This window comes from Hoplias malabaricus, chromosome 9, assembly GCF_029633855.1.
Source record: "Hoplias malabaricus isolate fHopMal1 chromosome 9, fHopMal1.hap1, whole genome shotgun sequence".
NCBI classification, from domain to species: domain Eukaryota; kingdom Metazoa; phylum Chordata; class Actinopteri; order Characiformes; family Erythrinidae; genus Hoplias; species Hoplias malabaricus.
In genome coordinates, this window is record NC_089808.1 from 29,456,220 (window position 1) to 30,032,935 (window position 576,716).

A 576,716-nucleotide genomic window follows, 5' to 3' on the forward strand; every position below is an offset into this window, starting at 1 on the left:
TGTGAACATGCCCGTCCCAACTTTTTTGTAAAACATTGCAGGCCTCAAATTCAAAATGAGTGAATATTTGCTAAAAACAATAAAGTTTATCCATTTGAACATTAAATATCTTGTCTTTGTAGTGTATTCAACTGAATATAGGTTGAAAAGTATTTGCTAATCATTGTATTCTGTTTTTATTTGTTTTACACAACGTCCCAACTTCATTGAAATAGGGGTTGTACACCGATCAACCATAACATTATGACCACCTTGTTTCTACACTTACTGTCCATTTATTCAGCTCCATGGACCATCTGTTGCTATGTATACCCCCACAGAGCAGGTATGATTTGGGTGGTGGATCATTCTCAATGCTGCAGTGATGTTTTGGTGCGTTGTGCTGGTAGGAGTGGACACAGCAGTGGTGATTTTACACATTAGAAAGTTCCACCAACAATAGAAAGGATGTGTTGTAGGCTCCAGATAATTAATCAGATTATTTAGTACTTTAAATCTTAAACATTTTATTATAAAGCAGATACAGATGAATGAGTAAATTATTCATGATTCACAAAATGTTTGCACTGCTGGTGTCATGACTTCAGCTGCTTCGTCTGTTTTCTTTGCCGCACTTCTTTCTCTTGGAAGTTTGGAAGAGTTACAGGCAGATCTTGACTTGTTCCTTGTGGTCCAGTCCACTACTGATACCCTCGATATGGTAGCGTCAATCTGTGCTTCAAATGAAGTGGCAGCAGCACCTCCTGCTGAACTAGAAATGACAAGAGCCCCCTGCTGCCAACACTAAAAAAAATGCTGGGATAATCAAACCAATTTTGGAGAATAATGTTTATCTGTTACTAAGACCGTGCCATTACATTACACAATGACAAACAAATGTCTAAACTGGAGAAGAGCTGTGATTGTGATTGACTTTAAGAATAAATTCAGCAAGAATTTAGACTTGTAATTTTTTAACAGACGACCAAACTCTAACTAAAATGGAAGCAAATGGTTTGGCCATGAAGGTTTGTGTACCTTTCTTTAATTGGTTTTCCATTTCTAATCCTGCAATAGAAAAACGGAGAATGACCCATTTCCCCATTTTGAACGATATCATTAATTTGAGGAAAACAAACCGTTTTCTACAACACAATGAATCTAAATACAACAAAATATGAAAAATAAATACGAACAAAAATAAATCAAAATATTGAGGTTTTTTTTATTCCTGTTTGTGGCTGCTTATGGGTTGGGCTGTAGATTTAGGAACTTATGCTGCTGGTAGATTAAAGATGAGCATACTTGACCCATTTCATGATTTAATTAGAAATATGTTCAAGGACAGGGCAACATATGCTGAGATTTCTATGCACACTGAGGACATGGGTGTCCGGAGAGGGTGTTCTAAGGCTAATATAAGTAAGTTTGCGAAACCGCAGTAGAACGATATATCGTAGAACACGTATATATCTGTTATCTTCCTGATGGGTATGAAGAAACCAAATTTATAGTGAACTAAAATCAAAATATACCCGATTCTAATTTTCCCTGTATTTGTGTTTTGAGGCATTGGAAGACAAGAAAATAACTAATAAAATCTATGTTCTCTGGTGTGTGTGTGTGTGTGTGTGTGTGTACACACTCCCCTTTATACACAAACAAATAAATACATTAATAAATTAATATACAATTAATAAATTGACATTTACAATTAACTTACAGTGCAAATATAAAACCTTATTGAAACAAAAGAGAAGGTAACGTCCTAGGTGTAGAGCAACAGAGATTCCACCCACAGCATCACAAAAACATGAACGTTTTAAATTTCCAGTTAAAAAAAAATCTGCAGTTAAACTAACCCGTGTTTTTATTTATGTATACATGTACAGTGGAGTGACAAAGTGCCCCTTCATGATTTCTTTTTATTTTTTTGGCATGTTTGTCTCTCAAATGTTTCAGATCAAACAAATTTAAACATTAGTCAAAGACAACACAAGTAAACACAAAATGGAGTTTTTAAATGAAGGCTTTTATTATTGAAGGAGAAAAAAAACAAAAAACAAAAAACCTACATGGCCCTGTGTGAAAAAGTGTTTGCCCCCCAGTTAAAACATAACTGCGGTTTATCACACCTGAGTTCAATTTCTCTAGCCACACCCAGGCCTGATTACTGCCACACCTGTTCTCAATCAAGAAATACCTTAAATAGGACCTGTCTGACAAAGTGAAGGTCCTCAAAATCTAGACATCATGCCAAGTTCCAAGAGGTTCAAGAACAAATGAGAAGGAAAGTAATTGAGTTCTATTAGTCTGGAAAAGGTATAAAGCCATTTCTAAAGATTTGGGACTGCAGTGAACCACAGTGAGAGCCATTATCCACAAATGGCAAAAACATGGAACATTATTAATGTATTTGTTCTTGATGATTCCAAAGATTTTCGGAAAATATTCTGTGTAGTGACGAGACAAAAGTTGTGTAAAAGTAACATGTTTACAGAAAAACATCATACCTACAGTAAAATATGGTGGTGGTGGTGGTGGTAGTGTGATGGTCTGGGGCTGTTTTGTTGCTTCAGGACCTGGAAGACTTGCTGTGATTAATGGAGCCATGAATTCTGCTGTCTACCAAAAAATTCTGAAGGAGAATATCCGGCCATCTGTTTGTGAACTCAAGCTGAAATAAACTTGGGTCGTGCAGCAAGACAATTATCCAAAACAAACCAGCAAGTCCACCTCTAAATGGCTGAAGAAAAACAAAAGTGAAGACTTTGAAGTGGTCAAAGTCAAAGTCCTGACCTGAATCCTATTGAGATGAATTAGCATGACCTTCCAATGTGGATTACAACAATTCTGCAAAGAAGAGAGGGCCAAAATTCTTCCACAGTGCTGTGAAAGACTCATTGCAAGTTATCAAAAACGCTTGATTGCAGTTGTTGCTACAAAGTGTGGCACAACCAGTTATTAGGTTTAGGGGCTGCATTTTGGGGTATGCAAAACTGCACTTTGTGTTTACCTGTGTCGTCTTTGACTAATATTAAAATGTGTTTGATGATCTGAAACATTTAAGAGTGACCAACACGCAAAAAAAAAAAAAACCATGAAGGTGGCAAACACTTTTTCAGACCACTGTATATATGTATACTAATGAGAATAAAGCAAAGGAGCTACATTTGCCACAAGATATTCCACGACTAGACAGATATTCCATCTGGCTTCCACTGAGGCCAGATATGGTTCTGTACTCAAAGTAAACTAATCATTTATTTCATAGGGTTAACAGTTCCTTTTGAGGATGCAGTAGACAAAGCATTTGAAAGGAAGAAGTTGAAGTATGCTGACTTGGCGGCTGAAGTGAGGGAATGCAGGTGGCAGGTAAATTTTAGACCAGTGGAGATAGGTGTTAGGGGATTTGTAGCCAATTCTACCACATCCCTGCTTGTGCAGTTTAGCATCAGGGGCCGGAAACTAAGGGCAGCTGTGAAGGAGTTATCAGAAACAGCTGAAAGGTCTAGTCAGTGGTTGTGGATGAGGAGAACACTAGTTGGGGAAATGCGCTATTGTGGTGGTTGGTGTTGTAGCACGTAAAGATCACATGGAACTGGTGGCACTGAACATGCATTAATAGTGCCACTGGGACTAGGTATTGCCCTAGTCATCAGTGTAGATTTATGGTTGTTGATGCTTAAGGATGCCCCAGTGAAGAGTTAGTGATGCAGTGGGTGGTTTGGGTACTCATGTGATGGGCTCAATGAGTAACTGTAGAAGTTAAGGGTAGTTGGTTGCTGATCATATCATAAATGACCACAGCAAATTAGGGTGTAACTGTAGTATTGGAACAATAAAAAAAACGGTGTGGCTGCTGGTAGGAAGAGAGTGGTGTGGGCCTTGTGTGAAGCTCTAATGGATTGGCATAGGATACTTTACATCTTATCTTGTGTTTGATTATAATATAATCAAATAACATTATTCCAATAAGTGTGATATTCTGTGTGAGAATGTGTTGGATTAATATTTTTTCCAAATTTCTCCTTGTGGTGTGTGTGTGTATATATATATATATATATATATATATAATTTTTTTTTTTTTTAATGGGTGGGCCATTTAGTATATGGGAGGGGGGAAACACACACAAGATGTGCAGCACCTGAAACTACAGATACTGGAAGCCTATGCTAGCATTTCTCCTGCAGTGCTGCTATCAGTGTGTGAAGAGTGGGAGAAAAGGGTCACATTGACAATCCAACACAACGGGCAGCACTTTGAACACATTTTATAAGTGGTCAGAAACTTGTAAATAACTCATGAAAGAATACAGAATAAAGAACACCATTGTTTTTCTTGTGAAATTCCCAATAAGTTTGATGTGTCACACGACCCACTTCCCATTGAAAAAACAAAAGTTGGATCCAAGTTGGATCCACCACCCATCTTGAAAAGTTTATATATATACACACACACACACACAATGTGATTATATAGAACTTTAAACAAGCGCCGTGCTTACTGAAAAGGAATTTGTTTATATATAAAGTCCTGTCTGGTGTGCATGTAGTATGCCTGGAATTATATTAAATATAGAGATGCACAACCCATCAAACTACATGGAGAAAATATGATGAACAAAATTGACTTGTAAAAAAAGCTCAATATATGGTGTAATTAGTGACCAAAAATAATAATAATAATATAAAATAATTTTACACACAGAATATATAACTGGTCGTGGGGTACAATCATTTGTACACAAACCTAAACTCTATACAACAAAATAATGAAATTAATTTGAAAAAAATTAAGTCACAAATATTACATTATTTTTTACAAAATGTGCTTTATTTCATCTCAGTTTATAAAACAATTATTTTAATTGCACAATCCATTTAGTCATACTCCCTTTAAGAAACGTGTATGAAAATAAATATCTTTTTCATAAGCATTATGCACATCTTTCATCTGGAACAAGAACACTCAAATTCAAACACTATTCCTCTTCCTACCCTCGGGAGGCTACTACCTTTGACCAGGAACACAATGTGCAACAACGTTTTCTTTCCAAGAGAGGTCGCAATAGCAGCATCAGTAACAGCAGCAGCATAATTCTGTGAAGTGCAGCAAGCCCACCATTTACAGGCAAAGCACCAAAAAGCTCTTTTCATGGATTTTTCCCCCTTTTTCAAAAATCTTTTTTTTTCTTTTTTTAAAGTAGATTTTCCTATAAAGTTAAAGTGCAAACACTTAACAAGTCCAGGCACATACAAAATACTTGCTTCCCCTCCATTATATCACGACAGACAGAACAATAAATACAACACACACATACAAAATAGACAACTTGAATAAAAAGAAAGAAAAAAAAGTAAGCTGTTGTTTGCAATGGCATATAGCTCATCTCTTTCCATGTGTCAGGAGAACCTAGCATAACACTTTCGCCTGGAACAGGATTGTTGAGGATAAAAGACTTGAGATGGAAACTCAGCATGGGTGATGGCACTGTGTGGAAAGTCCCTGATGATCGGTCTACTGATTTCCATTTTTTCCATGTACTTTCCTGAGACCAGTCATCTACAGGTGCAGGACTCTGCCACCATGTCCTCATACTCCTTGTAGACAATGCTGCCGTTCTTCTCCATCATCAGCACACTGATAGGTTTGTATTTGTATGGCACACATGAAGGCAGTGGGATGTCAGCCAAGCCCAGCTCGCTGATGAAGGTCTGCACGATGGCATGATTGGGTGAGTTGTAGCCATAATGCAAAATATGGGGGCAGTCGCCCATACAGTAGCGAGGGTTGTACATGTGTGGTGCAATGATCCAGTGGTCCCAGCCCAGGTCACGGAAAGTCACACGGTATGAATGCAACTTACATTGGTTCTTGGCCACACTGTTCTTGCTTCGTTTGTAGTTGGGAATGTCTGAAACAATGCTGCCAGGTTCTTTGGACCGGCGGGCCCTCAAGACAGAGTGAGAAGGGGCTTTGATGAACTTTGCCCATTCCATAGGATGTCCCTCTTCTTCCAGGAAGAGAAGCAAAGCAGGGGCTCTTATGTGGTTTTGCGGTGGGTGATGTTTCCTCTGAACCCTCCATCTTCCAACAGCATATCCAACCTGGCCAATCTGCAGACATTTGTACTGGGCAAAGAGCACAAACTTGCCACCTTTAAACTGAGACACATAGGATGTGATATCTGATTCAGTCCACAAACTTTGAGGGCCCAGGACAACAACATTCATGTCATTTTCAGTCTCAGATGATGACACTTTGGCCTCGCATGTAACAGGGGGGTATGGTACCACAGGTGACCTCAGGTGAATGAAAGATGCCCTCAGCAGTTTGTTCAGTGGGAAGTCTTCTAACTCATACTGTACAGTGTAAGAGTACAGCAGGTCTGGTCAGGTCAGGTTTTAAGCCAGGAAAGGGAGGAGAGAGAGAATGTCACTCTCTGGGTTGTAAACAACCATTCTGTTTCTCACATTTAAAACATTTAAGGAATACACACACAAAGCAATAAATAGAATATGAGAAATATAGCTTTATAATTCCCAGAGAAACAACAGTCCCAATGCACACTTAGGAAAAATATTAAAAAACATTTATATTAAAGATCCCCTCCAGTGAAAAATCAAGATTTAACCTGGTTAACATGTTTGTATGGTGTTTTTATATACCAAGATACATACCATGAGCAAGATAAGAATTCAATACCATGGCTGATAATGACTTTTTAAAACTGTCTCAGTCGGATTCAGACAGTCAGGTTTTCATGAATAATAAACCTAGGGCACCACGCCAATTTGTAGGGTGGGGCATTCAAGCTACAGGCCAATGTCAAATGACCCTGTGGAGATAGAGAAGGGGACATATTTGCATATTCATATGTATGTGTAATGAAGGTAATGAGGTAGAATATTACCTCTTAGCTACCGTTAAGGCACAAAAGAACTGTTTTTCTAAACATGTTGTTATGATAATCAGAAATTAAATTTTAATTATTTAATGGATGACTGGAGGGGGACTTCAAGGGTTGATTTCCCAGATAGCACACTTAAATGATGGTTCTACAGGAGTTCTTTGGTAAAGAGAATGGTTCTATAAAGAACCCTGGATACTTGAAGAACCTTTGGCATGATTTAAGTGTTCTATGTATAATGAAAGGGATCTTCTGATTGATGGAGAATATGCTATAGATGGCACTAGACAGCACCTTTAAGAAAATAGATCCATGAGACATCAAAAAAGATTCTTCTATTGTTACAATACAGACTTAAAAATGCTTCTACAAAAGGTTCCTTGATAAGGAAAATGGTTCATTAAAGCACCCTGAACATGATTAAAGGGTTCTTTGCATCATGAAAGGGTTCTATAGATTAATAGAGAATGTGCGATGAATGGTTCTCCTTTTTTATTGATGTCAAGCTTGCTGCGATAGAAGAAACGTTTTTTGATGTCATAGAGAACCTTTTCTAAAAAGGTGCTCTATAGAACCATCTATAGCACATTTTCCATCAGTCTGAAGAACCTTTCACAATGCAAATGAACATTTAGTCATGTAAAAGTTTCTTCTGGTTTCCAGGGTTCTATATAGAACCATTTCCTTTAATAAAGTGTGAGAGATTAAGCCAAGACAGGGATGAAACCACCTTTAAGAGTGTAGCTTAGTCTCATGCAACATTAAACATGGAGCTTATATATTAAAGTGTAAACGTTTAAAAACACATTGAGAGGGAGCCGTCTGTTGGTAGTGATTATACTACATCAATCTGGGAATGTTCAGTAAAGTTACTGCTCCGTGTTTTGGCCCTAATCAAATTTGTGGTATTTTAAATGTAAAAATGCTCCCCAAATTTTATTATTTTTAAACGGTATACATGTCACTACCATATCGTCTTTATTCACATTTGTGTACTTTTGATAGAATTTCAAATCGTAACAAATATAAATTAATCAAATTAAATCTACTTTAAGACTATGCTTCACTGAACAGTTCCTGAAGAGGACAGTTGTGAGGTAAGAGAAGTTTTAAATCCTGAGAGAGGCTAGATTGGCTCAAATGAGAAGTAACTAAAACGTTAAGGTTTTACCGTTCTGTGAGGACTGGAAGTGTTTTTGGGTGCTGGAGGCGGGAATGAGTCTGACGGTGTTGGACCCAAACACTCTGCGCTGCCTAGGCCTACCGTCCTCAGCGGCGGCTCTGTGGTAAAGACTGCGCATGAAGCGGAGACCCTGCTCCTCTTCGGGCTCTGGAAGGCCTGGCTGGTGATTGCTGCTGTAGCTCCTCTGTTTTGTGTGGCGGTTTCTGCGACCTTGCTCAGTGGGAGTCAACAGTCCGAGTCGCGAGGGAGAGACGGCCATCGTTTCGTCCGCGCGTGTCACCGAGGACAACAACAAAAAGAGAGCGGACAGCACACAGAGCCAGAGGAACGAGAGACTGCCCGCTGCCTTCATGTTCAACTTGTGGCGCGGTGGAGTGCAAACAAGAAGGCTACCATCGTCCGAGAGAGAGAAAGAGGGGAGCTGGGGCCACACATCACATGATAGCTGCTTCACTGACAGCCATTTCTCAAACCGGCCTCAATTAACCTGGCCCGCGTCGAACTCCCGGCGTTACGTAAGCGACGCAAGCGGGTTCAAACCGCCGCCTTTAAATCTATAGAGACTAATAACTGTATATCACACACTGTGGTGAGTGGTACATTTACTAGTTAGGCCACGTTTGACGGAACTGGACACTACATTGGGTAGGTAAAGACCCCATGTGTAAAGATTAACGACCACTTCCGTTTTCCAAATATACAGTTGAAAAAAAGTGCGTTACACGTTTTTTTCAGGACATATATCTGGAATGTGGTAAGATATAAAAATGCCCAAATAGAATACACCAAAGGAAAGTCAAATGAATTAATAAGCAATAATTTCCAAAATGATTTCAAACTGTCATCAGTATACAAAAAATTATACTCCCAACCCTCCCCAACAGATTCAGAATGAACAGCACATTCAGTGATATCAGAGAAAAACAAGCTCCGGTTTGATCTGAAGAAAACAACAACCCTCCTTCCAGTGTGAAGGATATGGCTGTAAAAGCTAGAATTATTTTCACTTTGAGAATAGATTAAATATAACATGACACTTTAAAAATGATATTTTAACAAGGCAAACAAATCCAAAGGGGCACATAGCATATATCAATAAGCCAGAAGCTGTGCGTTACTGCAATTTCAGTACCCAAACTTCACATCCCTGCAATGCAGCCTCAAGTGGCTTTTTTGCTCTATAAAACGGCAGTCAATATAAAATACTGAAAAATACATCTGTGTTCAATTCATAGATTTATTAATAAACAATTTTTGCACCACACAAACAGTCAAACATTGAGCATGATTGCACAGCTAACAAAGAAACAACATTTGTTATTTCAAGATTTAGAAAGCATAGTTTGTCCCCCACTCTTACAAAAAAAGAAAGAAAAAGAAGCAGGAAGTGTCGCAGTCACACAGCTCCTGGGGCCTGAAAGTTGTGGGTTCGATTCCCGCTCCGGGTGACTGTCTGTGAGGAGTTGGTGTGTTCTCCCTGTGTCTACGTGGGTTTCCTCCGGGTGCTCCAGTTTTGTCCCACAGTCCAAAAACACACGTTGGTAGGTGGATTGGTGACTCAAAGTGTCCGTAGGTGTGAGTGAATGTGTGTGTTGCCCTGTGAAGGACTGGCGCCCCCTCCAGGGTGTGATCCCGCCTTGCGCCCAATGATTCCAGCTAGGCTCTGGACCCACCGCAACCCTGAACTGGATAAGCGCTTACAGATAATGAATGAATGCATGAAAAAGAAAAGTTGAAGGAAGTAGAAATGGCTAAGTAGTACTGTATTTCTGTCCTGACACCACACTCTTCAGGGCAAACTGAATAAAACTGGGTTACAGTGGCGGAACTCAGATGTGGTATGTTAGTATGCTAGTATTTTATAACATCGAATGCAGCTCAGCAAATCAGATTTTAGATTGGAATGATCAATTTTATAAATATATTTTATTTATTTAATTAAGCAATTGATCTACTTTTATAGAAACAAAATTATTAAATTAGTGAAATATTCTCCAGTCAGTTAGGCTACACGGTGCAGGGGTTGTTCCACAGCAGGATTTCAATTATTCAGACACCTTAAGCTCAGCATCCTGTCAAATTAACTCGTTTCCTGTTTGACACACAGGTCAGTTATCTGGCTAAACTGAAAAATCTTAATCATCCAAAATAAGTTCAAACAAGACTGTCGTTGATTAGGCTCAAAAAAGGCCTGTCTTAAGTTATACATTGTTCTGATGTAAAATCATGATAGTGATCATCATATACTCAACACTTGACATCTGCATTAAATTTATTCCTCTTATAGAATACTGCCCAGGACTTTGTCACAACTAGTGAGTTCTGAATGATGAACTGCTTTAACGGGCTCTTTCTCTCAGACTCGGTTGACGCTGACAAGAGAGATCTATCGTCTCGTGAAGCCTGGGAATTTGCGGAGGAGGAGCTGGATCATTTCAGTTAAAAAGGGCAACTTGGAGCTGGACAATGAACAAAGCAACAGTCTCTTACGATGTAGAAACCCCCGCCCGTCGGCCTTTATCACATTGGACAATAACGATGAAACTCGACCATGAACGGCCTCGAGCACTTCCTCCAGTTTGGAAATCCCTCTTGCGCTCGGATTGGGTTGTTGTTCAAACCCACACACATTGTATTTTTTTTTATTATATATTTCTATACATTATATATATATATATATATGTGTGTGTGTGTGTGTTTTACACTAAACACCTAATATCAGCTAACAATTTATAAACAAATTATATAGAAAAGTAAAAAATATATATATCATTTAAAACACATAAAAAATATAAAGAAATCAACATAAGTAAGAAGAGGGCTAACACCCATTTTTATTAAAGAAGGATAATTCATGCGGCCCACATTTATAACGACAGTTAAACCTGATACAGGTCTTTTACTCAAAGTTTTTAAGCCCTTTGGCCTTTTGTGAAGAGCCAACAGGAATCCAGGGGGCGGGGCTTGTCTGAAAACTGGCGGAGAAAGTAGAACCTCATCACGGAGTGGCCCGGCCTTCTCTCGCGCTGTAAAGTCGTGGAGTTGTTGGTGTGGATGGAGGGACAGGAGAAGTGAAGAGGAGAGTGGGGGCAATCGTTACGCAGACAAGGAATGGAGACGGTGGAGCAGCTCGTGGCCTTCAATCATATACACGTTCAGTTAAACGGAGGAGCTCCTTGGGGCTTCACCCTGAAAGGAGGTCTGGAGCACGGAGAGCCGCTCATCATTACCAAGGTAAGAGTGAGGAGGCAACACATGTCTTTGTGCATTTACTGCAAATCCCATATATCCATTCAGTCCGGTAATAATACAAAAACAAAAAACACACCAGAGTAAGAGCTCGAACTTCTATAACACAACATATAGTTACGGTAATAACATCCACCGTTACACACTGTCAGTCAGTAACTTTTCGCCGGAGTTCGCAGTGTTTGGGGTCTGCTATCTGAATTAAAGGGTTTACTGTTCGTTCTCGAGTTTGTAAACTTCTCTGGGTTCAGGCATTTGTAAAAGAAATGCGTACAAGTTCTGGAGTCTCACCATTTCTCTTTTGGTCTCATGCTTTCTCTCGCTGCATAGACTTGAACTGAATGAGTGCGAGTGAGCTCTTCCTTTTTCCCATAGCATTCTCTGGGCTTGAAAGCTTATCTACGTCTGCGCGAAATGTGGGGGCAGTCTTTTATACAAAAATTAATGAGTGCCCTACTCTGGTTTGGCACAAGAGTGCTTTTTTTTTAATGCAACGGAATTTCTCCAGACAACCCAAAAGTTCAGTGGTCTTTCAAAGGCAGTTCCATCAACAAACGTTTGAAAGATTGTAACTTTGAGCAGGTTTACAGCCCCTGGGTTTGATCAGCTTGTGTCATTTCAGTTTTATCAAGCAATGTGGGTCTTTGATTTTCTACTACCACAACTTCTGATGGCTAGGTTTGTGAACTACAACAACACAGGTGAAATTGGTGAAATTGCTTACTACACCTTCAATATTATTTAATAATTGTCTGCCTTTGTAAACATAATAACCCAAATATACTATATATTCAAAAATATCTAGACACCATGTAGTGAATTAATCTGGGCATTTTTAATGTATATGTTTATTGATTCAGACATTGGGCAACTCCAACTTTGTATAATCTCTGTATAAATATTTTGCAAATAGTACAGGATGCTCTGGAACAGTCATGCATCAGATCAAATTTGCCATACCCAGCTCCATATGGCAGCTAGCAGGGTAAGCCTATGAAGTCCTCCTCACTTATGGAAACATTGATAGGGCCGTTCTATGCCAGTGTCAATATCAAATATTTTTCATGCACATATCTGTAAAAATTAAGTAAAAATTGTCTGTAGATCCTTCTGGATTAGAATTTGAGAGAAATATATAATACATTTCTGTTAAGTTACCAAAAATGAATTATATTTAGACAGTTTTGAAATTCAATGGATACTAATAAGAATATAATATTATACATTATTTAACATTAAATATACAATGCCTATGTAGAAGAGCAACTAATACAGACATCCCTGTTTATTCACACCATATACAAGTCATGAATGCAAAGGTGTAGTTCCATATATCAGGGAGTTCTCCAGCTGCTCCAACAAGACTAGCACATTTAATCTAAAGAACCTCACCAAACTCCCAAAGTAGCCTTACAAAGCCTCAGGATCGGTTTCCCAACAAAGTCCTCAAAGGATGCATCCTCTTTTATAGCTGCTATCAAATCAAATTAACTCAGGTTCAATTACCCCAGTTCACAATATGTACATACTAATATATTTACTCCTAATGGCTTTCCCAAACATCTTTACATAGCTCCAAAATGTTTATGCCAACCAGTCAGTCAGTGTTTGCATTTCTAAGCGATGAACCCTACTAGGGATTGATACATTAACTGTCACAGTAAACTGCAGATATTTAAATTTTGTGAACATCTATTCAGCATATCAATCGGAGTAAATATTGTAAGAGATAGAGCTGGCATATATAACAATGCAAGCAAGGCCACAATCTGCAACCAGAGCACAGCAATCAAGCTTTCTCCAACTGACACCATCTAAACCATGCATTGGCTTAGTGTCATCAATGTAAATACATGTTTTTGAGTTTCTAGAATGTTCTCATCCATTCATGCTGTATGATTTTACAGATATTCTTCTGTAGTAACATAAGGTTTTTTGTCTTCATTCGAAATATGGCACTACATAAGGAATGTTGGGCCGGTGTACCGTAGCTTTTCAAAATGGTTAGAATTACACAGCAGGTAGTTTGAGATTGTTTGAGAAACAATTACACAGTCTGATTGTTTGAGAAACAATATACCTATGTTATGAGGAAAACCCCAGTTTTTTTCACAGTAACAATATAATTCTGCTAAGCCATGATTGCATAATATTGTTTCTCTTTACCTTACAAGTAACAATATTAAATACTATTACAAATTATAAACATAGACAGTGTTTGACCAATTTTGTCAGATTCTGAAAAACAGTGTGAAAGCAGGCCTATTTTAAAATGACTTATCTCTATTAATATCTCTCCCTCAATAGCCTCTGCACATTAATAAACGAGGCCTTTGGGTCTGGACAAATTGCATTTGATTTCCATTTTGCTGGTTCCAGTCTTGCTGCATTCCACTGACAGCATTGATTTGTTTTTTTTGCATTAAGATGTTTTGGGGTACAAGAGCCCTAGAGATCACATTCCTAGACTCACCCCGTGAACCAACAGAAGGGGGGAGGGTGGAGTGGAAGGGGGAGGGGGAGGATACAGGGAGAAAATGGAAAGGTTGGGGGAGGCAAAAGGGTAGGAAGTCTGCTCAGTCCTCATGTTTGTCATTGCTGTTGAGCCAAAAACATCATCTACAAATTGTCATCTTTTTAGAAGAACAAGAAACCGTTCTTAACTTTTATGGCAAGTTAACAATTATTTGATTACTAGCGAATTAGACAAATACGGATGGCCAATTTAGCATGAAGTTGGCATGCAAACAGTTGGTGTTTACACACATACGCACATGTATGAAGACGAAACTGCTGAAATACATGACTATGTTGTTTTCAATATGCGGAGTTTAGGTGTTCCAGAGACAGTGGTGTGTATTTAACCGATTTAAAAAAATAAATAAATAAATAAAAAGGACAGAATGCTGCAAGAGCATTAAAGCATCCAAGAGGGTTATTTCAGTGTGTCCCACAGAGCACAGATTTGAGATAATAGTTCATGAGTGATACATTGCGGCAAAGGGTGTTGACAAGCCTGAATGTATTCAAGATGAGCAGCAGCTAAACATTGAAAGATAAGACGTCTGTGTAAGTGTGCCCAGTCCTTGTGGGAATGAATCAGTTTTTTTTTTTCTTTCATAGTGCATTCATGTGGTGTGCCCCTCTGTTCACAGATCACATCTTGAGTGCTGTCTCATCCAGGGCCATAGATATGTTCTGCTGACCTCTGTCTACTTTGGCCTACTTTTGGAATGAAAGTAAGAGGTGTCAGCAAATTGCTCACCTGGACTTTCACACATCGCTTTATTTAATTAATTTCACCACAAAAAGCTCATTATATACTTCTTTGTATTTATAAGTGTCAATAAGAAGCAGATACAATTTTTTATATTTGTCTAAATATCTGTCTAACGAGTAAGCATCTTATAATCTAATGAAATTCTTATACTTTAATGTTGCCGGCCACTTATCCTGAAACACCTCCTTAGGGCTATGTCAGCTGCATATCCTTTTAGATCAAAGTGGAACGACTATTTTCAGATCTAGAGTTTGAGGGGAGCTTGATCACTTGATCACAGTCTTCCAGTTCTTGCACAGTTTCTAAGTGTCCTGTTTTCACAATACATTTGAGTAATTCATGGAGCTCTACTTTCATTTTTAGAAACCCTTTTGTTTTTTCCTTTCACTTTCCTCTTCTAGATTTATCACATTTTCTCATTAAATCTAATCTCCTTAAATAAATCCTCAAAAATGAATGGCTTGCCTTTAATGACCGTTTTGACTGGAATTTATATAAATGAAGAGTTGTCTCTGACATTTGTACAACTGTAATATACTCAGAGCTTTAGGGACTGCTTAATTCACTCTTCCCAATTCCATCTAATAAGACTGCTCGTTCATCTTTTAAAACAAGATTTCCTGAATGTCTTTTCTCTTATAATGACAGGGAAACATAACATTTCATTTAGAAGGCCCCGAGGACTGCGACTAAATGAGGGATGTTGTGCACATGCATGCCTAATTGAGCCATGATGGTAGACTGGTTAATTCTCAGCAAGCTTTAACCTAGCGTTTTACAGGCCAATCTGATAACCCCATATCCTACTCCCACACTTTCTAAATGGTTAACCTGAAACACATGCTTTTACTGACATAGTGGCCCCCAAGCCTGCATAGAGGGGAATATGAATATGTGCACTGAATTACTAAAGTATCATTTTGGTGTTGGTGGTCTCCTTATACACCACTGTGCCTGACAGATTTGCAGTTCAAACTGTGGAACACTTGCACCTGAACACATGGTTTTTCCATCTGCTTTGAAGGCAAGGCACGGCCTGCATGTTTAGTAGGTCTCTGGGTTTCTGGATGTAGTCACCCTAGAGGCTCTGCTGGCCCTTTTTACACAGCAACATGGTTAAAGTGCTTCCGGGTTCTGGCTCACTGTCCACCGTCAACTCTGGCTCAGATTAAAATGATTAAGTCTAACATCTCAGTAGCAATACATCCAGACCCCCTTTTAACTCCCTAAACTGTGCTTCCAGACCATGTCAATGCATGCATGCCCACTCTGGTCAAATTGAATGGACAATATGTGGCCCTAGGGCTTTCTGTGTGCTGCAGTGTTTCATATCACTGTACAAATGAAGCACATTGCTGCCTGGGTTATTATAATCAATGCACAAGATAAGATGTAATATGTCCTATGGCAATCCATTAGAGCTTCACATAGTGCCCACCTCGCTCTCCTCCTACCAGAAGCAACATCATTTCTTTTGATCCAATCCTACAGCTACACCTTAAGGTTGCTGTGGCCGTTTATGATCCGATCAGCAACCAGCTACCCTTAACATCTTACTCATTGAGCCCATCATGGGTACCCAAACCACTCACTGCATCACTAGCTCTTCACTGGGGTAGCCAGGTAGGCACTTCCCTCGTCAGTGTTTCGCTAAATTAAGCCCACAACACCTTCAGAAGGCTCAACAGTGAAGTCTGGTGTCTCAGACCCACCCCCTCCAAGCCAGTTTTACAGTCCTACCTTACCCTTGAGTATCAACAAGTGTAAATCCACACTGGCCTCACTGCTGACTAAGGCTGTACCTAGCCCCACCGGCACCGTTAATGCATGCTCAGTGCCACTAGTTGTTGTTTAGCACATGCACATTCCGAATACATTTTAATTCCAAAGGATTATTGATCAGTCTATCTGTGGCACAGCAAGTAGTGTCACTGACACAGACCTCTAGGCTTCTGGAGCTCTGGGTTCAAAGCTTATTTTGATCACTTTTTGTTAGGAATTTTGTGTGTTCTCTCAGTGTCTGGGTTTTTTTTTTAGTGGTTCCTGCCTAACACCCAATGATTATGTGTATGCTCCAGACCCACTGCAACCCTGAACAGGATTAAGAAGTTACAGGAAAGGAATGAATGAATATCTGTCCTACAGTTTCATTCCAGCAGCTTCAGGCCAGTAAACTGACTTGGTTTTTGTAGCGGGTGTTAGACTGCAGAACATTGCAATGGATTTAGGATGTTTTTCCAATATATTTGTATTAAATTATATAAGGATTGATATATTTGTAAGCTTTTGATTTAAAATGTTTTTCGTTTAACACACATAGACATTCACAGTGTATATATGAAACAAACTTGGCACCCCAAAATCGGAGATGATTATGTAGATTTATTAGCTGAAATATTAAGCAACACAAAATATTATTCAATAATATTTGGCATTAAACTTTAAAGCTCATAGTTTGCTTTGCTAATACATAGGCTTCATATTTGATTTGAGACTATATGTAGGTTTGTGTCAATAAGAATAAAAATGTATGTAGGTTTCATGTAGCCTTAAAAATGATGTCCTAACGAAAAGTGAAAACAAATAATTGTGTATTAAAGCAACACTAGGCAGCATTTTTACCTTAAAATTACAGCTTCAAAATCACTGCAATGCGTCAAGGCTATGTAATAGGGAAAATAGAGCAGCTGCTTTACCTACTCCAGGCTCAGAACAACAGAAATTGCACTATAACTTTGGGAAGAGGGTAGGCAAACAACCCGCCTCACTCCCTCTCCCCCTAAATTTTAGGGCAGTGCTGTAAAAGTGAATTAAACTCTGCAAACTCTGCATTAAACTTAGCTTTCCTTGAAATGCAAAAACAGAATTGAAACGTCACTATTGGAAAGTAGTGTAGATTAAAAAACATAAAATATCTGCTCTGATCATCAAGGGTTAAGGGAACTGTACCACAAGCAAGAGCATGAACCTCCAAAATGACTAAGTACAGAGGAACAGGGGCCTCAAATTAACGACACCTGAAGGACCGAGACTGTTCTGCGTGAAATGAAAGTTTAAAGTGGTCAAGTGGAACGTTTGCTTTAGTAATGGCTCCTGTCGTAAAAGCCAATGTTACATGCATGTACCATGCCCTGCCTCTCAAGAGTTTCCTGTCCTCAAACCACTTAATGAGTGCAATTCTGAATGAGAGGGATTAAAAAAGGTTCTTTTACATAGAACTTACTGGATTGGGGTAACATAGACCTATGGAGTGAATTGATTTACATGGCAATGCAGAACACAGCCTGCTGAAGGAAAATAGGTGCTGGTGTTTCCATGCTCACACAAGTAAAGTCCAGAACAGCTCAAGACCTTTTTGCCTTTGGATATGAAGTTGATTATACCTGACAAACTAATAGTTAAAACGTGCATTTATGAAAAGGTCATTGTTGTTTCTTTGTGTCTGTATTTTTTCTCTCTCACCACCACTTACCTTTCTCAGTCCCCACTCTCTCGCTTCTTTCTCTCTGGAATGGAAACATTGTGCATTCTCTTGCGTTTCTTATTTCTGCTACGGAGTTTATATAGACCACAGGGCAAACTACTCATACTTTTCTCCCCACTTTCTAATTGAGCAGTGGAACTTTTTCCCAGGCATCATAGTTTTGGGGTGAATGAAGAGTCTTTGGATTTTAGGATGGAAACACTGCTCTAAGGAAACTTTGTTTCGATCTGAGTTTGCACAGTGCTGGCAATTCAGGTTACTGCAATAACTTTGTTCCATTACATCTTTTATAAGCACTGTGTAAAGAACAGAATAACTTCCTCTTTTTCTCATGTCTATTTGTGACAAGTCAGTGTGTTTCTGAATCATTTTCCCAGAGCTGAATATAGAGCACAGTTTGAATGATCACTATATGCTACTCATCAGTAGGAGGTAATGGCTAATTTTGATTCTGCTAAATTGATGGAATTGAAGAGGAAAACAATGTTTGTTTCTCTGTAGCTGCTTTGGGGTGTGGGAAGAATCTGATATCTTTTAGGAATGTGACTTTGGCTCCTGTAGGCTTTTGCTTTGGGTGGAGGGGCTTTGATGGAGAGTGAGATATTGGGGTCTTATTGCTTCAACAGCCACCCCCCCAACACACACACACACACACACACACACACATACATTCTAACACCACATCATTCTGTTTCTCCATGTCTCACTGGGTGTGACTCTACTCATAATGAGTAGTTTGTGTGAAATATTTGGATATGATGTAGAATTAGTCTATGATTTAAATGATAAGAATAACTGAGAAGATTGTAGATATCAAGAGTGTTGGGGTGAATTTGAGACTGCAGTTGAAATCTTTGTGAATTTTGTGCATGTATTTGTATGTTTTTTATATAGAAATATATTACACTAAATTAGATGCAATTAGACCGATTTCACTTTATTGCCTTACACTATATAGCAGTGTTAGTAATTAATTTTATTTACTGCATTGTGTTGTTTTGTTTTTTGTTTTGTTTTATATAGACACAATTTTGCATTTCTGTATATGACAAAACCTAACTGCAAATGAATGTGAATTGGTGAAATCATGCTTCTGCACATTCCCACTATTTTATTTCATCAGTGCACACAAAAGCTATTAAACAGATGAATGTACATTTGGGATCACTGGGACTAAGCCTATTAATCAAGAACCATCATCATGTATTTTAAAGGTGCTGTGAACATTAATACAACAGCAAACAGCTAAACTCTATGTGAAGGTACAGTTGAGTAAAGGCTTCCTGAGCAGAGATTGAAGTTGCGCAACAACTTTGTGTGCTGTTCTCTGCTCTTTGTTTTCATAGACGGGCCAATAATGTGTTCATGTTAGTCCCATCCTGTGGCATTATTTGTCCTCCCCAAGCTACAAGACAGTGACTTGCGTTCAGGAGAAAGTGACCATCCAAGTATTTCTCCAAAAAGGAAAAACGAGAAAAAGAATTTTAAATTGTGTTTAGGAGCTGCACACTCTGGGCACAGGGCTAAAAACCTGAATGGGCACACTACCAAACATTCAGGTGAAAGCAACACTCCAGTAACCATAGCTGAAAGGAAGGGTGTGGTGAATACAAAGTATTTGTTTAGGTCTGAGATGCAGGTGTCCCAGTAATGGCAGTAATAATCATGGCAGACTGTTGCATACTTCAGTTTTTAATCATTTTTAATTGAGTAACTGTAACATTCCTTATACACAAAGATCTAACGTGTTTTTCTTTTCCATGTATTCTTCCTAGTTTAAAGCAAGGTAAGGCATTTCAAAAATTACAAACCAATTCTGTGATGCGTGTAAGATGTGAATTTCTAGCTAAGGATACCATTTTTTTCCTTGTGCTTGTTCATTTGGTTTCCTTTACTCAGCCAAACATAGGATCATTCAGCCATTAAACATGCTCCTCCCAGCATGGTCAGTCCAAAGAGTAAAGACCAGAGAGCAGTATAAGGGGGCACTTTGTTTGAACAAGGTTAGCAAAGGCTACAAGGTCATTCCTCACACATCATGTTTTCCAAAGACACACCATAGTTCTATTCATAAGCAGCAGGGAACTGGAAGATGACAGGTTTTGTATTGAGTCGTCACACTGCAGCCTTCCTCCTAGCTGCAACTACGTCTTTTGTGGATATGATGAATCAACCTGTCTTCACTTTGGCCCAAAGGTTGACAACTCAGTGGCTCTAACCATTGTTCATTTTGGAAGCACATCCTGTTTAGGGCTGTCATGATTATTTGACTGAAAATGTTTATTAATTAAAACAGATCTATTAGAATATAAAAAAAATCCTTCCCTCATTGTTTAGGTGATGGAGCTGGAGGTCGAACATTCCAGTCCATTATATTCCATAAGTCAGATCTGTTAACTACAAAGGTCATAAAAACATTTACAAAATGTTCAAGCTGACATTACATTGAAGATGGGGGATTGCCATGCTGAAAGTATCTTCTCCTGTCAGTTTCATTGTACACTGAAGGGTGGGAAGTCAAAACACAATTTTGTTACTGTTTGGCAGTGACTCTAACCATACCAGCAAAATGCCCCTCACAGCATAATGGACCCCCTCTGTGTAGTGCTCAAAAATTCAGGTCCTCTAGAGGGACGTTTTTTAAATCTATCCAAATCCCTTATTTTTTCATGTCTGTTTACCAGGGACTGTGACGATGATGATCAATGACCCCTTTTTTTCCCTGCAGCTATGTAAGTTCATAATAAATGTATGGACTCATGCCCATTATATTCCTCTGCTGTGTAGTTATGAATGATCATTTTGCTTAAATTTCTCAGTCATTCTAGGGGCAATTGCTCTTCTGTTTAATATTAGATATTAAATCTAAGATCATGCACCTTACCTTTTCTCACATATCCACTTTCTCATAGATCATTGAAAGAGATTTTATTTACAACATATATATTTCCATATTCTTTATTGTAAATTATACATGATGTATTTGATTTAATCAATGATGGGCACCACACTGGCACTTATTGAGTAATGAGTAGTGTTATGCCTACACAGCTCCAGTACCTTGGAGTCCAGGGTTCGGCTCTGTGATGTGTTATGTCTGTCCTCCCCATGGTCAGTTTGAGTGTCCTCTCACAGTCCAACAGCAAATGGATTGGATTGGCTGTGTGAAATTGTCCACAAGTGTGAGTGTGTGATGTCCTGTGATGGACCGATGCCCAATCAGAGGTGTGTTCCTGCCTTGCACCCAGCGATCACTTGGACCCACTGTCACCCTCAACAAGATGAAGTGGTTACAGGATATGAATGAATAAACAGTGAATCTATAAATTATAGTAACAATGTTAGGTGTTGAGTATGTCTTCTTGCAGTGTTTTCTTTTAATTGTACTGTGAAGTATTGAAGTTTTAGTAATCACTGAACTTAAGGTAATTTATTTTTGATCGCACCAGGAAGCAGCTTGATGTGTCTTTAATTTGCCCTTTCATTTAACTTCAATAAAACAAAGGAGGTTTCATCTTCACCTCCTTGGACACTTTTCAAAGTGCCTCCTCACCTCAGGGTGAGCGAGACCCTGTTGTGGGAGAGCATGCTGCTGCCTCTGGACAGGCTTCAAAAGCCAGAGGTTTGCTCGTGCCTGTAGGAGGCATTAGAGATGTTTGTGAATATGTCTGCCAGCTCTGATATATGGCATCCAAATAGCTCTGTAAATGGATATTTAAGTGCTCTTGATATACACAATACAGTTTTGAGTGCATGACTAAGTAATCGAGTTATACTAAGCCAAGTTGTTTTGGTCTGACTGTCAACTGCAATGGAGGTTTAGTCTTGCGTGTTATCGTGCCATGAAAAATGAGGCTTTTGTGATGCTTTTTTCTTTTTCTTTTCAAACATTTGCCATCTGTGACTGCATTCTGAAAATACTTGCTACTAAAAAAACAAAAACTTAACTTTTATTAAAAAATATTCTCACAGAGTTGAGTCGTTTGCTTTAGCAGCGCTGCAAAAGGGTTTTATCGAGTGTTTTGCAGTATATACTGTTCTACAGTGTTTCATTTGCATGAAGTGATTTAACGCAAGAAATTTTAGACTAATTTGTTTCAGAGGTGGACTGCATGAGCTCAAATCTGTATTTCCAATACTCATACAGTAATATACATTTGTTGTATGAATACATGTTTGCACACCTATTAAAAATGTATGGACATGACTGGATGGGTCAGCACATATGGAAGAGAATTAGGAAGTCTTAAAGTTGCTTAAGTGTATGTCTGATTTGGTTTTGAATGAGGGTGGTTGAGATGTATTTGTGTTTTAATTGGAATGTTTTGGATATTTGTTTGAAAAAAAAAAGTTCTGACTGTATTATGAATACAGTTGCATCATTTGTTACTTTTGTGTGTGTGTGTGCATTGTAAAATGGTGTTTGACATAGCCTAGACCTGGCTTGGACCTGATTGTCTCATACATATGCACCTGGTGCAGTGATACCAAGGGGAAGTCTGTACAAACAGAAGTTGTCAGTTGAAACTGTAAGAGGCAAACGAAAAGAGGAATGTGAACACACTTTTCTCCACAGAGAGGCATTCGTTCTGCACTCGTTCGAACAAAACTTTCTCTGTTTAACTTGTGTATGTGTGTGTATTTCATGCGTTGTCATAATTATTAGTATTTTTATTCATACACATTAACGTACTAATTTTTACGATAAAGTATTATTATCATATTATTAACTGAATATATTTGTCTCTGTATTAATTTATCACTTCATTAAATAAAATCACAAAATCAATTCCTTACATGAGTATTGTTACAGAGGATACAGCCATAATGTCTGCTTTAAATAAATATATATTTATTATTACTGATGTTCATATATCAGTGTCAGACACTACTTGTTCTGAATTTCTCATAATAAGGGAATTCATGTACTATAAGGTGCACCCACTATGGATATGTTCAACTGTGTGCACACAGCTAATTTAATTTCTATAATCTCTATTCTACATCATTCTATATTTTCTATAAGCAAGGAATTAAATAGGGCCCTCTATTTTAAGCCTCCATGCTCAGTGCTAAGTGTAGACTATAGGGGCACAGAGTCAACAGGCATCACGCAGAGGAGCAGTATAAATGTTCTCTGAAGTGATGGAACTTCCTCCAAAACCAGTTAAATCCATTTCGAGTTTAGAATGGCAACAACCATTTTAGGAACATTTTATTTTAAATGCGTGTGGAAAACTGAGTTTCAGGAAATGTGAGCGTGCCAGTCACACCTTTAAGAGTCCTGGAACACAATGGAACTTCAGAACAGATCGCCGAGGTATAGCGCGCACACATATTTCCCAGCCTGTTTTCTCAATGAAGCCTTTGTCACCCTTTCTCACACTGTCTATATGTTTTAACCTCTCTCTCTCTTCCTCACTTTCTTTTTCTCTGTCTGCCTGTGTATATCTCTCCCTCCCCTCTCTTCCTCTCTGTCTCATTGACCCTACTATGCCCCCCCCCCCTCGCCTGCTATGACCCTTAATGTCTTCATGCCTTGAGTTGCCCTCTTTAAAGTCAAAAGAGAAGTTCTGCGTGAGCGCGCGCTGTGATTGAGGTAATACCATCAATGGTGGCATTTGTATGTTTCCAAAATGCCAGCATTCAAATGTTATTTCTTGTAAGAAAGGAAAACAATAAATAAATGCAAAATTACCAGTGCATTGGGCTAACTCCCAAACACCTACCTACAGTGTGTAAATGTGTAAATGTGTAAAATGTCAGATTTTTTGCAGAATTGGATTGGATTTAATTATTTATTCTTGTCCCTTTTACTACCTTGTATCACATACAGAAGTCATGTGTTGCTAGCTTGTGGTGTGGGGCAGTGTGTAGTCCTTGTGTGGCTCCAGACAAAAGCAGTTCTTCAGAGGAGGCCTGTAGCACCCTCTTTACAATGGCTGGAAGTCAACTCTAGGTGTCTGGCTGAAGGCTATTTAGCTGTCATAAGCAAGGTTGGGCAGTGAGTGTTTATCAGTCAGTTCCCTAATTTTTAAATGCTTTGGAAAGCATCCAAACACTATGTCCATGTTATTTCCATGATGAAAATTGCCTTTCTCTGAGTTACCTGTGTGAATATATTCCACAGTGTGCTATGCACTCTCTGTTTATACAATCAACATTCTCACCTGGTGTCAAGGTGGTATTTTACAAAGTTTTAGCTCAGTGCCCCACATTGTTTATTAGTGTATAGCACTGGTGGGATCTGCAGGTGTTGCTGTATTCTTCTGCAGTGGGCTGCAGCGAATCTGTGTTTGGACCACACTTCAAGTGGAAAGTTTTCTAGAACATTTCCCATCACAGGCTTTAGATTGAATGAAAAGGTGTTATAGTAAAAGTCTATATTGTCTGAAGGTGAATAAACCTTGTGTTTCAAACTTTTGGAATTTTTAAAAGTTATTATTTGTCATTTTTTTGGATTATCTTAAATAACAATATTTATAATTAGTAAATAAGTATATTGAAGCAGTTATATATCAAACTGAATGGAAATAGAGTTTGTTTTCTGACATGGCTTATAAGTTTACTGTATTGAAGTCTATTCTATTCAATTAAGTTTTGTGTTCCATTCATGTCATAATACAGATGTTGTGTTTTGATCACTTGTTGAAGTCAATGGAATTGTATAAGGATACATAAATGTCTGACTAAAACATTGTAAAGGGTCACTTTTAGGAGGAAGTGGGCAACAAATTTGAGTTTATGGCTCTGAATGAGTTTTTTTTTAACCTCCTCTGTGGAAGAGGAGAGGGGTGAGAAAGCAGCTGTGAAGTCTCGTCCAGATCACACCCCGCACACCACAGGGTTACCGTAGCGACCTGCTGACTCTGCTTTTGATTGTTGTTGGAGCGAAAGCTTGGCTTTGTGGGATTTGTGTGAGCGTGTGAGGTAGGTTTGTGTTTTCTGAATGGATGTTCTTGAATAGCATTTCCCAGTGGACTTTGGCATTTGGTATCAATTTCCACGTTGAATATGTATTAACACACACAGTGGGAAATAATTGCTATGCAGTAAATTATTCTACACCTATTATTATGTTACAATCAAGGAGGAGAGGAATATGTTAAAAGCAGGCGTTGGTTTCAGGGACTTGACTCCAGGGCCATTGATCATTATTTAAAATTGATGCCATTGCTAAAATATGTTTAATCAAGTTCTACATATTTTGTTTACTTGTAAGAAAAGGAAAAATGTTAAAAAAAAAAAAAAAAAGCAAATTCATATTTTTATTGTGTGGCTTCACTGCCCACATTCTGCTGCTACAAAGTGGTAGCTTATTGAATTCTTTTATCCACTCCCATAATTGGCACCTCTGATTGTACCTTGATCTAAAGTGCTTACTTTTAACTTTGTCTCGCCCCTTTATATGCCTTTTCCTGTTTTCTCATCTTCTCCTTTTTCTGGATGAACAGTTTTCCCACACAAAGGTGTGACACAGACCAGTTGCCAGAGCTACTATTACATTTTCCTGCAGAAACACAGTGAATAGAATGGATGAGAATTCCAGTGTGTATTCCTTAGTCTTCACAGACTTGCCTGGAATGTCTTCATCTTACTTACATCCCCCGCTTCCATGCTCTTCATCTCATTTTTCCATATGCTCGGTTCAAGTACTCAAGCAAATACAGCCAAACCCCTCATAGAAAGGGAAAAATCCCCTTTTATTTTGGTGGAAGGTTTTGGTCAGCATACATGGGTCTTCTTTCTCTAGGCCATCATTTTAAGCAGAGAATGTGTTTTCACTCAGCGTCTTGTTAGGCTGCAGTGATTTTGATTAAAAACAGTCAGACAATGAAGGGATGAATGGAAGCTATAAAAGAAAAGGCATAGAGCACAGGAAGAAAGGAGGGGAGACACAGGGAGATGAGCCATTGCTCACAGGGAACATGCTGTTTAATGGACAGTGAGCAGATGTAGCATGTGTTAATCATTGGCTGTCATGTAATACACACACACACTGTTAAGTTTGGAAAGGCATACACACTCTTTCTCTCTCTCTCACACACACACACACAGACATATACCACCTTCAGGCATGTACACCATATGTCCAAAGGGTTGTAGACATCCCTTATAATTAGTGAATTCAGATCATTTTATGTGCACTAATTGTGTACACATGTTCAACTGTGCATTACAACAATATGAGCTGCTGTGGAGCATATCAGAAGTTGTATTTTTGCTCCTGGGTTCCCAATAGTTACAGAGTGTAATTCACTTTTACAGGGGTTTACATAAAAAAACACTCATTAAACCACTCATTTAACTCATGTCAGTAAGTAAAAGCAGTATAATGATGATAAACATTTATATAGCACCTGAAGTGCTAACACAACTAGTACAAAGAACAAAGATTACAAAAACACAAGCAAAACAGCCGTACAGAAAGTTCCGAACAGCATATATAACAGATTTGAGAATGGGCAGCCACTTACTGTTACTAACCACTTACTATGACTGTAGCGGTCACAAAGTGATGAAGATTTGTGAAGTTGGTCAATATTTACAGTTAGATACAGGCTGCTGGCTGGTGTCTCTCAATCGATTCTAGCAGCTGCTAGTGGCAGAATTACAGGCCGCTAGCTGGGGAAGACGTCCTTTGATTGATATTAGCCGCCTCTAGCAGCAGTGTTACAGCCTCGTCCAATTTTAGCAGCTGTAGCAGCAGTGATACAGGCCTCTTGCTGAATATGAATTCCCTCATATTCAAGCGTTTTAGTATTTAAGCCTTTTAGTAACAAACTGGTAAAATGTGCTGTAATGCTTAAGCATGTTAAGTTGTAAGTCATGTGCACATAGAGTAATTTCTGGTAAGTTCTCTATGGCTACAGTTAATAATATTGCCCTTTGTATTTGTTAAACACTCTTTAGATCTGTTGAATATGTAGCCATTAATTTATGAGTGTGTTCTTTGCAGGAACAGGTGCTTATCTGAAGTTTTGTAGAGTCAAAATCTTGGCCACTTTCTCTACTTCAGCAGCTGTTGTATTTGTTTTTGTCTCAAACAGCTCCGTATTAGACAAGCACCAAATTCTCAGTCTCAAAATATTTCCAGAAAATGGCCAGATTTCAAGCGATTTTTCTCACACTCCCAAAAATATCCACATTCTGAGACTCTGGACTGCGTGCCTTTGGCTGCCTCTCTGTTAATGATTTTTTGACTGGGAAAATCATTACAGGCATTGATAATAGAGCATTTGTTTTAGAGAAGAATTCTTGGGCAAGTCGTTCTCCACAGCGTTTCTCAGCGCTGACCGCTGTTGGACACATCCTTGAATTATTGCTTAAAAACGAGTGTCGAAAGTTTTATCTTCTAACGCTTTGGAAACATGTTTTGACAAGTTGTATTTTAAATGTGTTTATTTTTAATCATTAAACCCTCCCAGATTAGTGTCAGTGTGATCAATTTGAGCTCCTTCTCTTCTTTCAAGGAGAAACGGATCTCGCTGGACCTGGCCTACTTTCTGTTTCTCCATGTGTGTCCTCAGAAGAAGCATGCTGCTTAAATCTCTCCCTGCATTTGATTCTGAAATTACAAAAATAATTCATAGTTCTGATTTTCCAATGGTATGATCTATTGCAATTATTTGTTTGTTTTCCTCAGGACTCCAAACCAGGGGCTTCTCTTAAATCGAGGATTGCATTACCTCCCTCCTTGTCGTCCTTGGCAAGGACTGTAAAAGCCCATCAGGTGACTGGTCAGCTGGGTAGTGCCCTCGTCTATCCAGCTGTGGCACAATGGACGGCAATGGGCCAGGCTGGCGGAGAGGAGCACGCCCTGTTATTTATAGAGCGTTAGAGGGGCTGACCTCATCCAGTCAGACCAGGGAGTGTGGGCTGCAGACAGAGAGTGTATTCTTCTCCATCTTTCTTCCAGCAGAACCCTACAGTCTGCTTAGCTTACTATGCAGCTTCTTTAAACTGCTACCTTTTTAAAATGAGGGATGAAATGACCCTAGGTGTGTAAGCACACAGGGGATGGTATTATTTATTCATGCTCCCTTGACAAACCAGATTATAAGGTCTTCATAGAGGGCTAAGTGAAGATTTATTCTCTAAATCTGTGCATATTCTTAGATCCATGCGGAATTAAGGTGAAAGAGTAATATTTAAGCTGATGTGACTGAAATAACACCTAAATAATTTACTCTGATGGACAGTTTTATTGATGTGTATAGTACCATTTCCATGGTCATGCCAAAAGTAATGAGCACTTAGAAAACTTGTGGGTGGCATTGCTGGCTAATTTCTGTTGGTGGGCAAAGAAATATTTAGAAATATACAGACCTTAATATCTAATAATATCATGATTTTTGCCATGCTTGAACCAGATTCTTATTACTGTTAATGTTAAGTAAAAGCCAGTTCTTGGATACCTCTGCTAAGAATCCTTTCAGAAGCATTATTTTAAGAAAGTAATCGCAGTATTCAACTTTGCTATCATCATGTTATATTTATATGTACTTTATTGGAAAATCCATCATTATCTGCATAAACATACCCAAAGTCTTCAGGAATTGATAAAGGTCATGATGTCATAAAGCAAGAACACTAGATTTGCCTTGAGCTCTTTTATCATTGGTGGCCATGTTTAAATGGTGTGGTCATCAAGCCCTCTTCAGGAATCAGAAACAGGCTGGGACAGGGCACTCTTTGATCCTAAACACAGTATCTGAACAGCCCTGAGAGAAAAGTAGTGCAGTGTCTGGTTTGATATGATGCAGGACCTGTTCAGGCCGTGTGCTTGCTTGTCTGTTTTGATGCCCTGGATCAACACTGTGTCCCTGTTGTAGAAGCTGGGACAGTTCTCCCTTTTGATAAACACACACACACACTCCGTTTCTTTCTCTCTCACTTTCTCTTTCTGTCCCCCCCAGCCCGTCAGAGGCACAGAGCCTCAAAATGTACACACACTTTTCGGTACACTGGCATTGCTTCTAAGATTGTTCTCTCAAAGCCACTTATTGTATTAAGACTATTCCCGCCATGGGACTTATAATTTTCCAGCCTTATTCGGGTAATTTGAGCCTCCTCTCGCCTCCTGGAGCTGAAAGTGTAGAACGTATTTTATCTCACTGAGGAGGGGCAGGAAAGGAGGTACAGTGATGCCATTTGTTTCCTCTCCTCACCCACGGCCTCTCCCTCATTCCACCCAGCGTTTGTTTTCACAAACGCACAAACCTTAATTAAAAGCTAGCAAACTAGCACTCTCCCACTAGCTGTTCGCTACCTCCTCAGCGTCGCTGTCTACCAGGCCCTCGTTTGAAGAATGGACTACGGAAATTGTTTTATTTTCATGGCTCGTAATGAGCCGGTGGTTCCTGAGGGAGATGGCTGCTAAAAGTGAAGGAGGAGAGAGGGGAGGAGGGGATGATGCAGGACCAGTCCAAACTCCACAAAGACCTTCTTTGTAAAAACGTTCCCTAGTGGTCACTGGGGAACGTGGAACAAACTGGCTGGTTCCAGTGCTCAAGCCAAATACTCTAGTGCGCACACACTCGCACGCGCTCATGCCCAAATACACGGAAAGAGGCCTGATGGAACATAGGTGGGGCGTGTGCAGGGCACACAACACCGCAGTTATTTTTATCTCCAAACCTCCAAGGAGAGCCTGACCTCAGGGGAGAAGGAAAGAAAAAGAGAATGAAAGGTAGCAGTGGGTGGACACTGAGGGACGAGAAGAAGAGGGAGGGAGAGATGAAGGCCAAGGGTGGTGGTGTAGTGGCTTTGTAAGGTCCATGTGGTGCACACCAGTAGAGGCTCATAACTCCTCGTAGACTAGTGCTGAATAGGGGGGAAACCCTACTGCCGTTCTTTGTGCTTTTTAAATAAACCCATGAGAACCTGGAACTAACAAGGATGGATTGCCATTGCATCGTGGCTCGAGGCACCCATTAGACGGGATCATGTCTGCTTTGAGAGAAGACATTGCAGGTATTGTAGAGAAGCATCTGTTCTTTCTCTCTTCTTGATTTGTGTGATTCTCTGTGCTTGTTGTGGGAGTTTTGAGCACTTAGGCAGCACATGAGGTAAGACTGTGAAGTTGTGATTGTGGTTTATTATCTAGATTAATAAAAGTAAATGGGGCACTGGTCTGCTGAGATCTATGCTGTAATTTCTTGGCTGCTTGAAATACCATTGCAAATATCACTATAAAACCTACCTGGACTTCAGCTTGGTCCTGGAATAGTTCTTTGCCATGTTCTAGTGAAGTATTTCATCTGTGACTTAAAAGCAGTTGGAGAGAATATATTTTACTCATTTTTATTTTGAAAAGTGTAGATCATAATGTGCTGTTAAGTAGTTAAAGCACTATTTAAACTGTATTCTGCTAAACTGTGGAGGGTATTGATAGCCTGTGAGGGTATTGATAGCCTGTTTGTACAGATGATGTCTTGTGAAATTCCCACAGATTCCCCTAGATTCCCACAGATAACATGACTGAGACTCCATAGACCAAATATGTGTCATTATGTAACAAGTTCCATACATAATAACTCAACAGTTTGTGGTTGTCTTTATTTAATTTTGCTGTGTTACTTTAAAGGGGATGTCTATAGTTGTAGGGAAACCTACAACTATAGACATAGTTGTAGGCAAATCTCTCTGGGTTCAGGATCTCCATACCTTTTTAAGGTGGAACAACATGTTTGAGAAGGTTGAGAACGTGGCTGAAGTTTAACTTGTCTGTAAGGTTTTATTCATGTTTGAATAAGCACAGAAACTCCTTTGTAACTCAAGTTGGTTGGTTTTGTAGCACTTTCGATAATGCAGTTAGCAGTCTTCTGAATTTGGAAACATTCCACCTTAAGTAATGCGAAACTGCAAAAATAAGTCAATATTACCCACCTATGGAGCAGGACTAGAGCAATATCCTCACCTCAGTTTGTGTTTTGAAACTTCTTTCCGTTGTTTAAAAAAATAAAAACACATATGCCTTTGCTCTTCCATGAGCAGAGAGTGAGAATGCCTAGCATGCTGGACCAGTCAGATTTATTTATTCATTTTATTATTGTCTTTATTTATTTATTTTAACTAATTTACACACACTGGAGCTTTGTAAGCATTTTAGACTGGTGTCCAGCACACAAACAGACTGGAGAGCTTTGCAAATGGTGAGGAGAAACATCTTCTGAATTTTATAAAAATTGTTTGGTTTTGATTACAATCATGAACGTTGCCTTTAAAGATGGATTTTAACAGGATTGTTTATGGGGATGATGCAGATTTTACCAGTAATAATCGGTTAGACCGTACTGACATATTGGTCAAATCTAATTGAAGGTTAAGCTTAAGCTACTACAGGAGGAATTTAACTTCTGGAATTACCCCTTCACTTTTTAAATAGCCAAAATCATTGCAGATTCATACTGGATTAAATTCACAGATATCTTTTGTAATCCGTGTCTGTTCTTCCCTGAATAAATCCAGCTGGTAATCCAGCTGGAATAGAGATTAAAGAAGAAGCAGGCATTTGTTTGATCATATTTTGCTGAGATAAATGCTGTCAAACAGCTATATACCACAGATGCTAAGTAATCCATATTGGGAAAATTGCCTTTTTGAAAAAAAACTAGTGAAACAAAGAAGAGTGTTTATTGGCAGCATAAAATTGTTTCCTCCATCACAGGGATTCCTGTCATAGTTCAGAGACAGAGAGAGAATGAGCGAGAAAGGGAGGCTAGACCCACAGCAAATAGAGATGGGCCTTTTTTTTATTAAAGCCTTCAGGTAGAAGATCCATCCTGAAAGAATACTCCATCTTTTTTATTTATTTATTTATTTATTATAAACCTATATATAGTTGTATAGTCGATAACCACAGATATTAACTATGGCTGAATTAAAGGACAGAAAAGGTGAGAATTTGTTATAAGATTAAATAACACTGTTTACACTGAATAATGGAATTTTGCTTTAAAGATTTCAGTAATTCAGCCATTAGACCATAAGGGAGGTATTGTATTGATATTAGATGATTATTTCATGATTAAGTGTACCACACCAACTCAACCCAGAAGTATTTAATAGTGCTCCATCTCACCAGTGAATGCAGTATCTCAACAGCTCCACAGCCCTCTTCGGGGGTTATATCTCTGGCATTTGCCTGGTATTTGGCATGATGACCTTTTTATATGTAGCTGCTTCAGTATCTCATTAAATTTTATACTGTTCTATGGAGATCAAAGGTGTGTGGACAATGTGTTTCCTGCGGATTCACAAATAAGCTGCTGAATTTGCATTTAGTTTCTAGATAATGTATAGCTGAGTCGGAGACATAAGACTGCAAAAGAGCAATGGAGGGAAGAAGGTGTGTAAGCATCTTTTCTCTGAATCATTACCTAATTGTTGCTTCCGCAGCAGTGATTGGTCTAAATTAGGGCTGAAGAATTAAACAAAAATATCTATTTGCGCATAATGTTTCGTCTAATATTGTAATTTAAAACTTACAAATATATTTCATCATTTACGGTTATAAGGTGTTTGGCTGTTTCTGAGAGTCCTAACACACTATGAGATTGGATTAACTTTACCATTCAAACCTGTTAATAACATTGTTTATGATTTATGCCATTGCACATTGCAGTTGGGACGTAACGATGAATCTTTCAGTCTTTGTCCTTGGCTCTTTTGGCTTTATTGTTCTTCAGATTTAAAATCCATCATCTTCTGCTCTGTTCAGTAAGGTTAATGTCCTTGTTTTTCCATGCATGAGGGTTTTAAAAAGTATGTAAGTGGGTGTGCATATAAAATTAGGCATGTAAAACAAGGTCATGAAACATTTCTAAAAGAAAGCGTTGTGCGTCAGGGTTTACTTAAGAACAAACACAGAAACACAAACGCTCCCCAACCTGGCTTTGTGCTCTGTGAGCATGAATATGCACCAAGTCTCTGCAGGGACCCCCACTCTTTCATCTCAGATGATTCTTTACCAAAACCACAGAGAACTATTCCTGCAATGTTCAGAGCTGCTCTCCCACACAACCACAGCCTCAACAACACTTTAGTGTTTATTTACACTACTGCAGAGAGGCTCGCAATTACCCTGGGAGGAGATGGTGTGTGTCTCTGTGTGTATGTGTCTGTCGGGGGGTCTGTCAGTGTGTGTCGGTCTGTGTCTGTCAGGGTGTGTGTGCGTGTGTCTGTCTTTCAGGGTGTGTGCCTGTCTGTCAGGGTGTGTGAGCGTGTGTGTGTGTCTCAATGCATATTACTGAAAAAACAAGGCAACATATGTTGCCTGTCTCACAAAGCAGGATATTTTTAAATCTAGAGGGCTCTAAAATGCTGGACAATATTATACTTTTTTTCAATAGAAAATCAATAAAATCCTAAAAATTAGGTATTTTGAATGACATATTAGCTCAGAACAGAAGACATTTCTAAACAGTTTATATATTGCAACTTTTGGCTATATATATATATATATATATATATATATATATATATATATATATATATATATATATATATATATATATATATATATATATATATATATATATATATATATATACATACAAAGACACTGTGCAAATTGTCAACAGGTGTGTGATTGAGTGGATGATGCTCTCTGATGGATAGGCACCCTTTCCAGAGTAAAGCAAAATGATTGTGGGGAAATTATAATTGTGATTTTACGATCAATATAGCAATTATGATTTAAAGGCAACATTCATCATTTTAATAAAGACATTTTATAAAATGGTTCCTCACCCTTAGCTAGCAGTCTGTTGTCTGTTTACCTGCTCAACACATATGTCTTGTATTTCTCTTTCTGTTCACTGCACAGAAAAGGCATCAGAGGTATTGTAGGCAATGGAGAGACCTCCAAAAGTTTAAATGCACCAACCGAGATGAGGTTATCACTGTATTTCTGCTCCATAGTAATAATATTGTGAGTTATATTGACTTAATTTTGCTCTTGCAGATTACTAAAGGTGGAACTGATACCAAATTTGGGAGAGCACTAACTGCATAACAGTAAACTCGGGCCAAATTGCTCCAAAACTAAACAACTCAGGTTACAAATCAGTCTCTGTGATAATTCAAACAGTGAATTAAAAATTTACAGACAAGTTAAATTCAACCACGTATAAACAACACCTTAAAAGACACAGAGCTTCTGAATGTAAACAAACCAGAGATAACTGTTTTTTCCCATCATAGACATTTCTTTTAATTTGGAAATTAAAAGATAAAAATATATATGGAAGTGTAGTCTATCACTGGGCGCAAGGCAGGAATACACACTGGAGGGGGTGCCAATTTTTTACAGGGCGACACAAACGCACGGAAACACACACACACACACACACACACACATTCACTCACACCTATGGACACATTTGAGTAGCCAATCCACCTACTAACGTGTGTTTTTGGACTGTGGGAGGAAACCGATGCACCCGGATGAAACCCACTCGGACACAGGGAGAACACACCAAACTCCTTCCAGACAGTCATCCAGAGCGGGACTTGAACCCACATCCTCAAGGTCTCTGGAGCTGTGTGACTGCGACACCTGCTGCGCCACCGTGCCGCACAACAATAATAAATGTATATTATTGTTACTAAAATAAAAATGTTATTTGGACAGAGATGTTCAGCTGTAAACTCACACATAGTACAGTCTTCAAAGAAAAACATGAAATGTTAATCCAGACCTCATCGTCCAATATCAGGACCTGATACCACTAATGTTTTAGTGACGGAATGCCATCAAAATCCTCACAGAAATATTCTAGTATAAATCCTTAAAAACAAATCACTGTAGATAAAATGGTTGTGTGTATTTATATGCAACCTTTATAATCTTTAAGCTAGAACAAAAGAAGTCTAGCGCAAGGGATGAAGTGCGAGAGGTACAGACATATGGTAGTGATCAAAGAGATGTTAAAAAGGAATACACACACACACACACACATTAACAGCACACCTAGTCCACTTGTAATTGACTTAAGTAGAACAACTCTCCTGTTTATATCTGTTTCAGAGTTCCTTGCACATGAATCCACACCCCCTGTCTTTTTCACACACGTGCCTCAGCAGAGGTGGTTAAAACTAGTTCCATTTGCCCACTGCTCTGTGGAGGTTAGCATATGTTGCTGCATATATTTTAGACCCCTTTCACACTGTTCTCTGTTCTTCAGTGATAAACTACTGTGTAATTGTAGAACTACAAAGTGCACAGGTGGAGCTGATAAAGTGGACAGTGAGTGAGAATCCAGGTCATTTCAATTACAGGTGCTGGTAATAAAATTAAAATATCATGAAAAAGTAGATTCATTTCAATAATTCCATTCAAAAAGTGAAACTTATATATATTATGCTCCTTCATTATTCACAGACTGATATATTTCAAGTGTTTTTTTGTTTTTTTTGTTTGATGATTATAACAGATGAAAACCCCAAATTCAGTATCTCAGAAAATTGGATTACTGTGAAAAGGTTCAATGTTGAAGACACCTGGAGCCACACTCTGATCTGCTAATTAACTTAAAACAGTTGTCCAAAAGACGACCATTGACATCTTACACAAGCAGGGAAAGACACAAAGGATCATTGCTAAAGAAGCTGGCTGTTCACAGAGCTGTGTGTCCAAGCACATTAATAGAGAGGCGAAGGGAAGGAAAAGATATGGTAGAAAAAAGTGTACAAGCAATAGGGATAAACACACCCTGGAGAGGATTGTGAAACAAAACCCGTTCAAAAATGTGGGGGAGATTCACAAAGATTGGATTGCAGCTGGAGTCAGTGCTTCAAGAACCACCACGCACAGACGTATGTAAGACATGGGTTTCAGCAGTCGCATTCCTTGTGTCAAGCCACTCTTGAGCCAAGAGACAGTGTCAGAAGTGTAGCCTGGGCTAAAGACAAAAAGGACTGGACTGCTGCTGAGTGGTCCAAAGTTATGTTCTCTGATGAAAGTAAATTTTGCATTTCCTTTGGAAATCAAGGTCCCAGCTTCTGGAGGAAGAGAGGAGAGGCACAGAATCCACGTTGCTTGAGTTCCAGTGTAAAGTTTCCACAGTCAGTGATGGTTTGGGGTGCCATGTCATCTGCTGGTGTTGGTCCACTGGTGGTGTTTTCCAAGGTCAACGCAGCCATCTACCAGGAAGTTTTAGGGCACTTCATACTTCATGCTACTGACCAACTTTATGCAGATACAGATTTAATTTTCCAACAGGACTTTGCACCTGCACACAGTGCCAAGGCTACCAATACCTGATTTAAGGACCATGGTGTCCCTGTCCTTAATTGGCCAGCAAACTCGCCTGACCTTAACCCCATAGAAAATCTATAGGGTATTGTGAAGAGGAAGATGCAGTACGCCAGACCCAACAGTGCAGAAGAGCTGAAGGCCACTATCAGAGTAACCTGGGCTCTCATAACACTCGAGTAGTGCCACAAACTGTTTTTTTTTTTTTTTTTTTTTTTTTTTTTTTTTTTGTCGTCTTAAGTAATATTCTAATTTTCTGAGATACTGAGACATATATAAGTCTGTGTGTAATGAATGAGTATAATATACAAGTTTCACTTTTTTAATGGAATTACTGAAATCAACCTTATCAGGATATTCTAATTTTATGACCAGGACCTGTATATGGCTGATTGGTGTGTTTAGTCTGAACCTTTGTCTTGTGTTGTCTCTTTTTTATGTCATACATGTGCACTTGTATATTTGTAACATGGTGAAATAAAGTGATTATGATTTTAATTTGTCACACCACTGGCTTTTGTTGCTGTAACATTTTATTTTTCAAAAGGAGAAAAGTAGGGTCTTTAACTTCTTGGGATGATAGATGCAGTGTACTTTACATTGAAGTGGAGTGTGTTACTCAGTCCTAAAGTTGTTTTTGGGAAATTACATTTACGTTTACTTGAGACGTAGTTTGACCAAAGTAACAGTTCTTTCACTTGAGCATGGTTTACTTTTAATCCAAAAACACACGTTGGTAGGTGGATTGGCTACTCAAATGTGTGAGTGTGTGTCACCCTGTGAAGGACTGGCGCCCCCTCAAGGGTGTGTTCTCGCCTTGCGCCCAATGATTCCAGGTAGGCTCTGGACCCACCGCGACCCTGGACTGGATAAGCGCTTACAGATAATGAATGAATGGTTTACTTTTAAGTTAAGGCTGATCTGCCCACCTACATTATCTCTCCATTGATCTTGTTGTGGAGAGCTAGCTGTTATCAGTGAAGTGAACTATTGATTCAGTAAGAGGCCTGGTATTTGCTGTGTGTTTGATGAGAGATGTTAGTGTTCAATAGCAGATAAGACAGAGGAGGAGTGGTAGAAGACATAAATGTAGTGTGCCCTTCTAAAACATGCTTTTTACTGAAAGGTCATTGTGAGAGTCTGAAGTTGGGTTCATAAAATACAATCTGTATACAAGAGAAAAGCTCTGAGATTGTTCCTTATTCTCAAGTGAAAAGAGAGAGAGGGAGGGTCTTGACTGAGCATGTGATTTATATTTTGACAGGCTGTTGTTTATTTGTGTATGATTTATGTGCACTGGTAAAAGAGATTAATGTGCTCTTGATTCGACAGCTGTATAGCACTTTGTGTTTGTGTGGGGGTGTCGGTGCATATGAGGAACTGAGAACTGTACATGTTTACAGTATGGTGTGTGTATTTGACCCTTGACCCTTCTGTCCTGCTCCAGATAAAGCAAATAGGGAAGTGTGTGCATGTGTGTGCATGTGCTCTTGATGCTTAATGATGCGACAGCAGCCATTTAGTCAAAATTGAATCCTATTTAGCAGTACTGCTGAATGATTCCTCTCTCTCTCTCTCTCTCTCTCTCTCTCTTCCTCTCAGATAGAAGAAAGAGGGAAGGCTGCTCAGTGTAAGAAGCTGAAGGTGGGAGACGAACTGGTCAACATCAATGGCTCAGCGCTTTACGGATCTCGCCAAGAAGCTCTGATCCTCATTAAAGGCTCCTACAGAGTCCTAAAGATCATAGTTCGCAGGTACATGTCTTCAGAGTCTTGATTCTCTCTCTCTCTCCCTCTCTCATACACAAACACACACACACACACTCATATATAAATGGAAGTCACAGTGTAGTTCCAGCTCACAGCTCCTCTAATAAAGTGTAGATGTGAGAATTGGTGAGAGGAAAAACTGCACAAGTAAAGATGACATCACCAGTATGACCTATCTGTGGATTTGAAAAGAAATCGTGCAAGGCTGTGTGTGGGGGAGTGTGTGTGCATGGGAGGGTGTAAGAGTGTGAGAAAGAGAACTACAGACTCTAAGATATGTGGAAGTAACCTCCCTGTGTGTGCTGTTTGCTTAAGTGAGACTGATATGATGTGACGTCAGTGAAGTTAGGCAGACAGGCATTAGGTCAGTTGTACCTCATGACCACTGTCTGACACACACACACACACAGTGCTTTACTCCTGCTCTGGCCTGAGAGAACCAGAGCCAAACGACCTCAATCCTGTGTGTACCTCTAGACTTCTTATTGATGAGAACATTAAGATTGATTAGAATTATTAATATCCTAATTCAAGTTGATCAGTGTCAACACTTACTAGTATTAACATTCGTTCATTTGTTGTCTGTAACCGTGTTATCGTGTTCAGGGTCGTGGTGGGTCATCAGTCAGCGGGGCTTTCCAGTCCCTGCATCTAATCAGTAGAAGTTTATTTATTCCTACTCTATGCTGCCTCACACTGGTTAAAGCTGGAAACACATTGGATATTTGAACGGATGGCAACATTTTGGCTGGTCTAAGGCATGTACACACTGTGTGGTATTAAAATATGTGTGTTTTTGTCTTATTACAAGGGGAAAAAAAGAATATTATTTAATGTGAAGTTCATGTGAAAAGATTTATTTCCCTTTTGGACCCTTTGTATTGGTCCTTTCAAATGGAGTTAGGGGGAGAGGAGAGTGTTAAGGGACAGAAATGGAAAAATTCCTCCCCTTTTAACATCCGCTTTTTTGGCGGCATTTCAGAAATGCACCACTGAGTCTCAGTGTTATTAGCCTGCCTGTGGTTTTTCTCTCTTTCTCTCTCTCTCTCTCTCTCTCTCTCTCTCTCTCTGTGGTTTTAAAGCCATCTCAGTCCTGTGTGTGTTTATGTTTTAATACAAAAAATTATAGAAAGGGATTTTCACAAAATATTAATGTTTCATTTTTTCCTTAAAATGAAAATGACAAATACATTTTTATTGTCTTACTGGTGTAAGATTAAGTTTAGGATTAACAATTTAGAATTATGAGAAGGGAATCTTATAAGGTATTGCTTTATATTAAATTATAGCCACTAGCCAAATCAAACCTGACCATTTAAAGAACAGGGTGAAAGGGCCTAACAAAGTATGCAGTGCTCCAGATGGATTACAGTCTGCAATTGGAGAACTGCAAAGTGCGCCTGTATGGCCAGTGGAGCTGAGAGAATGCACAGTGAGTGTACAAACAAGGAGATGGTTATAATGTTGTGATTGATTGGTGTATACACATGACATGCCAAGATTGTATAAGTTGGAGTGTGTGTGTGTTTTCTATGCTCCTCTGAGTATGAGTGAATCCTTGTCCTAGCACCTGTAGATTATTGGTTGGGTGGTTTAAGAAAAGCACTTCTTCATGCTCAGCCCTTAGTTCTATGTCACAGGGCACCTGTGTGTTATTTGTGGCTGATGCTGTTGATGTCAGTGGATGGTTTCCTGTCGTTACACTGTGTAGTTTTTGTGAAAATGTCAGAATGATGTTCTCCATGGATCCATGGTTTCTGCTCCTGTCATGGTCTCTGCCTCAAATTTTATCCTTAAATCCTTAAAGGCTGCTCCTGGAACGCTCCGTGTTCAGTAGAGAGCTCTGAACACTGCCTAGAAATTAGTTTCTCCTGTTTCCATGGATTCTTGGACTTCTGGTCTAGGGCCAGGATTTATCTTGGAATACTTAAAATTACCATGGCAGATGTGAGTGAGTGACTGAATTTGTGTAATTATTTAATAAAAATAATGACGTACAACGCTTACTTTTTACAGCATTTTCTTTGTGTAGTGTTTTGGACTCTGGTAAATGTCACATGAAACTGAGAGTCATTACCACCCACAGTTAAATACCGACAGTTATTAGAAGAAACACATGTCTCCTCATTCAAAGGCATGATGATGTTGATGTTTATAGGGTGTGTATGTGTCTGTCTGTCTCCTCAGTCCATTTCTTTTGAGACAGAGAGAGACTCTTAATGCCACTGTGGAAAGTCCTGGACTAATGCCCTCCTTGTGTTCCCTGGGAGACAGTGTGCAAACATTCATTATTCATTTTAGCTAGAAACTTTTTTTTTTTTGCACTGTTGGTTGTTTTTGTTGATTTTACCCTTATATTTGCAGTAGTTTTCCAGTAATAATATTAGTTACAATATTAGTCATTAATAGCACCTCATTAAACAGACTCTTTATTCATTCTCTATTTGTGTTCATGGGAACCACAGGAACAGGCAGATCCTCTGCCCCCTCAGGCAGCTGTAGTGAAAACGTGTGTGTGTGTGTGTGAGAGAGAGGCCATTTAGGCCAAAATTCAAACTTATCACTTACACGCACCATTGAACCCTCTTACACTCGCTCTCAAACCTTCTCTGTGTTAAAGAGTTATAGGACTTTCTGTTAGCCAGTCAGGTCTGTTTTTGTTATTTTGTTATCAAGGCAATTCTGAAAAAATTACCATCAAGCTCTCACACACTTACTATCAAATCTCTCTCATTCACAATCATTCTCATATTGATGGGATTTGTGTGTGAGGATTGATAGTGTGTGTGTGTGAGAGAGAGAGGTATTATTATTATTTTTATGATTATTATTGTTGTTGTTATTAAAAAAGGGGTTATGTTCAATTAAAAAAAAAACATAATGAAGGCTCCTGAGTTTTTGCATGGAAAAAAGTGTGTGTGTGTGTGTAATATATATATATATATATATATATATATATATATATATATATATGAGAGAGAGAGAGGTAAATAGGATGTTTTGTTGTGTTGTTCAGAGGCTGGAGACTCTGTGTACCTCCTTCCTGCTTGCATTTAAGCTATTGTTTCGCAGCTACTGTTTGGAATGCAGATTGTTTTGAACATTGTTTAATAAATACAGGCTGGTGATGTCATTTCAGACTCTGTGTGTGTGTGTGTGCACATCAACACATCACATCCTTTGGCTATTTTGATATACAGATTTCTGTAATAAGGCAGGAAGCTGCATGAGACTGCAAATTGCATTGATCTTAGGCTGGTTCCACCATGTTGATAAGAAAGGCTTAAAATCGATTTGAGCTTTACATTGTTAAAAGGACAAACAATTACAACACGATAGTATACATTATATAATTTTATTTATCTAATGTTATACTTGAACTTGGTTGAGTCAATTAATGTTCATACCTGGACTCTACTACTTTATAAAAGATTAGACCATACCATCTTCTATACTTGCTGTTCTTGCCAAGGGTGCGGTGCCGATCAGTGCAGCTTGCCATCCTGACTGCTGCTCAGTCTTTGGGAAATTCCTAGCCCTTCACGTCACACTTCCTGGTCCTCCCAGCAACATTTCCCCCTCCTGCTTCCTGTTGCAGCCGCTGAGCCTAGCGGCATTTTTAGGCTGTCCAGTCTGAGACTTGTGAGCAGAAGACCAAAAATGTTTACATGGAGCCCACAGCCGTTAACAAGGAACGCACTTTTAATCCCTACCCAGAACAAGTTCAATAGCAGGAGCCACTGTTTAGATTGTGAGTGTATAGGAGTGACCACACATCATGCAAGGCACACACACACACAAAGAGGAAGGGCAGGACATTACAGGAAAGCCATGTGAAGAAGCCAAGGCTGTCTGCCCTGCAATATTCACTATGCTTTATGTGAGGCCTGACACATTCTTACTCACTGCAGGCAAGGAAAAAATACACTTCCTTTACACTCATGCTCATGCTCCCTGATCACAATGAAAATCATGAGGAACGTCCTCTATGCCTTAAATGGAGAAATGTACAAGTCTCAACAACAAGTCTAACAAAAATAACATTTACCAGAGCACTATTAATATTATGCACTAAATAATCACAGGATTAGCAACGTCCACCTTGTATCTATACTCATCCATTTAATCAAGTCCACTGACCATATAGGAGGAATTTGTAGTTACACATTACACATTGTAGTCCATTTGCAAGCTTTGTTATCCTGTTCCTCAATGGGGGTCAGGATCCCCACAGGACCACCACAGAGCAGGTATGATTGCACTGGTGTGTGTTGAGCTGGTACGAGTGGATCAGGCACAGCAGTATGCCTAGAGTTTTTAGACATTGTGGCCACTCACTGTCCACTCTGTAGGACCTTGTACCTTGTTGATCCATCTTGTAAAATCAGAGACAGCATTTCTGTTGCTGCACAGTTTTTGTTAGTTGTCCTCTAGTCCTTCATCGTTGGACACAGGATGCTGTTGGCTGGATGTTTTTCATTAGTGGACTGTTCTCTGTCCAACAGTGACACGGAAGGGGTTAATAACTCCAGCAACCATGCTGTGCTCCGTTATGGTCAGTGGAGCTGATAAAATAGAAAATGAATGTCGAAGCAGTGCAGGAGTTCCTAATCAAGTGATTGAGCAGTGTAGAAGAGTTCTCACGTCTCCAAAATGGTACACATAGTAAAAATCTCTATATACTCTAGTAACACGTTCTACTCCTTTTTTAGGAAAGCTTTACCTAAACCTTTGTCATGAGGATCTGCTGACATTATGCTCCTCTACAGTAATGCTCTTCAGGCATTCATTATATGATCAGTTCTAAATCACAAACATAACTCCAGCCCATCCCAAACATATTAGATAGAGCTCCATCATCCAGAGGACAGTACTCCAAAGCCCAGTGCTGGGGGTGTTATATGCCCCTTCAGCCCACACTTTCCACTGGGCCGTAATTACACGTTTAAAGCCAAATTTACTAATTATAAAGTGGCATGTACAGTTTGTTTGTTTATTTTATTAAATCAGTGTTTATTGTAAACCATGTCATTTGGGGCTTTTTTTTGTGATGATGATATTAATCATAATATAAATGGAATCTAGTAAAAAATCAAGCGCTCTATATATATGTATGTAGTTTTAATTTGCTCATATCTAAATACAAACCGGATTCCCAAAAAGTTGGGACACTAAACAAATTGTGAATAAAAACTGAATGCAATGATGTGGAGATGGCAAATGTCAATATTTTATTTGTAATAGGACATAGATAACAGATCAAAAGTTTAATCTGAGTAAATGTAACATTTTAAAGGAAAAATATGTTGATTCAAAATTTCACAGTGTCAACAAATCCCCAAAAAGTTGGGACAAGTAGCAATAAGTGGCTGGAAAAAGGAAATTGAGCATATAACGAACAGCTGGAAGACCAATTAACACTAATTAGGTCAATTGACAACATGATTGGGTATAAAAAGTGCTTCTCAGAGTGTCTGTGTAAGAGGTAAGAGGATCACCAATTCCACCATTGTTGAGCAGAAAGATACCAGAGTGGTGTTATCCAGGGTAAAATAGCAAAAACTTTTGAGTTATCATCATCAACCGTGTGTAACATCATCAAAAGATTCAGAGAATCTGGAACAATTGCTGTGCCTAAGGGTCAAGGCCGTAAAACTCTACTGGATGCTCATGATCTCCAGGCCCTTAAGCGTCACTTCACCTCAAACAGGAATGCCACTGTCAAGGAAATAACAGAATGGGCTCAGGAATACTTCCAGAAAGCATTGTCAGTGAACACAATCCACCGTGCCATCCGCCGTTGCCAGCTGAAACTCTACAGTGCAAAGAGGAAGCCATTTCTAAGCAAGCTCCACAAGCTCAGATGTTTGCACTGGGCCAGGGGTCTTTTAAAATGGAGTGTGGTAAAATGGAAGACTGTTCTGTGGTCAGATGAGTCACGATTTGAAGTTCTTAATGGAACACTGGGACATCATGTCCTCTGGACCAGAGAGGACAAGGATAATCCAAGTTGTTATCAACGCTCCCTTCAGAAGCCTGCATCACTGATGGTATGGGGTTGCATGAGTGCTTGTGGCATGGGCAGCTTGCATGTCTGGAAAGGCACCATTAATGCAGAGAACTATGTTCAGGTTCTAGAACATCTAGACGTCATCTCTTTCAGGGAAGACCCTGCATTTTTCAACAAGATAATGCCAAACCACATTCTGCAGCAATCACAACATCATGGCTACATAGGAGAAGGATCCGGGTACTGAAATGGCCAGCCTGCAGTCCAGATCTTTCACCTATAGAGAACATTTGGCACATCATAAAGGGGAAGGTGCGACAAAGAAGGCCCAAGACGATTGAACAGTTAGAGACCCGTATTAGACATGAATGGGAGAGCATTCCTATTTCTAAACTTGATAAACTGGTATCCTCTGTCCCCAGACATCTGTTGAGTGTTGTAAGAAGGGGGGATGCCACACAGTGGTAAAAAATGGCCTTGTCCCAACTTTTTTGGGATTTGTTGACGCTGTGAAATTTTGAAACAACATATTTTTCCCTTAAAATGATTCTCTCTCTCTCTCTAAAACATTCTCTCAGTTTAAACTTTTGATCTGTGATTTGTGTTCAATTCTGAATAAAATATTAGATGTTGGCACCTCCACATCATTGCATTCAGTTTTTATTCTCAATTTGTTTAGTGTCCCAACTTTTTTGGAGTCCGGTTTGTATTTGAATGATTAAATACCGTTTGTATTACCTTTTTGGCTTGCTTTTTGGTCAGAAATTATTTGAATGGATATATTCTTCTGTTTAAATTATGTTCTAAATTTTCCTGTGGTCTGTGTTTATGCCGCTATTTGTTCATACATTATTAACAGTGCTTGTTTGGGTTATCACTGAAACTTTTTCCACTTATTTCATCACATACTAGCACAGCATTATTTATTAATGTGTTGGTTTACACTGTAAAGGACGTGTGAATGGACAAATCGGATGCCCAACTTGCAGCACACAGGACAATGTTTACTCATTGAGGCTTCTTGTTCACAAGATTACAGCAGCAAGTAGCACTGAGAGAAATGTATACTGTATATTGTCTGCATCCAAGAAGAAACCTCATGTATTGTGATGGGTGTTTAGAGTGGTTGAGGACCAGCTCCATCTATCATACATTTATTTTATGTTCCTTGTTCCTTAGTTGACATACACACACCAAATGGGCAGTGTGTTGAACTCAAAGCAGTCTGCTGCTCTTCTCAGCAGGGGACAGAGTGTCTAGAGCATGTGGAGTTCTAACACACACTGCTAGGTAAAGACTCCTCTGAAGCCAAGCTCAATAGCGTTTATGGGCCACAGGGGATGTGTCGGCTCTCTCAGATCTTCCAGAGATGGCAAGAGGAGAGACAAACGAGCTTTAAGGGGGTGAGAGGAGAGACAGACAAGTTCAGGGAGAACAGCATCAGGAAGTTTCCAGAGAAGCACTTTGATGGGCTGGCAGGACCCCCTCCCACTGTGCCAAGGAATGGAAAAACAAAGGAGCTCCAAGTCCTTCCAAAACAATGGACATTCCAGACATTCTCAAGCCATCCCCCAAACATTCTTATTCTCTCTCGCTCGCTCGCTCGCTCTTCCAGATCTCTGACTTTATACTCATAGATGTTCTCTCTTTCACTTTTTCTTTCTCTCTAATTTTTAATCTGATTTTCATTTTCTTTATATTTTTATTAATCTCTGTCTCAAGATTTTTCCTCATTTACCTCTCGTTCGTTCTCTTTCGTTTTCTACTCTTCAATGTTTCTCACTCTCGCTCTCTGACCGGTTTTTGACCATGAGCTATGAAAATGAACAAACGAGTGTGTGTTTAACTGAATGTTTGTGAAAGTGTGTGTGGTAAGAATTCAGAGACAGGACACTGAGTCCAGTTTGAAACATGCAGAGTCATCAGTACAGATGGCTTCTCTCAGTGTGGGGTCTAAGGCTGGCTGCCATTGGGATTCCATTACTGTCTGACCACACAAATCAACATGGCTGCTTTTTATTAGCACTGCCATCAATCGTGGGGGACTACTTCTCTATTTCTCTCTGTTATAGCACTCTGATAGAGACTGACTGGACTGGACTGGACGCCACACATGCACACAAGATGTGGACCACATTGTCCTGTAGAGGATGTGCATGATCAGAGATGAATAGGTCAGTTATATAGACTTAGCTGCAGATGGTCAGTGTACTGTGTAGAATAGCTGAAGCATTTGCATTTAATGAAACCAAGATGACTTTTGAACAGGAAGCACGGGCCATTTTGAAGTGTTTTATTTTGCTTTTTGATATAACTGTGGTTTTACAGTCTGAATCTAACTGATAAATATTGAATGATGGAATATGTCTATACATATTTAACATATAACAGAGCATCAGTTAGGTGTAGTACTATGTTGAAGGAATCGTATCCCCCTAATGCATGCTTGTGCTCCTGGGTAGCTACTCCTTTTTATGTTTGGGTTTGTTTTGTTTGTTTGTGCAAGCTCTACGTGCACAGTTACAATTCTTTAAATAGCTGAATGCTGACTTGGTTTACATCTTTCTTTGATCATTTGATGTTGCTGCGTTCTTTAGTGTGGCAGACAGGCACCTGGGCCATGACTCAACACTTCATTTAGTTTGCATGAGGAAGTCCAGACTAAATTGAAGTAGGGAGGGGTGAGTATCGCTGATAAGCTGTTTGTCTGGCAGAAGTCTAAAATTCATTCTTCTTCTTTAGCAAAATACTAAACGAGAGGGAGAAAAAGGGTGAAGAAATCCAAAACAACAAACAGTCCATTGTGCTCAGGAGGCCAGCAGTGGACGGCTCTCTTCCTGAGAGACTGGCGCTAGGCCTGGGGCAGTAACGCTCTGAGCGCTGGTCATTATATGGAATGCAGGCAGTGTGTTTTCGGGAAATGGGTGACTACAGAACAAACAATGGTGATTGCACACAAGAATGGTTTGTGTGTGTGTGCGAGAGAGAGTGGTTGTGTGTGTGTTCAATAGCGGCCATGTAAGAGTGAGATAGTGTAATTGCAGAAATCGAAATCTACAAACAAAGCTTTCTTGCAGGGCAATTCTAATGTTTATAAATGTCAGCGTAATTCATAGCTGTGAAGCGAATAAAGCCATGTACAGTGTACAATGTAAAATTTAGTTTATTTAAAGTGATGTATGCTGTGCCATTTAAAAGCCATTTTAACTATTTTTGCAAAATGTTGGTTATTTCTAAAACATAATATTTAAGTGCATTAGCTTAAAGATAAAAGTGATAAATGGTGCCTCAACAGGTAGTGTCACACAACTCCTGAGGTTGTGGGTTCAAACCCTACCCCAGTTGCTTTCCACAGTGCACACTTTCACAAAGTTCACATCTTTGAACTGGTTGAAGGATCTCCCCATATCAGTAGCACAGTGGAAACATTATATGGGTTGTGTTAAACTTCTAGCTTCTTTGTGAAAAGTGACTTACTTTCCTCATTACCTCTTTCCTATTAATCCTTCCCCTTTAAGGTAATGCAATGTCTAGAATGCTTTTACATAAACATCACAGAAACACATACATACACATACGCCCACAAGCCAACACTGTGTCTTGGCCAAATCCATGTAAACAAACACACATTTCCCACGCCGTTTGGTCAGTTTGACCTCGGTCCAATAATCTGATGTTATTGCATTTCTATGTTTGCTTTCTCAGATTTAAGTGTTTCATTGTTTTATTATTTAACTAATGACATTGCCAGCTGAAGCAGTGGTTTGGAGTATTACCAGGAACAATGAAGTCTAAATAAACTGCCTGAGAAAAAGGTTATAGAAGGACAACTAGAGTCTAGACTAGATAGAAATAAGCAATAATACACTAGAGGGCCTCATGTCTACTACCACAGCACACCAGTGCCAATACCTCACGTTACAGCATGAACCTCAAGTGTAATTATTCGCCATTAATTATTAGGTTATAAGATAAAGAAGAGGAAAATTAGTTGTTTGTTTATCAACCGCAAGGTAGAATAGTTCCATTCCGTCACACATTTCTTTTTTTCCTCTTTTCAACGAACTCTGGGTTTTTAACTTATGCGATGTTGGACCCGTCCAGGATTTTTGATCTTTGGTTCTCTCCAGTGAGCCGCTCCATATTCACACCAAAATTGTTGGGAAACAAGGCTGCATTATTCAGAACTGACATCTGTTTAAATCAGGACAGAGGCAGACAGTAATGTCATGGTTTAACCATCATTTACAGTGGATTCAGACCATAATGAGACATATCATACACTAAACGGTGGCAGTTTTTCTCTGTTTAAGTTAAAAGTGAGTATTTTAGAGTATCGCTCCAGAGCCATGCTAGTGAGCTGGTGAACAAGCACAGCGGAGATAAGACGCGCCTCGAATCTAGTTAAACACAATCACAGAAAACACATAGACCTAGTAATTTTTTAAACGAAAGTCAGAAAGCAGAAATCTTTTAAGTCCACATAACTCTAAAATAAGGCATGTGAAAGGAAAATTTACCTTATTAAATATATAAGAATTCTTTGTTGATAAGAAATTGTTTAATAGTTTTTTACATTTAATTCGCTAGTTATTCATGTAGTTTTGGAACACTCAAGCAAATAAAAACAGTGGACTATGATTGTGTAATGCACTGGAGAAAAACATATTTAACATGAAAAACATTACAAATTTTGCTCTGAGCATGCGTAGAGCAGCAAAGTAGCATGTTTCAACAGGGTAGCACAATGGCGCTGTCGTGTAAGCTCAGGTGCCGTTGCTAGGTTACATGTATTTTGTGGAGTGATACCTGAAGAGCTTTGGTCAGAGTGCCATTATTGTGTAATATCAGCAATCCTGGAATGTCTCTCAGCCAATCACATTGAAGCGTCGGAACGAACTGTGGTATAATCTAGACTACATAGCTGTCTAAGCTTAAAAGAACAAGAAATTAACATTACTGGTTTTTGCCGAATGTAAATCTTGATAGAATAAAAATTGTGATTATATTGCTATATACAATAGAATTGCCTTGCAGTATATTAAAAACTGACTTTACTGGGGCTTCAGAGGTACCTTACTCCTTACAGCTGGTTTTATCATTAGGAGATTGAGTTTGATCCCTGGTGATGCTTCAGCATCCATGGTTGAGAAAAGTCTTAGCTCTCACTGGATATGTATATGCTATGTCAGCTATATTTTAGCCAGATCAAACATTTGTTATTTGACATAAATGTTAAAGAAGTGTGTTTAACTGTTTCAGAAGTGGCTGTTTGAAAACGTTCTGGCTGGCTTCAAATGCCTCTGAGAAATTATTGCGTGTTAGGCCAGACCTAGGTAGCGAAATTTTACAGTGAGTAGGTTTGGAGGGGGAAATTGGGTTACATCCAATAACAAGATTAACATACCAGTATTGCAAAAGACAGTATTGCAGACAAGTGAAATGTTGTTAAGTGCTTGCAAATCATCTGCAGCTTGTTGTTTTTCTTCTTGCTTGTGGACATGTGCCTCAACATTTGATTACCACATTCATCATGTGCTGAATTAGAGCAGGAGAAACATTCACCTGGAGACAGCAGTAGCCTTTAGATAGGAACAGAAAGATGGAACTAAAATTTATTGAAGAGGATGGATGATTTCAGTGGCTGGTTTAAAATTCTGTGTGACTTTTCAGCTTGGACTATTTGGCTTTTGCTTTAAGTATGCCACAAGAAACTGGGGTGACTTTTTTCTGTTCTGAGTAAGGGAAGATGTGTCTGATGCAATGTCTGTGTTAATAATTCACGAGTGCCAGATACAGCAGGATAGAATTAGACGGAAAGATTCTAGAACATTTTACATTGATCATTAATTAGAACGCTTGAGAATAACGTGAATGATGGTGAACATTCTAGAACTGACCTCAGACATTCAAACAGCTCTAGAATAAATATAGTTGTGACCTAGAATGATGTAGACATCACATGTAAAGACATTTGGGTGTGTAAATTGCAGACGGTTCTAGAATATTTCACTCTTCTGCAGTGTTTCCCTCTCTGCTCTAGAATGATCGCCTTGGTTCATGGCTTACTCTCCTGTTAAACTTTGTTCTAGAATCTTCTGAAGAATGTGCTTCATTTGCATGGTTCTAGGTCATGCTCCTCAATAAATAAATGCTCCTCCTATCCTAAAATGTCAACATTCTGAAATTGTCTTCCGCGTTCTGCTCTCTCTCCATCACACAGGTTCCTCTGGTTTCAGTTCCTGTTCTAAAATCACATCAGAAAACTGTAATGGCCATTTGTAAGGGGGCAATGTGACCAGTGAATTAATGATTCACTCTGAGAGATTATTCATGGCAAAGTCTTGCATCTGCCACTAACCAGACAGCAGGAGCTAGGGGTATTTTTAGACATTCTGAGTATGTGCTCTGACTAATTGTTATTCTGATGTGAAAAAAAAGAAGAAATTGTGGAAGTTTTTGACATTGGGTTGTTGTAAAGAAATAAAAAAGAAACAAAAACGTATTTAATTCAACTTAATGAATCATTAACTTTGCTTTTGATTCTCTTTTTTTTTCATTTTGCTTTGAATTTGTTTAAAGTCTATGAGTTGGATACACTCAATAAAACATGTAATTTTTAAGACTGAAACAATGAGACATTTTAGGGTGTGCGCAGTGGAACAAGGTAAAAATTTTGTCTGTGCATTGATTTATTGTGGTTTGAAAAAAGAGGCCATAAAACTGCTTGAGCGCTTTTGCAGTATGTTAAAATTTGTCAGTTATATCCCTCCTTGTCTTTAACGTTCCATTACCTTCAGGCCTTGGCTCATACAACCCATTAAATGTTGTTTAGTGTGTTATTATGGTTGTAGCCTTTCCTAAAAAAAAAAAAAAATCCCTCAGGCCACCATCTGAGACACCTGTGTAAACCCCTCATTTGCCGTAAAATAGTATACGCACAGAGAGAGTTAGAAATCTATTAGAATTTCTCCCATGCGTTTTATTTCCGACTTTCCGCTTTCATCTGTGCGCCGTCCCAGTTGTGGATTGACCCCATTCTGGCTTCCCTCAGCCCCTCTGATGGGGAGCTGTTTATGAAGGCCAGCTGAAAGGAGTTAAGCTTCTTTTTTGCTCTCCAGCATGCTGATTGAACAGCAGAGCTCACAGCTCTTGCATTGTTGTGCTATCAGCACTGAGGAAAAGGCCAAGAAAACTTTAACCTGGCTGCGTGCCGTGAAAACACTGAAGCTCACCCACCCCCCCGCGTTCCTCACTCTCTTTCTCTCTACCTTTTTTCTCTTATTATCTCCTCTCCCCACCGCTCTGTCCATCCTCCCTTCTCTCTCTCTCTCTCTTTCGCTCTCTCGCTCTCTCTCCCCGCTAGTCACAGCTCAAAGCTGACAGCTCTCCCAGAGAGACAGGAAGTGGTCCTTACATTTTTTCCCCTCATTCAAACAATAATAGGAGAGTACCCTGGGTATTATTTTAGCAGCAGCTTGCCTCTTTATCTGCTCCGAACATAGTTTCCTCTCCGTCTGAGAACCACTTCCTCTCAATAATGTCATTAGAGAGAGTGAGTAGGAGGTTTGTGTATGTGTGTATATGTGTGTATGTGTATGTATGTGTGTGTGTGGGTGAGGGTGAGTGAGGACTGCCTTGTCTTTGGCTCTAACTAGAGATGTAGACAGAGGGAGGGGGAGAGGGTAGTGCTATGAGTGTGTGCTGGGGATGTATTCGTGTGTTCATTCTTCCTGGACTAAAATTCAGTTCAGAGCTTCGGGCTGCTTCATTACTGCTAAATGACCACAAACCTTCACTCATATGACCACTGGAGCTGTTAGGGTCCTGATAAGGTCTAACCACAGATACCATGAACAGTTTTACTTTCGGCTCCGTGTTCTGAGGACTACTATGTGACTTCATTTGAACTTGATCGGTGAAGATTTTTGCTTTTATTTATTTTAAACTTTTTTACATTGCATACTGTGGACATCCGCCGGACATGTTATAACCAGAGTAAGTAACTATCAGTGTTTTAATTCCTTTTCTCCATACTTTGGACTATATAGGTTTATAAAGGTTTAAACTGAATTTTTCTTCAGGCTTATGTCAGTCTTTAAAATTGTAGCTATTACAAATGCTACCCTTCAATATAGTGCTGCCAGCGGTCCTTACATGGTCGTTTGTGGTTTGTTTTCATGATGCGCGTGTGTATATTCACTTGCCTGTGGTCTGTGATGGTTTCTGTGAGTACTGTGACTTATTGAAACACAAGTGTTTCTAAATAGAAATGAACTGAGTCTTGTGAAGTCTATTTCCGGAAACGCTACTTGACTTTGTTACGGTCTAGGCCCAATTTCCCTATGGTTTTGTAGTACTTAAACCATTCTGTCTGGGATAGTGTTTGATGTAATGCTCACAACATAAGATAATGATACTCCTTATTGTACAGAGCCTTAAAGAAACACAGCACAGGTGTGCTTAGTTAAGTCGCTAATTCCATTTTATACTTGTGGCTTTTTGTCTGGGATGACAGTCTCTTCTTGAGTTTCGTAAGATGCATTTCTATAGCTCTTTTCTCATTTTAGTTTTCATATGACTCTAAAAGCAAGCCATGGGCTTAAATTAACTTCACTGTAAACATGAATATTATAGGCTTCCGACACTGTGCCTGCGAAATGCTATTTTCAGTGTGTTCTTTTCCAAAGTTTCCCATTTGGTGAGTTTTGTTTCCTCACTAAATTGTCCTTAGGGAACACCATTATTATTCTAAGTGAAATAATAAGCCATTCAGGGCTGTCATTCCCCTGGGAAGCATATCGTCATCCGGAATGTTTGGGAATATTTTCTTTTCTGTCAGTGAGGGTAATGGGATGTACCTGGAATCTTGGCCTTGTTCCATCAGCACTGTAGATATTACAGAAATATTAAAGAAATAATTTTCAAGATTTTTCACAGGTTTTTTATGTCGTTTCCCTTTATTCAGAACTTTGGTTGGGACATCAAAGATTTTTTGTGAATCGTGAATTTTTATATGAAAGGCAGGAACTGTGTGTATATTTAAAGCAATAACCACATTGTTCAGAAACCTTTGATGTAGACACTGATATGGCTTTTTTTGAACATTCATTAAGCAAATGTTAAGTGCAACTACAACATTCTGATTGGCTGAGGAGCATCCTAACATACCTGTTTTTCAATAACAACACTGTTTCTTCCACTCATTCCTCTGAGCACCTGTTTCTGAGACACGGTTTAAACTGTAGCTAATGTGAGTAATACTTCTACCCAAAACCTGGTCATAATAATGCTTTTAATTTCACACACGCGTATTAACTACACAAATTTCTAGACGAACTTGTAGTAGGAAATCTATGATCTGCAGTTAATATAATCAGATTCTGAAGAAGAATCCCAGTACAGGTCCCAGTACAGTTGTTATATCTCCTTTTTTCTCAAAGCTGTGATGGAGGACCAACTTAAGGATAAGGCTGAAAATTACTGCTTTTTCAACGGCTTCCAATTTCAGTGTTCATATTTACTGTAAAGTGTGCAGCTATTATGTTCAGGCCACAGAGAAGGATATTGTGACATAATATGACATAGTCATCATAATATTGACAAATGTTGTCGCATTTCCCATCACTTTGCACTACCACTGGCTCACGTCACGTCTGGCTCGCGTCATTTCACTCTGACTAGTTTCTTTCTCATATATAAGTACATTCACTCACTGACACTGTTGATTTTGTTTTGTGACAGAAACAGCAATGTACCATCAGTGTTTAGTTTCTTATATATACACGTGTCTATTTTATTTTTTTTCCTGGCAGACGCACTGTGCCGCTGATCCGTCCTCACTCCTGGCACTTGGCCAAGGTGTCAGAGCCCGCTGTGCTGGGTCCAGAAGGTGGTCCGGACGTCCCTCCGGCCATGCAGCTCCACCCCCCGAGCTTCAATGTACCGTGGCACTCGGGGGGTGACAACAGGTGGGACACATTCACCTCTTCTGCCTTTAATCACAACTTTATATACCCAATTAGATTTGACATTAATTTTCACTACAAATTTGAGAGGAGATCAAAGAGAGGGTGGAGTTGTAAAAGAGGTATCTCTCTTTCTCTGTTAAACTTTGGAAGGGAGAGAGAAATATATTGCTTTTTTCTACCTCTGTGTAGCTAAAGAAACATAATCAGCAAGAAACCTGTGGTCTTCTGTCACCACATGCCTTGCCGGATGCCACTGCTATTTTTAGGCTTTTGATTAATGCCTTCATCAAAGACTGACACTAAAATGGAATTACAGATTTTCTGATTAGATCTACAATGATATTTAAAAATTACCACAAAGCGTTCCAATGCGTTGAATCTTATTTGAACATTAAAGGTTTCTGTGCACAGAACCTTTCTGTAACTATTCCCCTTGGCTGCACCTCATTTCATAATCAATTTTAAGAACATTTGATTAATGTTTGAGGGCAGCACGGTGCCACAATAAGTAGCGTCACAGTCACACAGCTATCTGTGTCTGTGTAGGTTTCCTCCAAGTGCTCTGGTTTCCTCCCACAGTCCAAAAACACATGTTGGTAGGTGGATTGGCTGCTCAAAAACGTCCATAAGTGTGAGTGTGTGTTGCCCTGCAAAAGACTGGTGCCCCTTTCAGGGTGTATTCTTACCTTGCGCCAAGTGATTCCGGGTAGTTTCAATGAATGAATGAACGATTAATGTTTGTGTTCACTTTATTATATTTTAATCAGATTTCTAAAACCAACAGTATTCTTACAGCTAAATTGTGAGCACCGCAGAACAAATAAAAATGGGTCACTCTAAGAGCTGTGAACACTGTCAATTTCTGTGTTGCCTTAAGGTGATGGAATAGGAATAATGTTGGGAAAGATGTGAGATTTCCCTAGTGGAAATCTCATTTCCTTTCTTCCTAGTATTGCCTCCAGTGCAGGCAGGAAAAAAGAGCTCTGGGGAAAAAAAAGAGAAGCTCCATTGTTTTCCATATATTGTGATTTGTGAACTTGATATTCCCTTAAAAAAAGTTATCTGGTTGATTGTGGTTTTCTGTATGTTTCCTGATTTTTTTTTTTTCCTGCTGTTTTAGAAATCCTGCCATTTGTCTTCTCTACCTCTTATTTTTTTCTGCTTAGTCTCACTCCTCATCCTTCTCTTTCTCTCTTTGTTTCTCTATAGTGAGCTATCCATGCAGTTGGGCCACCTCTCCAGGCACTACAGCACAGATCGCAGCAGCTCCTTGGGGAGTATGGAAAGTCTGGAGAACCCTTCCAACCAGGGTTACTTCGACAGCCAGCTCTCCCCTATCGATCCTGCCATCTTCAATAATAAACGGGACTCTGCTTACAGCTCTTTCTCTGCCAGCTCAAACACTTCTGACTACACAGTTTCACTACGACCAGAGGAGAACAGCTCCATGGACAGCCTCCTTCAGGGTTTAGGCCCCTCCTGTAGATTTTCAGAGGGCAGTACACACTCTGCAGCCAGTGGCCCTGGAGAGATCCATTTTGAGGAGGCAAGCATTAAGTCTAGGTCTTTGCCTCACAGGCCAGAGACTAAAGTACGGCCATCGTCTTACAGCTATGACGAAGAGAAGTGTGGGCCTCCACAGCCTCCCATGAGGAAGGATAGCTTTAGGGCCACCAGAGGCAGACCAGGAGTGACGGATAAACGTTGTGTCTCTGATCCTGTTGGTATTCCAAATATGACTTGCTGCATGATGGAGAACCCACCTCACATTCATGAGGAACTAAATGGGAGTGGCCCTCAGAATAATAAAAATGAGGAAAACGGCCAGGATTTGAAAACTAATGGCACAGAACCTTACTACACCTTAAGTTCTCAAAGAGAACAATGTATAGATGAACAAGATGGATCAGCAGATGAGATTGAAAAGAACGGTCACCTCCAGCCTTTAGAGAGTTATTCATCCAGTCTTCATCCAGAAGAGTGTCCTGAGTCCCAAGTCAGCCATTTAGACAGCAACGTCCCATCCAAGATGCACAGACATAGCGCACCTGAAAAATTACTTGCTACTCCCATACACATCTCTAGTGACCACAGTCAACATTCCATAGCACCATCTAAAGAGTGGCCTCATCCTGTGCACCCTAAAATGGACCCTAGAGAAAACAGTCCAGATGTTGCTTTCCAGGTTAAATGGGAAGGCAGCAGGTGCTCCACCCCTGGGTCAATAGCTACTTCCGACCTGGAAGACCAAAGGGTAGAGGAGGAACCATTTGATTCTGGCCAGAGTCTGTCTCCTAGCCAGCATTCCTGGGGACGATCTGTCAGTGTTCCAGGTGAACCAACAAGAAATGGATTCTCTGTGTCTGAGTTCTCCATAGACTCTGAGATTTTGGAGAGAGATTTTGGGCCAATTAGTGCTGCTGCCAGTATGGATACACTATTGGAAGAGGACCACGAAATAGATGGAAGAAGGGGAGATGAAGCTGAAGTTTCAAAGCCCCGTCAGAGGCGGCAATTTCGTTCATCAAATTCTCGACGTCGGAATGAACGTTTTGCCACAAATCTTCGCAATGAGATCCAGAGGAAGAAGGCTCAGCTGCAAAAGAGCAAAAGTGGACTACTCTGTGATGGGAATACATTAGAAGAAGAAGATGGTGCAACATTTCATACGGAAGAAGAATCCCCACCAGAATCTCCAGGAATCCATCAACCCAGACCACAAATCCAAAGCAGTAACCACACTGGCTCATACAACACTGCATTTACTCAATCTCAGCCCAGAAAGACTTCCGTAAACTCAACATTTCAGCAAGATTCAGACAAATTTGCTGGAATAAACACTCTCGCTCATTTAAGAACCAGGACAGAGGACACTCAAACCTCTCAGCATGAAGTCCAGGGGGTTTCATCAGCTGAGGTCAAGAGACTGGCATGTACACATGTGGTTGAAGAGGTGGCATCAGCAGGTAAAGCCCGTAGATGGCGCTGGACACCAGAACACAAACTGCAACCTGAAATGGAATTATCCATGAAGAAAAGTGTTGAAGGAACTGGACAGACATCTTGGAAGTCTGGAACAACAAGAGCAAGAGTTGGTTCTTCTAGTGGGAGGTCCAGTCGAGCAGAAGACTGTGACATCCCTCCTTTTGCAGATCGGAGGAAGTTCTTTGAGGAGACTATCAGGAACCTGAGCCAGTCTGTGACCAACCTTGCAAGCTTGACGAGCCGTCGCCAGAGGCCAGTTAAGCAAGGGCAGAAGGAGGACCCATCTTCTCCCGATCCCCGAGAGTCAATTCCTGACCTTGGACGCAGGAGGTTCTCTTACCAGGGTGTCCATGATGGAACTGTAATGAATTCACTTGAGAATAGAAGACAGTTAAACAGGGCGCAACAAGAGAGAGACAGAGAGATGATGGAGAGAGAATGGGAAAGGGAGAGAGAGAAAGAGAGGGAAAGGGAGCAGGCAAGACTTCATGAGCAGGAAAGACTTCATGAGCAGGAGCGACTTCGAGAGCAAGAAAGACTTCGAGAGCAGGAGAGACTTCGAGAGCAAGAAAGATTTCAAGAGCAGGAGAGACTTCGAGAGCAAGAAAGACTTCGAGAGCAGGAGAGACTTCATGAGCAGGAGAGACTTCATGAGCAGGAGAGACTTCGAGAGCAGGAGAGACTTCGAGAGCAAGAAAGACTTCGAGAGCAGGAGAGACTTCAAGAGCAAGAAAGATTTCAAGAGCAGGAGAGACTTCGAGAACTGGAGAGACTGCAGGCTTGGGAAAAGGAGCAGAATGTGGAGCAAGAGAGGGAGAGAGAGAGAGCAATGAAGGAGACAGAAAGAGAACAGCAGACTGAGAGAAAAAGACACACAGACACGAATGTCATATATTCAGGTCATAACCTCAGCAGTACCATAATGCCACCACCTTTGCCTCATGTTAACCACCTGAAACACCCGCTCACTTCTCAGACTCCAATTCCCAACTGTTGTTATCCAGACAACTCCCATAGCAAGACTAGCCTTAATATCCAAAAGCCATGCTCAGCCTTCAGACCTGTAATGAGCCAGCAGTATCTGTCTGACCACTCCTGCTTACTCCCTGGACACAAAGCCAGGAGCTACACGCCAACAGAGGTAAGATTTTTACTGAAATGTAATACAATATATATTCTATGCTTATGTTATATATCAATAACATGATTTTATAAAATATAACAAGCATTTCTTGTTATATGTACATTAGGTTTTGGCCATATTCAAATTTTTTGTTCTAATTTTATTATTTTAAATGATCTATTATGATTGACTTATTCTGCCTTTTGAATCTAAACAAAGCAGTTAATTTGAGGAAGCCAAGCAGCGTCCCAGAGTTGAAGCTGTTTGATATGGAGGAACTGGCTAAAGTCCCTCCAAACTAATGTCCAGAACTGACCAAGAGTTACTAGGAATAAATACCGAAAGCAAAGATCACAGATGTAATATTGGGTCATTTTCGTCAGTAAATAAATAATTGAGTATAATCTATTTTTACATTTATTTAATTGGGTTTCTTTTAGTCTACTTTTAGTATTTGTGTGAAAATCTAATGTTGTTCAGATCATGTTTATGCTGAAATATAGACAATTGTAATGTACTTAATACTAATCATATTTTGAAAACATGATGAGTTTTATTAAAATATGAATATTTCCCATTAAATTAGGTTTTACAAGTCTCCAAAGTCTTATAGTTGAGTGCTACAAAGATAGAACTTCAACTGTTTATAACCACAGAATAGTCCAGTCCCCATTTAATGCTACCAGATGTGCAGAACAGAATAAAATTGTGCTTCAGTATCCCATGAGAAAAAGTTGGCTGTGTCACTGAATATGAAATATTTCATAAACTGGTCCCAGTCCTGCAGGAAGTCTGAATATGTATGTTGTATTATTATTCACTACATTCAGGATGTGTCCCATATTCTGACATAAAATAATATATTTTTAAAATCTCATATCTATAAAATATTCTAAAGGATATTGTCTTCTCCTCATTCCAGATAATGTCATTTTACAGTTGATAACAGTTGATATTAAATAATAAAATATTTACATAAATGTATTTTTAAAAGTCATTCTATTTTAAACATATTATCTTTTTTAATGTAATTTGAGAACAACAGCTTCTCTGCCTTTTATTGACATTTTTCATCATATGGGTGATCGAAATGCTCCAACATGACTTCAGATTGTTACCTCCATTGACGTTGAAAGTTGAGGAGGTTTTCCTTCTCTTTAGGAAGCTACATCCATCCTTACAACAAATGTCTCTATAAGGATGTTATCTGTGCCTCAGTCACCAAGGAAACTATAGCATCCAAAACACTTTTCCTGTTCCAATTCCTGTTTTGAATCACTCACCAAATGTGTTCCCCAGACCTATCCTGTACGTGAGACGGAACAAACAAAACTCAACAGGAAGTTCAGCCTGACCGAGAGGTAAGATCACTTCCTCTATCTACAGGAATGTTATTAAATTTACCTTGTTTTCACCTCAAGTGTTTGATCAAGACACCTTGGTGTCTACTTTGTTTGTTTTTAACTGCTGCAAAATGGCAAAAGTAAAGGTTTATTGTAATCAAATATTTTGCCTGATATATAGTGCTTTTACATTAGCCTTGTCACTTCACTATACAATTAAAACAGCTCATTCAGACAATACATATCTTGACTGACTGAGAGTGTTTGGAGAAAGAGAAAACACCATCACTCCAGAGAATGCAGTTTCACTTTTCTACAGCACAGGGTGCTTTATATCCCTCTAGACAAAACTTAGCATTGGGCATGGTGATCTTTGGTTGATGTGCATTTTCATACTGTTCTGTGTAGATCATGCAAGCTGAGCATACACAACTGAACATATGTGACCACCATTTGTGCACCTTAAATAGCTAAATTCAGGCATTCTACAAACTTTGAACATAGTATACAACTCACTCTTTTTCTTATTCTTCTGTAGAGACTATGCTCAGAGCCGACAGGAGTTCACTGTGCGTCCAGGCTTTCAAAACCATTGGAACAGGCCATATGTTTGTAACAATGAGGACCGACCCTTGAACTCATCATTGCTTAGAAACCGCGCCATGTCAGAAAATGACCTCAGAGTGGACAGTCGTTCCCTTCAAAGCCACATGAACGCTAGTGCGAGCAGAATGTCTAAATCCACCCTCAGAGAACTTGATGAGAATGTCGCATCTTTTGATGAGGCAAAGAAGAAGAAAGGTCCTCCTCCTCCTCGTCCACCACCACCAAAGTGGGGACATTTCCATAAAAGACGGACATCTCATCACAATCTCTTCTCCTCTGCACCGGCTTCTACTCCACTGACCCAAACATATTCTCCCCGCACCCCTGTTCTCCTTGAAATGACTCGACAGCGCTCCTATAGTCTTCCTCCGAGAGACGGGACGGAGTCCTGTCAGCAGTGCCACCAGGAATCCACAGTTACTCCTCCCAGCCCTGCCTTTGTTCACAGAGCTTTCAAACCTGTGGCCCCACCTCCAAGAGAACAAGACACTCCTATATCTCACCCTTATGATGCCAGCAGATCGTTAGACACTCCCTCGGTTTTGATCGAGTCCAGCACAAGGTAAAGACTGCTAATAATCCTTCCGCTCTGTTATCACATCTGTAGAAGTCTCTGCTGTTAAGCTTTTCACTGCAAACAAAGCCATAACAGTTCCGACTAAGTAATCTGAGAAGTCAAGAGACATTACATGAACACTGTTGATATACAGTATAAGATCCTTGAGAATGTAACATTTTACACAAGTGTTGTATTCATGATTATGTCAGGTGAAGGGGGGTATTAGAAGGGGTTTTTATTATTATTATTATTACAGGGGGTCCTCGACTTACGACGTTGATCCGTTGCTACATCGCGTCGTAAAACGATTTTCGGTGTAAGTCGGAACATACGTACACACTGTACGTAAATAACGTACTGTAAGCACTTATCCTATCCTAACACAAAAAATTATTTTTTTGTAATTATCAAAAAACACCTCGGTCCCGAACCGTGTATTTGCGTTACGACGTTTACGATGCAAAACCACTTAAGTCGAAACAAGGCTTTATACAGTAAATGGGAGATGTGTCATACTCACAAAACATCGTAACTCGGGATTGACGTAACCCAAGGACCTGCTGTAGTATTATTATTATTATTATTATTACAGCATTATTATTATTGTGGGTGGAGCCAAACATTTTTAAACACAAAATTATGGAGAATTTAATTCATTTTTTTAAGCAATAATATTATAGAAATACTATTATTTTCACCCTTAGTCTTTCTCAGAATGTTTAGTCCCTGTAGCTTTTTATTACAAGAATACATAGTCTTTTCATGAAATAGGTGATGTATAAGATGATGTATAGCTGAATTTTCTTATTTTCACAAAAAACTAAAATATATTTAGGGTGATATGTATGGAAACAACAGGTAACAGGGGTAATTAACAAATGGTTTACAGTACAACCTAAGTTAGTACCATTGTCTCTTAAAGACGGTGTAAGAGGAGGCTAAATTTTGAATTTTTAAATGAAAAAGCCTTGATAATCGTAGGAATGGGAAATAGGAATGTCGTAATTGTTTTAACAGTTTGATTCTTGTTCATTCTGTGACATTAATTACTCAAAATAAGGTACATTTTCTCAGAAACAAAACATGTTTTTGTTAGATATGAAAAAATGTCGCTTGCTAAGATTTAGTTTTCTGCATTATGTGTATAATTTCTCATGTCTGTCTTTCTTTCTCAAATTATCTGAACAAAGCTGGGAACAGCCTTCAGACCAGTACAGGCCAGCTGTAGTGAAGCCAATCTTCCATAAACACAGAGCGGAGTGGGACTTGACTGGATCACACAGCTCCTCAACAACAAGTGGCACTAGCAGGTCATCAGGACCTGCAGGACCTGCTCCTCCTTTGGAGAATGGTTCTTATCCCGGGGCTGTGACTCCTGAGTCCTACTTCACAATGAACAACAAGTACCAGCAGCACCTACCGAATCAGCCACAGCTAATAGGCTACACTCCCAAAACCTCGAAGAAATTGGAACAATCTACGCAAAGTCCACTTCCCACCCAGGATCAAGCTTTTCCCCTGGAGACGGACATAGACGAGTTCCATGAGAATGAGGAGACAGCTGAGGAGCAGCAGAGGCAAGAGGAAGGAAGAATGGAGATGCAATGCTTTGCCCAACCAGTGACTGTACTGGAAACGGACATAGACACGGTTATGGACGAGGAGGCCCCTCTAGCAGGACTGAGGAGAGTGCAGAGGGCTTCCATGGTGGACACAATGTTAGAAAAAGACTGTGGCAAAGCCAGGAAAGAGCTGATGGGGGAACTTTTCCCTCACTTTACAGAAGCAGGGATTGGAGGAGAGGGCTGGAGAGGAGGCTACCCAGTGAGTGGAGACACTCTAGAGAGGTAGATAATCTCTTAAATATATGTATCTACTTTGAAAACTGCACTTTGTGATTTTTATTTATTTATTTATTTGTTCAAGTTGAAAGAAATCTTAGCCTCAAAGGGCTGGTGTGGCTGTTGGAGTTTAGTTCATTCAGGCCAGAGCACACCTGATTTCGCTCCTTTAATTAGCTGGTCTCAGTAAAATAACTGATCATGTGACCTCCTGGTTTGTTGAAACAAAAACCAGCAGCCACACCTGCCCTCTGTGGATAAGATTGCCCACCCCTGGTGTAGTGTCTGTGTACCCTGGTTCGCTTTGTAAATTGTTAAAGTGTAAATGTCCAAGGTGTGGGTTTATCATATGTTTCTGGCCATATCTTTATGTATTAACTTCACACACAAAGCTCTAAAAAATGAATCTCAATGGGCTGTACATGTCTTTTATAGAGGTCTCAAGTGTAAAATCCACATTGTACTGATGAAGAGTTGATGACCGTCGTAAATCATTCACTTACATTTTTGGAAGACGTTATTTCACCAAGTTCTGGTCAATTGAGAAAACTCTTCCAATGCACATATAATCGTCAGATTAATTTGCTTGGAGAAGGGGTCTGAAGCACATTCTGCTGTTAGAGGAGTGGTTTGGGACTGGATGGTCATCGCTTTGATCGGTGCCAGAGCGAGAGAGAGTTAGTTTGTTTGATTTCACTGCCATGAATGGGTTAAATGCAGGAGATATATTTTGTTGCATGTTTTACAAATGTTCTTCTATGTGCTGCATGCATTGCCACAAGTTGAGGTGGTGCAGCTTTAAGAACTTTTACTTCATTGACATGACGCGACCTCTGTGATATCCCAGTCATTGCTCCTCATACATTTTTCGTCCTAGGTCCTCTCGGCACAGCTCTTTAACGTCACAAGTCTCAGCCTCCTCCAGTTACAGCACATCCAACAACAAAGTCCAACTGCTTAATAAGATAAGGGACTTCTCAGACGTGAAGGAGGATGACATGGAACTTAACTACAAGGTTTGGATATTTAAATAAACACAAATGCATATATATATATATATATATATATATATGTTGATGTGTTCATATATATTGTACACCTGTGTATAATGTAGATGGCCCTAAGCCTAAGGTTGGCAGTAAAAATCTGGATGATCCACTGTGCTTTTCATCACCTTTGATAGTTCTGTATGTTGGTGTACTCTGCAGAAGCAGTTGATTGAGAGCCTGTGCAAGAAGCTTAATGTGCTTCATGAAGCTCAGAGGGATCTGCAAGAGGACATCAGGGCTAACGCTCAGCTGGGCGAGGAGGTGGAGAGCCTGGTGCTGGCCGTCTGCAAGCCTAACGAGGTGGACAAGTTTCGTATGTTCATTGGAGATCTGGACAAAGTGACCAGTCTCCTGCTGTCCCTCTCTGGTCGGCTGCTGAGAGTGGAGAGCGCCCTGGACTGTCTGGACCCAGAGTCAAGCCACACTGAGAGGGTGAGGGAAAAGTACACTTGTCATACACTATAGGTTCAAATGTTTGTATACCTTTACTATATTTGTATATCTGTAACCGCTTATCCAGTTCAGGGTCACAGTGGGTCCAGAGCCTACTTGGAATCATTGGGCGCAAGGCGTGAATACACCCTGAGGGGGCGCCAGTCCTTCACAGGGCAACACATACACACTCACACCTATGTACACTTTTGAGTCGCCAATCCACCTACCAACATGTGTTTTTGGACTGTGGGAGGAAACCGGAGCACCCGGAGGAAACCCACACAGACACAGGGAGAACACACCAACTCCTCACAGTCACCTGAAGCGGGAATCGAACCCACAACCTCCAGGTCCCTGGAGCTGTGCGACTGAGACAGTAGCTCGTGCCGCTGTTCATTCAAGTCATTTTTATATTTTATAATTAATATATTATATTAATACCTTGAATTTTTGAGGAGCCCAGTTTTATAGGAATAGGTAAAACATGTATATTATTTTTGTAAAAAAACATTTAAGGTATGTTTAATTTTCCTATACTTGTGGTTCTTATTCAGAGCACAGTCCTTGTCCTGTAAAGTGACATCTAGCTTCTTTTTCTTATAATATATTTAGCAGATTTATTCTTATATACTTAAGCTAAACAAAAAGAAGGTAATGTTGACATACGTGCGTGTGTTCTTGTCCTATAGTTCCCCCTGCTGGAGAAGAAGAAGCAACTCCTGGCACAGCTGGCTGAGGCTCAGGAACTGAAAGAGCACGTGGACGGTCGAGAGCAGGCTGTGGGCCGAGTGCTGGGTCGCTGTCTGACCCCTGAACAGCTGCGGGACTATAGCCATTTTGTAAAGATGAAGGCGGCGCTGCTGGTGGAACAGCGACAGCTGGATGATAAGATCCGTCTGGGAGAGGAGCAGCTCCGAGGCCTAAGAGAAAGCCTGGGTCTGGGAGTGGGAGCAGGCTTTGGGATGGCTGTTGGCCTCGGATACAGCATTTAGACAAACTGGGAGAGAATAAGGCCTGGATGTTTGTCCATGACCGGGGTGTAATGATGTATAAAAACCTTAATTTGATTCACTACAAAACACTATACAGCTAAACTGTGCCTCATTTTAGTTTGGTGCACACGGCACAGAGGTGTAATGAACATATTTCCATGCTGGATACCATTTTAACATCAGATCAAGGTTCACTTCAATTTGTGATATTTCAGTTATAAATCTCCTAAATAAAACATTCAGTCCTTTCCAGAGTGCCCTCTAACGTCCTAAATCTTAAAATCACTAACACTACAGTTTCTAATGAATTGTACACAAGCCTAGTCGGGGGTTGGAATGTTCTTAAATGTGTATTTAAATTTCAATAACTTCACATTGTTTTTTTTGACGACAGAATTCTTACACCCTTAATGCATACACATGGGTAAGAGCATGATTGTTTCTCATCAAAGTCAATGCAATGTCAGCATTACTGATGAACACTGTATCAGGCCATTTTTAACAATGCATGGACACTATAAAGGACCTGCGATGTCTAGACTTCCTGGCAAACACATGTATTACAAAAGTCATGTAACAGTAGTTTAACGCTTACTGCCTGCATTTACCCACTCAGTAAGGATTTCACACTGCAGCACTACTTGAAAGAGAATAAAGCCATACTATGGAGGAAATAACGTCACACTACATCCAAGCCACATTACAACTGTCTTTGTGCCTCTCATCGCTCTGAACTGAGGGATACTCCATGCACTGCTATTTATTTATTTATATCTCTCAGCGAATATGAAGAAAGGATGCTTCAGCAAGCCGTGTTGTTGGTTTCTCCTTTAGGTAACTGCTGATCCACAGCTGGCATCCACAATGGCATATAGACACCCACACATTAGCAAACTCAGACATTTATCGATTCAGTCCAGAGCTCATTCATGCTACTTCTAATCTATCGTAATAGAAAGGTCTTTGATGGATAAAGATTTGTCAGGGCTTGAGTTCACCAAGGAGATGTCATTTCTGAACTGAAACTGGAATTTGTTCCTACAGGCATCTATTTTCTTTAATCAGTTTAGCTGTATTCAGGGCATGTTTGCATCCCCAATACTGTGGGTAATGTGTCCTGTCCAGGGGCTCTTCCAAAAAGCAGGGTTTTTCAGTTAATTAGATGTGTGTGATGTCCTGTGCCCAGTGAGTCAGTGTAAGGTCTTTTCCTATTTTACAGGCATGGGTGGATTTTGGATTTCAGTTATTTGGCTAAACTGAGAAGTCCTGCATTGTGGAATACATCCCTGTTAAAGTATTTTTTTATCAGGGCAAAGCATAAACACAGACATGTTTTAGCTTTTTTTGTTATCAGGTGCTTTACTGTATTTTCTATAACTATTTTAGGATTTTGTTGCTGGTATTGCCAAAGATTCATTTGAACACAAGAACAGAAATATGGTGCTTATTCTTTCCAATCGCATGCAATCAGCAAGATCCTGTCTTGTCAAGATCTTGTTATAGGTTTGTTCTGAACATTTTATCTGTCCCTTGTTGTTGAGTATTAGGTAACTTTGTGTTACAAAATCTATGTGTTGTATATATTAATACACCACTTCTGACTGAAATATAGCAACATCTGACAAGCTTCTTAATATTCTTACACTCACAATCCTTCAGAGGAAAGGAGAATGCTGCTTTACTGAACATTTAATGCCTTGAGAGCTTGAAAAAGCCTGTTTTCTACCAAGAGATGTTAAAGCATTTTTTTTTTTTTTTTTTTTTTAAGTTTAGTTTTTTTTATTGATGATTGTCTTTAAAGGACCATTAGAGCTGACTTTGTCACCGTGCCAAAAGAATGAATGTGTAGCTGTTACTTTAATAATTTGTCAAATGCCCTTGAATATGTTTTCCCCCAATGTATATATAGCCAACTTTGTACTCTGTTGTATTATACCTTCGTAAATATCTTCAGGCTGGAAATGTAAGAAAATATTTGGTTGAGTAATAATTCATGATTCCCCCATTTTTGATATATTAAAAAAAGTTGGAATATATGTACAATTGATAAAATATTAATACTTTAAACTGTTTCTTTAATCAATTACACCCTTTTTAGTAATATCTATGAAGCTGTATTAATAAGCCTTTGTAAATGCAGTTATAACTCTTTTTAATTTGGTAATAATGCATTTTAAGCATTCTTATAAACTCCAATAGTCTCATTAGGCTAATAATGAGCTACAACTGATTATTTAGAAACTTATAAACACAATTATACAAGCGTCACTATTCATTTTAATGTTTAAATGCATAATTATAAAGCACTTATATATTAAGGATTTTAAACACATGATAAATGATTAAAATGCCATCACTGAGTGCTTTGAGTTAATTTCTTCCTCATTTTTATTTATAATCAATAACAATGTAAACCATCAATCACTTTACCTGAAGCACTGTGATGCATTTTAAACATTTATAACTTATAATTGTTAATATGTATTATATGTATTTTATAAATATGCACAGGACATATCCAATTAAAGTACTTAATAATGAATAGTGACATTTGTATATAAGTTATAAATTATATAGACGTACAACTAAAGGGTTTTGAGGCCTTGAGAGTTCATAAATATCCTTACAATGCATTATCAAGTTTAAAAAGAATTATAATCATATATAAAGACTTATATAGGTGTCATTAAAAGTTACCATTTTTAATTTTGTTTTAAAGAGCTTAAGAGCTTTATAGCACGCAGCAGCACCTCTTTATATTATGTAAATATTTAATGATGAATGGACCATAGAGGTGATCTCATTACACTCAGGTCTATGATGCATTATCCGCTTAAATTAACATTTGAGACTTAGTTTTGTTTGTAATGACATGTACATTTTGCATTACACACTATGGAGGTCTTTTTACATTTCTCTAGTTCTGTATTTAAAGTTCATATGTCAGTTGCAAATATATTTGACAGCCTCATGATTAATTACAGACCAAGCTTATTAAATGAAAAAGAAAAAAAAAAAAGAAAAAAAAAACTTACATTTAAACTTGAGTAATTTCCATTAGAAAGATTCACCTCAGATTTTTTTAATTATTAACTATTTCCAACTTAGAATATTAACCATTCTGACATTTCTTCATTTATTTGTTTTAAGGCATATTTCCTTAAATACTAAATGTACACTACTATGTAGAAGTCTAACTTTGCTACGAATATACATGAGGCATAAGGTGAAAATCCCTTTAATAAAACTCATGAAATTCAGTGTAACAAAGGAAAACATTAACTAAAAGCAAGTTGATAACATTTACAACCACAAAAAAACAAAAAGAACAAAAAAAAAAAAAAAAAAAAAAAAAAACACACAAACTGTACAACCCTAATGCTGGATTCACTGCTAATTTTATCTTTACTCAAGGATTTGTTTTTGTTTTGTTTTTTTGTTTTTTTTTATTCATAATAATAATAATAATAATAATAATAATAAGGAGAAATTTTATTAAAGAGAACGGTTCATCGTATGTTTGTAATACCGCAGTGTAACCATAGTACATGAAAGTATGAATAATCTTGGCTGGTTTTTGCTGTATTCTTCTACTGCTCTGCTGTATGAGGATGAGGATGGTTATTTGTAGAGGATGTCGTAGTGGCCTGGTCGGTAGAGGAGGAAAATGCGTGGTTCACTGCCCTCAGGGAAGACATGATGGTTAACTGTGCCGCCCTCTCCTCGGTCCATGTACTCCACCAGTATGGACACATTTAACGCCTGTGCTAAGGCAATGATGTGGATGTGGTCACTCTCTTTGGACATTGGCTCCACCTCCTACACTCTCAGGAATAAAGAAAAAGAAAGATACATTATTGGTAACTAAAAGGCACAAACAGTGTAAATGTACCTTTAAATCCTCTGGGAACACTTTCTGAAAAGTTTACATTACTATGGCAACAGCCTCAAGACAAGTCGCTGGATTTCATTTTAAACAAGATACATAAAAGTTCTGGTAGAATTGCCATTATACAGCCGTACATGTACAAATCTATGAACGAGGAGTTCAAAGATGATTCAGAAGTTCTGGGAGCAAATAATTTGTGCTCATGGTTGTCGAGGGACTGGTAGGTTTCTTGCCTCTCCAGTAGAATTAACGACACACTTAAATACAGACCTAGGTTTTGTGCAATGGTATCTTAAAGAAGGTCAGGTCTTTAAAAGGCACAGATGAAAAGCTAGCATTACTTGGTAAATAGCTGGATAGCTAGCTAGCTCACTAAGATGACTCCTAAGCTTCAGCTCACCAGTCTCTTCAACTCAGAGCTGAGGATTGGCCATGGCAGCCTTGTGATGGCCAATGAAATAGTGACATAAGCATTATCCACTTTTAGGACTGCCCATTCTACATCAAGAGGAGAGCAATACTGGTCATTTTTGAGGAGATATTTAAACTTTGCTGAATGTTTTACATAGCACCCAAGTTAGCATTTAGATAAAATGAGTTCCCAGGGGCTTTAAAGCCACTGTAACCTACAACTTTTTCCAGTTGTAAAAAATAAGAATGGTTTATTATAGAACTGTGTAAAATAGAAGACCATAATCCAAGCCCTGAAGATGAAATAAGCCATATAAAATCAAACCAACTTTCATGTCTACAATTATAACAGAATAAGGTACAATTATGTTCCCTAAAGGGGTGGCACGGTGGCGCAGCAGGTAGTGTCGCAGTCACACAGCTCCAGGGACCTGGAGGTTATGGGTTCAAGTTCCGCTCTGGGTGACTGCTTGTAAGGAGTTTGGTGTGTTCTTCCTGTGTCTGCGTGGGTTTCCTCCCATGGTCCAAAAACACGTTTGTAGGTAGATCGGTGACTCAAAAGTGTCCATAGGTGTGTGTGTGTGAGGATTGGCGCCCCCTCCAGTGTGTGTCCCCACCTTGCACCCAGTGATTCAGGGTAGGTTCCAGACCCACTGAGACCCTGAACTGGATAAGTGGTTACAGACAATGAATAAAACGATTTATATTCCCTAAAAGGTGTCAGAATGTGTATCCTTGAGGGTACTGCGAAACATCACAATGATTTAAACTAGGGGTCTTCAAACTATGGCCCGCTGCTTTCATTTGACTGGCCCCTTTAACTACGACAGCATACCGCAATTTGTCTGGCCAAGGACATAGAGTTGGGAAGAAACAGTATGGACATCTGTCTATACCAATCCAGCCACTACTGAATTGTCCTTTGCAATCAGTCCATTAGCATCTAGTCAATGTTCTTCATACAAACAGATCTAGTTCTCTACTCAGAGTCCTGCCTCTCAAACCCACACCTTTTGTCTGTAACACATGAAAGGCTGTGGCTGTAAGAAGACAATGCTCTAAACTCGCGGCTGCATGAGGGACACCGTCCATAGTGTCTCATATTGATTTTGAGACATTGCCACCAGCTACGATGGTGTTTTGGGGCCATGTTAATCCAGCTCTTTTGGCGATTCAATATCTGTGCTTTTCGCGTTGCGCTCACACACGTGTACCGTAAAACTCAATGTAGATGCATAAGTCGAACAGCCGAAACTGCCATTCTTTACTCCACAGCGACAAAATATGATTACATGCCAAAACATCAGTAAAAGTCTCTTCTCACCTGCTGGCAGAATTCTTTGACTGAGCGACCTCCCTCTATGAAGTGCTGAAAAAAGGTCTGCTCTCGCTGAAGGTAGCCTGATGTGAGCAGCCTCAGATACACCACCACATAATCAGACACACTCTGGTCATTAAAGGAGTTCAACAACTCCCCAAGAGCTGGCTGCTTTTCACACATCTCAATCAAGTCCATGAACTAATGGCAAAAGAAAAAAAAATTACGTTTACTGTGCAACACAAATACATACTCAAAACCATTTAATCACTAGTCTTATTGTTCCAACTCACTGTGTTGTGAAAATCTTCAATAGTGAACTCGGTGAAACCCTGGTTCACAAGGTCCAGTTTACTTTTCGCTGCCACTGCTTTAAACCTGTGATCAGATAAAATGAGCAAAACAATCAGCTTCACAATGTCAAAATACAATGAACATAAATTATGAAGCCTAGATTTGAATTATAAATGATTAACCTCAAAAGTTATTTTAGAATACTCTATCACTGGTAGTTTTAAATTCAGTTCAACATGACATCAAATAGACCATTACTCCTTGTCCTTGGTCATATCAATTTTAACTTTTCAAATGTTTGGCTCACCTCTAAAACCTCTTTTGATGACAATAAAAAAAAAAAGAATTACTAACTTAGGCCAGGTTTCTCAAAATCATCTTAGAACAAAGAAGCTTCTTAAGTGGTAAAGTGAGCATCACTCTCTGTTAATAATTTAGGATTTTTAGAGAAATTAATAATATAATAATATAATCACCTCACACTCACCTGCACTTCTTCAAACTAAAATTCTACTTGGCTCAAAAAACCTGCTTAATATTGTGTAAAATTAATTAAGTGTGTCCTTTTTCTCCAACAGATCCCTTCTTGACAAATATTTATGTGCCCTCTTATTTTCTGTGTAATTAAAATACTAATGTTTTATATTGTAATTATTGCTAACCTTGAAAGAGACACTGATTAATTTTTAAATGTTTTGGAAATGCCAGGTGTCCAAGCACTTCTGGCAAGTTGTGCTCATCATCTAGAAATGTATCAGTCCAGGGCACATCACTATTTAGAAAGACACACTGAGCTGAGACAATATTAAAACACTAAAACCCCCAAGCTGTACTTTTGTAGCTCTTTGCTGTCGTCCAGTAGCGATTCCAAATGTGAGAAGCCAAAAGCTCTGTAGAAACAGTTTCCATCAGGTCGTGTCTTCCGAATGTATGAATATTTTTCGTGAAGGTCCTGTAAGAACAGCAGTTAAATCAAAGTATAGCTACATTATTTCATTCCTGGATAAAGGTATGTGAATATAATTTATTTATGAAACAATATTTAAAAATTAATACATGTACTCAAAAGATCTTCACCTTAATCTTGAGCTGATAGATGGTGTCTTCTTCAGCATACTCTCTCTGAAGCACAGACAGATCCTGTCTGTCTGACACTAAGGGATTACTAGTGGCTATCTGTTCACAGAAAGTCAATAAATGGGTGAGTCTATACAACACGATCTACCCAAAATTAAAATATATTTTCAAATTCACTATAAACATACGAGTGTCAGTAGAATTTGCCATAACTCAGAAAGAGCTGAAATGTGACTAAAGAGTTAAATAAAACTGACATAATCCATAAACCTACAAAACAAATTACCAAGTGAAATGTGTTGGGGTGTTTGGGGGGGTGAGTAAGTAAATAAAAATCATCACAGCTTACTTCCTGTTGAATTCGGTCTTGCTGTGCCATGATGGCTTCATCATACGCAAGGCAGTTCACTCCTACAAAAAAACAAAAAAAGTGACAGAAAAATTATTATAAGTTACTGATTACCTTTGTTACACAAAGAAATACTTAGGTCAGATACACTGTTAGAATATTTTTTCATCATTGAAGCTGATTAATCTGAAACCATCTTTGTGGAAGACCACAATCATGACAATATGGGTTCTTCTACAGCACATTCTCCATCAATCTGAAGAACCCTGTTTGGGGTTTTATATGCAGCCATTTTCTTTCCTAAAGAACCCTTGAAGAGCCATAATTTTTAAGTGTGTAAGAAAAGAAATAGGCTATGATTGCGTGAGAATTTAAGCATTGTATTAACTGGTCTCAGGCCAGCTGTTTTCTCATGGATATGTGGAGAATTTTTAAAATTCATACAGCACTAACAGACATCCCAAAATCAGTGGATTTACAGTCTTTCAAAGATTTTTCTGCAAGCAAGAACATTAAGAGGGAGTTTGCCCTCTCTTGCTGAACCAGCAGCCTCCATTTTCTGGGAAAGCTTTACAATAGGTGGTGAAGCACTGCTGTCAGGATTTGATTGCATTCAGCCACAAGAACATTTCTGAGGTTTGATGATTATTTCAGGATAACCACTCAAACTTATTCAGTTTTTAGAAACGATGGTGATAAAAATCACTAAAGTGAAGACAGGTGACCAAGGCACACTTGTGGCTATTTTGCGGCATCCCTTTTTTTTTGGAAATGCCTCTGTATGAAAACAGTGTAAATGAGGCCTTTTTCTGGTCTTGAAAATGTAGATAATTTGTCTTTTATGATAAAGGCTGCATTCTCTGTAGTCATTGTTCTAAGCTCATTTTCTATATCTTTATGTTTATAAAGTTAAATAGGGGAATAGCGCTGGCAATAATGCGTTAACATATATGGCCCATTCCAGAATTGCAGGTACATTTTAAGTATAGATTCTTTTAAACATTTCTATTTTCAGACGACACACTTTAAATTTAATATCTGCAGTACTTGCTGATCTTAAACAAAATGTAATACAGTAATTCTGGTATTCTGCTGAAACTTATATTTTATTGTTAACAATTTAATCAGATCTATCATTTTCAAACAATAGGCTAGCACACTAGGCAGGTTCCAACCAATTAGCCAATGACTACCCAACACATGTGGTCTTTATGCAGCCCCTTCAGGAACCATGCCCCTCATGCTCAAATCGCCCACTCTGCTTGTCTGCCCTCCATTTCTCCTTTTGTGCCACCTACTTGTCTTTATGCAAATTTTCCCTGCTCTACTTTCAGGGTCAGCATCTCATCGTCCCCTGTACTGCCACTGCCTTTCGGCTCCTGACAGTTTCATCTACCGAGAACAAAAACGTCCGTAACCTTGAATGGTATACCAAAACATACCTATACATTAAAATTGAGAATCCATATTAAATATAAAATAATGCAAAATGCTTAATTAAAATGTAATAGGGACCATTTAACTCTGTTGCTCAGAGTTGACAGTTTACATAATTTTGTGCTTTAACTCCATGTGCTAAACTCAAACCAGTGATTACGTTGCATGTGTGAGAACAAAATTTCATGGATTGTCATAGATTATCATTGTTAAAACTGAAGCAGTTTTACTGCACATCCTCGATGTTTTGTACAAAATAATGAAATATTTTGTAGTGGAAGCATGATATACCTTACTGACATTTAGTTCCCCACCAAAAAAGAAACATTACTGGGTGCAGGTCACATTATTATTTTTTTTTTTTAGAACACTTCAGATATTTATGTGGTTTTACAACAGAAGTAACAGCTGACAAGAACATTGGGACAGGCATAAAAACCATAAAATGTATTACTGATATTACATAAACACACAATATAATTTCTGGTCAGCCTATTTTAACACTAGTCATACAGTTACTCAAAAAAATCTGAAAATTAGACTTTTATTTTATTATTTCATGTTCATTCAAGTTCATGGCATGAATCAGGGGACGAAGACAATCAATGTGTGGATTGTAAGTAATATACCTTACGTTTAAATGTTGCTTAAAATACACATCAAACATCATCATCATTATTATTATTTATTATTTTAGTTTAAATGTAATTAATATTAATAGTTGAAATTGATTCCATAAACGTTTATATGTTTTTTTTTTTTTTTATGAAAAACAACAGAATGTTCATCTGGGAAACACGAAATGTACCCTCAATACTATAATGGGCCTCACATAGCCGTGTCGGTAAGGACACCCAACAAATATAAATGCATCACAAGACTAAATGACCGAGTATTAGTGAACTTTTAAGGTTAAGAAAAATTTGCACAAAGGTGAAGGAGATGTCATGCGCATCCAGGCTGCTGACCGCATAAAGCTACGCTGGAAAAAAAGAGCAGCAGCCACTGCTTTATTTACACTGATTTCACAAGCTTTTAACAGTCGAGACAACAGCGTCAGTATGAAAACGCCAACCAAAATATACACAAGTGCTGCTCTCCAAATCACTGTACATTTCACAGTTTGTTGCAGAAGGAGCTGTGGCCTCTCTTTCCTTTCCGGCCCACTCATGACAGATAACGCACAGAATGTTATCTGCGGCAGGTCACTAAAGATTACATATATATGGCTGAAAACAAAGTCCCCTACGCCGCGAGAATGCAGAGCCCCGTCCAGGAGAAATACTTGTCTTTTAACAGACAAAGCTACATTCACTCACCCTCCATCTCTCCCTGGGATGTTTCCTGCTGCTCGTCCGCCATTTTGGATCGGGGTTGTGTTCCCCCTCCCTCTGTGAACCTTTCAGCACTGCCGGGTCAGTCTCTTTCCTGCAGTCAGCACCACTGTCCCCGGCTTCGAAACCACCCCACACAAGCCTTTGAAAATGCTCAGAAATATCAAGCTTTCACTGATTCGCAGGAGTTTTCGAAAGGAGGCAATTTGGCGCAGGCACCATACTACCCTGACAAGTCAGTTGAATAGTAATTTCCTCATTCCATAGTCCTATAAAAGTTAATGTTACGCAGTGATATTCTGTGTTAATCCTTGTTACTCATTCCCCAGCCACGATCCAAGATGATTTTTCATACAGAGAAACCGATTGCTTATGTATCACTATTACAGTTTGTACCAAACTACAGACTTAGGTTTTCTTATTGTGTTTATGCACAAACATTTTCAAGGCTAATATACACTGAATGATAACTGGATTATAACCTACACTCAGTGTCCATTTTATCAGATCCTCTGACCATCCTCTGAGCACTTTGTAGTGCAATTACAGACTGTAATCCACGTGCTTCTCTGCATTCACCCTGCCCTTGGTCAGGACTCCACCACAGAGCAGGGACCTTTAACGGGTCATTAACAGCGCTGCAGTGACACTGACGTGGTGGTGGTGTGTCAGTGTATGTATTGTGCTTGTACAAGTGGATCAGACAACACTGCTACGAGGTTTTAAATACTGTGTCCACTGTTAAACACACCAACCAGTGACAGTGGCTCATCTGTTGCTGCAGTGTTGGTCGTCCTCTAGTCCTTCATCAGTGGACACTGTATGCCGCACAGAAGACCCTCTGTTAGCTGGATAGTTTTGATTGATGGACTAATCTCAGTCCAGCAGTGAAAGTGAAGACTTTGAAAAATAGCTCATGCCAGCACAACACACACTAACACACCACCACATCAGACAATGACCTACCACCTAAATCAGACCTGCTCTGTGGTGGTCTTGACCATTGAAAAGGATAAGAATGTATGCAGAGAAACAGGTGGACTGTAGAAGTACAAAGTGCTCCTGTATGGTCAGTGTAGATACAATGTAGGTGTTCCTAATCCATTGTCTAACATTGCACTCCTTGACCAAAAGTATCATACACCATTCTACACTCAGTTTCCATTTTAAATGCTCCATTTTCCACTTATGTGCACATGGTAGTTCTGCAATTACAGACTGGTCTATATTTTGCATTGTTAGATCTATTACCTTGTCCTTGAATAGTTAGGCCCCCAACAGAGCAGGTATGATTTGGGTTGTGGATTACTCTCAATGCTGCAATGACACTCACAAGTTCTTTGTTCTATTGTTACAAAAGGATCAGACACAGCACAGCTGCTGGGGTTTTTTAAATGCTATTTAAACCACTCACTGCACAGCCACACTTATTGGTCTAAATGTAAATATCCAGTAAATTACCAGAAAGTTTCCATGGGAACTTTAGCTCGGGAACTTTGGAAATATTCCAAAATGTAAACTTTCCATGGACATTTTGGGAACTTTGGGGAATGTATTGGAATTAATAGGATATATTGGGTATTTTAAAGGAACTATATCATACATTATCCTCAATGTATCGTTTTTTGTTGTTTTTTTTGTCACTAGCAGACCTGAAGGCATACCAATGCAAATAATAAATATCACTCATAGTTGCAAGCAGAACTTTATAAATGATTAATTCTTAAATTGAACAATCAAAAGTTCAATAAAAAAAACACTCAAAAGAACACAACCTCACACCCTCAAAAATGTGCCATTCAAAATGAAAAACCAAGTAGCCTTACTTCCTTCTTAAATAAAACATCAAATTTAACATCAAATCAAATAAAGATATTTCCCACAAGCTTCTCAAGCCTGGCCTCTGCATGTTCTGCATTTTTGCTTTAATAGTTTCAGGCTTCTTCCTAAACCTCGGTATCTTCCATGTTCAAATAAATAATTAATAAGTATTAAGTATTGGTTACAGAAACCCGTTGTGGCAAGAAATATAGGTACAGCAGGTACAGCAGGTAGTGTCGCAGTCACGCAGCTCCAGGGGCCTGGAGGTTGTGGGTTCGATTCCTGCTCCGGGTGACTGTCTGTGAGGAGTTGGTGTGTTCTCCGTGTGGGTTTCCTCCGGGTGCTCCAGTTTCTTCCCACAGTCCAAAAACGCGTTGGTAGGTGGATTGGCGACTCAAAAGTGTCCGTAGGTGTGAGTGAATGTGTCTGTGTTGCCCTGTGAAGGACTGGCGCCCCCTCCAGGGTGTGATCCCTCCCTGCGCCCAATGATTCCAGGTAGGCTCTGGACCCACCGCGACCCTGAACTGGATAAGCGGTTACAGATAATGAATGAATAGGTAGCCTATGCTAGCCTTTGTGAATGAATGAAAGCCTTAGCTTTGTAAGCTAACCTCTTGCTAGCCTTGGTAAACTAGTGTCTTAAATGCAATTGCTCATTAAGTATTTCTTATTTACCAGATAGCAATCAACTCTGAGATTACACCTTGATAGTTGCTTAAATGTTTCAATGCTTTTACTGCCAATAAAATAATGAACTTAAATGTATGCTTTCAGTAGGTGAGTGTCAGGTTTCTAGAAATCTGTATATGTGCTGTACATGTGATTGAGGAATGAACAGTGCGTGCAGGTGGTGTGTTCTCAATAGCCCTTCAGTGTGTAATGTGCCTGGGATTGAGGAGCAGCTGTGCTATTCAACTGTTTTGGCATCATATCTAATTATTTTAGCCAAGATTATGCTTCATATATATTTCTTACCAACTATATGTAAGTTTCTCACCTTTCCCCCTTAATCCCGTTAATTCCCATGGTAAATTTCCCAACTTTGAAAATTCCCAGAATTTTGCAACCCTAGCCTGGACACAAACAAAAGTATACAAACCTACAGTTGGACTACTGTCTGTAATTGTAGACTGACTAAGTGCATACATATGGTTGGTGTAGATAAAATAGACAATGTCTGTAGAATCATGGAGGTCATTTTAATGGCACCCTTTGCATCAGTACTTCATGAGTTAGGTTAATACAGCATTTCTCAAAGTGTGGAGCGTGTAGGTATTGTAGATATGATGCAAAGATTCTGGAGAAATGTGTATTTCTTTAATAATGATCCTGTCTTTATTAATGCATGTCAGTAAAAAGCACCCACTAACAATGGATTCATTAATAGCCCTTAAACATAATAAAAGAACATTAGATATGAGACCAGAAAAAATGTAGCTTGCCTGGAACCAAAATATGCGGTCATTGCCAACTTTTATTTTGAAAAGGCGCCACAGAGATTAACGTGTTTTGGCAGCGAGTCTGAGAAGGGTCTTCTTTGAGCCTTCATTAAGGCGCCTGTTCAAATTGGAGCTGTTCCAATCATTAGCTTCACCGGCCTCTGATTCACCGTCAGAGTCTGGTTTATAAAGTTAGTTTTTACCAGCTCTAGGTTTGAGGTCACAACAGATAACAACGACGGATAGTTACAGTTATGAAAGCGGCTTGTATATAACCTTTAGGGAAACGGGATGATCTGAGAGTTAGTTAACGTTAATATTAGCTGTAGTCAAGTTGTGAGAAAGCGCTCTAAACATGCAGCAAGTTAACGTTAGTCTCTGGCCATGTCCCAAACTGCACACTGCTGTTCTGAAGAGTATGAAAATACATATACAGCTACCACCCTTAGCAGTGCTTTCTGTAGGGTAGTATATAAAGCTCCATAGTTGTTTGGGAAACGTTACGTAACTGTAACGTTAATGTTAATCAAATGCTGTTCCACATCATTATAAATTTTACTGCCTTATCTACATAGGAATCAGCTTGTAGCTAATATTTTGTGTATGGATGGGCTTTGACTCAGCACATGTCCCTCATCAATATCAAACTCACTCCTACACACTTGAACCTGCCTTTGCTCATATTAAAACTTATGTATTTTGACCAATTTTCTGTATTTCTGAGTTTTTGAACATTGATGTTAATGTTGTATCTGGTGTTATATTGTTAAGCCACTGATTTAGAGATAGAAGTTGATGTTACTTGAATTAATTGGAGAATTGTAAACTTGCATGTGTATTTTATTTCAATTTTTTGGGTGGCGGTATGGGACAGGCAGGGTGCAGAAATTCCCCTTCATCTGAGAAGGGGGATGATAGAAAGGTTTGAGAACAACTGGGTTAATACAATGCCACTGAAATATTGCCATATAAACCATCTTATGTATCCACAGATGATCTCATTGAAAACATGGACAAGAAGATCACATGGGACAGGTTTTACACAGAAAATAGTAAGGGAACATTTAAGAATTTTGAGTGGTTCTTTGGCTTTCAGTCAATCAAAGACTGCATCCTACCACTGTTGCAGTCTTCAGCCGGTGCTGATGCACCATTACGTGTTCTGGATATTGGCTGTGGGACATCTGCACTGGGGCCCTGTATCTACAGACACTCAGGTTGTGCTGTGAATGTCACATGTGCTGATATCTCTCCAGTGGCAGTGCAACTTATGCAAAAACATGTAGAAAACACACCAGTACAACCCTGCAACCCATCCTCCAGCCTAGTGTTTAAAGAAATAGACTGCACAGAACTAGAAGAACACTTTGAGCCCAAGAGTCTGACCTTAATATTGGACAAGGGGACAACAGATGCAGTGTTGAGGTCTAAGACAGGGCAAACAAAGGCAGGTCAGATTGTAAGTCAGTGTCTTAAGGTGCTGAATCCCTCAGGGCACCTGCTGCAGTTTTCAGATGAAGATCCCGATGCCAGGCTTCTTTGGCTAGAGAAGGAGATTCGACGCTCAGAGATATCAGCTGAAGTAGGGATACAGGAACTTGGAGTAATAAGAGGGGTTACTTATTTCTGCTATCAGGTAACCCCTTGTACATTCCACCACTGACATTTTTAATGTTCCAAATATGTTACTACCACAGCCTGTAATCATGTTTCTTTTTTGACTGAAGTGTCAGTATTTTAAATAAACCTTTGACTTCTTTCTACTGTGTGTGCGCTTGTATGATATAACTCATGTTGGCATACCATCCATCCATCCATTATCTGTAACCGCTTATCCAATCTAGGGTCGCGGGGGGTCCAGAGCCTACCTGGAATCATCGGGCGCAAGGCATGTTGGCATACCTTGCTGTAAAATGTCTGGTGTCAGTTATTTTTTGTGTGCTACTGTGTTAAAAAACTGTTTGGTCAGTTAAGCTCAGATTTCCCTACGATTTTGAATCTGATCCACAAAGGCAATTATCTCACGAACTCTACCTGGCAAGAGAAATTTAACACTAATTGTACAAATAAAGAGTTTCAAAACTGTTTAGACTAGTGATCAACCAATGTGTTTTTTGATGGCGGATGCCGATTTTTAGACAGCAGTAGTAGCCGATATGTAAAGCCGATATTCCCTTTCCTCAGGCAGTGAATAAACTAGAGGTATTATGATCTATTTTTTTTTTTTACAGAAAACCCTTCAAATTTGTAAAAGAAACCACTTAGAGGTCCTGAAATATATATGAAGTGGTCAAAAGCTTATAAAAACCACAAAAAAAGTTAGTGACTATAAACTGAAGAGTTCACGAGTCCCATTACTTTTTCCTTTTTAAAACTGTGTCTCCAGGGGTCTACTTTCATCAGGTAAAATTTAGAGTGGAAACCTTATACTGATTTGAAGTTATTGAAGCTGGAGTAGACAGTGGACAGATGGCCTCTCCAATTGTCTCTTTAGACCCCAAGCTCTCCATAAGGAAAATGATTACTTTTACTGCAAAACTAGTGTATATATCTTGTCTAGACCTAATGTCAACATCTTACTGTTTTTCTTTACTTTCTATGAGAAACTCGTCTCCTGTCCCTCACCAAGTGGCCATTTACACCTCACCAAACAGTAAAAACCCTTAGTTATGGTGTGTTTTATTCTGATGTACTGAGTTTATTTCTGATGTTTACACTTGTTTCTCACCAAGTACAGTGTTCCTTTAAATGACTGATGTGTTAAAAGGTGAGAGCTGCACTCTGATTGGCTGTAGAGCAAGGCGACCTCCCCCACACCCCTGCTGCATTTAAATGCCCTCAGTGAGGGAAATGTAACTAGTAAAAGACATCTAAGCTTTGAAACATGTTTATTGACTTAATTATTGTTTGTGGAGCTTGTGGCTGCCAAATAGATCTGTTTGAGTCTCACTCGCAGTGTCTGGCGCTGAAAACATATGTGCTCTGCTGCGTTTGTCCCTCTTCCTTGGGTGCACATCATCATAACTCTGCCCCTGACTGGTCTACAGACTTGATTGACATGTCATTGGTAAGCTGAGAGCCTAAGCTATGCAGCAGTTGGTGTGACATGGGTCCATGGAGATCATATTTTAAATTTTTTTTTTTTCTGGCCAGTACTCAACACAAACATCAGGATTACTCACGGTTTGATGGAGAGACTTGGATTTAGTCTCATTATGAAGGGGACTATCTAAGGTAAGCGCTGCTTTGCTAACTTTGTGTGAGAGCCACTTGTGGGCTTTTCAGGCTTCGAGAAGCAGCGGTTTTGTCATTGATGAGGAAGAAACCTAAAGTTTGGAATGTCTCACTTTTTTCAGCTTTAATTCCATAGTCCTACATTTTAGCGTATTTCCTCATGATCCTGAGAGTCTGCCCATTCAATTGGTGTATGATATGTACACACTGACTCAAATATGGTGCCGTGAAAAATCTGAATATCTGTACTGTCACCAATTTTTTTTTTTCATAATTTCCAACAGCAGCAAAAATACATATTTATCGAGTGGGATTATATATAAAATGATTAAATCAATTAAAATCAGTGACTTTAAGCTTTAATTTGGAATATTAACTGTCAACTTTGGACCTGTAGAACTTGAGATACAAAGTGTTTTTTACATTATATAGGTGCTACCGACCAATAAGCGAAATAAGAGGCTAAATAACACTGGGTTTCTGGGTTACAACTATCAACCCAGTCGTTTATGATGCAGATTATGGAGTGTATGTTACAAGGAGCAGCCAGTAACAAATGGTGAGAGCTGAAGAGAAAATAATTCATACCGTTTTCTCTGAGACGGCATGCAGCTACAGGTTGAAGGATTGTACTCCCGTACTTGTGCTCAATGATGTCTGCTTGTAAGATGACAAAATGGACGCAAGGGGGCGCTCTAACGGCCACAATGACAGCTTCCCACAGCATTGCGTGTGTGCATTGCGTAAATATCAGCCTCTTACCCTAATATATCGGCTGATGCCGATCATCTTTATATTAAAAAAAAAAAAAAAAAAATCGATCACTAGTTTAGAAAATAGCAGGTGGATTTTGTGAGGAACGCTAAGGTTTTCTTTTTATGCAAGATTTTATTGTAACTGACAAAAGTGTCATGATAAAAATATACTATGAAAAACAAGAATCACAGACATCAGTACAATGCTTTAGCCAGGACCAATAGAGCATACTGCTGTTACAAAAGCAGGACATTAGTTGGTAGTGGCATGGCATCTCAGATAAATTGGACATTATAAGAATTGTAGACAAAAATTACCCATTGTCCACATACAATATCACTAATAAGAGTCTGGAATTAAGAACTTCAGAGCACAAAATCTTTAAAATGACAGCTTAGGCCAATTTGGAAAACCACAATCACATTAAGAAAAGTAAAATTGCAGTACTTGACAACATCAAGTAAAAGGAAAAAGCCTGAGAATTTCTGAGAACTAGTACAATTTCAAGGGCTTACATAAATATCTAACCCAAGATATTTTCAACTGTACAGAAATTAATAGTTTTTGTGGTGGTGCCTTTGTTGCAGACGAGCATATGGTTTATATTGCCTCTTTGGGTGCTTTTGCTTCATCACAAAGTTGTTTGCTAGTAGGAAGGGGCAGAGGAAACAGCAGAAGGCGTTATTTAAAAGTGGTAATTATGTACACATACTCCAATTTATGACCAACATAACTTCAACATTATGACCACCTCTTTGGTTCTACACTCAACATCCAATCTTTCAGCTCCACTGTCCACTTTGTGCTACAATTAGTTCTACATTTACAGACCAGAGTCCATCTGTTGCGCTGTATGTGTCGTTTACTCCCATTCATCCTGTACTTCAAATGGTCATGTTTGCTTGGTCGATCATTCTCAGCAATGCAGGGACACTGACACATGCTGGTGGTTCTGTGTTAGTGTGTGATGTGCTCGTATATTTGGATCAAACATGGCAATGCTACTTGAGTTTTAAAGTCCTCCAAGTCACTAACCAAAAACATCCAGCCAACAGCATGTGTCCAGAGATGAAGGACTAGAGGAAGACCAACGCAAACAGCAACATATGAGCTACTGTTTGACCTTACATCAACAAGGTGGACAAATGAAGGTGGTGTGTCTAACAGAGTGGACAGTAAGAGAACAGCTTTTAAAAACTCCAGCAGCAATGCTGTGTCTGATCCGCTTGTACCAGCACAACACATGTTAACACATCACCACCAGCATGTGTTAGTGTCACTGCAGCACGGATTTATCCACCACCCAAATCATACCTACTCTGTGGTGGTCCAGTGGGACTCCTGACCATTCAACAACAGGAGAAAATAAAGTATATAGAATACCAAACTGACCTTACAGGAACACTTTTTATATAATTACGGACTATAGTCCTGAGTATGGACAGTGAGTGTAGAAACACTTCAATTGTGTAGAAATTGTGTGGTCAATGTTAAGGTTGATCTGTGTTAAAATCTAGGGAATATAATATACTGTAAGAAGTAGATCTGCCTCTTACCATTGTGAGTGGTGTTACGGTCATTGTTCACAAAGCTTAAGTATCCAGCACTGAGCTGAGAGATTGAATCAAATCCATCTTCATAGAAGACAGGCTTATAGCCATCATACTGCGGCCCATATTGCCAGGCTGGCCATGAGAAAAACAATACATGATGTAAATCCTGCTAAAAAGTATTTCAATAAGATAAAAATCTCTAGCATAACTTTTGTAAAAATAAACCTTATTGAAATAATGGTTTAATTATATATTTAATTCTATATACATTTATAAAATCTGCCATTGCTGATTTTCTTTAACATTACATGTACATATAAAAAAATAACTGATGTTTAATTGATTGTTTGTTACCTGTGTGGCTGAAGGTACTGGGTTTCATGTTAAGGGGGGCACACACACTGCCATCATGTGTTCCTGCTGAAACAAATGGCACATACCCTTACAGATTTATCATAGATGTCTGCTAGTTGAAGGACTGGCGCCCCCTCTAGGGTGTGTTCCTGCCTTGTGCCCAATGATTCTGAACTTGATAAGCGGTTACAGATAATGAATAAATGTCTGCTAGTTTCTATTTCTAGGAATTCCTTGCATTTTTGCAAGACATCTCTAGCCCTCTTATTTTGAGAAAGGTGGTGTAAAGTAATAAGATACCTAAAACTGAAATAATTTCGCTATCTGAAGAGCTGTCTGCAACCATTAAACTTTTTACAACCCACTGGTGATGTAAGATTTGCTATTACCTGAGGCAGAATCATTTCCACGTTTTAACAAAATATTTTGGTGTGGCTAAAATCAACTTTGTTGGCCAAATTAATAATAGCAGTGAAAACTATTCAGTGAGCTCTTTACCTCCATAATAGCTAGAATGTGCCCAGTATGAAAGGCCTGTAGTAACGTTCATACAAAATTTGGGAATAATCCAGCAGGCACATGTTACTCTGGTCTAGAATGATGCCATCAATAAAAATTAACAATAAATGAAAAGGTTGGTAAACAATTTCCTGCAGCTCACACACAAAACAATCTGTAACTGGCTTGAGTAAGTTACGTACACATGTGCTACAGATTCACATTCTTGCAGTATTTGGTATATAGGAATAGATTTTTCCTTCAGAGCATCAGCATCTTATGCATGATACTCAGAAGTGATGCAGACAGGTATGGGCCTGTGTTTGGGTCCGTGTGTTTGTCTTGCACAAAGTAGATATGGAAAGTGGACCTGATCAAATAACTGTCTGTAGATACAAGAAAGATGTACAAGGTGAGTCAAAAGTTGCAAGACACCCTTTTATTTCTTTGACATGCTACATGACCACTTTCCCATTGGAAAAACCTGCTCTTCATCCAAAATTGCAGCTTTCAAGATGTCGGCCATGTTCTGGAAATTGCCTCACCCTTTACTTGCTGGGGTATTCAGATAAAAGGGTGTCTGCAACTTTTGACTAACCCTGTACTTAACATAGCCAATGGGCGTATGTGAAACGGAAATGAATCCTAAAAGGCACATTATATGCTGATAAATATATGGTAGCTTCATACATTTATTTGCAAATATACACACAAATTTTGTAATGGTTTATTATGAGTTCCAATGATTCAGGCTGCTGACTGTAATTTGTATATTCTCCCTCCCCCCCTACCTGTGGATGTATTACTGGGCAGCTCCACGCCCCAGGCCTGAGCAGCATGAGCCAGCACCAAACATGTGATTTGACGATGTGCCACAGCATTCCAGTGCACTCCATCTTTCATACGGTGGTGAAGGCTGAATCTGAACTGGAAGTGCAGGTCTAGAACATCCAGTCCATAAGCATTTGCTAGCTTGGCACCATAGAAGTTTGCCTCAATGACATCAAAACGTAGCATTGGGCCCATGAACTCAATCTGAATTGGCAGATAAGAAAATGCAATTAAATGATTATTTTAATCGACCATGCTGCTGGTCCAAATACGAGACTACTGCTAATTAAAGATTCTGTTTTGTTGTAGAATGGAGACATTCAGTCCTGACCTTTAGTTAGAACAGGACCATTATTCCTGTTCTGGAGGAGTGGAGCCCAACACAGTTTGATATCCCTACTCAATCGCAACTAGTGAAGCTCTTATATAACTGGGGAGTTGAGTCAGATGTTTTTCATCAGGGAAACTACCAATGTCTGCTGGAATTTTTCTTCCAGGACTGTAACTCATGACCTTGTTTTAGAACATCTTGAACCAAGCAAAACAAGTGGCTAACCTCTGGCACAAGAAAGCCTCCTATGATATTCTTGCCGAGAGGCATGGTCATGTTCCACATCACCAGGCTTTCTGCTGGAAGAATGGCCTTCAGCTGTGCAAAAAACTGGTGCAGGTTTTCCTTGTACTCAGAGACCCACTTTCGGCTGTATCTGAGCACAAAAAATGAAATTGGGTTTGTTATGCAAACAATTAATTTTATAATATTAATATATTTAGAGTCCAATGGAATAAAAACAAAAGAATACAGTAAACATTTATAGAGGAACAGTATTTCTCATTGATACAGCTGCATGTTTCATAGTTGTGATGTGCCTTAAAAATTTACCTTGACACATCCCAAAGACAGGAGTTGACAATGACTACATCTGGTTTCAGGTCATGTTTGAAGTCAGCAAGGATGCTCTGCATGTATCTGGAGAAGACCCGTGTGATGAAGTAGAACCGGACTAGGTGATGGTCTGTACGGTACTGACGCACTTCTCTATACTCTGTACCATTGGTCATTTGGCCTTGTCTCCCCCCCTCTATTAGGCAGTCATGTTCAAAGGACAACTCTCCCTGGCAAGAGAGATGAAAAACAAAGAATTATGTATCAGCCATTTCCATTTTTTTAGAAGCACTGCTAGCATGCCCAGTAACAATTGGTGGAGATGCTTTTTTTTTCAGTGTGATAATACATTTAAATGTAAAAACATTGCATAAAATCTAAAGAACAGTTTGAGTGACTCATATTTCAAATAAAGGGCATCAAACAATATCATTTCAAGTTTAAAATGTGCTTATTTTAAAAATGTAAAATGCTGCAAGACAAAATAGGCAACTTTTCACAAAGCAATCAGGAGAATAGATCAAGCAAAGTTGGTTTTAAAAGTTGGGCATTATGGGGTATTTCACAAAAAGCAAATTCCCTCAGATGATTTATACCTTAATACTTGATACTGTTTGATCGTGTATTTCTGTACGTCTTTGCAAGAATCCTTTCAAGAAATATAAAATGCTTTTGAAAACAGAAGCATTTAAATGTTTCATTGAACTACAAAGTTAGCAGTTTTAAGACCCTGTGGAAAAGCAAAATAGCGTTTACAGCTATTCTCAAAGCAAATCTTACTAAACAACCATAATATAAAGTTTCTTTGTTTTAAAGCCTGTATGCTTCCACAATTTCCAGAACAGGGTCACGACAGCTAAAACTGATTTGGCTGGGCCTACCTTGCTTTTCAGTTGGGATATGTTCAGATAAGAGTCTCTCTGTAAAAGTAACACCAAATCCTTGTACACAGACCTCTGAACTGGAGAAAAAAAAATATTGTTAGTTGTAATAAATAGGAAGGTGACTATAATTACTAGATGTTTCTACTCACTTGAATCTCCGAGAACAACCACAAATTTGTTGTGGAGGAGCTGACTAGCCTGATAATGAGTTACATTCCTCGTTGTTGTTTCTCCCATGTTTCTGCTTAGCTAGACTGTGCAAAATTAAGAATAGCTGGCTTACAAACTAAGCAGTTAAATATAAAGAGGGCGGACGTCGTCTAGAAAAAAAAAAAAAAATTCACGCCTTAAAATTGATCAAGCAGCTACTCCTTTCTGTGTAGAGCTGCTTTTCCTTCCCAACCGTCAATTCACAAGGTGAGACGTTTCTCCTGAATAACTGTTCCCGCCACTAACGTTAATCAGTTAGCCACACTGCCATCAGCCTAAGTAAAACCAATTGAGGGCCCTGTCTGTTTGCTTTATATCAGTGGCATGGTTCATCAACGGTTTCGCGGCGAGAAAACTTTAATTATAATTAAATTCGATTCATTGACGAATAGTTTCGTTGAACCGACTCTTAAGTGAGTCGATCAAATTCACATATTGAGTCGTGACTTTTTTTTGCAACATTTGGATTAAATTATTTAATATTTGACTGCTCTTTCATATATTAACTTATTAAAAATTATCATATATGACAGTAAAAGTAATTACATTGTCGTTAATTACATCTATGTAACTAGTAAAGCCAGCCTCTGAATTGCCAGGATGGAATGATACACAGATGCTAGCACCAACACAAAACGTTGTTTCTCAAGAAGAGAAACTCAAAATTTCCAGTTTTGAATCACGCTTGATACAAAAACACACAAAATATGACACACAAATATAAAAAAACCCATAAAAAATAAGTATAATAAATAATAAATATATAATATAATAAATAGTACCTGGGATTTGAATTGTTGGTGAAGACTTTTGTTGCTCACCTGAGCAGCATGGACCAGCAGCAAACATAACCCCCTACTGAGACAAGCACAGTAAACACCCCTTCTTATCCTGCAGTGTATTACCAATAATTTTATATTATTATTATTATGTATTAAATAAACTATGGAACATGGAACGTAACCTCTCTGATGGGAAAAGAGCCTGAGCTGGTGCGCGAGGTTGAGAGGTACCGGCTAGATATAGTTGGGCTCACCTCGACACACAGTATGGGCTCTGGAACCAATCTCCTTGAGAGGGGCTGGATGCTCTTTCACTCTGGAGTTGCCCAGGGTGAGAGGCGTAAGGCAGGTGTGGGCTTACTCATAGCCCCCCGGCTTAGCGCCTGTATGTTGGGGTTTACCCCAGTGGACGAGAGGGTAATTTCCCTGCGCCTTCGGGTTGGGGAAAGGGCTCTGACTGTTGTTTGTGCTTATGCACCGAACAGCAGTTCAGAGTACCATGCCTTCTTGGGGACCCTAGAGGGAGTGCTGGAGAACACTCATTCTGGGGACTCCATTGTTCTGCTGGGGGACTTCAACGCTCACGTGGGTAATGACAGTGAAACCTGGAGGGGCGTGATTGGGAGGAACGGCCCCGCTGATCTGAACCCGAGTGGTGTTCAGTTATTGGATTTCTGTGCTCGTCACAGTTTGTCCATTACGAACACCATGTTCGAGCATAAGGGTGTCCACAAGTACACCTGGCATCAGGACACCCTAGGCCGCATTTCGATGATCGACTTTATAGTCGTATCATCTGACCTGCGACCATATGTTCTGGACACTCAGGTGAAGAGAGGCGCTGAGCTGTCAACTGATCACCACCTTGTGGTGAGTTGGAACAGATGGCGGGGGAGGATGCCGGACAGACCTGGCAGGCCTAAACGTGTGCTGAGGGTTTGCTGGGAACGTTTGGCAGAAGAACCTGTCAGAAAGATCTTCAACTCCCACATCCGGCAGAGCTTTGACTGCATCCCGGGGGAGGCTGGTGACATTGAGTCCGAGTGGGCCATGTTCCGGACCTCCATTGTTGAGGCGGCTGAACGGAGCTGTGGCTGCAAGGTTGTCGGTGCCTGTCGGGGTGGCAATCCCCGCACTCGGTGGTGGACACCCTGGGTGAGGGGGGCTGTCAAGCTGAAGAAAGAGTCCTATCGAGCCTGGTTGGCTCAGGGGACTCCGGAGGCAGCCGACAGGTACCGAGGAGCCAAGCGGCTCGCGGCCTCGGCAGTCGCTGAGGCAAAAACTCGGGTGTGGGAGGAGTTCGGTGAGAACATGGAAAACGACTTTCGGTCGGCTCCGAAAAGTTTCTGGCAAACCGTCAGGCGACTCGGGGGGGAAAGCAGTTTTCCACCAACACTGTATATGGGGGGTGGGGAACTGTTGACCTCGACTGGGGACGTCACCAGACGGTGGAAGGAATACTTAGAGGATCTTCTCAATCCCAACAACACGTCTTCCACAGAGGAAGAAGAGGATCTCTGGGGCGGGGGGGGGGGTGGGGGGGGTTGCAACATCGCGTGGACATCGGGGGCAGTGCCTCTGGACTGGCAGACTGGGGTGGTGGTTCCCCTTTTTAAAAAGGGGGATCGGAGGGTGTGTGCCAACTATAGGGGGATCACACTCCTCAGCCTCCCCGGTAAGGTCTATGTGGGGGTACTGGAGAAGAGAGTCCGACTGATAGTTGAACCTCGGATCCAGGAGGAACAATGCGGATTCCGCCCCGGTCGTGGAACACAGGACCAGCTCTTTACCCTTGCTAGGATCCTGGAGGGTGCATGGGAGTTTGCTCAACCAGTCTACATGTGTTGTGTGGATCTGGAGAAGGCATTCGACCGTATCCCTCGGGATATTCTGTGGGGGGTGCTCAGGGAGTATGGGGTACTTGGCTCTTTGTTACGAGCTATCCAGTCCCTGTATAAACAGAGCAGGAGTCTGGTTCGTATGGCTGGCAGTAAGTCTGACTGGTTTCCAGTCGGAGTTGGACTCCGTCAGGGCTGCCCATTGTCACCAGTTCTGTTCACAATTTTTATGCTCTCTCCAAGTTGGAAGTGAGATCCTGCCTCAAGTGGAGGAGTTTAAATACCTCGGGGTCTTGTTCACGAGTGAGGGAAAGATGGGGCTCTGTACCGGTCCGTTGTGGTGAAGAGAGATCTGAGCAGAAAAGCAAAGCTCTTGATTTACCGTTCAATCTACGTCCCAACCCTCACCTATGGTCACGAGATTTGGGTAGTGACCGAAAGAACGAGATCGCGGGTACAAGCAGCTGAAATGAGTTTTCTCCGCAGGATGTCTGGACTCTTCCTTAGAGACAAGGTTAGGAGCTCGGACATCTGGGTGAAACTCGGAGTGGAGCCGCTGCTCCTCCACGTCGAGAGGAGCCAGTTGAGGTGGTTCGGATGCCTCCTGGACGCCTTCCTGGAGAGGTGTTCCGGGCATGTCCAACGGGGAAGAGGCCCCGGGGCAGACCAATAACACGCTGGAGAGACTATATGTCTCGACTGGCCTGGGAACGCCTCGGTATACCCCCGGAGGAGCTGGAGGCGGTGGCTGGGGAGAGGGAGGTCTGGGTTTCTTTGCTGCGACTGCTTCCCCCGCGACCCGGACCTGGATAAGCAGTGGATAATGGATGGATGGATGGATTAAATAAACTAATCATAAAAATTACAATTTTCTAATTGAAAGATTACATGGTAACCACAAATGTGTTGTGAGCTGAAACAATAGAAAAGATGATATTAAAAATCCAAGATGGTGTGTAGGAAAAGGTTGTTCCCAGTTGGCTGTGTCAAGACAATGTGAATGATCCATGACCATTGAATAACAGGTTGAAAGAGGGATAACAAAACATGCAGAGCAACAGATAGATCTTTTTGTCCCGAAAAGATGAAATGCTGGTCTGTTCATTTGTTTATATCATATTCTCCTGTTGTAGGCTCAAGCCCCACCTCAGGTCTGTGATGGACTGGCACCCGTCCAGGGGGTGTTCTTGCCTTGTGCACAGCAATACCTGGTAGGCTCTGGGTACACCACGACACAGAACTGGGTGAATCGGTTACAGAAAATCTGGGTATATCTGTATTCTGTATATCCAGAACTGAGCATTTAGAGTAGATTCTTCAATTTTAGGCTTTTTGAATCAAGAACTGACCATTGAATTTGGAACACAATTCCCGGCTTCACGTAGAGTGATATATTCTACTATATATCATATTAAAACATGCTAAGCCATTGGAAAAATTAGTCCTTCCTCAAATGCATGTATAAATTGTCTCTATTGACCTTCATCTTTAACAACACTAAATACATTTTTGAAGAGTTAAGACACCTATTAATTCAGTTAAGAAAAAGAAGCTTTTGTGTGTACAACAGGATGTGACAGAACTCTTCTTTTTTAAATCACACATACACTAAATCATGTGATTAAAAATAAATAGAAATAAATTCTGTGATTCTTAAATATTTTTTTAAATAATATAATAATTTCCTTGACAGTTAGGCCTGAAACGTTTCAATTATTAAATACATGACTTTGGCCTGTTTCAAACTTAGCTCCTAAAGCCAGGTAAAAAAAAATATATTTTTCTACATTTAAACATTCTAGCATTCTAATAAACAGCAGAGACAAATAATGCTGGAACACTTTAATAATCTTAAACAGAACCAATTACAATAAAATATTTTTTTCTTCAAAGAACAAAAATTTTAAAAAAAGGAAAAAAAAACATGCATGGATTTCAAAACATGGATAAATCCTCCATCAAACGAACTTAATTCAACATGTTGTTTGGTACGGCAGCTATTCAACAACTGAAACTGTCAACCAGGTTTTTTGAGTTCCATGGTCCAGCATTGTTGGCCAAAAACTGTTGGTTCACCACTGCCTTGGCACTTTGATACTGGTAGGCTGCAACCTTAAAGAGAATACAATATAAAAATATGAAATGTCTACATACACTGGCATTACTATCAAATTAATGTTATAACATCCATTTTCACTTCCAGTCTAGTGGATCCAGGGCTTGCGTTTATCCACCCCAGCACAAATAAACCATTATAATTATTTGATTAGCTGTATCAGTTATGTTAGGGCAAGGAGTGCCTGATAGTGTGCAGTGCAGTAGGTGCACAGAACTGGACTTGAGAAAACTACAAGGGCTCATTGTTATATAGATTACACTCCTCCATGAATGCTGTATTTAAATTACCTTATGTACAGAAATATCACCCAATAAAATATACATATACCTTGGCTGTGTGGTATGTCTTAAATGACAGAAGGTCTTGCTGACCAGAATGGATGGCTACTTTTCTGAAGCTGAAGTATTGGGCTCGTTTACAAAGCCTACTGGAAAAACCAGGTCCACTCACAAAAGGAGAACTAGTAAAAAAAAAAAAGAAAGACAAACATGAAAAGAAGAAAAAAATACAGTTTAGCCATATTAGTTTGTAGCAAACATACTCAGAATACTGAATGGACATGCAACTAAGCACTATAACTATAAAAAACAATGCTGATGCTGATGATGTTCAAATTGATGTTCATCATCAGCTGAATGAGATATACATTATTATTAAGGCTCTGATTAGAACATTTATATTGTTCTCCAATGTAACTGTGAGACAGAAAATCACCACGTGTGTGGGAAATTTAAAGTAACCTTATTTTGGTCCAGAAAACCTGTCCTTACCAACTGATGGCATAGCCAGTAGTGCTGTCTAGAATCTCAATGCTGTTGTCTCCAAGACACCAGTTGATACTGAGATCTTTACAGAGGTCTGAGCTCACAGCAGGGCCAATACTCTCTGCATTCTGGAAGAAGATGGGGTTTTGTTGATAAGGATGGGGCAGGAGAGTGTTCACACCAGTTCTTAGGCGCTTGTTGATAGTGTTGGATACGTTCTCTGCTTGGTGAATAGAGTCACCTGGACAACAAAAAAGGAAACATACGAGTGATGAACAATTTATCAATAGTAGGCCTTTGCTTTGGCTGGGCTTTTGTTTGAACATTACTAGAACAAAAACACTAGTTTATCTTTTAAATTTAGAATTGAGCTGTATTAACATACAATCTTGTAAATTTCAAAAGTCAAACCTACAAACACATTTGTGAACTCACCTAGTATGACACTGGTGATGTACAATGGCTTCATGAAGTGACTCAGAAGTGCCCCCTGAACTCCGATGACAGTCCAGCGGGTGAGTTTTGCGCTGTCAGACATGCAGCAGATGCGGGCCCCCCAGACACTGGGGGGCAGGAAGGCAGCAGGGATCAGAGATCCTTTGGCATGGCACTGCAGCTTCAGTGATGGATAGCCACTGACTTCCTGTAAAGACTTCCTGTAAAGTTAGACCTTAACTGACCAACTATATTTGGAAGGACAGTTACCATCACAATTTATTAGCTGGTTCAACTTGATCAAAAACAAAAGCATGTTTCAGTCATAAACATCTAAATTCAAGCAAATAATCTATTATATGAGTATGGAGGGCCAAAATTTTGGTGTATTTCTTTCCCAACATACCTGATTCAACAAATATATTAAATCCCTGCTTTAACAGGGAGCCCTCCAGAATTTAGTGTCGGTATTTTATGTCTTGAAGTAAATACTGCAAATATGTAGTACACATACCTGTTATGTGTACAGTGCACAGTAAACTCACATTAATATGCATTGTGCTGCTCCTTTTGGTGTCTGGTTGGTGTAGAGGTGTAGATAAATCTTTGATTTGACCTGAAGCAGATGCTCTGTGGTAGTGCTCTGGAATATAGATTGTTCTCTAATCTCTTTTTCAGAGCTATAGAACAACAGGAGCTGCTTAAACAAATACCTGACAAAAAAAAACAGATATTGAACTCCTAATCAAGAAGTTATTTGCAATAATTTGTCATTGTAATATACAAACATGCAAATGAGCATGAGTCCGACAGGGATGGTTAGGGTACTTATCAATGCTTGAGCAAGTTTAAAAAAAGAAAAAAATCAATTTCAAATGTGTAATGCAAGTTTAAACAAAAGCATTTGAAGCTGCTACTGAGTCTCTAAGGGCAGAAGTATTTTACCCCTCAGTAGGTGAAGGCTTAGGATGAATAGCAAATTCACACCTCCAAAATCAAATCTACTAATTCACAACTGTGGGAAGGTAGGTCTCAGTCCAGCACAGGGATACATATTTGACTCAAGAATGCAATAACAGGCCAAAGCTCACTTTTTATAAATGGATATTATTTGTTTAAATTATGCCAATTTTGATTACTTACTAAACGGCAAGCAAATTGGAATCCAAGACATCGGTATGGACACATTTTACATGAAATATTTTCATGATTTACACTCTTTATGGTGTAAACAAATTCTTTTAGAATGATTTTATGTGAAAGGCTCCATTGTTGACAAAATTTATGTGTTCAATGCAGTTGTGATAGAAACCTGATGTCCGAGGAATTTAATAATTCTGAGCGTCTGTGCAATTTGTGAAATGAAAATATTAGGATACACTTTTGAGATTTGTTTTAAGGCATCTACAAATTTCCAAAATTTTAGATGATTTACAATGATCAAGATTACATATAAAACCCAGAACACACAATTTTATTATAAATAAAATGGCTTTGGACCATCCAACCTCTGGTCACCACCACTGTAAAGAAAAAGCCCTCTATAGAATGAAACATTTCATAATAAACCACTCTGAATGACAGATCTGGAATTCTTTTATTTATATGATATTAATGTTCATACCTTTTGAGGGCTCTGCGTGCAATGACAATGCAATGGCAGTCATGGACGACAGAGCCTGTGAAGCAGAGCCAACCGCTGCAGCAGTTCTGTCCTGTACCTAATGCCACCACTTCATAATGCTCACAACACTGCCCTCCTGTGTCAATGACCTCTGAAACACAATTTTTCTACATGCTAAACTAAGTTTCTAACTCTGTTGGCAGACAAAAAAACAATACTAATGTCCTTCATACAGAAAGACACATAACTAACTGTACCTATTGCAGCAGACACTCACACCTACCTCTCTCCAGTATGAACGCAGTAAGGCAGCTTTTAGTGCTGTGGTACTCAGGGCATTCCCTCAGCAGTTTGTCAAAGCGTTCACTACACAGGGCAGCCACACGATTCTTATGCCAGTCTGTGAACCTCACTGAAAAACAAGCAGCCATACACAACAAGCCATCAGATAACTACTGCAAAATATGTGGCGCAGCAGGTAGTGTCGCAGTCACACAGCTCCAAGGACCTGGAGGTTGTGGGTTCGATTCCCGCTCCAATTTCATTTTAACATGCCGAATATATGTGCACTCACAAGCTGAGGGCTCATTATGTATCTTCATCCTTCTAGCAACCCCCAACCATAAGAAAAGACTGATTCTGCTTCCAGAATCTAACCAGCATACTGCCCAAACTTGCCCTTGTTATTAGGGAGATTTGCTAACTTAAGATGAATGGCATGAATCTATATATCTTTTCCTTTATGCTTTACGACTGCATTTGTGACCAACAAACTTGATAAGGACCTTCCCACTTAGCTTCAAGAGCTATTCTAAACTATGGTCCCCCTGAGGTGGCTCTTCCCATGTGTTACAAACTTGATGTGACGCTTGTCGAACAGCGCCGCTAAGAGCTTCACAATAATCAGTCAGAGCATCAGACGTCAGGTGTATATCAGCTTTGCGTAGATCAATAGTTACTGGTAATGACATTGGTCGTCCAGTAATCACCTTAAATGGACTCAGGCTAAATTCCTTATTGAGAGTGGCATGGATGCTACAATGTATTGCTGGAAGGGCTTCAGGCCATGGAACGCCTTCCTGATGTATTTTGACAAGCATTCCTTGATGATACATTTCATCCTTCCCATCTGACCCAAGGCTTGAGGATGTTCAGCATTTGGCTGATCAAAATCAATCAAAGAACTTGTCCACAACCACTAGGACATATTGAAACCTTCTACATTTTGGAAGATTGTATTAAATGGGTTAACACATAGATATGTGGCTGGTTAACATGTTTGTGTATTTGGATTTTATTGCTGTTGTTCACTCTCTCTAAATGTTTACATTTGTTGGCTCCTCCTTAAAGGGGATGGTACCCTCATCATTTCCCTGTCCGATGAGGTAGGCTCATCGTCGACTTATGTAAGCACTCAGCTCACTATGTTATGAGTAATTCATAAGAAACTAATGTGCTACATTGACACCGGTTTTGTTTTGTTTTTTGTTCATGTTATCAACAAATTAATGTGCTAATATGCCAGATACATTCATGTTAACAAAAAATTAAGGTATACATATTACTATGGTAAGTCCAAACTGTTTAGAGCCCAAAGGCATTCCATACAAACGTATTCCAGAATTCATATGTGAGAATGTCTACAGTAAATTGAAATGAGTGTTAAAGCAGGGAAAGCAGTAAAATGTGCAGAAAATTAGGACTCCATGCCCAGGTTTAGGAAGGAATAAGACATATTGGAAAAAATTTTGGCATTATCAACAACCCTTATGTAATCAACATTAATTTATTCTTTCACCTCTGTAAACACTTCATTCTGATCAAGGTAGCGCTGTGTCCAGAGAATACCTGGAATCATTGGTCACATCCCATCAACATGAATGGGTATATTGAACAGGTGGAATATATGCACATATGTAATTAAAGGGGTTGTTTTTGAAGCTTAGTTTCCATAAATGAACTGTGATTTAAACTACAGATTTTAAAAACATTTACAGTAGCCTATATTTCAGAAAAGCACAGAAGCTAGTCCTACCTCCGGTCCTCATCCCTCTCTTAGGAGAGCTCTCAGCCGTGTCACCCTGCCCTATCAAAGTGCTCTCCCCTTCGGATGTGCTGCCAAGACTCTTGAGTGACAGGCAGTCCAGCTGATCCAGTTCTGAGTCCTCGTCCTCCATCAGGGCCGGTGGTTGCAATTTATGGGCAACAGGACTCCCCGTCTTGTCTGAAGCAGGACCCTCGGGAGGAGTTTGAGTTAGGAGGAAGTCAGGGGTCCTGGAACTACACCCAGACAGAAGGTCCTGAAACTCACTGCCAGCGGGAGGAGGCCTGAGGCTAGCCCTGTGCAGACTGAAGGTGGGCTCCCGCTCTGGGGCAAAGCGCATCATAAGAGAGGCTGCCATTCTTGGAAGGCGTTTTCCATCTCCACTGTTCCCATGAGCTGCCATGATGAAGCCAGCTGCTAAGATTCATCATAAACACGTTTAAATTCAAGCATTACATTGTTACATTTAAATTAATGCATTAAATTATATTGCCAGATAAAATATACATTTATTATTATTTAAAGAGTCTATATTTAACTTCTGGGTTGTATTTTATTGTTATTTCATTAGAATATACATAAATAATCATAAGTCATTTGTATATGACCATTTTCCAAACTTATAAACTTAGAAATATTTACTATGCCTTTAAAGCTGATTTATTTTACTGGCCTAATTGGCTGTGATCTTACTGAAAAACTCCAAACTGAATGGACAGAGCCTGTGGGCTGTAGTGATAGCTATATTAATTTACTGTGAAAATGAACTTATTTTCCCAACTTCTTTCCCTTTTGAAATTAAAAGTGTTTAAATCTACAACCTATTTTTTTCGATTATATGTTCAGTTTAAAGCTTGAGACATTTCTGGATACACTTTTATTTCATGTTTTAGATTTTGAACAAATAAGCAATATACATGTACGGTGTGGCAGGAGGGAGAACGTAAATGAGATACGATTAGCTAACTTTCTTGCTCGATAAAAGTGCCAAACGGAATACATAAACATGCAATAAAAGTACTATAAACAGTTCTGCCATGTTTTCAGTCCAATAAAAATGACCCGAAAAAAAACTCAAGTGGCCTGCAGAGAGAAATTCTAAAGATAATCATCTGCCAAACCCATTTACCGTTGACTTACAGTCTCTGTTCGGGAACTCTGCCTTAATCTTATGAGAGCGAGCTCTCTCTTCAACTCCGGGTGTCACGCCCCCACCGTCAAACTGGTGACGTAGCGTGAGTCGTGGTGCCATAGGCTGAAGTGAGCTGTCAGTCAACTGTGGGCGGAGTCAACAACGCTTCCGGCGCGGCGCTGCAGTGGCGCGATTTTCGGATCAGTTCAGTGCGCAGTTGGCGGGAGTCACAGCGCTTCAGCGGTGGATACAGATTGTTTACAATACATTCAACATTTTAAATAATAACTGCGGGAGTTAATTCTCTGTTTTATCAGTACGTCTATCTTGGAAGGTCCACGCACAGTGGAATTAGTCAGAATGGATGAGTTCGTTGTTTACGCCGTGTTTGGAGCAGACGGAGCGCCTCGGAAGATTGGAAAGTAAGACAAACATGTTTACTGTGGATAATTTCACATAAGATAGTGGTGAACATTAGTGCACTTTATTAACAGTGGTTGGTATTTTTTTAGTTATCCCGTTGAAGCGAGCTCATCTCTGTAGCTAGATCTGACTGGTCTTTATACTGATTAACAACACTTTCACCCAAGCTAGCTTTAAGCCACTGCAGCCCGAGAACACAACTGTAGTGCTACATTCATCCGCTCTGTCTTGTATGTTTATTTACAATATTGAAAGCGGAAAATTAGTGCTGTATACATCCATTACTGCTTTTACTCAGTTGATACAGCAAAGCCAGAATGAACGACATGACTTGGCTTGGCTGATATTTGTTTGTGAATGGCTAATGAATAAATTACATTAACATTCTCATAGCTCAGTCATTTGCTCATTGCATATCAAACAGCACTTTTAATAATCTTGCTAATAAATGCATTTTTTACATTATAGGGGAAATCTTAACACTTTTATGGACATTTGGCAAATTGATTCAGAATATATGACCAAGAAATGTGAAATAGCAAGGAATTGAAGTACTGACCTAATGTCTTCATCCTATATTTTCCACACAGTATCTGTAAACCTGGAAAGAACTCCATTCCAGTAAAAGCAGGGATTGAGCAGATTGTAATCTTCACGAGTGGACGATGGGATAAGTGCAGTAGTGTTACACTAGAGCTCATGGACGAAAATGATGTCCTTATCCTTGTGGGCAAATTAACGCAGTTCAGCAAGTAAGACTGGTTTTACCTTGTCATTGATATAAGTGTTTTTTGTTTGTTTTTTAATTCTGAAAGTTCTATCCTCGTAGATGTATCTCTTGGGAATTATGGGAAGATGGTGTCTGGTCCAATGGTGCAACGTTAACAATCCAGTTTGAGCCGGTAAGTATGATCACGAGTCATCCATTTGTTGTTAAACTCTCATAGTTATTAAACTAACATTTTAGGTTGTATGGTTTCTGTGGTCCCAGGTTAAAAGCGAATCTGATCCAGCACTTATTATTGCACAAAATGAATACACTCCAGATGTAAGTCACTTGACTCAATTGCATTTTTAAAAACATCAAAAACACTTGGTTGACTGTGTTCCATTTCTGATTTTTAATGCTTACTGGACTTAATGTTCTTTTTAATTCTAGTGCAATACAGCAGCTCTTGGACCACAAATGGGCACTGGCAGGAAGAAGCGATCACGAGAAGAAGAGGATGATGTAGAAGAGGAAACCAAAGGACGGGAGAATATGTGCCCAAACACTTCGGAAAAGACAACTCCACAGAGAAGAGGCAGAAACAGTGTTCGCACAGGACAGACACGTCTGTTCCCACAGAAAGAGGAGCAAGCTACCACTCGTACCACTCAGAATGCCAGAGCTAAGGGAAAACAAATTAAAACCCCTGCACAGACCAGTGAGAATCTCTTTTTGTGAATTTGCTGACATTATATATATATATATATATATAAAAAAAAATTTTTCTTAATGATTCAGGGTGTTCAAATAGAGTGAATAATTTTAAACAACAATATTAGGGCTTACCTTTAACCAACACTCATCTGTGCTAGTATTGTTTTAAAACATTGATGTCAAATTAAATGTATTTATTGAAATGTTTGAAAAATGCTGTGAAGTGAAAGTAAATAATAACATAAACATGTTGGTAATTTGATTGGCAAAATTGCTCACCAGTGTGATTGTATGAGTTTAGTGTATCCTAAAATTGTTGTGCATAACATTAACATTTACTTCTTTTTTTAAAAATAAATTCAGTGAGCCAATAATCAGTAATATGACGAAAGATGTCTGTACATATTTTATTTAGAAAAGAAAAGAAATGCTTAGGTCTGTATATTGTTTTCTCAATATTATTACATCCATCTTATTTTGCAATTCTAATGAGAATACCCACCCACCGCGACCCTGAATTGGATAAGCGGTTACAGATAATGAATGAATGAATAATGGGAATACATGTATAACTACTAATATTGGCTTTGTTTTAATGTATTATATAAGTTTTTAAGTGCGTGAAATCATTTTATTCCTTTACACTCCTACAGATGGTCCTTCGGGTCGCTGGGGTCAAACCCTCTGTCCAATTGATCCCCAGACTGCCATATTGATTGGAGGGCAAGGTGCCAGGATGCAGTTCTGTAAGGACCCCATTTGGAAGCTGTGTACAGGTAAGATTATTAAGCTCTTTATTAAACTATATATTTTAATATTATATGCTATATTATAGATTGAAATATTAGATTATGTCATTCCATAATATAGTAGCTGGATCCTACCTGTACAGATATGTAAGAGTAAAAATAGGTGACACCAACCAGCCACCATACCAAGACAACAGATAGCAAAATGCTATGACAGAATGTTATTTCTGTTTGTTCTTCAAACCTGATAAAGCATCTTTAGATGCAGTAAAATATGATACAACAGAAGAGAGAACTGCTGAGTTACCTGCAGGTTTAAAAAGCTGTAAGTGTAAAGCCGTCATCAGATATGTTTGAGAAAGGTGATATCTTCAGTACTGCTTGAATTTTTATGACCATGCTTTACTATTTTATTGACCAATCTTAACTTCTCTCTTATTCTCTTATTCAGAGGACCTGTCCTGGGTGCCAGCAGAAACTCTGGCAGAGGGCCCAACGCCAGAGGCCCGGATTGGCCATACAGCAACCTATGACCCAGAATCAAAACGGATCTTTGTGTTTGGAGGCTCCAAACATAAGAAATGGTTTAATGACGTTCATATTCTGGACACACAGAGCTGGCGCTGGACCATGGTGGAGGTTAGCTGGATAACCATTTTCCCACTATTTAATTACGTATATTTGAATTTTAACAGATGCACTTTTTGAGAGACATTTGAGTCAGATCTACACTAAACACTGGTGGAGCAAGTGATATTTTGGGAATTTTTCATTGAAAGTATAGCTGTAGTACAAGGACAGGCTAGTTTGCTTATAGGCCTATGTATGTGGTTCACAAATTTGGTTAAACAAATGATCACAATCTTACTTTAGGCACAAGGCAAAGTTCCTCCTCTGGCCTATCACAGCTGCACATTGTTCAGAGGAGAACTCTTTGTTTTTGGTGGAGTATTTCCCTGCCCCCACCCTGAGCCTGATGGCTGCAGTGACTCTCTCTACATATTTAACCCTGAAATGGCCATCTGGTATCAGCCCATTGTCAATGGAAACAAGCCTGCTCCACGCTCTGGGTGAGTAAATATCTGTAATATGCAACTAATGGTGGAATGACACTAAGTGCAGTAGCATGAAGCACTTGTTGAAGAATCACCCCAAATATTTTCTACAAAACATTATATACAAACTGTTAACCTCACTGGAAACTGTAGAGAATGGGATAAATAATTGATAATAACATTAGAATTTTTGTTGCATATCGTTTATTATATTAAATTTTGTCCAGGCATTCTGCTTGCGTGATGCAGGGTAAGATCTTCATCTTCGGAGGCTGGGACACTCCTGTCTGTTTTAATGACATGTTTCAGCTGGATCTGTGTAAGCACTACATTTTGTAATCTTTTTGTGTTTTCTCACTACAATGCCCAGCTTTCTTGGTGTAACTTTTCAAATGTTCCTACCACCTTCAAGAGTCATCATCACATTGTCCAGTCCAATTACTGATGATTTGTTGGTAGATCTATTTTGGACAAATGCGCATGTTTACCTTTAGGTTTTATAGCACGTCCTTTCACTTCAGGACACTGGAGATGTGGAATATGCAGAATAAAGTGAATATGTTTACTGAGAATAGATTTCTGTATGACAATGTCCATAACAAAGTCAGGTCCTGAGCAAAACTAACTTGGATATTTTCACTTTGTTCTTAAATGTTTATTAGGCTTGATGGAGTTTTCAGCTGTGCAAACAAGAGGCTCATCTCCCTCACCAAGAAGGTACATGTACTGTTTCAATTTAATTTAATTAACATAATCTGCTTATTTAGTTACGTTAAACTAAATATACAGTGACCTCAAAGTATTTGGATGTGTGCCATATATATTATGTTGTATTGTATTTTTTTTTAAAAAGTGATATGAAACCATTCATTCATTTTATGTAACTGCTTTTCCAGTTCAGGGTCGTGGTGGGTCCAGAGCCTACCTGGAATCACTAGGCACAAGGCAGGAACACACACTAGAGAGGGTGCCAGTCCTTCACAGGGCGACACACGCTCACACATTCACTCACACCTACGGACACTTTTGAGTCACCAATCCACCTACCAAAGTGTTTTTGGACTGTGGGAGGAAACCCACACGGACACAGGGAGAACACACCAAACTCCTAACTGACAGCCATTTTAAGTAAAAAGTGGCCCAAATCTGATTTTTACTCTGTTGTTCACACTGTCTATATCAGGGGTCACGAATAGGCGGACCGCAGTCTAGGTCCGGACCCAGGCGCTGTCCTATCTGGACCTGGACCTGTAACTGATTACCTATTAATAGCTGTTTAATTTTGAACCAAATGTTAGTTTTAAGGGGAGTGACACTTCTAGTCATTATGGTTCAGGTTTAGCCACCAGGAAATTACCAGACTATTCGCATGCATTTAGCATATCTCACACAAGGCTACTCAGCCAATCAGATCTGTGCATTATGATGAGCACAGTGACTAGAATGAATGACATACACAGGGCAGGGCTCCAGATACCTGGCGCCAGTAAAAATAGCCCATGGGACGAGACAAAGGCGCATTTGGGACACTTTCAGGACGACAGTGTTATGTGAGGTAAAACCAGAAACTTCAACAAGAAGGGAACGCTGAACATGGATTCTGTTCATGAATAAAAACCCGTCCTTCAACATAAAGAGCCAATAAACTTGCTGTTAACGGATAAAGTCCTGAAAAATTTCTCTAACTGAACCTTAATGAATTTTAGTTAATTACCCCTGGTCTATATAATGTGAAGGTGGCATTGTGGCGCAGCAGGTAGTGTCGCTGTCACACAGCTCCATTTACCTGGAGGTTGTGGGTTCCCACTCCGGTGACTGGAGTTTGGTGTGTTCTCACTGTGTCCACATAGGTTTCCTCCCATAGTCAATAACAACTGATAGTAGGTTGATTGCTGACTCAAAAACGTTTGTAGGTGTGTGTGTGTCACGCCCTGTGAAGGACTGGTGCCCCCTCCAGGGTGTATTTCTGCCTTGCGCCCAGTGATTCCAGGTAGGGTCTGGACCCACTGTGACCCTGAATTGGACCCTAAACGGTTACTCACAATCAATGAATTATTATAATGTGACCCATATATGACAAATCTTAAATGATCAGCATGCGCAAAGGGATGATGCTTCAGGTGCTGACCAGAAAGAATTTTCCAGCTGATTCATACAAAGCACTTTTGTTTTTGAAATCAAGGAATGGTGCCGGACTGGTGTTTTATTAATGTAAAAGTCACATGATTTCCGATCAAGCTGTTCAGACAGAGTTGCATTGCTATGGTTTGGATCTAAATACCACATGAAAGTGGTCCAAATCTGATTTTAAAAGGTTAGATTTAATGTGAATTAAATCTAACCAGCTTTTCGCATTGGATTTGGGTCAATTTTATCTGCTGTGTGAACATAGCCATGCATACACTCTCAGTTAGGAATTGCACCACAAGGGGTACTATTTCCCACATACTCATATTTAGGGACAGACCCACAAGTTAGGTGTTATTGTGATTCATGTCTTTTTTTAACCCCCTGAAACAATTCTCCTTTTGTTGCAACATTTTCATACAGTAAATCTTTTTTCCCATAGTGTATTTATTGTTATCACTGTTGATAATGACTGACTTTTAACAGTTACTCACTGAAAAGTACAGTTTGATTAGATTGATTTGACATTACTGATTTAGCTTTTGACAACTTGACCTTTGACCGTGATCTTTATGTCCCAGTTGGCATGGCTGCGCTGGCCTATCTGATTCTCATTTCCTGGTGCACGGAGGCTACAATGGGAACGATGCTTTGAATGACAGCTATATCTTCAACACAGGTAACATTTATGTTGTGCATTATTGACAATATACTTGATCTGCCTTAACCATGTCTATGTTGACCTGGATCAGAATTTTGAGTTCAACATTTTTAGTATACTTTGTGCTTGCTTCATTTAGTTACTTTTCACTAGCCCAGCATCTAACTGAAGACAGTGGTGTTTCAGCAAGCTTCAACATACACTGATCAGTTGTTCATTATAATCATCCTGCTAAGGTCATCAGTTCGCTCCCTGAACAAAATAGAATGTGAAGGGAAGGGTGTGCCAAGACTGATAACCACTGACATGTGCTCTTATAAAGCAATGAGTCATGTTATGTACTGAGCTCTGATTCCGTATGGACTTGGACTTCATTCACGTTTAACCAGGTGCTTCAGAAGAGACGCTATTCAGTTTTATGTATCAAAAGTACTGTGTCCTTGTTTCTGTGACAGAGCCAGCTTGCTGTATTTATTAGAAGAAGCTGCATTGAGCAGAATATGTTCCAGTGAATGCTGCTTAAAGAGCAGTACAGCTGAATGACACAACACTTGTATTTCTAATCTATATGACACTATATATAACTGTTTTTGAGCTTGTGCTAAGCAATGTTTGAGTTAGTAAATTTAATCAATATCTTAGTTTAACATGATTTATGTACCTTATGTGCACTGTTTTTTCTTTCTTTTTTTAAAAGTTGTCTTCCTAGATTCAATTTTGAGGTGTTGATTTGGGCAAGAAAGCATTGTTTCTTCATTAGTGCCATTTCTTTATTTATTTATTTTTTAATAGATACAAGCTGCTGGACCTCTCTGACACTCCCTCGCATAACATCAGTGCCACGAGCTGGACATTCCATCATTACCATGGCAACAGCATGCACAAAGGTACCTCATGCATCCTGAAAACCCACAGAAAAGAGATTTCACTAAAACCTGTAAAGAACATGTCTACTTGAGTTTCGCATATACATTTCATTTCTCTTGTAGCTGTATTTCCTTACTTGTTTCCTTCTGCCGCAGGGTTCCAGTGCTGAGCAGCAGGAGTTTTCTGAGACTTCTCCACAAACCTTGCTCATATTTGGGGGAGGAGACAATGAAGGCAGCTTCTTCTCTGACTTGGTCACCGTTCCAGTGAATGAATTGTGCGAATAAGGCTAAATGTTTGTAGCTTTTGTTTTCTTCTAAATATTAATTGTAAATTTTATGCTATTATATTTGAAGCTGTCTTGTGTTGTATACTGATGTGGATATTAACCTGCAGAATACATTCATAATAAATTATAAATATGTGCTGTTCAAGTTAAGGAAATTAATGTTGGACCCCTGGGTGCCTGACAAGTTAGTGAATACCGTTCTTTCTATCTCAGCTCAACACATTTGCTTGTTTAATTCATCTGAATATAATTGTCTTCACAGCTGTACATAATCATTAAAATTGCATTTTAATATGAAAATATTGCACTGTTATATATTTACATAATATTACTTGAATATACTTTTTTTCCCAGACATGGATTAAGCCTAGGCCTGGTCTGCACAGCTTTCGGAATTTTTTCCCCTTTCCCCTCTTTCCTCCACATTGTAAGGAAGATATATTCCATGATTAAATGTATTCCATATCTGGGAAACCAGCTCTAAATGTTCTCTTGTTTTGGGCCTCCATTTTATATTTCTGAATTTGCATACAGCTTTTGTACATGGTGTTTCCCCCAATATTCTACAATTACATTGCCATTACATAAACAAAACTTTAAAACAGCCAAGTATGATGCCAGAAATCAAGCAGTAAATTTATAAGTAAAATAACTATTAACATAATGTAGATAATTGTATTGTTGAGATAAAAATCTTCATATGGTGTGTTTAGATGTGAGATTTGTAGTAATTTCTCTAGCAGACTTTCATCCTGTTGGTGTCCACTCAGTTTTCTGTCCTCAACAAAGATGCTCATGAGCGTCCAAGGTTCCCTTAAAATACCCACAATTCTTGCAAGATTACATCAGAATACAAGCTATCACCCAACATCAACTGTGATCTTGTGACCGTTCAAACAAGCCACATAATATAAAATGAAAAAATCTACTTATATATATAAAATATATATATATATATTTTTAAATGTAAAAATGATGTTAAGGATCATGTATTTTAAAAAGTTGGGAGGAAAGCTAAGCATTATTTATCCCAGAGTCCTGGGTTGTGGGTTTGAGCCTTGCCTTGGGTGACTGTAAGGAGTTTGGTGTGTTCTCCCTGTCTCTGTGGGTTCCCTTACAAAGGCCACAAACACGCCTTGGTATGTGGTTTGCTGTGCAGATGTGTCTATAGCTGTGAGTGTGTAAGTAAATGCCTGAGTGTGTGGTGACCTGTGAGGGATATGGTGCCCAGACAGTATGTTTATTCTTTGTGTCCAGTGATTCTATGTATTATTATTATTATTATTATTTTAAATATACACTATAGTGAATAAGTAATGATGAAATTATATCTGTAATATACTAAAAAAAAAAGTAATATGACAATTTTTTTGTTACAATAACTTATCGTTACTCGTAAATACCCCTCCACAGAACTATGATACAATTTTTGAAGCATGTGCTCTGTATTTTATAACAGGGTCTGTATATGTACAGTGAGTTCTAAATTTTGTATTGCGCTCTGGCTTGTGTACTGGGCTCTATTTTGTACTCGACTCTTCTGTATTTTTACTGAGCTCTGTTTTGTATTGTACTATGTATTGTGTACTGGTCTTTGTGCTTTGTTTTGTACTTTGTGTTGTGTACCTGACTTAATATCCTACTATATTGTGTGTTGCGAATTGGACTTTATTTTCTACTGACCTGTGTTCTGTACTGGGCTCTATTTTGGTTTTGAACTATGTGTTGTATTCTAGTACTGACCCATATGTTGTGTACTGGGCTCTATGTGGTACTGACCTATATGATTTGTACTGGGCTCTATTTTGTACTGACCTGTGTTCTGTTTTGTATTGACCTGTGTGTTGTGTACTGGACTCTATTTTGTACTGACCTGTGTTGTGTACTGGGCTCTGGTACTGACCTGTGCGTTGTGTACTGGGCTCTATTTTGTACTGACCTGTGCGTTGTGTACTGGGCTCTATTTTGTACTGACCTCTGTTCTGTACAGGGCTCTGTTTTGTACTGACGTGTGTTGTGTACTGGGCTCTGGTACTGACCTGTGTGTTGTGTACTGGGCTCTGGTACTGACCTGTGTGTTGTGTACTGGGCTCTATTTTGTACTGACCTCTGTTCTCTATTGGGCTCTGATACTGTCCTCTGTTCTGTACAGACACACGTCTGTTCTGACGTGTGTTGTGTACTGGGCTCTGGTACTGACCTGTGTGTTGTGTACTGGGCTCTCTTTTGTACTGTCCTCTGTTCTGTTTTGTACTGATGTGTGTTGTGTACTTGGCTCTATTTTGTACTGACCTGTGTTCTGTATTGGGCTCTGCTACTGTCCTCTGTTCTGGGCTCTGTTCTGTACAGGGCTCTGTTTTTGACCTGTGTTGTGTACTGGGCTCTGGTACTGACCTGTGTGTTGTGTACTGGGCTCTATTTTGTACTGACCTCTGTTCTGTACGGGGCTCTTTTTTGTACTGACGTGTGTTGTGTACTTGGCTCTGTTTTGTACTGACCTGTGTTCTGTATTGGGCTCTGCTACTGACCTCTGTTCTGTACTGGGCTCTGTTTTGTATTGACCTGTGTGTTGTGTAGTGGGCTCTGGTACGGATCTGTGTGTCGTGTACTGGGCTGTTTTGTACTGACCTGTGTTCTGTACTGGGCTCGGTGAGAGCCGCTTGGTGTCAGCATACGTCCGCAGTAGAGCTCTGAGTACCGCAGTGTGTTTGTGAAGGCGGTGCTGCTGTGTGTAAGTGTGTATGTAGTAAAAAGTGTGTGTGTGAGTTTACGATCTCTGCCGATGGAGGGCCGAGCTCCTGTGTACGCCGCCCCTCGCTGAGAGTCGGCCTGCCATGTTGCTCTGTCTGTTCCGGTGTGTTTCTGACTGAGGCAGGGTCTTGGACACAGAGGAAGAAACACACGGAGAACGGAGCCCGCCATGGATTTTACAACTTTGCTCCTCTGGATCTTTACCATGGACAGTAATTAGATTGTTCCTTTGAACCCGCAGACCGTCCTTGACGTGTTTTTCTTTAATGAGGCGCTGTGTCCTCGGGTTAGGATCGGGACTGTGGCTGTAGAGGAACGCGGAGCTGCTGCTGCTGCTGCTTCACTGAGTTCTTTTTGGGGATTTGCCCATTTGAAAGCTAACTGACTAGCTAGCTAACATTTCGCCAATCCTACGCCTGTATTAGCTGGCTCACTTCCACGACACGGCACAGTAGTTAGCCTGGTTTAGCTAACCAACAGCCAGGCATATGGCATTCCCGTTTAGTTGAAACGTACATTTTCCTTTTTGCACTCCGCCAGTATCGGTTCGTGTGAGGGCGCGTTGATTTGTTTGTACGTTATCTGTCATTGTCTTGTTTTTTTTTCCGCAGCGAGTGTGATCCTAGCTGGCTAGCTCGGCCTGATATACTTGATTTTTTTTGTCACTAATGTGCCAGAAAATATTCACAGCAACTTGGTTTTGCCTCAAAGCCAGTCCTTTTGATCCATATTTGAGAATGGACGATGTACTCAGTTGTTGCTGGGCTCGATCATTTTAACGTACCAAGCTTTATAGGGATACCTTATAATATGATTTAGCTAATAACGACAGTCCTTTGGCTTTATTCGTTATAATAGCCGGTATTTATAATAACAACGGGCATTTACCTCAGTTTGTTAAGGACGCTAACACCCTAACCCCTGAACGTTAACCTTCTCCATTGCTGACATGGACTAATGTGGGATTCAACTTGTTGATCTCTGTCTGCGTGGCTGGCTCTTTGCTCTATGCGGGAGAGTTAGCATTCAACGTTAGCTCACAGCTCATTCTGATCCCTAGTGTCTCTTCCTTGAGCAGCAGCCGGATCCACCACCAACAAAAACACACACATTTGAGCCTCAGTGCTAAATGTGTGTCTGACTCTGAATAAACTATTCCTCGGATTCATTTCTGAGACCAAAAATGTCATCCCGGACTCCAGTTTTAGGTGTGATAGAAAATTCTTCTGGCCAGGTGAGACACTAAAGAACATTCATCCAACTGCTTCATTACAAATACACATTTACATACACACTGTATCTCTGCATTAGACCAGCTCACATGCTGTGATGTTTTCTGTCCAGTGTGGATTACACGTTTTCCTGAACTGAGCTTGTACGTCAGAAGTATTCCAGATAACCTAGCATGACAATAGATCTGTTAACATTGTTGAATGAAGTTGTAATCAGGAGAGTGGCTGACACTCTCAGCCTTTAAATATGAGACTTTAATACACAATCAAACTAACAAACAAATCAGCCATTTCTTGTTTGATATATTATCTTGCGTTCCCACCTTGTCTCTGCACTGATAACTTACTTCCTCATCAGCTTTTAAATGGCCAAGTTCAAGAAAATATTAATAGTTCCAGATTAATTACACGATTCACAAAAAAAAAAAAAAAACTTCCTTTTTGGGTGTATATCACTTTTCAGAATTCTCAGACTGTCATACTTGTTTTGTAAAATAAAACCCCAAAAACCTATCCACCAACACAATGAGAAGAGTCTCCCACTACAGACAGTACATTCACATTTAAGGTTACTGTACTAGGAGTCTGTTCTTTTTACCCAGATTAAGCTTAATCCTAGGATAAAAGAGCTTTTAATGGTAAATCACAGCTGACATTACAGTTAGTCCTAGACTTGGCACTGTGAAACTGGGCCTTAGAGGCAGTTTCTCAGACACATGCCTAGACAAAATAGGATTTTTCTTTGTAGTGAAAGACATTTCGCCTTGCAGTTTAGCCCAATCCTAGACTAAATCCATGCCCATAAAACCAGCCCTGGGAACTCCCTCTGTGACATGCTGCTGAAAATGAAGGTACAAGGCAGTCATTTGAATTTTATACTGCATCATCCTATTTTTATCTTAAGTCATGTTACCACATCATAAAAACTAAGCTCTTGCAATAATGCCTACATGGAATTTGATCCAGAGGCGGAAGGAGGAGGAGCATGTCTATGCTCATTGATTACTAATGCTGGTATGACTAATACTGACTGAAATTAGAAGTGTGTGACCAGGGTTAGCTGTACTTGAGCATGCGTTTAGCACCAGAATTTAAGGAGGCAAGAGATGGAGGCCTGTATTTTTTTTTTTCTCCTATATTTTTGAGAATCTTGTATAAAGAGCTCCCTCACCCAGTTTAAGGTGATCTAGTATGTCTGGTTTATTACAGGTTCAGAGTGAGAAAGATGAGTCAGTGCTGTTAATCATGCAGCTGAATTGTGGGTGAGCCTCAGCTCCATAAAAAGGAGGAGTGTAATAAAATGTGTTATAAATGTATATACTTCATCGGTGGTGTAATTTAAGTGTACTTTGATTAGATTTTTTTAAAAAATGATTTTCACAAAACATGTTGATTTTTGCTTTGCTCTATTTTGAGCACAGATCTGTTCATTTGTGGTCATTTTTATTCAACAAATAAATAGGAAGATATAAAATCACATTTGACAGAAAAAATCAAACACATTAATATTAATATTGCTGTTCATTTTGCTCTTTATTGGACTGTCACACCTGATCTAGTGTTTTTATAATTACATTGTTATTAAGAAAGTTCTCACTCTTGAGCGCTCAAGTTGAACTTGTGGCCTGACAATGTTGCCTCTCATGTTGAGACATAATTTTACAACACTACATGTACCAGTTACTTGCTTGATTTCCCTAGCGTTACATAGACCTTGAAATAGTGCCAAATGTTTTGATACCTAATAAAGCAGAATCAATAACCGAGAAATTGTTTTCAGAAGATGAGGGAACTGGTTTTAATATTGAGAGTTTTAAACAGGTTTGTAAACAGTTTTTGTGTATTTAAATGGGCCGTCTTTGATTGTAGGGAAATGCTGCTTTATCTAGTATGTGTATAATGCGTCTTTTAAGGTGGAATGGCATGTTTGAGGAAAGAAATGATTGTGCATGTCTGAAGTTTAACTTCTCTGTAGGTTTTTATTCTCTGTTTGAATTACCACAGAAACTTGTTTGTAACTCGAGTTGTTTAGTTGTGTAACGCTTTGGGTAACGCAGTTAGCCCTCTCCTGAATTTAGAGACAGTTCCACCCTGAGTAATCTGAAATCGAAAAAAGAAGTCAATAATTACCCACCTATGGGGTATGAATAGAACATTGCCCTCTTCTCGGTTCTTGCTTTTCCACGTTTGGAGGGCTCTGCGTTGTCTAAAATACTCCAGATACCCTTTCTCTGATGCAGAGAGAGGGAAATCCTAGCATACCAGACAGGGGCACGTTTTAACCCGTTTACAAACAGTCAGGATTCGTAAACACATTAGAGAGGTTTCAAGCATGCAGACAGACTGGGGAGCTAGAAGATTGTTTAGAATTTTATAAATGTCACCTTTTATTGGTTATTTTGTATTTGTGCTTTTCATTGTACATCTTCTCATTTACACTTCTCTCAGTCTCGCTTTTCGTTCCAAAGCTTTCTCACTTTTGAGTTATGCAGTCTCTCTTCATTTCAAAAAGCTTCTTGCTTGTGAGTTCTGGCCCTGTTTTGACTGGAGGGCAGGATCTAGTCACCCATTGGCTGTTGGAGATAAGCCCCACCCACTAAGTATATTTTAACTGCCCAGCTACATCTGCAGAAGCATAACCTGGTGTTCACATTACCATATGTTATGTCACTTGTCGCCATGCTGTTGCTGCTTGTCGCTGAACCGAAACTACATATCGCGTTCTCCCATAGGAAATGACTGGATGCTTGTTGCTTTGTCACCTGGTAGTGTGAAAACACAGTAAGAGTTGTGTGTATGTGTTTTAGATGGTAGTGGCTCTGCTAAACTGAAGGGAAGGGTAGAGTTGTGTGTGTGTGCGTGTGTGTGGTTTGGTAACTCTTCTTCTGCTGTGGTAGAGGGGCATGTGGTATGTACTTGGTGAGCAGCCAATGGCTGACTAGATCCTGCCCTCTTTTCCAAAGAGAGACAGAGTTAAGAAGTGAGGATGTTTTGGAACTGAAAGCGAGACTGAGATGAAACTGAGAAGCACAATGAAAAGCCCAAATAAAAAGTAAACAATTAAATATGGACATAATTTGTTAACATATACTTATTAATAACAGTCCTGCTTTATTCTGCTTTTTAGTTCTTACAGATGATGTGGAATGGTCCTTCTCATTGCAAGGATGAATGGATTTATAACCAGTTATGCAGACATGCAGGGGGGGTTCTTGTTTCATTGGTTCTTGTTTGTGGATGGGTGGAGGGGTGGACAACGTCATTGCTCAGTGTTATAAAATTCTACCGATATTTTCTGAATGATGTGCTCTGTGTGGTGTTTGGACACTTTGAGGAACTTACACGATGGGTTGAGTGTGGAGTCGACTCATTAAGTGAAATGGTCCACAAATCGAGTGCATATTCAAATCAATGATTCAAAACATTTTTTACAAGCTTGGGCTGCACATGCTCGGACACAGCATGTACACACAGCCACCGGGTAACTCAGAGACACACAGCTTGCCTTAAACACTGGATTTTACTTCAGAATACATGTTTGTGACTAAAAACTGAGCAATAATGCATAAAATGAGTCACAAAATGTACTTTGGATCTTTTATTGGATGTTTTATTGAGTGCTTTCTACAACGGATTGATCAATCACGGATCACTGGACATAGCAGAAAGCCACATGCAACCACATCGTAAGCCTTGATAAGAAACTGAACGAACTGCATGAAATGAATTGTGGGGGTGGGTGGAAGGGGGTGGATGGCGTTGTCAAGGTGGCCGCCCTACCCGTAAAGCACAGTGGGGAAACCCTAAGATCTACACTGTTTACCTTAGGAAAAAAAAGGAATTATAAAAAGGATATTTGGTTTAATCAGTTTTCAATTATGGCTGCATATTGCATTGTGCTTGCAGTACAAAATGTATCATGAAATGTCACAGTTTGATTAAAATACAACAGAGAATTGCATGTGTAGATTATCTGTACTCTGAAGTGGATCAAGCTTGTTAGGGAGAGAAAACACTATAATATTCTGTACAGGGATGGGAACCACTTATTTCCTGCTGTTAGTAGTTCCACTACTAACTTGGGCAGTATTCTGTGAGAGCAGGCATACGTTTTCTTACCATATAACAGAAGATGAGAATGAAATGTGAAAAAGTCTACAGTGGACTGTGCTGGTGTATCCTATCCACCAACACATTCTCTCTAAATCATATGGCAATACTTGCATGAGCAAATCTGTGCACAAAATATTAATATCCTGGATTTTAAAATTTTTAAAAAATTTTAAAAGAATTTTTTTAGCTTTCCTAACTGTTGTTCAGCTAGAATTGAAATACAAATATACCTTTCATACAAGAAGGCTATAAGGAAAAAAATCTCACAACATCTTGTCTGCTAGCCTACTGACATGACAGAATTTTCATGAACGTAATGCAAGAAATTCTCTGTTTATGGTCTGCTGATATGATCTGATTAGTCAGCATGCATGTAGTTGCTGTCCAATTATGGTGCTTTTCCACTGCATGGGATTGGCTCGACTTGCTTTTAGTTTGACATTGCAAAACCCTGTCTCTAATGGGAACCACAGGCTTTGAAAACCACAACAAACTCTTTACTCTTGTATTCATGTGTTATTTTTGTTTTCTGGACTGAAAACAACTCCGCACCCCAGCTCTCACAGATCAGATTTTCATGTTGCACGTTCGGCTTTCCCTGGAGATTTTTATCAGCAATTGACCCAAGAAGCATTTGTCCTAGAAGTAATGTTACGAGCTGCCGTTGTGAGCCGAGTAAAAATAAATGGGAAAGCTGCCGTAACTTCAGAGATTTTACAACCGGCGAATTTGTGCTGCTGCTCTGCATTTTATGGTGATTGATAGGTCTCTTGAAACCGTAATGTGGTGACGAGGTACCAGATTTGATAGAAACACATATCTCCAAAATTGTAACTTTACATGATAAGGAAAAAACTATCAATTGAAGTGAATGTAAAAAGAATTTTGGAGCATTTATATTTGTCAATTCATTAAGAATTTTTTTCATACAATATGAAGGACAACTGCTGTATTCACGTGATTAAGTAAACTAAAAATCCACAAAAATATTTTTGTTACACATACACTTTTTCCCTATATTGTACTAGATTATTTCCTATATTGGTACTAGAAATGTGCTAAAAATCAAACTTACTATGTATTAGGGATGCACCGAAATAAATATTTTTGGCTCAACTCTTACAAAATGAAACGATTGCCCGGAGGCTGAAGACAGAACACACTTTTTCATTCATTATTGCTATTTTTCAAGAAAATAAAAATACTAAACTGCTATTTAAAAATGTTTATTAAACACTAAATATTTGAAACATTCCATTACATACAAACTAAGCACAATATGACTTAAATTAAGAAAACAAAAATCTTTCCATCCACACCAGTAAAAGTAAAAATATATGTACATGATTTAAATAAATGCATAAAACAAACTACGACCATAGTATTTAACATACATAAAATAGTAAAAATAATGTAACATACATCTCTGTGTACCAGTAACAAAATATTCACATGCACAGAGAGACAGAATGAGAGAAGCTGTGTGCCTCACTGTAATGCTTGTAAACACAACAGCTTTGTTCTGTTCTGTTAACTCTTTCTGGAGTTATATTTGCCTCAAATACTTCAAACTGATTAAAAGCTGGGAAAATTCAACGTGTTCTGGTGACTCGCTTGTCGATAAATATCTAGTTTAAGTGGGTATTGCCTTTGAGCAGTTGCAACTAGAAATGTCACAAGAACTTACTTAGGTACCAAGTCGATACCGAAATTAAGAAAACGATACAGTTCTTGTTTCCTGTGGTTTCTTGAAGGCTTGGCGGATCTCCCAGACCACACAAGGTCACTATAATAAGCCTACATGCTAATAAGCCAAGAAAGCTAAAACACCAACACAAGGAATGATGTCGGCAGGAGAAGCAACAGGTCCAAGTTGGAAATATTTCGTCCAACGACCAAACAAATCTGCTGCATCTTGAAGCCTGAAGTGATCAGCAGCGACTCACACACAAAGCATACCAGCGCTTACCTTAGTCTGTTCACTACAAAATACAATTAAAATGTGATCCCCATGTAGCTTAGGCGTTACAACAACATGTCGGTCAAGTCTGTAATCCAATCAGGGGCTAAGTTATGGCGATGTGCAACCAACGAGGAGGGACAAACACAGACACATACTTAAGAAGAACGCATTCGGTTTCAGAGCGCAACAGACCACTCAGTGCAAAAGATGACTCAAACGGTTTTATTTGGCAGCCACAAGGTCTACAAACAATAAACAAGACAATGTTTTCAAATCTTAGATTTCTTTCACTAGCTACCTTTCTCCCACTGAGACCACTTAAATATATGAGGGATCTGAGGGAGGTTGCTTCACTTTACAGCCAATCAGGGTGAAGCTCCCACCTACCTGGTATTTAAAGGGGTAGGGTACTGTGTTAGAAACAACAGTAAACAAAACAAACAGGAAAAAAAAATAATAAATTGGACCTTTCTTTTTGAAAATGACATTTTCATATGAAAGCGTTTGTTGACATGCATTTTTTTGTCGTGGTATCAAAATTGGTATAGACAATAGTGGAATTTCTGTGGTATTGGTACTGACTAATACATTTCTGGTATCATGATATCCCTAGTTGCAACTAGCCCTGAAGCTGAGCAGTAAAGTTCCACTCTAGTTCCCCTCTACATCCGGAAACTAGAAAAAAGTAACAGCATCATTAAAAACGTCATTACTACCTATACACTTGTCAGTTGTTTCAATTATTCTGTGAAAACCAAAGGTGTTTTTTCTCCATTTTCTGCCAAATAATTCTGTGCATCCCTACTATACATTGTTGTTATTATTATTATTATTATTATTTCATATACAACCATATTGTTATCAGTGTTTAATGTAGGAATAGATTCTAGATGAGGATATTTATAGTCAGTGTTTTGAGACATATGGCACCATTCTGTTCATCACTGTTGAGCCCATGGTTGATCTTTTGCCATAGTCAGATTAAATTGACTCTGTAATCTCCTAAATTCATGACACATTATCATGTCACTACAGCAAGGCAGGACAACAGCAGTGCTGAGATCTGAATGAGGATTGAAGTCGTTTTTTGTTCTTTTTTTGGGGGGGCAGTTTATATATTTCTAGTCATTCACATTAATTATTAGTTCTTTCAAGTATTAATGTTTTATTTTTTTCACCTACTTTGTGACTATTACTTTAGCTTTGTGTTATTTGACTTTTGACCAGAACCATGTATGGTAATAAATAAGAGTTAGGCGGTAGCATTAAAGTGGTATGGGATATGATACACTAGCAGTGCGTCCTTGGCAGATTGTTTGTGTTTCATTCGCATTGATTGTCATGTAAAGGTAGGTAAAAGATTAGGTGAGAACGGAAGCTGTAAAACTCCTTTTTGCCCTCCCTCTGTGGATGTGACACAAAGAGAGAGATTAAGATATCCATTCTTCTTAGGATTTGTTCTGACAAGCAACTTATATCCAATATCTGATGTAAGCAGGAAAGATTTCCTGCAGTCTGAACAGGAAAAGCCCATACAAAATCCAACATTTCCCTTATGATTTAAGTCACAGATTGTGTGTGAATTTAAATTGGATTTTTAAACAGGCAACCCAGTTCAACCTTTTCATTCTCTTTGTTACCCGATGCTTCTTAATATCAGTGTCTAATAGAAATACTTTTCCATGCCACACCTTGAACAGCATATCAACACATGCTTTGTTACTATGACAACAAGTATTGCTAACCAAGCGAATGTGTCTGAAATCTAACCTTACACACATAGGTGTTTTGTTCATTGGGGCAATGGTTCGACGCACCGCCAAAAGGGAAAAGGAGAAAACCCACCTCTGCATCACAGTATCACAATCCAATCACAGTTAGGTTTATACACCCTTGCCTCTCAGTATCACAGTCCATAAAGCTGTAGGATGTGTTCCAGACAGTCCTGCCTCATTTTGTGATGGCAGAATATCGCTCTGACTCCTCTCTCAGACTCTCAATTTTAGCTTCCCTTTAGCCTTCAGTTCATTCTCTGTAGGTTCCAGGAGTGCTTGCTCCAATGTACGTTTGTCATACACAAATGGCCCCCACCTCTATTCCCTATATTATTCACTGAAATGAAGTATATAATGAATAGGGCACTGATTAATTTCAGGCACAAACCCTGTACAGCTAATTGGAGCTACCAGAGCCATGTAGAGATCACAGCCAATGATCTGTTCAGTGTGGCTACCGTAAACAGTTAATTCATCTTTTAGGCTTTATGAATCTAATGGTTATGGTGGTATTTCTACATGAGGTGACCACAGAAATAAAACTACTCAATGTTAGAGGACAGGGTCATGTTAGTTTCCTGATTAATTGCAATTACAATGCAATGTGCCATGTGTCTTTATGGCTAGCTCTTAATTTACCCAGTGAACAAGCGGTCATTTCAACCATTGCCCCCCTGAGAGATTAGCAGGAGCTGCCACTGTTTACAAACTAGATTTTGTATCTTTCAGATCATCTTGTATCTTTCTGTCTGGTCACACAGACTAAAAACAGAATTAAAACAATATTGATTTGCTCTGTCCTGTGAACAAAGCCTCTGAGCCATTGAAATATCTTATTTCATTCCCCAATCAAAATCAGAAAAACATGTCAGAGCAGCTTGCTTTTTCATTTCTGTTCCTGACCTCTTTGTTTGTGGATTTGATGGGCTTTACCATCAGCATAACATACAGTATTTCTTTTCCTGGAGCATCAGACCCACTCTCACTCAGTATACATTTTACTGACCAAAGAATTGTGTAGTTGGTACCCTACTAGGAATTTTATGGTTTAATACATAATTATAAGAACAATCAAAATTACCTATTTGTAGAGCAACATGTGAGCAAGTCAGCCCGTTTCTACTAGGCAAATGGTCCCTAAGTTGCAAAAAAACAACAGCAAAAGGCCAAATACAAGACAAATAAACAACGCTTAATGTGACTAAAGCTGTTGTTATAGTTTCCAAAGCCCTCTGTTAGAGACTGTATTTTGCAACGTCATCAGCTACATTTTGGGTTGGGGGGCTTTATAGTGGAAAACCAACCAGGGTCCAAGTGAGTTGAGTCCAGTATATCAGAAGAAATATGCCATAAGTGAACTGAGTTTGAAAGCTTCAGTTTCCTGGTATGTGTTTCCAATCAACAATGTACAGTTCACTGAAAACAAAAAAATTCCCCTCCTCTTAATGGAGGTTCAGACAAAGTTCAGATTGGTTTTATGGAAGTGACCAGTTACCAATGACAGACTGACATATAAATTGTGGACTCTAACATTGTCATATAGGTAGGCTTATACATTTTTGCAAGTTGAAAGGGTGGGAGAAGTATTCTACAATGTTAAAATAAGTAAACAATTTAATGCTGTGAATGGAGAAAAAAAAATACTAGATTACTGGAAATTTATGAAAATCATGAACAAATGACAATCAAGGCGTGAGTGCAGTCTACAAACAGGACCAGTGTTTATATAACCACACTCTTCAATTACCCGGATATGTTGTTGAACAAGACGGTCCACTAGAATGACAAATTAAACTTACATTGGGGGATAAACAAACTATTGTAATACTGTGTAGGTTTAGGCTCTCATTAGTTTTTCTGTAGATTGTAATTCATTTCCAGGTTTTAAGTATTTTGGATAAGATTTTGGATACATTTATGGTTCATTTAGTTTGTTTTAATGCACGTTGTTACCTGGTAAACTCAGCACATAATGTTTACCAGCTGTTAGTTTTTCAAAATGAGATAGACTGCAAGTCACTTGTTTGCAGTTTTTTTTTTGTTTTGTTTTCTTTGTTTTGTTTTTTTTTGACAAAATAACTTTAACAAAATATCAGAAAATGGCCTTGCGGCACTGTGTAAATTAAATGAGTAGAATCCAGCTTCTTTCTGTGGTTAATTATTGTTCATATTAATCTAATTAATCATAATTAAATAATCATAATTAATTGGCTTTAGACAGAAACATGGAATAAATGTATATGCCATATGAAGATTTTCAGTCTTTATTCCCAACTTTAAAAGCCTGTTATATTCCTATTTATTCCACCTTTGATTTCACCTTTGAAGTTAATAGAAAACTTGGCCTTTCACCTGCTTCGGCTAGCTCTAAGGAAACTTTAATTTTCCGGAAGAACTTGTGGCTGTGAGCACTTGTACTCAAGGACAAAGTGCTCACACCAACAGCAGCTCCAGCTCTTTTTGAATAAACCTTTTTGAATTTGTGTAGTTGCTTTTGGGGATTGCCGGTTTCTTTGTATATTCCTTCTATTGTAACAAGTCAATACTTTTTTTCTCAAAATCTGCTTAAAATATGCCTTCAGGTTTAGTTCTGGTTGACAATGTTGTAGTACAACACTTTGTTGCATTTTTCAATGCAACAGTATGCTAAAAAGTATTATACAACCTCCAGTCATCTGTTTCTTAGGTCAGTATGGCTCAGATGAATAAAAGTTAACCAAAAGAAATTACCCCTAATAATATAATGAAATGAACATTAAAAACACAATCTCTTGAATTCTTAACTGATTTGTATGTTCAGATATTCCTTCTTTGGGCATTAATAAAAAGTAAAATGCTGTAAGGTTTGAGAAACTATCGTAACTAACATAATATTTTTTATTTTATCATATTTTCAGCTTTGTACCTTCAGTTAGACATGACCCTTTAAGCAATTACACTGTGTCTTTAAGAGAAGCTGGTAAGCAAAATTTTGCTATGAGCTGCAGGGCTTGGAGAGGAAAGCAGTCTTGGGATTTTAAAACAGATAATCACTGGACATGGATTTTCTGAACAACTTTTTCAGGACCAATGGAAAAAACCCAGTTGGACTAGTTTATTCCAGTTGAGGTGTATAAATGGAAATATTCTATTCCAGGGTTTGCAAACTCATGACAATTGTATTACAGGCTTAAGAGGAGCTAGCCAGTATGCAGAGCAACAAATGGACTCAAGTCTGTAATTGAAGAACCACACTGTGAACCTGTATAATGAGTGGAGATGACAGAATGGACAATGAGTGCAATAACAAAAAGGTGATGTTACTGTTATGGATGGTCAGTGTAGCTAGCAGTATAATCACAGTACTTGTGTTTTGTCCATGTCATTCAGCCAAGCCACACACACACACAGTTAACAGTGTGTACAAGACGAGATGAAGCAGAAAGCGTTCTTGCTTAGTCTCCTAATTTCCTACATTTTGTTTGTTTATTTATTTATTTATTTATTTAAACAGAATTTGGATGAAATCAGAAAAAATGCTTTGTTTGCTGATACAAAGAGCCTCTATATGTTCAGTTGACTAGGCTTTCTTTTGTTAAAGTTGATCTGTCTCAAATGTGTGTTGGAGCCAGCAGGGCAAATATGAAACCTCTGGCTCTGGAGTGTGTTGTTAAGATAATATCATGTAAGCTCACTGACCAGCAGCCACTGTAGCTCAGAATTACATGCTACTTTACATACCTTACTAAACCAAACACACACACAACCATAAATGTACAAATTCACTCATGCCAATTCATCAAGGTTGAAGAGCCACACAGTGTAACTGAGAGTTTACTTTCAATAACTAGCACAAGGCATATTACAATACCTACAATGATGAATAATCTTAACAAAATATGTAAAATAACATATTTGTTGTAAATATGAAAGAAAATATAGACAGAAGGCTTTGTTTAAACAGTCAGTCAAATCAATCACAGTCCATCAGACGAATCATGTTTTTCCTTTATATTTGATGCATATCTTGATCTTTTCCTGGTTACACATTAAACAATGCCATCTGAAAATGTTTGTACTTTTTATACTTACTTACATTTTTATAGTTTTATTCAAATTTTTCAGTTAATGATTTCAGATTTACAGTATTTTAAAATAGATTAAAGTCAATGTTCCCTGTTGTTGGCACTTTTGAAATGTGTACTTGCTGCTGAAGTGTGCGTTTGTGTGCACGAGCGAGAGGGAACAAGCCTTTCCAGTTAAGTTGGGCGTGAAGCTGACCGGAGGGAGTGCTGGGGCTTTCATGGCACATGACGTCATGTTAGGTTTTGTATGCGTCTGTTTTTGGGTGTACGTAATACAGAAAGATGAGTCAAAACCTGCTTTTCTGCCGTTTGAGAGTAGGTCATGCTTAAGTCTTGGCCAAAAAACAGAGTAAGGCCTAGTTGTGACTGTGTTTCAGTATCTTTTTCTCTATTGTATTATGCTTTTCTGTTTGTATTACCAGGAGAAATAAATACGGTGTCCATGACTGCATGAAAATAGCGGTGTGTGTTTGTGTCTCTTGTTGAAGATGACTGTAAGATTAGGTTGACACCACTACCTCACAATGGTTTTTGAAGCCATTGACAGCATTGTGTTATTTGTTTGTGTTGTTCTGCAGCCTTAACTGATGTTTTTTTTCTTTCTCTAATATATGTGTGCATATGTATTTATATTACTTTATCCCTCTTTGGATGTTGTGTGTTTGATGTTTCTTCATGGACCATAGTATTAAATATGAAAATTGTTACATCTTGTTTCCTTAAAATTTTTACATACATGGTTTATGTTTCAGGTTTGTTTATACATTACCTTGTCATACACAGTTGTCTGTGTATTTATAAATTTAGTTTCATATTTGTGATTGTGGGTGCTACAGTAATTTCAAATTTAAAAATTACAAGCAAGGCTTGTTGCATGCACCATGTTATTAAATTTGTGTTATATGCTTTTTTTTTTTTCTGTAGAAGTATTAGTTGCAGTTTCATGCTGAACTTAAGAAGACCATGCACTGCAATCACAACTGAGCTGTGCTTCTATTATGGTGTACCACAATTAGTCCATGAATAAATACTGGTTTTACAGTTTGAGTATTGCATAAAAAATATTCTGTTACTCTTACATGCCTTATCGTAACCATCCTTGTGGCCATAATTATATATTCACTGCACTACTTCTGTGCAAATTCTACCTACCTCTGTGTGATATATCATGATACTACAGTGGTTTGGTCACATTTAGAATGTTGGACTGTCTTTCCATAATCTTAATTATCTTAATTCAGTAACCCCTTAATCTTAATTCAGTAACCTCTTAATCTTAATTCAGTAACCTCTAGCTACTCACTAAGCATGGGACACTTAAACATGCTTAGCTCGTTTATGCGTTCTTAACGTGTTACCAGTCATATATATATCAATGTTATTTGTTAGCTGTTGACAGTTTCCTGAAAGAGGAAGAGATGGGGAGAGAAGGGAGTGGTGTGGGCAGCTAGAGAAAGGGTGAGAGGCTGCTGAGAACAGAAACAAGGTCCAACTGCTGTCTATTTGTGTCCTTGGCTGTCACCAGGCTCAGTTGGAAACAGAAACAGTGTGATATTTATATTCTACATCTATTACCTTAAAAATTGGAGTACATTCCTTTTCCACTTATAATCACTGACAACATTTAGAACAAAAAACAGTGACAAATGTAAAAGAGGCTATAAAAGAGTTCAGTATTTCAGGTGTGTGTATTCTAGTAATAAGTAGTTACATATTAAGTAGTATCATGAACAGTTGTTACAACAAAGAAAAAGGTAAATATTACTATGGTAAATATTTAAAACAGTTGGGTTCTGTTCATACAATCACAGATTTTTGCTTTTTTAATTTCACTGCACTGACTTTACACTTATAAATTTGACAAATTTATTATCACTTTCATAGACAATTTGCTTTAAAATTAATATTCTTTAGCAAGAATGAAAGGAGCTGTCACAAAGCTCCAGGGCCCTGAGATTGTCGGTTCGAGCCCTCCTCCAGGTGACTGTCTGTGAGCAGTTGTTGTGGTCTACCTGTGTCTGCATGGGTTTCCTCCGAGTGCTCTGGTTTTCTCCCACGGTCCAAAACACATATTGGTATGTAGTTTGTTGACTCAAGTGACCATAGGTGTGAATGTGTGAGTGTGTGTCGCCCTGCAAAGATATGCGGTAAAATGAATATATATAAATAAATGGCAGCAGCCCACTGGGCAATTATTCCCCATGTGCAGAATATGGCACCATTTACAGTATTAAATAAAGGGTTTTTTAGTTGTTGAACCTGTCTTGGAGAGAGTAATGTATTTAAACTTCTGTGTTTAACTTCTCTCTAATACTACCTCCTATTATTGATTATTTCTCAGGCTGCTCAGGGAGTTTATTTTTTTATATTTGAATTATATTTTTGGCATTTGGTAAACGTGATAAATTTAATAGTATAATTTCATGAATTTTTTGTATGTACTTTTAAGTTGTAATGGAAGAATCAGATTTTATAAATTCAGATTCATAAATTTAAATGTAAAAATGTAGGTCTCAAAAAATATGAATCTACAGCAAAAGGTCCACCATCCAGGATTCTCAGGAAAAGTAAACATTCACAGTGTGGTTTAATGCAGCGTTAACACAGCACATTCTTATAGCCACCAATCACAGAGCTCTCACACCCATCCCAATTCCTGCCCTGAGCCCTAAGTCATTCCTTGAAATGTGCACTTTGATTACATTGTATAAGGGTGAGTAAAAGGGGTGCAAGTTTTCAAGGGATTGGAGCGCTGACACACTTTGCCTAGTGTCTCTTCAGCTGTGTATAAAACTAATGCTTAAACACCATTCACTGCTGTGTTCAGCTGAGCTGGACTCAACATTACTGAGTTTTACTAGACACTCAGGCAGAAATGTGTTGAAAGTTGTTGAGATAATTTAACAATCCCTTATTCTTTTATGATGACATTTCTGTGAATATATGCTATATGAATATGGCCTTAGATTAAACATTTTATGTGGGTCAAGTGCATTTTTTAAAATACACAAAGCATGTGTGTGTTTGTGAAACAGTGGGCAATGAAGTTGGTTTTCTTTTAGTACTCTCGATTTGTGACTGTCACGTCCGGTAGTTCAGTGGATGTGTTTTTGTGCTTTTGTATATTTACAACCAGACAACTTTTTTCAAATTTTTTTTTCTTTAGTTTTCTGCCTGTCAAAGTTCAGCTTTCAGAATGTGATTATGGCCACTTTCAGTTAATGATGAAGGGAAAGAGTGAGGGATCTAATAGTAAGGTAAATAAAAGTAAACATGTTCAGAGCACTGCTGCGGTGAATGATAGATCTCCATAGCAACGCAGCACTCACAACTCACCTTTTTTCTTTATATAAAGAAAGTGTAGTGTCTGTGTGTTTAAGAAAGCGAAGAGAAATGTATTATGCTGTTGTTTGTAAATGTATGAGGTTTCTGGGCACTTAAGTTTCATACACATACACAGTCTTGGGTTTGTGGAGAAACTGCTGTGGAAGCTGAAAATGTCAGTGATGATATAATGGCGGCCATGTCAAAACAGGTCCAGCCTGACCCTGCTGTTCTGCTCTAGGATTAACACTGAATGTGTAGCATTACCACAATCACCCAGGTAACACCAGGGCTGTGTCTCAAATACTCTGCTGTAGTGTACTAGTCACCTTTTTTTTTTTTTTTTTTTGCACTTGTTTCCATATTACTTAGTATGAACTGAAATGGTATTTGAAACATTCTCTGAATTTTATAAAAAGTATTTTTTGTTTCAACAAATCAATCAACCTTTATTTTCATTCGGAAGTACGTTGTAGACGAGGATTACGAACTTACAATAAAGGGATTGAAAAAAGAAATTTTAGAAAGCTTTAGAAAAAGAAAAATTTAATATGGGAACTTAAGATATACAAGAAATAATGTAACCAAAGTAACGAAATCAAGTAAAATGAATCTTAAAAGAGTACAAATCACATATAAAACCATAGTAATTAAACTCATAAATGAAAAAATAAGAGAGGAACATAAAAGGTTAAGGCAAACAGCAGTAACAAGCTAAAAATAGTAAGAGACTTAAAATTGTGAATGTCGCCTTTAAGACACAGAACAGATCCTACCCCAGAATGTCCATTGCCTCTTACTGTCTGACTGAGATTGTCTCAGAGCAGTATAAACCAAGTTTCTTGGCTGAGCCCTGGTTGAATACTACAGAGCAAATGTAGACTGTTGATTGGGCTGTGTACTGATGGCCAAGAATGGATTGTGAAGTAAGTGTAGAAGGTGTTATGTCTAAGAGGGAAGATTTCTTAGACAGGAATAAAGAAGCAGTTGAGTCAGGATATTAACTCTTCATTTGTGAGGAGAAAACGAAAGACAACACAAAGTAAAGAGAGAGAGAGAGAGAGAGATGTGTGTGAGTCAGTATGAGTGGACTGTCTGGATGATGTAATGATAGTTCCACCCATTCAATGCTGCTTCTGTATCAGCTGCATGAAGACACACACACACACACACACAGGTCTAAAATACACCTGCGTTAAACACCATGCTGTACTGTGTGTCGTCTGCGTGTGTGCACGAATGTTTGTTGTTTTTTTTTTTGTTTGTTTGTTTTTTGAAAGTGCAAATTTACTTATTTACTGCATGTTGTATTAGACCTATGTTTAGTCTTAATTATTACATAAATCGTTACATTTGAGTGTACCGTAGTTACAGTACTGTGCAAATGTCAAAAACCATATTCTATTCCTTTAATTTCCAGTCAAAACACCAGATACATTTTAGAAGAGGTTAGATTTAAGATAACTCACTTGCAAGATTAAAGGGACATCAAAGAAAAATACGTGCGAGTTGAAACTCTATTGAAATGTGCACAAAATATTACCAAGGAAGCACCTGGTACACCATACATGCTGTCGTCGTCAGACAAACTGTATTTCTAATTCCTTGAAAGATTTCATCTTCAATAGTACATAATGCCTTAATGCATCTTCCTATTCATTTTTCATGAAAAGAAAACTCATCAATATGAAAAGTAATGAATATAAAATAAATCAAACAAGCTGCAGGTGTTTTCAGAAAAATAAACCGGTCACCTCAGGGCCCAGACCTTAATTATTCAAAGTGTTAGAAATTACTTGAAACAAGAAAAGTAAAAGTACATAAGCAAATATATAGAATGAGCTTTGGATGTGTGGAAAAGTATGCATCCGTCACTACCTTATTTACAAAGGAAACATGAGAGGGAGAGAGAGAGCGCTCTGCCCTCTAAAGCCAGAGTTCTTAATTCACTATCTGTAGGTGTCTTCTCTTTCCATTTGCAGTGTGTCCTCCTTTATTTTTTGTACAGCAAACACCTCACTCTTTTTTTTTTTTTAATGACCTAAAGAACTTCATCCAAGGATTGGACATTATCACATTTTATCATACTGTCAGATGATTTCCAAGCATCAGCATTGTAAATGGTAATTGAGATGTGGCACCTTGGTGTCCTTCTTGCTGCAATTCAAGTCTTTTATTTGAAAATTGTCATGATATTTTTTTGTATATCATCAAATAAGTGCTCATCAGTAAGCAAGTCTACACATTACGGTATGACTGTGTGTGTGTGTGTGTGTGTGGCCTCACTACATTTTTGTCAGAGATATTGGAGATGTTTCTGTTATATAAACAAAACAGTACCAGGGCTATAGATAAATGAATCAGGCCAGGAACAGTTGATGGTTTATGCACTGTTTACTGTCTCAGGTTGCACTGACCAAAGCCCCAGAAATGAAAACTGATGGACATTTTCCTGTTTTTATTTCCTTGTGACTTTATTTTTCTGTTTTCAAGTCAGAAAGCGGATAATGGGTCTGCTGTGCCAGAACTCTTTATTCTCTACTGTTTTTTTAAGCTTCTTTAGTTGGACACACTCACGGATATAGTCATAGTTTGTCCTGAAGAAATCATAGCTAGTATAGTTGGTGTACTATTATACTATCTATACTGACTATTATAATTATATAATGGCATAATATTTAGTTTTTGTAATGTGGTAAATCTGGGGGTTTAGGATTGGGAGTTGTGTTTGCAGCTTTTAGGTAGTTTATAGGAGTTTGGATCATCTGAGTGAATTCTTATGGGAGTATATTTCATTCAGCGTGATATGCTGCTTTCATTTTTTATTTTCCTACTCTGATTCTACTGGACATCTGTTAATGTTGATACACATCAGGTTTGACCATGTTTTTTAGGCTAAGCTCTTTCAAGAGCAGTATGTTAACGTTATTTCTATCCATTAAGTCACTGTACAGCAGTATATTCCAGAGTTTTTTCAAAAGTGGACAATAAGCTTTGTAACTTCCCCTTTAAAAGCTTTTTGGTGCAAGTGTAACAGTGTTTATTGGACAATTAATTGTTGGGAAAGTATCTGTAATTAAGTCAGTTGCTTCATAAACTTGCCTTTGCATCAGCAGTTTAACCCAAAGTGTTGTTAAAGACATGCACTGTGCACTTTATATTAAATATCTAAATATATAGACCAGTTTGAATTGTAAATTCACAGATTTTAAATTATTTATTTTTGACCAGCATATAGAGTTGCACGAATTTAATTAAAGTTTATTAACTATGTGTGACTGTGTGGTGCAGCAGGTTGTGTCGCTTTTCATGGGATAGACATTGAATTGTTAGCAGTGAAATTGAGCACTTTCCAGTACCATTTGGATGAGTTGGTGTGGCTTTTCTGCTCTAGAACTAAACATATAGCTCACCTTAACCTAAATGCAGATAGCTCCTCACAGTTCTAATATCTAATGTAAAGCAGGGATAATTCTCCATGTTTGCCATTTTACATATTGATAGTTTTTGACAAATTTTGGCTCATGTAGTGCACATTGATGAAAATAGAATTATAAATGACATTAATTAAAACAAATTGTGTGTGTGTTTAGAGTTGTGTGTCTCGTCCTGTCTATCCAGAGCCTGCTGGCCTGTGACCTTAACGAGCTTCACCTGTCTCCCCAGATCATGCTTACACAGACTACACACACACACACACATAGACACACACACACACCATTACACCCTTATACCCTTAACTTGTGTTGTCACTTTGTGGGAAGATTAGTTGGAACAAGTTTGATTCTGAGTGTCTTCTACTTTAACTTCTCTTTAGACCCCCTTGGACTCTAAATCAGGCGGACGTCCCAGCATGCCACGGTGCCGGAATCCTGTCGCCACAACGGCAGATGAGCAGCCACACATAGGGAACTACCGGCTGCTGAAGACCATCGGCAAGGGCAACTTTGCTAAAGTTAAACTGGCCAGACATGTCCTGACGGGAAAAGAGGTAACCAGAGCCTTCATTTGACCTGTGACCACCTCCTTCACCATCTCTCTGTCTCTCTCTCTCTCTCTCTCTCTCTCTCTCTCTCTCTCTCTCTCTCTCTCTCTCTGTCTCTCTCTCCCTCTTTCCCTCTCCCTCTCCCCTTTGGGTTAAAAGCTGACATAGTCAGTTGTAAAGTGTCACATGTCAGTTTCTGGAAGGAAAGAGCAAGGAAGAGTAGGTTACAGTAATCTATATTAGGACTGTCATGGCAAATGAAATGTGGCAATTTTTATTGATAATGCATGTTTTACATTCTCGTAATAGTCACTTTGACAGTAAGAAACTATTACATGTGGACATTAATTTGCTTGTAGCTTTATATACATGAGAACATTTATTCCAATTATTGTAGCATAACTTAACATTTTTTTTATCTAGTTAAAAGTACATCTCTAGCTGCTTCATCACCAGCACACCTGATATTATTTAATAAACCAATGGTTAATCAAACCAGATGAACACACTCACAGATAGAAACTAATTTGCTCAGTTCTTTGCCTGTTTCTTAACCCTGTTTAATAGCTGTTTTTTTTAACTATGCTAGACTTTTTAAGGTTAATGTTTTTTTTCAGTTTCTAATATACCTGATAATGATCAGTCTAGTCTTTATTAGTATAATATACTTGTAGTAAGAATGACAACTTTTATTTGTCTTTGTCTCCTGTTTTTTATTCAGGTGGCTGTGAAAATCATAGACAAAACACAGCTTAACTCATCTAGTCTTCAAAAAGTGAGTCTGCAAATTCTTTCCCTCTCTCTTTCTCTATCTATATCTCTTGAGAGTATGCTTAAAGGGGCTAATTACAGGAAGAGGGGCAGAATGGTTTCCTTTACTGAGGGGTGGGCGAGTCCTCCAGCTCATACAGTACACACATCACTCCCCACAGTTATGTCTTTCAGAAGACATTTCAGAAGCTGCAGGATTTTATTTATTTTTGTGGGGTGGGACGGTGGCGCAGCAAGTAGTGTCGCAGTCACACAGCTCCAGGGACCTGGAGGTTGTGGGTTAAAGTCCTGCTCTGGGTGACTGTGAGGAGCTTAATGTGTTCACCCCGTGTCTGCGTGGGTTTCCTCTGGGTGCTCCCACGGTCAAAAAACACACGTTGGTAGGTAGATTAGTGACTCAAAATTGTCCCTAGGTGTGAATGTGTGTGTGAGTATTTGTCACCCTGTGAAGGACTGGCACCACCACCAGGGTGTGTTCCTGCCTTGTACCCAATAATTCCGGGTAGGCTTCGGACCCCCCCGACCCTGAACTGGAAAAGCGATTACAGATAGTTCATTCATTCATTCATTATCAGTAATCCTTATCCAGTTCAGGGTCGCGGTGGGTCCAGAGCCTACCTGGAATCATTGGGCGCAAGGCGGGAATACACCCTGGAGGGGGCGCCAGTCCTTCACAGGGCAACACAGACACATTCACACACACACATTCACTCACACACTCACACCTACAGACACTTTTGAGTCGCCAATTGACTTACCAACCGGAGGAAACCCACGCGGACACAGGGAGAACACACCAACTTCTCACAGACAGTCACCCGGAGCAGGACTCAAACCCACAACCTCCCTGAAACTGTGTGACTGCGACACTACCTTCTGCGCCACCGTGCCGCCCAGGTTACAGATGGTGAATGTGAATATTTTTTGATCATGAAATTTGGCCCTTTTTTAATTAATTTATTTTATTTTAAATATATAATTTAGACTATATATACCAATGACAATATTTACTTTGCTGCATAAGGGAACATAAGGGAACACAATGGAGTAAAAAACAAATTCCCGAAAGGGTCTCTTATCCGGAATAAGTAGAAATTTATATTGTGTGCTGCAGAGGAAGTGCCAAAAATTACATTCATTAACTCAGTTTGTATGTAATTTTGTTTTGTTATTTAAGTGTTGGGAATCTTCTAAAGCTATATGCTTTTTCTTCTCTTTGCCCTCAGCTCTTCCGAGAAGTTCGAATCATGAAGCTTTTAAATCATCCAAACATAGGTGAGAGAATGAGTTCTATATCGTTGTGCAGAGTGATTTTTGAAAACCACTATTAGTTGTACGTGATATTCACTTTCTGTCGGGACTGCGAATTTGTTGGAAATCCTCAGTGAGAATAGTGTGTATGTGTAGCCCCAGTGGCCTTGATGGCAGCAGTAGCTCATTAGTGTCTAGCTTGCTCTCATCAATATGAAAGATGAAAGCTGAGATATGAAAGGAAAGCCCTGGATGCTTTGAGAATGCTGCATAAGAGAGAGCGAGAGGAGGATTCGGCCCCATTTCAACCAGTTTAAAACTGTACATTGAGGATTTGAATATGGGCAGGTTTTTACAATGCTTTTCCTGCAGCATGCCCCATTGTCCACTTTACTGACAACGTTCAAATGATAGAGGGCTGAAGATCAATACAGTTATTACCATTCAGTGTAGTTTAGGTTCTATTGATGGATTTGTCAGAGACTGTTTTGATTGCAGTTAGTGGAATAACACCCATTTTGTTCTGATTGTGTGAAAGAATCCAGTCAGATATTACAACGTAAGCAGCACAGCAACTTGTAATTATTTCAGTCACATGGTGTATCTCTGAAATTAATTATTTTCCATGTTATTAGCACTTACAGATCTCCATCAGAATAAATAACTCTGTTTGCATTATCGCTCATGTAACTTAATGAATTCATTTTTGTGGAAAGTATCAATAAAGATGAGTGAATCTAGCTTCTTTTTATTCACGATATGTACTCTTTGTGGCTCACATCTGCTCATCCAGCATTTCTTGTGCACTTTTCTGGGCATGTTTTACACTTGATGCTGGAACATTGCTGTGAATATATTGTATTCAGCCATGAGGGTAGTAGTAAAGTCTAACGATGGTAAGTTATGGATCACAAAGACCACTCTAACCCATCCTAGAGGTTTATGTGGTGACATCAGACTCATGGGCAGCAGCTCCAGAGCTTCCCATTTGGTTTATGGTTTTCTATGGAAATTATGCAAACTGCGTTAGTAATCCTTCTGTTCTACAGTAATAGTGCACAGTGTCTGGATATACAGTTGGTAATATTGAAGCTACAGTCTGTGCTTCATTTTTGAACCCATTACTGATGACTATATAATGTTTTTGAGTGTGAAAATGCTACAACCTTCAGTTACAATAGGATCCAATCTCTCTCTCTCTCTCTCTCTCTCTCTCTCTCTAGTGAAGTTATTTGAAGTGATTGAGACAGAGAAGACACTGTATTTGGTTATGGAGTATGCCAGTGGCGGTAAGGAGACCTTTTAAAGCCTGTTGTCAGTAGCAGTCTTACTTGTCAATTTACTTTGAACAGTGCCTTTAAATATTTCAATATTTCAAGTATCTCATTCTCTTTTTTTTTCAATCTTGCCCACTCCCACTCCACTCTAACTTTTTTAATCTGCCCCTCATATGCATGTAGGGGAGGTTTTTGATTACCTCGTCGCTCATGGGAGGATGAAAGAAAAGGAAGCACGTGCCAAATTCAGACAGGTAAAGTGTGTTTTGTCTGCTTAAGTGCCTATGTGTGTATCTGAGAGAGACAGAGCTCATTAAACTCATAAGCTCAGCTGTGTTCGTATTTAATGGTGACAGTTTAATTACAGACTGAGCATCTAATTTAGAGTGGGACAGTTCCCATGTGCACTTAACCCTACTGTGTAATTCTTTCATTCACTCATTTTACTTACAGCTTCAGCCTGCTGGTTTTCATTTTGTTTTCTTGATCTCTTCCCCATTTTCTCCTTTTTATTTTCCCCCTCTCTTTTTATTTCTCTGTCCTTCTCTTTGGCTCTCCCTTGCTCTTCCTTAATCTCTTTGTCTGCCTGTCCCTCTGCCTATGTATCAATCTATCTATGTGTCTGTTGATCAAACTGTATGCTGGTCTACCTCTCCTTGTCTGTGGTCTATGCATCTAATTCTATTTTTGTCTGAATATTTTTATTTTTTTGTAGATTGTTTCTGCGGTGCAGTACTGCCACCAGAAGTGCATTGTACACAGGGACCTGAAGGTAAATGATGGATCAGCCTCTACTTTGAGAGTGAGAGAAAGAGAGAGTGAGCATGAACGTGCGTGTGACCTTTTGTGGGGCTTGGTTAACATGCAGAGGCACTTATGCAAGAGAATGAGAGCAGGATTGTCTCTGTGAATTTTTATCTCCATTTGTTCTGTAATGGCCCTTACATCCCTTTCATCTTAAAACACATCCGAGTTGGCATGAATTAATCAAGAATGAAGATCCCCTGATAAATTCTAAAAATAAATTGCACACATTTACGTACATGCGCACACTGCCTGTTTAATTATACTGTTTGATTTCACCAATATTCTTCCCTCTTTTTCACTCTCTTTGTTTACTGTTTAAAAACAGTCCATCATTATCAATTTTACAGTCATTTGATCACCCAATCCCCTCCCTGTTCCAGTGACTATGCCACACCTATTCTTAACTTTCACTGTGTAGGTCCATAGCCCTGTCACTCTGACCTCTTGAGCTTTGGAGTTAATTGCAATATCCAACACTTCAAACACTTCTTGAAAATAATCTATAAGCTAATCTGATGACAGTAAATAATCAAATATTAACAAAAATTCTTTGGATTTGTAATAGACTGGATATGTTCTTTATAAATAATAACAGTGTGTTGGTCACGACAGCTTTGTTGTCTTGAATTGTAGACTGCAAACATTTTTTCATACAGTTAAAAGTTGCCAACTGCCAGAGTCACTGTAATTAACATTATGAAGTAGCATAGAAGGAAAAACACTTCACTGGTGATTAATCTCTTCTCTTTTGTCTCTTCCTTGATAGTTTTGTCCTCCGTCCTTAATATGTCTTAATGTTATAGCAATACTGTAAATATAGAGCACTGCTTTTAATTAGTGAAGATCAATAAGAAAACATATAAAAACAAAACAGCATTTTAAAATAAGTCAGAAAATAATTAATGTTAGGTTTATATTAGTGAAAGATGTTGTAAAGTTTTACTATATATTGTCTGTACTTGCAGCGCTCTGACAGAAAATATACAGAATATTTTAAAAAGAGAAGCTCCTTTACATCTTTTATACACTTTTTTTAGTTAATCAAATGTTGTACAATGCAAATCTTAATATAATCACATGCACAGATTTATTTAGCTACTTGATGTTATCATTTGACCTATTTTGCTTTATTACTGTGTTGCAAGCAATTCTGTGCTAGATTTGAGCTAGATTAGTAACAGTATGATTTTTGGCTCACATATCCAATCCTGTACTTTCTGCTCATGTTGGTCCCAATCCTAAATTTTCTGCACACCCATTTAAGCTGCGCAGTACTGCAATTATGAGGTTGCAAACGGCGGCTTATGGAATTGTGAAGTGACTAGTGTAACAATGAAAAGAAGTACTATTGATTATTGGATTATTACTAAAAATTAATGTGTTAACAATTCCCGTCAGCACAGCCATCAGTTTTTGACAGACCTGGGCATTCAGCTCTCCCATCTGGGGCTGCCCTGTGACATCGAATTAGCAGCAGTGCAAAAAGTGTGTTCACACCAAGGCCTTGATTTCTAGAATACTGAAGCTTTAAAACATTGTTAATTCGGTCCCTGAAAATATAATTGTTTTCCATGCAAGATAAATGCACATGAGAGCAGAAGTATGTGGAGGCTTGTGAATGGCGAATAGGTAGAACACTGCATCTGGAATTTTTTGCTCATTAAGTGCTAAATGGGCTAGGTCTCATTGTCTGTGTGAATTCATACTGAAAGCCCACAATCTGTAGTAACTAAGACTCTCACCAAAAGGCTAGGTTTGCTGAGGAGCATGTACTTGTGGACAGGAGAGAACTTCATGTTTAGTTGAAGTTGTGAACCTGAACACCAAAATTGGAAAGGACCTAATCTGTAGTGTATGATTAGGAGGCATCATGGTTGGGGGATGTTTTCTTCAGCATTGTTTGAACCTGTTACACACAAGTTATACTTTACATTTTGAAGATGCTCTATAATGAATGGGTCAGCGGAAATTATCTAAAGCGATGTGGTAAGAAATATTTCTACATTAATGTCAGTGGGCACACAAATTTAGAGAGAGAGAGAGAGGAATTAAACTATTACTTCAATTTGTCTAAGAGTGTTCTTTTAGGCGTGTGTGAGTAAGGGAGAAGAAAGTGTTTTGTGTGTGTGTGTGTGTGTGTGTGAGAGAGAGAGAGAGAGATAGGAGCGTGTGTAATGTTGTGAAAGTTGGTCTATGTTAGCCGTATAATATTTAACTGCCAGCCAAGCCCAGTTAGCACCCTGCATCTGTTGCTAGGCAACGCAGCCTTTCCGCTTGGCTAACGTTGGTGGATAAACATGAGTGGCAGCACTGAGGGTGCTTGTGCATTTCAACACCACCACACAGGCACATGCTCTTACAAACTCATGTCCTCGTGTGTGAGAGGCCTCATCAGGAGAGCTTTGAAAAAGCGCAGAAGTTTGGGAGAAAAACTTAGACAAGACGCTGAGAGATGGATTATAAAAAGGTTTCTAATCTATGAAGGCATTTTAGTTTCTCATATATTTGCTTACTCTTGTTTAGTTAGGACTGCTTTTATATTCTGCCCTCAAGCCCTCATCTCTAACATTCAGCTCTGCCTGTTTGCATTGATGTTGTAAGGAGTGTTTAAGCCTGAGTCACTTTGAATGAGGCACGGTACAGTATAGGGATTCAGAACTGAGACGATTCCTAATCTTAAAGGCAAAGAAACATAAGCAGCCTGTTTATTTCTAAGGGAAAATAGGGGGTCAAACAATGTCATGCAAAATTAATTATAATATTTTTGTCACAGAACTCCTCACAAACATTATAAGAAATCTGAAAAAAAATTATATACGGCCTTTGTTTTTTTGTTGTTGTTGTTCTCGTCCTCTCTCTCTCTCTCTCTCTCTCTCTCTCTCTCTCTCTCTCTCACTTACCCAAAAAATATCAAATCCCTTTCATTGTGTAAAAGTGGAAAGACAGCCCCTTAACTGAATGTGAGAGAAGATGTATTAATGGTGTATGTAAAAGCAATTTCTTTAAGCACATGACAGTGTCAGCTGGTAAGACTGATTCAGGGGACAATGTGTAAATCAGGTGTTTTCCTCTCTGTCCTCCTCCTTTCTTTTCTCCATCACCTGCTCTTTAGGCTGAGAACCTTCTGCTAGATGCAGATATGAACATTAAGATCGCAGACTTTGGCTTCAGCAATGAGTTCACTGTGGGGAATAAGCTGGACACTTTCTGTGGCAGCCCCCCATATGCTGCCCCTGAACTCTTCCAAGGCAAGAAGTATGATGGACCTGAGGTGGATGTCTGGAGCCTTGGGGTCATCCTCTACACGTTGGTCAGTGGCTCACTGCCCTTCGATGGACAGAACCTAAAAGTAAGAGGAGAATGGGCGATAGTCTTTTTGTCATATTTCAATGTTGCATTTTTGTCAAAAAATAAATAAGTAAATAAAAGTATAACGGAACAAAACAAAAAAATCATCTACACTGCCAAACCAAATGCTAATAAATTTAACAAAAATAGAAATGCAGTAATACAAGAAATTTTATTTGGGAAATGCAGATTAGAAAATATTTGTAATTGTACAATTTACAACAAAATGTCTGTGACATTTAAACCTATCTGTGGTATTGAAAACACACACACAAACTCGCAAGGGTACATTAGCTGTGGATGTTGAGGGAGGAGACAGCGCTGTTTCTTCACTTCCCATGTCTGGAAGGAAAACTGGGGGGACTGTCTCGTCCCTCTCCCTCTCTTGAACAAGTGATTTTCCCGTCCCAAGTTCTCTAACCAATAGGACATGCACTCGTCAACAAAGAAAGAATTTCGCTGATGTTTCTCCATGGTTCTCTTTCTCTCTTATAGGAGCTCAGAGAGCGTGTACTGAGGGGAAAGTACAGGATTCCCTTCTACATGTCTACAGACTGTGAGAACCTACTGAAAAAATTCCTCATCCTCAACCCAACCAAAAGAGGCAGTTTGGAGGTGCACATATTTTTTTAAAGTGTTTTTAAATGAATGTATTAAAATGAAAATAGCAGCTTAATTTGCTTTAAAACTGACAATTGTATTAAATTGACGGAAAAACCTGAGCTCGCTAAGTAGATTCTTAAACGCAACCGTGACGTCACTGGTGGACAATTTTGGGATCTTTGGGCCATTTGTACACAGATTCCCACTGTACATTGAATTATTGCAGCCAAAAACAACTCACCTTTTAGTCATTTTGCATTAAATTAAGTGCAACTTCTAGAGTTGTTGTCCACCATCTACGTCACATGCAAGACGCCTATTAGAGTTTCCGAACACCGTTGCGGGGGATGACGACCAACGGTTATTCCTTGAACTTAGTAAGAAATAACATGCTTTATTACTATCAATAAACACAAGTTAGGAACTCATATTCCATATTCCATACTCATATTATTTGTTTGTTTGACACTTTCATATAGCTGGTGCTTAGCCTTTAAGGTACGCAGATTTAAAATTTTTAGATTGGTGCATGGCACTGGACAGCTAAATTCCCTTGGAGGGAATTATTTCGCCTAACAGATGCCCCTTTAGCTAAATTTGCCCTGAGTAATGGGGAAAAAGGAGGGCCATCCTATCCACCCAACGAGAGTAAAGAAGAAATAAAGCCAGCTTATATCTCTTGCACTCCTAGCCTTGGATGGCTAAGGTATCGCCAGGATCAATCTTGTGTTCATTGTGCCACTCAGAAGCTGCAGTGAAGATACTGACCTGGTTTAATCAATAAGGCAGTATGTAGCAGTAAATTAATTGTTTATTCAGAAGCCCCTTATGCTTTGTAACCTCAAACAAACCATCCATGTGTGTTATGTAGTTATAAAACATGTTTCTCTCTCTCTGTCTTTCTATCTGTATATCACTCTTGCTCTCAGCAGCAGATTATGAAGGATCGCTGGATGAATGTGGGTCATGAGGAGGAGGAACTGAAGCCCTACATTGAGCCCCAGCCTGACTACAAGGACCCCAAGAGAACAGGTGCGTGTGTCTCTCTGTGTTTGTTTGTTTATTTATTTATTTTAAACATGTGGAAATTAAAAATGAAGCCAAAAGGAAATGATATAAATAATATAAAAAGAGTTTTAAGTGATACGTTTGGTATTGGTGATTATACATGCATTTTAATATTAGAGAAACTGATCAAAGAAAAGTGTCTGCAATATATTTTATTTTATGAATTATTTAACACACTGATATCATGTTGCTAAGAATTTATTATTATTTTTTATTGTATTTTTAATCAGAGTAACACAGCTGAGGGGGACATTTCTTACACATATTTTCTTTTGTTTGTGTCACTCGTAAATAGTTTAATAACATCTAAGTGAATTATATGAACACGCAGCACTGCAAAGACTAAAGAAGTTGTAGGGGGTTGTCAGTAACATTTTGTCTTATTTCTGTTGTTTAGATATTATGCTCCAGATGGGTTATTCTCAAGAGGAGATCCAGGATTCTCTCGTCAACCAAAAATATGACGATGTCATGGCAACATACCTGCTACTTGACTATAGGAACTCTGAGGTGCCACACACATACTCTTCAAGTTTATTCTTGTGACACATAAGCACTAGGAGTGTAATAATTCACTTAGCAGGCGATAAATTTTCATTTGTACTTGACACATGATTTGTATTCCTGTAATATTATGCACCAGACTGAAAAAAGGAGGGCTGTAATCATGTTAACTCTGAACATGCTTACAGGACTAGCTTGGTAGTGTGTGTACACATTGTCTTGTCTCCACAAGGGCACGTTTACAGATTTACATTGGCAAATCTTGATGTTATGATAATCCTGATGTCTACTTTCAGCAATCTGTTTGTCATACGTCTATAATGTATGTGTTGCAGCTTGACGAGGGAGTCAGCATGTTGATTAAACCGCGTCCAGGAAGTGACCTCACAAACAGTAATGCCCCCTCCCCACCTCACAAGGTACAGCGCAGTGTGTCATCTACTCAGAAACCACGTAGAGCTACAGATCAGGGTGAGTGACCTGGCTAGTTAACCACATACGTTTTTTCCCATAGTCCTATTAGTACTCTGCCAGTACTAATTTTCTCTCTCTCTCTCTCTCTCTCTCTCTCTCTCTCTCTCTCTTTCTGTTTCTTTCTCTCTCTGTTTCTCTTTCACTTTAGGTCCATACTCTAAAAGGCCTCAGGGGGAGAACAAGCACACCACTGAGGATTCTGGGAGGAAAGGGTCCAGCAGCTCCACCAAAGTGCCACCTAGCCCCATCACCCCTGGAGACCGCAAAAAGAGCTCCACTCCTTCCACTGTAAGTGTAAATATGTGTGTTACATGAAAAAGTGTTACTATATTTCTTATTTTTACTTCTTTTATTTATTTATTTATTTGTTTGTTTATTAATTCATTCATTCAAAATTCTATCTGTCCTTTACATGAACCCTGAATGATGAATATAACCATGTAAATGGTTCAACATTACATGGTGTATAACTTTTTATCAACTACATGAACCTGATAGGTCTGAGGATGATTTAGAAATAAATAAATAAATAAAAAAATAAAAATAAAAAAAGGCACTGTCAGGGGAGCTATGTCTTTTGCATGCCCCAGTTTGCAACTGTAAAATAATTTATCAGTTTCGCTGTGTTGAATCTCATCTTTCCATGTGCTTTTATATCACTTTTTTTTTCTTTTTGGATATACAGAGTGTATTTTTTATATTTTAAACAAACACAACCACATAATTCACAATTTATATTATTACCAGATTGGTCAAACTGTAGAAAATGCCATTGTTTTGCTACGGCTTTCAAGATTTATAGTTACAAAAAATGTTTTTTCTTCATCTGCAAAGCTACTTTCAGATATGACAATTGTTATGTCAGTAATGATACACTGAAAAGCGAATTGCTGACCCTGTTGTTTGGTGTATGGCCCTCTAGAACAGTATCCTGTCTACGGGCACAAGCCGCAGCAGAAACTCTCCTCTCACTGAGAGGTCTACACTGGGAGTCCAAAACGGCAAAGACAGGTACACGAACACACGACTACCATATAATGTATACAAGAAAATTACTGGGTCTAAACACATGCTCCAGAATTTTTGCATTCTAGTTGCACGAGAGTTGCACGTTGCGCACACACAGACAGGCCAAGGCGTGAGCTATGCACTTAAGTGAGCATTTTTACAAGGTCACATTTTTAACCCCTCGATTGCTGGTGTTATTTTAATCGCATGCTTCTTTAACCCGCACTTATAACTAAACGTCATCTCTGAAGTCAGCTGTTACCTAGTGTTAGTCCTTGATCATGTTTTTAGGATTACAGAACACAGACACACACAGACAAACTTCACATGAGCAATTTCTTGAATCTGTTCCTTAACCCTAACCCAAGCCTGGTATTTCTAAAAACTACAACTATGCTCATCTTTAATCCACACACTTCCTCTAAACCTGTACTTTTACCTTACCCCCTTCCCAATTCTCACTTCACTGGATCATCAGTGGTCCCTCCCAATCATCTGTGTTGCTAAAGCTCAGATATACATGCATAAATGCTCACATGTTCTGTATTGGCTTTTGTGTGATTGGCGTTCAGTGTATAATGATCATGTAATTAATGCTAAAAACCCTAGGTTTAGAATCTTATTGCAGTGTTCACTGCACACTGGAATCAGATGTGAACAGAGGATAGACACAAAGACATATCGTATGCTGATAGTAACAATTGTCACATTACAGTGTGAAATCTAATAGAAATGTTTTTAGGTAACACACAGTCTATAATTTGTCATGTCCTAAATAACAGCTAAACCACATAGCTATAACAACTTATCACTATACCCCACATAACATGCATTTAAAGAAGTCTATTTGTTACTATACTATACAATAGAAGTGTTAAAAAAATAAATAAAAATACAACCTATTACAGCTTTCCCATAAAGTAAATAACTTTAAGCAGGTAGTGTTGCAGTCACACAGCTCCAGGGACCTGGAGGTTGTGGGTTCGATTCCCGCTCCGGGTGACTGTCTGTGAGGAGTTGATGTGTTCTCCCCGTGTCCGCATGGGTTTCCTCCGGGTGCTCCGGTTTCCTGCCACAGTCCAAAAACACATGTTGGTAGGTTTATTGACGACTCAAAAGTGAATGTGAGTGTGTGTGTTTCCCTGTAAAGGACTGGGGCCCCCTCCAGAGTGTATTCCTGCCTTGCGGGAACTACATGTTTGTAATATTACGTACAGACACATCACTAGTCCATGTAGTACAAAAATAAAAGCCAATTTTATTTAATTGATACAGTACATAATTTTTACTAAATATAAATTATCATAAAAAAATATCGATAAAAGTAATCTTGTATCTTTGGAACAAAAAAAGGCAAACAAAAAATAAATAAATATTTGGTGGTCATCTCTAAAATTCCAGTAATAAGAGAGTGGTCTTGAGACTGTCTTGTCTAAAATATAAAGCTATTAATTGAAGAGAACCAGTTTTTCCTTGGTCAAGCAGGAGTTGATTCCAGTGTGTAGAAATTCCTTTAGCAGTGTTTGCTTGGCTTTTGCTCATTGTTTATTTGAAAGCTTTATTCTAATATACGATTAAAGCTTTGAGTGTGCTGTGTGTAAGATGTGTGTGCTGTAAAAGCTGCAAAAAGTGCTGTGGATTTCATTGACCTCTGTTTAAACTCATGGGCTTTTACTTAAATCATTAACTAGTCTTGTACTTGTGTTTGGTTTTACCCTTCCCCCTTTATCTTCAACTTCCTGCTTCTTCCTCTTTTTCAGTGTCTTTCTTTTGTACTCTCTCTCTCTCTTTCTCTCCCTCTCTCTCTCTCTTTCTCTCTCTCTCTCTCTCTCTCTCTCTCTCTCTCTCTCACACACACACACATGGTCTTTGTTTCCTCTCTTTTACTGTGTGCGCGAGCGTGCGTGCAAAAGGATTAGATTGGCTTGTGATGGAAAAAAGGCACCATTAACTCTGTTGTTATGTTTCTGTACTCAACCTGTAATAGGCTTACTCTCTCCCTCTTTTACTTTGCCTCACAGAAAGGTGATAGTATTTTTTCTCCACCACAAACTCCACTAATCCTTTTGTGTGTTTCTTTCTGCTTGGTGTTTTTCTTTGTAATCAGTACTTTGTTTGACCTCTCTCTCTTTTTCGCTCTCGCTCTCTCTCTCTCTTACTCACTCACTGTCTCTCTTGCCCTCCCTCCCTTTTTTTCTCTCTAACTCTCATACTCTCTCGTACCACGCTGTACTGTCTCTGTATATTCTCAGTGCCAAAGCTTATTGCTTTCCTTTGTGCTGTGTCTTTGTCCTCAGCATGTTCTTTCTCTCTCTTTCTCTCTCTCTTTTTTTCTCTCTTTTTCTGCTGTCCCTGACTCTCCCTTTCCATTGTGTGATAAATATGGCTTCTAATGAATTGCTCTTCCCTCCCTCCACACACATACACGCCCATGTCTATGTGTGTGACGGTGTGTGTGTGTGCGTGTTTTTGTGCGGTGGCACTGCTGTCTCAGCCTGAACACCCCTGGGTCCCGCGCATCCACGGCCTCAGCCGCTGCCGTGCTCTCCTCCTCATCCTCTTCTTCACGCTCCCGCCATCACAAGTCCCTGTCCTCCTCAGCCCACCCCTGCCCCGCTGACCTGCACACACACCAGCCCAGGCAAGTCCCCAATCAACCTCACACTACTGCTCAAGCGTCATTTATCTTTCTACTCATAACTGAGAGGATGGCAGGGTTGGGTAAAGGTCACATTAGGATCTTAACTGGCTGCAGAAGAGATTTTAAAGCAATAAGTCTTGTAAGGAAAATGTGAATCATATGAGGCTGACTAAAAATAAATCAAAACTTCAAATGAATTATCCTAATGAAGAATTTGGGAGTTATTAGATAATGCCTTGCCAAAGATTATGATTGAATGCATCCTCCGTTAATTTTCCTGATCTCAGTTCCTGATGTCATTTTGATATGCAAATGATTGTCGTGCATGGAAATTGCTGAGATTTTTCTCAGTTACAGGCATGACATCACTGTTGTCTTTGACAGCTCAGCAGTTGGGCCCAAGTTGAAGGAATACACACTAATTTTAGAACTACATTTCTTTCTGTCATATTTATAGGTTATTACATCAAATACCGCAATTTCAGTGCATATTTTTGTACTTACAAAAGTGACATTAAACGCACTTGGCAAAAGCCGTTGGGCAGATAATGATTTTATGAACGTAATATATACACACACCATTTTCTGTGACAATGACAACGTGTCCAATGATACCTGTTTAACTAATTTAAAATTCAACAGGGTTTTGAAAGTGTTGAATTTTAGACAATTGACAGATAAAGCTTATCCTGAAAATGTAGAAATATTACTATTATAGGTGTATATATACTGCTGGTTCTGAATCAGACTTGTCAAGGTTGTAATATATCTGCTAAATCAAAAGAACTTCTCTTTTGCGGTATAATCTGTTCAGTACTTTTACAGTATTGCCATATGTAGCATTTAAAAAGCATTGCCTAAAATGGGACAGTTAAGAAGAATGGAGTGTTTTTAAAGTTGTGACACTTTGTTAGTCATCTTTCTCTTTTAAATCTGATATTTGAGCAACTCTTGCCCTCCCCATCCTGTGAATGACCTCATGGCGTCTCCACCTTGCCTTCTCCAGCTAAACCCGAACAGCTGTTCTGTCGCCCTCTTCTGCAAACCCCACTAGCAATGCTTCTGCAGATAACAAGATGTTTCCTTACCAGTACAGTCTCTTAAGCCTGTCTGGATATGAGCCACATCCATGTCTGTCTGCATTGACATAATGGATATAAAGCACTGTGTACACACCTTTCAGAGACAGACAACATCATAAGCACACAGACTGCAGTAGGCAGACTCCCCTTAATCTGTCTTTAACTTTAGGTGCAGCACTGAAATGCATGCATTATGCTTTTCCTGCAAGAAAGCGTTAATCAGTGCCTTCTGATTATAAGAGGGTAGTTATTACTTATGTTTACTCAGTTCTTTATCATCAGGTAAAGTTTTAATGGTTTGGATTTTCAATGAGTACTTTTACAAATTCATTTAAAGTAGTAGGAGAAAAAAATATGCTGTTCTTGAAAAACTAGAGCCAGTATTGTCCAGTGTGGTGCTGTGTCACAGTGAGTGAAAAGTTACATTTAAAAGCCGTGATCTCTTCCTCACATATTTGGGAACCACTGAGAGAAGGTACTGCTGCCTTGTCACCTCTCTCTACTTCCTCTGTGTATATGTACTAACTGTTTCTTTATTTAGTCCGTACTCTGCGTTCATTAAGTCTGTATTTGTGCAGCTTATGTATGCAGACGGAACAGAGCAGTACCTATAGAAACCATGGTGGCAGTGTAGCCAATACTTAAACATGACCATTACTAAAACAAGTGAAAACAATTCTCTGTCTACATGTCACAAAATATTGAACTGACTTACAGATACTTTTTGTATAAGTAGCATTACATTTTCACCACCTCCTCGCTTGTTAGCATTTTTGTTGTCAAAAACTTTTGACTCTGAACTGCCCTCTAGTGGATGTGTTGCCAGTGCAAAAGGACCAATAGAAGTATGTGGGCAGTGATGGCTACTATATTTGAAACAGAAATATTAATTAACATATATAAAGGGAGTTTATATGAGCCTGTATAATAAATGGTGTGATGAAATGGCTCTCTGTAGACGAAACTGGATTATTCAACGAAGCAGTGCTGTTGTGTTAACTACATTAACATTGTTTTTCGTTTACTTTACCTTTAAGAACATATCTAGTGTAAATGTACTTCCTGTGCATGTACTTTAGCCTACGAAAGTGTAAATTGACATCAGTATGATGGTGATAAGGTCTTGCGTGCTGTAGTTTGCATCAGGATAATTATTACTTACAGAGATATTTTCAAAGACATGATTATGTAACATAACACATTCATATATGTGCTCTAAAGTCTGATGTAGTCCTTGTGTAGTTTGTTTGTGTCATGTAGCAAATATCTTAGATGACAGTATTAGTGTTCTTGAATTTTAAGTTGATAATTTTTGCAAAAAGCTGTTTCTTAAAGGTTGTTGAGGTTTTTCCAGGAGAGACTGGAAATACTCCATAACATAATTATCTAAAACAATGCATAAAAATGTACGACAAACAAACGTGATGATTTACCATATATTAGATTGTTGCAAAAAAAATTGTTTATATTGTAAGTGAATTGATTTAATAATTTATGTCTGTTTAGCTGTTATGAAGTAATGCTATAATAGGTGTGCAAAAGTTCAACAAAAAATCCTAAAAGATTAAATAGAAAGCATGCTTATCCTATTATTCTTATTTTTATTGAAATTCCCAGTTTAAAACAGAGAGTTTTTTGGGAAGTTCTTTATGGTAATTGGACTGAACACTTCGGTCTTGGTTCCCCATTAGTAATCTCCCTAGCAGAGCCGGTGTTCGGACGAGTTGTGCTACTTTGTTGAAATCTGCTTTCATAATTAGTTTTTTTACATTTAATTCGCCATGTACAGTTTTGGAACACTCAAGCAAATAATAACAGTAAACTAAGATTGTGTACTGCACTGGAGAAAACCAGATTTATCACGTAAAACATAACATTTTTGGATCTGAGCATGCACAGAGCTGGAAACAAGCACATTTCTACAACTTAGCACAACTCATCAGAACACCGGACCGCCCCATACTCACTACGCACACTGCATAGGGTCCCGCAAATTAACGAAGGCCCCCTCGTCTCCCACTCCTGTCGAGTTAGTTTATCATCAGAAGATGAAGCGAAACTATGGTAGGATATGAAAAGAGGAAAAAAGACTCCAGGAGACTACAGGAGCTACAGGAATGAGGTAAACCTGTGACTGTTCTTCTCAAGGTTGCATTATTAATAAATTATAGTCTACGAACATAGACGTGAGAACATATTTAGAGATGGCAGGCACATCTGCTCTCCACAACCTTAAAAGACTCGCAGCACAAGTGTCATCAACCAAACTTTGAAGCTAAAAATTTAACATGTACCGATTTTTTTTTATATTGTCCAGTACTCACTTTAACATTCCCAAACACACCATGTCTATAATGTTCAATTCCACCTTAAAAAATGATGTAGTTAATCCCAAGTGCTAAGTTGACTTCTTCAAAGTTTCAGTTCCACCTTAAATGCTTATTAGATTTATTTATTTTTCTTCTATTCCACCTTAAGTGCTGTAGATGTTACAGAATTAGCTAAAAAAAAAAAGTTCACATTTTGCCTTAGAATTCAGGTAGGAGGACCCTTAACATTTTACTTAGGGCTCCAGGAAAGTCTGGACCAGCTCTGCTCCCTAGTTTCCTAAACTCAGGTGCTGTGTGCAGGAATGTGTGTCTGCGTTCAGATGCAAGGGTGTATATTAGCCCCCCTGTTCTGTTTAGCGGATCCTGTAAGTGTGTAGTGCTAATTCAACAGTAAAGCAATATTTTATTCCTTGTTTTTGTATTACTGGATTGTCATTAGGAAATTCTTAATGATTATTAATCATTAAAAAAAAACTCTTTTGGAGGTAAATATTGTACAATGTGTATAACAATATAAAAACCTACCCACCCTCTGTGTCTCTCTCTTGTAGCTAATTAACCAGAAATCAACAAAACATCTAAGAAATCTGGGAGATCCTGCACCCCTTTTTTTTCTTTTTATTTATTTATTTTTTGTTGAATTGATTGTGTTCACAGAATTTTCCCTGCTGAGAGCTCACACTCATATTGGAATATTGATATTTATCTGAACAAGTAAAGCATTGATTAAGTCAGGTTATTGGAGTTTTTCATATGTAAGATGTATTAATTACGTCATTTGATATTATCATTTAAGATATTAATTCATTATTTTAACGTCTGATGACATTATTAAACTGTACCACACTTCAGTGAGCTTTCAAAGCTAATGACTTCCATGGTCAGGGGACCATCCTAGCACATCTCACAGCTGATTGGCTGCTGGTTCAGACAGGTTTCTGTACCAGGAAGGTGCATTTCTATTTTCAGTCACATGCACACATACATTTATATGATTTCTCTGTATTGTTCAGATTAGTGATAGTATAATTATTAGGACTATTACTCTGCTTCCTTCTTACCTTTGAACATTTTGTATTTTTATGAGAGAGATGGACAAAAAGAGGAAAAATTAAGCTTTTTAGATTGGATGAGGGATATGGTGTCTGCTGTGTCTTTTCTCAGTGCTGAGCATATTTTATTATTTTGAAAGATTACATAACACATTTGAGCAAAGCACTGCAGGAGTGAGTCAGTTTCACACCTCTCTATTTTTGACACCCAGCCACGTTTTATATGTGGTAAAGATATACAGTTTAGACTATTGTGTTACACTAGTTATTGTTTCTATGGTTTGAGGTTGTTTTTAATGTATATTTTACACTTTGCACAAAACTTAAATGGTGTCCATGAGAATTAAACACAAAAACATTGTAGCATACATTTCCCATGTGGCACTGGGTCCGAAATATTCATTCGCAATGTAGTTCCCATATTTAATCCTTGATGATACCCCAGACATTAGTGGCCAGTAGTTTGAGTGACCTTGTTCACTCTTTTTCCATAATGTACTCCCATAGTATTCAAAAGTAATAGTCCGGATACAACATTTCCCTACTACATTAAAATAAATTTTTGTTCTTTTAAAGGCAACACACCACTTAATGGACCTCCATGAATATTTCACATTATTTTAGTTACTGACATATATAAGTGTGAATTAAAATGAAAATAGCTGCTTAATTTGCTTTAAAACTGACAATTTTATTAAATGGACGGAAAAACTACGGAAATTCTTGAACGCAACCGTGACGTCGCTGGTGGACAACAGCTGAACAACGCCGCGGTAAAACACTGTTATGACTGGCTGTTATGACAATATCTAAATTATATATTAATAAATAACCAACGTTATTCATGACAATAGCCTAGCAATAAGCTAAACTCAAATTTAGAGGTACCGTTATTCTTGTAAATGTGATCGAAGTCGAACTCGAATTCTTCCGACACTATACACCTCCGTAATGCAACTACGTAGCCTAGTATAACCTGAGCCACCAAGATTAGCAAGTCAAGCTAACGTTAACTAACACCAACTAAAACAGGCGAAGTAAGTGTACTTACCCTGTTTACCATTTATACAGAGGCCCTTAAACACCTTTCAGTGGTTTCCTTACATGCCCATATTGTTGGAAAAGCACCAGTGAAATGACAACTTCTAGAGTTGTTGTCCACCATCTACGTCACATTCAGGACGCCTATTAGAGTTTCCGAACACCGTTGGGGGTGGGGGCCAACGGTCTTTTATAGATTTCTTATTCCTTAGTAAGAAATAACATGTTTTCTGACGATGAATAAACACAAGTTAGGAACTCAAATTCCACTGTATTTATTTGTTTGACACTTTCATATAGCTGGTGCTTAGCCTTTAAGTTTGATTATCTTCAGAAATGTTCATGTTAGGGCAATTTATTGTGGCAGAAGCATGAAAACGCTCATCATTTTCAAAACTTGATATGCTGTCTAGCCAAATATTTTCAATACTTTCTTATTCAAAAGTTTTTTTCTAAAATGAAAAGTATTAATATAGGTTTTGTCTCCATCAGTCCAGAGAACAGAGTTCCATTTTTTCTGCAGCTGAATGCTAGGGTGCTTTTACCCAAAGAGCCCACTGTTGGGACCTTAGTTTCAGGTGCAGCTGCTCCAAAGTAACCTTAGTTACTCACTTATATTCATTTGCTACAATAAATCACTTTTGAAGGAGCATGTGAAATAGATTGTATTAATTAATTTTGCTTTTTCTTCTTTCTTCACAATATTCCTTTTGTTCAAAAAATGGTTGCATTGCAGTGGCCCCACTCAGAGAGCACCTGGTGCCTCCCCATCGGCTCACAACATCAGCAGCGCTGCAGGAACAGACCGTACCAACTTCCCCAGAGGAGTGGCCACCCGCAACACCTTCCACATTGGTCAGCAAAGAGGAGCTCGGGACCAGCAGGGCTCCCCTTACCATGCCCCACCCGCATCCCCTTCACTGTCTCATGGGAACAGCCAGCAGCGACGACCCGCAACGTCTGGCATCTTCAGCAAGTTCACCTCTAAATTTGTTCGCAGGTGAGAACCGCCAACAGAGCAGGTAACTGCCAGCTTGGGTGGAGGTGTGGGTGAAAGGGTTTGGAGGTGTACCAATATGATCCAGGGGTTCATCTTGGTGATTAAATGTTGAGGCAATGTTGGAGTCGTCTTTCTGTCTGAGGAAAGAGGATGATGTGTCGCAGAATGTGTTGACATTGTCTGGAAATGAAGAGTCTGTTTTAGAGCAAGAAACAGATGGAGGGAATGAAGTGATTTGAAAAAAAGAGAGAAAATCTTGTTAAACAGGGGGGAAAAAAAACAAGCCAGACACCAGCACATCTGACACATTTCCCGTTCTCACATCTCCACTTCCTTCTCAGATTGTGTGTGTGTGTGTGTACTTGGGATTTTGCTTCCGTTCCCCTCTCTGAATTCATGTTTATTTTAAATAGGGTGTGTGGGTTTAGCTTCTTTGTTTAATTGTCTCATGCACATCAGTCTTCTCTTGTGTAAGGCCGGTTTTCCCTTTTTAAAAAATTGTTGGGTGAAAAACCAATTTTACATATTTTTTCCTTTTATCCCAGATACAGTCAATCAGTGAAGGCATAATTGATATCCAGATTTTGCCAGTTTAGTTTATATCTGGAGCTACAAGGCTAAGGTATATAACAAACACTAGAAGTCACTTTTTCTTAAACACTTCCCCAAAAGGTCTCGATAGTGTGAATTTGGTTTTTCATTCAACAATTCCTTTAATTCCATGTCTGTACACAAAAACACAGCTCTGCTCAGATGTCCTTTTTCACTAATTATAGGACAATATCAGTATCTTGAGAGTACTGTTTTACCACAAAATGCACATATTCATACTATTGCATTTCTCATCTGTTTCATCATCCCCTGCTTCTAAGTTCCAGCAGAGTCTGAGCACACTTCCACTGCCATCTTTTCCGCACCTCCGTGGTGACAGTAACCATGGTAACAGCGGAGGTATCGCATTCCCTGGCTCTATAAATATTCGTGGTGGGGACACCTTGGCATGCACTCTGTGGTGCCGCCAGGGCCGTGGGCTTTAGAGAGAAAGTGTAGGAGGAACTTCAGTGAGACACAGCAGAACTGTTTTCAGCTTATGTTTAACATGGCATTATAAGGCTGGACCTCAAATTTGAGCTTTGTTCTTTAGCAAAGTCCAAAGTCATAGACTATTCTGCATTAAAAGGAAGTGGCTGATTCAGTTTTACATCCATAATTTAGTGTCGAATCTTTCCTTGGGTCTGGTTTATTAAAACATTTCTTATGCAAAGCCTGCAGTTGAGCGAAAATAATTATTCTGGGTGTCATACGATTATAGCCCATTGTCAGTGCTATAGCTTCTCCTATTGAACTGTACTGCAAATCTGTGTGTGATGGTTGTGTAGACACCAGAGCAATTCAAATGATTTGTTTTCAAGTATATTGTCCAACACCCGAGAACCTTTAAGAATTCAGCTGTGCAACCTTTCGCATTTCTTGTACCGTTAGTGGCCTCAAAACAAGAACTTCGCCAATAGCAACTAATCCTCAAGGACTTCCTACCAAGCTTGGGACAAAGCACAGCTGAGATTGCAATCTGAACCCCGGCAGGGTTTATGGCTGCAATACTGAGCAAACTCCTAGGACAGTGTATTTATTAAACATGCTTCAGTCATTGTACAGTATATAAAATGTTTTGATGGGTTAATGTACTTGGATGTAATAACTGTGTCACATTAATAGCATTTCCTTGGCCCTAGGTATTTATTGTGAGAATTATTTCTGTCAGAAAGCTAGTCTTTATGCCAGAGCAAAAATAAATTTAGCCAAATATAGTTGCAGAACAGCCCTCAGTATGTGTCTTCAGATTATGCTGGTCTTAAAATAGCTATTTTTAAGTTTTTGTTCTCTGGACATACTCATATAGTTAGCTTGCACAGTAAATGTGCTACTGCTGGTACAGGTTTCAGAACCTACAAGTGAGCTAAAGGGCTGGGTCAAACATAAGTGACATTTGATTTAAATGTAAATTTGAATTTGATCAGCATACTGAACCTGTGCTGTGTTGTGATTTTTAATTTGCAAGCGTTGGAGGACACAAATAATTACTTTTTGGATTTCACAGGAACTCTGACATTCGACTAAATGTAGAAGGAAATTGTTGCTGGGCTTCTTCAAAGATTCCAGTCTTTGTCAGTGTCTCATGTTAACATGCATTATGTGAGATTGTTAAATTGCATTCTGTTCTCACTAACATGTACTTATTCTTTTCACCTCATGTAAATTAATACATTTTGCAGGGAACCCTTCCAACCTAGAGTTTGTGTCTCATGGTTTTGTGCACTGCCCCACTGCCATTCATATTCACATGCATACATTTTTCTTTCTTTTTTGTTTTCTTTTTGTTGTTGTAGAAATCTATCGCTCAGGTTCCCCAGAAGGTAGGAAAGCACAATGATAACCCCTGCTGAGGCTTTTTTGTTTTGATTTATCCTTTTACCCTTTTCCAGTACTGGTGTTTTTGTGCAGCTTTCCCTGTGCTGTATCCCTCTGATACTATGGTTGGCTCTTTTTTTTTTTTCTCTCTTTTTTTTTGACATTTGGTTTTTGTGTGATATGTTATGACCTGTACTAACATTCCACTTCCTCCCCAAAAGCTCATCCTCAACACCCTCAAAGCACCAAAAACGTAACATCCATAATGTTCTGTTTTCCCATCCTCTATCTTTTCACTTCATCTCCCTCTCCTTCATTCCTGGTGACCTCGCCTGTGTGTCTAAGTGGACATGGAAATCCTCACTGACTCAGGTTTACCCAAGGGCACTGAAACCAGTATACAATGTCGTAACAATTATCTGGCAAAAAGGATGTAGGTCATGGAAAAACCCAGACTGAAGTCATTGAATCCCTGAGCTTAAAAAGGAGCTGAGTGATGGATACAGCACTACAATTATAAAAAAAGTCACACAAAAAATATGCCTATAGAGGCAGTGCAACAGACAAAAAGTAGTTTACTAGTGCTTCTTTGAAGAGCTTTTTATGCATCCAGTAATACATTATCCACAAAATGTAACTATGACTATGGGAACCATCGGTTTGAGAACCACTGATGTAAATTTTCTACAGCATTTACAAACTATCATGAATCAGATGTCATGCCCATATTGTTTACCTGCACTGCAGTAAAAACACTGTTAAGCATGGGTTCCTGAGTTACCTGAGCATTTCACACAGCAGAACATTTCCATCCAGCTGTTGAATTAAATTCAAGCAACTAATAAATGTAACAATTATGTAAGTTTTTTTTAACTGTGGAGTGTGGAATCTGAAAAGCTGGAAAAATGGAGTTAATGATGGAAAGGAATGATGAAGTCCCTTCTCCTTCATTTCCTCTTCTTTTTCTCCCTGGCTCTTTTTAACATGATGATGATGATGACAACAGCAGCTGAAACTGAGATTGACTGACTGGCTTTGGCCTGCTTTCCCAAAACTCCACTTATTTTCTCACCCCTCTGATGTTTTTCACACCCTCCCACAACTCCTTTGTCTCATTCTCGTTCATATCGTACTGTACTTGAGAATGTTACGATCTTTTATCCAGGGACCAGGTGAATGGAAATCTTTTTTACTCACAACTCACTTGGGTTATTCACACAAACTAAACTATCTACTGACAGGTGAACTTCTGCTTTTCCTGGAACAATAAGTTTCTGTTTCGTGAATGACGTCTTTTTGTCAGTGGTATGTGCTTTTGTCCAGCAGAGGGCAACATAGGTCAATACTGTCTCCCAGATGTTATTTTTCGCCCTCTGGTGGTCAAAATATGCATTGTTAACTGAATTCATTTTCTTTTTCAGGTATTATTGTATCTCTAATGTCATATATTCCCCATTCCCGAACAACAGATGCTGTGCTTACTAACATCTGCCATGCTTCTAGCTCTTGACTGACAGTTGATTGTCTGTTTGTCTGTCTCTCTGTCTGTCTGTCCCTCTATACATGTTGAACACAGGTATCATATCTGTGCATTTGTCTTTACTAATAGAACGTTTCTGGCCTTTACTTTATTCCAAAAAATAGTAGTGTGGCAGTTTTTCTCTTGCTCCAAATTAATTTGATGAGCCAAGACAAAACTGGCATGGCACTTGAGATTGAAAAGTTGACTATATTTTTAATATAACAATTTGGTGAACAATATAATCTGAAGAGGGTTTACATTTACTTAAAAATCTTTAAAAAACACTTTAATTTACTGTAATGTTTTGTGTGTTCAAAGCATTAATAAATGATGATAATATCATAACACTCTTGAATAAAACAATCTTAGCTAACCTGACATTATCTGCATAGCTCTCGTGCACAAATAAACACTGAAAAATAAAGGCACTTAGGGGATCATAGTAGTGGGTAAGACCACTGCTGTCCACATGGCAGTTGGCGATTAAATTTCCCCACATGGGCAGTCAAGGGTATTAAACGTTCTGTATAAAAACGCCTGCCAAATAGTGTGTAAATTAGCTTTCAGATACTAAACATTGTTTGGGTGAATAATTCTGTTGTGATAAGAGGATTGTGTGAATTATTAGTCATGTGAAAGACTTCTTTGTATGTCCTTGTCTGTCTTATGCTAACCATACATTAGAAGACTTTGAAAAGACTCTGAAAACACTTTTAAAATACTAAAGTCTTACACCTTCTCACGCCTAAAGACAATGTCACAAAAGACTGTGACTAAATGCAAGACTGCGACTAGATCTCTCAGTTTACTCTTAGAAATACTGTCACAGTGGTGGTGCATTTTGCTGCCATTACCTTTAGTTATGGAACATAATTGTACCACATTCTAAAATAATTGTAAATTTTAAGGTTGTGTTGTTCATCTCCAGGACGTAAAATCTTTAATTACACTTTGCACGGTAGTTTAATGGAAGCTTACATATATTCACCAACACAACTGGACTTTAAAACACTGTTGTACCTTTTGATGGTACATTTACACTGTTTGAACCTTTATTGACAATAATGTACATCTACTTTACCTCCCCCCCTCCCCATTTACCACATAACCCACTGCAACTTATTAGTTACTGCTGCTTCACCGTCAGTTTTATTAGTGACCGCTACTTCCACATTTTCTTCACCAACTCGTCAAATATAATTGCTTGGTCAGGAGCCCCCTGCCAGGAATCAACAGGATGAGGTCGTGTTTTTTCAGGACGTTCAAGGTTAGGGCATAGAGCACGACAGGCAGGTTGGTAGATCACGCCTTATTTAAATAATCTGCCTCACATGAACATAAGTTTAAGCGGTTTTCATACTTTAAATACAGTACTTTGTAATATTTATTGGTTATTTACATTGTCCATGTCACTATTTTCATGAACAAGAACTAAAGACTTGAGTTAAACCAGCTCTCACGACTTCCTCACACCAAACGATGGAGATGACTAGCATGATTTTATTCTGCGACCGTGAAATCACTTGAAAAGTCATTTGGTGTATGGCCGGCATTAGAGTGTTTTGTTTTTCTGCTTCAGGTTTTAATGTGTGTCTGTGGTGGTTGGGTGTTTTGATGTCTGTGTGTTAAGTTGCTAGTGTGTGTAATTAGGGGTGAACTAACAGTAGGACCAAATTGTGTTGGATGGCGGTAGTTAGTTGCTATGGTGATGGGATTGATGTTGCTTATTTAAGGGCATCCTGAATTGTCCCGGTTTATTCCATTCAGTTTAATTCTATCTTTTAATAATTGCTGATTCATTTATTTATTCATTCACTGATTACATTGTTATGGAGCACTGTCTGATTGGTGCGATTGCATGTTATCAATTTCAGTACTCCTATAGCCACATAAGCTTCTGATCCAGACTGTGTAAGAGAAAAGAATCAGCGTTTTCACTGATGGAATGGGATAAACTTTATTACTTGGCTATTCATATCTTTTAAGCTAGAAATCTGTTTTTGATGGTAACAGGAACTAATTTTGTTGCGATTTCTTTCGAGGAACCCGTATGAGGGAGAGGGTCGGGAAGAGGGGAACAGGTGAGGAAAAAAAACAGACAAAGAGATTTGATCCAATAATTTCCTAATCAGATCTAATCAGAAGATGTTTAGAAAGTCATAATTGACTCAGGACAGGGGTTTTATTTGGATGCTGATTTCTTTGTAGTTGTAATTATAACCAATCAGAGTGAATGAGTTTGAAGAACTATTTGTATGCCTTGGATGAGTGTGTGTGTGTGTGTGTGTGTGTGTGTGTGAGAGAGAGAAATTATTTTACATGAAATGTTAATTTGTTAGTTGGTGACTAATTGTGTCTTCAATCTGACTGGTCTCTAATCCCTGTCCTAGTGATTGTCTCACTCTTGCTCTTTTTCTGTCTCTCTCAGTACATTCAATACTATGCAAAAGTCAGAGACCACCTTTCATTTATTTAACTTGCAGCTAAAATGGCAACATAATACACGTTCTAATTAATTCAGTAGATATTTTTTGAAGAGAATATATATTAGATAGAACTGTATAAGGAAGAAGTTTTTAAATCTGGAGTTTTAAAGAATCACATGTAAAATGGGGGCACTAACAAACGTAAGATTCTAAACCACAGAAGCTGTCACTCAGCACTTAGTGTTCACCTTTGAGAGAAATATTAAATACTGAAGACTAATATACCTTCTATTATATGTAGTTGTGTGCTCAATGTGTGTTTTCTTGGTGCTAAACACCTACTTGTTATTTTAACTGAAAACTTAATTTAAATTTAACTATTTAAATGTGTGGTCTCTGACTTTTTCACAGTATTGTAGTCATACACACTGCAAATACACACATGGAGCATTTTCGTCTGCCCTGTGTGCCTCATATATGACTGGACTCCCACTCCCACTGCATTTTGTATACGTCTAGCTTTATGTGGTAGAAAGGTGAGAAGTCAGAGATTTAATTCAGATTTGAGTTTGACGCTAGACTTTCTATACACACACACACACACTATATGTAGGTGACCTTATGTGTCCATCGCCTCTGTCTGATCCTGCAAGAATGGGAAGGTGAAAGAGACAGATTGAATCATACAGCACTAAGCAAAAAGCCATCTTATCTGCAAGCGTTTGTTTGATTAACAAGCCCTGCTGTGAAGTTTTAATGGCATCTAGGCCCGAGAACACTTGAGGTCAGTTACTAATAGTAATGTTTAATTCTAGAGCAGGCGGCACGGTGGCGCAGCAGGTAGTGTCGCAGTCACACAGCTCCAGGGGCCTGGAGGTTGTGGGTTCGATTCCCACTCCGGGTGACTGTCTGTGAGGAGTTGGTGTGTTCTCCCTGTGTCCGCGTGGGTTTCCTCCGGATGCTCCGGTTTCCTCCCACAGTCCAAAAACACACATTGCTCCAAAAAGTGTCCGTAGGTGTGAGTGTGTGTGTGTGTGTTGCCCTGTGAAGGACTGGCGCCCCCTCCAGGGTGTATTCCTGCCTTGCGCCCAATGATTCCAGGTAGGCTCTGGACCCACCGCGACCCTGAATTGGATAAGCGGTTACAGATGATGAATGAATGAATTCTAGAGCACAACATTTACTCCAGAAGAATACAGTTAAACTGATCAACAGCCTAATACTTGCCGGCCTTTAATATCTCTGTATTACGTGCCTTACGCTAAACTAATGTGCAGCTGCACTAGGGTCCCATTTCACTTCATGATTTTATATGGAGATTACACAAGATCTGTAGTTATAAAATATTACATCTTAAAAGATATTTATGGGCGCAGTAGCACAACAGCTGGCAGGTGGATTGGCTATTCAGGTGTTCATAGTGGAGGAGGTGTGTGATAGACTGGCACCCTTCTCAGGGTGTTCCTGCCTTGTGCCCAGTGTTTCTGCGTAGGATCTGAACCCACCTTTAACCTGAAACAGAATAAAGAAATGACAGATTATGAATTAAAGAAATAAAATTGTTTTAAAAAGCCTTAAACCCATTTTAGATTAGTTGAACTCTATTTATGTTTCCTCAGTTTTATTATAATGCTATATTGTGTATATGTTGGCAAACACACACTTCCGGCTGAGATATTTGTTTGCCTAGGACTTTTCCACAGTCTTGCAGATGGATGAAAATAGATGGAGCAATGCTGCTTTGGATCAAGCACTTGAGCTGTTCTCTTTGCAGCTGAAGGTCACATACACACACGCATTAGAGGGATTAGTCACTGAGGGAGTCTGAGTAAGTTGAGACCCACACATTTACTCAGTACACAAGGCTGTGGGTCATTTCTAACAGGAAGCATTAGCTGGATGCGACAGACATGAGAATACTGCCCAGCTAGAGAGGGAGGAAGAAGTAACGGAGGGAATACTCGAGTGTTTTCAGCTTCTCTGTCTGCCTTGTCTGTAGTCTAATGGAACAGGACATAATCTCATAATGAGAATACACATCTAATGTGCCGAGGTATTTTGTGCTGTTCTGTTATGAAAGCAAGGGCCTTGTATTCCAATAAGCAGTTATTACAATGTATTTTACTCAAAAACTCCATAGGAAACCATTCACTTTTGACTCACTCAGGAAAGCCCTCGAGCATCTGAAAGAATATTTTGCACGCCGCCATCACACACTGTTTGTTCATGTCCTGATGAGTTAAAATTTTCTGGAGGCCCCTTTCTGCCAATTGAAAAAAATATATATAGTGCTTAAGGCATCTCACGACGCACAACAGACTTATTACTATATCAATAACAAGAGAGTCTCAGCCACAGACGCTCCACCCACCAGTAGACGTGGCCTCACTGTCAGGATCCTGCCAGTTACATTCTGACTCTCTGTGCATACACATATCCATGTAGCATTTTGTACTGGCTCTGGTACTGGTGCACCTGCCTCCACACATCATCTTCTGATTGGTCCTTTTACGTGTCAGTCACTTTTCCTGCCATAGTAGCCATAGCGGTTCTTGGCCACGTTAAGTGGCGATAGGTACCAGAGAGAATCTGGCAGCGCAAACCTAATAATAAGGCAGCTTTTATATTGACTTAATGTCTTAAAATAATAGCACGGTGTCTTATTCTGACTTGCTACCTCATGATAATGAAAGGCTTATTCAAGATAAGGATTTTGCGTCTCGTAATTATGACCTACACTTATAATAAAGGGACAGCAGAACGTTGACGTTGAGGTAGCAAGTGGTGAAAATGAGATAGCGTCTCATTATTATGAGACACTAAATTATAATTTAGTGAACTTATCACTTAATATTTGGCTGCGTATTTTTATTCAAGTGGCAGAAAGAGGGTTCATTAATGTTCCCACCCACATTTTAATCTGATATTTCTCAACATTGTCCTCAGATTTTCTTGCTACAGCATTAAGTTGGTCCCCACATCTGTGGTGTGTGTGGTCAGATAACAAAGACACAACTTCCCAGTACTTACAACTACACAGAGAGCTCATTGACAGATTGTCAGTTATAATAAAACTGATGGGCAGGGGGTTCCAGTTGGGAAAATCTGAGTACTTCCTTAAAGCGCTGACCCATTTAAACGGTGACATGCATGCCTTTTCTCCTGGGTTTTTTCTTATTGTTTTGGTTGTTTCTGTTTTTCCTTTCATTGTCACTGCATCACCTGCTTCCTTTTCTGGTCATTTTCCCCATACTTCTTACTTTTTATTCCTCATTCTCAAAATATTCTATTCACTCTTATTCTTTCTACATTCCACCTACACATTTCCCTCCTTCTTATTCATCTCTTTAACACTCTCCCCATTTTTTCACTTGATATTTACAATGATCCACATTCCAACTTGCTTACCTTACGTTTGTCTTGTCCCCCTATTTATTTCATTGCCTCCTTCCATCCTCATAATAAAATGTTCCATTCTTGTCTTTCTGTCTCGTTCTCTCCTTTGTTTTACTAACTTTTCCCCTTCATTATTTCATTTCTGTGCATCCACTCTCTCTCTCTCTCTCTCTCTCTTCCCCCCCATACACCCCCCCCCTCTCTCTCTCTCTCTCTCCAGGTCCATGCTGAGCAGTGCTGAGAAGTCAGAAAAGACTGGTGTAGGGGGCGGGACTCTGGGCTCAGGGGGCGGAGATGAAACCAAGGACTCTCTCTTGTCCTCTTCTCCTCGAGGCGGGACTCCACCCCCTCCTCCTGCCTCGGCCAAGGACAACGCCAAGCCTCGCTCCCTGCGCTTCACCTGGAGCATGAAGACCACATCATCCATGGAGCCTGGCGAGATGATGAAGGAAATCCGGAAGGTGCTGGACGCCAACAGCTGCGAGCACGAGGTGCGAGAGCGGTACATGCTGCTGTGCATGGCTGGCAGTCCAAACAAAGATGACTTCGTCCAGTGGGAGATGGAGGTGTGCAAGCTGCCCCGACTGTCCCTCAACGGTGTGCGCTTCAAGAGGATCTCCGGTACCTCCATCGCCTTCAAAAACATCGCCTCCAAAATCGCCAATGAGCTCAAACTGTGAGAGGACGGGAAAAAACGGGGGCATGTTTTGCAGCAGAATAGAGGGAGGGGTGTGGATTTCACCTTGAGTTATTAAAGCAGAGGTGAGTGGGGAACACAGTCTTGGCACACTTTGGACAGAGATTAAGGACCTGTCACATTACAGTTTAGGAAACACCAGTGTTGAATGAGCTACATGTTGCTAATGCCACATGTTGGCATGGGATCAGGAGCATGAGGGTGGAGAGATGAAGCAAAGTGCTGTATACCTTGATTTCGGTTTCAGGATCACTAGCCTTTAATATTTTGTTTTCAGTCCCAAAACGGAGAGTGAAAAGAACACCGTGGTTCTACTGCCGTCCACTCTGAGAGGAAACCTGGTTGGGTGATTGATTTTTTATTGTTTTTTTTCCCCTTGGATCTACTTCACAAGAACACACCCACTGAGGAACTGGACAGAGTTTATGACGATTTAGGGTGGTGTTTCCTCTCTGTTTGCCTGGGTGGGTTGGGGCCACCCACTTGCACACAAACACACAGTCACTCAATGTTTCTTCCTTTTCTTCTATTTACAGGGTTTAGCCCCTTGAGAACCCACTAGAGGGCCAACACTTGAATAATGCTCAATGGATTGTGTCTTACGGTTAGGGTTAACTTGGTTTTTCTTTGGCTGGGTTGTGACTTGCTGCACTGGAATGGGTGTAATTGCATTGCCTTTTATTTCCTTTCTGAAGAGAAATTAAATGTACTTCAATGTTGTATTACCAGTGATTTATGGTTTAATGTTATTCTTAGAAGAGATTTTTTTGTGTTTTAAATCTTCTCATGCCTTGGTATAGTGAATGTCACATAAACTCCAAACTCCAACAGATGCCCTCTTCCCACTTCTTTCTCCTCCCAAAGAAAGATATACATAGTATGTGTGTCCCATTTTTAAAAACAATCAGAGGACTATGTTCCCTCCTTCAGAATAGTACCCTCCTTTTGTTAGAATGAGAAACTGATGTCCTGTTGTCTGTTTGTCTTGATCTGTGCCCCCTCTATCCACAACCAAGCACTCCATGCCTCAAACCATGTGATGGCCTGGCAGCCCAAAAAGAAATGAGCCTAAATGTCACTCTGAGCATTACTCTTTTAATGATTTGTTAATGTGCATTTGTTAGAATGAGAATGAATCGTGTGTATGGCAAGAGAATGAGAGAAGTACATGTATAACCAAAAGGTTGCTTTGGGCTTTGTCTTGACCTCCATACAATGATTGTATTGATAAGTAGCGGCAAGACCAGAGTACCAAGCATCATGAGCAGATGGCCTTACTACTGCTCACTAAACAAGTTCTTGTTTTCCAGTAACTTTCATTTGATTATTTCTTTCCTGAAAAAGTTAGGCATTAGCATCAGTGTGGATAACAGGCTGTAACAATGAGTGCAAATGGCCAGTGCTGAACTGAGCTGTACATTTTCTTTTTTTTTGCATGCGTCCTCTAGCTGGCGTGGGGTACGCACTCCATTACTATTGAAAGAGAAGTAGGGGGCTAACGGAGCCTCTTCCGAGTCTTTTAGCGGTTTGGGGACACCTGTGCACGTCTATTTTATATCTTTTGGAAAATAATGATTTTGTCTTCGTTTTTAAAATGTTGCATTGTTTGCAGTTCTATGAAATGATCATTGTCTAAGGTGCTGGGGATCCAATTGTCATTGTTATGTATTATTTTTCTTCAGGGTTGATTTTTACTTCATATTTTTCATTGCTGTAATTTTATTTTCCTGTCAGAACTCATAGTTGTCAGGAGAGGAGGGATTGAGAACTCCAAATGTATATTTTCTGTTTTTTTGTGCAAAGAGATGACTATGATGATAGTAATAAAACCACAAACGATATTAAAAACTGAGATGGTTGCGTAGGAATTGACGCAACAAGGAACAACTGTGTCTGTATGGGCTTTTTCTTGGTCGGACCTCACCATTAAAGATTCAAAGGGGTCTATAGGGTGATCGTTCTTAGTGAAACAATTCTTTGAATGGTGGGATTGGCTTTGTCTGTTGTCGTATAAGGTTCTTTAAAGAACCCCTTTTAAAAATGGACCTATGGAGAATCAACTTATGTTTATGTCTGAAGTTTAAGGCATGGTCAATTTTGAACACAAACAGGGCTCGACAACAGCTTTAGTAATTTTCATTTTATTCTAAAAAAAAAAATTATAATAATAAAATACAAATCAAAAAAACATATCACAATTAAATCCAAATTCACATGTAAACATTCCTCACATACAAGGTTTTGGGAGAAAAAAGAACTCCAATGGCACAAGCTATTATCTTTAGTGTTGCAGTGTCTCACATTTGTGCCTTTGAGAGCAAGACAGTTCAATAATCAGTGTATTTCAGAGTTTATGCAAGAAATGTCAAGTATTTGGGTCATTTAGTGCGTCATATCAACTAGTTCTACATATGTTCACTACCTACCAATCTCTCAGGGATCTAGTTAGAGAAACAGGAAAAAAGGCTTCACTCAGTCAGATTCTAGTAGTACATGGCTCTTTAACGGAAGTGTGAGGAGCACGTTCCCAGTTTCTCAACACCCCGTTCGCTGTGAAACATGATGAGGCATCTTAAGTGTTGCACAGTTTGAGATATTCTGCTGTTGCCATGGAGATGGGGGTTGGAGGAACCTGCAATTCAGCTGTCCAGACGTTTCATTACCATGATGGTCCAGTGTATAAGTTCTGGAGGACTTTATATTTTCTCTCTCCAGTCAATTTGGGTTCAAGTATCAATATCTTATCATATAACATGGCTGGTCAAACTCTGGTTCTGCTTGCAGTTACTCTAGTCAGAGGGTATATCATGAGGTATATTCTTATGACCTGAGGGCTGTTTGGTTTGTGTGGTTGCTCATCAATTTTGGCAAGTTTAGGCTGAGGTTTTTCGCTGCACTGAGTGAGTCAGTCTGCTACGCTGGTTGTGATGGGTGTTTTCTCTGCTGTTACAGGGGAAGGAGGAAGTCTTAGTGTTGTTAGGCAGTACTGCTGACTCACCTGTCCAACTCAGCTTGTCACCATCTCTGACTCATTAGATGCTAGATCTGTCTGAACAATTATAGGAATGTGTGTATTTCCATCTCCTCATACCACCTGTACTTTACTGAACATCTATATCAGTATGATCGCTTTGTAGAAGTTGCTCCCCTCGCAGTGATCTAAAACCAATTCCTTTAATATCCTAACCTTCAACTGTGGTCTCAGATCTCTACAGAAGATAGCTTCAGCTTGTGCAGATCAGTGGGAGTGTGGGGGTTCCACCTTCAGGCCCACCAGCGAGGGAGGCAGCTGGCTGGAAGATGCTGCAGGAGAGTTTCTCAGCCCACCCTGGTGGAGGGATGAAGCCACTGCAGGTCTGATGAGTGGAGGTGGGGGATGGTTGTGTGGAGTGCGGTTCTGCAGCGGCCGTGTTTGAAGGGGTGGGGGCTGCCGTAGTAGGCTTGGTGGGACAGTAGGGGGAGTGGGACGTAATAAAGGTGGGGGTTGGGTCAGAGGGGGAGAGGATTGGTTAGAGCTGGGGTTACTGTTGGCTTCAGAAGGAGAGGGACTGCCTGAGTCTGGAGGGGAGACACCATCCATTTTTGCCTAAAGGGAAATGAATGTAGGAGGGAAATTTTAGCACAAATTCACTGGGTCTGAAATGTTTTAAATCTATTCTGAGAACTAGCAAGTGTTTAATAAACTAGTTCCTCTTTTCCAGTTTTCCTCACCTCATCCTCATCCAGTTCTGCACTCCCATTTAGGTCCTTTATTGCCTCACTGGTTCCCCGGAGCACTTCCTGTTCTGCCTGCCATTCCCGTAACACTTCTTCCAGGTTGAAGCGTCGTCGATAACTGACGAAAAAGGAGCTCACCTGACTCACTGTCTTGTTCCCAATCACATCAGCTATGGCTGCAAAATTTTTACCGTAACGTCTGATGGCTAGAGAAGAGAGAGAAATTGCATTAAACTACCAACATATGACCATATAAAAAAGTGCTGCCCAAAACCATTGTGTGGCATCTTGAACGAATAATATGTAATTACCACGATGAATACTGATTTGCCTGAAATATTACACACCCAAATCCCAAGTTTTTTACCAAATATAAAAAAAGACACTCTCTTACCCTGCACAGCCAAGAGCTGCTCCTCCGTTGTCCAGCGGGAGTTTATCTTTGGGGTTTGCTAACAGAGAATTTCAAGATGAATATGCATGTCAATATAATTGAGTACTGAGGCTCAAGGGTCTCAGTGTACAATTTTAATGTCTATGTATATTATAGCACAGTTGTGTAACTTATAAATCATAACCACAATATCCAATGTGTATTGTTTCCTCTTTGCACTATGTGGAATCTTCATATACAATATTACGAAAGGTAGTGTTATTGCATAGTTTTCCTTCTATTACATCTGCCTGCATGGCAAGGGGACATGGAGCTATATATATGGATGAAGCTGTTACAAAATATTTTATATATACACAGAAGGTCCTCCGGTTACGTCAGTCCCGAGTTACGACGTTTCGTGGTTACGACACATCTCCCCTTGTTTTGACTTAAGTGGTTTTGCGTCGTAAACATTGTAACGCGAACTTCGTGTTTGGTGTGCGTGGTGGAAGAATACACGGTTCCGCGGCTCGGGACCGAGGAGGACGGCGTCATTGCTCAGTCACATGCTCGGTCGCATTGTAGGATAAGTGCTTACAGTATGTTATTTACGTACAATATGTACGTATGTTCCGACTGACACCGAAAATCGGTTTACGACACGCCGTAAGTTGAGGACCCTATGTGTGTGTGTGTGTGTGTGTATATATATAGTAACAGCTTCATCCTGTTCAAAGTTGCAATAAACACTGCCCTTAGAGCTGTGACAGAGACTACCTGTTGCGACACCATGCTGCCCGCAATTTAAATCACAATAATGGTTTGAAAAATTGCGATATTTTCCAAAAAATCTTCGTAACATGTGCAGAGAAGTCAGAATCATATCAAATAAGTTTCAATGTACCTCAGCTGGTCTCATGCTATCAATGCCATCTACCAAGCCATGCTTGAGAACGCTGTTTCCTTGCTTGATACTTTGAACCTGCATAGGAATATCACGGTTGTGTTGTAATGAACATTAGTACATATATCTGATCTTACTGCTATAAAACATGTTCAGTCTTTGTGCCCGTGTTCGTTTTTCTGAATCAAGCTGTATGCATATGCACTCTTTACCTGTCTTTTTAAAGACACAAGCTGAGTGTCCAGTTGACGGTTGGAGACGGCCCCTGACTCTGTGGAGGCTGAGACAGATACGATGTCATCCTGGTCCAGATGCATGCCTTTTGGGGGTCTGCGGCGTGCCCTAAGCGGGTGATGTCGATACTGAGCTCCCTGGTTCTCCTTACGTGTTGGGCCTGATCTCCCAGTGCTCCTCTCACTTCCACCTCCTGGTCCAGAAGACTGCTTATGCTGAACAAGGGAACACAAACATTTTATGTCACGGATGGTCAGAAAAATAACTACCTGTGTCTCAAAAACCTTTGCCAAAAGAACATTAAAAATATGGTTAGTGAAAGAGTCTCTCCATATGAGAAAGAGGAAAAAAACGTACAACAAACGTACCTACAAACCGTTACTCTTCTAACCTACCTCTCATTTTGTTTTGGAAGGTGTTGTCACAGTTTGCAGATTTACTTTGTCTGCTATATTTGACCCCACGCAAGAGCCACAAGATGCAAGAAATGTAACATTAGTTCCTCACCTCTTTCTTTGTGTCGATCTCAAAGTCACTGTCACTGCCTGCGTCTCCTTCCTCCACTTCATCATTACTGATAGGGACAAATTACGTGTTATACAGTGTTTCACATAACTCTTCCCTTTTTCCCTCCAGTTTTCTCCTGCTTTTTGCCCTTTGCTTTTTCTACTTCTTTCTCTCAATCTTACTCACCTGTCCTCCTTCTCTCGTTTGCTGATGAGTTTACGGGCTTGCCTGTCCATGACACTGGTCCGAGTCCTGGTTTTCTTCCAAGAGTAATAATATTTCACCAGACTAGAGATTAACTTATCTGGCAACTGAAATAATAAGAAAATAACATCAATTTTCATTTTCAGAGCACCCTGAAAAGAAAATGATCAAAGTGCCTCCGACTGTGAATTCAAACACAGCTAAGTGCAATACTCAAACATGCAGTCGAGTTAGAGGCAGCTGCACTAGAAGCATTAGATTTGTGTCTCTAGTGTCCAGAGTTATGTTCTGTTCTTGAGACTTTCTGGCTAATCCTGAGCAGATGACATAAAGAGAGTAGACTAATAGTAATGATAACTAAACCAGACTGATTCAAACTATATTTAACTGTGGTTGCCATTTTAATGAATCAGAATTGCTTAGTACGCAATGCACAAACGTGAATAAAATATAAAAACTTTCAACCAAAACTGATCCCACCTGTTTACCGGGAGGTGGGGGAGGGTATAAAAGTTGTTGGGGTTTTAAATTGAGTAAAGACATTTAAACTTAAATTCACTGTGAAACTAATTACTAGATTACTCAATTACTAATGTAAATGGACAACAACAGCTCAACACTCCAGACTGGGCTGTAGGATTCCCTGGCAAGCTATAAAGCTGCTGCTCTCTAGAAGCAGCAGGCAGATGGAAGCACTGCAGATTACTGTTATATAAGCCATGTTCTCTTCCTTCTCTCCTCCCTATTCCCACACTCTCCCTTCACTTTCACCCCTGCACACTCTCTCTCTCACCATCTGCTGGATGCGGTGGAAGCTCTTTCCATGGAAGCTGAAGGCCTGCTCAAATAGCACCTTATCCTCCACCGTCCACTCGTCTGGGAAAGGTGTGAAGTTGGCCAGGTCAGCTAGTGACTTCTCCACATCATGCTTATGCCACAGTAGCATACCAAGAGACTAAATGAAATGTGAAAATCAAGGCTATGTAATGTATAATCACACAGTATGCTTCAAATTACATGTTATTGCTTAATACATCCAAGGCAGTAAACCCTACCTGTTCCATATTATACCCATGCTTCTCCTTGGCCATCAGGATGTATTCATCCACTAAGAGAAGAAAATAAACATGGTCACCATCTAGTTTATTCACTGTAACCATCAAAGCTTGAACTTCCATAACATCCAAGACTATGAACCTTTACAAACAAACTTGATGCGTGTGGAAACATTGCCATGAATTCATAAGATGAGAGTTTCAATTTCAATTCCCATTTATCCTGTGATGTGCTCTGCATTTAAACATTCAAAAAGTGTTCTACCATAAAATGTGAGAACACTGTTTGACATACATGAGTACTGTTAAATCTGAATGTGTGAATGTCAAAATATTGCCGAGAAAAGAAAAACAGGACAAAAAAAAGAAAAATCCCTACAATTCAAATAAAGAAAGTGATGGTGATCAACTATGGAGTGGTCACTTTAGATCCAAGACAAATTCTACAAATTCCTTTGACTGGAAGCAGTAACACAGGAACATGGTGGCACTTTTTTTAGATTTATATAAAATTGAGGCTTCAGTGATATTTGAACAGGTTGACAGTCTCATAACTCTAATTTCTAGTGTTTTGTTTTGAGTCGGAGAGAGTCACAGACGTTACTTACGCATGGTATCCGACACCTGGCAGTTGGGCGACCACACAAGCATACTTCTCTGGTCTTTGTCACTGTAGCGAGACTCAGAGTCTGTCAGCACAGAAAACGACATATTCTTATTCTCCCTCTCTCTCACACACCTGTTTTCTCCTTCCTATCTTTCACTTACACTGATGTGGCTTTGTCTCATTTGAAAGCAAATGCACACATACACTGCGTCAAACAGACCAACATTTAGAGCCATTTAAACAGGTAACGGTTTTACCGTTGCAGTAAACACTTGGATTAAAGTCAATAAATTTGGGATTCTGATTATGACCTTCATTTCGGTTTTAAAGGGGACGTCCACGATTGTGGGGAAACACTGCCCTCTGGTTTATATCCAGAACCTATGCAATTTTAAAAAATTGAACAGTATGTTTGAGGTGGAAAACGACTTGTGTTCTTGTTTGGATGAGATTTAACGTCTATGTTTTTATTCAGTTCCCGTGTACTTTAGGTCTGTGATTACTTTCATGCAGTTAATGTTCTCCCAAGTTTAGAGTCAGCTCCATCTACAGCAAAAATAAGTCAATAAATACCCACCTAAAGAGCAGGAATAGAGCAATATACTCATCTCAGTTCAATGCTTTTCTGAGTCTTTTTATTGTCTAAAATCCTCCAAAATGCTGCTTTTCTTCCATGAGCAGAGAGAGAAAGCTTAGCATGGCACACTGAGACACTGTTTGTTTTTTTTTTTTTACCTATTTACAGACTGGAGCTTCATAAACACATTAGATTGGTTTCAAGCACGCAAACAGACTGGAGAACTAGAAAATGATGAAAAATGAGTTTTTTAAAAAGTGTATTTTTTTTCTTTTTATTAAAATTGTGAACAACGGCTTTAAATCAACTAAGAGGACTCCACTGCATTAAACTTAATTTTAGAACATTATACACCACGAAACATCCTGTTTGCCTTGCCATTAATGTTGATACCTATAATGTTAATCTGCCCTTGGCTAATGATGGGACAATACCACTTTTTCCATTTCTGATACTGATACAAATATGGGACTAAGTATGTGCCAATATAATATTGATCTTTGTTTTTATTTTTAATTAAAACACTTCATCTAAGTTAGCTATTTTTAATCTGACTTCTAATTTACAACTTCACGTCATCCTCAAACTTCTCATCTGCATCACCCCAAATGAAAAAGTACAGCTAACGGTGTAACATAACACCACACTATGTCTGGGTGTGCTATATTATTAGATTAAACCTATAGGACAGCTACACAATCTGAATATTTTTGGGTGTTAGTAATTGAAGGCTACTTAGAGTATCTTTGGCCTTCAGTAGGATTTTAGCTGATTGGGTGTTTTTGCATCTTATGAAGAACATACATATGCCATTATACATAATGACACCCCAGAATCAGGGCTGAGAAACAATAGTTATATCTATACAAACTGTCACCACTTTAGACCAGTTACGACAAGTACTATAGCTTTCTATCTTCAATAATATAAAAAAGTACTAAACCATTCTGCAAATCTTAAACTGTTCACACTTGTTTTTCCTCTTTCTTCATTTTCACTTGCTAGCAGTTTTCATCTTTAAGCCTTTATGCAATTCCTCTTAGGTTTCTCGCACATGCACATCTGTTCTACTCCTTTTAACTTAAAACACCTACACACCTCCCCCATCTCTCTGTTCTCAAACAAACACCTACACATCTCGCCATCTCTAGGACCTCATACACACATTAAGCATGGACCTACATTGCAACACTTTTCCAGTGAGCTCACTTACCTGGTTTATACTCAGGGATTTGTGCCTGGTAGTCTGCACCAACGCGAATCATGCTATCTGTAAGAGTGAGAAAGAGTTGTAAGAAATACTTTGGTAGTCAGAGGGCAGTGAGAGAGAAGTGAGAGAAGGACAGATAGAGAGGGATTAGCCTTGCTAAACTAAAATGAGTACAAATCACTTGGGATGAATGGCTGAAAATGCACACAGAGTCATTGAAACACAGCAATGTGAGACAGGAAGATTGCAATGTGGAGTTGTATCTGATTAAAGAAGAGCACGTGTTTGTATCTGCATGCATAGTGCAGTGGTTCCTTCAACTGATAGATATTCCTTGCCCTCCACCCTCAAAGATTTAAAGGGGAATTACATAAATGTTTTAAAATTCCACCAGTTTACGCATTAATGTGATGTAAATATGTAGACATTCAGAGTGATTTAATGTGAAATTCTCTGTTCAAAAATCTGCCACATAAACTTAACACATGAACAAATTTGAATTTTTCGGTTTAATGGTCTCCTTGATTGAAAATAATGGCTACATTTGCACTGTATCTCTTCACTTCACTAGCAGTGTATAGAAATCAAGCTTATAAACATCTAATACCTGTTTCACACCATGCATTCTGAAAGACTGCATACACCAGAACTAGGTAGACATTTTGGAAGATTTTTCCAGAATTACAGTTCAATAAAATCAGTCTTTTCCCCCCTTGTTGGATATAACGACTAGCTTGTTAATCCAGTATACTGGACAAGGAAAACACAATAACATGCTGTGATCTTCAGGACCAGGTTTTTTGATTAAGAAAAGGCATACCATGCGAGTGCTCTTCATCACTGCTCTCCTCCTCAGAGTGCTGGCTGTTTCCATTGGTGGCAGTTTTGGCTCTGCTGCGAGACAAAACCCCTGATCCAGAGCGCTCCATCACTGAGGGCATGGCTGAGAGACAGATATTTCATAAGGAATTAACATCATAAGAATATTTTCCCTATAATTGTGTGTGAAGGGAGTCAAAATCTTTTCTTGGAGGAGTGGAAGTATTATTTCCGTGCTCAAAAACACCTTTTAAACCTGAAAGTAACTAACCAACCAATTAGTTGAAATGTGTCTGAGAAATTTTAAAAAAAGGCTCTGGTCCTCTGACACTCAGAATAAGAGAAAGAAGCTTTATTTACTTAAAGACGGGCAAACTTATTCGAAAAGACATTGTCAGGTTATACAAGTGTTAATATTCTCGTTGTAAAACAGTGTTGTTGCAATAACTAAGTAACTTTCTGCAATCCAAGTAATGTACAATAAAGTGGTGGCATGAACAGCTACATTACTGATTAAAAATTTGATCATACCCAACACAAAATTAGGAATCAGTTTACTGGACATGCGACTTTGACTCATTTATACAGCGAAGTTTGATAACAGACTACTAAAAAAACTAAATACAACAACCTCATAAGCCTGAAACTTCCCATAGGCCCATCACACACATTCACTGACTGACTAGGTTTAGAGTAAGCATACATTTTGTAGAAATTAGACTTTTAGACTAACTACTCTTTAAAAACCTCCATATGAAATCCAAATGTACGGGAATCGGCGCTTTTGTGTTCAATGAGTTTCGCATTTACATAAAATAAACAAACAACAGTTCGTTGTACTTTCATTTGATAATTAAGACAAGTTGTTTAATCATATTCTGAATGTGCACAAAGCCCATGCGTTTGCTGAGGAGCAGATAAAGGCAACGCGTTGGTCGCGATGTTTCACAATAAGCAGGCCTTTGTCTACTGGGGGTGGGGGGTTACCACGTTAATGTTACGCCTTTAAAACAAAGTCTAGACTAACGGTGCCAAAGTCACTTTCCTCGGTTTAAAAGAAACCCTTTCAGATCATAAAGTTAAAAACAAACGGAGTACAGCACTACTGAAAGCAAAGCACACTTCTGCAGTCTGTCGCTGTTGTGGAGAAGCTGCTCATTGTTAGGGGTCATCTTCCAAACGCACTGTCTCTCATTTCCAGGACAGACCCAGTACCGCACAGTGTACGGGTACTTTCGATTCTAATGATAACAAAGGTTTCAGGGGAAAAAAATAAAGATAAAACCTGACTTATTTAAAACTAATATAAGTCATTAATTAGGGGATGAAATGACTTAGGAGACTTTGCGTGGTTTGCTACCAAAGGAGCACTGACTGCAGGCCCCCCCCCCCCCCCTCCAGTGTGGTGTATCTACATTATGAGCTCGACCCCAACCAGTTATTTTACTATTGTATCAGTAACGGAAGCCGGTAGCGACCCCCGTTTGAAAAAAGCCTCTGACAAATTGTCAATAGCTTGGACAGGCGTGTGACGTCACGGGTCGTAGTTATTCACGTTTAAACGGCTACGTTTCCACTAAGTCCACGGAGAACATAGTAACGGCTCTATCTCGTACTGAGCGTCAATGAGCAGCGTGTACATCGCCATAAAACCCTGCTCCCGTTTCCACAACTTTATCCCTTCGACCACAACTCCTTCTGTAACTCTGATCTCACCGAGGGGCTTCATCCTTTCTCTTGTGTTCATTAAACCGCCCATTAACCCCAAACAGCCTCCAACTCCTCCGACCGGTGAATATGAGCTGACTGAAAAACTTGGAGAGTACATGGAAAAAAAAATCACCTTTCTTTCTCTCGCCTCACTTTTTAGGCACTGGCCGTCTCTCCAGTCAGGTTCTTTTGTGCACCCCCGGGTTTAGGTCCTCCAGCTCCAGTGGTGGTTGGTTGGTTTAGTGGCTGTCGCTGAACATTTGGGTTAGTTGCCAACCGGGAGAGCAGTTCATTATCTGGCTAGCAAGGCTTCAGCTCTATTAAAACTTAATGAGTGGTAGACTAGTCCTTTAAAAGACAAACAATGCGTATACTGGCCACAGACGTGATAAACAACTATTTAAATCCTCGATGAATATTCACTCGCCTCACTCTCTCGCCTGCATAGAGCTCCTCTGTGTGTGTGTATGTGTGTGTGTGTGTGTGTGCCGGGGGTGTGGGGGGGGAGAGCCGCACAACTTCCCACAGCCATGATAACCTTCCGCCGCCTCCTCCCCAAGTAACTTCGATGTCAGTTATGTAGGCCCATATATAGGTACAACACCAAAATGTGATTTAAAGAAAGGCTCGTATTTTCTTACCCAGCTTTCGTTTGATCTTTTAATTGACATAATGCAATACCCGGGTCCTAGCCTGGGGTTTCAAAAGAGAGAAAAACGCATTTCCTTCATTTATATGCACAATGCAAGGCACCGTCGATTGCCAGTTTACGAATTTTAAAAGATCGTGTTCATGCCCTTTGTTGCTGACGGGTTTTAGGTACACAACCTCCCCATACAGAATGTGAACCCACTTCACCTGCGTTACTCCCCACGTTTAATCGAACGGAACTACTTCCCACTGTACGTGCGGATGAACACGTCAGCGGTGCACTGCGGTGCCGGGGTCCTCCAGACCAGTACTACAATATACAAGAAAAGAAAGACTGGAGAACTTGCGACTGTACTTTTCATCATTGGTCATTTAAATGAGAGCGTTTTATATATATAAATTCAGTCTAAATAAGCAAATCGAAATATAGATCCTATTGCTTTGTATTGATGAAATACAATCAGTAAAGGACTGCTGGTGAGAACAAATCCAGTCAGAAAATTACCATATTTAATCAACACATCTCAGGCTGAATTGACCCCCTTGCCATACTCCCTCACACCTTTCTACTGTCATTCTAAAGGCATGAGTAGGCCCAATGGACGGATGCTTTACACATCAATGAACATTATCATTTGTTTGCATGGCCCACCATTTGTGGGCAAGAAGAATGTAGGCACACATAGCAGCACTTGTGGCACAGGACCACTCCCATATTTCTCTCTCTCTCTCTCTCTCTCTCTCTCTCTCTCTCTCTCTTTCCCCTCCCTCCCTCTGTTGTAAAGCAACATCTTGTCATTTCTTACAACCACCTTCTCACTTTATTTCATTCATTTAATGCTTGTCTCTCTCTATGACTCTCAAATGGCTGCCTTCTTCCTCTGTAGTACACTTATGTAGGTCATAAGAACGTGTCTTCCTCACTCAAAGAGCGGATTGTATGTTGGAATGGAAGACATATTCAGTCATAGGCTACACAACACCTAATCTGACATGTAGTGTTCTATGGGGGTGAAAATGCAATAGCTTAATGACCTCTGCAGTGCACAATGTAGGTAGGTAGTAGGGATTCAGCCTTTCTCTTATCTTCTTATGCATTGCTCATGTTGATTTCTCTCTCTCTCTCTCACTCTTGACTTCCTCCATCCTCTTCACCTCCGAGTTCCTCTTTCCCCTCCCCCTCTTTCTCTGTGCCTCTCCTCATCCTGTGCTTCCTTCACTGCAAACCCCCCACCCCCTCCACACACCCCACACACACACACGTATACACATTTGCTGCTCTCTCTTTCAGTGTTAATTATCGCTGCATGTTGCTTAGGGCCTAAGCATGGACCCACTGTCCCTCTCCAGCTCTCACACATGTACAGATTACATGCAGCCTATATATGATTCCATCCCCATATACTGAAGCACAAGCAGCCCCACAGCTGCTATTGTCCCTACACCACTGTGTCACTTAATTATAGATGCAATAGAATTCCTGGAAAAGAGAAATGATCATTTTTGAACACAGAGAATGTACACTGAGGGTGATGATATTAAAGCTCCGCTTAATATTAAACTGGCATTCCCCCCCCCCAAAATGCCATCTCTCCACTTCGTGCAATACACAGATCACCCAAAGACAAAAAGCCAGCTACGGGAAAGTGGGTGTGGTGATAGGGGTCTGGGGGGTGGAGTTTGGGGTGGTTGTGGTCTGCTCTGGACAGAGTCCTCAAACCCAGAGATTGGACCCCTGAGATATGCCGCCCTCTACGTTTATGGTCATAAGCAATGATGAGAAATTCAACATCAGCTTCAAGAGGCCACATGTAAAATCCGTTACTCATAATCTTGAAAACGTAAGAAATTCAATTATTAAATTTTTACATTTTAGAAACGAAGGTATGAAAACGACACAGACCTGTAGCTTACTGGTGGTTTTCCATAGTGTGGCTGATTGTTCTGTCTTAACTTGAAGTCGTTACACTTCTGTGTACACTCAGTCACACGTGCCATCTGCTGGCCTCAAGAGAAATTGCAGTTGTTGTTTTTTATTATTATTATCTGCTGTCTTTAAAAGTCAGTTTTTTCATGACCTTGATAGCTAATGTCGTTGGTCATTTTAAGCCCAGATCAAGCCACAATATCAAATATCCTCTTTTCCATCGTTTTGGAAGTTAAATAACTGCCTCAATTTATAATTAAATCATTGTGCACAAACCAGAATGTGTGTGTGTGTGTGTGGGTGGGTGTGTGGGAGGGGCTGGGGTTGCAAACCTATCAGCCAAGCCCCCAGCATTTGCCTTCTATCCTGTGCCATTTGGTAAAGATCTAAGAAATAAACATTTAATACAGAAAAGTACATTATAAATCTGTGCTGTAATGTCTGAAGTAAAAGCTGCTCAATAATGTAAAGCGATGAGTGGATACTATAATACATTCATCTTGCAAATTTTATTAAAATACATTTTATATATGTCTTGCGCTAAAGGTCAGTGATTCTGTGTAAGCTGTGGACCCACCACAGTCCTGAAGCGGATGAACTGGTTACAGAAAATGAATGAATAAATGTTTATATACGGTTTTCCAAACATCTTTATAGCACAGATATCATCATCATCATCATTATAATGACCGTTTTCTAATTACATAATATATTTTACATGAATCGTTAGAAAGTAGTGTCGCAGTGATACAGCTCCAGGGAACTGGAGGTTGTGGGTTCAAGTCCTACTCCGGGTGCCTGTTTGCGAGGAGTTTGGTGTGTTCTCCATGTGTCCATGTGGGTTTCCTCCGGGGGCTCCGGTTTCCTCCTATGGTCCAAAAACACACGTTGGCAGTTGGATTGGCAACTCAAAAAGTGTGCATAGGTGTGAGTGGATGTGTGCGTGTGTGTCACCCTGTGAAGGACAGGCACCTCCTCCAGGGTGTGTTACAACCTTGCGCCTAGTGATTCTATGTAGGCTCCAGACCTGCGACCCTGATTTGGATCAAAGGTTACAGACAATAAATGAATGAATGAATGAATGAACAGTTAGGCATAACTGCAGTTGATGCAAGTCATAAGTTAAGTTCATTATGTGGTGAAACTGTAATGTGGTGGTGAACAGTTTGTAATGTATCTTATTTAAACATCAAATTAGAATGTTTCCAAAGCGGGCAGTGTATATTTTCCTTTTTCCTAATTTAGCTGCCATCAAATCGGCTGTATGTATTAATTTACTCATTTTCTGTAACCTCTTATCCAGTTCAGGGTTACTGTGTGTCCAGAGTCTGCCCAGAATCATTGGGTGCAAGGTTGACACACCCTGCACGGGGCACTAGTCCTTTGCAGGATGACACACACACACACACATTCTCTCACCTCCTTACACTTATGGACAGTAATATATATAATATATAACACCACCCCCCAAAAATGCCATCTCTCCACTTCGTGCAATACACAGATCACCCAAAGACAAAAAGCCAGTTGCGGGAAAGTGGGTGTGGTGATACACATGACACACACATTCTCTCACCCCCTTACACTTATGGACAGGTTTTGAGTAGCCAATGCCCCTATCAACGTGTGTTTTTGGACAATGGGAGGAAACAAGATCTCCTGCAAGAATACCACACAAACATAGGGAAAAAGATGGCTGTATTTATTTATTTTTAAAATACAATTGGTTGTATGTGTGAGTGTGTACCTAGACACTGGAATGCATCGCGTTGCAGTGCCGGTCCCAAAGTCTGGATAAATAGGGAGGGTTGCATCAGGAAGGGCATCCGGCATAAAAAACTGTGCCAGATTGACGGTGCAGATCGCGGTTGAAGAAGAAGAAGAAGAAGAATTATAATTGGCTGTATGTCACCTTTTTAAACCATACAGCCTAAATATAGTATCCAAGCTGCAAAAACAACCTGGTTTTAATGCAGATTTTGTGATGTCATATATACAGTTGTTTTCTAAAATTTGTGAACCATTTAGAATTTTATATATTTTTACATAACTTTCAGACCGCCCTGTTTCATAGGGGAAGTAAGAGATAGGATGGAGTGTGAGAAAAGTGTGATAGGGCAGAGGTGGGAGCAAATTTGTCTGTCCCGGTATTGCATTGCACATAAAGGGTTGAGATAGGATTCCCAAACTTTTATAACCCCAATTTAAGTCAAATTTATGCAGAAATATAAAGACTTCTAAATTTGTAAGCACCAATGTGTTACTACTGAAATATTTGGGCAAAAAAAGTATGTCATTCTTGAATCTGACCATTGATACATACAGAGGATATGTTAAACTAGGAGAAAGAAATATTGTGCTAATATATGTTATAATGGTTTAATATATATTTATATATATATATATATATATATATATATATATATATTTTTTTTTTTTTTTTTTTTTTTTTTTGGGGGGGGGGGTTACTTTTTATGTCTTGATTGACATAATGTCCCTGATTATTTCACACTGAAGTAATGATATGCTATAAAAATAAATAAATAAAAACGTGACTCTGAATGTGAGAATGTGACCTACACAGTGGTGTACTTCATAGGTCAGGAATGTGAGTGGTGTCTGTATCAAAATAATTTCAGTAATTTGTTAGATGTTGGTGTGCTACTTGTGGGAAGGAGCTGTTACTTCATGACCTACGAAGTGCACTAGGGAGGAAGCAGGTAGCCATTTGAGATCTTTAGTCTGAGGAACAAAGGAAGGTTGGAAAATGGTGCTGTGGAAATGTATTAGGACTATTGTTGTTTTATAAACCTAACAGAGCGTCAAGGACGTGGCTAAAGGAAAACAAAACACAGTGAAATCGATTAATATGGGCTCTTGTAGAGTGTTGTAGAGGCTGCTCTACTCTCACCTGTTCAGTTCAGTGATGAGGAAACATGCAGAGAGCTCATGACCCCAAACCCGTGTCGTCATTTCCCCAAGACAGAGAGAGAGGGCGAGCGAGAGAGGGAAAAGGATAAGGAAGAAAAAGTGGAGCATAATCGTATCCATTATTTGGCGCCAGTCTGACAGAGAAAGAAAGGCGAATCAGAATAACCCGCGAGCTGTTGTTTTTCTGTTTGCCCACGGTGTGAATCCCGTCGGAGCTGAGCTCGGTGTTACATTCTCACTGGAGGAGGAGGCTAGCCTCGTTAGCATTTTACCATCCAGTGCATCAAAGCCCCTCTCCTCTTCACACACACATACACACAAATACACACACTGCCTTCTCTCAGGACCAGTCCGTTAGGGTCGGGGCCGTGTAAAGCCCAGCTTTCTGCGTGGCGGTCGTTTTAAAGTCTGAAGAAATGGGGGTGAGTTTGTTTTTCGCTTTTTTTTTTCGCTAGCTCGATTCTAGGTCTCGGTAGTTTAAACAAAGAGTCACACGAAGTGTTGAAGCCCTCCGAGAGAGAGAGAGGGAGAGGGAGAGAGACATGAGGGTAGCAATGGAGGGAGTGATACAGGAGAGTAGCGTGGAGAGAGAGAGAGAGAGAAAAAATCAAGAGGAGATCGATGTGGAGAGTGAAAAACGTGGGGAGAGAGAACACGAGAGAACTGTGGAGTGAGAACGAGAGGTAGAAACGCTGCACGGAATGCACGAGGTTGAAATAATCTTACGTTTCTCCAAGTACTTTTAGGAATCTTCTCCCTTTTGTGAACTGTATAGGAGTCAAACTAAGTGTTGAACTGAAACTGCGTGATTAAAAAAGGACACCCCAGGGCCGTAAGCTCGTTTTACTCAGTTAATTGTGAAAAAAAAAAAAAAAAACTAATAATTGTCTTTCTGACCTAAAACAATGCACAATTTTGAACTCTTAAAATAAAAATTTCTAAATATGACCAACATATAAACATTCAGAACTGTCGTCTACGTCTAAAACAAGCTAAAGCACTACAAAAATGTCTACACATACTACAATTTAATGAGTTTTCTAGAATATTTCTAAAAGGACCAGCAGTATGTTGTTTTATTTGTCAGGTTTTACAGTATTCCTTCTGATCATCTGATGTCTGCACACTGTGTTAACCTTGAGCCCAGAAAACTTTGCTACAAATCGTCATGGATTGAAAGTAGAATTAAACTATAAAAAGTTATTTTTTTTCAAATGGTAAATTCCTGTAATTTGTTCAGTAGTATTGTAATGTACAGGAGTATTTTACAGCAGAACAAAAAATATTGCGCCCCCCCCCCCCCCCCCCACACACACACCCCAAAAAAATAAAAAATTGAGACTTTGATTGTGGGCACATTGTTACAAAACATATTATGCTGGGAACATTTTAAATAAAAAAAGGGGAACACTAGCAACAAGCTGGATAGGGATAAAACATTTATCATATATAAGTCATTACATAGTCTAAAACCCAAACAGAGGACAGGAGATTCTGTAGAAAACTGCAAGCATTATCACCATGAGTATGAAGGGACTTGATTGCGTTTTTTTATAATTATAGCAGCAGCAAGTAGAATGGCCAAATGCAGTAGCTTGACGTGTAAGCTGACATGGTGTATGGCCCTCCCACCCAACTGGCCCTTATCTTTCTGCCACAGAGAAACTAATTATAACAGCTTAAAGTCAACTTCAGTTTCATCATTCTGTTTTTTTTTAATTCAGTTGTGAGCATTTTGCGAAATAAATATTGGGAAATAGAATAATGTATTCTGAGACACTTGAATGTCCTCATTAAATAAAATATTCTTAATTTAAATTCTTTTAAAATGATAATCCATGGTTGGAATTTTACTGTTTGAGCATATACATTTAAATATAAGCATGGGTTTCAGCTGCTGGGAATGTATTCAAAACTATTAATCATCCACTGTAGAGTTGTGTGTAATGTATAACATTTCCCCAATCAGTTTAGATCTTAAACAAGATTGACACTTAATTATGATCATTCTATATATTTGGTATATGTACAGAGAAAGTCAAACAGAGCGAAAGAGAAGAAGCAGCGAAGGCTTGAGGAAAGGGCGGCCATGGATGCTGTGTGCGCTAAAGTGGATGCAGCCAATAAGGTGCAGAATCTGTCCTCAAATAATTGAAGTTGAAAATATTTACAAATGTATTTGACATTTCATTTCTTGACACTTTACATCTGAACATTTTCTAACCCTGCAGCTTGATGACCCTTTGTCTGCTTTTCCAGTATTCAAAAAGTATGACAGAAATGGGTATGTTATCAGTCTAGGATTTGTCGTTTTTGTGAGATGTGTATTCATATTCTTTAAGTCGTAGTGCTCACTGAAAACGTTGTTTTCTGTTGTTCTGTGACAGGTTAAATCTGGACATAGAGTGTAAGCGTGTGTCCACACTCTCCCCAATCACTGTGGAGTGGGCTTATGAGCTGACCAGAGCCAACATGCAGACGCTGTAGGTATCAGGCACACAGAGGTCTGTTTTTCTACCAATAGTGAGTCTTGCATACCAACTCCAATACTTACTAACAACATATTACAGCTTCTCTGTTTAGACCTTCATGTTTTGTAGATGCTCATGTACAGATCAGGAATACATTCTATTAGAAATGGTCATAAACAAACATAATTTCAAGAATTTAGTATAATGTGAAAACGGCATTGATCCATTCCTACGTCGACTCGTAAACCGATTTTTCGGTGTAAGTCGGAACATACGTTCATACTGTACGTAAATAACATACTGTAAGCACTCATCCTATCCTAACACCTATCCTCCTCGGTCCCGAGCCGCGCAACCGTTATATTCTTTGTATGATATATGACCTAATAAGTTAATTTGACGTCTTTTGTAAGCCTTTGCTCTCTATAACACTTTAGAATTCCTGACTTGCATTGGCATCTCTTTGTCTGTCTGCAAATGGGTTCCAGTGTTTTAATGCAAGTGTCACTCATTACATATACAGATATGAACAAAGTGAGTGGGGCTGGAAGGAGCGTGAGAAGAGGGAGGAGATGCAAGACGAGAGGGCGTGGTATCTACTGGCTCGTGATGCTGAATCTACTCCTGTAGCTTTCTCTCATTTTCGATTCGATGTTGAATGTGGTGATGAAGTGTTATACTGGTATGGCTGACATTTTTTCCCCCTCTTCATCTAATATGGTCATAAATAAATACACATACGGAACATCCACAATCCTAAAACCAGTGATAGGTGAAAATAAAAACCTTGACCAACTTATTAAATCCTTTCAAGCGGTGGGCTATATTAGGCAGCTGAAGTCAGGAAAAATGGGTAAGGATATTGATCAAAGTGACTTTGACGAGGTCCAAGTTATGGTTTTGGTCAGATCATCCCAAAACTGCAGATATTGTAGGTGTTCCCTATATGCAGTGGTTAATACCTACCTAAGGTAGTACAAGAAAGGACATGTTCATGGCTGCCCTAGGTTCACTGAGGTGTGAGGGGAGGAAACACTAATCTGTCTGGTCCATTCCCACATAAAGCTACTATAGCACAAAGTGTGATGCATATTCTAAAACATTTAAAATTTTTAGCAATATGTGCTATGGTAACGTTTCTGTGCGGTTGGACCAAACAGGCTAGCCTTTGGTCTACTGACCCTTCTGTGAGCCAAGTTGCTCAAATCCTTAAGCTTTTTTATTTAATTATTATTATTTATTTTTTTTTGCTGGACTGACTATCAGGCCATCCTTGAATAGGCATTTCCTCTTATTGACTGACTCCTAATGTTGAAACGCACATGCGCGAGTAAGAAAGTTATTTCACCTTCTGCTGTTAGTTAAGCCATATTTCATAGTGCTTTTCCACCAATGAGGAACAGGAACTGTTCCAGTTTGTGAACTAAATTTGGAACCATACGTCGTGTTTCCTCCAACATAAGCTGGTTCGCAAAACAGAAAAAATTACTTTCCAGCTGGAACCACATAAGAGTAGGTTCTTCAGCGTGAACCATGGCTCCTTCTGTGGACGTATCGAGGTTCAGTAACTCAAGAGCTCAGAGCCTCAAATACAGCATCATTGACCAGTGGAGCTGGACAGGATAATTTGCAAAGTTTCATATATATAAATAGCCCCCTCCAGGGTGTATTCCCTCCTTGCGCCCAATGATTATAGGTAGGCTCTGGACCCACCGCGACCCTGACCTGGATAAGCAATTACAGACAATGAATGAATGAATGAAGACAAGAACATGCTCCATTTGTGTGTTTCTGGGGTTGTGTTTGGCGTGAATATGAAGCATCAAAGCATCTCCAGATCTTCCAATGACGAGTATGTATTTAGGGTGTTCCTGTTTTGGAAATGCCAGAAACACCTCTGTGACTATGGCTAGTGGTGGTCTGGCAAAACTAGGCTTGCCTAGTGACTCTTTTCTTGCTGCCTAATACATCCCAAACCTTGACAGGTGCCATTGTAACAAGACAAGCTTATTCATGTCAGCGGACTGTGGTTTTAGTTTTGTGGATGATGACTGTATTTATCCATTTCTCTGAATGAAGATTTTGCTAATGGTGTGCAATTCACTTTCAAAATCAGCTATGAAGTCCAGTTGGAGAGCAAGGTCAGACGGAAAGGTTTAGGGAAGTTTCTCATCCAAATCCTACAGCTTATCGCCAACAGGTACCAAGGCATCATATGTGTCAAACATTGTTGAAAGATAGACAGTATGCTTCCAAAGAAACTATATAATAAAGATGTTTTGTGCAATTTAATTGTTTATACATAATCATGCAAAAATTATTTCCACACAATGTTTATCTATTGAGCTACAGTGTTCTGTTTCTCCTTTCAGTACACAGATGAAGAAGGTCATGCTGACAGTATTTAAACATAACCATGGGGCTTACCAGTTCTTTCGGGAGGCACTGCAGTAAGTAATCTCTCTTGTTGCCAATTGCCTCTGTTTTCGTCCATTTTCTTCTTGTGCTAACAATGCCCTGTACTTCAAAGTGCCCCCAGCATAACTGTTAATTAAAAGATGTTTATATCAAGGGTTGATGGACCCATATTGTGAAAAACAACACTTTTGTTCCTGTTTCAGGGTAAAAACAAATACAAATTTTACATTAGCACAATTAAATACACAGTTTCTTGGCACCTTGAGTCACTGCATCATTAAAGTGCATGAGAGTAAACAAAATGCCCAGAATAGAAATGTGGTATTGACTTCTGGTGTAATTTGTTTTTCAACAAGAGGTTTATACATGTTAAAATAGGTGTATCAGTATAAGCAACTTAGTATTTTGAGAAGACGGGAGCAGTCATGGATTACTGAAGAATACATGTGTTCATGTATAAATAAACAAGACAAGAAAAAAGAAAACTAGCCAAGCCTAGTTTTGGCAAAATGTTGCGAGCTGTCCTGCTGAGCTTGTGAACAGCAGAGAAACGTACCTAAGTAACGCCGAGCCGTGGCTCTGGCAAACGTGCATGGTGTAGTGCCAAACACAGCTCCAGAAACACACACAAATGTGTGTTCCTGTCTTACTTACTGTTATAGTTCGTGCTGAAGAACCTACTCTTCTTTGGTTCCAGTTAGGAACATTTTTCTGGTTCATGAACCAGTTTATATTGGTGGAAACGTGCCGAATGGTTCCAGATATAGTTCACAAACTGGAACGGTGGAAAAGCGGTATGTGAAGGAGTCAGTCAGTCTGTAAGAGAATATATTTCTTCTTGGCTTGCCCGGTAGGCAGTCTGGCAAAAATACCAGGACATATAGAAAAAAATGTGTCAAAGACCCATATGAGGAGAAGATGGAACAGAAAACAGCAGTGTGAAGGAAATGAGCAGCTGCATATCCAAAGATTTGCCAGATCCTCTCTGCCAATGCCAAACAGCTTATTGACTCGTTTGGTGGACTTGGTGGCCTTCAGAATATTCACTGGCTCTGCTCCCATCTACCTCAATTGACTCTTAAAACCATATGTTAACGCCCGCCCTCTCCGTTCCTCAAAGGAGCATCAACTAACACGACCAACCCCCCGTACAGGTCAGTCGAGGCTATTCTCATCTTTGGTACCACACTAGTGGAACGAGCTTCCAAGCACTATCAGAGCAACAGAAACCCTCTCCGCATTCAAGAAATCCTTGAAGACCCAGCTCTTCCGAGAGTACCTCTTGCACTGAAAGTCTTTAATGCACTTATTACTTCCTGGCATATTGCACTCAATGTAAGGTAATTTGTATAAATTGTGCTGTAGTTTGAATGTTAGATCCTCTTTTGTAAGTCGCTTTGGATAAAAGCGTCTGCCAAATGCATAAATGTAAATGGTGGACTAAATGACTGAAGTTTGCTGGTCACACACTGCTGTGGAATGGCATCCCATTCTTCAGCCAGCATTTATCGCAAGTCACCCGTGGTTGTGTTGGTTACTCGGCCATGAACAGCACGCCCAAGCTGGTCCCGCAAGTGTTCAATGGGGTTGAGGTCAGGACACTGGCAGGCCATTCCATCCTCTCCACTCTCAAATTCTGGAGGTAGTCTCTGATAAACCCCGCTCTGTGTGGGCGTTTTCGTCTTGGAGGATAGAGTTTAGTCCCAGACTGTGGAGATATGGGCTCATTGGACACAGGAACATTTAATACAGGAATTTTTAAGCCCTCAATCTTACAAGCATCATTCCAGGAATGTTAGGTTATGTTACACTTGACACACTGCAGTTAGCATGATGACATGCAAGCCAAAATGAAGCAATCACAGTGCTTTTTCTGTGTCCTGTTCTTGTTATGCACCTCTGTTACCTTGCTTCATACAACACAAATGCATTTGAAGGAGCTCTTGCAAAGCATGTACAAATTCACAGGCATTTATCCCTCTATAAGAGACTATAGCTACAGTCAAAACAGACCTACTCTGCTCCTGGAAACCCATAGTCGACCCACGAGGTTCATCAACATAAAAACCCCCCAACTCCAATTAACGTAGGCGAAGGAAATGTGTTCCCAATGTCCTGCCAGTGATTGATCGTTACTTGTTTATTAATAATCTAATCATTGCCCTCTCTGTTGCAGATTTGAGATTGATGACACTTCACCCAGTATGTCTGGTTGCTGTGGAGATGACTGTTCCTATGAAATTCTGAGTCGACGTACAAAATACGGCGAGGCTTCAGGTCATGCACATGGTGGCAGCCACTGTGGAGGCTGCTGCCATTAGGTGCAGACCCCCTGCCTTCTTTGTTACTAAAACACTCCTCATCCTACACTTCCATCAGCAATCACACTTTTGCCCCAGGTTACTTCCATATAAATGCCCTTAAGCCTAGTTCAGTCACACTCTGCGCAGGAAGCAGGTTGCAGTACAAGAGCTGGAAAGAATATCTATAATGTTTGTTAGTTACCAGCACACAAACATTAGGAAAGTTTATTTTTATGTTACCGTATACTACTTCATTTGAAATCTTAAGATTTTTCGGTTATGGTCGTCAAAGAAATGGGTAAAATAAATGTTAGATGGGGGATGAGCAGCCCATTGCATTTATTTTTTATTAGTTTGGATCACAACGCTTGTACAAATTAATTTATATAAAGTTTAAATCTGTTCTATCATGGAATTCATCCTATCAGTGATGTCTAGAGGATATTAAATTTCATTGCATTTCTACCTCTGTGTTGGCTATGATTTATATACCTTTTCTTTGAATAATTGTGAAAATTGCAGCATTTGAAGAGTTTGAAAATGATCTGCAGAGGCTCTATCCTCTATAATGTATAAAATTTGGTGTATTTTTTGATCCTTGATACAAATGGTGCTCTTATGTCAATCTTAAGATATTTAAATGGGGCAAATTGAATTTATGTCTATGGAGTAGTGACTGAACCTGTCCCTTGGAACAGATTTCGCAAAATATTAGCATTTATGAAGGTCCTCCTTGCCCTTGTTCTTATTTTTAACCAATATTTGCCTGTAATTTGAGGTACAAGAACTGTATTCCAGCTTCAGTTTGGTTAGGTTTTTAACAATAGTAATGACAGTAATAACCATTGTGTGACAGCTATGTTTTGAATTCTTCTCACCTCAGGAACAAGCATGGTGAATTTGTTCTCTTAGATGTGATCATCCTGTACTGATAATCTCAACAAATCTCAGAGCGGCACTTTATGCTTTTTAGAGTATAATTCCGTGTCTCCCAGGCTGCTGATAATTTTTTTAGTGAGTGTGAGTGAAGGTCATACTGGTTGTTACTGTCATTTTTTTTTCTCTCTACTCCTCTTTCAGGGTACTCGTACATTTTAACAAAATGCAAGGAGCTTGCCTAAATGTTGTATTACTTCAAGAAACTGAATACAGTGACTTTGTATTCTTTATAATCACAAACTAGTCTGTCTCAGGTCATTCAACTAATTCAAACCTATAACAAATGTTTTATAATGGCTATATATTGGGGATTGGTGTTAAAGGATGATGTTGATGTTCTCTTATCTAATGAAGGGGTTGATGTTTGTTTAAATGGACTCAGTGTAGAAAAGTACTTTTTCCTTTTATGCATAATAGCATTCTTTTATCAGGTCATTTCTGTATATCCATGTTTTTTTTCTGAACTGTATATAATCTATTTGCTTTGTTCATTTTATTTGCCTTCACAGAAGTCATTTTGGGAATGACATAGAAAAACCTAAAGTTATCAGATGTTTGAGAAATGAGTATTCCTGTCTTGTGCTTTGTTGTTGATGAGGAAGGGAAGTCATTTCAGCTTCAGTGTTTTATTTGTATGCAGCAAATAAAGAAAACTTGTTTGACGCAGAACTGGTTCATTTTCATTGCAGATGAAATACATTTAAACATATTTCCGTGTGAACAGCAATATGTTAAAGTTACTGCAACACTATAAACATATCATTCAGTCTCCAAACCCTACAGTTCATACAACTGACTCTTAGTAACCATATGGATAGTGTTTCTCCAGAACATCCTGTTCTCTGTTTTGGTCTAGGCTTCTTAATTGTTCAGTTCATTATTTCTTTGATCGTATCCCTCCATCTTTTTGCTGGAGGTCCTCTTCCTTTACCTTCAACTGCTCCAAACATAACTGTCCTTTCCAAAGAATTGGTTCTTATGTGTCCAAAGTAAGGGAGCTTCAGTTTGGTTATCTGGGCTTCAAGTGAAATGTGAAAATTTTAGTGGTCCAGGATCAATTTGTCTGTGATATTCCTGGAATATAATGACCATGTTCCATAAAAATGGACAGTGAAAAAGCAGTGTTCTTTATACTATATATATAAAAAAACCATGATAATTACTTAGTTGCCTGTAACCTTAAAAAATCCAGTTGACTATTCTCAGTGGCTGTTCTCACTCTATCCTTCAATAGACAGAATCCATACAACAGAACAGGTCATACATTGGTGGCAGGTATTGATTGGCCCAACTTGCAAATGTATAGTCAGGGACAGTAGCTTATCTGTTGCTACACTGTTTGTTCCTCCTTCATCAGTGGTTTCAGGATGTTGTTGGATGTATAACGTTGATTGGTGGAATATTCTCAGTCCAGCAGTGAAGGGTTTAAAACAGTGTTTTGTATATTTTATACCTGCCCCTGGCGGAACTAAAACGCTTCTGTCGACGTTGAGGGGAATGTAGTGACTGTTGCTCCATGGCGGAAAATGTTGGCGTTCTGTGGGAGCTGACTTTAGCCTCGATGACAGAACAGGGGCTTTTTTGTGGTTGGTGTTAAACACAATGAAGAAGAACCGAAGAAGCTTATTAAACTGTCTGTACTGGTCTGAGGGTGTAAATGTTAACGGTACGTTAGGATTTGTCCGTAAACGCCAGTTTTTCAATAAGCTCGAGCTTCAGTTCATTCAGTCTTCAGAGTCGGGGCTAGTGCTGGGCGTTATTCTGTTTAAGTTATAAAGTCTAGATGAATTCATAACCGATTTGAGTTTAAAACACCGATGTTTTATGCCGTACTGAAGCTGGTAATTATGTCTTCATGTAATTCCTGCGTTCACTAACGGAGCAGAAGGATTACCCGGCGGGTCGCGCAGGTTTGTGCTAGTGGTATTTCTTATTATTCCAGTAAACGTTTATTTCTTGTTATTTTCAGCATTGAATAACCATTAGTAGTTCTACTTCGACAATGAAGCTCAAGCTCAAGACTGTGTTCCTGTTGTACTTCATGGTGTCTCTGATGGGGCTCGTCTATGCGTTGATGCAGCTAGGTAAGACACTGCGGTTTTATTACCCTGCTCATTTCTTAATGTCCTGTCAAAATTATGGGCTGGTTTCCTAGACTGAGGTAAAGCCTAGTGTTGGACTAGAGATTTTCACTTGAAATAAACGTTTAGCCTATGACTTGGCATAATACCTGTAAACAAAATCCAAGAAAGAATTTGAGTGGGTATAAAAACACTATATACTCCATGGTATACTTTGGATATTGTCACTTCTTAATGAAGGTTTCAGCTGCATGTTTCTTTTAAAAAGTAAGCACTGTTAGTTATTTGATTTTGTTCAGTGCAGTAAATGGAATATTCAATAATCGTCTTATTAAATGTGATGTAATTGGTGCGTCCTGTTAAACTTGAGGAAAAGTATCTTCAGGATTCAGTTTCTTTCTCATATCACCCACACCCAAATCTGTAAGTAGCTAAAGCAGTGGCTTCAAACTGCGTCCACTCCAGTCACACAGCTCTGCACAGATGAGCGTTTTACTTTGTCCAGTATTACTATGTTCATCTCAGAAAGGGTGAGAACTGTGGGTCATAAGAAACCCAGTTGGACAACTCTCATCCAAAGTATCCCAAAACATATATGGAGTTAGTCCAGGTATTTTAAGGTACACGCATCACTTAAGGACACACACGGCTTGTATATAATCACCATGCTTCTGGTATAATCCCCTAAAATTAATTATTTTTGATGAATTGTGTGTGGTTGAGCAAGAAAAATAATGCAGTAAGAATTGAAAAATATCACAGCGATGTTTGGGCATTAGTGTAAAGTCTTCCCAGATTTGTAGGTTGCTACTGCAGCAAAAATGGACAAAACATGTTATTAATATCCTTAACATCATGTTGTTGTATATATTATAATATGTTTGTTCCATTAAAATCATTCGTGGGTTTTTTTGTTTCCCCTCCCCCACTTTTAGGTCAGCGCTGTGACTGTAGAGAACATGACTTTCCCAAAGACAGACTCATCTCTCAATTGAGGGGCGAGCTACATAAGTTACAAGAACAAACTAGAAAGTCAGAACCAACAAAAGCCTCCAGAAAAGCTAATTTGCCTACTATATATGTAATAACACCTACCTATGCAAGGTATGAAGATTGATATTTTAAAAAACAATGTTCTGAAAAAAGAATTTTCCCATTAACTACTTTTAATTTTCGGTGTCCGGTTTCAGATTGGTGCAGAAGGCTGAGCTCACTCGTTTGTCCCAGACATTGTTGCATGTTCCTCAGCTCCACTGGATCCTGGTGGAGGATGCCCCACACCAGACGCCTTTAGTCAGGGATCTTCTGACTGCCTCTGGTCTGACTTTTACCCACCTTCACATGCTCACTCCTAAAGATAGAAAACTCCAGGAGGGTGACCCCAGCTGGCTGAAGCCTCGGGGAGCTGAGCAGAGAAATGAGGGCTTACGCTGGCTCAGGGAAATGGCCGCTGCAGCTGGAGGAAAGGGGCAGACCATAGACAATGCTGTTGTGTATTTTGCTGATGATGATAACACATACAGCCTGCAGCTCTTTGAGGAGGTCAGTCAAATACTGTTTCTATCCTTATTTTACTACATCACAGATTTAAAGCCTACATACAATTTTACGCCTAAATGTGGGCTCCCTGGTTCCTGGTGGCCATTTTGACTTTCTAAATACGTTCTAAAATCTTCTACATATCCCCATTTTAAAACGGAGCTGTGGTATTTGTTTAAAGCAACGTACAGGAAAAAATATATACATTGCATTTGCTGGCTAATTCATGTGAATTCTGTACAGTGTATATTGTAGATCAATAAAAAGTGTTTAGATTTCTGGGTAAACACACATCTTTAGTAATTGTGCACATACATTAGTGTATGCAAAGCACTTGTAATCCCACAAAGTGTAAAACAAGATAACCCAGTCAGTTTTTCAGAAAAACTTGAGATAAAACTATTCATTATGATTCAGCTCCACTTCCTACATCAAGTGCATGCTCAGAATTATATACCACATCACAATGACAATGGCAAAAACTAGCTTGCCTGTGTTTGCTTCTCCAAACTTTATGCTTATGTATGAGCTGTGTGGGTCTAATTATCATTTAAAGGAACAGGCGGTGGTCATTCTGAACAGGGTTGTAGTGTTTGATCCTTGAAGTTTTGTGGCTAAATCATGTGACACATATTTTATATATTAACACACCAGGGAACTGTGTTAACATGAGAATAAGGGGCATACAGTGTCTGGTTTCTGGTAACTTAACATCTATTCCGTTATAGCTGATTGGGCCAATGAGATGTCTGATAAAAGCTGGGCCCCCTGACACCACCTTGAACTAATATATAGCGTGGTAGGTTTTTAAAACGAAATGAAAAGGCCTATTATGTTAATTGAGTTCTGATCTCAGTTCTGAATATAACATTATATCTTTAAATAAGTGTGTTTCTTATTGGAATTTTTCATTCCACCTATAATCATGCATTAGTTGTGTTAAATATGGTGGAATCATGAGGTATATTTATTTTAGGTTTTCATTCTAGTAGGTGCATGTGAGGAAAGAATAAGAAAATTTGTGTTAACTCTTACAAAAAAAAAAGCGTTTATGTTTATATTCATTTACACTCAGGTATTCTCACCAGTTTCTTCATAATTATTTATTTTCATGTATCTCCTTATTGATAGTATACTGTTTCAAACTAGACTGCACCATGGCTATGATTCTTTTATGTATGTCCCTTTTGTAACTTTCATTTCTAATTCCATATTTTTCTCAGATGCGTTACACTCAGAAGGTGTCTGTTTGGCCCGTGGGTCTTGTAGGAGGGATGAAGTTCGAGCGGCCTGTGGTGGAGAACGGGAAAGTGGTTCGGTTCCACACTGGCTGGCGTCCAAGTCGGCCCTTCCCCATTGACATGGCCGGCTTTGCCATCTCCCTAAAACTGGTATTGGCCAACCCTGAAGCGCGATTTGATGGTGATGCTCAGATTGGTTTCCTAGAAAGCAGCTTTCTGCAAAACATGGTTACTATGGAGGAATTGGAGCCTAAAGCAGACATGTGCAGTAAGGTGGGTGTTGACTGGTGAAGTTGTTGTTTTATTTAAATAGGTTTGGGTGTGCTGGTCATCTTTTACTATCCCTTAAAACAATGTGGTCCTCCAACTAGTCCACACCGTCCCCATTTCTGCTCAATACCAACTCCCAAAACATAAGCCTTGAGTAAAATTTAGTGGGACAAGGCACTAGTTTAACCCCTTTTTGTTTTGAACTGATTAAAAAGGTATAAGTATACTTCTTAGTAAATGTGGGAAAATGAATTTCCACCATGTTTAAAAGTGTGCAACCGTAAACCTGTTAAATTCCTCCATTGGTTTTATTTTTCTGTTTCAGGTGATGGTGTGGCACACTCGTACTGAAAAGCCAAAGATGAAAAGAGAGGATGCTCTAATAAAGCAGGGGTTAGGATCAGATCCTAATGTGGAAGTGTGAGCCCATCTGCTCCAGGAACACACACATACCAATCTTAAGGTTTTGAAAGAATAAAATAAGAAATGAATTATTTGCCATATTTAAGTAATTTATTGTTAAAATTCCAATGAGTTTACATCAATTAACAATAATATTATGACCACCTTCTTGTTTCTACACTGTCCATTCTCTCAGCTCCAGTGATCATAAAGGAGCACGTTGTAATTCTACAATTACAGAGTGTAGTCCATTTCACTGCATATTTTGTTTGACCCCTTTCGACCACAGAGCAGGCATCATTCGGGTTGTGGATCATTCTCAGCACTGCAGTGACACTGACGTGGTGGTTGTGTGTTGTACTGATACGAGTGGATCAGACACAACTTAAGTGTCACTAGCTCTGAGAATAATCCACCATCCAAATCATTTCTGTTCTGTGGGGGTCCTGAACATTGGAGAATTGGGTGAAAGGGAGCAAGCAAAGTATGTAGAACTACAGAGTTCTCCTCTGGTCAGTGGACCTGAGAGAGTGGACCGTGTGTGTAGATACAAGGAGGTGGTTATAATGTTATAGCTGATATATGTACAACACCAGTTCCAATGAAGTTGGGACGTTGTGTAAAACAAAAACGGAGTACAATGATTTGCAAATCCTTTTCAACCTTTATTCCACTGAATACACTACAAAGAAAACATATTAAATGTTCAAACAAATAAACTATATTGTTTTTTTGCAAATATTCACTCATTTTGAATTTGAGGCCTGCAATGTGTTCCAAAAAAGTTGGGACAGGGGCATGTTCACCACTGTGTTACATCCCCCTTTCCTTTTAACAACACTCAGTGTTTGGGAACTGAGGACACAAATTGTTGAAACATTGTAGGTGGAATTCTTTTCCATTCTTGCTTGACGTACAACTTCAGTTGCTCAACAGTCTGGACTCTCTGTTGTATTTTGCGCTTCATAATACGCCACACATTTTCAATGTGGCTTCGCATTGCCTTGCTGAAATAAGCAGGGACATCCTGGAAAAAGACGTTGCTTGGATGGCAGCATATGTTGCTCCAAAAACTGTATGTACCTTTCAGCATTAATGGTGTCTTCACGGATGTGCAAGTTACCCATGCCATGGGCATGAAGTGAACAACTGTGTTCACTGACAATGTTTTCTGAAGTATTCCTGAGTCCATGTGGTAATATCTGTTACAAAATCATCTCATCTTATCATTTCTGCTTGTCCATTTCAGGGTCACGGTTGTTACAGAATGATGTCAGTTTTTAATGCTGTGCCTTCTGAGGGATTGAAGGTCATGGGCATTCAATGTTGGTTATCGGCCTTGACGCTTACTTGCAGAGATTTCTCCAGATTCTCTGAATCTTTTGATGATATTATGGACTGTGGATGATGAAATCCCTAAATTCCTTGTAATTGTACGTTGAGAAACATTGTTCTGTTGGATGAACTGTTGCTTGTGAACGACTGAGCCCTTCGTGGATGCTCTGTTTAAACCCAACCATGACACTCACCTGTTTCCAGTAACCTGTTCCCCTGTGGAATGTTCTAAACAGGTGTTTACAGGTGTTTTTTTTTTGAGCATTCCCCTACTTTCCCCACTTTTTTTGTTGCCCCAATCCCAACACTTTTGGAACGTGTTGCAGTCCTCAATTTCAAAACGAGTGAATATTTGCAACAAAAACAATTAAGTTTAGCCTTTTGAACATTAAATATCTTGTCTTTGTAGTGTATTCAGTTGAACATAAGTTGAAAAGTGTTTGCAAATCGTTGTATTCTGTTTTTATTTATGTTTTACACAATGTTCCAAATTAATTGGAATTCATCCACTACTTATTTATTTAGTCAGTTATGAGAAGTGTCAGTATTGTTGTATTTACAACAACCTGTATAGCTACAATAAGCAACACCCCGGTCAACTTTATTGTACATTTTATTATGAAACAACACAAAATATTAGGACACAAATTATCTTTGATGGAGGGAAATATTTCACCCCGTTGTGGTGCAATTCTTAAACAGCATTAAGTATGTTTGTGAGTATCTGAGTCGGTTACAACCAGTAACGGTGCTTTGCATCTAAAAAATAAATGCTTTTAAAACACTTCACAACATGACCTCTGATCTTATATTATGCTAAGTCCTTGCTGAATGTGAGGTGTTTCATAATTGTTTCCTCTGGCTTAAACACTGATTTATTTGGGGGTGGGGGGGTGTTGAATATGAAGAGGAAAAAATTGTATCCTACTGAGAATCTGATTAAATCTAGTAGAGCTTAATTATAATATCAAAGGTTTCTATGCATTCAGACCTGATACCTGATGTAATGCAATATTAAATTTATATTTTCTCTAGTGGAGGGCATGAATAAAGCGACGTAGTTACCTATGAAAAATGTGATGTAAAATGTGTGTTGTGTGATTATTGTAACAAATCTAATTTCAGTTGTCTAAATAGTGTTGTTATTTATATCTCAGAAGAACAGTAAATGTTTACAAATATGAAGCTGTATTTATATTTTTAGTGAGTGATCCAGAGTATTGCAGTAATATCTGGATCTAGATCTGATTTCCTTTTTCGGTACAGTGTGTACCTGAGTGGAGTACACACTAGAGGAAGGCCTGGTTCACTTGTTTTATTTATAAATGTTACTTTTTCCCTGTTGGGGCTGGAATATTCGTATTGCTGGAAATCCTTGAATGGAAAACTATTGAATGTTTTATGTTATTATGATTGGTTGTACATGTTCACACTTCCATGTGTGTGTACGAATGGTGTTTCATATGTATTTATTTACATAGTACTCTACAGTATGTGAGCAATTCACTGTGCCTGCTTCATTCTTTTCTATAGTTGTTTTGTATTTCATATTGCTGTTGTTACATTCTGTTCTTGGCTTAAAGTTATAGTTCTTTTAAAATGCCCTAGATTAAAAGCTATTTTACACAAGCCTCAGGTGTTTGTTTGTTTATTTATTTATTGTTTTTGTTTTTGCCCTCCTCTTTTGAGAGCGCTGTTTGTGAAACTTATTCTGTTCAACATTTAAAAAGCTCTGAGATACACTTTTAAGGCTCGTGGTTTCTATAGCCTTAGGGGAAATGTAGGCTAATGAGTAACATGTCCTCAGTCTAACATTTGAGAGAGATCAGCAGTGGTTTTAAAATGTTTGGAAAAAAAATTAATTATGCTGATAAATCTTGATTTTTCTGTACCTTTCTGTTTGAAGTCAAATATTTTTAGGGTTATTCCGTTTAAAAGCTGAAGATAATACAATTAACATAATTACATTTAAATAAAGAGATACTTGCTTTTAAATGAATTTGTAAAATATAGGGAGAAAGTGGTGCTTATTCAGAAGGATCGTGGCATGACATTATTATTATTAAATTTCCTTCTGAAAACAGTGATCATCAACATATATTCAGTTTCTTCTTGTGCACACGACACGACACCGGACACATTCCACCTAACAGTATGTGCACTCACCAGTGTTAGTAGAGTATTCTGGACACTGGACCAGACTCAGACACACACTCTTTCCACAAAGAGTGCTATTAGCTCTTGTGTGTGCTCAGGCCATAAAGGTTCTAGGTAAGAGGTCAAGGTGTTATGTTTCAACTAACTGCATTTTGTTTTGTCCTGTTTGTTAACAGGTGTTTGTACCGGTGGGATTAGTTAGACTGACATTCATTCATTATATAAACTCATCATAGATTGATATGGCAGAGCTCACTCATGCTGGATTGCTAGTGGTGTCACTAAGTGAGTTATGGCCAAGGTGACCAAAGGAAATGGGGAAAACAGGCAACACACACCCAACTTAATCATGAGTCATAACCACATCCCAGCCTACATTTGTACTGCTCTCTCACACAAACACATCAGCACACGTACTGGCATGCACAGCTGCAAAACAGCTGCTTCTGTAGCTAACACTGCTACGGATGATGATCTTGGCTTGTAAAAACTGAGGAGTGTATGATCACTCAGAAACTGCTGAAAACCTCTTGTAGGCAAGATTACTCACACAGTGCATCACTGACTGACATACCCTCTTTGATTGTTATAAGGCACTCCTACCATTTCCGGGGCAAAGCACCTTTTTTGTTTCCACTTGCCACTCCATTTCTCAAATTTCTAAAGGCTCAGAACAGAATGTAATCACTTTAGCAATATTCACAGTCTGCATATGTTTCCAGTTTATGCACTAGACCAGAAATCCCATCAAAATGATTATCAACTTGACTGACACTAGCTGCCTAAGAAGAAAACATTATACAAAGCATGAAACACTGTGTTCTGTGTGTGTTATTTGCACTCCAGTAATTGTCTATTGTTTTGGGTCTTAAGATATCATTAGCGCTGGTGGAATTAAAAGGCTTTTGTGGTGGAAACCTTTGATGGTGCAACATGGTCCCTCACAAAACAGTATGGCATGTGGAGACATTTATGAAATCCTTTGCCTCTCTGAACATAGATGCAGAAGTATTCATAACTTCATACTGAATTCCTGTGTCAGGGTACCACAGGCTTATTTTACATGCGTGCTTGCTATTTTTAATATTGTGCAGATTCAGTGATGCTATATGAATTCTAAAAGTTTGGCTAAAAGGACTGGGAAAATGATCATATTTACCCAAGATAATAATGTATGATATGTAATATTAGGTCACAATATGGTTTTATGACAAATATTATAAATAATGCATAATTAATCTTGTTTAATTTGATTTAGTCCTGGGGTTGGGGGTTCAAGTCCCACTCATGGTGACTCTATATGAAGAGTTTGGTGTGTTCTCCCTGTGTCCGTGTGGGTTTCCTCCGGGTGCTCCGATTTCCTCCCACGGTCCAGAAACACATATTGATTGATTGGCGATCCAAAATTGTCCATAGGTGTGAGTGTGTGAGTGAATGTATGAGTATGTATTGCCCTGTGAAGGACTGGCGTCCCCTCCACGATGTGTTACCCCCTTGTGTCCAGTGAGTCCGAATAGGCTCCAGATCCACAGCAAACCTGAACTGGATAAACAGTTAAAAACAATGAATGAATGAATGAAATTGAATTAGTGCCATTCAGAGCTCTATCAAAAATGTTACTGCACTTTATTGTGCGCTCTGGTTGATCCTTAAACTGATCTCAGAATGATCTCAGACGGATCTAATGGGTTGTAGGAGGCACACATCTTTATACCCATTTTACAACTTCACACAAGGATTGATCTTTAGCTAAACAGGATCTGGAAGCACCAGGAACTGTCGTAAACATCATCTGAGTTCCTGGCGCACTGTCGTAAGTTAACAGCTGTTCTTATCAGAGGTGTTTAAGACAGGGAATGTGTGATCTCTAAAACAGTCCAAAATGTTATAGGAGAAATGGTACAATTCAGATCCAAAAGGGAAAAAAAAGAATACAACAACTCTAATGAACAAACAATTAAAGGCACAAAATGATCCTTACAATGGGATTCATTCTAACTTTAAATTAAAATCAAAAGTTTGGAAGTCAGAATTGTTCATTTTTGTGGCAATAGGAATCAGATTTCTGCAGGTTTTAATGCTTATACAATCAACCAGACAGGATGTTACTGAAGATAACGATATAAATGCTACTGAAACATAGAAATATGTTGGATTCATAGCAGAGATATACATTCAAAGATGCATCTGTTGTTATAAGCATTTAATTTAAAACAGCATTATAATTATTTTCAGACATCAATAATGGTTTTTATGGTTTCAATGTTTAACAATTTGAAGCTATTCTTCAATTAAATGGCGTGTGCAGTGATTCCGGGTAGGCTCCAGACCCACCGCGACCCATAACAGGATAAGCAGTTACAGACAATGTATGAGTGAACATTATATGTTTTCACTTACTCTATGATGTTTTTTTCTAAACAGACTTTTCTTATCGAGAGAGAGAGAGAGAGAGAGAGAGAGAGAGAGAGAGAGAGAGCTGTTTGTTTTAGTGACGGCAGGTTCAGGCAGGGTGTGTGTTTGTGTGTCTATGAGGTGAGCTGAGAAAGAACAGTACACAGAAAGAGAGCTGAGAGTACAGAGAGCACAGAGAGGTAAGTGACTGCTATACTCTGACAATGTGAGCTCAGTTTATGGGATGATACGACTGTGTAAACTTTATAATGTTCTCATATATAAAATATCAAATCTTTTTTCTTTTCTTTTCTTTCTTTCTTTTTGTTTTAGATACGACATTTTTTAAAACTAAAGTACAATAACCTGTCAGAGTTTGATCACAGGATTTAAACTGATATCAATATAAAGACTTTAAATCCCTCAAGAAGTAAAGCCCACAGAATGTAGTCAGTGGCTCCAGTTCATATATTAACTGTGCAGTTATATGAACGAAGTTACAGATCATTGTGTAAAAGGCAGTGTGCTATCAGAAATACATATCTTTACAGGAGAGTAAAGAATGTTATATCATATACATTTTTTCTATATATGTAGCTTTTAAAAAATATGGGTAAATAATGTAAACACTCATTAATGTAACTTTATTAATGAAATAAAATATAAGGAAACATGGCAATCCATACCTACACATATTTTACCCAGTGATAATTTGAACACATAGTAATATATCCACCTTTATTAGCATTTCCAAGGATAAAACCATAGTTATTCAAGGAACAAGGAGCGCCCCTGGACATTCAAAATAGGTCTAAAAGTAGTCTGTCCGTCAAGGACATATTTTAAACGTCAATGGACGTCCAAAATCCATCTTAATAAGTTAGTTAAGTGGTGACCAATCGATAACGTCAGTGGACGTCCAAATGCGTTTTATACAAGTAATTTATTTCGGGACCAATTAATAACGTCAATGGACGTCCAAAATACGTCTAATAGTCGTCTTTTCAATGTCTGTGTTTGGATGTCTTTTCAACTTTCATTTTCAACCTTAAGAGAACGTTGATTAGACGGCAGTCATTACGTTATTTCAACGTTGAATCAACGGCTAAATGTTTACTGGGATGGTTATCCTAGTTATAGTTTTATCCGTTTACTTTGACCCAAATTCAAATATGTACATATATATATATATATATATATATATATATATATATGTATATATATATATATATCTTAGACGACATTTTAAAATGTGATGTTGCTCTGTAGCTGAAAAATTAAGTTACAAACCTTTGATATGCACAATTTTATGCACATTTACACCATGAAGATCATTGCAATTGAAAGAACTACCGTGTGGAAGAAAGTTTTACATAATTTATAATAACAGAAAATGTGTCAGAACAATATAGATGAACAGATATAATAATAACAGTGCTGTCCAAACTCCTGTGTGACATATTTATTTCAGAGTGACACTCCATTTTGGCACAAACTGCAGTTCCAGCACAATCAGAGTCAAAGTCAAAGCCAAGCTGGAGCTCCTCTTATCTTTCAGTACAGGCGACACACTGATACTGACGCACAGATTCAGAGACACACAGATATGTCAAACACATGTACTGTACTTTGGACAGTGTGATTTTGAGATTAAGTATAAGATAACAACAGAACAGAAGAATGCGCGATATGTATTCTCAGCCCTCATAGCATTCAGAACATCTCTGACGTCAGACTCATCACGGGACTTCCTTATCATTTCTTATTTTTGATTAGATATCTTCATTTGTAAAAGATTTTTTTAGACTTTCAGCATGTGGGAAGATGGGAAAAACTGAATGACACAGAACTTTTAAAGTATCTTGAAGTATCTTTAAAAAAAATAATAACTTTCTTCCTTACTTCATAATATGCATAAATTCATAAATATGCATGAGTGAGTGAGTGAGTGAGTGAGTGAGTGAGTGAAAAAGTAAGTTCCATGCCAGTTTTCTGAGGTACATTGTATTTAAAAACTACTGGTGTATTAATGACCTCTGTGATGAAAAATCACATCATCATAAATTTAGGGATAAGGATATTATTTATATTACTTAGTTTCCTGTTTAAACACTTGATAAGTTTGTTTTAAAAGGATTATTTCAGTTTATACTGTACATTATACTTTCTATTATAATCTTCTTCCCTGTCTAATTTCCCTCACTCTTTAAAACAGAGATAACCTCAGTAACTTGGCAAGACAATGACTATTGGCAAGAGCTCAAAGAAGACCAAGGTCCCGTGCTCTCCTCCCTTTTTGGACCGAGCCAGTGGCTTCTACGGCCGTTTAGACGAGACAGAAACTGAGTTGAAGAAGGAGGTGGGGAGCAGAGGGAGAGAACCAGCAGAAAAGACCACACCAGGAGAGACAAGCTGTGGAGAGAGAGTCACAGATGAACAGGAGCACGGTTTTTTCGACTTTAACCAGGGCATGATGGAAGACGATGAGGCTACGTTGTTGCAGAGGAAGCCTAGTCGCCTCAGCCGACGCTGGAGCAGGAAAAGCTCAAGAAGGACCAAAGCTGACCAAAACTGCCCAGAGACGGATGGCCAGAGCAAAGGAACTGTGTCTGAGACCAACTTTGTGGCTCCTTCTGTGGATCAGCAACTGAACGTCAAGTGCCAAGGCAAAGCTGATCCAGAATCAGTTAGCACAGCTCCAGAACCAATACTGGTCCACTTCTCCATCCGAGAAGACTCTGATGATCAGGTACTAATCTCAGAAAGCAGAGAGAGGCAGAAGCAGATGGAGGAGAAGTGCAGAGGAAGAGAGATGGAGGGGAAAACAGATGGAGAGAATATGATGGTTGTGAAAAAGAGCACACTCAAGAATTATCGCAAGGTGAGATAACATGAATTTAGGACAAAGATAAAGAATTTGAGTCCTTAAACTCATACCAGGCATTCCTGAACAAACTGTCCCTGGTTATTCAACTGATCATTGAACTTAATTTGCTCAAACATAGTCCATTTATTTTGAGCTGTGTTTTATACAACGATACAAAACTATACATCTTTATATAAGTGTCATTAAAGAAAATCAGTCCTGGTTCAGGCACACATCGCTCTTGGTCAGGTTCATTTGTAGTTACAGATTAACTCCCTGGTGATGTAATCCATTCATAATGAGGAACTTCAATGGAGGCTAAAGTTCCCTTTCTGAATGCAGCTAAAATAAGTGTTTTAATGATCCATAATTCTATTTATTTCTCAATTTTCCAAGTCTTCCTACACTTGTCCCTTCATCTTGACCCCCATACTCTCCCACCACTATTTTATTCTCCCACACCTCATTTCATTGGCCATCCCAGAGGGCTTTATACAATTTCCCAGGGTTTTAATCAGTCTCTATGTTTATATGGTATACATAAATAGGAAAGGGAGGAGCCTGCCATAAAGAGATAATCTTTCTCTTTAACTATTTTTTTCATGTGAGCAGCATTTAGCCAAGGGCTTTGCTTTCATCATAAGACATTCCAGCAGACTGTTAACCCATTCATGCCCACCATCTTCCTCAGTTTTGTAAGGATGTGTGCCACAGAACAGTAAAGTAAATAAATAAGCAATTTTATGTAGTTTCCAATCTGAGTTTTATGTTCAGGAAAGATCAGAGATGACATATGCACCAAAGGAAATGTAACATCTCAGAGGTAGACATTAATAAGCTGATACTCTGCTTTCTTTAACTACAGTGATATTATACAATTGCCAGTTTGTTACATGTTCGTAAAAATGTTAAGACATCTGAAAACTAAAACCAATTGTAGTTCTTCTGCAGAACACTTTTGCTCCATAGACTATACTATAATGTATCAGTTAGATACAGTATCTTCAGGAAACCTTAATTGTAGTAATCAGCCAATGTCTGGTTTGGCTTATCTGTGAACCATTATTTAAATTAGCCGTGCTTATGGTGGAGTTAAACACGTCTGTGTAGTGACTGCTGGTATCATGAAGAAATCTGAATACAGACCTACTATATACTTATAATTAGTTCATAAGATATCAAACACTAAGATAAGTTTAAAAAAGAATAAGATTAAAAAATAAATAAATTCCCATGTACATGTTTTGTTAGTCTTAATCTAGGACCTCATCAATAGTCAGGTTGTCACCAAAGGACCACTGTAAGCTGGATGTATTTGGTAGGAGGGCTTTTCTTGACTCAGCAGGAACACTGTTCACTTTAAAATAATATATCTGATATACCAGCACAAAATAGTACCAGTGTTGCTGCCTCGTCAGTGCTGGGCTGACAATTAGATTTACATTTATCACATTTGGCAGATGCACCAGATCGACCCAATAAAGATGTAGGCTGATGCAATGCTAGGACACTTACCCAAGGACACTTGTATGTTTATAAGGTAGTGTTCCTGCCCATGCTGGGGATTGAATCCCAGAGGGCAGTGTACACTACAACTCATATAATGCTACAGGCATGTCACTACAAAGTGCCCCTATACAGAACTCAAGTTGTGTAAAGTTACTTCTTTATTGTACATTTAAAAAGTGCATTTTGTATATACTTGTGTTTTGATGTAAAATGTACATTCGTTGTTTTTTAGGCTTTTGACAGAGTGCTGCGTCGAGGCTGGGAGAACTTTGTTGCAAACCTCTACAGTGTGACCCTCACTCCTGTCTCCTCCTCATCCTCAACAACAACATCTACAACGAACAGAAATGCCTATTTGGCAGAATACAAATAACACAGAACATTTTGGACCATAACAGTGTAACTCATACATTTCGGTTATTAATTGACTGTAAATGTCTTAAAAGCATTTACAGGGTAAATTGTACGTCCATATTAGCTGCTTTTGTTTACCTAGTAGTGTAACCCATGTACGTTACTAATCATATATATGTATGACTGTACAGCTTAGGGTTAATAATTGCACTATTGGAAATATTTATCTTATATCCAGTGGAATCTCTGCTTATCTATTAGAATTTATGGTTCTGTATGATGTAAAGTTCAGTGCTGATCTTGTTTGAGGACAGGTTTAGCTTTTGTTATTTAGTACTGACTTGAGGCATGATGAACTAACATGTTCCTGCCATCACAAACAGAAAGCCTTTAACCTAGAGAACACATAACCCCCTCACACACACCTCCAAGTGGAGTGTTTTAGAACTTTTTCCAAATGTAACTGAAGAGCTGGGAACAGAATAGAGGAGACAGAGGCTTTTGACTTGTCTTTAATCCAGAACACTGGGAGCTCAGTTACATATTTGAGTCAAAAACATCATTAGAATCATCTATATTATATTAATTGTTGTATTCTTGGCCATGAAGTGTACCACTGAGCCAGCTGACTGAGCTTTCTGTAAAATGTTTATCATAAAATATTACTAATTAATTAATTTATCATAGAAAATAATTTCCAATCAAAAACACAATCTGTTTAAATATTTGTAGTAAATTATTATACTGAAAATGGGTTTTGTTTCCAGTATCTTTTCAATTTTTTTCAAGATATTTAATAAAGATTTTAATTAATAAATTAAATGAAGCGTTTCCATTTTTAAATACATGTGAACAAAAGCACATAAAGGTGTGGTTTCCCAGATATGGACTGAGCATAGTCCTGCGCTATGTCCTGCCTTAAGTGGAAATTTCATTCATTGTCTGTAGCCACTTATCCAATTCAGGGTCACGGTGGGTCCGGAGCCTACCCGGAATCACTGGACAAAAGGCAGGAGGGGGACAGGGCAACACATACACTCACACTTTTTAGTCACCAATTCACCTACCAACATGAACCAATGTTTTGGACCATGGGAGGAAACCGAAACACCTGGAGGAAACCTATGCAGACACGGGGAGAACACACCAAACAGTCACCCGGAGTGGGACTTGAACCCACGACCTCCAGGTCCCTGGAGCTGTGTGATTGCAACACTACCTGCTGCACCACCGTGCCGCCCTTCAGTGGAAATCTGCCATACAAAATGCTGTGTAGTCCAGGACTAAGCTTATCCCTGTCTGGGAAACCACCCCAAAATGTATATTTTTCCTGGTGTGTTTGTTAGAAATACACTGGTATCAGACTTGGGAGATTCCTTGCTCATTTCTGTTTTTCATTTTTTAATAGTAGGCCCCAAGCAACTGCTGTTGGATAACAGGGGTATCTGGTCTTTTTCTCAAAGTGCAGATTTTAATTTCAGACAAGCAGGATTTCACCGTTCAACCTATATAGCAGTTAAACTGAATCCCCAACTGCTTGTTCTTCTGTAATGCATATAAGTGATACATGAATTTACTTTTCATTACCCACATGGTGTACTACATAGGGATTTGGAAAGACCCAATGTGAGAACCTTCTTTGCTGGCATGGAAACCTGCAGCCACATTGGCTCTTTGATTGGACATCCATGGCTTGTGCTCAATAACAGCAGGACAAGTGTGTTAGCAGGGATAGCAGACCACATGCCTGGGAATGGCTGTGTCCAAACAGTTACATTTCAATTAATTCTCAATCTGCTATTTTTATTATGATTATTATTATTTTTTGTCTTCTGATTTGTAGTCCATTTTCTCAATAATTTTGTTAAGTCCCTTACAGCTACCAGAAATTACAAAAATTATTGGACCACAGCTGTATCTAACAAGAAACATGAAATTACAAGAACCAAAAAATAACACTAGTGGTAGTCATGTGGTAGTTTATAATGAAAAGGTAATGTAAGGATCATGATGTTTAAAATCGCTGTGTTGAGTACTAAAGCTTGAAACCTGACTTTTGGGTGTGTATTAAATTGATTGAGTTTCTTGTACACAATGAAACCACGTCTGCCTGATTCCAAGTGATCTCTCTCTCTCTCTCTCTCTCTCTCTCTCTTTCTTTCTTTCTTTCTTTCTTTCTTTCTCTAACGTTCTGCATAACACAACGGTGTTTTAGGGCCACGGCGTTGAAAAAAAACCTCCGTTGTAGGCATAATGTAGCGTGTTAACTAAAGTCATAATAGAGCCCCATCTGGTGGAAAGGCGGTGAAACATTAAGCGGGAATCTTGAAGGAAGTCAGGTTTCTGGTGGCTCCTCGACTTAAAAATGGAAATATTAGCCTTTGGTTTTTCTATGACCTTTATATATTAATTAATATTATAATATTATAATAAGCATTATAATAAGCATAGTCTGCTTATTTTGTGGCTCTATGTTAAACTAAATTTACACAAGTTTAAAAAGCAGCGAAGACTTTTATTTGTGAGAGGGGGCGGGGTTTCGAGGGCAAATAAAAGTCCCCGCCGCCTTACTTTCGGCCCCTTTTCTGCAGTACTCGTCTAGGTGAGTTGCTTTGAACTTTCTTCTCGCTTGAGTTGATTTCATTTTAGACAGTTTTCTGGGTTTTTCCTGTCCTTCTTTAAATATTTAAACCTGCCCTCCCTGTATATATATGAATGCATTTCTGAATGCTGTAGGGCCGAATGGCTCGTGGTGCCAATAGCTGGTAACGAACAGATTACTGAGCACCAGTTTCCTTTTCTCAATCCAAAGCCATCCTTTATCTTTTGATGATATCGTGTAGAATATCTGGTGTAGTGTTAGTATTACTATGTTGTACTAGCATCCAGACAGTGTATTTACTAGATTTACTCGGTTTGTTTCTTCATTTCTTCACATATGGCTTGATGTGTGCTGATCTCTCTGTGATGATAACTTTCACAGACCTGTACTGAAACGCTGTGATTGTACATTTGATCTGAGGAGAGACTAATATACGTGCCGTTATTTATTTAAAAACAAATTAATACTCATTGTGCACGTGAGACACTGGACTTTACTGACCATTCACATTTACTGATCCATCTGCAGGTACGTGAAGTATGGACTGCACCAATGATTTGGGTACGTGTTATATAAAGTTATTTTGACGTAGGGAAGTAATGCTACCTTCAAGTATCTTCACAAATGTTGTATTGTAGTGGGTCCCTTCCTCATAGTTGGAATGAGACTTCTGTAAGCCTCCCCTAAGCATGTAGTAGCTGTATTGTAAACTGCATTAAGCCCAGGATTCTCTTTATTCCCTTATAATGCATTCTTTTGTTGTAGACGTTAAGAGATATTCTGTAAAATGGGGCACACTTACAGCCGTGTTGCATGAATGGCTTTTTGTTTGACTTGATTCATTATTTGGCCATAGGAGCCATTTGACTACTTGCAGAGTTTATTGCTGCATCACAACTGCACTTGCATGCAGCACCTATAGTCCATGCTGTACTGAATGTCTATAAGAAAAGTGTTTTAGGGTTATGGAGTAAACAGTGGCCTTTGTATCTGTCCCTTTGACCCAAACAAGTTAACATTTATGGCCTGACAACTTCTGAGGAACACTGTTTGAATCAGAAATATCAAGGCCTTTTGCTTTGCCAATACAGCTGCAAAGTATTTTTTTTTTTACTACTTTGATGATTTCCTGAACTCTCTCTTACTGAATATTTTTGAAGAGGAATGGATTTTTCTGAGTAGTTTGATCTTTATGCTAAAATGTTGATTAGATGTCTGCATGTTGTATGTTGCATAACTAACGTTGTCCATATTCTTTAAAGGTTCCTTAATACCAGGGTCAAGCCTCATACTTGATTGTAAGTCCAACATTTCTTTGCTGTATAAATGTTTTAGGGGAGGGTGTTAATGATGAATTTATTGACAAGCATATATCTGATTTGCAGTGATGCTCACATAATTCTGAACCTTAATCCTTCTAACATGAAGATTTCTTTTTACATTTGCAACTGTTCACACTTGGCTTTCTTTTGGCAGATATGGCATCCACCTGCTTGCCTCAGCTTTGACTTCTGGTAAGCATCCAAATCTTAACTTGGCATATGTGAAATATCTATAATTTGGTGAGAAGTGATGACTTGTGAATACCGCCCCAGTCTGATTTTAGCTGACTGATTGGTATCCCCTCTGATCTAACTTATGTTAACTATTAATTTCTATAAAGGTGGGGAGGGGGGTTGAATACTGTAGAATCTTTTGACAGTGACATTTTCGCTAGGGCTTTTACCCTCCATTGGAGTGTTTCTTGTGACAGCATACTAGATGAGTGCCTGCAATTCAGTTATGGCTATTTTTCTAACAGGTAAAGTTTTGCCAGTTGACAATGTTCTACTGTCAAGCAATGGGTGATCATCTGCAGCACAAGGCATTATGGTAAGCAGCCTATTTGTTTTCTACTGGACTAGATTGAGAACTGAGATGATTATCCGGGTTTATCCCATCTCTGGACGACAACTAAGTCAAATGGCATTCTAGTCACCAAAGTCTGATCAGACAAATTAAGTTCCATCAACTTTACCACCAAGTTGCATGTTGAATGATTTCTCTCCTGTTTCTTAACCAGGTCCCGTGCCAAGTCAGTCCTTTTTACTGGTGAGTCTGTTCATTTCACTTGTGTTCATTCATAGTGTTCTCTGAAAGGATGAATTGGGTTATACCCATTTAACAACTGGACGACATTATTGTCACATGGCATTAAGTCACCAAAGCACTGATCAGATGTTAAATATTCAATACAAGCCTTTAATACATGGCTGCTCTTAATGGTGTGTTTGTTACAGATCATGGCTGAAAGTTGAGACTACCACAGGATGTATCCGCTCATGACTTGTAAGTTTGCACCGATGGATGTTGATATTCAGTCTGATCTCATTGATGAATTTTCTTAGCTCAGTTTGAACCCATGTGAAAAAAATTCTTAAAATCTGAGAGATAAGAACAATTTACACAGCTTTCATTGTATTAGGTCATGTACAACAGGTTTTTTAATCTTCCATTTAGAATCAGTGCCCTGGCTGCCCAGTGGAAGCAGTGTGACGTGATCGGCTTCCCAAAGTGCATGGTTTGTGTAAGTATTAATCTTGGTGTATTTGCTTATTGATTTACCTAGTTTTGGGTTAAAGGCATGTGAAAGTAGTTGCTTTTTCCAGCATTGTCTAAGTGATAATTCTTTTTCTTTTAACAGATCATATCTGAAGCAGATCTCCAAGTACAAGGGACTGTACTTCTGATCATGGTAAATATCAGACTGTCTTTAGAAAGAATTTGAATAAGATCTCTTTGATGAAGATCCTAAGCTCACTTTGAACATGTAATGAAAATTTTATGAACACCTGAGAGATCAAGGACACTACTGTGTGCTAGGTCTGAAACATGTTTGAGCCTTCATGTCTTACCTTTTTTCCCTTTTCCAACAGGTCTGCATTTTCAAAGCAGAGTTGGTCTGCATTAAATTTCAGGTATTTCTAGCCTTTATTTGCTTACTGGACTTTCTGCATCTGATGATGATTTACTTTTGGAATCTCGTTCGTCTGAAATCCTGTTGATAGATTTAACTTACTGAAGATGCAAAGGTGCTAACCTAAATTTGCTATGAATATTGTAACTGTATCAACTTATACTTATGTTTTCTTCCCCCTTCTCACAAAGGTGGAATTGACCTCATCTTTTTTTAATAAGGTAAGATGCATGTACTCAACACCTGCAAACTTAGTATAAATAATTTGGCTGCTGGTCCTTATGATGAACCTTGCACATGTCTTACACCCTGTGTCAGCACCAGAACCTGAAAAGGTGAACCCACTGGTGTTGCCTGGGCGAGAAGGTGATGGCCTGTTGGGTTACCAACAGTCTGATGGGCTCAGTTCTAGCTCTACTCTTTGTGGAAGTTGGTCTTGACTTGGTCTTAATATGTTTTCTGCCTCTTTCCAGCTGCTGGGATGTGATTCTCTCCTGGAATCATGAACATGTTTAAACATCAGGTTGGTATGGAACTTGAAATTAATTGTTGATAATCTAAGCTGTAACTGGAAGTGATGACTTGTGAATACCGCCCCAGTCTGATGTGAACTGACTGATTGGTATCCCCTCTGATCTGTGTGAAATGCTTGAAGATTAGGTTTAAGTCGGTTTACTTTATGGAAAACAAGTATCTAACTTCAATTGTGTAGCGCCTCAATGACTTTCATTAATGTGAAACTTTAGCTCAACATCTGTGACTGCTGATGACTAGCCTCATTTTTAACTCTTCCTTTTATTACTTTAAGGTGGATCTGCAAAGCTGAACTTTACACAGGTAAGAATGGTGTCTGAAATTCTGTAAGAACTAAATCCTTCATGTTGAAATGATGACTTGTGAATACCGCCCCAGTCTGATGTGAACTGACTGATTGGTATCCCCTCTGATCTGTGTGAAATGCTTGAAGATTAGGTTTAAGTCAGGTTTACTTTATGGAAAACAAGTATCTAACTTCAATTGTGTAGCGCCTCAATGACTTTCATTAATGTGAAACTTTAGCTCAACATCTGTGACTGCTGATGACTACCCTCATTTTTAACTCTTCCTTTTATTACTTTAAGGTGGATCTGCAAAGCTGAACTTTACACAGGTAAGAATGTCTGAAATTCTATAAGAACTAAATCCTTCATGTTGAAATGATGACTTGTGAATACCGCCCCAGTCTGATGTGAACTGACTGATTGGTATCCCCTCTGAATCATCTGAAACATGGCATTCATGTTCTTGGAAGTCTTGTTTAGAATGAAAAGCATTTTCATAGTTCGAGAAGTCTACTGAACACTAACATATTTTTATTTTTCTTGCAGGACTTGTTGCTGCATTCAAACCTGTGATTCCTGTCCATTTACTATGCACATTTTTCCACTAAAAGCTGTTCATTATACTTGTAATAAAGTTATGCTGGTTTATTTAAAAATTGTGTATGAAGTCTATTTTAAGGGTTCTAGTAATGGCTATAATGTGGATATCAAACAAATGTCCAATATAGATGTAAGCTTTATCTATGAACTGCTTATATGGAGCCTTTATGGTCCAGTGGGTTCTAGGTGGGAGAAACTGCAGCAAAACAAATGCCAGGGTTGCATATCTTTATTTGGATTTGTTTAACATAATGAACTGTACAGTTAGGAGCAAAGGCATTTCCCAAAATCCTAAACCAATCTCCATCCACCCAATAACTGAAGAGGCCAAAATGACTGAAGCAGCTTTGAACTAATGTAAGAAAGCAGATTGGTGATGAGGGTGCTCACTACTGAGGATTAAGTGACAGTTTACATTTTACTGGGTGAAAATGAAATATTAAGGCAGTATTCAGTCTGCTGTAAAGATCCGAGCAGCAATGTCATCCAGGAGCCAGTCTACACCCCCCAGGAGGTTTTCGCCTGTCACTGCACTGCAACCAAGTATACACCAGTGATGTGTCTTGATTTCATCCAGAGCTAGGGCCTGTGAAAGAAAAAGTGGATCTGAAAGGTTTATTGAAGTCTATGTACATTCTACCACTTTTGTCGGTATACCTGCCACCTGATCAGGAACATTGCACAAGCCTAAACTCATGTACAGTGACACATTAGTCCTTCATGGCTTAATACTCATTGACCATATGACTCAGCTAAGTTACAGGAATATATGAAGCATGCGTACTCTGGGTTTTGTCATTTTAACTTCACTTAATTTCAAGCCCTTGAATACTGGATCAAGAATGATTTAAAAACTGCAATTGCCTGTGTGTTATTCATTGGTATATTCCAAAAAGCAGAAATTTATTTTAAATTATAAGCCACAAGAATTACTCAGTACGAAGATTAACCACTTGTGGTACAGGGCCAGGATTTAGTTAGTAACCTTACTGAGAAATCCTTTGCTTTGTGAGCAGTAGAATGTGTAAAGACAATACTAACCCCTCTGATGTCATCCTTGGACAATGCACCAGGCAGATCCTGTTTGTTGGCAAACACAAGTAGGGTGGCCCCTGCTAGTCTCTGGTAAGAAAAAAACAAGGTTTGTTTTTTTAATGTTAAATTGGACAAACGTGAGGAGTCCCATATCTTGATGCATCTTGAGAATATCGTCACTGTTCAATTAAAAACATTTATCTCCCAATATAGTGATTTTAAATAATTTTTGAAGCATTTCTATTGGTCCATTCATCCTGATGATTTCACACATTGTGAAGGACAGCTGCTGTGTCCAAAAGTAACCTAAAAATCTACAAAAACATATATTTTTAACTGGACAGTGACAATATATTCTTTTTAATATTTATGTTCTACTGACTGCACTTTCTCACCTCCTCCAGTAACAGCGCACATAGTTCTTTCCTGCAGTCTTCCAGTCTCAGCCTGTCTGCACTGTCCACCACCCACACCAGTCCATCTGTGCTTTCAAAATAATTCCTCCAGTATGACCGCAGTGATTTCTGACCCCCCACGTCCCAGATATTCAACTTGAACCTATTTCCACATGGAAAAAAAAAGGAGAAATCCAAGAAAATGCTTATAGCTTTCAGCTTATTGGGTCCATACAGAGAAACAGACGTTCATTTTTAACAATTTGAATATAATAGTAGATCTGCTCAAAAAAAAAAAAAAAAACAAGTTAATGTTAACATAAAAGATTAAACACAAATACCAATCGACTTAAGCAATGTAACTATTCAAAAATGCAGTAATACAGAAATTAGAGCTTCAGCTCTGCCTTTATACCACTCTACACTGTCAATGGTAGAATAAGCTGAGCTGAGTCTTCTTCCAGTACAAAATAAATGTCAGCAATTATTGATTTAAAACATCAGGGAAAAAAATATGACCAAAGCCGATAATCTTTAAAAGAGCAATTATCTGCAGATACCAATAAAGTTCCATTATAATCGTGCATCACTAATATATCACCCTTCCTCAGAATATTACAATTATTTTCCTAGTTCTGTCCTCAGTTCATTCTGTACAAGGCACATTAATACATTCTGGTTTGGACACTGCCTCCTAGTGCACATTCATGTTATGTCAAAACATGCTGGCTGACACCCACGCAAACAAAAGACTATGACTCCCAGAAGCAGCAGATCTACAGACGCAGAAGTTTAAACCAGATTTAACTCTGGATCTACGCCTTTTTAAGCATCTAAGCATTTGCAATTCTTTTCACGTTAACCCCGAATTCAATTAAACAGCAAAAAATTGTGAATGATGTCTTCCTACTTGTCAAGGGCTGACATAAGAGGAAACCTGTATAATTCCTTCATGTTATGGATTCTAATGGTTATTACACTTTTTCCACAGCCTGGTTAGTTTTTACGGCTGTGTAAATGTTGACGCTGCTTCACTGGGTCTATAAAACAAAACTCCTATGTACATTTGTATGTAATGTTGGCCCTTGAACATATATATAGTCCTACCAATTTCTTTACAAGATGCAAAAATGTAAAAATCAAGTGTTATAATAAAATTTTTGTATAAACTCGAATTAAAATCTAAAAAATTACTTTTTCATATTACACAATGAAAACAAAAGTATGATATAATGACCTTTTTAACCCAATTTCTTATTTTTGGGTTTAGCCTAAGAAAATGTAACAGATTGTGAGACCACAAACCACTGAATAGGTGTCAAGTGATATTAAGTGATTTGTTTGTGCAAATGAATACTTTAGCTAGAAATCTACTTGTACTTAGCAAAATTCAGTAGCTTAAAAAAACGTATGCTCTTATGGCTCTGTCTGTGAGCAAGACTTGCACTCTTATTCCAATTTTCCCAAATTTTAGTACAATCCACACACTGCCATGTAAAGTCTTTCAGAGTGGTTTGATGGTCAGTACTGGTCTAGGGAAAATGGGGTTGAAATGGATTCTATGCAAACATAACCTTTATATTTTATGTGCTTTTTTTGTTTTAATATGTAACACACGTTATTATTTGGGGGCCAAACTCTAATTCTAGTTAAACAGTCCCACGACACTATATGTGGTGGTGTATAGACATTACCCTCTGTGTTCCAGAGTCTTAATGTTGAATCCTAAAGTGGGAGAAATAGTGCTGACGTCCTCCCCATTAAACTTCTTCAAGATGGTAGTTTTTCCAGCATTATCCAGTCCACTACAACTCACGGTTAAGGAGAAAGAGCTTAAAATGCATTATAACAATAAATTTGCAGTGATTTAACTATCAAATATTCATTATATATATATGTGTGTATGGTATGTACAGACACTGTCCATCAGTACGTAATTTAACGGTATACCAGGTAAATAAAACAGTACATCTAAAGTGAACATATGAACATCACCAGCCTTAAAAGCAAGGAACAGCTATGCAGTGTTATAACACCAGGAAGGATACAGCATCAGGAGCCGCATCTCCCGCTCCTTGTGTTTCAGCTTTTTCAGGATCGTCAGTAAACCCATCGTGAACTCTCTGTTGGGAAATGATTCTCTGGAAAGCTTGTTTGTTAAATCACATCGCTGTCTATTGTCGTCTGCAGTTTCTTTCAAATACCTCTTTCCTCTGCTGCTCCATCACGCTAACACTAACGCCACTTTCTACCAAACCACACCGTTGCTTTCCGGACCCTCAACAATCTCTCCTAGGATTGGCCAATGTGACCATTGCGAAAAATGGTTGACGAATATGATTGGTTGTTTGTCCCCGCCTTTCAGGCTGGGTGTGTCCTGCATCAAGTTGGTTAAACCAAACACCACTCTGAACAACCGCATTAAAGGGGACGGACACATTTTTTTCTGACAATTATTTAGAGATTTTTAAATGATTAGCTATCGTTAGCTATGTTTGAAATAACCCTCACTCACTATCCCCTACATTACACACTATATAGTACACTATTAAAAGGAACTGAATTCGGGGAATATACTGAACTGTTTCGTTTCTACTAGTACATTTATGGACCCAAAAAAGGGTCAATTTTATTTTAGTTTGTTAAACAAGATTCATAAATCCACAGACATTTGCAGTTGTGTTTGTGCAAATAAATACATCTTAAAATTTTTGAATATTGTTTTACAAACTCAAAATATTTTTGTACTATTTTTGACTATAAATTCCCTAAATACTAAAATGGCCTATAGTATAGTGACCTAAATAATTCTAAATGTAAGAGCTTGAATATCTTATTTATACTGTAAATCTATATCCATTTGTAACAGGTCTGATGGGAGGGTGCCATTGCTGCACTCTTGTAACCCTCCATAGATGAATGTGATAATGATAATGTACAATAATCACACACACACAGCAGCAGCAGCCAGCCATCCCTGGCAGTTCAGTGCCTGGGGAAAGAACCAGCAACCTTCCGGTACCCAGCCTAGTCCTCTAACCATTAGGCCAAGGCTGCCCCTATGTGTGAATATGTGAGCAAAACAATGCAGTGTATTAGGGCTATCTGCTATCTGCTAGGGTACATTTGTTTTACAGTACTCATTGGGGGGCATTGGGGTGCATCCCCATGTCCACATGGGTTTTCTCCCATGGTTCAAAAACATATATTGGTAGGTGGATTGGCTACTCAAAGATGTTCCTAGGTGTGGGTATGTAAGTGAATGTGTGGGTGTATTTTGCCCAGACACGTCGTCCAGGATGTGTTCCCACCTTGCGGCCAGTGATTCCCAGTAGGCTCTTGTTCTTTGTTGCAAAATGCTTTTCAAGATTTTGTCCCAGAATGTCTGAGATGTTACAGTAATCAAGTTCTAAATGAGTTAATATTTTTCATGAAGTGATAAAATTTCGTACTGTCAACTTTCTGATATTTGTCATGACTTCTGTAAATAAAATATTGGTCTACGAGATTTGCAAATCATTTAATTCTGTTTTAATTTACATTCATTTTTTTTACTCATTATCCCCTATTTTTGGCATTAGATTGGTAAAATGATTAGCTGTAGAGACAATTATCAGGCAAGGCGTTATTATACAACCCGCATCTCAACGTGTACTTACCTGGCGCTTACAGTGCATCTTCACGGGTTTTATGGTTTACATTCCCTTGTTTTAAAGTGTATTTACTGGGTACTTATAGTGTACCTTCCCATAACTTCCTTACACATCAGTACATCTAAAATACTTACCAGCCCACATTTTTACGAGTACGTCCCTGACACTTGCAATGCACCTTCTCACATTTTAAATTCTACTTACCTGGTACTTACAGTGTATCTTCCCATAATTTACAGATTAAGATTTATATGAGTCTGGATATATAAAATACTTAGCAGTAATATCCTACTGGTATAATTGGGGCTTTGATTTATGTGTTTGTTCAGCGGGCAAGCTTCACTCACATTGCAGGGGTTTATTATGCATCTAATAAGTTATGTCTTGTACTTCATTGTATGGTTCTGAATAATATGATGAGCATTGGTTCTGTACTTTTGAAATGTCCTTCCTTGGTTCAGTTCTACAGCAGCGCATGACAGGATGAGTAGAAAGAAGAGTTACCACTCAAGCGCACAGCTATAGAAGGATTGTATTGTCATCCAAGGATAAAAAAACTGAACGCAGAGATATTCAAAACATAATAATAAGACATGCAAAATTATACAAATTGTTTTTATTTACTAATTTTAAAGAAACCACAAAGTTAGTGTTGTTCTCTCCTTCTTACACCGTAATTACAGTGACACAACAGGGAGCAGGCTGGATTATGTAGTTCCTCACAGTTCTCTCCTTCTTACACTGTAACAAGTGAAAGACACCCACACATCATAGTGTAAAGCAGCATTTATATTCCTTGTCTGCACAAAAACGATGGTTAAACAATGTCTCATCTCCCTCTGTCACAAAGTCTCTTAAAATGGTGTTTCCAAAGAGAGCACAAGAGAAAATATATAAGAACATTTATTTAATTCCACATTAAAAATATTTGCTATTAATGAAATATGAAAAAGCACGTGCTTCACAATGCAACATACTTGCACAAAGTGCACAAAGCACAGTTAAAACAAATATATTGTAATATCAATTTAAGCTAATTATATAAAACGATGTTCTATGAAAAATCAGTACCCGTAATCTTACTTCAGAATTTACATTCCACTGTAAATGAAACCTTAACTGACATGTATATAAAAAATGCCTGCCTCTGACTCTTCTCAGTGGTTTACTTGCAGCATTATATGTAATGCTGCTGAAAATACAGTACAATAAAAATAATTTTTTAAAACACATGCTTGGCAGAGAGCATATGAAGCAGTATGTCTTAAAATAGTTATTTTGGACTATGTTGTGCTACAGTACCCTTATCTACACTGTTGGAAAAATGGTCACTGTAGTGGTACCCTCAAGGGTGCATCTCTGTCCCTTCATTTAGGAAACATAACTGTAACATATTCTGTATTAATTGTAGATTTTAAAATGGCCTTAATGCGGTTTCATTTTAGACAGTTTTATAATTAAATATACATATTCACCTCTCCTTCTCGAGAAGAGGAAGTAATGTACCTTTAGGAAACAAAACTGGACACAAACTGCTGTTATACTTTTAAAGGTATATTAACACTGTTTGTAACTTTAGTGACCAATAACGTATCTGTATTGTACTTTTTTTCTGAGTTTATCTCTCTATGTTTTAAAAAATATTTTGCGCCAAAGGCCATGCAAGAACACGTCACACACCTGCTAAAAGAGAATTTGTTGTTGTTGTGTTGTTGTTTTTGTATTTAGTTAATGGTCGTGCTTGTTTAATTGTTTTGTATTTTATCGTGGTGTGTGTTAGTGTGTGTTGTGCTGGTATGAGTGGATCAAACACAGCAGGTGGAGTTTTTAAACAATGTGCCCCCTCAGGTCACTCTATTAGACATACCTACCTTGTTGATTCACTTCTAGATGCAAAGTGAGAGACAGTAGCTCATCTGTTTCTGCCCAGTTTGTGTTAGTGGTGCTCTAGTCCTTCATCAGTGGTCACTGGACGCATTCCAGCAGTGACAGTCCAGCATTGACACTGAGTGGTTTAAAAAATCCAGCAGCACTGCCGTATATAGAATCATAAAAATACAGATTATAAATATACTGTAAGTGGAGCAGATGAAATAGACAAAGAATGTAGAGACAAGGATGTCATTTTAATGTTTTGGCTGATCGGTGTAAATGTAATAATCCTGATAAAATTCTGAAATTGGTATAAGACAATTTCAGTGAATGTGCTGGAATTAGTTCAGATTTATCATTTAAACATGAGAAATATAAATTAAAGTTTATCAAGGGTTCCAGGCTGAATGTACAGTTAAACATGTCACAGAAATATGCTTTGATTATACTTTAATTCTTCCCTCGCAGGGAAATGAAGCACTGAAAGAGAAAGCAAAAGGTATACTCCTGAATGCTATGTTATGCAACTTTCATGCAAGGGGAGTGCTGTGTCTGCCTCTGCCCACTTCCCAAACACTCCCTCAAAAGGCAACACATGCACAGGATGCATTACCATATATGGCACTGGATAGATGAGGCAATCTGTCAAGCTGAAAATAATTACACAGGGGTATTTTCCAGACAGAGCTAAGAATACAGGATGAAACATTAGTTTATTATACTTGTAATTTACTAACATCCATGTATTGTAGCATTAGGATTCTGCCTCCCATCCCACAAGCTAACAATGTAAAAACCTTTTAAAACACAACAAAACATCTAGAAGTAAAAACAGAAGAATAAGAAATTAATTTTTTAATGTATGGCTTTTCATGGCCCAGTATATTTTCTGCATGATATTTTTTTCCCTGTGAATTACAGTGTGCTCAACGGGGCTCATATGAGATTCGGCTTGAGTTTACATACTTCATACTAACTAAGACACAACATTAGAATAGTTTATGACGGTTAAAGGAGCAACAATAAACTGCAATATAAGTCTTTTTTTTAACCAGCTTTTTTTAATTCTCCATTCCACTTTAAGAACACTTAAAGCTAATGCTAGCTTTTGAAACATTTTTTGACACACACAAACCAGTTATACATCGTGTCACTAAAACATCTGCCTACTTAAGTGAAAGGCAAAAATTGAAAGAGCCCTCACAATTTCTCCTGAATTTACAAGCCTTCAGTGTCAAATCCACCTTAAATATTTAAACTAGACAATGGTTTTGTCTTACTTATTGATTTTCCCTTCAACCATAAATATAACTTTACGAGGCAGATCTTTGCTTTCAAATATTTAGTTCCACCTGAAATAGAACAGTTTATGAGTGTTATTGGCTTTATTCGCCAGCTTCTTATTAGAATATGTCGTTCCACCTTAAATACCCAGCTATGCAAATCTAAAGATAGTGAAAGCTTTTGAAACATTTAAATAAATTGAAACAATTCTTATTCCATATATTATCCATTCAAAACACACAACATAGTGTACACCATGTCAGTAAAACATCTATCTACTCTAGTGAAACCCTTATATTGGTGTTATTTGCCACCTTTATTGTCCCTTAAATAGGTGAATATGCCAAGTTTTTTAAACACAACACACTCTTTAATTTATTTAAAACACACACTACAGAGAAACTCTTAATCTGCCTTAATTTCTTAAAAAAACTCAAACTATGGTAATTACACCATTCAAACATGTTATTCACCTTCTTCGCATAAAACACAATCCTTACAATCATCATGATCACTCTTTCTTTCTTTAAACAAAACACACAAGCTATGGAGTTTACACTATGGTGTCTGTTTTTCAATTTTTTCAGAATTTTGACATTTTATTTACATTTCTTTTTTTACCATAAATGATTAACAGCCTGTTCCAAAGAAAATTAGCCAACCATGGATCTGTTTTGTTTGTCTTTGTCACGGCTGGGCAGGGAAGATGAGGAGGCAGACGTACATGCAAGGAACTTATTAACAAAACAGAAGCAAAACCAACAGAGAACACAAACACGGGCAAGCCTGACTGAATAAAGACAAGAATAAACTGAACAGAACTAAACTAGGACAGACAGGAGACAGCCGTGAACCGGAGTGGACATGTGTAAACAGAAAGACAGAGAAAACACACATCTACACACACAACACCAGACCAAGTGGCACTGAAACAAAGGGAATATATACACAGAGCATGGATAAAACACATCAGTCAAAGATAAAGAGAGGGCAGGACTACAAAGGAGACACGTGGAGACACTGACGAGAGGGCGGAGCTAAGGCGGAACTAGGACAGAGACAAGAACAACAACAGAGCCATGTGCTACATAAGCTCATGGTAGGGAAAACAGACACAGGACAGTACAGGACAGGGCCAGGGCATGACAGTCTTGCTGCTTTACACTGCCTTCATCTTTCATCTTTAGAAAGATGCAGAGGTTTTTAAGGTGCAGTAAAATCTAACATTACCTTGGTCACTTCATGGCTGCAGGACGCTGTGTTTGTGTAAACTACTGTTTGTTCATGGCGACCCGATGGGTTTGGACAGTTAATGAGTGAATGAGTGAACTGAGGGTGGATCTTAGCCTCAAACTCTAATAGAGCTCTGCTCCAGAATGGGCACTTCTCTGCAAGAATACACTGGTTTCAGCACTGTTATCAGGGAGGCCAGTGCTTCAATTTAGTCTGTTTCCTATGATCACATTCCCTGGACATTTAAGTACAGTAAATGTATTACAGATTGCTCACTTAAGCTATATGTTCATTGTAACATGACAAAAAGTATTACATTTTATGATGCAACTGCAATGTTGACCAAGAAAATGTCCTCTTGCAGCAGTCCAGTATTGGGCAAAAATAACACACTGAAAAATAAATTATGTTTCTTGACTGAAATTTACTGTAGATTTCAGTATTATACGGGGTACAGTGATTTTATCATTTGTATGTGGGTATTAGGTACTCTGTTTCATATTAATTATGCCCTTACATATGAAAAATACAATTTGTGGGTTATTGTTATAATAAAGCTTGGCTTAGAATAAATATAACTCATTTATTATGATGAAGGACTTGTCCACCTCAGCTCACATTTACTGTGAGAGCCAAGGAGTGAGGTGTCTTTGCTCATTGTGTTTGTTTTGCTCACGTTAACTTGAGTACAGAGCTCTCTGGTGATTTTCAGAAAAGGAAGTGGGACAATTCTGTGTACTCTACATAAAATGCAGCACAAAGCAGAATGACTGATTTTATCTCATGTTTCTGGCAGACCACAAAACAAACAAGCAAACAAACAAACAAGCAAACAAACATAGTCCAAAACAGACGGTGTTGTTTTGTTTCACAGTTTGTGGGTTGGAAGGGATTTTGATCCCCAAGTTAATATTATTAATGTGTTTTTCTTTTAATAATATTTCATCTTGATTGCTATACCTATACGAATTTATTATGGACACCTGTGCACAATCATATTTATAAACATTATGTAATCAGCCAATCATACGGTAGCAGTACAGTGCATAATATTATGCGAATACAGGCCAGCAGTTGTGGGTAATGTTCATACCATCTGAATGGAGTTAAAAGTGATGTGATTTTTACTGTGGCATGATTGTTGGTGCCAAACTGCCTTGTGTGAGTATGTCTATAATTACTTATCTCCTGGGATTTTCATAACTGTGTGTAAACATTAATTAGAATGGCACATCCAGTGAATGGCCAGGTTTTAACTGACAGTAAGTCTACAGTAATTCAGATAGCCAACTGTGGCAAGCAGAAAAGCATCTCTGAATGTCCAACAAATTGGACTTTTAGGAGGATGTGTTACAACAGCGGAAGACAAGGTCAGACCACCCATCTGTATAAATAATAAATAGCTGAATAACCAGGAAAAATGTAGTCTGGTTTGATGAATCATGATTTCTGCTTGCACAGAGGGTAGGGTCCGAATTCAGCACGGTTCCTTACCATGTTCATCCATTCATTGCCAAAATTAATTCATCTTCTAACAGCTACTTCTAGTATGACACCATGTCACAGATAAGGTGTCACCTCAGACTGGTTTGCTGAACATGACAGTGCATCAAAACATGTTTGTTTGGGGTTTTTTTTAAGTGATTTTATTGGTGTCAGAATTAGAACTTTTTAAAAGTGATTATCAGTGTTTTTTCAATGGCATTCCCAGTGCTGTGTTGATGTAAGCACTAGACATAGCTCAAGTTGTTGAGGTGAAACATCTACAGGTGGTTTGGACAGCTCCAGGAGGTTTCTCATAAACAATGAGACGATTAGCTCCAGTGAGAGCATTAGAAACAGCTCGTCTGAAGTTGTAGTTCTGACACTAAAACCTTTAAATAAACACATGAACCTACCACATTCACCTTGAATGTGTAAATCCTTTCCTCATCTATCAGCATTTCTTTTGTTTACTTTAAATCTGTAAATCTTTAAGTCTGTAATAAACAACTCACAAATCCAATTATTTTTATATGTACTTGTGTTTACTCCTAATACTCCATTTGTTTCACTAAATACGTTTAAGTAAAAGTGTTCTGGATGCTGCCTGGTAGCCTGAGCTGTAGGTTTTACATATGAGACAACACTATCTCCCAGTACCTAAGGGAGGAGGGACAGCTGATTTAAACCGTCAATATAAACAGTGCTAGTTATTAATATTTGTTGTTAGATTTAATGTTGAATATTTTGGCTCGGTTTTAAGCGAAGTGTGTGTGATTTTGTATTCGGACTGTGAAGTTTAAAACCTAGAAGTCATATCCTCTACCGGAAATTAAATAAGATTCAGTGGTTTTGAAGCGTGGCAGTGTTTCGTCTATGGCTTTCTATGTGTGTGTGTCTGTCTGTCTGTCTGTGTGTGTGTGTGTGTGTGTGTCTGTGTGTGTGTGTGTGTGGTGAATAGTACACTGTGTGGGTGTTTGCAGGGGTGTACGAGCGGGAAGTGGACAGTGCGGGAAGAGGCTCGTGCTCCCTGCAGCTCCGCGAACACAGCCGTTTAAAATAATGTGAAACTGAAAGCGCCCGCGGCCGCCAGCGCGCTATAAAACCCTGCTTGTTTCATCACCAGGGGACTGACTGTACACTAGCTCACTGTTCTAACTCATCGGTCCGAGGTCCGAGATACACAGACATCAGCCTCTCTCTCTCTCTCTCTCTCTCCCTCTCTCTCTCTCTGTCACACTCTCTCTTTAAAAGAATGCGAGTTTACCTTTCTGTGGACCTGTAAGCGTGAGCTGCAGCTGCTCGAGATGCCGGTCGCGCTGATGGATAAACTGGACGGAGGAACGAGCTCTGTGTGTGGAAGCGACTCTAACAGTCCTCACACCTGGGTAATTAGTTTTTGACAGACTTTTGGAAGAGGGGAGTTATGACAATAGCATACTTTTACATTTTATACAACATCAAACTTTTTTTCTTCTTCTCAAGACTTGTCATTATATGACTGTGTTTAGGATATAGATCAGCCAGGCGAGAGGGTCTGTCAGCGGCGGCAGAGGAACAGAGACGCTGCTCGCAGGAGTCGCAAAAAACAGACAGAAAAAGCAGACGTGCTGCATGAGGTCAGTGAACATTTACGCTCGGCACTGGAGGTCAAACGTCCTTCTATAAGAGTCAAATAATGCCTCATAGACTTACTTTCACACACAACCAATATATATATATTCACGTGGCTTGTGTATGTATATATATGTATATGTTTATATCTGGCATATATATATATATATATATATATATATATATATATATATATATATATATATATATATATATACATATACATACATATACATACACAAGCCAGGTGAATATATATAGTATGAATGTATATATGGTCTGTGAATACATTCACGAAGTCATGGAATAAGGTTAGGGTTTAGCAGTTCAGTTCATTCAGCCTCCCTCTGTGCTCTCTCTGTGTGTGTATGTGTGTGAGGGTGTGTGATGCAGGGTTTTATGAAACCAAGTTATAAAGTTATTCCCTAGAATTAAATCACTGATGAGTAACTAACAGTTTTGTGTGTGTGTGTGTGTGCATGTGTGTGTGTGTGTGTGTATGTGTCGAAGATTAAATGAGCGTGTCCTGGCAGGCATTTCTTGGAAACCTTCTAGGTTAAAGGAAGCAGGATCTGAAGTTACAGAAAGGCAAATTACACATTTCTTGTGTGTCATAACCCACTATTATGAGTGGTCTTACAAAAGAACTCCTTGTAATAAATAATACTCAAGGCCCATTTACTTGGTATTTGTTCCCCACTTTTCGAATTTTATGAGCCTCTATTTTTAGACTCATAATGAAACATAAATCTTTAAATCTAAACCTTAGTCGTGTTTCACTTTCACTTTCTCTTTGGAGGCTGTAAAAAATGTGGAATTTCCCACTGCATGGCCCTCGTCCTGATCTCCAGTATGACCTATTAGGCAGGATGTGTGAACCTTTTTAAAAGCAAGGAACACTGTTATGGGGAATAGTATTACAATAAATCAAAAGAGTTTTATAGAATGGATCATACAGAATGAGAAGTTAGCTTAAATTGACATGATAGGATTACTGATTACTGATTACTGATTACTGATTGGTGTAGTCAAAATATTTTTAAACTGATATTTTTAGAATCATTTTTCTTAAATATTTTAAATAAAGCAAGGTTTAAAGTATACTTCCACCTAATATAAACCTCCTATACACATTAAAAGCTTCCATCCCCATGTCCAATGCAGGGACTTTTTAGAAGTCCTTGTTAGTGTTTTGTGCCTATAATGCATTTGCAAGTTGAAAGAAAGCTAATTCTTTTGGTTTAAAAAATAAATCATTGTATATGAACTCAACTCAAACTCAGCTCTTGCTCGTGTACACACAGGAACTGCAGGCTCTGGAGCAGTCCAATGCTGCCTATGTGAAAGAGATTGCCGAACTGAAGAAAGAACTGCAGCACTACCGTACAGTCCTAAAGGAACATGAACCTCATTGTACAGCCTTCTGGCCTGGACCCTCAGTGCCTTTAACTGCGTCCAAAACCAGTGAACCTACCTCAGACTTGACCCCAGCCTTCAACCCAAACCTTGTTTCAGAGATTTCGTTTCCGTCTTCACCCACACCAGAGTCAAGCCTCTCAGAACTTCTGGACAGAACAGACTGGCTGCCGTGGGACATGACGGACATTTAAGACAGCTGCTATATGGTGGTGTTTAAAGTAGGAAGCTGATGTTTGACAACAGTGTCTAAGGAATTTCAATCCAACCCTAATCTGGATTTAATATTCGGATTAACCTTGGAATGTTAAACGTTATTTCCTTTGTTCTCTGTATTATTTAGACTTAATCACATTATAATACAGTACTTACAAAGTAATATAAGAACTAAATATTGACACAGGAAATACATTAACACTTGATTTCTATTATCCATCAACAAATTCTGACTGTAAATGTGGCAATAGCCTCTTTTCCTCCTCTGATATGAACATACCTTGTAGAAGGCAGAAATAATTCACTTCAAATTATAACACAATTATTTTTCTCTCTTTGATAACAGGGTCTCGTAGGGCTTTAGAGGTTAATTACCTGCTTTAGTGCTGGAACTAAATTCTGCAGGTACAGGGCTGGATGACCCTGCTATGGACGTAAGGCAACATGCCAACACCTATACTTTTAAACCTCGTGGTGCTTCTGATCCCTATAATAAAAGATACATATATATATAGGTAGAGATAGATTGGTAGACAGATAGATTTATATGTCAGATATACACTATGGCTGTTTTTACATTGGCAAGATATGTCCTTAAAGTAGAATGTAGCTGCCTGTGCTATACTCCAGTCTAAAGCTGCTGGAATTCATACCCTTTGTGTTGGCATTAAGCATGGTGAATGTGGTCTCTTATGCAGCTGCTCCAGAGCTTTCTATTCTGTTGTCATTGTTTTCTTAGTAACTGAATGCTTGTGTTAGAAATGGGTGCTCCTTAAAGTAGCTAAAAGTCTGTTTCTTTTAGCCCCCCATCAATGGTCAGGACTTTCTGAGCAGGTAGCTTTTAGGTGGGGGGCACACACTGCAGTGGCCTTGATATGGTATTTTGTGGGTGTTCGTGTGTGTGTGTGTGTGTGCACTGAGTGGATCACACACAACTCACTGTTACTGCTGTGCTGGCTGAGAATGGTCCAAAAGACCACTGATGAATGACCAAAGGATTTAAAGGATAAATTGCAGACGCAGGGCTGGAAGGTGAACCTACAATATGTGTTTCAAATATATTTCTTGTGGGGAGTGTATTTATTTATTTTTTGACATTCAGTCAACTTAAGATCAACTTGTTGACCCGACATTACACAGACAACAGGTAATTATGCAATCCATAGTTACCTCTCTCTCTCTCTCTTTTGTTTTTTGTTTTGTTTTGGTTTCAGATGTAAAATGTTATATCACCCATGGTAGCACTGACCACAGCATTAAATAATTTGGAATATATTTAATATATATGTTTATATGAAACATGTAAATATTCATAATTTTTTTAAGTGTCTTGTCAATGACGATTAAACGTTAAATGTTTTGACTTAAGAAAACATAATTGTACAATGAATGTACACACAAATACACAAACATATTAGCCACTCCTTGTATGTGTGTGTGTGTGTGTGTGTGAGAGAGAGAGAGAGAAAGAGAGAGAGAGAGAGAGAGAGAGAGAGAGAGAGAGAGAGAGAAAAGGCAAAACAAAACCTTTTCAGCTAATTATTTTAATTACATTTTCCTGCTAACCCTAAGAACAGTGTCTTAAACTTGATTAACATAATAAAGAAAAGTATTATTATTATTATTATTATTATTATAATTATTATTATAGGGTATCACAGTGGTGCAGCAGGTAGTGTCGCAGTCACACAGCTCCAGGGACCTGGAGTTGGGGATTCGAGTCCTGCTAGGGGTGACTGTCTGTGAGGAGTTTGGTGTGTTCTCCCCGTGTCCGCGTGGGTTTCCTCCAGGTACTTCGGTTTCTTTCCACGGTCCAAAATCACACGTTAGTAGGTGGATTGGCGACTCTAAAGTGTCTGTAAGTTTGTGCGTTGCCCCATGAAGGACTGGCGCCCCCTCCAGGTGTTTTTCTGCCTTTTGCCCAATGATTCCGGACCCACCATGACCCTGAACTGGATAAGTGGTTACAGACAATGAAGGAATGAATTATTATTATTTAATAATGATCATACACGAGATAAGATGTAAAATATCCTATGCCAATCCATTAGAGCTTCACATAGTGCCCACCACACCCTCTTCCTCATGGCAGCCATTTAATTTCTATTGTTCTAATCCTACACTTACACCCTAAGATTGCTGTGGCCATTTATGACCCGATCAGCAACCAGTTACTCTTAACATCTGTGGTTACTCATTGAGCCCATCTCGTGAGTACCCAAACCACCCACTGCATCACTAGCTCTTCACTGGGGTCATCAGGTTGGCACCACCCCTCGTCAGTGTTTCGCTGAATTAAGCCCACAACACTCAACAGTGAAGTCTGGTGTCCCAGACCCATCCTCCTCCAAGCCAGCTTTACAGCCCTACCTTACCCTTACCTTACCCTATCAACAACCGTAAATCCACACTGGCCTCCCTGGTGACTAAGGCAATACCGAGCCCCACTGGCACCGTTAATGCATGTTCAGTGCCACCAGTTCCATGTGATCTTTACGTGCTACATCACTAACCACCACAACAGCACCTCTACAGTGCATTTCCCCAACTTGTCTGTGTTCTCCTTATCAACAACCACTGACTAGACCTTTCAGCTGTTTCTGATAACTCCTTCACAGCTGCACTTAGTTTCCGGCCACTGATGCCGAACTGCACAAGCAGGGATGTCGCATACTTGGCTACAAATCCCTTAACACCTATCTCCACCGGTCTAACATGTGCCTTTATTATTAAAACAGACATACATTAAGTTATTGTGGCCAAAAACTTACATTAATTCACCAAGTGATAAAACTGGATGCACAGAAAGTTTTCAGCATAAATTAAAGAGTAAGAGTTCTGTTTGAAAGCCTTGCACATTTATTTAATTTATTTGTAATAAATTAAAACTAGGGAGGCACGGTGGCGCAGCAGGTAGTGTCACACAGTTCCAGGGGCCTGGAGGTTGTGGGTTCGATTCCCGCTCCGGGTGACTGTCTGTGAGGAGTTGGTGTGTTCTCCCCGTGGGTTTCCTCCGGGTGCTCCGGTTTCCTCCCACAGTCCAAAAACACACGTTGCAGGTGGATTGGCGACTCGAAAGTGTCCATAGGTGTGAGTGTGTGAGTGAATGTGTGTGTGTCTGTGTTGCCCTGTGAAGGACTGGCGTCCCCTCCAGGGTGTATTCCCGCTTTGCGCCCAATGATTCCAGGTAGGCTCTGGACCCCCCGCGACCCTAAATTGGATAAGCGGTTACAGATAATGGATGGATGGATAAAAATTCATTCAAGGTCCAGTTAGAGAAGATTTTCTCAAGCCAAGGTCTGAAACATAATGTATAACTTCCATTATGATCAGTGCCATATCCTGCATACTGAAGTAACCTTGTAGTTATATTACAACATTTTATGTAGTTAACAACTGAATGTCAAATCAAGTTACACTTTCAATTACACTTCAATATACTTCAACAAGATTCATAAATAATTATAAAAAACAAATACTCTAAATAAAATGTCCTTTTCTCGTTTTAAGTCAATTTTACAAATAAAACAGTGATTTTGAAATCAAATTTTAAATAATGACTTCTAGTTGCAGTTGACTTTACATTGCCAGCAATCTGATTGGCACTTATTGCTGGAAGGCAGGACTTTATCCATTAGCAGCAAGCTGATTGGCTCTTTATACTGAAGAACGGGCGTAAACAGAATCCATGTTCAGTGTTATGAGAATTTCTAACCGTGATTGTTCACTTATTTTTAAAGTTTCTGGTATTACCTCACACAACACTGTTGGCCCGAAGGTGTCCCAAGAGAGATTTGCTCACGTCCCTTGGGCTATTTTTACAGTGGTGTCTGGAGCCCTGCCCCGTGTTTGTCACTCACTCATCATAATGCACAGATCTGATTGGCTGAGCAGCCTCACATGTGACATGCAGAAAGCACGTGATTAGCCTGGTAATATCCTGGAGCGCTAACCCTGAACCGTAATGACTAGAAGAGTCACCCCACTTAAAACATACATTCTGTTAAAAATTAAACAGCTATAAATAATAATTTATCAGTTACAGGTCCAGGTCTGGATAGAGCAGCATCTGGGTCCGGACTCTGAACACTGGCCGCCTATTCATGACCCCGACCTAGTGCTATCTTTAGCTTCACATAGCCATGCATTTAAAGTGGAAGAAACTATTCAAGTTAGAAGAGAATCTTATTCAGATTAAGGATTGCTTAAATAGGTAGATGTACAATGTACAAATAGTGTGTGTGTTTTAAACAGATAAACTGGAATAAATGTTTCTTCAAAAAAGTTTCAAAAGCTAGTGCTATTGTCAGCTCTTAAGGTGGAATGGAGCATTCATTTAAGAAACTGGCAAATAATGTCAAGAAGACTCATAAACTGACCCAATTATTGTGGAAGTAAATGTTTGACTGCAAAAATTATGAATAATAAGCAAAAATATGTCTCCTAAAATCACATTTATATTGAAATAGAAAATAAGTAACACCAGCCTTGTAGTCGAAGTATTTAAGATGGATTTTAGACAGTAAAGGCTTGTAAATTTAGGGAAAATTTGTGTTCGTTTGTTCACTTGTTTTGCCTTTCTCTAGCGCAGGCAAATATTTTCCTGAAATTCATTCATTACCTGTATCTGCTTATCCAGTTCAGGGTTGCGGTTTTTAGTGAAATGATGAACACTTTTCTGTGCAAATAGATTTATTATGGCATATTCTTTTTAGCTACTTTCCAAAGTTCTTAAACCTGTCTTGCACTCATTTGTGTATGTTCAATTTTCTTCAAACTGGCAACCTGGAGAGTTTCACTTCTGGGGAGGAGGCAGAAAGCTCTCTCCACTGTTTTAATTTTGCTTTGTAGTTCCCAATTTAAACGTTTGTTGTTGGTATTACAGATTGCTCCTTTAACTGCCATTTTACTGACAGTACAGTAATATGTTAGACATTCATCAAAATATATTCATGAATATTCTTTCTCTGTTGAATGAGCTTCAGTGTGATCAATTGTGAAAACCTGGAGCAGTGTTTTCTTTTATTGTGAGCACAAGGTCCAAGGAGTCTGAGAATTTCTTTCCCTCTGGATTTGTCTGATATCCACTGATTGATTATGTTTTTGGAAAATGGAAACATTATGGAAACCTTTTCCTGTGGCAGTCACACGTGTAAACAAACGTCCAATCAGTTCATTCACACTGAATAATTGGGACATTTCTGGATGGACAACCTGTCGACTTACCTCATGTGCTAGTAGCACAAGAATGGCCAAGAATGTTACACTGATACATACGTTAGCATGCACTGCTAAACAAATAAAGAAAAGAAAGACAGAAGAAGAAAATGAAACATTGCACTATTCTCTCCAATACCCTCATGGACTCCTCCAGTTGTAGTCAGGCAGTGTATATACATATGTTTTGGGGGCGTGGCTTTGGATGGAGGGATGAATATATGGATTGAAATTTATTTAGAAACTAGTTTACACTTGCTGATTCTAAAATGATCAAATCCAGCATTAAGGGAAATTAGCAAATAAAAAAACATTTATTTGACAACTTGTTTAATAAGTGACTCCCTGGCCTAAATATCTCACTCAATATATTTATTTTTTTTTTATTCTTACTTTTCTCAACACTGTCCGTTAAAAACGGACATTTCTCAAGTGTATCGTTCAAAGGGTGTCAAAATATTTGCATATATCTATAGAGAGAGTTATACAGAGAGAGAGAGAGAGAGAGAGAGAGATGAAGCTCGAATTTCAAGCCAAAAATAACTGCGCGGAGACAAGGAAAAAATCATTGAACCTCACATCCCGTAGCAAACACACAAACACCCAAGTCAATAAACAAATAAATAAATAAGCAAGCAGACGCGAGGCAGCGCCATCCGCAGTGTGCAGCCTCGCCTCCATCTCCTTACAGCGCCTGAGCGCGCGAGAGAGATAGAGGCGTGAGAAAAGAGAGACCGACAGAGTCCAGCTCCTGAAGAGGATAAAAGAAGAGAGGAGAGAAGAGAACAAAAGAGAAGATAAGAGGAGAAAAACGGAAAGGGGGAGGAAGGAGTAAGCCACGCGCTAAAGACACTGCCCTTCATCAGTGCTGCTGCTGTGAGCCTCGCGGAGTCTCGCGCGTGCCGAGGCGCGTCCCCGCCCTGCGCGCGCTCACGAGAGAGAGAGAGAGAGAGAGAGAGAGAGAGAGCGAGCACCGAGACGACAAGCGCTCCTTACGAGATCACATCAGCAGCTCGAGGCGTCCGAGCGGATTTTATTGTCATTGTTCCCGTTGATCTTGCTCGGTTTTTCTGCACGGATTCTTCAGCTGGACTCTGGAAGATGGAGCGCCGGCGTTGATGGGCAGCGAGGCGAGGCGGCGCGGCGCGTGCACTGCAGCTCCCTTCCATTTTTTAATTATTATTTTGTGTGTGTGTGATTTTTTAATAATCCCTGCACCGGATCCGGTCCGGACGCCGTGAAGATTTGAATAAAGCCTCGTTTAGGCCGATGACCGGCCGATGACGCCAACAGGAGCGAGCTTTGTGTTTTCCGACCGCGGCACATGGGCTCCCCCGTATTTCTATAAGTAGGATTCGCTAAAGCTCTCTGCAGCGGTCATTGTCTCGGAGATGCGCTCGCGCCCGCGTTTAACGAACGTCCCGTTTTCTCGGGTCTGCTGAAAAACAAGTCGAGCACCGCGTGGAAGCGTACAGCTTCGAATTCGAGCCCCGCATCCCCTCCATCCACACCTTGACCGGCTTTATTTATTTGCTTCTCTAGCCCTACCCCCTCCATTTCCCCCATTTCATTCGCTTCAAGCCGTTTTTCCTCTCTCTCTCTCTATTCTCTCTCTCTGTCTCTCTCTCACTCTCTCTCTCCCTCCATCCTACGCTGTTCTGTCAGCAGGCAAGGCTACAGCTGTGAGTGGTGCTCTTCATTCGCCTTATCTCTCTCGTTCCTCCTCCTCCTCCACCCGCTCTTCCTCTTTCTTGAAGCAGCAGCCAAGGCTTCATTTCTTCAGGCAGCCATGGAGACCCCCACCAAGCTCCCTCCATCCAGTCCGTCCTCACCCACCACAGGCTTCTCCGTGCCCAGCGCCGAGAAGGTGGACGGCTTCCCCCGCAGGTCCATGCGCCGAGCCCGCCAGAGAAGATCCCACAGCTCCTCACAGTTCCGTTACCAGAGCTCGCAGGTGGAGCTCACGCCTCTGCCGCTGCTCAAAGGTAAGGCCTCACAGAACAGCCAAGAGGGCATGTTATGTTGTGGCGGTTTCTCTGGGCACCAGGACAAAAAACCTAAACTCTGAAGCAAAGGTTCTTTCACAGGTCATGGCAAACACACACAACTCCAGGATCTTGGACCTGGATTTAATGTGGAAAGGTTCCTTGTGTTCACATCTTTCGTCTACACAAACAATTCCTTAAAGAAACTTCTATCCAATGGTTCTTTGTGAAATCCCAACTGTCTCTACGTTAGGCCTGTGACTCAATGGAACCCATTTCCAAACCTGTTTTCAAGGTCTGGCTTCTGCAGGCCTCAATCAGGTCACCATAAGCCAATAGATGTTTCATTTAGAGGAATCCAATGACTAAACAAATTATAGTGACATCTTGCTATGCTCTTCTTAAATGGTAACTGATAAATTAGGAGCTAACCATTCCATGGAGCTTCCATTACATGGAAAGTCTTTAAAAAGAGATCTTCATACTCACACTTTGTTTACAAAACTGGTTCTACAATCAGGCCTAACCGTCCAATTAAATGTGGCTTGAAGAACCAAAAGAGTTTTCTTCTATGGCATATCTCAGAAGAACCCATTTTAGAACATGTCAAGGTCTGGATTTAGCTGATCTCGGACAGGTCAACATAAGCCACCACAAGTTCTCAGGAGGAAAGGGCAGGATGCAGTTAGGCCCACAGGAAGGATAGGGGTCTTACTCCAGCTCTGGCTTTTCTAGGCCTTGTCCAGGTCATCATCTAGTACCACCATGGAGGTGTTCTCTTGCTAGGTTTTAGTTACAGAGTCACAATGAGCAATAACACTGCATTTTGTGATTGAATGTGGTTGAGAAGTCTTGCCATGTATTCTTTTTGGCTCCAGTATTGTAGAATTTCCATATTCTGGTTCATCTATAATGTATGACTTTATGGCTCTGGAGGAAGCTCTTGCATGTGAGCTGATATCTTTTTTCCCCCTTCTTCTTTGGTTAGGAGCAGAATTTAAGTAGGGGATGCTGCCTGCATCAGCATGAAAAGGCAGCTTATTGGTGCAGCATGAGATATTTGTCTCTGCATCTGGGTATTCTGGCAACTTCTTTTTTTGTACCTTTTTTGTGAACTCATTGATTGTCTACATATAACTGATATCAAGTATGCAGAACATTAATTCAGAACAGACATTGTGTTAATACAGAGACAGTCGCCATGAGACAGACATTCCACCTCACAGTGACCTTTTTTGACACCCAATTCAGTTCTACTGGATATGCTTAGAGAAGAAGTGAATCATTCAACTGGCCAAGGTCAGGAGCTTACCAAATGGCTGTCAAAGACTAGGTTTCAGTATAAAACTTACCAAACCAGTTTTATTCACTCACTCACTCGTCTCTGTCACCTTGACAACTCAAGCAGCAAAGCCTCCATGTCTTGAATGCTGTTGTGGTGCTAACGTTATAAAACAGGAGATTGCATCCCCCTCTACAGGATATTAAACATATTTCTTGATGAATCACTGAAACATGGCCAGATGTAGTCAAAAGTCGGTCTATTTGGGGCCGTGGTTCATAAGGCAGACGCATCCTTCTCCTCCACTTATAACACGTATGATTCAGTTTTTATTTATCTCATTCTGACGCCCACAACACATGCATGATTCACACATCGTCTTCATGTGATTCGCTTTTGATTCATTTGGGATCTGTGTTTTTTTCTAGTTGGATTTCTAGCGCAGCAGGATTTGGCAGGACATCTTCCCATGTGATAGTGCAGATGTGGGTATGCTGCCACTATGGGGGTCTGGATTGAGCTGTTGTCCTGCTTTACCACCCCAATGGCCTGTTTCTAGTGGCACACCCATAACTCTAGGAAACGAGAGCAATTCTACTGTGTCTACATTGATTCTTTAAGACTATTAATGCTTGAACTATGATGCCCTTCATTGTCTTTATTGCACAATGCTTTCAGGATTGAATATCTATTTCTTGCATAATGTTATTGAAGCCATCAATACAAAGGAATAGTAGTAACTGTAACCTGTGCTAACATTTCCTTTGAACCATCGAATGAGTCTATCGTTGGCACTTTTTTTAAAGACTGCCTTTGATCTAAATTTACAGTTGTGTTTTTAATAGACTGCCAGCAAAGGCATGTGCTTTATAGCCTGAAAACATCTGAAACCAGACATGTACAAAACAGTTTTATCATCATTTGCTTTCTAAGTTGTATATGGAATCTACTTGAACATTTACAGCAACACATGATCAGTTGACAGACACCAGCCATAGTCCAGTGTGTCATATTTGTTACACTCCACACAATGGAATATAAACTTCTATCCAGGCAAGACATTACTACAGCTTTATGACTTAACCACAATGTTGCAACCTCATACCAGTTGACACTACAGCAGTTCTGCAGTAAGGTGTGAGTTATCACATACATGAGTCATGTAATTGGTTGTTGTACCACAATATGATTTTCGCAAACATTGCCAGGACAGATGTTACTGTTAGCAACGTCACCATTTACTGGTGATGTTTTGATTCATGGGTTGTGGAGCGTTTCAGATATGGGTTCAGGTATGCAAAATGGATTACACCACATATCAGAAAAGGCTATATATTTATATACATGTGACTAACAGCTGAACATGTCTCAGTGGAGCAGGAAGTTATAGCAGTTGTTATTGGTGGCCAAACCCTTAACACTAAAGCTGCAAAAAAAAAACCAAAAAAAAAAACCACACACACACACACAAAAAAGGGCGTTTGAAAATCACTTTTGGTTCCCAGAGCAAACACTCTCAATGTATGGTTCCTCAGAAAAAAAACAATGAGCCTTTTCAAGAACCTTTTAACCTTTAAAGATCCTCTGCCACAAAATTTTATATATATATATATATATATATATATATATATATATATACAATATATACAATATTTTATTGTTACTACAACTGCATATCTGAAGATTCTACACTATAAACTGTATCATAGGATCATTTGTGATGAAAACATTGTGAAACAACATGTCTGCCTCCCACTAGCATCTTTACTCTATTTTAGGAGCAAAGTAAACATTTGCTTAGTAAATATAGGAGGGGTATAATACTTTATCATCCTTTATATCATAAAGAATTTACTCTATTTAAATAATTTAAATGGAGAAATGAAAACATGTAAACAAAATAAATGTGTGGATCTCTGAGGGTTCTTGTTTTTAGAACTTCCATGTAATTTCAATGTTGTAGGAATAACTTGTCTTGGTATGGAGCTTTACATTAACTCAATGTTTTTGTTTTTTTTAACATATTTTGTGCTTACAAAAGTTCTTTAGAAAACCAAAAGTAGTACCACTCCCATATCACCCACATTACCCTTTGAGTAGGCATGTTTTAACCACTGAATGTGGAAGACAAACTTGACTGTGAAAGAAAAATTGTTAAAAATAGCAATATGAAAAATGTGTTTTTTCCCCCAAATGAGAAAAGTGAGAGGGGAAAAAACTTTAACGTGTAAAGGTTTGTTTTCAAGCAGCTTCACTTAATTAGTGAGTTTTCTGTTCTTCTTAGTCTATTTCATACCCAATTCTAAAAGATAATATCTTCTCATTTATAGCAATCTATCAACCAAGAGCTTTAATCCACCTGGATGAATTTGTAACGTATAATATTGATCTGTCCCCAGCTGAACAATACACTGAATCACTCTGAGTAAGGCACTGAATTTAGACAAGTTTTAGCTCTCCACGTCTAATGAGTAGATAGAGAAGGACAGACGTGAGCAGGTCTTACAGCAGTATTAGCAGCCTACATACATTGCTGATACCAGAAAAACAATGAAATGCACAACTCATCACCCAACAGGCCATTCAGTGCTTTCCTCATTCAGAGAAGGTTGCATTTAGTAAAGAAAAGTAAAGAAGAAGTAGAACACTTAACAGAACTGCTATTTAACTCAATATCTCTCATGGCCTAAAGTGAGGCCTGTTGGGCATGCTTTTGTCTTTCAGTACTATAGTTATTTATATTTATACTCTTAAATAAAAGATTTACTCTTGAGAGAATAACAGACAGCCAAGTAGTATGCTAGAGGCTGGTATCCGAACATGACAAATGTAATGTTAAAAATATATCAAATTTAATTACAGTTAAAACATAACATTCATTTAAAAAATGTAGTGTATTAAAAAAAAAAAAACCCAGAATACACCAGATACCAGAAAACCAGCATGTTTTGTTTTGAAAGTTGGCTTGTTGGCCAATCAGAAGCATGTCCATGCTGGGTGACCAGCTAGACTTATTCGAGCTTAGACCAGCATCGAATTTGTGCCCGGTTATGCTGTTATTCTTTAGCAGACAAAAAGTTGTTTCCTTTAGATGTTTTACTTAAACAACAGTATGGCAATAGACATGCACATATTTTCCCCTTACATCACAGCAATCATACGTTTAGTCAAATCATGTCAAGTGGATTTTATTAACTTTTCAACTCTATACAGTGTACACAGTACACAGTGAAATGAAACATTTCTCTAAGACCAAGGTGCTACAAAAAATAACTTTCAGAGGAGTAAATTGCTCGTGTGAAAATATATAGTTGCTGTCCAATTAAAAACAGTAACTTTACAGGAGAAGAAAAAAATCGTAACTTTCAAAGTAAAGGAAATGTAAAAAGATTTTAATTCAAGTAATTTTGGAGCATTTCTATTGGTTCATTCATCATGAAATTTACACATGATATGAAGAATAAATGATGTGTTCAAATGATCGACAAAAATGGAGCGTTTTTAATTGGACGGTTGGGACAGCAATGATATTCAACTTTGCAAGACAAGTAACAACAGCTCAAGGGGGGCAACAACACAAGACGAGGAATAACAATGCAAGAAAATATCAATAAACAATAAATATAATGGAGGGAAGAGAACAGTTCACCAGTCACAGTGCACACTGGGGGTGATATAAGTGAAATAATGTATAAATGTATAATGCTATAACAATATTGTTTGAACAGAGATGTGAAGACTAGACATATTTTGTGTCTGTCAGTTTTGTCAGTTTGTCAGTTTTGCACAAGAGCTATGACGCTTATGAAGCTAAAAAAGTAATGGAAGCTTATACTCCCTGGATCATTGCAGCAAAGTGTGTCAAGTTGTTAAATAACCTCAAACAGACTTGTTTATGTAGTTCCTGGCACTATGTGGAGAAAGTGCAGGCAAAATGTAGGTTTTAGGAGGGCGTCTAATGTTTTAGCTCTGTGGTGTACATTTGTTCATTTTTATAAATAATGCCTAATCAACAACATGGATATGAGAAATGGCATTTGTCTATTTAAAACTAAACAAGTTTTTTTTTTCCTTCCTTAAATCCTCTGCTCCAGCTGCCTCTGCTTCATTCGTGTTGCCATATGTGCTGTACTATCCCTCTGACAGCTCTCTTTTGTGCAAATACAGACGCGTTTCTTCATTAGTTCCCGCACTCCACATAAGCTTCATGCATGAAGCAGCATGTTTAGCTGAGTGTGACAGATATGTGTCACACAGTCATTTATTAATGTCTGACCATTACCACATGCACATAAATGTGCTGGTGTATCTGTGTTTGAATCTGGAGAGCGTCTGCTTGTGTGTATGTGGATGTATGTGCTTGCACTGAAGAAAAGACAAGATACTTATTTCCAAATATGATACAGATTATTAACATGTTTTAGTAATGGCTTATAACAAAGTTTTATCAAGACTATTGAATCAGTGTTGTAACTACAAATACTGCAGGGGGCACATTGTGACCCCACACTGACACTTTTTAGTTGAAGTGTAATGGGTGTGTTCAGAATGTGACAAGGATTTTACTTATTACCACTGTATTGCTTATAACTGTGATACAGCATTTGGTATTGGTGTACTATTAAAAGGCATCTTTACAGATTCAGGACTGTTTTAAAGCTGGGATTTGACTTAAAAAAGAACTCAGTGTAACAGCCTTAAGGGTTTAGAAGCAACATCAGAAAATAAAACCCAGTTGTTTGTACTCAGATGCCATTTTGATCATTCACAGTGATTTCATTGAAAGAAGGCAGCTAAGAGACAGATCAGAAAGTGCAATTATAATATAATCTTTTGAATTGTTTTTCAGTAGTGCTCTGTAGGCTATGCATACTGCCGTATAGATACAGTTTAATGATAGCCCTATACAAATGCACCATTATCACAAAATATTAAACTAAAGTAATAACAGGTATACAAGCAAATTACAAGCAAGTTCCTTGTTACACCAATAAAGAGAATATTGTATCTGAGAGGCAGCATTTGCCTGTGATTTAGTGTATATTTTAATTAGTTTGTGTGTGATATATATGATTGTTATTAGTCCCACTGCAACTCTGACAGTGACTTGGCTTCAGTGGGGCCTAGTGAGCGAGCGTGTGTTTCTGTAAATAACGTCTTTAGCCTGAAGGTGAGCTTTTTGTTTTGCAATAGGGCTCTCGGAACACATTAGTTTTGCAATCTTTGTTACACAATGGAGTCATGAAGTCAACTTCTAGTTTCAAAGTGATATTTTGGGTTTTATGTCTGGTCGGCACTTGAAAATGATGTACTGGGTGCTTGGAAGTGACAATGATTTGCTTTCATGCAGGATGGGGAATGGATTGCATCTTTTAAGTATTAATGTGCTTTGTTTTTATGTTGTGAATTATTTGTGTCATTATCATTATGTATATATGTGTGTACTTGTGTTTGTATGTTTATGAGATGAAGCATTGCATTTATATGGTTAAGCAAGGCTTTATTTTTCTGCATTCCGCCTAGCTTCTTAGCTTCTTGTGTTTGAAATGTGTGATACATGTTTGTGTGTGTGTGTGAGTGTGTATGCGCATGTTCATATAGCTCCAGCTGGACAGTGTAGGGTTACAGTAGACAGAAGGTTTGCTCTTTCTCTGGCCTCCTCAGATCAATAAAAGGAAAAGAAAGAGGGTGAGTGAAGAGATATTGCAGCAGGAAAGGAACTTCATGTTACATGGGCAAGTGAATGTAAATGCCAGGGTACTGAGGAACACAAGCAAAATGAATATTCAATACAAATAAAATATCTGTTAAAAATGGGCTTTTTATGTTTAAACCTTTCTCTTTTTCTGCTGTCATGTTCAAATTCGTATATAAGCATTCTTTAGTAAAGGCAATGGTTCCATTAAGACCCCTGAACATTTAAAGAGCCATTTCGCTCAAAAAATGTTAATGTTGCCATATTTTAAATATAAATCATTTTAATAGCTTTAAAATAATTGAATAACCAATGCAGAATTGATCAACATCCAAATATATGTTCTGCTGTGGCCTGTAGATGATGGCGGGTCGTTGTAATGTGTTAATTAATTCAAACAAAGAGCCTGAAACCAGTCAGTGTTCTTGTGAATACAAAATAAAGTACATGTTAAATCCTTCATCGCTTTCCTCTCTCCCACGGAAGAGCCTCGTGTGACTTGCTCTTACTCACATTGCTGTTTGTTTATTGTTTACTGTTTGCTGTTTCCTTTCCCCTGATTTTATTATGACTTCAGAACAATATCGATAACTCACCTGAGATAGCACAGATTCAGTTATAGATATTTGTACTGGACTAAAATCAGTACATAATGCTGGAGTAGATATCAAAAAAAGAATAACAGTTCTAGGCTACAGTAGCATGCACTCACATTGTTAGATGTTAGTTGTCTCCAGACACCAATTCTGATAATTTATTTTACTGAGACATCAATTACACTTGGTTTCTTCAAACATCTCATGAATCAGATCCTGATAAGGATTTACCACGTAAAGATACAAGTGTAAACACACCCAAGATGTATTTAAAACATGAAAGCTCAAATCACTTCAGAAGAGGGTCTGAGATGCATTTCAGATGTTATGCAAGGGTTAATGCATCCATCCTCCGATCCACATTTGACAACCAAAACCCCATCCAATACAATGTAACACAATGTAGATGATCCAAGAGGATAGCCGAGGAGGACACACATAGCTTTTATTTAGGAAGAAACTGATTTGCATATTACACATCACACATCAATCAGAATTTAAAGTGATTAACAGTAGACACTTTTTGACTACCAAATGTAAATATAGGATGCAATCTATGTTAGTCTTATGACATGATGAGGTGTAAGTGCGGTCAGAGAGACTGGTTACCAATTTAAAATTTCCTTTATCTATTAAAGTCTGTGTACCTCAGATAAACGTTTAATATTTTACTATATCTTTTACTTCATCAATTAGGATTTAATTTCAAATAATATTATATGAATTTTAATAAAAACATATTTAATATGAATGTAAATATTTTTAAACATTTATTTTAGGGCTATCAAAGCTTATTTCTGTGTACATTTTTAAAACATTTTAATTAAAAAATATATATTTATTATTATTATTTATTTGCTTGCTTTAAAAAAAATCTAACAACGAGCACAGGGCTTTTATTTTGATGTACTATGTCACACTTTGTAAGTGGGGGTTATATTACAGTTTTCCTCAATTGCCAAGACACATTTCCTGAAACCATTTCTCCAAACTGTAAACACAAACCCAATTCACACACTAAATTAAAAAAACCTCTGACTCTTTTTTCAAAACCAAACTATTGCCTCAAAACAGTTCAAGCAGTGCTCAGAACCAAACAATGTTGTCAAATCAGGCCACAAGTCAATCAAAATGAAAAACAGCACTGAACAGTCATTACACACAACACAGAAAAAAGGAAAACACAATAATTTTTATTGTCCACAAAGGAAAATGCAGTTCCATGGCCTGCAAGAGATTTGCCCTGGTGTAGGGTTGCCGGTCATAAACCTTCCAATGCCATGAAGAGAATAACTCCTCTGTTGGGTTGAGGAAAAGGGGAGTATGGTGGAAGAAAAACATTTAGGAAATCTTGGTTGAAATTGAACCACTGTCTGACCTGGACAGCATGGTGAAAACTCACGTTGTCCCATACAATCACATAGACAGGATGCCCTGTCTGTTCATGTTCCTGCTGCTCATGGCCTAACACAATATCTTGAAGATCACTCAAAAATGAGTGTTGAGTGTTGTATGGCCCCAATGTGGCATGATGGTGGCGAACCCCATGATTGCTGATGGCAGCACATAACGTGACTTTGCCACTACGCTGGCCAGGGACTGCAACAATGGCTCGTTGACCAATCAGGTTTCTTACTCTCCTTCTCCTTTTGGCAAGATTGAACCCAGCTTCATCCATATAAATATATTCATTTGGATGGTCTGAGGAATCCAGTTGAGGCATTCTCTATGAAAAAATGCAGAAAGCTTTCAATAGACTGCAGTATTGAACACCTACCTGTACATACTGGAATCTTTGCTTCATGACCCCTTCTGAGTTGTACCCTTCAAAGTCTACTCTGTATAGTTGCTTTCTGTTGCGTTTTAGGGATCAGTGGTGGAATGGCTGATACTGTTGATGCCTTCACAGTTGACATGGTTGTCAATGATTTTCTGCTGTATTTCACACAGTGTGATTGCATTGTTCTGACAGACAATGTCAACAATGAGGGTCTCTTGGTGTGTGTTCAACATAGACGTCCTCCCCCCCTGATGTGGCAGTCTTGCAATTCTACAAAAGAACATGCCGTTATAAAATATTACACGCAGAACTAAGCCTACGAATGTTTTAGAAAATTCATGTAGTGAAACACCTTTTTACAGATCTGTATTGAGTCATACTGTAAACGTATACAAAATGAATAAAGCAATTACCTGTTCTCCTCTCTGAATGTTCGAACTATGGTGGGCATGGTGAATCTACTCAGATTGGGCTGAACTTGAAGTCCTACTTCCCTCATAGTCAATCCATGGACAAGAATGTGGTCAATGATGGTTGCCAGTGTTTCTTCTGAAATTATTGCTCTTCATCTTGTCCCTCCTCTCCTTCTTCCTCTTCCACCTCTTACCCTTACTCTGCCTGTCTGACTGTTTCTACCCATAATGAAACTTCTACGACCAGGCTTCCTTGTACTGACTTATATTGGTTTCTTCACATCATCTGTCACGTGTGATCAATTTAGCGTGGCTGTGTTTAAGTTGTGTCATGTTTGCTACCTGTGCTTACCATTATGCAACCCAAGTGTATCACAGTGCAAAATGTGTTTTAGTGGGTGAAAATACTTTGCAAATTGTGTCTTAACAGGCGAAAAGTGCTTAAGGTTCTGCCTTAAGGGTGAACCTGTTGTGACTAAACTAGTTGAAATGTGCTTATGGCTCTGCCAAATTTCAATAAATGGGGTTAGGACACTGATAATTTGGTTCAGACAAGAGTTTTGTGTTTTAGCAGTTGAGAAAAACTGTAATGTGTATGGTATTTTAAGCCAAAAGGATGTTAACTTGAGTGTGACCATGAAGCTCAATTGATGGTGGTCACATCTGGCTGATACTAAAGTCTCTACAGGTAGTTATTTCCACTCATGCAAGACCAGGGTCCTAGCTCTTTGAACAAGGAAAGGCCAATAAATTCAGAAGTGAATGCCACAATAATGTTTCAAGATACTGTTTTTAGATCATTTGACCAAAAAAAGCAACAAAAAAAAGAGAGTGAGAAAGAGGAAAAGCATATGAATTTACTCCTTTTCATTCAAGAGTGGGACTTTTTCCATACACAGATGCCATATTGGGTCTTGTGTTTTCCATTTCATTTTTCACCCAGTGTACTTTATTATAATGTCTTTGCTACTTCATCCATTTAGTTAGATCAGTATCAGAACTGATACAGATCCAGATTATCAGATCAATGCATGTCTAATGTTACTCTGCTGTTAGAGAGTGTGTAGTTTAAGTTGTTTGAGCATGACGTTTAGATTCTCATTGTAATTGAATCACAGTCATTTAAAACAGCTTAACCTGGAATAAATAACATTTAAAGAAAAATTTAGGAAGAGTTTCAGCTGATACTCAATGTTCCAGTATTGGTATCAGAAAAGAAAAGTGTTTTTTTTTATTGTAATTTAGGAGCAGCAAGGTGGTGCACCAGGGTCATAGGGTTGTGGGTTCAAGCCCTGCACTGGGTGACAGCCTATGTTCACTTCATGTCTGTGTGGGTTTCCTCCCGGTGCTCTGGTTTCCTCCCACTGTCCAAAACATGTTGGTAGGTGGATTGGCTACCTGAAAGTGACCATGGTTGTGAGTGTGCGTTGCACTGCAATGTGTTGTCCATGGTGTCTTCCCGCACTGCACTCAGTAATTCTGGGTAGGCTCCAGACCCACTGTAACCCTGAATTGGATAAGCGGCTACAGAAAATGAATGAATATTGTCATTTATTTAATTGTATCTCAATTGTACAGGAGCTTGCTTTTTATTAAAAATGTATCTGAAAGACATTGTTTGGCTGTCATAACAAAACCATGTATCTCCAAAATGGAACCTTGTAAGACAAATAAAAACCAATATCCATGATTATTCATGTAAATAACACTGTCAGTGCTGCTGTTTTTACCGTATTTCCCCAATCACTAGGTGATGATGAGATTTTGGCAGCTCTGAAAATAGAGCAGCAGCTCATCAGCCACCCAAACACAGTAACTGTTATTTAACAAGAGACAGTCTCTATGCTCACAGAGAGAGAGAGGCACCTAGAGGGAGGGAAGGTTGGAGGGAGGATGGGGAGGGTTAAGAATAGAGAGAGAGAGAGAGAGAGAGAGAGAGAGAGAGAGGAGGAAAGACCGGGTGAAGGATGACATCATCCCTGTTGCTCTCTCCACCCCACTTTCTCTAGCACTGCCATTTCGTCCATTTCTTTCTCCCTCTATTGCTCTCCGTCTACTCTCTCACTTTCTGTATGTCTATTCCCGCCCCTCTCTCTCTCTCTCTGTCTCTCTCTGTTTCTCTCTCACCCCCTCTGCCTCACTCATTGGCTAAACTATATTTAGCTGCTGTTTGGAGTTGAGGATATTAGTGGGTGTTTAATTCAGTGATGGCGAGCCTTGCTGCAGAGAGGCTTGCCCTTTAAGGCAGCCACGTTAAAGCTGTATCAATGAACAGTTTCCAGGTTAAATGACTACAATTCTGCAGATTCTGTTCAGCCTCAAGCCACATTTCCAAAAAAGTTAGGATATTTGTAATCAGCAGTAAAAAAAATGTAACGTGGCATTTGTTAATTCTGGGTTGAGGATAAAAGTTAAGATGGTCTCAATCGTCATTAGCTTGGGAAAGACAACCTTAATTTTTCATGATAACAAGGTGAAACATGATTTTAGCACATGTTTCTTCCATTTATTGGACCATCAGAAATGAGCTTGGGCCCAGAGAATTCATTCGTGGTTTTGCATATATTTGATAAATGGCGTTCTCCTATTTTAGGTGACATTGGCCGGAGTCAGTGGCAGACTATGTTAATATGGCTATATTTATCAGTGTAGCATGACAGTTTCTAATGTAGTGCCATCTGAGGGCTTAAAGGTCATGCATATTCAACATTGATGCCCAGCCTTACCCTGCCTGTACTGATATTTCTGATTTTTCACAATCGCTGGTCAGTATTAAGTATAATAAAAGACTTAAATTATTTTCAGTCTTGCCTTCAATTTCAACTGTTTGACAATTCTTCCATGGATTTTTTCATGAAGTGATGAAAAATGACCTATTTTTGGTTTCCAAAAACTGAGCCTTTGGTAAATAATCCTTTTATGCCTTTTATTTTCACCTGTTTACAGTAGGATGCTTAAAAACAGCATGACATGAATTTTCTATAAATTTTTCACTCTTATATTGCCCCTGTTCCAACAGGTAGGCTGTGTTGCAGGGATCAAATAAAAAAATACATTTATATGTACAGCTACAGTGAAGTTAGTCACTGAAAACACTGGAAACATTTTATTTATACTTTTGTCAGTTAAAGATTCAAGAGAATTAAAGAACAACTATTATATTCTTGTTTTTAATTACACTTTTCAAAATATCCCAACTTTTCTCAAAATAAGGTTTATATATCCACGGATAAGTATAACCCCGTTCATTACATTCATAGACACATTAGCTTACTTAATCACTTCATATGTTCAGTATAAATAATCATTATTTCTTTAAAATGGCAGCTTTACTGGAGAAGCAAAAACTTTCAGTTACAGTAAAAAAAGAGAAATGAAATCAATTCAAACACATCTGTGTGACCTGTTTCAGCAAGCTCTGTACTGACCATTCCTGACAAAATGGAAATCGACTTGGATATTTTTAGTTGACATAATGAAATAAAAGGGTATTTTCCTGCAACTCTGTTATTAGATTAAATTAGATATTATTCCCCTTTTTCAAGTTAACACAGTTATCCGGGGTCTCAGTGAAACATTTGTAACTTTTTTTTTTAAATACCACAAGGGTCTCCGCACATGTTTTGTTTGTTTTGCTCCGTTTAACCTCATCTTTGCGCTCCCACTAAACACTGGTCCAGTTCAGTTTTAGAGAGACTCTGATGTGTCTGCTATTCACATAAGACGCAATACAAAATCAGAATGACTTGTTTTTTGTCTTCAGACTAGGATCGCAAAAACCTGATAGGGTTGTTTATTATATACACAGTTTGTAGGTTGTAAAACTCCAGATCCAATAATTAATATGCTATTGCACTCAAAATGTGATTTTTTTTCCAAAATATGACACTTTCAAGTAGGTTACCGTTGTTAAATGTTGACTTTATTGTTTCGCTACAAAGATAAAGACCCAGTTCTGAATGCAGTGTTCTTTTTAGTTGGTGTTTATAATGTATGTGTCTGAAGGTCCAACTTGTAAAGTTAGATCATGTTTTTTTTTTTTGTTGTTGTTTTTTTTATTCTTGTGTAATGAAGATTATGTCAGCACATTTTGTGCTGATATTCTGAATCTGCCTAGTTTCAATTAGCTACAACGTTATAGTCAAGCACAGTAGTGCAGCTCGTTAAGCATGAAACTAAGTGCTACTTAGTTTTTACTCTAAATCACATACACTACTGTTTCACATTATATTTGGGTTTAGGTCAGTGTTTCATCCTACTGAGTTCATGTTGTAATACATGAATTTATATCAGTAAATGGTTTCAATTTCACTACATGATTCATTCACCCCTCCTTCACTTCTTCACTTTTTGCCTGTAGCAGTGTCATGCCCTTTTGCCCCTAAACTCTCTCTCTCTCTCTCTCTCTCTCTCTCTCTCTCTCTCTATCTCTCTATCTCTCTCTCTCTCTCTCTCTCTCATTTACACTCACTCATACTCATATGTACCTTACTCATTTTCTCAACATGTATCTCAGTTTGACTCTGAATTTCAATTCCTTTTTCTTTTCTCTCTTGTGTTCATCTTTCTTCTTCTTTTCCACATTGCCTCTCCACTCACTCTGACACAGGCAGTGAAGGTTAAGTCTAATCCATTTTTAATGGAGAGTAATTGTATGAAGAGGTGGCGTGCTGGGACCACAGAATAAGAGAGGTAGAAAGCAAGTAAGAGAGAGAGAGAGAGAGAGAGAGAGAGAGAGTGAGTGAGAGAGAAAGAGAGAGAGAGAGAGATAGAAAGAGTACATTTGGCACATAAACAAACTTGATATGCAGTATTAGCTCTGTATGTGTGTGTGTGTGTGTACATGCGTGCATGTGTGCGTGTGTGTGTTTTTGAATTAGGGAACAGGTAGTGAGGAAGTCCTATCATAAAGCCAAAGTTCACTGCTTTATGTGCACAGTGAGACTGAGCTGGGTTTAAAAAGAAATCACATCATAATCCTGTTAATATACAGCAATGTCAGCACGTCTCACTTTACAAATGTTCACTCTGTGTGTTCATAAGAACCAAGCATATTTTCTGATTAGCTAATGTGTTTTTAAAAAAATAAAAGTGTGTACTAGCCAATATATGTAAGTAGTGGGAGTTCACAGTGTTAATGCAGGATATAGTGTAGTAATAATGTAGACTCACAATCACTGTGGAAAATTAAATAAATACAAATACAAACTTCAGGGCAAGGGCGTAGAATTATCATGGGTGGAGGTGACGTGTCCCCACCGATATCCAGAGATTAATGAATAGTCAATAATTTGATCCTCTCCAAAAAAAAATAAAAAATAATAACAAAACCCAGATCGGTCAACGTTTCATTAACCTAGAGGTGCAGAAAGGGTTAAATCATGTTCTCTACTGAGTCCTACCTCCCCATAACACATATGGCCAGGGTGATTGGCTGTGCTTTTCTCTGCTGTCACGTGAGTCTTTGTAGTTTGTTTGTTAGCAGCGTCAAAACTGGAAAGAAATTTTTCCAGTCATAAGAGAGTATTACTGTGCAAGACTCAGGTGCGTTGTGGGTGACACATAGTTGTCAACCATATTTGCTCACCGTATCGTGCACAGGGAAGCAAGGTGAAATACTTAGATGAATGCTCTAGTTGACAAACGCACTACGCAACAGGCCAGGCAGAACAAACCTACAGAAAGTACGCAAGCTTGTAATAGTGCTAGTATTCCTTCAGATTCCAGCAACTTTGTCTCTGCAAGAATTATGCTCAGGCTTTAAGTGCTGACATAGCGGAAGATGTTTGGCTAACGAACTGTGAGTAGTGAGATTATGGATTATATGTGTGGATATTTAAGTTACTGGCTGTACGTATAAGTGTGAATATCTGAGTGCTGGACTTTTGATATTGTGGACAGTATGTGTGGATGTTTAGGTTATGGATGGTAAGTGTGTCATGAAGGGGCAGTGTACAAGAGACAGTTTCGATAATGGGCGTTACGTGTCTGTATTTTTGTTAAAAGATAGATTGCAAGTGTTCAAATGATTAACTATAAGTGTGGATGTTGGTGTTATGGACTTTATGTGTTGAGATTATAGACTGTAAGCGTGGATTTGGGGCTAAAAATGGATAAATCTACAGCTTATTTATTGTAAGTTTAGGTAGATGCTTTTGTGCCGAGATTATGGAAAAGTTAAGATCATGAGCTGACAGAATGCAAAAGTTGTAAGTGTTTTATGGACTGCAAGCTGGTTATTTACTAAGGGTGTGGGTGTTTGGGCTGTTTACTGCAAGTGTGAACGTTGAGGTTGTGAACTGTTAAGTTCATAAGACATAATTGGTTGTTGATGGAAAGTGAAAAGTTGTATTATTGTTTACTTTTAATAACCTCCTTTTGCTTCTCCTCATCTAAAAGTGCGTAATTATGATTATACAAGAAGTCATTAATGTCTCTCTCTCTCTCTCTCTCTCTCTCTCTCTCTCTCTCTCTCTCAGATGCCCCGGTGGCTGAGCTTCATGACTTGTTCTGTAAGAAGCTGCAGCAGTGCTGTGTGCTGTTTGACTTTCTGGACTGTGTGGCAGACCTTAAGGGGAAGGAGATTAAGCGGGCGGCTCTGAATGAGCTGGTGGAGAGCGTGGCCACCAGCCGCGGTGTCCTCATCGAGCCGTTATATCCTGAGGCCATCAAGATGGTAAGATGGACTGCATGGTGGGAATGAGGGAAACAAGATAAAGAGAGAAAGACTGATTGAATTAAAGGAAGATGCACATTTGTGTTGAATAAATAAGGATGGGACAGTTCTGTGATTATTTTGCACTATTTAACTTTATAGGGGCACAGTAACACTGCAAGATGCGTGATTAGAAAATGACAGCATACTAGTAGACATATAAAACCTCATTTTTGTCATACACCCATTGCTGACTTAGGTGGTCAGTAACATACATAGCTTTTACAGTATTCACAGAAGGAGCCACATACAAGTCTAAAGACTCCATCTTCAGCGGTAGAGGTTAAAAAAATGTGGAGCCACATGGAGCAGAAGAACTGTATTTTATACTGATGATGGAGTGGTGGTGGAGCTCTATCCAATACCCTTGGGATATGCTGAAGTGGTGTTAGCGATCCAGAACTAATTACCCAAAACCTTTACTTGGCCTCCTTAATGCACTTGTGGCTGAATGCAATCAAATCCTCATATTAGTTTTCCAGCATCTAGTGTAAAGTCTTAACAGAAGAGGAGCAGCTGACAGTGCAGAAAGTTGCTGTCACGTACCTTTTATTACACTTGATTTAAGATAAATATTTCAGTGTTCAGGTGCCTGCAAACTTCACAACATATAAATCAAGGTAATTTACTTTTAATCTTAAGTTAAATATCTTAGGTTTTTATGCATAAAATACAATAACACAACCCCTGATCTTGTGTTTATCTGACCCTGTGGGATACAAGAGTGTTTTGTAATGTCTGCTATGTCTGTTGTTAATGGAATTTAAAAACCTGATACTGAGGCATTGACACAAATTAACAGCCCATTGTAAACATCTACGACTAATTAGACAAAAGTTGCTAACACTAGTTGCCTAAACTGTAGTAAACTGAATGAAATTACTTCCAATATCTTCACAACTGAAAAGAACATTTGCCTTCTTCCAGGCTCATGGCCTATATACTGTGTACAATTTTGTATGTTACGTGTGGGTGGAAGGTGTCTCATTTCTGAATCATTTCTGACAAATGTCTACACTGGACTCATATTGTGATAGAAATATTTGAACAGTCTTGATAGTTCATTTAGATAATGTTATAACAAGGTTGACCAGAAGCTTTTCTCTCCCTCACTCTCCGTAGATCTCAGTGAACATCTTTCGTACTCTCCCACCCAGTGAAAACCCAGATTTTGACCCTGAGGAGGATGAGCCTACACTGGAGGCCTCCTGGCCCCATCTACAGGTTCTTACACACTCCTTCTGTTAGCTAATCACATAGTATCTCATAGCATGAGTCTGTCAACTAAAATATTTTCTCTCTGTAGCTGGTATACGAGTTCTTTTTGCGCTTCCTGGAGAGTCCGGATTTTCAGCCCTCCATGGCCAAACGTTACGTGGACCAGAAATTTGTTCTACAGGTACATTGATGTGTCTCTCTATGTTTGTGTAGGTACCTGTTTATTCATGTGTTGCTTTTCAGTTACAAAAGTTACTGTTTGTATGGATAATTCATTACTGTCCCATTTTTCTGCAGCTTATGTCTTGTGTCTTGTTTGTTATTTTTTCACCTGTATTGTTTTTGGGACAACGAACCCTCTTTGTGTCTTTTGACTTTTTGACATGTCCAATGCACAAAAGGCATAGTTCTAAGCTGTGTTCCTTGTATTAGGTTCCCTGTTCCAAGCGCCAGTGTTTGTCATGGGTTTTGGTGTTTTCTGGCTCTGATCTGTAGCATCACTAAATCACTAAGTCTCTGTCTCTCCTGTGATACTGAATATGTTTGAAATAAATGTACTGTGTAGTGTGAGCACCCCCTAGCACAAGAATTATGAGCAGAAATTAGCAGAAATTTCAATGAGAGCAAAAGTGTACACATAAAGCAGGCCACAAGTGGCCAGTGTCATATTTTGAGCAGTATAATGATTCTGTGATGTCAAATGTTGTGTCATGTCCATATGACATTAGTCACGATGTACAAGAGCATCTGTTAAATATCTAAAAGTAAATGTACATATAGTTTTGTGAAAATCAAAAGGTGATTTCCCATGCAGAGCTTTAAGGTTTTAGGGGCTTAGCCTGGCCCCTCTGTGCTTTCTATATAGATGTGATCTCTGAAAATTCTTGTCTAGAAATTCCCAATAAAGTAAATAAGTACATTTAACTTTTGTTTGATAAAATGATGTTTACAGTTGTTGGAGTTGTTTGACAGTGAAGACCCCCGAGAGAGAGAATATTTGAAGACCATCCTGCATCGCGTCTACGGAAAGCTGCTCGGCCTCCGAGCGTACATCCGCAAACAGATAAACAACATCTTCCTCAGGTTAGAGTCATACATTTACTCTCAAATGTATGTCTGTGAATGTCAAAATCTGCACCTTCAAAGTGCACCTCATTCATTTTTCCAAAGGGAAATGTGCCCAATTGTCATTTTCTGCAACATATCTTTTGTTGAATTGAAGAATAAAAAATCTGTACCCTTTGTGGACACATTCAGCTGTGCTCACAGAGCTTTTATGAATACATAGGAAAGCAATGACCATTAGAATGAGATGCAAATGAACTTAGAGTCATTATGCACAATGCTATGCATGGGCTAGAAATGTATAAAGCACCCCGTGGAGCAATAGAATTGCATTTTCTGCATAGACAGAGCACCATCCAATACATTTTGGGGTGAGTTTTTGTCATCCAAAACGTACACTCTAATAACAATATATTTTGTCACTAATGCGTTGTTGGCTATATGCCTTCAAATATAATTCCTCCCAGGAATGTTTCAATATCTAGTTTACAGTAATTCCAGAGGAGCAGATGCTATTATTTGTGGAGAAAAAATAGTTTTAGGTTTTCAATTTTCAGGACAGTTTCAAAAGAAAGTGCAGGCTTAGCTGATGTTTGGGTATTATAATATATGTTGCATTTATTTTGTCACTTGAGTTTACATTGACAGTGAGTAACAGTTTAGTTGGGTTTTTTTTTCCTGACAGTGTACATAGACAATCTGAAATGACACACATGAGGTTTGTTTCTGGGTATGTTTGAGTTCTGGCTGTTTCAGACCTGGCACAATGTGAACTTTGTAATTTGTTCTGAAGCAATCTGCTGTAGCTTTGAATGATTGATTTCAGAATGGAGCAAATGTGCCTATGCTCGATTTAATGGCTCAGATAACCTTAAAGCCATTGTGTTTGTAGGAAGGCTCCCCTATGTGCATGCTTATTGAATGGCTTCTTTGGCTTCTTATGACTTAATGATGATTTTATACAACTAAATATTTCAATCCCTTAGGTTCATTTATGAAACTGAGCACTTCAATGGAGTTGCCGAGCTGCTGGAGATTTTGGGCAGGTATGTGTACGTTACTGCTATATTAGACGATACAAGATATTTTTGCCACAACAGAAGTGAGTTTTCTGTAGGATTTTGTCTTTTATATATATTAATATATATTTTATTTATATAAATATATATGTTACGACTGTGCCATATCGTATCGTTCGCAATAATATCATCAAAATGTTTCAAACGATTTTTAAAAGTCAATATTGTGATATTTTAATTGGTTTACCTAATGACATCATGTAATTAGCCATAATACGGCATATGTTCTTTACATGAGTCATTTAGGCACAGTGAAGTATGGTGGAAAATATCTCCGAACGATTGAAATGACATTTGTGATAAAATAAAACTTTTCAATAAATAAAACCATTTAATACTTTTAATAAATATTACATATATTGAATATAATTAATATAAATATGATTTTTTTTTGTTGCAGTAGTTCGTTCTTGAAATTAATAAACGTAATTTTCATTGTTTCATTGTTAATATATATTAATGTTAGTCAAAAGTTTGGACACATCTCATTAGTCATTGGTGGAATAGGGCTGTGCACTGTATAGAACTGTCTCTGCCTCTGCACAACCCAAGTTATGGCCTCATTAAGAAGGTGAGCAGTTCTACAAATTAACTCTCGACGAGGCCACAGCTGTTCACTTCAAACCATTTCAGGTGACGACCTCATGAAGCTGATTGAGAGAATGCCAATATTGTGCAAAGCTCTCGTCAAAGCAAAAGGTTGCTACTTTGAAGAATCTAAAATATAAAACATATTTTGGTTTGTTTAACACTTTTGTTTACTAAATAATTCTATATGTGTTCCTTCATAGTTTTAATATTTATTTACAATGTAGAAAATGATAAAAACCAAAGAAAAGTCATTGAATGAGAATCTTTTGACTGGTATTGTACATTCACCTTGTGGAAAATGGCCCAAAACAAAGGAAACCCTGCCTGAGTGAGTGTGTCCAAACATTTCACTGGTACTGAATGTAAATATATATATATATATATATATGTGTGTGTGTGTGTGTGTGTGTGTGTGTGTATGTATGTATGTATGTGTGCTTTTAATGGGAGAATCTAAAATTCTAGATTTCCACTTATGGAATGATCAATTCACACCATTTCGGAAAACATTCTAGAACCCTGTGTTTGTGGAGAACATTTTAGAACTGTTTGAATGGAGCAAACACTCACTGTTCTAGAATCTTCTTGTTAGTACCACTACAGAATATTCACCTTCCTTCAGATTGCATCAGTGTTTTCTGCATTGTCACATTTTTTTAATGTTGTTTTTTTTCATTAAAAATGTCCTAAAACATTCTACTATGTTTACACTGTCTTAGAATCTTTACATCCAGTCATACTGACCCTTAGTACTGCCATATTCATACAGTTCAAGGATGTTTCCATTCACTTTCCATTCACATTAGTATACAAGCTTTTTTTTCTATTCTTATTTCTTATTTTTATGGAACTGTTTATTGGTTTTAGTCGGCTTGACGTTCTTTGACCTTAGCAATCAGGAGTCTTTGTGTTTACATTATTCATATTCATCCTCTGGAGTGGACATAGAGTTGTTTCTGGTAGGGATGAATTACAGTGTCTTACAGAATTATAAGTTGGTGCATTGGCATCCCACACAAGTATAAAAAAATATATATATATAATATATATATATTTTGCGTTTTTGGTGCTTGGTGGTAACTGATATCCAGGGAAGCTGGTAATTGCTTGAGAGCTACTTAGAGCAGCGTGTGGGCCTGTGAGTCAGACCCTTAGCAGGAGTTCAAACGTTAGATCTGCCTTCAACACTGCAGTATTTTTACTGTTTCTGTTTATGTTGGTAATGAGAGCTTCTCTGCAATTTCCAGCCATGTTTCAGTCATACAATTTGACTCCATGCAAACAAAATGGGGTCTGTTTCTTAGCGCAGAGGAACTCGTGAACAAAGGCAACGTTTTGACAGAGTGAGAGATGAGGGGGGAGAGGGATGGAGAGCAGGAGTAGGAGAGATGGAGGGATGAGTCAGAGAGGGGTAGGAATGGAGGTCTATGTTCAGGTTGATGCGCGGGGTATTTTTAGTGCCGCCTCCACATTTTCTCTGATAACCAACCACGAAAGAGGGAAGGAGGGAGAGTAAGAGGGAGAAGATGGGGCGAATGACATAGAGTAGTGACAAGGCTTGCCTTTGTGTCACTTCCTGTACCCCTCTCACATTGTCCCTGTGAGGAGAAGCGAGCCTGGGGAACGGGAGATGGTGGGAGCGAGGGACGGAGTGAGGAAGGAGGCAGTGGGAGGAGAGAGAGAAAGCAGGAGGGGGGGAAGGGGAGAAACAGAGTGAGAGGGGAGAAATATGAATGACAGGAAGAACTAAAGGGGAAGCACAAGACAAAAGGAGCCAAATGAAAATGAAGTGAATTAGAGAGACAGGAGAACCTGAGAGAGAGAGAGAGAGATGAAAGAGAGATGAAATATCAAAAGACAGACACTTTTAATTACAAACCAAGAAGTAAGGGAGAGTGTGATGGACAGAAAGAAAAAGATGTTAAGAAAAGAGGACACAGCAGAACAAATGAGAATATATGTATAAGTGTATGTGTTTATGTAAAGAGATGAGGAACAGATGATGAGGAAGGGTTGGGGGACTGGGAGGAGGGTGGGTGGAGAGTATAGCTGCTTAGGTATTGAACACTAGTGTGGCGAATGTGTGTATACAGAACACCATCAGGTCTACTGATACTAATCCTATTTTCCTTCCCTCTTTCTGCCTCCTACACACTTCCCTCTATCCTCCCTTTCTCTTTCTCAAATGCTGTCCTATTTCCTTCCAACCCCTTCTTTCCACTCTTTCCTTCTCCCTGCTCCCGGTCTTCTTTCCTCACATCATTTTTCCTCTTTGGTTCTGTCCTTCTTTTTTGTTTATTCTTCTCTTTTTCACACATTCCTTTCTAAATGATGCCTTATTTTTTCAATCCATTTTCCCTTTTCTCTGCTCCCTTTCTCCTATTGATTCCCCCTTTATTCATCTGCCATTTTTATTTTCTTACATCTGCTAATATTTTTTTACCTCTCCTCTCCTCTCCTCTCCTCTCTTCCCCTCTCCTCTTTTTTCAGTATCATTAATGGCTTTGCTCTGCCTCTGAAATCGGAGCATAAGCAGTTCCTGGTGAGGGTCCTGATCCCCCTGCACACTGCCAAGTCTCTCTCCATCTTTCACGCGCAGGTTGGAGTCACACATGTGTACCAAATACACACACACACACACACACACACACACACACACACACAAAATGTTAAATAACTGTAATGACATTAGGGACCACAGTGAGGTGCTGTTGACTAATAGATAACACCACTAACGCTGATGTAAATAATACTTATGCTTTGTGTATCAGAGTAGTTGTGCTTGTGATCGTGTCATGTATCAATTATGAACTTGAAATATATTATACATTCTGTAGCCTTGTAAAATTATTTGTACATAATGTTTTGATGCAGAAAAGAGTATGCTGTACACTTGGCCTACATTCTCTCTCTCTCTCTCTCTCTCTCTCTCTCTCTCTTTACCCCCTGTCAATATCTCACCATACATAATTCAATCCACGCATTTTGGGCTGTTTACAGTTCTAAAGCCCTGCAAGGACACCCAAGGCTCTACAAGAGCTTGGCAAGGCCCATTTTTCTCCTCTTCTCAGACATGAATTGTGGCCAAAATACCCTCCTCGTTTCATGTTTGAAAGGCTCCTCCATAACATTTCTCACATCTTTGTAACAGTCAGTACTGTCGCACACAGATGTGCCATGTCTGAGACATTATGGAGTATCACAGTACTCACAGGGACGGATAATGTTCTGGCAAGGCTCCTGGTCACAGGTGTCTATGGGGACACCAGAAAATGGAGAGATAGGCCGAAAATAAAAAGAATTAAAACTGAGGATTAACTATCACACAAAACAACTTATGTTTATTTTTGTGTTTGTTTAATGAAATGTAAATAAATGAATGCAGAGTTCACAAAACATATGGGGGGGGGGGGGGGGGGTTTAAAATATTAAAGTAAATGTTGGGAGTGTATGGGTTAAAACTGTGTATTCACTAAAGCCTCTTTCAAACGTGCTCGGTAACCCAGAACCTGGAGGAGGTGTATGTGTGAACACCAATTGTCTGAATCATTTGTACGGGTACTGGACATAATCCTGCCAGCCCCCTGCTAAAAATGTGTGGAAGGGCAAGTTTTCAGAGAAACATGTCTTTATCTCTTTAATCTCACCTTGTGGTCTGATGCTCCCTGAGGCCCCTGGCACATTCAGTAACGCTTCCGTGACTATCCAAGAATTTCCCATTGCTCCAGGTCTACTGACAAGCCATAATAAACATGAACCAGGTGATCAAGAACTGTAGGGCTGGACTAGAAGTTAGTTTAGTGTTGGGATAGGACTGTCATGGTTGGTGACAATCAAATAGTTTATTTAAAAAAGGATTAAAATATATATGGGGCGGCACGGTAGAGCAGCAGGTAGTGTTGCAGTCACACAGCTCCAGGGACCTGGAGGTTGTGGGTTCGATTCCCGCTCCCGCTGTGAAGAGTTTGGTGTGTTCTCCTCGTGTCTGCATGGGTTTCCTCCGGGTGCTCCGGTTTCCTCCCACAGTCCAAAAACACACGTTGGTAGGTGGATTGGCGACTCAAAAGTGTCCGTAGGTGTGAGTGTGTGAGTGAATGTGTGTGTGTCTGTGTTGCCCTGTGAAGGACTGGCGCCCCCTCCAGGGTGTATTCCCACCTTGCGCCCAATGATTCCAAGTAGGCTCTGGACCCACCGCAACCCTGAATTGGATAAGCGGTTACAGATAATGAATGAATGAATAAAATATATATGGGGCGGCACGGTAGAGCAGCAGGTAGTGTCGCAGTCACACAGCTCCAGGGACCTGGAGGTTGTGGGTTCGATTCCCGCTCCGGGTGACGGTCTGTGAGGAGTTGGTGTGTTCTCCCCGTGTCTGCGTGGATTTCCTCTGGGTGCTCCGGTTTCCTGCCACAGTCCAAAAACACACGTTGGTAGGTGGATTGGCGACTCAAAAGTGTCTGTAGGTGTGAGTGAATGTGTGTGTGTTGCCCTGTGAAGGAATGGCGCCCTCTCCAGGGTGTGTTCCCGCCTTGCGCCCAATGATTCCAGGTAGGCTCTGGACCCAACCGCGACCCTGAACTGGATGAGCGCTTACAGATAATGAATGAATGAATGAATAAAATATATATCGTTGATGAATCTGTGTTCAGGAAGTGGAAGATTCTGTGCCTTTATGAGCATTACTGATAAAGAGGATACCCACACAGCAGAATCACACTAATGCATGCATGAGTGTAGAAATAAATGACATATATGTAAAAGTGTAAATGAGGTTTAATTTTACTCTGTCTAATCTGAACAGGCTCCTCCAGTAATAATCATAGATAAGCTTTAATGACTGTTGCTATGTAACACTGAGGCATGATTAATCATCAGAATTACCTCCCTCAGCTCCAGTTTAAATATAATAAGCAAACCTTGGTTTCCAAGTTCATCTGGCACGGCGGATTGACTATATTCAGGGTAAATGAAAAACTGTATTAATGTGTTTTTTCCATGAGAAATTCCTTCAAGAACTGAATTGGGAATCTTAACCCTGTTCACCAGTCGGTAGCTGAGCTGTGGCTTACCTGTGCCGGCTTCAGTGTTACATAGTAACCGTGTGTTCTGTTTGCATAGGAACTAATGAATATAAGTGCTGCTAAGTCAGGTGGTTTTATACAGGACTTTCAGTGATTAATCTGCACAGAGGCTGAGAGGCCAGGTGACATTATGGGCTTTACACTGTCAGTGAGCTGCCTCTTCCTTTTCTGATGTGTGTTTGGGGCTAAGCCAAAGCAAAGCCTCCTGGCATTTTCAGTGCTGATATCTGCTCTGAGACTTAACTTCAGCTTTCTTTTGAACAGGTCACGATCCCTACTGGCTCCATTTAGTCCATAGGACACACTGACATATGTATGCATACACTCCCTCACAACACAGCCTAAACATAACCTATACGCAGTGACAGTGGAGGATAAGTAGATGTAAAAAAATCTATGTGCTTCAAAAATTTGTGACCATGTTAAAAACAATGGAACCTAATTTACATATCACTGTAAAATATATATATTTAAGTTGTGGTCACACTAGGAACCTTAAAAATCCATATTCGGTCTGTATTAATCTATGCTTTCCTCATGCTCTGCAAAGGCCTACATCTGTTCTCTCTGGAATTTGATATAAAGCAGTTTAGAGCTAATGCCTGCTACAGCTGTAGTTCCATGACCTGGAGTTGATTTTGTGAATGTAAAAATATATTCAGATCTTGTGATTCACTTGTACCCCACACAATGAATGGTGGATGTTTGCATCACTACTTTCCCCCTTATTTTTAAAATGATAACAGTTTTGCGAATGTATCCTAGGGGTTGATGTCTAAGGTGTGGTCAGGATTAATTCATCTGTCCCATGGTTGACTAGCAACTTGCTTTTGGCTCAGACATTCACTGAATAAACGTGAAGTAATCAGATTCCTAATTTCTTTAGTAAATGGGATTTATACCTGTCCAGAGATTGCTGAATTACTTAATAGGATTAATTAGTCTGTTCATGGGCTGACTTTGATTTTGTCAATCACGTTCAATAGAAAAAACCTGAAGCTGTCAGATTCACACATATTTTTTCAGGCAGAACAAACATGTTAAACTTACAAAACCACACATGATCATAATATAAAAGACCTTCAAGTGTAGAAAAAGTGTTCCAGGAACAGTGAGATTTAGGAACCAGTAGAAGCAGAAAGACAGGAAATTGTACAGTTCTCTCTGTCACCCTCAGGAGAACTACAGTGAACCTTTGTGACATCAGTTCTTCCGAGACTTACAGAAACTCACTCACACACACACACACACACACGCACAGGTTCTCTCACACACAACTGCCATTATCACACCTCACCATTGCAACCATGCGTGGTTGAAAGGCAACTGTAACGCTTACACTTGTAAGTGGAGGAAAAGCATTGTGCTTCCGAATTTAGGATGAAAAGGATGGAGAGGGAGAGATTATATTATATTACATATGGGGTATTTTTAATGAAGTTGGTCATATTCCTTCACAGAGGGAGAATATTAAAAGTTCCATGCTTTGATGACACAGAGAAAGTCTTATTGTCATGAGATGTAGATACACTCTTGGATTCTTTGACTCAAGACTAGTAAATACATGGCTGTTACCTATAAACAGACCAATAGAAATGGACAAAAAGTAACCTATAATGAATTAAAAGATGCCTTTCTAATATTTTAAAATATTACTGTAACTGATATATTTTTACACGTTACAATGGGGGACTGTTAATGAGGCTAAATTACACCTGCATAAACTCATTATGACATCTGATAAACATACACAAGCATTATTAATAAAAATGTATTCTCGTAGCTGTTGTCATTCGTAATGACATCAGTTTTGGCATAAAATATAAGTCAAATGACATGAACATTTTCAGACATTGTGTTGTTTGAAATGTGTGAAATGACATTAAACCAGCTGATTCTGTATTAACATATTACAGTGACATAATACTGATGGTTTAATATTCTTAATATCTTATAAATAATTGACTGATACTCAGAAATTAACTAAATGTCACTGCAGATCTAACCCTGAGCTATAATATAAGCTGTAAATTAGAATAAAACAATGACAATGTAATAGTAGAATATATGTATATATAAAAATATATTTCAAATGCAGCCTTACTGACACAAGTCTTTGTCAGTTGTTATGAAAGACTTTTGTAGGTGACATGCAGCTTTATGAACTTTATGCCCTGCAGTAATGTTTTAACCATGAGTCTTACAACAGAGGTGATACAGAGCACTGATGTTGTCATCGATGCTGTTGCTTTTATCCTGTGTATCTAAGATGGCCATCCCTCTCTTCCCTCTCTTGGTATTCTTCCTGTTATGTGCAGGCTTAGATTGGGCAGTTATTGCTCTGCTCCAAGTGTAATAAGCTATGGACAAGCTGCTATGTTCATAATGGCTCAAAACGTTATGTTGTGTTGATACATTTCTCAAAGGAAATGTGTTGGATTTATTGGTAGTGTGATTGGTGGTGACTTAGCAAGGGGTTGGAATTGGAAATGATTACAACTGAGAGGTAAATGAGTGAAAAAAGGATCTTCACCCCACCAGCAATTCCTCTGTAGTTAGTTGAAGGTTGTTGGTACAGTTGCACTAGACTTGAGTCATCCTGATTTGGCTGGAGGAAGCTTTTAATGTAACAGAACTAATCAACAAGATCAAAACACTAACTGATAGAAGAGTATGAGGCTTTACTCCAGTTTATATGGCTTCAGTTATAAAGAATAACACACATACACATACATGCATGTGTATGTTTCTTTCATCTAAAGCTTTTTTAGATATGATCAATAGACTTTTGAAATCTTATTCTATGGGGCACTTGCCTTTTTTCATTTTGGATCAGCATATAAAATGTTATCTTAGCCTGTGTATAATCACAGTTTTTTTCCCTCTAGCTGGCCTACTGTGTTGTGCAGTTTATGGAGAAGGATGCCACTGTTACAGAATATGTAAGTTATTACAATATCATACACTGAACAGTAAAACAATGTTATCAGTATTTAAGCTGTTTTGTGATGGATTGTTTTATATTTTTGTCTAGATAATCAGAGGGCTGCTGAAGTACTGGCCCAAAACATGCACCCAGAAAGAGGTCAGAAAAACACTACATACCACTGCTACAAACAGCTAAAGGAACATACTCAGCTAGATCAGAACGAATGGCTAGTACAATGTATAAAAAAGATGTGTCGTGAACTTTTTGACTTTATATAAACCTGTCAGAACTGTAGTTATTAATTAGTCAAGTACATTTTAAACAAGTGCTCTCAACAGGTAATATATTAAAATGTTCTGATGATGTATATTTAGTTTAAATGCCACCTAAACCTGCAAAAAGTTATTATTATTTTAAATTATTTTTGTTTCTAATTGAAAGATGCAGGATTGATTACTGAGCCAGGAGGATATGCACACTAAAACATGGACTGCTGAGAGCCACTCTTTAAGGATTTTTTTTTTTATTAACCACTAGATCAGAGGAGGAGTGGGACATTTAAATGTGTGTGTGTTGTTTTGTGTGGGGATGAGTGTTTTGTGCTTGTGTAGGTGGGTTTGAACTGAATTGTGTTTATCATCATAGAGAATGTAACTTTTCAGGAGGAAGATAAAACTCTGCTAACTTTTAATTAAAAGCAAAGTGAAAAATAATGTCAAAAACAACCAAATATGGGGCGACACGGTGGTGCAGCAGGTGGTGTCTCAATCACACAGCTCCAGGGACCTGGAGGTTGTGGGTTGAAGTTCTGCACCGGGTGACTGTCTGTGTGGAGTGTTCTCCTTGTGTTTGCGTGGGTTTCCTCCGGGTCCTCCGGTTTCCTCCCACAGTCCAAAAACACATTGGTAGGTGGATTGGCGACTCTAAAGTGTCCGTAGGTGTGAGTGTGTGAGTGAATGTGTGTGTGTGTGTGTGTGTGTGTGTGTGTGTGTGTGTTGCCCAGTGAAGGACTGATGCCCCCTCCAGGATGTTTTCCCATCTTTCGCCCAGTTGTTCCGGGTAGGCCCCGGACCCACCGCGACCCTGAACTGGATAGGTTGAATGAATGAATGAATAAATGAACAACCAAATATGGTTTCATTCCAAAAGTCATACATGGAATTAGTGCTCCCATGTGACTCACAAAGTGATAGGTTGTGACTCACAATGTTTTTGACTTGTTTAAAAATGAGATGAGATCTGACGGTTGCATACACATTTATTGTGAATGTGTGTGCCGTGGTGGACTGTGGTTTCAGGTGATGTTCCTGGGGGAGATTGAGGAGATTCTGGACGTCATTGAGCCATCTCAGTTCATCCGTGTGCAGGAGCCACTCTTCAAACAGATCGCCGCCTGTATCTCCAGCCCTCACTTCCAGGTACGGACCTTTTCATTCTCTTAGCTTTCTCCACATCTCCCTCTTCACCACCATCATCATCATCATCTCTCATCATCATCATCACTCATTATAAATAGTGAATCTATGCCAAATACAAAACAATAGTAATAGGTGCTATAGCACCTCCTTGTGAGTGAGGGAGTGAGTTGCAAGTCAAGTTCATGAAGTGCTTTGCATCAAAAAATAAAAAAAATATGACAAGATATATTTCAAGGCACCAAGCAGGCTGTCTACATGGTCATTCCTCTTGAGGTCAGTTGTATGTTCAGGTTTCAACTGTTTGACAGTGATCATCAAAGTGTGCTTTTCACGCTACAGCAATGTGTGTTAAGAGTTTGTGAAGTGTGTGTGTCAGTCTGTTGGTGAACTCTGTTTTTTTGTGTATGTATGTGTGTCAGGTTGCAGAGCGGGCTCTGTATTTCTGGAATAATGAGTACATTCTGAGCCTGATCGAGGAGAACTGCCAGGTCATCCTGCCTCTGGTTTTCGGCACACTCTACAGAGTCTCCAAAGAGCACTGGAACCAGTCAGTAACCCCACTAACCCCATTTCAAATCAACATTTAACAACACTTTACAAGCCCTAACTCATTTTAGTTCTCAGTTATGAAAGAGTCTCAAATTCTGTTCTTGCCAAGTTCCTCAATTGTACTGCAATTATGTCACTCAGTTAGCCAATGAATTAAACAGCCATCAGCCAAAACATGTTTGGTGGTTGCTTTCTTAGTTTTGCAATTTGGCCAGTGTTGTTAACAAGCAATGGAAGGTTACATTCAACCAAATTAGCAAACTACATCTACAGGTGTCACACACTTGAGCTGTTAATTAAGGTCTAATAGACTCATTTTTTATATATCACTGTCTATCAAAATGGAATGTATGCAAATGTATAGAAGAACATTACATTTATGAACATTTCTATTCTGTTCATTTTATACAGTTTGTATGAAGGCTATAAGCTTCCCTTTTTTTACTTGCATTTTTACTTTATCTTAAATTCACTCCATTAAAAAAAACAAACAATCAACCAAACAAAAAACATTACTCAAATCATCATAGTTGTGTTACTTATTAACAAATGTTAATAGAAGAGCAGGGGCCGGTGGTCTTTATCAGGCCACATGACAAACTCTCTTCAGCAAAGAAAAGCCACATACATGCATACACTACTGCTACACCTCTTAAAGACCGTGCACTTTTTTGGTTGTTGTAGGGACAAACAAAAGAAAAATCTCTATTGGCTTTAAAGAAATGATCACACAATGAATTTATATTGCATTAGGGCGTTATTAATGTGTTCCCCTATGCCACTCTAGAACCATACACCTCTGTCAGTTCTAGTAAATCAGAAACAACATACCATGTCTTGGCTGATTGATTACCTTTGGGGCAAGATGTGGAATTGTGTTAATTTGACAGTTCATCTAGTTTGTTATAGCTTTTTTTAAATGTAGTTTGAACAGTATAATTCCTTAATGCTTTACATCTGTTGTGTGTTTTTGTTTCTTGTTCAGAACAATTGTGTCTCTCATCTACAACGTCTTGAAGACATTCATGGAGATGAACAGTAAACTCTTTGATGACCTCACTGCCTCCTATAAGGTGGAGAAACAGAAGTGAGTTTGGTTCGTCAGCAAAGTTGCTGTGTGGATGTGTCTATGCAAATTTTTCATTAAGGTACATTGCTCACCAAATGTTTAAGGGCACTCTGTTCTCTCTGACTCTCCAGAGAGCTGAAGAGAGAGCGGGAGCGTGCTGAGTTATGGCGGAGTCTCGAGGAGCAGCAGGAGCGGAGGCTGCAGAGTTTGGGAGAAGCCAGCCGCAACCAGAAGAATCTTCAGGAGAGAGAGAAGATTAGCAAGAATGAGCCAGAGAACAGCGCTGCCAGTGCCACTTAGAACACACACACACACAGTGGGCAATATCCAGACACACGGGAAAAAATAACATTGTTTTACAAATAATTTTTATTCTGGAGCCAACCATTACTTCCTGCAACACACACACACACACACACAGACACACAGACAGACACACACACACACACACACACACACACACACACACACACACACACACACACACACACACACAGACACTTCTAGATACCAGTGGTGAACCATGATTATCAGAGCTAGGGCTTCAGTTTGGTCCATAAATGTCAAAAAACTATAGATAGAAATCCCAACTCTACAAATTCTACTAAATTGTTCTAGCACTGCTATTGGATACAGATAGTAGTATATCGCCTCAAATGAACATTTTTTGACTGTTCTTTATTAAACACTGACAAGTAAATCTTGCAAAAGGCATCTCATAACAAAAAAAACATAACCTATATTTGACCATGTGGCCGATTTACAGCAGTTTTGTTCCCTTAACAAAAATTATTCAAATGTTTTTGTCAGACTACAAATTGTATTTTTTTAGTGATATATCTAGGACTACAAGAAGGTCTGGAGCAGTGCTCACCAACCCTGTTCTTGGTGATCTACAGGAGTCTAGTTCCAATCACAGTCAGTTATAATTGCGCTAATCATTTACCTTTTTCAGAACTCTAGACTGGCTGAATCAGATAAGGTCAAGCCTGGAACTAAGCTCTACAGGAAAGTTTCTGATTCATTGATTCCACTATCACAATTATATTAGTGAAAAATCTGGTGTTAGGCCCTCAGTTCAGCTCCTAATGGCAGAGCTAGCTGTACCTACCTGGACAACATCTTGAAAATATACCCTGATTTCATACTTTTCTGTTGGGTGTTTAAAGTGTTTCTAACCAACTCTTAACAATGTTACCTACCAAACCTACTACTATAACTAGATTAATTTGTAGGTTAGGCCTTTTCTGAAAGTCCCTATACGTTGCCCACTGCTAGAAACAGATACATATACATATAAATATCATACAGACACTATTGCCACAACAATCAAATGGAATAAATATGGATTGTCCATATGTAGATATGCTACGCCGATAGAAGAAACACACACACACACACACAGAAAAATAAACGTCATACAGGAGTGAGGCACAGATAAATGAGTATTTCTCACTCTTCATGTTCTTTACTCATAGCCTCTTTTCATACATGTCTTGTTCATTCTGTCTTTCTTACATTTCCTTCTGTTCTTTCTTCCTCTGATTCATGCATACACACACACTCACACACACAAATACACAAACACACACACTTGCACCCACATACACCAAAGACACAAGCAGCACAAACAAGGGCACACAATCATAACTTGCACGGGGAGCTGACTGTGTTGCAGTCAGACAGACAGACAAACACACACACACACGCACACATACACACACACACACACACTCATAAGTTGTTGGTTAACTGGAACTGGTTTGGGCTACTCTCCTGCTGACCACTGGACTTTTCACACTCCTTCCCAAAAAGATGAAGAGGAATAATGAGGATTCTGAAGAGTTATGAAGATGATATCTCTGTAAAAGTAATGATTATAATGTTCCTACTTCTACAGCTTATTCTATAAGTACTACTTCTATTGCTAACTGATGTTTTTATATATATACATATCTATATATATCTATATATATATAAATATAATATCTATGTCTGATTCTAGTGTTGGTGGGGGTATTCTAGTGTAGCACCTCTAAAACATGACAAAAGTATGCTGCTAGACTAAACTTGTTCTGATGTGATGACGATACATTACTCTAGTCCGTTCTTCTTCTGGGGTTTTTAAACACACCATCTCAAATGTGTTACTTTAGCAATATTTTCATCAATTTCAAACAATGTGTGTATCGGCAGGTTCAATTCCTTTTGTCTCTCTCTTTTTTTCTATATTTGAGCTAATTTCACTCTGCCACACTTACTGTCTACTTCAGTGCACACAAAGATGTTCATTTGTATTTTTTACATTTTGTTTGTTTGACTTTTATTTTTGTATTTTTGTTTTGCTGTTGATATTTATTAATATTTATTTGGAATAGTGATCTTATTGAACAAGACTGCAAGTGAATGAGGGCCTAAGCATACTTAGTCTGGTAAAGACAGTATGGCATGTATGTGTGTGTGTGTGTGTGTGTGTGTCTGTGTGTGTGTGTGTGTGTGAGAGAGAGAGAGAGAGTGTGTGTGTGAGTATGTGTGTGTGTGTATGTGTATTTGTGTGTGTGTGTGTGTGTGTGTGTGGCCTGCTGTAAATGGTGACCGAGAAAGGGTCAACACTAGCCCCCAGGCCTAATAAATGAACAGGGTTTGAATCAGTACATACCATTCAGATTGATTGTAATTTTAACTGTATAACTTTGGATGTTGGTTGTTGGTTTTATACCGACATTGCCTCTGTCTGCTGAAAACAAATGAAAAAAAAAATCCAAGAATAGAACAGTAAAAAAAAAAATCACCATCACTCATTTTGTTCTTAATTTTGAAAAGGGCACTAGTCCATCTTTTCCCATGGTTGGGAAGAGTTCACATAAAGAAAGAAGGCTGAGGTGTGAACCAGTAAGTTAAGGGTAGAGTAGAGTAGAGAAGGCAATAAAAGGACTGGAAACGTAGCATCACTTCAACTAGATTGCACTGTCCTCTTGATTGATGTTTTGTGTTTAAACATAGCAATGTATTTTTGGGGGACCAACGGCTTTGGGATATGAATGTATAAAAATGGGATATAAACATGAAAATATGTGTTGAATAAGTTCACATTGAGAAACTTGTTTATATGTCGTTATTCACACACAACAGCAAGCCACACACACCACACACATACACACACACTCACACACACACACACAAACACACACACACACACACACACACACACACACACAGACAAATCATAGGTTAAAGGTTAAAATCAGAAGTGGGTAGGCTCTAGAAGTCTTGTGTGAGTGAATGTGTGAGTGTGTGTGTTTCCCTGTGAAGGACTGGTGACCCCTCCAGGGTGTGTTCCTGCCTTGCGCCCAATGATTCCAGGTAGGCTCTGGTACCACCGCGACCCTGAACTGGATAAGCACTTACAGATAATGAATGAATGAATGAATATATGTACCAGTCAAAAGTTTGGACACATCTTCTCATTAGTCATTGGGTGAATAGGGCTGTTCACTGTATAGAACTGTGTACCAGCCCCTACCTCTGTACAACCCAGGTTATGGCCTCAAACACATTAAAAAGGCGAGCAGTTCTACAAATTAACTCTCGACGAGGCCACAGCTGTTCATTAAAAACCAATCCAGGTGATGACCTCATGAAGCTGATTGAGAGAACGTCAAGAGTGTGCAAAGCAAAAAGTGGCTAATTTGAAGTCTCTAAAGTATAAAACATTCTGTTTTATTTAAAACGTTTTTGTTTAATAAATAATTCAATATGTGTTCCTTCATAGTTTTAATGTCTTCCATATTCACTTACAATGTAGAAAAAACATTGACTGAGATGTCCAAACTTTTGCCTGGAACTGTACATTCATAATATATATATATATATATATATATATATATATATATATATATATATATATATATATATATATATATATATATATTATATATAATCTGTATATAACCCCTGTAAATATAATTAGAGGTTTCTTTGTTTTTAATTATTAATTTAGCACCTATATAATTTTATCTACTCAAGTAGTTTTGGGAAGGTATCTTTACCTGAGCATTTTTTTACAAAGTAAAAATACTTTTGTCAGACTTTTGAAAGGTTACTCTACCTTCCAGTTTTTAAATGATACACTTTATCTTAGACTTTAAGATAAGCCAGCAGACCGAATGGGTAGCCATGGGGATAGAATTAGTATCCCCAGTCTGATTATCTCTCCATCTGCAATAAGAAGAACCTACTCTTCATCTGTGCATTCACAAAGGCCTGTGTTGGTAAGTCTGAATGCTGGAGATTGAAAACACTGCAGCAAACAGAACAGTGCTAGTACTGAGTTCTTAGATTTGAATTTAATACATACACATTCATGTTGGTGAAGTGTCCAGAATCTGTGAAGCTGCTTTGTGACAACATCAGTTGTGAAAAGCGCTATATAAATAAATTTGATTTGAAATAAATTTGATCAAAATTTCAATCCATTACTCAGGGAACATCAGTCAGTGTCGATGTTGAGGTGAAGGTTCTTTTCAGAAATTTCTGTCTTACCTGGAGGACTCTTCACCTACAGACACTTGCATTTTCACACTAGTGGGCCGTTTATTCTAGTGTGTCTTCAGATCCTGTACAACTATAACAATTGCTGGCTTAAAAATAACCTAATTTGGATCAATTTGCCAACTCAGTGCAACATGGGATGAGTCCAGCACCAGTGAGTTGACTCTCTGAGGTCAGAAAAGCCCCCTGGTGATTTACTGAAAAAGAGTGTGATTGAAATGAAATCCGCCATTGTGGTCAGCTCTGGTCTCATAATTGTACCCACCTTCAAATAAACTGACTTAGTCATTTTTCTTGTCTCCTCTATATCTATCAACTGATGTGTACTGGTGTGGATTGGTTGCACTTTTGAGGAGGATGCTGCACACTGAGTGACTGAGGTAACAGATGACTGCAATGTTCTAAAGAATGCTGTAGAAATTGAACTGTTCTCAAGGTTCTGTATATTTCATTATTTTCAATCATTATAAAAGGCTTGCTGTGATTATATCCTATTTCATAGTTCTTTTACACCTATTTCCCCAGTTATACTACACCCATCTCCTTTCACATCTGTTTTTTTCTCATATTTTCACAGTTAAACTCCCATGCTAATCAAATGTATGTCCACACTTACACTAGCTATGTTAGTAACAATGAAACACACCCATACTAGCTGAATTCCAATAAGCTAAATTTATTTGGTGTCAATTATTTAATGTTATGGGCACACAACAGATGTGTCAGTGGTTGAATGGAATGACCCTTTTCTTTAATGCCATTTTAATCTGCTTCAGTTCCATGAGCTAACATGTGTCTGCCACTGAAAACTCACATTATTCCAAAAACATGCCCCACATCTTTTTGGACATTTAACACTACAACAATATTTACAGTGTGACGCCATTTCAGGCGCTATTCCTGGTTCATGGGAATTGTGATTTAATTGTTAATGGCGTCAGTAAAGCCTAAGAAGACTAATAACAAAGCAGAAAAAATCTATAGGACTCACTTTATAAAGACCGAGCATGAGTTACACTGACACTATTCAGTATTATCTGTAGGGTTCTGTATCTGTAGGTTGCAGATATTAGATTTCAGTTTAGTTTTATTACTGTGAAGATTAACAGTCAGAACATTTTCTTCTTGAACAGAGTTACAGGTAAGACCGCACACACACACACACACACACACACCATGACATTTATTCTGTTTATGACAATGCTACCTTAATATTCACTTTAAGCAAAAATCTTTAAACAGGACCAACTTTGACATATATATGTTTATGTGTCCAATGTAAGACGTGTTTGATACATAAAGAGGAACCTGTTGTTTTAACAGGTGGTAAATAATTGTGCACACACAGATTACCACCAATAGATTATTATCTGGAGCAGTTGTACATGAACGGATAAAGTCATCAAGTATGGGCTACAGAGAAATAAACCCCTAAATCCCTGGCTTTTGAGCAGAAAATGCTATGGAAGGAGCACCACTTGACACCTTTGGGATGAGTGGTGTTGGCATGAGCTGTCACACAGCTTCAGGGACCTGGAGATTGTGGGTTCAAGTCCTGCTCTGGGTCTGTGAGGAGTTTGGTATGTTCTCTCCGTGTCCACATGGGTTTCCTCCAGGCACTCCAGAAATGTTGGTAGGTGGATTGGCTACTCAAAAGTGTGAGTGTTTGTCACCCTGCAAAGGATTGGCACCCCCTCCAGGGTGTGATCCTGCCTTGCGCTCATTAATTCGGGGTAGGCCCTGTACCCACCTTGACCGACAGACAATGAATGAATGAGTGGGGGTAGTAATTAGATCCAGACCTAATCATCCAACATCTTTACCGGGCCTTAGTAATGTTATGGTGGATGAATGCAAGAAACATCTCACAGCAGTTTTCAAGCATTAAGTTTAAAGCCTTCTCAGATGTTTAGAGTAGAGATATACTACAAGGAGAATTGATATCCTTATTGATAAACTTAATCCAAGAAGAAATCTTTGACAGCGAGCAAGGGTCAAAACAGGTAAGCATTTTAGAAGCCAAATTTAATTAATTAATCAATGCATTCATTCATTCCTGTAACTGCTTACATGGAATTACCTGGAATCCCTGGGCTTAACCCAAGAACACACCCAGGATGGGGTGCCAGTACATCATAGAGCACCACTCACTCTGATGATCACTAACACATTCACACCTTTGGACACTTTTGTATCATCACTCCACGTCACAACATGTGTTTTTAAACTATTGAATGAAACCAAAGCACCTGGAGGAAATCCATGTATTGGGAACAATTTGCAATGCAGACTTTTTATAATCCTTTGGATTGTCATCTTTCAGTTAGTCAAGTCCAATAGCGCTTTAAAACTGTAGAGTAATTTGCATTGTTAGACTACTGCAGGTATTCATTTGAGAAATGCAGTTTACAAAGTGATTCTATATATTTTCCACAACATTGAGTAATTCCTTCTTCTGTTTGATCTGAACAAGAACAAGTCATTCATTCATTTATCAGCATTTAAATAAAAACTGTTTTGTGTCATATCTGTGATTGTTAATGTGCTATGAAGTGAGAAATCTGCTTTGAGCATCCTCTATGTGTAGTGATTACATATTTTTTGCCAGGGGTAGTATTTCATTAACTGTTAGCATCATTAATCTTATTTATAGAACCTCTTTGACTCCATTCATCAGAGCTGTCAGAACATTTACTTTTCAAGTGTTAATTCCAATGTCTTGAACTGTAGCACTGAATGGCTGCATCCATCATTACATGTGTCATGTAAGTCCTTTATGACAATTGGCCTAAACCTTTTATAAATGCTTATTTTAACAGTTGTCTTGGGTGTTAAAATTGTTTGAATATTTCGTAATGTTTTTGTCTGTTGTTATGAAAGAAGGCTTCGGATCGCCTTATGGATGCTGGCCTTTAGCAAAGCATAAAATGAAATGAACTTTTGGTGATAATATGTCTGCTCTGTCTCTAACAGCTGGCATCAGGATGGCGCCAGCTGTTCTCATTGGTAGTGTCACAATATCATTGACTTGAATGGGCATGTCTGTTCCAGGAATCCTCTTCCTCTGAATTGTATTTCTCACAAGTTTTCTATCTGTGGGCAGAGCTAGCAGTGTCCACACAGCAGTGAGCTCCTCCTGACTCTGTGCCTCATGCTGGGTCATGTTTTATTCACAATATATTTTGCAGCATGGGTCCTGCCAGTCAGTTCTTGACCTCTGTAACCCTTGTGCTGCTGGTTGCTGGGGTTGCTGTTGCTGTGACAACCCTGCACAGTTTCTGTGGCTGCGCTGTGAGGGATTTCTCCTTTGTGGTGCACAAGCCCGGCTGCAAGAGTCTGCGCATACACACTGAGGCGTGCTGGGGTCGCTGCCACACCTGGGAGGTGACCAATACAATGTTTTACTTAAAATGCAAAACCTTTTGTATCTGAAATTGTCTTTTAAATAGAATAAATGTACATTCATAACTTTTATTGTAAATCTATATATTTCTGTGGATCTAATCATAATCATGTTTTGACAAACTTATTTTGTCCCATGTTCTATGCGGGAAGGCACTCCAGATCTCCAATGTGCACATGCATTGTAAAAGAGATTTTTTCTCACAGTATAACAGCTATTAATAAACTAGGTCATCACTTTATATTTTAATATATTATTAGTGTTGGAATTCTGTTTGGGGCGGCACGGTGGTGCAGCAGGTAGTGTCGCAGTCACACAGCTCCAGGGACCTGGAGGTTGTGGGTACGATTCCTGCTCCGGGTGACTGTCTGTGAGGAGTTGGTGTGTTCTCCCCGTGTCCATGAAGGTTTCCTCCGGGTGCTCCGGTTTCCTCCTACAGTCCAAAAACACACGTTGGTAGGTGGATTGGTGACTCAAAAGAGTGTGTGAGTGAATATGTGTGTGTCTGTGTTGCCCTGTGAAGGACTGGCGCCCCCTCCAGGGTGTATTCCCACCTTGTGCCCAATGATTCCAGGTAGGCTCTGGACCAATCGTGACCCTGAACTGGATAAACGGTTACAGATAATGAATGAATGAATTCTGTTTTCACTTCCATTCATATAATATTCAAAAAATAACTGGAGATCTTGCCTTCTTTTTAAATCTTTGATTTTATGTTACTTTTAAGTCAGTAAAATAGCTGCCAAATTTATCTTTAGTAGCAGAGGTTTTCAACAGATATAACTCTTACAAGTTATTGCAGTGTGATAAAATGATTCAATGTTAAAATGACCCTAAATATAAAATGAATACATAAATAAAATCATTCATTACATCTTTACCAAATGAACTTGTATCAATGTGATTTTTGTAAGAACTGTTCTTTTATGCTGCCATTCTGTGTTGTGCTTTAGAGGCCTGTTCCCAAGCATCCATTTATTCAGAGGCATCACCTCGTCTGCACCTACAGCCGCATGCGTCACATGACCGGCCGCTTACCAGGCTGCGCGCCTGGAGTCTCTCCTCTCTACTACTACCCTCAGGCCCTGCAGTGTGAATGTACTGCCTGCTCCTCACACCACACTGAGTGTGAGACCTTCTGAACATTCACACACTCTCACACACACACCCACACATTACATGCCCCTGCAGCTTGCTACTTGATGCTGAGAGAAGCATTTGTATTTGCATTTGTTTAAGCACAAGAATAAACTATTATTTGTGAAGTGCCATTTCATATCAACTGCGTCATTTCTAGACCACTTGCCTCTCAAACACTCAGCCATTGCATTGATTACGATGACAATGCCTCATTGATGTTGCATTGAGATTAATCACAACAGAAAGTAAAAACCAACACAGGTTTAACTTGGGCTTCTTTTCATTTAATCAATTTTTGGAACACATCACACTCTAACAGCAACATTCACTTAAAGGCAAAAAAAGAAAGGACATTAAACTCTCCAACATAAATTATTAGATTATATTTATATATATACATTCCTAAAGTATTAGTTTTTGCATCTACATGAAATATATTTTGGTGCAGTAGTTTGTAAGTGAGTAGTACTTTTTGTGCGTTTACACCATTTTTAAAGGTGGATTTCATATGTTTCAATATTTTTGCATAATTTAATAAAACATATTTGTAGAGGAAATCAAAGCCATTCAGAGTGGTTTGTTTTAAAATTTACCAGCTTACTAACTCTCTTAGGAACCAGAGGTCATGATGTCTAAAATGCAAATAGGGACATTATACATACTGTACAAAACAATCAGTGAAACTCCACGTGTCTTTGGAGTTTTTATGCAATAATTATAATTGTAAAGTAGTGATACATCTGAAAAATACAATTTATTTAGGAGTTGTTTTACAATTGCGCTGCATGTAGCTTTCCAGATAAGTCAGTGTCTTCACACCATTATAAGGCAGTGTTGGAGGAAACAGGAAACACTGTAACTATTAAATTGAACGGTCTAATGTAATGTAGCATTTAGAAGCATTAAGTTCACACACTCAGTAAAACAAATGTAAATGCAAAATGTAAACAAACCTGACTCACAGAAATCATTTTAAATGACTTTGCATCTTAAACATTGGCTTCTGAAAACATTCAGAAAAATACCCCTTTAAATCTGTCACATTGTTAAAAATGAAAAAAAGGACTTTAAATAGCTCTGAAATGAAGCATGTGCTAGAATCTGTTTAAAGGTGTGCTATTTCTTTCTCTCTGTCTCTGTCTCTCCCAGTCTTTCTGATATCTGATGTAAAGCAGACTTGGCTGCTGTTGCTATGGAGGCTTAGAAACGGGACTTGTGGCACATGTCACAGCGGCAGGCCTTTGCTGTCAGCATCTCAATGTTGTCATGGTGACTGCCTCCAGGGCATTCCACACGAACTTTGACCTGAGGGAAGACAGGACATCAACGATTTCAAAAATGCATATAGAGTAGACATTTATCAGTATCTGAGTTGACATTTTTCTGACTTCATGACTACATGTACACTACAGTAAAACATTAGAACCAGTGAAATTCATTGTAAAGCCAGAAAAATTTACAGCATGAGTCCTGTTCAACTTGACAGGATTAAATATATCAAATATAAAATATAAATGATTATTTATATCATAAATAATAAGAAAGTTAATCTAAACATATAAACTACACAGAAAGGATCAGTCGTCACCAAGTCTTTAGTAAGGCCGTATATTGTATGTGTTTAATACAATCAAATCAAATCAAATGTATTTTTATAACGTTTTTTACTACTGATGTTCACAAAGCAGCTTCACAGAATTCCAGTAAAGACAAAGTTTTGACATGAAATTTAAAAATGTAAAGAATGTAAAAATCCCCCAGGTGAGCAATGTCAGAGTGTGACAGTACCTTGGCCAATTTGCTGATGGTGCAGCAGCGGGAGGCCGAGGTAATATTGTGAGTGAAGTTAGAGGCCAGAAGGACAGAGTAGCGTGAGGGGAAAGCACTGGACTCACAGTAGCCCACACAGGCGTGAACCACATGAGCCCCTCGACAGGTCCCCCGCTGGTCACTCCGGATGGTCACATTAAACGCTGTTGGGTGAGAAAGAGAAAGAGAGAGAGAGAGAGAGAGAGATGAAAATGAATATAGCTATGATATCAATACCATCTGTCTGACTGAGGCAGTGTATTTGTGTAGGGGTGTGTGTGTGTGTATGTTTGGGTGTGCTTATGTGTACTCACGGTAAAGGTGGCATCCAGGACCCAGCCCCTCATAGCTCCAGCTAAACGGTGTCAGCAACACCAGCAGCACTACAGGCAGCAGCAGCACAAGAACTTTCATGGTCAGTTGGTTAGCCATGTGATCAGCAGCCTGCACATGAGAATATATTGGCATATTTGATAAAAATATAGAGTGCAAACACCTGCATTATCCTTAACCAAAAATGTTTGTTTTGGACTAAACTGTTGTATACTGGCTTAGTTGGTTACATGCTGGTTTATGAGGGCCGTAGTTCCTGACCAGCATTCAGGTACATTGGTTTTGGTGGTGATTCGATTAACTGCTTCATTGGATGATGTCTAGCTTACCAACATCCAAAAAAAGTATTATCTTTCAACAGAAATTAAAAAGTTTGTTTAAAAAGTAGTTGTTTTGTGGGGACTTTCCTGACCTATGCACTGAACTTCATGACTTTTTCAGTGATTTGTCACTGGATAGAGTGAACCCTCTTCCCATTTTCAATTCAAATGATCCTCACACACCTGCCCACCCCCCTCTAATGTGATGTGATTTCAGTGGGCAAACACAATCACAGCTCTTCATATTCTTAACTTTTGAAGTGAAAGCCCCTTTCTTATGTCAACACTTTTGAGTATACTGACAAAGCAGCCGTTATTCTCCTGTCAGCTGTTGCTTATTTCATATTCCCATATTCCTCTCACAGTATATTCAAAATTGGCTGTGCATGTCATAAATGCGTATGACAGGAAAAATGTACAGCACTGAATTAAGCAAAAATATAATCTTGAATGTATTGTACATGCTAACCCTGGCCATGAAACAGTTAAGTTGTAGCAATGAGAGTATTTAAGACGTCATTCATAAATAACAAGTGAATATAATGTTACTACATAGAAATGTTAAATGGATAAATTATTAATAATTCCACACTAAACCATTTTTAGACCAATGAATGTAGTACACTGCTCATAGTTGCCAGGCAACGTACTATTCCAGGATGGTTCCATGAGCAGTGCAATTGATTGGTCAAGTATGTGCTCATATGGATTTGTATATAAAGTAGTTTAAAATGGCTTAAAACATGGCTCAGCCAATCAGATTTCTGAACCAGAACCGGACTAATACCCAAATATGTCATTAATCCTGTGTGTTTCATGTCTTTTGTGAATAGTTAATTACTATTTACATAGTGTAAGTCATTCTTTCCCTGAGACAAACCTTTCCCTCCCAATAAAAGCCCTGACCTCGTCCTGCTCGTTCCAGCTCTTCCACTTTGAGAGCGGGGCTCTGATTATCATCTGGGGACTCAATTACTGGGGGCGTCAAGCTGCAGTGTCAATTAGTTGGGAGGAAAATTTGCCACTTTCCCTCTTCGAGTTGTATTAGGATTTCCATGCTCCTCCAGAGAGCTGTGCTGCTGAGAGTTTATTTTTTTTATTATTCCATCTTAGCACAAGTTTACAGTTAAGGATTAATTTTTAAACGTCTGCACACTATTTAACCAAAGCTTCCTAATGTATTTATTGTGAAATTTCTGACACTACTGAATTCTGACTTGAAACTACAAACATTTATTAACCTAACGTCATTCCTACAAAATATTGGAATACTTATGAATTACACATCAACTCCTGTTACAACAACCAACAAAGTAACTCCCCTCATTTGCAATAGTATTAAATCTGAACTTCAGTAGAGTAAAACCGGTCTCCAAAAAGACTGTTAAAATAAGAATCTATTGCATGTTGAACCAGGTTGATGACATTAAAACATTTGAGAGTCGGCTACAACCCCTAAAGATATTAATTCAAAACAGTGTTCAAAATATTTATTAATTACTAATAAAAGAAAACTGCTACCATGCATGCACAGGAATTCAGCATAAAGATTTCTGTAAAAAAAAGTACACAGAGGGGCACATAAATACCTGTAAGACAGAGAATTGAGATTACCTGCAGGTGTGGATCTTGCACTATCCTGGTATGTACAGTCAAATTCAAATAAGTATGTGTGTGTGTGTGTGTGTGTGTGCGTGTGCACTCTAAGAGCTTTGTCTCTCCCTAGTATAAGTAGTGCAGGTAAAAGTTATCCTCCAATATCCCACCTAGTTACGCCCACATACAATACTTTCCTCAAATTGTTGTAAGAGACCCCTCCCTAACACCAGTGTTTTCTACATCTTTTTTTCCCCTCAATTTTCTTTGCTGGTTTCTCCAGCCTCATTGATTCTCTGTTGTATGAACCCACTGCTTTGAAGTGCAGGGAGAGGACATTGACAGAGGAAATCTAAAAATTGCATTTCCAAAATGAATAAAATAATGGAAACACTATTACAACATTACAATGTTTCAGGTAACCAACCTCAGTATCCCACTAGAACCCACATGCACTGTTTTTGGGCTATCTACTATCTATGTGCCTTTGTGCGAACACAATTGAAATGTTTAGTGTGTGTACTGTATTAAACTTTAATACCCTTAAAGACCAGATTCTTTCTCTCCCTATTTTTTTTCTCTTTTCCTGCTTTCCTGTTCCAAATTTCATACCAGAGATGGCATCTTAAATCAGTGACTCAGACTGGACTTACTATCGAGTTGTACACTGGATTACTTGAGACTTCAGATTTGAGCACAGGGAACAAAATAAATAAATTAGAATTCTAAGCAAACAACTGAAAAACCTGCCTGCTTTGCCTAATACTGCATAATAATTACTGCACTGTGTTCTCTTGAAACTTGTAGTAGCTTGAGTGTTACTTCAAACTGAAAAAAAAACCTTTGATGAGCAGAATGAGGCACTACAAACTGTAAATTTGGTGTTCATAATGGAGAAACAAAACAACATGAAACAATTGGCTATGTCATTTTGGAAGTCGTCACTCCTGTAGCTAATGTTTTAGCAAGTTACAGCCCACCAGGACACTTTGGCGGGGCCAACAAGTATTGAAAACCGGTGAGCTGAGCTCATGATAGGCATGAGCTCTGGGTGGATTGGTAGGTGAGCTTTAGTAGTATATTTGTATATAAGATGTTGTTTTTTCAGGTGGGCTGCTCAGACCTTATGATTAGACTCATCCTGGTCCCATCACTGACCTGGAGGGCATCATTGTTTTGATGCCAACATTGAACTTGTGGGTAAAATGTGCTGATATTCAGATGCTGTATTCATAGACCCTGCATGTGTGCAACAGATTTCACATGGGTGAGTTATTAAATATTGTTGCTGTCCCATTAAAACATTTACCTCCAAAAAAAGTCACTTTACAGGAGAAGGAAAAAAAACCTTCTTAACTTTCAATGGAAGTGATGGTAAAAATATTTTCATTCATTCATTATCTGTAAGCGCTTATCCAGTTCAGGGTCACAGTGGGTCCAAAGCCTACCTGGAATCATTGGATGCAAGGCAGGAATACACCCTGGAGGGGGCGCCAGTCCTTCACAGGGCAACACACACACACATTCACACCTACAGACACTTTTGAGTCGCCAATCCACCTACCGACGTGTGTTTTTGGACTGTGGGAGGAAAGCGGAGCACCTGGAGGAAACCCACACGGACACGGGGAGAACACACCAACTCCTCGCAGACAGTCACCCGGAACGGGAATCGAACCCACAACCTCCAGGTCCCTGTGTGACTGCGACACTACCTGCTGCGTCACTGTGGCGCTCGTAAAAAGATTTTATTCTAAGTAATTTTGGAGCATTTCTATTGATTCATTCATCATGAAAAATGATTCAGTAAACTATTTAAACTTGTTTAGAATTATTAATCTACATAAAACTTATTGTATGAAGTGCTTCAGTTCTTCCAAACCACAAATGTTCTCTACGAAAAGCCTGTCAAATCTTACAGTAGATTGTACAAACATAAGCCTGCAAATAATAATAAGGCATTGGACATTTTTAATCAAGACTAATTCTCTAGTCAAGACTCATGATTGGATATATAAACTTCTATACGTCTTGGCTGATTATATTTGGGGTAAGGCATAAACTGTGTAAAGGTTCTCTGCAACAGAACTGAACATAGAGAACAGTGAGTATGAGAATCCTTACTACAATAACTAAGTCACACACAAAATACACTTAATCCCACCATTCTCTAACATTCACAACTCATGATGTCATCGGAAAAGCAACGGGTGACATCATGTTGCCACCCTGCTCTTGAAGGGTCCCAGTGGCTGTGTCACAACGTCTCATACAGCTGAACTGATCAGTCTTGAATGTTTAAACAAGGCTCAACTAAGCCATAACTATTCTTCCAGACACATCATATATGATACTGCTATGCTATTGTGTAAGACATTATTACTGTATTATTTTCATTACATCAAGCTCTACTTCACCATAAATAAACAAATGTCCACACATAAGAGAATAGCTTCTTTTCTAAGGAGATTAGAGAAGACTTCACTGACCGGGCAAATGGGCAAGAATGTGAATGATAGCACATTATGTTAGAGAGGGGAAAACTGTTGTCATACTCTCCTTTGTCGTCATGGTACCAGTAATACCAGCTTAAAGTTGAAGCGGATGTATTAATATCTTTTTACATGCGCTCATGTTTCCAGGATACAGTGCTTCAAAACTATGCAAAAATAAAAACAGAAGAGGCCAAATGTTGTTCTGGAGACTTGAGTCATGTAACTAAAATTAGCACACTTTAAGAAGTTAATCTAATTGTTCTATAATATAGCCGGTAATGATCTTTGGCAAAGACAGGTAAACGCGTGAATGGTAAGAATGAGCTGGGAAAAGGGGAAGGAGTGCACTTAGTACAGCTGATGAGTTCATCTCGCTCAGAGCAGTCCATCAAACACATTAGTGAAGTGTAATTGTGGGCTTCGAGAAGAGACTTTCCACTTCATGTTTATTGACAAATTGTTTATTTGAAAGAGAAAGATTTAAGAGCTGTAAACACCTAGTTCTTACATGAGTAAGTCCATTGCATTTGCTTCTGAACTCCAGGAGAATCAAGTATATAAAATGGAAAGGAAAATATACACCATGTTTCTGTATTTAATATAATATATAAAACTGAAGAAACGGCTGGTTGTAGGGTACTAATATCTTACACATCTGAGGTCAGGGTTAGAGTTAAATGGAAATGAAATACTACTCCCCCAAACAAACAAACAAACCAACCAACCAACCAGCCCAACAACAAACACTATTCAAAACTTTAATCCCCTGAATAATACATAAAAACAATGAACATGGTATCTTTTGTGTTGTAGCTATTGTATCATTTTTTGCTGCCAAAGAAAAAGGGGAATACATTTCTGGAAAAAAAAATTACAATCATTAGTTTTTTTATCATTACAAAAATAAACTTACTAAATACATTGCAGATGCTTGTGGCATAAATGGACCGTGTGCAAGGGTAAGCAAGTGAGGTGAGGAGGGTCAGCGTGCACATACGTTCAGGGTGCAGTGCGTTTTCTCACCTGGCCAGTCTGCTGAGAACCCCAGGCTTTTCTGTCACTATAGATTCAAAGTCAGATGTCTCAGAAGCATCCTGCTCCACTGCTCAAAAGACAAATTCCAAGAATTATATTGTGGTTTCCTTAATAACTTCATTAAAATGTACTTTCTCAATGAACTGTCAGTAATTAGCTGGCAATCTGCATGATAGTTCATACTTTCAATCCTCTTGCTGTTGTCTTATGCAGTAGGAAACTGAACCGATAAAACACATTTTTTTTCCAGAGTAATAGTCTATGTTCATGTGCAATAAACCATGTTAATCAATTAATATTTTTGTAGTTTAACTCATAAACACAGCCATGTAAATAACAATACCAACAAATTATAGCCAAGTTTGCTTTTATCAGAGGAAAAGATTAAAAAGCTTAAACCTATCCATTATCATTTTTTCTTGTATTTCTTATAATCCCTCATTTTTATAGTAATCTGAAATTGAGTCACTGATTTCTTATCAAAATAATGTGTCATTATTATGTTGTTACATACTGATTATCTACACATCTTAAAATACCAGGTGTGGATAAGCACCAGAGTTAGGGTTAGAGTGAATGTTAGATTTAAGATTCACTGGATTTCCTGAACAACCGAACAGACATTTAGATACTAGTTAGTCGTAATGTACACATCAGCGCATCATGAAGGGGCCGTTCAATGAAACTGTTACCTAACAATAAGTGGTTATTACGAAAATACTTTATCATGACATAAGTGGCATGAGAAATGGCTGCAGAACACAAGGTGAAAAGTGTTAAAGTGACATTTATGGTGAGTACGTGACTCATCCTGAATCGCTGGGTTCTTGGCACCTGGAACAGCCTGGGAAGGCACCTCTGAATCAGCATGTAACTGTGAGAGAAAGAGAGTGTGACTGTGACCGTGTGTGAGAAAGAAAAAATAACAGATGATGGATGTATTTGCTCTTAAATCTATTGCTGTTTAAATAAAACCAAAATGTGGCTGCCTCTCTTATTTTTATTCTTCAGTTTCTATAATTAACATAATGGAGCTAGTTATGCCACCTGAGTGGGCTAATTTGTCAGGTTGTTTGCCTTCCGGGGGCAATAAAGCATGTTAAAACACTAAATCACAGATAAGGATTGTGTATGAGTAATAGACAGAACACCTTGCTCGTGTATACACACCTCATCTCCACAAACCATCCTTTCAGCACCATCAGCCAGGTAAGGGGACTTTCTGTGAGACGGAGAGAGGGAGACAGACAGACAGAGAGAAATCTATTTGTTCTTTTTTTAGTTGACTCATTCAATACTTGTTCCCATTTACAGCACGTTTAACATGAAAACACAAAGCCTGTTTAAGGCATGTCTGTGAGCCCATCAGCCTAAGGCCACAAATATCATCTCAATAAGACTGTCTATTTTAGTTCTGGCAGAAAGACAGATTGTGTAAACTGTATTACTAATGTCTTCACCAGAACAAGCCTAAGGCTAACACCCCCATCTACTCAATGCTTCTGGAGAAGATTATAGTTTTAGACCAGCACTGTCAGAATGCTCCAAAGGTTCTTTAGACGCCATAAGTGAAACACGTCTGGTTTCCTAATCTGAATGTTTTTAGTTTTATCTTTTCAAGCATGTTTACAAACCTCAGAAAACGTGAACCTTGTTAAACGTATTGTGTGTTCTGAAATTTTCTTTAGCTACAGTGAGGTTATATCTTTGCCAGATTGCCCAGCCCTAATGTAGAGCAACTGAAGATTTTTCCTAGAAATTTTTATTTAAATCACAAATGATTTACAAACCTTTATTTTAAGATCAAACGTGATATGTGGGTTTTTCCTCGGCCCACCACAAAACGGATATAAATGCAAATTGGCAGCATTTGTCAAAATTGTCTTTGCTCATTTCGCATGAGAGGTTTTTGTAAAAGCGAAACGATTAAATTCAGCCTGCTGGCTGAGTGATAGTTTGATTGAGATGGCGCCGTGTTCAGCCTCCTCCGCTGGACTATTTCATAACTACAGCTACATATCTGATCACTGCAGTCAGTGTGACAGATTAGTCTACAATGTGTTCGTAGCTCATACAAATGTCACCTCAAGCTCTATCTGCTTACTGTCTGCTCACACTGAAGTCTGTTTTCTTAACATCATGTATAAACATTTTCTGAGTATTTTCAGGTTTGTCTGTGTCTGTTTATTAGAAAAAGATTCTCTGTGTGAAACATTAAAGATACTAATATGTTCTAAATTCTAGACTCTAGTGGTTTCTTTAAGTGTTACCACATTACGAGGGTATGACAAAGATCCACAGTGTAAAACTAATCTGCGTTAAGTCAGAAGATGATGAATGACATCATTAGCACTGAATTTGTACACCAGGATTTAGTTGTAATGCTGAGTTTGAGAATGAAAATATTGGAATAACAAAACGCTTTCAGTGATCTCTAAAAATGAGGCAACTAGCAACTAACTAGATTATTAGTTTCATTATTACTGATATTATGTAATGTGTATTTAAAAATATACTAAAAATAAAATTATGTATACTTAAAAATAAAGGTGCTACAAAAGGATCTTTGAGCAATGCCTTTTGGCACTTTTGGTTCCATAAAGAATCACTTTTGTTTAAGAAATGCATGGGTGTGAAGAACCTTTTAAAGGTTTAAAAATCACCTCATCACCCCCTTTTAAGGTTTTTACCAAATTAGCAAAACTTTACCAACTTATTAGCAAAAACGGTTATTTTTGAACCAAAAGTGGTTCATCTATGGCATCAAAAAGGCTCAAAAAACCTTTTGTAGCACCTTTATTTTTAAGAGTGTACAAGCTGTTTTGCAAGATTATATTCAATTTACACTCTATGATAATACTAATTTTAGCAAATCAATATGTGTATTCATTTTCTCTTTGAGGTGCACATTATATATAGCAGCTCCGCCTGTTTGGAAAGCTGGGACATATGAAAGGTTTACCTCTAATCCCTTTAGCACACATTTTAAAATACAGCCTCAAATCAATAATAGTTTATCCATATGCCCAGCATATTTTGGTTCAGTTTGTTTTGCTTGTACTGACTGCTACTTATAAGGAGCTTCTCTTACTACTTCACATACATTGAGCACATTTATAATTTATATAGGTATTTGACTATAATATGTCACTGCACATTTTCTTTTTGGCCTGTGAAACTGTAAAGTAGCTTGAAAATGTGCCAAGAGAAGGACAGGAAGTCGTTTTAAAAGGTGCAGGAAGACAAATACAAAAGGCGAACGGAGGATGAAGTCACCTACAGGACATACTCAGGATGGTATATGGCCACCATGCTGTGAGGGTTGTCCTGACTCAGAGCTCCCTCTTGTGATGGCTCTGCTCTCCTGTGCTTGTGTTCAGGTGGTGAGGTTGAAGGAAAATGTGTACTGTTCAGTGTAGCCCTTGTATCCTGCATTGTGGAGTGAGAGATATTTAGTGCAAGCATAAATCATTTCTAAAATTCTTGTAATGTGATAAGATAAACTAATGTGAATATTGAAAATGATAATATTAAATGTTATAGCAACACTGGAACAATTTCTCACTGGAGAAAAAAAAAAGTTTCTGAGCATGCCATGGATATTCTCTGTACTTACAGGACACTGGAGAACCGTATGTTTCATTACAAAAAGAAAGCAAAATTAAGCCTGCATAATATTAATAATAAATATAATACAGTAAATATTAATTTTTAATGATGCCTATAATGGTGTTTATCATTTCGACTTATATATTAAGATGTGTTTATTATGAAAATGCCCTGTATTTTATATTGCCTTCATTTGCAAGTTGATATCAGCCAGTGCAATACTTGTATAACAGAACGCTGCAATATACACATGCTCCCTATAAATAAAATAGTTTTTGTCAAAATAATGCCAGAGTTTTACCCCTTTGATTCACTAAGTACCCAGTAAACATTTAGCCTTTGATTCAACGTTGAAATAACGTAATGACTTCCGTCTAATCCATATTCTCTTAAGGTTGAAAATGAAAGTTGAAAAGACGTCCAAACACAGACATTGAAAAGACGACTATTAGACATATTTTGGACGTCCATTGAAGTTAATAATTGGTCCCGAAATAAATTACTTGTATAAAACGCGTTTTGGACGTCCACTGACATTATCGATTGGTCACCACTTAACTAACTTATAAAGATGGATTTTGGACGTCCATTGACGTTTAAAATATGTCCTTGATGGACAGACTACTTTTAGACCTATTTTGAATGTCCAGGGACATTCCTTGTTTACTGGGTAAGTTTTAATGTTACAAGACATATTGTAGCAGTAGTATGTAGCAATATTATCACAGTAGTGTTTTGCAGCACTTTTCACTGTTCTTGCATATATAAATAGTCAAAAACATTTGCAAAGAAATATTACAGATGTTCAGTGATGCAGAGTTATCACTAGACTGTTCTCCTTTTGTATGAAGCACAGAAAAGTTGTCAGCAATATGTGCTTTGATTGTTCTACATCATAATTTAAAGTAAATTCCTAAGGAAAGTGAGTTATCATATATTATCTCTAACATTTAGACTGAAATATTCTGTGGTCATAGAGATGCTGCAACTGCTTAGGCGAAAGGGTTTGTTTACAAATGTGTGATTGATGCCTTAGCTGTCAGGCACACACTGTTTAAAAGTTCCTTATGTCTTTGTCACAAGATGCAAGCTAAGTGATGAGAAGTACTCACTGGAGGGTCCCAGTCATTTACATGATTCTCTGGAAGAAAAGAACAGATGCAAGAGCTAATTAACATCCTTCACTACACTGTTTAAGCCAGTGTAAACAGAGGAAGGTTGCTCACCTCTGTGCTGAGGGACTAGCTCATTTGTCTCCACATAAAGCGTGATGAGGAAAGGGTAGGCCGAAAGCTTCACGTCTCCCTTCTTAAACCTCAGCTCTGACACACGCTCCCACCTGCTTTTATCTATATGTAAGGTATTACAAAGGGGTAAGCAATAATCCTGAGCAACATATTACAACTTAAGCTAAGAGTAAGCATTCATTTTGCTGTGAATCTAGAACCAAATTAGGAATCTATATCTGAGGTTATCTGACACTGGCCCCTATTTTAAAACTCTTCAACTCTTGGGTGACTTTCTCTTCATGCATGGGTCCTTACGCTGCCTAAATTCAGTTATGCTTCTTCTTCACCTCGCATGACACTAATTTTGACTTAAATGTTCCTCTTTTTAAAGTAACAAATATACATTTATTAAATATCCATCCATCCATTATCTGTAACCGCTTATCCAATTTAGGGTCGCGGGGGGTCCAGAGCCTACCTGGAATCATCGGGCGCAAGGCGGGAATACACCCTGGAGGGGGCGCCAGTCCTTCACAGAGCAACACAGACACACACACATTCACTCACACACTCACACCTACGGACACTTTCGAGTCGCCAATCCACCTGCAACGTGTGTTTTTGGACTGTGGGAGGAAACTGGAGCACCCGGAGGAAACCCACGCGGACACGGGGAGAACACACCAACTCCTCACAGACAGTCACCCGGAGCTGGAATCGAACCCACAACCTCCAGGCCCCTGGAGCTGTGTGACTGCGACACTACCTGCTGCGCCAGTTTAGGGTAAAAGATATCTTTGAAAAACATACATGGAAAGATATTAAAATGCTGGGTGGTGAATGGGTGAAGATTGTCCAGGTTCATAAGCACAGCACGTACAGCATTCTGTAAGACAGTGAAGTAGACTTTCATTTTTGTTTTTAAAGTTCATATTCAGTCTGATTCAGTCTTTGTTTAAATTTCTGTGTAACCTCTAGCTCCTCACTGACAAAGTCACTCTCCAATATCTCTTCTTCACAACTACGAAAAAAAAAATGTAAGCGAGGGTAAGATTACATTTTACATCTCTATACCTAAAGTCTTAAGACTAAAAAGTATTTTATATTTTCTAAGGGCTAATTACATCACACAAATGTGTTAATTCCAAAATAAAAGCAATTTTTATGATGATATTTTTTGTGATGTGTTGTTGGTAGTATGCTTAACAGCTGTCACCCAAAAAAAAAGTCATATAAAAAATGGTTACACGTGAATGTAGAGCATATTGGAATGCAACGCTTAAATTATAGTTTATCTGTTTCTCGGATCAAAATATGCGTGTACACTGGCCCATAATACAGTGGATTGTGATTACTATCTGTACTGGCATGTATGTTTGCTGTAGAAGGTCACTATCATTTTGAAGAGAAATTTAACAGGTTTGCTAATCTTGCCTGATTCTGCTGCCTCGTCTTATTTTAAACTTGTAGACCTGTTGGCCGACCAGAAAGAATCTGGTTTCAGGGACAGGGAATGAAAAGCCCTGAATTGGCATACCTGCTGTGGAGAAAAAAAAACCTCAAAAACCTTAAACTATTGATGATAATCATCCTCATTAATGGTTCTCATATTTTATGTCACTCACAGTCCTGTGGTATTAGCTAAGGTTAGCAAAGCCCATCACATATCTGTGCTTATTTCATGTGCTTGATGCTAACAAATGTGACATGCAGAAATTTTTATTTTTAAAAATTACATTCTTAAATAATGCAACATTTTAATTAGTAAAATGACGATATACCATAAAATGTCGAATAACGACGATTCTATTTTGAAACTGCAGAACTGAACATACCAATTACCGGCTGAAACACAAATAGCGTCTTATTACCTACATAGTGCACTATGTTTTTCAAGAAATGATTAATTCTACACCGACATTTTACACAATATTTCCAGACAGGGTTAATAATCACATGACTATATACCAATGAGCTCACTGTTAGAAACAGAATAAACTGTCTGGGAGCAAATACAGTTTTTATAGCCTAGTAAGTGTAGTATGTAGGGCACAAGATGTGATTTGAGATGTGATCCCTCACTAAGGCATTGAAATTCCCGCCATGTCGTTGCCACCTGATTGGTCAATCGCTCATCCAGTCAGCTGTGGCTCTGCTGCATCACTATGATGACGAGCTCCTGAGTCATACCCACATCGTCACATGACTAAGGTAAGAGAAGTCTGAACATGATTATTAAACACTAGACGTGATGTTGGAGTTTATTCACATTTTTTGTGTCATTTGTTTCAAGTAGTAGAAATGTACACTCATACGAAGCACTTATATGAGGGGTGCAAAATGTGAACTGTGAAAATATTATTCGAAAAACATTCACGAGTTCGTTAATTTGAAAGCATTGTAGACTGAGCTACCCAGTCACTTGCTGTTATTACTTTAAGGTTAGAGTCCTCTGATTTAGGTTTAGGGTTTACTTTCACCGTAAAACATCCTCTGTGCTTTAAACAGCAAGCCGTATTCGCTTTTTATTCCACAGCTTCTACATGTGGATCAAATCCACAAGAATCTAGACGTGAAAACAGTAAAATTCTTGACTTTCACTGGAGTGGTTCTTTTAATACATTTTCTCAGTTTAATAAATCATTCAGTTTAACTTACTTATACTCTCGTTATAATTTATTGTTCGCTCCAGTCAGTAAAATGAGACTTCTAAGAGTTCTTAGTTCACTTGCAGGAACCAAATAACAAATTGTGGGTATTCACTGCTAAACTGAGGGCTTAATTTATTGAACTGAAAAAAATGTATAATTATATATAGGAGATGATTCATCAAATGACATGTTGACATCACAGGGGCTCTGTAGGTTCCTTTGCATCTGTCCTGGATGCAGTGGATGAATTAATTTGTCTCAACGTCTGTGTGCTTATGTTTGTCTAATTAAATGTTTGTCAATATTCTGTGTTCAGGTGCAGCAGTCCACAATGACTGACCAGGGTTCCTCAGTCCGGCTGAACACCGGGGCTCACATGCCTCTGGTAGGCTTGGGAACATACCGTCTGCAAGGTGCTGAAAACATCTACCAGGTTGTGGATGCTGCCTTAACAGCAGGCTACCGAGCCTTTGATACAGCTGCAGTCTACCGCAACGAAAAAGAGTTGGGTCAGGCCATTCGTACATTGCTGCCTAAACATGGGCTTTCCAGAGCAGATTTATTCATAACCAGCAAACTGAGTCCAAGAGACCAGGGTGTAAAGGCCAGAGAAGGCTGTCTGCAGAGCCTTGAGCAGCTGGGTCTGGACTATATTGACTTGTACCTTATTCACTGGCCTGGCACACAGGGAATAGATGTGGGGGATAAACAAAACCCTAAGAACCGCTCTCAGAGCTGGGCAACCTTGGAGGATTTCTACACAGAAGGAAAGTTTAAGGCCATTGGTGTATCAAACTACACTGTGAAACACATGCAGGAGCTCCTGAAGTTCTGCAGAGTTGTTCCAGCCATACTCCAGGTGGAGTTCCACCCCAAGCTGGCTCAGAAAGAGCTTAGGGCTTTGTGTGAGGAGAGTGGAGTTTGTTTTCAGGCGTACTCTTCCTTAGGAACTGGAGTACTCCTGACTGACCCTGTAGTTGTGGAGGTAGCAAAAGTGTGTGGGAGGACTCCAGCTCAGGTGCTGCTGAAATGGGCTTTGCAGCAGAATGTGCCTGTGCTGCCAAAATCGTCTCAGCCCGACAGAGTTCAAGAGAACGCCCATTTGTTTGACTTTGAGCTCAATGACAGTGCCATGGTGAAGCTTTCCACTTTGGATTGTGGGGAAAAGTTCTGCTGGGATCCTTCACTGGTGGCTTAGAACACAACTCAGTCTTATGACTTTTCTTCAGTGCCAAAAAATTAAACCCAACATATACATGTGATAAACAACTTCTAAATGATGTTATAGATTACCATATTATGTAGTGTAAATTTTCCAGAGAATATGTTTTAGTGGTGAAAATGAACAGAATATACCATTTTTTTTAAACACATTGCTCATCTGTTTTTTTTTTTTATATATTCATTCATTCATTCATTATCTGTAAGCGCTTATCCAGTTCAGGGTTGCGGTGGGTCCAGAGCCTACCTGGAGGGGGCGCCAGTCCTTCACAGGGCAACACACACGTTCACTCACACCTACAGACACTTTTGGGTCGCCAATCCACCTACCAACGTGTGTTTTTTGGACTGTGGGAGGAAACCGGAGCACCCGGAGGAAACCCACGCGGACACGGGGAGAACACACCACACTCCTCACAGACAGTCACCCGGAGTGGGAATTGAACTTGGAGCTGTGTGACTGCGACACTACCTGCTGCACCACTGTGCCACCCTTTTTTATATATGTAGAAGTTAATTTAAATTGAATGGGTGTAGATGATTAGTATTTTGAGAATCTTACAGCCATTCATGTGAATATGGAAACGAGAAGGAAAAACAAACCCCCCAAGTGCTTCAGAGCACATGACTGCAGCCAAAGAGAAAGTCCAAAAATAGAATAAACCCACAGATAAATCATGTCCATTTCCTCAGAGTGAGAGAATTGAGGATGAATGGTTAATTTTCTCCATGCAGACTTGGGCAGAATACACCAAACTTCTCACAGAGAGTCACCAAGTGCAGGGCTGCTCCAAATGAGAGAAAAAAATAAATAAATAAAATTTGTAAAACACAAACTTAACACAAATTGTTGTTTTTCAGGTTTTTATTTCTGAAGGTAGCGAGTAACTAAAATAAGAAATATTTATAATCTGGAAGTGGTAAAAGCAATAGAAGGCAGTTCAGATTTACATTTTCAAGTAACATCAGTCATACATACATTGTGCTAATGAGTAATTATTGTTTTACCAACTCTAGTGGTTTACATGGGCACTCATGCCTTTACATTACAGATAGAACTCTTATGGCTCACAGATAGAAGTCTGAAAAACAAGCACAAAATTGTTCAAAGTTCATTTTTACAACCTTGTGTTCACCATAGAAATGTACAAATATAGTCACATTGCTTTTACAACCAGTTTTAAAAAGTCATTAATTCAAGCAAAGTTCATTTATAATGTTTTTTTATTATTGTCTTAAGGGCTTTTAGGTTTGTTCGTTAAAAAAAAGATCTAAAACATACTTATGAAAGACAAAATCAATTAAAATGACGATTCAAAACGTAAAAACAATGACATTGTCCATAATCATTTGCTTAGATTCAACTGGTCCATATCTGAAACTCTTCTCTTTAGTACTGCCATAAAAATGGCAGTGAGAAACAGTGCTGAATGCTTCTTTTTGGACTAACCCGTCATTCTCAAAAACCGGTTTGTATACATTTCCACTGCTGTTGAAGAGAGTTCCTGAAAGTATGACTGTCCCAGTAGTATTCACCTATTTAAGGCAAAGGTTTAAACCCAACGAGGAGACAGTACATTAGTCCTCAGCTTCTGTCCACTGGCACTCAGTCCATCCTCTCCATCCATCCTCTGAAGTAGTGTGTATATATAAACACTATGTCAAAAACATTGCTTTCATTATCCTCTTCCTCCATTGTTCCATCACTCTGAGGGACGGGTATCTGGGGCTTTTAGGCTGCTGCTGGCCTCAGAGTCCGACTCTTTGTGGCTCCAGAGAAATGCTAACCAGCTGGGAGAGGTGTGCATCTGACTAGTTGTACTCGCACTGTTCACCCTTTTCATCTTCATCTAAATAATGAGTTAAAAAAATATTTAATTAAAAATTTTCATTGACTTAACCTTCTAATGTGACAATACATGAAAGAAGCAGTATATATTGCTTTCACAAATTTGTAAAAACTTAAAATAATTGGGTGATATCAGGAAACAAACTTTTATCTTCTCCGCTTTCACAGATTTTATGATGGTAACTTCTTTTTTGTTTTAGTCATTTTCATATTTTGCTTTGTAGCGTGTGTTGAAAATAATAAACATAAAATGTTAGAATCATTGGCTTTTTACTTAACTATTTCTTTAAAAAGGGGACTTGTACACCTTTTTCTACAAGTTAACACACTTTTTATCATGTCTTTTAAATAATTTGTTGTTGTGCAAAGCTGTCTAGCAGTTCTTACCCCTTTGTCTAGTAAAGTGTCAAATTCATCGCTCATTTTCCTCAGCTGTCGGCCATATTTCTTAGCTGCCCATAGAGCAGGAGGTGCTGAGGTGCAGCGGCGGCGAAAAGAATCTCCATCACCTGCTCCAGCTTCTTGTCTTCCAACCCCAGATTCCTGAAGAGCCTCCTCATTCATAGAGTATTTTCTCTGCTTTGGCTCTATTACAAGTAAAGCACAATAACATAACTCATTATATTTGCTGTACAAAGGTACAGGAGGATTCTGTATTACATTTCTAAGTTTATTCATGCAGCCTGTTATTACACATTTCAATATGTTTGATACTGATGTGACACAATGATATTAATGGTTAAAATGATACAGGTGATTTGTTACTTACAAAAAGACATGATTTGATTGTTAATAGGGAGCACAGTGCTGTGTGTGTGCAGCCTGGATACAGAATTGAACAAGACATCCTGTACATTTCCCACAGGCCCTTGCCTAGACACTGACTCACCTTTGAGTCCCCCTGGAACCAAGTGTTGCTTGCCAGACGGCTGGGGCTTAGCTCTCTGACGGACCGATGGCTGCTCTGCCTCTTCGAGTCCGTCAGATGAATCTGACTCATCAGATATTGTGAATTTATGATCCATTGTGAAAATTACACCTAGAACAAAATGCAGGCAGAGATTCAGCATTACTAACAGCAACAAAATATTTAAAATCAAATACTAATACTTTTTCCTTTTTGTTTGTTTTTATGTACAGAATGAAATTACCTTTACACACAGAAACTAGCCAAAATGTTGAATGCTGGTTTAGATAATGGCTCATGTAAAATCAACAACAAATGTATGCCAAAATGGGTCTTCTCATTCCCACCATCACTTTGTGATAGCTTTATTAATTTTATAAATACTTGTGTTAAAACCTAGTTAACAACAAACAAACTAAATTAGTAGTAGTTTTCCAAGTAATATATAAATGGTGTTTCATTGAAAAAACATTCCTTGTCCATTAAAACAAAAACCATTTTAGTAATACAGGGTTTTGCAGAAACATAAATGATTCAATTATTGTCTTTAACCGCGTATCCAGATCAGGGTCACGGTGAGTGCGCAACAGAAATAATATCCGACTTAGTGCCTGAGACAGTCACTACATTGCTATAGTGTTTCTTGCCACGCGCTGTAATCATGGTATGGTGATATCTGAATAGTATAATGTCACCAATTTCACATCTAAACAGACATTCCTCATTTTATGTTTGTGCCTTGCTCTTTCCATCAATGTCTTCAAATAATGTCTAGATTACTGGTCTCGGTGTGATCTTATCATCTGCAGAAATAATTACTGTTCTTTGCTCGATACCGAGTTGTTTCTACGTAGTACCTTACACTCAACATACAAACTCAATTCCCAAAAAAGTTGGGTTCCTTTGCAAAATGTAAATAAAATGCTTTGTCGTTCAAATAACATCATTACATTTAACTGAAAACTGTACAAAGACAACATTTCAAGTGTTATACATTTTTAAAATTGTTTTTAAAAATGAATTTGAATTTGAAAATGTTTTTGAATTTGATGCCAGCAACACCTTTCAAAAAGTTTTGGATGTGGCAAGAAATGGAATTTTAATTGAAGGATTGTATGTAAGTAGCTTATTTTACTGACAAAATATTTTGAAGTAAAAGAACAAGTTGAATAAATATTATTGAATGAATAGCCTACTTACTAAATTATAAGTGGCTTATATTGTTGTGTGTGCAATTGTACCAGTTTGTACTTTCAAAAAGTGAAAGGTTCATCTCTACCCACACAAATAAATTCATCACTGTGGAAAATGTATTTATTAATAATAAATAAATAACCCAAAATCAATCCAAAAACTTTAAGTCTTAAACTAAAAATAATATTTATTATTCAATGAATAATATTAGTATATTTTACTTTCACTTTAGAATTTCAGAATACACTTTGTGTCTGAAAATTCAGATTAAAATGCACTCCTCTTATACATCCGGGACCCAGAGAAAGAGCAGCAGAGCACAATGAACAGAGGAGGAGGACCCAGTGTTTGACTGTAACCAACTAACATGAGTTAAATTTGCCATAAAGCATTGGTCTTAAGCCTGATTCACACCAGACAAGACAATGCTGCACAAAATTTTGAATTAGTGAAATGATAAAACTACAAAACAAACCTTTGATTTTTATGGCTGGTTTTAAATGTGGCACTACTGGCACACACTATGGCTCTTTGTGTCTATGATACACTATACTGCCGAAAGTATTCACTCACCAATGCAATTTTTATTTAATTTAATTAATCCAATCCACATTTAATTCAAGTGTTCCAATCACTTCCATGGTCACAGGTGTATAAAAACAAGCACCTAGGCATAGAGACTCTCAGGAGCTCAGTAAATTCCAGCGTGGTACTGTGAAAAGGATGCCACCTGTGCAACAAGTACAGTCGTGAAATTTCCTCACTATTGAATAATCCACAGTCAACTGTCAGTGTTATTATAACAAAGTGGAAACACTGGGGAATGACAGAAACTCGGCTGCGAAGGTCACAGACTTTCTGCAGTCAATCTCCAAACTTCATGTCACCTTCAGATTAGCTCAGGAACAGCGAGTAGAGAGCTTCATAGAAAGGGCCAACCAGCTACATCCAAGCCTTACCTCACCAAGCACAAAGTGTCTGATGCAGTGGTGTAAATCTTGACTCTGTAGCAATGGAGGCATATTCTCTGGAGTGATGAATCATGCTTCTCTATCTGGCAATCCGATGCATGAATCTGGGTTTGGTGGGTGCCAGGAGAATGGTACTTGTCTGATTGAACTGTGCCATGTGTAAAGGAGGGGGGATTATGATGCGAGGTTGTTTTTCAGGAGCTGGGCTCTGCCCCTTAATTCCAGTGAAATGAACTCTTAATGCTTCAGCATACCAAGAGAATTTTTATGTTTTCATGTTCACAACTTTGTTGGAACAGTTTGAGGATGGCTCCTCCCTTTTCCAACATGACTGTGCACCAGTGCCAGATCAAGGTCCATAAAGACATTGATGAGTGAGTTTGGTGTAGAAGAACTTGATGGCATGCACATATTCCTAACCTCAACCCAACAGACCACCTTCGGGATGAATTAGAGTGGAGACTGTGAGCCAGGCTTTCTCATCCAACATCAGTGTCTGACCTCACAATCGCACTTCTGGGAAAATGGCCAAAACCTCCCATAAACACACTCCTACACCTTTTGGAAAGCCTTCCCAGAAGAGTTGAAGCTGTTATAGCTAGAAAGTGGGGACCAACATCATATTAAACCTATGGGTTAAGAATGGGATTTCACTCAAGTTCCTATCTGTGTGAAGGCAGACAAGTGAATACTTTTGACAATATAGTGTATATAATTATATATTTACCCATTATTCCTGTTAATAGTGTGCCGGGGAAACACGGTGTGTTAGTAGTCACTCGTTTTAAACCTGCCATTAAAAGCACTTGGTACCAAAGTGTTATTGTAATTGTTATTTGGACATGTATAGTGCTTTTCTAGACACTCAAATCATTTTACCTTTTTGGGACATTAGGGAGTCACCTCAACCCACATGAATAAGCAGCATCCAAGTGAATGAAGCAACAGCAGCCAATCTGCACTAGTAAGGTAACCACACATCAACTGTGAGGCATGAGCAGAGATGAGAGGGAATGACTGAACCAATTTTTAAAGATTGGGGTGTTCAGACAGACTGAAGTGGCCACAGGAGCAGATTTTAGGATACTGGCCTAACACAACTTCTTGAAAGGAAAGGCCCAGGCATATTTTCTGACCTCAGGAGAGTCAGGACCTAGATTTTACGCTTCATCCAAATATCAGTGCCATTTATTCTGTACAATGACCCTGTCATTGCTCTCAGGCATTGGGATACAAACAGATTACAAGACAGTGCAGCCTTTTCACCCCACCTGCAGCCATCCAAGATTTCCTAGATGTCTCATCCCAATCTTAATTAAGTGGACTTGCATGTTATAAGGGCGGCACGGTGGCGCAGCAGGTAGTGTCGCAGTCACACAGCTCCAGGGGCCTGGAGGTTGTGGGTTCGATTCCCGCTCCAGGTGACTGTTGGTGTGTTCAGGAGTTGGTGTGTTCTCCCCGTGTCCGCGTGGGTTTCCTCCGGGCCTGGAGGTTGTGGGTTCGATTCCCGCTCCAGGTGACTGTTGGTGTGTTCAGGAGTTGGTGTGTTCTCCCCGTGTCCGCGTGGGTTTCCTCCGGGTGCTCCGGTTTCCTCCCACAGTCCAAAAAACACACGTTGCGACTCGAAAGTGTCCGTCCGTCCGTGAGTGTGTGAGTGAATGTGAGTGTGTCTGTGTTGCCCTGTGAAGGACTGGCGTCCCCTCCAGGGTGTATTCCTGCCTTGCGCCCGATGATTCCAGGTAGGCTCTGGACCCCCTGCGACCCTAAATTGGATAAGTGGTTGGATGCATGTTATAATGCTCAGGTGCTATGGCCGATGGCATTTTTAATCAATGTTTCAAATACTGCAAATATGCAACTGCATTACTTCCTCCAAGATAAATGGAACCATATGCAGCACAAAATGTATTTAGTGGATGTAGTGATAGTAATCACAAAGCCATATAACCACAGGGTTTTGTTGTTAGTTTGAAACCAATCACACCATGAACGTGTCAATACTGCAGTTGTTAATTAAAATATTAAAATAAATATTAGTGATTTTAACCTGTAGAGAACCGCTCGAACTGACACTGGCTAGCTGCCTGACGTTAGCCACTTCCGCAAAACAATACGTACGATAAAGTTAACTGTTACAGGGCTCATATTTATTAAAACTACATTGTACTGTTGTAATTAACATAGAATAAGTCACAGAAGGTAAACAGCTACGGTTAGTAATAAGTCTTAACAGAATAATATACCGGCTGCACTACTGAGGGCTCAATCTCAAATACCCCGCTTCTCCCTGTGTAGTGCACTAAGTAGGTCAAAGAAATAATGGCAGGCGTTTATCAGCTTTTAAACAGCGTATACACACTCACAAAATACATTTATCTTTATATTCAATCTAGGTCACTTTCTGGTCGTAGAAGGCATGTTTTGCTAAATCTTACACAGTACACTGTGTAGTGAGCACGGACTTATTTGACATACGGCCCAAGGCTAGTGCATTTAGCAGCTAACTCGCTTAACCAAGATACTTTTTGTTGGTCTTCTTGGCTTAAATGAACTTACTCTAGCCTTGAATTTTACTCTTACCTTGGCTTGGTTTTAATAACGTGTTGTTTATTAAAGCATATTTTCAAACAGCTATTGCGTCTCTTACCGAGTTTGGAGGCTGACAGGAACAAAGTTACGGATACTCCCAGTCGACACCGTGTTTATGTTTCTGTGAACATGTCTCCACCAATCACGTCTTTAAAGGGGAAGTTCAGAGATTTTCAGAATGTCTCCAGAATTGAATCTTTAAAAATGTAAACACCATATTACAGAGACTGACATGAAATCTTGTTCATTCTACAGAAACGCACTGCTTTAATATTGTTGCCACTGAATATGAACAGAACCAGGCGGCCGAACGGTTCCGTTACGTTTACACAGCTGTTAGGAATATCTTGTCTAATGCTTGACACAGTGATGTACAAACACTGGCAAAATCATTTTGATATTTTGCAGTTTCCCCTTGAATACCATCCTAGAAGATACATACAAGGAATTGTAAGGAATTTGTCCCATTTGTATTATATCACAGATTTACAAATACCATCATCAAATATTAGAAATCAGGTCCTAATAAACGTGAAATGCATCTAATTTACTTTATCTAATTTATAACACTGTTAATGAATCAAACATTAGATACTTATATTTAATTTATTAATTTATTTATCTATGTATTAATTTAATACTGTTTAAATTAAAAAAACAGTAAAAAGTAAATTGAGCTCATTATTGTGCACTCCAGGTTTGATCTGAGGGCACTTTCTGTGAGGGGTTTGGTGTGTGATCCTCATTTCTTCATGCGTCTCCTTTAAGTGCATAATTCAAAAACACATGTTGGAAGGCGGATTCTATGCAAAACCGTTCACGTGTGTGTCCCTGTGATGGATATTAAAGTGTTTTCCTGCCTTGCACCAAATAATTTCACGTAGACTCTGGATCCACAGTGAAGAAGATGAATGAAAGCCCAAATCTATTTCTATTTTCCAACAAACACTAGATGTCAGTAATTCTTATCAGAAAAGCTGGGAATGGCTGTTTGTAATTAGATTTTTCTCAATAAGCTTCATTTTAGAGAAAACAAAGCAAAACAACTTCATTAAAAATTGTTCTGAAATGTCCAAACAATAGGTGAAAAGTGTAGTCTGTTTGGTGTGAAATGTGCAAAAATGAACGTCAAAACATTTTAAGTTACAAACAAAATCAACAGCAGAATGTGATGTTTGATTTTTTTTAAACTAAATGGTCTATTTAATTGGCTTTTGTGTAAACAATCCGCCTCAGTATCACGGTATTAACTTTACTACACTATCTACAAATCATATTACAATACGACGTATTTCTATATTTAACCACGCTGTACCACACTATTACACTACACCTCACACTACATTTCACCACATTATACTCTTCTATAGTTTCTACGTTAATAACTATTAGTAGTGCACATGTCAATGTAGTGTTATATAGTACCACATATCAGCGTTTTAGTAATGCATTTTAGAGTTAAAATAAAAAAGTGCACAGGTTAGATTAGTTCCGGAAGCAGAAACTCGTTTTTCCCTTTCAGCTGTGTGTGTGTGTGTGTGTGTGTGTTTTTCAGGTGACGCAACTGAGCTGTGTGTGTGTGTGTGTGTGTGTGTGTGTGGGAGACACGCACTCAAAGAGCCGTTAGTGAAGTAGTTGAAGATGGCGAGTGCGGAGACCGCTGCGGAGCATGAGCGGATCCTACGCGAGATTGAGAGCACAGACACTAATTGTATAGGTCCGACACTACGGTAAGTCCCCGGTAAACACACCAGACACTGCCGGCTCCTCTGGACGGTTAATAGAGCGGAGTAAATGCTCAAAAACCACTGTCTCTGTCTGTCTCTCCTCTACTCTCAGAAACTCTGGACACACTTCCCAACTACCTTCTCCTAACTTGTCATCAAGCTAGCGTGCTAAGCTGCTATTTGCCTAATAGCAATAAACTTAACCTAGTGCTCATACTGCACGTCTTTGCTTAAGTTACTCCCCAAAACCGGTCTGGAATTCGTATTAAACATTTAACGTGATGTGTTTTTATCCCTCAGACAGAGCCTCTCAATGGAGTTTTCCGTTCCACCTTAAATGGTGCAACTGTTACATTCCGAGTCATTTAGCGTTTAAGGTGGAAATGACAATTCAAACAAGGATTTAGCCAGTCTCAAGGCAAATTATGCCTCGAAGTAGACATTGATATGTTTAGTCTTTGTCGTGTTGAGCAAGCCGCTGGTTTCCCAACTTCCCAAACAGCGTTGGCTAACCGTCTGAGAAGCTGCCTAATGGTTTGGGATGAGCCATGAAATTACACGTCTTTGTCTCTACTTTTTCGCCTGAGCAGCTGATATCTACCACCTCGGTTTACGATCTTAAAATAGTGATTTATTCTGACTTGCATTATTAATTTTACCGTGCATTACTTTTAAAACTCTGCTTTTAAGGATCACTGTTAGACAACCGTGGATGAGCGACTAACTACTTTACTTTAATGGAACTGTTTTTTTTGTTTGTTTGTTTGTTTTTTTAATTAATTCAGCAAGTTGAAAACTCATGTAGTTTTTGATGTTTCCTCGGAGCAGTTTCTTAAGTTTGTCACTATATTATGCATTAGGGAGCGAGCTAGCTATATATATAAATATATATATATATAATGTATGTATATGTGTTTTTAACACAGTTTTCTGAGCTCTTAATGGAATGTCTGTGTGGACCACAAGGATCAAGTACCACAGCACCCTGTCTAAACAGTTGTTGCCTTATTTCACAGTTTGGGTTGGTAGGAGCTCCAGATGCCCAAATTAATGTGCTAATTCCCCTCACAAAATACTTTCGGTAACAGTCCACTTTGTGTTATCATGTTTATGTGTGAGACTAGATTGCATTGTATAAATGTCTAAATGCCATGCCACAAGCATATGATAGAAAAAGGATTTGAAACTAATGTTCTACTGATATGTAACCGCCTGAAATAAGGTCTGTGGAAATGCCACCATAAGCATTTTGTAGAGTCTTGTCAGAGAAGATGGACAGGAATCAACTAACGAAACAAAGCCTGGCATTTGTAGTGTTTGGTGTCTGCTAGGATACATCCTATATACACTACTTATTGGATAGTGGATATGTTATTGTGCACCTGGTATTCCACACTGTGTTTATGATCGCCACTACAAAATAGTGTGCTCTGTAAGCCTAATAAATATAGTATGGTTTCAAAGACGCATATGTCATTGTTTTTGTGTGTCAGCTGTTTTTTGACTTGCTTGTCAGCTTAGCCATGCCTGGTTACTGGGTTATTTACACCTGCAGTAGAAATACAGATTCCTGACGTTACTGCTAAAAGCTAGATGTCACATACTTAATTATTGGCCTACAGATCGGTGGTACAATACTGAACATCTTTGTCATCTTGGAGGAGATCACCAATGCTTATGTGATGTATTTGCTTGGGCCTGTTGGATATTACCGGTGGCACAGTGGTGCAACGAGTGGTGTCACTTTGACACAGCTCCAGGTTCTGGGATTGTGTGTTCAATCCCTGCCTCGGGTCACTGTCTCTCAGGAGTTTTATGTTCTCTTTGTCTTTGTCTCTTTGTCTTTGTCTCTGGATGATCCAGTATCAACCCCAGTCAAGAAAAAAAAAAACTTGTTATAGATGGATTGTCTATTCAAAAGTCTCTATAGAAAAGTGTCTGTGATGCCCTGTGACTGACTGGCCCCCTGTCCAGGTTGGGTTCTTGCTACCCCGCCCCTGTAGCTGTGCTACAGAATTTTAAATATCACATTTTATTTTAATAGTGTTTTCACAACAGGACTTAGTTACAAACCGGGTTTACAGAGATCCAGGTCCAAGCCTCTTATAAGTGGCAAGGAAAACACTCAGCACACGAGCAGTAAACCTGGAGAGGAACCAAGACCCATAAGGGGAAACCTATCTTCCTTTGATCAACACTGGAAAGCACAATAACTAACAGAAGTTAAAGTGAATGGTCAGAGATAATTAATATTATGTATTAATACTGTAAAACATTAGTTATGAGCAAGTGGGAGGAAGCAGGAGATGGTCAGTGTTTCTGAGGGAGAGTAAAAGCAGGTGCAGTGTTCATTTGGGATAAAACTGCACCTTGCATGGCCATGCATGATGATGCAGGTGAAACAAGGCCAAGATGTCAAACAAGATGCATAGACATCTTAGAAATAACATGCAGAAAAAAACATAAGAAATGGTATATTAAAAGCTAAAATAAATTTGCACTGTTTAAGCTAAAGTTTGCGTTGTTTGCACTGGTTTTTCATTCAGTATTGTTGTCAATGTGCAATGACAAATATTCAATTCTAAATGCGCCCGTAACGGGTAAAATGTCTTTTTCTCCATCTGTTGGGAGTAAAATTAGCCTAAGTCAACCATTCCCAACCTGAAAGATGCTAGTTGCAATGCACCTAATGTTACTTGGATGTACCGTCTACACTAGTATACAGTGACACTGGCACACCACGATACTGATTTTCAGCTTTAGCACAGTCTGTAGTAACATATGTGATAGATAACAAGCATTATATTCATGATACAGTCCTAATTATATTTTTAAAAGCATATTTCATACGTTTGGCTCATGCTGTCTAGGGCATAACTCTTAGCTGTGGGACAATATTTACTCTGCACTTCACATTGTTATAAAATGGCTGTTTAAAATACAAAACATAAATAGTAGGTTTCCTTTATGGAAATGTGGCTTCTCTCCAGATAACAGTCACAATGCTTTGTAAACAGAATATAATCCAGTCAAAACAAGCTATGTTATCTTTTGTGAGGCATTCTGTTTTTGCATTACATTTATATTAATATTAAAAGGTAATGATGAGAAATAATATTACAGGCTTTTTAATTATAATTATGCAGGCGTTTTCACTTTGGTTAGCAGCTGTGAAGTTTGGCATAATGTGAGTGTTTTTATCCAGGCATATCAACTTTTGTTGAACAGCTTCATATTGTTCTTTGATGTGAGAGTGAACAGTGCGTACAATATCATAATGTAATATTCATACACTGGTGGGAAGCTGTCGCTAATTTTAGTTTATGGGAGTGTGCTGAGTGGATTGTCCGCTGTATGGTGCACACTGATAAAGGCCCAGTTTCACACTTGCTGACTCGTGGCACTGAAGTGATAACTCTGGCTTTGCCCTGCCCAGTCTGCTATTTGTTGGGAGCAGGAGGACTTGATTGTGGTTAGTTTTGTGCTTGCTATATCAGTGACAATACTGACAGTTCTAAATAATTGGCTTTTTTTTTTATCAGAATAACATGCTCTTTAAAGTGAGGGGCTGTCGTCCTTTTTCAAGCCTGATAACACTCAAAATGAGCAAAATTGATCCAACAAGCATAATCCCATCTCTTTTTCTGACTTTGATGAACAGGGCCTGCTAACTTTGAGCCTTGAGTGATGCAGGCTAAACATTCTTTGTGAGCATGTGTTGGGTCTCAGCTGTTAATGACTGCTGAGATTAGCAGGTTTTGCTGCTGTTCTCATTTACAGGTTGAGCCTCTGTGTGATGTTCTTGATAGAACTGACTCAATTCAGCACTTTAATGCATGGGACATTGTGGGGGATGATACTTGGTTTTTACTTTGACAGCTCGTTTAAGTTGAAAATGAATTGGGGGTTTAGAAAATGACTGGGGGTTCAGTCTTATGTGAAAAAGGGCCACATTTTCTGCATGTTCCCATAATAATAAAGCAAAGGCTCAAAAGATAATTTGTTTCAAAGCTGAAAATAACTGAATAAACAAGTGAAATCTGTTGGGCTCCTCTTTGTTTAGAATGAAAACCTAGAGCCACACTGGCATTTTCCAGGTAAGACTTTATCCCTGTTCCTTTTTTATACACATTAACTTTCAGTATGAATACTGATTGGAGGAAATTCTTATTTTAGGTTGTTTTTTTTTTATATTTGTTCGTAACTGGAACTTAATGTTACATAGTTATTTCAAACAAAGCTTGCTACCACTGTCTGCCATTTTCTCATTAGCGTCAATGTGATTTTTGTCACCATGCTGTGAAGCTTGCCCAACCTTACTAGAGCTGCTGCAAACCCCCCCCCCCCCCCCCCCCCAAAAGAAAACAAACAAAAAAGCATATGGGAACAGAGCACGGATAGGACAGTTTTCATTTTACCAAGATGTTTCATAGTAATTACCCTACAGCTCTCATGGGAAATCTCAGCTTGTTTACCTTTTCATGCTGTTGAGTTTTTTTAGTCTGGCTTTATTTTCATCAAGCTCTCTGTTAGCAGCATCTGTGTTTCAGGATGTTGTTTGTTGTGTGTTTATTTATGCTCACAGTGTACAATGCATTCAGTGTCGGAGCACTGTGTTTTACCTCGTTTGATACCATGTTTGTCTCGTGAAGTTCTCCATTGTATCCTTGTGGTACGTAATGTCTCCTGCTTTGTTTTTCTCTCTCCCGTAGCAAACTCTTTGCCCTGTGGAGTCATAGACAATTAAAATGCACAAATTCACACTCTCACGTACACCCTAATCCAATTAAGTTGCAAGTGACAGGATCTGACTGTGTGTTTGAGTGTGTAGCAACATCCAGTTGCTCTTTTTGGAACAGGTAGAGGAGTGTGTTAGAAAGCTATAAGACGGGCTGGTGTGAGTCAGCTCTCCCAGTCTGCTCTGCCTCCTCTCTCTCTCTGGACTTTCCAATACATTCATGGAATCCTATCCAGGACTTGTCATTCTAGACCACAACTTCATCGGTTATAGTCTGAAGAAGGCTGTCACTAGCAGTTGTATAAGTAATAGATTAATTGTATAATTAATTGCAATTTTACAAGGCAAATAATTGACTCAACAGTAAGATGCCATGCACAGCATGGATGCATTGTTATTTTTCTACCATTTTAGTGTCAGCAGATAATTTCTTTAATATTTATTAGCATAGGTCACTTTTTATAATTGAATACAGATATAACACACTCATCTCTGTAGTGAATCTATTAAAACTAGAATTTACAAGTCGTGTCCAAACTTGGAATACCACTCTTTATCTATATACTCTATGTAAATAGAGTAACGTTGGGTATCTTCTGTTTGTTTTTGTTTTTGTGCTAACCTATTCATAATGTCTTGGTGTGTGTGTGCATGTCTCAGCTTGTGATAGCATTCCTGTAGCATTTAGCAGAAAACATACTGATGTGGAAGTGCTTGTCTTTCAGTACTGTTTGTTCTTATGTCTATAGTTTTACTTTGGTATGTATCTGAATACAATTGCAGTATTTGGTTTAATTAGATATATAAACACATATATAATCAGTGTTTTCTGAGTTGGGAACAAGCCTCACTTAAGTAAACACAGTGCATTGATAGGATTTGAGTCAACAAGCCACTCCTTTATAGCATAGCATTTCCCCACTGGCTAGAAGCTGCTCTCAGACTGTGTGTCTGTATGGGGCAGCTGTGAGCACGTCCCAGAGGAGGGTTGAGAGAGATGGGGTAAATTTATGTTGAAGCTCTTAGCTGTGTGTTGCCATCACAAGCTCAAACATGCATGTGCTAAAATATCCTCACTTACTAATACAGTGTATGGGTGCTGATGCACAATTTTGACATTGTCCATGTGGTAAAAATTTAATGGAGGTGCTGTAGAAGGTTGGTCAGATTCTATTTGCTTTGCCAGGGCAGTGGACCAAGGTGCCAGACATGCTACAAAACACTGTAGCAGGCCAGAATCAACACCTTCTCACATACCGTGTCTCAGTCACAAATGCACACATGCGAACACACCAGGACGGGAGATACCTTTTCCTTTATAATGGTAATATGTGAGATTAGGACAGGGATACTAAAGCGTTAAATAGCAGACCATATGCATTTATTCTACTAGCAGAAATGTAATATTGGTTTACGCTGAACATGCCTAAAATTTTCTTAGTCTAGCCTCAAATGGTAAATTTTCATGTGACCAGTTGCGTGTTGATTTTTGTACATTTTTTTTTTCAGGCAAAAGGACAGTTACAGAAGTAATTTAAAAGTAAATCCAGACACTGAACTTTAGGTCACTGTACAAGCATTTTGTCATCTACTATTGATTATAGACTTGTCTATTTCATGATTTTGAAGGTGAATGTTTGGCTAGCCATAACAGTTCTTGTTCATCCTGTCCGAGAGTTGCAGCAGGTTCACTGAGAGCATCTTGGTCTCACTTCCCATAATCATTTTCATTCCCTGAATCTGAATCTTAAAAGAAAGTCTTTTCTGTGTATGTTCTTTATTATTATTATTATTATTATTATTATTATTATTATTTTGTTTTGCTTTGTGATCATTGTACAAATGTACAATGTTTGACCTCTACATCTGTGGCAGTGAACTCGCACACTAGCGAGCGGGCAGCCATCTTTGGCTCCCGGAGAGCGTTTGGGTGTTAAGTGACTTGCTCAAGGGCGCTACTGCCATGGATGTTCTCGCCGGTCCCAGGGATAGATGTTGTTTTGGGTGGTTTTATGAAACATATTGTAAAGTGCCTGCTGAGTTTCAAATATAGGTTTTATGTAAATAATTGTATGTAGGTAAATGTATCATTGAATGAACAATGCACTAGCCTTGGTGCTTTTTCTTCCAGTGTAAAACTTTAGTATCATTCATTTAAGTGAGTGTTTTGAATGCTTATCAGACTTTTAAAGGATATCTATTGCTACTGTTACTATTTATTTGGCAGTTAAATAATCTGGAATCTGTGCATCCACCCATCCATCCATCTCAAACAATCTACAGAGAGTAAAGTCGTGGGGGGGAGGGGGTACTAAGTTTGGAATGCTTTGTTCCTACAGTAGGAATGACTTTATGCAAGTATTGGAAGCTGCTGCGGATAGGGAAGTACCACTCTACCTCTCCTGTGTATACCTAAGGAATTTGGAACAAGCAGTTCAAAACACTTGGCAAGATTCTTGTCTATTTTCAAAAACAGAAGTGGAAGGAGGCGGAGAACTGGAATTGGATGGATGGAAAGAGGGCTTTGATGGTTCAGCATTTCTAGTCATTGCTGTGGTTTGTTTTGGAAGTGATGGCAGAGCTGTGGAAGACCTGTTTAAATAAAAAATGATGAGAGGGAAAATGGACAAAGAGGTACATTTTTATGGTCTTCAGTCTTTTAGAGTATTTATTATTTATCGTAGTGTTGCAAGATGTATACAAAACACCCACACTGGAATTATACTGCTGAATAACATGCACAAATCATGCTTTGTAATAAACATTATAATTAGGAGTGTAACTCCACAGTGCAATGTTGCATCGCTGTTATGCGTGATGTCACAGTTTTGCATTGCAGCCTCATGATTGGTTTATTTTGCCTTTAATTAATGTTCTAAATAAGTTAATTTGTCATTTTTTTTTTTAATTTTGGCCTGCCTTGTTTCGACCAAAATGATCAAATAAAGGTCTTGGTTTATCTATACATCCTAAAGATCTGTGATTTGTCATAAAACATGCAACATATACGTGTATAACGTTGCAGAATGCAAGTATTTATAAGATGTTTATTGAAATGCAGTATTTTAAAGATGCATTTACCATTGTGTTATACTTTTGTTTTTTGTCTTTTATTTATTTATTTTTATTTATTTGATGCCATTAACAACTCCTCCTCCTCAAATTTAAAATGTTGTCTTTGCACAATTTTCAGTTACACAGTTTAAATTATTTGTGTATCAGTGGATTTTATTTTTATTTATATTTGTGTTCTTTTATTAGTGTTTTTATTTACTTATAATTTTTTTTCAATACATGGAATGGAAATGGGGTTTGAACATTTTGTTAGCAGTGAATATGGCTGAAGTAACCAAGCTCACTGCTTCCTAGGGTTGTCCAAATTAATTTGTCCATGTTCTGTGTGTATAACGTTGCCATATAACAACATTTCATTGAAAATGTTGTTATAAAGCTATAGCTTCAAGATGAACTCTTACTGCTTGGTGAAGTCTGTAAGTGACTAAAGAACATTAGGTCACCTCTCACCTCCTTATACCTCCCCTTCCTTAGTGCTATTACCTGCGACCTTCACAGTAGTACTCCAAATAGACACAATTAACCTGTAAACAATGCAGTTTCTGATGAAGGAAGTCTCTCACAGATCTCGCTGCAGTGCCAAATCTACAGTTGTGAATGAGGAACTGAGACAGAGGTCAAAAGGAAGACTGTTACCAGGACTTACTAAAAAGTCAACATGCAACAGAAATCTCAAACCATTTTATTCCCTTAATTTGACATATATCCGGTGTTTGGGTGGGTATAATATGGGCAGAACCCCATTTTATTAGGATTTGATTGGATGGTGAAAAGCTGGCATTTCAAGACCGGTCAGACTAATTTTCTTTAACTGTTTTTCTGTTAATTTTGACCCCCACCCTTCACAGTTTTTGTTTAATATCTGGATGTCCAATTCAAATGAGTTTAATTTGTGTTTAGACATGCATTTCTCCATTTACCATCAGTTCAGATAGAGAGTACATACTAATGAAATTGAGATATATATATATATATATATCTGACAGGTGCTGTGAAACTGGAAGTGATTACACCAGGCTTTAGAAGCCATATATATATAAAAAAAGCTTAACTTTCTACATATTTGTGTAGTTTGATACATGATTACCTGTTTCACAAATGGCACGTTTTAAGTGCATATGCATTAGATTGCACTGACTGTGTATTGAAGTCAGGTTTATGTTTCTTATTTGTCCTTAAAATCCAACCATGGTCGACCTGTTTTAGATTACAAGAAGCCCCAAGGTTCAAGCTTCCAAATGGGGCTCCATAATGTGAGTTCTTTATTGCAAATATATTGTCATATTGTGATTGATATTTCAAAACAAGTAAATTGCTGATTTGATGTGCTTAAATTATTTTTTTAGATTGTGGTAACCTGATTAATCAAAGCTTTCACAAAAACTCATCTGGGAAACTGTTCGTGGTGCTCACAGGGTGTAATCAACAGATATAGTGACTGAGTAGAGGGCTTTTTTGAATATTACAATCTTTGCAGTATCAATATAAAGGGCAAAAATATTGATGTATTTTGCAGCTCTCTATACAAGGAGAGATCTCATCTCAATAAGTAGTAACAAACATTCACAAACTGAACATGAAACACTTACGACTGCAAAATGATTATACATACTGTGCAGTGCCTCTTTGTTTGCAGGTTCTGTTTGATCCTGTGTTTTACAGTGTTAGGGGCTATTACACATTGCCAAAGGTTTTTAAACACTTAGTAAAAAATTGTAAACTGTTAGTGATCCCAAAAGCAGACAAAAAGACAAATTCACCACATGGGTGCAGCTAGGCCCACACCCATCTGACTCATAAGCTGAGCCTGACGTATACAAGCCTGTGAGGTAGTTTTTATGGCAATACTGTAATGCTTTGGACCAATTTTAGCAGCGGTTAGGATATTTCTTCTTGTTTCTCCCTTCTTTAGCCGTCTGTAGTTCTTTTGTATAGATTTGAATGTGTTTTCCTTTTCTCTCATCAGTAATGACCATGGTTTATCAGATGAGGACAGTGATAGACTAAATAACTTCCTTTAATCCAGTTATGTACCGGTTTCGTTTTGGTGATGTTTCTGAATCCGTCTAGTGTCTAGCATGACCCATGTCTTAGTGATGCACATAAGTATCTTGGGTCCACATTTTAAAGTGTCTTGGGCCCAGGAGTTGTTTGGAAGGCATATATTAATACACTGAAAAGCTTTTTATCCTCTTGTTAGTTGTTTTGATAGGCCTAAGCTGATTTTGTACAGATCTGCCAAATCTCTAATTGACTTCACTCTGAGCCGCTTGTTCAGTTTGTAGTCCAAAGACTAAGTGCACCGAGTGCTTAACACAAAATCGTTCCATTCTCTGAATTAAGCAGGCAAGTTGTTGATTGCTTTGCTTTAAAAATAGTGCAACATAATGCAGGCATTTATCCTGCTAACTATAAGTTGGCCTTTTATGAGTTTTCCCTCAGTGCTTCCTACCCCAAGAGGAATTCTCTCATTCCCATGAGACATTCACAGACCTTTAGAAAGAACTTATGCTCTTTGTTGCTCTCTCACTCTCAGACCCTTATCCTTCCCAAAGCGTATCTTCCAACACTCCAAAAGTCTTCAGAATTTTTAAAGATATTGAAACGACTCTTTAGTGGTCAAAATATGATCAAAACAACAAAACATTTCAGGCACTTTTCTAAATTCAACTTGGAGTCATCATTGGGATCTTCTTTAGGAATCTTCAAAGACCCCAACCTCTCCATAAGAAAAATGATTCATTTTACTGTAGAATTAATGGCTAAGATTAAGATTAATGGCAACATTTTACGTTTTAACTTCCTTGACAAACTAATCTCATGCATCTCTCCAAATGGCTTTTTACCCTCACCAAACAGAAACAAAATTCAGACTCACCTCAATTTATTCTGATATTTAATCTTGTTTCTAACTCAGTACTCTTCCCCTTTAAGGTCAAATGTGTTGGAAGGAGGGAGCTTTCTCTGATTGGCTGTAGAGTGAGGCCACCTCCCTCATGCCCCTCCTGTGTTTAAATGATCTCAGTAGGGAAAGGGATCTAAGCTTTGAAAACGTATTTATTGTTTTGATTGCTGTTGCCATATAAAACTGTCTGTGTCGTCTCTCGCGGTGTACGTCTGTTAAGCACTGAAGCTTGGTTGCTTCCCCACACCTGATTGGTCTACAGACTTGACTGACATGTCATTAAAGCTGAGAGCCCAAGCTACACAGCCATAGCAGAGATCCACAGGGAACATATTTAAACTTTTTTTCATTTGTTGTACTTTTATTTTGAACTGTTTTTCTTTCTTTTTGCAAGTCATCTTTACACAAACATGAGGGTTACTAATGACTGACTCAAATTTGGTCTTGTTTTGAAGGGGACAACCTACATAAGCGCTGGTATCCTTTGTGTGTTTGTGGGCTCTTCAGGCAGTTTTTTATTTTTATTTTTTATTTTTTTCTGAGGAAGAGATCTCATGTATGGAATAACGAATTCTTTTGGTTTTAATTCAGTAGTCGTACATTTTAGAGCAGTGACCTACGTTATTGGTGTCCGAGAATCTGCCCATTCGACTGAAGTATAATATGTACGTAAACAACTTAAGAACCGCAGTGGACTGTATGTGCATTTGCACGATCCAACGATCTTCCTATGATGGTGTATCATGGACAAATTCTTATCGTTCACAACCTAATATCCTCATATCGCACACCCCTAATATTTGTTAAACTTTTTCTCGTTGTCTCCTTCCTAATCATCTTCTGGGTTGTGGAGATATGTTCCCTATAGCAGGGTACTGGCATTAGTGTCATCAACCACACTTAAAACTTGCCGGGAGCAAATCATATCAAACAATTATCTAGTGCTCAGATTTTGCTTTGGCATGCATTTTTATCAACTCCATATTCATTATTTCATCATTTCATTTTTAACACTGACTTCTGATCCAGGCCTACAGCTTTATATTGGGCCTTTATCTCTTGCTGTGACTTAAACTGAGTGAACTGAAAGGTCTGCCAGCTCGACCCGGACAGACTGACTGCTGTGACATTGATCAGATTTCAGTGTTTGGTGAGTGCCGCGTGCTAAGGCAATTTCCTCTTATAGACCTTCTACTATTACCTCAAAGCTCTCGATGACTTTGCAGCTTGCTAATGTCTCACAGGAAGAGATGGACATGGCTATTTCCTGTTGATGGCACAAATATCTGGGAATTTGGGCAAATTTGTGAAGTTTATCTTGTGGGTACTCATGTCCCCTCACAGCATTAATAACTGGTGTTTTTTTTGGCTTTTGTTTAGTTCTGTGCTCATGAATACCTACTAAAATTAGCTCCTCTGTGCTATTTATGTTCTGTTCTATTTTTTTTTTTTTTTTTTTTTTTTTTTTTTTAAATCCACTGTTAGATTTCTATACACTGGTCCCAAAGGAAGATACATCAGCACACACTGCTCTAGTAGCTCAACAGTGGTGGGAATGTAGGAAGTAGATGAATAGGAATGTTGTGTAACAGGTCTCCAAACACATGCATATACACTATTTTAGGTCACAGATATCTGCTTTAGCAACGGAACAATACTTACATGCCCTTTAAAGCTTATCTGGCATGTATTTCAACTTTTTAGACTCTCAGAAATCTCCTAGTGGGAGATTATTACCATGTTCTTCGCTGTTTTCCCTGCTGTAGTAGCACTATATTTTATTACAACCTGCAGTATTACAGTCAAATTTATTCTTTGGACTAGTATACACTATTCTCAGCTTTCACTCTCAGAAAACTGTCGCTATGGTGGTACCCTCAGTGGTACATTTTTCACAACTTTACCTTTAGGGAACTCAACTGAACTTTAACACCACTGTTGTAAACACTAACATTGTTTGTACCTTTAGTGACAATAATGTACATGTATCATAGCTTTTTTTCTGACAGTGTTTATTGGATAGAAATATGTACAAAAATGGTAATGATTGTATGATTGAGTTTTTTTTTTCTGATCCAACACATCAGCTCTGAAAAAACTAAAAGGGCTGTGATACACTAGTAGTATTTTGTGTGTTAGTGTCTAATTGTTTAAATATGTTTTTGACTGTTCCCACGTACCCTCAGTGTTGAATATCCCTCTTCCCTTATTTGTCCTTTTTTCTTATGCTTCATGTTTCTTTTATCAAATTGTCTTTCTCTGCATTTTTATTGGGGACTTGGAGGGCTTTAAGGCTCCATTCTTGCTCTAGGCATAAGATCAGTTTTGAAAATTGCTGTGTTCTCTTAAATGCCCCCAAGCTGTGGGATCTAGGCAAGGATGGCTGATGAAAACCAGAGGCTATTTGTTCATGAGTGCCTCAAATGTTGGAACCAGCAGGATGGCCTAAGATGTCCCTGTGAATGATACTTTTCATGTTTTGGAGCAAACTGAACAAATTCAGCCAATGATTAAATGTTTTCATTCAGGACAAGGGCACAAGTTTTTTTTTTTTTTTTTTTTTGTGTGTTAATAGAATTGTTTGGAACACAATGTCCCATTTGCAGTACTCCCATTGATTTGTCAAAGGACATTTGCGTGGCTCCAGATGACCAGTGGTTATTGAATAGCCAGGGTCAGCTGTGATGCACAGCTGTGGTCATTAGTGCAGCACATACTCTGCATGAATAGAAATGAGGCTGCTCTTGGTTCTTTTCTGTGTTCTAAAATGCTGTCTTTCCCCCTCTTTGCAAATTCTCAACCACATCCTTTATGCTGCTCTGTTTGGACAAAACTAAGATTGTGTTGGTGTGTATAGCAAATATGAAGCCAAAGCTTTCTGATGGGACTGTGATTTTGGCCCCAATTAAAAAAATAATAATAAATAAATAAATATAGTCGGCTATTGCATGAATGCCTTATAGTTACTGCTCTCAGATCAGCTACTGAAGACATTTGACGTTGGTAAGTCTGCTCACATGCCTCTCTGCAGGTATACTGGCAAGAGGGCACATTTTCTAAGCTGGAACTCTCGGATATGATTGGGAGGCTTTTACACTTGCAGCAGAAGCCAATGGTGTGATGATGATTGCTGTAATTTCTTGTGAGAACTGCTTGGTCAGAAACTTGCAGTGCACAAGCTCCAGGAGTTAAGAAATGCTGACAGTCTTCCATTCAGAATGAAATTTTATACCCTTTGGCCTTTCTTACTTCCTCAGATTTGCAGCCCTCTAATTAGCAGAGAACTGAATGCTTGTCCTCCAGTAGCTTGCTAAGGATCAGTCTGTCCTCATTTATACACAACCTCCAAATGTTGGTTGACGCTGCGTATAATTAGTGAATGTATCTTGTATAATATTCATAAAAATTGACCAAAAAATGGGATACACTATAGCAGCCACACATCATCATCATCATAACACCATGATGCTCAATGCCAAACCTCAGCTGGAGGAGTAAAAAAACCCACAACATTGAATTATGGAGTAATGGAACTGCATTCTTTGGAGTGATGGATGTTCAGCCAGTTCCTTCGTGATGACTTTGTGAATCTGAAGTACTCAGTACTTTTCCTCAGTAATTCTCTTCACTGCCATGAAATTCTCAGAGCAGTGTTTCTACTGTAAAGCAACCTATCGTTATTCTTAATTTCAGAAGATATGTTGAATGAGCAGCTGTCCTTGAGCTTTCGGCTAGTTGGAGTTGTTGGTGGCATGATGTATGTTGCAGCTTGCTGCATCCTGTGTCATGAAGCTGTTTACTACATCATCTTCCTTTAACTTCAGATAAGGAGCTGGTTATTCTCGGTATTCCAGCTGTAATCTTGGTCTTTGAGACAGCCTATGATTTATTGAGCTATTTTAGACTTAATGTTTGTAGAGGAAAGCCTAGATTACGTCAAGAGTGAGCAGCTCCGAGAAGGGCATTTCCTTATTAACAGGAAGGGTGTGCTCAGGTGAAGATTTTCGCATGATCAGTGTGTCTTTTACATTAGGGTTTGCTGATTGTATTTTCATGTCATTACAGTGCACTCCATAGATATGCTGTATATCATTAGGTTTCTTATTACTTTATTCATACTTCTGTTTTTTGCCGCTTGTATGCACAGTGTCTAGCCCTGTTAAAATATTTTTGGCTCTTTCCACACACCCTCAATGTTTATCTTCCCCCATTTGCTCCCAAAACAACTTGGATTGAATACTTATTAAAGTACACTGAAAGTTATGAATGTTTTTCCTGTGAAGGCCTGAAATAATGATTGTTTTAAAAACACGGTGCAGTCAACAGTAGGAGCATGTCACAGATGGTGGCAGTATACAAATTAGTATATTGGTGATATTTTGCCAAATTATTTAACCATTTATCAGCTGTGTACTGATTTCATTGCAATATCAATATTGAGAAAATATCATGCAGCCCTCATTCACAAATGTTTTCCCAGTGAAGTGCTGCTGTGCGTTTAGATCACTGTTAAAACTATGTGACTTTTGTGGTCCTGAAGGCCCAATGTACAACTTTTATCCCTTTGCTACTCGAGTCAATATTGTCCTGGGTTGCATTTATGAGTCTTATCTGGTGTTAGTGCTTAGTACAGGTTTTCAGAATAAACCTGACAAACAGGAACTGAAACCACGCTCCTGAGCAGAATCATGGAGAGCGTTTTCTGCCGATGTGTTTCTATAAATATCCCATTGCAACTTTCACATCATTTATTATTTTCAGTACGCAGTGATCTCAAAAATTAAAAGATTAATTTAGCCATTTCAAAATGTTTTCATGGTATTATATCTGTCTAAATCAGAACAGGGCTGGTTCATGGCTTGTGAACTGAACCGATGGCTTGTTTCTCATTCAGGTCTGCCCTCTGGTGGTAGACAGCTGTAGGCACATGCTTACTGTGTGTGAGGAGTTCAGTGTTCTCCCAAAGTGTGCCTAGGTTTCCTCCTATCATACAATCCACAAAACAAATTTTGGTAGATGGAGTGTGTGTGTGAAATTGTCCATAGGGGTAAGCGTGTGAGTGATGACCTGCAATGAACTGGTGCTGTGTGCATTGTGTGTTTCTGCATTGCGTCTGGGTGGGCTCTGGACCCACAGCAATCCTGATAAATTTGCTATAAAAACAACTCTAAACTTAAAGTAACACTTAAAGTTGAAAAGCATTATCTTGAAGTTATGATTGATTCCATTTGATGATGATTCTTTTTTTTTCTCTCCTCTACTTAGTTCTGTCTACGATGGGCAAGAGCATGGGCTCTTCATGGAGAAGTTGGAGGGACGGATTCGCAACCATGACCGTGAGATCGAGAAGATGTGCAACCATCACTTCCAGGGCTTTGTGGACTCCATTACTGAGTTGCTCAAAGTTCGTGGGGAGGCCCAGAAACTTAAGGTAAGCTGAAGGGGACTAGAAAAAAAGGGTCAAAAGAAAATGTATAAATGCTTGTGTTATACTGTAGAGCTGAGTGTTACAGGGGAGAGGGTCAGTATGCAGTATTGGAAAACTCTCATTATAGATTGGACTCTTTCATGCTTAATGGAATTTATCAGAGAAAAAGTTAAATGTGCTTATCTCTTTCATTCTTTCAGTTCCTTTTGGTGATTTTGTTATTGTTTGTTTGTTTAGGGACAGGTAACTGAAACTAATCGGAAGTTGCAGAGTGATGGCAAAGAGGTATGATCCTTACATCAAAACTTACTTCAAAACACAATGTTTACTGTGCTCACTTTATTGTGCAGGTTAGGATTGATGGATATTAAGGGTCAACACACCCCTGTGAAAATGCTAGGCTTTGTGATGTAAAAAAATGGAGATTTCATGCATCATATATTCAGTTCATTTCATATTATATTCAATTGGCTCCAGGGACCTGGAGGTTGTGGGTTCGATTCCCGCTCCGGGTAACAGTCTGTGAGGAGTTGGTGTGTTCTCCCCATGTCCGCATGGGTTTCCTCCAGGTGCTCCGGTTTCCTCCCACAGTCCAAAAAAACACACGTTGGTAGGTGGATTGGCGACTCCAAAAGTGTGTGTGTGTGTGTGTTGCCCTGTGAAGGACTGGCGCCCCCTCCAGGGTGTATTCCTGCCTTGCGCCCAATGATTCCAGGTAGGCTCTGGACCCACCGTGACCCTGAACTGGATAAGCGGTTACAGATAATGAATGAATGAACAACTCAATTGGGGAAAAAAACAATTCAATTAAAAAGCTGAATTTTATTTATTTTATTTTATTTTTTTTTTGGGGGGGCGGGGGGCGACAACTGATATTTCACTGTTCATTTTTCCCTCCACCTTGTCTTAAATCCCAGTCCCACAAGAAGAATAACAATCTAAGGCATAATGCTGCTACCACCATGCTACACTGTGGGTATTGGACAGTTGGTGATGTACAGTTTGATTACTGCACCAAACACACCTTTTTTGGAATTAAGTCCCACATGCTTTTTGGTAGATTTGATAGGTTTTTGCAAAACGTCGCTGGGATTGGATGGTGATTTTTATTTTTTTTGGTAAGTAAAGGCTTCTGTCTTTCCACCCTACCCCAGAGCCCAGGCATATGGAGAATATGGAAGATTGCTGTCACGTGTAGTACACAACCAGTACGTGCCATAAAATCCTGCAGCTCGTTTAATGTTGCTGAAGGCTCTTGGCAGCCTCTCAGACAATTTTCTTCTTGTGTTGTCATCAGTTTGGAAGGACGTCTAGTTCTTGATTAAAAGCACTGTTTTGCCATTTTTTATTCGCTTGTTGATGACCATCTTCACCATGTTCCCTGGTATATCAAATGCTTTGGAAATTTTATTTGACTGATACTTTTCAACAGCGAGATCTCTTGGTGGTTTGTAAGATCTTTGCAGACCATGGCTTTTTGCTGCAAGATATAAATACTACTAGACCAGCTGAAATAAAAATGGGATTAAAACTAGTCAGTTTAATAAATGGCAGGTGTACTGACTATGTAACATGAGTCTGAATGTAACTGTTTAATTCTTAACACAGCTTCTAAATGATTTAAGTTTATTTCAATTGATTGGCACATATTTTTTGCATTAAAGGTGTGTTTTTTATATATATATATATAAACTTCAAAATAAAATAAAACATTTGTGTGCAGATACTGACATCGATGGATGAGTTGAGGCAGTGCCGTTTACAGCAGAGGAACATTGCAACCACCATTGACAAACTTACACACTGCTTGCCAGGTATGTCCACAACAGCTCAGTATTGCTCATGTCTCCTCCTATTTACTCAGTGTCTGAGCGTGGCATTTAGGACATAGGCTATTGTTAACTCTCACACACTTTGAGTATGTTTAACTAACTGCCCCTTTAACAAAGAACACTTGGAAAATGAAAACACTTCTTCTGTACCTCGTAACAGTCCCTCTTTTTGGTTTTCAGTGCTGGAAATGTACAGCAGACTACAGGAACAGATGAGGGCCAAAAGGTAAGATCTGCAAACCTTACACTTAAAACTTGCTTCATAATGCTGACTTAACGCCATAAACCTGTCCCAGAGAAAACAGGACTCTTAAACCACACAGGACCTGGTAGACCACAGTTCTGTCCCAATCAGTACTTTCATCTTTGAGAAAGTAGAGAAAATAAAGTTCTGCTTTTGCTTCAGGTCTTAAATAAATAACCATCAAGTGTTGTCCACACTTGTTAGTGTTATGTGGCAAGCTTCCTGTGAAGAGTTACCCATTTTTCATAGCTCTGGATTATTTATTTTCCCATTGGTGAGCAATAGGTGGCAGCAGAGTATAAACTATGTATCATTCCATGTGTGGATTAGTGGCTTGGGTTTTCAAATACGACAGAGATTTTTAAAAACGGAAAGTGGATAACTTTTAGATTTTAGTATTTCTTAAGAGCTAGAAATCTCTTGAGTACAGTGCATATTCAGTAACATCAGAAATATTCTAGGCTCTTTTTATCAAAGGGTTAAATTTGAGGTTTCTTATATTTTCACTGTTTATAGTTAGTTTCTTTCATGTATTACAAAAACATACATTTAATCAGGTGTGGTTAGACGTTTGAGTGATCTTATCAAGTATCATTGGAAAAACACAGTCTGACTGAAAACCAGCTCTGCTTCTGAGACCTCAGCTGTCTTTCAGCACCCACCAAAACCTTCAGCTGGACTTTCAGATCAGTCACACAATCAGCATGAGCAGCTAAAGGCATTCCATTCAGTCTGAGGAGAGATTCAGTGCCAAAAACAGAATGAAAGAGTTGGAGAGGGTGGCTGATAGCTCGAGCAGACTAGGGATGACCAATGGAAAGGGGCGTGCAGCTGAGTGGACCTATTAGCTCAAGAGCTTCCTCAGATGAGGAAGAAGCAGCTAAAACTTTGTAGATAATGGAGCAGATTATTTTGAAGTGGATTATTTTCAGATTCTGTGTGAAGCAGGAAACTGTTTAACATAGGGTGACCAGACGGCCTCTTTTACCCGGACATGTCCTCTTTTTTAGACTTAAAAAAATGTCCGGGCGGAATTTCACAAACGTCCAGGATTTTGTTTTTCTAGAGCTTACATAGAACTTCGAGAAGCGTTTCATTCACAAACTAGTCCCGCCCTCCCCTACTCCGATTGGTTCGCTTGAGTGAGAAGGGGGCATGGTGAAGTAGCCTAAAATCTTCTGATTGGACGGTCTGACTGTAGAGCTACCGTTATTGGTCGATAACCTTCTCTGTAAACATTTAATTGTTCAGTCTGCACGTCAGTAGTCGTCCACCCCCCCCCCCCCCCCACTCCCCGGAAACGTGTTCTCTTTTTCACCATCTCAGGTCTGGTCACCATATTTAACATCATTTAGAAACATTGAAGGCTGGAAAGTGGTGTGTGGGGCACTTAAGCCTATTTTAGAGAAGGTGTCTATGGAGAGAGATAAGTCTCAAAATACTTTACAAATAAATGTTAATTCACAAATTATACACAACTCACAAATATACTTCACTATTCAAAAATCTGTCTCTCTCACGGTCTGCAGTTTGTACAAATACAGTTAAATTCATAAATGCATATCTTTGTATATACTGTATTTTGTATATTATATATTTGTACAAATACAAATGCAGCCTGATCCACAAATGTGGCCAGCAGGTGAACAAGTGTTTGTTGAGCAAGCTGTTTGTTTTCCTCAGTGTTTCAGGTGATATAAAGCTGAATTCAGCGGCTTTTTGTTCGATCTTCCACATTAAATGTTGCGCAAATGTGTCTCCATTTAAGTTGTCCCCACACGTCCTAAAACAACAGTGCCACCTAGCGGTGGCTTGTTCGCCTGCAGACAACATTTGTGGATCAGGCTGCATTTGTATTTGGATCGAGCGAAATGCGAAAGAAAATTTTCAAAATACAAGAACCCGGGAGAGGAAATGAACAAATACACGTCACGAAAAACACGCGAGTGACTTGATTCACGAACGCAGGTGCTACAATTTACAAATAAAGACTTCGACTTTACAAATCTGCAATGTGATTTCAAACAAATGTATTTATTTTCACATAAAATTATGATATGTCTATGAAAACTAAAAAGATGTATTTATGAATGTAACTCAATTTGTAAAAACTGCAGACCGTGAGAGACAGATTGGGATGTATTCATTTGTGAATAATATAATAACATGTTTGTGACTTCTGTTTCATTTGTGGATTAACTATCCATTGCTTTGAATCCTCAAATAGAAGTTTGAGACTAATGCTTCGCATATCCTTCATGAACATATCTTTTTAATGGTCTTAAATTTATTGTCGGGTGTTAAAGACTTTGATCTCTCTTGGTCTCGTCCTTTTTCTGACCTGGAATGAGCAGCTCGTTGACTATAAATCTTGTGTTCGTTTTCATTTTATTTATTTTTTAGCTCTGTGTTTCCCTGCCTTTCTCTCTTGCTTGGTTTTGCCATTAGCTCTGAGGTAGCGAAGAGGTCGGCCAGAAGAGGTTCTCTCTAGAGCACCAAGTGTTGTGTAACATGTACATCTGTGCGCTGTTAATGGACAGCTACTGATTTATGCAGGCATCCCAATTCAATGTCATATTTTAGAATTATAATAGCAAATAATTCAAGTGCACTTTTTTCTGTAAAATGTATTAAAATGGGGGAAGGACATGGGTTTATATTTGCAATAATAATGGTTTATATTGCATCATATGCAAAATTTTGGGAGCTCCATGGTCAAACTGCTTGTTTATTTGGTCTTCGAGCTCCCAATATGATTTTTGGCTTTATTTATGTGGGGACTCTGGGCTGACATTTGCTGTAAATGTAGTATTTATATTAGAAGTTGATTATTTTGATAAATGTATATAAATATTTTGATCAGTTTACTTTGCTTGGTCCTTTAGCAGACGTGAACATTTTTTCCAAATAGGACCTTCAGAGATTTCTGCAGTCCAGGAGATTTACCATCATTTCATGAATGCTTCAGTGCTGGTCATGTTACAAAACTGCTTTGCACTTGCTCACTTTTATAGATGTGTAAACCATTTGTTTTAACATATTTCTTGTGTTTGGGTTTAGATACTATCCAGCTTTGTGCACACTGGAGCAGTTGGAGCAGAGCTGCTTACCAAAGGCAGGGGGTTATCGATTCTGTGCCATCATGAAAGAAAACATCCCTGTCCTCCGCACACACATCAGAGACGTGTCCATGTCTGACTTGAAAGACTTCCTGGAGAGCATACGCAAACACTCAGAAAAGATAGGAGAGACTGCCATGAAACAGGTGTGTGTGTGTGTGTGTTTGCGTTTTAATCTACTGCTGCTAAATGTGTCACTGGACAGATAAGTAATGCCCAGATCTTTTATTTTAATCCGTTTCTGTTTTATGCCCTGTGAAGGACTGGCGCCCCCTCCAGGGTGTATTCTTGCCTTGTGCCCCCTCCAGGGTGTATTCTTGCCTTGTGCCCCCTCCAGGGTGTATTCTTGCCTTGTGCCCCCTCCAGGGTGTATTCTTGCCTTGCGCCCAATGATTCCAGGTAGGCTCTGGACCCACCGTGACCCTGAACTGAATAAGCGCTTACAGATAATGAATGTTTTATGCTCAACAACTCACATTATTCTAATGGAGTTAAATTGGAGGTCACAGGGTGAAAGAACGTCATGTTTTTCACCAAAACAGAATCCCGTTTACACCTAGACCAACATACTCTCAGGAATTAAATAGTAAGCCATCAGTATCTGATTTAAATGTATAGTTTCTAGTGCTATGCCAAGCTTCTTGTTAAAATCAAATGTTTTGTCCACGGACGTGTCTGGTTTGAGAGATCTTCTCTCTGAGTCCATGTTTAAGCAGCACTTTTTTCTGAAATACAAATAAATCTGCCATATTGCAGAAGAGTAACTGAAGGGAGTCCTGTAAAGGTTGACCCCAGTTAAGGTCACTGGAGGAAGGGCAGAAGCTGGGCTACTGTTTTGTTTGGGTTTATGTAAATTAAAAAAATTTTTTCGGTTGTTGTTGTCCTTCTTTTCCATTTCTTATCTTTGTCCATCTATTCTGAACCCTTGGCGACAGAACTTCCAACCTGTTGTGAATTAAAGAACGTTTTGCTCGTCTTTACTCATGCCAGAGGACAGTTGCAATGCCCACTCTGTGTGTGTTTGTGTGCTCACAAGGACAAAACAGAGAGTTGAGAAGACGGAGGGAACACATATGAGAGAAATTGAGTGGACTTTTTCGTGGAATGCAGAAAAAGTCCTGCTTTGTTTTACTGGTTATTAGTCCAAGATGAGGAACATGGAGGAATTTCAAAGGCTGAGAAAGCACCCAGTCACCAAGCCTCTTGGAAATGTATCTCTGTCTTTTCTCTGTCTCTTCTCTCTGTCTTCTTTCTCTCACAGTGTCTTTCTCTACCACCTTTCCCCTTTTCCATTTCTTTATATTCTTGTCATTTACACCTCTTTCACTCCCCCCTCCCCTCTTATCTCTCTTAATAACTACCAGTTCTACTCTTTATGGAGCTGGTGCCGCTTCTAATACACAAACAGTGTGGCATGGCATGTGCCCAGATAATGTCGCTGGAAGTTCACATACGCTTCTCAGTAGGAGGGTAGTGTATTTGTGTTTCTGAGACTGAGGTACAGTTAATATAATGATAGGGAAAGCCCATGAAGTATTTATAGAGTTTATATTGGGTCCTTTGTCCAGTATTTATATATTAAAATGTCATAGACCTTTAAAAATGACTTGTTAGTTCACTCTATATAAAAAAAAAAAAAAAAAAAAAAAAAAATGGCATAATGTTCTAAATAGTGATATGAGTTCCAAGTAATTTTGATATTTAAATAAATGGGATAAATCATAACAAATGGATAAAATGAAAACATTCCTTGTATTTTATAGTAAGAAGTGTTTTACAGTAAAACAAGTTTCTTAAAATTGCAGGCCAACTTACATTTTCAGTTCTTATAAAACAACACTGGCAAATGCTATTATATGAATCATACTGATTTAACTATTTCATTATGTTTATAGAAAGTAGCATGCTGTGTGCACAAAGTGATCTGAAATAGAAGCTTTTTATGATTATACAGTCTCTACACACACAGAACACTGTCTCAACACGTTTCAGATTGAGACAAAAATTTATCAAGATGTCAGACTCAACGTCTGCTTAACTCTGTCTAAGCTTATGTAAGTTGAGTGCAGGAGTCCTTTCAGCACTCACTTCGCAACTTGTGCCTCCTCTCTTCCCTCCATATATGATTCTCTCTCTCGCCATTATTCTTCCAGCTGAGGTCCACTGTTGTAGAGAGGACTGCTGGCTTCAGACGCATTCTTGGTGGACGTCCACCCGTCCCAGCTGTGTCTCTGTGCTGTTTGAGTTCTCTATGCTGCTTGTGTGTAAAAGCCTCCTGTGTCTCATTTTTGGAGTATGAGAGTGTGTGCTTATTGTCTTGTCTCTATTGGTCTTCCTGTACCCTGAAGTGGGACTGCTCCACTCTCTCTGCCAGAATGGAAGACTTGATTCTGTAGCCATAGTCATGTGACCTTAAAGCACTGTGGCACCATCTGCATCCAAAATTGGTGATTGATTGATTAAAACTGATGAAGAAGAATTTAACATTTTTGAAGAATTGAACAGTCTTTAACCGGACTAAAAGCACACCTTATCTTCTGAGCTTGTAACGCATGAATGCCTGAAGACACCGGTGTGATTTAATCACAGTCCTCCTTTGTTTTTCAGGATCCTCCATTGAATGAGGAAGAAAAATTTATTTTGTGTTCAGGCTCCTTGGCAATTTTCATAAATAACACCCAGGCAGACCCTTTACTAAATAATTTTTATCATTAAATTGACTCCCATTGTTTATTATATCATAAACAATGACGGTAGCTCAGATATGTAATATAGATTATAGTCATTCAGCCTGTGAAGACAGGCAATAAACCAGAGAGATAATGAAACATTTTAGCGGTATCCGCTGGCTTATTTGCTGTTAATTAAACCCTTTCTGAGGTGTCTGAACTAACCTTCTGTGGCCTCTGACTATGGCCTGACTTACAGTGCTAAGCTGTGCTTCTTCTCAAGCTGCACTATCAGCATTTTTGATACTTAATCTTACATTCTCAGCCATGTGTACAGATATCCATATCCGAATGTGCTGAGTTTTATAATTGGCACAGGTCAGCACAGCCAACCGCACGCATTACCATCAGAGTTCATAAGGTGGTGGGCTGAACTCCATCACACTCTGTTTTTTCTCCCATCTGTGGTCCCATCTGAGCCAGATTTTGTCTTGAGCTACCGCAGTGCCTCTCTGGCCTCCACACTGAGCCGCTGGCTTTAGCTGCTGCACCACTCTTAAAGATAACGACTGCATGTAGGTCAAGTCTTCAGCTGGGCTTTACTGGCTCATCCACTTAACTTTGGGCTAGACACTGTCCTAGTCCTTTCTGGACAGTGCAGGGGATGCTGAGCATGTTGCATAAGAAAAAGGTCGTCTCTTGGACCTTGTCTTTGTACTTCTTGTTCTGAATACATAAAGTTCACCAATAAATAATAATGACATACTTTTCTCCCTACTCCAAATCTAATCTATCCACTAAGACATATTTAGAGTCTGAAATTTAGTTTTATAATTTTGCACTGCAGCTCAGAGGCTAGTGGAGGTAACAGAAATGGAACGCTTATGCCATGCAAATAAATCAAATAGATTTAAAAGCAATGTCTGCAATTGTGGGGAACTGCCGTTCTCCCTGGTTTGTTTATGTTCAGATGTTTTTATTCACTATTTGAACTACCACAGAATATCGTTTGTAACTTGTTTAGTTTTGTTGTACTTTTTGTCTGTTAATATTCATGCAGATAGTCGTTTCCTGAATTTGGAGATATTTCCACCTTAAGTGATCTGAAACCTACCTACAGAGCAGGAATAATGCACTATCCTCATCTCAGTCTGTTGTCTAAAAAACTACAAATGCTTTTTCACGGCCACTGCCATGAGCAGAGAGAGAGGAATCCATTATTGTTATATTATAAATAGAAGTATGTCACTGACTTGTAGGTTCTTCAAAATATGTTCACTGGGATTACTGAGCAATACGCCAATCAGTGATATCGTTATGACCACCACCTCCACTCCATAAGCCAAACCTACTTCGTTGTCAACCTTGTAGATGTAAAGTTGTCGTCCGGTGTGGGTCCTGAGCGTTTGCACAGGGTGAAAGTATGCAGAGCAGCAGATGGATCACACTCTGCAATAGAGAACTACAAAGTGCTTCTGTGTAGATACTTTGTATACGTCCTACATAATTTGAAACACGTCAAGTACATTTATAGCTGTCTGTCTCTTTTTATTTATTTATTTGTTATGCTTTGTCCTGTGTTGCTTGTGCAAGTGAAATTTGGTGTTCTAGACAGAGTAGTGGAAAGTTGTCTTCATGTCGTGCATTTTCACTCCTGTCCTCTAAGTGGCAGCAGAGTGCAGCGGATGGAGTCTGTCCTCCTACAGAGCGTCTCCTACAGAGGTGGAATGTTGGCAATGGCCTTAACCAAGATTTAAACCTTGGTAACCTCCTAACGAAGTGGCTGTCCAGCCTCCACTTGCCAAAGCCCCACATTCCTCCTGTTGGAGTTTGTTTTCTCGCATGTCTTTGAGTCCTGTAAGGTTTGTCATCTCGATGTGTGTGTGTGTGTGTGTTTTGGTTGTAACTTAACCCCAGCTGATGACAAAGCAATATGGCATTGTTCTTCATAAGCAAACCAAAGGAAAGGTAAATCAAGTTCAAATGTCACTTCTGCTTGCATAAGTTTCCAATTTTTTCCTAAAATGAGTCTTTAAATAAATACTCCACACATTACCCTTTTCCGTCAACAATATGTTGTGGGCTGCGTAAACAGTTCAGTAACACCTGAACAATATGTCATTTGTTGATCATAGTATTGACATTCATGTGACTGATCTTACAGGAGGCAGCCTAATTGATACAGCCGCCTTAGTTTATCACATTGTTCTTTCTGTTCTGTGAGAGTCTTGACCAATCACAGTGGCAACTTCTTGTTTCTGTGGGTGTTTTGATGAATCAAGGTATGTATGTAATAAGAAATAATTGTTTTGGTCAAAATAATGGAGGCCAAACTTGCCTTTCAGTTGCCACTCAGTATATTGCAGTCTGTGTGGCCCTTCTATTTTGAAGAATTTAAGAACAGATTGGACTGATGGTACTATTTCCTTTGCTTGATTTAATGGGCTTTATATCTGATACCTAAATGGCCAATATTTTCAAGAGAATAGAATACAGTAAACATACTAACAACCCACCCACCCTACCATACCCATTAGTGTGTGTGTACACTTGTTTTTGTCGACTTCCATAATGTACATAACAATAATCATAATTTCTCTTTGTGCTATCACTGAGAAACAGGCCCTTAGTCTCCTGAGGACAGGGCAAAACAGATGTTTCTGCCGTTTAAGAACATTTCAAAACAAATAAAATAGATTTTCATTGTCATCCTCAAGTCTTATTAAAATTTTATAGTAAAATAGTTTTGGTTTATGTCTGTTGAGCATTGTATCTACTTCTTTACTTTTCACTTCTCACTGGTGACTTTGTGAAGATGAAGCAAGAGTAATCTTTATTGTTTTTTTCACTATACGTTATGTTAACTGCATCAGTCAGTGATAGAGACCCTGTTATAATATGTGCAGCATAAGATCTGGTGACTCTGCGTCTGCAGTTTAGTAGATCTGTCTAAATGAATTAATCTAGCACCAAAGGAATAGTTCACCTCAGGATGATCATGACTATTCATGATGGGAAGATTTTTTTTTTTTAAGCTTATAAAGCACCACCTCCCCCACCTTCACCACTACTTTTCATTCTTCCATCCTGGACTCCAGAAGGGTGAGCAGACCGCTAATAACAGGAGGCTGTTTGTCTAGGGGCTCTGTGATCCAGGCTCACTGACTGCTTCCCATTCCACTGGAAATTAGGCCCAGTCACTGCGCCTGTGATTGTTTTAATTCCACTTACAAATGATGTGAAAATAAATATATTGAGGTATCTGCTGCTGTAATAATGGTTCCTTTGTATACCACGGGCCTTGCTCTGTGTGTGTGTGTGTATATGTGGAAAAAAAGAGTTTAAAGGGAGAGAGAGTAGTGTTAGTGTGTTATATCGACACCTTACTTCTCCATTTCCCCTTGTAATTCCTCTGAAACCAACTTGAAGAAAATCAACCCTTGGTTGTTGGCTTGGAAAAAGTTAAAAACCAACACATTCACACACACAATATCACACTTACTGGAATAATGTTATTTGATTTTATTCTAATGTTGGGCGTTATTGGTTGTTTTTTTATATATATCTTGAGTTTCTTTTCCCTTCATTAAATAAATAGTGTCTGATGTTCTTTAATACTATATACAGGTGCATCTCAATAAATTAGTATATCATCAAAAAGTTAATTTCAGTAGTTCAGTTATGTCTATTATATAGATTCATTACAAACAGAGTGAACTATTCCAAGTGTTTTTCTTTTAATGTTGATGATTAAGGCTTACAGCCAATGAAAATTAGAATATTATATAAGACCAAGTTTAAAAAAATGATTTTAATAGAGAAATGTTGGCCTACTGAAATGTATGTTCAGTATATGCACTCAGTACTTGGTCAGGGCTCCTTTCCATGAATTACTGCATCAGTGCGGCGTGGCGTGGAGATGATCAGCAAGTGGCATTGCTGAGGTTTTGTGGAAGCCCAGGCTGCTTTGATAGCTCATCTGCATTGTTGGGTCTGGTGTCTCTCATCCTCCTCTTGACAATACAGGTCAGGCGAGTTTACTGGCCAATCAAGCAGTGATACTGTGGTTATTTAACCAGGTATTGGTACTTTTGGCAGTGTGTACAGGTGCCAAGTCCTGGTGGAAAGTGAAATCCATATCTCCATAAAGCTTGTGGGAAGCATGAAGTGCTCTAAAATTTCCTGGTAAAATTTCACGGCTGCGCTGACTTTGGACTTGATAGAACACAGTGGACCAACACCAGCAGATGACACGGCTCTCAAATTTTTTTGGAAACTTTACACTAGACTCAAGCAGTTTGGATTATATGCATCTCCACTCTTCCTCCAGACTCTGGGACCTTGATTTCCAAATGAAATGCAAATTTTACTTTAATCTGAAAACAAGACTTTGGACACTGAACAACAGTCTAAGTCCTGGGTGGCTTGTCACAAGGAATGCGACAGTTGTAGCCCATGTCCTGGACACGTCTGTGTGTGGTGGCTCTTGAAGCTCTGACTCCAGCAGCATTCCACTCCTTGTGAATTTCCCCAAATTGTTGAATGGCCTTTTCTTGATAATCCTTTTTAGGCTGCGGTTATCATTGTTGCTTGTGCACCTTTTCTTCCACTCAACTTTCCATTAATATGCTTAGATACAGCAGGAGTGTGTCAACGACTGCCTTCTGGACATCTGTCTTCCCTGTGACTGTGTAGCCTACTGAACCAGACTAAGGGACCGTTTTAAAGGCTTGGGAAACCTTTGCAGGTGTTTTGTGTTCATTGTTCTAATTTTTCGGAGATAATGACTTGGGTTGTCATTGGCTGTAAATCGTAATAAAAATAAATGCTTGAAATATATCACTCTGTTTGTAATGCATCTATATAGTGTGTTTCACTTGAATTGAATTACTGAAATAAATGAAATTTTTGATGATATTCAAATTTATTGAGATGCACCTATATCCACCTAGTCAGTGTGGCAATGGAGAGAACAGTGTAGTGGAGGAAATGTAACGTTGGAATGGCTGAAGTGGTTGGTGTTTTAGGTACATAGAGGACTGTGAATGGTTTCATGTTATTGTGCTTATAGGGAATCTTTAACATATTTTGTAGGTGTAGTTGGTAATGTATCATGTGAAGCTCACATGGAACTGCTGGCACTGGGTGTGCATCAACTGGGCCAGTGGGTATTCGTATGGCCAGTGTAGATTTACGGTTATCAATGGATTGCAGGAGTATGTGTATGATTGGGTAGAGTAGGCGCCGTACAGAACTGTTGGCATTGAGCTTGCATTCACGGTGTCAGTGGGGCTAGATATACACTTAGGATGTGTTCAGACTTGTTTGGTTAACTTGGTCCAGACCAAACACAAGTTCTGGTTTAGTTTAAGTTTACACTTACACTTTTACAATCAAACCAAAGTAAGTAAAATTATTAAAAATATTGTGAAAATTAAAGTGACATGAGTATAATTTTATTTAGTTTTACAATTTCTTTGGTTGTACCAATTAACACAGCAAGAGGTGGCAAAATAATGGGTCAAAAAAAATTCCTCCACTGCACAATCCAAAGAGGGTTTGATACAGAGAATACTTTAGGAAGTTTGTCCTCAGCACATTGTTCGAGGGAAAGCACTCTTCCTTCTCATAACACTTATTGTTATATCTTGGGACTTCACCTCCCGTGTTTGGTTAGTTTTGATGCCTTTGGTTTGTGTTTCATTTATACTTGAAACAAACCGCATCAGAGTTTGTTTAGAAACAGATAGAGACCCACCTGCTTAGGCAGTCTCGAGATGCTTGTTTGGTGCACGCCAGACTTCGCAAGGGAGTGTTCACACTTACTCTAACAGACCACACTAACAAAGCAACCACACCAGGGATTGTTTTAATCTAACCAAAGCTGACATGTCTGAACAGCTCTCTCCTTATAGGACAGTAGCAAACATTAATGCATATTAAATATAAATAACAAGAATGTATTGCAATTTGCATGGCTTAACTGTTATCAGTGGTTTTCTGTTTTTGAGTGACAAGTCTGAACATGCCTTAAGTCACCAGGAAGGGCAATTTAAGAGCATGATAGATCTGTAAGGCAAGGTTTGATGGCATTGGGTCTGGGATGCCAGACCTGATGGTTGAGCCTTCTTGAGGTGTCATTGGCTTAATTAATAATATCTCTAATGGACATTTTACATCTTTTGTGTACTTACAATCGCTCTTTCTATTTATTATCAATTAATTATTCCCCTTGTTTCTTCATATGTTCACTTATTCCTTTCCCCCCATCTCTCTTATGGGCTTTATGGTCTTTACAGTTTTTACTGGTGCTTTGAAGAGCAGCTAGTGGCAATGCTCGGGGGTTCCCTCAGCCCTGCCTAGTGCTCATACATTAATGAGAAACACATTGTGGTTCCTGTGAAGTACTGTAGAAGAAGATTGATTACCTGTATTTAGTTACTGAACACACACACATACACACATAAGGACATTATAGTGATGTCATGCTTTTTTCATCACAGTCCCTTGTCTACTGTAACAAGTACTGATCCACTCAGCGTGGTGTAATAAATGAGGTAAACACCGGACAGGGTTTCTATTCCAATAGCACATTTGACCTGGCCTTGACCAGACACCTGACTCAATACAGTATTAACTGTGTATATTTTTGTTCTTAATCAGGATTTAGCCACTGTCAGTTGTTTCCAGAATATAGCTTTTAAGTATAGTTAAATATAGTATGTTAATTATTCTAATCAGTGTACATGATCATTCAATTCAAATATAATTTAATGAGTTGTTGAATGAATTATTATTTGTTGAAAAAATGAATTATTTAACTATAATTTTGCAACTGCTGTAGATGTTGGACAATCATTAAATATATATATATATATATATTTTTAAATAAACATTGAGTGATGCTTCCTCACCATTTGCTAGCTCCCCACTCTGTGTGTTTGAAACTAATGTGTAGTTACGAAACCCCAGTATCTGCAAATTGGTATTTAAAAAATGACAAATAAAAAACAAATAAATAAACAAATTAAATAAATAAAAAAAATAAAAATAAATAAATAAATAAAAAAAACAAAAACAATGTGTCCAGTGTGCTAGGCTCCTCTCTCTCTCTCTCTCTCTCTCTCTCTCTCTCTCTCTCTCTCTCTCTCTCTCTGCTCACAGCAGTAAAATGGTATTTTAGAGGTGTTTAGACAAAAAAAAAACAACAAAAAACTCCACCCCAAATCTTGAAAAGCATGAGGATTTTGCTTTGTTCCTGCTCTACTGATGTAATATTAATATATTTTTGCTGTAGATGGAACTGACTAAAATTGAGTGCCAACTGCATGAAAGTAAACCGAAAGACAGAAGGGGTTACAAAATTTAAACAACACAAGTAGCAAAAGATTCTGTGATAATTCAGACAACACACCAAAAAAATAAGCATACAGACAAGTTAAACTGCAGCTACGTACAAACAGTCATTCTTTTCTCCCTTTAAACATATCATTCCACCTTATAAGAGATGGAGCTTCTGAACGTAAACAAACCAGAGAACAGTCCTGTATCCTGTGTTTCCCACAGCCCTAAAACTTGACTTCACTTGACCTGTGGTCCCCTTTGATGCAGTGTGGTGGGATGGGAGTGATGGGTCATTAAATACAGCAGGTGTGAAAAGAGAGGGTAAAAACACAGTAGTATCTCATTTTAAAAACCCTTTGAAGAATTGAGAGAAATTTCATAACTGCTCCAAATCTAGTCCAACAGCATGAGTACCCTTTTTGTAATGAAACCTGCAGTAGATCAGTGTTTATATACTGACACTTAAACAATATATTATAGTAACCATAAATAAAATATTATCCTACAGCCCTCTCCTTATTGGACAATAGCAAACATTAATGTTAATCAGTTATAAAATAATGTATTACATTTTGCATGGCTTTACTGATTGTGTATGCTTCTCTGTTTTTGAGTGCTGCTATGAACTTTATCCCTCCCACGTACATTTTAATAGCATCAGGCTTAATGAAGCTACTCTCTGCAATCTGATTCTTACAAAGCCTTTTGATGCTGCTACTCCTTCATTGGCTCCTTCCTGGAATGGAATTCCTGCAGGCCTATTTCTTTGTTTTTCCATTTCCAACCCTCCCCCAAAGATGGCTCTGACGCACACATCTTTACTTGTGGATGTGAACCCTCAAATGTCTGAAAGACCAAGACGCACAGAATAGCAATCCTAATTACTCTTGTTCTTCAGTTTCTGAAGTACTGGGATGTACTTCTGCTTCCCAGTATGGAATAGTCCTACTTGGACAATCAAGTCCATACTTTGTAACTTGCTTACGTCAGTCTGACTCCTCAAAATTCATTTGTGTGGTCTGTTATGCCCCTTCATTTCAGGGAGACACAACTTCTTCCACTCTCTTTTACACGAGATCTTTTTTGTTTTTCTGCAGATAATGAATTGAGAGCTCTCCATGCTTGAATCTCCCTTCCCAGCCCAGCCTTTTGAGGAGTTGGTAATTAGCGTTGTGCACGCACAAAACCACTGACGTGGGCATTGACGTTGGCCTTTACGTTGGATGTTCATCCTTAAGAGTTGTGCTGAATTGAAGTAAAAGCTGTTGTCTTCTCATTTCGTATGTAGCCATTCTTCAGAGCTTTGTTTTCATATTGTATTGTATATCCAGGCGTATTTTCTATTTTGGATATAGATGGAGGAAGGAATTCTTATAGTCGAGACACTTGAATAGTTTTTAGGACAATGTCTCTACTGGTTTGGAACCATCCTGGGAAAAATTGAGTTAAAGAAACTTTGGTGCTGACTTTGTCTTCCTTTGATTGCATTCAGAGCTCAGTAATTACTCCTCTTCATGCAGTGAAAATTTTCCCATACCCCTGCCAGTGAGCATACAACAGATTTTGAGGATTTGCATATTCTAACTATTGTGGTAATGGAAATTCGTCATGTTCATTGTTGAAGTATTTTGCAGAGAACCATCCCTAGTCCAAAAAAAAAAACAAGGAGCAAATTGGACCCCTGCTACTGTGACTGCACTGTGTTTGTGTGTGTTTTCTAGGCCCAGGTGCAGAGCTCTCGTGACAGTGATGTCACACACCAACAGCGGACTGGCAGTGGGCGGCGATTACGTAAGGAGGCGGGATCAGGCAAAGAGATGGACCGAACCGGTGGCAGCCCCCTCTCAGAACAGGATTCTGGGATCCTTGATGTAGAGGATGAGGAAGATGACGAGGTGAGTCCCAGTGAGAGGGGGAAAAAAAAGATGACGTCTTCAGCACTAGCTCTGTGTCCCACGGCTTCACTACGGTTTTACTGTTTTTGAAGCACTGTTCCTGATTAGTAGACTACAGCTCATAGTGCCATCAGCTGGTTTATGAATTGTAGCAAGTTGACTTGTGTGTGTGCAAGCCCTATTTGAGACAAAGCTTTCAATTAGCAAGCAAAAACTCTGGAAATATTTTTGCTAAGGTTGTAGTGGTAATATCAGTGCTACCGCTGTGTTCTGCCTTGTGTCTGATATGATCCAGAGTCGTTTCTCATTGGTAGAAGTTAAAGATTTAATCAGTATTGTGCAGTCAAAATAAGAACCTAAAATGATGAGAATCAAGCCGAATCTGTAACCAAGAAAACAAAGTTATTAAATGAGAGCACTGTCGTTTCTCAGGAGTTCTAAAATGTTTTCATAACATTTCCATATATTAAAATCTGTTTTGTATTTTACTTTCATAAATATTTAGTAATGAGTTTAAAAAGTGTCTTGCCTGGGTTTGAGCCCTGTTTTATCATGAGGGCGGAATCCAGTCAGCTACTGCACAAAGCGATACGACTGGTTTTTACCTCTCAGTGAAAAATAGCAAATAACCAGTAGTTGTCTACAACCCGGATGTTCCTGTTTTTGTAACAGGACAATTTGTGTATTATAATTCTCCATAGTTTGTCAGAGTCATAGTATGAAGCTGCTAACTGCCAGGTCATGTTACTCTTACCTAAACAGTCCTTCATTAAGTTAAAACAGGAGTGCTAGTGGTGGACTTGAGAACCACACCTATGTTTCTTTTAACAAGTTCACAAGCCAGCTCAGGTCAGATTTTTTTTTTTTTTTGGAAAACAAAACAATCTTTTCCACTTCCCCTCTGAAACCGATGGTGTTCTCTGGCTTAAGGCCCGCTTGTGTCCCCTCCCTTTCATATTGGCCTGTCGCGCCTCTCTTCTTGTCTGTAGTTTAGGGCTGCCCCTCTTCTTTGAGGCAGGGGGTGTTGGGGGGAGCGGGTTGAGAACGGGACGTGTGGAACATGTGAGACGTGCTTCTCAGCTGTAGCTGCTAATGACAGACAGACGGACGATGAGCTTTCAGCCTTTTCCCCGCAGCACAGAATGAGAGAAAACTGACACAAACACAAGGACAAATGCTGTTGTTTATCTGACGGTCAGCACACCATGCCGTCAACATAAGGCTCACATGATCTGAGTAAACATTTTTGTTTGTGCCCTGCTGTTGTGAACGTTTTCCAGCTTTGATTTAAACACAGTGAGGATGGTGTTTTATATTGTGCCGTACCACATGCTTTGTTGTGGCTTATAGAGTTGTATGCAAAGATTTGTGTGCCCCTGGCCTAATCACATGTTTTGTTGATTCTCCAAGTTAAAATAAGTACAGTTCGCCAACAGAAAACACATTTCTGACTTTTTTTTTTTTTTTTAAAGAAAAAAATTGTCTTGTTTAAAAGTTATGGAACATTTTGTGTATTTCTTATTTATTTTATATTTTTTTTGCCTAAAAATGGCCTCCTACTTTGTTGTTTCCTGCAGATGTTATGTAAACTAACTTTAACTTAGAAAATTAACATAACATGCCATTTGAGTTCATATTTTCTTAAATAGTGGGTTCAAACGTTGGTCCTGTACCTTTTTGTAACGTACACTTCATGAGGTAATTAGTTGGAGAAAGCATTGCAGAGGCATGTTGCTTGTTTATTGCTACTGCCTTTATAAATATATATATATATATATATATCATTCAAATATAGCTTAAAACCATATTGGTGGGCAATACAAAAATTGAATAAATCAATTAAAATATTCAAATGTACTCTCTGGGAAACCACCTCTTTATGGGTCCTTCACCATGCACGCCACTAGCATTCTTTACTGTAACTACTTCATTCCACAGTGACTCAAGGGACCTTTTAATATTGTTATTGACCCACGTGTTGACTTCTGTGCCCCTCTCGTAACCTTTTTTTAGTCGTTTCCTCCCTGCTCCGCCTCAGCCTGTGTGTGCGTCATGTGTCTTTCCTGAGGCTCCTGATACTGCTCTTCTATGAGAGGCCCAGGCAGTTGCCAGCCTTTAATCTGCCTGCTTCTTGGCTGTGTTGGATGTTCCTGGTACCCAGCAGTGCCCAAGGTCACTGACTAGTGGCCAATGCTTGACCCTGTGCCACCTTTTCTATCTCTCGTGTTCCTCAGCCACAGCTCTGCCCTGAGGGAGGCCACTTGTACACACTGTCCACACACTCTCTCGCTGTAGAGCTGGCAACGGTGCCCCTTTGTGATTGTTTTACACTTCATGATGGGTTATTGTTTACTGCTACACTTCCCCAGGAGTGGTGGCTCTGCTCCCTCTGTGTCCCTGCTTGGCCTTCTGTGGATTCCACATGAAAATGGGCATTGTTTAGCTGCCATTGGTTTGGTGAAACTGGGGACTTGTGTCTAAAAGGGCAGGATGTTGAAAAATGGTTGGGATAAAAACAGTGTGTAAGACTTAATCCCTAACGCAAAGCTCTGCAAAGTTTTATAGAAACAAATACACTCACAACCTCCTCTCTTGTTGGTGACTTGATGTTTATTGTGTTTAATATCTTATAATCCGAGGGATGCTTCAATCATTTGATGTTTATAACCAGTTTCAGAATACATTCAGTTTACAGAATAATGACAATGGGTTATTACACTTTTTTAATGCAAAACCTAAATAAACAGACACAAGAATGTGCTTATTACTTTCTATTACCCAAATATACTACGTTAAACCAATTAACAGTATTTCATGTTTGCAGAAACCTTTGCAAGATCTTTTCCATAAATCAGTGTATTAAATGGAGTGCTACTTCAAAAGTTCAAGTTGATTGGCAGGTTAGCTCAGTGATTCTGTGTACTATAGGTACACACTTAAAATGTATGGTTCTTAAAGGGGTCTTTAGAAAATGAAATGGTTTTATAAAGAACTCCGAACACTTGAAGAATCTTCTTTGCATCATGAAAGGGTTCCTCAGATTAACGGAGAATGTGCTATAGATGGTTCTATGTAGCACCTTTTTAGAAAAGGGTTCTATATGGCACCAAAAACAGTTCCTCTATTATTACAAGCTTAACGTCCTAAAAGCCTTGTAGAACCATATTTTATTGTGTATAACAGCAGCATTTATTTATTCAGCTCTTAGTTAGCTAAATTTATTTAATATTTGATCGTATTTTTGGCTGATTTCCAGTTATGTCTGGAATAGACTAATCTCTGTTTATCCAAAGAAGGGGTGGGCGATATGGCCCTAAAATAATATCACAGTATTTCAAGGTATTTTGGGATTAACAATATTCCTGGCAAAAACACTGAAAAATGTTTTTAATTGGTTTTAAGAACAGACTAATGCAACAAAATAAATGTTATGTTAATATTAATTATATTAATTTAAATATATATTAATAATATTCTTTAATTTCTTTCTGAAGTCACTCCCCTTTTTGGGAGCAAATTCCTCTGCCTCAGCCACTTTCCAACGTACTTCACTGTGCCTAAATGACTCACATAAAGACCGTATGCCTTATTTAGGGTAACATAATGTGTGATGTATAGTATGTGATGGCATCACACACATCCGTCTGAATATCACTGTTTTAAAAATTATGATATTGTTGCGAACGATACATTATGGCACAGCCCTAAACCAAAGTCACATTTTGATCATCTGAAATATAAGACATAAACTATATATTTAAAGTTTATGAGCATGCATTGCTTTAGTTTATCAGCCTACAACAGAGTCTGTTTGTATGTAATACACATGCAGTTGCAGGTTAAAATATATTTTCACTTGTTGTGTTGAAGTCATTTTCTGCAGTTTGAAATTGTGAATGTAGTTTCAATTTTTATTTCAAATATGAACTTAATATTTGCTCATTTTAATAAACAGACTTGTACTACCTATTAATGGATTTAGAATGGACCATGAATACTCAAAGACACACAGTTCTGTAAAATGTCTGAAATAGCTGCAGTGAATCCAGCAGTAAAATAGGACTTGTTACATAGATGAGATTTTGGATCAGCGTACCGCCCACATTTCAGTGGAAAAAAATGTGAATATCTGACCATCGCTTCTGAGTCATTATCACAGTGTAAACGTTGGGTTCTAAATCTTTGTTCTACAGGTGCCAGGTGCTCAGGACTTGGTGGACTTCTCTCCTGTATATCGCTGTTTGCACATCTACACTGTACTGGTGAGTTGTTATATTCCTCTTATTCTTGTCTTCTGCAACCATAAGATAAGATGACGCTTCTTTGATCCCAATGGAAATTGCAGTTAGGTAGTATTACACGTATAGCACAAGAGTAGCTATAGACAATTCAGAAATGAAGGTGGGGGGTATAGAGGTACTTTATCATAAAGTTACAAGATGTGTATGCGTATACAGGGCATTTATGTCGTTACATATTTACACAAGCAGCCACTGTAGTTATTGCACTAGAGTTATGGGGTAGTACATTTTCAATAAGTTATTACAAAGAGCTGCACTAATCACAGTATAATCTGACATAATGTTAGAACTGGAGCAGGTACAACTACGTCTACTGTAAGCATAGAGCTGTACAGTGTAACTCAGCACAGTTCAGATAGCAGGAGACCAGTAATATCACTGCAATAATAAGTCTCATAGAGCTTTAGTCGGTGGATTTTGTACACCAGAGGGTTAAAAGTTTGCAGGATTTTTCTCCCAGGATATTCAGTGTTGCGAGTTTCGAATGTAATTTTATGTCCACCCTCACTTACTGTATTACACATGCATGCCTTACTAACACTGTGTATTCTATTTCTTTGGTATGTCTTTCTGAGACAGACAGTTCGAATGCAGTTGTTGTCTGATGTTTGATTTGTGTCTTATTCTTTGTAATACAATATGGACAATATATATTATTGTTATTGTCAGAGCTGGTAAGCCAATTTTTAGAGGCAGCAATAGTGATCCTAACAGCATACGCAACACAGATACAAGTAATTAATCAAGTGTCTGCTCGTAATGTCATAGTCATCTGGAAAGACTGTTTAAAACTGGCTGCTGCTGTGTTCCTGTTGTATTTTTTTTTCTCCCAACTTGTTTTTTTAAACTTGAAAAATCTACGTATTGTGATGTTTTAAAAGTATATTGCTGTGATGTCAGGATCTAAATAATTGTTTTTTTTTTTTTTTTACATTTTAATTGTATTCCATAATGATTGCTCTTAAATTCCTAACTGGCCTTATATATAGGGACCTGGGCCCTCCTTGGACAGACATTTAGACAGGCCGCCATGATGGATGGTGTTACTTCCAGACACTTTTGTTAGCCACACTAATTGATTTGTTATCATTTTAATAATCTTCTTTGTGTCAAATTACTCCTCTAAAGACTTTTTTGTTTAAGGTTTGAATTGAGATTCTGACTCCGGATGAATAACGGTGTGTGCGTGTGTGTACGTACATGCAAAATGTGTGTTAACTTCTCCCCGATATTCTCTTGGGCCTGTTGAACTTTTAAACGGAATGTTGTGCTTTGGCCTTACATTATCAGCATCCCACATGGGTACAGAGTGAACATGTGTACAATGGCTTTACTTTGGGAAAATGTGAGAATGGCATGTCAGAAGAGGAAATGTTGCTCTACTCTAGAGACTTTTAAGAGGTTGTTTACTGATATCAAAGGGCTTAGTGGATAGTGAGAAAAAAGGAAGCAGATAGGGGTCAGCGCAGTGGTGGAACACCTTTGCAGGAAGGGAAAAACGGGAGGCATTACAGGCTTATGGTGAGTGAAGATGAGAGAAAGCTAACTCTATACAATAATAATAACAATAATAATAATAACAATTTTGTGCAGAGCTTTTCCAAAGCTCACTTTCTCTACAGTTCCGAAAAACAGGAGTCCAAAAGGACCAGAGGAGTTCTGTCAATTTTAAAAATATTTCTCGCAAATAACATTTTTTAGGGATACTTTCAGCAAACATTTAAGACTAGATCTGAAATATTCAGTTTCCCTTACATTAATGTACATCATTACACTCAATAGCAATGGAAGTGTTACTTATTTGGATAGTGTATAAAATGGTTATATTTAAACTGTAGACATTGCCACTAGTTCATCATCTTACAACTAACATTTCTCTAGAATGCGGTGTATCTTTTGAATTTAATTTTATTTTTCAATAGTGCACTTATGAAAAATCAGTGCAATTTCCCATTAAATGCAAAGAAGTGCACTAAAACGTAGATAATAGCCAGAGAGGGGAATAAACATAGGAGATACTCAAATTGATTGTTGGGCAGCATTGTGGATCTACAGCTAGTGTCATTAACATCTAGTTCCAAGGTCTCTGGATCCTGGGTTCAATCGTCACTCTGTGAGAATATTGGTATGTTCTACTTGTGTCTGCATGGGTTTTCTCTGGGTGCTCTTGGTTTCTACCACAAAACACGTTGGTAGATGAATTGATGTCCTGTGATGGACTGTTTCCTGCCTTGTGCCCAGTGAATTCGGGTAGGCTCCTGACTGAAACAGTTACTGAAGATAAATGAATGTAATTCCTTTCTATTTTAGAGCTGGTGACTTTCCTTCTTGTGGCAGCAGCCTGACTACTGATATCCATACACCTGGAAAGTCTGCATGCCTGCCTTTTTTTAAATGCACTAGGATGTTCCAGAAGGGTTGGCTTTTCAGAAGCTCACCCACATGGCATGCTGTATACTGTATGTACAGTATCCGAAGTGCGTGCGTTCACAGGAAGTCACGTTGAAGTGGTAGTTGACACGCAGGCCCATTTACTTCTATAGTTATAAAAAGATTTCATGTAAACACTTCCCTACTGTATTGTGGTAAATAGGACTGCACATTTGTTCTGAGGTGTGGTAAGTAAAGCTCAGAGAACATTATTGAACGACGGAGGGGGGGGGGGGGGGAGTAGTATTTATAGATGGTCGATGACCCATGGGTTATAAAGGCAGGATAGAGCTTTTTCCCCTTATGGTCTGTTTTGGCTCCTGAGTTGGCTACTCTCCAGGTTGTTTAGGATGGAGACAGAAATACAGACAGACAAGAACAGTGGCATGGAGAGAGAAACAAAAAGTTGACCCATACTTACTCCTAAACATTAGGGTTGTGAAAGGGCTATGGAGAAGTCATGGTATTTCGATTTCAGTAACAGTAGTAATTTAGTGTAGAAATGTCAGGTTCTTGACATTTCCAGAAATGAAAAATGTGTTATTGTGTCTCATTCAAGGGTCAGCATTTCCTACTGCCCAGTGCCTGTGGGCATGTATGTCGTTTAACATTTTTGGCCAGTACAAAAAGAGTAGGCTGTGGCGTAAGTGGCCATTTTCCTTGGAGATTTTTTCTACTTAATTTTTAACAGATCACCAAACCATCTTAATTTTCATAAATTCAGATATGTACACACAGGTACACAAATAATTTTTGTCAATAGCTTTTTAGTTTCCTTTAATTTACATTATAAGAATTACTTAAAATTACTGTTACAGAGCTATGAGCTTTAAAAAAATAAATAAAAACCTTGTCTGTTCGAAGTCTTCTGAAGTTGGGGGTAGGTCAGTGGGCTCAAATGATAAACAATTTTCAAACTGAGAAAAGACAAGAGTAGAGAGTTGCTGCAGCTTAGAGTGTTGAAAAATATTCCAGTACCACTGGTTCTTTCACTTCTCATTGTTGTTACATTTCCATGTTACTCTGAGTGTACTTTTGGCATTTCCATCTGTTCTGTTCTCTTCTAGACTCTTTGATTTGAGAGATTTCTTTTTTTTTTTTTTTTGAGTAATCTGTAATTTCAAAATATGCATAAAATGCTTTAAATATGATTTAAACAATAAAACAAACCTTATCTAGCGAAACAAAACTAAGATAAATGTCTGGTTTCAATTAGATGTGTCTCAATCATTTATTCAGTTATCTGTAGAGTAATAAATCATTTATTCAATGGTAGTCCTGAAGAAAAATATAGATTGTGGATTTGAGACATGAGTCCAGTGGAAAGGACCTCCTGTTACCTATAGCACACATAGAGGTCTCAGAAAGGACATGGAGGGCTCACTTCAGCTGACCTGTTCTGACCTAAACTTTTCCCTCCCTGTACACTGTGCAAACACAGAGTACCATTCTCCATTTAGCTGCTTCTCTTTTGTTTTGAGGAGGATGGTGTTCACACTTGTTTTGCCCAGGCCATGTTTGTTCACCTAGTGATGACCCATTACTCTGTAGTGTGTGTGAGGGACTACACATGCATTTCTATCAGGGAGGAAACAGACCTCTGTATTGCCAGGAATCGGAGGAGTCTGGCAGAGGAGGCCCACATTGAGCTAGAATATGCCTGGCCCCAGTGGACAGGGTCAAGCCCAGGCATGTATCTTTTAAATGGCAAAATAATTTTTGGCGATTTAGAAATGCCAGGAAAACTGGAATGTGAAATATGGCTGAACTAACAACAGGCGTTGTAGTGGCGCCAACTTATGTTCTCTCTCTGAAAAATGGCTGAATTAACAGTAACCTGGTGGAAAATACCGGTTCTGCTTTCACTGTGCTGTTGTGTGGATTTTGTATAATTGTAGCCTTCAGGAGTTTAAACCTAAACACCAGCATGGCAGGTTACAACTACTTTAAGAGAATTAAAATAATACAGAAGGATAAATTAGGGAAACATTAACACGACAAATTTCGTTTTGCATTTTTACCTGTAAGTAGAAGGAAAACTGAGAACGCAAAGTGACATTTGAGCCCGTTCCTGACACATTTCTGACAAGTGACATATGCACCTGACTGAACCTGATGAGCTGTGTCCTGTAATAAATATTTCAAGTTCTAATATAGTAGTATTAGTATGCGGGGGACAAGTGAGGCCTATTGTGCCACTCTTGGTGTGTTATCTGTGGCCCAGGGATTTAGCATATGTCATAGACTCGCGGGATGATGATTAGCCCAAGCGTCAGAGGAAGTGCCCGGGTGAAAATGATAACCTTCACACAAGAACAGTGTTTTCTGTCCCTTTTTCTCTCTTTCATCTGCTTTTCCTGGTATCTGTTCTTTTTCAAAGTTGGGAGCTGTGTGCTCTGCTCTGGAGACTTGCTCAGATAATGGACTGCAGTGAAGCAGTTTTTTTTTTTTTTTTTTTTTTTTTTTTTAAAAGATTTAAAGATTCAATTCTCCTTCCCTGGATGAATGAGGCTTTTTCTTTTTTTGGACTATGAGACCACTGTTGTAATCACATTCTAATTTGTGATTAGGAAAGGCCAACTGATTTGCCTTTATTTGAAGTTGATTATGCCTCTTCAGTTGAAATGATTGTGGCTTATCACTCTCTATCATTCTAGCAAAAGAAAACCTTCAGAGGTTCTCAAACACTCCACCCTGCTCCTTCTGCTGGTCACCCTCTCTTTTTCATTTCATGCAAGGGTGCTGGTCTTGGAGGGCCGGTGTCCAGCATGGTTTGATCATTTTTCTGCTCACACACCTAATTAAACCCATTTCAGTAGTTTTTTTAAAAAGCAGGGAAGTTACCAAACTGGCAGCAGCCCTTCAGGACAGGAGTTGTGCCCCCCTGATTTAATGTGTTTTTCTTGCTGGTTTAGACTGGAACTTTGGTGGTATGATTGGCACCTTTTTCGCAACACACTGGTAAAAGCCCCTTTCTCGCTCCCATTTGTGATGATGAATGAATCCATGTTTTTTACCCAGGGTGCCCGGGATACGTTTGAGAACTACTACAGGAAGCAGAGGAGGAAACAAGCTCGGCTTGTGTTGCAGCCACATTCTAACATGGTATGCCTTCACTCTGCCACTCTGTTTGTCTTGTCTTATGATATTGGCCCATTAGGGCTTCTTTACTTTCCCTCACATTCTCACAGCACATCCCACACTAACATCAATGTGTTCAGGTAAGTCTGGAGGCTTATACAGTTACCAGTGTTATTTTTATTTTTTTTGGGTGGGGGGGGCAATATTACAACTGATAGAAATAAATAATCTCTGCTTTTCCTTTGTGGTCTTTCATTGCAACTATGTATAAGAGATGTATGAGGAATTGTCAATATTTATTAGGTGAACAAATAAGATTCTAAAACATTTTTTCATAACATGAATTCTTAAACACACTCATCCTCTCGTCTTTTTTCATAACTGTTGCATAGTATTAAAAAACACAATTTTAATAATAAAAAACAAAGCTTAATATGAAGTATTAATATGCTATGATCTCAAACACCAAAAACACTATTTTTAAACCAAACCCCTCAAACTTTTGGGCACAGTCTTATTCCTAAGAACAGAACAAATCAATGCACATGCTTTTGCAGTGTTTTTTCTTGACTATTGAAAGAATTCATTTTTTTGCAATTATATATTACACTAAAACACTTATTTGTACACCTAATAAATTTTGATTGTTAATTTCAGATTGAATGGTGCCAAACTTCTGCATTTGACAGTGGACTGTCTATTTCTCCTCATGGCAATATGAATATTTTCAGTTGAGCAATAGATAAAATATATTGTGTGTCCTTATAAAGGTAATAGAATAGATTTCAGCTATTTAGTTCTATTATTTCTTTGTATTTTCTCTCCCTGGTGTGTGTGGATGCAGCATGAAACACTAGAGGGGTACAGGCGGTACTTCAATCAAATTGTAGGGTAAGTAAACTTTGCATTTCACGGTTAATAATAAGTTTAAATGTGCTGAAAACCATTTATGGTCTCTGAGACTGAAAGAATGAATTAAGAATGGCAAGCGTATTGTGGAATTCCTGTCAGGCTCATGGCATGGTCATTCACTCTACTACCTTCAACATCCAAACCTTCCACACTCACTCAAAAGCACCCCTTTTTCCCAATATTCCATCCTGGGGCTTTTGGAAATGTTGCCAGGCTGCAGGATTTATGGGCTCGGGGATGTGGAGTGGCAGATGGGTGTTATTCCAAGCGTCTGGATGGGAAAGTGGGGAAGGTCGGTGTCTGGACCAGAGGCTTCTGCAAACATCCGAGTGGCACGGGGTATTCCTAGGAATGGCTGGGGGAATAGGGATGTGCTACCCACTGGGTCCATCAAAAAGCTACAAAAAGGGCAGCCTTATGCTTATGTGCATCTATTTATGGTTGGCAGGGTCTATTTTAATTGCATTTGCAAGTGCAATGGTATTAAAGCTATTTTGCTTTCTCTCTGTAGATTCTTTGTAGTGGAGGACCACGTCCTTCATACGACTCAGGGCCTGGTGAACAGAGCGTATGTGGAGGAGTTATGGGAACTGGCCTTGTCCAAGACCATTGCAGCGCTACGTACCCATTCAGTATGTCTCTTTCATGTTTTTCCGAGAGTGCCCAAGATTCTACATATTAAAGTATCTGTTTTTAAATTCTCAATTACTTTAATGGATTTAAAACCTTAAAACTGTTAAAAATGTGTCCCCCAGGATATGTCCAAGGTATATATTAGTACTTAATTTTTTTTTTAAGAATACCTAAATCTAGTGTCATAACAAATGTCTGTCTTTAGGTTTTGAGTTTGTCTGTGTTTAAAACGCTTTTGTGATTTGTTTGTATTAACTGGAATGAAAAGATCTGTAGAGAATCTGTGTTCCACTCCTTTAGTGACACGTTTAAACCTCTGTTGGATGCTGATCATTACTCTCTGGATTGGTGTCCTTAGAATTCTCTGCTTTGTTTTGTCCCCTAACAGTCCTACTGCACTGACCCTGACCTAATTTTGGATCTGAAAAACCTCATAGTCCTTTTTGCTGACACGCTGCAGGTGGGTTGCTTAGTCTTTGATGAAGTAGGATCCCTTGCCTAAGGACATAACATTTCTAACATAAGTAAGCCCATAGCTCAGCTGAATCCTTGGCAAGATACAGATGTATTAACACAGTTTTGGAAGGCAGGTTGTTTGTTCTTGGTGTTCTAACTATACAAATCAGCTGTCACAGACAGACTTTTAAATGACCAAAACCTTTTTAAGTGGTGATCCCGTATATTTTCCGTATACACATTAGAACACATCTCAACAAACAAACTTGTGCGTTAAGATTCAGACTCAGTCCTAAAGCAATATGGTGCAAGTACATTTGGAAATTGCCAGTCTTTCTTGGGTTTAGACTTCTGAAGATATGTCAAAGCATTGCTGGAAAAACATTATTTGTTTTAACGATCTGAATAAATCATTATTGAATCACTATCCACTGAGAGTCTCTACTCTCTTGCTGTTTCGTGCTCTGCAGGGTTATGGCTTTCCAGTGAACCAGCTGTTTGACATGCTGCTTGAAATGAGGGATCAATATGGAGAGATTCTTCTGAAGAAATGGAATCAGTCCTTCAAGTAAGACTATTTACTAAAATCTTGCATCTCACTTCTCACTGCTGGCCACTCCGTGAGCCTTAATGTAAGTTTCAAGAGAGGAATAAAGTGCATAGATCAAAAGGTCTTCAGTTCTAAAGTTCATTTGTCAGTGTTACATACCAGAGTTATATTTCCTGAAATTGTCTGCTGGATCACAGTCCCAGGGAGCTGCGAATTCTTCGAATTTTTTTTTTTCAACAGGTGAAGGAAAGGGAAATGATTTAAATCCAAGATATCTAATTTACTGACCAGCACAATAGAGGTGATAATATTCCTCAAAGGAGAAACATTTTCTTAAGAAGGTTTTTTTCTTCCCCCTCTCATGGTTCACCAGGATCACTTTATATGCCATTAAAATTATGTGGAAACCACAAAAATGCAGGCCTATTGTGGAAAGGCTAGACTTTAGAGATCCTCAGAGAGGCACTGTTAAGACTTGCTGGGTTCAGTCTTGAGAGCGGATGCCATCGGAAGTTTGGATTGACCTTGTCAGGGTCCCTGTTGAGTCCTGTCAGAGACCATTGGCTTACTCTGCAAAGGCTGGAGGCCTTGGATTTCACTGCCTTGGAAATGCTGAGCTCTGGGAATGTGAGAGAAACTCAAGGAGACTTGTTACAGATTACATACACAGTCGCTCATTTATATATTTATTTATTTTTAAAATCCTAAACAATGAACAATGTTTATAAATAATCAGGTATGGCTTAACCACATGGGCCTCGTAAAGCGCATTAGCTTTCCTGAATATGACAGATACAGGCGTAAAGCTATTAAACCACTTGTGTGGTTTTTGGAGCAATTGTGATGTTGTGAACTCGAATGTCCTTGTATTATTTGGTCTTTTCAGGCAAATAATCGATCAAGACAACTATAGCCCCATCCCTGTGGCAACCGAAGAAGAGTACCGGCAAATCATAAGCCAGTTTCCCTTCCAGGATCCAGAATTAGAGAAGGTCAGTTACTAACATTGATTGATAGCTGTGTTTTGTCTAGACGAGTCTAGTTATGCATGTTAGTCATGAATAATGCATTTGTATTTAATTTCCCAAATTCTTTTAAACAGACGCTTTTTCCGAAGAAGCTTCCATTCTCTGAGTTTGTACCCAAAGTATACTCTCAGCTCAAGGAGTTTATCTATGCCTGCCTGAAATATTCTGAGGACCTGCACCTTAGGTAACATGCACACAGACGTATCCAAATAAATAGTGCATTGCTGTCTTTGAGATTAAATGTAGAGTTTAGACCTGCATTCAATAATCCTTGGTTTGCAGACATTATCTCATTAGTGCTCGAGTCTGGTTGCTCTAGAAGACCGGCAGTTACCTCAGTGCCTATTTTTAAACCTGTTTTATTATCACTGACTTTTAAGTCATACATTTCTCTCTTATCTGTCTAAGCCAGAGCTTAAAGAAAATTCTTGCAGTACTCATTAGTGTGTGTGTGTGTGTGTGTGTGTGTGTATATGTATATATATATATATATATATATATATATATATATATATATATATATATATATATATATATTATTTTGTTCATTTTCAGTACTCATTATTGGTGAGCTATGATGATTAGACACTTACAGTTTGCACTATAAAATCCAAAATTCAAAACAAGGGTGAAAAACACTGACAGTGGACCTTTTAACATTTTATATGAATCTTTAACGCTTGTAAAAGACATTCCAAAATTTATGAAGATTGTAGTAGTATTAACATATCTCACCTAAATTTTAGAGTGATTCTCCCACGTCTGACATATAACTAAAACACAAGGGGGACTCGCACTTGCGGTCTGTTATATTGAACTTGTACCCATTGGAAATCAAGCATGATTAGTTGATTCCACTGTAAGTTCATAATCATATTAGTGGTTAGGCATTAAATCCTTTACTGGAATTTTAATTGTTTAATTTTTGGTTATATTTTAGCACTGAAGTAGTGTCTGGTGCTGATGAAATGACATGTTCTAAATAAGTCATGGCGATCAGATGCCTCAGCCAGCACACTGCAGGGAAGAGCTGAAAAATGAGAGTAGTATTGATTCAATCTATATTACCACCTTTTAGACTTGGAACTTTCTGCCACTGCTTTTTAATAGAAGGCTAACTCATGTAGACACGCTGTAATGTGATGTGATCCCTGCTTATAGCCCCCAAACCCCCTGATCGGAACAGTAGTTCATAGGGTCAAGGTCGGAGGTCACACACCGCAGGACCTTCTATGGCAGTGTTTCCGGCCAGACGGAAGACGTCGGGCCTCTCCTGATTGAGCTTTGTGCAAATGCTTCTGATTCTCTTGCTCAGGATCGTTTGATGTTTGCTTTGGATATCCTCTCTGTGAGCAGCACGTCAGGTCTGATTACTTTAGAATCTGATCTGATCTCTTGACTTTTTTGGCGTGAGCTTTTGAGGCGTGAGTTGCAGGTGACAAGGTCACTGAAAAGCCACAGTATCCTCTCTCCTCCTGAAGTACCATTCTGTTATTATCATTAGTAACAATTAATTATGTCTGAGACCATGTCTGAAACTAGCTTCCCTGCCTGTAAGGTCAACAAGGCCCAGTTGTATGATTAGAAAGGAAAGCACTCAGATGAGTTGAGATGTCTGGTCTTGTATCATAAGTAAATAAGGCCCAATGGGAACAAAGCCCGAGACAATCAAGGCTTGTAATTCTCTTAAATCGCAGCATATCTGAACCACCCAGCTAATCTTTTCCTGTCTGACTAGTGAATTCAGCCAATCAGACCTGGACTTACATTGCACAGATCTGTTGGAATGTACTTTTGATAGAATTCCATATCATGATAAGTTCCACCTGTAATGCAGTTTTACAATATTAGATATTTTAGCCTGCATAAATTAAAGTGGACATCTACGATTGTGGGGAATTGTATTTCTTTCTGGTTGTTTACATTCAGAAGCTCAGGGTCTATTTAAAGTTGAACGGTGTGTTTGAGGTAGAAAAAACGACTTCTGTTTGTATATGGCTGAAGTTTAACTTATTTACAGATACCGATGCTTCGGAAACACATTAGACCTATTTTGACCATGCAGAGAGCTAGTAAATGATGAGGAAACATCTGTAGAATTTTATAAAATGCATTTTTTGATTACAATTGTGAATGTCACATTTAAGTAATTATATACAGCAAAAATAATCAATTTCGCCCACCTATGAAACAGGAATAGAGCAAAATCCTCATCTCAATTCATCCATCATCTAAAAAAAAAAAAAAAAAACACCAAATTTGGGCAATTTCTCTGCCATGAGGGGAGGAAGGGACTAGCATACTGGACCGAGACACATGGCGATAAATACGTTAGATTGGTTTCCAGCATGGTAAGAGATGGGAGACCAACAAATTATGTCCTCATCCTCAAACATCCTCAGAATTTTATAAAAAGTGCTTTTTTCCCAAACTGTGAGAGAGTTTATTGTAATATTTATTTTTCTTTTGAATGGCTTCTAAACAATTTGCCAAACCTTGTTGACATATATGGTACATATATATAGAGTAATGATGCTACAGTATAGATTTATATTTTTATAGGCTAAAACACTCATTATTCCCCAGTACCTCCAAAATGTAATCATAATTTTTGTATGACACCAATACTGTAATATCAGTAAAGACAATATATTGTCCACCAGTAACTGCAGTTAAAATCAGGACCATTTGATTGCAATGGAAATTCAGCTAGCAAACTGGCCTCCATACACTTGCGCAGAACCTAACTGGACTGGACTCTTAAGCCCTACCTGGGGATCAGATGTTAAGTAAACCTGAACTGGAGGAGGGGGGTTGTGTCAGGAGGTCTAGATATCCCCCAGTATTAATGTTCTCGTTCTGTCAGTGGCCACAGCTTGACTTGGTCTCTCTCTTTCTTTTTCTCTCTCTCTCTCTCTCTCTCTCTCTCTCTCTCCTCACATCCACCAGACACGTCCTGTGTGGTTTTCGGAACGTGGCCGATCCTCATGCTCGGGTGTCAGTTAAAATTCAAAAATAAACATTCTCTCCCTCCACCCCCCTTTGGCCAGTTGTTCCAAAGACCGTGGCTTGGTGAGTGTGTGGGGTCCAGAAGTTACAGATCCAGCCAGAAACCCCAATGCAGTCGCTGCTAATTTAACTGTGCTGTCAAATAAGAGCACCGCTGTGTGGATTTCTGCATATTTGACATATTTCCCTGCAAGTCCTTATTAAAACAAGAGCGTTTGACTAAGCACAATAGGCCCAGACACATCTCTTGTAGGCGATTCTCTGTGCGTCTGTGCGTGAGTTTATACACACTGTATATCCTCCACACACTGTGTGCCTTAGTCTGTGTACATTAACTTTGGACACCTTTCATTTATTCATTCATTATCTGTAAGCGCTTATCCAGTTCAGGGTCGCAGTGTGTCCGGAGCCCACCTGGAATCATTGGGCACGAGGCAGGAATACACCCTGGAGGGGGCACCAGTCCTTCACAGGGCACTTTGGACACATTTATTAGTCTTTTTTTTATTTTTGTCTTTGTTAAAAACTAAATGCTAACTAAGTATATACTGCTTAAACATGTGAAATCTTTATTCCTATTGTTTAATCACAGAGTGTTTTGAGTCCTTGTAACTGACATCAAAACAAGAGGATATACATATATTATTACAGTACTCTCAAGCATTGATTAATTCTTGTGATTATTGTGCTTAGTGTTTTAGTTTTGATCGTTTTTACTGTGGAAAGATCATTGTCCCCAAACTTTTGGTGGGCCGTGTAGATTCCTGTGTGTGTGAGGATAGGGTCAGGCTTTGACAATCGGAAGCGGAAACCTGTGATTGACAGACCAAAGGCGATGAGCGTCGGTTCTGCACTCTGCTATGCACTCTGCTCAGACTAGACCACCGGAGGCAATTAGGCCTTGCGGTTTCTCTGAGCCAATATTAAGAGGAGGTGCAGTAAGAGACGGTGAGTCTGCAGTGGTCCATACACAGGTGGTTGGAGACCAGACTGGAGGAATTTCATTTACCGTTAAGTCCCCCTCCCCCCCGCCACCAGAATGTCTGCTGAACTTTGATCCCAAGGTGAAACTGGGTCCTTCACATTTTGAAGTTGTTTTACAGATGTTTCTGCAGTCTCTGTTTAGAAACTTTTTTTTTTCATGAGGTGAATGAATGTGATGGTTCAGTAGTTCATAAACGGACAGCCAGTTTGGCTTTGAGTACATGTGATGAATCAGAGAACAAGGATCCAGTACAATACCATCCATCTTTCTCTCCTCCCCTGCACACACATTTCCTGGCCTTTGTTTCTCTAATGGACTTAATTAACCTCCTGATTTTCAGCCATTCCCCTCCGCATGACTTCTTTTCTTCTTCCGTTTTTATTAAGATGTTCTTATATGAAGGTATTTTTGGGGTCAGTATGCTGGCCGTGTTCTGCACATGAATCCAAGAGAATGGATGAAAGACTGAATGGATGATTGGATTTTATTTATAACTAAGATGTTACTGCCATGGAGCTCTAATCATTCTGTCTCTCACCGCGTTTGTGGTCAGTGAATTCCGCTGGATGACACTACCAATTTCCCGATTGTTCGTCCGTAGCCCTAGGCCAGTATTATTTTATTAAGTCAGTAAATCCACGTGTGTAAAGGGCTACTTTAGAGCATTGACATCCCTGCTTTCATTCAAATTGCTGTTCATTCTTTTGTCAACATTCTTTTTTAGCTTTTTATTCCTTTTTCTCTCGCGCGTCAAGATCTTGTTGCCAAGCCTGAGACGAAGAAAATTCTTTCCCCCTGCTGAGGAGTAGATTGTTTTTGAAATTCTTCCACTGCTCTCTCTCGGCACAACTAGAGACAATTTAGTAATTTGGGAGGAATGTGTTTGGTACCCAGAGACAGAGAAAATGTTGCACTTTTGGTCTTAATTTGAATTGACTCTCACAATCAGGTCACACTGTTCTCATCCCTCTCTCCTCTCTCTCACTCTTTCTCTCTCTCTCACTTTCTCATATTATTCCACTTTTTCCCCTTCGTTAAACTTTTCTTGAGGGAGGTAGAAAAGATGCTTCCAGCTGTACTTATAGTAACGGGGGTAGGAGCATGGACCACCAGCGGATGTAATTAACCCCACTTGTGCTATTTCCTGACCCCCTTACCACCAGATTTCACTCTTTCATAACCAGCATGGAAAAGAGAAATGGTGCCCCCCCTCCTCTCTTCTCTCTCTTTTTTTTTGGTCTTGTAATTTCCAACAAGTAGGTGGGTGTGCTGCTTGTTCTCTGATTTTGGTAAATGTAGACTGTACAGTCCACAGGGTGTCGTTGTTCTGTGGTAGACCCCCAAGTCTGTGTTTTTTCATTCGGACATTCTGGTTTTGCTCCGTTGCGTGCTCTCCTTTATACTATCACACACTCATTCCCTCTCAAAGGAGTAATTAAACCTTTCGTAACCACTTCAGAAGACATTTATGTTTAGGGTCACCGTTGTCAAAATGTCTAAGTTGGGTTACAGCTTTACCAATTGATGTATTGCACTAAATCCTTATTAGTATTCCACAAAATCTGGGCAAAACCATATGGAATTGCTTTAGTAATCTATGGCTTAGTTCAGCAGTTCTGGTTCCATATACATGTATGTTTGTTAATGTAATAAGATTGTTTATGTATTTGCTGTTGCGGAAAAGATGATGATGATGATGATGTGTTCTCCTTGGTTCAGTTCTACAGAAGTTGACGACATGATTCGAAAGTCTACAAACCTGCTGCTCACAAGAACTCTCAGTCACTGCCTGCAGTATGCCATCAAAAAGAAGAATGTGGGTTTAGCAGAGGTGAGTAAAATCATTTGCCATGTGTATGGTACATGCTTTTGTGTGTGTTTGCTTTAAGGCCAGCATGAATCAGAAATCATTGGATATTGTAATTATTTTCCCATGTATTTTTGAGTGGAATTTTGTAGTAAACAGGTCTCAGACCTACCTGCATTTTTCCCTCCATGATTGGACAGGATGTGGTTAAACAGACATTAATGGCTCATAATATTTAGTTTATGGTTCCTCCTGTCATCAACACGTCATAAGATTGAATCCTGGTGGTTCTGTGACCCAAAAGGTCTTTTTGGAGCAAGATATTTTGATAATATTTGTTTGAATATGGGCGGCACGGTGGCGCAGCAGGTAGTGTCACAGTCACACAGCTCCAGGGACCTGGAGGTTGTGGGTTCGAGTCCCGCTCCAGGTGACTGTCTGTGAGGAGTTAGTGTGTTCTCCCCGTGTCCGCGTGGGTTTCCTCCGGGTGCTCCTCCCACAGTTCAAAAACACATGAACTGGATAAGCGGTTACAGATGAATGAATGAATGAATGTTTGAATATGTCAATAAATACTTTGTTAAATCAAGTCAGCTGTAGATTTAACAGATGTATACCATCAAGGAGAATATCTGAAAACATACTTTGTCCTGCACACTACCTCTCATTTGTATTTATTGCAATTACATACGATTTTATACAACCATTACACTTATTAAGATAAATTATTTTAAATAATCATAATAATCCTAGAAGCCTAAGACTTTGCAAAGTCTTTACAAAGATACATTTACATTTGAAAAAGCTTTTCTTGTCTGTGCACATTTATGATTAAATCCTGCCAAAAATAATGCACTTCTTCCTTCTCCACTTCTCTGTTTGTGTCCATGTTCACCGGGAGAAGCACATTTTCTTCTTTCTTAAGAGGCCCCATAATGGCTCCTATTGCCTCTTCACACTTACCCAGTTCCTGCTGCTCTCTCTGTTACCTTTCTCCGGCTTTCTCCTTTGAGTGTGTTTAGTCTGTCCCAGTCATTACCTTTCCAGAGATGTTAGCTCCCTACTTATTTTTAGGCCTTGTTTATAATCTTACCACTCCAGATACAAAGTTCAGCTGGGTGCCGTTGATCTTGAGGCGAGAGAAAACCATGGGATAAAGACTGGAGGGGTTTGCTTATGATTTTGTGTTAGTTCATCAACAGGGCAGCCCTCGGGTCATCCACTTTCACGCTGGCCCTCTCTAGTGAAAACCACTGCCACCTCCTCACCATAATAAACATGTGTATGCGTACACACACGCGCCCGCACACACATGTTGTGTGCCAGATCAGATATCAGAGATTTCCAGCACAGGCCCCAGTTCTCCTGGTTGGGTGGACGTACGGATGTGTGACCCAGGCTCCGAGCTGGAGCTTCCCCCCTGCAGGGTGTTCTGAGGCCGGAGCCTGGGCTGAATTAGCCCCGTTGCGCCTTGCCTGGCTGCTGACAGCCATGGCCTGCCTGTGCTCCCTGAACCCTGGCCCACAGAGTGACTGACTGACTGAACCCAGAGCAGCGTGAGCTCTCTGCTGCTCCTATACACTGAGACAGGTTTGGGGAGAAGCAGTATCTCTTTATCTCAGTAGGGGTTACACACTTGCAGAATAGATCTGAAAATACTCACTGACCTGCTTACCATATCACTTCTGTGTAGAAGTGCACTAAAAGAAGTAACATACTTATTGACTTTGCAGTTCCTAAAGTAGCAGTTATGAAATGGGATAGAGCACCTGGCATTTTACTTTGTCATTAGATTTATTAGATTTATACATAAGCATTAGTATAAACATTGGCCCAAAGTGGATGCGAAGCACTGAATGGTGACACTGGTGGGGCTTGTGAAATGTGTGTGAGTAAGTGTTCCATGAGGTGCTTCAAATCTAAAAGCAGGGGTCCTGGAGGGCCGCAACCAATGAACACATGCAGATCTTGATAAGTTTGAGTTGGATGAGATGTATTTAAATTGCATTTTAGTGATTTTTATTTATTTTAAATTTCTGGTTCATCCAGCTAGTTCAGATCATCGTGAACACAACTCACCTGGAGATGTCCTGTCACTACCTAGAAGAGTTCATCTCCAACATCACTAATGTGCCTCCAGACATAGTTAATGCCACAAAGCTCTATGGCACCTCCACTTTTAAGGTAGGAAACAACCTACTTTCCCTGTTTTAAAACCTACTCTATTCTGAGTTTTATGTCACAGCTAGTTGGATTACTTCTACTTTAGGGATTGTGATATTCATTTAAAAATGCATCCTATGTTGATGCTAGTCATAGTCTGCATTCATTTTCTGTTATTTTTACCTACTACCCATTATTAGTTTTGTAGATAGCAACTGTTTCAGAGTTTTGTGGTGATATAGCTGTAACTGTTGTTTGTAAATCTGGGAGCACGTTTTTTATAACTCTTGATGTGGGTGCATAGGATGCAAGACATTCAGCTGAAGAGGAGATCTACACTAACCTAAATCTGAAGATTGATCAGTTTCTGCAGCTGGCTGATTATGATTGGATGGCAGCGCAAGGTGGTGGGAAGGCCAGTGATTACCTGAGTGACCTCATTGCCTTCCTCTGCAGCACCTTTACAGTGTTTACACACCTGCCTGTAAGTATGTTTTTATTCAGACACACACACACACACACACACACACACACGCGCACACACGCTTTAATACAATGCTTGATTTTAGATTTACATTATCAAGCTAGATTCTTTTCTGAAAATCTTGTTTTTACATTTAAAAATGTTATCATTCAAAATTCTGCAATGGAATGCCACTTTTTTGTTAAAATACATTCAAATACTTATTTACATACATTTAATTAACATTAACAAAATGTTAAAGTTTTTAATTATTTGAACTCTTAGAGTTGTGGAGTGAACTGTGCTGCCAAAGGTGCAAAGGTAACAAGAGTGAGTCAACTCCAAGAGTTTCAAGTCTATTAATCATTGCTCAACAGCTGGGATGAGTGAATCCCTGTAGCTCAAATAAACAATTCCTTGGGAGTTGATTCTCCTTCACTAACTACATTTACTTTAAATGGCTTGGATGTTTCTGAACCACACTCTGTAAAAATTGTACACAAGGCACAAAGTACACTGCAGTATCTGCCACTAAGTCAAAATAAAGTTTGATAGTGGAGTAGACTTCTGAAGACTCGTTTTGAGTGCTGTCACCATGAAAACAGCAAACAGACGGAGCATCTTCTTGTTTATATTTCCTTGTGATATTCTGTTTTCAAATGAGAAATAACAGGCCATTTATCAATTTATATTAATCGATGAAAAGTGCAACATTTTATCATAGTTTGTCTTCAAATTACTATTTTTATCTAGTTCTCATTTAGTTTTCGTTGCCTTATTGAAATATATTTTTGATCACACATTCATTTGACATGCCCTGCTACATATTTCTGCATATGTATAAACACAATCTTCTCTTACCTTTCACACCCTCGGACATGATGTGTGTTGCTATGTTCACATGTTTGACAAACGCTGGAACGTAAAGCTGGTATTAGCAAGGTTTTCTGATCGCTCTAGTTCTCCTAAGAGCCCTTGTCTATCGATCCCATTGCTTTAAAGGGGATTACACTTGAACTTAGAGTCGAGGCTAAGTGGGATAAGTGTGGTAAGAGGATTGGGGCCCATGGTGCAGGCCCTCTAAAGCTTCCTGGACTGGCTGCCATGGAGCAAAAGAGAGGCTGATGACGTGACCCAAAGGTGCTGCACAGGCTGGGGGAAGTTCATGCCCTGTGCAAAGCCTGGCCTTGACCCATGACCCATAAAGTGGGTTTATACAAGACAAAAGTGTTCCAGAATAAACCCCTTCTATGGGCCTCTGCTCAACGTCCTCACTTGCTACATTACCAGGAGTAAGAGACCCAGTGCCAGGGCTGGCCCCCCAGTGTCCTCAGCTTCACAGTGGCCCTTGTTCCCTTATAGAGGTGCTGAAAGGGGCTTCCAGAATACACCCTCCCCTCTTTTACCCTCCTGTAATCTCTTAAATCTCACAGTGCCCTCTGACACAGCTTTGGCTACATGGGGACATGCCCCTTTTCAGTCGGGAAAAATAAGAATCTGTATATATTTGGGTGGATTTCACCAAGAGAGGGCAACATTCGCTAGTAGTCTCTCATCTACGTTCAGACTTTCACTCATTTGACATTTACTTGCCCAGGCCTTAAACCAACATACTGCCATTTTTTGTATTTCTTGTTTTTACACGTGAATGTGGGCTTGTGTGTTCTTCTGATTCTTATTCCAAGAACTCCCTCTTCATCCAGCCTTCAGTTCACCCTGGCTTGGCCGTGCCTTAGCCCATAGCTCATGCACACGCAGGTGTGAGTATGTGAATTACCGAAGGTGATTTGTGTTCGCAATCCTAGAGTTCTGAGGGTGATTCTGAAGCCAGAGCCCCATCAGTCATGCTAACATGCTTGACCTTCCTACCCCTGACCACTCGACCACAAACTTAGCAGTAACACCCTGAGAGACCTTCAGTGTAGACGGCAGACTCTGCAGTCAAGGCCTTCGAGATGAGTAGGAGAACGGTTTGGTCAGCCAGCCTTGTGTATAAAACCCTAAAGCACCCACCTAAATGTAACCTATGACCTAAAACCAGTCCCTGCCTCCTCCTTTCTTTCCTATAGGGCAGTCCCATAGAGCACGCCAGACTGCCGGTGAGTATGGCCGCAGTGTGGGCTCAATTGCTGGCCTAACCTTGACCATGAGTCATGATTGCAATGTGGCACTACCGCATGTTACCTGGTGTTCATCTGACAGCTCACATCCTGCGTTTGACTCACAGACTTACTGTATGTTGAATGATGAAACAGTGTTTGGATTTGTGGAGTGATTTTTAGCTGTTATTTTCTAAACTTTCCTGTTGTCAAAACCTCAATATCATTTCAATTGTTTTCTGAGACTATAATATCTTTATTTAACTTGAAATACATTTCTGGTGCTTTAAAAAAAGCTGAAAAATAAGCAAACAACACTTTGAATATTCCAGATGGAGTTCAGTGGCATAGCACAGCTTAGTCAGCTATTGTTTGCACTGGTAACGTGAGTTTACCTCCATTAGAGTTGCATGCAAAGTATTTCATGTGTGTTATTTTCTCTATATGTGTAATACACAGTAGCTTAAACTTCTAATGGTGACCAGTCTCGGTTTAGGCTGAACAAGAGAAATGTACAAGAAAGTAAACTTTGTTTAATAAAACTGCTCCTCAAACCGGTAGTAATGCATTGTATAGTCATGCGAAATAGTTTTTGATCATTGAGCAAGAAAATAAAAACAGAACATAGTTTTACAGTGTGGTTAAAAAGCATGTTCTCTTGGTGTACGAGTGGCACAACAGTGTGTTGGTCTTATCACAAGTTTTGTCTCCACTAATGACTCAGAAAGGGCATAACTGACCTCAGTTTCTCTGTGTGGTGAGCTGATTGTGGAATAAATTTTTTTTTTTCCTTCTTTTCTTTAGGCCTGTTCACATAGAGTCCAATAGTTTTGAAAACTGACACTTGTATATTAATATATTAACATTTAAGTTAATTTTACACTGAGTCCAAAATAGAAGACTGCAAAACTGAGTCAATTTCAGTCAGAGCTATAATCTGTGTTGTACGAATACGTTAAAATCAGGCTGAACAATCAGAGCTCCGTTGTCATGGTTGCTGACCAAACAAATTATTATCAGGACAGTGGCAGAGCAGTTAGTCTTACAAGTAGCACACTCACTGTAAGAAAATGAGATTAAACAAAATGTACTTTTTTTTTAATGAGATGAACAACATGCAGAAGCAGAGCCTCCACTGACCTATGAATATACCTTCAGAACAGCTCAATGAACAACTTTGTTGTTGTATTTCTTAAAAAAAAATCATTTTTGTTGCTGATGGTAGTCAAGGAATCAATTTTTTCTTCATCTCAATTTCAGTGTTTAGACAAAAAATTAATAAATTCATTAAATAAGTGTGTCGGACTTGGTGTGAAGGTTTTACTATATGAAATTTTATTTCATATAGAAAAATCTGATTTTGCATTGATGCCTTTCGCATGCTGATACCATGATGTATAGAATAGTCCATAAATGACTGGAATAATGATGGATAATAAAGAACAGGAATGACATTTTCATGAAATACAAAGTGAATAACAATGCTACATATTTTTCATAATAAAATGTGATGAATAAAAAAAAAATCAACACTTAATTTATGCAGGTAATTAAATTGTTGCCTCATAGAACTGCCAACGTACACAGCTATTTTGTGTGCAACTCTCTTACAGCTTTGGCAGGAGGTTATGAAACATGCCTCCTGTCTCTGCTCCAGTGGGCCCGTGGTTCCCTGTTTGAATGAAGTGTTGGCTTCTCCACAGATTCATTGCAGTTTGCATTTAGGACTCAAAACTGCTAATGCAGTCTTTTCATTCATGATAAAAGTGCTTAAAAGAAGATTATATTCCAAGGGAGGGGGTGAACATGCACTTTATTATGTCTAGTTGATGTTAAATACTACTCTGGTTCTTTTGTTTTAAGCGTTCTTGAAAAAAAGTTTTCAAATTGTATTATCTATGAATATTGATTGGTTATATGTGCAAATTCCGAAGGCAGCATTTCCAATTGTAAATTGTTCTATTGTCTGCCTTCCTATATCCATATTTCTACATAATACACATTGGTGCAGACAGAAAAAACCCCAAAAGGATTTCCAAAAAGCAGCAGGAGAAAGCAAAAGTCTTCTTTACTTCTAAAAGAAGTTAATGTAAAATGATTTTGTTAGCGATACTATTCTACTACATGTACATTTGGAGCATTTCTACTGCTACATTCTTTATGAAAATTCAAGGGATGTCACCTGCGTTCCATAGATGTAGAAAAATTCATAGAAAAACCTGATACATGCTTTTTTTCTGAAATAAATGAGGTAGTAAGGTTTGTGTGAATGTGCGAGTGTGTTACTGTGTGTGTGTGTGCGTGTGTGAGATGAGTAAGACCACCAGAGCTCTGTGTGGGTTTGTATAGTGTAAACTGAATGCAGTCACCCACAACTCACATGTAAGCAATCTGATTGAACTGGAGAAGAACAGAGAAAGCCCTCCAGGTGTGTATTTGTAGTAGTAGTAGTGTGTGTGTGTGTGTGTGCTTTTTGTGTGTGTGCATGCACCTTGTGTGTACTTCCTGTGAGTAAATATGTGTATGTATTGGCTCTATATCATGAATGAAGTGCCCACTATCATTACATCTGCTACAATGGCTCCAGACACACAAAGATGGAGTTCAGATATAAATATAAATCTGGAAATGAATGGTTACAGCCTGTATTTTTGTCTTCATGTTACCCTTGTTCATGTTACCCGAAATGCAAACTGCTTGGTGAATAGGGAGTGAGTCAGTATGTTATGAAATGTCAAAATTCAATGTAATATGGTTATGATGATGAGGCTCAAAGGAAATTGCAAAATTGCAGAGTATGGTATTTTATAACTAGAGCGGTCATTGACCAGGTCAATTTATATATTTAATTGGGGACTAATTGTTCTTGTCTTATTTTCTTTAACATTTTTGTAGATTCTAAAAGATTATGCGTTTTATTTTCTTTCAAGAATTATTATTTTTTTAATGTTTTCAGAATTTAGTTTTTGTTTCAGCATGAGTCCATGTGTGTACTGCATACTGCAGATAGCCATCAGTGAAATTTACCATTTAAAATTGTGTTTATATGAGTGCGTGGACCTCTGGGTGGATCTACAGATTTTGCAACTCGGAAAATGCATTGGCTGCATTTAACACAGTTGAACATTTGTCTTTCTAATGCATTATTAACACATTCAGTTTTAATGCTACTAATATATGGTAATTTAATAATTTTAGAATATTTCTGAGAATTGTGTTTTGGCTCATATATTTTCATATGTTTTATGCTTGATTATAATATAAACTGCAATCAGTTCTAACTTTCTGGCTTTAAATCAGTGACAATGATGCAATTAAAAAGAAAATTCAATTAATCAATTAAATACTAAATAGATTTTGTTTGTGGCGTGCTACAGCCTTATACTAATCCTCCCATCAGGGAAATGATCTACATATTTAAAAATGATTTAGGATGTTGGAGGGCTTGCATATGGCTGGTCCAGCTCTGTGTGATTGTGAAATGTTGGAAGTGACTTTATAGTATTAATAGTTCAACGACTGGTACTGTTCAGACATGAGTAATGAGTGCTGACAGGAATCAGTTCACCTCGGAGAGCAATTCTCTGCTTTCAGTTACGTTCTTGTGAGTGTATATCAACTGTCTTTGCAAACAGTGATTGGTAAGAGGTGTGACTTGCATGAACCAGCAGAAGCATTTGAAATATGACTGTTGTGAAAGTTGCATTTTTATAACACAGTATTTTTCCACACTCACAGGCCTGGGAATGAAATGACCCTTTAACCCTAAGATCCAGTGAAAACTTTCAGTGCCCTACATCTCATATTTTCTCTTTCTTTCTCTCTCTGACTTCTTTTTCTTCTTCATTGTCACTACCCCCTCTCTCACTCTCTCTGTATATTGCTCACATGCATTGTGTTCTCTGTCTCTGTTTATTTTCACAGCCGTGTGCAGTTGAGTGCTTTTTAATGAGTGCTTTGATGAGTACTTCTTTAATTAAGCACACTGGCTACCTCTCCCTCACTTTCTTTCTCCCTCCTCCTCTGTCTCCCTGTCAGTGCCTCAGGCTAATTGTTAACATGCGTCTGCCCTGAACTATAAAACAAATGTGCTACTGTGAGAAGGGTGTGCCTCTCTGTGATCAACCCTGTGTGAAACAGACACACACACACACACCCCTTTGAACTGTTACCCTGATAATCATTGGAATCATTGTATAATTTCATTGCCCAAATCCAAGCACAGAGAGATGAGTACTAACTAAATATGGCTTAAAAAAGCATGGAAGAACCAAAAGAAAATGGCTAAAAGTCTTAAGTTTTGCTCCTTGCTCCTGGGCTCTGGCGCTGAACACCTGGAGGAGATTTACGTGTGAACGCATACATCTGCAACCTATGTCCCAGAATTTACATGGACTTTATCCAGCTAGCCTCCTAGTAAATTCAGTGTCAATGCATGTGTGAATAGAGCCACTAATGTCCCAGAGAATTCGCTGTATCACTTGAAACACATGCTGCATGGGCACTACCCAATGCCTAAAGCATATGGATCACATCCTACTGCATGAACGTGTCTGATGCCAAAAATCTCCTGCTGTGCGTTGTGTGTGAAAATATCGCTCCAGGACATCTCCTGACCTGATACTCCGGATTTTCTCTAGAGTTTCCCTGGAGTTCATATGTGAAAGGAGACAAAGACAATTCATTATGACCCCAGAGAACGGGGGTCATGGTTGTGTAGAATGTGGACAAGGTAGTTTGGCCTTTCCTGTTATCTTTCATCTGAAAGATTTTCTGCAGGATCCCGAATAAAAAGAAAAAAAAAGTCTACAACCAGTCTAATCTGTGCTCAGTTGTAGTAGTTTTCTGCTAACACAGTTAATGCAGTTAATCCAACTTAACACATCATCAGACTCGAACACGGAGGTATGTCTGATTGCCCCCATCAACGTTACCATTAAACCCATTACTTATTTCCTCCCAAAAAGTATGGAGATGATATTTCCAGAATATGGTTATTACTCCTATACACATATGTGGAGCTCCCCAAATCAATAAACCCTTTGCTCCAATCAGGCCGGATGAGCAATGCTTGTGAGTGATTATAATGGCTGCAGCAGGAGACAGGTACTCGTGTGTGTTTTCATTCCGCTACAGGCAAAGAAACAACAAACAGCCACTATTGCTTTGGCCCAGATGATTTATTATGGCTATTAAGCACACAGAGACGAGTGGCCGAAAAACAAGCGTGTTTATTTTTTAATCACTGCAGCGCCGCACAGGCACCCTAATCATCTGTAATCGCCTAGTTAGGCCTGAAAGTGCTTCATCGTGATTAGAGGCCGACTGGGTTAGACCGCATACTGTGTGTGTGTGTGTGAATGCAAGATACGTGACAAACTGATGACCAGTGGAGAGCTTGATTATTCCTTGTTTGTACAGATCCAAATGGCCTGTAAACAAACAGTTTGTGTTGAATGGAAAAGATGCTGAATACAACAGATGTCACTTAACAGCGATCATCTGGACAGACTGACATCCAGGTGTCAGACACATCTGAACCAGGATCTCTATTTCTCTCTTCTGAGCGCCCCTCTTCATGTATTTGTCTGTATATCGATGTACAACACTCTGCAGAAGTCAGAAACCAGCCTGTTTGGTTTCCAGTCAAAATTACCATGTTTGAGTTATTCATTTTTCAGGGCTAGGGAAAACAAGAATAACTTAAACAGGCAATTACCCAGACAACAATATAGTATCAGATTTTTCCATATTTAGTTCATCCAACCGTTATTACAGCTTCCTTTCTTTTTGCGAAACTTTTTTAAGAGATAAAATAAGCTTCCTATATTTTTGTTTCTTTGCAATTGTGCATATGAAGAAATGAAATGCTGCTTCTCTTAGCTCAGCTGTCCTAACTGATAGAAGTAAAATTGGTAGTATTAGTAATAACTCAGCAATAGATGAAACATTTAAAAGCAGTGTTATAATATGATTGTTGTGTTAATAATCCGCTATCAGTGTCAGGTGTGTAGTATTTGTCAGTAATTGTGTGGGGACAGAGAATTCAGAATCCTCACTGTCTGAATGAAGAATCAGTTTAAAATCCTGCTGGTCCTCATTCATTCTACTGGCATGTAGAGAGCACACAGGGCAAGAATAGCTGTTTGACATCAGTATTTCTCTCACCTGGGACTGATGTCAGACATACCGAGACATGGTCTGAATGTCCCATTAAAGTTTATCTGGTAGAGATGAATCATTGTGCCATGCCTGCAGTGGGGGCTTACGAACTGTAAACGTCTGGAAACCTTGCTTCCACCCGTACAGTCTCCCTGATAGCCTTGGACAAGGTGTTCTCAGCCCGTCTGTGCACTAGTGCCTCTCTAGATCTGAAAACAGCATTGTGGATCCTTAACAGCAAATAGACTTCTCCATTGAACCAGGGTTTCTGGTTGGCATGCAATTCAATGGTTTTAACCAGACACATAATTTATGCATTTATTGACAAATCCAATAACAGATTCAACCAAGGCTGTGCTGATATGTGATTTCCCCTTTGAAACTACACATAAACATGTTGCTGTTTTCCAGGTGCCCCCCCCCCCAACCCACAAATCTAAAAAGATGAAAGTGCTTTTTTTACACAGAAGCTTTGATTATCTACCAGGTCTTGCATGTGTTGGAAGTATTTACCCTTGACTTCCCTTCTTTGTAGAAGTGGATTATCTTCTTTTTAATCAAAACACACAATTCAGATGAGGTCAGACTGGTTCAAGACAACTAGTACTTACACACATTCACTGGTACCGCTTTAACATAGGACTACACTTAAAAAGGTTTAAAAATTGGTTTAATTCATGGTTATTAAATAGGTTGTAAATGATTAATAATCGTTTTGTTGCTGTCCAGCTTAAAACATATTACATATTTTTTGGGGGGAAGATTTTTAGTTTACTACAACATTTGGACACAGCAGCTATGCTTCACACTTTGTGAAAATTTGAGGATGAATGGACCAATAGAAATTACTTGGAATAGAATCTCTTTATATTGACTTCCATTGAAAGTTGAGAAGGTTTTTCCTTCTCCTGTGAAGTTACTATTTTTGGAGATGCATGTTTTTAATTGGTCAGCGACGATTTGTAACACTGAGATGAAAAGGGAAAGAGTGACCTCTTTTTCATCTAATAGTGAAAGTGTCAGAGAACTTACTAAAAATGTAGTGGTAAAGAATAAGCTGAGATTTTAGAATGTGAGTTTAGTCATTTCATATGTTACTGTATGTGCACATCAAAAGCGACATCTGTCTCTGTCAATAAGAGTCAGCGACACTGGGCGACATTGAGCAACGCAACCGTGAGGGAGTTCAGCAACACAATGAAGTCCAGCTCCACTCAACTTCATGCAAATGAGCAGTGACACACAGCAGCGACTGCCAATCAGAAATCAGTCTTCATGTTTCCTCAGAACCACTCGACTCACTTTGGTTCCTACTGAAGATTTGTTCCTTTCTCAAAATGTCCCTTACTAATGTCCATCTGGATTCAAGTATACAGTATGTTCTGTTGTTTATTACAACTATGTAAATAATATTTGCTGTGAATTTTTAAGTAGAGCTACTTATGCCCAAATGATATTTGAGTAAAAAAATAATGTTCAGTTATTCTTACATAAACAAAATAAACATAGCTGTAGGTTTTTAATTCCAGGGTTTTTTTAATTATAAAATGAGGCTCTGATGATAAGTCTAGTCGAGGTTGTGATCATTTTGTGAATAAATGAGCCTATGCTCTTACACAGGTTTCTGTACTTGGGAGGGCTCACATATTGCAGGACACTCCCACCAGTGACACAACGCTTTCGGTGTTATCTATGCATAAAAAAATTCTGTCAGGGTGTTCATACTGACAGGGTTAATGTCAACTGTAGATGGATGTAGATTCACAATTTGGCAAACTGATCATTTGCACTGTCTGTGTGTGATAAATGATCATTAATGACTTTAAATACATTCACCACCTAATTTTAAACAATTTATGCACCTTTTAAGTGTAGTTTAATCCTAAAATCGTATTTGTAAAATAATTATTACGCACACCTTGTGAGTCTTCAAACAGTAAATTCAAACATGGATTCAAATGGATGTGTATTCTGTTGAACACTTCAGAAATGTCATTCCTGGAAATTGGCTTTTATTTGTTAGAAAGGGCCAAATAACCTACATGCCTTGGGAGGACATGGAATGAGCTGATTATACTCAGAAGCACAAGTACAGACACCACTTATTATGCAAACTCCACAATTACCATTATTTATGGACTGCTAGTTATTATTTATGAAGTATTAATATTTTGATATGTGGTATTGCACATGGGTCATCTTTGTGTTAGTATTTAAAACCAAATTGGAAAACGCTTGCATAATACGATTAATGCTTGAAAGCAAGAATGGCAAAATATGTATTTAACGGCCTTATTGTTCTTGGCTCCATATTTGCTTGCCCCCTTTATGCAAGCCCCTTGACCAGCTTTGTTTCATTAATAACCTGTTAGTCACATGACTGTCTAAATCAAGCACTATGTCTGTTTTAACTCTCAGTACAAAGTGCCTTCCCAAACCAAGCTTTGCTCACCTCTCCCTCCCTGCTGTGGCTCACATTCATCAGCTGCACTGCTCTGGGCCCTGCTCCAGCCAGCCGCTCAGCTCCACTCACTCCCACTGTTAGATCAATGACTGCAATCAGTGAGCTGGCCCTAGCATTAATTGGTTAAAGTCAGTGGAGGAGTGTGAGAGTGAAATGAAGAGTGTGCAGAGTGGCTGAATCATTCGTTTTGCTCTGTATTTTGCTTTTCTTGTCTTGCTTTTTGTTTCGTTTACAGTTTCTATCACTCTGCCTCCTTTTTTATTTCACTTTCTGTAGTTTTCACTTTTACGTAAAGTAAAAAAAGCCCAAATAAACATATTTCCAGACTATAAAGTACAGTTTTTTTTTTTTTGTTTTTGTTTTTCTTAGTAAGTAAAAAAAGCAACACCGTATTTGATGCTTTTATATAACGTTTATATATCTAGTCAATTGGCGAAGGGTGCCAAACTTTTTGCAGTTGGTCAGAAAAGGTTCTTGCTACACATTTCCCTTTATGTGCAGGTTTACACTGGCAGTGTCAATGCCCTGAAACTTCTATGCCACAATCAGGCACAACACGTCTGCTGCAATGGATGCCTGAAGTTGAGATTTTCCATATTCCACATGTTGAAACATGACAATCCAAAGGTTTTGGAGAGAGTCTGTTCTTTTTCATCAGAAAGCTCCATCTCCTTTACTCTGTGCTCTGTGTAGATTTACTGTGGACTCCTTATGAGTTCTGTGGATTTACTGCACGGTGCTTGGCCAATGTGTAGAAAGTAGAAAGTCCTCTTGTGTAATAGTGTTTTGTTTTTTATTTTTGACACCATTAGACAGAAATCCCACAGACCTCAGGCCCTCCACTCTTGTGTTTTCTTTTAGGTTTAGTATCATATTAAAAGCTTTGGATCTCTCCTGAAAATATTACTCTGGTTGTCAGGAAAGAGCTGGACAGCAGACAAGGGCATATTTGAGGTTTTTTCATGTCTGTGTGTGTCTAAGTTACAGAGAGTGAAAGGACAAATGTGTTACTGTGTTTTAAAATGAAAGATTTATTCCATTTTTATAGAGTCAGTATTAAGAACTGCTGCTGTAAGGATGTGTGTGTGCATTTTTGCATGTGTGGACTCGTTTTGCTGTGGTGTGGTGTATGTATTGTGTTGGTATGGGCATGGATGTGTGTGTGTGTACGGAGCATGCACTAGACAACTGGTCCCAAAATCTGGTTCTAGAGTTGCCTGGACCTAAAACGTTTTTCTCATTTAATTTTCTGTTTGACGTAAATCTAATGAACACTCTTTCCTGAGGTTAAGTGTCTGCGTTAGAGCAAGTAAGACACTAAACTGGGCAAGGCTTCTCAAGGTCCAGTACTGGGAGATACTGTGTTTGACCTCATTTATGAAGGTGACTGAGAATCAGAGAAGTCAATCCCTATTAAGGTAAAAAGATAGGGATTAATCATGTACTCAGTTGGTCTTCTTTTGCCACCACCTTCATCTGGAAGTGTACCTATTATTACAGCATCCCCAAGCTTTTCTCTCTGTTTCTCAGATTCAAATTCATTTATATTCACAGGGCTTTATCAGCATTTATTTTAATTAACACGGTTTATCAACATATTTAATGAATGCTGAATATTAATTGAAATTTAAAAATGGAAAAACATACATGACATTTGTGTTTCTATGTTGGAGACTCCAGACTAAACCTGCTGCATATTTGCTTGTCTTTTTCTGTAGGGAAAAGTTGCTCAGACGGCATGCATGTCGGCATGTAAACACCTCTCCACCTCCTTGCTGCAGCTGCTTCTGGAGGCTGATGTGAGACAGGTGTCTATGGGAGCACTGCAGCAGTTCAATGTGGACGTCAAAGAGTGTGAAGGTAAGGTCTTGTATAGCTTTTACTTCAAATATTTAATTATTTAAAATTTTTTCCCCAATTGACTTCCACCAAGTTTAGTTTTTCTAGCCAGTTCTACCCATGGGCTAACGCTCCCCCAGTCAGACAGAGTGGTGCCAACCTGGGAGGGAAAAGGCTAGCACATGCTTCCTCTGGGACATGTAAAGCCTGCCACTGCTTCTTTTTAAACTTCCACTAACACAACAACGCCACTGGACAACTTGACGCTTTTGTGGGTAAATGGTAACTGTCAAGATCTGTTATATCAGCTGACGGACACTGACACTGTTGTTGCACTTAGGAATGGGGAGAGAAGGAGAGCCATCCTGCCCATCCAGGAAGAGTGAGGCCACTTGCGCTTTCTTCTATGTCCAGCCTTGGATGACTGAAAGCCCATAAATATCTTAGCATTTGCATTGTTCTCTTTCTCTACAAATTCCCCCTCCGTTAAAGTGGTTGGTGGTTGCCTGTGAATGTTGAAACATTTAGATACCTTCCATTTCCCTTAATTTTAATCTATTGTCACTGAATATTCTCCAATGTTTGATTTTTCAGAAGTATTCTACATGCCTTTGTGTTTTGAAGGTTAGTTTCTCTGTGAGAGATTCCACTCTTCCCAACTTCCAACATGACACATTAGAGTAAAGAGTCAGAAAAAGCAAAGAAAATTCACTTTATGGCTAGCACTAGAGCTATGTCACATCTTTCCCTGTGACCACGGCTAAACCCACTTTAGTGCATTTAATCCGTGCTGCGCTAATGGATTTCCCATGATCTTGGTCTTGTGCACGCCATCGCCCACAGGTCACAGGCAGTTAGACAAAATGACCTTCCTGCACGAGACTGACACATCAGCTGCGGTGGTTTCACCATCTGTTGCCTTTTTAGTTTTTTGTTTTTTTCCCCTATTTTCCAACCAGACTGATACGTACTTATCTTAATATCAGTCACTTTTCAACGTTCCATTGATTTGGAATGCTAATGCTTTCTTTTTACCAAACCACAAATTGTGCTGTAAGCCGAATGTTACTTGGATAGAAACTATCTTAAACTACTTTTTTCAGTTGATATCTGCATCGCTTTGCAAATCTAAAAATGGCTGTGTGGAATAAGGAACAAATAAGTGAATTATAGGAAATAATTCTGAGCAAAAATAACTTCTGGTGGGATGCAGGCGTAAATAAATCTTGGAATCAGTGGCAGAAGGAGGAGGTCACTGAAGTGAATTTTGTTTCTTTTAAAATGAGAACAGTTCAGGGTTGAAAGTGATTTTGTAGCCGAGAGCTATTAATGTTTTGTTGCAGCCCCTGCCACAAGCCGCTAGAGGTGCTGTGCATCTATTAAAGTTGAAATTGTTCTGATGGCCGTCTGTTCAGGGTTTATTATTTAATCAATCTATATTAGTCCACCCACTTTTTTAAAGAAAGTTAAATGGGTTTTTTCAGATTTTACACACCCCCATCTGCCACTGAGACCTGCATTGGTTTTCTGTTTTATATATATATATATATATATATATATATATATATATATATGTGTATGTATGTATGTATGTATTTTTTTTTAATCCTATTGTTTTAAAATGCTCTGACATGTCACATTTGTGCGGAGTTACTTACCTGGGGCGATTACACTTGCGTGAGTGATCATCAGGGTTTAGGGCGGAGGCATTTGGACAAAAGCATGAACAGGGTAAGCAGTCGCTGGCTCCGGGTTTGCGGGGGTCAGAAATAAAGATGGCAGGCGTGTAATCTGCGTGAGAGGCGAGAAAGACGCGCAGCGTCGCGAGGTGAAAGGGATTTCTCTCGGCCCCGGCTTGTTTTGTCCCCTCGTGTCAAATGTTCCGTTTTCGAGAATGGAGAAGCTGCTTGTTTACGGGCTTTCTCTCCAAAGGCGGAGAAGGCTCCAGTGGCCTCACATCCAACCCCCAGAAACCTCACGACAACTCTCCCTCCATCTTCGCACTGCCACCCCCTCCCCACGGCTTTTCACAAGGTTTTGTCCCCCCCTTTGCCCTGTGCTGTGCCACATGTTTGGGAGAGCAGCTCCATGGGAATCAGCATCAGGTTTTAGGCTGCTGAGGTAAAGACAGGCCCTCCCCTTGTCCCTCATACCCCACCCTTGCTCAGACTTTGTCAGATCAACACTGGGGAGAATTAATGAGAGTTTGATTATGAGGTTTTTGGGATGGAAAGCACAAAACCCAGTGGCAGACCCAGAGACATGACTCTGTTGCCCTGAACCACCCAATAACCCCCCCACCCACCTCAACGCTTCATCAGCACCCCAGCACCATCAAAGCCCCCCTCCAATCCACCTCCCCCCTACCCCCACTGAACCTCCCCCTGTCCTCCCCTTGTCCCGGCTGTCATCCGTCTGCCAATCTCCCACTCCATGGCGAATTCCCTGCTCTCTTTATCCCTCTCTCTTTCCCACAGGGTTTGCCAGGGCCGGCCCGGTGCCTGGCTTCCAGGGGGACACTCTGCTGCTCGCCTTCATCGACTTGAGACAAGTAGGTCTTTGTTTTTTTCCTCCCCTTTTTCTTTTCTTTCATTCTTCTTTCTCCCTTTCTTCTGTTTTCTCCTGTTTACCCCTCAGCATCCCCCCCTTCTTTTTCTCTCATTCTCTTTCCTCTACCCCGCCAATCCCAACCCCCTAAACCTCTACCCCAGGCCCGATTTTGTTTGAAGGTTTCTTTCCTTAAAGCGCCCTCAATGCGTGCATCTGTGGGTTTTTTTTTTTTTTTTGGTATTCATATCTGCAGTCCCAAGGGCTCTGACATATACAGACCTTTTGAGTGGTTTTGTATTAGTCTTTGTTTTATTTGGTCTAGAGGTGGTCTTAAAGACTTCCTCTTTTGGACTTTAAGGTGAGGGTCTCTATGCAGGCCTTTTACGGGTCATCTTATCCCATTTGCACCTTTTACACACTGGAACACTGAGTTTCACAGTCAGATCATTGGTCTGCTGCCCTGCGCCATCACCCGTACTCTTGGGCACAAGTAAATGTTCCACTATGCTGAAATGACATCAGAACCGAAAACGCAGCAGTCCCCCTGCCCTCTCCTTTATTGCAGAGCTGTGCTCTGGTTGCACTAAGTCTGTGCCTTTACTCAGTGTTTGCACAAGGCTACGTTAATGTATCCAATTCAAATTGAAGGCTTCTGTGGAAACGAGAAAGTGTGTGTATAGTGTATGTGCATTTGTGTGCTTGAAGGGGGTGTGTGTGTGTGGGGGGGTGTTAAGGTCTAGAGGGGATGGGAAAGAATAACACTGGGGCTATGAGGGTCCATATCTGGGACCCCCCTCCCTTGCAGCCAAAGTGGCCAACCTGAGCAAGTGTCGGAGGCTGAGAGGGGATGACGGATGGGCTGGATGCTCGTGGAGCGTTGGATGAATGAGGTGACAGACAGTGACAGATAGCTCTTTCTTCCACTAAAACAATCCTGTTTTGTCTCGCCTGCCATCATGATGCAGTGCCACTTGTTTTCCATTTAGGGATTTTTTTTTTTTTGGGAAACCTGACTTTGCCATGGAGGGGCTTGTGTGGTTTTTACGTTGTTGTGTTTAAGACAGCACAGCAAAATAGTACGTCTGAAAATAACTGCAAAAAAGATTTTCATCCGAAGTCATTGTTTTGATCAACCTTAATGAAATATGCGCCTGTCTGCGCTGGTGCTTGTCAATCTTATCATAACAATTTCCAAGTGAGGTTGAGAACATATTCCCCCTTTGCCCCCAGTAGATCCCCCTCCCATCCTGGGGTGGCTTTTTCATGTGGTTGTTCTGGGGATCGGGGCGTCAGAACCGCTTAGTTGACCCAGGCATCCCCCAGTGTGGCTGAGCCTGAATACCGCCCGATAAATCAACCTGAAGGGCCCGTTTGTGTACCAGACTCCCGGGTCCTGGGATGGGGCTGTGGGTCAAACCTTCTAGAGACAGACAACAGAAGGGTCCGGAAGCTCTGGGAGGAGTTTGGTGAGAGTTTGGAGCTTCACTTTACATGGCGATCTGAAAAGGAAAAAAACAAAAAATATGAAAGGGAGAAGGACATCCAGAGCCCGCTTCAAAGACCCTGAGACGCTGAGGGGTACGTGTGACAATTGGAGAAAGATTGACATGTTGAAGGCTGAGGAGGTGACAGAGGAAACGGGTGGAACAAAGATGAGAAAAGCCACCATTCAGTCACGTTCTCATTAATTCTTTCACTCGTATACGCAAGACGGACAAAGGATTTTAAAATAGCTATATAGACAAAAGCAGTTTGAGGTAAGAATAAGAAAAGAACACTTGCTTCTCTTGGCTCCCTCAAAGGCCTTCCATGCATTCTTGGTCTTCTGTTTGTCTGCAGAAGTGATGCAGAAATAAACAGCTGTGCCTGCTATCGAGAGAGTCGGTCTTTTCCAGCAGACAGAGTGAGAAAGCAGAAGTGGGCAGTGTAAACAGTGCTGCTGGCTGCGGCTCGATGCTGCAGGGCTATATTTAGCGGTGGGGAGGCTTGCGGTGGTGGGAACCCTTGGCTGGCCTTGGTGTGTGGGAGGCCTGTTGGGCTCTGCGGTGTGCCGGCCCCCTCTCCCCCTTCGGCGGTGCGCACCCCATTGGCCAACGCCCACCTCAACCCTGCCCTGGATCTTCTGCCTGTTGAAATTCCTATCTGGGCTTGGGGAAGCAGAAGGTTTTGGAGACCCACAAGGACTTACAAGAGATACTGAGGGAGGTGAAGGGATTTGTTTTTTTGGGGCTCTCCTTGGAGTAGAATAAGAGAATGTTATGTTTTTGTATTTTGGCAGGTTTGCTAAACCACATGAACTAACTCGCTGGTGCCAATAATGACCCTCAGTAGCAATGCGGTTTGTTTAATATGCCGTTCCTTCCCCAGCGCAGGTGTATGATATTCAGACCTCTTATTTTAACACCAATAAAGACTTTGGTCCACAGTGGACAGTCGAAGCCGGATGATCAAGTCTTTTATGTATTTATATTTAAGCACCCTTCACTTCAGCTTCTTCTTACCCCATGTGGTTCATTTTACAGGGTAGCATAAGAGGGGGTTGGGGGTTTGTAGGGGTCTGGTTCTTCATCCCCCTAGGTTTTGTAGTCAGGAGGCTGCTGAGCATTCCTGTGGCCTGTCCACAGGCATTATCCTAGAATTCCTGGAATGCTTTTTAAAATAGCCAATGGAAAAATGCTTTTCTCCTTTTTATTCTCTGAGTTTTCCTCACAAATCATCTGTGGTTTTAAGAGACTAAGATCATCAAAGCATCCAATTGCTCTGTGCTCTTCCCTCTACCCTTTGTGCATCCACTGTATTGAACATTATCCAGAGAAACTACTTGTGCTTGACCAGTTTTGATTCACTTGAGGTTCTAAACAATTTACCCGACCTCACCATTCCCACGTACTTCTGGTAACTTTTTACTCACTCACTTGACCCTCTAAGACCTGACCATTCCAGCATTATTCATTTAATTTCATCTGTAGTGCCTCTTAGTCTGTGTTCTTTGTATTTAATGCTTATGTTGTTAAGAAGCATCTAAACATTACTTACACATCGGTTTGGACAATAAAATGTTTTAATAACAATGATATAATTTTTAAACACGTTTTTAATATTTCAGGATACAGTATTTACATCATCTTTCACTGACTGATGTTCATTACAGGGCACTGCCCAGTTCACTGCCCTCAATTTTAAAGTTTTTTTTTTTTAAATATTAATGTTGCCAAAGACAAGAGGTTTGTTTGATGATGTTTCATGTTTGTTTTGGCAGTTTTTTAGTAGCTTTTATATTGTTTATATCAATATCGGCATTATATCAGGTCGACTGAACTTTAGAATTATATCGTGATATACATTTTGGCCGTATCGTCCAGCCCTATTGTACACAGTTAGTAGTGTGAGTGCAAATATTTGAAAAATAAATCTGCAATGTTTATATTTCACAGTACTCTCTGGTTTGCAACACAGCAGGGTTATTCCATTTATGTTTTGATAGGGCCTTTAAATGTTTAAAAGCATTTTTGGCCTTAAGAATGCCCAGAATTACATTTAGCCTAATATGGCACTGTAAAAATGTCTAATACTCATATACAGTGAATGTACATTTGTGAGTACATGAACGTAGGATAAAACATACCAGTGACCCATAGAGTGCAAGGTAAGGACAAGTTTAGAGGGGGTGGTTGCAAAAGTTGAACCCCTTGTTCAAGGAAGAATTTCTTCTGTGATTCAAGGAATGTTTCTTCTTCTGGCAAAAGAAGGCAAATCTGCTTTTAACATGTGATTGGCTGTGCTTGTGCCCCTAAATTGCAAACTTAGTTAAAACTGCATTTGGACACTTAGAGTCTAAGCTCTTTTTGCTTTTATATTGTGGGGCTGTGGAGAAGAGGAGTAAAGTAAAAAAAAAATCCCACTTTAGTCACAAGGAGTGAAGTGTTCTGCAACCTTCTATGACACTGAAGCTATTTTACTGCTGAGAGGCAACATACCAGAACAAGATTGACAGCCAGTATTGATCACAGTTTATTGCTTAATCAGCCAAAACATACTCAGTCCAAGGACTGTGGGATCAGTGTCTCTGAATAGCAAGAAAAGTATTGCTAAGCTACATTAATTCTACTAATTGGCTTCTGCACCTCGATGGTATGCAGTCATGATTCTTGCTAAAGGTTTCTATTACAGTGCTCCAGTTGTAGCAGTTTTCCTGTACATACATTTAGATAAATACAGTCAACTCTATTATTACAATTTTATTGCAATTCTAGGTATAGAGGTAAAAATAAGATGTCTTTGAAATTGTAGTTACTAGACATTTTTTTTCTTTTTTTTTTTTTTCAGTACAAGCATATTAATCTCAAAGTCCAAAGTTATTTATCTCTTAAGCGTAAAGATGTTTTAAAACTTTTAGCATGGAGCTGACTATGCACATTAGTTTTACCAGATGCATCATACGAGGGATATATAATGTAGGTCTCATGTAGGTAAGTAAAACACAAATAAAAAGTATTATTTTAATGTATGTAATATTCCTTTGGTTCTGTACATATGTTAGATCTGGTTGTTAGTTTTTGAATTCCCAGAAGAACATCATGATTGATTTATTGCTAACTTCAGTTTGTCATCATTAGGAAATTGCTTTCCACTGAGATCATTCATCAAATTTGGGAACAGGTGAAAATCACTTGAGGCTAAATCCAGGTATAATTTACTGGAATTCACAGACATTCACAGCAACCCTGGCTACATGCTGCAACGTACATGTTATTCAGAATAGTTTAGTTTTCATAGCAATTTAAAAAAAAAAATTGTTTGAGAGTTGATGTTTTATTTTAAAAATCCTCCAAGTGACACTCCTTAGAACCAAACTGAAGTGTTTTTCAGTGTTCTTTATAAACTTAGCACAGAATGTAAGAGAAATTGAGTTTGATAGATTATTTCTTTGTTGTAACAATGCTTCTAGGAAATGAAATTATACTGATAAAAAGCCTGTTAATTTCCTTTTTAAATGGTGCCATATTTGTAAGGAACATGCGTTTGTGGGATGAGCAGTGGAGCTGAACATGTGAGTTGCCCTTCAAATCCTCTCTGCCAATGCCAAACAGCTTATTCCGCCATTGACTTGTTTGGTGGACTGCATGATTGAAGTTTGAAGAAACAAGACTTACTGGCAATTCAACAATTTATTCATTTAATAAACAGGAGCCTCAGTAGCGTGTAGAAGACCCATACACATCCACAACAGCCTGGCACCACCTCCTCATGCTGGTCACCAGTCTGGTCTCACACTGCTGTAGGATGGCATCACATTCTTCAACCAGCATTTATCGCAAGTCAGCCAACATGGTTATGTTAGTTACTCTGCCACGAACAGCACGCCCAAGCTGATACCACAAGTGTTCAATGGGGTTGAAGTCAGGACGCTGGCAGGTCATTCCATCTTCTCCACTCCCAAATTCTGGAGGTAGTCCCTGGTAAACCAGGTAAAACCTGCTCAGTGTGGGCATTTTCGTCTTGGAAGATAGAGTTTGGTCCCTGGCTTGTGGAGATAGGGGATTGCCACTGGTTGCAAAATTTCATCTCTATCTCAGCATTGAAATTGCCTCCAATGATGACAAGCCTCGTTTTTCCAGTGAGGGAGAAACCGCCCCACACCATCACACTGCCTCCACCAGAAGATGTTACTTGATCGGTACAGCAAACAGCATAGTGTTCTTCGCGTCTTCTCCACACTAGGACTCATCGCAGAACATAATGTTCCTCCACACGTTCAGGTTCCAGTGCACGTGTTGTTGACACCAGCGAAAACTGGCCTGATGGTGAAGGGCAGTCATGGCAGGCCTTCTAGCAGCCCGATGAGACCGTGCAGTCTGTTCTGGATTGTCTGGGTAGAGAGCTGTCGGCCATATTGTCCTGCAAACCTTGACTGTATATCTGTAGAAGACAGCCTACGGTAACCAAGTGCTGACAGGGTGAGGAAACGATCTTCTTGGGGTGTCGTCGTATTGGGACGCCTGTCTCTGACATCCCCCGTTATATGGAACTTGGCCTTCAATTTGGAGATGGTACTAGGGCTCACTCCAAATAATGCCGCAACTTGGTTTTGTGGAACACCAGCTTGAACTTGCCCTATCCAGATAAATCCAAAATAAGCGGTTTGGTAATGGCAGAGAGGATTTGGCAAATTTTTCATTGGCACAACCTACATACTCGGCTCAGATTTGTGCACGTTCCTTACAAATGTGGCACCATTTAAAAGGGAAATGAACAGGCTTTCCAATGGTATAAAGTTTATTGCCAAGAAGCATTGTTACAACAAAGAAATAATCTACCAAACACAAATTTTCTTATTTTTGTGCTAAGTTTATATGTAAAATGTCCTCGCTGTGTATGTGATTTAGATGTTTAATGGTAATGGGGTGGGAAACGCTGTTTTTTTTTCTGAGAAAACCTCTCAGAGAAATAATCACTGAAGTGAGCGTCAGGATATACAGTAAGCTGCACTACAGCAACATGTACGTGTGTGTGTGCGTGCACACAGAGTGCAGCAAATGAAACAAGTACTGACTTGTTTTCTACTCAGACATATTTCATTATGAATGAGTGACTTTTTTCCAGCTCAATTCCTGGTTAGAGAGAAATGAAAGGTTGTGTCCCGCACTGAACTTTATTAAATGAAAGTAAAAGCAGTAGAAATATGATGGTTCACAGCTGGGTGAGCATTAAAACGCTTAATAGATGCATCCTTATGGAGTGTTTTTTTGAAAGTGAAGTTTGGGAATTCCTACTTATAAATTTATGAGTAAGGAAGATCTCAAATGACATTGTGCAAGAGATAGGGGAATGTCAGCTGTTTCCCAGGCTGATGCTGGGCATTTCCCTGTAGAGCAGGTGTTGCTTTGCTTTGCTTTGCTTTGCTTTGCTTTGCTTTGATCATAAAGCACTGAAATGTTTTATTTTATTTTTTTTTGCTTTTGTCTGTGTGTGCAAGAAGTGTGGCTGTCCTGCTACAATCATTACCTCACTGTCACCTCTCACCTGTGTATCATCACTACAGGCCTACTCTATCTCCCTCAAACGTCTGTGTTATTGGGTTTGTCATTCTTGGAATATGTTTCATGTCTTAATTGTGGACTTATTTTGTTTGCGTAGTGAGGATTTGTCATGCTTATCGTGTTTATCTAGTTCTAAGACCTTCACCAGTTGTATCATCAGACACCATAGCTTTGGCTGTTCAGTTGCTGTATGACTGCAACAGATTGTTATTTTTGGTGCTTAGTAAGTCAGGGGCATATGAAGACCTCTCTTTCACCTCTTACAGCAGCACAAGTCTGTCTGGACTTTGGGGGTTGGTGGGGGGGGAGGACAAAAATAAACAGAGGGAATGAGAGAGGGGGAAGATGAGCAGCTCTCAAGCACATTCTCCCTCCGTGATGTCAGCTGAACGGACCGGACCCTGAGTGTGTGTTTGTGTTTCTAATGGCATGAGAGTCACCACTCGGTCAAGTGCAGCCTGTGTGAACCCTTAACCTACAGGGTTCAGTAGCTAGGGGCAGACAGACAGGGGGAGTCTGAAGGTGTACAGGGAAGCCGTGATATGGGAGGGAACCATCTGGCCTGTACTGCACTCATTACTCCCTTCACCTTCACCTCCTATACATCAACCCGGCGTGGTGCCTTCAGGAATGGTTTCTTGAGTGAAAGGACACAAGAGGCCGAACTGAAGACTGCGTGGGACTCCAGAGTGTATGGAGCAGTCTGGCCTCTCTTGATTTGTCAGCGAAAGGACAAGTGGATTGGAGAAGTAGATGGGGTGGAAAAAAGGAAGAGGGACAATCCCAGGCCTCTGCACTTGCCATCTCTTCATAGACAGCTAAACAAGCCAGTGACAGGTGTCACAGTTTAATCGTTCCCTCTTGCTTCCTCTCGGTGCCCAGTGAGAGTGTCACGCTTAACTGTGTCCCCCTGCTCGTTCTCAATGGCCTGCCAGTGTGTGGCAGTGAAAGGACTGTTTGAGGCCCTGTCACGGGTCTCCAGGGGTCAGACGGATGAGCTGCCCCGCTTGTATGGAGTCAGTGAGGGAGCAGAGATTTTACCAGGCAGGGGGCTGACATCTCTCTTTGCGTCAAAGTCCCATTCACCCTCATGAGGATGACACTGGCACTGTGTATCTCTGTATGTGTGTTTGTGTGTGTGTGTGCTTGCTTCTGTGCCCTTCTGGTGAAGATGTCTGCTGATGTTTCTACTGATTTATTTCAAGCTTATATGCGTAGAATAGTCCCCCCCCCAACTGTTCATCCTATACGTTGAGGAGAATGTGACACACAAAACGAGTACATTCTTGTCAAAACCTTTCCGTAATTTCAAAACATCTGCTTCTCAGCTAGGACTGGGTGGTATCATATTTTATCCTACTGTCATACCACTCCAGAGTATTACCATTCCGAGCAGGGAATGGCATGAAGAGCAAAAAGGAGAGCTGTATAATCCCCCTGTGGTAGCTTGCAGAGTGAATGAAGCAGGTTTAATCGCACCACAGTAGCATGCAACGTGAACAACATCGAATTATTACCAGGAGAATGTACATTTATCTTTAAATAATTTCGTTTTTCCAACACTTCCTAACAGCAAGTTTTATCAGCTGAATTATCTGCCGCCTTTAAGTACACATCTGGCCGCACAAAAACTGACCACTGTGTATGACTGCATGTAAGAGTTTCAATATATCTGCCTGCCAGTGAGAAGCAGGTTTCTCTGCACACTGACACACACATTCTACCGTAAATCTCAAAGTAGACATACAAGCTGAATTAGATTCCGTTTTGTAACCCACAGTGACTTTATATCCTTGTAATATTACAATGTTAATCTGTCCAGCCCCCTGAAAAACTGACAAAAAATATGAGCTAGCCCTTTGGTTAAATAGTTTGAGGACACCAAATAAGACCAATGTTAGGTACCTTCCTTCAAACAAATGCAAGTGTTACACACACAAATAACTTATTACTTATTTATTTATATATATTTTTTGTTTTATATTGAATGTACACGACTGTCCATCCAACAGGTCTGTGCGCCTGTGTGCGTGTGAGAATGTCTGCGCATGCACATAGTGAAGTAAGGAACTTGTGTAGGGGACCACATATCTGTGGTTTCCCCTCTGTGTCCTTTGGCCGTGAAGTTGTATTTCTGCACTGTGGGGACTCATTACTCTCCTGTAGCTGTCAAGTTGAAGCGATTTTGGTTAATCGGCAGTGCCCCTGTGTTCTTGTGCCTAAACGTACACACACACACACACACACACAGTGAATGCCATTTGTTCACATTTGTCTTGCTCAGGGTGTGCTTTTGCTATAAAATATTTGAATGATGTTCTGGCCCCACGGTTTGGATGGACTTTTACACATAGTCACACATTTAAGCTCATAATTCACATTATGGGCTCTCACTGCCAGCTCTATGACACTGTCTCTGCAATACAGACTGATAGATTTTGCAGTCTTGTTTCTCCTAGACAAACTCTGACAGACTGCAGACTGCTGTACTTTGTAGGCGAAGGAATGAAATATTAAAGTAATTTCTTTCATAAGTTGTGACCTCAAGAACATGAGGCAATATACCTGGAGGCTTTTATTTTATTTTGCACACAGAGGGTATTTATACAAACCAGAAAATTGCCGGGTGTAATGTTTATAATTAAAGTGACAGCATTAAAAACCTGGTGTAAATCCACACAAGATCACACCACTCAAGCCAAATTTGGATACATCACAAGTGTAAATGAAAAATATTTGATATATTTGCATAACATTACTTAAAGGCAGCGTAGACATTTCTGAAGGACTACTGTTCTCACAGCAAAATAAACTCTTCCCTCCCTTTTGTGTTCATTCAGAAGCTTATTGGAATGGCATGATTAAGACACTGACTCTACCTTGTTAGCGGTCTCCTGAATGTATGCATCTGAAACAGTAAAAATAATCAGAAAATCAACGTTACCTGCCTTTTTTGCAGAAATAGGGCAACATCCTCATCTCTTTGCGTGCCTTTCAACGTTCAGAGCTCTCTACACCACCCGAACACCTCTAGATGTTGTTTCTTGGCTGCACCTGAAACCGCAAATTCTGCCATTTCTGACCGAGACACTTGCTTGTTGCCCATTCACTGAATGGTGAAGAAACATTGTCTGGCCTTCATTCAGTTTGTTTTGAAGCAGGGGAAAAGTAAATTTAGCTTAAATGAAAACGTGTTAATGTCCTCATCTGGTCAAACTGGGGACAGTGCCATTACTGAAAACTGTAGAAGGAACTTAGCAAAAGTGTATCCTGATATCATCTGAGCATGAAGTACATATTCATGCAAAGTATAAACAGCTCTATAATGACATCCCAGAGGTCATTGAACGGCCTCAGACTGTACACGTACACTCTGAGATAAAAGTACAGTACAGGTAGATAAGAGCATAATATCAGTCCTGGATATGAAATTGGGCATATGAAATCAATACAAGGTACTGAATATATGTAAATATGAGGGCACCACTACATTGTTTCTCATGTTTAAGAATGTTCAGCTTGTGCTCATGCTCCCAGAATTTGTCCCATAGCAGCTATTAAAAGGAGAAAAACACCCCTAGGTTTTACCCAGTTGAAGCACTTTTCAACCCTTTCCTTTATCCCATGTTTGCTGTACCTTGTCTTGAGCAGAGTGGTCCGAGACTGGTTTGGTCTAATTTAGAACTATATGTAGACCTTACTGTGTTTCTTCTTGCTTTGAGGCCTCTGCATGTTTCTCACAGTGCTTTGCTTCCTTCTGGTTATGTGTCACTCACAGTTACACTGAACTGGAAACTTCCTCTTTAACAAGTGTTTTCTTAAGGACATTTTGGTCCTTCACACAGTCCTAATAAGAGCATTTAAGCACATAATTCCATAAGCTTGTGCCAGTGGTGATGGGTAACTTGTAGTTGGGGCTGGACAATAATTCAATAGCAATGTATATCGCAATATATAATGATACGATTTATAAGCACATTTTCAATATTTCAGTATATATTATTTAGAGCATCTGTCACTGACTGATGGTCGTTACAGGGTGCTGCCATCAGTTCATTGCAATAAATTTTAAAATTAGTTTAAAAATATGTATATTGACAAAGCCAAGACGTTCTTGTTTAATGGTTTCAATTCTTGGCAGTTTTTCCTGTGACTTTTTTTGATATTGGAATTATATCGTATCGACTGACATGATGAAATGGCACTTGATGAAGGGCAGGTGAAGAACAGAAGAGCCTTGATGCAAAGACTCCATGACCCCCAGTAGCACATTGCTTTTTGAAATGAAAGTTCAGTAATGAGGAGACTCGGATGTGATTTTTGCACAAAGTAATGTATATCTGATTTATTCAGGGCTGTGTGCACATGTCAAATATAATCTATTCAAATCAGATTTGAGTCAATTTTATGTGTTCCAAAATTGGACACCTGGGATTTGTGGGAATGCAACATGAATGTGAACTGTTTAGCCTGCACTGGTGACATGCAGGATTTGTCTCAAATCATGCAGTGCGTGGGTGATAACTACAGCTTCGGCACCAAAATAATTCACTAAATTTTAAAGGAGCTGTGCATGTGGCAGCTGAATACAAATTTATATTAAAGACCTACATCGTGCCCTACACAGAGTTGCATAAATGCATCAATCTGCACATGCATGCCATTTCAGGGACTGATTCGTTCACATTACAGACAGATATAGGTCACTTTAATGAACATGAACCATCAAGATTTTCTCATTTTCAAAATTTGAATAGATTAACGTACCAAAACATTCTACAGGACTTTTTTTTTTTATTTTTTTTTTTTTGCTTTGCCTAAGAGTTTTTGAAACAATACACACACACATTGAAGCTGCAACATGATTGATGTGTGCTCTCGTACATGCAAATCTAATCCCGAGAGTCTCAACATTGTTATTCTTATGGTAAACATTGTTTCAGTATTTAAGGCTGGTGCCTCCATGTAATCGCTAGTGTGCTGCTGTTATTAAAGGTCTGTCAGCAGGTCTATTGAGGCTGCAGTGCAAATTACACCTGGTGTTAAAAGATGGAGGAAATTTGAAATATATTAACTGCACATGAAATATCTCCACCTACGTTTTAGCGTGATTCTCTCATTAAATCCTCCAAATTATTCTAGAGAAGAAGAATATTTTTGCTATCCGCTGCACTTGGCCCACAAAATGCTTGAGTTTTATACATAATGAAAGCAGAATGCATCTGATTTGTTCCTGAAACTGCCACAAAATGCCTTAGTACTTCAACTCAACGCCCTGAAAGAGGGCTTGCTGGCTTCTAATTCTCTCCCCTCTTTTAACCTTTTTGGACGTGCAGTGGACATGCACAACAAAGCAGCGTCAAGCCTGTGTCGTATTATATTTCTCACTCTATTTACTCAATAACAGCACTGGGAAGCCCTATTGACTGTAACTGTTTGGTGAGCAGGTGATCAATGCGGCTAAGCGGATAGGTGGGGGAACAGGAGGAGGGGATCCATGTAAAATGAAGGTAGAGCATGGGAGGGAGTAATGGAGGAGGCAGCAGTGGAGAAAGACAATATGTGGGGGCGCTGAACTTATCCTGCCCCCAGCGCACACTGGCTGACCTTCCTGTACTTAACAGCCAGAACTAGACCAGGTGTAATCACTTTCTCCAGCCATCCTGTCTTTCTGTCTTGGAGTAAAGAGAGAGTAAGTGAAGAAGGGGAGGGCCGGTGCAGTGGCCTCCGGCCGACCCTGCTTACATTTCCCTGGAGCCAATGGACGATAAGCCTAACGTGGTATCTGTCTTCGTCCGTCTCCGTCTCTTACGCTCTCTCTCTGTGTGACTGTTTTTCCATCTCATGCTTGCATTCTCACTTGCATTGTGGGGGGTTGGAGGGGGGGTCCTGTGTGGTACAGCCGTCAAACTGTGCATAATATGTGTTTACATATAGCACACACATGGGAGAATAAGTGTTGACCCCCAAGTAACCTTGGCTTCTGTCCAGTTAGGGAGTTGAGCAGGATCTAGAGTCTGAGCCTTGCTTGTCTGTGTGTGTGTGTGTGTGTGTGTGTGTGTATATATATATATATATATATATATATATATATATATATATATATATATATATATATATATATATATATATATATATATCATCTCGCTTGCACTCTAGCTTTCTCTTTATTTCTCTTGCTGTCTCACACTACAGCTCCCGGTCCACTCAGCCAATCATGAGGGACCTGTGCCGTGGCAGTAGAGTAGGTTACAGAGTTGGCAGAGCTATAGTGTGAAGGTTCAATTTCTTTTCACCCCTTCCTCCTCTGTTGACTCAGTCCGATTGCCTGTTATCCTCCTGAAACTTCCTTGAATGCTGACCATGAAATTTCATTGGTGCAGTGTCTTAGGATCCTTAACTTCTCTTCCTTAAGATACATTACTCGGACACCTCTTCATCTCTCTTCTGTTGTTCCCATATTTTCCATTCCCCTTTCTTTCTTTCTGCAAATGTGCTCTTTCTGTCTGATTAAGGGCTGGTGGGGAGGGTTTTTTTTTTAATACATGTTTTGCCTCCTTATGACCTTAATTTCAACCCTCATTGCCCTCTTACTGGAAAGCCTTATGTGTTGTAGGTCATTTACAAATGCCAATTCCATTGCCAGTTAGAACTGTAAATAGGTTTTTGTTGAATTCCAGTGGGACTGCAAGCACTGGCCTGACCTTATTGCTTTAAATGAGTGACTCTGTCTTTCTCTCTTTCTCTCTCTCTCTCATTCTTTTTCTGGCATCTGTTTATCTGTTTATCTTCATGCAGTGGTGACTGTAAGTAAGTGGAATTTGGTTAGTAGCCTTTCTATGACCCTCAACACAAGGGCTATCACAATTCATGTCTACAGAGATGCTGCACTGCCGCATATAAAGCCTGCATTGATCTGATTATACCTTTTACTGATGTGCTCCGAAAGGGCAGGAGTGTTGTTTGGTTGAAGTAATGTCTAGCTTATTCATTTCTGCTTTATTGTTATTTTACTAATCTGAAAACAACTGCTATGAAACACATGCATACACCAAATTTGCTGTATTAAGTGTAATTTAATAAAAGTAAACATCATTCGTAAGAGTAGTTTGAATTCCTTTAACCCAAGATTTAGCAAGTTTCTTTAATTAAAATTCAGTCAGGCCCTTTAATATATTCAGATTTTTGAAAAAAATGAGGAATATATATTGATTTAATTCAATGTATTATTTTTTTAAGGTTCCACGACTTTCTGTGTAATATAATCTTTTCAAATTTTAACAGTACTTATGATTCTCACACATATATTTTTCATATATTTTCCGGAATATTTCAAAGGAAGTAATAACATTGTAATTTAAAATGAAACAAAAAATATATTTATAAAATATAGAATACAAAATTAAAAACTATAAATCACAAAAAAAATAAACAATAGAGAAATAGTCTGTCTAAGAGTGTCCTGGAGTATTGAAAATTGATTGTGCATTAGACCTACAGCACTTGCATTTCTGTTGTGTGTTGCCTGGCTGGCACAGTCCTCTGTCTGTTGTATACACTGTTCTGCTTCTTAGCTCGCAGTTGGGACTCTTGTGACCACTGCACAGCTCTGACCGTTCCAGCGCACTGTTGCCCCAGCGATAACTCTGCCTTCTCTGAATGGACAGGAAGGTGAGAGGGAGGCCACATCTTCCCCTAAGTTAATTCATATTCCCCTGTGTCAAACACTTATTAATTAATAGCAGTTCCGTGAAACCTGGGCCAGAACATGCCTTAGCAAGCTAGAATTGCGCACACACTTTTGATCTCACTCTTCACACCTTGATTTTCTGCTGTGACCAAGTTGGTACACGAGGAGAAACACCTGTCATATTACAGTTCTGTGGTCAGTTACTACTTGTTTTCTCTGCTACTCGGTACTGTCCAGTTTTCTAATGTTCGGTGCTGCTGACCCACTTTTGAGAACCCTCTCTCCCACCATTCCCATGGCTGGTTGTACATGCTGTCTCAGTTTAGAACTTCTTGACCGCCACTCCGCACTGACCGCTCTGTCACACTGTTGCCCTAGCGATAACTTTGCCTTGTCTGAATAGACAGGAAGGTGAAAGGGAGGCCACGTCTTCCCCAGGCTAATTCATACTCCCTCTGTCAAACATCCATGAATTACAGTCTGCAACTCCACTAAACAAGTGTCAAAACAAAATCCGCCACCGCACAGAGGGGCATCCCTTTCCCTTTTGACCCTATAACCATTTCACTTTCGACATGGTTAGAAGAACCTGAGGTGCCAAGACTGTTCACCTCACACTACCAAAATTTTGCCTGTAGTTATTGTGCTGTTTTCATACTTTGCACTTTGAATCATTTTAATGCAATGGCTGCATTTTCATTCATCTTGCTACGGCCCTCATACTGAATTCTTTGGTCAGTCTTCAGCTCATTCTCAATTCTGTCTGTTACTTAAACGCATCCATCCCGACCCTGTGATGTGTTTTGAGCTTCGGTTTCTCCCAATATATGGGCTCCTCTGCAGTCTATGTGACCGTTCCATAACACCAGTGCCCTGTTGATAACTCTTGCTTGTCTAGAGAGCACAGGAAGGTGAGTTTGGGGCCACTCTTTCCCCAGGCTGAGGCTATACCTCCTCAGACGATGTGGCCCCAGGAAGACTGCTGTTTTCACTCTCTTCTGATGTGGTTCGCTAACAGAGCGAGCAGGCCTGATAACAGAAGAGTTTTCCAAGCTGGGCACTGAGCACTGCTCTTTCTGAGTTTGACATAGTTGGACATTATTTATTCTTTAATGAAAATCCTTAAGAAATACACATTCTATTCTATTAATTCAATGCTAAAACATCAATCCACAGTGAATAATCTTCATGAGTTTGACCGCCCTCTGCTATATATATACGTTTCTGTTCTGCTGAAAACCACAACATTCTACTTTAGCGAATGTGTAGTTTATTTTATTTCATGTCTGTCTTTCTTTTGTCTCTCAAACGCTTTCTGGAGTTAATCTGTCTTTAGTTCAGAAGTGATCCCGAATGTATTGGACTACAAAGTCAAAAGTGTCAAGTTTGATTTATTACATATATTTTTTTTGTTCCCGTTCCTCTACATTTCAGTCTTGAAAATGTTTTCTTCCTTTTGTTTGTAGTCATTTTGTCTGTGTTTTCTGCTTTACTATTGCCACGTGTACCATCTTGGGTTTTGTCTTGCACTTTGTTTCCTTGTTCTTTTTCATGCTTTCTCTCACTTTTTTTTTTTTTGCCCAGATGATAAAACAATAGCAATATGTATTATGATAGACATCATTGGTAATGTTAAGAAAAATGTTAATAAAAGGTAAACATTTTTGTTTAAATGCATTAAATATGAACTGTCAAAACAGCACATAACTAATGCTCAGAAACATGCTTCCGTCCTGGCTTTAAACACTCAACCAGATTTATATATATGTAGCGCATTTTGTCACAAAGCTGTGTCACAGAATTCCTGTAAGACACAGTTTTGACAGCTCCTTTCATAATGGATTTTGTAACTGAGGAAGTGAAAGAATGAGGGAGCTGTAGATAAAAAAACAAGCACTGGTCAGCTCAGCCAGGGAATACAGTGCTGTGTACTGGTTTATGGTGAATAAATTGTGGACAAATGGTGTTTGTCAGCAGCATAGTGATCCATCTGGAGTTGTATCCAAGAGCTATTTTAGAAGTTAATGAACTATTAAAAAATCACATCTGATATTACACAGAGCCACAATACAATATTACACGCTAAAAAATGTCATTAAAATGTTTGTACCTGCCATATCTGAACACAGTGGAGTGATTGTGGATTCAGTTTGAGTAGCCAAAGAGTTAACAAGCTGGTTAGCATCGGATAACAATAACAACATAAACATGGACATAAATATGTTTTAACAGTCCCCTGCTTGTGTTTAGACTCGGTTAAATGTAATGTTTTTATAGTAAGAGAATTACGTTAAAAATTTCCAGTCTGTCTGTTGTTAATAATATGGCAAGATACATGTAATTTTATGTCTTATGAAATCTTTCCTTGTAGGTTGAGTAATTTGCTTAATGTGATTATTTTCTGATAAATATTTTAATATGTTAAATAATCGTAATGAAGGCACTATCAATATAACATTTTCTGCATTCACTTTACAGATTTTAGAAGGATTTTTTTTAAAGCCATGACAGTGTTACAAAATGTTAATGATAATGATAATTATTGATATCAGAGTAGATACCTTTATTGTCACTGTATTCAGGACACAATGAAATAACAGCTGCCCAATTCAGTGGTTTGTAAAAATATATACATAGATATAGAAAACATTGTCACGATATACGTTTTGCCCATACAAAACATCCTTTTTTTAATTGAGCCTCTCATTTGAACCCTTTAAGAATTAAACGCATTAACATTGAGTAGTTGCCAGACACAGAAAAACTGCATTTCAGACTGTGGAGTGACGAGACTAAACCTCTAACACTACCTCTCCATGGTACTTGGGACTGAGCGTGTTCTCTGCTTTTGCTGTGTTTGTGAGAGTTGTCTTGACCCCTCCACTAGGAGACAGCAGCTTGAACCCTGAGCATGGATAACCTCGTTGGATAACCTTTGACCTTTCTGTGGGTGCTGCTGTTTTAAGTGAAATATGGCCAGCATACAGAGTGCCCTACTTCCTTTACTCTAAGCGCTGATAATGCTTATCATCGCCACCTTACTAGGCCTTCATGTTGAGTGATGCTTCTGTCTTCTTCTTCCTGTCTTGCTGCATTTTCCTCTTCTTTTTCTTTATCCCTGCGTTGGCTCGGTCCACACAGAGATAGTTGTGCTAAGTGCTTCCACTTAGCGCTGTCCTCTTTCTTGGCTCTTTCCACTTTGGTTTCTGCCAGTGGTGGTTATCTGCCCAGGTCACTGTTTAGATAAGATTAGGTCTTGCCACTTTGACCTTGCACATAAACACCAGTTCAGCTTTCTAACAGAAAAAGGCATATGCTGCAGTGGTATGTGGAGCAGCATGTTGAGGTGAACAAGGTGCCAGGAAAAGCTTTAGGTTTGAAACTATCCTGTTGACAGACACAGTGGTGGGATTAATGGAGTTCAGGTAGTGTCAGCCGTTAAGTGCTTAATCTGACAAAGTTATAATTCGGATACCCTGGCTTTTTATGGTCTGTTCGATATGTGTCATGTAAGGTTTCAAGCCCAAGCAGCATTTTAGGAATGCAGGTCCTATATATCAATAGATTTATGCAGGCATTTGCAAATATGCACCTGCATTTTTTGCCATGCAAGGTCATGTTTTCAGGCTCTAATATAGTGCTGTATTATGTACGGTAGTGTCTAAAGTCTACAGTAGAGATATAAGTGGATATCAAACTGGATTTTAATGCTTTTTTTTAATTGGTGCTTGTGGTGTCCAGAATGGTATCCAGTATTTTATTAGCCAGTATTATATTATCCTTGCTACGGTTATTCTTTTATTATTCCTGCTCCATACTCTGAGTTCTGGATCTTTTTTTATATATATATAACTGGAATCCTTGGTACCTCATGCTTCAGTACTGTACACAATAGAAGAATTCTCTCCTGCATATATCTGGATTAGATTTGTGTCGTTGTCAAGATTTATGGCTCTGCACCCTGTACTGATCCCTGCGGTTCAGATCATATTGCACATAAGTTATCCTGAATTTTAAAAGACATTTAATAGTGAATGTGAATTTGTTTATTGGGATTTTTATGATTACCAGCACAACTGGGCTATAAAACACCTGCTAATAGCTACCTGAATGGTCTTTTTCATTGACCTTTCCTCATATTTTGGTCCTAGCTCTGTCAGAATGTTTAGGGTTGGGGGGGTGCTGGTGGGGTGTCAATGCACTTTGCTGGAATAGGCAGATCTCTTCATTCCCTGGTGGTTATTATCATTTGTTATCATTTTTCAGGCTTACACTCAGCTGAGCTGTGCCTAGGAAAGCCCCTGGGATGGCCGGCTCTATGCCAGAGAATGCACCAAACAATACAGAGCCCGGGGGCCAGCCAGAGGTGAGCGCGCGAGAGAGATGCAAGCAAAGATTAAACGAAATTATACTAAAGTTGATGAGAAAAAAAGTGGCAGAATCTTTGGGGAGACGAATGGATGCAGTGGTGGTCAGAACAAAAGAGTATAGGACGTAAGACATGACAAAAGAACATGACGACGTGGATAGATGGAGTCTGTGCACTTTACATCATCAAATCATGGCAACCATTGGTGCAGCTTGTTCAGTAGCTGTGAAGATGGGTATTGTACCGCTAGAGCACAGGTAGTCATTGCATAACCTTCCTTTTTTGTTATTCTCAGAAAGTAGTCCCTTGATTTATAACACAAGTCAAGCTGCAAATCAAACCTGTTTCCAAAGCACCCCTGAAAAAGCAACAAGTCTGGGAGAATAAAAACAAAAGGACAATTTCCATCCTCCCCCAAGACTATTAACCAGAATAGTAATTCCCCCAGCGTTCCAAACAAATAAATACAGCAGTCGGAATAACCATTAAGAGCTCTTATCCAAACGCTCGGTTCACAGAGAGTGAGGAGGAGAGACTGAGCGAGTTTCGGGGTGAGAATGGGGGCACGAGGGAAACAAGGTCAACACTTCAGTGTGCAGCGTCATGTTTTTTCCCCCCTCTTTCTTTCTCCCCATCACTCTTTCTTTTGGAAGAATGAGAGGAAGTGATAATCCAGGGCCTGCCTCCAGCCCCCCACCCCAGCCGAGCCCAGTGTTTGTTCAGCCAGAGAGGAGAGTGGGGCTGATAACACCACCGCGGGGTCACCGTGAGGTGAGAGAGAGACTGAGTGAGAGAGAACGAATGGAAGTTCATGGAGAGGTGAAGGCGGAGTGGGGAGAGGCAGAGCAGAGAGGTGAAACCTGGGTCATGAATGTGTGTGACGAACCAGCCAGCATTGTATGGAATGTGTGTGTGTGTATATGCAGAGTTACAGATGATGGTGGAGATGCCTGGCCCCTTCTTCTCTTCCTCCTCCCACTTGTCTTCGTCTTGCTTGTCTTCCCTTTCAGTCTTGCTATTTGTTGTTCTCTTTTGGCGGTCAGGATGTGCAGAGCGTGCCTGCAGGAGAAGGCAGAAGAAAGAAATCTGAAAGTGATATGCATGCAAATCTTCCCACTTATCACACTCAGGTGCTTATCTACCAACACACCAGGGCTGTGTGTGTGTGTATGTGTGTGCACGCACACGCACTTGTTTTCATGTCTGTATGCTTGAGCTGGTGCCATGAGAGCGAGGAAAGAGTATGAAATCTTTTGAGCTTGCTTCCTTTGTACTCGCTGCACTTGACCAGAGATTTCAGCTCATTCATTTCAACTCTGTCACTTGTATGCATACATACACACTGATCAGCAACAAGAGGCAAATGGATTAACATTGATAATCTTGTTGCAGCAGCTCCCGTCGAGGGTTGGGATACATTAAGCAGCAAGTGAACTTGATGTGTTGCAAACAGAGAATCTAGTGACTTTGACCAGGGCCAAATGGTGTTGATAATATTTTGGTCAGAGCATGTTCAATGGCAGGTCTTATGCGTTGTTCCCAGACAGCAGTGGTTATTACCTACCAAAAGGGGTTCAAGGAAGGATGACTCTTGATTGAATGAAGTTTGGATGTTAACACTGATGTGTGAGGGTGCAAAGGAGTCATTATTGGCACACAGGCCAGAGTAGGAAGCTTTGATGCACTGTTCTTTTACACCTTCCCTGGACCATTTCAGCAGTTTGTGTTTCAGTAAAACTACCTGTCAGTGGGTTTAATCCTATGACTGATTGATGTATAAAAAGGTTTTTTTTTTTACAAACTAATGTTGCCAACACATTAAACATCAGATCATGCCCATATCAGTTACTGTAATACTCAAAACTGCATTAAGATCTTCTCTAAAGTTGGCATATACTCTTCTCCACATTAACACAGTTCCCAATGGCACATCTGTGATATGATTGTGTCAAAATGTGTCTATTGACCTTCTTTGTGTCCAATTTCAAGTACGTCCGATACAGCACTTCACTAAATCACTGTCTCTGGGTCATGGTTGGGGTGTGTGTTTGTGTATTCATGTGTGGAATGTGCTGGGTTGTTGATAGTGGTGCTTTGCTGAAGGTAGCAGCTTTTGAAAAAGCCCCAGTGGGTCAGTAGCTGTTCAGGTCAATCATGGTTCATTACCGGGTCAGGGCAGACCAAAACATCCCGGCACTCGGGTGAAAAAGTGTAAATGGCTGTTCTCTCTTTAACCTTTCTCCATTCTCCTCTAATCCCCTGCTTTGTCATGTCTCTCTCCCCTGTGCCTCCCCAGTAATCTCATTTAAGAGGCCCTGTTCACTTATGTAACATTGGGGAAAGTGAACTGAACTGCTGAGCTTCAATAAGGTGCTGTCACACTGAACTTGAACTGCTGCGGTCAACTTTAATGATTCTCTCTCCCTCTCTCTCTCTCTCTCTCTCTCTCTCTCTCTCACTCCTAGCTGTTGGATCTCTTTACCCAGTGGGACTGGTCTACGTACCTTGCTGATTATGGACGTCCTACCTGCAAGTACCTAAGGGTCAATCCACATACCGCTCTTGCCCTTCTGGAGAAGTGAGTCTGTCTCTCTCACACACACACGTCACTGTCACAAAATCATCCACTACATTGTCAGTTTATTAGGTATATCATTGGCTGTTTTATTAGAAACACTGACCATGTAAGTGTATTTTGTAGATTTACTATCTCTTACTGAAACCCATACGCCATCAAGTATTTTGGTGGAGACAAAATATACACAAAATGTGTTGCCCATGTCCAGTAAGTATTTGGCCAGAATTCTGTTTCACTGCAAACTGGGCAGTCCTCATAGTGAGTCGTGTATGTAAGCAATGCCCTCACCAAAGTCTTTCTGCTCACACCATCTATAATGCAGCCTGTGTTCCCATTTTATGGCATGCATGTTGTTTTGTTTTGTTCAGCTTTGGTTGTCTTGCAGGCTTGGAATGTTGGACTGATAGGCAATCAAAGATGCTCTTCTGAATAATAAACACAACCCACAAAGTTCGTAGGTCTGATCAGCAGCATTTAAAGTTCTTAGCTGCTTCCTGTTTTAATTTAAACTTCTATAATACTTTCTTTATGACCATTTTGGTTGTTAGGTTATGATAATTAATTGTCATACAAAACCATGTAAATGTGAACCCTGTTGCCTTTTTACTGGATCCTGTGTGTTAAAGATGATGTTTTGGAACCAATGCTCCACCCATCCATCAGTGGAAAGGCTTGCAGTTTGTGTTTATCTAATGTAACACTTTATCACTGCTCAGTTTCTGACCACAGGACTGTTATTGGTGAGCTATGTGGAGTATGGCCCTATAGCAGTCCCTATTCCAGTGATGAATGACTGGGAAATTGTTCATAGAAGATGGGCTTCAGTAAGAAAGTGGAAATCCACAAAGTGCTGTTACATTGTAGGAGGTGTACTTGATTTAAATGTCTCCTCTTAGCATAATCTTTTCTATATTTCTGTATCACTCATGCACATGTCAGTCCTCTGCATTGTTTCACTCCATATTTCCTCCTTTCTCATCACTCGGTTTTCTGTACATGAGCAGGATTTCTCGAGCGTGAGTACTCTTCTCCCTGCATGGTGTCTGTGAATGAGAGAGATTGGTTGTTTAGCACTAAGGTTTTAAAAAATATATAGACGCTAGGGCTGGCCTGAACAGTATTTTACAGGCTTTAGGTACTTGGTTGGCATTTCCAAATGCTTGTTCTTAAAATTACAATGGTGTTTAATAAATAAACATAATTTTAGCAACAGTGTATCAGTAGTCAATCTGAGACCCAGCTGCTCATGTGCAATATGTTGTTATAGAAGCTGCTGTTATAGCCCTCTGCTTCAACTACAGCTTTAATGAGTCACTTGCATAGTGTTGATGAATCACTTTTTTGGACCCTAAGGGTATAACAAGATAAAACAATCATATTGTTTATCACCACAATATTTTTTGATTTAGTTTGTAGTTTAGTTGTTTTATATAGTTACAGGCTTGAGGAACACTGTCAGGACCACTGTAGGAGCATCTGTAAATCCCTGTGCTACTGGACATATCACCATTCTGAAAGCACTGAAAGCAATACAACTCAAATAACAAACAAAAAACCCTCTCCACAGAAAGCCTTTCAGGCTGTGGCCAAAAGGTTTGATGATGAACTTGACTCCCACACAAGACTATTTCCTGGGAACTAGGTTTGAGGTTATGAGCACCTCTGTGTCACCATTTTTGGTATGTCGACACCATTCTATTTTTATCTAAACATGGTGTAAATTTGACCTCAGCTTTGAAGTTTGAAAAAAATAAAAATAAGCCAAAGCTTCTGATTGTAAAGTAAAATCATCAGATTATACCAAATAGTTTAGTTTAGACCAGTCCTAGCAGACTCTCTTTCTGAAGTGTGTGTGTTTATGTAACGCGTATGTGCACAATAGTAAATCCCTGCATGTTGTGTTTTGTGCTTTCTTTACTGTAACGGATGTTATCTAGTAGACCACATAACCTGTTCACTCTTCACTCTTTTATTTGGCTTTTTCTTTTTTCTGTTCCCTGTGGCACACATGCCCAAACTCATACATACACACACAATGCATCCTAATACATTTTGATGTGCACTTACCCCGGCGTTACCCTCTAGTACCCCAAGGCTCAGTGAAACTAATCTACATTACTCAGCCTTGGGTTGCTAAATAAGAAATGGAGTATATGTCTGAATATGAAACTATTAAAGGTGACGTTCACTTTTTTAATTAAAAACATGTTCCTTCACCGTTTGCCGCTCTCCAGTCTGGAGTGGCCAGGATGATCAGCAGCTTCTTTGTTCAATTTACCTATCGGAACCTTCTGGTCACCCATATTCTCTGATTTTCAGATATATTTGATATATGTTTAAAGTTGTATTTGGTTATATATTTTTATTTGGATAAATCTACTGAACAATTATTTCTACTTTATTATAGTTGTGACAGAAATGCATAAACTGTGTCTTCGTTTGGTTGCAAACACCCAGCACACTCACACTTCTTTCAACAGCGTCTGATACTCATCTAGTTTCCTTTCTCTTTATTCCTGTTTTGAAATATATATATATATATATATACATGTATATACAATATACATATATATATACACACACACACACACACACACTTTCAAAAGCAAACATCCCACTTTAGGCGCTGGTGATAGCTATCGTAGCCCTGATAAGAGGCGGCTGTCTGTAATCATCAGACAGTTTCTGTGGCCACAGTAGCACAGATTTATGTCTGTAGTGAGTGCTATCTTGCCTAATAACACTCAGCAATGCAGAAGATAAGTGATGAGTGTAAATGATAATGATAATTATCATTGCTTGTTTGAAGGCTGCTGACCTGTAGTAGACCAAAGATTATCATGGAAGTGTACTTTCATTACAAATGACACTTATCTTTTCATACGAATCTTTTGAAATCCCGTGCTTCTGCTTTGTTTCCTTTATAAACTACGAAATTAGTTTTTAAAGTGAAGTATTTAATATTTATAATAATATTTAAACATATTTGATATATATTTTAGTGTAATACATCACATGTCAAGAAGCAGATCAGTATGTATAAATATTTACCCTTATTTATTGGAGTTATTGTTCTATAGGTCTACTGATCAGATCTCAGTGTGCATCTGTTCTAATGTGCACCCACCTGCTGACACAGTTGTTTGAACTCTACACACAGTTTGTTTAATCTCCATAGAACAGCATTCCAAATAGAGTGTGACATTCCGGAACAGATACACTGTGCCTAAGGTTACCATGTCCAATGTCATGTGTCAGCTTGAAGCCAACAAAGCCTCCCAGCATTGAGCTGCAGAGCAGCTCACTGAGCGAGGAAGTACATGTTGTGATCCAGAACTAATCATCCAACTTTAGTACCATTTTAAGGCTGAATGCAATCAGAGACTAACAGCAATGCTCCAACATCTAGGGTAAAGCCTTCCTAAAATAGTAGAGACTGTTATTGCAAGCAGGGTACAAACTTCTCAATAATGTCCTTGATGTGTGATATTAATAATTCAGTCATTCATTGTCTGTAACCATTTCCCAGTTCAGGGTCGCGGTGAATCCGGAGCCTACCTGGAATCACTGGGTGCAAGGCAGGAACACACCCTGGAGGGGGTGCAAGTCCTTCACAGGGCGATTCACTTACACTCACACCTACGGACACTTTGAGTCGCCAGTCCACCTGCCAACAGGTTTTTGGACCGTGGGAATAAACCGGAGCACCTGGGGGAAACCCATGCCGACAAGGGGAGAACACACCAAACTCCTCACAGACAGTCACCCGGAGCCGGACTTGAACCCACAACCTCCAGGTCCCTGGAGCTGTGTGACTGCAACACTACCTGCTGCACCACTGTGCAGCCCTGATATTAATAATAATAGTAATAATAAAATAAATCACATTACTAACACACAAGGTCAGCTATAAGGCCCAGATAATCTCATTTTTGCTTCTGACAGTATACTGAAACTTTTCAGATTATACATTAATACTCATTTATTTTCTAATATTTGAATACCGATAGTTTAAATGCCAATATTCAAAGAGAACAAATGATGATGCACTTAAAATATATTTATCAGCAGTGAGTGTGGAGTACATGTACACATGTGTTCTCAATGGCTACAAGTTTCACAGCAGTTTGTAGAAACTCCATTTCCCGTTGTCTGTCTGGAGCCACACCATGAGTCCAGCACTAGCTCAGTGATCTCCATAGTAGCCACTATTGTGGGCAGCTGGCACAAGATGTTGTGAACTTAACAGAATCACCATGCGGAAGTGCTTTTGGGGGCACGCTGGCTTTAAGCACCATGCGGAACTGCTTCTGATACCCTGTGCTGGTGGTCCGCCTTCTATCACCAGTCCCCTGTGGAGCTCTGGTCTGCTGCTGTCTTTTGACTGCTTTATGCTGACGCAGCCTCTGTGACCAGACTGCCACCCAGCATGAGACTCGAACAACCTGGACCATCCACAGCCCCCGAGGCCTTACACTTAAGAGCTGCACCTTGGCACAGACTTTCCCTACATTCCTACAGAGACCACTCTTAATCCTTAAATTTGAAAATGCTGAACCTGTCCGCAGTGAAGGATAGAGCTTTAAATAATTATTTAGAAAGCTTTATTATTTCGTGAATTAAATTCTGCCTCTTTTTGAAAAAGGGTGAACAAGTCATTGGCAGTTTCTGTCTCGGGTCCCTGTAAGAGGCTTGGTGTGTCTGCATGGGTTTCCTGGAGGTGGTCTGGTTAGCACATGTTGCTATGTGAACTGACTGGGTGAAATTCTGAGAGTGGTGTCCTGCAGTGTAGCCCTGTACATGGTGTGGCTTTGCCTAGCGCCTAATGATTCCTGGTCGTCTTTGGACTCACTGTGACCCTAATTTGGATGAAGCAGTTACAGAAGATGAATGGATGAATGAATGAACAAGTCATGAGCCTGATAATAGCTTATAAGTTTAAACACAATAACATTCCTTTTACAGCGCCTAGTATTATAGTTTTTTCTAGCAATGTAAATACAGCGTCTCCACTGTTGAGTTTAGAATGTAAATTACATTTTGTTAATGCTGAAATATATATTAAATATCATTTCTCGCACATGCAGACAGAGCTCCTGTTTTTTTCTTATAACTCACAAGCTGTATATTTTCTTTTTAAAAATATCTATTAACGTTTCTTATGCTAAAGCTCTCCCTGAAACGTTCACTCAGCAAATTAGGAGATTCCAATTCAAATTAATCAGAAATGCAATGAAGTATTACAATAAAATAAAGAATGGATGGTGCTCTCTCGCCAGTTTTCATTCATGTGTAAACACTGATAATAACTTAATTTAAATATAACCCTTTGTGTTGCGTTTTCCTTATTTTGTTGTTTTATACACTGTTTTATTTTACATATGAATATCCATTATTAAAGTCACAAATCTTAGGAAGGGATAACGTTACTGTTTAAGTAATTAGTTAATTTTCTTATTGATTTATATTCCTCTGTGTGTGGGTCTGGCGATGTGTAGAATAATTGATCAGTTTGCTGTGTATAATGCTGAATGTAATTGTGTGTATGCTATCTCTATCTCTGATGTCACTTTCTAGGGCAATATAAAATCATAACTATAATTGACTCTGTTTTTAGTTTGCGGTCTGTTCCTCATTTTTTTTCTTTCCTTTTGTTTCCTTTAGGATGAAGGACACAAGTCGCAAAAACAACATGTTTGCTCAGTTCCGAAAGAATGAGCGTGACAAACAGAAGCTCATTGACACTGTGATCAAGCAGCTGAGGAACCTCATTGCTACCAACCAGTCTTGAATCCACTGACTGGTACATGTCAGCTGACCCCTCCAACGTCTTCCTTTGATTAGTCTGCTGTCAGGGAGCATAAACCACAGTAATGAATCCTTATTGGTGGGGAGGTTCTTGGCTCAAACGTACAAGACAACAGACAAAAAAAAAAAAAAAAAGAGGAACTTGCTCTAACATATGCCAGTGCCATGGGTCATTGAAGACTAGTGTGTGTGCCTCAGCCCAAAGTGTGCCTACTATGGCCAGATGATTTTTGTCTGTTGCCCAGGCTTTTATAATGTCTTCCTGGTCAAATGTTTCACTGCCCACAGTATCAGCGAAACCTAGAGTTACCTGTCTTCCTGTGTAACTATCTGAGCACACTATAGAGTTACTTGCTTGAGGCAGTCTTCTCACTTTAGGCAGGCTTCTGGTTCCCTTAGTTTTATTTTCACTTTCAGTGAGACTTTGGTTGACTGCTCTACATATTTACCTATTGCACATTTGCTAACGTATTGGTGCAAACAAGTTTTTGTAGATTGGGACACTGCATCCTAGATATTATAGTCTTAACATACCACACCATCCTGACTATTAGTCCAACTGGAACATGTACTGGTCACTATCCTACATTTAGCGTAAAACAGGTATTTTATAGAGTTATATATAGAACATAAGGCAGAAAAAAATTACAGCTCAGTTTGGTTATTTGCTTTCACCTCATACTTCCACAGGGAGAATATATCAGCTGCTGCCATGCACCATGAAACGGTTATGACGAGACCACCTGCCAGATCTAGATAGGTTTCTTATTTTGTGCCAAGGGAAAGCAGGCGGCCTTCTTGCAGTCTTCTCGCAGTACGTTTACGCAGCACACAAAAGTGAATGCAATATGACTATATTTAAATAAAGGGACTTCCTCCCTGGTGTTCTTCCTCACGTAAATATATGGATGCAATGTTAGATTGCCTTCAGAGCTTGAAATAATTAGAAACATTTAATTCTGCATCATTTGCATTGTCAAACAAAGGTATAGCTGAGAATTTACTGAAGGCTGTGAAACCTTCCCTGAACCCTGCCCCTTCGTAAAGGGACACAAATTGAATCTTAAAGGGAATATTCTGCTGTTGTTTCTTATCTAAAAGGAGAACTGTGTTATGTTTGAATGAGTGTGTTCACTGTTCTGATTGTGTTTGTGCCTTGACTTTTTTTTTCACCACAGGAATTGATTGTAGTGGTTTCTGAACTGCACCTGGACTTGGGTTTGTGACCAAGCTGTAGGAATGTGTGTGTGTGTGAGAGAGAGAAAAATGGAGAGAATGGCGAGTGGTGTGTATGTGTATAGAAAATCTTTATTCAGTTTGTTGTTGTTGGAGACAGGTGCACTGTACAGACTGTAATGTTAAACCACTAATGAATGACCTTATAATACTAATAAAGTCTAAAACAAATAAGTGTCTGGATACTTTTCAATAAACACTGATCAGCCAAAACATAAAAATGACCTTGTTTATGCAACCATTGCTCATTTTTGTCAGCTCCAATGACCGTACAGGAGCACTTTGTAGTTTTACAATTACAGATGGTAGTCCACCTGTTGCTCCGTATACTTATTTTTAACCCCTTTCACCCTGTTCTTTAATGGTACAAACCACCACAAAACAGGATTTATTTGGCTAATGGACCATTCTGAGCACTGCGGTGACTGTAATGTGGTGGTGGTGTGTTAGTGTGTGCTGTGCTGATATGAGTGGATCAGACACAGCAGGATTGTTAGCGTTTTTAAAGACCCCAGTGTCACTGCTGGACTGCGAATAACCCACCAACAAAAAAATATTCAGTCAACAGCATCCTGTGGGCAGCATCCAGTGACCACTGATGAATGAATAGAGGCCTGAACTCTTTTGTCTGATTCACTTGTCCTTACTAAAGAAGCACGCAAATCATATCTGCTTTCTGGTGGTCGTGTGGTCGGCCTGACCACTGAAGAGCAGAGTTAGAAGGAGCTATCAAAGTGCACAGAAGAAAATGGACTACTGTCTGCAGAACAATACAGTATAGTACATTGTATCATACCGTCAGTGGAGCTGAAACATCTGCATTATAGAACAATAATAACTGGATGCCACTTTAAATTAGACCTAGAATGTCTCATAGAATATTGAATGTTATTTGAAGTTAAAGTTAGAAATGAAGGCTGTGCAAAAAAGTGTACTATGTGAACTTATTTCGATGTTACAAAATATATGTTAACCATAGGGATCTGGATTGCAACTGCATACTCTTAAGCATAAACAAGTGTATCATATATGTATGCTATTCAAACTTGAAACAAAAACGCTGCAGGCTGCTAGCTACCAGTGTTATGACAGTGTATTTGTAGTAGTGGAAGACGGCATGTTGCCTAAAGGTATATCAGATTAATGCACATGGAATCATTTTGCCAAAAGCATGAATCTTGTTTGACTTCCAGCCTTAAATTTATCATGCTCCTTCTCAAACAGGCCGATACCAGAGTGCCTGATAGGAATTCAAGTAAGATCACCTTCAGCTTTCATTTGGAACTGCAGACTTTTTGTGCCCTCATTTAGCGCAAACATGCTACTCTGTCCAGTTGGAATTTCTACTGTTTTTAAGTTCTTAATTTGCGCATCCAGGTCTGACCCATGACTTCCTTGTAACTGGGTTTCATGACAAACAGCAAAGACCACCCACAGATGATCTTATGATAAAGGCCTAATGGTAAGGTCGACGAGGCTGTTGGAAATCATTGAAGGGAGATGAACTTGGGCCACTTCCACAGAATGGCCTGCTGAACCCAAGAATGGCCTACTATGCTCCCACCCCCAGTTTCCTCTTTGGATTTGGATTTTTCTTCTTTCTGTCCATTTTGAAGATAGTTGCCTGATTCAACATGCACTGCTGCATGCCCCCTGCCCTATGTGTATGTAGAGAGCATCACTGAACTGTAACAACACAAACACACCCCACTCTTGCTCTCACACTCGTCCTCTTGTGCAGAAGCGGGAGCGTGGCCCACCAGGGTGGTGGGGCGCTGTGTGTTTTGAGTGACTTGGGCAAAACAATTCTTTTGGGGCTCACTTGAGCGCAACATGCTTTTTGTCAGAGATCAGTGACCGAGCAGTGCCAGCTTAGAAGTCGATGATGAACCCTTCCCTCCTCTTTCCTCTCAGCACTTATTCGGCTCTGAGACAAGAGGAGTTTCCCTGGAGGTTTTGGAAAGAACCGGCATTTCAATTTCAAGCTAAGAGGATGTATTTGGAATAAATGTTCTTTGGGCTTTTGTTTTTCTTGAAGGGCGCGTCTCTGAGGAAAAATGTTTCAAACACTGGTTGCTTAAAGTGGATATATTTGAACACTTTTCCATGAGTGTTATAACACCACAGAACTGTTCTCCCCATCTAAACAGCCCTGTTCACAATGACTAGTTTCAGTGCCTGTTCCTTTCAGAACAGGAGAATGAGACACAGCTCAGTTCAACACAAGAGCCCAAGAGTGAAGAGCAGAAGCTCTGTTTCTTAGCCGTTTTCACGTTTTTCTTTTTTCTGTTTTTGTTTTCTTAATATTTATGTGGCAGCACGGTGTCACACAGCTCTGGGGTTGTGGGTTTATGACCCACTCAGAGTGACTGTATGTGAGGAGTTTGATGTGTTTTCTGTGTGTCTGCATGGGTTTCCTCCAGGTGCTCCAGTTTCCCCTCACCGTCCAAAAACACGGTGGTAGGTGGATTGTCTAATCAAAAGTGTCCTTAGGTGTGAGTGAAGGTCAGAGTGTGTGTCACCCTGTGAAGGACTGGTGCCCCCTCCAGGGCGTGGTGTTACCTTGTGCTCAGTGATTCTGGATAGGCTCCGGACCCACCGCCACTCTGAACTGAGAAGTGGATACAGACAATGAATGAAGGTTTTGTTTAAACAAATGTGCTCAGAGAGTCTGGAAGTGGAGGCGCTTCAAAAATCAGAGGAAATAGACAAAGCTAAATATTCATACTTAGGAAGAATGTTGTGTCTGAGAAAGGAGAATCATCATTCTACTGTAGACACAATCTACACAATCACTTGTTCCAGTTGCTAAATCCCTAGTATATGGCCCAGTATTTTCATGATGGATTATATGATAGTCTTTGATCCTTTTCTTTTATTCATTCGTTCATTTATTATCTGTAAGCGCTTATCCAGTTCAGGGTCGCGGTGGGTCCAGAGCCTACCTGGAATCATTGGGCGCAAGGCGGGATCACACCCTGGAGGGGGCGCCAGTCCTTCACAGGGCAACATAGACACACACACACACACACACTCACACCTACAGACACTTTTGAGTCGCCAATCCACCTACCAGCGTGTGTTTTTGGACTGTGGGGGGAAACCGGAGCACCCGGAGGAAACCCACGCGGACACGGGGAGAACACACCAACTCCTCACAGACAGTCAACCGGAGTGGGAATCGAACCCACAACCTCCAGGTCCCTGGAGCTGTGTGACTGCGACACTACCTGCTGCGCCACTGTGCCACCCTTCATTCATTCATTTTTTTTAATTTTTTTTTTTATACTCGTCGTCTGTAACTACCGGTCAGGCTTGCAGTGGGTCTGAAACCTACATGAAATCACTGGGCTTACACTCTCACCCAGTCTCACACACACACGTGGACACCTTCACACACCTGTCGTCCTACCAACATGTGATTTTGGATTGTGGGAGGAAACCCACTCAGACACAGAAAGAACACACCAGACTCCTCACAGATAGGGACCTAAAGCGAGGCTTGAACTCAGGGCTCTGAGACCATGTGGAGCTCAGTCACAGCCCGGGTTCGACCCTGACCTTTCACCCTGTGGATACCTCACATCCATGGAGTCAGGCAGGTGTAGTACCAGACTCTCATTCTCAATTCTAAAGAAACAGCTGGAACTTGTTGAAATTGTTACCCACATGTTCAACATCTTTTTAGCAGGGGCCCTGTCCTCTGTTTTTCCATGTTACTTAGTGGCTGGCTGAAGCCGTGTGTGTGAAAGACTGAGAGCGAGGGTGAAATTTGTTTTCTCTGCTTTTGTTCTCTGGAACGCTTTGTGACATGTGTATCAGGAAGTTTCAGGAAAAAGTCATAGGCTTTGCCTCAGAAGAGAATTTCCTTTAAATAAAAATGACAACAGAAAAACTGCTGCTTTCATTTTTCACAGTTTCAATATAAGGTTTATTAAGAAGATTCACTTCCAAGAAATGACTGGCCATAAATTGTCAGTAAATATTGATGTGCACTGCTCCGACCCCGTTTACATGTTTTCCAGGAAGACACCGTTGTGAAATTCTGGCTGGTTGAAAATTCTTTTCCAATTTACAAGTGGAAGTATACATCTGCAGTAAACATCCTCTGTGCTCTGTTAATAAAAGAAATGAAAAGTGAATGAAGTCTTATCAGTGTTCTATTTTTGTTTTCAAGGATTTTAAACTTCAAGGAAAATGTGAGCTCATACACATTTTATCCGTTCCTTTCATCTCCGCTGGAGTGTCTGCTTTTCCATGGACTTGAGGCAGTGCGGCCAGAACTCTCACATGCTGCTGAGCAGCTGAGAAATACTTAGTGTGTGAGACCTCTCTCTGACTCACACAGTGTTTACAAACACGAGGATGGACAGTCAGCGTTCATACGGGGACGTGCTTATTGCTAAAACAAGCGGGACAGAGATGTGAGTTCCGGCTTAAGCACGTTTACGGATGAGGGATGACGTGCTTTGAATGACGGTTCTTTTTCAGTTTGGGAGGTGAACCTCAGGGGAAGTCCAGACCAGTGACTCATGTAGTTCCTTACGAACTGTGTGAGTGAGCAACACTCATTCTCACATTGGCTCACCACGGGCCTGGGTTCAAGAGTCCAGTCCTTCCCCCTGTGTTTTGAATCTTTCGAGTGTCAGTATAGTTTCTTTATTAGCTGCACACACTGCGTCATATGAATGTAAATAGACTGGTTGATGTTTCCTTGAGTCTGAAGGGCAGAACTGGTCCACACAGGGTACATGTGGTGTTTAAAGAAAAGAGACGAATGGCTTGAAATGGTGGCGTGGTCTGTAGCCTGATTAGCATGTTTGCTAGTTACAGTGCCTGTCCAAACGCTTAGCATGGATCAGTGGTCATAATTTAATCAGCTCTGTTTTTATCTCAGCCTGAAAAATCATAAGTGCGGAGTCCAAGCTGAGACTTAAGACTCGAGTGTTTCCAAACACCTAGTGGAGCCCTTCCAATGAAAACCATAGTTCAGGCATTTCCATTTTTTAGTAGCACTGCTTGCTTATCCAGTTTTAGCAGTGGAGATAAAGAGTTTAACAGCAAAGCATACACTTACATTAAACAATCCAGGCTAATCAACAGAAGGAATGTTTTAGTGACAACTTTTTTTTTTTTTAACTTATTTTGATTTGTTGCAGATGCAATGGAATTGTGTGTGTTTCAGTTGCGGTGGCAGAAATCTGGGGTCAAGAGAGGTGATTGATAAGAGTCAGTGATGGTCACTCAATGTCCCAGGTGAGAGGGAAAGACGCAAACAGCATAGCGTGCAGAGGAATGCTGGAAAACACACACTCCTGTCAGCAGGAGGCCACACACACACACACACACACACACTGACATGAACACACTTTGAGTGATGGAGAGGCCTGATAGAGTGTTCTCTTTCCAGTCCTTGTCTCAAACGGAAGAGGCTTAAAAATAACCAGAGGGGTGTGTGTGTGTGTCTGTCTTTTGATGTTCTCATGCTCAGGCCGGAAGTTATTGATGAAGGAGTGTGTATGAGTGTGTGTGGGTCAGATGAAACAAAACAAGTGAGTCTGCTCAGACAGTGGTGTGTAAAGGCTGTGTTTTTGCATAGCGTCTGCCACAAGAACTTATCAGTCAGATGGATATGTAAATCCAGCTACTGCTGAACATGCAGACCACCAGCCACACACACACACACACACAATGTGTGTAACACTGTTACCAGTAATAGCTGTCTCAGTCTCTGTGTAGTTTATGTTCCAGTGACTAATGTGAAAGATTGGCTCGGTTTGATAATGTCTGATCTGAACTGTGTGCCCACAAATATGCACATAAAGCTCAGTGCATTATAAAGAGGGATAGATGAGGTATTATTCTGTGGAATATCTTTCATAACACATTTAAGTACAGGCTTAAACTTGTATGAGGTCAGTTTTGTGTTGTCATTGTTGTCATGGGGATGATTTGCGTTGTCAAAGCCTGCTTCTCTGTTCATTAGACATACATCATTTTCATGTATCTTACGTTTTGTCCCTATAGTGAACACACTATCTGCCTTTTACACGGCATGAGATTTTTAACCCCCTGTGTTCCAATAGAAATGCTGCAAAATGCATTTTTTATATTAATGTTAATATAATTTTGAGGGTTAAAATGTTGTCCTACAGCTGGAAACGTACCGTTTGGAAAACATATGGTTTATCAGTACTGCTGACTTTTGTGCTAGCTATAACCTAATTATTAAGCATTAAAAAAATAGTTTTAAACAAGTTGCTAAACCCTTTATAAAGGTGGTCATATTTCAATCTTGCAACAGTGCTGAAGTAATTACTGACTTTGCTTCCCATTTCCCCTGTTCCGTCTCCAGCAGCGGTGTAGTGCATGTGCTTGTGGTGTAGTTGGGTGACACAGGGAACGAGGGAAGGCATGACAAATGGAGGAGGGAGAGGAGTGAAAGTGTGGGAGACGATGGAGTGATAAGGGAAGAGAGAAGAGACAGCGAGCGCACGTTCTCCTCTCTTCAGATGAAGATGGATGAGGGAGGCCACCCTCCCTCTCTCGCTCACTGCTCCTGGGTTATTGATGGGCTTGAGGGGTCAAAGATTACAGAAACAAAACCCTGGCTTCCTCTGTGCGCTCCGTGTGTGTCTACCCCCTTAGTCAAGGTGTTTGTGGGAGTCTGGGGGGGGATCCAGGCTTTGTCTCTCAACACACACACACACACACACACACACACACACACACATGCCAATGCCCAACAGAGCCAATCCATCATAGTGCACTTTATAAATAAATGATCTTAAATAGTGCTTCATGTAGATGTCTAGGGCATTTGTTTGGCTGTTACGGAAGCTGTTCCACTGTAGCGCTTTATTTTAGGGCAGTGCTCATACAGTTATTTGAAAAAGTAAGAGACTATATATGAAAGGAAAACAGTGACTGGCTGCCTGCGCAAAATTGCACCTGCATTCCTCTGTACAGCTAAAGCTGCTAATACTTCTTTTATTTTGTTTATCAACAATCGGAAACAGTATATGGTCAAAAAACCTATCAACTCAGGGTCATTTTCTAATTTGAAGGCTATAAATAGGAGGATATTTATTGGCTGCCGTTCCAGCTTCTGCTCTGGGAAGGTTGTAGACTGGATGCTGCGACATTGCAGTGAGGATCTGATTCTGATATCATTAACATATCTAATTACCATTAGTTACGTAGGTACATTCATTATCTGTAACTGCTTATCCAGTTCAGGATCGCGGTGGGTCCAGAGCCTACCTGGAATCATTGGGCGCAAGGCGGGAATACACCCTGGAGGGGGCGCCAGTCCTTCACAGTGCGACACACACTCACACACACCCTCACACCTACGGACACTTTTCGCCAATCCACCTACCAACGTGTGTTTTTGGACTGTGGGAGGAAAACGGAGCACCCACGCGGACACAGGGAGAACACAACAAATCCTCACAGACAGTCACCCGGAGCGGGAATCGAACCCACGACCTCCAGGTCCCTGGAGCTGTGTGACTGCGACACTACCTGCTGCGCTACCGTGCCGCCCTCAAGTCAAACAAACATACGTAAATGTAACTGTCAGGCTGCTACTTTTTAATATTTAGAAAGAAGGGTGAAGGGTGCTGGGTCGAAAAAATAATCATCAGTATGATCCCCCTGACAACAGGAGAAAATGGGGCAGAGGAGTGAAGGAACAACTCCATGGTTGAGTTGGTCTTAAGCAAGGCTCATAAACGCAAGTTTTTTTTCAGTATTTTCATGTTTTCACGTGTAGTTAATCATTTAGTTTCTGCTATTTCTGGACAGAGCTGTGTGTGCGTGTTAAAGTAAGAGAGAATGATATAAGGTGCTATGGATTCCACCGTCACCAAGCTCAATGCCAATAATAGTTCAGCAGGATGTTGAACTACGTTTTCTACAGCACCATCCATTGCTTTTTGAGATCAATTGGAATGGCATTTGTGATCCACACATCTGTTCCATCCCAGAAGAGTAGAAGCTGTCCCCGCAGGAAAAAAAGCAATAAAATCACCTTCCAAAAGCCATGCTTTCTGAAACACATTGCACCTTATAAGAGTGTCATCGTCTGTGCACCAGTGTATATACAAGACCCCCAGTGTGTGGAAATGTGGAAATGTTTGTGTGTATGCATTGTTGTGTCTGTGCATTTGGAGGGGGTGAGGGTGGTGGTGGGTGTTCCCTTGGTCATGCTAATCACGCCGGGCCCCACACAAAGTCAGTAGGCAGTGGGGGTTATCATTGAGCCATCCATCTCCATCCTTCAGGCCAACAAGCCGCTCAATGACTCTCCGATTTACTGCTCTCCCAGCCTCCTGCTTTAACTGGAACTGTCTGCAGAGTCGATTGCTATCAATCATCTGGAATGCAGCCTGAAATAATGCCAGCTTTGAAGAGATCAGACATTTCAGACATCAGTAGGCTGTGCAGCGATCTGTCTCTCTGTTCCTGTGCCTCATGTGCGCACTTCAGAGGAGTACTGCACTTACTAACGGTGACTAAAGCCGTTGCCTGCTCTATTAAATGGAAATCAGCTTGGATTTGTCTCTGTAGCTGGTGTACAGGGTTCAGTGCTTTCTGAAGATTAAACCAGCTCTGAGAGTGATGGGCAGATGGTGGTGTTCAGACGGCAGTGGAAAACTCCATTACCATTGTCATACTGATGAAACGATAAGAATGTAGATCAGAAAACAGTAGGTATGGCTTTTGTATTCTCTCATTCTTCTGACCAGTGTCTGCCCTGGACAGCCCCGGTCAGATACACTCTATTGAATTACTGCACTGGAATGTAGTTGCTCGGAATTTAGTCCGATTAGATTTAAACTCGCACCGTATTGGGATTCTTTTGGATCGGGTTTCTCTCCAAGTGCTGATATCTGGATTGTAGTCTTTTGCCCTGAAACCCAAACCACAAATTGTATTATTATTTATTTATTTATTTTTAATTAAAATGCAAAGAAAAAATGACACTTAGGGTTTTAGCAATGCTTTTGATTTCTGCTTTATTTTCCTCTTTGGCAAGGTCTGAGTCAGGACTCCCAGCCTCATACATGTTCATGACACTAGTTATATATTGGGAGAAATTTACTATAAATAGTTTTTTTTGGAGAAACCCGTTTATCTCCAAAGTGACTCCACATGTGCACCCCCTGCCTTTTTTTTCCCCTCTTCTAGTAACCCACAACTTCCCCTTGTTTTGGAGAACACCCAACCATGTAAAGGAGACCTAAGCAAAATAAAATGATAATGGTTTTTATAAAGGGGGAAAAGTTTGGACTCTGATTTTTTTGATCTCATTCCCAAGTATTTATGTGGAGTTAAAGTGTCGGATGGTATTAGGGTAATTGCTATGCGCAGAGCTTCTGGAGTGAAGTAGCAAGATTCCATATGGGTTAGAATATGGCTTTCCTTTGAGAGCTGCGATGGCTAATGCTCGAAACATAAACATGAGCTACGGTGGGGGCATTAGCATCTGGGTCACTGTGACATGATTTTTTCTTTAGAGAAGGCCTCAACTCCTATCTGCCATGTGCATGAATGTGGGGACCCTCCAGAAGCATAAGACTCACTGTTTTAACGAGGGAAGGACAAGAATACACACACTACTCCAGGTGCACTGTACTCTTAGAAATGAATGAAGAAAGCACATCAGATATAATCTATAGTATTACTATAGTTCATCATCACAAGTTAATGCTTCAGCCTACACCTTTTGGGGCAGTATTTATTTATTTTTTTGATTGTCTATTAATTTTATATTTATCTTTATTGTTATTTTCCTTATATTTTCCACACAGGAGCACTTTGATTCATACCAGCAACTGTAGTCCATCTGTTGTTGGTATGAAGCAGCAAGGCAGGTGTGTCTAACATAGTGTACAGTGAATGAACAATATGTTCAAAAACTCCAGTATCACTGCTGTTTCTGATCCACTTGTGCCAGCATGCACATTGATACCATGTTGTCAATGGAGCAGAGAAAATGGACAGTGAGTGATTTGTTTTATTGTTGTATTTCCTTATTGCAAGTTTGTTAAGGATTATTTTGCTGTTATAACTAGGCTTATGTAATAAAGGAATAAATGTAACAGTGTTACACAGTCAGGATACAAAGAGGTAAACATACTTTGTTACAGTTACAGAAAAAAAGCTGTAATCAGATTAGCAGCAGAATAGCACCTCAACTACTCGTGTGTGTGGCACCAGAAGTACTTCTGAGGGCAAAGTGTATCTCAGCAACAGTAATAAACACCAGGTGTCCTTTTAAAAAAAGACTCAATAGTGCTTTCACCGAGAAGAAGTGAACCCTGTGACACCTTCGTCCTATGGGTGAGAATGTCTTTATTAACGACGATGTCTTTGTCACAGCATAATAATAAATCATTGTATAGCATTTTCCCACTGTTTGTGCAGTTTTCCAAGACGTGTTGTTAAAAACCCTTATTATTATTTAGTATATTTATGAATTTACACCTATATAATATGGGTATTTAGAGTGCTGATGAAATACTGTGGAGTACCTGAGCTTACTAAGGTTTTTGTGGCTGAATGCCATCCACACAGCAATATTTTAATATTTATTCTAAAAACTTTCTAGAACAGTACAATGTTACTGCAGCAAAATGGGAGAAAATATCTATTAATACCCCTTTCTTTGACTTGCTGAGTATTGTGGTAAATACTCCATTTTAAGCCATTCGACGTGAGGCCTCGTCCTGCTGGCAGTGCTCAGCTCGGTGCTTCTTATGTGGCAGTGATGGATGGAGGGTGGTAGTGCCCACTGCTGGCGTTAAAGCTGAGGGATGAGTACAGAGGTGCCAGGTGTCTGGCATCAGGCATGGCACTTAACCACAGCAGTGGGAGGCAGTTCTCTCTCTCTCTCTCTCTCTCTCTCTCTGTTCTCAGAGTGCCAGAAGATGGTTAAGCATCTTTTATAATCCTCACCATCAATCAATGCTGCTCTCACACACACACACAAACATGGACCACAAACATGGAGGTGCCACAGAGCGAATAGAAACAAGCCCAACAGGCAAATTTCACATTCCGTTCAAAGAGGCTGAACATCCAGCTTTCACATTAGTATCATCACCTCCAGGAAAAGTAAACGTAGTGAACCTTCGTTTCCATGCAGCCACTTCAGCCCAGGGCCCAAGCTCTACACAAACAGCCTCTTAACTGCAAACAAAATTCAAATCCAGAAGTCCTGGGACAGCAGGTACCATGCTTCTTTACTTTTGTGTAAATATACAACATGTTCCGAACAAGTTGAGAGATGTGTTATTTTTTTGACTTTATACATCTTCTAAAATGTTCCAAAAACACCACAAAGACGGCTCCAGGCCCTGGCCCTTGCTAAAAATGTACCTGCAAAAAAGTCTGCAAGTGAGATGATGGTTACACTTACGGCTCATTTCTAGACACTCAAAGCACTTTATATTTTTGAGACATTAGAGAGCCGCCATGACCACCACCAGCATATAGCATCCACCTGGATGACGTAACAGCAGGCAGTCTGCGTCAGCACACTCACCATACATCAGGTGTTAGGCTGAGAGGAGATGAGAGGAAACGACTGAGCTGGTGTTTGAAGATGGGGTTAACATTTGTTCAGTACAGTGTCACTGTCACTCCACTTGTCACTGAGAGCGCCCCCTATTAGCCCCAACAATAACACTTTGAGCAGCCACCTGAGCTTTCCTTGGAGGTCTCCACTCCAATTACTGGCCAGGCCCAAGTCTGCTGTGGCATTCAGCCCTTTAGGTGGAGGTTTTCCACATTTCACCCTTTACAGTAGCAGCAGCAGAAGTGCAGCTGACCACTTCTGCCATGTTCCAGACAATCGGCGAAAAAGCATATTTCAAAACTAGATATTTTGTTGTGTTTAGTTCCAAAATGCTTAAATCCTCATAGAAGGAAAGGTAGATAGAATCAGCAATAGGCCCTAGTCTTAGCTTCTTGTGGAAACAGGCTGCAGGCACCAATTTTGAATTAGCGTATGCAGTCATCCTTCTGTATTTGTAATGGATTGAGTCATAGGTCCCATTTGGATAAAAAGAAAAGTACAAAAATCTACGTTTATAAGGAAACATCAGTTCCTGTATTTTTATAATAGACACGATTAATTAATCACTCAAACAGGACGATGGTGCTGCAGGGAGCGTCGCTGCCAAACAGCTCCAAAATCCTGGGGTTCTTGGTGTAAACCCCACCACTGTTAGGAGTTTGGTGTATTCTCTCACTGTCTGTGTGGGTTTCCTCTGGGTGCCCTCGCTTCCTCCCACAGTCCAAAAACACATGTTGGTAGATGGTGGTTAGTGTGAAACTGCTGGGACTGGTGCCCCGTTGCACTCAGTGATGCAGAGTAATGTCTGGACACACCATGACTCTGAAGAGAATTAAGTGTTTATGGAAGATGAACAAATGAATTATTAATCGCTGCTTTGTGTTTTTACAAGCATTTCACATGCTGTCCCCACTCTTTTGAAATTGAGGTTCATGCAAACCATCCCTCTCTGTGAAGCACCCAGCGCATGGCTGCTTTTCATCTGCTCTGACTTTAACCCTTCAGATCATCCCGACGGTTATAGATTAGAAGTGTCACGACTGGGCCAGATTCAAAGGAGAATCACTGAATGACATCTGAATTTGCTGCTATATTTATTTCGTTTCATACATGCAATGTGCTTGTGATTCCACACCATTGTTGTTGTGGGAGACCAATCTTAATACCCATCAAAAACTCTGACAGATGCTTCTCTGTTCTTAATTGATTCCCTAATCCATCGTGTTGTACATGTGCTCTGCCGCCTGCATGAACTCTTTCAGTCGAATTGCTTTGTTGCAGTGTGTTTGTTAACATTTTCCCATGCTCCGGGGACTGGTTTTTTGAAAGCCCGGGAAATGGCTTGGTTTTATTTACATGAGAAAACCACCATGACTCAGTCTCTATTCCAGGTAATGACTCCAGCAGTGTGCTCGGGCTCAGCTATGCCATGGACCTCCACAGTCTTTATTAGAGACAGGTCAGCAGCTGTGAGCCATCCAAGTGATCAGGGAAACCGATACGTCTGCTGGCTTTGGTGAAATCACAGTAATTGGTAAAACAATTGCAGTGACTACATTGCGATGTACAATCACTACATATATATTTGTGTGTGTGTGTAACACTATCAGGGATGTAAGGAGATGAGCAATGCTTGCTGTAAAGCTGAATGGGAAGTGATGTCACATTGTGTTGAAACTGGTGTAAATATTTCCAATGGCACCACAACTACAAGGAATCACACTGGGACTTATGGTACATGGACACCTCATTTTTTTTTTTATGGGACCCCATGCATCAGGTTAATGATCTATTTCAACGGTTACTTTATTAAACATTGGCTTAGTTGAGTGGTGTCAGTTGTGCATTACCGTTTTTAAATGCTATTAACCCATATTCCCAATTTGACTCTTCCCACCTGTTCACACACTGCATGGAACCAACACTGTGCTCTACAATATACTCACTTTTGGGTCCATGGCACTGCATCTAATGAGAACTGCATGGTTTGGAAACCACTGTGGTTTAACATTATTGTTTATTAATGGTGTACTTGTGTGTTGTGGTTGTTGTTGTTTTTTTAAGTTTAGACAGATCCATGTAATTTGTTCATTCCTTATTTGAGCCATGTATTTATTGCTGGAGTCTTTCATCGGCCATCAATCCAAGGAACGCTTGAGCCTCATTGTTTTGAATCAAATAAAGACAGTCAGGTAACTCAATTTTTGTTTATATTTAGTTTACTGCGTCATTTGAACACAGCAGCTGTGCTTCAGATTGTGTAAAGGTTTCACGATGAATGGATTACTAAATAAAATTAATTAATTCACTCTCTATAACGGTATATCCAGTTCACGGTCACGGTGGTTCTGAAGCCTACCTGGATCACTGGTCACAAGGCAGGAATACACCCTGGAGGGGGCACAAGGCCTTTGCATGGTGACACACCCTCACACATTCACCAAATAAAATTACTTGGAATAAAAAATTTTCACCTTGACTTCCACTGAAAAAATGAAGAAGGTTTTTTTCTTCTACTTTATTTTGGAGGTACATGTTTTTCTATGGGACCTGACAAAATGGCTAGCTACTAATTACATATGAATAGTTTGTGCTAAATATCTTCATTTGGTCCCGATTGACAAGTCTCTCTGACCAATCAGGGCTCTGCAAGGTTTACACATAAAGTTTTTAGTGCCTACTCCACTCGCTTGGAACCATGAGTGAGCAGGGACTTCAAAAAACTGTTCACATTAAAAAATATGCTGAATGGAAAAGCAAAACAGCCAAATAGAGCCATGTCGAGTAGAGTATGTACCATGCAGTGGAAAAGCACAAATACTCTTGTAGTGGTTCTGTCATGGGTGTACCGCAGAGTCTGAGGAACACTGAAACTTAAAAAAGGATTCCTCTGTCAAGAGGAAACTCCAACCTGGAGTTACAGGGCAACCTTGTCCTAAAACAAGGTAACACCTCACCCACTACCTAACCCAGTACTTCAACCTGGAGATACAGGGAGACCTTGCCCTTAAGTGAGGGAATGCCTTATTACCCTCTGGAACCCAAACTCGCAGGGTGGCTTTGGCACTAAGTAAGGGGACAGTTTCATTGTGTGGAATCCAAAGACAACCATCAACGTGCCAGATGTGGTAGATGAACTGTGTTTACTCAGTTGGTACAACATTGGTCCATGATGCCAAGCTAAACCTTTTCACATAGCACTTCTGGAAAGTTGGTGGTTGTGTCCTGAGATTGTAATTGTGGGCTCTGCAGGGTGCAAGGTATTCCCTCACTTTGGTACAAGGTTGCCCTGATCCCCCTGATTTGAAATTTCCTCTCACCAGAGGAGTCCTTTTGGCTTTCTGAGTTCATTGGGATCCAGGTAGCTGGACCTGCTGTAGCGTAAATAGTCCTGGGCTACCCCTGCTACTGTAGCTGAAACTGTTCTAAAACAGTTTCTAAATGGAACTTTCATTGGTGACTCTCATAAAACCAAAGGAGTGTCAGCTACCGCTGTGCACTGAACTAGTTTATCACTTAAATCCTTAACTAAGCAGAACATGTTGCTGATAATTGCAGCATCTGTATTAACATTATTTCATCATCCATTCATTATTTTAACTGCTATATTGTGTTCAGTGTTGTGATGGCTCCAGGACACAAGCCGGGAACACCCCCTCACCCTGGATGAGGCGCCTGTCCATCACATGGCATCACACACACTCACACATTCACTCACACTTTTGGACACCTTTTGCGTAGTCAATACACCTACCAACATTTGTTTTTGGACTGTAGGGGGAAACCAGACCACCTGGAGGAAACCCACGCAGACACAGAGCGAACACACCATACCCCTCAAAGACAGTGATGAGAGGAGATGGGGTTGAACCCGCAGCTCCAGAACCCTAGGTGCTGGTAGCACCATCATACTGCCCATCGGTGATATCAGGTAATATAACCATTATTAGTAATATTATTACAATGAAAGATGTCTTTACCAGTGATTCCTGGACAACTATGGAAAAAATGAAGAAGTCTTAAAGGGGACTCACATTTTACGTGCATTTGTATTTCCACTTGGGTCTCTACAGCTCCTTTAAACACTCCAAAAAATTCCCATCCATCCGTATTCTGTGAATCAGTGGGAAAATGTTTGTGTCAGGAATTGTATCATTCTATGAGCTGTTTGGATGGCTCCCTTATTGTGACATCACAATAAGGTAATTTGCATAGAACCACCCTGGGATGAGTTTTGAAAGGGACTGAAACTGGCAAGAACAGAGCTGGTGATATCTCTTTATATAAGAGTGCAAATGTTGTGCAAAGAACGTCATGATCGTGTTTTGTATAGCCCATAGACCTATTCTAACTTGTTTAAAAAGATGTATAATATGTCCCCTTTAAAATGGCAGTATTAGAACCAGAGGGCTGCTGAGGAGTCGGAACACGCAGCCCCTGTTGCACCCACTGGATGTTTCTGATGAAAATGTATGTTCACTGTGCTCTCAGTTGGTCTTCATGTTCAGGTCATGTGAGGTTCATCTGATCATAATATTGTTATGAAATAGGAAAGGGTGACTAAGTTTGGGATGTATCTAAATTTGACAGTAAACCTCTTGAACCCTGAAAATCCCCGGTCTTGTTTGGATGTGGGAGTTCTGGAGCTATCGCTCTGATGTGATTTGTCACTCTGTTTCCATCCTTTAACTGCCCTCATTTCTTCCAACTCACTTAAACTGCTTTTGTCAATGACAGTTCAGCTGTTTGTGTTCGGGCATGCTGAGTCATGTGACATACACACCCACCCACCCGTACACACACACACATACCTTACTGCACGTTCCTCTAGAGGGACTTCTGAGGACTTTCCTGAATACCTGAGTGAACTGGGTGCTACCTGCAGGTGTGTGTGTGTGTGTGTGTGTGTGAGACATGGCTGAGTGCAGTCATACAAAACTAATAAAGCACTTCAGTTCACTTACCTTAAACCAGATGGAGGAAATGGTGGTAGATTGTGAGAGTGTGTGTAGGGTGAGGTTGGGTGGAGCTGTGTCTCTTTCTCTCTCTCTTTCTCTCTCCCTCCCTCCCTCTCTCTCTCTCTCTGCGTGTGTGTGTGTGTGTGTGTGTGTGTCTAACTGCTGCCTTTCTTGTAACTGCAGGTGTGTGTGAGATTATGTGGGGTCTTTCCCATCTGCTAACCATTCACGTCCTCAGAGGAGGTTGAAATGATAAAACGATGGTTCTGTCATAGATCTAGAGCTGTTTTCTGAAGAAAAAAGTACGAAGAAGGCCACAAGATCTCTTCCGGTATTTAAAATGTACTTGATGTAGTCACCCCTTATAATTAAAATTGTATGAAGTGAATTCAGACTCTGTAAGGGTTCGTGGATTCATCTGGTATAGACATTCAGCACCCTGGAGCAGCTGCACATGAGCCTAGGGTCACCAGCTGGAAGGTAGTGTAGAAAGTGCATTCTCTGGAGCGATGGAGCTCCATTCAGGACATCGAACATAAGCTGGAGTGGTCCAGAAATGATCTCGCAAAGCTATTCCATTTAGTTCCACTGTGAAGGTGATGTGTGACTATATTCATTATCATTATCTGTAAGCGCTTATCCAATTCAGGGTCGCGGTGGGTCCAGAGCCTACCTGGAATCATTGGGAGCAAGAACGGGAATACACCCTGGAGGGGGCGCCAGTCCTTCACAGGGCAACACACACACACACATTTGAACCTACGGACACTTTTGAGTCGCCAATGTGTGTTTATGGACTGTGGGAGGAAACCCACGTGGACACGGGGAGAACACACCAACTCCTCACAGACAGTCACCCGGAGCGGGAATCGAACCCACAACCTCCAGGCCCCTGGAGCTGTGTGAATGCGACACTACCTGCTGCCCTGTGATTATATTGAAGTACATTCAAATAGTAATAATATTAATATCAATTCCATGTGGGGGGCCCCATCTACAAAAAAGGGTGGGACTCACTGCATTAGTTAAAGAAAAACAAAAAAACATTACATTACATTAGACAGTGAACCCCAGCTATGAAAGAAGTGGGGAGAGAAGCCTGAACCCATACACAGTTTGAACCCCACATTCAATTCATTTGTGGCAGTCAACACACACACACACACACACACACACACACACACACACACACAGAGACAAGTTTTTAGGGGTGGGTACTCGGGAAGCAGCACAGAGTTAGGGGCCTTGCTCAAGAACACTTCAGCCATGGTTTTGAAGGAGGTGGAAGCACTGTTCCTCCACCTCCCCCCAGCCCCAATTTTTTTTTCTGCTGGTACCAGGGATCAATCTGGCAACATTTCTGTCAAGACCCTTTACATTTAGACCACAGCTGCCCCATCACTGAGTTACAGAATATACCCCAGTACCGCGGAGGAGCTTCTAACTACATCCTATCAGAAGAGGGACTGAAATATTATGAATAATCTACATTGGGTCTTAAACCTAACCACAAAACCCAGTAGAGCTGCTGTAACCACAGTGACATAATGAAGCTAAATACACACAAGACCCATCACATTCACATTCACATTTACATGCGTTTCGTTTCCATGTTTCATATCAGAACCATATGGAGATGAAGGGATGCAAATGTGAATTTAAGAAGAGTTGCAAAGATAGACAAAATGTCATTGGACCCCAGAGAGTATTTTCTTCACTGATGCATTTCAGGTGAAGGCCTTTTCACTGTGAAATACTTAAGGGGTTACAACCTCTGTCTTGTGCTGTAGAAGCTATCTCTGCACGTGATTGTGATCTGTATTGTGAGGTTTGGTTTTCCTTGTCTCGTACGGCTCAGATCTCTGTGTGGGGTGGTGAAGTGGTGCAGGACGTAGTGACCGGTGGGAGCTGCGCTCTTGTACACCTCCCAGCTCAGCCTCTGACCGTGAAGTTCACTCTGTGTCACTCAGTCCGCGGCCACTAGGCGGCGCCGCAGCGTCGTGAGACTGACCGAGACAGAGCGTGGCCCACGGAGCAAAGACAGCAGTGAGTAGCCTTAAAGAGAGTAGACCTCTGTGTGTTCACTCTTAGCTGGAGGAGAACATCCAGCAGCTAGTAAACTAGCATCAGGAAACGAGACTCAGAGAGCAGTCAGTAGCTAACCGCTAATGGCTAAAGCGTGACACAGTGTTACGGTAGATGACCTTCTTCAGGTCTGTGCTGGAGTAGTGGACAGTAAAGGGGACAGGAGGGGGCGGGGGGGGGGGGGGGGGGGGGGGCAACTGTTAAAGCCTTAGGTTTAATATTGAATCTCATGTGAATGCAGTTGTATCACATGTGGAACTTTATGTTTTTAACTGTTTGTGGATAAGTAAAGTGCAGTGCTGGAAAGGGTTAATAGCTAAATAGAGTTATTGGACTCTCTCTCTCTCTCTCTCTCTCTCTCTTTCTCTCTCTCTCTCTCTCTCTCTCTCTCTCGGACCAGAATCATTACATATGCTGAGCTGAGCGCGACTCAACGAAAGCGCAACTCCGCTCAAGCACGCGCCGCAAGCAGACGCGCGAGGACACTGAGTGGACGCTGCTTGCGCGCTCAGCCCTGCGCTCGAGAGTTAAGGCATCAATAGCTAAACAGAATCCATCTCTCTCTCTCTCTCTCTCTCTCTCTCTCTCTCTCTCTCTCTGTGTGTGCGCTGTGACGCACGTTCCCCAAGAAATGCCTTCCCTACACCACAATCAAACAAACAAACAAACCAAAAAGAAGTGAAGTAACATTGACCCCGACACAGGGTCGGTTCCTGGACTTCTAACACGCTTTGCTTTTACACATTTCACACATTTACACACTACTCACACCACTGCACACACACACACACACACACACACACACAGACATGCCCGCAGTGAAACAGCAGTCCTGCGCACCGCGCCGTTCCTCTAACCCTGACCCCTGTAGCCCCTGGAACACTGAGTCAGACGCGCAGTTCCCCAGCGCCCAGCTTTGGCCATGACGCACCGCTGACAGTAAGCGCCCGGCTCCGTCACTGCGCAATGTTTAACGCGCGCCTCCGCGCAGCTCCGTACGCGCGCGCTGGACTGGACGGAGCGCGCGCCAGGGACGCTTGGTGGCTCCTGCGCTTCATCCCCTTCTGTAAGCGGACTATAGCGGAGCGGGAGCGCGCAGGTGCTGAAGCTGACGGTAGAGGGGGGACTCCGAATGAAACACAAACTTTTAACCTGGTTTCCTCTTTCTCTCTCTCTCTCTCTCTCTCTCTCTCTCTCTCTCGCTCGCTCTCTCCTCCCCCAGTCCCGTCTCGTCCCGCCACGCTGGGGTGGGGTGTGTGTGTGTGTGTGTGTGTGTGTGTGTGAGAGAGAGAGAGAGAGAGAGAGAGAGAGAGAGAGAGAGAGAGAGAGAAAGGGTGTGTGTGTGTGTGTGTGTGTGTGTCTGTGGTGGTGGGGTGGGGGGGGTGTGGGGGTGTGGGGGGTTGGGGGGGCGAGCCGCGCGCGCGCTGGCGCACCGCCGCCTCGCTGCCTCCGCTATATAAACACACATTGGGAGCTCGACTAGCGACTCCAACTCCCGTTGAGAAAGTGCGAAAGTGTGCAAGAAGCGAGAGCGAGAGTAAGCGAGTTTGTGTGTGTGTGTGAGCGAGAGAGAGACAGAGACAGAGTTGGAGCTTTCCTCGCGCTCCAAGCCTTCAGCATCTCCTCGCGCGCAGACGTCCCAGGATCAGGATTACTCCTCCACTCAGTCCAGCCTCCAGCAGCCGCTCCTGCTTCTCACTCTCTTTCTGGAGGAGCGAAGACCCAGCTCAGGACTTCTTCGTGTCCGTGTGTGTGTGTGTGTGTGTGTGTAACAGGTCAGGGATCAGAACAGGACTTTTTATATATTTAAACTTGATTTTTTTCTTTTATTATTATTATGATTTAAAAATGACCTCCCAAGGTCTGACCTCCACTTAGAGCCCCAGCTGCTCTCATTTCGAGCTTTAGGACGCTGTGATCATTATTAATAATCATAGGAATATTAGTATTTTATTGAATTCATCCAGTGGCACGCCTCTGCTTAGCAGTCCACAAGTCCACTACCTGTCCAGCAGAAGCCCCCTCTGCCCCTCACTCCTTGTCTCCCCCTTGACGCCCCCCTCCCACCTCCTCCCCTCTCACTCTCTCTCTTACCCCGCGATGCTCTTCCAAGGCTTCGACGTGCTCTCGGCGCTGGTCACTCTGGCCGCGTGCGTGCTGTCCGTGGCGCTGCTGCTCGCCGTGTCTCAACAGCTGTGGCAGCTGCGCTGGACAGCCACGCGTGACCGCAACTGCAAGCTGCCCATGCCCAAAGGCTCCATGGGCTTCCCAGTCATCGGAGAGACCTGCCACTGGATCCTGCAGGTAAGCCCGGCACACGCACACGCACGCACAATAATAACAGGACACGTGTCAGAATTGTTTCTCATGCTCTTTGCGTTGAGCGCAAAGTCTGCTCAGGCGCACGTGTCCATACAGCGCTGGACACGCGCGCAAACTAAGTATGTTTTCCCTTGGTGCAAAGTGTGGGCGCTGGAGATGCCTCTGCCGCACATCTCCACGGTCTCGAGGTCTTGAGTGTGATCCTCCGCAAAGGTCACGGTCTTTGAGGAGTGTGGTGCCGTCTCCCCGTGTCTGCGTGGGGAGTCCGAAAAGAGCGACTGGGTGACTGAGAGTGATTGGATGAGTGTGACTGATAGTGATTGGGCGACTGTGAGAGTGACTGGGTGACCGAGAGTGATTGGGCTACTGTGGGGGTGACTGGGTGAATATGAGAGTGACTGGGCGCTGTGCGTGTGACTGGGCGACTGTGAGAGCGACTGGGTGAATGTGAGAGTGACTGGGCGCTGTGCGAGTGACTGGGTGACTGTGAGAGCGACTGGGCGCTGTGCGAGTGACTGGGTGAATGTGAGAGTGACTGGGTGACTGTGAGAGTGACTGGGTGACTGTGAGAGCGACTGGGCGCTGTGCGAGTGACTGGGTGAATGTGAGAGTGACTGGGTGACTGTGAGAGTGACTGGGTGAGTGTGTGTTGTCTTGTAATGGACTGAAGTAATCTGTTTTTCTCCTGCCTTGTGGTCAATGATCCTGACTCTCTCCTGGATGAATAAATGAATGCATGAATGACACAAAGGGGTTAAATTGATGATAATGATAATGATAATCACAACTTTCAACACGTGCGCAAGGCGTTGATGTCAATATGTGCGCGGTCAGTGTGTGTGACTGCATATCTATCTATCTATCTATCTATCTATCTATCTATCTATCTATCTATCTATCTATAATGTGTGTGTGTGTGTGTGTATGTGTGCGCAAAGGACTGTATTACACAGGCACACACCGGCTTCTGGCACGCACCACGAGAGAGAGCTACTGTTGTCCCCGTGACGCGCGCTCTGTAACCCGGCTCGGTTGTAGTGGAAAAGCGTGCGCGAGTCCAAAGTAGGAGCGCGCGCGCGTGTGTGTGTGTGTGTGTGGGTCTCATTTAGACTTGGGGCGCCTGCCACGTCTGGTCACTTCACCTGGGTCTCCTTCACTAATGGTTACTTGGCTGAGGCTGCTGGAAAATCCGTGCGCGCGAGAGCACGCGCTTGCCACGGAACAGTCGCTTGAAATACGAACGCTTCTGGAGAGGTTTCTGCTTGAGAGCACGAGGGAGAGCTCCGTGCACGCGCCCCACTCATGTTGTTTAATGTATTGGAAATGGTTGCTACTGAATATATGGGAGTAATAGAATGTGTGCACGTGCGTGTGAGAGAAAGAGAGAGAATCTGGTCGTTTCTCGCGCTTCACTAGTTTCTCCAAACTTGACCCAGATCCAAGAGACTTTCCGTGCATTTGGCAACGCGCGCACCGGCCAACAGCCCTGAGTCAGGCTCGCGGTGATAGATTTAAATATCTGTGTGTACAACCACTGTGCTCGCTGCTGTTTTTGTTGTTGTTGTCTGAGGAGGGAACAGTCTGTTCCAGCAGCGCGCGCAGAGCTGAAGGGGTATGTCTGCTGGTGTGAGAGGAGATCCACAGAGTGGGCAGCGCTGGCCATAACTCTTGGGCTCTCTGTCCAGTCTGGGTCAGTTCCCCTCGTGCGCACTTATCTCATAGCGGGGCAGGTCTGAGCGCTTCTATAATGACCCTAATGTTTGAGTGAAGGGGACAGAATGGCCGTTCATTCACACGGCAACGAAAATGAACGTAACCTATGCGTGATAACGTGCAGTAACTCTGATTAACTTTGCGTAAACTCTGTAGAAACACACAGGATTATGCGTCTAGTCCACGGGGTCCGCGTATGTCTCCAGTGTTCTCTGTCTTGGTCGCGTGCGCGCGCTCTCATATCCTTCTGCTCCCTCTTCGTGACTCCCCTCGTGTAAAGTTCTTCCAGATGGTTTTTGGGACAGATCTTGCTCCGCGGATCACTCCGTTCTGAGGCGCGCGCTGCGCACTGGCACAGAAGACCCCTGTACAGTCTCTGAGCACACACACACACACACACACACACACACACACACACACATACACACACACACACACAGGGCGCGAGGCTCAACGAAATGTAATTCTCCCATCATTTGTCATTCTGCCAACAGCAATGTGTTATCTGACAATCTCTCTCTCTCTCTCTCCCTCTCTCTCTCTCTCTCTCCCTCCCTCTCTCTCTCTCAATTGAATCCCTGTCTCTCTCTCTCTGCCTATCTCTAGGTGCCTCTCTCTCTCCCTCTCTCTCTCTCTGCTGTATTTTGTACTACAGAACCTGTTTTCTGACAGTGTATTTACAGTTATTGGAAGTTTCACCACTGAACACATTTGTCTTTCACTGCATTTGTTTACTTTCAAAATACACACACACACACACACACACACACACACACACACACACATGACCCAGCGGCCAACGACGACGCCTTCTTCTTCAGACCCTTTTGCTATAAATGACAGACATGTCTGAAAGCCTACAGCCCCAGCTCTTCACCTCAGTCCTCTCCCTGGAGCCATGAGCGCCCCCAGAACTCGTAGAGAACATCGATGTCATGGTGTAAATGCCGGAGAATGGAGGAGTCTTTAGTACTCATTACTGACTGAATGGCCGTCTTAAGCCAATGAGTTTAATTGTATCACTGAGTGAATGGTGGGGAGCACAATCCGTTGCGCTGTGTGTGAGAGGCCTGCTGCCACGCTCTGTCCAGGGCACAGGTCACTCAGCGGGCACCAGCGAAGAGCTCTCTGTCTCTCTCCTCTCCTGCCCTTCCAGCTCTCAGCCCCCCCTGAGCCTTGACCCAGATCGCTTCTGTTGGGGGGGCACAAAGCCCTCTTCTAGGGGGCCATACTCTCACCCCTCTCCAGTTGGGAGGAAGGCCACAAGGCCTGGGCCCTGATCAGCATTCTTAATATGGGATCTCTCTCTCTCTCTCTCTCTCTCTCTCTCACACACACACACACACACACACACACACACACATACAGCATAAATCATAACTACCTTTTCTTTATATACAGTATTTACTTTAGAAGTTTAAATAATTAAAGGTACTATAGAGAAACATGAGCTTTCATTCAGAACCATTCAGATGTGAATGTAGTTCATTCTTTGGATAGCACCAAAGAATCTGGATAGCACCAACAAAAGTCGTGCTCTGCTGTATCTGGACCTTTCTGCTGACTTGGACAGATGGTCCCACGAAAGCCTTTTATTGCTGTAGAACATAGAGTATGAATTTCATGGTGGTTCCTCCTCATTGGAGGGGTTGAGGGAACCAGATGCTGCTCTTCTACGGCAAAGCTCCATGCCCTTTTTAGCACCATCAGCCTTTTTTTTTTCCTTTTTAGAATGGACCTGCTCTCCATCACTCCTTCACTTCTTCACTCACTCACTCGCTCACCAGCAGCCACTCTCGCTTCTCACTCAGTCAGCCATTCACTCTTTCACTCTCCCTCCTCCTCGGCTCATCCGGGATTAGCGGGCATGAAGCAGGATTGAATGGCAGCGCGGCAGCATGGCCCCTCTTTCACCCCTGGAACGCACCACCGACCCCTCAAACAGCCTCTTGTCTTTTCTGGAGAGGAGTGGAGAGAAAGAAGCTGGTGGCAAGGGGGCTTGGCAGTGGGAGCTGGAGGTGGGGACCGTGTGTGTGTGTGTGTGTGTGTGCAGTGAGAGAGCTGGAATAAAAGAGGGTCCCGGGGTGAGCACTCACAGCACACTGAACAACCCTAATCTCTCTCCACATACTGTTTCCAGGTCAAAGGGGAGCCCATTCTCCTTGGCCGGGCTTGTTCAGCCAGCTTTACTCTCCTTTCAGACCGCTGGTGGGTTCTGGCACTTCGCTCGGAGCTGAGCTGGGTGCCAGAACATTTGAGGGGATTCCTACCTGCTCTGCTTCACCCCTGCATCCAGCTCCACGTGCAGCCGCAGTGCACAGGGTATTCCCACCACAGCACAGGCAGAGGACACTCACTCAGGCAGTTCAGTCCGATATTTACAACAGATGATATCTTTTACTCCAAATACATCTTCAGTTCTGCAAAACGAACAAATGCGGTCTTGTTGTTCGTGGTCTTATCCAAGCGTATTCAACTGAATTTTCTCCCAGCAAAGGCCCAAACCTCAGGATTTGTGCTTTGTCTCATAGCAGTGTTTCACAATGCTGCTTTTGATTAATGCCACTCTTTCGGAACATAAGAGCGGCTGCAGGAAGAATAACCATAAACTGCTCCATGTGTTCATCTTTAAGAGTTTCCTGCATCAGCTTTCCTTATTGTTGAGCGGGCTACACTCTCCTCACGCTCACGTCCCTCTTGCTGCCTCCACACACACAGTGTAAACAATTGACTTGACTGGAAAATGAATCAAGAAGCTATTGTCGTATTAACAGGATTAGCTGCTGTTCTCTATCGCCATGACACTAACGCTTTATGAATGTTATTATTTATTCAAATTGTTCCCACATCTGGATAGAACCATCCCTCCACCCAGGTCAGGACTGAGGTCAGCCATTCGCAGAGGCCTGGTGTAAATGAACCTATTCCGATAGCCACCAAGAATTCTTTCGTCATTGTGTGACATGGGGCTGTGATCCTTAAAACCAGGTTCTGCTTCAGAAACTGAAATCTGGCAGAGTTCTAAAGCCCTGTCGTACTCAAAAACCAGGCCATAATCAGAACACCGTGGTTGGGATTGGCGCTGTTTACATGTGCAGTGCTTAAACAGTGTTTTGCAGCGAGAGAAGAGTTTGTGAAAATCACATTCTTAACACAAATAGCCAACATCGCCTTCATTTACATGACTTTTGTCTCTTGTAAAAATGAAAATACAGACTCTAAAGGCACAGACCCCCTGCCTCGTATGTCACGCTGTTTCCCAGTGTCACACTTTGTCCGGTTGGAACGTTATTTTTCACATAAACCTCCTGAATGTAATGAGGAATGTTTTAAAATATCACCTTCATTGAGGCTAAGTTTGGTGCCTTATTGAACTTTCCTAGTATTCATACCTTTATTCATGTCACATTCAGTGTGTAAAGGCTTTAGGACCCCATGCTTTCCCTTCACCCTTCACTCCGCCCTAGCACCCACTTTGGCAGCCGGGTGCAGGGGCTCTTTTTTTGGGAATGTTGGGGTGATGGATGGCAGAATAATGGGACCTCCACTTCTCCCTCCTTTATCCCCTTCCTCTAATCTCTCCTTCCCCATGGCCTGTCTTTCGCGCCCTCTCCTATAGCCCGGTGGAAAGTGTCCAATGTACACATCCTGAGAGATTCCAGCTGGCCACTGCAGTAAATGAACGTATTAGCTGTATTTATACTGAAGGTGCAGGTTAGCGTGGAGAGGTCCCCTCTGCACCGTTGTTACCTGCAGCACTAAATCAATAAACAGCACGGCCAAGCAGATACAGAGCCGTCCAAAGGCTCTCGCACATGCTGGGAGATGGAGGGAGGAGGGTCGGAGCTGCAGAGAGACAGAGAAAGAGAGAGAGAGAGTGCCAAAAAAATGCAGGGAGAGCCAGGGAGGTGGAGATGGATGGAGCCGACGTGAGTGCCAACCTAAACAGGGATTACGTTTTTCAAATCCTTCTGCTTTGTCTGTCATTCTTCTTTTCCTATGTGACCCTTTCTGTCCGTCCTTCTGCTTCTGGCAGTCTGCTACCAAAGGAACACATCGAAGGTGCTTGGAATAGCATTAAAAAAAAGCCCCACCCCCATCCGTTCGCTAAGCGCCCCGGTGCCTGGGTCACCCCCTCGCCGATCTGAATAAATATAATTAAAAGAGTTTTTGTGGTTGTAATAAAGGGGTCATTTGTATAACATTTCCACTGCCACACAAAGGCTACATTTATGGAGCGGGGAGGCTCGCCCGGTGTCCAATTTACACACAAGTTTGTGTTTTTAGTTTGTAGTTGAGGCTGCAGGACGTGTGTGAAAGGGAAGCAGTGGAAAAAAAAGCAGCCCCCTTTATTGCACCCCCTTGTAAAATATTGGATATACTCCTTTTTTGTAAAAGAAAGTATTGAGCGAGGGTTAACCTCTTCACCGCCGAAGCCAGGCCTGGCCAGCCGCGATGTGACGTCTGAGTGCAGTACAGATGTGTTTTGTGTTTTCAGCACAGGCGCACCTCCACACATCTGGTCCATGCTACTCCTTCAGTATCCAGGACTCCCGAGTCCAAAAGTCCATCTCTCTGTTTGTGCATCTATCCGTCTTATTCATCCCGCTTTCCAAACACGTTCCCCATCCGTTTATCAATCCGCCTGTTTCCTCGTTCCTCCTCCTCCTTCCCAAGACTGCTATCCCCCTCATTCCAGGGTTTTCTGGGCTTTCCACATAAATAAGCCTGACAGACTAAATACATGTGGGTTAAGAGCAGGAAACAAAAGAACAAAACCCCAACTCCACCATGAGATTCATTCTTTCTTTGCCCCGGAGCGTACCCACATCTTCCTCGTCCTCCGTGTGCTTCTCTGACCAAAGCCTTGCTCGCTCTCTCGGCTCTCTTGCGGTCACCGTGCTTTTTTGTTTCTGTGGTATCGGAGAACAAGCTGTGGTGCTGATGCAGCACTCTGGATGAATGTCCAGCATTTGGGCTTTGAGTGACAGCTGCTTGGACAGGGGAGGGTCATGTAAACAACACCCGTCCCCTCATATTCCTTTGATGGTCTACGACGACAGCTACAACTGCACGTTCATTGCTGCGCGCGTGCACAGGCAATGGGTCAAGTGTGTGTGTGTGTGTATGTATTTGGAGGAGTGTTTGTATGTGTGTGTGTGTGTGTGTGTGAGAGAGAGAGTAAGCTGCAGATTATTACCTCATTGCTTTTCCAGGGTGTGTGGCGCTTTCGTGCGTCAGTTGCCCTTTTGGGGTTTTCCTTTTTTTTTTCTTTTTTTTTTCTTCAGCTTTCTCTGCACGTCTGCGCCTCGGTGCCCTGCGAGAAGAGAAGGGGGCGGACATTTCTCACCTTCTGGCCAAATGTCATCTGTTCTGCCACACCCCGTCCAGCTTCCCTCCGCCTTTCGTCCAGCCCTGGCTCGGCTATTTCCAGCCCAGAGACTCAGACGCCTGTGAATTACACTGCAGCCAATGTCGCTTTGTCTCTGGCCATCACTCAGTCACTCTCTCTCTCTCTGCACTCAAGTGCTTGTTCCCATTTCACTTGACTAACTGGGCTTCGTGAGTGCTCATTTCACTTGCGGTTTCTCATTTGATTGACTCATGCTAAGCTCCATTAAGCTTAATTTTGTTGTACTTGTACAATGATCATTTACCAGCTCATTCTCCACTCCACAGATCAGTCTCCAAAGGAGCTGCTCGTTTCGTTAGCATCTGTCATTTGACACTATGTCTATGTGAAAAGACACAATACTGAACTGATTTATCTGTTAGTGCATTCAGACCGTAACAAACACATTGCTTTCAATACGAGCACTGGAAATCAGCTGTACACAACTGTGGTGATCTGTTGGAATGGCTGGTCTTGCAGAGTGAGTGCCCTTCACTACACAGACAGCAAAGACAGAAAAACCACCCTAGACTCCTCAGAGTCATTGGGCAATACCCCTAGCACTCTATTAGCCGCTCTGTAAGGGAACTGTGAGCTGCTCTGGGGACGTATCTGCCAAATACCGTAACAGTGTTCACTACTGTATCTAGAAGGTGGTTGCTTTCTGTTCCATTCCGTTCATACGTTGATTTCCCATCTCCCTCCAGTTGTCTCAGGTTCTTGCTCGATTCCCTAGTACCTCACCCACTGGCTTCTGTGACCTAGGTTCACTTTTAATTTGCTCTAAATATCTAACTGTCTAGTAATTGGAATAGCTTTTTGACTCGTGCTGTGTGGAAGTGAGTGTAGATTAGTGCTCTGCAGCATGCATTTCTGTGCCCAGGTACTTTACTGTTACATATGGAAGAGTCTGAGCAATGCTGAAGTTTTCTTTATGCATGTGTGTGTGGGAGAGCTCCCATGCTGTGTGTGTGTGAAAGACGCCCTTGTCCCTGGCCTGTCGTTCTGCCCCAAAAACGGCTCCTTTCTCGCGCAGTGTACAGCCCCACTGCTGAGAGGAGAGCAGGAAGGGACGAGCGTGTGCGCACACACACACACACACACACAGACACACACTCACACACACACACACACACACACTCACACAAACTTAACAGTGGGTGTTATGGTGGGATTTAGGTGTCAGCATAGAGCTAAACTGCATTCCAGAGGGGAAAAAAATGTACACGCAAACACAACTCTTGCAATGTGGTGAAAGATGCTACATTCATTTCTACACATGGATTTGGATGTATGTGTATGTGTGTTTAAGTGTGTTTTTATAAGTGTGTGTGCGTGAGTGAGCTACTGTTACCCCTTGCCCTCACACTCACTTGATATGTTAACTCCTCACATTAACTGTACACTGAGTGTTAGCTGACTGTTGACCATCTAACCTCTACTGCACACACATACACACACACACACACACTCACACACAAATACCCCTGTGCCCCTGTACACTTTCCACCATTTACACACCTAGTCTGGCTAAATCCTGTCTTGCCATGTGTGTGTGGGGCACCCAGCCAGAGTTCCCAAAGGGTAAAACATCAGCCACACTGTTTAACTACTGAATTCTAGAGATATCAGTTTCAGTGTTTATGCTATTTAAATGGAATTGCATAATTACATTGCTCTTACCAAGCAACTACATGGCATTTGTATAATTACATAAAAAAGTCTGTCAACATTATGCATCAACGGGTAAAGCTCTATTCTAGTCTTAGGATTTTCTGTAGATCTTTTTTAAATGGTTACCAACCCCAAAAACAAAAGTAGAAGAAGTAGCCAATACTGGACCCACAAACGTTAGAGAAGTGTAAACCCAGACAAACACATCTTATAACCCTGTTGTGAAGTGTGATCTGATAGCCCATAGTGTTATTTCCTTTTATTTCACAGTAGCTGGTCACCGGGGGCAGGGTGGTGGGGGGGTCACTGAGTTAAAGCTTGCTTGTAGATTCTCAAGAGAGTGAGGCTAAGTGCAGAGGTGAAGGAAAAGAAGTGTAAAAGTCACGGCTAAGTTGAGGCTAAGGAAAGTTCAAATGTGAGGTAGAGAGGGTGCAGCTAAAAGTGGAAAAGACTGAACAGGGGAAGGGAAAATGGCTGAATCAGAAAAGTAAACCCACAAACATTGGAGATGAAGTAAACTAAATGAAAAGAATCTTTAAACAACTTGAGGAACTGGGAGATTATAGCTTCTTCATTAATGTTCTCTTCATATTTAAGATCATCACCTGAGAGAGATCAGACGGAATGAATACAACTGCTTTCACAAAGTGAGGGTAATGCAGTGTACATTAGTTAGACCAGATCTCTTCCTGATTTTTACCACAACAAGTTTATTTGAGCATTAGCCTCTAATTGAGCAAACTGATCATGTCTTCCTGCTGCTTCCCCCTTTCAGGCAACAACTAAGACTCCCAGTTCAGGCTGGAAAAATTCACACTGGAACATGTCCAGTTCAGACAGAAACCTGCAATGAGATGCAATCTGCAAATTCAGATCAGAAGCGTCTACAGTTTCAAATGGAAACATGCTAAATCACAATGTAAACAGAGACTGAGAGGAAAAAAATAAACCAAATGGAAAAATATAATATTTTACCTGGGCACACGCAAACCTCTCCTTTTTAATGTTGTGACATGCATCTGACATGTTTTTGAACATATCATTAGTGTGGTCACATATTTAAGGCTTTAGACCCACACACACACACACACACACACACGGCACCAGTGTGGCGAGGAGGAGTGTATTCAGGCCTGCCCTCTCAAACAGCCAAACAAACAGGAAAAAAGCCCTCCATGCAGCTAAAATTATCCCCCAAAAGAAGCGTCTGTGTGCTGGAGCTTGTGTAGCATGCTATGAGAAACAGGTCACAAATCTTGGCCTAGGGATGGAGGAGGGGGCACAGGGAGCAAACAGCTTCGAGTAAGCTTCCTGCTGTGGGATCAGAGTGTGTGTGTCTGTGAGGCTGCGAGGTTACAGTGGGTCTTTATGTGCATTGCAGAGGTCCCAAGGGCTGCAGTCAATTACTGCGCATTACATAGGGCAACATACTTGACTACTTAGAGCTCTGCCATAGACCCTTATTTCATAGGTCTGTTAGATACAGCTCAACATGGCTCTCCGGAGTATGGAAGTGTTTTCATGGGTATTGAAAGCCTGTATGAACATGCATACCTATGCTGCATTGGATTAAAGAGAGGTTGTGGATGTGTAACACACTTAAATCACTTACTTAAACCCATTTTAAAATACAATACAAATAATTCATATATTTATAATATCAATGTTATAAATAAATACGGAATATGTTAAAGAATAATATGCAAAAATCCTGTTTGTCCACCAGCAAATCTACAGTCTTAGCCACTTAAACCCAGAGTGCGTGCAGGGCTCAGCTCTGCTTCACGTCACAGTAGTTGTCTGAGAAAGACTTAATGGTGCTGCGATTATTCCCCTCCGGCCACACCCCTACACCAATCATTAGCCATTATGCTCTGATTAGGCAGCACCATTCTAGCCTGGCTGGTCCAGGGCCATGAGGCTCTTCTCTGTTTAACCTTCTGTGTGAGCTCTGTTGCTCAATATCTCTGGTTCATACACCTCCACACCTTCGTTCCTTCTGTCTCTATCGTCTCATTAGCAGAAAGCTGCTTCGTTTGAATGGCATTGTATGACTGGACCAATAGAAATGCTCCAAAATGACTTGGAATACAATCTTTTAACATTCACCTCTATTCAAAGTTAAGAAGGTTTTTTAGCTCTTAAAATGACTCTTTTTGAGATATGTGTTTTTAATTGGACAGCAAAGATTTGCAGAATGCACACATGGGCCCTTGGTCTTTAACCCCTTTAAATCTGACATATTACATCTGTTGTAGTGGACCTAATAATTCCTTCCTGTTTCTGGTCAACTTTTAAGTAAGTTATTGTTAAGTTAAGTAAGTCCATTCAAAGACAAAAAGCTTATTGTCTTATAATCGTGTCTTCAAAGTCAGGTGGAGGGCTTGTCTGTTGTCAGGATTCTTGGTTGAACTTGGTTTAAAATTAGCACATATATGATGAAAAGGAGCAACTTGTGTAATCTGCATATTAGTACTACATTGATTTAAAGTTTACAGAACATCATGGTTACAATTCCAGACATAACAGACCTCTCTGTGGGAACAGGAAACACCACCTCTTTTATCTTCTCATGAAATGCTAGTTTATGTCTCCCATGATACCAGGGGCTAGCTTAGAGCCTCTTGCTAACCACCAACACTAACCCACTTACAGGGAATGCCACTAGCTAGACCTTTGCACTTTTGCTAAACACAAACAAATGAGTGGGTTAATCCTTGGTGGCTAACACCATTTCCTCTAAATGGCCATTAATGCTAACACCTCCTTCATACTGTAATATCCCACAGACTACACCAAAAGCCCTGTAGCTTACTGTAAGAAGGTCAGGCTGGGGTCTACAGACAATGTTCATTCACTGCATTAACCAATCTTACTCTGTCTGAGAACTACAGAATACACTAAAGCAACACTATGTAGTGTTAAATTACAACTTTCAAATAATTGTGCTGCTTCACTGAATTGTAGCAGGGAGAATAGAGCCTGTGTTCAGCACTGTAGAAACTGCACTATGTAATTTTGGAGCATGGTAGGGCCCCCACCCCACACCCCAAGATATCTGGACAGTGCTGTAAATATGAATTACACTCTGCAACTGTAGGGGGATCCCAGGGGCGAACCATTCTGTGGATAATGTTTGCAGATATCTGCTCCCAGAGTCAAGACTGGGAGTCAATTTAAAATTTTTAGAATTTGTGTGATATGTTTAACGAAACAACCAATCAGAATGGCAAAAGCAGAGCACATGATCAAATCAAGAGACTATCAGTGGGGGCAGCACAGTGCCACTGCTGGTGGTGTCATTTACACACAGCTCCAGGATCCATCCAGGGTTCAATCCCCACCGGAGGTGACTGTCTGTGAGGAGTCTAATGTGTTCTCCCTGTGTCTGAGTGGGTTTCCGTCTGATGCTACTAATACTCCCACAGTCCAAAACACATGCTGGAAGGTGTCCACAGGTGTGAGTGAATGAGTGAGTGTGTGATGCTGTGATGGACAGGCATCCAGTGTGGTAGTTCCAAACCAACCACGCCCCAGAAAGGGATGAAGCGTTTACAAAAAAATAATGAATAAAATAATAATTTCAGTCAACACATCATAAACTAGAAACAGCCTCTCAGCTCATCAGCTATAGTGTCACTGAGCAGTATTAAATGGTCAAACCGTAAAGTTTTATTTGCATTAATGTCCATTATATTTCAAGCACCTCACAACTATATCTCTGCACAGATTTCTTTGCATTCATGAAGCAGCAGCATGTTGATCATGTCTTTTCTTGCTTTCTTCCCCTCTGTTCCCTCTCCCTCTCTCCTTGGTAAAGGGTGCTGGGTTCCATGCCTCTCGGAGGCAGAAGTATGGCAACGTGTTTAAGACCCACCTGCTGGGCCGGCCACTGATCAGAGTTACAGGAGCAGAGAACGTTCGCAAAGTGCTGATGGGGGAACACAACCTGGTCACAGTGGACTGGCCTCAGAGCACCAGCACTCTACTGGGTCCCAATAGCCTCGCCAACTCCATCGGAGACATTCATCGCAAGAGGAGGAAGGTACGATTATCCGGACCATTCACACAAACAAACACACACATGGGATGTAAGGACAAGGCCAACTTCCTTAGCTGAATGCCATCAAATTCTCACTCAGATGTTTTAGTATCTAGTAGGATTTCTGCAGGAGTAGAAGCTGTTACCTCTGGGGAACAAACAGCTTATTTCTACCCTTCATTTCAGAAGAAATGCTGGACATATGGTGTATTTATATTATACATATTCAGTAATAGGGGGGCACGGTGCAGCAGCAGGTAGTGTCGCAGTCACACAGCTCCAGGGACCTGTAGGTTGTGGGTTCAAGTCCCGCTCCTGGTGACTGTCTGTGGGGAGTTTGGTGTGTTCTCCCTGTGTCTGCGTGGGTTTCCTCCGGGTGCTCCAGTTTCCTCCCACGGTCCAAAAACACATGTTGGCAGGTGAATTGGTGACTTAAAATGTGCACATAGGTGTGAGTGAGTGTGTGAGAGTGTGTCGCCCTGTGAAGGACTGGTGCCCCGTCCAGGGTGTGTTTCTGCCTTACGCCCAGTGATTCCAGGTAGGCTCCGGACCCACCGCCACCCTGAACTTGATAAGCGGTTACAGACTATTAATGAATATTCAGTAATTGCACACACACACACACACACACACACACAAACCTGTGGACTCAGTTCTAAAGATATTGAATATAGCTTTAACAATAAAGCAACTTTGAATTTGAGTGAGAGAGAGAGAGACATAGAGATAAAGTCTGAGAGCGAGAGAGAGAGCACTGTGAGAAAGAAGGCACAGACAGGGACCTCTAGAACAGGGACTGAAAGAAGAAGCGAGAGATAGAAGGTCAGATGGAGACAGAGAAGTACACACCATTCTCTCGCTCTTGTCCCTCTTTGATTTGGGGGCAGATATCCGCGCTCTCTTTTCTTTGCCTTTGCAGTCGCTCCATAACAGCCTCCAATCATGGATCTAGCAGAATATTATAAATCCTTCATCCTCCGCTCTGGTGCTATTGTCCAGGGCCAGAATGCCCCTTTTTGTGCATCTGGTCCCATCCAGACCCATAAGGGATCAGGTTTCCCCCCCACACACACACACCTGTCTCATTGAGGGGTCAGAGGGGTGTAATCAGTCTGTTTAATCCTGCAGGCCCAGGGCCTCACGCGAGCCCCACTAATGACCACTAATTAGTCAGCCGCCTCAGACACACAAAGACGGCCTTATCCCCCCACAGGCCTGCGGCAGGGTGGACCCCCGCTGCCCACTTCACACGGCCTGTGGTGTCATACTCTGCTAAGTTAGGGCATACATCGTCTATCTGCATGTTTACACAGAGTACTGGTTTATCAGGAACATGGAGCTACTTGCACTTACTGGCCAGTTTATCATGTACACCTACTGTAGAGGTGCACTTTGTAGGTATATAATTACTGACTGTGGAACATCTGCTGTGTACAATTCCTTGTAGAATACACCGCCTTTCCCAAAATATCTGGTCAGCAATCGTCTTGCTGTCCATTTTCCATTAGTATAATAGCATATAACAGTAAGTACAAGGTAGATGCTAGTGCTATTATTCTAAATTCCCACTTCAGCTCTCAAATTGGCCCAAATTTGACGTGTAGGGGTTCCCCAAGGCTTAAAAACAAGGCCCTTTTTTCTGTTTCTTTTTGAAAACTTGAAAACTCCACTGTGAATAAAATCCCCTGATATTGTTATGCATCCTTTCTGCACAGTCTAGTGATGAACAAATTCCTCACGTTCATCTCCGCCTTATCACCGCTGAGTGACCCGGCCCATGATGGAAACTTTCCCCTCAGCACACGCAGAGGTTGTTCTGGGATTTTGCAGCGATAAGACTCAGCCCTTGAGCTCTGGAGACTAATCCATCACTAAAGCTACATGAGGAGGCCCGTGTGCTGCCTCGGGGCCCTGAACACTAAAACAACATTCACAACAATAACACAAACAGAGGCTGGGGTGAGACCCCAATCCCTCCAGCACTCCTAAGCCTTCTGGGATCTCTGGCCCCAGAAATGACCTGGATGGAGGAGAGGCCGTGTGCCACCTCATGTGATGGACGCTGAGCTCTGTGAGGCCTGTGTTTAAGACTCAGTGCTGGCTCAGCCTCCTGTATGAGTTTCAGTTTCCTGGAAATCCCTTAAATAAGGATTGTGCTCTTTAAAAATAGTCTCCTGAACGTTTTTTGGCTGGGATGCTAGCTTCGGAAAGCCCTTTAGTTGTTCTTCAGACTCGAAGAAAATAATTCATCACATGCGTATTTAATTCATAAAACCAGTTTAAAGAGCCACCCACTGAAAAGTTCTTTTGGGAACCGAAGGTTGTTCTTCTATGGCATCGGTTCAAGGAACCAGTTCTGATAGCTTTATTTTTAGAGGGTGGTTAGGACTGGGTGATGATGATTTGGAGGTACAGCTCTGCAATGTTCTAAAGATGGTCTTTAAATTGACCTTTTACAGTTTTTTACTGTGTTTATGTCTCACTGTCGCCGTCTGTCTCGCTCTGCTGCTCTCTCTCGGCAGTGCTCGTCTGGACCTCAAGCTCCTCCACCTGTTTTCGTTGTTCTTTTGGCACACATTTTAGCCCAGCATGCCAGAGTGTTCTCTTCTCCGCTAAGCAGAAGCAGGTAGAGAGAGGGACGGAGTTGGAGATCACACTGAGGGAGCTGCTGGAGAAGGTTAAGAGGTTACGCCCCAGAGGACTATCCCCATTGTTAATGGCATTTTCCAACTGGTCCTTCTCCAATTCACAGTAACGTCCATCTAGGTGACCTCTGAAAGACCCAAATGCTTTTTTTCCTCCTTTACTCCACAGAGCGATATATGAGTTTTCTACTCTGAATGGTTCAGCAACTGCTGCAGTTTCTAAAGTATCCAGTAGAGGGCACAGTCCTTTAATTCTAGAGCTCACCTGCTTCCCGGCAGCTTTTGGCCTGTGAATAAGGGATTGTGTTAGAGAGAGAGAGAGAGAGAGAGAGAGAAGAAAGAATGAAGAAAGAAACCTTTACATTCTGCTCAAACCAGCAGCTTCGAGCTGCTTCATATAATTTAAGGCATATGGAAATTATTAAGGCCGGGGGAGTTTCAGAAGGTCTATGTGAAAGCATGTATGTGAACGGTGGAGCCCAAGGAAGACAGAGAAGTAGCTGAAGAGTATTTTCTTCAGTAATATATGGAGTTTCCCTGGATGATGTGGCCTGGCGTTGGCTGTATGTGACTGACGTCTCTGCAGCAGACTGCAGACACTGTACTCTCCACGAGGGAAAACAAAAGCCCTGGAGCACACTGCTGCTGACCCATACATGAATAAGCATGGAATGTGCTATTGTATTGCAATGAATCACATATGTGTGCTCTTTAGTGAACGGCCTATGGCTCAACAGGAGCTAATGGAAGTCTGGACACAACACACACACATATAAACATACACTGATCTTTTTAGAAGAGTTAGCTAAGATGAATGACCTTCATTTATCACTTTCTTTTAGAACAAACAGTGAGAGGCGTTTAAATAACAATAGAGATAAGAAGCTCAACATCGACAGAGTAATGGATGTGGGGACGGAAGTTGACTCTTGATGTTTCTAGCTTCATGTGCAATCATTTTCAAGAGAGAAAGTGAAACTACGGACCCTTAGAGTTAAAGTTTTAAAAGCTTCAGAACATTGGTCTCTCAGGTTTCACTGCTGTTGGAATGTGTGTTCACAACAGAGAGAGAGAGAGAGACCATGAGACCATGATTTACAGAGTGAATAGAGGGGATTAAATGGGGGAAGGGGAGAGAAATGCAGTGATGGGCCGAGACAGTTAGAGAAAGTGAGACGGAGGGAGGACCCCTGAGTTTTTGTCACTGGCCACGCCTCCATCATCTTTACAGCGCTGGAAAAGTGGTGCACAGCCAAGGTATTTGGGGTGAGATGGCATATAAAACGTGCTATTGTTAGTCAGCGGAGCTAGAGTTTTTAAGGGGGAACATGGATGTTATTTCACCAAACAAACCTGCGCGACTGAGGCACATTAGAAATGCACTGCTGTGGCCAGGAAAATCTTACCTTCCCTGCTCACTCTCTCTCTGCTGATGGAGAAGGAAACTCACTCTGTCCAGCTCCGCTATAATGCGGGGACGAAGAGGTCGGGGGAGGGGTGATTAAAATAGTGGAGACCTGTGAATTAATGAGAATGTTCCATGTTCCCTTCTCAAAGGAAAATAAACCTGGACTATAGCTGCTGACTTGTGGCGTCGGGATAATATTTAGATGACATTTCTGTCCGTTTTTCTGTTGAGCGTAGCATAGCCGTGCTTGGTCTCGGTTTCAGAGGTCAGCGGAATTGTGGAATTGTGGGAGGTGTAGTTTTTGGTTCTTGAAAATGCATTTCACACACCTGTGTCAAAAAGCATGCCCAGGGTACTTTCAGGGTCCTTCATATATCAAAATGCCTTTATTTTTGTTATTTCAAACTCGTGGAGCGTACTTAATGCAGAGCAGGACTGAAATGCTGGCGGCTTTAGGTTTCTTTGCGGAGGTGTGTTTATAGTTTAAAGAACTGCCAGTCAAGGTCTGAGATTTGGAGAGGTACACCAACCGCATGCCTCTCTATGCCAAGACCTACCTACACACTCGAGTTCCCCACACTGAGACCTATGTGCCCATGAGCTTTGCTGAGTCACACAGGCACATACCCTTACACCTTCTATTCAGTTAGCAAAGCAAATGCCTTTGTTTAATGCACATGGATATCATCACTGTCCCCTTCCTATTCATTTCATATGAATTTAAATTGTAATATCCATGCCGGATACCCTGTCTCTTTTATAATATTTTCATCCTTTATGTTTCAATTTCCCAGTTAGGTGTCAATTTCAACATGGTTTCATTTATTTGTTTTGCTCAAACAAAACTACTCCTGCTCACTAAAGGCGCTTTTCCTATGCATTGTCCCTCCTCTACTTGGCTCTGTTGCTTTTCCATTAGGCAAATCTGGTACCTGCAGCCTGGAAGCAAGTCCTTTTTTATTACCTGCTCTGTGCTGGTTCCAACGCTAACCCTATCTGAGTAGGGACTAAAATGTAAGATGTAAACCTTGACCTTGAAAACCATAGCGCTTACGGAGAGATTTGTCAATCACTAAGAACTGCAGATGTCCATTTGTTCTCATCTGATTAAATAAATTATTATAGTGGAAAACGGACCAGGCACCAAGACAATCGAGTGGAGTAGTGTAGGTACTATACAGTGGAAAAGTAGCATAACTGCTGAGTTAAGGGCAGAAAAATAAAAGACTAAGCTGGACTCATGCCTCCAGAACTGGAGTCATGACCCTTGACCTGAATGTACAACAGCAATAATGTATATCTTGCAATGTGAAAGACTCCTTGTATTCGAAGCTGAAACTGAATCAGCCTTTCCTTCCTGCTCAGATTTTTGCCAAGGTCTTCAGCCACGAGGCTCTGGAGAGCTACTTGCCCAAGATTCAGCAGGTGATCCAGGAGACCCTGAGGGTGTGGAGCTCCAACCCAGAACCCATCAATGTGTATCGAGAGTCCCAGCGCATGTCCTTCCATATGGCCATCCGCGTGCTACTTGGATTCCGTGTTTCGGATGAGGAGATGCGCTTTCTTTTTAACACCTTCCAGGAGTTTGTGGACAATGTTTTCTCATTGCCCATTGACCTGCCCTTCAGCGGCTATAGAAAGGTAAGAGGCCACAGAAGCCAGCTTAATCCAAATTTATTCTTTATACTTTCCCTCCAAAGACCTTCATTCAGCCATAGTAATGCTGTAAATATTGATGTCTGTATAGGGCATTCGGGCAAGGGATGCTCTTCAGAAAGCCATCGAAAAGGCAATCAGGGACAAACCACTGTGTACGCAAGGGAAGGACTACACTGATGCTCTGGATGTGCTTCAGTCAAGCGCCAAGGAGAATGGGACAGAGCTCAGCATGCAGGAGCTAAAGGTTGGTCCTGCTTCTTATTAATCCCTCTGTTGAGATGGAGCACACAGTGCCCAAACACAGAGCTTTATTTGAAGTGCATTGTTTGGTTCCCCTCCTCTGGGGCCAGAATGTGTGACTATGCATAAAGAAGCCAGGATTGGGGCCACAGTCTAAGTCGTTGAATAGAAATTGGCAGATTTGAAGATTAGCCGACCTTAATTCAATCTCTCTGATCTCTGTGATTCACACAATTGTTCGACACAAAGGCATCTAGTGCTTTCCACACAGGGGTTTTCACTTTGTTTCTGAGCGGGTTCTCTTTTCTGGACAGACACTCTGCTCCCGTGTTCAGACAGCAGCAGACGGGTGGCTCCCTCATGCCTGTCGGCACCGGCTCACTAACATGCCATTAAAACAAACCAAAGCTAAAACCTGACCTCTGCAAGACGACTGCCAAGCCTCAGAGTGAAAGAGGGAGCCCCCATTCTCGTTCACAAAAACCATAGAAGGCTGTTCAAAGCTTATAACTAGGGCTCTCTAAGTGCAGTGAGATACTCAATAACCTTTATTTGTCACCCTTGCCTCCTGAATTTTGTATCTGCATCATATTTACCTAGCAAGAGTGTTCACTTGTTGAAGGACATGTGAGGCGTGTGTCATGAGTAAAAATGCAAAATTTACATACCCTCATACCTAAATACTGAGTTAGAACCAATTGCCACCATACCAATTTGGAAGCTTTGGAAACATAAACAAATAGTGTTGAGTCAAGCTTAATATCTCCACTACAAGTCAACATTAATTACTAAACTCCAGCTAACATGAAATACCTAGTATTTACTTTCAGCGTACAATTCAAATTGCATATTGCTAGCTGGAAGTGTGTATTTGGTGTGATTGATGGGGCAGTCTCTCACTGCCAGACTCTCTAGGGAGTGTCTGGTGCCTTTCAGCACTTAATGTAGCCAAGATTGAAGTCTGACTGACACTCACAGTGACCAGTCACACGCCTGCTGTTTTGAAGGATAGTCTCAGCCACAGATGCTCCAACATGAGGCATTACAAAACAATTCATGGAAGTGTATTTACCCAGAATTCATTGGGCATGATATTGAACGTGTAAACAGGTTGACACTAAGACTATTGATGGAGGACCATGTCCCTATATCATTGTGGTCAAAATCAAGGTGATATCTTTGGATACATCACTGCCTGAAGTTTACGGTCCTGTCAAAGTCTAGCTATGGATTAATTCAAGGATACAAGGACCCATTCGCAAACCTAATATGGAATCTTTTGGTACGTTTCCACCAACATGAATTGATTCGCAAATCAGAAAAATCAATTCCAAGCTGAAACCAAATAAGAGTTCTTCAGCTTAAACTGAGCTGACATCCAAGGGCATGTCCAGGTAAGAAAGCTATAGAAAGAGCACGGAGCCTCAAATAAAGTGTCATAGTTCAGTGGAGCTAGTCATTTACAGCATGTTACGTAAATAAGTAAATAAATAAAAGGAAATAAAACAGAAAAAAGTGCTCCATTTGTTTCCTAGGGCTGTAGTCAATGCGACATGAGGTGCATTGACTACTTTCCTCCACTGTTTACAAGCTCGGAACAGCTTGGAAGCTAGGACAGCTTGGAACTCAATCAGCATTTAAATAGGTGTATCATATATCATAGACAACACTGTAAACAATGGATCAACCACGCCGCTGTCCTTGAGGAAGGGTTTTGAAAGAAAGTCTGGAATTGCCAGACGGAAATCAGTTGTATTTGGGTTCAGTGAGAGATTATGTAAAGGTTATAATCCAATTGAATTTGTCTCCTATGGTCATTGTTTGTATGTTGAGTTTATATTTCTTCTCCTCTCTGTAGGAGTCCACTATCGAGCTGATCTTTGCTGCCTTTGCCACCACGGCCAGTGCAAGCACCTCCCTGGTCATGCAGTTGTTGCAGCATCCTGCAGTTCTGGAGAAGATGCGTGAGGAGCTGCGAAGCTGTGGTCTGCTGCATGACGGCTGCTTGTGCCAGGGAGAGCTTCGACTGGACAGCATTTACAACCTCAAGTACCTGGACTGTGTCATCAAAGAAGTCCTGCGCCTTTACGCCCCTGTGTCTGGAGGCTACCGCACCGCCATGCAGACTTTTGAGTTAGACGTAAGTGGCAGGCTTAAGCATGCATCACAATTTCCCTTTCCCACAAATGTAATCAGATTACAAAGACTGGTTTTGTATTTGAAGTTGTTTAGTTTTGCGCTGGGGTATTGTGATGCTAGTGTAAGCTATCATCACACATGCCTTAAATTGTATGATTGTTCATCCACAAATCAGCTCCATTTGCTTGTATGAATGTAGACATTTTCACTCACTATGGTTTCTCCTCTGTTTCTTTTTTCCCCCCTCCTATCATCACTTATTCCTCATACAGGGTGTGCAGATTCCCAAAGGCTGGAGTGTCATGTACAGCATCCGTGATACTCACGACACCTCAGCTGTTTTTAAAGATGTCCAAGCTTTTGACCCTGACCGCTTCAGTCCAGAGCGTAGTGAGGACCGCGAGGGCCGCTTCCACTACCTGCCCTTTGGCGGTGGTGTCCGGTCTTGCCTGGGCAAGCAGCTAGCCACTCTCTTTCTGAAGCTGCTGGCTGTGGAGCTGGCTGGGGGCAGCCGATTCGAGCTGGCCAGCCGGACGTTCCCACGCCTGGTCTCCGTGCCTGTGGTCCACCCCACTGACGGCCTCCGCGTCAAGTTCTTCGGCCTGGACTCCAACCAGAACCAGATCATGGCCAAGTCGGACGAGATACTGGGTGCCACAGTGTGATTGGTTGGTGGAGTTGGCAGGGAAAAGGAGTAAGTGGATGAGAGAAGTGGGCGGAGCCTTTTGACAGTTACTGTTGAAATATTTGCCTTTTCACATGGCAAACCATCAGTCGAGAGAGACTCTCTTCTTTGTAATTTCAAGATGTCATTTTCATCTGCCAAAAATGTACAGTCTAACTCTTTTTCTAAAAAAAAAAAAAAGAAAATGTAATAAAATACACAAAAACATCAACGGAAAAAAACAAACAAACAAACTAAAAATAAGGCTACATCATTAAGAGATAATATGGGAGTGCACAAGATGAAAGAAGCTGTTTCCGAATGTTCGTCGGAGGCCTAGAAAGTTCTAAAGGAAAGAAGGTTAGTCATACTATTTGTGCCTAGCTTAGCAGATGTCACAGGGTATGTGGCCAAATGTGTAATCACAGTAAAGTGGCCAAATCTGAGCAAGGACAGGAAGTGTCAATGTTATTACGGCCTGAAATGAGGTTCAGTACAGCGGTGTTTTTCAGGGTTATTATGCATGTGTGTGTGTGTGTGTGTGTTATTTGTTTGTGTGTGTTAGGGATGTTTAGGTTTTCATTCAGGCATTTAGGAGTGTAGGAAACAGTGTAAGCTAGAAAGAATGAAAGGAGGATGGATTTACTCAGGTGTGTATGTAGTATAGAAGGACCTTACAGACTAACCTAATTCTATGTTCTATCTGTACCTGCACATAAAAGACTATTCTTTATCATATTATTCTTTTAAGAAGTTTGAGTGTGAGTGAATGAGACGTGTGTGTATATAATATATGTCTGTGTGAGAGACTTGAATACGTGAAAATACTCAACCTGTGCTTTTTATTTTATTTTTATTTTTTTAATGATATCTGTGTGTCAGGTTTTGGAAACCTCTGAAGTTGTGTCAGCATTCTGTTATGCCCTTTTTGAAAAATGCACATGTCTTGTACTGTGGCAAACTAAAGTGTTTAAAAGCAACACATGTATTCATGCATATGTTTCCATCATCAACAGGTCATATGAGTAATGTGATTGGTATAGAATCAAAATCTGAATATTGCTATTATGTAAACGAATGCATGCTACACTGATATCATAACGTCAGTATGAAACTTTCCTGCATATATGTTGCTTTGATCATTATATGACCTTTTTTTTAAACATAGGATGCTGTACCAACAAGATATAGCATTAGGCCACCTGCAGAATGTCAAATGACTTCAGATGTGTATTCAGTGTGTGCGTATGTATGTGTGTGTGTGTGTATGGGTATAAATCAGCAAAAGACTCGCAAATCAAGCTATTCTGGGAAGGAGAAAGTCATTCATAATGCAGTGTGTATCCTGATGAACTGAATAAGAGACAGGGAGATGACATCACTACAGGAGGCAGAGGTTGTTGGTCACTATATTTGCTGCTTGAGAGCTGATTTGGTTTCGTTCTGACGGAGCAGAACACTATCTGCCCTCTGATGACGATGATGATTTTTTCCCTGCTGCTCCACTTTGCAACATTATAATGCGAATAAAAAAAAGGTCAATGAAGGGAGATGATGACACACTCGCTAATCATCAGCCAGTCTCTATCTCCCTATCTTTATAACTTTCTCTCTTTTTTTTGTGAACTTTTCGATGCCACTTCACAGGAACTGTTTATGTGAGTGACTTGCAGTGGGATTTAAAATGAGGCACTAGGACCTTGGGTGGAAAACTCTGTGGAGGACCTCTATCACTTCTACCACACATCATGCGAAGGACTTCTGTTTTGATAAACCATGCCACTGATTTCAATTAAAAATTCAATTACTAATAAATGGATGTTGAATTACAGTCTGCTGCTTCCAGTGTAACGCTCTCTAACAGAAAGTAGATTGCTAGAGTAGTGCGCAAGTTCTAAGCAATTGATGATTGTTTGAGCAAAGAGGGCTTGGGACATACACTCCTTTTAGAAAGCCATGGGTAACGCCTTTTTGCATTGTCTAATACCCTAATATTATTCCTATTAATATTATTGTAATAAATATTATTTGAAGTGCTATTTTTGTTATATTTCAGAATAGAGTTCTAGTATAAATAAAGTCTGTTGGTAAATATTGTTATATTTAGAATATGAATGGCAGTTATATTGTAAAACAGTGTTTAAATGTTAATATGGTTTTATGTTATTGTAATTATTCTGTTATCAATATTATCATTGCATTTAGTTAATATTAATAAACACAGAAGCACTTGTGAGGTATGTTTATATTAAGTGCCATGCGACTACATGTTCTATTCTTTGTTGATTGTTGAGTTTGTCTGTACATAATTTTATTTCTTTTTACAAATCCACATTTTACTTAGTTTAAATATGAATGTTTTTCCTCTTTTCCTTTTTTTTGTTACAATGATTCTTAAATGTACTTGGCAATTTTATAAAACCCTGTAATAAACTATAATGTGAAAAGCCATTATTTGAGCATCTGACTCATTTTGTTTAGTAAGTAATAATGACTGCTAATGTAATGCAAATCACACATCAGTTGTGATATTCTGCCTTTACGGACCTTTACTGACCCATACTGTGCTTCAAAAATTCAAGAAACTGTCATGCATCTCTTACACTGTGATAGAAAACGTGGTGGTACAAGGAAAGTTTAGTGCTGACACATTTCAACAAAATCTCAGAATGGAATGCTAAGTCCAGTTGGGTCAGTGTGCTAACTAAACAACATGACAACTGCATAACCGGAACCTGAGGCTTCTTCAGAGGCTTTTGAGGGAGGACATGAGGTTTTGATTACGATTATAAACGTTTCACTTGTCAACCACACGGCCCTTTGTCATTGTTCCACATTTCCTGGAAACCACAGAATAGTCTTTTGATGATCTGTGGTGAAACTATCACCATTAACCCTTGTTTCGGGCACTGGCTCCTTTTCTAATGTATCATAAACACAGAACTGGGTCATTCATGATGCAGGAAGTACCTTGTTGCAGACATATATCCTGTTTAAAAAAATGATAATAGCATGACCTCAAATTTCCTCTGCAGGGATCTATTCAGATACTCTGCAATAAATACACACACATATTCCAAGGCTCTTTCAAGTGGAAGAGTGGCAGGGACAGCCACAGAACACAGCTTACAAACAACAGTGAACCCCAGCGGAAGTAACATATGAGGACCATTGGGTTCACATCAAAACCCCACTGCTGGTAGACGAGTCTGACTGGAAATACACCCACAAAGAACCATCCGTTCCACACTCCCAGATCCTGAAGTTTATTTTTTCTCCTTTTTAGCACAGTATGTACTGCAGAGCCTTTAGTTCCTGTTCCTATGAGTTTTGATTGATTTCTTTGAGCTTTTAGTGAACCTTACCAGATAATGCTGAAGTGTGTTGGGGTTATATAATCAAATAACCCATACCAAATGTTAGCTCAGCAAATCCGAGCCCTGATGAACGTGTAAGGAGATTGATTTCTTGTGTAAGCTGCAAGTAAGATTAGCGAAAGGAAAGCTGGGCCTAGGGGAGTGATCAAGACTCTTCAAGGACGAAAAAGACTGACAGGAACAAATTGAAGAAACCAAGAACATCTGGAAGCTGAGCTCTACTTTAACTCTTATGTTTCAGCCCACTCTGGTATTCTTTGTGTGAGATCTATTAGCGATTATCCGATCAATAGTAATGATGATTATCGTCTTCATATTTTCAGGGTCGCAGTGAGTCCAGAGCCTAGCCGGAATCACTGGACACAAGCCAGTCCATCACAGGGAATGACACACACACAAACCCAGTCACACCTACACAATTATAAGCACTTTTACACAGTCAGTCCACCTACCTACATGTTTTTGGACTTTGGAGAAATACAAAGAGCCAGGAGGAGAAACCAAGCTGGGGACTGAACCCACTACCCCAGGACCCTGCAGTGCAGCCATGCCACCCATTATTAACATCTTTCCCATTTTAACTCTAGTTAGTAACTCTCAGCCCATTGGTTATGTCTCTTTCGTTTACACAATGATACCAACACGGGATGGTAAAGGCTAGCAAGAGCTCTGGAGAGCTTCACATGCTTGGAGAAGAATGCTGTTGTTAAGCCTTAAAGGGATTTGTACATTGTTCTACAACCCTTGGCCCACCTGCAATAAAATGGATGTGTGGGTGAAGCAGGAATAAGTCTGAATTGTTTTCACACTTGGACAGAACAGGTTCCGTACACCTTGTGTGACTTAACAGTAAAAATAAAGAGACCCACTCGTGTACCCACTCACTCACCCATCGCTACATCAGCCCTGTGCTCCACAGTTGCTTGTGTGACTCCACTTGCCCTTTACTTCTTATCAGCTACAATGAAGAACAATGGAGTCCTTTCAGCCTCCACCCCCCCCAGCTCCCGTCTCCGTGCCAGGAATGCTGATTTCCGACCGCAGTGTCTGGGAGTGTGCCTGGAAGGAGATATTTGGAGAAGGAGGAGATGCTTTTAGGACGGCTGGACTCCTTCATTGTTCTCAGAGGAGAACACTCAGTGAGGGAGCCATGGTCGCTGCTGGGCCTCGACCCCTCCGCGCCAGAGTCCTTCATCTGCACAGCATTCTTGAGGAGATTTCAAATGTTTTTATTTCTCCTGCAGACGTTTGGCCAATTTTCCTCAATTAGACACACAAAGGTTTCATTGAGCTGATACAGGGTTCCTTGGGCATGCTAGCCCTTCTGCTTTTCAACTGCAGCAGGATGATGAGGGAATAATGTTGTGTTTTGTTGTTCATCGATGTATCATTTGAAATAAGATATGCCCAGGGATAAGACGGGTGCTGAAAATAATGTGTGTTTATGTCCAGAGGTAAGTTGGTTTTTGTATGTCAAGCTAATTGTTTGGAAAGAGGAATTAACCTCATGGCCATATCCAGTGGTGGTTTGCCAAAAAATCCCAACTTAATTAAAACGTTGAGATAATGTAGGAATCTGATATGAGCTGAGTACAGTCAATGATATTCAAAAACCAAAGCTGAAAACTTGAACCTGAAACCAATGTAAGTTGCAAAATTTTATATATATAAATATTTAACACATTAACATTTGTGTGATACTCTTAGCTGTATATTCTTACATTCTTTTGCTGTTTGTTAAATTAATTAATTAATTAATACTGAATAAATATTGCTTGCAATAAATAAATAAATAAATAAATAAATAAATACTGGAACATGTATCATAAAACCATAGAGATACACTTTTTCAGTTTGGACGTAATTGCTACAAGCTGAGCCAGGGCTCAAACCCTCAGCTGTAGAAGCAGGTTGGGAGTGGTGACAAGAACCTAAGATGTGAGTCCATGTGAGTCCAAGTCTGAACCCACAAACCAAGGCCATTCTTTGAGAATGTGCAATAAAGGTAAATGGTGTGGTGAGGATGCCAGGGCAGTGAGGGTAAGAGCATGGATAGATTACTGACTAAGCCATATTCGAGTGGGATTAGTTTTACCAGAGGAGGTTCTGTAATGTAATTTGTAAAGGATTTGTCAGGGCCAACTTCAGTGGATAAAGTATCTGTATAATTTCCCCAAATGACCGCAGATAGCCTTGACTGAAATGTATTAGCTTGGACATACACAAGTCTTGAATCACAGGCATCAGCTCATGCTGGATTAAAATCAGGGCACTTGTCATTTTTACTTATTCAACATCATCAGGAAAAATAGATTTAGCTTGGATCAGTAACTCCGCCCATTTAGAGTTTGAGCAAATTTGCATAATATGCAAAATCAAAGAAAATTTGGAGCAGGAACTAGTCCCCGGACAATTGCCCAATATGGACATATGTGTTATCAGTAGAATCCTAATTTCATAACTGCATGACCTCCAGACTCCGCCCAAAAATAGGGGTGGAGCTTGCGTTCCTAAAATTAGACAAATGCAGCTATAACTCACAAACGCTTACAAAACTTCATGTGGTTGATCCCTATGGGAGCTGGATGATATGATTACATTATGGTGCAACTTCAAGCTTAGGGTTTGCTATAACAAATCAAAAATTCTTATGCAACACAGGATTGTCCAAATGACATGACAATTGGTATGCAGGTATTGAGCGATATCTTGAATCAGATTCTATGTCATATTCGAAAGAACATCCGCCATTGGCCAATCAATTTTCAGAAGTTGTTTGACAACCTTAAGAAGGTCCGATCATCATGAAACATGAATGGTATTTCCATGGGGGCACTTCCTAAGTACTTTAACAAAAACAAAATTGTTACTATAGCCACTAGGGGCTACAATTCCCATTTTCAAACAGAAAAAATGCAATATGTCAATGAAAGTTAGGCATGGGGCGGCACGGTGGCGCAGCAGGTAGTGTCGCAGTCACACAGCTCCAGGGGCCTGGAGGTTGTGGGTTTGATTCCCGCTCCGGGTGACTGCCTGTGAGGAGTTGGTGTGTTCTCCCCGTGTCTGCGTGGGTTTCCTCCGGGTGCTCAGATTTCCTCCCACAGTCCAAAAACACACGTTTGTAGGTGGATTGGTGACTCAAAATTGTCCGTATATATGTGTGTTTGTCTGTGTTGCCCTGTGAAGGACTGGCCCCCCCTCCAGGGTGTATTCCCGCCTTGCGCCCAATGATTCCAGGTAGACTCTGGACCCACCGCGACCCTGAACTGGATAAGCGGTTACAGATAATGAATGAAAGTTAGGCACTTCAACAAGCAATTTGATTCTCTATATACTCTACAAAGTGTCTCACAAGTTTGCAATTTCTTATACTGTCAAAAAATGCATAGTATTTTCTCAATTGTCAGTTGTGTGGTGACTGAGCAATGCGAACTAGTCCATAGTTTTTGATCCAGTCGATAAAAAATTGGTCTTGTTGCTATTTGCAGAGTATGTAGGTAAATAATCATCAAAATAGCTTCGACATTTGGACATGGTGTTGTTGCAATATATCAGTGAATCAAAATGAGCGGAGCTTCATACATTCTGTCAACCATAACTCAAACAAATAAAGCACAATCTAGACCAAACTTGACAGACATATGTAAGGCCTTACTGTGAAGCAGCAAATCCAATAAGACCAAATTCGACCCACAGGGGCCACAACAATAAGACACTGACTTCAAGCATGAAGAAAGCCATCTAGAAATGCAGTGGCATCACAATTTAATCATGTCATCTAATCCTCATATTTGTCATGCATGTGAAGCTTTCATAGTCACTAGTGGTTCTTTAGGTTCTGGGGCAGGACCGATGTTTTTGTTTTGCTGGGTAGGCATTAGAATGTCACATGTACATCCACAACAGGCGTGTTTTTCATACATACACAAATCCTGCACAGAGAAATTCAGAGAAAATTTATTCACCATTAGTTAGGCCTTTGATCTGTTTGGGGACTTGAAATATGTCCAGTGTTTGTACACAGCCCTGGCTTGGTAAATGAAATGAAGGAAGTGTCACAGTGTAAAAACTGGTTCAAGTGTTTCTCTCTCTCTCTCTCTCTTTCTCTCTCTCTGCATGATTGGCTGAGCCACGGCTGAGAAATGGCATCTGGAGGCATTTGGATGGTGGATAGACCCCTGAAACTTGATAAGCATGAACAAGATTAGGAGGTTGATCAATTTCTTCTCCATAAATGGGTAACATATCAACTTATTTTTGTTTTTAGAATTATATTACTTAATGAGTAATTGTCTCCAAATTCGGGAGACTGTTAACTACAAGAAAGTAAACATAAACTGAAAGTGCTACAAAATTAAACAGCCTGAGTTACAAATGAGTTTCTGTGGTAAATCAAATAGTGAATAAAAACATACAAACCAGTTAAACTTCGACCACAAATTAGATACACTAGGCTTCTTGTGTGCTGCATTTTTTTAAAGGTGGAACGGTATGTTCCACCTTAAAAAAATGCAGCACACAAGAACACAAACAGGAGGGGAGTGTGTTTTGCTATAGAACAGTACTTGTCCAGAATCATCTCTGAAGTATAATGATCTATGAAAAATCATCTATGAAGTATGATTACACTTCAAGTGAGCAGAAATGCCTAGCTGGCTTAACAATATATCATCTATAATGTATCAAACAAAACAGATAACTAAGGATGCTAATATGTAGTTTGTTCCCCTTCAGTAACAGCTTCTATTCTTCTACTGGAAATGCTTTTTATTAGATTTCAGATCATTTCTGTGAGAACTGGATGGATTTCACACACAATAGCCTTAGTAATGTCTGCTTAAAGTTGCTGAGTTCCATATTTGGTGTATAATTTTCTACAGCACCTTCCTAGACTGTGCATAGCACATCAGATTGACCCACACTCAGCCCGACCCACGCTCAGCCCCGACAGTATTCCAAGGTGAGTGTAGGAAAATGTGCTTGAATTAAATGGTGCACTTCTAGACCTCGACTCAGCTGATTCAGGAGGCTGTTTGAAGATCAAAAACAGGTTGTACATAGATCGCCAGCAGGAGGAGGGTTGCCATGTCTGTGATGTACAAGGGTAACCCTTAGCTTCAACAGAGATACTTCTAAAACTGTGAAATTCTCCCTCTCCACTTCTTGCTCATGCTCTCTCTCCCTTTCTACATTCACAATGCTCCCATTGTGCTGTGGGTCTGGCGAACAGAGTGTACAGCCTCTTACTGATTGTATTTTGACAGCATGTGGGCCCGAGACCGTGTGTATATGTGTGTCCTACATGTGTACGTGTTCAGAGTTGTTTATGGACATGACCTTTCTGAGGAAGGAGAACCAGAGTTCTGTTAATGGATTCTGGTCCAACATCAAGAAAAAAAAAAAAAAAGGATCCAATCTGGTTCCGTTTTGGGGAGTAATAGTCAGAATTTCAGTACATGATTCATAAACACTCAGCAGGGTAGACTTGAAGATGAAAATAAAAGGGCAGTCAGACACTGGTGGACAGAGAACAGCACCATTTCCAATAAACTAATTTTCCTATCCTCAGGTTCAGTTCTGAGCCATGCAGTTTGTGATGTGGAAGTGTACAGCCAATCAGAACAAGGTGATAAATGACATGGAATATGCAGAGAAACCACACTAGTCTGGATTCAGATTCGGGCTACCTGTTACATAATGAAAAAAACAAAAGTTAACCACGCAATTTGAAGTCGACTCTGACTCATACATTTCTCTTCTTATAATTGAATACAGCTTCTGCCTTTATTCTGATATAGATGTTTAATATAACACACCTGTTACAATCCTAACTCGAATATCAGCATAAGGAATTGGAATGTTTACATCAGCATAAGGTCACCTTGTCCAATACCAAGCATAAGCTAAAGAGGTATACACCACCGCATCCATAGAATGTAGAATTCATATGTTTGAGAGGTGATGAACATCCAGAATTAATCGTCCAACTAATGCTCTCATGGCTGAATACCATCAAATCCTTAGAGAAATGTTCACTCTAGATACCAGAAGAACACAGGCTACTACACTCTCCCAAGAAAAGAAAAAAAAAAAGTTAGTGTAGAGGTACATTATTGTTCCACAAACATACAAACAGTTTAAATGTACCTTTAAAGGTACATTTACCATTTTAGAACTGTGTAAAATAGAATAACATAATATAAGCCCTGGAGATTAAATTAGACGTCTGAAATCAACACAATTTTCAAATCTACAATTATAAAAGTATAAGGTACAGAAGATGTGCCCTTGAGTGGACCACCACAGTGAGAGTTTTTCTGACAGTATACTGAACCTATTTTTCATTACAGCCCTTCATTTCAGATAGATAGATAGATAGATAGATAGATAGATAGATAGATAGATAGATAGATAGATAGATAGATAGATAACCAATTAAATGAACGAATACTTGGGTGAACTGGTGTCCTCACTTAACCTATTATATTTTACAGTACATTTTTAAAATATTTATATAATTAAAGAGAGGAATATTAGAAAAATGTAAGCAAATATATTGGAAATTAAATATTCTTATTGTCACTGTCCAAAGAAAAACATGTGTCTCTGAAATAGTAAAACATGCTTAACATTCAATGGAAGTCAATGTTAAACGATTTTATTCAGTTGTAAAAAAAAAGCTATATAAATACATTTTGATTTGTTTTGACCTTGAAATGTTACACAATGTGAAGGGCAGCTACTGTGTTCAAATTATGTAGTTAACTAAAGATCAACAGAAACTGTGATACAAGTTTTGTGGCATTATGTCAGACGGTATCTCTATAGTAAAAAAAAACCCAAATAAAACACAGCACAATCCACATTCATCCATGGCATTTCGGTCAAACAAGGGAAAACATGTCTACGTGATCTTGTGAATGGCAACTAAAGACCACCTACAAACCACATGTAAACAAAGCAGCCAAATGCAGAACCATGGGAATGCCAACAACAGTGATAAGGCCAGGGCTTATCGGTTTTGGTGTTAGCACAGCATCACGCTGTGGACTTCTGGATGGACTTATGAGAAACATTTGAAGGTTCTTAAATCCAGCATAAGGAAAAGACACTTTTTAAAAGCTGCTGTAGTTTTCCATTAAAAATGATGATGAACCCTAGAGTTGAAATCCATCTCCCGATAAGTTGGGCAATTTCCTCCTCTCATTAAGCATGGAGAATGCAAAACAGGAATGAACTCTCTGAGAATATGATCACTCCGATGACACAACAAGACTTCTGTATTTTCCCATCACACACACACACACACACACACACACACACACACACACACACACACACACACTCAGTCTCTCTCAGCGAGTTTGGTCTAACCCCAATTTTGTCACACTAAATATATGTTCTCCAAACACACACACACACACACACACACACACACACACACACACTTTGTGGGGCCATGACAAATATTTTAATTCCTTTTTTGGAGACAATATGTTATATTACATATTCTCTATCTAGATTTACCCTAACCCTTAACCTCAAAACATGTCTTCACCTTAGAATGTAAAATGTGCATCAGCTGGTGTTACACAGCAAATTCACCAGTGTTAAATCAACACCATTAAAAATGTAAACTTCTCAACACTCTCAGTGTTAATTTAACACTAACTGGTGAATTTGCTGTGTAGGCTTGCAGAGAAATCTCCACAGTCTGTGTGTGTAAACAGATTTTGGTCCCACAACATCATGCACAAACACATACAAACAAACACATAGACCGAAAGACACACACACACACACACAGGCACACACACAGACAGAGGCAATTCTGGGCTAGTTATATTCTATTTAATTATATTCTTATTATATTGTACTTATCGCTAAGTACTTCAAACCCAACCCCAACCCTAACCGTACTCTAACTTCATACTAAGAACAGTCCACCACCGTGTCATACACAGGACTACATACACCACTGGGTAAAATTGATCCATTTAATAACATAGCATTGTATTTTAACCGTTTCATATACAAATTCTCATGCACAAATCACACAAAATAAATGTGTTTTCCCTGTTGCTTTGAAGAGCAGGAAATTAAAAAAGAAATCACAAAAATTGGACAGTGTGTGTATAAAGATTTTGCACAAGTCAATTAGGATGTCATCGACATGTGGTAACCATCCTTAGCAGGAAAAGTTCAAGTGACACGCTCAGCAATTCACGCAACACACACATATTTCACTACACTTTGTGTGAGCTCCCGCAGGGGATGTGTTTGATCCTGTTTTCAATAATGACACACTCTTACGCACATGCACACACACTGGATGACACATGTGGCAGTTTTACACAAGCTTTACGCTCACACACTTGATGCTTTTATGTGAAGCTCATGGCTAAGCAATGGCTCCCAGTGAGAATTCTGCATTACTTTGTGAATAGGACAAGCCAACTGTACGAGAGGAAATGTTTATAAACTGTCATTTAAAAAATAACTAGTCAAAGCATCTTATCATGACAATATCTTTCTGAGAAATGAAGATCCTTGTGTTGTAGAGAGATCCACAAAATGACACATGGAAATGGATTTTCACTCAAGAAAAGCTCTGTAACACATACATTTTTAAAGAGTATTTAAAAGTATTTTTTAAGAACTATTTGTACCTGAGAGTTTCCACATCTTCAAACAGGATTATACAAGTTAGTTCCAACCAACTAACCTGACTGGAAACGAGACATACCGTGAGTTCTGATGAGAGTATAACAACAACAGGACATTGATTCTACATGCATCACTGTGTTTTAAAGGGGGGCTCTAGAGCAGCAGCAGCGTCCTTGGACTTTGCGTGGATTTGAATTCTTACACTGTTAAATGTACACGATACAAAGTAGCTGACCTGCACTAACATAGACCTACACAAGGTAGCAAGCAAGGGGGCAAAAAAAACTATATATGTGTTGCTCCTGTGTGGGCGGAGCTAGATCAATTACTAAATAAACAAACCTGTCATAATATATTATTGTTTATTACTATTAAAGGCTAAATGGTGGTTTTAGAACTGTTGTATAAAAGCTGTGTCACACTCAAGGCGGTATTGCTAGTGAATATCAGGCTGGCTGGGGTTATTTACATACAGTCTAACAGCACCCACTATCTTTACCTTATTTAATTATATATGCTTAATTCGAATCAATCCCAACATGTCTGTATTTAGTTCAAAAGCAAGAACAATTTTAATGATGTTTACTGTCCTAGTTTTACAGAGTTTTATAAAGTAATACATTAATAAATAGAGATATTATTATTTCCAGCAGGTGATAAAGTAAAATAATCTCATTACAATTTGCGAGAAGTCATTAGTCATTTTTAGGAGTCTCTTTTAGCCAATTAACTCAGCTTCAGTGAAGATCAGCTACTCTGAGTTCACAAGTTCATGTCTGGTAGCGTCATGTTAGGTCACCATCCAAACCTCAAATCAGCTCAGAGCTATCTGGAAAAGATTATACTCAAAATAAATATCAGATGTGTGTGTACCTCTCCTTCTTCCTGTGCTTCTATTGCAGCTCTCACTGTTGACCACGCAGCATAAGCGTTGACAAGAGATTTTTCAAATAAATAAATTAATTAAAAAGAAAGAAAATCAGACATTTTTCTGGATCAGTCTTAAGAGGTGTCGGTAAACGCACTTGTTGAGGGGTGCAGCCAAGATCCCTCTGCTTGTGTTTTCATTTACTCTCCCTGCAGCTCCAGAGGTCTGAGTGCTAAGCTAATTAGCATTTCACCACTGGTCCTTAATCAGCAGATTAAATGTTCCTGGTCGTCCTGAGAACATTCAGTTGGGTCCTAACAATGGAGCTAGGGATCCCCATTAAAAATAATAGCTGGAATCCAGCCCCTTCCTGGTCCTGCTGACCAGCTCCAAATACATGCTAACAAGTCCACTAACCCAAACCACCTTGAATTTTGGAGGGAACTTCAAAATGTTTTGGTCTGTGATTATGATTCTAGGAGACTGCAGATAATATTATGGCATGAACATTTCCCCATTGTACAGGACGTTTGAAGAAAGAGGAGTGGACAAACACGGTCCAATTAGCCTACGGCTCTTAGGGCTGAATCGTAGCTGGTGCTCAGTGTGAGGCTGGTGTTCAGGGAGATGGCCTTCAGTGTGTTTTCAGCAAAGATAAATCAAATACATGGATTCAAAGGATTCAAACTCCATTCTTTTTCAGGCATCAGTTTTCAGGTTATGTGAACACACACACATACACGCACTAATGATTAGGGGCAGTGAACACATAAGGGCACTTCATTAATAGATGCTGAGAGGGTGAAAACACTGCTCCTTTACTCCACCCAAACCCATTTTTTCCAGCTGGTCAAGGACATCAAACCCGCTGCTTTAGACCCTTTAGGACCATTTCTCTAACCTTTAGGACACAATAATCCCTAGATTAGTGTTTCACTCTTCTGGCACCGGTGAGCTCAGCCTGTGAGTAATGGAACGAAGCTAAATCAGATTTGTTCAGGTTTTAGAGAGTATCTTGGGTCTGAGTAATGAGTATGAAAAAAAAATCACTTTTTCAGTGCATGTGTGTGTTTATTAATAAAGGGTTCTGGAGATCTTATCAACTCACAAGCTGTGGTATAGAACAACCCACTGTACATGCATTTCTGTAAATATGGGATCAAATGAGTCCTTCTGATTTTGTGCTACATCATATGTAGAAACCAGGCACTTCAGAGTCCCTTTAATCACAACGCTGGACCTGTGTTTAGGTGAGAACACAAACACATGGTTAAACTGAACAAAACAAGGATGGAGAAATAAGTGTCCTGATTAAATCTGGGGAAAACAAGAATGTAGAAGAAAGAGAACTGAATTAAAGCAAAGTGTTTCTGCTCTTTGTGCCTCACCCCTGAGCACATTGCATTTGGAGTAGACAGAGACTTGTACTCAACAGGAGCTAAAACCAGAGGCTCTGAAAATGTCTGTTTAGACAATGTTGTGTTTCTGGTATTTAAAAGAAAGCAGATCACAGGCATTCATTAAATACCCAGATAATTGTGATTTCTTATGGAAAAAGGCGGATTATAACATGTCCCCTAGAAATAGTCTTATTAGATTTTGAGCTAGTTATTAGTAGCTACCTTTAGTAATTCATAACTAACCCAGCTGAGGGTTATTTTAATCTTTTACCAAAGACTTTGAAATATATATTTGGTCCCACATTTCGAGGGCAGTGTCCGAACTTTGTCTAACCCTTACTGACCTTAGTGGCACTGTCTGCAAAAAGATGACTTCAGCAGACACGAGAAGAAGCAAATCATCATTCCTTCTAGCTTCTCTCTTCACACACACACACATACACACACACACACACTTCTAGACAATGTGAGCATCACTTACGATGAGTTCATGCTACATCTGCGGCATGTCTTGGGCAGCTGTTAGATTCACATCCATAAATTAACAGTGATGATAAAAAGCTAGTGTGATCATCGATGGAGCGGCGAGATGAAAATATCAGATCTCCTCCCTCCAGGGAAAACCCTTCACACTGTTCACACACACACACAGAGAGAGAGAGAGAGAGAGAGAGAGAGAGAGAGAGAGAGAGATGGAATAGCTTGTTGCTCAGAATAATATGTATCCTCCTGACCTCTATAAAACATGTAGGAGATGTACTGACAGTAAGTGTGAAACTAAAAATGTAGACATTATCAAGGACAACTCCACCAGTCATGCCTAAACTTACTTTCCAAAAAATCCAATTTGCCAAGAAAATGTATAGCAGAATACACTATCACTGGTACTGTTCAGGGCCCTGTGTTGAAGTAGGATGTTGCATAGTGGTCCCGGATGTTCAGAAATGGACCCTGAATTCATTTTCCACTGGATAAACAAATGGCATGGCCAATTATAAAACTTCATTTAGATAATGTGTAAATGGGTAATAAAAAAGTGTATATCTATACTTTTGTTTTTCAAAAGAGGGAAAGGTGCACTGCTGAGAAACAAGGCAGTGTTTGGAGAATAATAACGGGGGGAATCAGAAGTGTGGCATTGAAAAGACGGAATACATCTTACAAAGGATGAAATTAAAATCCTTTGTATGCATTTCAAACTGTTTGGATTCAACTGAAAGTTAATGCGTTCCAGAAGTGTTTCATAAACAGTACAGGCCCTGACCCCTCGCTGCACTGGTTCAAAACAACTGGTGTCAGAGCGTTCTCTTTGTTGTCCTTGACATGGCTGATTGGGCTTTTTTGGAAGGCATTATTTATCTCCTACAGATTTTCAGAGCACATTTTTGGATTAAGCACTGTAGTTAACCAGCGTGTAGTCCGTAAGTGTCCACACTATCCACTGCAGGGATCATCTGCCTATCTCATGAAATTGGATACTTAAATTTATGGTCTCCATCCTTCCACCATTTTTGTGATCTAAAAAAATGGTCAGGAAAACACTGGATAAAATGTTCACATTTTTCTATATAATCCTATATAGAGTTCAGAGACGTACAATTATCCCATATCCTTGTGTGATTCTCTTCAGTCATGGTGCTGGAGATTTGGTTTATGAGCGAGCACAATGATGAGGTTGATGAAGCCAAACATGACAACAGAGAAAAACAAACAAACAAACAAACAAACAAACAAAAACACATTAAAAAACAGAGCTTCTGCTTCTAGCTCCTCACTCCTGGGTGCCCTCGCTGAACTGAGCTGTGGCTCATTCTGATTTAAAGGAACAGTCACTGAAAACAATTCTGAACAGAGGTGTTTAGACAGGGGAAAAACACTGCTGTGGTGTTTGATCATTGTGGTAGTTTGACCAAAACATGTGGCAGACATTTCATTAAGACTCCAGACCTGATTTAACTTGTGAAAACGGTAGAATATACTGATTGTAACATTACACACACACACACACACACACACACACACACACACACACACACACACACACACTTAAAGCTGCTTATGTAATAAGAATGGAAAACCTATGTCCCTAACCATTTAATAAACCATAGTGCTTTTGTCTCACTGTGGTTTACAAGGCACCTTATCAGGTCTTTGGTCTTAATATGAAACCACAGCTGAAAGACACTTCAAAAAGTGCATTGACTGGACATCAAAAGCCAATAGCCAATATGTCTGGAGTCTACCTTAGGGTGGGCTCCCTCCAAAGAGGATCTTATTGCTCGCTCTGGGGCCCTGGCTCCAGCTGTGGTCCACTTTGTTATAAATAAAGTCTTCTGGGCTTACGGGTTTGCTTTGATTAATATGATTTCTAAAGGCAGTGCGGAAGCCTTGGCAGAATTAAGGTTTTCATTAATGTAGCTGTCTCCTCCGCTGGCAGGTGCCTCCTAACAGAGGAGCTTTCTCTCAGCCTCCTCTTCCTCCTCTCCAAACACATGTTTCAAATCCATGTTCTCCAATAAAGTTATGAAATATTCTGTGGTTCTGATAAGCAGCCAAGACACATTCTAGAAATGGAGGACAGAAACGAGTGCCATGTCTATGAGCTAGAACCTCAGAGACGGGGGGAAGAGGAGGAAGGAGATGAGGATGAAGAGGTGCTTGCATGGAGGTGGATCAGAATAATGGGAAGCAGAAGGTGACAGGCTCAGGAGCGGAAAAAGGGAGAGCAGAGGAGGACGGAGACATGAAGGACAAAGGACAGAAGGAAGGAACAGAAGATGAAGGAGCTGGGGAAGAAAGAAAGGAGTGAAACCTCAACAATTTAATCCAGTCATCTGGGCCAGGGTCGAGCTGGATGCTGTAATTGGATTCATATTCGCGTGCGTGCAGCCGGCCGATAGAGATCTACAGGGAGCCACCATGCTGAGCTCTGCAGAGGAGGAGGGAGGGAAGGAAGGATGGAGGAGCAGGAGGAGAAGAGAAGAGATGTGTGTTAACCTGAAGAAGCCTTGCTGGGCTCCTGATACTTGACACCCCTCAGAGGGTCAGTACAGGAACTCTCTTCACTGCTACAAATCCCAAACTATCTCCAAACACTTGTGTATATGTAGGATGAATAATAACACACCGGTTACTAGAAAAACCTACAGTTTTGGAGCTTAGGGTTAAGTTTAGGGTTTAACTCCAACCCTAACTCTACCCATAACCCAAAATGAACCCTGAACTTAACTCTAAACTCTCTCAACTACATCCACGAAGGGTAATCTACACAGAATTCTAAGTGCTGCAGTGACACCGAAGTGCTGGTGATGTATTAGTGTGTGTTTGTTGTGCTGGTACAAGTGGATCAGACCTGGCAGTGCTGCTCAAGTTTTTAAACACTGGCGCTGTGCCCTATTCACTATTTAGTGCACTATTTTTGGGTTCCGCCATTTTGTAGTAGTGTCCGACAACAGTGGACAGTTTTCAGTGTAATCAAACAATGCACAGCAAAAGGTAGTGTACAACCCATGTACACTAATTGACACTAGTGGATAGCAGATACCCATAATGCAGTGCATTGTTTGGTAAAATCCTGCATGAGGTTATGTCCAAATCAGTTCACTACCCTCCTGAATTCAGTTCCCTATAATAGTGAACTGTATAATGAGAATATGGGGAATAGTGAATAGAGAGCCATTTCAGACACAGTGTGTGTCCTCTTGATTCGTCCTTGTAGGTGTAAAATCAGAGACAGTAGGCCTTCTGTTGCTGGTCAATTTGTGTTGGTCGTGCTCTAGTCCATCAGTGGACACAGGATGCCCACAGGAACCTGTTGGCTGGATATTTTTGGACAGTAGGCTATTTTCACTCCAACAATGACACTGACGACTTTAAAAACCCTAGCAGCACTGCTGTGTCTGATCCACTTGTAAAAACACAACATACACTAAAGCACCACCAACACATCAGTGTCACTGCAGCACTGAGAATGTTGGAGTCCTGACCACTGAAGAGCAGGGTGACATGGGAACATGAACGTATGCAATGTAACAGGTGAGGTGCAGAAGAAATACAAAACGCTTCTGTGTGGTCAGTGGAGCTGGTAAAATCCAGTGATCCAGTGACCTGACCTCCCACATACACACAGCAGACACACCAGTGATGCTGGCGTTTTTAAACAGTTTAAAAGTCCATGCCATTTGTTGGTAAGCTTTTTTTCCCTCAATTTTCATCCTCCCTATATTTTAGTCTTGACAATGTACAAAAACAAACATGCTGGTACCCTTCCACCATGAGAGCCAGGCAGAAGTATTGGATCCAGATGCTGCTGAGCAGAGAATGGAGGAGAAAGAGAGAGAGAGAGAGAGAGAGAAAGAGGGAGAGAGAGAGAAAGAAGCACACGGGGTCAAATCTCAGTCAGCTCAGTTCTACATGGGTCACCCTCTTACTCATCTGTGTTCTTTTATGGGGTGCTGCCAGGTTTTAGATACACATTAGCACAGCAGCGTATCAGAGTTTTGTCTGAGCAAGCACCATATGATTGGTGCAGACTTGAGGCCTCTGTGTACTTTCAATGAAACAAAGCTTGTGATGCTTGCACTAAGCTGAAATACACTGGCACTCTGCAAACTTTCAAGCTAGAATACTTACTGTGGCTTCATCTTTGGCTGATCCATATTTCAGTGACGCTATGCCCCCGTTGGACCTATTAGTCAGAGGCAGTGTTCCTCCTGTGGAGTTTGTCCTGTTGTTAAAGCCTAGCAAATGTTATCTTCATAGGAGCTATTTCCCATTAAAGTCTGGTTAGAATATTGGCTTATTATCCTGTTTTAAATCATAAGGCTTAATATTCAATGAACTATAATCAGTGTGGTAACTAAGATCGGCAGTATGAATAATGAGAAACTGAATTATTATCCAGTTATTCAGTAAATAAATTCAGGGATTTCTATGAAAGTATGCCATTATGGAGAGTTGAAACAAACTGATATATAAGGGCACTATGTTCTTTCTTCATCTGTCTCTGGAATGACCTTGGCACTTTGGATGAGTGAGGGTATGAAATGGGAGCAGGCAGTAAGTGGAGCAGCCCTTAGGAGGGGTCCTGAGGGGATGTCGTCTACAGGTGTGAACACAAACAGACACCACATCAGTGGCAGCTGTAATCAGCAACAGATATTCAGTAGCCAGTAATGTACTGTCAGTCACCCTAGTGCACTAGTGTGGGTTTGTTTATGTGTGTGTGGTGTGTGTGTGTGTGTGTGTGTGGTGTGTGTGTGTGTGTGTGTGTGTGTGTGTGTGTGTGTGTGTGTGTGTGTGTGTGTGTGTGTGTGTATAAACATACAGATGGGTTAAATGTGGAAGACACATTTTGTTGTAAATAGCATTTTTGTATCTCCATTTTTGTCTTTTTAGAACATTTAAAAATGCCACCCCCTACGAAAATGCTCCAAAACTATTGTCAGTATTGTCCTGAAAACACACACACACACACACACACACACACACACACACAGAGTATTATGGGAATAAACATGTCAGGAACATGCATACATATTTACATTGGGTTTAATGTGCAGAGAAGTAACAGCAAAGTGGTGCTGGCATCAAGCCAACTGCAAAGACTGTGTTTGAGTGAAGTAATACATTTGTACTGTATTTATAGTGCTACACATACTGTACTGTTGATCCATGGCCATTAATGATTTGACAAGCTATTAGATAGACAAGCAAATGCACTGATTGTGTGTGTGTGTGTGTGTGTGTGTAATGGAGAACATGCAGACCCCTGAGGCTGCACAGATGGACTCGGAGCATGTCGTCCAAACAGCTCAGTGTGAAGTTGCATCATCGTGCCATGGGATATGAATCATTCTCACTTCGCAGCACAGTGGCATTCAGGAATAGTCTACCACTTCCACTACCTGCTGCCGGGTTACAGCACCACTGACCCTGTAAGTGTCCGGTCTGCGAGCCCAGCTGGCCTGTGAGCAGAAGCAGCTTGTTTAATCCCAGTAGAGCAGCGTGAAGAGAAAAGGCTCCAATAATGTCTATGTTTACCATGCCCTATTCCAAATGTTGGCTGGAGGAGTATAAAGACCTCCAGACATGGGCTCCTGAGCAGTGGACATGTGCTTTCTGGAGTAATGAAGAGAAATGTGTGAACCAGAACTAATCATCCAGCGTCAGGGGGATGGAACCAGAGATCTCCTGATGAGAGGGCAAACTGCACCACTTGGAAGTCCACACAAACTGTTACGATTAGATATAAACGCAACACGCAACCTACCCTAAACTGTAAAAAATGTCTGTAGGTTTGGTGATGATGGGAAAACTGTCAAACCATGACAGTAAAAGACTGTAAACTGTAAAAAAAATTGTTAATAATAATAATAATAATAAATAAATAACTTTTAAAAAAATATTTTTGTACAGAAAATATATTTCCATTTTTTAGAGTTTAGTCTTTTACTATCATGGTTTGACCGTTTTTCATATATATATATATATATATATATATATATATATATATAAATATATAAATAAAAAATGTATTTATTTATTTATTTATTTTTTTTGTGAAAAATGCATTGTCAATCATAAATAGCCAAACCATTATGGGCAGTTCCAGTGGCCAGGGACTGGGACTCATGGGGAGCTCATGGGGATTCTTAGCTACTCCCAATTTTCTGTGTTTTTCAGGGTTTATTCAGTTTTCATTTGGGGCTTTTTGTGTTGGGGTTGCACTGGGAGCATTATTGTGTGTGTGTGTGTGTGTGTGTGTGTGTCTATGTGTTTGTCTGCATGTGTGGTGTTGGTGTGTGATGAGATATTTGCTGGTCAGAGTAGGTCATCATCAGCCTGTGTTCAAACGCTGGAGTGTGACAGACCCTGAATCTCATCACATGACTAAACTAATGACAGAGAGGCAGTTTCCTTTCTGCACTACAGTGTTTTAAGGGCTGTATTAAGGATGATAATTCACAGTATGGCTATGTCTCAAACCCTATCCTTGCGTTTGTCACTGTACATTCGTGTGAACTGTATGGAAAAACAATGTCCTTCTGTTGTAAAAACAAAAAAAAGGTGTATTTTTACAGTAAAATATGGAATTAATTCCACAGTGATTTTTTTTTCACAGTAATGTAAACTATAGAGCTCTTGAATATAACATTTACAGTTGCCATAAGCATCTTTAAAACATAATTGGTTTTTGTGTATATATAGATACACATGTGTTAGGCCTACGCTAACTAAAAATAAATTAAAAAAACATCTCCCCAGTCACTTTGATGCAGCTCATCTCGGCTGGGTGCTAAAGGCCATGGGTAAGCAAGGGACAGCAACAGAATGAATAGCCGTTCTAAAGCCCCAGTGAACTGGCCAGGACCCTGACTGTGAAGTCATACTCTCAGACAAAATGCATAAAAACTGGACTGCCTCTGGGTTTCACTCACCTGTCAAATTCTGTCCTTTCATTAGAGTGCAAATGTAAGCAGATGTGATAGCAGGGGAAAAGGAAGCTCCTGTAAGATCTGGACCTGATCAACAGAACCATAAAGGAGCCTTGCAGGAGGCAGTAAAAGAACCACTTTGCAAATTGCAAAGTACTGTCAATGGCTAACAATCAGGGATGGTTCAGAATCACGAGTGGTCACTCTGTGGTCAGCTGTGCACAGCTGGATTATCATTATCATTAGACGTCTTGTCCTGATCCTGAATGGCTGGCATTCTTCTTAGAGTAATCAAAGTGTACAGCAGTACTGTATTTAGAAACATAGACCAAGTGCTGGCCTGCTAACAGTGAAGGAATTAGTATATGGCTCAAGGTCAGATGGGCAGTGAGAACCTCATGATGAAGCTGAGAAAACATTGAGAAAAGTAGGGAACATAAGTAGTTGATTATATAAAGACATACAGTAGATTGATTTTCCTTAACCCTGTCTAAGTGAACAGATAAATACTTTAGCACTGCATAAATGCTCTCAGATCAGTAATTCACTCATTACAGCCTTGTTCAGTCCATGAAACTCTTATATGTTTTTATGTTAAACACTGTGTCCTGGTTGTGTTTCTGGTTTGCTGTTAATCTTTAAAGTGTTCAAATTAAAGAAGCCATTAAAGGCAGTTTTGGCCTAAAATGGTTGATTGGCTCTGAACTCATTCCCACACCTGGTTAAAGTCTCGGCTGCAAAGGAACTATGCTCAGTATCTTCATTGTCCTTATTGATACAAAACCTTGTTTCCCCATTCTCTGAGAATATCACCTGCTGAGCCCACATTGTAGCTGTGTCAAGTGTTTATACCAAAAACTAGGGCTGAATCTCATACATGTATCACACAATGTAGTGGTGAAAGTAGTATTAGTTTTATAATAATTCGTTTTATAATTTGGAACAGCAAGGCTTTTGTCAGATCTTGTGTGTGCAGTCTCTGCAGTGTGGAGATGATGAGTTCGTATTTCTAGAATTCCTCTGTTCAACTTGATCAATGATCGTCCGACTGTGGGGCAGTCACAGTCCTTGTGCTCGTCGTTGACGTGACACATTGCATTTCTGAGGAGATACGCGTCAGTCTACAGTGTAAAGCACAGCATAGGGTTCAACTCTACGCAGGACCCAAATATTGCTTACAGCATAGGTTCGACACAGAAGCATAAATTGGTCTTTACACAGTGTCAAAACGGAAAATATGTTTTAACTTAAATAAAATCATTAAAGACAGCTTCCAGTGAAAATCTAGATTTGTACTTTGTGAACTTGACTATGCTGTGTTGTTTATTCACTTGAAGATATCTCCTGAGTGAAATGCTGAACAGGTGGATTCAGATAGCTGGGGTTTCTTATGTCATAAACCTAAGGAACCAATCCTGACAAAGTGAGGGGCGGGGCTTTCAAGCTGCTGACGAGTGTTGGACAGGGTAAGCTGAGATAGAGAGGTGGATTAATTGCATATTCCTAGACTCAGTGAATGTGTTTAAGTCATTAAGAGACTAATGCTGATGAACTTGTAAATCTGTCGTTCTAAAGAACAGAGAGTGTTAGTGGTTTAGAGATTTAATCAATGACCTGAGGGAGATTTTAACTGACATTAAAACATACTTTTTTCCTTCTCCTGTAATGCCGTTTCTTAGGAGATACAAGGTTTTGTTGGGGAGTGGAAAGAGTTCTCAGCCACTGAGCTTCTTTGTGGAGATTATCACTGTTTCTTATCTCGGCACAATCTATTACTAACTACTGGTTGATGTCTTTTTTTCTTTTCCCAGCAGGGCTCTTTCACAGGAAACCGCACTCAAAGGCTGGTATCCGGTTTGTATGTTTCCAATTAACAAATAAATAAATATATTATTTTCATGTGTCCCCAAGTCAAATGGGTCCGCAATCAAGTTGGACCACTCCCCATCTGATCCTGCCTGAACAGTTGGAAGCTGTGGGCCTCCGTGTCTTCTGAAGGTCCAGTGTGTTTATGAGTCTATGGAAACACCAGGGGAAAGCCACAACCATTAGCGTGTGTGTGTAGAATAGCTGTGTGACACCTTTAGTCAGAGAGCTACTATTAGATATGATCTACTGATATGGGTCATATCTGCAGCTGTAAGATCTGCCTTAGCCTGATTATTGGCAACACGCACCATATAAGAGAGAGAGAGAGAGAGAGAGAGAGAGAGAGAGAGAGAGTTTAGTGAAGAATGCTGGGCTGATCTGTAAGTAATTTGGTGGTTGGTGCTGCTTTGGTTTATTCATGTCTCTCGCAGCCCTGAGGGGGTTTACATCCAGTCAAGCCACTGAGAGACAGAGCTGAGAGGAGGGATTTCTCAGAACTGAGAGAGAGAGTGAGTGTGAGTGTGAGAGAGAGAGAGAGAGAGAGAGAGAGAGAGAAACAAAAGAAAGTTAAAGATGCAAAGACCGTGAAAGAGGAACAGAGATAAAAAGTGGATGTAGAGAAAAAGAAATGAAGATGGAGAAGTACAGAGAGAGAGAGAGACAGAGAGAGAAGTGAAGAGGGAAAGAAAGGCAATGACAGAAAGAGAAATATAGAGAGATATAGAGAAGGAAAATAAAGTGAAAGGCAGGAAGAAATGACTGAGAGAAACAGAGGGAGAGAGAGAGGGACCTTGATCTTTATTTTCAAATTTCATAATAAATATAAATAAATAAATAAATAAATAAAAACGGCAGTCATTTTTCCTCAATAAAATAGACATAACATTTAAATCCTCTGTCTCTTTATCCAGAACACCCAGCCCCCAAGTCCCCACACCTGATTAAAAACCTGCAGACTGTGCGTCATTTTATAACAGGCAATTCCTGCCTCCAGCAGCATCACGGAGAAGAGCTGTGTCCACTTAGGCTCCTTCAGGTCAGAGAGAGAGTTCTGGAACAAGACGGTAACACAATCACATACAAGGCTTTTCCAAGGACATCTGTGAAGTCTGTAAGCTGTGGAGTTTTAAAAGAGAGGGAGAGAGACAGAGAGAGAAGGAGAGAGAGAGAGAGAGAAGGAGAGAGAGAGAGAGAGAGAGAGAGAGAGAGAGAGAAAGAGGAGAGAGAGAGAGAGAGAGAGAGAGAGAGAGAGAGAGAGAGAGAGAGAGCAGACAGGCAGAGATAAAAGACAGAGAGAAAAAGAGAGAGAGCGAGAGAGAGTGAGAGAGAGAAAGAGAGAGAGCGAGAGAGAGAGAAAGAGAGAGAGAACTGTCTATGCCAAACTCTAGTCCTCTGGATGCAGCACTTTGTCAGCACGCCTGAAGAGATATATCACTGTTTCATCCTCCTCCCCCTTTTGATATTTTCTTTCTCTCACTCTGTCTCTTTGCCACTGATGGAACACATACTCAGCGTTGAGCCCATGTTATGTTTTTTTTTCCTTACACACTTTATCATGCAGAACAGAAATATATTAAAGCGCAGTCGTCACCAAATCCACCTCTGAGCAGCAACAGACACAACCACAGAGAGAGAGAGAGAGAGAGAGAGAGAGAGAGAGAGAGAGAGAGAGAGAGAGATCACCATGAATTTCTGTCCTTCAAAGATGACACTTGGACGATCTGTAAAGCTGACATCCGGCTGCACTAATGTGCACTGTCACCATAAACAGAACACTCTCTCTCTCTCTCTCTCTCTCTCTCTCTCTCTCTCTCTTTCTCTCTCTCTCTCTCTCTTTCTCTCTCTCTCTGTCATTAGTTTAGTTCAAACAGAGAGTATGGACTGAGTTAGGGTCGAGCAGAAACAGAACAGAGTGTGCCTGAAATGTCCAGAACCCTGAGACATCTGTGTACACAGAGGAACATAGAACCGAACTAAACTCACAGATCACAAATCGAGATTCTGTCATAGACCTGTTCTCTCCTGTCTCTCTCTCCATTGTCTCACCATTTCAAATCTAGAGAATACAGTTCCAGCTCAAGGCTTGGGGACTCTATACAACTTCTTAAATGGTACCTTAGGGCACATTCAGAACACATTATATCATTAGTTGCAATACTGAGGGACTTCAGTAGTGGACCTTCAGGTGACTCTGGAATAAGGCATGATGACATTAGGCTCATGTGCAGCTGCTCCAGATCCTGCTTTTGTCTAGTGATTATACAAGGTGTGTGGGTGCAAACTTAATGATGTAGAGTGAATGCATTATTTTTGTGTAATTAAAATCAAATATGCATTAAATCCTTGCACCCTGTTTTAAATACATAAATATACTGATAAGAAAACCCAGACCTCACCAACATGTGCACATACCACAGGTAAAATATCAGTGCAGTTGCCAGTGCTTTACTCTGTTTCACTGTATGGAATTACAAGTAATGTATATTTACTGGCATCAATTTCTGGCAAAAATCTCATTATTGTTATCTCATTGTTTTGTTTATGTATGTCTCTGCAAACCTGGCCCAGGTGCTACACAAGATTTTTTGGGGGATGCCATAGAAGAAGCATTTTTGACTCCATAAAGAAATCGGTAATGAACCTTAAGATTTTAAAACTTTAAAAAGTTCTTCACACTCATACATCTCTTAAACAAATGTTTTTCTTATGGAACAGAAAGTGCTGTAACTTGTTTAATTTTAAGAGTGTTAAGTGGATGGGGATTCTGGGTAGGCTCCGGACCCACCTCGACCCTGAACTGGATAAGCAGTTACAGATAATGAATGAATTAATGAATGAATGATGTGGATGGGGGTTCAGTGAACATTCATTCATTTATTCATTCACTGTCTGTAACCACTTATCCAGTTCAGGGTCATGGTGGGTTCAGACTGGGCACTGGGCACAAGGCAGGAACTTGCAGGGGGTGCCAGTCCATCGCAGGGTGACTTTTGTGTCTCCAATCCGTCTACCAACATTTGTTTTTGGACGGTGGGAGGAAACCAGAGCAGCCGGAGGAAACTATTTTTTTTAAATGTAATTTTCACTCTTAACCTGTAGACATTGGTTAGATTAGCAAATAGCAATTAGCTTTTCAGATCCTTGAAAAAATATTTGTCATCAAAACATTGCATTCTGATCATCACATAAAACCATTCGCCATGAATCTACAGAAATATTTCACCACCCACTGAAGCACACAAATGGTTTTAGAACACTCGGTTTTAAATAAAACCACTGACTTCAGTAAAGAACCCTTCATCTTTTTTTAAAGTGTATAGCGTAGTCATCCACAGTTCATGACTAGATTATGATCTGAAGAACCACTTTTAGCACACGTGGACTTTAATTATAGCTTATGTTCTAGAGTAAACCTCCTAAAACTATGGTAGGAAAGCAACCATTGGGAACCTCATTAGTGTTTGCATATTCTCCAGAATATAGGCGCAGTGTACACAAGCGCACGGTCAGGGTCTGTGGTCAGAGTCAGATTTACTGTATTTAGTCTGAAATAAAAGGATCTTTTTTATCCTTCATCCTTTCATTTTCATCTGACAAACCATTAATCATATGTCGGGCAGACTAAGAGGAAATAATTACAGTCATGCTTCTGGGGGTCAGATTTCCCCGAGTTATGTGGTATAGGATTCAAAGCAAGACGGCTCTTGTTGAGCCGTGATTCAGATGTTGCAGCCCCAAATCTTAATAGGTGGAGACTATAAAACCTCAGAAACACTAAAAGCTGCCAAATTCTGTGATTCATTTCTGTGATAAGGTGTTAAACGGCTGTGAAATGACGTACCCTGTGCATTTGTCAATTTTAGGAGGACACCGAGACACAGAAACGAGCCGGACTTCACCTCGTAGACATTGTGTGAAATCTATGAACATTACGTTAGAAGGTTATTAAAATATAAATCCACAGCTACCATGGCAAGAGGTGCTTATGAGGGCACCGTCTTGTACCGCCTTGATGATGTCATCGGTGATGTCTGCGACCTCTGAGACCTCTGATATCATGCTCGTCATGGTTTGGGTACTTACAACATCATGAATCAAGCTCTCACTGCCACCCAGGCAGAACAGAGAGACAGAAAGTGTGAAATACAGTGGAAAGGAGCTAATATTTTTAATACGACATTACAAACAGTGTATTTCATGCTGTCAGGGATTTGGACGGGAAGCTAAGGAAAGGAAAGGGAGAGACTGTGTGTAAGGCATTCTTGGAAGGTAGTGGAAACCTTCCTGGCCCAGAGAGACGTTCATTTAAAGGTTGTGAAATATGGTGGAGGGGGTCACTGGGGGGGGGTGTGGATGAGGGTCAGCTGAATCAGACTGAACCTAAACAGACGCAATTACTCATATTACCATGACCAGCAAATCCCTCTCTCTCTCTCTCTCTCTCTCTCTCTCTCTCTCTCTCTCTCTCTTTGCCTACTCTCAATTTATCCTCTCCACTCTGACTCAATCTTCACATACACTGAAAGTGTACACATATACACCCTTATAATAGGTGAATCCATCTATTTTAAAGAGCGCCCATTGAGGACACAGGCATTCTATTATGCACACACAGCTTTTTAAATTCTCATCCTGAAAATCACGAAATAAATTAGGACTCTCTTGTAGAGAGTCTTAAAGGTGACCTTGCTCAATGCTAAGTATCAGCTAAAGATGTATACACCTTGAGTCAGCCAAATCACTTTCTTTGTGAGCCAGTGTGACATAGGGCTATGGAGTTATATTGAGTCCAAAATTTATTCATTCATTCATTCATTCATTATCTGTAACCGCTTATCCAATTCAGGGTCGCGGTGGGTCCAGAGCCTACCTGGAATCATTGGGCGCAAGGCGGGAATACACCCTGGAGGGGCGCCAGTCCTTCACAGGGCAACACACACACTCACACACATACACCTACGGTCACTTTTGAGTCTCCAATCCACCTGCAACGTGTGTTTTTTGGACTGTGGGAGGAAACCGGAGCACCTGGAGGAAACCCACGCAGACACGGGGAGAACACACCAACTCCTCACAGACAGTCACCCGGAGCGGGAATCGGACCCACAACCTCCAGGCCCCTGGAGCTGTGTGACTGCGTCACTACCTGCTGCGCCACCGTGCCGCCCAGTCCAATATTTACTCATGATGAAATTCACAACCAAATCATTCATTAAAGCACTTACATTGAAAGACCTCAAATATGTAGGTCCTCTAACTGCCTCTAATATGAAATACATCAAATATGTAGGCCCTCTAACTGAAATATTATCAAACACACACACACACACACACACACACACACACACACAATGGTTTAAGGACTACATAAATGTGTATGCACACACACACACACACACACACACACACACACACACACACACACTTCAGTACAAGAACATCTGTAGCAGGAAATCTGTGAGTTTAACCTTACAAGCAACTTGGGATTAACTAAACCCACTGTTAACCCCCACCAGGGACAGATAAATCCTATTCTCACCTCCACAAGCCAGCGATGAGCCACCTCCACCTCGTCTACACATCCACTGCTTTAAAACCTCCACCTGACCCCACTGCAACAGAAGAGGGGTTAAGAGTGCAGCCCCTGTGGGTGTAAAGGGGCTCCGGGCTCTGGACTCTCCCAACACCTTGGCTTTGTGCCCAGGGCTGTCTTAGAGAACTTACTGAAAACAAAAATGCCTCAATGCAACTCATATACGCTACCAATGGCACAAATGCTAACAATAAACATTGCAACCCTCAATACCCAAAAGAGCTGGGACAGTATGTGAAAAGCAGTGTTGTGTAAATTCACTTTGATATATAATATAATATTTTATATTTGACCCCATCAACTTTACATTTTACCACAGAGATCGGCTTGTTCTGAAAATAATGGCTGCTATATGTTCCAAAAGATGTAGAGTCTGGGGCAGTTTAAGAACTTTGGGACATGAACAGCAGAGGGTTAAGGCTGGCCACTACCAATGGCCACTGTTAAAGAACAACGCTCCTCAATTAAAGATGACTTACTGTGCTGTAGCAGCGACAGTGCTGACATGGTTCAGAGGGATGTGCTGATGTGTATTTCAGTTTGAAACATGTTTCCAAAGAGACCAGACATAAGGACAATGGCTGACCCCTCTTCACTGCTGCTACAAGAGTCTACTGTTAAAGTGTCCTGTGTCTCTGTCGTTATAAAGCTGACCTCTTCTGTGATGTAGGAATTATCTCTCTTTCATTGTAATGTCTGTCCTTTCCTGTGGGGGTAATATTGAGCAATGTTGGTGAAAATGTGACGTAGTTAACTACTGTGATGTAGTTGTCGAACAGAACACTGTGGAACACTTCACTGACCTGGAGGAGTATTTCCAAAGCTCCAAAGCCAAAGTTCCTGCTCCCAGGGGTAAAGTCTTGGCCTGGTGTCAACATGAGAATAGAATCGTTGGAACAGACCTGGACTCCGATGTGGTTCTCAGGCCGCTTGCTATGAGTGGTGTGGAAGTCCGAAGGGTGATCTGGCACCAGGGTTGAACTTTGGAACAGAAGACGGTGCCAATCCAGGAGGGAGAAAGCATTTATGTAACTCTCTCAACTTTGACCCTCCCCTTCTTTTCATGACCTTTTGTCAGCTTTGTGACGCCCCACTCTGGGTGCCTCCGGGCCGGATTGTTTTGCTACCCTCTTTTCAACCTTTCCTCCTCTGCCCTCTCTCTCTCTCTCTCTCTCTTCACCTTTGCCAAATGTGTATCTGCTTTCACTCGTTCTCTTTTTGTTTACGTTCCCTGTGTTTCTCTCTTCAGCAGGAAAACAATAATAATGTTCAGACGGCACATGCATATATGTGTGTATCTGTGTGTGTGTGTGTGTGTGTGTGAACAAGTGCCAAACCTCAAACAAACTCTTGGCAAGTGGAGGGGTGTTAGTTCCCCTGGTGACCTTCCTCAACCCTAAACACGGACACTAAGTGAAGCGTGACTCGTAATGGAGTCCAGTTGTGGCATGTCGCATGTTTGTTTCTTTCCCTTGAAATATTTACCTCAGTGGATCCAAAAGTCTCCCCGTCTCTCTCTCTCTCTCTCTCTCTCTCTCTCTCTCTCTCTCTCTCTCTCTCTCACACACACACACACACACACACACACACACATCTAGATACAACAGACATAAAGGAGATAAAGGGAAAAAGCTGCTAACATGAGCGATACCAGCAAACTGCTATCAGATTAACAAGAAGTAGACTACATCAAGGGCATGAACTTCCAGTTAGTGTGTTTGTTTGGGAAAACTGTACCATACACTTGTAGCCTTGGCCTGCAAACAGATAGAGTACACACAACTTATCTTTTCATCGTTCAGGTATTTAATAATAAATTCCCTAAATGTAAATTACTTCTGAAGATATTAGGTGAAAAGTAATCGATCTGGTTGTGGAACACTGGTAGTAGAAGAAACACTAGAGTTTCCAAAACTAAAGCTGAAAAAAGGACTTTTAACAACCATGCAAGACAGACCAGCAAAACTGTTCTCCTCAGATAAACAGTAATTAAAGATTTCATCACTACGAGAAAAGAGAAATTCAAACTCTGGGATCATACGTGGAAAAACCCACATCGAGTGTCATCAACTGGGTGAGCCACTAGGTGCAAGGCAGGAACGCACTCTGGAGAAGTCTGTCCCTCACAGGGCGACACATACTCACACCTATGATCACTTTTTGGTGCACCTGGAAGAAACCCATGCAGACACAGGGAGAACACACACAAACCCCTCACAGACAGTCACCAGAGCAGGAATTGAACCCACAACCTAGAGGTCCCTAGAGCTGTGTGACTGCAACACTACCTGCTGCTCCACCGTGCCACCCCAATGCCCACACACACACACACGCACGCACGCACGCACGCACACACACACACACACACACACACACACACACACACACACACACACACACACACACACACACACACACACTATTATATGGCAGTATATGGGTGTCAAATCTACCAAAACATAAGCATACAAAAGTTCTCCATTACAATCGGGTCATTGATGGGACACACATCCAGTGTAATATCAATCCTGCAGCTTTACTCTAGAAAAAGCACTTTGTAAAAAGTAAAGCCCAGACATTTCAGTTTTTATCACAGAAGAGAATCTCTGAAAGCCCAGGGAGAGACCCTTCAAATGCTCAAGAAATGTCAACCACATACAGGCCATGGGCTGCAGCAGGCTTTAGTTACACTGCTACCCTTGCAGGTGGAGCTGGAAAGTTTCTTCCACATGGAAACATGCATATATGTACACACATACACACACACACACACACACACACACACACACACACACGCTTTACACAATGCCCCTTTTCTCCATTTGCTAATGTTAGGAAAGTTTTAAATTGAGTCTCGTGTTTGTGTTGGTTTACATGCATTTTCTGGACAGGTGTGTATAAATGGACAACATTTACACACACACACACGCTTCCACATTCTGCCTACCTTGTTAACCCACATGACAACCACAGAAGTTTGGAATCATTATCAGGGCACTGAGAGCGCTGACCAGAACTGGTGTGCTAGTGTATGTTGTGGTGGCACGACTGGATCAGACACAGCAGTGCTACTGCGGCTTTTAAATTCTGTGTCCACCCACCGCCCACTCTATTAGACACACATAACTTGTTGGTCTAGATGAAAAGTCATCTTGTTCATACACAGTTTGTGTTGTGTTAATGGTCACAGTACACTGTTGGCTGGATCTTTGTGGGTTGGGGACTGTTCTCAGTCCAACAGAGACACTGAGGTGTTTAAAATCCTAATCATACCAGTACAACACACACTACCTGTGCACCTGTAAATCACCACTGTCCAATGAAAAATGTCTATCTCCATTTTTGTGGAGTTTTAATTTACTATCATTTTAACATAGCATTGTGTGAAAATTTTGCTTCCCGTTCCGGGTGACTGTCTGTGAGCAGTTGGTGTGTTCTCCCTGTGTCCACATGGGTTTCCTCCCGGTGCTCCGGTTTCCTCCCACAGTCCAAAAACACACATTGGTAGGTGGATTGGCGACTGAAAAGTGACCGTAGGTGTGAGTGTGTGTTGCCCTGTGAAGGACTGGCGCCCCCTCCAGGGTGTATTCCCGCCTTGCGCCCAGTGATTCCAGGTAGGCTCTGGCCCCACCGTGACCCTGAACTGGATAAGAGCTTACAGATAATCAATGAATGAATGCATTTTTAATGGGACATCAAAGTGAGTGGATGTCACAGACCTTTGGAAATATGCTAAGAATATCCTGTTCTACCTTCTTTAAAATATTTTACAGAATTCCACTACAAGTTCATAGCAGAACTGTCCTGGTAAGGACGGGTGCAGTCCTGGGAGGAGGAAATGAAGGGTTATGTTATGGGGAAGCTGCTGATTCTGGTGCATTCTGGGATGGGGCCTCTGAGCCTGGGGCTAGATTAGTGTCGCTGCTGATGTGAAGCACAGGAAGAGGCTTCAGCAGGCAGCTCCTCGGGGCCTGGAGATGGCGTGATTACACAGCAGGACATGGAGTACCTTATAATTCCCTGGCCCTGATTCTGCTCTGGAGATGATATACCTGTGACCTGCTTATTCAACAAAGGCATTTTAGGAGGGTTTTTTTGTTTCTTTGTTTTTGTTTGTTTGTTGTTTTTCTAGATAGATAGACCTACTGGAGATAGACCGACTGGATAAAACTTTTTTACATTTGTTTTACTACTGGCAAATAAAACAACAAAAAATGTTAATTATATTCGTTATTCATACGTTAGTAGGCTATTGTTGCCAAGCAACACAAAATTCAAAAATATTCCATTAACCACATTATGGTTTTCAATAAAAAAATGAATAACATGCATTAATTTAGAATTTGATTGTGGTGTGTGTGGTCTTATGTGTGTATTAAATGTTCTACCCTGGCTTTAATTATGGCTCAGGTTTTAGAGCATTAAAAGGTTACACTTGCTGGGTGAAAGTGATCCTGTGAGGTTGGTTTCTCGAGGGGGAAAAAAACCCCAACAACTTTGGTTTTGTTCACAGAAGTGTAAAATCTTTGATGATAAATTTGCAAGATTTTTCACTTTGATCTTTGAATGTTATGTCCATTCCCAACTAATGATTAAAACATCAAACGAATCTGAGAGCTGAAATGTCTGAAGTAGTACTTTTTACCCATGTTCTATGATGATATCAGTCTTAAATCACAGAATCCAAACTCCAGAACTGTTCTGACCTTCCCGCTCAGCCGCAGTCTGGAACGCTGGCTCCGGCTGTGAGCCCTGGAATGTCCTCTGAGCAACATTTTAAAGACAGAAATATGCTAATAAAGCAAACAAACTGAGTTGTATTTCATTTCTCCGCAACTTATATAGCTGGGGATTGGAGACCACAGTAGTTTTTGGAGCTCAGCATTTAGTCATAAGCCAATAAACCAATCACACCTACAAGAAGCCCGACACATATTTAAGTAACACGACCTTATTAGATTTGACTCTTCATTGAAACACTGCTATAACCTCTCCCTGTACGCCACACTGATGTCATTTAGGCAAAATGTCAGAGTAAAACTAATTGGTGGAAATGTCGAGCTTGAGCCCCTTGATAGATGGGAGGAATGCAGGGCTTGAATAAATCTTGTGGATTTTGTTGACTTGGAGCGAAAGATTCTGCCGCTAGGAAGGAAAGGAAAAGAGAACATGATGGAGGGAGGCAGGGAATGGGGTAACATGATTACTGCTGGCTCTGGGCACAAGGGGATGTAAACAGAGACGGATACACTATCTCAGAACATGGCTATCTGCTGTAACTGTGGTGGACTGACCCTGCTAGCGGTCCCTCTGCGAGGTCAGATTAGAGGCTAACAGAAATGATGGATTCAGCAGCATGATCCCATTCACATCTGGGAGTGTCTACTGGATTGAAAAACACATTCTGAAGAATATTTGGAGGACCCTGACCTAATTGAAGAAAAGTCTGGCCCATTGACCACTAACATTGTGCATCATTATTCAGCCTGTATTAGAAGTTCCTATTTTTAAATTTTTCATGATAGAAATATAAAGGGAATTACTTCATGAATGCAGTTAAATGATGTGCAAATACCTCATTATTTTGGACTCATATTTGTCTTACATTCTAATAATAGTTTGCTAATGTTATTATTAATCTATATGAAATAATCTAATATGATTTTTATGTTTAAAGAATTACTTTGACTCAAAAATTTATCTGTGATGTGTTGAGGGAGAATGAAATGTAGTGTCTCCAGGACACGGTGCTAACATTAGTTCTTTCTAAAAGCAGAGTTGTAGGTTCTCAGGGTTTCGGCTCTAATCTACTGCTCTCAGCACCGCCACAAAACAACGCCCTGTAGGAGGGGCTGTGACTCCATTGGCTGCAGCACTGAATGATGGACAGATAACTCTGGCTGTTGATTGGCTAAATAAAGGTGACGACCAATGAAAATGCGTTCTTTGGTTAAGAGCCGTGGAAAATCTTCTGCTTGCTCCGGCTGAGAGAGAGCTGCGTGTTTCTGTCTCAAACCATCCCCATAACATTAGCTGAGTTCCAAAGCCTAGGCTGCTGCCAAGGTAGGACTGTTCTATGAAGACTCCTTCTTAGTAACCTGAGCACCCAAATGGAACTGTCTAAGAGGCTGTGTTGTGTCGTAAACGGAAAGGTCTTATCTGCCTTAAGCACTAACATGACTGTAAGTTAAAATAAGTTCTATTTGCTTATTATCCTAATATTATCCTCCAAGGCAATACTATTAAAATAAAACTCATACAACTTATAAACACTCAAACTGCACCTCAAGTCTTTAATTTCACACAAACTGATACATGTGTGTCTACGGAGTGTCTAAGAGTTTGAGACTTTTATTTTAACTGCAGAGAGCCGCTAAAGAACAGGTGATCGCTCAGACTGACCAATGAGGTGTAAAGTGTGCTTTAAGCCCGCCCACATTTCTCAATGAAAATAATGAACCGTAACCAAAACACAGACAGTATTATCGTTTCTGTCTTCGTGTGTTCAAACTGAAAATGAATAAATTAGCCATTTTTTTCATTCTCCCATTCTCCATTCAGTCCAAGAATCAAAGTAATAAAATGTTCATGGATCCTGCTTCCGCCACCAGTTCAAAACAAGATGCAGCAGATAACGCATGTGCACTGTATCGAATCAACTGGCCATCTGCTCTATGATTCTTGTCTGTGAGTCCAGTGATGTATTTTTGACAGTGTACCAATTCGTGTTCATAATCTATAATAACTCAAGTCGTATGCGTAAGTCTTTATGATCGTATATTTTTGAAGTTGTATTCGTACAAAACTCACAGACCAGACTTTTGTGTACAAATGAAATATTTATGTATAAATGTAGATGAACATGCACACTTTTATTTTTGACAGTAACCTTACTCCAAACAAAACACATCCAGTATTGGTTCAAAACAAATCCAGTATCGAATCAATACGATTCCGTATTTTATGGGATGGTTGACAACACAATGGGGGTGTTTTCTCTTTTTGGTTTAATCAGTTGGCCTCCTCTTATATCAGTGAAAGAGTGGTACATTAATTTACATAATGTGTCCATGTTTCTGGAAAAGTTAGGACATACCTTAAAATATATCGGTAATTTGTTAATAATCCTTAAAAGTGACATCCACAATTGTAATCAAAAAACCATTTTTTTTCATAAAATTCTTATGTTTCATCATTATTTGCTGCTCTCCAGTCTCTTTGCGAGCTGGAAACTGATCTAATGTGTCATTTTTTGCCTTAAAAATAAACCTTTCCCCACAATCATTAAAATTTTGTAAATAATACAAATAAAATACAAATAATAACGTGATTACTTCAACACACAATTCTGGGCAAGGGCAAATTACACTGGAACATTACATTAATATTCTGAGACATTCTGTAGTAAAAGGTATAAAAGGAGTATCCACTAAAGGTTGAATCTTTGCAAGGGAGGGAAACTACTTAATTTAAACTTAATTAGAGAATTGTGAAAGAGTTCAAAAAGAACAGTACAAATTACAAACAATTTACATCTTTCCCCATTTACTGTTTTTAATATTGTGAAAGGATTGAAGAAATCTCGAGAAATCCCAGTGTGTGTGGGGCAAGACTGGACTGTTGAAGACTGCCGAATGTGGGACTTTCAAGCCCTCAGACAGCACTGCATGAAAAACTGTAATGCTACTGTGATAAATATAGTCATGTGTACTCAGGAGTAAAACAGTGGTTATTTAATACAGTCCATTGTAACCTGTAAGTTTTAAGTAAGGTGAAATCCATACTCCAGTTCTATGCAGAAACATCACTGAGTTCTCTGGGCCCAATCTCATCTCAGATTAGGTCCATATTCCAGCAAATTGTCAGGGAAAAAAAAAAAAAACAATCAAACAAACAAAAAACAACAGACTTTCTTTGCTAAAGACAAAGGGGACGATCTAGACTGTTTTCAGCAAAATAAGCAAATGTTAACATCTATCACGGTTTGAGGAGTGCTACATTGTCTGCAGCATGGGTACCTCGCCTATTTCAGAAGTTTCCATTGATGTGGAGGTATATGTTTGACTCATTTGTTGTGCCTTTATTCTTGAGGCTAAGCTGTGTGTGACTCACTGTTATTTAAAGAAATTGGTGCTGAAACCAGTTGTTCCAAAAAGGGATTCTTAGACAGGGGGAAAATGCTGCTGTTGTGTTTGATCCTTGTGGTGTTTTGATCAAAGAAGGACACAGACATTTCAATACGTCCCCTTCTGTACTTTGCAGGAAAAATGGGTTAAAATTCCTGAGGTTTTTGAAACAGATTTTTTTTCAATATAGATATAGCAACTTTACAAACTAGAAACTGATTTAAGGATTTAAGGTTTAAACTTTTTTGAAATATATATATAAAACATTCATGAGATAAAAAATCAAAAAATGTTTTCTTTTATTGTTTTGAAAGTACCACAGGCCAAAGAAAATGTACTAATCACTGCTTTCTTTTGTTATTTGCATTCTTCTCCACATTCCAGCTTTTTCTAACTTGGTATTATCATCTTTATCTGGGTCAGAGGTATCTTGTGTCTCCTTTCAGTCTAAGCCTGTTTTAGGAGGATCAACACTAAGTCTCCTGAGCCATCAATGAGCAGCTTAAGGTCACACTCCAAGACAAACACTGGAGCGCTCTCCAAGGTGCTGATCTCTCTCACATCAGCAAGCATCCCTTTCAAACAGCCATCAAACACAGGTCACTTTAACAACACTGAAACGTTCGGGCAATGTGATGGATTCTGTCTGTCTGAGAGTTCAGTTGTTTATACTGTGTAGCAGAAGACTACTGTTATCCCACAAAAGACATGACCATAGGGAAAGCCAAATACAGCTTTTTACTATTTAAGAGTGTTTATGTTTAGACATAAACTGCATGTGTCTAGAACAACAGGGTGACTCACAGAAGAGCACTTTGTCTCCGTCGGCTGAAATCTTCTGCTCAGTCTCCTCTGTGTGTGTTGTGAATACCCCAGCTGGGCCGGCCATCTTGGAGCAGCGTGGGTGTAATATGGACACTTTGCTTTTAATGTTCCCTTGCGCCATTGAACACAAGTGCGAATCAAGACGCCGGCGCATACACACACACACACACACACACACACACACACACACACACACACACCCTACTTCACCCTCCCTGAAAGATTATTCTTCCCCCCTTTTTGCCTCCCTTTCCTGAACCTGTTTGCACAGCTGTATGAAATGTGTGTAGTCTGCTGACACTGCCACTGTGAGAGAGAGAGAGAGAGAGAGAGAGAGAGAGAGAGAGAGAGAGAGAGAGAGAGAGAGAGAGAGAGAGTTGAAGAATTAGAAACAGAAAATGACAAGGAAGGGCAGGACAGCAGGAAAAAAAAACAGAAAAAGCTCACTTGACAGTTATTCTGTTTAAGGGCAGAAGCCCTGAATTAGTGAAGAAAAGTGTATACACACACACACACACACACACACACACACACACACACAAGAAAGAAAATGTGTGTGTGTGTGTATGTGTGTGTGCCAGGAACATATCACATTGAGGTAACAAACACCCGTTTACATATCTTTATTGTGAGGATTTGTTTTCCTTGTGGGGACCTCCAGCTGGTCTCCACTGTGTAAATCATTACATTTTAATGCAAAGACATGTTTTAAGGTTGGTTTAAGGTTAGGTTTAAGTGTGTGTAAAATAGCATTATAGTCACTAAAATAATGATGTTTTGACAGCTTTGTCAAACTGTACCTTTTTGGAAAATTTCCATTGGTCAAATGATTGATTATTTACACACATGTGCACACGGGCAGCATGGTGATATGTGCACACACACAAACCTTATCACCAACATTCATTCATTCATTCGTTCATTCATTCATTCATTATCTGTAACCGCTTATCCAGTTCAGGGCGTGGTGGGTCCAGAGCCTACCTGGAATCATTGGGCGCAAGGCGGGAATACACCCTGGAGGGGGCACCAGTCCTCCACAGGGCAATACACACACTCATACATTCACTCACACCTGCGGACACTTCTGAGTCGCCAATCCACCTACCCTTATCACCATCATATCAGGTGAAATTACTTAGAATTCCACTCATTTTGAGGAGTCTTACTTGAATAACCCTAACTCTAACTCTAACCCTGTAACTCTATACGTCCACAAATATCCGTTTGTAAGCAGATGTTGGTCCCCACAGTGTGATACATATCTGGCCCAAACACACACACACAGGTTATTAAAATATCTGTAAAAACTGATTTTAAAAAGTCAGGCAGCTGTTCTAAAAGGCAAATCCCATACGGTGATATGGAACATATTTATGAGCACACATCCTGACACTGCATGAAAACAAAGCAGTGCTGTGTGGGTGTGTGGGTGCTGTGATGTTTGGTAGAAAAGTGCTTTGTTCAACCTGCAGAATTGGGACGGATCTCATTAATCAGCTCGCAGGCCTAGGTCGGATTTATGAGTAATGTGTTTGTGTGTTGGAACATTTGTGGGTTTGTATCATGATGATACACACAGGAAATGTGCGTGAGTGGGTCAAGAGAGCATGTGGTTTGTTTACCTCTGAACGAGTGTGAGTATAAACTGCATATCCATATCCATATGTGTGTATGTATGAGAGTGCACCATGGTAGTGTGTGAGTGTGTAACTAAAGGAAAGCGCAGAAGAAAAATGTTTCTGTTGCAGCACAGAGGCCCAGTGTTACTCTCCAGCCACACAGAACTCACAACAATCATGCTGCAATAATTCATAATAATTATGACATTTCTGCCTGTCCTCAGCCAATCCCCACCCCCCAACACAGAGCAGTTCCCCTCTCACTCACCCCTCTGAGTGTGAGTGTGTGTGTTTATGGCACTCTATAATAAACCCTCTTTATGGTTGTGGGTGGCCCGCTGTTGACCTCCTCCTCTGCTGGACTCTGTGGCCTCACGCTTGGACGTATCATAATAATCGCCATCATCAGTGTTAAGTGTAAATGTTTCAGAACACTCTGACCATGTCCAGTGGCACCTCACGCTCTCACACTCACACAAGCCCCCTGTGTGCTGCAGGTGAGCTGCCACGTCTGAGTCGGGTACAGTAGCTTAGACTCATACATGAGTGAAAACATTCTGACTGGAATGAAGTAATGGTCAAAGAGCCATACACAACCCCTTCCAATGAGAGGTTTCTGATTTATGGTGTAACAAACATTTTGCACTATAACCACAAAGAAAAAAAAAACAAGACACTGCCAACAGTGTGGGATGCAATGAAGCAGTTACACATGAGCCTAAATACAACATGACTAATCCCATAAATTGTTTAGAAGAGTGTGAAGGCAACGGCACTGGGTTGTGAAGTAACTGATGAAGCACAATCTTATTTTCTTATAAGACCCATTATATATATGTTTATTACTGTGTTGCATCATCACTTCATTTAATAACACTATGTAAGCGTTTGGGAACTGAGGAGACCTGTCATTGTAGTTTTGTAGTTTTTGTAGTTTGCTGCATTATAATGCACCAGTTGTTTTCAGTGGGTGACAGGACTGGATTCGGTTACCCCCTGGATTCTTTGAATGTGGTTTGGCCTTGAATTTGTGACTTTTAATTTGTGTTCATGGATGCAGTGCCATCTAAGGGCTACAAAACCATAGCCAGCTAATATTGTTTTTGTGCCTTATCCCTTGCATATAGAGATTTCTCTGGATTAGCTGAATCTTTTAATGATATTATGTGCTATAGATAAAGAAATTTCCAGGTTCTTTACAATTTTTAATTAATGTGTGTTGCCCTGTGAAGGACTGGCGCCCCCTCCAGGGTGTATTCCCTCCTTGCGCCCAATGATTCCAGGTAGGCTCTGGACCCACCGCGACCCTGAACTGGATAAGCACTTACAGATAATGGATGATTCTTGAATGAGTCTCACTATTTGTCTGAGCAGACTTTGACATGAAGGTGAATCCCTCCCCATCTTTACTTCTGAAAGACTCTCCGAGACACTCTTGTGAGATCCAGTCATGTCACTCACCTGTTGCAAATGAACCTAATTATTAGTTATTGTAGCATTGCACTATTTTACCAGTCTCTGTTTCCCTATCCCCAATTTTTTTTGCTGTAGCATCACATTAAATCAATGCAAAAAAAAAAAAAATTAAAATAAATTTCTTAGAGTCAACATTTAAATATCTTTGTATAATTTTCAGTTAAATATTATTTGGACATGATAATTTTTTTGGAAATGGGATTATACTGACCGTACTGACATCTACGTGGCTAAATATGATCAGATCCTTATAACAGTGTTCTAATGTTCCAAAGCATTCTCAGAAAAGTAGAATCAGTAATGGGATTCAAAAAGAAGAAACGAGCCCAAAGTCCACTCAGAATAATTGAGACCAAGGCAGGAACACCTTGGACAGGGCACCAGTCCAATCACAGAATCACATACTCCCCCACTCACTCACACACAGGAGCAGCGGGAAAAACATCTATCAAGTGCCATTCAATAAAGCTGGCTGTAGTGCTGGCGAAGGTGGTGGTCTTTCACATACCACCTGTCCAGACCAAGAGGTGAGACTGTGTGTTACTGCTCCCTGTAATGACTATTCTTCTGCCTTTACTCCCTCAAACACCCACACACGCACACACACACACACACACACACACACACATTCCAGGCTTTGCCATGTTTACCCATTCCTTCCCAGTAAAATAATCACAGTACATGAGCATGGATGATACAGGGGAGAAGGCAGAGAGAAAACTGTGAAGTGAATGTTTTGCCTGCTAACCACACACACACACACACAGACTCTCTCTCTCTCTCTCTCTCTCTCTCTCTCTCTCTCTCTCTCTCTCTCTCTCTCTCTCTCTCTCTTCCTCTCTCTCTTCCACTAGCCAGCTTCTGGGACCTGGGTCCTATTCAAGGTCACTATTGTCCTCTTTCCAGGAAGCTCTTTCGTCTTCTCTCTGTTGTTTTATGAGCTTGTGTTTTCAGCACAAAGGGCAGAAACCACAACATAGCAATGCTACTACATCATACGCTACAGCGGAGGTTTGAAATCAGAGCCGGGGGTTCATACGGCCACCGCACACGGCGGTCAGAGAATTTTTAGGGTTCACCCAGTGCTTATGAATGGACCATAGGTTGATATCAGCAGCAGGAAGGATAAGCACTTGACCAGTATAAAGCTAGCGTTTGGATTAAAGAAGCGCACACACATGGACACATAAGAGATTTAATCGTTTAGGAAAATCTAATATATGTCTATTTTCAACACCAATTGAAAATAATGACCATTCTCTATTATGATAAAAAAAAAATCTGGGGCAAAATGACCACCAAAATCTTAACAATTTTAATCAAATACACTGATTATAAGGAAGCTTCCATACAGTTCGCTAGATTGTGCATTTCTCTCTGTGTGTCACTGGCTTATCCACAGCTGAGAAATAACATCTGGAGGTATCAGACAGTGGAGAGAACTTTGAAGAAAGATGAGGATGTTGCTCAATTTCTGCTCCATAGGTGGGTAATGCTGACTTAGATTCAAAGTTTGAGAGACCAACAATTGCATGAAAGTAAACACAGACTGAAACTAATAGAAAACTAAACAGCTCAGGTTACAAATGAGTTGGGGTTTTTCTCCACAAAATGGCCTTTCAAACAGTGATATAGACTTAAAAACTATTAAACAACAACTATTAAACTATCAACCACAAACTAATTTCAGTCGGCTTCTTACTCAAACTCACCATTCCACTTTAAAAGATTCTATTTCTTTCCTTGGGAACTGTAGTTCTCCAGAAACTTCTATGTTGCCTTCATAATCCATTCAGTTAAATAGACTGAAAGTAGTGTATTTTTTGGAGATCTGAGGTCAATTGCAGAAGCAGATTACTATCTGATTGAATATGTAGCATAACTGAATTTGGGATTTTACAAATGGCACACATACACAGTTTTGTTTTTAGAATATAATATAGACTTCCTTTATCTTATCTTATCTTATCTTACTTTACTGGAGACTTAACCTACCTATAAACATAACACTAACCTTAACCCTTCCCTATTATTTACTATAGCTACTTTTAAAACTCCACTGACTTTATTCTAAACATTGTGTGTGTTCACCTTAAAACGTGACAATTTTTGTCCCCATTTCAACACTAAATCCCCTCAGTGTGAGGGTGCAAACTGATTTTGAACACACATACACACACACACACACACACATATGCCAAGATCCTGTGACCCCAAAAAAAATCTTTGTGGAGGTACTGTACATAAAATTAATGAGATTACAATTCCTCAGTCCTGGACTAAACAAGTTTGGTAGTTAATACCTTATAAACACAAGCAAGGCCTGTTTTAAATGCAGGCCATTACTGATGCTAACCTATACTGGAAATTCAATCTGCAGATCTTAGGACAGATTTCAGAGCTCTGTCTAGACTGGGTTTCGTGTAGAATACATATCACTGAGTGAGTATGCAGTTTGTGTGTGTGTGTGTGTGTTTGCGTTTTGAGTCAGAATAGTGGGCTAAAGTGACTGAAACCTGATGCTTAAACGTGTTGTGACCTGAGCTGTGGGCCAGTGCCGCTTATCCCACTGACCTCCAGCTGACTCTCTCTCTCTCTCTCTCTGAAGGTCATCTGGGGAAACGGTTAATGGCTGCCTAATGACCGTGTAGCCAGGACAGACGTATTGTGTTGACCTACCCTGGGAATTGTTCACAGAAGGCTGGTAGGCATTTTTACATTGCAGTCAAACAGTATCGTCTATCGCCTCCTGATTTCCGGGGTCCTGTTACTCTTGTGTGATTATAAAGGCATTAGCTGAAACTCGGACTCTGTCTGCTGCATTTGTACCATGTGACTGATTACCAGAGCCGGTTGTAGCCTTCTATGTTAAAGTGGGCATTTAGAAATATGTGGGCAGTTTGGGTAGTATAAACGTTTACTCTGAACATGTGTTGCACCGGCATAAGTGAATCAAACCCATTTGAGCATGTTGTCATTTGTACAACAGTAGCTCATTCACAGGAACTTGTACCGCAGGGGCTTCACTAATAATAAACACAGCTCATTAATTTTACAGTCTATTATTTCTGCAGGCCCAGTCCACAGTATCAGTCATGTTCATGGAAATTCTGTGATTGGCTGATAGTTACGCAGACCCGCCCCTCTTTGAGTCACCTACCAATCAGCACCAAGAAAGCGCCATTTAGTAAATGTCCACACTCCCTTCACTCCCACAGAAACTGTGTGTCGCGGTGGGACTTAAAGCAACACGATGTAAGATTTGGTGTTTTTGCTTCTGGGCTCCCACTAAACTTGCAGAGTTGATTTGATTTTTACAGCACTGTGCTGAAATTAGGATAGAGGTGGAGGGAGGACTGGGTGGTTTACAACCCTCTTCCAAAGATACACAGCACCGTTTCTGCTGTGTTAAGCCATGTGTAGCAACAACCGGGGTTTTATCCTCCTTATTACAGCTTAGTGAAGAATCACAGTGATTTCAAAGATGCTATACTAAGGTAAAATATTACCTGGTGTTATTTTAAACCAGTTTTCCAGTGAACGTTAATCTTTCAAGTGGCCAATGAGGAACTTTGGAGGTGGGCTGTAAGATTCCCACCCAGTCAGAAGTTATTAGAAATGGTACTGGTACTTTCTGGGATATTCTGCTATTGTATTTTTATTTTTTTTCCACTGGGTGGGTGAGCTGAGCCCCAAGGAACATATTACTTCTAGGTGCTTATTATTATACATTAGTTATCTCCTCATAACTCATAACTTCCCTATTGGGTAGCTCTGAGACTGAAACTAAATACATGTTTGTGTGTGTATTTGTGTGTGTGTGATAAATACAGAGGGAAAATTTCATTGTATTGCACCGCAATGACAAAAGCTTGTTTCACATTCAAACCAAGGTGATCTTTAACCCCATTCTTGCACCATGTGTGTTTATATCTTGATGATGGAGAAGCTTCCGGGCAGCGTGGGCCTTTTTTGCTGTGATATGAGATCAGAACTGAGTGGCCCCTCTTTAACTGCACAAGTCTGTGTTCTTTGACAGAGTTTAAGTTGACTAAGATGAATCACGGGCACTGAGCCGCGGAACCCACCATGAAGTCTGAGAGGGAAGTCGCCATTGGTTGCCCTTAGCGGCTGCTGATAAAATAAATGGATTTGAGCGTGTTATGGTGGTTGTGTATATACGGTGTGAAGGTTCGGTCAAAGTACATGTGAGCTAACATGGTGAATGTATACTGGCGAGCGGGCTTCCTGGCCTGGCTTTATTTGTGCAGACTGTGTGTTTAGGCCTTTGCTTTGCAACCGAGGCACTGACACATTTGCGGCGTTTGGTTGTACACACACATACACACACACACACACACTGTCTCTGTGGTTCTCTGCCGCTTCTTTCTGAGAAAGTAGGGCTCCAAACATTTGGCTTTGAGTCTTCGAGGCACGTAGGCCCCAGTGACTCAAAAGCAGAGGCGTTTAATGTCCTTCATGTTTCACACCCGTAATGACACAGTGCAGAGAGTTCCAGACACTGCTAATGACTGGAGATCCTGACCACTGGCTTTGTGAGTCCGCTTCCCTTTTGGCCAGTTTTTTTTTCTTTCTTTCAGGGAAGGGCAGCAATGTTTGGAAAAGCTGTGGTCGGAAGTGCCAGCAGATGCTTCAGGTCTGGAAGAGCTGGTGGAGGGATGGCACCGGGCCTCACTACAGTGGGAAATAGACAGGGATGGAAGGAAAGCAGATGAGTTGGAGGATTCGCCTGTGGTTTTTGGGGAACTGGCTTCTGAAGTCGAAAATAAACAGATAATTTTTTTGAAATATGTCATGGATGTCGCAGAGGCACAATGGTAACATCTGTTACTGCAGATACGGGTCAGGAGAAAACAAGCATGACAGCGCACATACAGAGGAGTGAAGACGTGGCCGCAAAAGTTTCACAGAGACTTAAAGAAAAGAGGAATCAACACAGGAGGGATCCCAAACGTAACCAATGCTGTCTACACATGTACTATACAGATGCAGGAGGGCATCCAGTCATATCTACATTAAACACAGCCTGCTGAGACACCTCCATCTGGCAAATGTTTGCAAGTAGCATCTTCCATAGTTTTCCCCTTTCTCATGGTTTTGTGTGTCACTTCTGCAGTGCGGAGGAAACAAAATGTCCAAAATAAAAAAAAAAAATTGAAAAGAGAACCTGCATTTTGGTTTGTTCATTTATTTGTGCACACAGTGCATGTTCAAATACATTAGCTAGCTTTTTATCTGACTATTTAATAGCAAACATCCATAAAGTACAGTGAATACCCATATTTCTAAAGTTATATATAAAGTTCAAAAACAAAGATACACTATCCTCCCCATATTTTTTTGGACTCTGGAGGAAAATGCTATCATGGTTAGACAAATTCCAGTGGGATGAATTCTGGTGTTTTACTAAAATACAAATTGACCTTGAGACCAGCCAGATGTACTGCCATTCAGCTAAGACTCTCTTAAATTATCGTGTTCCTTAGTTATCATCATCCTCTGTAATAAATTATTATTAAACTACTAATTAAAAATGTATTTTGAAATTTGGCTGATTATAGTTTGTAGTTCACCATTGATTTTAATTTCACCAAGCCAACATCTTACTCTGCCAATCACTGCTTCTTAACCATGGTTACATTACTTATCATCACTGTCCAAGAAATACATGCATCTGAGGAATGGTAACTGTACAGGGAAAGGGGAAAAAAACATTCTTAATTTTCAATGTGAAAAGATTTCATTCTGGAGCATTTAAATTGGTCCGTTCATTATGACATTTTCACACAGTGTGAGGGACATTGCTGTGCTCAAAAGATGTAGCAAACTAAAAATGGACAAAAATGGAGATACATGTTTTGTGGACCACAGTGATAAGCAATAATACAAAACCCTGTGACGGACCCGCACCGTCTCTTAGGTGTTTTCCTGCCTTGTGCTTAGTGATTCCAGGTAGGGTCTGGACACATTGTGACTCTGATCAGGATGAAACAACTACCGAAAAATAATAAATAAATTAATGTATATTACACAAGCATTTTCCCTGAAAACATAATGTTCTCAAACTTTAGTGGTTTAACCGAAGAATTTAAGATGGAAGGAGGTGAGGGGGGGGGCACTCTGAGTGAAGTGAGCACATGTTGTTTGTGTCATTGTTTACCTCCTACTGTTAGTCATTACTTTTTGTAATTAAATGTAATTAAATTACAGGCAAAAAAGGCAGAGTGATACTTAAAGAGTTACATTCAGAGTTCCCTGCTTTAACAGCTCAGTGCATTCAACTCTCTGTGTAGTTTGTCAGTTGTAAATGAGTCTAGGCACTTTCATATCCAAATTCCTAAGAGAGGACAGGAAGCTACCCTCCTTCTTGGATACAGTTGCAGTAAAAGAGCTGCTTAAAAAGCCAAGAGGATATGTATCAGATAAAAAAGAATCTTAAAAGACAGTATTCTTCCCTTATTGCTGACAAAACACATAAGTTTACAAGCTGACAAATCCACTTTCCTCCCCAACTAAACAACATTCATAAACAAAGCATTAGCCTTTCCCCTGCTCTCTCCACTCCAATGGATTAGGAAAGCTTTTTGTTGCTCTTTGGCAATGCCACGCGACCTCAGCATGAGCTATTATGAAATAATAATAATACAGTTTTATGAGTTTAGTGCTTGGTGTTAAGTCATTTCACACTCTGTTACTGAACTCTGGTGTTTAGAGTTTATGCGTATGTTTCTGTGTTTAATGATCTGTTGAATTAATTTCCCATGTGAAACCTGGAAAAATTATGAATAAAATTTTTTTATGTGTTCTATGCGCCAGCATTGTAACTGCCATTATTTGACTTTCCCTCATGTAATTGCATCTTTGTATTTAGAGAGGAAGGACTTACTGCCAAGCCAGATTTTACTGTAATATACCAGAGAGAGAGAGAGAGAGAGAGAGAGAGAGAGAGAGAGAAAGAGAAAGAGAGAGAGAGAGAGAGAAAGAGAATGGCCCTATTTTCTCCTAAATTGTACTTAACTGTTTATTACAGTCAGTGCCACCTGCCTTTCCAGTAACTATCAATAATTTAACGTTTCCATTCCTAAATACAAACCCAGCTGTGAGAGCATTAAGCTTCTACACGTGCACCTCAGCATGCTACTAATTACCTTGGACAACATCCATGCGTTTAAACCATAGGACAATGAACACTACACATGCAAATATTCACGCCGCCATATGGAATAATACTACAGTTCAGGTCATAACCAGTAAATATGAAATCAATAAAAACATGTAACAGTCTTACAATTATTAAAACTACATAATACTCCATTATATTTCAAATCCTGTTCGGCCATAGGCCTAATATAGACCTACATTACTATAATGTAACTCAGCTACATTAAACTGCACCCTAGCACACAGTTTGTATGATCTCCAGAGAATGGACCCGAGGGTGATTTGAAGCTGAGCCTATGGTCAGTGTAACTAAGGGAAGGCTTATTTACATTGTTTTCATGTACACACCGGATTCCAAAAAAGTTGGGACACTAAACAAATTGTGAATAAAAACTGAATGCAATGATGTGGAGATGGCAAATGTCAATATTTTATTCGTATTAGAACATAGATGATAGATCAAAAGTTTAATCTGAGTAAATGTAACATTTTAAAGGAAAAATATTGTTGATAAAAATTTTCACAGTGTCAACAAATCCCAAAAAATTTGGGACAAGTAGCAATAAGTGGCTGAGGTCAGAGTCAATCGATTCTGACAAAAAAAACATGGTGACGGTCTGTGGGCCATTAAATACGCTGCCTCATGTAGGAGGAGAATTCTTTACATTAATATTACCAGTGAGAGGAACTGATGCCAAATGCAGAATCTTTCAAGAGCATTAAAACATTAATATGGGGATGTGGATCTACCAACGTGGTAAATTTTGCTGTGGGCTGCCTAAGTCAGAAAACAAGGCATACGTTGTTTCTTCTTTTTCAATTTTGTGCTGCACCTTACATTTCAAAGTAGTTCCACCTCCTCATCCGAGTTTCTCCAATCACAGCCCTGGACCCTCATGTATATGAGAGCGCAAAGATGGGGTCAAACAGATCAAAACAAACACAACGAGCAGAGAGAATTAAGATGATTTGAATTGTTGATTGTGATCCAAAGCTAAATACAAAACCATCAAAACCTCATAGCAACGTAGATCCTTCTAAAAAATTATAGAATCTAAATCTATACTCAAGCTCCCAATAAACACAATAGATTTTAAAAGAAACATTTGATAAGCTGGTGTCTTATCCACAATTTTCAGGCATATAATACAAGTCTCTGTCTGGAAGTAAGAGGAAACAGTCACAGCTGCTTGAATGAGAATGTTAAACATTTGTTTGTTGGCTGAGATATAATCTATATTGACGCTGACTGAGTGTTTTAAGGATGTGGATATGGTATGATGCTTGTGAAATTGAATGGAATGAACCTGACCACTGGTATTCATTCACTGTGCCACATAAAGATGCGCGTGATGGCTGTTAACTTTGCGTCCCTCGTCACTGGCCTGCAGCTGATTCACAAAACAGGAAATGAATCAGTTGGTGTTAGTGTGTGAAAACATCTTGTCATTGTTATGTCAGATTACCACACTGACAGAAATTACACTGGTGGCAATGCCATTATGTGGCAATAAAGGCTGCTTTCCTTTCTTCACATGAAACAGCTTTGAGCTATGGATGTTCAGCACGATCTTCATCATGAAGCCAGTTAAAGATGTCAATAATGAAAACTGAGTGACATTCAGATGCAGGCCTACAAAGCTTCAGCTGGAATGGGAATTAGACAACTAACCAATGATGCAATTGTCTGCTAAAAACTTGACTGACTACAGTCTAATAGGATAAACCAACCCTAACCACAACCCTAACCCTAACCCTAATCTTATATCACACACCACCAAATGGCTGACCTGTGTGATGTTTCTGTCTAAAACTGTGACCATTTTGTAATAAAGCAATTGAAAATAAATGATAAAATTCATGAAGTGTTACTTTTTTTTTTGGTAATAGGCAGCTAATCCTGTGAAAACAACAACTTTCAACAACAACTTTGATAATCAAATTTAAAGTTTACCTTGCATGCCAATTCACTAGAGAAAGCAAGACAGACATGAGAGTGATGACAGACAGTTAATTCCGACCCTGCAATGTGATTGGCTGAGATAAGTTTCAGGAGTGCCAATATTACACAATAATGGCACTCTGACTGAAGCTCTTCAGGTATCACTCCGCAAAATACTGGATGGGTAACAGGTTCAATTTCCATTCCCACACCTTATTTTGAACAGAGTAGAGAGTTATGGTGCAGCGTTCTGATTTGTAGACAAAAGAAAATCAGAAATAAATAATAATAATCATAAAAGTACAAGTAAATTACTATGTCTATGTGGTTTCTGTGATTGTGTTTAACTCAAGTCAAGACTGACAGATATCACTATGATCTGAATTCAATGTAAAAAATGGTTAAACCATGACATTTTATTGACTTGATGCGTTTATTACTGTTTCTGTCCCGATTTAGGGTTTAAAATCGCACAAGTATCATGTTTCCTGCTAATGTGTGGAACAACATGGATGATGATGGGAAGGGTTGTTCAATTACACAATAATACACTCGAGGGTCGTGCTATAACGTGAGATATTAGCACTGGTGTACTGATCTGTGGCACTCTTCATGCCTTCTGTAAGTCCTATAAACTTTATCTCACTTCTCAAATATCACTGTGTTGCTATATGATCACATATCTGCTATATGATATATTTAACTGAATTTGCTGATCCGAACAACCAATGACTTATAAAGGAAAATCCTGAAAATTATCAGGGGTGCCCAGAATTTTTCATACCACTGTATGTTACCCACTGGAAAATTTTGCCTTATTCAATATGGTCCATGATGGTTCATATAGCGCTAGCTTTAATACATAATGTGCTATTGATTATAAAGCAGAGGAATATATAACCTAACTTGTGTTTGAAATAATACAAATCATGTATAACACATTAAACTAAAAGTACCTTCATTAATTACACTTACTATTGCGTAGTAATACAATACTTCTTTTGTAGTGTCTCATAATTATCAATGAATAACAATGATCATAACTAATTGTATTGTAATCATAGTACTAGCATTAGTATTAGAATGAGGGCATACTCCTGTCTTAACAAATCTAATACTAATATAATATAATTTAACTAAAATAATGTTAGTTATCATTAATATTGTTACATAATAATACATCGATACATTTATCAACTACTTAATACATATTATGAAGCATTAATTCGGGAATCTAGAGCTAATACCAACACACAAACTGTGAAACAAGACCACCCAAAATCAGGTGTTGTAGGCTGCCTAATTCACTAATCATGTAACAGTTCGATTCATTCAGATTTTGTGCTGCTCCTTACATACTGTACTGGCACTTTACAATTGTAGAGTTTACAGCACTGTAGCTGATGCTTAGCATTGAGCACAGTGTCAATAAGCTTATGCACAACTGCTTCAGAGTGTCTCATTCTAATTGTCAGTCATTTTCCAGGGGCTTTAAACAAAAGTTTATCATGAAGTAGCTGAATTCTCAACTTATTCAACAGAATCACTTCTGTTGAGAATGTAATGTTTGTGTGAGCTAACTTAGCAACATATCTAGCTGGCTAACAATCACAAAACTGGAGCTTAATTTGGCCAAGCATGCTACCACTTACTACTCCATTTTGAAGCCAACTCAATATCAATGAGGCAATCTGAATAATTCAGAAAACATATAAACTCTCAGATAAACAGGGAGAGTGTGTGTGTGTGAATATGTGAGTGACAGAAATGAAAAGAAAGAAAAAAGGGATGTAGGGGTAAAAATTTTTGCCAGACCATGATCGGTTTAAGCTCCAGATATTGATTGGATGTGTGTTACTGATCCAGCCGCTGACTGATCCAAGCCAGTGATCAGACATGAAGGCAGCGGCCCCTTGCTGTCTGACAGAGTGAGGGTCTTTGTAGACCAAGAGTGGGCCTTGGCTTTTTTCCCTGAATAGTACCGTGCTAACAATGGTTACACCTTGAACTGATTTCAAACCTAAATTTAACTCAACAGAATTAAAGCTATAAGGGTTTAAAGAAGACTCCCACAATCCTCAACCTAATCTGTCTGTTCCATCCAGAACAGATGAACAGTTACCGCTGACAATCATTCAGAAGAGCACATAAAGCATAAACGCTAGAAAAGAACTGAGTGAGTAGACACTCAAACGTTTCCAATTGGCTTCCATTATTAATGTGTTCTAAATCTTGGGATTTTCTGGTCTTTTCTAATACAGTACAACTGTTGGCTATGGTAGCTGATCATATTTATGCTGATTCGTTTTTCTTCTTCTTTGCTATCACAATACAAAGCAGTCACTACAAAACAAATGGTAACTTCAGGATAAGGAAAAACATTCTTAATTTAAAGGGTATATTATAATATATTATATTATTGCAGTTGTCCCGCTTCTTCATCTGAGTCTTTCCAATCCCAGAGCTGGACCTAATGGAGTTTATATGAGAGTGCAAAGATGAGGTTAAACTTTGTAAAACATATACAGTGAGAAAGGACAAATATGAATACTGAAGCAAAACTGGCTAAAAAGGAGGCATTTTTTCACTCATTTGTCACTGCTATGCACATGGGTTAAGGTGAACAGCAGGTCATTATAATTTAAAGGAACAGGGAGAAGGGTCTGGCCGCACACATGATCTCTCTGCCTCACATGCACCGCCAGCCTATTCATGAGGTCAGCGCACTCTCTGCCACGAAAACTGAACTACGGTGTGTCTGTTGATGTTTGCTGAAGAGGAGAAAGTAATATGTTTACACTTTTTGGAGTGTTAAAGCCAAGTGTACATTTATTAAATCAGCCCATCGCAGGTGGCATGTAGTGGCACGTTTTGTGATGTATATGGTGTGAATTTGCTTCATGTTGAAAGGTTTTTTATAGTTGTGTAATTTTTAACTTCCAAATTTTATTTCTGTCTCATTGTTGTTGTTTTTTTTTAAATGTAAGTTACAGGTTTTAGCTGTATTTATTCATTTTTGTTTTTAATTTTAATATAGAAAGTGTTAACATTTTTTAGAATTGTGGTTTAATAAATTGAAACATTTGAACTGCTTGTGTATTGTGGTGTTAATTTATTTGCAATATATACATGTATATTGTATATAGAGAGTGCACATGCATGTGATGTTACAGAGGCAGCGAGTGCATATGCATGTGATGTCACAGAGGCAGAGAATGCATGTGTGCGTGATGTCACAGAGTCAGAGAGTGCATGTGTGCGTGATGTCACAGAGGCAGAGAGTGCATGTGCACATGATGTTGCAGAGGTAGAGAGTGCATGTGCACGTGATGTCACAGAGGCAGAGAGTGCATGTGATGTCACAGAGGCAGAGAATGCATGTGCACGTGATGTCACAGAGGCAGAGAGTACATGTGCACGTGATGTCACAGAGGCAGAGAGTGCACGTGATGTCACAGAGGCAGAGAGTGCATGTGATGTCACAGAGGCAGAGAGTGCATGTGATGTCACAGAGGCAAAGAGTGCATGTGCACATGATGTCACAGAGGCAGAGAGTGCATGTGCACGTGATGTCACAGAGGCAGAGAGTGCATATGCGCGTGATGTCACAGAGGCAGAGAGTGCATGTGTGCGTGATGTCACAGAGGCAGAGAGTGCATGTGCACGTGATGTCACAGAGGCAGAGAGTGCATGTGATCTCACAGAGGCAGTGAGTGCATGTGCACGTGATGTCACAGAAGCAGAAAGTGCATGTGCACATGATGTCACAGAGGCAGAGGGTGCATGTGCACGTGATGTCACAGAGACAGAAAGTGCATGTGCAAGTGATATCACAGAGGCAGAGGGTGCATGTGCACGTGATGTCACAGAGGCAGAAAATGCATGTGCACGTGATGTCACAGAGGCAGAGAGTGCATGTGCACGTGATGTCACAGAGGCAGAGAGTGCATGTGCACGTGATGTCACAGAGGCAGAGAGTGCATGTGCACGTGATGTCACAGAGGCAGAGAGTGCATGTGCATGTGATGTCACAGAGTCTGAGATTGCTTCTGGCAGGCAGTGCATGTGTACAGCCAGAATCTATTGGGAACAGTCACAGAAACAGGTCATTCTGAACAGGGCTGTTTATACAGAGAGAGAACAGTGCTGGGTTGTTTGAACCTTGTGGTCGTTTGACCAAAGCATGTCACAGACTTTCCATGAATACCCCAGAACTGTGTTCACTTGTGGAAAGGGTGTAGAATATGTCCCCTTTAAAGCAATAGCCAAAGGTAAAACATTTAAAAATCAATTTTGGTCAATTTGCATTGGTCTGTTCAGTACAAAACTTCCACACAGTACAGAAAAATGTGATGGTTTGTTCTGTCAAAATAGTGACCTGTTGAGCACAGGAGAGCATTCCTTGTGTGAACAGGGAGTACTCATCATGTTTTAAAACATTTCTCCAAGTGATAATCCACAATCCCTAGTATACAGCACACACTGCTGCTCTGTTCCTAATGCTAAAGTGGGGAATAACTATCAACACCCATACGTGACAAATTCAGGCCAAAATCCTGGAGGCTGATATACAGCAGAGCTGTGAGGGAAGGCGCCATCAGGCACAATGATGATCTATTTTTTTGGCTAAGAATGCTGAGAGAGTGAGAGAGAGAGAGAGAGAGAGAGAGAGAGAGAGAGAGAGAGAGAGAGAGAAAGACACGGGACAGCTGAAGATCCAGGATGACCGCATTTTCCACCTGTAAAGCTGAGCGAGAGGAGAGAGGACAGCCAGGGGTCAGTCTGTACTGAGGAGCACACAGCACAAATAAACACATCAGTAAAGGCAAATAAAACATTATGTACACTAGTTTTAGGAAAGTATATTAGCATGTGTTTGCAGACACACAGATTCACAAGGACATATAGACACTGTAGTCTATGAATATGTCAGCACCTTGGTCATCACTTGATCCACTATTGGTCATGAAGTTAGTTAATCATGTAGGTGTTAAGGGAATCTCATATAGCTGGTCCAAAATGCAGCAGCTCAGAGAAGAAGAACGTGTCTCTCCTGTTATCTCCTGGTTACCAGTGAGGTACAGAATACAAATAAAGGTTTTATTATTTGTTTTTAAATGTCTTTATCTACACTCCACTTCCAGAGAACTGAGACCATCAAATCAGCACAGAACAACTCAAAAACTGATCAGATGGTGTCCTAGAGTAGATTCTTAAATCTTTTAAACCTCTTTACATGTGCTGCATGTAACATTTACATTCATTTATTTATTCATTCATCCCCTGCACTTTATCCTGTTCAGGTTGGCAGTGGGTCTGGAGCCTACAATGAATCATTGGGCAAAAGGCAGGAATACACCCTGCACATGGCACCAGTCCATCACAGAGCACCACACACTCACTTTGACATTTTTCTGTCTTTAGCAGGAAATATTTCTGAAAAAGTGAGCAAGAACATAAAAGGCAGAATGAGATGGTGTTGATTAAAGCGTTCAGGAGTCTGTTGGTCCTGGAGGAATAAGCTGTTGCAGAGCCTGGCAGTAATGGCTCAGATGCTGTGGTACATTCTGCCAGACTTTAACAGAGAAATGGGTTTGTGTAAGGGATGGGTGGGATCATCTGCTGTGCTGGAGGTTGATGAGTTTTCCTCAGGCTCTGCTGGGCTTTCTTAGGCTCTACAATGTGAAAACTGAAGTCTATGAACAGCATTCTGACATAAGCACCTTTGTGGAAAGGAAAAGTTCCTCAACACAGATGAACCAAGACTCAAAAATGGGGTCCATTCTGTGTGGAACAACGAAAAACGCAGTGCACAAACAGAGAGCAGTATACAAACAAAGAGCAGTACGAATGGAAAATTACAGTGTGTTGTGTTAATAATGTTTAGCCTAAGGTTAAAATTAGCATTTATTTGAAGTAAAAACCTGATGTCAGCAGTCAGTTGATGGGCAATGGTGGTATTCCACACATCTATGTCATTTTGTACTTCAAACTATGCACTGAAATTATTCAGTGCATCTAGCATTGAGGGCCTCATGATGGAACACAAACAATGTAACACAGAAAACCTTATAGATGCACGTATATATAGATATTAGTATTATAGTCTCGTACTAACAGAGTCTTTAGGGAGAGTCTGGTACCTTTCGCCACTTAACTTGACCAAGAACTACTATACAGTCTACTATTTCAGGAAAATAATTTGACTGACATGCAAAAGGACCAATCACAAGTCTGCTATTTTGGCCTGATGTGTAGAAGGAGGCCGATAGCCAATCAGAATGCAACTAGCAGAATTTTGACAGTGAGGCCAATTTTTTATTGAGTTTTAGTTACTACATCCTTTGAACACAGAAGATGTCTTTCACATTGTGTGAACATTTCATGATGAATGGACCAATAGAAATGCTCTGAAATTATGTGGAAAAAATATTTTTATATTAACTTCCACTGCAAGTTACGAAGGCTTGTTTCCCTTCTCCTATAAACTTACTATTGTGGAGATACATGTTTTTCTTTGGATAGCGACAATATGTGTTGTATATAAGTATTATATATATATGTATGTAATATTATTGGGCGGCACGGTGGCGCAGCAGGTAGTGTCACAGTCACACAGCTCCAGGGACCTGGAGGTTGTGAGTTTGAGTCCCACTCCGGGTGACTGTCTGTGAGGATTTTGGTGTATTCTCCCTGTGTCTGCGTGGGTTTCCTCCAGGTGCTCCAGTTTCTTCCCGCAATCCAAAAACACATGTTGGAAGGTGGATTGGCTACCTGACTTGTGCCCAGTGATTCTGAGTAGGCTCCAGACCTACCATGACCCTGAACTGGATAAGCGGTTACAGACAATGAATGAATGTAATATAATTAAAATGGGGTATTTATTTGGTCCGGTTTGTTGCTGTCGCTCAAATCCAGAGCCTTTTTATCACAGCCACCTAAACAGAGGTGAAGACTTCATAACATGATGCTTTTGAAACATCTGTACTCTGGAAAGTACTCTGGAAAAAAAAAAGCCAAAGTGTTTGTGGGCTTTCACAGGGGGGCTTTAAAATGCTGCTGCTGCTGGATGCTTGGGTTTGCGGTTAAACTGTTGACCTGCTATTCATAGAAACCCACAATTTACCACTAACCCATCACAAGGGTATGGGGCTGTGTGTGTTTGCATTTGTGTTTGTGTGTGTGAGAGGTTTATAGAAGGTGGTTGACTGTATACGTGTGCTCCTCCTGCTGAAGGATTGGCCTAAGCCAAATGGGTAATTACAATATCGGAAGGATTTATGGAGCTTCTCTGGAAGTCCTGGTCAGGAATGATATTTTCCATAAATTAATTCACAGTCATAAAGGCTCATACCTCGTCAGGGAGTTATGAAGCTACAAGCAGACATTACTGCACAGGGGGAAAAAAGATCAGCCCCCAAAACGCTAAGCTGAGTGTGCACACACTCAGCTGTGGACTATGTCCTTGTACAAGTACAGGCACACACTCAATACACATACACCCACTGCTCGGTGTTCCAGACACTGCGGCTTCTGGCTGGGGGTCTCTTTGCGCCGTCGTTTACAGATGAACTCCCGCTGACCCATGATTCTTTTCCCTCTCCTTGACCCGTCTCCTTGACTTTTTTGTCACTGCATAGCGTCTAGTGGAAAATTATCTCTGCTGGAATGAAGTGTTCCTCGTGAGTTCTGTGAAGAACAGATAACTCAATATGAAGAGATTGGTCTCAGCTTCCCCAGCAGTTGCAACCAGTTTATCAAAGCAGTCTCTATTTCTCCGAGCCTCTCGGGAATCAGCAGGAGATGAGACAATGAGGAGGATATTCAAAGCTGAGGTGGAAAGGAAGGCCTCAGCTATGGACAGAGAAAGAAAGAAATGCTAATCATTTTTACATGTGCAGTGTTTTCTACAACTTCACACTGAGCATCTTTACAGACCTCCACTTTCTAGCTGAGACAACGTTGGCAAGGGGAGAATGGACAGTGAGTGGAGAAACAAGGTGGTGGCTGGATCGGTGGTGTATCTGCCTATTAAGGCTGTAGCACTTTTTCCTCACTCCTTCATAATGAAGCTGTAAGGCACAATACAAGGCATGCCATCCAAAGCAAGGCCATTTATACTGTATACATTAGAATAGAATAGAGAGAATGAGATATGGCACGGCTGTTTACATAAATGCTCACAATCACAAGTAGACTTCAGGTGAGAGGTAATACATACAAGAAAATGGGCAATACAAGTCTAGTCTGGGCAGGTGTTTGAAGCTCTGAACGAGACACTGCTGCTGGTCAGGTAAAGAGAGAGAGAGAGAGAGAGAGAGAGAGAGAGAGACGGTAGGACACATAAGTGATCTGCCATTGCCATTAGAACAGTGTGCAGTCTTGTGAAGCAGCCAAACACACAGTGAGCTGGAGTCTGTTTCAGAGAGTTGAGTGCGAGGTCAGTGTGCACGGAGTTCCTCTATAATCAGTGCTAATCAATGCAAGAGTAATCAATGCGAAACCACAACAGCCCCCTCCATCTGCACCAGTTACACAATGCATTCTGCGGTGCGAGCCCCTTTCCCAGAAAAATCATAAATAATAAACATAGCCATTAAGGGCCACAACACATGTTATATAATGGCCTATGGATTATTAGCCTATTAGGGCACCGGGGCTTGAGCGGTGCCGGCTTAAACGCTTCCCAGATGCAGGCGAGCGCAGCCAGCATGTCTGCCTGCTAAAGATGCCCCTTGATTGAAGCAAGATTTCCTCAAGTCCCCACCAGTTTGATGTAACCAACTAATGACAATGTGGTTTGACGGGACTTGGAGGCGTTCTTCTCTTTGGAGGAATCCAGTGAAGAAAAAAAAAAAAAAACCAGGGAATTTAAAGATCTACTGTATGTGTGTGTGTGCTTTGACAAAGACAAAGGGAAAAGATAAAGGGACAGAGAAGGAAGGATTAAAGCAAGAATCAGAATGGATAAGTGAACCAGGGGCCTGGAGACACTAAATGCATTTTTAGTTAATGAAATCCTAGGAGCCTGTCAGCCCCAAATCAAAAGTATTTGTTGTTTCCTCTTTCAAATTTTTTTTTTCCTAGATCCTCCATGGAAAAGCTTTGCCACTGAGCAGCAAATAAAGCAGGAACCACAGGCTGAGGCTTTCCAGAGAATGCCTGCAGTAAAACAAGCATTTCATGCTTAATCAGCTGGATCTTTTTTTTTGTTTTGTTTTGTTTTTTGTTTTGTGGTGGAGGGGGGCGATGGGTTGGGGGTGGTACATAGTCTCTGTTTCTAACCTCAGAAATGACCACTGACGACAGAAGACCAACCTTCTGAAAAGCAGACACAGATGGATGTGTAGGGTTGGCGAAGCTTTGCCTCATGCATATTCATACAGAGACTACACTGAAACTTTTTCATGCTGAGAGAATTAAAAGCTTAAATCACAACGTGAAATCATATGTACACTGATATAATTTAATGCCATAACATTAAAATTACATTCTACACTCAGCTCCACTGACCATAGAGGAGCACTTTGTAGTCCTACAATTTAAACGTAGCCCATCTGTGGCTCTGCATACATTGTTAGCCCTTCAGCTTCAGCCTCAGTCTGAGTATAATTTTATTGTCTTATTATTTCTCTCATTCATCAATAATACTTAATCTATGGTGAAGGTAAGCTGGCGTTTTCAAATGTAAACATTAAAACCAGCAAAAATGGAAGTACAAGGTTTTGTTCCCACAGAGACAGTATGCCAACGAACATTTGGATGCGAACACCTTTACAAAGCACTTCTCATTTGCATGGATGTCAGATTTGGTTGCTGTGGAGTCCAGGAATGTAAGCGTGTTCTCTACATCTGGTCTGTGGAGGGTCTTTTCTGGAGCAGCTGTGGGTTTGTTCTTTCCAAACAAGACTAGAGGTCTGAACAACTGCAGTAAAAAAAAAACCCAAAAGAACTCTCAACACATTTATCTCCTTGGCTGTGATGAGCTCTATCTGAGTGGAACACATTTCGTGTTGTGGTGCAGAATGGTGAGTGATGGCCTGTTTTGTTGGGCTCTTTTGTGTGGAGCATCTCGGAATTGGGTCTCTTGAGTACAAACCGTGAAACCATTGCTACGTGCAACATCTTGAAATAAGGCGATGGAATAGAGGCCATATGTTACAGCAGGCCCAGAGTCAGGGCATCATGTAGTGGGGCAATGTCCATGAAGCCAGTGAACATTTCACGATAAGCTGTCAGCACTAGGCTGTAGTCTCTAATGGTGATGGAGTACCATTCAAAACTTCTCTGGAATTAGTTTGGTTTGTGATCCAAAACTGACCATCCAAAATCAGTACCTATCCTCCCTGATGTCTGAATACAGTCATAGAACTATTTATATTTATTGGTTCCACCTGTCCACACTGTCCAATCTCCATTTCTGTTTATTTTTAGTCTAACACATCATTTGAATACAGCAGGTGTCCTTTCATGATGAAGGGACCATTGAACACACTCAGGAATCAAATAATTTTACATTTGTCTTCCATTTAATTTAAGAATGTTTTTTTTCTTTCTCCAGTAAAGTTGCTATTTTAGATATAGCTGATTTTTAATAGACAGTGAGAATATACATTTGCATACTTCTTGATGTACTACTTCCTAAGTGCGTGCTCCAGCCTGGGGGAAATCAGAGAAGCTCCATTCAGCCATTCTCACCAGGGCTAAATGAGAGCCCCCCTGAGCAGGAGGTGGTACATTTGGCACATTAAAAGAAGCCCACAGTCCAGAGGGTTGGACAAACAGCACTGGAACGAGAGATGGATCACTTAACAGTGAAACAGGAATCTGGAGGACAAGTGGCGGCGGGTCCTTCTGTGGGCTGACCCCTCTGCCGGGAAGTGAGCACCATGAAAGGATAACAGTCCTCTTCCACTCAGAGCGCACTCCCAGAGCCAGGAGACGGCAACAATTAAACAATTACCCCGCGACTCACTCTACTCTCAACCTCCCCAGAAAGATCTTAAACAAAAGCCACGAACTGTGGCGCTTCCTCCAGGGGAAATCTTATTACAGAGGCCTGCCAACTTCTGGATTTGACATTACACTAAGTGCACGCCTCATGAAGAAGTAAAAGCTGGAGTGAAGGCTTTCTGAAGGGATTTTGACACACGGCTTAGACACACATTTGTCAGAGAAAACATTGGTTTCAAAGAGTTGAGCTAAAGTCAGTGTTTGTCTGTTCAGATTCAAAGACATACAGTGCCAACAATTAGAATCAAAATGTTAAATTACAAAAATATTATTAGAGATGATCTATGATCAATACAACACACACACGGACACTTCAGAGTCACCAATCCACCTACCAACGTGTGTTTTTTGGACTGTGGGAGGAAACCGGAGCACCCGGAGGAAACCCACGCAGACACAGGGAGAACACACCAACTCCTCACAGACAGTCACCCGGAGCGGGAATTTAACCCACAACCTCCAGGTCCCTGGATCTGTGACACTACCTGCTGCGCCACCATGCCACCCACATAAATATATATATATATATATATATATGTTTTCACTTTTATTTTGAATCATTCAGTGAAAATATCCAGGTGCAGCTTTCTTTGCCTCCTCTACTGCAATCTGCTGTGGTTGCTGACTGAGGGAGTCCTTTTTACCTTTGCTGCTTTCAGGCCAGTGGCCTACTATCACCAGGGCTACTCTGACGTGCCTGTCTGCTGAGGAATGCTGCTGGCATAGACACTGCTGCCCGAGGTCTGCTTCATCCTGACTGCTCAGTGTTGCTTGCTGGCTGTTATCCGTGTACAGTTCTGTACCCCCTATACAGTTATTACTATTATTATTACAAACATATTCATTCCTAACAATAATGCAAGGTTTGGTAGACCACCAAAACTGTCACTATGCTTTTGCACTTTCATCTTTCAGAGAGGGAAAAATGTAAGGCTGGGCCAGTCTTCCGCCCACTCTGAAATGAATGAATGAACTCTACGAGTGTGATAGGATGTGTAGCTGTCAAGGGTCATTACTGAGAAATGAAAATAGGAAAAAGGTAGACATATTTCAACACAAACACAGAGGCTAGTCTTCTCATAACATTGGTCTGACCACCCCAGAACTCAGTGGAAATAATGGTGGCCTCCATGACCTGTGTCTCTGTACTGGTTGAAAATATCAGTTTGAAGTGTTGGACATGTATTGAAATTCCATCTCTGAGCCTCAGGCAACGTGGTCTTTATCAAGGCCTTCTTTTGCTTGTAAAACAGACTTATGCCAGCTCAGACATTTTTGGTGTCTGGGAGCTAAAACATTTGTTTTTCAGTCTTGCCAAGAAAGATTTCAGAAAAGTGCTGTGAGATACAAGCATTCAGGTTCTTTTTTTTATTATTTTTTTTTTATTTTGGGGTGTCTGGTTACTATTTACAGATGCCAGATTTCTTGGATAACGCAGTGTAAGGAATACGGACTTGGAAACTGTACTCTAAGATAACATGAGTTCTGAAAAAGATGTGTTTGATTTGTATTTGAAACAAACAGGAGGAATGTTAGACCCGTGGTGCTTACTGGCTGACTGGAAATGAACAGTTTTTCTTCCAGTGATCCACCCCCTACCCCACCTCCCCGCACACGCACACACACAACCCCCCTACTCTCAGATCTAAGAGGTCAGGAGCGTGGCTGCTTCTTCTCTTGGTATTTGGTCAAGCCAAGACTATTCTGTATCTGGTCCACACGAGAACTGAGGCAATTCAAGTGGGCTGCCCCTACACTCTCAGGGGTCAAGTGAAATACCTCTCATTGTTTTGGATGGAATATTTTTAGTCAATGTTAAAATAATAGCTAATTTTACCCATTGGTTCCTCCCTTCCCACTGAGATCTGAGGAGAAGATAATGCATGTTTCTTCTGAGACATGTGAAGGCAACTGACGCCAATGTAGTGTCATTACAGAGCTCAACACACTTGCAGGAGAACAGTAACTGCCCAGAGCAGTAATTATTCTCAAGACAAGACCACATTTAAAAAAGTAGGAAAACATATTATTTGGTGTAAAGAGTTTTAAATGTTGCAACTAGCCATTTTCATTCAGCTTCTAGAAATGTCAGCTTTTACAAGTGCTGTGTCCAAATTGGCTCTCAATTACTCACTCTGTACTATTATTATTATTATGCTCTTATATAGAGAACTAAATTCAGGAGGGTAATGAATGGTTTAGGACACAACCTAATGCCAGTTTGAGAATTACATGTATTGTACATTACTTTTTTACAGTGCATTGAGGGCCTGTTTGAGCCCACTAAACATTAGTCATGCTCCATGAATAACATAACCCCTCAGCACAAGAGCTGGTATTATTTATTATACCAATGTAGGAACATACCCTATCACTGGTTAGAGTGACTCTGGTGAAGGGGTGGAACTTGAGCTGAGACATATTCCAAACTGAGACAAATTCCTTTTTAGTAAGGTTTGCTTTTGCTAACTAACTAAGCCAAAGTCTAACACGCAAAACAATTGGGTAAAAAAAAAAAAAAAGAAGACTGTGGACATGGCCAGTTGCTGTCGGCACATTTTTGGGGGAGACATACCACTGGGAACGTTATCCCACCATGCGAGTCCTGACTGTGGTTGGTTCAGTTCGGCAGTGGAGCTGAATATCCTTGAATTCCTGAAATAATTGTAACTCTTCTTTTTCTCATTTTTTCCCCTTTTTTGCTCTCAATTGGCCATAGCTATTTCACAGCTATTTCACTGTCTGAGCTGTTACCCAGAGTCTGCGTGAGCAGACGGTCCAACTGAGCATCACATGATGACGGCCAGTTTATTTACTTTTTCAGAGGCCTTTTCTTTCCTCCATTTTTGCTCATTTCACCTCCCTCCCACATATTGTGCTTTTTTGCCTCAGAGACGTCTTCCCTCATAATCCATGACCGAACATCCCTCAATCCCCATCTCTCAAGCAGAGCAGAGCATCCCCCCAGAACCCATCGTTCTCAATCCAACCTGTGTGTTAAAACGTGGGGCAAACCAACCCTGAATAAATAAGTGCGGTCTTTTGGAACATTCCATATGACCATAATGGTGGTATTGGACTCCTTTGGAAGAGCTCGCGAATGCAAACAATAAAGCACCCTGAAAATCGCCAGCTATTCCCAGAGTTTTCCGTGCATTAGCGAAACTGACACTTGCTAGTGGGGCAGATCTGAAATCCATCGGGGAAAGTAACTGCCGTCGCGATGAAGGAATAAATGAATCCAAGCACAGCAGACTCCGCTCGAATTAGCCGTGTTGTGTTGAGAAGGTCTGGCGCTGGCTCTTCCAATTGTGGTGGTAGATTTTCTTTTTTTCTTCCTCTGAGAAACAGCTCCAGCCTGTGCCCAGTCTAAAGCCTGAGGAGAAGACCACTCGCTCAGATACCACAGAGCCGTCATTGGAGCCCTTCTCAGGTTTGCTGGATGGGTGGACTAATAAGCAGCGTGCTCCTGCCAGAACATGAGGCATTAGACCTCCACTGAAGCCCTGGCTGCAACATCACTGCTGAAATTTAACGCTTTAATATTCCGTATTATGATCACTAAGAAACATATCTCTTTACAATGTGCGGCAAAACGCTCAGAGTGGTTTCCCAGCGTCTGGCTTTGAGTTCCAGTACGTTAAACAAATCCTCAGTGTGCCTCGTCTCCAGTCTCTCTCTCTTCTGCCCAGTTTCTCCCCTGTCTATCTTTCTCTCTCCACTTCACCCTGTCTCTTTCTCTCTCTCTCTCTCTCTCTCGCCACTTTTCCCAAGTCCATCTCTCCAGTCTCTCTTTCCATTTCTCACCATTCCATATCTCCACTTCTCCCAAGTCTACCTCTCTCTCCACTTCTCCCGTCTCTCTCTTTATTTCTCCTCGGCCTCTATTTCCACTTCTCACAAGTCTCTCTCTTTACTTCTTCCCAGTCTATCTTTCCACTTCTCCCCAAACTCTCTCTCCACTTCTCCCTGTCTCTCCCTCTCTTGCCACTTCTCCCCAGTCTCTCTCTCTTTACTTCTCCCCAGTCTATCTTCCCACTTCTCCCCAATCTCTCTCTCCACTTCACCCTGTCTCTCCCTCTCTCACCATTTCTCCACAGTCTCTCTCTCTTTATTTCTACCCAGTCTATCTTCCCACTACTCCCCAATTTCTCTCTCCACTTCACCCTCTCTCTCCCTCTCTCGCCACTTCTCCCCAGTCTCTTTCTCACCACTTCTCCACAGTCTCTCTCTCTTTACTTCTCCCCAATCTATCTTCTCACTACTCCCCAATCTCTCTCTCCACTTCACCCTGTCTCTTCCTCTCTCACCACTTCTTCACAGTCTCTCTCTCTTTACTTCTCCCCAGTCTATCTTCCCACTACTCCCCAATCTCTCTCTCCACTTCACCCTGTCTCTCCCTCTCTTGCCACTTCTCCAGTCTCTCTCTCTCATTACTTCTCCCCAGTCTCTCTATGTCTCCCCAGTTTCTCTCTCTTTACTTCTCCCCAGTCTCTCTCTCTATGTCTCCCCAGTCTCTCTCTCTTTACTTCTCCCCAGTCTCTTTCTTGACTTCACCCTGTCTCTTTCTCTCTCTCTACTTCACCCCATCTCTCTCTCTACTTCATCCTGTCTCTCTCTCTCGCCACTTTTCCCAAGTCCATCTTTCTAGTCTCTCTCTTTCCATTTCTCACCATTCCATCTCTCCACTTTTCCCAAGTCTCTCTCTTTACTTCTTCCCAGTCTATCTTTCCACTTCTCCCCAATTTCTCTCCATTTCTCCTCAATCTCTCTCTCTTTACTTCTCCCCAGTCTCTTTATCCACTTCTCCCCAGTCTCTCTCTTTTTACTTCTCCCCAGTCTAGCTTCCCACTTCTCCCCAATCTCTCTCTCCACTTCACCCTGTCTCTCCCTCTCTCGCCACTTCTCCACAGCCTCTCTCTTTACTTCTCCCCAGTCTCTCTCTCTACGTCTCCCCAGTCTCTCTTTCTTTACTTCTCCCCAGTCTCTCTCTCTACGTCTCCCCAGTCTCTCTCTCTTTAATTCTCCCTAGTTTCTCTCTCCACTTCTCCTCCTCTCTCTCTTTACTTCTCCCCAGTCTATCATTCTCCACTTCTCCCGAGTCTTTTTTTCTCTCCACTTCTCCTCAGTCTCTCTTTCTCTCCACTTCTCCCTAGTCTCTGTCACTTCTCCTCAGTCTCTCTGTCACTTCTCCCCAGTTTCTCTCTGCACTTCTCCCCAGTTTCTCTCTGCACTTCTCCCCAGTCTCTTTCTCCACACTTCTCCCCAGTCTCTCTTTCTCCACTTCTCCCCAGTCTCCCTTCCTCCACAGTCGGTCTCTCTCTCTCCACTTCTCCTCAGTCTCTCTCTCTCTCTTTCTCCACTTCTACCCAGTCCCCCGACCTCCCGTTCTTCTCCTAGTCCCTTTTTCTCTCTCTCCAACTGTGATAATGAGTTTTCCACTGTGCTTTTTTTTTTTTTTTTAACAGTGTTTTGAAGAAGATATAGATGGGCAGGGATGGAAAATGAAGACAGTGACCGTGGTGATGATATTAACTTGGACCCTTTTTCACCTCATACCCATCTCCTGTGGCTTGTTTGCTCTATGTACTAGTGGAAGGAAAGGGACACGAGAGAGAGAGAGAGAGAGAGAGAGAGCGAGAGAGAGAGAGAGAGAGAGAGAGAGAGAATGCTGCTCTTCTACAGAGACAAACGTCTCCTTAATACCGAACACATGGCCAGAAGCACTGCTTGTCTGCAGAAGACATTGCCTTGGAAATCTCCCTGCTCAATTTCCTTCGTTGGCTCCTGAACCTGATACACATAAAACAATAATGAAACAATACTTCTGCTGCTATAAATACGTCTAGTACTTGTGCTGCCTCACTGAGAATACTGATACAACTGATCTGTCACAATTATTCACCTTCATCTGCTTATACTCCATCAGGATTGGGGGAATTAGTGGCCTCACACAAATGATGCCAAACTGGCCTTCAGACGAAACAGCAGACACTATGGCTGGTCAATAGAGTATTTCTGATAGTGGGAAAATAGCTTTCTGCCATAAACAACCATATCTCTCAGATTGTTTTTTGGCAAGGCCTGCTTTGCAGAGGCTGTCCTTATCCCCTTTTAAATGTGATTTTAGAGCCATCAGTAAATGGAAACACTCAAGCATAATTGCATCTGTGGTATTTGTACAGTTACTGGGCACAGCTCACCTTCTCTGAGACAGTTACTCCAGAGTAATCTGTTTGATTGATATAATTGTTACAAACAGAAAATATCTGGTAAGCAGGTTTAGAGAGATGTTTTCTGGGACGCTGGATTCATTCTTCAAGAATTTTGAACAATATGAGATGATTAATGCCATAAAGTCTTTTCAGTATCTGAAAACAACTAGCTTTACCAGACACAAATGACAGTCATCTGTAACATGTACAAGGATATTTTTCAAAGTCCTGGTTGTTTTGGACTGAACTGATTACAGGTGCTGGAACATGGGTCTTTGGAGCGTTCTCTGAAGTGTTTCTTGGAAGGATGCTTTCCACAGGAAATCAGCTGATTGTGGCTTTAAAGAACCCTTTTTTTTGCTGGACTGTCTACCATGCCGGCCTAGAAGAGGCATTTTCGCTTACTGACTGACTCCTAATGTTGGAGTAGGAACTGTTAATTAAACCATATTTCACAAAGAGAACTTAAGGTCCCACTACTACACCATTTATTGTTAGTTCAGCCATATTTCACATTCCAGTTTGTGAACTAAACTTGGAACCCTTCAGTGCGTTTTCACCAACAAACTGGTTTGCGAACCAGAAAATTTAGCTCCCAACTGGAATCAAAGAACAGTAGTTCTTCAGCGTGAACTGTGGCTGTATAATAGGAAATATTATATAGCCCGTTTGTGTGTGTTTCTGGGGCTGAGTTTGGCACGTTAACCAGAGCCACGGCTTGGCACTGGAGAGTTCACAAGCTCAGCAAGACAGCTCAGAACTCGGCAACATTTACACACATATTATATCTCACAGAAAGAGGAGGACTGCTGAATTTGTTTTATTTCACGTGAATGTGTGTCTTTGCATGATATTGTAAATGGAAGTGGTGGGGAGACTTTTCGATGCGTTAATATGTTTATAAAACTCCATATAGCTGCACACAGCCTCCTTATACTTAACATACTTTCCTTGTTACATTGAACAAATAATTGTAATTCTTAAAATCAACTAAACGTTCTTGGTCTTTGTTCTTTGATGGTAGAACATTGATAATTTATTTAAAAAAATGAATAAGATAAACATTGATGCCTGTGTTATATATTATAAACAAATTAGTCCTGCCCTCCATATTTTTTGTACAGCACAAATACATAATAAAAACCACATGTAAACAAAGACAAATGAAGCACCAATGCTTCCCCAGACCTTCCAGTGACATGGGTATGTATTGTGGGCTTTCCTGTTTTTGAAATGCTAGAAACACCTCTGTGACAATGGTTATATGGCTAATGGCAGTCTGGCAAAACTAGGCTTGTTTGTAAAATAGAACCTTTAATGCTTGAAGACAAAATATACAGTATATACATTTTCAGTGCTAGTAACACTGTGCAGAGCTGTAGGAGTTATCTAACAATAAATATTTCACAGTGAGTTCTTTTGGACAAATCCGCTTAATGGATGGTTCTTTAAACAATCTTTTAAAAGCTAAGCACTTCAGGAAATTGGCATAAGTGATTCACTTATCTAACCTCCTTTTGCATTTATTTCCTCCCTTACTACTGCACCACAGGGGGTGGTTATTCAGTGCTTCATATCAAAGGCTCTCTGTCTCTTAGATAGATGTGAAGCAGTTAATGGAACCATCTTGTATCTCACTCACAGTCACTCATTCACCCATATTTAACTCACTCACTTACAGTCACATTCTCACTCATTCATTTACCACTCACTAACATGCATTCACTCTCTCATATACTCATACTTTTTCACCTACTAATATACATCCACTCATTCAGTTTCACTCACTCACATTTTTTCACTTACTAACATACACCCACTCACTCACTAACATGTGCTCACTCACTCATTCACTCATATACTCATTATTTCACTTACTAACATACATCCACTTACTCACTGCTTCACTTACTAACATACATCCACTCATTCATTAACTTGTGCTCACACACGCACTCATTCACATAAATATTCTTTCACTTAATAACATACATCCACTCACTCATTCTTTCACTTACTAATATACATCCACTCACTCACTATTTCACTCACTCTTTCACTTATTAAAGTACATCCACTCACTCACTAACATGTGCTCGCTCACTCACATACTCATTATTTCACTTACTAATATACATCCTCTCACTCATATTCTTTCACTTACTAACATACATCCACTCACTCACTCATATTCTTTCACTTACTAACAAACATCCACTCACTCACTCACTCACTCATTCTTTCACTTACTAACATATACTCACTCACTTTATTTCACTTACTAACATACATACACTCACTACCTAAAGTGCTCGCTCACTCACTCACTCACTCATTCGCTCATTTACATTGTTTCACTAACATGCTTTCACTCATTCACCTACTCATATCCTTTCATTTACTAATATACACTGTGTCCTTGTTGTTCAGGAGTGGGTTGAATATAAAGAAACTCTTTAAAGACTTACAATATAATATCACTTCTTTTCTCCTATGTTGTGACTGTCTTTGTCCAAGTCAGGATCTACTTGAAAAACCTTGTTTTTAAGAGTGCAGATTAACGTATTAAAACAGCCCAGGCTGATTCCTGCATTCTTAATTCCTGGAGCTTAATGTATTAGGGAGCTGAGTGTGTGGTAAGACCCAGACTCTGACCTCTGGGTGCCTGCTGGAAGTGCTGAAGCCCGGCACAGACACTGTGGATCCTGGAGCCTCTGACAGGGAGCCTTTCTCCAGAACTCTCCATATTTTTAGACAGATCTGCACTCCCGGCGTCTTGTCGGTGGAAACTACTGACATAGAAAAACAAATCAGCAGTCAAACGCATCAGGCCAAGAGGAAGAGGCGGCCCAATACAAGCAGGGAAGAGAGAGAGAGAGAGAGAGAGAGAGAGAGAGAGAGAGAGAGAGAGAGAGAGAGAGAGAGAGACTTTCTGTTTAAACAGAGGAATGCACAAAATCTTTGCCTGCAGCAGGGCAACTGCCAGCTAAACAGAGGAACTGACTGGAGAACAGTGTCCAGGTCTGCAGTGATGGGAGATGATCTGACAAAGAGCACGAGTGTGTCTCCTCCCAGGAGAGGAGGCCTGACCCCAGTTACACAAGGGTCCTTCAAAAAGCAGCCGTCAAACTTTATCTCACTCACCTCTCCAATACGGCATACGGCAGTCTGGTGAAGGAGAGACGGAAGATCTACTGACAGGAAAAGCACCACAGCACATTCCTTGGCTTCGTAGCCCCTCTTTACAGAAGTCACAAAATGTAGTTTCTCTTATGGAGGTCACTAAGCTTCTTGTTTCTTTAATAACACTGACGGAAAATATTTAGCTGGAAACAAGTATGGAAAAGTGAAAGGCATTACCATCTTCGTTGATCAGAAAACTGGTCAAGATTCATAGCCCTATATTTAGTGTTTGGAATGTGCCTTTCTGTGGTAATTATGCACATTTTTTTCAACATGTCTGTTTTGGTGAACTGTTTACAAATCAGGGTGTTTTACCACTCCCCCTTTCAACCCTCATTTCTCACTAGCAGCTCAACACAGTCACCAAAAATCTTGTGGGTAAAATCATTGGCTCATTATTTCACTTACTAATATACATCCTCTCACTCAGATTCTTTCACTTACTAACATGCATCCTGTGAGGAGCTTGGTGTGTTCTCTTTTTGTCTGCATGGGTTTCCTCCAGGTGCTGAGGTTCCCTCCCACAATCCAAAAACACATGCTGCTAGGTCAACACAAATCAGTGCAAGGCAAGTGTCAACACTTCCACACCAACATGAGCTTTATGCAGTTCACAAGCAGAAGCAGTAGCATCTGAGGTGCCTTTTAGTCCCCTCACCTCACCACAAACTCACAAATAGAAATGTGTTTGCACACAACAGCCAGAAAAGAGCCCGGGTCTTAATGCATACTCCTTAACACTTCCTGGTCACACAGCCAAATCCTGCACAGTATCGTCAGCTAGACAATCAGAATTCGATGTGATCAATAGCCATCCACAGACAGTCATCCACATGATAGACATGCAAAACCACCAATCATGTATCACTATTTTAGTCAGAAACTGTCTGAAAAACTGTCACCGTGGTGGTACCCTCGAGGGTACATATTCCGTACCTTTAGTTAGAACACAATTATACTGTATTCTGTAATAATTGTACATTTTAAAACTGTGTTGATTCATACGCTCCATTTCCTCTCCAGGACTTTTACTCTTTTACAAAGTTTGATAATGAAATCTTACAAGTATTCCCTTGCCTTCTGGAGAAGAGAGTGTAATGTAACTATAGGGAACATTACTGGACTTTAACACTACTATTGTACATTTACATTGTTTATACATTTAGTATATCTTACCTTAGGTAAACAAGGCAAAAGATATAAAAACAAATGCTTTTCAAACTGGCAGACAAACGCGCACAGCGTACTCTCGACCGTTCACCTGGAGGACTGCATCGGGCACTAGGATTTCACCCAGGACAGAATGCCAATCCATATCTGGGCGCACACACATTCACTCACACATACACACTCATTCACTCACACAGCAGGACAGTTATTAGACAGAATCCAATTCACCTACCCTCTATGTTTTTGGACTGTGGGAGGAAACCAGAGACCCCGGAGGAAACCCACGCAGACACGGGGAGAACATGGAAACTCCACCCAGATGGGCCTTGAACCCAAAATCCCAGCGCTGGGAGGTGAACGTGCTAACCACTAAGCCACCATGCCATGGTTATTATTATTATTGTGTATCTTACTATAACATTATTATCATAACAATGTTATGAACCAAATTATTTGTGTGTAACATACTCGACCAAATAAACCTGATTCTGATTTAAAGTGAAAGTTAGAGGTGAGTATAGTTACATTTTTGTTTTTGTGCAGGGGTATCCGGTTTGAGCTTGTTGAAAACATGGCAACTCTAGTAGACAGCTTTGTTCGTGTATGAAGAGCAACCTAAATCTCCCTTATAAACTTCTAACCCACCTCCACCCTGTAATTCACCAGTCCCAGCTCTAATATGTTTATTTGCCCTTTGGACAAGTGAAGGAAGAGCCAGCAACCACTGCCAGAAGAGTAAGGTAACAGTTTTTGGTGATACTGGATCTCACCTCCCATTAGAAAAGGACACTTCTGGTTTCCCGACACACATTCCTCAAGCTGCTGTCTGAATGTGGAGCATTAGGTGGCCAGAGAACAGTGGTAAAGAGGGAAGAAAAGGAGAAGATTAATCATTTGCTCTCCACCGCTGAAGCCTGTGAAAACCCACAGTAATTGGCTCATGCACAATTTTGTAGTGATTGCAATTATAGTGAATGTGAAGCTTTTAAAAAAAGAGCTGCATTTGTAGGACACATACAGGATGCACACACACACACACACACACACACACACACACACACACCACAATCCTGAGGGAGCTTATACAAACATAACCTCTAGCAGGCCTTCTGTCTTTAATGTCATTATAAATTCTTTCCTAAAGCTGTGGTGATTAAAATGATTATTTTAGATGTTTATTTTAAACAATGTCCTCTGCTTTAATGCCTATCCAGAGCCTCTTTTTCTTCTCTGAGTGAAACCATAGGGGAGACTGCAGTTAAAGAGATCCAAAGAGTTTCCACTGTGTGGACACTGGAGTTTAGAAGGGGGCAGAGGGTAACTATAGGGTAATGGACTACACAGGCAATGGGGTTAGGACTGAGGAAAAAGAAGTGGGGCTCACTCCACGTCTGCTCTGTAGACCAAGCACTTGGAAGAAACACTGGCGGAGGAATCCTACTGAAGCCTAGCGTTCAGAATCCTAGCTACTTTATCAAGCTTTCTGGGATGTTGGGATCATTATATCTAACAATAGTAACAGCAAGAGCAAAGCCAAAATCACTGCACTTCTACTACAAGGCTGTCTTCTTGGACGTGATGACAGCGGTTATTTATTCGTGCTGGAGGTGAGGGTTATTTTGGGCTTTGAAACGTCTGATCTGGATTGGGGAGATGTTGTTTTATGCAAGGAGAGGTTCAGGATTTTCAGCCTATCAGCATTGCGGTTGCAGCCATTGACATGAAACTACCAAGCTGCTGAAAAGATTCTCCCCCTCCCAAAAAAAGAAAAATGAATAAAAGGAATGATTTTTCATATTCATGGTGGACAGGGGAGGATTAACTGTGAGGTTTTTCTGACTCTGTGCCCCTGTTTATCAACGATGCGTGTTATGTGAGCTTGACTTGCTGAACAGGCTCTTGGTAGACCCAAAGATTCATGGGTGGCCTCACGTTGAAATGGTCTATAAAGTTCGCACCGTTCTCCAGCCAGCCTTTGCCATTCATTGGAACCTTAGGTTGAAGGTATCAGATTTAAGGGATGCTGTAAATGGTTAAGATCTCATGTTTAAACATTTCTACTGTACCTGAGTACAGAGTCCTGCTCCAAAAAAGGGTGAACTCTTGCGGGCTCTGAGGAGACCTTGGAGAAAACTGCATCTGGAGCTGAGACGGGGCTACCTCAGACTCTGCTGATATATTACTACTCTTCTTCCAGCTGTCCAAGCTTCTCTTCTCGAATCAAGACCACACAAGGTGCACTGCGCTGCACTTAGGCCTTTAATTTCTCCATCGCTAGAAGGCTCTGGCAAAGCCCCAGTCTCTGTGTTCACTTCTCTGACGTTTTCATTGAAACAACCATAAAGATTGGTGTGAATGGACACGTATGGGCTTTAAATTAGGACACGGCGTACAGTAAAAGTCAGCTAGCCTGACCGGGCCTACGGACACTTATCCTCAAGCCTACATCTTCACTGCCTCCCGCTCCACATCCGTCCCAGAAACATATGTCATAATCTGCAAATTTACAGAGGCTCCCCTAGAAGGAAGTCTTTTATTAGGCATTCTGTTTTCCTTTGCTGCAGGCGGCAGACAAAATAAACGCGACCTGAGATTTATTTCATGTTCCTCTCGCCGGCGTGGCATCCAAGAATCACACGGCACTCCGGGTTCACCAGGAGAAAAGAATCTCAATCATAACAAAGGGCTCGCCCATGGCAGGACACACCATCGCGCTAAATGCTACAAGCTAAAGTGCAGAGGAGGGAGCAAGAGGGCGGGAGGAGGGATCCTGAAAAATGAAAAGCATAATGTGTTTCATTGTGCCACTGAGAGAATGAGAGGAGAAACTGTTGACTTAGTCTTTGTTTCAGTGTTTTCATTCATTTCCCCCAAAAGACAGTTGAATATTCAGAGCTCCACTCCTGAGGACTCCAAGGTAAACAGGGGGCTCGCCGCCAATGACCCTTACTCCACTTCTCCACTTGTCCGCATCTCCTCATCCCCACATCTCATCTCCACTCCAGAGTGAGAGAGAGAGCAGAAAACAGCAGGTAACTGGAAGAGGACTCCACCCCCAGTCCGGTTAAAGAATTCAGATGTAATTATTAGGTCATGATACATGATTATGCTGATATCCATGGGTACTCACACATACACACAACTTAAACAAATACAAGTAGATGTTAAAATTAAAGAAACCTATAAGGGAATCGGTTCTTTCTGGATTGTTTATGTTCAGAAGTGCTGTGTCTTTTAAGGTGGAATGGTATGTTTGAGGGGAAAACCAACATGGTTAAAGTTTATCATGTCTGTAAATTTATTCACTCTTTGAATTACCACTGGAAATCATTTGCAACTCAAGTTGTTTAATTTTGTAGCACTTTGGGTAATGCAGTTAGCTTCCGAGTTTGGAGACATTCCGCCTTAAGTGATCTGAAACAGCAAAAATAAGTCAGTATTATCCAACTATGGAGCAGGAATTCAGCAATATCCTCATCTCAGTTCATTTTTTCAACTTCTGGAGGTATCTCCGTTGTCTAAAGAACTCCAGATGCCTTTGCTCTGTTTTGAGCACAGAGAGAGAAAGCCTAGCGTACCGGACCAAACAGTTTGTTGTTTTTACTCATTTACAGACACTGGGGCTTCAAACACATTACACTGGAATTGAGCATGCAAAGAGAATTCAGAGCTAGCATGGTGAGGAAACATCTTCAGAATTTTATAAAAAGTGTTTCTTCAGTATGGATCCCTGACCCATTTTTCAGCATCACGTTTGAAAACAGAGCTCTGTTAATCTGTCACCCAGTAGAGGAGCTCAGCCCGCATCCCAATGTTCGGCCAAATACTGCACCTAGACAGCAATTAGACACATATTTGACAAGGAGATCTCTCACTGATCATCCCACATTTTCAGACAAGGAGAACCACTTTATTCAACTTTAAGCCAAATCAGAGAAAATTTATGCAAGCATTCACAAGAAAAAGTTATCCTACAAGAATCTATTCCATTCTCAGAGCTCAAGGACAGAGGGATCAGATTATTTACACTGTAAACTCAAGCAGCACTGCTGTTTCTGATCCACTCACAACAGTGCAACACACAGCAACACCCAACCACCACGTCAGTGGTGATAGGATAGGGAGTAAACAAAGTATTCCGAGCAGGAAATGGACTACAGTCTTTAATTGTAGAACTATAGAGTGCTCCTCTCTGGTCAATGGAGCAGAGAGAATGGGCCACCAATGTATAAACAAGGAGGTCGTCATAATGTTATGGTTGATATATTTTATTTTATGCTTGAATATGGTTGTTATGGTGTATATGGTTTAAAATACTTGACCCAGTATCTACAATGTCTTGCTGTTAAACCTAGTGGAAATACTGACCATAGATGGACAGTTCGTACAATATTTATTAAAGAAAGCATTGCCAACAGAACTGAACCCTGTGTTGCAGCTGCACACGAGTCTAAAATCACCACATCCAGTGCTAAGAGTCCGCTAGAGGACATAAAGCACATCAGCATTGGGTTGTGCTGAGGTTAAACTGTTCCCTGAAGTGATGGACCTCCGTCCACTACCTCTGGGATGAGCTGGAGAGGTGTTTGTAATTCAGAGCTAATCGTCCAACACTTGTCTCTGACCTCATTGATGTTTAGGTGGCGGAATTCACTTTACTGCTATAAAGAGGGGACGACCTCACCACGCAACCCTCGCAGATTATAGTGGGTTCCTAAAAACTGTTGTGCCCTTTGTAATCACAAAAAAAATGTTCTGAGAAACTCCTGCAGGGCTCAACACAAAGTTATGCTCTTGGTGTGCAGCGCTGAAAACATGTAGTTTAGGTCACATGACACCCTGCCTCAGGTCAGGTAATCCTATCACTGTGGAAAGCTGCTGTCAGATGAAATCACTTCACTCTGCTGTTAGTTAATGAGTCCTCAGGGGTCTCAGGATCTCTTGCGCTCAGCAGCTCAGCTAGAGAACAGGTCTGTGTAAAGGGGCACCAGGATTTTTGTCCTTCGTATCTACAGGAATATTTGTGTGTGTGTGTGGGGGGGGGGTTACAGGCTGTTTAGACAGGGGAAGGTGCTGTGTTTGATCCTTGTGTTATATTGACCAAAGCAGGACACAAACTTTATTAAGGCACAGAACTGTGTTCACTTGTAGAAAACGGGTAGAGCACATCCCGGTTAATATACTCCAATTGTTGACCTGGACATTCATGAAAAAGCATAAAAAACAATGGACAGCTCTAGAGCAGCTGCACATGAGCTAAAGGCCATTAAAGCCAAGCATTGGCTAGAGGGCAAAAAACTTCCCAGAAACTAAGCCATGGAGCTGTGTTCTCTGGAGTGATGGAGCACCATCCAGTACCTCTGAGTTGACTTAGAGTGGGTTTGTTTGTGGCTGAATGCCTTCTAATCCTCACAGAAATGTTCCAAGATTTAGTATAAACCATTCTAGAGACATTTACTGCAGCAAAGTGGGATAAACTACCTATTAAATCCCTTCTTTTTTTGAATCAGCAAGTTTCCACGGTGCTGGCCATGTTCATATCTGCATCTTTCAGATGTCAGAGCTACATTTCCATCTTTTTCCACTGTGGTGGTTTTTCCCCCAAACAAACCACAACGTTGCCCGTCACTGTCCTGGTGGTGGTGATACTACCTCAGGTATGTCACTGATTCAGCTGAAGTTTCCAAAGGGATTTACTGGAAGAGAAGATCACTGTTTTCTGTCCAGGAGCTTTCCACCCTATTGTTTAGTTTTTGGGAGGAAAGAACATCTTGTTTTAGTGATGGTGCCTGTTATTTTTACATGTTCCCAAGCAAACTGTCCACCTAATGAGTCCTTACCTTCAGATGTCACAAGTTTTGAAAAATGGTTCTTCAGAGATTCTTTAGTAAGGTTCTATATGGAACAATAATCAAAGGATCATTTTCAGGTTTTAAGTACACAGCAGGTAGAGTAACAGTCACACAGCTCCAGGGGCCTGGAGGTTGTGGGTTCAAGTCCCGCTCCAGGTGACTGTCTGTGAGGAGTTGATGTGTTCTCCCTGTGTCCGTGTGGGTTTCCTCCGGGTGCTCCGGTTTCCTCCCACGGTCCAAAAACCCACGTTGGTAGGTTGATTGGTGACTCAAAAGTGACTGAAGGTGTGAGTGTGTGAGTGTATGTGTGAGTGTGTGTGTTGCCCTGTGAAGGACTGGCACCCCCTTCAGGTTGTATTCCCGCCTTGCGCCCAGTGATTCCAGGTAGTCCCCCGTGACCCTGAATTGGATAAGCAGATAATGGATGGATGGATGGATATATACTATAATATATATATATATATATATATATATATATATATATATATATATATATATATATATATATATATATACAAGTACCGAGAAATATGGAGAAAACAAGAAAACAGTTTTTTTTTTAAAAACTGCTGAACTCTCTCTGCTCACTCACTGCTGGACTCTCTGCCGTTTGCCTCAACACTGAAACCGGTCATTCTGAACAGGGCTGTTTAGAGAGGGGGAAGTGATGTGTTGTTTGACCCTTGTGGTGTTTTGACTGAAGTATTTTAACAGACGTTTCATTAAGACCCCAGAGAACTGTGTTAACTTGTGGAAAATGGGGTTTAATAAACCCCATGTAAAGCATGCCAGTGACTGTTTGAGTGTTCATGTTCCTACACTGATTCACTGGTTTTACTGAAGAACCCTTGGAGAACTTATATGAAAGAGTGTACCCACTGACTGAGAGATGTCAAATCACCCCAATTAGAAGAGAAATAGATCACGCTGCACCAGTCTGTATTGCGCTTGGTGTTACACCTGGTCATATGATCCGATGTGCCCCAGTGCTCTTTGTTTTGCTTTGATCTCATTGTCCTGCTCCATCCCCATACCATTAAAAACTCCAAATTCCTTCCAAGTGACAGGAGTTGGAGTAAGAGGACATTTTATGGTGGGATTGGCTTTTGGAGCTTTGGTGATAAAAATGCCTTTCCAAGCTGTTGGACGCACTTTAGAGAAACTGGAAATGAATTTTCAAGGCTAAAGCACAGAATTGCATAATGTGGTGCAGTTTCATTTCAAAGCCACCTTTTTTCCTCTCTGTGGGCTCTCTGATTGGGTTTACAAGAAAACCATATTGTCCTAGTTATCAATCGCAACTATTTACAAACAATGGAGTCCTCTGGGAGTCATCAGTTCTTCATATAGTATAGGGCTAGTGTGACAGTTTCAGCTCTGCACATTGTTTGACTAATTGCACTGCTTTGTATTGAAATATTAAATGGTTAAATGACTGCAGACGCTACCCATGTGAACAGCGCAAAATCATCATTTTAGCTGGACTTTCAGTCTATCCTGATTAAATATGCACAGTATGACCAGCTTTATCACAGCCCACACGTCTCAGGAAAGGTTTCCCACATGATGTAGTCTGCGGGAATATTTTGCCCTTTCTGACAAAAGGTGAATTGTGAGGTTAGACGATGACATGGGACACAAAAGGCCTGGTGTGACTCATTCCTGTCTTCCAGTATGTTGAGGTAAGGACTATGGGGAAGGCACTAAAGTTTCTTTACTCCAACCACATCAAACCTTAAAGCACAGGGGTAAAGCCAACAAGATCTCCTAAAAGTAGGATGCCCAGATATTCTGAACATTTGTATGTTATGATTCCTTGTTATTTTGCAATGACTAAGTGAGGTGTTGTTAGGGTTATGGTAAGATTAAGTTTAAAATCAGGTTAAAGATGAGTTTTCACACTGGTTAAGCATCAGAAACTCAATGTACATCCACAAAAGGGGACCCCTGTGTTATACACACCATGGGAATAGCCTTTACTCAAATATGAATGATGTCACATTCAGGCTGGCACAGTTACACAGGAGTTGTGCAGTGGCTCTGACATGGAAATGCATTTCATCAGGCTTAAAGTTAACGTTAATGTTGGGATGTTGGGTTCCTACCCTTCTCCAAACGTTAAGAAGTGCAGTTTCTGCAGTGCTGAGCCCACAGTAGCAATGGCAGAGGCTCTGTTCTCCCCGTTACTGGTCAGTGGACTATCACAAGGATTCTGAAGCTGTGATTTTAAGGTAGAAATACTACCTAGTGTTGCTTTAGTGTTTCCTTATTGCAGTATCAGACGTTCCAGTTGACAATACTTTGTATTGGGGTACTGCAAATCAGCTTATGTTTAGCTTAAACGTCATGTATTTTGGTACTGGCAAAGCACTGAAGATGGGACTTTGGTATGGTTCTCCACATCCAGGCATCCCATCCCTTCTGGAAGGGTTCTTGATTAAAAGAAATAGTAGTACTAGATCCATATAACCATTTGCACTATTGCTTGGTGACTTGACTCTTCAGCTTTAGTGGAGAATGTGCTGTATATGGTTTATACAATTAACCTATATTTTTATATTATAACAATACAAGAAACCTTTGTGGTGCTATATACAACCCCACCTCCATCAAGCTAAGGAACCAGTTCACTATGCAAAGAGTGATTTAATCATACAAATAGTTCTACATAGAACCACTGTTTTTAATTAAGAACCCATAAAGAACCCTCTTTGTAAGAGTGTAAGATTCTTTAGGGCTTTTGGGATCAGTCTAACAAGCCCTTTGGCACCTTTGTTAGTGACTGTCCCCACCAGTTTACACGTGTTCACATATGGAATATGAGCACACATCTGTGTGTGTTTGTGTGTGTATGTGTGTGTGTGTGAAGGCTGGCGGATAGTGGTTAGCTCTAATTGTAACCATGTGAAATGTGACATGCTCTTTTATGTGTTAATCCTATCTCCTCAGGCAGCTCCAGGCCTGAGAGCGGAGATGTTATCCCAGCGGTGTTGGGTCAAGACGAGTGTGTTAATGAAACCATTACTGCGTGGCGAGTGTGGAGTGTGAACTCCTGGACTCCTCTCAGCCTCCCTCCCGCCCTGGCTGTTTGTTTGGTCTTTGCTTTAAGAGAGGGCACGGCAAGGTTTGCGAGAAACATCACAGTATATTAGTGCAGGAAAACCAACCCTGTGGCAGGAAAAGCAGATTTTAATGAAGGGGGTAAAAAAAAAAAAGAAGAAGGGGTGTGGAGTCAAACAGAGGACAGAGAGGAGGCGAAGTGGAGGTTGAAGGTGTAGAAAGGCCATTCGGATATGCTCCAGCTCACCAGTCATTCTCTTTCTGCTGAAGCCATCATTTGTGCTCTTAACCCTTTCCTGCCTGAATAGACCATTCAGACCATTCTGTGTTTATGTGGAACCAGGAAAGGCCCTGTGGTGTGGTTATGACACCCAACAAACCCAACACATGTTCACCATTTGTAGCAGGAGAATTCGTTAAGAAGGGTTCACCACCATTATCTCCAACAAAGATTTAAAAAGGCTTAGTAAGTAATAACATGGTAAAACTGTGATAATAAGTTGTATTCACTCATAAAATAAATTTCCGTTTCATAGAAATTTGAAATAATAATTCAGTAATTCCATTTGTAACTAGTTTCGTAATAATAGGGCTATTACAACAAACAGTGCAGTGGTTCTGCTGAAAGGATGTGGTCTTACAGTAGAAAACTACTCATTCATTTGATTCTGATTTGTTCCTGACCTTTAGGGTCCACTTCTCTGCTCAGGGAAAGCACAGATCAGTAACTGATGACTAAGGCTCAATTCCCGGCTCTGGTATAGCAGAGATCAGTGATAACTGATGACAGTTGTGTGATGTATATTTAAAGTATTCAGGCTTATTATATGCTATGACTTATTATTCAATATTTACATGATAACAATGCACACTGAATCTAATCAAACACTAAAATCACACAGGTGGGTAATAATAATTTAGAGCTTAAGATCCTTATCTACACAATGATATATTTCTATACCTATCAGACGGCTGAAGTGTCCACGCCAAAATACATTCAGGAACTTGAGGAGGAAACACACATCTGGCAGAGCAGGCCCTGACTGGCAATGAACAAAAATGATGTTAGGAGCCGGTTCTTTGTGAGCTCATTTGAAAAGTTTTGCTTTTAAATGATGCAGTGAGAAATAAAGCAAAGGTTTTACAGCATCAGGGCAGGCACTGAGCAAATGTTATTGGCTGAAAAGTGTTGGTGCGCCTGTTTGTGTGTTTGAACTGTCCACACGGCTTACGGGAATAAAGGAGGCCAGCTATTAGTTTTGTTGGTGTGGAATGTTTGGAATGGCAGCTGGGTTAGCTTACAGCCGCACTGCCACGGCTTGAGAGGAACTCTACAGAGTGCAGTAATTATCGTTTTCAACACACTCAATTAGGCAGCATTAAGCTTGAAAGGGAGCAGGAACGTCAATGATGAAAATATGACTGTAATAATAAAACATCTCGCACAAGCTTATTTGCTTAGAAGACCCTCTGTGGCACCTTCAATTTCATTTCATTACGCCGGATTTGTTTTACGACTGCAAAATGAAAAAAGGGGTGAGCTCACACTTATTCCCTTTCTGTTCACTTCTTGTCGTATAAATCAAGTTCTAGTCCACCTCATTCCACTGCCTCCGCCATCTTTTAACAAGCCACCAAGCCCTCTTTACTGTCCCTCCTCATCTGTTTCTCCAGGGCTCTCTTTCTACTCACATCTCTTTCTGTCTTTGTCATTTTCTCCAAGCTGGGACCAACTCTCAGTCCTGCTTTTTCTTGGATGGAACCTCACAGCGACAGATTGGTAGATGCGTCTGTTGTTCCCAAGCTGTTCTTCTCCCCTTTCAATTGAAGATTGAGATAAGAACACCAGCATCCAAACCCATAAAGCCTCTCACAGCACACAGACCCCTGGTAAAAGAGGAGAAATATTCAGGTAGTTTTGGACAAATCATAACATAAACATCATAATATATGGGCTGCTCCATTGCAATCTCTATGTATTCACCTTATTTTCCATTACAGCAAGGGAGGGGCCATGTCGATTCACTTTATGTTGGAACTTCCAGTGAGACAGTGGATTCCTTGATAATTACACCCACAAACATAGGCACCTTTTCTGGACTCAGTTCAGTGAGCAGGTACAGCAAATGTTAGCTTATTTACCAACTTTAGATTTGAATTTCCCTTCCTGGATTGGGTCCTTGTCGTGGCGGAAGGGCTTGTGTGGTCTCATGACCTTCAGGGCTATGTCGTCGAGAGCGGTTAGCTCCCAGTAGGGTCTCACATGGCGAACAGCTCTGCAGTGAAGATCCAGACAAACACGATCGAAGAAGCACCCCAATGAAAATCTTAAAGGAATAAAGTGTAGTCTGCCTGGGAGAGGGTTACCGGGACCTACCCCTGGGGCCAGGCCTGAGTGAGTGCCTTGTGGCTGGGCAGCCCATGTAACCAGGCCAGGCTCAGTCCAAAAAGGCAGCGTGGGAGGGTAGTGTGGGCTCACCACCCGCAAGATCCAGATTAGGGGTGTGGTGCAATGCCCATCAGACACAGAGCGGGGGCAAAGTGGCCCCTGGCATCGTAGAACTTGTCAGCGGCAACTGGTTCTTCAGTATGTGGAATGTAACTGGGGGGGAAAGAGCCAGAGCTGGTGCGTGAGGTTGAGAGATACCAACTAGATATAGTTGGGCTCACCTCTACACACAGTGTGGGCTCTGGATCCAAACTCCTCGATAGGGGTTGGTCGCTCTCTTACTCAGGAGTTGCACAGCGTGAGAGGCACCAGGCGGGTGTGGGGATACTCAAGTCCCCGGCTGGCGGCTGTACAGTTGGACTTTGTTTCAGTAAACGAGAGGGTCACCTCAATGCGGCTTTGGCTTGCAGAGAGGAAAACTTTGACTGTTGTGTGTGCATATGCACCGAACAGCAGCTCAGAGTAATCAGCCTTCTTGGAGGTAGTGAGTGGAGTTCTAGAGAGGATTCCATGCACGGACTCTATTGTTTTGCTGGGAGACTTCAATGCTCACGTTGGCAATGACTGGGAAACCTGGAGAGGAGTGATTGGGAGGAACGGCATGCCCGATATGAACCCGAGTGGTGCGATGTTGTTGGACTTCTGTGCTAGTCATGGTTTGTCCATAACGAACACCATGTTCGAACTTCAGTTTGCTCATAAGTGTACTTCGTACCAGAGCACCCTGGGTCAAAGGTCAATGATAAACTTAGTGGCCGTGTCTTCTGATATGAGGCCTGTTTTGGACACTCAGATAAAGAGAGGGAGCTGAGCTGTCAACCGATCTGTTGGTGAGTTGGATCCGATGGCGGGGAAAGCTGCCAGTCAGACCTGGTAGGCCCAAATGTATAGTGAGGGTGTTCTGGGAAAAGCTTGCAGAGGACTCTGTCCGGATGGATTTCAACTCTTGCCTCAGCGAGAACTTATCACATGTTCCGGAGGAGGTAGGGGGAGTGGAGTCTGAATGGACCCTGTTCCGGACTTCCATTGTGGAAACAGCTGTATGTAGCTGTGGTCAAAAGCTCGTTGATGCCTGTTATGGTGGCAACCCAAGAACCCGTCACCAGTGGTGAGGGAAGCTGTCAAGTAGATAGAGGATTTTCAAGCTTGGCTGGCTTGGGGATCTTCTGATTCTGTGGATTGGTACCGGCAGGCGAGAAAGGCTACATCTGTGGCAGTTGCTGAAGCAAAATCCAGAGCATGTGAGGAGTTTGGAGAGGCCATGGAGAATGACTTCCGGCCGGCCTCAAACTCTTGGCAGAAAGTCAAGCTTGTTCAATGTGGGCATTGGACTCCATCAGGGCTGTGCCTTGTCTTCACTCCTGTTCCTGATGTTCATGGACAGAGTGGTGAGCCTGGGACAGGAAGGCTTCCGTCGAGGGGCTCCGGAAGTGGCATCCCTGCTTTTTGCAGATGATGTTGTACTTCTAGCTTCTTTGCATGGAGGCCTCCAGCGTTCACATGAGCAGTTTGCGTATGAAGCAGTCAGTGTGAAGCCTAGGGCAGCATTACCATGGTTTGAGCCTCTTTCTCCATTGTCATCTAGGCCCTGGACAAGACATCCTTGTGAGAATTTATCTCATGAGGAGAGATGGAATGAGTGGAGGTTGAATTGGTGGAACTGAACTTGAAGGTGAAAGAGTTCATATTATAATCTTGTACCTTGTAGAACTCCTGTCCTTTTCCATCTAATTCCCCACCTGTGACTCAGCATTTTTTCCAGTACTGCCAGTGCTCTTACATTTGGCAACAGGTACAGTAGCAAAGGTGTAGGACTTGGGTGGTGAGTGGTGTTTGCAAATTTTCAGAGGAAAAGTTTTGCAGCATTTTGAAGCATATAAATCACAAAGTAAATATACTGCAGTAAAATTAGCAGAATATATAATTAGCCTGTGTTCCCTGCAGAAAATGGGTTCATATATTTAATTACATTTAACATGCCATTTGACCAGGGGAATGCAGCCTTTTGCATATATCTGTATGCGTGTGCTTCTGAGTGTATGTGCATGTGTGTGTGTGTGTGTGTGTGTGGCCAGGGGCTCTGGTTGCGGGGCTGAATGGAGCTGGACCTCGGTAAAAGGAGGGAGGGATTGATGGGAAATGAAACTTCAGACGTGCGCAGAGGGTTCCACAGGGACAACTTTACTCTGAATAATTATCTCGTACCCATTCTCTCTTTCTTTTCTTCCCTCCTTCCCCCTTTTTCCTCGTTGGGTCTCTCCACACCATGTTATTATGCTGTCCCCCTGGTTGCGCAGGGTAGCCATTCTGTCTCTCTTGGCAGACGATGAGTCTAAGGAAGCAGTCATTGACAAGTCATAAAGTTTACATAGTTCTGTGTATCAGTACAGTTCAGGCCTATCCAAACACACACTCACACACACACACACACACACACACACACACACGCACACACACACAGTACGGTTCTCCTGCTCAGACCTTGGAACGCTGTTCCAATGTATTGTGACCACTGTGGGTCAGAGCCAGTCAGTTCCAGGATGTAGAGCATGAAGCAGAGTAGACCTGAGTGTTTACAGAGCTGCACATGTACACTTTGTACATGTAATAATTACAATCATTTCATTTACCAACACTATTCTAAAAGTTATGGTATTTTGAAAATACAGTAAAAACAAAAATCTGTGATGTATTAAAAGACAAAAGGACAAAGACAATATATCTTTAATAATTGTTATGTAAATAGAAACACATTTAGAATTTGATGCCTGCAACACACTCGAAAAATGTTGTTGCGTTACGTCATCCATCCATCCATCCATTATCTGTAACTTGTCCAATTTAGGGTCGCGGGGGGTCCAGAGCCTACCTGGAATCATCGGGCGCAAGGCGGGAATACACCCTGGAGGGGGCGCCAGTCCTTCACAGGGCAACACAGACACACACACATTCACTCACACACTCACACCTACGGACACTTTCGAGTCGCCAATCCACCTGCAACATGTGTTTTTAGACTGTGGGAGGAAACCGGAGCACCCAGAGGAAACCCACGTGGACACGGGGAGAACACACCAACTCCTCACAGACAGTCACCCGGAGCTGGAATCGAACCCACAACCTCCAGGCCCCTGGAGCTGTGTGACTGCGACACTACCTGCTGCTCCGCGTTACGTCATATTTCTTTTTAATTACACTGTTTATTCATTTTAAAAATGAGGATACAAACTGGTCAAATGTGCAAATGGATTTTTTGCGCATTGTGACTTGTAGCATGTACAGAATGAGGCCTGAACTAACAATGGTCTTCCCAAGAAAAGAGTCCACAGCAACATATGTCTCTCTAAAAATCAAATAGTCACCCACAGATAATGGTAGCTTCTCACACATCCTCACCATTCAATAAAAAACATGTATCTCCCGAAACAGTAACTTTACAGGAGAAGGATAAACCCTTCTTAACTTTAATGTAAAAAGATGGTGTAAAAAGATTTTATTTTGGAGTCATTTTTGGAGTATTTCTATTAGGACATTCATCCCAAAATGTTCACACAATGTGAGGGACAGCTGCTGTGTTGAAATGCTGTCATTAACTAAAAATCCACAACAATTAAGATACATGTTTTTAATTGGAAAGTGACGATATGCAGATCTCCAGGACCGCCAGGAGATATACATCCCTACAGTGAGTCTTGTCTACCCCAGGGTCCTTTTCCAGTTTTCTGTGCCTTTTATACCTGCAGCAGAATGCATCCAGGAGGCATCTTTACCAGAGTCCTGAAAGACCTGGACTGGCTCCTCTCTAAGCTCCTGCTAGATTTCACTCACAGAATGTAGTCCCCTCAGAATTCCGTGTCAGGAGATTGCTCATCATGGTGAATTCAATTAGAATAGAAATCTGCTGAAATTTCACTGATTGGTAGCAGTTTAATATTTATACATTACATAAGTTTGTATCTAGTTTTCACCCTACATTTACCCAGGCTAATGTCATTGTATTTGAATGTAACTGTCTTGGAATTTACCTGTATTTTACCCAATATAATTACTTACAACTTTCTCCCTCAAACTTATCAGATTAATGATCAGAATGTGGGGGGTTGTAAAAGAGCATGACCAGAGCCTATCCAGAATCAGCACAAGGCAGGACCACACCCTGGACGAGGCACCAGTTCAACCCAGGGCACCACACACTCACACACCACATACACTCATAGCTTTGGACAGTTTTGCACAGTCAACCTCCCTACCACCATTTTTATTTATTTATTTACTTTTTCCACTGTGAAAAGAACTCATGGCACCCAGAGGAAACCCACGCAGACACAGGGAGAACACAACAAACTTCACACAGTCAGTGATCCAAGGACAGGACTGAATATCCAACCCCAGGACCCTGGAGCTGTGTGAGAACATTACCTGCAGCGCCACCATGCTGTCATTAAAGTGCCTTTATTCAGGTCAAATATGAACTTTGATTCAACCAATCAAATCCCAAATCTGCTTGTCATACGACATATCATCACTGTTAGGACACAACCTTATACCACTTTTATTATTATTATTATTATTATTATTATTATTTAGACATATATTTTTGGAAATAATTTAAAAAACACTGTTGAAAGTTACATTATGTGAAAGGGTGTGTGAGGAATGGTGGAGGATAAATGCTCCAAGTGTTATGTAAACATTTTACATCAACCTACACTTGCGAGTTAAGTTTTCACTTTTCCTGTAAAGCTACTATTTCAAACTTTTAAGGGGGAATATATAAATAAATTCACCAGTTTTTGGCTAGCGCCAGCAACAACTGTGGTTTGTAAGATTTGAATATTTTTGATGAGGTTTTGGCGAGTTTCCTGGCTTATTCATGGACACACCGACATAACGTACACACACAAACACACACACCCACCTGTACGGTTGGCTTTCTGTGAGAGAGCTTTCCACTAAAGCATCCCTGGCTTGTTTGCTGTAGAGCTTGTTTCTCGTCAAAGTGCCAATCTCCTGTCATCACCGCTCTCCGAACACTCTCGGCCTTCTCTTGGTTTCAGCGGCGGTCTTTCCACCTGAAGTTAGTCTGGGGGCCTGTGTGGTTAACCTAAGCACCTCCCAGCCCCTCCCTTCTGCTCCGCTCCTTTCCACAGGACATGGGGAATCTTCCAGTGCCGTACCCCTGAGGATCCTGCAGTGGATAATGGTTTAATTAGCCTAGAATGATTTTAGCAGCTGCCTGCTCTGAAATAGAAGGCTGGAAAGGTTGGCTTTTCTGGCTGTAGTTGCTTCAGTGGTGGGATGGACACACACGTGTTGCTGCGGAGACACGGGCAGAGTTTGCGTGGTGTGGCCAACTGCATGTCCATACAGCTTTGTTTCCCAGAACTTGAGATTTCCCAAACATTGCTTGTCTCTGCATTGTCAGCACATTAGGCCGCGGCCCAGGTTTTGATGGTAATAAACAGTCTGTAAAACAAAGCAGCCATCTCTGAGGGAAGTGACAGGCAAGCAAAGGGACAGATCAGCCTATTCTTAAATAGCAATCAGCAGAGTGGGTATTGCAGGCATATCTTCAAGGCACTTTTATTACTAACACAAGAAGCTACAGGAGGGTATGCGGTACAGTGATTTGACCATAGCTAAAGGGTGTTTATTAGCATACTTCAATAAAACAAAGTATCTATAATATCTATATACTATACTATAATATCTGTATACTATACTATCTTATAATACTATAGATACTATAGTATCTATAGTATTATAAGATTATAATAATAATAATAATACATTTTCTTAAAAATCTAATGAAAATGTGCATGAAACACCTACATGTCCAATTACAAACATGTATTTCCACTTTTGTGGATTTTTGAATCTTTTGATCTTGATGAATGGACCAATAGAAATACTCCAAAATGACTTGGAATAAAAACTTTTTACATTGTATTCTATGGAAGGATAAGAAGGTTTGTCCCTCTTCTGTAAAGTTACTGTAATTGGACATTGAAGATTTACAAAAACACCCAAATATCCCAAAAAGATTTTCACGCTCAGACAAAGAGGAAAAGTTAGAACATCAGTAAAGCACAAATGTACAAAAGAGTGATGGAAAAGGGTGTTTCAAATGAACAAAGTTTCGGCTGGTTCATAAATACTGCGCCAGTGGTACATCATGTGCTAGACCGCCAGACTGACCCCACAAGCATGGGCTTTTAATGGACTCCCCTCAACTTTCCTTCTTCATCTCTCCTCTCTACTCTTTAGGACAACTCTTAGGTTGTAGATTTTTATCCACATATACAACACAATGCAAATGTCAGAAACCACACAGCATTTATTTACTTGGCTGTATACTTTCCAAAATATTCTGAACAAGTTCTATACAACACAGAAACCACAACAAGTAAATATTAAATCAAGTCTTTTTTTTTGCTATAAAGTGTATTTTTGACATAAACGACTATAAAAAGTATTCTGATGAAAGTAAAAGCAACTCAGACTTGTCTATGTCCCACTCTCATCACGCCAGCCACATGGAGCCTACGTCATCTGAGATTTATTTGCAAAAGTGTAATTGATGGAAACACAACTCACAACTCAAATCCCAGCTAGTGCTGTACATTAACAGTAGGCATTAAACAACTTACTTGTTAAAACAGCTACTAATGCCTATAGATAAGGAGAGAAATAGGGCCATCCTGTACACAATGAGACACCATGGTTTGCTCTGTTAGATTCTCAGCTGTGGTTGAGTAAGCAATGTCACAACAGTGACCTTCCCAGTCAATCTCAAGAAATATACATTCAGTTGCTGTAAGAAGGGACTATGAAATCTTATACACAACTCCATAATTTAGCTTCATAACTTATACAAGACACCCATGTTTATTTTCAACTCCATTTTCTTGTAATATAAGCATCTGAGGGATTGTTGGACTCTCAAAGTTCTCACCCATTCTCATTTGATCAATGCACTCACAGCAACTGTAATAAACACAAGCAGTTTTGCTGTGTTCTGGCAAAACTGGCACAAGAGCCAGATGGAGGTCTTTCATTTTCATTTCGTTTCTTGTTTAGAAAAAGTCTACGGTTACACAAACCTGAAGAAACAATTCAAGCCCAACGGTGTGACAGAAAACACAGTCTCTACTGCTGTGTGAACTGGTGCTTAACCTCCAGACCTCAAGAGCTATTACTGTCACATTGCTGTACTGTTTCAATGTAATTACACCTTTATAAATGAACACTTTTACAATGTTAATTATATTTACATTCTGCATTTATAGGTTAAAGCTTTTTATCCCCAACTTAGTTTCTGTTATTTCAATTTCAGCGCATGGAAAATCAAATAAAATTATCACATTTTACTGATAGTACATTTTCTTTTTTATTTTCAAGCACATAATATACATCACAGTAATTTAAACACACACAGTATCGCAGGCAATAGTGAACTGGCCAAATATCTTCAAGAACAAATAAACTAATAAACTACTCACAAAATGGCCAAACAGTGAGACTGGATGGGCTATTTTCCATTTCGGAAAAAGGAGCACTGAGAGTTCATGATTCATTCAGGAGCTGAAGCTTAATTAAACACTGTATATGATCAAGAGATTCTTGAATTAATCAACCCAGTGCACTCACTGCTCCTTAGAGAAGCGCTGCCAATATAGAGGAATAGTTACAAAAAAGGGTTTGCCCATGCTTCGTAGTATTTAGTAGCTTTTTTATATTCATTTAGTGAGCTGCTGTCCACTACTGTCGCTGTTTCAGCAAATACACTCAAACTCTTTGTAATTTACAAAAAAAAAAAAATGTATGAATCCTGGGAATGGTCTCTTAGTTAAATAAATATGACTTCACATTGAGAACTGTCTGTGTCGCCCTGTCAGGTCACTGTCAGTTCAGTTCATCCAGGAGATATGGGGAGGTGAGATCAATTCTGAATCCATGTAATGGTTTTAACTGTACTCCATGTAAAGGCCTACAGAAACTGAACTTAAAGAGGGCTGTGCTGAAATGCTTCTGTTTCTCTGTTGCAGCTCTGGTGTGTACAGGGCAAGAGGAGAACCACGTGAAGAAAAGCTCGCTACTGAGTGTCACGTCCCCTTCCCGGCACCACACACTGTGCCGAGACCTGCAGTACACCGCCAAGCATAATACTATTGTAGGAGCAGAGAGAGCGCTTTAAAAAACACACAGAAAGAGTGAGATATAAATACCATCACCGTGTCACATTGCTGGAATACTTGGGCAGATGGAAGGAGAGATGTGCAGTTAGAGAGAGAGAGAGAGAGAGAGAGAGAGAGAGAAACAGAGAGAAGGCATGGCAGGGGAGACTGTTTAGATAAATTCTAATAGTTTTCCCTGGCCCTCACCATGCCCGCTCCAGCAGAATGTTTGTTTAATGGTGCATTTTGCATGATTGTAATTATATAATTGGGGGGGTCCAACAGGAGTTGGCCACGGCACAATGACAATGTCTCCTGGAATATCAGGTTGAGTTTGGTAGACCTTGGTATCCTGGGGGGGATGAGAGGTGGGGGTCTGGCTCTCGCGCTGCTGTCAAAACTGTCGCCTAGTCCAACCGAGGTAAATCTTTCAGAGCCGGAATCCACGAGCATTGTTCCCCTCTACCTCAGGAGACAGATATTTTGTTGGGCTTACAAATTACTGAACAGATTTACTGCTGAGTTTATCTACCTGTTTGGACACAGATCATGGAAAAAATGCTAAATTACACTCAAGCCTAAGTAGCAGCACACAGAAGGTGTCCATCTGTAATGTTCTTAATCCCACCACCAAATGTCTGTAGTCCATGCTCCTCATCCTTCACAGCAAAAAACCTATAAGAACATTCAGAAATAATATCATGCTGTCAGAATTGGACAGATGTGATGATAGCAGTTGTTCTGTTATGTTGATCACATTTGAAATTGAACACCTTCTTAAATTGTTTTGTGATTTGTAGGGATTGTTAAGTTGTTTGCTGGATTTTAATGATCATGGTGTGTTTGGAAGGATAAGGTCCTGCAGATTGTTTGTAAGTGAACACATTCCTGAGATATAATGTCAAGCCGTAGATCACAGGCATCGGGTTTACAAGCAAAGCAAGTAATATCATTAACACAGGCCTAAGATACAGCCTTTCCATTTGTGGTAATGCTTATTTTTACCACAGGAAATGTACACTCTGTGTACATGACACACATCTGTTTGCTCATCTGAACGTTTCTGAGAGAATACTGCCCTAAAATACATTCATCGGCTAACATCTGCTTAAGTAGCATCACATTACCCCCTTTCAGCTACACCTTGTTATGATGATCATGTGGGTTCTTTCACACACACAGTCCTCATTTATTTTTCCATTATATTTCCAATGTCTCTGTATACAAAATCCATTTTCGGAAGCGAGGTGGAAATACACCCTGCAGGGTGCACCAGTCCTTCACAGGGTGACAAACTAAATCATTCATTCATTCATTCATTCATAGCTGTAACCGCTTATCCAGGTCAGGGTCGCGGTGGGTCCAGAGCCTACCCGGAATCACTGGTCCCAAGGTGGGAACACACCCTGCAGGGGGTGCCAGTCCTTCACAGGGAGACACACACTCACACATTCACACCTATGGACACTTTTTGAGTCATCAATCCATCTACCAACATGTGCTTTTAGACCGTGGGAGGAAACCTGAGCACCCGGAGGAAACCCACGCAGACACAGAGAGAACACACCAAACTTGAACTAAATCCTTCATTCATTCATTCATTCATTATCTATAACCGCTTATCCAGGTCAGGGTCACGGTGGGTCCAGAGCCTACCTGGAATCATTGGTCACAAGGCGGGAATACACCCTGTAGGGGGTGCCAATCCTTCACAGGGCAACACAGACACACACACACATTCGCTCACACACTCACAACTACGGACACTTTTGAGTCACCAATCCACCTACCAACGTGTGTTTCTGGACTGTGGGAGGAAACCCGAGCACCCGGAGGAAACCCAGGCAGACACGGAGAGAACACACCAAACTAAAAACTAAACTAAATCAACTCATCTGAAAACAATACAAAGAAACGATTTCCAGTGAATTGACTCCATAAAAGCTGGGAAAGAGTCAGGTTTACCACTGTGTTACATAACCTTTCCTATTAATTACACCGTTAAATCATTTGGGAACTTTGACTACTAATTGTTGCAGTTTTGTGAGTGGAATTTTAGGCCATTATTGATTGATACAAGACATGCTGAGCTGTTTGTGGTCACTGTTGTCTGATTCTCCTCTTAATGATGCACAAAGGCAACTCAAGCACACATGCACTCTGTGTTTACAAAGCCACACTTCTGTAGCATGCGCAGAATGAGGTCTGAGTTCATGATAATGGTTGCCTGAAGTACTCCTAAGGCTATGTGGTTATTTTTAAATCACAGTAGCATGATGGATTCTCATTCAATGCCATCTGAGGGCTAGAAGGTCAAGGCCATTCAGCAGTGGTGTCCAGCCTTACCGTACAGAGATTTCTCTGAATATAATGATTATTATGAATATGATTTCACAATACTGTGTACGGTAGATGGTAAAAGACCTAAATTCCTTTCAGTGTGTGGACCATATGGAGCGAGGTGTGAATGCTATGTTTGGGAAGAATGAAACAATTTACATACTGCAGTGACAAAACTCAAAGAAACCTCTTATTTATGTTATGGGCCCTTTAAACTATCAACTTTCAGGCACTCCCTCCCCTTTCCTTCTCTATTTCTGTGACCTTACCCTGCACCCTGTCTTTACCTCTACCCCACCTTCTTTTCTCAGCTGGGGTTTTCACTTCTGTCTGCACCCCACCCCACCCCCTCCCACACCCTTTCCCTAATATCTCCCTCACGCCTGGCCCAGGACCCCACTGGCCTGCCCTCCTTGCTGCCTGTAACTCAACCACTTATTTTCGTTTGCGCCAAAGGAGCCGATGACCTTGGAGAACTCTGTAAAGGCTGCCAGTAAAACACTGAAGGATTACCGGTATGTAACTGCACATTCATGTGGTTTGTTTGAATAACCTCGCGCTACGGAGCAGAACACAATATATTACTTTTTTACGAGCCTCAGAAATGCAGCATCGCTGCCTCTACTGTCAATTATCCACAAATAGAAACACTGCCCTTTTTTAACCCATCCAATATCGAAGGCAGTTACCATGGACGCCCCCCAAAAAGCAGCTTACACCAAACACCCTACACTCTGCCATAAATCAATCTGACAAATAGATGTAGATATAGCTGCGAGAAATTACACCACCTCCCTTCATTCCTCCATCCAAACACTCTAGAATGATATGTGATATTAGCTGCTAAACCTGCGAGCCCCACTCGTTGTCCTTTTCATTTCAGGATAAATGGCAGTGTCTGGATCTGGATCAGTTGAACTTTGGTGAACTGTGGAAGAATGATCCTTCACTGCACAGAAGCAAAAGCACCATGTGCTACATCGAAGCTCATTGTGCACATTCTACCCTTAAAGGACCTCTGTAGACCCCCAGGTCCAACTGGATCACATGCCTGACCTGCTTATGACTGATCTCTCCAACAATCTGTAGATGCCCCCGAACAAGTGCACACACAGATATCAACCTCCAGCTTGTGTAATCTCCATAGATCAGCAAAAAACAAAAGTTTACATTCTGGAAAAGCAGCACGAGCTTAAGGTCATCATTCCCAACATCCAGTGTCGACTAGAAGGGTGTAAAGCTCCTCACCATATTGTAATCACATTCTCTAGAGTGATGAAGTACAATCCAGTCCCTTTAAGATGAGCTGGAGAGCTGTTGCTGTATACGATCCAGAACTAATCATACGCCAACAGGGCCTCACTGCTGTTCTCATGGCTGACAGCAATCAAATGTTCTCAGCAATGTCTCAATATCTAGTCTAAAGCTTTCCCAGAAGAATAAAAGCTGCTAAAAAACAGATAAAAGACAACAACCTCTAAAGTTCAACAGACATTAGGTTGGATGAGCAGGTGTCTTTTAGTTTACTGCAGAATTAGCCAAGACCCTATTGGTGTTGGACTCATTCGCATCTCTAAACTTCTCTTATAGCCAAAGGTTCTTCTTTGCAGCACTTAACTGCAGACGTGCTAGTCTCAGAGTCACTGTAAATTCAGCGCCTGAGTGGACACTCTTCACCTGCTCTGGGTCTGTACGTGTGCAGATGATGGAAAGTTCTATGCGGGTCAGTGTTATTCTTGCAGTGGGGGAGTGGAGCCCAAAGCTAAGAGCTAAATTTAGCTCTGTATTAGCACCTTTGTTTCTTGTTCGTGACTTGGAGTGGGACTGTAGGAGACCTGTAGGAGGCTGTATAATGACACTATCTTTCATTAGTTAACCTATTGCTTAGGTTTCATATGCCATCCTCAAAAAATATTGTTGCTGCAGTATGGAAACCTGGCATAGGGAATAAAAACACTCTTAGCATTTTAAGGAACAGTGCTGTATAAATTGCTGCTGGAGACAGACTCTGAATTGAGGTGTCCCTACCTCTTTTGACCATGAGACAGCAGTTACACATCCCTGCCCTTGACTGACCATAGACTGGAGTTTATTTAGAACTGTTCACTGTTTAGCTGCATCTCACTTTACCTTTTAAACTTAGCACTTAAAACAAGCAAAGCACGAAAGATTTGATATTTTTGTTCCTGGGCCTCCTCTACTGTTCCAGAGTGTACACTGTCAGAAAATGTGTCGCTGTGATGGTACCCTTAAGGGAACATATTTGTACCTTTAATTAGGGAACATAATTGTACCTTATTCTATTATAATTGTAGATTTTTAAAGTGTGTTGATTTCATACGCCCCATTTCATCCCCAGGACTTTTATTGTGTATTTTTATTTAACACAGTTCTATAATCAAAACTTACAAATATTCACCTCTCCTTCTGGAGAAGAAAATGTATTGTACCTGGACTTTTAAACACTGCTGTACCTTTAAAGATACATTTACACTGTTTGTACCTTTAGTGACCAATAATGCACCTCTACACTACCTTTTTTTCTGAGAGTGTAATTGCACATTTTCACTACATGTTACTTACTTGATTTGGCTCAGCACATCTCCACATACTTTTCAGCCCTGGTCGTTTGTTGCTTTTCCTGAATGTAGCTGGTGATGTCACAAAAACACTTCAATAAGGGTAACTGCAGACTTTGAAAAACATAAGGTTAGTGATAAAGTAAACTGGTGATTTTATGTTCATTCATTATTTATTTATTTATTTATTTATTTATTTGCGGGGTTGTTTTTGAGACGGGGCGGCACAGTGGCACAGCAGGTAGTGTCGCAGTCACACAGCTCCAGGGGCCTGGAGGTTGTGGGTTTGATTCCCGCTCCAGGTGACTGTCTGTGAGGAGTTGGTGTGTTCTCCCCGTGTCCGCGTGGGTTTCCTCCGGGTGCTCCGGTTTCCTCCCACAGTCAAAAAACACATGTTGGTAGGTGGATTGGCGACTTAAAAAGTGTCCATAGGTGTGAGTGTGTGAGTGAATGTGTATGTGTGTGTGTTGCCCTGTGAAGGACTGGCGTCCCCTCCAGGGTGTATTCCTGCCTTGCGCCCGATGATTCCAGGTAGGCTCTGGCCCCACCGCGACCCTGAATTGGATAAGCGGTTACAGATAATGAATGAATGAATTAATGTTTTTGAGATGAAATTTCTCACTGACGAGCAGGGTTTATTCATGATTTTATGAGCTGCTATCACATGTTGGATAAAAACAAATTTGATTGCTGCTGTATACTGGAGATTTTACCGATGGTTAGTTTAGGTCGAATGTCTGAATTTCATTGTGATCGAAAAGTCTCTTGGACCAATCAGCACTCTGCAAGGTTTGCACGCTATGTTTAGTCTATACTCGGAACCTCATGTGATTCCCTTGGTCCAAGTCCGTATTTTCCTAGTGGAAAAGCAAAGAAGCTGAACTGAGTCAAGCCGAGTACGTTCCATCCAGTGGAAAAGCACCATGATTCAATGATGCAGCACTAGTTTGGGATGAAGGGAAGGTAGAGGGAGTGGGGTGGTTTCCAAAAGTTACATACAGTTTTCTGCAGCGCTCAGCCCAGAATAGCAAAGACAGAGGCCCTAATCTCCCTATTACATGTCAGAGGAGCATCACTATCATTTTGAAGTTATAATTTTAAGTTAAGTGCTGCTTTAACACACTAAGGACATGGTGTTATAGACTACTGCACACTCATTACAACTCTAATTCTTCATTCATAATGCTCTATGTTTATACACTGCTCTTTGTTTGTTTTGCTTCAGTGTTGAACAGAGTCATTTCTGAGGTTTGAATGACTTGGTGGAGTTCACCTGGAGCTAGGAGAATTCTGTAAAGACGCTTTGTGACAACACCAGCTGTAAAATAAATGCTTGCTGATTGCTGATTGAATTGAATTCTGACGTTCAGTATTTTGGTCTTTTCAGTTGGTTCAGTTTTGGTTCTTTAAATGATCAGCCAAAAGCAGTACTTGGTATTTTCAAATGATCCAAAATAGCAAAACATGACCCTACACATATGTTAAACATAATAATATGTTCAATTTTGTTCACCAAGGACATGTTTATATCGCTGGTCAATTGTGAACTTACATATACTTTAACAGCTGTGCTCCTAGGACAATGATGTGTGCAACTGTCCTCATATAATCTCATCCCTTTTAAATCATGTTTTTTTCTGGAACACAGCTGTGATTAAACATGGCCTTTATTGCTCGTAAAACCAGCCCTGCCCACCTCAGTGATCATCTCCTTCAGAATACGACGCTTTTGACACTGAAGTGTCCCAGCAGGGCCTCAGATAAGTGTCACACCAACTCCATAAATCACAATGATTCCATCATCCAAGGCCAAACATTTCCAGCGTACATCAAGCCTAGAGCTTCCCTGCCTCCACACCCTTCAGTCTAGACTTTCTCCTGAGGATTCACCACACCAAGCAGAAACAGACCTGCCTATTTCTGGAGACATTAAAAAGGCGAAGTATAAGTCAGAGTATAGGGTTCTAGACTTCTTTTGTCTTTTGCACTTAAAATTTTAAACATGACTGCATGCTTTACAGAATACTGCAGTTAATGAAATTAAAACAAAATTAAGTCTGCAATTATTTGTCATTGTACAACGTACAACGAAATGTGTCTTCCACATTTAACTGTGGCAGTGAACACATTTACATTTACAGCATTTAGCAGGCACTCTTAACAGAGTGACTCACAAAAGTGCTTAGTGTTCAGACAGAATGTGTATCCTAGCTAATGCAAATAGATTAGAGTCCAAACTCCCTCTGAGTCCAGACACTGCCAGAACAAGGGCCAGTGTTCATACCTAGAAAGAAAGGAGTTAAGTGCAGTATAAGTGTAAACCATTGTAATGGTGAGCACTTAGATTAGCGCTCACTTAAGTAAAACACACGCATAAAAGTGCACTAGAGGCTGTGAACACACACCCAGGATGGTGGACAGCCATCCCTGGCACCTGGGGAGCAGTTGTGGGTTTGGTGCCTAGCTAAAGGGCACATCAGCCGTGGATGGAGGGAGGTGTTCCTTCACTCCCACCACTCCCCCAAATCTTCCTGCAGGTTGTGGATATCGAACCAGTGACCTTTCAGTCCTGATCCCTCTTCTCTAACCATTAGGCCATGGCCGCCCACAGTTAAGGATAATGTATAGTGCCTTTAAATGTATTTTATATCTACAGTCACATTTATGTGAGAGCACAAGGTTAAACTGAACAAACCACACACAATGAGCGCAGAGAAATATGATTACTGATTAAATATAAAGAAAATGAGAACTGAGTGAAAATGACCAAAACCCAGAGCTTCTGCTCCTCACTCCTGGGCTCTCGCACTGAACTGAGCTGTGGCCCGTTCTCATTTACAGAAACAGTCACTGAAACCAGGAAGTTTGATCAGGGGAAGACAGAGTTGTGGTGTTTGACCCTTGTGATATTTTGACCAACGCAAGTCACAGATGTTTCATGAAGACTCCAGAAGTGTGTTCACTTGTGGAAAAGGGGTATATAGCTGACACTTTTCTGAAAATATGTGTCATTGTTACCCCAGTAAAATCTTTGTGAACACAGTTAAATTGACAATGACAACCAGATGTAGCTTACACTGGAAAACCTCCACTAGTGCTCTATGAAAATAATGGCACTCAACTGTGGGTGCCCTTATGTCACTGGGGTGTCTCTTTATAGTAAAGGGGCATAATAGTATCATTAGTCTTGACATGCAATCTGTCACAGCACTTACTCATGAGTTTATAGAATAATATGGATAATCATATCATAGATACAGGTTTTCATACCAAAAAAATAGAACACATCAACCCCACATTCACACAGGAACAGCTCTAAGGTTAATAGTATTCATAAAGAGAACAAGACAACAGTTTCCACTGATTATGTAAATTTTTTCACACAGCATTACCCATTACTGGTCTTGTTGTGAGCAGAGGCAGGAGTTTGAGCTGATGTTTACTGTGTCTGGTTTTAACATTCCACAAGGTACAGTAGGAACAAACATTTCTTAGTTCAGGGGCTTTATAAACAGAGCATGTCTGTGGACCTTCTGAGGTCTATATATGTGCCTACAGATAATATTCAACTGGGTGTCTGCCAGTACGGAGAAATTAAATGTAGGAATATTAAAGACCCTTTTAATACCACTTAGTGACAATATTAAGACCACTTTCGCAAAGGCAAACTTGCAAAAAGCACACAACACCAGTGCTGTGTTTACAGACTGATGAACTACTATTTCAAAGAAATGTGCTTTGCACTGATTGCCTTGAACGTGGCTTAACAACAGTGCAGAATCGGGGTTATCCAAACAGTTTTTGTTATATTTACACTTCTCCGGCCTACAGTACTGTCTCAGCCGGCTAAGACATAAACCTAAAACAGAGCAAGCCATAAATAATGCTGTTGGTTCCGCTTAGTTCAGTCTGTTGTTGAAACAAAAGTAAAAGTAAGTTAACTTGCACAAATATCTGGAAATTGCGAAAATAAAATAAAAGCAAAATTGTATTCACTGTGCTTGGCATTTTTAACACCTTTGGGAGCTAGATATTAGACATTTTGAGACAAAATGCTGCCTTTCTTTTAAATACAAGAATTTTAGACTATGAAGAAGGGGCTGAAAGACATGAGATACGCATTATCTTCTTCATGTGTAATTGGTGGATCAAGGCCAGATTCTCTCTTTTCACAGCACTCCAGGTCAAATATTGCCTCATTACAGAGGAACAGAGGCAGTCCTTAACATTTTGATATGAAACATATGGAGACGAAGTGCATATAAATGTGAATTTTAGAAGATTAACCCCAGAGGGTTAATACATCACTGTACACATTTCAGAGTGTAATGCAGAAGTAGTAAGTAAAGTGTTGACTCTTTGTTTTGAGACAGAAAGTAATTACATTACAATTGGAGAGAAGGAATTAGTCTATTGTAATAGATTATAGTTTTTTTTTTCACAGTTATTATCCCAGAACTGATCACATCGAGTAGTGCTTACAAAATCCAGGATCAGAAACTGAATCCAAGCTCTGGAGTGGAAGACCTCTGTTTTATATTATGTTATGGATATGAGACTTCAAGCCAGTTCTTTGAATGGTGTCCAGCATTGCTACTTCCATCAGTGCGCCAACCACAGGATCTGTAAATGGTGTGTAACTTTACTACCGCAGAGGACTTTTATCACACTGATGTGTCAGGAACAATCACGCCATGGAGTCCTCTGTTGTCCCTGGTAGGGATCACACACATAAACTAATTTAAACAGGAGATAGTTCAAGGTAAAAATGGTTTAATAAGGACTCAGCCGTTTGGTTTCCTAATGTGAGGTCTGATCATACGGAAATGCAATCGAAATTCCCAACTTTTGGCTAAAGCTAGCACTTCACCTCGTCCGGATCCTTGCTATTGTGATCCTTTTCAACTCCACTTTCCCCTCCTCTCTTTCTCTTTGTAATGGAATACAAACTGTCCACATAAGTTAATCTGTCAAGGTCCATTAGCTGGACCCACTGAGAAGCAAAGCCACACAGTAAATCAAAGAGCAGCATCTGAACTCCAGGAATCTTAATGCATCATATCATACAAACACCTTCTCTATTAGGAAAACACATGCTGGGTGGGTTATACTGAGTTACACTGCTCTGATTCCTGCTCCTTCTCTCTCCTTCCCTCCCTGTGAGACTTGACAGAAAACAGAAGGATGGGAAAGCGAGTGAACATTCATAACAACAGAGCAATATTTCAGAGAATATTATTTACACTGTGCTAACAATGTTCACGAGGCGTCCCAGGAATATCTGTCAAAACACTATCAGTATAACAGCATCATATAAAGAAGAGAAAGCATTTATAAAATCATTCATTGAATTCATTCATATTTTAGTAAAAGACTGCTCCAGGATTCAAGCAATGTGTACAAATTATAACTGGCACTGGTAAATTGTGCACTAAATATAATAATGGATGATCATGCAAATGTCTAGCTACCTAGCTTAAACTTCACTTAACCCTAACCATATACTTAAGTCTAAGCTTAACCCCAAACAAGCAGGGTTTTGTGCTAGTTTAACTGTAAACCTCACTGAGAGTGAACATAAAATAGCTACCTGTTATACTGAACCAAAACGTAAATACATTACAAATATCTGAGCTGCTGTTTTTAGCCATATATGAACTTAATTTTGAAAATCTTGCTGTCCACTGTGCCAATGTCACAGACCAATTTTAATGAATAAATAAAAAGTTAAAACATTTAGAATGAAAGAATGGAAGAGATTACATATTTAACATTAACAAGAAATAATATATGATTTTATTCAAATCTTCTTCTTCCTTATTTAGCATATTTAATCTAGGCTTTTATAGCATTTTCCATTTCAAATAATTCTGCAGTGATATCAGTGTTGATTTCCTTGATACAATTGATTTAAGACACATTCAGTGATGATCTTGGCTCTGGGGCCAATCCATTGCTCTTTTGGATTTGTACATAATCTTTTTGTCTAGTTCCTTTGCATGGTAAATAGCTTCTGAAAGATATATCCTTTCTAATTACTGACCCATTTGATTTAATTAAGAAAATTAAGGGGGTCTCTGAAATTTGCACAGCATTGTACTTTATCAGGATCAAAATTTATTGTTCTTTTTAAAGTTCTGCAAACATTCCAGAGCTGCATTTCTGTTTTGTGTCCAGGCCTGAAACCTCCAAGGGTCAAAAAGTGAGTAGTGTGTGTGAGCACAAAAAGTATGGATAGTTGGTGCCATCTGAAATAAATCCACTCGTAATCATAGCAATTTGGAGCCCTTAGACCCCTTACCAGTTCAAAAAGCCTCTCCCAGGGTAATGGCCTAAGTGTGCTGTCAGCAGACAAGTTTACAAGCACCTGGGTGAGAGACAGTGAGAGAATGAGAGAGGGGGGGAGAGAGAGGGAGAGAGAGAGAGAGAGAATATAAAACAAATAGCATAGTAAAAGAACAATGAGTACGCTGCGCACTTTTGTGGGTATATCAAACTATTATTTAGCAAGAAACATGCATTCCAGACACGCAACATTCATAAACTAACACCATAAAAAGACAAGTCTGGAAAGGGAAAGTACATTTTTACTGAACTATTCTGAATGGCTCAGCAGCCAGAGGTACTTGCCCACTGCTTTGTGAGGTCAGACCTTCTCGTCAGTGCGATGGGGGTAAGAGATTGAATTAAAGGGGAGGATTATGTGAGAACAAAATCACACTGCAGGTAGGGCTGGGCAATTAATCAAAATCAACATTCAGAAATTTAAATCAACATAATCTTGTCTATATCAATTATAATTATTCGGTTATGTCCCCACTGTGTGTTCATATGCTGTCCCTTTAAAACCATGCTACCAAGTTTTAGTCATGTCATTCAAGTTTTCAACAAAGAAGTCATTAATAGACGCCTAATAGAAGTAACAAACTACTAAAGTTTCTGTCTTACAGTACAGTGTGTTAATTGTTTCGGTTGCATTTTAATATGTATATTAGCATGTTGTTTATTTGTCAAATTAATGTATAAGAATTAGTTTTGAGCACAAAAGGCTGTTTGTGTGTTGTCGATGGACCGATATGTTTGTGATGCACATGATTATGTGCTATAATATATGGCAAACACAAAACAATTTTTAAGATGATTGTGCTTATTTTAATTTATTGTAGTTTAGTTCTCACAATGGGAGATTGTAAAGCAGTTAATAAACCATTCATTGGACCAAGAACTGTTGGTACTTTCTGTTACTGAAGAGAGTTACGCTATGACCTTTGGGCCATATATGGCCCGCTGCTTTCATTTGACTGGCCCCTTCTACAGCAGAAAAGCATTTTGTCTTTCCAAGGTCATGTACATGTCTCTATACCAATCCAGCGACCACTGAATTGTTCCATTACAGTCATTTTGGACAAAAATTACAATGTAATGTTCCATCAGTGTGTACCCTATGTACTTCATACAAATGCGTGATAGGTTGTGGTGTAAGGAGGAAAAGTGCTGCTACACGAGTGATGCTATCCACATCGCGTGTCGTATTGATTAAGGGCAGTGTCATGAGCTACGATGGTGTTTTAGGGCCACTTCAATCCAGCTCTTTTTGAGATTCAATATCTGCAGTCTGAATGAGAAACTGGATCAGGAGCATTGGGAGGCTTCAACTTTAAGCTAAGTCAGGCCTCTCCCTGGTCACCAGATACACGAGATATCCCGGACGAGCCCCCAAATTGTTATGTCAAATCTAAAATTAATCTCCAAGTATCACCAGGAAGGAAGATCGATGCACAAAGAATTCTTTGGGGAGAACAGAGGAATAAGACTCGCAGTCAAAGATTCTCTCTTTTCTCTCATTTATTGAACAAAAACATACAGTATATATATGACCCCAGTCACATACACCATCATGCGTTACTACATCAACCCAAACATTCCCTTATTCGTGGATCCTAGTTTATTACTGTCAGAAAAAAAAGAAAGTTGCAGGTGAGGGTGTTCAGTTTGTTGACTCCCTTCTTCCACTCTATTTAGTCTCCTCTATGCCCTTTCAGCACTTTCCCACAGTCTCCGCTATCTCCTGGGTCACAGTAGCACAACACAATGTCCCTTCAGCTCACACAAGCTCACTTAGGCCTACATAATGTAATAAGAACAGAGTCAAGATGAATTAATATAAATCATTAGTTATTATTAACCATTACTCATTAGTGTTAATCTGCATTTTTCCATCACAGAACTAGAAGCAGGTAGGTAATGGAGCTGTGGTGAGGTGTGAGAACAGAACAGTGAGAGAGACAATTTATAGAACGTCAGATTGGACGGCAGAAGGGCCTCAGTCAAGGTTCCACACCCAAACTTGACTTATTTCATCACTCCCTTAAAATGAAATTAGCCTTGTGTAAAACGTCAACGTATTTTTATTAAATTTGAAGAGCTCCCAAACAACATCACTCTTAAACCTATACTCCTGCAGAGCTCCACATTGTGAGCGAACTTACCCAAACTATATTTTATATATTTTCCATTGTGTTGGCAGCATCCAGGGTGATGCTGTTCAGGCTTACATTCTTCACCTCATTATCAAAGCTAATGTTAGATTTACTGGGATACTGTATCAATAGGGTTCATTTGATGGGAGAATGTATTGCTGGTCTGATCCTACATCAATTTCCTCATTCATTTTCTGAGGCCAAAATGCTAGTTAATGGGTTCCAGGCCTTTGATATATTCTACAGAACAGTCATCTTCATCTCACTTTATCTGGTGTTGAATCCAGGAAACCTGATGGTATGTGATGAGTTTGTGGTGTGAACTCTTGTGGCCCAAGAGTGTGTGTTTTATCTGCTGTGTTTTCTTGGCCTGACCTCGGTACTGAACAATGCACACAGGGCATAACAAGTTCTAGACACAACAGTGCTGAAGAAAAGCTGAACTTCAAAAGCGGTCATGACCTGTTTGTCTTGATGTTACAGATAACCCCGTTATTTATTTCAAGGTCCTGACCTTCTTGTATTTGGTGTGTGCTGATTTACTGTAAAAGATAACACCAGTGCAAAGATAAGGCAGAAGACAAAGAGGTTATGATAAAACCCTGCCACAGCACAGACTGAACCTATTGTGTTACTGTGTATTGCAGGACTACCAACAGTACGTTATGTTTCACTGGCTGAAGGACATGATCAGACCTTAAGAAATGTTCAAGTTAACTGAGACATGACGATGATATGAGGGCATAAGGGTGACCATTTATTGGTCAAAGTAGTGCACTGATTTTATTGAATGAGTCCTGATATCAGTCGTCTACACAAACACATTCAGAGAAAAACATATACAATAGCTATTCAGTTATGCCAAGACTGAAATATATACATTACAAGCACTCTACTGATGTTTCTGCCCAAATTTAAACACTGAGAGCACACCTCCACACTAAGGGTCTGAAAGAACATGTACACGCCAAGAAGATATTACTGAGAAAAGGATATTTAAAGGAAAAAAAAAAAGTTTCCACATCAGGAACGTAAACAAACAAACGGCTCCTGGTTTTCTCTGAACAATGGACAGATTTCAGACATCAACATCACTGAATATGTTGGGATTACTTGCTAAGATACAAATGCTAAGATAGAGAAATAAAAGAAGACTTTCCAAATGTTGTTGTTGTTGTTCTGGGTGTGTTTTTATCATGATGTTGAAACTTGAATAACTTGCAGATAATGGTCACGCTGACTGGAAATTAAATTGTGAATGTATGGTCTCTGACTATTGTACAGGTTTTTGTTAAAAACACTTACCCCCCTTATTTCTCTACCTCTCTCTCACGCATGGTGTGTGTCAGCCCGGTGCTGAACTCAGTTCAGTGAGTCAGGTGTTGGGTTTAGCCTGGGGTCAGTGCGGCCTGGGAGCAATCTGCCTCTCCACAGGGGCTCTCTCTCCTCAGAGAACACCGCATTCTTCTCCTCACCGTGTGTGCGAGTGTGTGTATAAAAATGAGTGTAAACATATGAACAAGAGAGAGATGGATGAAGAGAGAGTGTGTGAAAGTGTGAATGTACATCTGTGTTTGTTTTCATACATTTTTAAGACAAAAGCCAGAGATAAACCAACAATTTGAGAAATGAACAAAAAGTGCTTTGTGAATAAAAGCTAAATAAAAGGGGGAAATCAGTTGTGTGATGATTGAGGTTAAAATGATCATCAGTTTTAACAGAGGCTTAGGAATTCCTTTTATGTGTAGCTCTAAAAGACTGGATTCACTCAAACTAACACTTCTGTGATTATGACATTTAAAAAGGTTTTTAATAGGTTTACAATCTGTTTAAAAATGGTTATTAATTAGATTGTAAATATGTTGCATTATTAATTACTCATTAATATGTATTTATAACACATACATAGAAAGGGTAACGGTGACCTGTTATTTGCCAAATAGTGAACCCACATCCATCTGTTAAAAATCTAATTTTGAAGAAAAAGAAACAAACTGAGCTCGCGTTGTCTTCTCCATCAGTTCACACTGGTAATACGTGTAACCATTTAACCACCAAGTATAACCAACTAACCACTGATAGAATTCATTTTTAGACACTGATTATAATGTGGTGCACCTGAACACATGAACTGACTAAATTCACATTCTCAGATCTGAGCTTATACTTAACCTTGACATTTTCAGTAGGTTCGCTGACATTTTCACTGCTACACAAAAAAGAGCTCAGTGTTGCCTATTTATATTTGTGTTAAAAATAAATATTAAAGAAGTTTAAGGTACAACCTAATTAATAACCATGTATTAAACAGATTTTAAACCATTTATAACAGTACTCTTATTTTAAAGTGGTACCACAGGGAATATTAACTTGTACAAGCACTCCAGCAGCATTGCTGTGTCTGATCCACTCCTACCAGCCAAACACACACTAAAACCATGCTGGTTTCTTTGCAGCACTGAGAATGATCCATCAGCCAAATCACACCTACTCTGTGGTGGTCCTGACCCCTGAAGGACTGGGTGAAAGGGAGTAAACAAAGTATGCAGAGCAACAGCTGGATTACACTATGTAATTGTAGAACTGCAAAGTGCTCCTGTCTGTTCAGTGGAGCTGAGAGAAGGGACAATGAGTGTAGATACAAGCAAGTGGTTTATAATTTTATGACTGATCAGTGTATAACAGTTTATAACTTATATGGCACATTTTTGATGATCTTGCATCCTGGCATTGTATAAAAACTAGTGTGTGTATGTACGCACTCCTCTTTGCCCTTCTTTAACAGACTACTCTCAGGCCCTGGTAACCCAGGCATGACTCAAGCAACATCTGGAATCCAGATGCAAGCTGGAAAAGACTCTCACTTCTCTTTTCCTTTTTTCACTCACTCTGCCTCATATATGAGTGTGTGTATGTGTGTGTGTGTGTGTGTGTGTGTGTGTTAATATGCCTGAATACTAACGTGAGAGCACAAATGTTCACATGAATGTGTCATTCTTCTCTTGAAGCCTGACCTCTGACCCCATGCCCCCTGCTCTGCTCTTCAGTGTTGGCGTGTAAACAGAGGGGTCTTGACCAGCTCATCCCTGCCCCGGCATGTTTGTCCAGACTCCTCTGCGAAGGTGACGGGTCGCTGGAGTTCAAGTTCATTAATCGACATCTTCCTTTCAGCTCTACTACAACACACAGCAGCTCAATGATCTCTCACCTACTCCATCACTGCAGAGCACAGCCATGACACAAACCTTTGATCTGTGAGCGTAGAAGGAGCATCCACAAACTTTAGGACATATAGGCTAATGTAACTAGGTTGTAGTGGTGGTGACTAGCAGATTATTTATATCCAAAAATACTCGGGAGATATTGTTGCCAAATGCCATAAATGTATTTATGACCAAAATAAAAAAGCCCCTTATAACAGCTGTAGAAGATTGTTTTGATGAGTCACAGTTATGAAATTCATTCATTCTTTCATTTTCTGTATCTTATAATGTGCAGGGCAGGAACACACCCTGGACAATGTTAATTATGAAATTAAAAGTCATTCCCTATGTCATTATGTCATAAAATACTTACAAGTTCATATACACTGCTCTTGGTTTAAAAACTGTTCTAGGGGAGTGTTTTCTCTGTCACACTGGAAATGCTCTCTTGGGGCTAAAAAACAGAATTCTGTAAAGATGCTTTACAACACACTGTTGTAAGAAGCACACTGTAAATAAAAGCAAAAGTAATTTTTTTTAATAAAAGCGAATCAAATTTAACTGAATTGAATCAAATTAAATCAAAATTGAATTGGGGAGACACAGCAGAGCAACAGATAGTGTCACTGTCACAGCCTCATGATGGTCTTGGGTTTGTGGGTTCAGTCCTCGCCTTGGGTCACTATCAGTGAAAAGCATAGTGTGTTCTCCCTGTGTCTGTGTAGGGTCACTTACACAGTTAAAAATAAAAAAACACTTGGTGTCCATAGCTATGAGGGTATAAGTGACTGGGTGAGTGTGTAATGCCCGGTGACGGCCTCATGCCCCATCAATGTAGTGCCCAATGGTTCCAGATAGGTCCCGACATTACATATAATGAATGAATGAATTAAAGAATGAATTGCATTGAATGGAACATATCTACCTGAATATATCAACCTACATATTGTTGACATTCAGCAACTTCAGCTCCACCCAAGCCCTTACTGAATATACAAGAAGTTTTCTGACACAGTTTTGAATGAGGAACACTAGAGCATAGTCAGAGGAATAAAGCTCAACTGCACATATCATTCAGAACCAGCCACATGAGCAGAAACAGTCTGAAATCCTCAGGGAAAAGAAGCAGTTGGAAGGAATGTGTGTTAAAAATCAATCAATTGGAAATCAGTCAGTTGGAAAGAGAGAAGTCGGGAAACAGTCATGCTAATGGCTATTTGGAAAAAGTTAGTGGGAATAAGTGGAGAAACTTCATGGCAATAGTTATAGTTATGTTGTTACTTCAGCATGTTGTTTGCTGCAGTGGTTCTGTTTGGAGTCGGAGCGATGTGTGCTGAGACCCTGGTGAGACGCTGAGTCTCGACGCGGATTCTGGAGGAATTTTTAGCGAGGCCTTGTGTGTTTATCGATAATGCAATCTGACAAAGTCTCACTTATCGCTGTGTGTTGCCTTCCGAAGCCTCCGAGGTTCACCGGACACACGATTACTCTTAATAAACTAGTAATTGGCCCATTTTCCACTGAATACACACATGGCACAGCCAGGGCAGGGTGTTCACATCAGTACTAAGTCCGTTTCTCAGAAAGAGAAAAGGGTGAGTATGACAAGGGGATGTCAGGAGTCATTTTCAGCTGCTTTTATTGCGAGCAGATTGTGTGTTTCTGTACACATCGCTCAACTTTTATAATAAAGGGATTGGGTAACTACTTCAAACGAGTGGTAATAATTTGAATCTCCGTCTCACATGGAGTGGCTGTAGAGATCCTGAAGAAATAACGCAGCTCCTCTGGTCATTATCCGACTCATTTTTCTCTGCTAACACTTGGTGCTCATCAATAGCACATGGGCTGTTTTCTGGAGTTCACTTGAAGCGCAGTTCCGAAAGTTCCCTGTGAACTGTGAAATGTGCGAGGCAGATGATCTCGTTTTGTTTCCCAGCACCACTGTGCGACCACGGGAAAAAACTTTCCGAATCGCCTCCTCTGGTGCGCAGCGCAACTTCACATCTCTGTTTTCCACTTTGGCCATGGTGCATCATCCACAAAAAGAAAGTCCCTGAAGTCCATTACTCACGGCCTTCCCAAACCATGGGGAACTGGCTCCAGACACTTTTACCACACTATTAGAGGTGGCCCAATTCATCAGAATCTGAAATTGATCAGAGTGTTTTACACCTGTCAAACAAGACTTAAAAAGAAAAAAAAATTCATGAATACATTTTTTTTAATGATTGGTCTTACTGTGAGCTGTGAGCTCTTAACTGGAAATGTAACTGATGTAGCAACACTGAGAGACAGCTAAAGCCTGGAAAACTATGAGTGGTAAAAAGGAGATGATGGTGCTTTTGGGAAAAATGTACAGGTTTGCAGTAGTTTGTGGAGGAAAAACCAAGACTAAGCTGTATCCGTATGAGTCTGCTCTGAGAGAAAGTCCAGATCAGGCTCACTGCACGAAAAGGCAGTGGAAAAATATTACTGACAGTGTCAGAAAAGAATGTCCTGTACAGGTATGGTGTAGTACAGGTATGGTACAGACTGTGTAAATATACCTTGAAAGGTACAGCAGGGGTCTTAAAGTCCAGTCCTGTACACTGACGGTACAGTTTCTTCTCTGGAAATAGAGTTGAATGCTTTTGTATATTTTTAAAATGTTCATTCATTCATTGTCTGCATCTGCTTCTCCAAATCAAGATTGCTGTGGGTCCAGAGCCTACCTGGATGGCAGACACACGCTGGACCCTGGATTTTCAGAGTTTCTTTGTCTTGAGACTTTTTGATTTTGGGTTGCATTGGGGTGATTTTTTGTGTGTGGGTGTGTTTTTCTTTCTTTGCATGTTTTGATGAGATGTGTGTTGGTCAGGAAAGTTCACCATCAGCCTGTGTTCCGAGTGCTGGAGTGTGGCACCCAGATACCGCACATTTCTTTGGTCCTTTTGATAATATCTCCTTTTAAGGGCTGAATATAGGATGCGGTTTGGGTATATCTAAATATGGCTATATCTCAGTCTTCATTCTCTCATTTTTCACACAATTTACATGTTAATTTTATGGCAAATCAATGTTTCTTTGTTATTTTTATGTAAATACCAAGGTTTTTTTTTTGGCATATATGTGTTTTTTTGTTTTTTTAAAACTCTAAACAAAACAGTTCTTAAATGATAAATTTATGATTGCCAAAAACGTGACCGTATATTTTGCTGTGAAATTGTGGCAACCACAGTTTTTACTGTATATTAAATTTTTTTTACAGTGTAGATCTTGAGGAGTAGAAAGAACTACCCTCATTTTACCTGCAGACACTGGGGAGTGAATTGGCAACCTTCTGGTCCCAAGCCCACTTCTCCTACTTCAGGCCATGATTAACCCAGTGTATAATCTCTATAGTAAAGTATGAAATTGACAGAGAACACACAGATAAATGTCTACAAGCCTCGTAGAACTATACGCTTTGAAATAATGGAACTCCATCCAATATTTTTGGGTTAAGCTGGAGTGGTGTTTGTGATCGCCAGTACCTGCCCTCACTCACGCCTATGAGGATGAATGCTAACAAATCCTCACAGCAATGTTGTAACATTTAGAAGAGCAGTGGCTGTTTCTGCAGAAAAGCGAGGACTAACCACTTAGGACAGCCCTAGATTTCATTTGGGATGAACGTTTAAGCTTTTTACTGCACACGTCACACTTCAGAGAACGTTAGGTAAGAGAAGGATAGCAGTTCAGTGGCTAAAGAAGCCATCAAAGTCCTCAACACAGTCCCGAAACATGGCTGTTTGACAGCACATACAGTGGAGGGATTTTTAAACAAACACAACCTTACAAATGCAACCCACATGGAGATGAGAGGATGGCTGCCAAGGACATATCTGTGATTCTACTCATCCCTCTCTCGAGTTCAGTTGAAGGTTAGTGCTCCTTTGCATTGAACCCTGAATCTCTCTCTCTTTCTCTCTCTCTCATTCCCTCTTTCTCTGGAAAGTTTTACTGTTCTGATAACACATGAAAATGAAACTGAAATCAGGAGATCCTGCTAGACGTAGCCAGTGAAGACGAGGCTTGACTTTCTCATGACCTTGCTCATGAAGCAATAGCGACTGTATCCAATTAGAGCCTGATGCACCAATCGCAGAAAGGCCTAGCAATTCCCAGAACGCTAAAAGAACACAAAAACACGACAGACCATATGATCATGACTGTTTCTGTGTCACATAACCGACACGCTGACTGAGGCCTGACTAACCAACCAAAAGCCCACAGCCCTGAGGTTAAGAGTCCTAGCCCCTCGTCAACTACAGCGGTATGACTCCTGTCTGTGGCCTCAAACTTTGATTTCATACTGCCATCAGAGGCCCACAACTCAACGGGGTGTGAACAGAAGTCACTGGAGCCTGTGATTCTGATCCCCTCCGTGGGAACAGGCCTTTATCTACTGCTTTTCAGGAAAAAAAATCAGGACTTATTTCAGTGAATGTTCTTTACTCAAGGCAATGTTCTCATTTCCACAGTAAATTGGATCAATTGTCCTTATTTCCTGCTTCTCCTCTCATTTGGAGCAGCTTGCCCATGGATAATAGATTCAACTGTTCGAAATCCCCCTCTCCACCTTAAAAACGTATTTACTAGTCGGGAAGGAAACCTGTAGATAGCCTGGAATGAGAAAATTGGAAGAATTAGAATGACTAATTGTTCTAAGCTGCGAGCCATGTGTCTAAAATGAAAAATACATTAATTAATAAATCACACTTCCAGGGCATAATCACATTCATTTGTGGATCTAGAGCTCCTACCATCACACAGTGAAATAAAACAACTCAGTCAGCTTTTTGTGAGCTGCCTAAAGCCTGGCTCACACTACAGGATTTTATAACAGATGTTGAATACGTGAGACACCCCACACATAAAAACATTTTTCACTGACGTTTCATTGCTCGATTGTTGTCAGTCCTCAAAGTCCCCACACTACACACTCCACCCTGAATGAACCACCACACACTGTTCTCACACGCCAGGGTGGTGTCTGAAACAGAAAGCAGCAGGTAACTTGCGCTCTCGTTGCCTCACAAGGCAGCATTTTGAAATGAAGGTGTTTGTAACTGAGTCACACTGAAGTATTCAATATTCCAGCACATTGACATGGCACCTGTACACTAGTGCTCTCTCGCCAGAATAATTACAGCCTTGAAGATATTAGAGAAAAACAGGCAGTGTTTTAAACAAGCTTTAAATACAGACATGACTCTGCACCTTCCTCCCTCAGAATGCTACATCAGTTACTGCACCTCGCTGTTTATTTTATATTTATGTAAACTATGCATGATATGTTGCTATAATTATGACTCCTAACGGGGTGTCTGAATGACAGAAAATTACAGTGAGCCAACCTTTGCAAACCAGCTGACAGAAAAGAAAATCACAGCCTTGAAATATCTGCTGTTCACATCAACCACTATCCAATCTCTTTATTGTAGCAGCTAACCAGCTTTTTCTATACGCATATATATATATATGTGTGTGTGTGTGTGTGTGTGTGTGTATGTACCTGTGTATATATTCATATCGTTTTTCATATTATTATTCATTCAATTCATTCATTCATTATCTGTAACCGCTTATCCAGTTCAGGGTCGAGGTGGGTCCAGAGCCTACCTGGAATACACCCTGGAGGGCAACACAGGCACAAACACACACACACTCACTCACACACTCACTTTTGAGGGAGTAGGTGCCAATCTACCTACCAACGTGTGCTTTTGGACTGTGGGAGGAAACCGGAGCACCCGGAGGAAACCCACGCAGACACAGGGAGAACACACCAACTCACAGACAGTCACCCGGAGCGGGAATCGAACCCACAACCTCCAGGTCCTTGGAGCTGTGTGACTGCGACACTACCTGCTGCGCCATCGTGCCGCCCATATATTATAATTTACCGAACCCATACATTTAATAAATTTTTCTATGTATTTAATTTGTTTATTTTTAAATTATTTATTATTATTATTATTGTTTTATTTATTTACCTATTTTAGTTTTCCACCCAAAAAAATAAATAAATAAAAAATCTGCTGTTCATAATTTCCCACAAATTGATGTAAATCAACTTTCACGTGAATGATTTCAAAGACTTGAAGATCCTAAATATTAAAAATGACTTTTCTAGAAAAGTAATGAAAGAAGGGCTCTGACATCCAATCCAGGGCAAATTTATTTTATTTATTTATTTTTTATTATTATTATTTTTTTTTTTACAAAGTCGCTCTGGTCAAATGACTAGTGCTCGATGCTCCTAAGTAGATCAACCAGGTTCAGTGCTCATGTTTTAAACATTTCAGTCAAATAAATTTAATGTGGAATAATCTTTTTTAGTTTATTGTTAGAAGGTGTGAACCAGGCTTTATAGATTGGACTCTTTGATTAGCAAATAAACATTTCTCAGTACTCAGGATAAATAGATATATCTGAATTTTGTACTCTACAGTGGGCAGTATAATGCATGCCTTATGTTTTAGCCAAAATTGATCCAGATAAGGAAGAATAGAAAGACTACCATAGCTCTCTCAAAGTTATTGTACACATAACAATACAGAAGTTCAAAACAGAAAATAAAGTTTTGTTCTTTATTCTGACAGCAATAAAGAAGTGAAATAATATTTACAGTTTTAAAACTACTAAATAACTTCTAAGAAGTTAATATGATTATGCTAATGCTATGACGTGCGAGGCTTGGTAGATGTTTTTGAAAATTTTAGAATACATTTGGGCTAATTTGAATATCAGGTTGTAATGAAAATTTTATATGTCTCTGTATGAATGTAGCATTTGCAGGGTTTGACTTTACACCTCTGTAACAAGCATGTGATCACCAGAAAATACATTGTGAATGTTGTTCTGTCCTCTGTGCTATCTCCTGCTTCTATGTAAAAATATTTCGAAATATGAAACTGACTTCTATATGTTTTAAGCAGTTCTCTGTGATGAAATATAACTTTTATTATTTAAAATAGATCTACCAATGCCACAAGACACTTGGGCTAAAACAATTGAAACATACATATAAACAATATATTTCATGTTTGGATGCTATTATATCAGTCTCTGAATGGGAAATATGAGCTACTATATGGATTAGATTTAAGAGGATTATGCTTTCTAAGGAATCATAATTTTTCTACGCTTTTAATCAAGTCTCCACTGACTGTTAAAGCATTTGGAGAACACACACAAACAGACACATGCTCCTGGGGTCTAATATATTTTGCCATTGGTCTAAGTGTGACATGCACAGACTGTCCCACAGCGCTCTGAGCCAGGTCTATCCCAATAAGTCCCCCCAGTAAATAGAGAAGAAGTGCATTAGCACATTTCTGATGCTCCAGGCCAGCTCACGGGTCTGGGAAACTCATAACAATCATGTTTAAATGACCAAAAAAAAAACCTGCAGGATCATTCAGAGGTTAAGAGTCACTCCACACTGTATGCTGCGATACCAACTCAAAGAGACAGATGATCACAGGAGAGAGATCTTTCATCTTTTATAGTAATACTGTACAAGTGTTAATGCCACATAGCAGAGGAGCCTGGAAGATCCTCACATCATGACACTGAGATCAGAGCTCACTGTAATAGGTTTATGATACCTTTGTGTGGTTTGGTCTGTGAAGGCTGCTCCCAGTCCAGCTGCTCACTGGAAATATCTTTTAAGCAAAAAAAGTTCAAAAGACCGCTTCTTGGACTGGTTTGAGAAACACACTGGGATGAAGTGTCAAAGGTGAATAATGTTCAGCGAGCGCAGGGTCTGACAGAACGGCTGTGGATGCGAGTCCACTTCCTGGAATGAAAGAAATGAAAGGGGGGGTGAAGACATTGATAGTCGTGATGATGGAAAAATAAGAAAAACATGTTTGCGCTTCTGGAGCCACCAACAAAACTGATGAAATTTCCAAAGCAAGAACGCAAAGACCCCAGTCTTTCTTTTTATTAAATGTATTTAATAATTGTAGTTACACATTAACAACATGTAATACATTTGTAAGTACTCGTAATTACTCATGTTCATCATCACAGATGGATTTAAGCAGGATAAACACATGCGTAATTAGATAAGAGGAAAGAGCGCTACTTCAACTATAAGATACACATGAAGTTGATACACGTGTGTTTACATAAGCTGTGCAGCTGTAATCCATCTGTAGGACGAACACACACACACACACACACACACACACAAAAACCCTTGCGAATACATTGTGTTGCATGTGTATTTTCTTTTATTTTAAATAGTTGATCCCCAGTTTTTTTCCCCAAATATTAGTATAATGTTATAGTATAAAATTAGTCTCCAATTCCACCATTTCAGTGAATTTCCAGAGCACACAGAGGGCCACCAGCCTCAGAGCGTAGAAGCATCCAACACACAAGGCCAGCCCACCAATTCTTTTTGAGCTGCCACTAATGTAAAATCATTGAATAGTTTAGAATGCGTGTAACTATAAAACTGTCAATCAGTTCTAAAAATGTACAAAGTTTCAAAGTTAACATTTAGAGATTTATATTATTATGATAAAATCTAGATATAAATTAGAGTTAACCATCAGAATGCACAATGGTGGTGCAGGAAGTATCGCTACCACATAGGGTTCTGGCGTCAGTCATTGCCTTTGGATCAGGATTTAGGACCTCTGTTTTCATTCAAGCACCACCTGAACTTCTTATTTTAGGGTACAAACATACAGGACTGTGCAAAAGTCATAGACCAAAGGTATTTATATTCTTTCCTATCAGAAACCACACAGAAAACAAAACAAATAAATATTAAAGAAAGTTTTTGAGGTAAAGTTCAGATTTGTCCACCCCCCTAACATCATCTGAAGATTATTCTTCAAGTGCAGTGGATGGAAACATTCATTTCACTTTTTCGTTTTTGCACCATCAAGACAACACTGTTGGGTCATTCCCTGATCATAACACACTAGTAGCTTTATGTGCAAAGGAGGAGTGAGGGCCAGGTTCATGACCAGACGCCCATGACAGCAATCACATGGACCCCACCCACACCAACAGGCCATTTCCATTTTACAATATTTTCTCTGTAAACCCCTCAGCACCCATATGTGGACATCCATCCAGGCCTTCAAACACGGGCAGTGGGCAAGCGGCTAATGAGCACTGCTCGGGGGGTGTACAGGCCGTGGAAAAGGGTCCAACCTTGTACATCTGCTGAGGCTTAATAGCTTGGGAACGGTGTGTGGAGTGGATCCTGTATAACTTCTAAAGACCGGTCCCACTGTTTTCAGAAGGACTTGCGGACATGTATAAAAGCATTATACAAGGTGCCAGTAACGCTGACCCTTGCCCTCACTGGAATGTGGGTGTACGTGGTGTCTGGTGCCCCTCCGTAGCCCAAGGCGGCGACCCCAGCCATGTGCCGGTGTTAAAAAGAAAGGCCCCACAGACGCACCAAGAGGTCATTACCCACACCCCGGGCACTCTAGTACTGTACACGGCAGGAAAGAGAGCGCAGGGGAGTTTGAATTTCCCACGTGAAAGAAACACCTTATTAAGCCCACTCCAGATGTCCAGCCAAGGCCTCTTTAATGCCCCTGTGTAAAGATGAGTTTTCAGATTCCTCACCTTGAGTCACAGATTGAGATGTTTGCATTCCGAATCAGTGCAGACACAGACGAAAACTTTCAGGAAAGAATTTCAGCGTTCACAAGGCCATTCTGTTTTATCATCGAAGGCAGACACTTACATATTCTCCATCTTCTTCTACAGGAGTCCACTTTTTTAGGTTTTAAAAGCAAAATATACTGCACACAGCAACAATAATACAGAAATAACACATAACATTAATATTACCTTTTGTATCTGTCATAACTGTCCATTTCATCAGCTCACCAGACCATACAACACCAATAACCAGTCCAAAGTGAGTCTCAAAGCTGCAGTGACACTGATGTGCTGGTATGAGTGGATCAGACACAGCAGTGCTGCTGGAGTTATTAAAAACTGTTCCCACTCACTGTCCACTCTGTTAGACACCTACCTCGTTGGTCCACCTTGTAGATGTAAAGTCATAGATAGTCGCTCACCTGTTTCTGCAGTTTGAGTTGGTCATGCTCTAGTCCTTCATCAGTGGACACAGGACACCGTTGGCTGGATCTTTTCAGTTGGTGGACTATTCAATCCCACACTGATATTGAGGGGTTTAAAACTCCAGCAGCCCTGCTGTGTCTTATCCGCTCACAATGGCACAACACACACTAACCCCTTAACCGAATCCTTTCCATTTCCAGGCCTAAGCCTATTCACACCTAACAAACGATAGGCGTCCTAGTGTTCTCCAGCAGCAGCACGTCAGCGGCAGAGATGCTGTGGCGGAGGTCAGAGAGAGAGCAGACATTCCAGCATTTGCCCTTACACTTTTACCTTGATTTGACATCTGAAAAATTCTTCTCTGGCAAAGCAGAGAAAAGGAACCTGTTTTCTTCTTTGATCATGACTCAAAGGCAATGTGTCTTTTTTAGATCGCTCACCCAGAGGTAGAAAGGGCAAGAGTATGGCGGACAGACTGCATCTACAAGAACGCAGCAGGTGGGTTACACTTATTTATCCGTGCAGGAAACTTGCCAGTCGTTTGCAGTGTGTGGTTTATGATCATCCTCTCAGTGTTTTGTAAAATAAAAGCAGTGGAAACAGTGAGATTTGCTGAGGTTGTGTTTGTGTTGAAGTGAAGTTCAGACAGATACATGAAGAGTGGTGCTTATACATCTACTGATTTAAAGGCATGGGTAAAAAATTGCAATTTCCTCAACATTTGCCGCTCTCCAGTCTGTTTCCATGCAAAAACTGATGCATAAATGCTAAATGGTTCTTTGCATGATGAAGGGGTTCTTCAGATTGATAGCGAATGTGCTGTAGATGACCCAATATAACAACGTTTAGAAAAGGGTTCTTCTTTTATAACAAGTTTAACATCATAACAATAGAGGAACCCTATTTGGCGCCATATAGAACCCTCTATAGCACATTCTCCATCAATCCACAGAACCCCTTTGTCATGCAAAGAACCATTTAATCATGTAAAAGCTTAGTCAAAGTTCAGGGTTCCATACAGAACAATTTACACTAAAGAACCCTTGTGGAACCATCATACTTAAGTGTGCAGTGATGCTTTAAAAGCCACAGTGCTGTAGTGCTCTCTGTATATTAGGGCTTATGGATTATCCTGTTTAATCAACTTACTTTTTCAGAACTAGTGTTATAATATGTACTAAAAAGAAAAAAAAAGTTAACATTTGGTGAAATTGGATCCCAAATAAATTTAAATTTGTTTAAAAGCAGTGGCCATTTTCTGATTTGCCAGGGACCATATTGTGAAGCAAACACAAATCTTCACGCTCCACTGAACCTACATGACAAATCAGCCATAAAAATACTTGGTATGAAGTGCTGCTGTAAACTTGTGGTTTGCATGTTTTCCACAGAGGGAACACAGTGACCAGTCTTCATCACTGACGTCCAGTGAGAGGAACAGTTCTTGCATGTTCCAACCAATGAGTGATGAGCGTGTGTGTAATACACAGAGACAGTTATTTGAATTTAAACTCCTCTGTGTTTGCAGCCTTTACCTTTTATCCCACTCATGGCGTGTTGTTATAGCAGAGGGTGTTTCCCAGGAAGTGGAAAGTTCTACTTTGCTGTTTCACTTGCTGGGTCGCTGCTCACTGACTCACCCAGAGGTGTTCCACAAGCACTAACTACTGGACTGAAGGTGCCCTGGCCATATGAAAGCTATATTTGAATGAGAGCTCAGTAAATATACAGTCCACGAGCTGGGCCTCAGCCTACTCTGCCCTGAACGGGGCAAAGACATATGAAGACACTTCTTTAGTCACTTTGAAAGGATCGAGTTCTTGGACAGCCAGTCGTTTGTGTGTGTACGTGTGGATCTCAGTGGCCTAGTCGTACCTCATGCTGATTTACTTGCTCTGAAAGACAATTAGCACACATCCTGCTCTGTGGTGCTAGTATTTTTGCAGCCGTGTAAAACTCTTGTGCCCTTGTGCTGACTCGCCGAACCCCACATAACATCCACACTCTGCTGTTTTCTGCAAAAATACACAGAACGGCCCCGCATAAAATTACTTGGCCCGACATTTCGAGGCCCGAGTCACATGGCCTTTCTCTCCCTCTCAGTTATTGTTATTACATCCCTTTTTCAAAACAGTGGCTAAAAAAACATGAACGCCGCCTCTGGGGGCTCATTTAGCCTGAACCACCCGTGACGCTACCCTGCTCATGTGCGCCCACTGGCTGAGAGAGAGAGAGAGAGAGAGAGAGAGAGAGCTCCAGAGTTGGGACGGTGGAGGTTTCAGAGAGAGGTGGGTGATGGAGGCTGGTGCTTTCCTTGTAACCTCTCCTTAATTTGAGAAAATATGTTTCGCAGTGGGAGGAATGTTCCAGGGCTTGACGCAGGCTAATCAGTGTGTCTAACTAATTCCGCCCTAAAAACACCAGGCACTGAGACCTCTCACATCTCCTTAAGTCAACAGAACAGGACTAAGAGGCCAACAAGGGGCCAAAATGGGCCCTGAAGTTTCTCTCTGTGTTTACTCTGATCTGGCGTATACTTCGTCTGATCATTGCTGTCTAGCAGTACACTCATCTCTTCATCAGACTTCTCATTCACAAGAATAATGTGCCATTTATATAAAAACTGTAGCATGACCATAATTACTCACTGCCCTGAGCTTCAACTCAGAGCTTACAGAAGAGCCCAGGCCTGTGGATGTGTTCTACAGTCTCCCAGCAATCGTTTACACAGCCCCGCGCTTCTGATCGCAAAAGCAAAAGGATGGATCTTTCTGGACTCTGCAGCCAGAGGAGCAGCACGGCAGAGAGACGCTGTCTGGGCTTTATTGAAGTGATGGATTATGTGGGCCATGGACAATAAATCTGGTTTGATTTGTGGATATAAACCCTTTTGCTCTCTAGCCTTTTAAACGCTGTTAAACTGGGGGAAGACTCTGAACTGACCGCCTCCCTCCTCAGCTTCTTCTGCACTGTTTACATGCAGCTCAAAGCAGCATTAGAACAAAGACATTTGTTTCACTGGAGAGAAAAATCCAATCTCATTTTACCGTCCTCACCATCTCCAGAGCTACAACTGTTCATGGGTTCTGGGGTTCCCCCGGATTTGAACAATTCGTGGTAAGTTTGCTTCATGTCTCTGAGTTTTTAAAACTGGCCACTTGCTGGTGTACTTACTGCTGGTGTACAGTAGCTCATCTACTGCTGCACCGTGTGTGTTGGTCATCCTCTGGTCCTTCATCAGTGGTCAGAGGAGGCTGACCACAGGAGGTCGTTGGATGGATATTTTAGGAGGGTGGACTATTTTCAGTCTCCACACTCCAGCAGCACTGCTGAGTCTGATCCACTCATACCACACTACACACACACCACCATCACAACATCAGTGTCACTGCAGCTTTGAGAATGATCCACCACCCAAATCATACCTGCTCTGTGGTGGTCCTGACCATAGAGAAAGTAGGAATGTCAAATGATTTAACAAGGGATATTTAAATGTAAGATTAAATATGTAAAATATGTAAAAATAAAAGATATATTTATATCAGTAGTGTTTATTGATTACAAAATATAAATATCAGCCCAGTTCTACCATCACTTCATTGGCTGCCTGTTAAAATCCGTATCAATTACAAAATTCTGTTATTAACGTATAAAGCCCTACATGGGCTCGCTCCTGAACACCTTCAAAACATTATTTCCTATTATGAGCCTCCACGATTACTCAGATCACAGAGTAATGGATTTTTAATAGTTCGTAGAATTCAGAAGGCCTCATCTTTTTCTTATAAATGAAATCCAGAAAATGTTTGGGACTCAGACACAATCGTAATCTTCAAATCTAGGCTAAAAACTAATTTGTTTAATTTAGCTTTTGGTAGTTAATGCTCCCCCATAGATAAAGGCGGCAGATCCAGGGGTGTATGGAAACAGGGAATTATAGTAAACTGAGACGCTTCTGTCGTCCCACCGCTTCACACGATCACTCAGGTTTGTTGACGGTGGACTGGAGGGATGTTAGTGTTTAGGATGCTCCCGCGACTGTGTGTCCTTTTGGTTCTCTCCTTTTAGTTAAAGCTGTCGTAGTCATTAGCCACACTCTGGAAATGATCAAATTTTTAGCTTTACAGTCACCCAAACAGAATAAACCTAATTCCATCCCTTTACCTTTTTCAGAGTAAAAGACCACTGACCCGTCCAGCTGGGCACTGACAGATGACTGTCGAGCCCCTGCTCCACGCTTCAGACCAGCTGCTGATGCTCCAGCCACCACCAAGTGCCTTGGAGCTTCTCGCCCTACACTGAAGTTTTCATAGAATGCCAACAATTATTACCAATAGTTTGACCAGAGGAGGATAGGTCCCCCCTTGAGAGCCTTGGATCCTCCCAAGGTTTCTTTCTCCTTGCCACTGTCTCACCCTTGGCTTGCTCACCTGGGTGATTTTTACATTCTTTACATTTCATGTCAAAACTTTTTCTTTAAAGGAAATCTATGAAGATGCTTTATGACAACATCAACTGTTAAAAGAGCTATACAAATAAATTTGATTCAATAAATGACAAAGTTAAAATGGACAGATAATGATTAACATAGTTTGTAAATGGGATGCTATGGTTGCCAAGCAACATAATGATCTGCAATAATCTTATGAACAGCACACTGTTTTTGATAGGTTGATACACGACTGAATTCAATGCATGCAGTTACAATAAACACAGAATATCTGATGAACATGTGATGAGACTGAATCTACAGTAGTTTATGGCTACTACACTAAAGGGTTAATGCTCCGTCTTCACATTACCATGTGTCCTGTTCTTCCACTTGCTGGGCTCAGACACGTCCAGCTGTGTGGCTACGTGAGTGGACTTAATAGGGCAGACCTTTCACCTCCCATTGGCTCGTCTCTTCCAGACACTGACCATTCACCCGTTCACAGTAACTCCTGAAAGTATCCTGTCCTTCACTCTCTTGTATAAGCTCCTTTACTTTCCTCCTTGCACGCCCCCTCTGTGGCATTTCTCTGGGGATTAGCTGGCTGAAGTGATCTTATAGCTGATTGGTTGACCCCTCAGCAGGGGACAGGGGAGCAGAGGAAGTGAGTTTGGTCAGGAGGGCATCGCTGCCCTGCAGAGTTCAGACACAATCCTATTAGCCTTTGACTGCCCCTTTCACAATACATTTCTCAAAGATTTTTTGTCCTCAGTCTCTCAGTTTTTTGCTCTCTACCTGGCTCTTATTTGCAGCATGGAGGTGGAAAAAGTACTGGCTAAATGTTCCTTCGGGAAAAGTCTGAGGAAACTGAATGTAGAACAGCTTACTCCTGTCACTCTGTTAGTGAAAATACAGTCACAGATTCAATTGTACATGCACACGAATGAAGTTCATAACAGGTTCTGAAGACAGGCATGGCAAAGTAAATAAATAAATAGGAATACTGGGTAAGCTTTGGTATTTGGCTCATGGGCATTGCAGAGAGTAATTCATTTTTAAACACTGCTGGGAAATCAAAGGGAAGTTGGAGGGAGGAGGTGGTTTCCTACCCTCCTACCCTCCTTCAAACTTACATAGTGTAGTTTCTGCAGTGCTGAGTCCGGAGCAGCAGGGCCAGTTCCTTTTCTCCCTGTTACAGGTCTGTGGAGCATCACAAAATGATTTTAAAAAAATTTTTAATTTGTAAAAATATTACCTTATGCCTTAAGGTTAAGGTTAAGAATCTTAGCTTCTGCTGCACTGATGTGTTTGATAACGTCACATTAGCTACTGCTTAGCTTTTAAGTACATTACCAAAGTATAATTATTCACATACTCACAGAGAAAGAAGAGGTCATGAGGGCAAGACAAGGACAAGAGGTAGAAAAAAGACAAGAGGAAAACACTAGATCTGAGCAGAGTGGTTACAGCCAATAGAAAGGATTTGCTCAATTCTCTATTACACTCTTATGGCACTTGTTAAAGGGTATTTCCTTTCCAATCGGGCTAGCGGGGAGATGTCAAATTTTCTTTTTCTTGCACATACCTCTCAGATCCAATAAAAACACTGGCAGCTGGAGCAGACTAATTTGATACTTGATAAGTAAATGATGGACTGGTGGGGATTTGAGGTTAATACACACTTACTTTACAAAGCATATTTTGCCAGTGCAACAGGCTTATTGTGCTCTCCTTCAGCATCTACCCGTCAAATTAAAAGCATGGTCCAAATTGTTCAAATGAAGGTAATGAAGGGGATGAAACCAGGTGCTTAAGTGGCTGCTTGGAACATTAGGACCCCTGTAGGACCTGCGGATCTGGCGTCCGTTCTAAGTGCCTGATGGATAGCTAATTAGGCTCTAGAAGGACTGTTACTAAAGAGCTCAGGTGGGAAAACAGACAGTTCCCCAAGAAGCACTGGTAATGAGCATTCAGTCCAGACATGACCGGCTTCGGCTGCATTGATTTATTTCAGAGAAAACACAGGAGAGGTGGAAATTAGGGCGCGTGAGCACAAAAACACATTGTTGAACAATCCCCACCGTGGATAAAAGACACGGACCATTTGTTCTAGCCCTGTTGCGACACAACAACAACCACAACAGGGCCCTGAGAGCTATTCTGAAAAGCTCAGTGGAAGAGATGGAGAGAAATATGAGGATTCCCACAGGTGTATGCTCAGAATCCCTCTCAAACACGGCCAAAGAACAGGCCTGTGCACGTTCTGAGGAGCAGAGGCTCAAAGGAAACATGAACGAGAATTAAAGTGAATTTGTAGCCTACTGGTCTGTGTAACGTTTAAGTTAACTTTTCTATCCCTCTGAAGCTAAATCCGAAAAGACCTCATCATTTAACTTTTTTCATTTGTTATAATTAAAAACTTTCTAGTTTTTTTTTATTTCTCACAACTTGAATTTCAGGAGAAAATATCCACTCAATATTATTTTTTTCCATTTATGCACGTTGTATTTAGTTTTACACTCAGTTTTTTCTCTCTTTTTTTAGATTTAGCCTCAAACAGTCACTTACTGAATGTGCTTAACATGCATTTATTCGTCATTGTACAACATACAATGAAATGTGTTTTCCTTTAAAAAAAAAAAAAAGATAAAATCAATGACAGTGAACACACACATGTAGTGGTAAAAAAACTGGGGGCAATAAAATAGAAGAATGTGAGAGATAATTTTCTGTTTGAAAGTATTAATTTTTTTATATAATATTTTTAACATTTAAACCTATCACTTTTAAAAGTACTCATCACGCCAGAGACCCACAACTGAGTATTAACTTATACTGTTCCATTAAATCTTCAAACTCAGATCGTTTCTGCTTTATTAAAGAAAAATTAAACTGATAAACCTTACACTGTCCACATGTATTTTACGCTTATATTTTCAGACCACTTAAAGCACCGGTTCAAGCATGGATTGGAATCGCAGGCTCCATGGTTAAGCACTTCATGGAACTGGCTTGGAACTAGCTCATTCACATTTAGTAACTGCTCCACAAGGGGGCACTATTCAGTGCTTTGCACCAAAGACACTATGTGGCCTTAACCAAAAAACGCACACAACTTGCTTTAGCAGGTTAATAGCATTCCTTATTGTGGTGTTGTTCAAAACCACCCCACCAAACAATGGGGCACTTATCTAAACCCTAACATGGCCCTGGCTCTGCATTTCAATTTTGTCTCTAAACCCTGGACAAACTGATGGCGAGCAGCAGACTCCGAATGGAGGAAAGGAAAGTTCAGGGAGCTGAAAAGATGCCACCGATTGCCATCTGACCTTCGTCTCAGGTTTCTTCAGGGGGGTTGCGCTTTACTGTACCACATAAGATAGTCCATTCATTCATTTTTCCCACTCCTTGCTATCCGTCTTTTACTTCACACTCTCCATCCTCAGCAATGATTCAGCCATGTTCTCTCACAAGTTTCCATCCTGCAATCTCTGCCCAGTCCAGGCACCAGAGGGGGTAACAGGTTTCCTCCAGGTAACCTTATCAGACAGTCGTCTCATTCAGACGGCGCATCTTGTGGCCTGGCCCCAAAGGAGCAAAGAAAGGAGAAAAGAAGAGTTTGGCATTCCTCTGTCCATGTCTCTTTTTGTGGTCAATGGTCTTCCTTTCAAAGGGTGTTATTTTTTGACTGGGACCACCTCCAAACTGTAGCCAATCTGTGTGCTGGATCTGTGGGGTTGGAAGGGGTGTAATCTGGAAACGATCGAGGGTCAGGTGGGTTGACCGGAGGGGGGCTGACAGATGAGACTATAGAGAGAGCTAGTGGGGGCCAGGTGAATCTGGGTGCAAAGTTAACATGGAGGGCAGACATTACCTCACATATAGCACGATAAACAGCCAAGGGCCTTGCTTTTCTCCACATCCTAACCACAGCACTCCTAATGGAACAGCCTGATGAAACTGCTGCAGCAGCGGCTCAGAGCAGGGTGCCATGATGACTGGCCAAAATGCTGCCAAATCGTATAGCTATTCTTTTCATCACGGCTAAAAATGAATATAGAACTTTGTCAAAGCTTTTTGCGCTCTAGTTAAACTCGGAAAGGTCCCAAATGGTGCTTGGCTTATATACAGTCCGAAAAAACACCTTCAACTTGTATTCACCTCAGTCATGTGACCATTTTTTTGCAGCAGCCATGATGATAACTGGAGAATTAAAAGACACATCATATCAAAAAAAAATAAATTTTTTTCGTTGTTTTCGTTTCTACCAAAGAGATTTCCAAAAATTAACCCATATATTAATAAAACAGTAACTCAGATATTCTTAACATTTTAGGAGTGATTTTTTTTGTAGCGACAGAATTAAAGTACAACACCATTCTTTGGAAATTAAAGGGGATGTCTACGATGTCTACGAAACACAGTGGAAACACTTTACAATAAGGGCACATTGTTTAACGCAATTGAGAATGTTGTAAGTAATAAACATTACTAATCGATTAAGTAAGAATTTATAAAATCCTATAAGAATGCTAGTTAATGCTAGTTCTTGTTTATTATCATTGCTTATCATTGATTAATTGAGACATTACCTAACCTTTTATTAAGGCGTATTACTGTCTTAGGTTTGTGGTTAAATTCAGGGTCAGTGTTAGCATCTCAAATCTTTTGGAGATTAGAGTTAGGTTCAGGGTTTAGTGAGTTTTAGTTAAGTTTTTCATAGTGGGTTGCCATGACATGAACATCCATGAATATGTAGCCCACCTTTTATGAGTGGCAGTTACATTTCTTACACAAACAATGGGAGCAGTTGTTTAATAAACTTCTCCTTGGGAACTTATTGACTTAAAAGGTTGTATCTATATTGTGCACACATGGGAGTCTGTGTTTTAACCACAGACAGCCCAAAAATTTACATTTGTAATACTTTTAATATTTTATACTCATTTTAAACCACTGTAGATAAGAGCACCTTTTCATAGAAGACACATATGAAAAAAGGAAAACTATTATTCTCTAAAAGGTCGGGAAGCTCTGGGAGAGCTGTGCATGAGCCTAATAGATGAATGTCCAAATCTGAAACAGAGGTGTATTAATCCCCCCAGCATTGAACTACAGAGCAATGGAAGTGTGTCTGTATGTTCACTGGGTGCCTGTGATATAGAACATGTATTATATGACATATTCTGGATATGTAAGTTGATTCCAAATTGCCACACTGGACCACATTACCTTTAGAAACAAAGCACACAACAGAGTAGAGCAATGCTGGGTGAGATCAAAGAAACCTTGGAGTGACCTCCTCTGCCAAAAGTTTAATATTACATACTTTGTCTGAAATTATTGAGTAATTGATGCAATTGAAAATAGGGAATTCAACACAGAAATAGCGGTTCTGGTTAAGATCAGTAGACAAGCTTCTCGTTGGCTGCTTCAAGACAAACCTCTTAAATGTTGCCAAGTTGTTCATTGCCCAAACTGCCAGCTTTGAGGAAAGTAGTGAGTTTCTGATAATCAGGATCTGTTCTGTGGAAGCTGGCTCTTTGCTGAACACTGGAGTCTAACACTGTGAAGGACGTAGCACATTTACAACAAATGATTTAATTTATTATTAGTAGAGACATGATTACAATTAACACCATGTGCAGCCTACACACTGCCCCAAACATTAACCATGACCATAGCCCTGACCCTAACCCATGCCCAAACCCTAGCCATAACCCTAACCCTGAGCTTCAAAAGGTCCTAATATGTCATTGCCTCCAGTAGGTTTAGCACTGTGTTTGTAATTCTTCTTCGGGTGCATAACAGAGTTTGTGTTATGAAAGAGTGTCACCAGTCGACAGGAGCCCACAGAAATTTTAAAACAAGCATAATTCATAAATCCTATCCTACAAATGTTATAAACATCGGGGCAGGCTCTTTTCATTTTGTGTATGTACTAGTTTTCAGAGATCTCATTGACTGGACAGAGCTTCATCACTCCAGAGAAAACTGATCTGCTGCTCTATAACCCAATGCTGGGAAGATTTATAGCCCTCTGGTAAACACTTTGCTTTCAGTACAGTGTCCTTAGACTCTCTCTGGCACTCCCACATCCTCCTAGTTTGCGTATTAAGGAGCAACATTCTGATCTTCTTCTCTGTGTCTCTACTCTTCTTTCTTCTTGGTGTTTTGGGGTCATCCCTCTGTTTTTCAGTAGAATAGTAATAATAAATGTCTGGGGTCATGCACTGCTGCTGTCAAAAACATTGACTTTTACGTCTGTGTGTTACGAGTGTGTTTGTGTGTGTGAGAGACCAAGGCAGTAAGGTGCAGCCCTGTCCAGCAGTGTGCAGAGCCACAGACCTGCGCACCATTTGTTTTTCGTCTGTTCCTGAGCCACCCCTCCACTCACTCTGACGCTCCGCTGATGGATGTAGCAGATGGGTGGCTAAGAGTACACAAGTGCGCACTCTCGTTTTCTCTCACTTTGTCTCTTTTTCACCGTCACTTTCTCTCTTTCTGTCTTTTTTGCCATTCTCTCTAGTTCTAGCTTTTCATTTCAATCTCACTTTATCCCTCTCTCCATCTTTCCAAATGTATTCCTTTAGTTCACTGCTTCACTTTCTACAGAAGAATCTCTCATTTTATCTGGCCCTTTTTTCATTTGTCTCTAATGTTTGTTGCTGTTTATCTATAAAGGTGTGTTCCATTTTCATTAGCACACTCTCAATGCCACTAGCTTTTTCCCTTCCATCCTCATATTCACTGGAGTTCTCCATTTACTTCTCGCTTCTTCTTCTTGTACGAGTATTTTCTATGTAAAACTAGCTTATTCTTATTTTTAAAGAGGTTTTTACTCTTTGACTCTGATAACAGTTAGTGTGCAGTTTGCAAAAGACTGGGATGATTCATAAATGATTCAGTTCTGAAAGCCAATCAAAACAAAGCAGCACCTGTAACTCCTGCAGCAGTTCTGAAGTCATCTATCTGACTTGAGTAATTTGCAATTAATACCTTTACTCGTACTTGGCATGGTCTGGCTTGGCTTTTTTTTTTTTTTTTTTTCTCGTTATTAGTAACACTGCTGTAAAGTGTTTTCTGTACTTTTAGGCCCCTGAGACTGACTCACTGAGGCTGTCAGAGCGCCTCAGATGACTCTACAGTGTCAGAGCTGATAACACTGTCACATTCATTGTGCCACAGAAAGAGATAGGAGAAAACCTGCAAGAGTTTTGGATTTGAACAAGAAACACACCTTCAGAGCCTGGTGGGGTTTCAGCAGCAGTTTTGGAACTGTGTGGTTTTACTTTTGCATTTGTTCCTCTTTTACTAGTTCCTTGTATCACTGAGTTTAAATGTGTCAGCCTCTCAGTGAACTTGTGGAGTCACACTTCAGTTTCCCAGAATCAGGAGAATCATGCTTGCTCTCACTCTTGCTCATATATATGTGTGTGTGCGCGTGTGTGTGCGCTCGGGAGAGATTGCTTGCACAATTAAATAAATATTAATTACAGAAATATTTCATTAAGCTAAAACCTCCAAGTACCACACATTAGGACTATGCTGTAATGTGTACACTGCTCTCTTGTAATATGTAAACAGTTGTAAACACCACACATTTCTATTTATAGCTGAAAGGCATGCATTTTTGTTTTTGTGGTTTAGGTCAGGTTTGGGATTTGGTGTAGAACAGAACACTAGATAACAACTGAACACTGAACGTTTAATCTCTGAAAAACAGAGCTCCACTCATAGACCTGCAATCAATCCACAACTCTCCTTTCCATGCTTCCACTGTGAGACATGGGTCTGAAAGAATGAAACTGGCAGGAAGCCTTACTTAACAGCAAATTATATATTTAAAAAGCCTGAGGTATGCTTAGAACAATGAACTGGTCAGATCAGGCGCCAAACCCTTAACATTAGTGAATAAGTTTGGGAAGAGAAAAATGCAGAGTGTAACCAGCGTCTCAGACTACAACAGAGATTTAGGGCCACAGCACTGGAAAAATAAAAATTAATAAAATTCAGAGAATAATTTCGTAATAATTCTGAGAATAATGACGGAATAATTCTGAGAATAATGGTGTAATAATTCTGAGGATAATCTCGAAATAATTCTGAGAATAATGTCGGAATAATTCTGAGAATAATGTCGAAATAATTCTGAGAATAAAGTTGGAATAATTCGCTGCACGTATAATGGGGCAGACACAACCACAGTGTAATTGAAGAATGCAATGTATTGCTGAAATCATACTATGGTATATTATGGTATAGTAAATAAACCTCTGCCACATCAGACAATATTTAAAGGGGCAAGAACCCGTTTATTCAGAAGAGGGCATGTAGTTTCACAGGATACAATTAATGATCACGAAAACAATCGATCCAGAGAGAGTGGTGGAGGCATAATTAATAAATAATTCTGTTTACTTCACTGACTGCTTCTTTCACAACTCATATATATATGATATGAAGAAATATCTAGATTCTCTGTTCAAGCTGAGAACTTGTAGGAAAGAAAAGAGAAGCTGAAGTGAGGGTAAAGTGAGGAAATGCTGAATATTCCCTGTTGCAATTAGCACCTTATTTTGAGGCAAGCGTGTCCAGACAATTAAAATAAACATATTACTTTTCTTTTTTGTCTGGGTCATTTTCAATTAAATGTAAAACAAATATTGTCATTTTCACAGAAGATAAATCAATTTTCCTATATATATATATATATATATATATATATATATATATATATATATATATATATATATATATATATATGTATATATATACACACACACACAGGGGTTAGACAAGAAACTGAAACACCTGTCATTTTAGTGTGGGAGGTTTCATGGCTAAATTGGAGCAGCCTGGTGGCCAATCTTCATTAATTGCACATTGCACCAGTAAGACCATCCCTCTGACCACTGTGCAGGACTTGTATGTGTCATTCCCAAGACAAACTGACGCTGTATTGGCCGCAAAAGGAGGCCCTACACCATACTAATCAATTATTGTGGTCTAAAACCAGGTGTTTCAGCTTCATTGTCCAACCCCTGTAAAGGGGTAAATGAATGATGGATCAATAAACAAAATAGCAAAACTGTGAGAATATATTAAAAAAAAAAATTATATATATATATATATATATATATATATATATATATATATATATATATATATATTAAAATGTTATAACATTGGTAGATTTTTAAAAACTACCTATTACCTTTGTGTAACATATATGCAATACAACTCATGGTTTGATGTTGTATAAATGTGTGTGTGTGTGTGCTTTCTCTCTCTCCCTCTAGGCATAAGCTGCAGTCATGGCAGTGCTATGGAGAGGTGATACAGTGGAGGACAGAGACAGCAGGAAGCCAGCAGCTAGTGAGTGAATGAAAGACAGAAAAGAAATGAGGGAACACAAAAGCAGGGAGGTCAGCGGGCGAGCGAGAGCGCTACAGAGAGAAAGCCAGACCTGGTGAATGAACAGTAGAGAGGCGTCTGGGGTCTCCACGGCCTTGAGAAGCCCTCTGTCTCCACGCCCAATTAAGGGCACGTAGATAAACCTGCAAAAAAAAAAAAAAAAGGCAAGGGTAGGAGAAGAAAAGAGGAGAGGAGAAGAGGAGGAAGGATCTTTTTACAGGCTGGAGACAGTTTTTATCTGCTAACTACCCCACTTTCAGCAGAGGACCCATTGGCCATTGGCCTCCCCCTCTCTTTCACGCTCACTCTCTGTCTCCTTTCACTCACTCCGTCTCTCCGTGGCCCACTGTCCTCCGGCTGGGCTCTGGTTTCTCTTAAAAAGGCGAATGGCGGGGGACAAGGCCGAAAGGGCTCGCAGCATAATGTGGCCACTTAAACCCAGAGGAAAAAAAAGGGGGAGAGTGACACAAGAGACACCGCGACCTCTACTCCACCTCCCTCTCTCTCCTTCCCTCCCTGCCTCTCGCCCCATGTTTCTGTGCTGTTCTACCACTCAGTGGTCAGTAATGGGCAGTAATTATGGTTAATCCTGGTGGGTTATCTGGCTGATAGCTGGAAGCTGTTATTGAATCTCAGAGACGCGAGCAATAATGAACACAGAGAAGGGCTGAGGGTGTACACTGTTCCCAGTTTATATGTTACTTCAGCACAGGTATCTGCCAAAAGTAAATATTGTTAATGTCCAAAAAGAACCAAGTGTCTCCAAAATGATACTACTTTAGAGGGGTACGTCAGAGGCTAAAGGCTGGAGAAGTGGGATTGGGACTATAAGGTTTTCAGTTTAATCTTCAGGACAGGCAGAAGCATTTCTCCTCCATCAACATCCACAGTTGATGTGCCCTTGAGAAAATCACCTAACCCCCAAATGCTCCCTGCCCATCTGCAAGGAATGGGTTAAATGTAGATGTCATTGTGTTATTGTATACATAAAAAATAAATAAATTAAACTCTAAAGTGGAGCTAATTAATTAACATTTTTTTCCATTTGTTTTCTTGTATGATATTCATAGTGGAGATATGTACACATTTGACTCAAGTTCATTCAGGGTATTATTGTTTAAGTGCGATACTTGGAAACAAAAACATAAAAAAAAAATCCACAAATCCTGAAGCTTTAGTCCTCGGTACTTTTGGGATGAGTGGGATTAGGATGGCTTCCTCCCACACTCCAAAACTCGTACTGGTAGGTGGTCTGGCAGTTCATAGTGTTCATAGGCTGTGTGTGTGTGTGTGAGAGAGATGCCCTGTGCTGGACTGTCACCCTGTTGTTCCTTGTGTCCAGTGATACAGAAAATTAATGAATAAATGACTGAATGTTTAATCCTTAATCCTAGTGTGAGTAAACACACCCTTGCAGTTTAGGTCCAGTTCTGAACTACTTTTTCCATTTAGAATTCCAGAGAAACCCGGTGTGTGTGTATCATCAAAACAAAAATAAAGGCACACAAGCGTAAAAGATTAGCTCTGAATCACCAAGTATGTCTAAACACTTAGGAACTCCATTTCCCATAACTAATCAATATCTATTGTGTGTGTGTACATGTCATTTATTCATATATTTTATATCAAACTACTCTTAATCTACTTCTTACTCTATTTTCCATACATAATCTTATAACAACATGGAGGGTGTGTCTGAGCAGAATAAATGATCAGTGTGCACTGCCCCTCTGTATCAGTAACACCAAGCACTGCTTTTCTGCAAACCCAAGTGTACACTCCAGTCTGAAACAGTGGCTTAAAGGAGGCACCATCATCGCCATCTAGTGGAGCTTTAGGGGAACAAAGGTGTTCCGTGCAGCTGTGGAGAGGACTTTACTGAAGCAGAGGGAAGACAGTAAGAAACCAACAGCAGCTGATCAGTCCTGAGACTGCACAATAAATCTACTCCCACTGAAATGAATTAGAGAAATGACACAAACACCATGCCCTGCTTTCACTCTGCTGCAGTGCTTATGTTCCAAAGAGACACGGACTAGCGCCCGTTTGTTAAAGAAATAGTCTGAAGGGAAGGCAAATATTAAAGCAATGGGTGTGTGTTTTATAGAGTCATTTGCTCTAATTAGGCAGATGTATGTGTGTGTGTGTGTGTGTGTGTGTGTGTGTGCTGGAGAAAGTATGGTGCCTGCCTAATGGAAGCGAATTAAGAGATTGAGTGTGATTAGAATGAAGCTGTAAAGTTTATAGTGCAGAGAGAGTACTTGGCTGTGTGTGTACGTGTGTGTGTGTGTGTGTGTGTGTGTGTGTGTGTAGTCACACACGTCACAATCTATTAAGCTCTGGCTAAATAAACCTCATCTGTTTCTTTTTTTGGTAATGGATTTATATATTTTCAATAATGACAATCATTTTCATTCAAATAATGACACTGAGAACTAGTGACACTGATTCTGTGATGTGTGTTTGTGTGTATGTACTGTGTTGGTACAAGTGGAACAGACGCAGTGTCACTGCAGCGCTGAAAATGATCCACAAGCCAAACAATACCTGTTTTGTGGTGGTCCTGACCACTGAAGAAAACGAATAAAAGGGACAAACAATGTACACAGGGCAACAGGTGGACCACAGTCTGTATCTACAGAGCTACAAAGTGCACAGTCAGTGGACAGTCAGTGGAGCTCAGAGTTCAGGATCAGGATGAAGCTGTTACAGTAGATGAATGAATGAATAATGAAGAAACGTATTGAATTATATACATTATATTATCAACCTGGACATCCGCTTTCCAGAGCAGTGTTGCAAGCCCACCCCCTGCACCCCCAAACAAAACTGTCTGTTTTTATAAAACACTTGTCATAAATATGTTCATATTTCAGACAGCGAAGTAGAACATGCTAGAATCTCCCTCTCCACCTCCCACACAACTAAACTCCTCTGGGTTGCCAGGTCTTCCTTCCTGTGTGACCAGGCTGTGGTCTCTCCGTCTCTGTGTCTCTGACAGAAGACATACGAGGTCTGTGTGCAATTTTCAGTAGCGATTTAATTTGTTTTGTTGTGTTGTCCCAATGTTCCAGATAAGAATGTTGTGTGTGCTCGATAATTTGCAGATAATGTGTGAGGTTTAAGAGCAGCTGGCACAGAGGGTTCAGCTCCTGGGCCTGAAGAGCTTTGAAATGGAGGGAACTGGGGGAACAAGCTTTAAGCTGCATGCAGTATGAGGTTTGTAATGCCAACAGGAAATGTATGCATTGTTTGGTGTGTTTATATATGCTTACAGGTCCTCCATTTGATGCATGTTCCATCTAGTGTAGCTGATATTTCAGACTGGCCTCCAAATTTCACCAAGGTCTACCAGCTGAAATACGCTATCAAACAATTTGGACCTCATTTGGATGGTATTTCAAATTTATTTTTACATTTTTTAAATGTTCACATGCTGCCTTTTACTGCAGGTTCGGCCATGTTAAAGCAACCCAGCAGCAAGGCTAAGTCCAAGATATGTGTGGAGTGTGGGGCAGGGCAGTGCTTAATATTGTACCTGATCTCCTGAATCCTTTCTCATTTCTCTCCCCACTAACTTTTCTCTTTTATCTCTGGGCCTAGGGATGGGCGGTATCCACATTTTTCATACTGTCATACCGTTTCAAATATTATTGCGTATTACGGTATTACCTCAGGCTGTGAGACAGTGCACACGACCCCTGTGTTGACAATAAAAACATGTTTCTGAGAGAGCAAATTTCAGCAACTGGTGAGGAAGGACCAGAAAAATAAAAAAATACGCAAAAGAGGACCATTCTACACTGTTTAGAAGCACAGCTGGCACTAAGAGGCGCTTGTGGTTTAGCACACCCCAGCAGAGTTTTCAGCGAACTGAGGCTCAAAACACACATATTTATATGAGCAGAGTCGAGTGAAGGATTTTCTGAATATTTTCTTCTTTTACAGCTTTCGTCCTCTCTCTTTTAACCCAAACTCGGCGCTAACCTTAAAACCGCAGTGGGCTACTGGGTCAGCAGTCATTGAGCTGCCACAGTGTCCCCTCCCTGTGGCTCTCTTAAATGCTTGAACATTTTAGCCGACACAGAACAGAAATTTGACACCACACACAAATGTCATAAATACCGCCCTCATTTTGAGATACTGTCCACATTTTTAAAATATACGTTATACAGTATTATTATGATACCGCACAACCCTATCTCTCTCTCTTTGTCTCTCTATCAGAGAGGTGGGAAAGTGACTGTGTAACACTTGGGCAGAATCCATTAGTGTTTGAGGGAATCTTTATTATTTTTGCATTTACATTTCCTGCCTGAACCAGACGATCTCTTCCAGAGCCACTTTCAGGAGGAGTTTGTTCAAATTCAGGGCTGATGTTTAAGAGGATGCCCAACGTGAAGTAAATTGACGGGTTCCTACCACACACCCACTTTTATGTTTACTTATTAAAGAAGGGTCTCATAAAACGTGCACACAGACCCTGGTATGAAACCCTCCTGAAGTGCCTCATTAACATTTAGAAGGTAAAATATGTAACAATGTTTAATTTGATCAGTCTCATAGGTCTTCAGTTATTACATTCCACTACAACAGCCCTCATCATCCGTGATTATCTGTTATTCACCTGAGGGGACAAAGCTTGGGAAAACAAAGAACTTCAGCAAGGTACACCAAGTGTGTGTGTGTGTGTGTGTGTGTGTGTGTGTGTGTGTGTGTGTGTGTTTTCATTTCTTTTCAGGACATTGGTATGCAGCATTAATCAGCAAAAGCCCTTTATGTTTAGCCCTTGATGTTAAATCAGAGTTAGGTTTAGAGGGGGATCCTGATGTCTTACAGCACAGTGCCCACAAACTCATGTGCAGCTGCTCCAGAATGTCTCAGTGTGTATCATGCTATTCAATGGAGATTATCCAAGCCGTGCTGCACTATTAAACATCAGCATTTCTACTACGGATGCTTTAGGACATTTAGAGATGACCTCAAGTCCAAATCGAACATCTGTCTCTGTGTGTGTGTGTGTGTGTGTGTTTAAAGCATCCAGGTAGGCTGTGAGGCTGGGATAAACTTGTCTGTTGCTACGTGCCGGCCGTCATTCGTTCACACATTAGTTCCAGGTGTGAGAATTAGTGTCGAATCTGGGTTAAGGTACGAGACTGTATTCAGGCAGGAATGTGTGTGTGTGTGTGTGTGTGTGTGTGTGTGTGTATTCACACATGCTCATGTGTATGCGGACAAATAAATACCGTGCGCAGCAGGGGTTGTGCTTTGTGGGCAGTGGGGTGTTTTTTCTTTGCAGAAAGGCGTCTGTGAAAGCTTTAATTGGCGTCCATGCCCGGAGGGCACCCAGTCTCCAACGTGGGCATCGTCTAGGGTTCTCTGGGGGGGGAGTACAGTGCTGAGAGAGAGAGAGAGGCTTGTAGCAAGCCATCTGCTCACAAACACATGCTTCTGGCGGCTTCTTTTACACCTAGCCTGGCCATAGTAACATAAACAGAGTTAAACATTGTCTATTACCCCACAGAGCCGGTATGACTTGGGTGGTGGACCGTTGTCAGTGCTACAGTGACCCTGATGTGGTGGAGGGAGTGTTTGTGTGTGTTGTGCTGTGCCAAGCAACAAACGGACTCCAGTTTGATCGGTGCATTTCATAATGTCCAGCTGGAGCAAGTTTGTTCCTTTCATAACAAACACTAACCTGTCCAGACTCCAGACAAGGGTCCTGACCTCTGTGTGTATGTGTGTGTTTTTCTGGGCACACTACGGGCTCTATTCCCTCTCTCTATCACAGCTCTTACTTGCGGATTGTCCTTACTGCACTGTTCCCCCGGATTACAGTGTTTTTTCCAGAGCCAGTGGCTATAACATCCCCATCGACTATACACACCATGGCACAGTCTGAATGTCCTCTTTGTTCTGGAATCCCCCAATTTCATTCACTCGCAGCATAAAATAACAGCCCACTTTGAGCAGAACTTATGATTTTATGTAGAAGTCTGGATGGGGCCGGAGGAAATTAGATATACAGAACAAAAACGCCACCTCTTTACCAGCGGCTCAGAGATCGTTATTTGGTTATTTTCACTGGCTTTAAACACTGGAAAAGGACCAGGTCAAATCTGGTGCCGAACGGTTTAGCCGTGGTCGAGAATACTGACTAACGGCCAGCCATTCTCTGACCTGTTCAGAGGGTGTGGGTGGGAGGGAGGGAGGGAGGGAGCTGTCATATTTAGTTTGACTACACCCTGCCTACTGCAGCTGGAGGCAGCAAAGTGAACACAACTGTCACGTAAAACTGGCTCCATGACCCACACACAAATAAGTATATGCCAAACCTCACGTACTAACTTTATAGTGTACAGTTTTAACTTTCTGACTTTTTTAAAATATGAAAGTGATCAGCCACAACATTACAACTAATGCAGGTAAAGTGAACAACACGGTACAGTAGTGATCGACCGATATGGGTTTTTTGATGGCGGATGCCGATTTTTAGACAGCAGTAGTGGCCGATATGTAAAGCCGATATTCCCTTTCCTCAGGCAGTGAATAAACTAGAGGCAATATCATGATTTATTTTTAAAGAAAACCCCCAAATTTGTAAAAGAAACCATTTAGAGGTCCTGAAATATATATGAAGTGGTCAAAAGCTTAAGAAAACCACAAAAAAATGTAGGCGCTTGTCTTATTTTTGAAAAAAAAATAAAAATTTAGTGACTATAAACTGAAGAGTTCACGAGTCCCATTACTTTTTCCTTTTTAAATTGTGTCTCCAGGGGTCTACTTTCATCAGGTAAAATTTAGAGTTGAAACCTCCTACTGATTTGAAGTTATTGAAGCTGGAGTAGACAGTGGACAGATGGCCTCTCCAAGTGTCTCTTTACACCCCAAGCTGTTCATAAGGAAAATTATTACTTTTACTGCAAAATACAGTGTATATATCTTGTCTAGACCTAATGTCAACATCTTAGTGTTTCTCTTTACTTTCTATGAGAAACTCGTCTCCTGTCCCTCACCAAGTGGCCATTTACCCCTCACCAAACAGTAAAAACCCTTAGTTATGGTGTGTTTTATTCTGATGTACTGAGTTTATTTCTGATGTTTACACTTGTTTCTCACCAAGTACAGTGTCCCTTTAAATGACTGACATGTTAAAAGGTGAGAGCTGCACTCTGATTGGCTGTA

General features: G+C 40.0%; 22 protein-coding genes, 1 long non-coding RNA gene and 7 other non-coding genes across 56 annotated transcripts; 21 read left to right on the forward strand and 9 right to left on the reverse strand.

The window, feature by feature from the left end:
* Positions 1–4,818: 4,818 nt before the first annotated feature.
* bmp15 (bone morphogenetic protein 15) lies at positions 4,819–8,583 on the reverse strand. Its single transcript, XM_066680655.1, has 2 exons — positions 8,065–8,583; positions 4,819–6,371 (listed from the first exon to the last, which is right to left on the reverse strand). The coding sequence occupies exons 1-2, from the start codon at positions 8,426–8,428 to the stop codon at positions 5,542–5,544; spliced, it is 1,194 nt and encodes a 397-aa protein (XP_066536752.1). The 5' UTR covers positions 8,429–8,583; the 3' UTR covers positions 4,819–5,541.
* Positions 8,584–11,181: 2,598 nt separating this feature from the next.
* shroom4 (shroom family member 4) lies at positions 11,182–67,083 on the forward strand. 2 transcript variants are annotated; one of them, XM_066680653.1, is made up of 10 exons: positions 11,182–11,310; positions 37,954–38,105; positions 53,946–54,101; positions 55,311–58,227; positions 59,509–59,570; positions 60,091–60,720; positions 61,908–62,564; positions 63,436–63,574; positions 63,767–64,039; positions 64,732–67,083. In XM_066680653.1, the coding sequence occupies exons 1-10, from the start codon at positions 11,188–11,190 to the stop codon at positions 65,032–65,034; spliced, it is 5,412 nt and encodes a 1,803-aa protein (XP_066536750.1). In that variant the 5' UTR covers positions 11,182–11,187; the 3' UTR covers positions 65,035–67,083. The 2 variants fall into 2 exon arrangements, with proteins under 2 accessions (XP_066536750.1, XP_066536751.1); XM_066680654.1 differs by lacking the exons at positions 11,182–11,310; positions 37,954–38,105 and adding an exon at positions 51,925–52,128.
* Positions 67,084–68,502: 1,419 nt separating this feature from the next.
* Positions 68,503–75,312, reverse strand: otub1b (OTU deubiquitinase, ubiquitin aldehyde binding 1b). Its single transcript, XM_066681913.1, has 7 exons — positions 75,129–75,312; positions 72,373–72,434; positions 72,024–72,122; positions 71,780–71,898; positions 70,946–71,030; positions 70,659–70,853; positions 68,503–68,853 (listed from the first exon to the last, which is right to left on the reverse strand). Exons 1-7 carry the CDS (start codon positions 75,169–75,171, stop codon positions 68,656–68,658), a joined length of 801 nt encoding a protein of 266 aa, XP_066538010.1. The 5' UTR covers positions 75,172–75,312; the 3' UTR covers positions 68,503–68,655.
* Positions 73,706–80,132, forward strand: cskmt (citrate synthase lysine methyltransferase). 3 transcript variants are annotated; one of them, XM_066681915.1, is made up of 2 exons: positions 73,706–73,798; positions 79,396–80,132. In XM_066681915.1, exon 2 carries the CDS (start codon positions 79,413–79,415, stop codon positions 80,064–80,066), a length of 654 nt encoding a protein of 217 aa, XP_066538012.1. In that variant the 5' UTR covers positions 73,706–73,798; positions 79,396–79,412; the 3' UTR covers positions 80,067–80,132. The 3 variants fall into 3 exon arrangements, with proteins under 3 accessions (XP_066538012.1, XP_066538014.1, XP_066538011.1); XM_066681917.1 differs by lacking the exon at positions 73,706–73,798 and adding an exon at positions 74,407–74,425; XM_066681914.1 differs by lacking the exon at positions 73,706–73,798 and adding an exon at positions 75,252–75,378.
* Positions 80,133–82,523: 2,391 nt separating this feature from the next.
* On the reverse strand, positions 82,524–87,974 carry fam113 (family with sequence similarity 113). 2 transcript variants are annotated; one of them, XM_066681777.1, is made up of 8 exons: positions 87,549–87,974; positions 87,397–87,476; positions 86,513–86,745; positions 86,186–86,336; positions 85,590–85,833; positions 84,301–84,363; positions 83,950–84,078; positions 82,524–83,039 (listed from the first exon to the last, which is right to left on the reverse strand). In XM_066681777.1, the coding sequence occupies exons 1-8, from the start codon at positions 87,634–87,636 to the stop codon at positions 82,948–82,950; spliced, it is 1,080 nt and encodes a 359-aa protein (XP_066537874.1). In that variant the 5' UTR covers positions 87,637–87,974; the 3' UTR covers positions 82,524–82,947. The 2 variants fall into 2 exon arrangements, with proteins under 2 accessions (XP_066537874.1, XP_066537873.1); XM_066681776.1 differs by having other exon boundaries at positions 84,301–84,366; positions 87,549–87,972.
* A 4,092-nt stretch (positions 87,975–92,066) lies between these two features.
* adad2 (adenosine deaminase domain containing 2) lies at positions 92,067–98,482 on the reverse strand. Of its 4 annotated transcripts, none has more exons than XM_066680307.1 (9): positions 98,356–98,482; positions 97,207–97,629; positions 95,455–95,583; positions 95,172–95,322; positions 94,093–94,260; positions 93,548–93,768; positions 93,119–93,353; positions 92,676–92,808; positions 92,067–92,341 (listed from the first exon to the last, which is right to left on the reverse strand). In XM_066680307.1, the coding sequence occupies exons 1-9, from the start codon at positions 98,465–98,467 to the stop codon at positions 92,231–92,233; spliced, it is 1,683 nt and encodes a 560-aa protein (XP_066536404.1). In that variant the 5' UTR covers positions 98,468–98,482; the 3' UTR covers positions 92,067–92,230. The 4 variants fall into 4 exon arrangements, with proteins under 4 accessions (XP_066536404.1, XP_066536403.1, XP_066536405.1 ...); XM_066680306.1 differs by having other exon boundaries at positions 97,207–97,632; XM_066680308.1 differs by having other exon boundaries at positions 92,068–92,341; positions 97,207–97,632; positions 98,345–98,404.
* Positions 98,483–98,508: 26 nt separating this feature from the next.
* krcp (kelch repeat-containing protein) lies at positions 98,509–106,354 on the forward strand. Its single transcript, XM_066680310.1, has 13 exons — positions 98,509–98,769; positions 99,361–99,522; positions 99,600–99,672; positions 99,762–99,818; positions 99,930–100,197; positions 100,847–100,969; positions 101,394–101,581; positions 101,816–102,012; positions 102,225–102,316; positions 102,660–102,714; positions 104,706–104,803; positions 105,578–105,672; positions 105,808–106,354. The coding sequence occupies exons 1-13, from the start codon at positions 98,708–98,710 to the stop codon at positions 105,937–105,939; spliced, it is 1,602 nt and encodes a 533-aa protein (XP_066536407.1). The 5' UTR covers positions 98,509–98,707; the 3' UTR covers positions 105,940–106,354.
* Positions 106,355–108,513: 2,159 nt separating this feature from the next.
* Positions 108,514–161,770, forward strand: mark2b (MAP/microtubule affinity-regulating kinase 2b). Of its 9 annotated transcripts, XR_010804163.1 has the most exons (20): positions 108,514–109,926; positions 128,981–129,154; positions 129,870–129,923; positions 131,146–131,194; positions 132,394–132,459; positions 132,631–132,701; positions 133,163–133,219; positions 136,367–136,603; positions 137,098–137,217; positions 138,135–138,237; positions 138,671–138,783; positions 139,113–139,248; positions 139,400–139,539; positions 140,174–140,262; positions 142,754–142,900; positions 149,142–149,405; positions 151,793–151,819; positions 155,379–155,417; positions 159,379–159,920; positions 160,133–161,770. XR_010804163.1 is itself a non-coding variant. In XM_066680625.1 (19 exons), the coding sequence occupies exons 1-19, from the start codon at positions 109,876–109,878 to the stop codon at positions 159,836–159,838; spliced, it is 2,397 nt and encodes a 798-aa protein (XP_066536722.1). In that variant the 5' UTR covers positions 108,515–109,875; the 3' UTR covers positions 159,839–161,769. The 9 variants fall into 9 exon arrangements, 8 of the variants coding, with proteins under 8 accessions (XP_066536722.1, XP_066536725.1, XP_066536724.1 ...); XM_066680625.1 differs by having other exon boundaries at positions 108,515–109,926; positions 159,379–161,769; XM_066680626.1 differs by having other exon boundaries at positions 108,516–109,926; positions 138,138–138,237; positions 159,379–161,769.
* Positions 161,771–162,049: 279 nt separating this feature from the next.
* Positions 162,050–177,327, reverse strand: rcor2 (REST corepressor 2). Of its 3 annotated transcripts, none has more exons than XM_066680635.1 (13): positions 177,265–177,327; positions 170,067–170,189; positions 169,250–169,306; positions 167,461–167,541; positions 166,853–166,905; positions 166,591–166,752; positions 165,780–165,904; positions 165,594–165,660; positions 165,065–165,301; positions 164,853–164,930; positions 163,967–164,024; positions 163,567–163,778; positions 162,050–163,441 (listed from the first exon to the last, which is right to left on the reverse strand). In XM_066680635.1, exons 2-13 carry the CDS (start codon positions 170,185–170,187, stop codon positions 163,094–163,096), a joined length of 1,599 nt encoding a protein of 532 aa, XP_066536732.1. In that variant the 5' UTR covers positions 170,188–170,189; positions 177,265–177,327; the 3' UTR covers positions 162,050–163,093. The 3 variants fall into 3 exon arrangements, with proteins under 3 accessions (XP_066536732.1, XP_066536731.1, XP_066536730.1); XM_066680634.1 differs by lacking the exon at positions 177,265–177,327 and adding an exon at positions 171,909–172,227; XM_066680633.1 differs by lacking the exon at positions 177,265–177,327 and adding an exon at positions 171,188–171,308.
* A 239-nt stretch (positions 177,328–177,566) lies between these two features.
* naa40 (N-alpha-acetyltransferase 40, NatD catalytic subunit) lies at positions 177,567–186,076 on the forward strand. 2 transcript variants are annotated; one of them, XM_066680637.1, is made up of 8 exons: positions 177,567–177,706; positions 179,317–179,412; positions 179,516–179,568; positions 179,672–179,767; positions 180,279–180,437; positions 181,872–181,955; positions 182,128–182,205; positions 184,350–186,076. In XM_066680637.1, the coding sequence occupies exons 1-8, from the start codon at positions 177,701–177,703 to the stop codon at positions 184,492–184,494; spliced, it is 717 nt and encodes a 238-aa protein (XP_066536734.1). In that variant the 5' UTR covers positions 177,567–177,700; the 3' UTR covers positions 184,495–186,076. The 2 variants fall into 2 exon arrangements, with proteins under 2 accessions (XP_066536734.1, XP_066536735.1); XM_066680638.1 differs by lacking the exon at positions 177,567–177,706 and adding an exon at positions 177,840–177,967.
* Positions 186,077–186,938: 862 nt separating this feature from the next.
* b3gat3 (beta-1,3-glucuronyltransferase 3 (glucuronosyltransferase I)) lies at positions 186,939–193,893 on the forward strand. Its single transcript, XM_066680935.1, has 6 exons — positions 186,939–187,081; positions 187,385–187,499; positions 188,432–188,600; positions 188,687–189,038; positions 190,259–190,549; positions 190,872–193,893. The coding sequence occupies exons 2-6, from the start codon at positions 187,418–187,420 to the stop codon at positions 190,968–190,970; spliced, it is 993 nt and encodes a 330-aa protein (XP_066537032.1). The 5' UTR covers positions 186,939–187,081; positions 187,385–187,417; the 3' UTR covers positions 190,971–193,893.
* Positions 193,894–196,908: 3,015 nt separating this feature from the next.
* Positions 196,909–202,346, forward strand: sb:cb1058 (uncharacterized protein LOC394209 homolog). The gene is made up of 3 exons (XM_066681847.1): positions 196,909–197,034; positions 199,050–199,715; positions 201,442–202,346. Exons 2-3 carry the CDS (start codon positions 199,077–199,079, stop codon positions 201,580–201,582), a joined length of 780 nt encoding a protein of 259 aa, XP_066537944.1. The 5' UTR covers positions 196,909–197,034; positions 199,050–199,076; the 3' UTR covers positions 201,583–202,346.
* Positions 202,347–204,121: 1,775 nt separating this feature from the next.
* Positions 204,122–208,588, forward strand: LOC136707612 (uncharacterized). Of its 2 annotated transcripts, XR_010804230.1 has the most exons (15): positions 204,122–204,165; positions 204,694–204,726; positions 205,428–205,463; positions 205,642–205,679; positions 205,967–206,037; positions 206,228–206,256; positions 206,445–206,493; positions 206,665–206,731; positions 206,849–206,899; positions 207,081–207,122; positions 207,313–207,342; positions 207,595–207,644; positions 207,930–207,958; positions 208,243–208,271; positions 208,489–208,588. It is a non-coding gene; the product is annotated as an uncharacterized lncRNA (long non-coding RNA). The 2 variants fall into 2 exon arrangements; XR_010804231.1 differs by lacking the exon at positions 208,243–208,271 and having other exon boundaries at positions 208,489–208,574.
* Positions 205,279–205,348, forward strand: LOC136707921 (small nucleolar RNA SNORD26). The gene has a single exon (XR_010804281.1). It is a non-coding gene; the product is annotated as a small nucleolar RNA SNORD26 (small nucleolar RNA).
* On the forward strand, positions 205,728–205,799 carry LOC136707923 (small nucleolar RNA SNORD31). Its single transcript, XR_010804283.1, has one exon. It is a non-coding gene; the product is annotated as a small nucleolar RNA SNORD31 (small nucleolar RNA).
* Positions 207,161–207,231, forward strand: LOC136707922 (small nucleolar RNA SNORD30). The gene has a single exon (XR_010804282.1). It is a non-coding gene; the product is annotated as a small nucleolar RNA SNORD30 (small nucleolar RNA).
* LOC136707928 (small nucleolar RNA SNORD22) lies at positions 207,398–207,523 on the forward strand. Its single transcript, XR_010804287.1, has one exon. It is a non-coding gene; the product is annotated as a small nucleolar RNA SNORD22 (small nucleolar RNA).
* On the forward strand, positions 207,689–207,762 carry LOC136707924 (small nucleolar RNA SNORD31). Its single transcript, XR_010804284.1, has one exon. It is a non-coding gene; the product is annotated as a small nucleolar RNA SNORD31 (small nucleolar RNA).
* On the forward strand, positions 208,002–208,074 carry LOC136707927 (small nucleolar RNA SNORD31). Its single transcript, XR_010804286.1, has one exon. It is a non-coding gene; the product is annotated as a small nucleolar RNA SNORD31 (small nucleolar RNA).
* Positions 208,312–208,384, forward strand: LOC136707926 (small nucleolar RNA SNORD31). The gene has a single exon (XR_010804285.1). It is a non-coding gene; the product is annotated as a small nucleolar RNA SNORD31 (small nucleolar RNA).
* Positions 208,589–208,762: 174 nt separating the features above from the next.
* arl2 (ADP-ribosylation factor-like 2) lies at positions 208,763–212,253 on the reverse strand. The gene is made up of 5 exons (XM_066681775.1): positions 212,021–212,253; positions 211,667–211,777; positions 209,973–210,135; positions 209,584–209,664; positions 208,763–209,128 (listed from the first exon to the last, which is right to left on the reverse strand). Exons 1-5 carry the CDS (start codon positions 212,083–212,085, stop codon positions 208,994–208,996), a joined length of 555 nt encoding a protein of 184 aa, XP_066537872.1. The 5' UTR covers positions 212,086–212,253; the 3' UTR covers positions 208,763–208,993.
* An 8,483-nt stretch (positions 212,254–220,736) lies between these two features.
* batf2 (basic leucine zipper ATF-like transcription factor 2) lies at positions 220,737–224,066 on the forward strand. The gene is made up of 3 exons (XM_066682084.1): positions 220,737–220,884; positions 221,008–221,115; positions 222,415–224,066. Exons 1-3 carry the CDS (start codon positions 220,804–220,806, stop codon positions 222,718–222,720), a joined length of 495 nt encoding a protein of 164 aa, XP_066538181.1. The 5' UTR covers positions 220,737–220,803; the 3' UTR covers positions 222,721–224,066.
* Positions 224,067–228,768: 4,702 nt separating this feature from the next.
* Positions 228,769–265,046, forward strand: ppp2r5b (protein phosphatase 2, regulatory subunit B', beta). The gene is made up of 13 exons (XM_066681440.1): positions 228,769–229,944; positions 246,190–246,386; positions 247,548–247,649; positions 247,732–247,824; positions 248,596–248,726; positions 249,695–249,754; positions 252,869–252,977; positions 258,348–258,401; positions 258,494–258,544; positions 259,687–259,806; positions 260,226–260,353; positions 261,341–261,442; positions 261,556–265,046. The coding sequence occupies exons 1-13, from the start codon at positions 229,749–229,751 to the stop codon at positions 261,722–261,724; spliced, it is 1,512 nt and encodes a 503-aa protein (XP_066537537.1). The 5' UTR covers positions 228,769–229,748; the 3' UTR covers positions 261,725–265,046.
* A 4,118-nt stretch (positions 265,047–269,164) lies between these two features.
* LOC136706664 (glycoprotein hormone beta-5-like) lies at positions 269,165–270,520 on the forward strand. The gene is made up of 2 exons (XM_066680259.1): positions 269,165–269,359; positions 270,332–270,520. Exons 1-2 carry the CDS (start codon positions 269,165–269,167, stop codon positions 270,518–270,520), a joined length of 384 nt encoding a protein of 127 aa, XP_066536356.1.
* Positions 270,521–271,373: 853 nt separating this feature from the next.
* Positions 271,374–272,749, reverse strand: gpha2 (glycoprotein hormone subunit alpha 2). Its single transcript, XM_066680342.1, has 3 exons — positions 272,642–272,749; positions 272,307–272,491; positions 271,374–271,823 (listed from the first exon to the last, which is right to left on the reverse strand). The coding sequence occupies exons 1-3, from the start codon at positions 272,739–272,741 to the stop codon at positions 271,719–271,721; spliced, it is 390 nt and encodes a 129-aa protein (XP_066536439.1). The 5' UTR covers positions 272,742–272,749; the 3' UTR covers positions 271,374–271,718.
* Positions 272,750–277,561: 4,812 nt separating this feature from the next.
* LOC136707698 (uncharacterized) lies at positions 277,562–284,843 on the reverse strand. 6 transcript variants are annotated; one of them, XM_066681926.1, is made up of 11 exons: positions 284,726–284,843; positions 284,379–284,484; positions 283,917–283,965; positions 283,755–283,830; positions 282,942–283,064; positions 282,828–282,856; positions 281,396–281,535; positions 279,277–279,328; positions 278,941–278,980; positions 278,095–278,173; positions 277,562–277,929 (listed from the first exon to the last, which is right to left on the reverse strand). In XM_066681926.1, exons 2-11 carry the CDS (start codon positions 284,477–284,479, stop codon positions 277,893–277,895), a joined length of 726 nt encoding a protein of 241 aa, XP_066538023.1. In that variant the 5' UTR covers positions 284,480–284,484; positions 284,726–284,843; the 3' UTR covers positions 277,562–277,892. The 6 variants fall into 6 exon arrangements, with proteins under 6 accessions (XP_066538023.1, XP_066538021.1, XP_066538022.1 ...); XM_066681924.1 differs by having other exon boundaries at positions 278,908–278,980; XM_066681925.1 differs by having other exon boundaries at positions 281,387–281,535.
* A 228-nt stretch (positions 284,844–285,071) lies between these two features.
* Positions 285,072–287,606, forward strand: zgc:101765 (uncharacterized protein LOC450036 homolog). 2 transcript variants are annotated; one of them, XM_066681919.1, is made up of 2 exons: positions 285,072–285,155; positions 285,912–287,606. In XM_066681919.1, exons 1-2 carry the CDS (start codon positions 285,147–285,149, stop codon positions 286,791–286,793), a joined length of 891 nt encoding a protein of 296 aa, XP_066538016.1. In that variant the 5' UTR covers positions 285,072–285,146; the 3' UTR covers positions 286,794–287,606. The 2 variants fall into 2 exon arrangements, with proteins under 2 accessions (XP_066538016.1, XP_066538017.1); XM_066681920.1 differs by lacking the exon at positions 285,072–285,155 and adding an exon at positions 285,260–285,385.
* Positions 287,607–287,729: 123 nt separating this feature from the next.
* badb (BCL2 associated agonist of cell death b) lies at positions 287,730–294,567 on the reverse strand. The gene is made up of 4 exons (XM_066681927.1): positions 294,385–294,567; positions 289,555–289,704; positions 289,053–289,252; positions 287,730–288,666 (listed from the first exon to the last, which is right to left on the reverse strand). The coding sequence occupies exons 2-4, from the start codon at positions 289,688–289,690 to the stop codon at positions 288,520–288,522; spliced, it is 483 nt and encodes a 160-aa protein (XP_066538024.1). The 5' UTR covers positions 289,691–289,704; positions 294,385–294,567; the 3' UTR covers positions 287,730–288,519.
* Positions 294,568–295,889: 1,322 nt separating this feature from the next.
* On the forward strand, positions 295,890–395,687 carry exoc6b (exocyst complex component 6B). 2 transcript variants are annotated; one of them, XM_066681401.1, is made up of 22 exons: positions 295,890–296,056; positions 312,037–312,202; positions 312,437–312,484; positions 313,923–314,013; positions 314,212–314,257; positions 317,336–317,540; positions 329,129–329,302; positions 333,496–333,564; positions 339,055–339,138; positions 339,959–340,005; positions 340,538–340,658; positions 341,048–341,119; positions 341,586–341,683; positions 342,552–342,657; positions 342,768–342,877; positions 348,407–348,518; positions 350,544–350,678; positions 350,962–351,141; positions 363,564–363,705; positions 366,162–366,235; positions 387,799–387,911; positions 393,576–395,687. In XM_066681401.1, the coding sequence occupies exons 1-22, from the start codon at positions 295,968–295,970 to the stop codon at positions 393,700–393,702; spliced, it is 2,409 nt and encodes an 802-aa protein (XP_066537498.1). In that variant the 5' UTR covers positions 295,890–295,967; the 3' UTR covers positions 393,703–395,687. The 2 variants fall into 2 exon arrangements, with proteins under 2 accessions (XP_066537498.1, XP_066537499.1); XM_066681402.1 differs by lacking the exon at positions 393,576–395,687 and adding an exon at positions 391,441–391,680.
* Positions 395,688–415,093: 19,406 nt separating this feature from the next.
* Positions 415,094–439,920, forward strand: cyp26b1 (cytochrome P450, family 26, subfamily b, polypeptide 1). Its single transcript, XM_066680897.1, has 6 exons — positions 415,094–415,889; positions 428,507–428,731; positions 434,147–434,422; positions 434,529–434,684; positions 436,539–436,820; positions 437,092–439,920. Exons 1-6 carry the CDS (start codon positions 415,686–415,688, stop codon positions 437,482–437,484), a joined length of 1,536 nt encoding a protein of 511 aa, XP_066536994.1. The 5' UTR covers positions 415,094–415,685; the 3' UTR covers positions 437,485–439,920.
* Positions 439,921–576,716: the final 136,796 nt, after the last annotated feature.

What these genes read in the sequence shown, in the direction of transcription:
- badb (XM_066681927.1), bottom strand. Translation starts at nt 289,690, where the DNA reads ATGGATCATAAATTCACAATATCTGATGAGTCAGATTCATCTGACGGA. An exon ending in GGTTCCAGGGGGACTCAAAG is followed by an intron (nt 289,253 to 289,554) that starts GTGAGTCAGTGT and finishes TACTTGTAATAG; the next exon opens with AGCCAAAGCAGAGAAAATAC. An exon ending in ACACTTTACTAGACAAAGGG is followed by an intron (nt 288,667 to 289,052) that starts GTAAGAACTGCT and finishes CTCATTATTTAG; the next exon opens with ATGAAGATGAAAAGGGTGAA.
- mark2b (XM_066680625.1), top strand. Translation starts at nt 109,876, where the DNA reads ATGTCATCCCGGACTCCAGTTTTAGGTGTGATAGAAAATTCTTCTGGC. An exon ending in TCGATGGACAGAACCTAAAA is followed by an intron (nt 136,604 to 137,097) that starts GTAAGAGGAGAA and finishes TCTCTCTTATAG; the next exon opens with GAGCTCAGAGAGCGTGTACT. An exon ending in TCGCTCAGGTTCCCCAGAAG is followed by an intron (nt 151,820 to 155,378) that starts GTAGGAAAGCAC and finishes ATTTCTTTCGAG; the next exon opens with GAACCCGTATGAGGGAGAGG.
- gpha2 (XM_066680342.1), bottom strand. Translation starts at nt 272,741, where the DNA reads ATGAAAGTTCTTGTGCTGCTGCTGCCTGTAGTGCTGCTGGTGTTGCTG. An exon ending in TCCTGGATGCCACCTTTACC is followed by an intron (nt 272,492 to 272,641) that starts GTGAGTACACAT and finishes CTCACCCAACAG; the next exon opens with CGTTTAATGTGACCATCCGG. An exon ending in CCATCAGCAAATTGGCCAAG is followed by an intron (nt 271,824 to 272,306) that starts GTACTGTCACAC and finishes GTCTTCCCTCAG; the next exon opens with GTCAAAGTTCGTGTGGAATG.
- otub1b (XM_066681913.1), bottom strand. Translation starts at nt 75,171, where the DNA reads ATGGCGGACGAGCAGCAGGAAACATCCCAGGGAGAGATGGAGG. An exon ending in ATCCCAGGGAGAGATGGAGG is followed by an intron (nt 72,435 to 75,128) that starts GTGAGTGAATGT and finishes GTTTTTTTGTAG; the next exon opens with GAGTGAACTGCCTTGCGTAT. An exon ending in TCTATCAGCTCAAGATTAAG is followed by an intron (nt 71,899 to 72,023) that starts GTGAAGATCTTT and finishes CTGTTCTTACAG; the next exon opens with GACCTTCACGAAAAATATTC.
- rcor2 (XM_066680633.1), bottom strand. Translation starts at nt 171,224, where the DNA reads ATGAGCAGCTTCTCCACAACAGCGACAGACTGCAGAA. An exon ending in AACAGCGACAGACTGCAGAA is followed by an intron (nt 170,190 to 171,187) that starts GTGTGCTTTGCT and finishes TCTGTCTCTCAG; the next exon opens with CCATGCCCTCAGTGATGGAG. An exon ending in TGATGAAGAGCACTCGCATG is followed by an intron (nt 169,307 to 170,066) that starts GTATGCCTTTTC and finishes TCACTCTTACAG; the next exon opens with ATAGCATGATTCGCGTTGGT.
- bmp15 (XM_066680655.1), bottom strand. Translation starts at nt 8,428, where the DNA reads ATGAAGGCAGCGGGCAGTCTCTCGTTCCTCTGGCTCTGTGTGCTGTCC. An exon ending in CTTCCAGTCCTCACAGAACG is followed by an intron (nt 6,372 to 8,064) that starts GTAAAACCTTAA and finishes TGACCTGACCAG; the next exon opens with ACCTGCTGTACTCTTACACT.
- fam113 (XM_066681776.1), bottom strand. Translation starts at nt 87,636, where the DNA reads ATGGGAGAAACAACAACGAGGAATGTAACTCATTATCAGGCTAGTCAG. An exon ending in TGTCTTTGGGATGTGTCAAG is followed by an intron (nt 86,337 to 86,512) that starts GTAAATTTTTAA and finishes TTTTGTGCTCAG; the next exon opens with ATACAGCCGAAAGTGGGTCT. An exon ending in CCGTAACACCACTCACAATG is followed by an intron (nt 83,040 to 83,949) that starts GTAAGAGGCAGA and finishes CCTTCCTACTAG; the next exon opens with CAAACAACTTTGTGATGAAG.
- b3gat3 (XM_066680935.1), top strand. Translation starts at nt 187,418, where the DNA reads ATGAAGCTCAAGCTCAAGACTGTGTTCCTGTTGTACTTCATGGTGTCT. An exon ending in ATAACACCTACCTATGCAAG is followed by an intron (nt 188,601 to 188,686) that starts GTATGAAGATTG and finishes GTCCGGTTTCAG; the next exon opens with ATTGGTGCAGAAGGCTGAGC. An exon ending in GCCTGCAGCTCTTTGAGGAG is followed by an intron (nt 189,039 to 190,258) that starts GTCAGTCAAATA and finishes TATTTTTCTCAG; the next exon opens with ATGCGTTACACTCAGAAGGT.
- cyp26b1 (XM_066680897.1), top strand. Translation starts at nt 415,686, where the DNA reads ATGCTCTTCCAAGGCTTCGACGTGCTCTCGGCGCTGGTCACTCTGGCC. An exon ending in CCTGCCACTGGATCCTGCAG is followed by an intron (nt 415,890 to 428,506) that starts GTAAGCCCGGCA and finishes TCCTTGGTAAAG; the next exon opens with GGTGCTGGGTTCCATGCCTC. An exon ending in TTCATCGCAAGAGGAGGAAG is followed by an intron (nt 428,732 to 434,146) that starts GTACGATTATCC and finishes CTTCCTGCTCAG; the next exon opens with ATTTTTGCCAAGGTCTTCAG.
- LOC136706664 (XM_066680259.1), top strand. Translation starts at nt 269,165, where the DNA reads ATGGGTCCTGCCAGTCAGTTCTTGACCTCTGTAACCCTTGTGCTGCTG. An exon ending in GTCGCTGCCACACCTGGGAG is followed by an intron (nt 269,360 to 270,331) that starts GTGACCAATACA and finishes GTTGTGCTTTAG; the next exon opens with AGGCCTGTTCCCAAGCATCC.
- LOC136707698 (XM_066681921.1), bottom strand. Translation starts at nt 284,479, where the DNA reads ATGCCAATTCAGGGCTTTTCATTCCCTGTCCCTGAAACCAGATTCTTT. An exon ending in GCATTTTAATATCTTTCCAT is followed by an intron (nt 283,065 to 283,754) that starts GTATGTTTTTCA and finishes CCTTACATATAG; the next exon opens with ATAAAAGCAGGTGGGAGCGT. An exon ending in AGCGATTCAGGATGAGTCAC is followed by an intron (nt 278,174 to 278,907) that starts GTACTCACCATA and finishes TCTTTTGAGCAG; the next exon opens with TGGAGCAGGATGCTTCTGAG.
- exoc6b (XM_066681401.1), top strand. Translation starts at nt 295,968, where the DNA reads ATGGCGAGTGCGGAGACCGCTGCGGAGCATGAGCGGATCCTACGCGAG. An exon ending in ACTTACACACTGCTTGCCAG is followed by an intron (nt 314,014 to 314,211) that starts GTATGTCCACAA and finishes TTTGGTTTTCAG; the next exon opens with TGCTGGAAATGTACAGCAGA. An exon ending in GAACAGATGAGGGCCAAAAG is followed by an intron (nt 314,258 to 317,335) that starts GTAAGATCTGCA and finishes GTTTGGGTTTAG; the next exon opens with ATACTATCCAGCTTTGTGCA.
- batf2 (XM_066682084.1), top strand. Translation starts at nt 220,804, where the DNA reads ATGCCGGTCGCGCTGATGGATAAACTGGACGGAGGAACGAGCTCTGTG. An exon ending in CTAACAGTCCTCACACCTGG is followed by an intron (nt 220,885 to 221,007) that starts GTAATTAGTTTT and finishes GACTGTGTTTAG; the next exon opens with GATATAGATCAGCCAGGCGA. An exon ending in AAGCAGACGTGCTGCATGAG is followed by an intron (nt 221,116 to 222,414) that starts GTCAGTGAACAT and finishes GTGTACACACAG; the next exon opens with GAACTGCAGGCTCTGGAGCA.
- shroom4 (XM_066680653.1), top strand. Translation starts at nt 11,188, where the DNA reads ATGGAGACGGTGGAGCAGCTCGTGGCCTTCAATCATATACACGTTCAG. An exon ending in GGAGCTACACGCCAACAGAG is followed by an intron (nt 58,228 to 59,508) that starts GTAAGATTTTTA and finishes TGTGTTCCCCAG; the next exon opens with ACCTATCCTGTACGTGAGAC. An exon ending in TTGATCGAGTCCAGCACAAG is followed by an intron (nt 60,721 to 61,907) that starts GTAAAGACTGCT and finishes ATCTGAACAAAG; the next exon opens with CTGGGAACAGCCTTCAGACC.
- naa40 (XM_066680637.1), top strand. An exon ending in GGTGATGAAGTGTTATACTG is followed by an intron (nt 180,438 to 181,871) that starts GTATGGCTGACA and finishes TTTCAAAATCAG; the next exon opens with CTATGAAGTCCAGTTGGAGA. An exon ending in TTCTTTCGGGAGGCACTGCA is followed by an intron (nt 182,206 to 184,349) that starts GTAAGTAATCTC and finishes TCTCTGTTGCAG; the next exon opens with ATTTGAGATTGATGACACTT.
- adad2 (XM_066680306.1), bottom strand. Translation starts at nt 98,467, where the DNA reads ATGGCACCACGACTCACGCTACGTCACCAGTTTGACGGTGGGGGCGTG. An exon ending in GAGAGGGATGAGGACCGGAG is followed by an intron (nt 95,584 to 97,206) that starts GTAGGACTAGCT and finishes CTTGTTTTTCAG; the next exon opens with TGAGGTTCACAGACTGGCAT. An exon ending in AGACATACCACACAGCCAAG is followed by an intron (nt 92,342 to 92,675) that starts GTATATGTATAT and finishes ATTCTCTTTAAG; the next exon opens with GTTGCAGCCTACCAGTATCA.
- arl2 (XM_066681775.1), bottom strand. Translation starts at nt 212,085, where the DNA reads ATGGGTTTACTGACGATCCTGAAAAAGCTGAAACACAAGGAGCGGGAG. An exon ending in AAGACTCTGGAACACAGAGG is followed by an intron (nt 210,136 to 211,666) that starts GTAATGTCTATA and finishes ATGTGGAAATAG; the next exon opens with GTTCAAGTTGAATATCTGGG. An exon ending in CCAAGGATGACATCAGAGGG is followed by an intron (nt 209,129 to 209,583) that starts GTTAGTATTGTC and finishes TTTCTTTCACAG; the next exon opens with GCCCTAGCTCTGGATGAAAT.
- sb:cb1058 (XM_066681847.1), top strand. Translation starts at nt 199,077, where the DNA reads ATGACTATTGGCAAGAGCTCAAAGAAGACCAAGGTCCCGTGCTCTCCT. An exon ending in CACTCAAGAATTATCGCAAG is followed by an intron (nt 199,716 to 201,441) that starts GTGAGATAACAT and finishes GTTGTTTTTTAG; the next exon opens with GCTTTTGACAGAGTGCTGCG.
- cskmt (XM_066681914.1), top strand. Translation starts at nt 75,294, where the DNA reads ATGCTCAGAAATATCAAGCTTTCACTGATTCGCAGGAGTTTTCGAAAG. An exon ending in GCACCATACTACCCTGACAA is followed by an intron (nt 75,379 to 79,395) that starts GTCAGTTGAATA and finishes ATGTATCCACAG; the next exon opens with ATGATCTCATTGAAAACATG.
- krcp (XM_066680310.1), top strand. Translation starts at nt 98,708, where the DNA reads ATGGATGAGTTCGTTGTTTACGCCGTGTTTGGAGCAGACGGAGCGCCT. An exon ending in GCGCCTCGGAAGATTGGAAA is followed by an intron (nt 98,770 to 99,360) that starts GTAAGACAAACA and finishes TTTTCCACACAG; the next exon opens with TATCTGTAAACCTGGAAAGA. An exon ending in AAGCCTGCTCCACGCTCTGG is followed by an intron (nt 102,013 to 102,224) that starts GTGAGTAAATAT and finishes AATTTTGTCCAG; the next exon opens with GCATTCTGCTTGCGTGATGC.
- ppp2r5b (XM_066681440.1), top strand. Translation starts at nt 229,749, where the DNA reads ATGGAGACCCCCACCAAGCTCCCTCCATCCAGTCCGTCCTCACCCACC. An exon ending in CTGCTGGAGATTTTGGGCAG is followed by an intron (nt 249,755 to 252,868) that starts GTATGTGTACGT and finishes CTCTTTTTTCAG; the next exon opens with TATCATTAATGGCTTTGCTC. An exon ending in ATGCCACTGTTACAGAATAT is followed by an intron (nt 258,402 to 258,493) that starts GTAAGTTATTAC and finishes ATTTTTGTCTAG; the next exon opens with ATAATCAGAGGGCTGCTGAA.